Raw genomic sequence first — 517,372 nt, forward strand, 5'->3', positions numbered from 1 at the left:
TCAACGCTATGTATATCTTGGATTTAATACCAAACCAATGACTGCTTTTAACCTTTTGTAGACTTCCTAAAACACCGAATACCAAGCACTGCAACGACTATGGTTATCTCGATATGAATGGAAAAATTCATAAAAAGATACAGTAGTCATTTTGTCTTCAGAGGTGGATTGGAGACAAGACAAACTTTATTTTCATTACATTTCATTATTTTAGTCGACATTATAAGAGAAAGTATTACTCGATAACAATTTTTGTAATGAATGGAAAAGTAAAACAATAAAACACGCAAAGTGGCTCTTTCCAAGGGACGGAACGCCCAATTGTGGAGGAATTTAATACTTTACGTTTTGAGTAATAAGTTTATTTTATCTAAACATTATGTTTGTTTAAATTTTCAAAAGAGCCGACCGCGGCGAAAGCGGCTTACCTCAAAGGAACCTCCCAACCAAGCAAACAACGCCGATAGCTTTTAGGCCGAATACAATCTAGGCGTAGTTGTAATAAGGTCAATTTATACTGAATACTGGGTATACTGAAACCAAAAGTCTCAAATCAATGGAGCAAAGAATAGCGTCCTTGCAGCCTATTTTTTAGTATTTTTATGAAGGATTTTGGGCAAGATTTCTAATTGGAGACTCTAGATTAGTGTGTACACAAGGCAGTTCATATTTCTTATGTTTGATTTCATTTCTGGTTATGTTGAAAACTCATTAATGGATAATTCAAAAGGGTCTTTTATTTTATCGTAGATAAAACTGATCTTATTTGACATATTTTGTTGCTTACAAAGTAATCATTCTAATACATTTCCTGTATTGTGTATTTCTATTTTTATAGATACCAATTAACTGCGAAGACTGCAATATTTTTGTTGTTCTATGTTTTACCAAATAAATGTTTTTTGTTGTTGTTTTCTATTAAGTTACCATTTTGTTTAAAATTATATGTCTTGTAATGTATTTGTATCAATGCTAAAAAGTAAATATATGATGTAACAAGATGTTACCTTTAATTTTTATATATATTGTTTTGGTTGTTTTCATTCATTTAAATATACGATTCATACACTTTTGTAGTTTTTGTATAATTAGCCAATAAATAGAATGATACAAACCTTCCATCCTAAATCCTTTCTTAGAAGTCTTACAGGTAAAAGTATGATGTTGGTGGACGCGCTTAAAAGAAAGAGAGTAACAAATTGCTTTGATTTGAGAGACGAAGAAGTGGAAAGGACAAAGAGCGAAATAATTTTAATAGAAATTGTAAAAAGGAGTGATGGAATAAATGAAATTTGTACTTAATAAGAGGTGTTGAACGTTGAGTTTGTTGTAAGTGTGTGTGTTTTTTTTGGATTGGAAATACTTTTCCGTATCATTAGGACTAGATGTACTGTCTGGTATGTCTGACTCGTATGTTACAATACCGACTAAAACCAGTCCCCTTCTTCTGCCTCTATTTCCCCCGCCAGCTACCGTAAGACATTACTTCACGGCCTTCGATGAAAGCATTTCTCCTACTATGGTCTCTGGTCGAATTTTTTGTTTGATAATTGCTTCCTGAGTTTTGCGCAGCAAGTTGAAACAACGATGCACGAAGAACACGTACTCTAACATCTTCACTGACTCCGAGACAAGATGGGCACTCTGGAGAATCGGCATGTTTAAAGTGACAAAGATATGCTCGAAAGCAGCCATGTCCTGAGAGCATCTGCGTCTGATAGTAGTTGACCTCTCCATATTTGCAGTTCAGCCAAATATTCACCTGTGGTATAAGGCAATGCGTCCACCTGCCCGTTGATGCAGAATCCCACTGTAATTGCCATCGAGCTGCTGTTTGGCGTTCTTAAGTTCATCTAGGTACAACCTAGTTGTATTTGACTCTCTTTGCTGATAAAGGGTCTTGCTTTCTTCAGCTAGCACTCCAATGGGTAGCATATCGGCTATTACGTATATTGCATCCTCAGATACTGTGCGGAATGCGCTGGCAACTCTTAAAGCGCTCAGACGATATACTGATGCGGCTTTCCTCCGTGATTCCTGGGTTACGAAAGTGTCAGCCCAAATTGATAATCCGCATGTTAATACTGACATGACTACTGACGACAATAACGTCCTCTTGCTTTGTTCTGGCCACCTGCATTCGACATTAGCCGGGAAAAGGCTGCTCTTACTACTGATGCTTTAGCACTGACATGCTCCACTTGCTGCTTGAAGCTAGGTCTGGCATCATTCAGCACTCCCAAGTACCGAAGGAATGGTTGAGATGTTCTCCAATGCTCAGTGTTACGGTTTCCATCTGTTTCGGACTAGTAATAAGCATTCCCTCAGTTTTGTGCTTCGCTAGTTTTAAATTAACTGTGTTCATCCACTGGCAGATTCTCTCGATGATGTCGAACGTGAGATTTATTTCCTCAAGGTACTTTGCGACGATCACCCCGTAATCGGCGTATACCGCGAGCCTATCATCCTTAGGTAATTCTAGCGTTAGCAACCCATCATATATAATATTCCATAAGAGAGAGCCTAGCACGGAGCCTTATGGTATTCCTCCAGTGATTTTATACTCCATCGGGCTAGACTTTGTCAAAGTAAGTCGATCAGTGAAGTAGCTAGTCACTATCCCCCTTAGATATGCCGATACCATCATTTCGGTTAAAGCAATTCCAGTTGGCGGAGTTAAAAGCATTTTTGATGTCCAATGTGGCCATCAGGCAGTAGGTACTTCTTCGTACCCTCCTCCCATCAGACGAGATTAATCGGCTAGTGTTGAGTGCCCTTTTCGAAAACCATACCGATTGCTGTTGAACAGCGGTTCAACGTTATAATTTCTAAACAAAACCAAAATATGTAGTTTCAGAATTGTGTTTTTTTATAATTGAGTGAAAGAACAGTACATACACGCTACATTTTTGCAAATATCTTTTTCCTGGACTTTATTTTAATAAACTTTATTTGGCTATGAGCTATGAGCTTATAAGCACAAAACTTCATAAACTATGAAAACCACTAGTTTTTTTGTTTGATTTGTGTTTTTAATTTTCTTAAAATGACAGTTTTTTAGTCTTTCACTCACCAATTCAATTTTTTCTAATGATTTTTAATACTTTTTACAAATATATCGTCTATCATATTCATATTCATTCTATATATAGAGCGTAGGCGCAAAATTTCGGGAAAATGCTTTTTAAATACATTCATTTTTTTCGAATCCTGAGAAAACTAATAAGTATTTTTGAAAAATTTAAACGCATAATGAAAGAATACATTATTACTGAGGGCCGAAAGTCCCTGAAAACTTCTATAATGTTTATTTTAATAAGTTACAGTGGTGAAAAAGAAGAGAAAATTTAGTGTGATTTTTAATTTCAAATATCTCATTCCAAAAAACTTTTTGTTTATTCTAAGGGACTTTCGGCCCTCGGTAATAATCTATTCTTTCATTATGCGTTTAAATTTTTCAAAAATAATTATTAGTTTTCTCAGGATTCGAAAAAAATGAATGCATTTAAAAAGCATGGCCCGATAATAGGTCGTATTCGAACCGATTTCAAACCCGCTTTAGATTTATCCGGGTAACAGAAATGCGAGGAGATATATATCTCTATCTACTCGTCAAACTTTACAAACCCATTTCAAACCCGCTACGGATTTATCCGGATAACAGAAATGCGAGGAGATCGCCTGATCTTTCGTCGTTTGCCGAGGAACCCTACCCAACAGTTTCCTACTTTACCTCCTCTATTACAGTTTCCTTCTTTACTGGTTTCATTCGTTTAGCACTTACCACTGTAATTACCAGCTAGATGACGCAATCAGTCAAGCTAAATATATAAATTAATTGTAATATATTATATTATATAGGTATTCTTATTTCATAAAATATTCTGTATATTTATATACAAAATACATATATATTTCGAAAATACTGTAAGTCTTTTACTATTTTGGTTATTGCAATATCTAGACGAACATGAAAGTCACTATAATTCTTGTTAAATGATCGAGTATGCTGAAAAATATTATATTTTATAGCCTAAAATTGCGTTTTAATAATACACGAAATATACGAACAAGAGCCAATCCGACCAGAAAATGTCAAGATTCAAATTTGGTCAGTTATCAACGTCTGGTCAAAAGCAGCTACCGTTTAAACTGTCATTTATTTAAGGCAGCATGATTTGCACATTTAATCCTAGGGTAAGCAATATCGGACTACGTCTATTTGGGAGATGAAGAAGGTAACGTATGCCCTGACACCCAAAGTTGCTTTGTCGTTATTTTCCAGTTGTTTAAAGAACTATTTGCTGTTCCAAGCTATTACTGACTTATAAATTATACACTTCAGTCTTCAGAGTGTACCTTGGTTGTCTGAGGAAATTTTGCCTGAATTGAGGCTTTTTCGAGTACAAAATCTATTATCAGTTCTGTTTTAAATATTTTAGGACTATTTGCAAGGGCTATTGCCAGTCAGAATCTGCAGCTTAAGTCTCCATGGAACAGCCACATGTACTGGTGTCTCTTGACTGACGCACGTTCAGTAAGGAAGCTTGTTATGATTCTGATCTTATTCCTGCTTGTTATCGCAGAATTTCAGCTCCTTTAGCACCTGACCTTCCAATATACATTTTGGTATACCTCCCCAGTGAGATATTATGTTGCATTCGGATCCCAGGTAGGTATGTTACCGGTCGCGGACGGTGCTTTTTGGCATTCCTACGTCCGGCTGTAGACTGAAGTATTTTGTACCTCATCCTCTTATGGCAAATTCATCAGCTATTTTATTGCCATGCCATATATTTCCGATGACCTGGCATACGGTCAAATATTTGATCACCACATTCGTTTGATAAAACTGACGTAATCACGACATCATTACAGTTTGTTCAAATTTTAAAAATTTACCTTTCACACGATTATTTAAATTTGATCAAATTTTTATTGATGGTGGTCTAATGGAAAAAACATTCGCGACTGTACCGGTTAAACACCCATACTTGTCATGTCTTTTGCTTATTTATTAATTGTCTTTTGCTTATTTATTAGTTGTTTGTAATTTAATAAATAAAAAGGCTGAAGGATTCTTTTTCGATATAAATCAATTAATGTAAAAACTGGGTGTGAAAACCACGAATTAACAAAAATGATTATGGCTCTCATGCATAAAGTAACAGTAATAAGAAAAGACCATAACAACTTTCAAGAGCAAATTTGTAATTTAATAAATAAAAATTTAGAGCTAAAGCACAAAGTAAACTTTTTGGAGAAAACGACTGGGAAAATGAATAAGCAAATCAGAAAAAACAGAGTGTTGTAATCAAAGGACTCGAATTTAAGGAAGATGAAGAAATTGAAGATGCTACAAAATTCATAGAAGATAAGCTGAATGTGAAAATAAAAATAAATGACGTTCAGAAAATCAAGGTCATGAATGGAAAACCACCAATAGCGATAGTGAAAATGGACACCCTCAAGGGTAAACAACGTATGAAGAATAAAAATAAATTAAGAGGAACACAATATTTCATAAAGAGTGACCTAACGCAATCTGAAACTAAAATATAGAAGGAGTTGAGGGATTTATCGAGAGAGGAAAGGGGAAAAGAAAGAGACGCAAAGGTCGGATACCAAAAACTATGCGTAAATAAAGAAAAGGTTGAAATGGGACTTGGCTATCGAAAAGCTAGAAAATAAACTAATTAAGGCACAAAATAGGATTTTGATTGGACAATGGAATGTTAGATAAACTTAGCGAATACCCTAGAGAAGTAAGATATAGATATTGCAGCTATCCAAGAAACCAAACAAAAGGGAATTTTTTACACATAAATTAAGAACTACATATTTTTCAACAGTGGAGACAATGAAAGACTATTTGGGGTAGGGTTTTTTCTTAAAAAGAAACTTGCAAAACTAGTGGTGAAGCAGTACACACTACTAGTACAAGCAGATTATGTCCGTTAAGAATGGGGGGAAAGTACAGAAAAACAACATATTTATAAATGTACATGCCCCAACAGAACACAAGGATGAGGATATTAAACTACTATTATGAACAACTCGAAAAACTGTTGAACGAAATACCAACGTATGATATAAAAATAATTGTAGATTTTAACGCAAAAGTTGGTAGGGAGGATGCTTACAGAAAAATAACCGTCAAAAAGAGAAAAACCCAAAGACAGCAATCTAAATGGCAGAAGATTGATTGAATTTTCTTTTGAAAATAATTATTATGAGCACATATTTTGACCATAAGGAGATTCATAAAGGTACTTGGATATCACCAGATAGTCAAACAATTAATTAAATAGACCATACATTAATTAAAGAGAAACATATGAAAGCCGTTAAAGACAGTAGAAATTATAGGGGAGCGGATGCAAATTCAGACCACTACCTGGTAAAAGTAAAAATGGAACAAATGGTGCCCACATGTACTAGGAGGAATAGCTAGTAGGTGAAAGGATATCGTGGTATACTATTGCAGAACCATGCCAAAGAGAACTAGAGGAGAAACTATCGGGACAGGAAGTAGCACAAGATATAGACAGTAGGTGGGAACGACTCACAGAAATGATTCAACAAGCAGCGGAGTTAGCACTACCAAAAACCTCTCAAAAAAGACAAAAGTATTGGTATGATAATTATTGTAAGAGAGCGATTGAGGAGAGAAATAAAGGCAGAAGTTTTAGAGCAAACAGATCAGTAATAGATCAAATCTTTACAATTAAACAGATCCTGGCTACTTCATATGAATTCAATCTTTCACTAAACGTATTGTTCATTGATTTTCGACAAGCATATGACACAATAAACAGACATAAATTGATCGATACATTAAAATATTTTAACTTTTTGGATAAAATAATACGATTAACTAAGCCCCTTCTGAATCAAACCAAAAGTAAAGTTATAATAGAAGGTCATGTCTCCGACAGCTTTAACATCACTAGAGGTCTACGACAAGGTGACCCTTTGTCTACTGTATTATTAAATCTAATATTGGAAAAAATTTTAAGGTAAAGCAATATACACACTAAAGGTTCAATCTACCACCACAAACATTAATGCGTAGCATACATGGACGACCTTAGCCGAACAACAAGAAGACCAACAGAATTAAGAGAAATTTTTAAAAGACTCGAGAGAACAGCCAAGGAGTATGGGCTGGAAGTAAATGAAGAAAAAACAAAGTATATGGAGATGAGGGGAAATAATGATCATTTAGGACAATTTTGGAAAGTATCTGCCGCAGACAAGGAATATTACTTTGAGATAGTTGGACAGTTCGATCATTTGGGAGTAACATTAACAAGTAGAAATGAAGAGACTCAAGAAATCGAAAAAACGATGGCTAAAGGTAGAAAAAAATACTGTAACTCTAAATGAGATGCTAACATCAAAGAAAATATCCACAGGATCAAAAAGAAGAATATATACAACAGTTATACGACCAACGGTTCTTTATGCTAGCGAGACCTGGATCTTAAGCAAAACCATAGGACTGAAGCTAGATAGATGGGAGCAAAAGATACTTAAAAGAATACATGGAGGTATAAAAGATAGCCTTACCTGGAGAAGAAGAACAAATAATGAAATAATGCAAATATGTGGACAACAAAAGACAAAGACTAAGAATGCAAGAAGAAAGAGTCCTAAAAAGAATTAGTAAATACTGAAACTGGCACAAAAAGGAAAAGATGACGACCACGAAGAAAATGGATGGAATCGGTAAAAGACGACCTAGGATTGTTAGGAGTTGGAAACCGGAGAAACCTCCGGAGCAAAAGATAAGAAGAAATGAAAGAAAACCATTGAAGCCTTGGGCCTGTTTGAGCTGATGTATATATAATGTAGAAACTTGTTCCTGGCTCTGGCTTTAAACGCTTAAGCTCTTCCTGGCTTTAAACTTTTATTTTATTTATAACAAAATAGGAAGACAAATACAAATCACACTGTCAAATAAAGAAAAAAATGAATTTCATTACGTCAACGTCATGTCTAACTGCCATTTTCATTATTTGTCCTTAGATGTTTTTTGACCAATTAAAATAGAAGTTTTTTCAAACTCACCTTGAAAAATAGAAGATCCCATATTTTTAAAGGATTTGATTAAATTCAGGATACGATGTCATATGCTGTTAATTTTTTGGTTTGCTCAAACTAATTAGAGGACTACCTTAGGACTCCTACGTGTCCACATAACCGCTTGACTATCTGTGCATATATTGATCCGCTAAGTTTGAAAACCCTCATGTTAATTTCTCTTGCACATACGAAAGAGTTCGACCTGTCCATTGTCTAATGTTACGCAGACAGGACAGTTGTTTTCTTCCGATCCAGCATTTTTCTTTGATTTTGCTCTGAATGATCAACCGGATCAACCCATGTGTGTGCTGTCCACCCGGATTCTTCTAATTTGTTGTTCTTCTAAGATAATTTATTTTTGTTGCCCAGGTTTCACATCCATAGAATAAAGCGGACCAGACGTAGCACTTCAATACTCTTAGACATGTGGTCAATGACAGACTTCTATGTGATGACACGTGGTCGGGCTTATAGGATAGGTTAACTCTGGAGAGTGGCTAGGTTATAATGAAACAACTTATATCTATCGTGTCTAGATTTAGAATGGTTTTTATTTCCTCTACCTTGCACCTGTCCGTCACGTCACCCTTACAATGTTACTAACCTGAGTGCGTTCCGAATATTTTCTTATTTACATACATCACATTCTACTGCATAATACAGAACGCCAGTTAATAAATCTTTTTCGTGCAAGTTCTATTCTGGTCGAAATCCTCGTCACTTTCAACCCTGCAGTCAATCCAACTAACCAAATATATAAAGTGTTCCACCCTTTCCAGGATTTTGTTATTTAATTTTAGTACTTTTAGTCTTCGATATTAATTTTCCGACCACCATCCATTTTTTTCTTAGCGTTGATTGTTGAGCTCTTTTCAGTGCATTCGTTGTTTACAGCGTTTAACGGTCTTCTAGACTCTCTGCCATTATGGCGGTGTCATCTGCGTATCTGATGTTATTAATAATTTCAACACCTTCGCCACGATTATTTAACGCTATCTCAAAAACTAGTTCAGAGTGAGCATTAAACAACATCGGTGACATATCTCATCCCTGTCTGACAGAAACTTTGGCTAAAACCTCTTGATCCATCTTATACAAGCAGTCTGATAGTAGTAAAGGTTTTTGTGCAATCTAATATAATACTTGTCCAGACTAACTGAGTTGAAATAGTAATATATGTGGTACCCTATTAAAGGCTTTCTCGAAATCTATAAAACATACCTAAATATTTTTCCTAAACTCAATGCAAAAAGAGCTTTCTGAGTACCCATATTATTTCGGAAACCAAACTGCTCATCACCAGTTATCCTCTCACAGAGGTTATATATGCGACAATGCAATATTTTGATAAAAATTTTGAGCGTGTGACTCAATAAACTGACGATAGTCGCTACACTGTCTGGCATTCCTTTTTTTGAGAATAGTTATAAATATTGATTCTAACCAATTTCGGGTAATTTGTCGCTACTGTATATATTGTTAAAGAAGATGGTAATCGCAACACTCTCATTTAATAGTTGTAACAATTCTGCAGGTATTTCATAAGGATCAGAAGCCTTCCTTCGTTTCACTTGGTCGATAGCCTTCTGAGATTAGAATCGGTGTGTCTGTATCTCAGTTAGATGTTATTTCTTGGTAGATTCTTCACCTTTAAATAATTTCATTTTTTCATTCGGTAGAGCTCTCTTTATATCACTTAAAATTCTACCAGCAGAATCTTGTAATATATTTTGTCCGTTAATCTCTTAGTTTTTTATGCAAATGGAAGCTGTCGTATCGTTCCTCCAGTTTCTTCATTTCTAAACAGGATTCTTGTAGCCATCGGCCTTTTGCTTCTTTAAATATTTTTCGGATTTCTTTACCTATGTATTTTTCTGTTTATGGATTTGTACTGCCTCCGAACGTCCATTAAATCTAAGATGTCTTGTGTCATCCAGTCATTTTTCCATGTTCATTGTCTTAGAAGATTTTTTCGAGATGCAGTGATTGTCATTTTCATCTGTTCCCAGCAATCATCTATATTGTTATATTTTCTTAGTGGAAAAGAAATATTTGGATTTCCATTACTAATTCCATTCCTACACCCGACCCTTCTTCAGTTTTAGACCCGCCTGTGTATCAGATATAACCCTGCACCCTGGGTTGTTTCCTCTGTCCCATCTCTCTCGTGATCAGATGCCTACCTGAATTAGTACCATTTAGGTTTATAGGACCTATTGAGCGATGCGATTTATCGTGTTTTATCCAACACAGTTGGTACCTAATACAAATGCATACAAATGTATCACAGACTAAAGTCAGATTGTAATCCAATGGTCCAATTGAGCTCAAATTTTGATAGGTGATGTGTCAAGGTCACTACTTTCTAAACCACGTGGATTTGTTATTAGTTTTCACGGTTATTATAACAGATTTCTTGGTAGAGAAATAAAACTGTACCTTCACTTGTGTAGAAATTTATTATATTACATACAACTGATAAATTATTTTTTAAATACAATGCAAATACATATAACCATTGATTAAAAACTACACAGTACACTAGTAGTTTTTAATGAATGATATAACTATTATAAAACAGTTAAAAACAATTTAGTGTTCTCTTTACAATGAATATTGAATATTACTTAAAATATTAAAATTAGTGTATAAATGGAATATAAAAATGCTGTCAATATTGCAAGAACAATTGGATGTGGAATTTTTTACTTGACCGACAAGTGAATTCTTGACAAAGGAATAAAGGCTTTAGGATAAATTCTTTATACACTAATTGATAAAAAAGTAATAATTGGAGGTGATTTTAATGCATAAGTAGATCAATTCCAACAATATTTAAAGAGATAACACAGATATCACATTCAAAAATTACAAAATAAGTCTCAAAGACAATAATACTAAGAATAATAAGATAGTTATAGGTATGCAAAGTAATAGTTACAGAAATTCTTTCAATGAAAGAAATGAGAATTTATTTCGATGAAAAGACTAGAGTAGACTAGACAAGTATTTGACTAAATTTAAGTAGAGACAACAAAGAAGTTACTGCACTGGTGTCCAATATAAAAAAGAGAAATTTGCCAGAACACTTCATAAAATAAAGAATGATACAGAAGTTAAAGCTGTATATAGAAACAAAGGGAGATATGTTTGACAAAATATGATTCGTATTTTCAAAAAATAAATTACTTACCACCTACACATCACCAATTGTAGCCGGTGATATCCCAAGTTGCGCCTTGGCGCAGATACGATTTCTCACAACGGCCACGCTACAATGAGTGAGCTGTAATATTACAGCGATTTACAATTTACACATATAAACTTCAAACATAACAATTAACAAAATATAAAATATATAAAAATAAATTATATAAACGAGAAACATAACAAAAAAATTAATGCAAATATAATCTGATAAATTCATACGTCCCATCTATTTTATATTAGGTATATTCAATATTCATTAAACAATGTTACTCGAAAAATATGCAAAGAATTAATTATTTAAAATAATGACATTAAAACAATGGATATTTCATGCTATTACTTGTAGGATTCATAATGATTTTATTGTGAAAATTTTATATTAATATTACGAGTAAAATGAGTAAAAAACATGAGTAAAAGATTGAAGGACACAATGGAGTATAGTTAGACTACTGACAGCAAAATATAAACTAAAATTGGAGATGATGAGATACATTCCTTTGGAACAAGACATACCTTACAATTTTTGTGTAGAGATTGTAATGTCTCACTATACACAAAATTTGCAGCACTATAGTTTTATACTGTCAGGTACTAATTGATACATCCAACAGAATAATCTACATATATTTATATATAAAAATAAATCGCTTTTTGCAGACCTATCTATATTCACAGTGTAGGTTAGGTACTTGTACATAGGCCTGAAAGTGCTTTAACAATAAAAAGTATTTGTGTAAACTTCTGAATATACATCAATTGAAGGAATATATAATATATATCACCAATATACATTGGATAATTCATCAACAAATTTAAATATATATCCTTAATATAATTCAAAAGTAAAATTTGTTTTTAAATCTGGAGTCTTTCCCTCCTTAACAATTCTTAGAGCTCTTAATATAGAAACCTTGTCTAGCTCAGCCTGAATCGGCTTCTCATTGTCCAAACATATATGCTTTGCACGATCTCCGAAATATTCTAAAACCTTAGCCCTATAATCAATAGTTGTAGCAACATTGTTTCCAGTTAATATCAAATTTTCTAAGCACGGCAAATCTCCGAGAAACCGAACATCTTCTATATTAACTATCTTATTGCTACTTAAATCAAGCGTTTCCAAAGAATAAAGTTTGCTAAATCCCTGACAGGTGTAAATATTATTCTGTGACAGATTTAACACTCTAAGGTTGCCTACTTTTGTGTGCAAATCTGTGCATAATGTTATTAGGTTATTGGATAAACTTAAACATGATAAATTTGGTAAATGAGAAAGGTTGTTTATAGTGGAGATTTTATTATCGTTTAAATTTAATATCTCTAACTTTTGGGCCAATCTGATGGTGGAGTCTATTTCTGTTATATTGTTTTTATTCAAATTGAGTTCTTCCAAAGCACTCCATTTCTAAAAAATAATAATTTGTATTTACAATTAGGAACTTGTTTCAAGTTGTATATGGGAAAAAATTTAGAGATATTTAAAAGAATACAGAAAAATCGGAGCTTAGGTTATTACCTGACTTCCTTCAATATTATCCTTATGAATGATGTCGCACTGTAAAACCTGAGAAATTGAAGTTATTTTTGTATTGTTAACTTGAAGCTTCTTTACAGTTTCCCTCACATTTCCCAATGAAGTAATACTTTCAAAGCAAACATCATCTAGGGTTAGGATTATTACAACCTAAAATTAAGATTTCTTTAAGCAATTACAAAATACTAGCAACAATCTTATAATTTTGGAATAGTAAGTTAGAGTAGTAACTTAAGCCAATATGAGACAAACTTGAAAAAGACTGTGAATTTACTGTTTTTTGAAGTGAATACTTTTTATCGCTCGATATGCCTGTATGTTTTTGCATAGGCCCGAAATGATATTTACTGTGACGCTATTTAACAAGACGCTTGGAGCAACATTACGGTATATAGTAATATACATAACACACATACATATACACATATAACTATGCTCATTGACTATATATATATATATATATATATATATATATATATATATATATATATATATATATATATATATATATATATATATATATATATTCTTTTGAAATTATTGCCGGTTGTAAATATTCATATATATGTATTAGTCACTTCTGAGTAGCCGATAGGCAATAAACGAAATTTTGTCGCGTCAAAAACAAACACTTCTTGATAGAAAATACCTAATCGTAAGCATGTTGTCCTTTCTTTGAAAGATAAATACGATATTAATAAACTGTTTAAGGTAGGTGAATCTGCAACCAAGTTATCCAATAAGTACAAAGTTGGTAAATCTACCATTACAGATATAAAAAAACAAAAGACGAGCTTAAGTAATTTTATGTCCTAGCTTGATTCCTCTGATGGATTCACAAGTCGTAAAACTATGAAACTTGCCTCAAACAAGGATTCAAATGATGCTGTATATAAGTGGTTTACTTAAAAAAGATCCCAGGGAGAATCCTGGAGAATTTCGTGAGGTTCGTCTAATTTTCAAGCAAGCACAGGCTGGTCAAAACGCAGAGTCATTCAAAATAAGACTAATTGAATTACTGAAGGAAGAAAATTACGCACTCGGAAATGTTTACAATGCAGACTAAAGTGGGCTCAATTGGAAAGCTTTGCCACGAAAAACTCTTGCGTCACGGCGTGAATTACACACCTGGACCTAAAATAAGCAATGATCATATCACTGCCTTAGCTTGTGCTAATGCTACTGGCAGCCACCGATTGCCCATGCTTGTCATTGGTAAAAGCAAGAAACCACATTGTTTTAAACACGTTAATATGAATGCGATGTCTATCGTTTATACTTTGCAAAAGAGTGCTTGGATGAATAGTACAATTTTCATGGAATGGTTTATAGGAACTTTTATACCGTCTGCTAAAGCCCATCAATTAAAAAATGTTAAAAGAGAGAAAACATTATTGCTTTTTGATAACGCCTCAACTCATCCATCATGTGACATCTTAAATGAAAAAGTCGATTTTATAAAAGTCATGTTTCTTCCACCTAATGTGACTTCATTATTACAGCCCATGGATCAAGGCGTTATTGAAACTTTCAAAGGGTTTTATAGAAAAGAATTGTTACGTAAGTTACTTTTGGAAAAAGAAGAGGAGGAAGAAGAAAGTCTGACAAGAAATCATGCAAAAATTGATATAAAGGATGCATCCTACACGATCGGAGCAGCATGGAACCGTGTAAAGTAGCATACTCTGGTAATTATTTTTCCTATAATTTTTTAGTTTTGATTTAGTTGGAGTCTTCTTACAAACTCTCTCTGATGACGGGTAGACCCAGAAACATGTTTTAGGGAGTGGTAAGAAACTCAAATTGAATTGAAAAGCAACTGTCTTCATAATTTATATGGGTAAATTGTTAATGCATAGTAGAATATAAATATTCCCAGCATCGCTCTGAATGCCTTGATTAAGATTGGGTATACAGTTTACTTTAATTGTTATCGACACATTTAACTTCATCTTAATAAATTATAAAATGATGATAAAAAAAATTAAAAGAAAATAAAATAAATAAAATAAAATAAGGTAAAATAAGATAAAATAAAATAAAAAAAATTAATTTTGTATTATATTTACTTAACAAATTTTATAACTACTAATATCATTAAACAAAGAAAAAATTAAGATTTTTAAATTTGAAAGAAATTAAATGTGGGGTGTTATAAAAAAATATTCAAAATTCAGTATTAAGCAGACACAAAATTTATTAACACACATTTATAGTATTAACACGCTATAAAAAGTATTCACTTCTGTTAACACTCCGCAAGGTTTTTTTTTTATTAGCTTCTTTCCTATTGTACCTCCATACAATAGTAAGCTTGTTTCAGATGTACAGTAATAATATATCAGTCTTTTCTTTGGTTCATTTAACCAAATATGTGTTTAACAGTTTAAAACAGGTTCATCCTGAAATCCTGGGCACACATCCCACCTATTTTCACTTTACAAAAATTAAAGAATCTAAATACTAACCTTGAATGATGAAAGATCAAACACTAATTTATTCAACACAATATTACTCTGTTTAAAAGGTTTAGAATCTCCACAAATTTTAATATTCTGTAGCTGAGAAAATGTATCCACAACAGGACTTATATCAAATCTTGTTTCAGTCTGATCCAATAATGGTTTCTTTAAGAATTGACCTAAAGCATGAGGCTAAAAGGAATTAAATTAATATGCAACCTTATAAATGTCCAATATTTGTAACAACAAAACAATTGAAGAAGTGAAAAAATAAAAAATCTTGTTCTTCTAATGAAATAATACTACTAAAATGGTACATATACATGGTTCTCCCAAAACATAAAATTGTATTTTAATAGAAAATGTGTCAAATGATATTCCTAGGTTATACATTCAAATTATTATGTAATATTTATATAATACTTACCTCAAGTGTAGTCATTACACTTGGCTTTGTGAGTATTGTGTCAGAATTTTTAAACAATTTAGTTGACAAATCTTGCAGTAAAAAGAATATATCATATAAATTAAATTCTAAAAAGTCTACAAATATTTTAGGCATGGTCCTTTTTAAAAATATAAGAATTTTCTGTAAGTATTCCTCTAGTCCTTTTCTTCTAGCCTCGATAAAAGTGGGGCATTTATTTCTAATAACTTTCTTACATGGTAAAATCTCTTTTGACACCCCATGATCTATTACTAGTTGATTATGCAGATCATAAAATTCACTATAACGATGTTCAACTGTCCAATGAAAGTCCCCCACAGTGACTGTTATATTGTAAAAAGTAACATTGTTTACTTCTTTGGTAGAAAAAATGTTTATTGTTGTTTCTCTTTGATTATACCAGAAGCAAGCCATGTGGCTTTAAAGTTTGTATCTTCTTTATCTCAGCATTACCTAAAATAAATGTCATATTTATAATAATCAAAATCAATTTAAGTCTTGTAAGTAGGATAAAATAACTACACTAATGAGCACCAGTATGTCTCCCCTATTCAATTTATGTGCTGCTTTAACTTATCTTTTTTTTCACTGTGTGTATCATAAGAGATGACCCTATATTTTAAATGTGCACTTATTTATCTTTCTGCCAGTCGTAATTTTTCAGTTATTCCTCTGATCCATCTTCATGAAAGAAATCCTATAATAATATTTGTGCCAGATTAAACTTATAGAGTGTAGTAGTTAATGTAGTGTAATAGTTCTTAGTGTACCTATTTATTTTAGATAATAATACTTTTGTTTGAATTAGAACTCTTACATATGTAGATATACATATTTCAATTATGTCCTCTTTGGTCTAATATGTTATGAAAATATTTTAGATTTTAATGATTGTAAGGATATACTCCACTTCCTCTGAAATACTTTCAGTTTTGTACCTAATATGTTTATTTGCGCTTTTTGTTTATTGATAAAGATCGTTATGTCGCTCAAAAATGTTATTTTAATTAATTTCTCCTCATATATCTTGTTCCTTTAATGTATTCTTTTGGTTGTAAATATAATTAAATTAACAATAAATTAATAAATATAATTACCTTGTACACTTCCAAAAATCATATGTTAGTAATCTAAATCAAAACATCTTCCATTTTAACCGATGACAGTTATTCGAAATCTAAAAATCGATTTGAAAAAATTATACTCAAAGTATGAAAGTATCGTAAAAGGACGATTTCAATTATTTAACAATGAGTTTAAAACATGTACCTATTTAGTAACTATACTTCTGAAAGCATGTCATCATAGCATAGCTTAATTGACCGTTAAAAAAGAATGTAATCCCAATAAAAATTTGTTTTTGGAATTAGAATTTTTTAAATTCTAAAACCGATTCTTTTACCGTCTTAAATATCACCGATGCATAGTGACCAACTGACATTCGTATTTGGAGTTTAAAATTTTACAATTATTTAATTCACATTAATAAATTATTTAAACAATATTTGAGTATATTTGAGATTACAAAAAAGTTGTTTTTGACCTTTACTTTTTTACTTTTGAGTCAAAATATAATATTTCAGTTTATATACAATGTTGGTAATGGTTTGACATTAAATAATTTTTTGATAAATTTTGACATTGACGCCATTTTTTGTGATGTTTTGTTTGTGTTAATCTTTAATAGGAAAGCAAAAAATGAAGTAAAAAGCTGATATTTCACTACATTTTCTTTTAGAGATATTGTACATAATGATACTTTCATACATCACAGTCAGTATAACAAACAATCCTGATGTCATCACTACCAGAAAAAAAATGAACCTTGCATTGAAAGTTGTTATTTTTGCTTAAGGGATGATTATTTTTAAAAGATTGGAATTAGAAATATGCTGTTAGTTGAAGTGCAGTTACACGAAGATCACTAAAAGCTTCTTAACCCTAGAATACTACTGATTTAAGACGAACATATCTACTACTGACACATATTTCAAAAAAACTAATATTTGTTATCAAACATCATTTATTATTTGAGGTATGAGAAATATAAAACCTTAACAGGTTATGAAAAAATTTTGCTTATGGTTTACATTAGATAATTGTATACATGTCATATTTAGGGCAAATGTAACAAAATGTTCACAGTTCTTTGTAATTCACTTTTCTACTAAGGTCTATATAAGTTGCAACATAATTTACTATCCTAAAATATACCTAATTGTCTCTTAAATAGTCTACAATATTTTTTAGATCTTCCAGTCAAATTTGTATGAATAAATGATAAGATTGCTTAATGCACTAGTTAATACAATTCAAGATACAGTATTATTGAGATCAATACTTAATTTCTCTTTTCATAGTATTCTAGGGCTAAGAAAATTTGCGGTTCCTTGAGTTTTCCTAGTTATATAGAAGGATGCAATAGGGTAATTTTTTATTGAAATGGGGGACTATGAATTATACCAAGCAATAAAATCTTTTGCATCTGCTAATGAAGACGAATTGGAGTTCCAAAGAGGAGATGTATTTGAAGTTTCTATTCAAAGCCCATTTGAACCTAACCAATCTAGAAGACCTGGATGGTTATTTGCCTATAGTAGAAGAACTAATGGAATTGGATATGTACCAGGTATTGGCATTTATGTTTCATTTTGCTAGTTCAATTTACAATAAAAATCAAAATTCAAATGAGTCATTAGTTCATTAAAGCTCAATGTCTTTCTAACAAACCTCCCAGTAATTAAGCCAAAAAAATGGTATAAGCTCTAAAATATATAGTTAAAATATTACCATTATTTAAAAATTCCAATGAATCATTAACATAAAAAATATCTTTTGCACTGAAGTTCTCACTACAAGTAGTTTAAGATTACTTTCAATATTTTGGAAAGACAGAAGATCAAATCAAACCAATCAAATCTGTCATTCAGATTTGATTTCTAATATGAGTTCCAAATAACTAAGGTGTCATTTTGTTTTAGTGGAACTTGTCAAGCTACTAGGTTCAGAAGTAGGAAAAACAATTCATCACCCTTCAGCATGTGGAGTAGAAGTTTCAAATTCAAAATCTGGTAATACATTTTAAAAACAAGAAACTATAAGATGTTTAATACATTATTTGAATCACAAAATAGGGTTTGTATAGTTATTTACAGATATGACATCATAATCAAATCCAGTAAGATCATTTCCCCAGAATTGTTTTTTTATGGTATTTAAATTTGTAAATATGACTGAAAAACAAACAAATTTTATCACTTGTGAATTGCAGTTGGGTATTCATAATATTCTCATGGAGATAAAATAGGTAAAATGCGTTTAAAAAAGCTCTGTCATATAAAGTTATTACACTTCATTAATACTAAATTATTTCTATGTAACTATAAGGACATCTTTATACATTGTGGAACTCAGAACAACTGAAGAAAAAATTATTAACTAAAATAATTACATTAATAATAAGTGATTAGAACAGGGCTCAGTGCATAGTCCTTATTTATTTTAATTAAGGTTGGATCAAAATACATAATTCAAGGTTGGTAAAATTCCAAGAAGACAGACCTTGATGTTTAATCATATAGATCATATAATTTTAGTAGGAAATAGTGAAAGGGAATACAAAGACTAGTGGAGTCAGACTATTGGAAAACAATTTAGTTTTAGATACCTTGTATCAACTGTTAATCTTCAAAACCATCTAAAATACTTCCCTTACATGGATGTGGCTCTGAGTAATTACTCAAAAAATAAATATTACACAAATGATAACTAAAGGGGTAGATAAAATTGTAGACTAAACTTTAAGAGCATAGAGATTAACACTGGACCTCTAATGCTCCCAAGGAAATATAGGTCATTTTTTCGTTTTTTTTTCAGTGTTGAAATCAATTTAAAAATTTCAAAAACTTCACATGCATAATTGAGGAACTTGTTTATTTTTTGTAGACTGGTAGATGGAGTGTACATAAGCCGAAGATGCATTTTATCTCAAAAAATCTTTTTTTGGAGATTGCAGCTGCAGGTCTATTTTTTATTTTGTGTGTTTTATCATAAAATATATGTGATTTTTTGCAGATTTTTCCATGTCACCTTCAAAAGCCCGAAAAATTGTTTTTTAGGGGTTTTTGAGGATTTTCCCCATTTTATAGACTTCAAAATAGATCTAATCAAGGTTTGTTTATAGGTTATATATAATTTGGAGCTTTAAGATATTCAGAAATACCTTTAAAGCCCCCAAAAACCCTTCTTTTTAAGGGTATTTTGTGCTGGTTTGTGTGAGTTTTTGTGTGGTTATTTGTAAAATTTGTATTTGTGTCAGTAAAATACCCAAAAACACTTGAAAACCTGGTTTTATGCATACATGATGGTTATATTTGCTTCTTTGAGGCCTGGAAATAATATAATTTTTCATATATTTTTGAATACGATGGAGTCATATTGAATCAGGTTGTATTTATGTCAAATAATATGATTAACATGGCTTAAAAAAACATGTTTTTTTGGGGTTTAAAGCAGTTTCGGCCCATTTTTGAATGTCTTAAAGGACTCAGTTACTTCAAATTATATATAACCTATAAAACCTTTGATTTGATCTATTTTGAAGTATATAAAACAGCATAAAAAACTTAAAATTGCGCTCTCTTATTTTTGAATCACATAGAAAAATAATTATGAGAGGGAGAGCATTTTGCCTATTTTATCAGGAGGTACTAGTCTATTTGACCAATTTGTGAATTATGTTAGGAAATAACTATCAAATTTTGGAAATTTATCACATAAAAATGATATTTGGATTAAAACATTTCCATTTTGAAAGATCTAGCTACTTTAAAAAGTTTTTGGACAGTATATATTACTTCAAATCTCCACAACATTTAAAAATCCTCAGGATCTTATGATTTTTCTATTAAATTTATTGTCATCCTAGTACTACGCCTTTAAATATTATTTCGCTGAATTTTAAATCAAACCTTATTTTGATGAAAAAAAAAAAAAAAAAAATACTGTGAGTTTGATCTTTATTGAACTGTCATATATTGTTTTAGGATTTTCCAGTCTTATACAGCGCTTAAGAATATCAGGTAGGTAAAAAGTTTGATGTCTAAATAAAAATACCATTGTTAGTATTCAAAGGTCTTTCCATTAAGTGTAAATAGTATTTTACTTTACACAACGATTTTCTCAATATAGGGGGAATCTTAGATATTACCTCCTATAAAGAAATCACAGGGGTGATTTGTCTAAAATGAATAGACAAAACAAGCTGCAGATAAAACTAAGCTGTTTAAAATCAGACATGTTATAATGGATTTGTGATTGGAACATGGTGGTAAAACCAAAACTCTAGGAGAAAACGTGAAACAGTCAATCATATCTTGCATGACTGCAAGGTATAGCATATAGATAGCAGGTGGCAAACACTTTTTGAAACTACCAAGTGACTTAAAAAACATATGGTACCCTTCAACTAGACTCGTACATGCTGGTACAAAGTTTTTGACACAAACCATTCTGATATAGAAAGTGACCAAGAATTTCCGATTTGATGTTATGTCAAAAGCAGAAAGTAAACGTAGTAGAATAGAGCATATATATATATATATATATATATATATATATATATATATATATATATATATATATAATGATGAGTGCTTTAAGAACCCACAAAATAATGCAAAAAATACATTGTGAAATAAAAAAATATGAATTTAGTCGAGGTGGGAAATTATCGATAGAAACCTATAATTTACATTACATTGCATTAGGATTATCGATAGTTTCCCATCTTTAGATGTTAGCTAGTTATCAGCTAGTTGACTTCAGCCATAATATTATACTTATGACGTCGAACATTATTTTAAATTCCGCATAAAGTAAAAACTGATTAAAAGAAGTTCTTAAGACACTCATCCTTTATATATATGTGTATATCTAAAAATTCAATAAAGATGTACCTATCCTAACTAATCCCAAACATTTTTGGTGGGATTGATGTTTGAATTGGCTGCTGGTCAATCAAACAAACATTTTATAGCCAATTTTAACGTGAAGATAGGTAAAAAAATGTAAATGTACAAATCAGCCATACAGGCTACGAAATGAAACAGTAAAAAGCACTAAAGGTTGTGAACTAAATTCAAGGTATTAAAATGACAACTGAATTTAAGGAAAATGCATTTCATAGTACATGCAAAAGTACATAGAAAATTAAAAATTTGCAACTCAGAAAATATCGACAGGAATGAGGAATTATAGTTTATTCGTCTTCCGGGTTTGGACCGTGTCATTTGTGAGTGACCCAAAAGTGGGTTCATCTCGACGTTTCGCTACAATTGTATGTAGCTTCTTCAGGAGAACAAAAAGGAAAAGAAAACAAAAGACAGGAAGATGGGTAGTTAGCAACGGTAACTCAGTTACTCAACGCAACCAGAGGCGAATACTAACTACCAAGATGGGCATTTGGTCACAGTAACTCAACTACTTAACGCAGCCAGAGGTGAAAACCAAATGCCAGGACAGGGATTCACGTCCAACAGCTCAGAACACTAACGCGTCGAGAGGCGGGGAGGATTCACTTGAAAAAGTTGAACAGCGATTCATCTTGCTGCAGAAAGTTGATAGGTTTAGTTTCCTCGCCTAATAGGTTATCAGAGTAAGTATGAAGATACATATGAAGCAACAGAGGAGCTGAGACCATTATCTAGTAAAAGTCAAGCTAAAATTTAAAACCTGAAAACCAAGAAAACCAATTAGAAGAAACAATATCAATTATAACTAGATAAAGCTAAAAGACAGAAAGAAGACAGCATAAGGGAAACCATATATGAACAGAGATCAAAAATGTAATCAAAACATTAGCAGAAATACTAGAAAGTTTGGAAAGAAGCCAAAAGCAGAAAGTGTGTCAACAAAGAGTGTGAATATTAGATACAACTGACAATGGAGCTCACAACAACTTGGTGGGTCAAAACACTAGTCAGAATAAAGATGAATTACGGACAACAGTATATAGAAAGAAAAAGAGGATTTTCTTCGAGAACGCATCAAAAGAATTGAAGACAATTTGAATAACAAAGTGACGAATTTCTACCAAGAAACGAAAAAGGAAAGCATTCATTACCAGCAAAAATATAATTTCCAAGGGCAAAGAAAGTAATCTGGCGAGGGGAGGCAGAAGTGACAAGCAGATGAAGATAGTATTTTGAAAGTACCTATATTAAATGGCAATATCCGTGACCTATAGTAGCATATTCCTAAAAATAAAATAATTGTAAATAACGACTCCAAGCATTTCTAAAGAATGTAAACAATACAGACAAATGATATAGCGGAAAACTGACTAGATCACCCTACTAGAAAAGCAAGTAACTATAGAAAGAAGTTCATTATACAGAGAGGGAAAACAAAAATAACTAAATATAAAAAAGTAAAATAAAAACTAGATAAATTATTAGAAGATATATGCAAAGCTTATATCGACAAAAACTGGAATAGGCCATAGAACAGAATAAAAATATGAAATGAATAGAAGAAACAGGTAAAGAACAGAAATAAGGAGGAATTACTAGCAGTCATAGAAAATTACTGTAAGAAATTATGATCCAAAAGTGATTAAACCAAGCAAAGTCAAAACAAAGAAGGAACGAAACGAGGTAAAGCGCCAGGTGAGGATGGAGAGACCCATATAAATAATCAGATAAGATAAACAAGAAGTAATCTCCCAATTAAAAATGATATTCAATAAATCTGTAACAGATAGAACCATACCGAACACATGGCAAAACAACAATAATAATCTTATATAAAAGGGAGACTACTAGACTACTACTAAAAAATAAACTCAAATTCTAGCAACCAGTAGAGCAGGCCACATTCAGAAAAGTCAAAATTCTTATCAAAAAGATGAGAGACTACAGCGTACTGCTACATAGACCTTTTGTCGACTACGAAAAAGCGTTTGACTTCATTGAACACTGGACAATCATGGAAGAGTTAGTTAATGCACGCATATATGACAGATATAAAACTTTCATCAACTATATCTATGACAAAGCAACTTTACAAATACAAATTCACGAGAAAACCAAACCATTCATAATAAGAAATATGTGACAAGGAAGCACTGTCATCACAATTGTTTAACTTAACGATGAAACAAATTTTTCAAAGTTAAACTGGTGTATTAGGGAATAAATATAAATGGTGTAAAGATGAAGAATCTGAAATATGCAGATGATATAATCATACTTGCGGAAAGTGAAGATCAGAAAACAATGATAATAATTTAGCTAGAAGAAAAATTTAAAGAGATAGGTCTAACGATGGATATGGAATAATAAAAGTGATAAGATCAGGTGACATAATAAACAACAAGAATTGGACAATGACTGAATACATTTATTTAGAACAAAAAAATTTCAATGAGAATAGAAAAGAAAGATATCGAAATAAACAGGAGAGTTAGATTAGGGTGGGCAGCCCTTGATAAAATGAAATACAGACCTACAACAAGTAATAGCATTATAACAAGACTGTTCGATCAATGTGTATATTGCCAGTGATCCCATTTAGAATTCATACCTGGACACTAACAAAACAAACAATGGAGAGGAAAATGGGAGGAGTTACTCTGAGAGGCAGAATGAGAACAAAAGTAACTGATATAACAGAAAGCATCACAAAACTAAAATTGGACTAGGTAGGATACATTGCAAGAATAAAAGACGAAAGTTTGAATGGAAAAATTGTTGGTGCAATGACCTAAAAAGATAGCAAGCACAACAGGGATAAGCATATCAAAAAAGAAACAGGAATGGAAACAGGAAGGCCTATGTTCAATTTTGGACACAAAAAGTTGATAGATTTCGTAAAATCACCAAACAAGCTAATTCTGCAGAAACTCGACAAACTTCAGCATCAAGCATAATTACTAATTTTAGAATGCATGAAATTAACACCCACTACATAGCCTTGTTAGCAGAAACAACGGAGACAGTATTAAAATTTGGAAGGAAATGACTGGCAACAAAATTCATGTCAAAAATCTACATTTGTCAAAATCATCTACTAAAATCAAGTACGACTTGAAATATTGGAGACAAAAAGATCGACCATACCTAGTAGAGGCACTGGATTATCTAGAACTATATGAAAGTATGATACACTCACATATAATTATGTAATACCTTGCTTCATATTTTACATAATAATAATAATAATAATAATAATAGCGTTTATTGTCCAACAGAATCCATTTATAGGACAAAATACAATACTACAATTAAATGATATATTAATAATTCATAAGTACTAACTAAATAACACATTTTTCGAGTATTTTACGTTAACATAAAGAAACTACTCAATCACCTAGGTAGATCTCAGCCATCCTAGTAAGCTGCTTTAAACTGCAGTGAAATATATCGCAGTAAGCACTTAAGGAATTATAATAGTTGCACATGAGAAATAGAGGAGAATTTAACATAAGATTAGTTCTAGCTTGTGTATTTCTGAACGTAATTGAATTTCTCACTGGATAAGATGGAACGTTAAAATTTATTTGTCGAAGAATATCAGGGCAGTCAATGAGATTATGTAGTAGCTTGTACAGGAATATTAGGGAGGCATTAATTCGTCTAGATTCTAATGATACTACGTCCAAACCGCTACACAACTCACTATTGCTGATGCCCCTCTTGGGATATATGCCGTTAATTTTGAAAGACAAAAATTTTAAAAATTTACGCTGCACCTGCTCTATAAGTTGGATATGTACATCATAAAAAGGTGACCAAATGACAGAGGCATATTCCAGTTTACAGCGTACAAAAGTGTAATAAAGTAATTTAATTGCCTTAATATTAGTGAGATTTCGACTATTTCTAATTATGAATCCATAAGATTTAAGTGCTTCTTTAACCTTTAAATTTACATGTTCAACAAAGGTGAGTTTATAATCAAATGTAACTCCAAGGTCTTTAATTTTATTTAAACGTTCAAGTTCATTGCCATTGATAATATAAGGATGGTATAAATTAGATTGTTTCCTAGAATAACTAACTACTTTGCACTTATTGGCATTAAGATTCAAATGATTTGCATTACACCATTCATGTACACGATTCAGTTCACTCTGCAAAAAATGACAATCATTAAGGTCACTTATCAATGAATAAATTTTTAAATCATCGGCATAACATAAACATGGTGCAGAAATTAATTCACACAGATCGTTAATAAATAACAAGAATAATAATGGACCTAGATTAGAACCTTGTGGAACCCCTGAAGAAGCTAGGTACTTTTCCGATTTGTAACCATTATAAGCAACAAACTGCGTTCTATTTGACAAGTAAGACCTCATGAAAGTCACGGCATCCTCAGAAAGACCAAAGAGACATAATTTAGAAAGTAATACGCCGTGGTGAATTCTGTCGAACGCCTTCGTAAAGTCAGTATATATGACGTCAACTTGACTTCTATTATCTAGGGCCGCTGAGATATATTGTGTGACCATTAATAGGTTTGTCACAGTGGACCGGTTGGAGACAAAACCATGTTGATATTGAGACAGCTGATTACGAGTGCGTGAGTAAATACGATTATACAAAACTATTTCAAAGACTTTCGATAGATTGCAAATAATGGAAATTGGTCTGTAGTTTTCTACCTGACCCTTTTCACCAGTTTTGAATATTGGGCACACTTTTGACTCCTTCCAGAGACTCGGATATTCCTTGTTAAGAAGACAAGGTATTATTATTAGATACATGAATATCTTATGTGATCTAATCCACACCACCCAATTAAATATCAGTAAATCGAATATTTATCAAAATATATTTATAACAGCAATTGAGCACCTAGAAATAAATTACAAATTTGCTTAAACTGATGTATCAAAACGTAAAAATGATCAGAAATTACAATATGGAGTATACAAGTACATACCCAGCATTACTATTTGTATAGAGATTCTAAAAGTACCATATAAAAACAGACATTATATCGGTATAAACACAAGAAATGATCATATCTCACTACAAACAAAAAACTAGTTATTGTGGCAAATTCTAACAATAGTAACTGTTGGATTTGATATGCTGGATTTCACGACACGGGAATTGTGGGAAATGAATACGTAGGCAAATTTGCAATTATAGGTAGATCTCCCAGTCTAGGATAGGCACCAATTGATGCCAAAATGAGAGAGCATAAGTAAAGATGGTCCGGGCATGTTCAAACGTCGATAAGGAAGTCCAAAGAAGACCTGGGGGAGACGCTTAGGCAGGGCATATCGGTAAAGGAGATTGATATTGGTATGACCCAAGGAGAAATGTAGTAAGGGACGCCTATCCCGCATAGGGATAAAGATAAAGATAATGATGAGGTATATCAGAAATTAAAATAAACTCAAGAAATTTGCCCAATACTTAAAACTAAAATTGAAACTGAACGTAACATTTGTTGAAAATCACTAATTCAAATAAAAGCCGAGTGGTACTAATAAATACAAACTTCATTCCCGGAAAACCGATATGGTTTAAGAAGTTTTCATTCTTAGATAGGACACATTTGACAAACATGATAAGAATGAGGACAGACCATTGCTCCTCTACAGACTGAACACCCTTACTATAAATGTGGGAAAATTAAAGGACATGATTACGCTCTTCTTCCATACCCTTCAAAGGAAATAAACACAAATTTATTTGGAGGAATGAAAGACAAAGGAATGTGGCGAAGAAAATAACGGCTTAAATTAGATCTCAAAGGATAGGGTGACATCTAGAGAAAATGAATCACACGAGAGCGCCGAACATCACATTAAGCATACGAATAGAGGTTCGAGGAAGAAATACTAAATAAAATAATTTGTATTTTTGTTTACGTGTTTTTATACATACCTCTTAGACGTTTCTTGAGACTCACTTCACTGTTGTAACAATATTTTTTTTTTTGCAGAAGTTGACAGTAGGCCTGAACACAACTTTGACGATGTCTTCTTCCTGACCCCGGTTCTTTGCAAACACTGTAAGTAAATATTCTTTATTTTCATTGTATTCGAATATTATCACTCTTTACGACTTTTTTAATATGCTAAAAACTAGTCTAGATGAAAACTGAAAGAGTAATAGGTTAAAAATTTATATTTTGTACTTTCCTGATTCTTTGTTTACTAAATTTTTATGAGTTGACGTGTACGATTGTTCTGACAACTTTTAATTACACCAGAAATTAGTCAGTAACTTGCACTGGTATCTAATGTTTTGAATAATCGAGTTTGTAGTGATATATAAAAATGATAGAAAATAGAACTATAAATTTTAGCTAAGTTAAATTATAAAACTCTTAAATAACAGAAAAATGAAACAAACTTGATGAAAATGGAACTATAAATTTTAGCTAAATTAAATCATAAAACTCTTAAATACCAGAAAAAATTAAAAAAACTTTATTGTATATGCTTTCTTTAACGTATTGAAAATGCTGTAATGCTTCTATACATACTTTGAGCAAGGCATTATGAACAAATTTATGATCAAAATTCTCCTATTTTTCATCTTCTTGCAACCATGACGTAGTTCTTCCAGGGTGTCTGGAAGAACAGGACAAGCTGTAAGTTTTGTCTCTCCAACTGATCCCACACATGCAACTGATCCTATACCAATCTCGAGTTTATCTAAATATCGAAGTAACATGTGATCTTGATATATCTTGCATTCATAAGAAATTGGGACCAACAAAATGGACAAACAACATAATACTCTAGGGAAGTACAAAGAAAATTTTCATGCATGCTTCCTGTGGAGAATTCGATGTTATTTTTTAGTTAAGTACTAACAATGAAAACTTTTTTTAATTGTTACTTTATTTACTATATTTAATGGAAAATAACCACAATATTAATTAAAAATTTATTTATTTAAACTAAAATAATTAGCTGTTTATAGGCTATTGATGATGGACTTTAGAAAGAAACTACAACGTTAAAGGGGTTTTATTGTTTCATATGTTCAATGGACCCCCAAATATGAAAAAACCGTGGAGTGCTACCATTTAAAGTGGTGCGTTTTTCAGAAAAAAGTGGATTTGTCCCTATGCACTAGGGTAGATTTGGTTGAATTTTATGGAGTATTCGTACATATGCATTTACAGAAAATTTGTTTAGAATTAAATTTCCTATCGAAATATCACATTTTAAAGTTAAAAAAAATTTTTAACAAAAATATATTTAAACGAAGTAAAAAAACGCAACACCAGAGATTTTTTGCCCGATAACTTTTTTCCGACGGGGTATAGGTATAGGCATTGCTTTACAGAAAAATAACTTTTGGTAGAAGTCTTTAGGATTCATAGTATCCGAGATAGTTTTTTTTTTTAAATCTAGTTACTCACGCCATTTTTGTAGCATTTTTCCTATTTTTCACAAATATTGTCTTATAACTCACATTAAATATAAAGAAAAACTAGGTAATTAAGTTAAAATGGTCCAATATAGAAGACTCTAGGACTAATTTTAAGCAAGAGACGATTCTTCAAAGTTTTCTACTTTTAATGTCTGTTGCTGTTTACTGTAAAATGCAAAAAATGGAGTACGAAAGCTGCACTTTTCATTTTTAAAACCCATTTTAATTTTTGTCGATAGCTAGTCGAAAAGCTATCAAAGCTATAAAAAAACGCGTTAAGTTGATACAAATACAAATACATTTTATTTAAAAAAATGATTTCGCACACGATGTTCAACACATTTAAAATCGCCGGTCGCTTCAAGCGTTGTTTCTAAGGGAACGGTTAATTCTACGTTATATCAGCTACATTTACAGCTAAATTTACGACGAAGGGTGGTTTTAGGGAGAATCCCGGGGGATGGATGGTGGTAAACTTTTTAGCATCTTTTTGGTGGTCTCAAAATTGACATTCTCAGAAAAATTCAGCTTGGTCGTATTATTTTTAGAGATTCAGTGGCTTTTCGTCTGTGAGGACTGCGACTGGAGTATTATTTCCTTGTACATGTAGGTATATACAAATCGTTGCAAGTATCACACTTTGACGAACTTTATCTTGGTCACCGTTAGTCCTTTTTTTTTTTTGGTGGTAAATCTTCGAAAGACCGTACCAGGCCGTGTCCCCGTTAAGGATGACCTGGCGTGAGTTGGATTCAGGGTGGAAGGATCCATCCGCACGCAGTCCCCCCAGAGGAGTCGTGCTCACAGATACACCCATAGCTCCCTGCCTGCCAACTAAAGTCCACCCCCTTTTATACAGGCTACTCATGCGGTAGGTCCTCTTCAGACCGGTGCATCGCATGAATAGCCCATCCCCTCTCTCTCTCTCTCTCTCTCTCTTTCGCCCTCTCTCTCACTCTCTTACCTACCTTTGCTGTAGATTCCTCTCCAATATCTCCTTCTTTCTGACAATTTGAGTTACTGCCTCCAATATTGCCTTGTACTCAGTCTCTCCTCTCATTGCTACCTGCATTATGGTATTTGTACTTACCCTACCTAGCTTTCTGTACAATTCGTTTCTGTCCTCATCAAATCTTCTGCACTCGAATACACAGTGCTCGGCCGTGTCAGCCACTCCACAGTCTGTGCAATTTCCATCCGCAACCTTCCCTATCCTTTCTAGATAGGCCCTGAAGGAGCCGTGCCCTGTTAGGAACTGGGTGAAAAAGTAATTGGTGTCTCTGTCCCCGCACTTCATCCAGTCTGCGATATTTGGAATTAATACCCTCGTCCAGGCCGCTCTATGCTCATTTGTCCATTCTTCCTGCCATTCCGTTATGCTCCTATTCCTGGCTATTATTTTCTCCTGCTCATCCTTCCCGTAGGTTTCTGCCCTTTCTTTCACCATCAAGTGGATGGGTAACACACCCGCGATCACTTGTATGGCCACCGTTGATGTTGTTCTGTATGCACGTGCTACCCTTAGTAGTGCTTTCCTTTGGGCGTTCTCTAGCATTCGTCTATATTTCTTGATGTTAAGCACTTGTTGCCATACCGGTGCCGCGTAAAGTATAGTAGAGTGGACCACTTCCATTAGAATTCTCCTTTTGGCGGTCCCCGGACCCCCCACATTGGGCATAATCCTTGTCAGCGCCGCAGTCCTCACCTCTGCCTTGCTAACGACATATTTCACGTGCTCGCCGAAAGTTCGCCTCGTATCTAGGACTACTCCCAAGTACTTCACTTTTTTGGCAGGTACGATCCTTTCTCCCTCCAGGACAAAAACTATATGGTCTCTGGCCCTCGGACCCTTGAGAATCATAGCTTCAGTTTTCTCGGCCGCTAACATGAGATCTCTGCTTCCCATCCACGTCTTCACTTTGTTGAGGGCTCGATTCCCTCTCTGCATGATTGACCAGTTTTCATCGTGTTCCACCAGCACCACCAGATCATCCGCATATGCTATTGCCTGTACGCCTTTGCCCAGGTCGGTCTCCAAAATCTCGTTGTAAAGAACATTCCAAAGCAATGGCCCCAGTACGGAGCCTTGCGGCACTCCTGTCGTGGTTCTCATAGAGTTACCTCTCGCAATGTTGATGCATCTATCTGTGAAGTAGTTCCTAACCAAATTCTGCAAATAGGAAGATATCCCCAAGTCGCCCAGTAGTCTGACGATAATTTCCCAGCTAGCGCTATTAAAAGCATTTCTTATATCAAGGAAGAAAGCCACCATCCATCTGCTCCTACATATGGATATCTCCCTCTTGATCCTGCTTATAGCCTCTACCGCAGATTTCCCTTTCCTGAACCCATACTGCCGGTCGGATATGCCACCCCTCTCCATTATTTCCCTCTCTAGCCTTGTCTTCACAAGAATCTCAAAGACTTTGCCTAAGGTATTTAACAGGCATATAGGTCTGTACGCCCCGGGCTCCTCTAATTCCTTTCCTGGTTTAGGGATAAGTATGAGATTTGCCGTTTTCAGGTCTCCTGGGAACTCTTGTCTTCTTAGCAGGTTGTTCATAATATCCTGTACCCATTGCACTTTATCCTCAATGATGGTTTTTATTATCTCGGGTACCACTCTATCCGGTCCAGGCGCTTTTCCTGCTTTGAGCGTTTTGCCAGCTTCCGTCACCTCTTCCCTTGTGAATTCAGTCACCGGTGTCTCTAATTGGAGTGGTATAAATCTTACTTCTTCCCTCTGTGGGAAAAGAGCCTCAGCCAGTTCTTTCCTTCGACTTTCCTCGATCTTAAAGAAGCCTCCTGTCCCTTTAAAACTCTTGACAACTATTCGGTAGGCGTCTCCCCAGATATCATTTTCAAGATTTTCGCAAAGTTCTTTCCAACATCTCCTTTTTTCGCCATTTATTTCTCGCACCAGCTCTTTCTTCATGGCTTTTAATCTTTCTACCTCCTCTTCCATCACTCGATGCCTCCCTCTGTCCCTCGTGACTTTTCTTCTTAGCTCGATGTAGCCTCTTCTTATTTCTTCAATCCTCTCCGTCCACCAATAGGGACGACTGTTTGCTCTCCTTCCCCGCGGACTGCACCTTTCTGCTATATCTTTTATTTTCTCGTATCCCTCTTCGAAGTTTCGGGCCTCACCTTCCATTCCTTGGATTTCCTCTTTAACTCTTCTTTTGTCAAGATATTTCGACCTGCCTCCCTCCCTTGGTTTTGTTACGTTTCCTCTAATTTTAAGCAAAATGTATTTGTGATGAGTGAATATTTCTCCATCCAGAACGTCCCACTCTGCCACCTTTCTACTTATCGGCGTCGTTGCCATTGTGACGTCAATATGTGTCTGACTTTCTCCTCTGACGAAGGTCGCCTTACCGTTGTTGAGTACCACCAAATTTGGTGGTCAGTCCTTACCTTAAAAAAAATCAGCAGTCCTTACGAAAACTTTACCGTCACACATGTGTGACGGTTGGTCGCGAATGTGTTAACTTAACTTCCCGAACATGTCGATGGTTCTACTTTTACAAAAAATAAATACTTATTATTTTTTTTTCATGTTTGCATCTGCGAATCAAAAATTTTTGATTTGCAGATTTTGAAACCGTTTTGATTTTGAGTCCGAAGCAAATAACAAGAATAAAACATCAAGAACCGAAACAACCGAGTTGATGAACGATCCGAAAGAGACTATCAATCATCAGAATCAACGTCATCAAGACTCTACAGAACGAAGAAGAGAATTTCACCGAAGAGTCCCTAGAAAATTAAGAAGATAAGAAGGATTTAATAACCTCTGATGAATGCGAAATAAACGTTAGTGAAGGAAGAAAAAGAAGGGTTACTACAAACGAAGCAGAATGGGCAAGAGTTAATAATAAGCATCTTCCCATGAAAGACCAGCAATACTTAGGGAATAAAAACGAACAAAAGTGGAAAGCAGAATGTGTTCAAACCTGACAGAGGTCACTCAGATTTTCTTGTTTTACAAAAGCTTGTCAAAAGTCATCGAATCGACACTGTTCTGAAATTTTTGAGCATACAAGGACATTTTCAAAAAAATTTGGGAAACTATGAATTGGAACCAAAGGAGAGTGTTTGTAGCTTCTAATGTATTAAAAGTAGTCACCAAATGTAAAAACGTACCAGGATCTCCAAGGCGACAAGAGACATACCGATATATATGTTTTAAACAATTTGCAAGTATATCGCAAAATGTTTATAAATACTTTACGCATTAGTTATAATTGTGTTCAGTCATGGAAATACAAAACAATTGGGACCCTAGTCAGTTCGGATAACCCGATTTGTTCGATTTTTTGAACAACCTAGAAATGCCGCTTAGACCCATAATTAAGCATACAGTATTAAAAATACAATTCTGGACATAAAAGCAATAGTTTTTCAGTATTTAAGTTGTAACATTTTGTAATTTTTTATAAACATTGAATTCCCCAACATACGACTACTGAGAGTTCCATGCCACTTTGAAATCTTTTTTACTGATATCTGATAACCCTTAAAAGCACAACATGATTTCTGTCGCACGTTCAGAAATTGAAATTGTAATCGAAATTGCATCGTTTAAGACCACGGATCCAAGATTTTCTCCCATAAATTTTAGTACCCTTTTTTTAATTAATGGGTTATAAAATTTGGCAGCGTGTACGAATTTGGCAGCGTTTAATTTTCTGAAGGAAGAACAGCCACTTCTGTGTGGGTTTGGGCACTTCTGTCTTTACTTTCAAATCAATCGCTAAGATAGATAAAGATTTATTCTTAGTAATACCATAAATCTCCCTATATTTGCTTGTTAAATTTGTTATCAGTTTAGAGTCAGTGAATTTGCAAAAAGCACACAGACAATTAAAAACTGATAAATCACATTGTGCTACACCTGTAGATTACCTAGAAAAACTGGAGAGTTGCTGGAAGTTTGACAAATTCAATATCAAATCTTTGTCACCTGTTGAATTACTATTAAGTACCACAGCAATTATTAAAAACTGTTACACGAACTTCACTTTACTAGAGTCATATCATCATCTTTCATCAGTTACATCTTGATAAACACGATACGGTTTGCTTTTTGTTTGAAAGGTGTGTTTTTGTTTTGTTTGGTTTTGTTGGAAGGTAGAATGTTTCAGTTTGGTTAGTATAATTCCACTTTCAATAGAACCTTTCTGCTTTTACGTGAATTTTGACTCCGCCTTCTCGCAGCTCCATGGTCAGGAGTGTATTAGTGTATGCACTATCTCTAAATGTGGAAATACAGTTTCATATTTTTTCTGGTATCTTAATCTTGGGTAGAGACAGATTTTATAGTATACTGATTTATTAAAATTGTTGCAACATTTGGGACAAGAATATTTTAAATAATTTTTAAATTCTTCGTCACTGGTTTATTTCATTACGTTGGAGATTATCAGTTGTGTCATAAAAACTGTGCTATCAATAAATTTCAAATGGAGCATAGGCATTACTTTTGAAAGAGACGTATTATACTCGTATTTATAATATTCTTCATTGCTGTCCAAAGTCTGATATATGTAATTTTGAGGAATAAAAGGGATTAATCAATGGATTTCATAATATAATAAACCATCATGTAGATCCATTGTTTGAAAACCGTTTCGTGAGTGTATATCACTGGTAGATCTACAATGAAAGTAAATCGATTAAGATAGGTAGAATATGTAGCTCGACTTAGCAAACAAAAATTATGGTAGGATAACCACTAGGGGCAATAGAAAGCGTGGCAGGGTAAATATTAATTAGTTAGGGTGGGAAATACAGAATGCTTAGCGAAATTCGGTGATTTTACCACAGAAAAGTCTAAAAAAGTAATAAATGTGATGACGATACATTTTTACGAGAAGTGTAAATATCGCCTACATTTTAACAACTAATATTTATATTTATAATTCCCAAATTTGTTGAAGAACGAATCTACCCGCAACAAACTTTTCCCATTTCACGTTTTCTGGGACTTTAACTTAAAACGGAAAACGACCGACAAGGAATTTATTAAAACTTTTAAATAGTCATCCACAGAAATAAAAAATAAAATAAACGAAAAAGAATTCGTGGAGTTTTTCTTTAATTTTCAGTATCCTAATTTAAAATAAATGAACTTCCTTAAGACAAAGTTTTCGCCGCACAAATCCCCCAAAATCCAGTTGTTTAAATCGAAAAGAGTAAAGATAAAAGAAAGGAGACCGAATTTACAAAAATATTTCTTTAATTGAAATTCTCTTTTGTCGTTAAAGAACGTTGTACTGGATTAGGTTTGCACAATTCTGAATTTTTCTCCAACAAACTTAAACCGACCAGACACAGAATTTATTATATTTATTGATACGCAAAACAGGCCGTTAAGACATAGGGCATTTTTATAAAATACAAATCATAAGAGGAAAAGACAGTTAAGATTTGATTTCACGTACAGTGCGTCTGTGTATTCGCTTATACGTATTTCACCATAATAGGGATCATCAGAGACAGATATTCACAGTCGCTCTGAAAGTGAAAATAAATCTTTTCTGTCTTGGAAGCAACTCTAACATGGCCTCGTATAGACGCAAATAGCGACATCTGATATTAAAATCCGTAAACTAATTTTCGAAACCAAATTCAGATTTTTGGTTTAATTGGTGCCTTCTAAGAATTGCAGGGCAAACAGACGTTGATAAAGATATTAATAGAGACATGGGGAATCTAAAGATTGCATTCCACGACATGTCTCCTCAACTAAGCAAAAATCCTTAGCGAATTTGGTTTCGCTAAGGATTCGCTAAAAATTCGAAAATTAGTTTACGGATTTTACAAATCATAAGATTAACTAATTACAATGATTTTAAAAAAACTCAAACTTAAATAAAGTTGCCCCCATCTATCTATCCTTCGTCGGCAAATTCAAACAAATACCACCTTTAGTCCATACAATTTTTTTACCACCAAAAATGAGATGTTTTAACCAAATAATGTTTCAAATATCATGTGCAGAATAATTTTAAATTTAAATTATTTTGTCGTTCAAAGTTGAAAAAAAGTTTAATTTCCCTTGCTTAACCGAAAATTGATTGTTACAATCTGTTAAAAAAAATGTTAAACTAATTGTTGAACAACTTTTCTCATAACTCTTACCTTTTGAATGGTATTCATGTATTTACTTTAAATCATAACATGATCTATCTGATTCACCGTCATTCCATTTGGGGGGACCGACGTACCTATGTATATTTTTGTTTTAGTTGTGTGCTTCTGACCACCATGTCTTTTTGCATCGCAAATCCAATAAGTCTTTGACCATTATCGTTTGATATTTCATGTCTACAGCCAGATGTTACCAGTTACTGCAGTTTCCAGAGGTTCTTTCCCACTTTAGCATTACAGTCACCCATTATTACTTTCATATCTCGTTTAGGTAAACGTTCATATTCGTCATTTAGCTGTTCGTAGTAAAGATCTTTTATTTCGTCGTCCTTGTCTTCTGACGGTGCTTGAATATTGATTATACTCCAGTTCCTTTTATTACTTTTATAACGTATTGAACACATTCTAGCAGAGACAGGATTAAAAAAGCTATCACTTTGTCCTTAATACATTTAGCTACCAAAAGACAGTTTTTCCTCCACTTTGAAAGAGTACCATATCTTATATTTCAGCTATTTCCGACCCTAAATGTTTTGTTTCTTGCAGAGCCATTAAATCGATGTTATACTTCCTTGCCTCATTGATTAGTTCCTTCAACGGATCTTAATAAAAGGTTCCTCTGATATTCTTTGTTGTTTGTTAACTTTATCTTATCCTCTTGTAATCCTTTTCTTCGAATTGTTCGTCGCCATTTGGTTCCTTTTCCTGTTTATACTTAGTTTTTTTTCTTTACTCTCTGTTACCAACGTTTGTTTCATGCCATCCCAGCGCCATATTTCATGTTCGGAGTATATTTTCTTATATCCTACTTAAATTTTTCTCCCTACCATTCTTAGTTCTTGTGCTTTCTGTCTGACATATTTCTATACAATTCTGCCCTTCTTTGATAAGTCGTCGTTGATATAAACTAGGCCACCTTTTCGATTTCTCAATTTACTTTCGTTTTGCATGATTTTTCTTATATCCTCTTCCTTTTCAAGCTAAACCAGACAGACCCTTTCTCTAACTTCACAGCTTTCCCTATTTGAACATCGACTGCTAATTCTACCTGAATAAAATTTTTCATTGTAATTTTTAGAGACGAACATTTTTTATTTTTTCTTCTTTGCCTCAAGTATGGGGGTTAATGGGGAATGAATACTTGGCGTTGTGTAGAAGAAAAGAACAAATTTCATATCGAATTGGCCATATAAGAATGCAAGAATATAATAATAGAAAAAAGTTTCAGTATTCTCAAAGTAGTTCCCGTATTAAGTTAATCGCTCCCGATGGCGATTAAATTAATGTTTTATCGTGTATATATCAGATCTTAAGAAGATAGTGCATAAGAACTTGTTTTATTTTAGATTCTTTTTTTGCTAATTAAGTTATTGTTCTAAAAGTAAAATAACTAAAAGCGAACATGTAGCGACTAAATGCTTTTCCCTGATAATCAAGGGTTACATACCGGTGCCAACTAATCGTCTAACCCAGTGGTCGCCAACCTCTTCAATGTGTTGAGCTACTTTGTTAATTTTGGAATAAACAGCGAGCTACCCACACGGAAGCCACGTAACGCAACGTAAATGAAATAATCCACAGTTAATCTATCATTATATGTATTTATTTTACTGTTTAACCGGTAATACATAATACATAGGTACTAATAATAAACTAATAACAAAATAACTAATATTACTAGTACGTACTTGTTCATAGCTCATTCCTACCTATCAAACGAAGGTATTTGAAAAATAAACACAAACTCTTAACCAGCCACAGCGGCATGCCACGTATGATTTAAAAATAGTTAATAATAACAACAAAAAAGTAACGCACTATCATAAACATAAACATTGAAAAATAAAAAAGCACGTTAAATGAGAAGGCTGACACTCAGACTCATCGATAATTTTTTTAATGTTTGCAGTATCATTTGATGCAGCCATTCGAATACAATTATCCAAATTTTCATCTGTAAGTCGATTCCGATATTTGTTCTTAATAAACTTCATATTGGAAAAAGAAGATTCACACAAATAGGTTGAACTGAATAATGCTTTCACTTTCAAGGTAACACGGCATAGAACTGAATATTTGTCTTTACTTACAATAGGCCAGATACATTCAGTATTTGAGACTAACGATTTTAAGGCTAAATCATTTTGAAACTCAATGACTTCCATTTCTGTTGCAGCGATGTCTTCGCTCGTCAATTTCCATAAAGGGTGAAACAACAAACTGCGCTACTAAAGCCATTTCATTGAAATCCTTAAAACGATTTTTAAAGTTACTCTTCAGGGTAGAAATTATTTCTACATGATATTTGTTGTCATAGGGTTCTAATGGATTTTGAGATATTTTTTCTGAAAGAATAGGAAAATACTTGGAATCGCTGTTAATTAGGTTTTGTTCCCAAAACTCCAGCTTTTTGATAAATGGTTTTATATCAGAAATCATTTCCGCTAGTTCTTTGTCTCTCCCCTGAAGCTGCAAATTAAGTTCGTTTAATTTCTCTGTAATGTCCACGAGAAAACCAAAATCTCTAAGCCAGATTGAATTTTCTAGTTCCAGAGTCGGTTCATCGCGTTGTTTGAAAAATTAAACTATGCCAGATACGACCTGGTTAAAACGTTTCAGCACCCGTCCTTTACTTAACCATCGGACTTCAGAGTGAAGGAGTAGGTCCCCGTATTGACAGTCAACTTCATCGGCCAAGGTTCTGAATAATCTTCTTTGTAACGCTTGAGCTCTAATCTTGTTCACAATTTTTACCACCAGTTTCATAACGTTGTTTAGTTTCAGGAAATTTTCACATAATGCTTGCTGATGGATAATGCAGTGGTAACACAGAAATTGAGGAAAAGTTTCATCTTTACGACATAACGCCACCAGACCCTTATCACAACCCACCATAGCTGAAGCGTCATCGGTTGTCAAGCCTACCATTTTCGATATTGGAATTTTCTCGGAAGAAATAATATTTTTTAATGAGAAAACAACTCCTGTCCAGTAGTGTGTCCTTTCAGTGGAATGAACTTCAAAAGATCTTCTTTAATCGTAAAATCACTAAAAACCATCCTGACGAACACGACCATCTGGGCAGTGTCAACGACATCTGTTGATTCATCCAGTTGAAGTAAAAAATAAATACAGTTATCTAAGTCAGTTCTTAACTGTAAAAAAATATCATTGCTCATTACCTCTACACGTCTCATCACTGTATTAGCAGAAAGTTGCATAGATTTTATAGCTGAAGCTATCTCGTCTTTATTTCTAAAGTTGACAAATAACGAATCAGCAGCTTCTAAAAACGCCTGTTTTATCATTTCCCCGTCTTCATAAGGTTTCTTTTTTTGTGCAATTATCTGGGACACACGGTACGATGCTTCAGTTGCAGCCTTATTTTTGTCGACTGTTCTTAAAAATATTGATTGTTGTCCAATTAACTGTTTCAGTTTCTCCTTTCTGGCGGCAGAATGTAGTGGAAATGATTTTTCAAAATAAGAATGTACAGTTTTATGATGTCTCTTAATATTTCCTTTTTTAGCAACGGACACCGAAGTATTACATAACAAACACACATTTTTATCTTTAACTTCTGTAAAAAAGTATTGTTCTTCCCATTCCGAATGAAAGTGGTATGTCTTTACCTTCTTACAACTGCTTGCCATAATATTATTTTTGTTGTTCTCTACTAACCCAACCGCTGGACGTTGGTTACGCGTTCAGTTTTAAACTAAGCGCAATGTCGCCGCGCCGTGCGTATTTATCCCGTTCAAAGCAATCCAGATCGTTCTCGAACACTAACGCGTTGGTCCGGCTGGTCGGTTCTATAAATAGCCGATTCTAGCTTGACGGCGTCAGGGGCAGATCGCTCACCGCAACGTTGCCGCTGTTTATGTTTAATATTATGACAATTAGATTTTTTTGTGGAGTTTTCGGAAGCTTCTCTGATTTTTGCAGTTTGTATTTTTTAAATTAAAATCGTTTTGAGAGCTACCAGAATTGCCTACGCGAGCTACCGGTAGCTCGCGATCGACAGGTTGGCGACCACTGGTCTAACCATTTCAACTGACAGAATTTCAACACTCGTCTTATATTACTTATATTTCTGGCATATGGAGAATATAAAAAGTGTTTATAATGAAATTTATGTATATCAAAGACGTTTATAATTTAAAATTATTTTCTATTATTAGAGTCAGTTGGAACAACGGAATGCGCCCTATACAGGGTGTCCAGAAACTCTCCTGACAAATGAAGACCGGAGTTTCCTCAGATAATTTTAAGGCAATTTAACTCAATTCACCGAGTCCGAAAATGCTTCCTAAGGTCCGCTTGCTATTATGCTAATTTCAGTACATACTAAAAATATTAGTTAGTTGCGCGCGTCGATTTAGTATGAAAAATGTGGGTTTGTATTTGCAAATGGGTTGCAACTATCTTAATTTTAATTAGCATGTAGGTATGCGTTTTACAAATTTTTAATTGATAACTTAACAATGAAGTTTGTTTTATGTGATCAGAGTAAACAAAATACACAGGTAGATAATTATGGTGAAAAAGTTAAAATTATGTGCAGTAGCTTTAACTGTAATAATGATGCTTAAAAAAATCACACACTTCTTAAAAAAAGGGTATGTGGAAAATAATTGATCGAGAGAAGAGGGTTATGAAAAGGAATATTAAATATGTTGAATTATTAGTAGAAGACCTTTTGGCATATAAAAACTTTTTACGAATGAATAATAATTTGTTAAAACAATTGTTACTATCAGTTTAGAATAACCTCACTTTTAGTTAATATTTCATTATTTTTAGTACAAGAAATTAGAACATGCTCTAATTTTTAGTACTGAATCGGCGCGCGCATCTAATTTGTAGATACAATATTTTTAGTGCTAAATTCAGTACTGAATTTAGTATAATGGCAAGCAGACCTAAGGGAGATAGATATCTTTGAAGATGGCGCCTTGTAATTAGTTTTTTTAAATACCTCCAGAACACTTCTGTTTACAAAAACGAAAACTGGTACGATTATTTATCTTCTAGACTTCTAGAGTTGAATCGACTCCATCAATTGCGAATTTCTACTACAATAGGCGTCTGTTTTGTGTAGGTCAACGGTTATTGCATAATATAATAACTTATTTGGAGTTTATTCATAGAATAAGTCTTATTTGACGTTGGTGAAACGCAGATATGTCAGTTTTATTGATCGAATAACTTTATTCATTGAATAGACTGCTATTTGTCGTTGGTGAAACCGGCTCTTAGATATTTTGATTTTAAGTGATTTGTAAATTTGTATTAGTAGCCCAGTCTGGTTATGCAAAAATCATCGATTTCACGGCAAAATTTTTCGCAGATATCTTAAGCTTTTCAGACATAGGTGGGGGTTACTAGATGATGAATAGATGAAAAAGTGCTCGTATTTTTACCTTGCGTTTTTTTTAAACAATTATTTATGGTCACAATTTGATTTTTTGTCTATAAGTTTTTCCCTTATATTTTACATAAACAATATTTATATCATTTTTTTATATCAAGAATATCTTTATTTTCCCGTTTTCTAAATTAAAATTGATAAATAATTTACGCAGTTTTTTGCACTAATTTATAAATTTTATTAATTTTTTTATTAACAAAATAAAATGTTATTAATACATTTGAACATCGAGGAATTACCGTCTTTTAAATCTGTGCGAAATTTCCCCTCGACCGGTCAAAAAGTTTAAAAGTTATTTAATTTATTTATCCCTGAGGCTAAATATTTAAACTATTGAACTTGCTCTGTTAATGATGCTAGACACATTTAGCAAATTTCATAGGATTCTTTAAGACTTAAACTATCTCAGTTATCAAGTTCATGCATATTGCATTTTCATTGAAATTATTTACAAAAAAAGGGGTATGTTTTTTATTTATAAACAATTGGAATAACTTCTATATTTTTCAAGCTACAGACTTGTACGTACAACCATTGGATAGTTGGTAAAAAAACTCACATTTAAAAAAGACCTTCTATGAACAATAGGAACGAAGTTTGGGACTTTAGTCCAAAAAACTGCTTTTTTGCAAATATCTCCGTAAATTATTTATCAATTTTAATTCAAAAAAACGGGAAAATAAAGATATTCTTGATATAAAAAAATGATATAAATATTGTTTATGTAAAATATAAGGGAAAAAACTTATAGACAAAAAATCAAATTGTGACCATAAATTATTGTTTAAAAAAACCGTAAGGTAAAAATACAAGTACTTTTTCATCTATTCGTCATCTAGTAATCCCCACCTATGTCTTAAAAGCTTCAGATATCTGCGAAAAATTTTTCGACCTTTTTTAACCAGACTGGGATATAGGTAGACGGTAGTAAAATGGCATCAGCTCTGTAGATGACAGTTTTGCGATAGTACCAAGTGGCCTCGCCACTGTGGTTGATAGTACAAACGAAATAAACCCGGAAAGCTGTATATAAACATAGTTTTTAATATATTATATAAATATTTGGCTGTCTTATTTCTTATCCGGGAGATTTAGGTCAAATTACCGACTGTTTATTAAAAACCTGTTAAGTAATAAAGTAAACACATCAATTTTTTTATTAACTGTGATAAAATGATAAGCAAGTTCAAACAAAACAAAAATTAATTATAGTGAATAACGCCGATCAAAATAATAACTTAATATTGATCATTGCCAATTGGTTTATCTTTTAACCTGTTAATGATTTAGAAGTGTAGTCAAGTAAATTCAAAACTTTTTTCCTGCAACGTATGTCGCCTATTTGAAAGTAGAGAGGTTGTGTTCTTGTACGTTTCCAGCGTAAAGACGTTCAGCTGCCCTTAATTCTAAGTGTCTGCAGTAACCACCGTCTGAAATTAAAATGACAATCCGATTATATAAAGTCGAAAACAGCGACAATATTTTTTTAAACTATGGCAACCCACACTTCCAAAAACCGTTGGTTTCATACAGGTCAAATACTTATATATTTTATAAAAACTATTATCAGAATAAGGTCAGGTCATGCTTTAACTCCACCAGAAAGATACAAAATGAAGATTTCGCCTACTGCGCCAGTCAAGAAAAATAACCTGAAAAAACCTTATACAGGTATTTAAAGGTTCTTACAGGTATATGAGGGGTAGCTGATGACAATTCCATGAAGACGTACAGCTAATTTTGCTTTGTTTTTTTTATTAAACAATCGTATAAAGTGCAAAAAATATTTTTGCCTATAAAACGTTTCTTATACATTTCAGAGAAAAATGGTTCAAATAACTATTGTAGATCATAAACAGTTCTTTAATTTTGATAGTTTCCAAATTAAAATACATAAATAATTAATAATTGACCGAGATAATTACAAAAACCCTTCTTTATGCAGTAATTTATAAATGTTATAATAACTTTGTTTTTTTGCGTAATGACATGTAGCATCGAACTGTAGGCATGTGAACTTCTTCCTTCTTCTAATGGCGCTACAACCCTTTGTGAGTCTTGGCCTGCTTAACAATGTTTTTCCATTCTGCCCTGTCTGATACTTTCCTTCGTCACTGCCTGATGTTCATGGTTTTAAGATCCCTCTCTACGTCGTCTATCCATCTTTTACGGAGCCTTCCTCTTGTTCTGTTTCCTTGGGGCTTCCATCTCTGGACTACTTTTACAGCTCGATTATCTGGCATTCTTTCTAGGTGACCAAGCCAGTTTAGTCTGTGTGACTTTACAAATATAACAATATCCCCTAACTTGGGTTGGTCCAAATATCTTCCTTAGTATTTTGCGCTGAAATATTCTCAGTTGATTTTCATCAGTGGTTGAGAGAGTTCACGTTTCACATCCATATGTGACCACTGGTCTAATTACTGTTTTGTAGATTCTAAGCTTAGAGTCACGATTCAGTAACTTACTTTTCATTAAGTCTTTGTATGCATAAAAGCACTTATTACCGCTAAGAATCTGTGCTTGTATTTCTTGACTGATGTTGTTGTCATTTATTATTGAGCCTAGGTAGGGAAAAGTGGAGGCATATTTGTAGGTATGGTTGTCTACCTTCAGATTCTCACGTTGATTCGATTTTGTATACTCCATATATTTTGTTTTGCTTTCATTTATATATAGACTAAACGTAGCAGCTTCTCATTTCAGTTCTATAACTTTTTCGCTTAATACCCTTTTGTTGCGGCTTATTATGGCAAAACCATCCGCATATGCGCATATTTGCATTGATCTTGTATTAATACAGCCGTTTATATCCAGTTTTCTAACAACAGCTTCTAAAGATTAAAAAAAATAGATTAAAAAGTGTTGTTGATAAGGCATCACCTTGTCTAACTCCATTTTCAATATCAAAGGCCTGCGTCATATCTCCATCTATTCTCACCATAGCTTTGGAACCCTCCAGAGTCATTCGTATAAGTTTAACCAACTTATTGGGTATCCCTAACATAGATAGTTGCTTTAACATCTTTTGTCGATCTACTCCATCAAACGCCTGTTTGAAATCAATATACAAGTTGTAAATAGGTATGTTATATTTAACATATTTTTCATGTATACCTCTTAACATATGTATTTGCTCTATAGTTGACCTCTTTGGTTTGAAGCCACATTGGTATTCACCAATCATCTCCTCCGAAAACGATTTCAGGCGGCTGTATATAATTCCTGGTAATATCTTGTAGACGGCATTTAAAACTATTATGCCCCTATAATTTTGTCTCCCCCTTTGTACATAGGAAGTATGATTCCTACTTTCCAATCTTCTGGGATGACTTCTAGTGTCCATATGCGGTTGATTAGTTTATGGATACGCCTCCATAGCGCATGCCCACCATTCTTTATCCGTTATGCAGTTATTCCATCTGTGCCAGGTGCTTTGTTATTTTTTAGATGTTTTATGGCGTTTATCGTTTCTTCCAATGTTGGTTGCTCAACTAGTTGTTCTGCTGTATGGTCAATTATTTCTTCATCTTCGTTTTGTTCTTTTTCTGGGTTTAACAGCTCTTGAAAATGCTCCTTCCACCTTTTCATTATTTTCTCTTTCTCGCTGATAATTGCCCCATTTTTGTCCTTGCAAACTGTTGATCTTGTCATGTATCCTTGGGTGTATTGCTTGGTTTCCTTTAACCTGTAATTTGTTGTATTTGTCTATTCAACATTTCTCTCTTTTTCCTTTTACATATTTTCTTTGCATCTTTTCTGAGTTCTTCATATGCCCTTCTATTCAATCGGCAATCCCTTTGTAGACATTTCTGTCTAGCTATATTTTTGCTATTTATTACTTGTTGGCAATCTTGGTTAAACCATTCCTCGTTTTGTAACCATATTTGTAATATGATCGTGTAATATGGTTGTAATTGTCGTTTGGATGACATTCCATTCTTCTTCAATGTTGTTTTGTCCTCCTCTTTCATTTAATATTACTTTTATTTTCTGCTGGTACTCATTCTTCTTTTTAGGATTTTTAAACATATATGTGTTCCATTTTCTTTGTTTGGCGCCTTTCTCTTTTCTTACCGTTGATATTCTTTGTTTTATCTTCGATATAACCAAGAAATGGTCCGAATCGCAATTTGCACCTTTATAAGTTCTAACATCTGTTACGGAGGTTGCCCACCGCTTAGATATTAATATGTGATCATTTTGATTAAATTTATTAGTACTAGGTATCATCCAGGTTCCTTTATGAATATTATTATGAGTATACAACTCTTAGTTTGTTTGCCATTGTCAGCTGTGCCACTCTTATACCGTTGTTGCTGGTAATATCATATAAACTATGCTTACCAAAGGATTCTGCATATATTGGCTCTTTTCCCAGCTTCGCGTTCATATCACCTAGGCATATGAACTTATGATCTGTAGAAAATTATTCCAAGGAACTGTTTGATATCCACGGATTTGAAATAATCTTTTCTATTTGGATCACTTTGAACTACGTAAAGATTTGTCTAACCAGTGATGTTTGTGAACGTCTCTTCAGTGAAGAAATAAGTGAAGAACTGGGAACTTTTTTATCTTCATTCGAAACTTCTATTTCTGAATCATCGCTGTAATCAGGACAAAAAGTCTGCAATACTACTTTCAAGGTCAGTGAAATTCTCCCAATATTCTTTCAATTCTTTTTGTGAAAAACAACGACTCATTCTGAAAGAACTTACATGCATAAAAAAGTGTCCGAATGTATAGTGTTGTCGAAAAGCAACAAAACAAATAATTTCGATATCATTGACAAAAGGAAAAATACAATATCTAAAAAAAATAAAAAATCGAAAGTTCACTTCTTACCGGTATTGCACTCAAAAATTGCGCTATGATTATTCTAAATAAATTCACGAACTTCATCATAATCATCACAGTAAATAAGGTTAGGTTTTTATCTAAACGCGTGAACAACCGGCGAACTGAATAGATAAAGAGCATCGATGTCTTTCGACAACATCATGCATTCGGCTGCGAACAAACGCCGCGCGCCGTACGGGCTTTATATTGATTAAAATATCTATGTTGCCTAACGGCAACATGATGCATTTAATGGTTGATATAGTGTTGGAACTAACAATTAAAAAGGACAAACTTGAAACGAAAGAAAGAATATTTAAAAATCGCCAACAGAAAATCGCACATATTGAATGATGATTAGAAGATTATTTAAATTAATGTATAACCTATTGGAAAAAACGCAGGAAAAAGGAAGAGTAAACAAAAGATAGATGGAGAGTGTGAAGTAAGATTTAAAAACACTAAAAGTAACAGATTGGAAAAACAAATTATTGTAACAGGAAACCTGGAGGAACTATAGGCATAATATCTATAATTAATGTAAAAGTGTAATAGAATAATAATCAAGTTCTAGATCTATATCCCATGCAGAGGATATATAGGACAAATATAGAAGACAAATAATTTTTTTTATTTAAAAAACACCTAAGCGGTGCCTTGGTTATTTACAACGAGTTACAAAGATTAGAACAACGAGCAAAGTTTCTGTATTAACAATCTTAAAACTAATGTTTTCCCCAATGGTATTCCTCAATTTTTTTAACCGACTTAAACATAGCATTTAACACGCACAAGACGTTTAGACATAAACTATTTGCACTAACTCAAAAGGTTCAGTTCTTTTGTTTTTGTATCAAATTTAAGCAAATTTTTTTCTCGATATGATGATATAAGGTTGTCTGAGGAAAAACGGTCGCAAATTAGGGTTGCCAGTTTTTAAAAACGCTAGTTGTCAAAGTAAAATATAGTTAGCGTGCAACGACACTGGTTTGACAAGTGATAATATGTATATCATTATATATCTATCGACGAATGCTTTAAAAACTCACACAACTGACACGATACCTCGTGTTTTTAACAGCTGACAACCCTAATTTTCGACCATTTTTTCTCAGGCAACCTTATATCATCAAAATAAAAAAAAATTAGCTTTAATTTGGTATAAAAGACATGCATATACATCATGAGCAGCGTATTTATTTAAAAAAGAAATGAACGAAATAAAATTTTTGTTCAAAAATGAATTACTATTAACTGAATTAAAAATATTTGCGGCCACTTTTTGACTGTCAACCAAATGTGAGTTTGATTACCTACGTTATGAACGTGCGTAGTGATCCTGCAGTGCGATTACTATGAGGAATAATTCAAATAAAAATAAAATAATAGATTTTTAAGCACACCCTATAGCAGTGGTCGCCAACCTGTCGATCGCGAGCTACCGGTAGCTCGCGGAGGCAATTCTGGTAACTCTCACAACGATTTTAATTTAAAAAATACAAACTGCAAAAATCAGAGAAGCTTCCGAAAATTCCACAAAAAAATCTAATTATCATAATATTAAACATAAACAGCGGCAACGTTGCGGTGAGCGATCTGCCCCTGACGCCGTCAAGCTAGAATCGGCTATTTATAGAACCGACCAGCCGGACCAGCGCGTTGTGTTCGAGAACGATCTGGATTGCTTTGAACGGGATAAATACGCACGGCGCGACGACATTGCGCTTAGTTTAAAACTGAACGCGTAACCAACGTCCAGCGGTTGGGTTACTAGAGAACAACAAAAATAATATGGCAAGCAGTTGTAAGAAGGTAAAGACATACCACTTTCATTCGGAATGGGAAGAACAATACTTTTTTACAGAAGTTAAAGATAAAAATGTGTGTTTGTTATGTAATACTTCGGTCTCCGTTGCTAAAAAAGGAAATATTGAGAGACATCATAAAACTGTACATTCTAATTTTGAAAAATCATTCCCACTACATTCTGCCGCCAGAAAGGAGAAACTGAAACAGTTAAAAAAAAAACAGTTAATTGGACAACAATCAATATTTTTAAGAACAGTCGACAAAAATAAGGCTGCAACTGAAGCATCGTACCGTGTGTCCCAGATAATTGTACAAAAAAAGAAACCTTATGAAAACGGGGAAATGATAAAACAGGCGTTTTTAGAAGCTGCTGATTCGTTATTTGCCAACCTTAGAAATAAAGACGAGATAGTTTCAGCTATAAAATCTATGCAACTTTCTGCTAATACAGTGATGGGACGTGTAGAAGTAATGAGCAATGATATTTTTTTACAGTTAAGAACTGACTCAGATAACTGTGTTTATTTTTCACTTCAACTGGATGAATCAACAGATGTCGTTGACACTGCCCAGATGGCCGTGTTCGTCAGGATGGTTTTTAGTGATTTTACTATTAAAGAAGATCTTTTGAAGTTCATTCCACTGAAAGGACACACTACTGGACAGGAGTTGTTTTCTCATTTAAAAAATATTATTTCTTCCGAGAAAATTCCAATATCGAAAATGGTTGGAAATAGGCTTGACAACCGATGGCGCTCCAGCTATGGTGGGTTGTGATAAGGGTCTCGTGGCGTTATGTCGTAAAGATGAAACTTTTCCTCAATTTCTCTGTTACCACTGCATTATCCATCAGCAAGCATTATGTGGAAATTTCCTGAAACTAAACAACGTTATGAAACTGGTGGTAAAAATTGTGAACAAGATTAGAGCTCAAGCGTTACAAAGAAGATTATTCAGAACCTTGGCCGATGAAGTTGACTGTCAATACGGGGACCTACTCCTTCACTCTGAAGTCCGATGGTTAAGTAGAGGACGGGTGCTGAAACGTTTTAATGATGCCCTATCTGGCATAGTTCAATTTTTCAAACAACGCGATGAACCGACTCCGGAACTAGAAAATTCAATCTGGCTTAGAGATTTTGGTTTTCTCGTGGACATTACAGAGAAATTAAACGAACTTGATTTGCAGCTTCAGGAGAGAGATAAAGAACTATCGGAAATGATTTCTGATATAAAAGCATTTATCAAAAAGCTGGAGTTTTGGGAACAAAACCTAATTAACAGCGATTCCAAGCATTTTCCTATTCTTTCAGAAAAAATATCTCAAAATCCATTAGAACCCTATGACAACAAATATCATGTAGAAATAATTTCTACCCTGAAGAGTTACTTCAAAAATCGTTTTAAGGATTCCAATGAAATGGCTTTAGTAGCGCAGTTTGTTGTTTCACCCTTTATGGAAATTGATATCCAGCAGGCTTGTGTTATGCAGAACTTTGGCGAAGACATCGCTGCAACATAAATGGAAGTCATTGAATTTCAAAATGATTTAGCCTTAAAATCGTTAGTCTCAAGTACTAAATGTATCTGGCCTATTGTAAGTAAAGACAAATATTCAGTTCTATGCCGTGTTGCCTTGAAAGTGAAAGCATTATTCAGTTCAACCTATTTGTGTGAATCTTCTTTTTCCAATATGAAGTTTATTAAGAACAAATATCGCAATCGACTTACAGATGAACATTTGGATAATTGTATTCGAATGGCTGCATCAAATTATACTGCAAACATTAAAAAAATTATCGATGAGTTTTGAGTGTCAGCCTTCTCATTGAACGTGCTTTTTTATTTTTCAATGTTTATGTTTATGATAGTGCGTTACTTTTTTGTTGTTATTATTAACTATTTTTAAATCATACGTGACATGCCGTTGTGGCTGGATAAAAGTTTGTGTTTATTTTTCAAATACCTTCGTTTGATAGGTAGGAATGTAGCTATGAACAAGTACGTACTAGTAATATTAGTTATTTTGTTATTAGTTTATTATTAGTACCTATGTATTATGTATTACCAGTTAAACAGTAAAATAAATACATATAATGATAGATTAACTGTGGATTATTTCATTTACGTTGCATTACGTGGCTTCCGTGTGGATAGCTCGCTGTTTATTCCAAAATTAACAAAGCAGCTCAACATATTGAAGAGGTTGGCGACAACTGCCCTATAGTAATGTAATGAGGAACATTTATGTGCTTTAGATAAAAATTTCGTATGTTTAAACAAGGATTCTCCAATTCAGTTATTTATATATACTAATCAAACACCATGTATATATATTTGTATACATATACACGTATATGCTAAAAATTCACCTTGTATAAACCCACCGAATATCCTTCGACTACAATTTAAGAGATAAAAGTAAAAATCCGGAAAACACCATTTATTTAAAATGTGTTATGCAATGCTTGGTCGTTACAGACAGTTATAGTTATGAAAAATATGATCATTATCAGTCATTGAACTTATCGCATTCGTCTATAGACTTTCCGAATATATCTTATAGAATTGATACAAAATCGATATACCAGTGGCGTAAAATAGATTATAAATAAAATCTCTCCAAGATATTGGAAATAAAATATATTTTTTATTGACTTTGTTATTACTATGTAATTTTATTTTCTATATACATTCATACTACGATGCGAAATTTTCAATCATCTTTATCTTTATCTTTCCTCTCTCAAAATTGTATTTCTGTTTTTTTTTTTCATTTTATATTTTTGTCTCTACTTTAACATTTCAATTATAATTTTGTCTTCCCCGTGAGCTTTATTTCTTTTCATATATCTGAGTTTACATTCTTAATTTTCTTGTTCAATTTGTCTTGTGTGGTATAATAATATGGATTAATTTTATAACGTAGATGTGGCTATAATATTCTGTTGTTATCATCCTTATCTGGGTTCTAGTTTTTTCTATTTGATCTTGTTTATTTTTCATCGTTATTATTTTATTTCTTCCTCACTGGAACTTGATGGATCTCTTAAGGTTCTGTTTTCTTCTATAGTCTTTTCGATACTTTCTTCTTGTTGCCGTTTAACACCTTATATTATTTATGTATTAAGGGTTTGGTGTTCTTTCATGCTTGTTTTATTTTCTTGTAATATATTTCTGCGTTTTTACAGAATATATAATGATTTGGCACTTAATTTTGATTTTTTGCCTGATTTTGCTGGTGCTATTTCTAAGCTCAGTTCTTCATTGATAGCTTTGTTTTTTAGTTCTAATTAATTTTTGTTTTGGTGTTTTTTCCTATTCTCCGTTAATTTTTCTGTGACTCTTTTTTCCTTAGAGTGCATATATTGTCTTCGATTTTTTTGTGACTAACAGTTATTTTAGCCTTTACTATTCCCGTTACTACATGAGAATTAGTACATGGAATATCAGGTCACTTAACTCAAGAGACCAAGAAATAACCAAAGTGCTGAAAGAGAGACATTTGCGCTCTAGGAAACGTAAAAGAAAGGAAAAGGACAATAAAAGCTAGGTGAATACGTATTCTTCTACAGTGGAGTAACAAAAGAAAACAGGGGCAAAAAAGGTGTAGCCTTATTAATACACCAAGGGTACCAAAATCACATCAAACTTTGTTAATACATATCAGGAAGGAATCTTACAGCAAAGATAAGAATGGAGAAGGAAGACCTGAACATCATCGGAGTATACGGCACAGAAAATAACAAGCCTCAAATAACAAGGGAAACGTTTTATGAAGAACTACAACAAGTAGTAAATCACGTCAGAGGAAAGATGATAATATTGGGAGATTTTAACGCTCGAATAGGCAATCAAATAATACCCAGAATGAAGCAAAAACATAACGAGAATGTTAAAAACTAAAATGGAGAACTGATGATAAACTTCTGCACGAATAAATAACACAGTTTTTGACCACAAAGGCCAGCACAAATATACTTTCCATAACACCCGTGGGCAAAGATCTAATAAAAAATAATCGAGGTAAGATGCCTCAACTTAGCAGATGTAGGTAGCGACCACAGCCTAGTATTATGTAAAATAAGAATCATCATAAAATACTTCACACCCAAGAAAACGGCGCCAACACAAACAAAAATCAGAGTCTGAGGACTAAATACGGAATCTACGGAATACTTATACAGAAAAATAATATCAGAGAAGATTGCTGGGAATGAAATATAGGAAACCGATAACATCCAGGAAATCTGGAAACAAAAGATGCCCAAGAGTTTCATTCTTCTGTTGATTTTTTGAAGTAAGGAGCCAGATTTATGTATTAATTGTCCAAGGTATTCATACTCGTCTACTATCACGACAAGTGCAGTGTTGTTTATTATTACATCTTGGACATCCACTTGCTTGTTGTACATGGTTTTAGTTTTTGACAAGTTCATTTTTAGGCTAACTTAGGTCGCTTACTAAATTACTAAATCCTTCCTTAGAGCAACTAAAAAGTTCTGTCGTCATCACGAGAGGATGCTAAGTTCAGCTAATATGAACAATCATGAACTAATATGAATAACTATGAACAATCGAAAAGAATTTTTACAACGAGACAACTTAAATCAACATGACGTGGGAGAAGAAATATCGATATTTCAAAAAACATAAGAAAATATTTAAGAAATTACAATAACAAAAAAATCAGGAAAACGATAGATGAAAATAAAAGTTTGAAGATCTTGAGAAGAAACGACAGAAAGCAGAAGAGAACTCTTAAAGCTTAGTAACAGACACAGCAAATAAACAACCAATATAAAATTAGAGGAATTATTCCAAGTAGTAGAATTTTGTACAGAGGTATATTGAAACAGTTGCGTATAAAGCTGCTTTACGACCAAAGTACTGTAAGAGTTGAGCACGAAGGTGAACTATCTCAACAAATAAATATCATAAGAGGAGTTAGACAGGGATGCGTTTTGTCACTTACGCTGTTACGATAATGAAGCAAACTAGAGCACCTAGAATTTATTACATCTTCCTGATAACTTCAAATAAACAACATATGCAAAATAAACCGATTACATTAAAAGATATAGCAAAAACTGTTTTATTAAAAATAAACGCTAAAAAACCGAAAATACTATCAAGCAAAAAACCAACATTGGACCTGTACACCTGGAGGACAAACAAATAGAAGAAATAGACGAGTTCTGCTATCTAGATAGTCTAGTAAATGCATAAATGCAACAGGTGGCACGGAGAAAGACATACCAAGGAGAATAGGCTTAACACAAAACGCCTTCAACATATTACGAAAGGTATGGTCCTCGACAAGTATTAGTAAAAAAACGAAACTGTGCCTTTTTCAAACAAATGTGAAATCAGTCTTGGTATAAGGAACCGAAACATGGAAATATCATTAAAAACTTTTTCAAAAAATGCAATCCTTTGTGAATCGATGCCTACGTATAATATTAAAAATATTTTGGCCAAACAAAATCACAAACGAAGAACTGTAGTGAATAACGAACGAAAAAAAAACTCACAGTAAAAAATGGAAATGGAGGTGGATAAGCCACACGTTAACCCCGGTAAAACATAGCCAGACAAGCCTTACACTATAGCCTACCAGGTAAAAGAAAACAAGGAAGATCACTAATCACATCGAAGAGAACGATAGAAAAGGAACTCAAACAAGTTAATTTCTCTAAACTAATAAATCTCCAGGCGAAGATCAAATAGTCACAGCTTCTTCTCCTTCTAGTGCCGACTCCACTAATGAAGGTTGGCTATTACCATTGCAAATTCGTCTGTATTTTCTGCTTTTCTAAAAAGCGTCTGTGTGTTTAACCCGGTCCAGTAGCGAATGTTTTTCAGCCAGGATATTTGTCGTCTACAAGGACCCGTTTTCATTCGATTTTACATTTTACAATCAGCTGCAACAACTCGTACATCTCATTTTTAAGTACGTGCCTCGAATATGTTGTCTTTCTTCTTTTAATGGGGGTCAAAAGTTATCTGTCTATTCCCATTATGTGCAACACTATTTCGTTCGTAATGTGATCCATGGTATTTTCAAAATTCTTCTAAAACCCTTTTATCAAAAGCTTTCTCATCAAGTCAACATTAACAGTTCAAGCTTCGGCACCATAAAGAAGAATAGAGTGGATATAACATTTTACCATACAGTATCGGATTTGCAGATTGAGACTTTTGTTACTTAGAAATTTCCTCATCTCCAAAAAGACTGCTCTTGATTGCTCTATTCTTGATCGAATTTTGGATTTCGGATTAAGATCTTCAGTAATCCAGACTCCTAAGTACTTCATTTTGCCCACTTGTTCAATATCTTCATTTTTTTATCTGAATCCTTGTTTTGACTTTACCCCTCTTATTGATAACCACGGTTTTTTTCTTTATGTTTATTGTTAAACCAAAATGTTCCCCAGTATCACATGTAATAATAAGACTACCAAAGAGAATTGAAGTACTATTGTAAAAATAATACCTCAATCAACCATGGGAGCTTATCGTCTATACCTTGCCTAGCTCAGTATCTCAAGGGTGAGTTCGTCTTGTCTTAAACTAGGGATTGAACCTGAGTTCTCAGTTGATAGCAAATAAGACAAATTTTAACCAAACATATTTATTTAAATGAATAAAAAAACAATAATTAACCCTGCCAAAGCTTAACAGTTAATAAGTGTTACTTATTGCTTCGATGGGCTGCTTGTGTGTTCTAGCTGTTGGGTCCTCCAATTAGAAGTTGTGGCTTCTGGAGAGCTGCAGTCAAACGTGGCTGTATGTCCTGATTAGTAAAATTGAATGTGGCCAATCAATTCGATCTGGTCAATTAAGTTGTTGATAAACCAATTATAGCCCTATGAGCCTACCATCCAACCTATAATACAAGATTTTTATGAAAATAATAAATAAGACACTGGGCTTGCATTCACGATACGGAAGAAATAATCATTTTCTTACATTAAAGCTATTCATCGAGAAAACAATAGAGCACAGTAGTCATGTTTTTGACTTTGAAAAGGCAATTATCACCACTAAAATGTTCCACTAAAAACTATTAGTAAATATTGGATAAACTACAACCAGTAAATCAGAGGGCCGATCGCCAAAACGTTGTATCGACGATGCAAAAAAGTAGAAGGATATTGGATTAGAACAGCTCAAACAGAGCCCAGTCGAGCAGTTCAATGGAGGCTGTATCCAGCAGTGGACTCAACATCACGCTAGAAGATAATCACTAGTTACCAGAATACTACAAAGAACGAAAAAGCCAAACGGCTGCCACTGTTAGTAATGGAACATAATAAGTGCTTTCAGAAGCGCTGTAGAAGATTCAGTGGAACCAGACCTGACAGTGGCAAGAATGAATGACGCTAGTTAGACTAAAGATATAATGAAGTCGCGTCCTAGATTCCAGGCATATAGAGGTGGATGTAGATCTTCGACGCGGTGGACAGACGATATAAAGAGGATTACAACAAACTGGATTTACACGGCACACTATGTGGAGCACATATATGTTCAGCATTGGATGCTATAGGCTGTGTCGATGACGATGTTGTTGCTGAAGCGTGCAATTTAACATTTAGCTAAATTTGTTTATGAAAATCACTCATCGAATTAAAAAAACAATTAAGGTGAACAAATTTTCTAGTTTTTTCTCACGCCACTGTATGTCGTTAAGGTGTGTCATGCTTTGAGGCGTCAAGGTAAAAATAAAAATATAAAACTTCACATATAATGCAAGCTGTCATATACCAGCACAAAGTTTAGGGATTTCATTAGGTAAGAGCTTTATGTCATCCTAGACATGAGCTCATAGTCCTTAACAATTATACTAATAGCATTATCTGAAAATGTTTTTTTAGTGAAATCGATTATATATTCCCGTACTTTTAGAATCCATTATTATTTTTTAAGTAGAGTTGCAGGCTTTGAGATAAAGTTTAAAAAATATTTATTTTTGTATTAATTTCACGTTATCGATGACTATAACGAAAACATTGGATAAAAGATTTTCATTAACATTATGTTACATAAAGATGAAATGTAATACACAAGTTACAAGAATAGTAAATAGCCAAACTCCGACAAAATAAAACGAAGATGAGATGAAGTATGCATACTACGAGGAAGTAGAAAACGTATTAGGCCAAACTCCAAGCAAAGAAATCATAATGGTAATTGAAGATGCTAATGCAAAATAGGAAAATAGGAAATCTAGAGAAATTATTGCAACAACCGAAAATAAATACGAAATAGTAATAACAGTGGATTAAGAATAATACCGCTGGCAATTGAGAAGGACCCGAAAATCATGAGTAACCATTTGAAAAGAAAATATACTTAGAAAGACACGTGACAACGTAATCCTGATCTTTTTTTACTGGTAGTTAATATGTAATGTCGAAATAATAAAAAAGAAATATTTTTTATTTAAAAAATCCTTTGTCAAAAAGATAATTTATTTAAAAAGAACCCTTTCGGGCTATATCACAGAACGTTTTCGGAATAGCAATTCCATCATTAGTGCTGTTACTAGGTATACATGAGTGAAGCCACTAAATATATGGGTAAAACCCTTTAAATGTTATTAAATTTGTTATATATTCCCAACTGGGATTGCTGGTCCTGTCTCTCTATTTAAAACAAATGGACATCTAATAGATTATCATGATGATTCAAGTTATAGACGGAAAGAACATTTTGACAAATTACTGAATGGAGAAATGTTTGATATAGAAGAGGTGACAGAAAGTATACCGGAGGATGTGCAAATAGAAGACCCGAAACAAGATGAAATATTAGAAGCAATAGAAAATTTGAAAAACAATAAGAGCCCAGGAGGCAGTCAAATAACGGCGTAATACATAAAGTACGGAGGAAATTTGCTAAAAACCAAAGTTTACGAACTTAGCTAACGGAATAAATGCCACAAAATTGGGAACAAGACGGGGATTGTAACAACTATAGAGGCATTGCATTAAACGACATAATCTATAAAGTGCTGGCTACGGTTTTGAAATTATGTTCCCTTGATTCATTAGATATAAAAATAAACTGCCCCTCTTCTTTTTACTGTATATTTCCGAGTATCATGTACTTTGACTTTTCCTAGTTTATTTCTAGGTCACAATATTTTGCCTCCTTTTCTAATTTTTATAATATTTTGTCGTTTATAAATAAGGAATTTTCAACAATCGATCGAATAGAACAAAACAACTTAGAACGAGATCCTACAGCATATACAAGGAATAATACGAGGAAAATAACAATACCATACATAAAAGGATTATCGGAAAAGCTTAAAAGGATAGGAAATAAATTCAACATTTCAACAACATTCAAAACAACAAACACGTTGAGATCTATTTTGTCCAAAACCAAACCTAACAATGAACAAGAAAGGACAAAGAATTGCATTTATAAAATACCTTGTGAATGCGATCAGTTTTATTTAAGTGAAACATCAAGGCCATTAAATGTTAGAATAAGTGAACATCAATCCTATATTAAAAATAGAGAATTTGATAGATCTCAAATATGTAAACATGCATGGGATAATGAACATAGGGTTCAATGGAATGATTCAAATATAGTCCTAAAAGAAACTGATGGTAAAAAGAGAAAAATCAAAGAAGCGGCTCTAATTATGCTAAATGAGACCAATTGCGTCGCGAATTCCTCTGCAGAATGTAGTAGGATCTGGTTACCCATATTGAAAGAGGAAGTTATTAAAAGGAAAATACCAGTATTGGTAAGTCAGTAACATATAGAGAATACATCATTTATATTTTTTCAATAACAAACATATAAAATCGGAATTTGGTATTTATTGAGGGTAAACTAAATGCAAGATCAAATACTTACCATGTCGGGATAGTATTATGAGGTTTTTTCCTGGTTTTTCCCTCATAATTTACTATGGAATCACTAACGGGAGAATTTTACTGTCATCATGGTATGTATTTGTCTTTTTAAAGACGAATTACATGTTATGATTTTTTCTGACGGATATTCTCACGTTAAAGTTGATTTCATGTAATCGAATGAACTATCTTATAAGTAAAGTCGTCCCAGGAACGCAACTCAACAATATTGGCAATATCATTTTAAAGTCGTCTACTTTAAAATGTATAATGTATGTCTGAATTGTCAATATAGATGAGTCAGATAAAATTAAATTATTAGAAGAATTTTTCACTAAGTAACAAAAACAAAATTTGTTTAATTTACTAATGTTTGTATTTTGAGAACGATTTCCAAAGTGGAAATTGAAACGTCAATAAATGTATTTTAACCTTTAATTGTGGCTTATTCCCATTTAAATATTAATAGTCATCATGATGTAATTAAACTCAAAGCCAGGGGATACTATTGTGGTCCAAGTTTATACGCCCATAGCCAGCAGTAGTGAAGATGGCATAGATTAATATTATGATATAAAGAGGGTAAAGAGTCCTTTGAAATAATATACTCACTATAATAATAGGGCAGTTCAATGCCAAAGTAGGAAAATGTAGACAAGAAAATATTGTAAGCAATATCGTACCTACTTGGACAACGACAGGAGATCGTTTTATAGAATTCTGCGTAGAGAACAATCTATGTGTGACAAATACATTCACCAAATTACCCAAGCGTCGTTTATATACTTGGAAGTCACCAACAGATACTAAAGATAAGATCTTAAAAAATCAGATCAATTTTATAACAATTACTGAAAGATACCGAAATTCAATCAAGATAACTAAAACGCAACCTGGAGTAGATGTTCCCTCAAACTTAAATAAGTAAAACTTCGACAACCGACTAACCGAATAAACACAGACTGTATTCGAAATAATAACAAATAAGTTTTACATGAGATACAAAAGAAGTTGGAAAAATCGGAAGAAACATAACGTGGAAGATCATTGGAAACAGATCAAAACCATAATGCAAGAAACAACCAACAAGTGTAGAACTATTAATAAACGCAAACAACAATGGATGACTGATGAAATCTTGAAACTAATGGAAAACAGACGAAAACAGAAAAATAAAAACCTGATAAATACAACAAAATCAATAAAGAAACCGAAAGGAAAATCCGGGATGCAAAAGAAAAATAGTACAGCAGCAAATGTCGTGAAATAGAAGACCTGCAGAAAAAGAGTGGTTAACGAGCAACACAAACTGGATATGTATAGGGAATATATTGAGGAACTGTTTGTTGACGAAAAAACAGAAATCCAAATGGAAAATATATCGACTGGGCCAACCATACTCTTCGATGAAATGGAAAGAGCTATAAAACTAGCAAATAATAGAAAAGCAACCGTACCAGATGAAATTCACAGCGAAATAATTAAACTACTCGACGATAAAGGTAAATATTGTCTTCTAAACCTTGGAACCAGGGAAGCATTATTCAGTTTACATGTCATAGTTTAAAGATGTAGGGATATAGAAAAACCGCTGTATATGTGTTATATCGACTTCGAGAAGGTCTTTTACCGGGTCACCCTCGACAAACTAATAAGTGTCTTGCCACAGGTAGAAATTGATGACCAAGACCTCCGCATTCAAAAATTTGTATTGGCATCAATGTGCAAACATATGAATTTGTCAAAACACGATGGAAGCAGTGGGGATACGACGTGGAGTGAGGCAAGATATATTTTATCGCCTCTACTTTTTAATATCTACTCCGAATTTATCTTTAAAGAAGAAGAATTGCAACAACTTATAGACAGGGTGACCGAAACATGTGATGAATATGGGGTAAAACTTAATACGAGTACTTCTAAGACAAAACTTATGGTTGCCAGCAAAACGGAGTTACAAAAAATGAACATCAGAGCGTATGGAATAAAGTTAAAAATAGTCAACAATATCACCTATTTGGGCGCCAACGTTAACGATAACTGGGATATGAACAAAGATGTCAGAATACGAATTGAAAAAACCAAAGCCGCCTTCTATAAACTAAAGAAAATTCTCATCAATAGAGATATTACATGTATTGATTGTTTAAAATAAGGATCGTAATTAGTAATATATTTGCAGCGACGTGCCATGACCCTGCGACAACTTGTCCCAAAACGGGGTAAGTTGCCTTAAAACTTAAAACCAGATTAATACGCTGCTACTACGTATTCTCCACACTGCTGTATGACATGAAGAACTGGACCCTTACAGAGATACTAATAAAACATTGGAGGCATTTTTTATCGACGAATATTACTGATAAGATGGGTTGATCGAATAAGAAATGAAATAGTTTTACTACTACTACTAAGGATTTCCACAGTTTTCACTGTCTTCCTTCACTCAACCGTTTTCTCCAATTTTCCCTGTCATTCCAGTCTCCATCTCGCAGGGTTCTTTTCTCCATAGCCTCGTCGATTTCATCTCTGAATTACCTTCGGGGTCTTCCTCTCTTTCTTCTTCCAATCGGGCTCCATTCTGTGATTTTGTTTATCCAGCGTCCTCTGTCCGCTCTTCTGACGTGGCCGTACCAGGATAGTCTCTTCTCCTCTATATAGTCGATTATGTCTGATTGCACTCCCATTCTCCGCTTAATCTCTGCGTTTTCAATTCTGTCTCTTTTTGTAAGTCTACAGCTTCTCCTCAGGAACTCCATTTCTACTGCTCTTATTCTACCTCTATTTCTCTTGTTTATTGTCCAGTTTTCGGACCCATATGTCAGGATACTTCTTGTCAGGGTGTTATATATTCTCTTTTTTGTCTTTATCGTAATGTTCTTATCCCACAACACTGAGTTTAGTTGTCTTATACAGTTTCTTGTTTGTCTCAGTCTGTTGTTTATATCTTCTTCTGTTGTTCCCTGGTTCGATATTATGGTTCCTAAATACTTGAATTTATCTGTTCCATTTATTTGTCTTCCCTCGTCTATCTCTAGGTTTCTCATATTCTTGTTTTCTGTTGTTAGGTATTCGGTTATCTCTAAGTTTATTTCCATTCCGTTGTTTTTATATTCTTCTTCTAGTTTTCTGAGCATAAAGCTGAGATCTTCTTCATCTTGTGCGATGACTACTTGATCGTCGGCAAAACTTAAGGTGTATAGGTATTCGTCTCTTACTGGTATGCCCATTCCTTCGCACTTTCTCCTCCATGGTTTGAGTGTCTTTTCCAAGAATATTTTAAACAGAGTAAGGGACGTAGCACAGCCTTGTAGAAGTCCTTTTGTCGTCTTAAATGGATTGTAGGCTTTATTTCCACATTTAATAGCTACTTTGTTTTCTTTGTATAGTGCTTTAACTGCTTTTATTAGTGTTTGTCGGATTCCGAGATCATTCATTGCTTCCCATAATTTGACTCTAGGTATTGAGTCATATGCTTTCTTTAGATCAACAAAGGCCAGATGAACTGGTCTACCTTTTGCCATTTTCTTCTCTATCAGTTGTTCTAATGTGTACGTATGATCTAGGCATGATTTTCCTACTGTGAACCCTGCTTGGTCTTCTCCAATTTTTCCTATTATTTCAGTTTCTAGTTTTTCCTTAATAATTTTCCTGTAAAGTCTACCTACCGACGATATTATACTAATTCCTCTATAGTTTTCACATTTTTTCCTGTTTCCTTTCTTATGTATGGATGTGATGTATGCTTGTGTCCATTCCGCAGGTATTTCTTCTCCATTTAGTCCTCTTTCGAACATTCTATGTAGCATGCTGAATAACTTTTCCGTTCCGTTTTTAATTAGTTCGTTTGGTATTCCTCCGGGTCCTTTGGCTTTTTTGTTCTTCAATGTCTTGATTGCTCTCTTAACTTCTGCCAGGCTTATTTCTATCTGGTCGTATGCCCCATTTCCTGCATGGGAAAATAAGTTTTACACCGAATGAAAAAGAGGAAAGAAATAACGAAAACAATAAAAATTCGAAAGTTACAATATTTCGGCCATGTAATAAGACATCTTGAGAGGTATAACTTTCTACACCTCACAATACGGGACAAGATCGACGGAAGAAAAAGCCCAGGCCGAAGAATATCCTTGCTCCGAAAACTCCGAAAATGGTATTAACGAGACATCCGCTAATATGTTTCGATGTGCCGTAAACAAAGTTATTATTGGCAATATGATTGCCAACGTTCGATAATTAGATAGGGTACTGAAAGAAGAAAAATAAGAAAAGTGTGAACAATTGTTTTCTTTGATTAAAGAAAGGAAATCTCCCGTAACATTGCGATTGATGGACGCACATTGGAACGCTGTTATAAAAATTATTTCCGCTGATAAATTCACGCCACATATATAGTCTAGGGAAATAAGTTTTTAGTCGGGACACTGACCCAGCCAGGTTGTAGATGGGTTTTTTGGGCACTATATACCTAATACATTATTAATTTAAAAATGCCTGTCGCAGTTCGGAGACATAAATAATTATTAACAAATAAGTGTCAAAAATGGCAGTTTTTTCGTTTAAATCGCTACAGGTGAAAATAAGTAATTTAGTATATTATTTAGAGTATTCATCTTATAGTAGATGGGCAAAAGTTTCAAATGACAGTTTTTGAATTTTGGTGCGATCATTTGTTGTTTTGGAAATTGCAAAATATGGCTAAAATTTCGAAAATCAAAAATTTGCTGTAACTTTTTCAAAAATGAATCTATAAGTTTGATATTGCATGAAAAGTTAAGTCAAGTAGTCCTTATAATTCACAACAAAGTTCAAGATCTCGTAGATTTATCCATAGTAAGTTTAAGTATCCAGACAATAATAATGATACAGCGATTCTGCGGAAACTACATGAAAGAAGATGACTTATATTTTCAATATATTTAAAAAAAAATTAATAAAAGTCATTTTTACTTACAACCATATAAAGTAGTCATTTTTGGCTTATAAATAATTTGAATAACTTTATTAATATTGACTGTAGAGTAATCCACTTTGATATTTGAAAAGTAAATATCTTTACACGAATTTAAAAAAAAAAGGTCAAGGCTTTAATGTCTATAACTGTATATATAACACAGTTTACGGGAATTTATTATTAATAATTTGGAAATGTTTTATTAAAAAAATATATAATTTGTTCATCAAATTTGAAATAGAGATTGACAGTATTTTACAAAATAAGTTAAACGAAGTTTACAGGAAAGAAGTCGTGATTTTCCTTAAAATAAAATATCATACAAATTTTTTATAATATTTTGTTGATAAAATATTTTTTATTAAGTAAAACAATAACTTAACAGGATATAACAAAATATCAAGTTTTTCGAGAAGAAATTTGTTTGAATTATTTAAACAAATTACATGGATTATTTATAATTATTTTATTAAAAATTGCATATTTAAAATGTAATGTACGAGTACATACAAATTAAAAAAAGGATCCATCAACAAGTTGCAGAGATATTAAAAGCAGCATGTGTTTGATGAATCAGTTTCATTTTTTGAGTGAGCTTATTTTTAAAGCTTTATTGACCACTCTGTTGAAGTTCAAAATTTACTCAAACTTTTACACATAATCTATAAACCTTGAACTTCAAAATGGCGCTAGTTGATTTGCTTAATTGTTATAAATAAATTAGCAGTGAATTAAATAAAAAAGTGGCTAACTTTGACACTAATTGATCCAGACAAATTTTGTGTTTGAAAATTCGTGTAAAAATACCAGCCTTTCAAATATCAAAGTGGATTCAGTCTACAGTCAATATTAACGAAGTTATTCAAATTATTTATAAGCCAAAAATGACAACTTTAGTAAAATGTTTTTACAATGGTAAATATGACTTTTATTGAATTTTCTTAAATATATTGAAAATCTTTAAGTTTTCTACTTTCATGTGGTACACGCAGAATCACTGTATCGTTATTATTTTTTTGAGCAGTAACATTGCGAAAAAAGCTCTGTTGGATAGACAAATTGAATAAAATTTGTTTATCCCACAGTTGAGTCAAATTGAGTCAAGGACTACTTGACTTAACTTTTCATGCATTTTCAAAGCCATGGGTTTATTTTTGCAAAAGTTATAGCAAATTTTTAATTTTGAAAATTTTGGCGTTATTTGGCAATATCCGAAGCATCAAATGATCGGACCAAAATTCAAAAACTGTCATTTTAAACCTTTGCCCATCTACTAAAAGATGAATACTCTAAATAATATATTAAATTACCCTATTTTTACCTGTAGCAATTTAAACGAAAAGCCTGTCATTTTTGACACTTATTTGTTAATAACTATTGTCTCCTAACTGTGACGGGCATCTGTGTCTGTAGAGTAGGGAGGGCGAGTTAAGTCTTACAGCACTTAGGCCACAATTGACCCATTGTACATCCTCCCAGGAAGCTGTCACTCTTAGCTCATTGTCCAACCTGCCATTTCTAGGAAGGTGAACAAGTCACCAGGAGACATCTCTCTTATGTGGGCAGGTGTGGGCCAGGACTCGCCGAACTCGTACTCTCGTATTAACGATATCTCCGGGCATTCACATATGACATGCTCTACAGTTTCGTCTTCTCGTTCACACTGCCTACATAGATTTGTGTCTGCTAGCCCCAGTGTGTGGAGGGGTTTGCTTAGTTGACAATGACCAGTTAAAAAACCAACTGCCAAACGTAGGTTTTTCCTGGTCATTCCCAAGTACTTCTTTGATGCTGACTCTTCAAGGTTACTTAGTGTTACCTTGGCAAGTTTACATCCTTGCCCTTCTTCCCATCTTTTTACGGTTTGCATATGAGAGTGACATTTGACAATTTCGGCGATTGTTGTAGTTGACCAACCAAAAAGATCCCCAGTCCTAAGAGTCTTAGGCCTGCCGCCTTCCTAGATAATTGGTCAGCAATGCGGTTGCCTTTATTCCTATTGTGTCCTTTAACCCACCTCAAGATCATGGTATTACCATCCGAAGCTTGAGTTAGTAACTCGGTACACTCCATTACTAAACCTGATGTGACACGTGGTCTATTGACAACACGATGTGACACGTTAAAATACAAACATTGAGAACGATTTCCGAAGTGGAAATTAAAACGTCAATAAACGTACTTTAACCTTTAATTGTGTCTTATTCCCATTTAAATAGTAATTACTTTAAAATGCCACAAGAAAATATCTTCAGAACAATATTAAATTTAATTATTATTTAAACTAAATATGTTTAAAAATTTTGGTTCTATTTATATGAAATTACGCACAACGCAAAAGTCTAGGGATATTTTTATAAATAGACTTATTTTGTTTATCTGTAATCAACTTAAAAAGAGTAATACAAAGTTTGTTGTTTAATGTGTCAAAAACCATAAATTGCAAAAAAAACAAAAAATTTGAGCAAAAAAAAAATATTGCAAATCACCCATGTTTCACAAACCACCATAAAATGTCAAAAATACGAAATACAAACTTAAAATAAAGTATGGCCACCACATTATCACAGCTCTACATCTACTGTTCATGCTCCGAATCACATTGTTAATGTCTGCTTGAGGTAGTTGTGTCCATTGTTCTCTCAGAAGCTCTTTTAATTGAAACTCATTGTAGATATTACCCATATGTGGAGTAATTCTTCGTTGGAGCTGTCCCATACATGCTCAATGGGATTCAAGTCCGATGATTGTGCTGGTCACGGCAATACATCAATACCCTCGTTATCCAACCAGTTTGTTACAATATGCGTAACATGTGGTCGAAGTAAAAATTTTCTCCAACAGCAGCAGCAAACGGGCGCAAAACAGGTTCAAGAATAGTGTCCAAATATTACTGACTTGTGAGAAAGCCACGTAGGCAAATGAGGTCAGTTCTTCCGTCAATCATGATTCCGCCCCATACCATTAATGTACCACCTCTGTATGCATACACTCGTGAAGATTCTCCATTTCCGGGTCGTCTCCAAACTCTTGTCCGACCAGAATCTGGATGAAGTCCATAACTAGACTCGTCACTAAACAAAACTGTGGCCCAGTCATTGTCAGTCCAATTCTGACACTCTTGACACCAGGTTAATCTTGCAGCGCAATTGCCTCAAAATAGAGGTGGACATCTCATTGGTCGCCGACTAAGAAAGATTGGCTTCATGGAGACGATTCCTCACAGTACTGCTGCTAATTGTTACATTATGTGCAAGCTGTAATTCATTAACCAGCTCGAGTGCTGTGATTGTTGGCTGCCTTCTGGCATTTAACTATAGGTCTTAATAAATATACTTACAAATATCTCATAATAGTACTTTTTTTTCGTTAAGATTTTCAGTAGTTTGTCTTTTTTAAGATTAGGTTTCACTACAATGAATAACATTTAATATGTTTTAAATATACTAGAAATTTAATAGTTACAATATTTATTTCGTTGTTGAACAATATTTCTTTTACTTTATTTAATGAAAAGTTTTTTAAAATTCTTACACTTTACACAATTATTTATTTATTATATGTGTTATACATATTATATGATAGTGACATTTTGGCACCTTTGTTAAAGATCATTTTCATAAAACCTAGAGTAAAGAAAAGAGTACTCCAAAAACAGTTTTCAGCATGCTTTTGCCATAGTCAGAAAGATACTGAAAATGTCGCTTACCTTTTATTTCGTTTTTAGTTCTTCAGCTTCATGTACATTATTGCCTGTAAACGGATGTCACATTTTTAGTTTTTCTACGTAGTATTTTAAAAGAAGTTTATAAATAATAAGTAGAATTAAACGCGATTCAGTACACGCCATTTTTCATATTCAACTAAATGCGGTTTTATTATTAAAGTATTATCGAAAAAAAATGATACATAAAATCGAAAAGCGAACTTCCTGTGTAAAATACCCAACTTGAAAACCAAAAAATTTAATATTTTGACTCGCTCAAAAATTCGGAAATATTCTCGTATTTATTGGAATACGTGACCGATAAACATAAACGCTTTTACAATTATTGGTCGTAACAGCGGAACTACTATTGGATAACTGAAGAAATTCTAAGAGATTAGAACTAAATTATACAAGGCACATTCTTAAAAGATCTACCACTGAGAACAACTATAAAGGCATACACTTCATTCGATGGTTACTTTGCAATCAATTACTCCTGGTAGAGTTGTTGTGTTTGTTGCTTGAATTAGAAATAGATTGTCACGAGTTCCTACCGAAATGTATGCGGTTTATACATGGATCTCTATGAAATTTTGTTAAAGATAAATAATTAAGAATTAGTTCAGACTTATCCATATTAAATAGTTAATTGAACCAAATCGGAATAATTAATTAATTTTCCTTCGCTATTTCGCTACCTTCGTAGATAATATCTTCAGGAACAGAGGAAGATTGTCGGTCACGGCAACACGAGTACACAACGTACCTAGAGGCCAAAACAAACAGCCAAGGAAAAGGTTCACGAGGAAAGATTCATTAAATGAAACTTAAATTTATCGAAATCACCCTGCAACGGTTGGTCGTTCGGACCGGTGTATCCCTTAGGGTAGTGGGGTTTTTTGCTACTGAATTCAAGTGGGTAGGCGGATAGTGACATGGATTCCAGGTGGGAGATAAGACTTAGCTTTCTTCTCTATGAACATTCTTGGGATGCCTACTAGTCCAGTCCGTATAGCATTTGACTGTACATGGCGAGCTGCCCAAATTTTATTATTCTATCCTTTAGGGGTAGGTCAATAGTAGTGTAAATTTAAAATCGCGACTGAATTCCACTGTTGCGTTAGCCACCATCTTGAATTTAATGGAGAATCATTTTTGCTCAATATCTCCGCCATTTTCAACTTTTCGACAAAGTATGAACTGAAATTGTTGCAAATACGATTTCCTACAAATTTTTTCGTGCGGTCGATATTTTTCGAGTTAAGTTGGAAAATAGGGGAAAGGGAGAAGCATTATTATTTAATTATGTCGTTTATTACTTATTAACTTTACTTCATGAAATAACATAAACAAAAATGGAGAGAAATATATTTTATACACTTTTGATCTCTTTAATTTTTTTTGCTAAAGTCATTATTAAGATCGTAGGTTCGTTCCTCTTATGGCTTGCTACTGATGACGTCACCGTCTAGGGTTCCTTAATCGCTTCTGCCTCGTTTGGCTTGTCTTAGGTGTAGTACCTTAAATTAACGAGATAATTCAATAATTTATTATACTTAGTCACTATTACCCTCCCCCCCCCCAAAGTATCGACCGCAAGAAAAAAATTGTTAAAAAAATATTGAAGGAAATCGCAATTCATTATCAGCTAGCGCTACAGCCCTTCATGAGCCCTGGCTGGCCTCAAAACATTCTTCTATCCTTCCTTGTCGAGGATCTGTCTTTTCCATCCCCTTACTTCAATCTCCCTTAAATCGTCCTGCACATCGTCTAGATACCTGAATTTAGGTCTCACTCTTCATCTTTTTCCAACAGGTATATTTAGCATCACTTTCATCCGTCTGCATAACGTGTCTCACCATCTTAGGCGGTTAATTTTGATGGTCTTCACGATATCTGCATCACCAGAAAGTCTATAGAATTCGAAATTATATCGCCTTCTCCACGGGCCCTGTTCGTTAACTCTGCCATATATAGTTCTCAATACTTCTCTTTCAAAGACTCGTAGTAACTCTTCATCTCAGGTCGTTATTGCCCATTTTTCCGATCCGTAAGTGAGCACGGTTTATTGTTATTTTATTATTGTTTTAGAAAGTTTGCACTTTGTTGCTCTTGACATATTTCTCGCTCTTAGTTGAGGGCCTAGGCCAAAATAACAGCGGTTACCCACCCACATTCTCTTTCTTATTTCTTTGAATGTATTGTTTTTGCAGTCAACCACTGACCTTAAGTAACTGAACTTTTCCACCGTTTCTGTAGCTGTTCCTTTTTTGATATAGCCGGCATATACAGTGCGTGACCAAATTATTACATCCATCCCATAAAGGTTAATTTTTGTTTAATATTGGTATGTAATTGAGCTATAAAGCATATTTTGTGCTTAATTCTATTTTACTGTGATTTAGAACCGAATAAAGTTTACAAATATTAAAAAAGAAACGAGTAATTACATAAAAACACTTAAAATTATGCCTTAATCCTAATACTTGGTAGTATCACCCTTTGCAGCAATGACTGCCTGGCACCTCTTGGCATAATTTCTATACATTTCTTGCAATTTTGTTGAAATGTTCCACTCCTGTGCCATACTGCTATTAAACGCTGAATAAATTGACGTTTTGTTGTTATTTCATTAGAAATTTCTTTCTTCATGAGCTAAGATTTTCTACTGAATTCAGATCTGGTGAATTGCCAGGCCAGCCGAGCACCTTTACCTACTGGTCAGCAAGGAATTTTTTAACAGTTTTTGCCTTGTGACAAGACCATGAGTCAATACAATCCGCTTTGTATTTTTCCCCAGGTCTTCTCACAAATTTAGTTCTATCCATGAGGATGTGTAGATTCGTCCGAAAAAGAAACCTGTACTACATAAAAGAAAACAATGTTATTTACCTGATTCCAATCATCAATGCAATTTTTATGATCTTTAGCCTATTAAAACCTTTTTTTCCTCATGGCTGGTGTGAGTAGTGGCTTTCTTGCTGGGCGGCAGTTTAAAACCTCAGATCCTTTTTTTCAAGCCACAAGCGAACCAAGTCAAGAATTATAATGGAATCCTTTTGAACGGCAAAGTAGAAGTACTGAAAAGGTGGTAGGAACATTTAAGTACGCTACTAAGGGAGAAGTATAGCTGAAAGTAGGGATGATATAGAACCAGAAGAGGAGGAAACTGAGCTACCAACTTTACCCCCTTTGGAAGACATGAATAAAGCAATTCAGTCTCTAGTCAGCAACAAGTCACCCGGAGCAGATAGCCTACCCGCAGAAGTATTTAAATTTGGCGGTCAAACATTTGTAACCCGCTTTCACAAACTATTAATACAGATGTGGCCAGAACGCGATTTACCAAAAGATTGGAATACTGGAATTATATGCCTTATACACAAAAAAGGAAACCTGCTTGACTGTTCCAACTTTAGAGGGATTTACCTTCTTAATACGGCATAAAAATTTTGTTCCTGATACTTAACCGATTGGCACAGTATACTGACAATATAATAGGATCCTACCAAAGAGGCTTTTTGAAAAACAGATCTGCCATTGATCACATATCATCGACCAGACAAATATTAGAAAATACAACGGAGTACGACATAGACTGCCATTACATCTTCATATATTTTAAGGCAGCGTTCGATACCGTTGACAGACCTCAATTACACTTCTCAACAATTGAAGTGGATATTATGAAAATGTGTATTTTATTTTTTGTTCATAAGGTCAAATAGAAAAATGGAGTGATATAAATAAAGATTTATATTTACTTCGTATTTTGATACAGTTGAACCGAAAGAAAGAAATTCTTTAAGAAAAAAAAAAAATAGAAAATAAACAAAAATTGTAAAATTAACAACCCAAAATTTCTATTCCTGCTAAATTTATAATATCCCGAAAAGAAAAATTAATAGTTTGTGGGTCCACCTCTGTGTCGCCTTAGTGCTCTAACTCTATTTGGAAGACCTCTTATTAAATTAATGATGAATTGCTGCGGTATACGTTCCCAAATCGCGCGTAATGTATTGGCCAACTGATCTAACGTTTGGGGCGGTTGAAGGAGCATGTTTTGTTGCCTAGACATTTCGGCCCAAACATGTTCAATGCAATTCATATCAGGTGAACACGGTGGCCACTCCATTCTTGTAATGCCATGAGCTTCTATACACTCGTTGACAATTCTCGCACGGTGAGGGCGACCATGATCATCAATCAGAACAAATTGTTCGCCTATTGCACCAAAAAATGGAACTACTATTGGTACTATGACTCTGTCTCCATATCGTGTAGCAGTCATTGTCTCATTAATTAAGACGACGAAGTCCGTGCGACCGTCAAAACATATGCCTCCCCACACGCAAACGGATCCACCTCCAAAAAGAGTGGTTGGGACTCTCAGATTTTCATTATAACGCTGTCCTCTTTCCCTCCACACCAATATTCGGCCATCATTCGTATACAAACGAAATCTGGACTAGTCAGTAAAGAGACAATTCCTCCAATTTTCGACATTCCACTGATAGTGTTCCATTGCCCAGCGATATCTGCATGCACGCTGCTCCCTAGTTAGTCGTGGATGGGTAGCGCGCCGTCTAGTCCTTAAATTGGATGCATGTAACCGTCTTTTGACAGTTTGAATGGCAATCGCTCGTCCAGTAGCATGCCTGAAGATACTGTTAATTCTGTAAGCCGTGAATGTTGGGTTTCTTCTTGCCGTCAGAACTACAAAACGGTCTTGCCGACGAGTTATAGATCGTTCTCTTCCTCCTCCATGCTTGTATGTTGCAGATCCAGTTGCTACATACCGATTCCATGCACGACTTATCACACATTGCGACACATTTAGCCTCATAGCAACCTCTTGTTGAGTTATACCTTGTTGGATCCAACGAACTAATTGCTCGAGCTGCACTAGTTCTAGACGTCTTTGCGGCATAATGTTTTTGTAATAAATAGATTTTTTGACTTATTGACAACTGGTAAAGCCAATACAAGCACTTTTATACGAATGATATATTCATGTTTGGAACAACATGTCTCTCTTTGTACGAGGTAAGGCCGATAAGAATAGGTAGAAAAAAACCACATGCAAAAAATGTTGGCAATAAAGATAGCATATAGAGTATAGTACAGGCAATTATTTTAAAAATAGTTTTATATGTTAATTTTAGGAATTTTAAAATTATCCACTTCAATTGTTGAGTAGTGTATATTCGGCTATGATCGAATTTGAAATACCAAAAGGATTGGTAGAATTATTTAAAATGACAATGAGGAAAGTTGAATGTAAAGAGCGAGAACAAGGGGATCTTTCAGAACCATTTACAACTAACAGAGGACTGCGCCAGGGAGATCTATAATGGACGGTGTTCAACCTAGCGTTAGAAAAAGTTATGTGAGATTTGGGATAAACTTAAAGTAGTATACAAATAATGGAATTATGCTGATAATATCGTGATCACTGGAAGAACCCGAAAGCGGTTGAAGCTCACCCAACACTTCATCTGCAGTCTTTTGCAGCGTGGTTTTATATAAACTATCAATTTGTGTCAAATTCAGTGGGGTCTACTTCACTTCTGGGATGTTCTGATAATTTACGATGTATACATATTTGACAATTGTGTCTTACGACTTACAGAGTGGTATTTTATATAAAAAGCTGGCCAAAAATGGATAATTCAAAAGCATTTCGGGCCAACTCTTTTTGGTTTAGTCTTATCGTTCCTGGCGTGTGATATACGTGCCCTTAGACTCCCAGCTATGAGATATTGATCGGAGTGAATATTAGCGCCTCTATAACTTCTGCAGCCTAGTACATTTGATGCATGTCTTGAATCAATCAGTACATGGTCTATCTGATTCGGGGTCTGTTGATCTGAGGATGTCCACATCACTTTATGTACACGCTTGTGTTGGAAGTATGTACTACTGTCGTCTCATTATTATTACATTCTTCGTGTATGCTCTGAGGTCCTATGGTTGGTCTGTATATTTCTTCTTGTCCTACCTTAGCGTTTATGTCCACAATAATCTACTTAAGAGCGTAGGTGCAAAATTTCGGACTAATGCTTTTTAAATGCATTAATTTTTTTCGAATCCTGAGAAAATCTTACTTATCCTTATAAGTATTTTTGAAAAATTTAAACGCAGAATGAAAGATTACAATATTGCCAAGGGCCAAAAGTCCCTGAAAGCTTCTATAATGTTTATTTTATTAATGTTCAATCATTAATGTTTATTTTTTACAGGGGTGAAAAAGAAGAGAAAATTAAGTGTGATTTTTAATTTCAAATACATATCTCATTTGAAAAAAACTTCTTGTTTATTCTAAGGGACTTTCGGCCCTCGGTAATAATGTAATCTTTCATTCTGCGTTTAAATTTTTAAAAAATATTTATTAGTTTTCTTAGGATTCGAAAAAAATAAATGCATTTAAAAAGCATTGGCCCGAAATTTTGCGCCGTCGTTATTGGGACAGTGTCTATATGTTTATTCTAATTTCTCATAGAATTCTTCGTTTTCTGTGTCTGTTTTATTATCGGTGGGGGCATGTGCATTTATGAGACTGTAGTTAAAGAATGTTCCACGTATTTTTAGAACACATATTCTATGATATATAGCGTTAAAACCTATTATTAGGTTAGTAACTTTTTTGCCCTTAACTTAATGCCTACACCACAGATATTTTGCATTTGATGGCAGCTTCTTCTTCTCCAGTCTTCATTTATCCATTGTTGGACATAGGCCTCCTCCAATTGCTTCCACGCTTTTCTATCTTTTGCAATTCTCATCCACTGCTTTGCAGCTACAGCTGTTACAGCTGTTGTTCTACCTTTTCTATAGTGATGTTATCTATCGTGATGTTTTCTAGGCTGTTGCTTAATATCTTCTTTGTTTTGTCGAGATTCATTTTTAATCCTATTTGATTCGATTTGTGATTTAAATCTTGTACCATTGATTTTAGTTCATGGATATCTGTGCTTATTAGTACTATGTCGTCTGCGAAACGCAAATGGTTAAGATATATATACTCCATCTATTTTGAATCCCTTTTCGGCCCAATTTAGTTTTTTGAATACATTTTCTAATGCCAAAGTAAATAACTTGGGTGAGATGGTGTCGCCTTGTCTCACACCATTGCCAAGGTCTATTTTCATAGTTTCCAGATCCTGATGGCAGCTATAGGATATTATATACAAATCCTTTTGGATAGTACCGGTCCCTTTCCATCGTACCTCCTGTATAGCTGTTACGTCCATATTATTTTTGTTAACAATATCTAAGAGGCATCCCATCGCTCCTGCGATGGGATGCCTCTGTTCTCACGTACAATGTTCTCACGTTCCATGATCCAAATCGAATATAATTTTTTTCGTTTGCCAGATAGTCTACATAAGGTCCGTCCGGTTTGTGTTTTTTCAGCTCTCGTATCTCCTCTTCCACTGGACCGCACAAAAAAAATTATATAAAGAAATTAGAGGGAATTGCTACAATTTCAGACCTTACCGTTTTTGTCGAAAAGTTGAAAATGGCGGAGATATTAAGCAAAAACGGTTCTCCATTAAATTCAAGATGGCGGCTAACGCAACATTGGGTGTCGGTCGCGATTTTAATTTTACACTAATATTGACTCCCCCTAAAGGTTAGAATGATAAAATTTGCAAGGTTAGGTCTTTTTTTTCGTCTAACCAGACATGACTATACGGATGTCTACTTCTTCAGTAATTTTTAGGGAATAGCAGTAGGGATTTTTAGAAAGAATAAGAAGTTTTCAAATAGTAGGAATGTCCTGTATTTTGGCAGTGTTGTACCATTGCAGAATAGGAAAAAAGGCTGAATTTAATGCTTCTTTGTTGTTCTTAGTTTCGGGTTTTCACGTAGCGATCAGTTGCAAGGATATATATGTGACAACAGGAACAGTGGATGGAATATACACCACAAAAAGAGAGAACTTTAGTGGATCTTTAAAAGGAGGCAGCCATTCGCAAATTTTCTTGAGTACTTGATGATTTCTAAGAAAAATTGGTCCTGATACCTTCTTAGTGAAGAATCTTGCCTATTATCTGATAGACCAGAATATGGAAGGAAGGCGACAGGCATACGAGAGATAGGATCAAAGTTAAATGTGTAGTAGGAATTTAGATATCTATTGATAATAATCTTTTAGATTGTGGACATCGAGTAACCGTTCGACGTAAAGGTCTCCTATAGATTGGTAAGTTCGTGTTTGAGGTTGTTTGGTTTAGAAATAGAAATTTCCCGATGGAAGAGAGAGTTAATGACACAATTTATTGGGTTGTGTAATGAAGTGTGCAAATAATGATTTGCTTCGGCACTCTAATGGACGTTGGAGAATTATTAGTTTCCTTTGGGATGTATTTTTTGTTAAGGGTTCTTTTTCTGTAGGAATGCCTTGTTTAGGCATCGATCTTCTGCCTCTTCAGAACGTGTTTTCATTCTGTCATGAAAGGCACTTTTATTTAATGTTGATTTCTACCACTTTGGGTGGAATGGTCTATTTTACTGCTGAGTATGCAGGAAGAGTAAAAAAGGAAGAGCATGATATTAATGAAATAGATCTTTTCAGGTTTTGTTTTATTTATGATGTTTTTTGTGTGTGAAATGTGTTAAGGACAGCTGTGGGTATTACCTCACTATAGACAGGTATAATTGTGTAATGGGATCTAAAAACCACTGAAAACCGATTCCTCCCTCTCAGTGTACAAATCTTGAAGTGAGATACAGAGGGGAGAAAGTTTTTTTGGGATATCTTTGGTAGGGAAGAGTTATTGCATTTGTACTGAGCGGAAGTCTTGTCGTTTATAGTTTGCTTTACGCTTTAATTATTCTTTACAAAGTTATCAGCTTGCGTGAGAGATCATGACTGAATAGAGACCAAATATTTGTGCTATATTTTATCAGAGGAGTACGTTTTGTATGTGTGTGCATGTTTTTATTTGCGTTCATCTGAATTCGCGTTCGTGTCTTTCAGGTCAGTACCCAGTACCGTGTTCTGCTGAATACTACATCAAAGTACCCGATCTGACCACTGAAATGAAGTAGGTCTACTTATAGCACGAGGTTAGGTATTTCTTCCGTTTGTTGGGTGTGATAATCGCTAAGCTTTGGGTATCTGAGCTGGTTCAGGGGAATTGGAGCGTACGAAAAAGCTATATACATTCTTAAGTCTGATTAAATCAGACGTTCTCCGTTATCGTTTTGTTTATTCTCTCCAAATCTCCCCACTTCTTTATCGTTTTCTTTCCTTCCGGTTCTGCCGTTAAGGTCTCCTGTTTAATTATCTCCACGTTCTTCTTAATTAGCTCTATTTGATGTTGAAGTTGTTCCGCGAAATGATCTTTTTCTACTCTCGGGGAATGGTCTGTTGGTGCATATACTCCGAGTATCACTGTCTCTTTACCGTATATGTCTATATGCATTTTAATTATTCTCTCGTTGATTGGTTCCCATGTTCTAACCCTGTTCTTCCACTTATTTTTGATTAGTATTCCCACTCCTGCCTTTGCTCTACATTCTTTATTAACTCCGCTCCAGCAGTGGATATGGTCTTCTATTGTTTCCGTTCCATTTCCTTTCTTTTTGGTTTCTGTTGTTACTAGTATGTCGATGTTGCTTTCTCTAAACTCCTTGATCACTTCCGTCGCCTTTTTGTTCCATCCTTGTATATTCCATGTTGCACATATGAATGAGTGCTATCAGCCGGGTCACCTGAACCCTGGTTTTTTTAGAGGTGTTACTCCTCTATCCCTCCTCTTTTATCCGTGCTTGGGACCGGCTGCTAAGTGATGCCATTTCTAAAACTTTTATTTACGTTGCTAAAATCGACTTGGTTCCTGTTTCTGTTTTGGTACGCTTGTTAGTTCTCATAAAAGTCCATTTCGTAGAATTTAAACATGTTTCTTCCGAAATTTTGTGTTATTGAATCAGTCGACCGTATAATGCGTTATAGATTCTATTTTTTCTTCAATGTGTCTGTATATAAATATGTAGATCCTTTTGTAAATACAGGCCTCAACTATAATTTCAAAGTAAATACTTCCCTGTCACTCCACGTGGAATCCACGCCTAACTGTCATACTGCTAGTACACTGTGACCACTCGTAAGATGACAAGCTCCCAGGCTAAAAATTATTTGTATGGGAGAGTCAATATACCTGTTTTATTATCGCATATTTCACCAGAAGCTGTAAAATCTCTGTACTCAAATCTAAATTTGAAATTCGAACCGTTTCGAATCATTTTAAATTCGTTCTCTTATTGTGAAAACTTTATGATTATGATTAATTATAACGATAGTAATTATTCTAGGAATTTTGCGTGGACTACAGTATTGTTAAAATATTAAAACGTTTTCGCAATTTTCTGCTTCACATGAAATGTTGCATACCTTGGAATATTAACAATGAATTCATTTATTGCATGTAATAAATATTTTAATTAATTGAATTTGGATTTTAATACTAACTTCAATAATCAGGAATTTCAATAAATCATTCTTTGTTGACCATTAAAAATGTAATTATATATTAAAAATTTAATTGCTAAAAAAAATGGCAATAAATAAATGCATCGCAAAATCGTCGAATTTAGTATACACATTAGTTCACTGAAAACTGATATTTGGCGATATTTATTGGTTTTTGTGAAAATGCTGAAATAGGTCGATCCTCTCTTCTATTTCTCCATTATTCCCTATTTCTTATTTATTATTAGCTTGTATCCACTGTTCCAGTCTGTGCTCTAAATCATCACCAACAGCTATTCCATCCATCGCCAGATGTAAGCCTCCCTTAGGTGTATCCGTTCATTTCTGGTCGTTGTTTTTTGCGTCCATTCGTGACCAGCTATTCGCTTAATGGCATCAGCATATTTGGTTTGAGATCTGCCTCTATTCTCTTATTTGCTCGTCGTCGCCATTCAACCAGTCGGTTTGTACAACGGTTGACTTTCATTCTTGGATTACATCTGTTACTTTTGATTGTCTTCTTCTTTTTTTCGTGGGATTTGCTATCGCTGATCTTTAGGTTGAGCATTCTCCGTTCCATAGCTCTCTGAGTCAGTTGAAGTTATATAGAAATTGAGTCTTAAAATATATATACTCAGTGACATTAGAAGTGTTACACCCAGAAGGAATAATTTCTTGAACTTAATTTTTCGGCAATATAATGACTATATTTAAAACATGCTATGATAACAATACCAATGTTTTATCTTTTCTACTTTTTGTAAAAATAAAGTTTTATCTTTAAATTTTTTTGCGAATAGACCGATTTGTAAAAACCGGTTCGTATAGAAATTTTTAATTATTATTCCTCAGTTTAATTGTATTCAGTGTAAGAAAATGCGTCGAGTTCGAAGACACCAAAATGACCACCATGTTAGCGGTTTTGACAGGGGTAGAATTATTGCGTATAGAGAGATGGGTTTGTCATATCGCAAAGTTGACCGTCGTGTTAATTATACGGTAATGATGGTTATGCGTGTCTTCTGTGTGTGGACAAACGAAGATAGAGGAATATGAAGAAGACCAACTGGTCAACCGAGGCGTACCACAGAGCGTCAAGATAGACGCTTTAGATTACTGGCTCTGCGATACCGTTTTGCTACTACGCGTCAAATTGCTGACCAATGGTTTGGAGTAGTAGGTAGACCTGTTAGTATGCGTACATTATACCGTCGCATTCGAGCCTTTGGACTGGTTTCATTCCGCCCACGACTAGTGCTTCCTTTGACTGTAGACCACTGTCATCAACGTTTGAATTGGTGCAGAGAACAGCAGCATTGGGTGGCAGAATGGCGTAATATAGTATTCAGCGATGAATCACGATTCTGTTTATTAATGCATGATGGTTAGCTTGGTAAGACGCCGCCGTGGAGAACGACGAGATACCTGGTTTGCTGTTGAGAGGCATGTACACAGGACAGTTGGAGTAATGGTTTGGGGGGCTATTGCCTATGGTAGCCGGTCACCACTTGTATTTATTCGAGGCAATATGACAGCTGTGCGTTATGATGATGACATCTTACAAACCACTTTACTGTCTTATCTCGACGGCCGTCAAGACGTCCTTTCTCATCAAGACAACGCGCGTCCCCATATTGCTCATCAAACTATGGACTTTCTCCAAGAAGCTGGCGTTAATGTTTTGTCGTAGCCGCCCCGTGCGAACCGTGTGGATTTAAATCCTATCGAACATGTATGGGATATGATGGGAAGGAGACTGTCCACTTTGCACCTTCCTCCACAGACTCTGGCACAGTTAATACATGAAGTTCAAGTTGTTTGGAACGAGTTGCCACAAGCAGACATCGATCATCTCATTTTGTCAATGCCTAGACGTATACAGGAGTGTATTCAGCTGCGGGGTCGCCAAACACATTAATTTTTTTTTATTACTTGTTAATAAAAATTCTTGACAACGTTATCGTTTCTTTCTTGATGTAAATCTACCATGTTGCCAAAAAATTAAGTTCAAGAAATTATTCCTTCTGGATGTAACAGTTCTAATGTCACTGAGTATACTTAGGACAAAAAATCGGCATTAGAAACAATTTAAATCGAATCTACCAAACACTTTAAATAAAGGCGAAAACTTTCGATAAGTACGTACTCGTATTGCCGAGTATATATAAACTTCTATGTTTATATACATTTTCTAACGTTCCAGACATTACTAGACATTTCAGGGTTTTCGGTGACATCATATTTTGCAAAATTTTACTTTTCTCTTAATATTAGTAGAAGAAAAGGTTAGGAAATATTAAGCAACTTAAATATCTTCGTTTGATAGTTAAAAATAATTTTACAAGTGTATTAAGTGTAACTTCTTGAAATTCTTAAATTTGAATATTTGTGAAATTATCCTTATTCTCTCGCAAAATTAAAGTCTTTTGTGCATTTGTAGAAAAGGTATAAATATTTTTCAAAAAATCATTATTTAAAGCTATTTTCGTAATAATTAAGCAAAAAATTAACCAAAATAATTTTACAAACCCTCATTTTAAAGGATTTTCATTGGTTTTTCAGAAAAATTGTGCCACTTTTCTATGTAATTTTCCGGTCTTCACCTTTACTATTTAAAATCAAATACCGATCTTAAATTGTTCATACATTGTTTATAAGTAAAAAATCACGTTTATTCTTTTGCATATTTTGTTTATTACATATTGTTATCACCAAATTTATCAAAAGCAGTTGTTAGATACCTGTATCAATAGTGTTATGGGAAATCGTTAGTTGCCTGGTCTATTCTGCCAAATTTGTTTTCCTGATAAATAATATACAGATTGAACGAATTTAAAACGGAACATACAATTTAATATATGTCTGTTTGAACTGCATTTGAAATAGTGGACCAATATAAAACTTGGACAAAAATAAATCCATACCCGGTGATAGACATTGTATAAAATATCGTTCAACTATCTGTCTCCTTTAAAGGAAAGAGGAGCTTGCCTAATAGTCGGAGAGATAGAGCCGAAATTTTGAACTGATCAGTAATAAGACATTTCTCTATTGGAATATATTCATTGTAACTGGGTTAAGACTTTGCCTTGAAGGCAGATGCCCCTCGTGGTACAGGGGGTGGCTATACAGGGATGAAGTTGTAATTTTTTTCGGAAAAATTAACGATCGATAATATGGCTGAAAATTTGCCCAGAGTAAGATCTTGGTATAACGAGACGAAATCCCAAAGGGCGGACGCGAGAGTGGATACAGAAGGAGTGGCGGACAGGGGTGAAATTGCAATTTTTTGGGGAAAAATTAACGATAAGTAATATGTCCGCCATTTTCATGGCTCATTATTTAGCCCCTAAATACTCTAAATCCAAAAGAGCGGACAGCTGGGTTGGTACAGAGAGCCATAAAACGGGGTCAAATGTACCACTTGCCTGCGCATTTTAGGTTTCGGTAACAATTTTCAAACTGATTTTATTATGATATTTTTATACCGATTGATTTGAAAATTTGTATGCTCACTTCTGTTACTATTCTGAAAAGCGTCAAGTAGAGTTTTCCTCAAAATTTTCCAAAAAAATTTCCGTAAATGAAAATTTTCGTAATTTTTTGAGGTAAAATCTAATTTATAGAATCCTTTCGATTTTCTGTCAGTTTTACCATGATTTTTTTCCAAAAATTTTCAAACGATTTTTCCGATAAGAAAAAAAAATTAGAAAAACTTCGTCATTTTTCTCACTCTCATTGATGTCATCACATTCATCATCTTCGTCACTTTCACTTTCAATAATATCACATTCATTATCTGCTTCATTTTCAATCACTACTTCTCGAACTGATTCTGGCATCTGAGGTCCACTAAACTATTTGAATTTATATGTTTCATCTTCAAACTCCGAATCATGTTCTTTAACAATCAATTCTGTTAGTACTTTTTTATGAGCATTTGTCCAAATATTTGAAATATAATGGGCTCGCAGTAGATGTTGGTGTAATTCATCTTGACATGGTGGTAAGCTTGAAGCATCGAAATTTTTTAGTTTTTTTTTTAAAAGGCTCGTTCACATCATGCAACTTATACTGCCGGTTAAATAGTGAAAATCTGACATCGTTTACTTTTCTTTTTGGAATTGTTCTCGTCAGTCCTGTTCCATATAAGTGACATATGAAAGTTTCTAAGGTTTCAAAAACTTCATTACAATCGAAGTCAGTTTCACCAAGTTGGATAAAACATACTTATTGCATTTAGCGCATGCGTCTAGAACTACTGATCTAAATGGAACGCGCATCATTATTATTTTAATATTTTAAAATAATAATGATGCAAAATTAATGTCCAAACAGAATTTGTTAAATTATAATTAACTAATGAAAAAAAAAAAAATTCAATCAATTTGAAAGTTAAAAAAAATATTGAAAATATCTACAAAATAAATTTCAAAACTTAAAAAATTGATAATTCCACTATTAAATTGATTTTTATTAATAATTATTTGTAAAATGTTAAAGGAATTCTACAAACTAAATTTTACCTATTGATAAATAGAAATAATATATTTTGTATTTGATTATTAATGTAATAATAAATTAAATTTTTCTTATATCTGAACAACCATTATTTATGCAATATAAATTTAAAAACCTTTTTATTGTAATAAAAAAATAAGTAAAATTACTATTTGTTATACCAAAAATATTTAATAGTTAACATTATAACATTACTTTAATTTAATAAAATATCAAATATCAAACATTTATTCAATTAAAAATGAATTCGTAAAATATTTATATTTAAGAAAAAAATGTGATTTGTAAAGTAAATATGACTTTAGTTTGAAAAAAAAAACATTATCATAATATCATTTTAAAACTACAAAATATTCTATAAAAGATTCAGACGATGACGTAGAGTTTTATCAAAGGTTTTAGAAAAGTTTTTCTAAATTTTTTTTTTTATCGGAAAAATCGTTTGAAAATTTTTGGAAAAAAATCATGGTATAACTGACAGAAAATCGAAAGGATTCTACAAATTAGATTTTACCTCAAAAAATTACGAAAATTTTCATTTACGGAAATTTTTTTGGAAAATTTTGAGGAAAACTCTACTTGACGCTTCTCAGAATAGTAACAGAAGTGAGCATACAAATTTTCAAATCAATCGGTATAAAAATATCATAATAAAATCAGTTTGAAAATTGTTACCGAGACCTAAAATGCCGCAGGCAAGTGGTACATTTGACCCCGTTTTGTGGCTCTCTGTATCAACCCAGCTATCCGCCCTTTTGGATTTAAAGTTTTTAGGGGCTAAATAATGAGCCATGAAAATAGCGGACATATTACTTATCGTTAATTTTTCCCCAAAAAATTGCAATTTCACCCCTGTCCGCCACACCTTATGTATCCACTCTCGCCTCCGCCCTTTGGGATTTCGTCTAGTTGTACCAAGATCTTACTCTGGGCAAATTTTCAGCCATATTATTGATCGTTAATTTTTCCGAAAAAAATGACAACTTCATTCCTGTATAGCCACCCCCTGTACCACGAGGGGCGACCGCTTGTAAGGCAAAGTCTTAAACCAGTTACAATGAATATATTCCAATAGAGAAATGTCATCAGTTCAAAATTTCGGCTCTATCTCTTGGACTATAAGGAAGCGATAAGTGGTTTGACAGCATAATAACTGCTTGTTTAGTCTAGTTTTTTCAGTGATTCTAGGCAACCTATTTGGGTGGAGTTTTGACTTGTTCTTGAATGAGTTCCGAATCCAGCAGCCCGCTGAAGTATTGGATTTTTATAATATAATTATTTGACAACCTTTTGTTGGCCAAGCACCTAGAGCGGAGTTGAGCCAAAATACATTGATTTCGTATGTTCCGTTTTAAATTCGTTCAATCTGTATATATTAGTTTATTTATATCAGTCAGTTTTATTTTTAATTTTTAAAGTTTTATTTTTAAATAAAGTGTGAATAGGCTTTGATAGCTTTCTTTCCACCCTGACAAATATTTTATTGACATAATACGAGTTCTTGAATACTTTTATATTTGTCTGTACAAAGCATTCCTGTAGTTTACATTGAAATACGTTCCCTTCTTTTCTTCCGAGATTTATAAAACATAAATTCACATTTCAGTGTTATCTATTATAAATAAATGCAACTAGGGTAACGAGTGTCTGTGTAAATTACACATTTTTATAGATCAGTTATTGCTTCATATGACGACCAACAAGAGTTCTTAATGTACCCAATCCTATTAGTAAACTTCATTGCAGGAAAAATATCATTTAAATCAGGGCCCATTAAAACCAAGAAATAGAAAATGCAAACACTAATCCACTTTAATTAGGAAGGTTCCATTAATATTTTAGGGGTTTTCCTGATAAATGATCAATTTTATAGGTCCATCATCTAATTGCAGCATTAAAAGCAATTTTATCACTTACAATAATATTTTGAAGGTAATTAATCATGCAGTAAACTTAGTTTACCAGTCGATTTAAAGGGGGAATACAAAACTACCACAGTAATATTGCTATTAAATTATATTAGCTTTTCCAATTACTAGATAGCTATTGGCTAACGTTATTTGCAAGTTTAATAGTTTTCTTTTTTGTGTTGAGTTTATTAGGCCACTGGATAATTTGTTTGAGTGTGATTTGACTCATTTCTCAATTTATATTAACCCTTCCGTTTACTAGATAGTTATAGCTTAACAGTATTTAAAAGTTTCATGGTTTGCATCTTTTACTGCATTTTCATTCTTGTCAGTTTATTAGGCGACTTGATAATTTGTCTGGGTGTGATTTTATTCGTTTTCTCGTCTCAATAAAATCTTAATAAATTAAACTTCTTAATCATCTACATTAATTATCGTGCAAAAATATCTGGATTTATGTCATACTTTGCAAATGCCTCATAAATCTATACTCAATTTATATACTGTAAAGTAAAAAAAGGCTAAAAAAATCCTATACCTACTCATTTTTAAACGTTGTAAAAGGTATATGAGGGGTAGCTGATGACAAAGACATACAACTGATTTTACTTTGTTTTTTTTAGACAATAATAAAAAGTGAAAAAAATCATTTCTTGCCTATAAAAAGTTTCTTATACATTTCAGAGAAAAAATAGTTCAAATAATAGTTGTAAATGTTATAAAGTTATCTAATTTGCGAGTTTCTAAATTAAAATACATAAAAAATTGAAATAGTAGCAAAAACCCTTATTTTTGTAGTAATGTTAATAACTTTACAAAGCACGTGGTGTTCGTGTGTATTAAGGTATAAAAAAAGTGCTTATTACAAGCTTAAATTTTTATTTTAAGAAGATCTTTTCGGAATTAAATCATTCCATCATCAGTTTACTAAAAGAGAGAGTAAAAATACCAATATTAAAAAACACAAGTTAAAATTTAAATATATAGAAATAACACGTTGGTTTTTTACTACTTACATAAAAAGTTGTTAAAAACATTGTATGGCCACATAAAAAACTTTGGAAGGACATCCGTATTAAAATATAATCCTCATGGTATTTATCAAGGTAAATGCAATAAACTTAACTTATTGATTATTAAAAACTGAAAATGGGGGCATCTTACATGACCCCCTGTAGCTGGTGAGGTTTTTTCGACTTACATTACCTCTGATCTGTTCTGGAGTCTTGGGCTAACTGATATAAAGATGGTATGAAAAATCAGTTAGTACCCATCAATGTCAAGTGGAATGATGTAGTAGGAGTAAAAGTCATTGTGCTTAAGTTTGTGAATAGGCAGTTTTTAGTGAAGAATTGTGTTTTGTGTGTAGTAAGATCAATAGCAATTTTTGGTATTTTAAAAAGGTGGTAGAATGTAAAACAATGAGTGACTGTGATGTAAAATAAATTTGGTATACCAGGGTAACGCAAAATTTAAGTTAGGTAGTTGAAATTAATAAATCATTTTAAAGGCGGTAAAAAGAATGTTATTACCTAATTGTTTCCTTGTATGAAGTAGGTATAGATAAAAGTTGGTTTGAAATTTGTGGAAGATGAATCGAGGAAAAAGAAATAAAAGAAAAAGAAAGAAAAGGAAATAGGAGATGAATGTAAAGATGTAAGCTGGGGATACTGAAACTGATTGTGATAAGAGATTGATAGATGTAGCGTGAGTATTTATAAGAAAACCTGTGTGATTAGTCAGATGGTAGTTATTGGAGAGGATGGGAAATGGGATATTGGAGAAGGGATGTTAGTGTATTAATGATGACAAGAATAGAGTTAAGTATGGCGGATTATATAAGGTGATATTAAGCTATTTGGAAATAGTCAAGGAAAAGAAAAACAGTCCCAATTGTGTTAATCGTCACACCAGCATCAACAGAGACTTTGTTCCACTTCATCGACAATTATTTTCCTGATCTAACTTTCTTTCTGTAACTACACATCCAGTTTTACTTACTTCCACATTTCTTTCTATTTTCCCATAGCTTAATACGCTCTTGATTTATCAGCAAGTCCTCAAACCGGTGTGGACTTACAGTATCCAATTATGGGGATGTAGAAGTGCAAGCAATGTAAGTCTCATACAAAGGTTCCAGAACAAAGTATTTCGAGGGATAGTCGATGACCCCTGGTATGTTCTTAACGAGTACCTCCATAAGAACTTGTTAGACCTTCTACATGTAGAAACCTTCACTGGTAATAAAAAAAACAAGCTAAGGGCCATGAAAAACGGCTTCATCAGCACGTAAATACAGAGGTTTGTCAACTCTTAAGGAGCTATCTCACAGCAAGTGAAGTGGCGTTGGCGTTCTTCATCGGCGAAGAGAAATAGAAAATACGTAATAGAAAAAGACAAAATATAAAGACGCGAACCAACACAACGTGGAATACCGTATTTCTTCTCAATATTAGTGGTTTACGATCTCTGTGATAGGGCAAAACTGTCTATTTATAGCCGGTGCGTGCTATCCTGTTGTTTGTCGGTAAATCGATCCAGTTAAAAAGATTCGGAAGCTGATGCACCGCATATCGGTACGATAAGAATCGAACCCTCAATACTCATCATCGGAATGGTCCGATTACATGTTGGGATACGTCGAGTGCATTTATTAAAAAAATATATTTACTAATTTCACAGTAACGTGGGATGCCAACGTTGTCTCTTTCCTGATCGTTAATATCGATTTTCTGTTTCTCTTCTAAACCAGCGAAATTCCACGAGCTGTCTGATTCCGGCTTTAGGCGGTACTAACGTGATTAGACGACTTAAGGAACAAAACCACTTTATCTGAGAGAGTAAGTGTTAAACTAAAGTGCGAAAGGGTGCGGTGTAAAGTGTACAAGTTAAGGTGGTTTACTAAACTAAGATAGTAAAACTAAGAACGCTAAAGAGTGTAACTTGGTATTAATAGATTCTGTTAATTAAGTTAGGCTAGAATTAAACTGCTTATTGGTCTTATAGATTAGGTTGTAATAATGCGAACATCATATTGATGTAAAAAAGCCTTTTGACATTATTGGATGGAACAGCATCGAAGAATCACTTAAAGAATGCAGAATTGACTGTAGATATCAAGAGCGCGACAATGTTGGTAAAAATACGAAAGTCCACAAATAAAATTAAGATCGAACGGGGTGCAGACAGGGTGACACATTATTTCCAATACTTTTTATAACTGTCCTGAAATAAGTTTTTAAAAAGTTTAACTGGGGTACCGAAGGAATAACGATAATGGAGAAAAGTTAATTTGTCTTCGTTTAAGCCTAATGGATAGCCCAATAGAAGATTCTGGAGAAACGAAATAGACGAAGCCATGTTAAAACGGGATATTAGAGATGGGGAATGGAACGACAGAGATAAATGTAGGATGTTGAAAAAGGAAGACAGTGAAAATTGGATATATTTGCGAATTGCGAAAATAACTTTTGAATTGCTTACATCTGCCTTATATATTGTATAAACCTGGTATATAAAATTCACATAACTTTTAGTAGATAATTTAAGCAAATTTTCATTGAAGCGTATTGAGCTATTTTTAGGTTATTTTCAAATAAATAAACAGGTACCATCTGCCGCCAGTGAAAATTCGTAAAATAATGAATTTTATTACAGTGTGCTAAGTACAAAGAATAGCATCATGTGTATCTACCTAATTTTTACCGGTCTGCTAATAACTTTGTTGTTACTGTAAGTTTTATCTCAACTTTTATCTGTGATAAGTCAGTGGTTTTTGTATGCAGTCAACGTTGGTTCTACGATTGGTTCGTTGAATTTGTTGCAAAATTCAAGGTATTGTGTATTGCGGACTAATGGTACTTCCTCTTCCAATTCGGTGTTTTTCGTAAACATTGCAAAACAAAAAAAACTGTGTATACAAATGTTTTGATATCGGTGCTGAAGATGTGTTCGTGTTAGCTGAAAGTTATCAGCTTCATTGTTATATAATAGGAATGTATGGTTATAGGGTTTAATACGTTCAGATATAGCATAAGCAAAAAAGGTAATTATAGAATAGGGACGCAAGTCAAAAACTCATCTTGAATGTATTTTTGACGGAAACTAGATAAAGTGTTAAAAACCAAAATAATAACAAAAACATTTTTAAAAGTTGCAAGATATTGAAAATTTTTATCTGAAAGACCGACAAAAGTACGAAATTGTCTCAATCATCAAAAACCCAACTTTTTAGGTTTAGTAAAGATTTTTTGCTCGTATAAAAATAAAAAATATACGTTATTTTAAAATTGCCAAAATTTATACACATTCCAAAACCATATAACGAATAAGAATGGTCCTTAAACAGCGGAAGCGGAATGAAATGCTGAAATTACTGCCACCCAGTGTTGCCAAGTTTAGTAAAAAATTAGATAGAAATTAGTATTGGTTAATAATAGCTACCAAAAATTCTCATATAGTAAATATGGTATTCTGCCTAACTGTGGAACATATTTCTGGAATATGTTGTCTTTCGAACCCTCTCAACGATAAAACTGTAGATGGTTGTATCCTGAAAATATAATCATATCTGTTATGGTGTTGGATACCAACATAATTCTAAATTTATTGATTACTGTCCTTAAAAGTTCTGTAGTAAAATTAAACCATTTTCGTAGGTTGTACATCCAAGATATCCTTCTTCCTGGAACTATAGCCGCGCCATCGGTTTTGATAAACTAACGATTATCCGAGAATATGTAATGAGATTTTGAAACAGTTTTGACTGCCTCAATAAGAGTTGGCGGCACTCGGTTACTCTTAAATATGGAGACCTCACCATAATATATGACCGTAGTCCAGTAACTCGGGCGAAAAATAGGAACCTTACCTCCCAATTCCGTCAGACTGTATGGATTTAGCTGGAAATGTGGACTTAAGCTTGTCTTGCCCTCTTTTGCAAAATTTATATATGGGCGAAGCGTGCTTTTTGTTTTTAAGGGATTAAAACTACACCTAAGTGGAAAAAATAAATAAAATCTAAATGGAAAACAGTATTTAAGCGTTTTATGCATTCAAATCTAATTGAATTAAGTAAAATAAACATATTTCATAATAATGTGTACTTTAATACAAATTTTCAACCCTTAGAAACCACAGCGTATGACGTAAAAAACGTTAAAAAATATTTTTTTACGATTTGAAATGCTTAACTTATGAATTAAAATCAATATCAATTCATTCATCGCTTGTGCAATGATGTTTCATTTGGTATTAAGTTTTTAGCCCTTAGAAAGCATCTCTTTATGCAAAAATACTTTAAAAGACTATTTATAGTTTAAAGTGTTTTAATTTTTCATTTAGATAACTAAAAATTCACGATATGTCTTTAGTTTAAACTTTTCAACACCTAAAAATCACCCCTAAAGACGACAACAGCGTTAAAAATAGTTTTGTATAGATTAAAATTCTAAACGTCTTTATTTAAATAAAAAAAAAATTGTTCCTTGCTTATGAAACAATATTTCTTTGGTTGCAACTTTTTCAATCCTTAGAAACTACCCTCTATGTTAATAATAGTACAAAGCACTCAATATTATTTAAACAAAAAATTTTAATTATAAGATATTAAAATACGTTATTAAAAATTATGGTAAATGATCAGGAACCATCACAATCACTTAATACATCTTCATCGACTTCATCTTCTTCATTAATTGGAGGGCAGTTTTGACAATTATCTCCCGAGCAGGTCGCACACGTGACATTACAAAATAAACCAACCCTCCTACAATCACACGAAGATCCGCAACCTTTTGTACAATTACAAAAAATGATCTTCAGCAGCTCCTCTGGTGCAGGCAAACTTTGCATTCTTCCAGGTTGTAGAAATTCTGCATATTTGAAATATCCCCTATTAATTATATTTATATTCTTATTTTCCAGTCGTAACTGGGTTTGTGAGAATACTATTCTAATGTGATTATTGAGAGCATCAACTATTGGCACAGCGAAGATAATTTGAGAGCCGTATCCATTGTAGTGCCTTTTGTAAATGACTGTTCATCTATAATAATAATATCGTATGGAACCCTGTTTCAAGTAGCTAGTGTTGATGTACACTAGCCCAGGGCAACCGACGCGTCGCGATGGCCTAACTTGTCCTCCGAAGCACGGTGAATGGCTCGCATCATGTTTAGAACTGAAAATGTCATTGTTGGAGCCGAGATATTCATCTACAAAAACTATTATGCGTACTTTAGATATGTGAGAGCTCCAAAATACGTATATTTTTCACGCTCCAAAATTATCTCCCAAAAATATCATTAATAAATCAGTTAATTTTTAAGCTTTAATACATGTATACATAGCCATTTGAAAGACAATTTCAAGGGTTAGAAGGCTAGGTTCGTTACCGATCATTAATTTTGAAAAATTAAGGTTTGAAGCACTCGAAACAGGGGGAGCACTCACACCAAAACATATATTTTAATCGGTGATATCTCCATTGTTTTTTACGGTACAGAAGTTTATAAAAAATCTGAATATTTATTGAAAAAAAAACTACATGTAAGTTTTTACTAAAAAATTACTTCAAAATAACTTAACTACGTTTTTAAGTTATTTTGAAAAAAATAACAATGTTTTAGAAATATTCAAAATAGACACCATTTTCATATAACTTTTTTTTTTTTAGAATGCACTTTAAACCTGTCAAACGATTAAGTTTAATTCTGGTAGATATTAGGTTAATTACACCGCCTTTTTTTCTTTAAAATATTCAAGTCTGAGACCATCTTTTATGAGGTGTATCTTACTCAGTTTACATGCAAATGACTTTTTGTAGTGCTCATTTTAAAGGTCTTTTCATGAAATTTTACTTTTACTTGTATCTCATTAAATAAAAAAAAATCTCACTCTTCTTTTATATACTTCCATTTTTGTTTTGCTAACTTTCTCGATTAAAGGCATATTTTTGAGTTATTCATGAAAAACTGTTAAAAAACGTGACTGTTTGGGAAAGTATGTACTATTTCTTTTCATATTTTTACTATTAATATTTCTGTTACGGTACTGTAATGTGATCTAAGTTCAATGCTATGTATCCTAACGACTTTGGTAAATATATTGCTTCCTGTAAAACCTGGTCGTCTCATCTATTATGTTTAAGTGCGAAGAATTTGACTCCTTTGTATTCTGTGTCACAAATATGCACACAAGTGTACGGTTTCGTATTACGGTCTCAATTAACTTAAAGTATCGCATTCTAAATCACAATACAATAGGGTGATTTATTGATGTACCCTCTTCTACCCAACGGCCAAAAGATTATTTTCTGACCTGCAATCTCAAGACACTTCATCCCCAGACAGCGATCGAGACAGACCTAGTGCGTGATAGGTTCTCGCCATCGAGCGTCGGCCGACGCCCCGACGGTACCAACGAGATTTCCTTGGCTACGATTCCAATATTTCAAAAGGAGAATGTTTCCGACGCTAAGAGTATCATTCACTGGCATTCGATCGGACCAACGTTACGCAGTACTTCTCGACGTGGTTCCAGTAGACAACAAACGGTACAGATATGCGTACCATCGCTCGTCGTGGCTGGTAGCGGGAAAGGCAGATCCACCAGCACCTAACAGGTTGTATGCCCATCCTGATTCACCGTACTCAGGGGAGCAGCTTAGGAAACAAGTGGTATCTTTCGAGAAAGTCAAACTTACCAATAACGAAATGGATAAAAATGGACAGATCATCCTCAATTCCATGCACCGGTATCAGCCTCGGATTCATATAGTTAAAGGCGGGAGCATTCCGGGCCCATAAACGATCTGGAAGCCGAACAGTACAGAACCTTTATATTTCCCGAAACTGTGTTCACAGCCGTAACGGCGTATCAAAATCAGCTCATCACAAAATTAAAAATTGATTCTAATCCGTTCGCGAAAGGATTTAGAGACTCTTCGAGACTGACGGATTTTGATAGAGAGCCCATGGATAGTCTCTTTATGGACCAGCACTTCTTGAGATCCTCCCTTCGTCTCTATTCAGGTGATTCCATGGACTCCGAAAACAATAACGCAAGCTCATTTTTCTCGGCGGCGATGGTTGAAAAAGCTCGCGCGCAGCTGCAAATGTGGGGTCGCGCAGGATCTGCGTACAACTCCAGCGAGCTCCACGCGTTCCTGCTTAACAGCGCTCACATGCCAAACCAACAAATGTTCTTCGGACAGCGACAGTCCATACCTTTAGGAATCCCAACGCATCTTTGGAACCAGGGAGGAAGTACATCTTGGCAAAGCCCTATTCACGGTGGGCTACCAGCAGGTTTACTTGGACCTCCTTCCCAACATAGACATCAAATAACTCCTCCACCTGCCTCCACTCCAAGTTCCTCGGGATCTCCTTCACCCACTTCCATTAGTACTTCCAGTGACTTTTCAATGAAAATTCTCTGTTTTCAACCATAAATAGCGCATTTTTTAGCGCGAAAATTTAATCCTTTATCGATTATAAAGTTTGTTATTTGAGCACTTTCCCATCAACTCACCAAATTTCAAGTAAATCGGTTCAGTCCGACAAAATTGGAAGGTGAATTGCCCGAGTAACTGAACTACCGTCCGTTTCTTCCACATCACCGGACCCTGCTGTCAAAAATTTATTCGCGCCTTCCTTACCCTCATACTCTTATAACGCCGTCCCCTACCCAAGCACCACGCCACTATGCTGGGTTAAGGCCCAAATTAAGTGCACTCATTACATATCAATGTTCTAGATTATTAATTTTAAGTAAAAATCGTAGATAGACGGCAAACTGTTTACACGATTTTGATACGTAGCTGATGGCACTTGCTTACGCTGGACTATGGAGAAAAGCCATACAGAAAAGCATCTGTATGGCTTTTGGCATACAGATGCTTTTCTGGGATCGCTATTGGCATACAGAGGAACAGTATTATCAGCATAAAGATATAACATGGATTGTAGTGATAAATTGAATAACGAATTCATATAGATCAATAAAACTGTTGGTCCCAATGTAGACCCCATGCAATATCTTCTGCTGCTCTTCGCACATTGTTACATAGCACTTTTGTATTCTGTCACTTAAATGGTCCCTTAACCAAACAAAAGCCATTTGGCCCATATTGGTCAAGCACTGAAATATGTATCTCTTGGTCAACCGTATCCAAAGCTTAACTCTTTGTCCTAACCTAACTTAGTATTATGACTCCAAGATCTTTGACATGGCTGTTAAAAAATAATTATATTGGCCGATAACTTCCAGTTTGCTTTGAGTCCCCTCCTTTTCATAGAGTTTGGAATTGATGCAATGATAAGAAAGTTGACCTAATTTATTTATAAACTCTCTAATAATACCAACACTAGTCAACAAGCCGTCGCAGAATGGTCAGTTTCCTTTTTTTAGTTTTCTTATGACCTCCCTCTCTAAAAACATTATTTTTTTAGATTTACCTACTTGCGAAAATTCTTTTTCGAAATATGCGAAAGTTTTTCTCAGATTTTCTGCCTGTGGTCCAATAGTATTGCTTCAATTGCATGTCTCACTGAATTGGTTATCATTTTCCAAAGGATTTGACGTATATTCTATTTCAGGAAATTTAAAACGATATAATCAAATTCTAAATTTTCCTCAATAACATACTTTTCGTTTACCACCAAACATTTTAGCACTCGTTGAATCCTTGAAAATCGATAAAATCACATGTCTTTGGCCCACACAGACCTAATTTGATTTTTCGAATTTGTTATTCAAATCGCTCCGATTAGCTCAACTGCTGACAGCGAATTAAAAGACTTCCAGAACGAAGGGACGTAAATTAAATTAACTGGCTTTTAGGAGCGGATGGATGTCTTATGAAAATATTCACATGAGTTCGCTTTTATCGATTACAAGGAAACAGTTTGTACTGTTGTGGCCAAGAATAGAACCAATCAAGTAATATAAAATTTTTAATGGTCTAAAAATTGGTTTTATTATGTTACGTACACTTAAATTTACATTGAGAAAGAGAGAGAGAGGGAGTTATAATCCCCCATTATCTATAGAAAAGACTTGTGCATGCGGCAATTTTGTAAGAAATATTTTATTTCGGCTATTATAATCTCTGCTACTCATTTAACTGACGCTGAGTCGACCTGTGCAGATATTTTTTTAATATCTATACTTTATTTGTTTCCAACTGGTAGCTCATTACAAATGCAAATCTTCACTAATCTGCAAACAGCAGGTGAAGTGGTCAAACTGAAATCTTTCAAAATAATATCTTTTCTGATGACATGTCGTTTAGATATTATTTTGCAGATTCCACCCTGTTCACATAGAAATAATAATACAAACCTATGGATTATATACCTAACAGGTATGAGAATCATGGATCAGTGTTGGAGAATCAAAAAGGGACAGTTTTAGCGGATACACCGTATTGATATCTAACATTTAGCAATGTGAGTAAATTAAGTTATAAATTATGGATTTTCATCTCTTCCTCTTCTTCCTTATCAGAATGATTATAGATTGACAAAGTTGTTTAATGTTATTATCATTAGTCCACAATCTTTCTTCCTCTTTTTTTTTACGTGGTTTACCGCATTGGTCCAGTTATCTTCCGTTACGTTTTTTATAGAAATAAAAGTTGTATTTTGTCTGCTCACTTCACCTTTTACTTGAGTCCATATTAACTCTATTGGATTTAGTTGACAATGATAAGGTGGCAAACGTAATACCGGTATTCCTTTTGTTTTTGCCATTTCATCCATGACATATTTTGTATAGTACGATCTATGTTGCCTTGCAATTCTTAATAATTCCGTTTTAAGCATAGTCTGATCATACGGTATTGTTTTGCGTTGGATCCAGTCCAAGGAAAGAAATGGATGGAAGGAAAAAGGATTAGAATTTCTGGAAGTAAACCACATCATCCCTATCTTTCAAGTTATAGCTGGACACTTCACACAAAACTCATTGATTGAAGCAGCAACCTTCATCTCACGAACTTAACATGAACAAGGCCAAATCGCCATAGGCATCTTCCTAGACATCCAGAAGGCTTTCGATCAGGTCTAGCATGCAGGCCTGATTAAAAACTCAGACGAGCTGGAATGCCAACCATATTTTTCTAAGAACCATACCTTTCTCCCTCTCTAATTGGACCAATAGAGAGATAGGAATATGCCAATGATATTGCACTACTCTCTTCAGGCACAGTGGATGGGGCGCGGAGAATGCGGTCTGTATTCAATAAGGCCCAAGACCAATTAAATAAACTTATAAAATGGTGCAATAAATGGAGAGTCACTCTCAATACTTCATATATTTATAATTAATATTGCTTCAGCTTCATTTCCTATTCTTCTAGTAAATGCTGCGATTGACATTCTTTAAGTCTCTGATATTCGTAGGATTCTTCTGTAACACCAAAATTATTTGTTCCTTACATAATAAGTAGGAAATAATTTTCTTTTAGTGCCTGAAAATGCACAATCAAATGGTGCACTTGTGGTCCGGGATTATTTAGACGAGGTTGATATACAAAACATGAACTTGTGACGCTGCAGCCGTGATCTAAATCCCATAGAGAATTTGTGGGATATTATTGATCGTCAACTCAGGAGCGGACAACCACATCCTGTCTCTCTTGACGACATAGAAGATATTATGGTGAGAGAAATTTACGATGCAATTGATCAAGACCAAATGCGACGTTTGATTCTAAGTATGCCTAGTCGCTGTGAAGAAGTAATCAGAATTAGAAGCGAAAATACTTGCTATTAAGTGTTTTTGAGAGAGGGAATTAGTTAATTTAGGTTATGTTTTCTTAAGCTGTAGTTGTTTTAAATACCAATGAAGATTATGCCAGTAGTGTTTTTTTGGCTTTCATTTGCTTTAAATGTCCATTGAAAAACTTACATTAAAAGTTTTGTATATTCTTTGATAATAGTGATATCGAGATTATTTATTCACAAAAATGTTTTCGACAATATGAAGCTATCTCGCAATATTAATGACGAGAATTAGCGTTGGTTTCTAATAAATTTCACAGGCTGTTGCAAAAGAAGACAAAAAAACAACTTATTTTTCACCCCGTATATGGATAGAACGTTGACATTTATCAGAAAACAGTGGTACAGTGATTGCTTAGAAATAGACGTATAATGTGAAAAAAAATCATCGAAATCCATATATATATATATATATATATATATATATATATATATATATATATATATATATATATATGTATATATATATTAAATGTCCTAGACCTCCGTATTGTCCTGTTGAAAAAAAAATTCTCTGGATTACATAAATCGACTTAGGTATATCAATAAGTGGATTCTAAACATAAATATTATTTTAATGATATTTGCTGAAAAGATTTGTTTTTGGCCCATTTTCCAATATTACAAATTTGAAAACCCACCTTCTATAACCGTTTTAAGAGACTGAATTCAAACAAACCACAATTTGCATGAAGTGCGAGAAAAATGGTTCAGCAATTTGCAAATCTTATCTTGGAACAACTTGGCAATAAGGTTATCATTATATAACAGCTCAGAAAAGTGCTTGTTGCCGGAAAGCGCCCTCCGAGATTATTTTTAGAATGTTTATGTTACACACAAAGATTATACAATCTCTTTATGAAAATAATATACACCATACAGGTTTAGAAATTATTGATGTTTCGTACAATAGAAAAACACGCAAAACCTTTACAGAAAATATCGAAACGACTCGACTTAAGAAAAATAATGGAACAAAGAAGTTTCAAGTTGAAATATATAAAACTTACTGCTAGTTAAAACAGGTCAAAAAAACTGTCGTGGCCGACAACGTTGGGCCCGACGGTTGGTGTGTGTAGGCTTATTGCCCGACAATCAAAGTTGTCATGCCCTGACGCAAGTGTTAAGTGGGAAAGTCGGCTGTCGAGATGTCGGGTACAACTTTTTTTGTCGGTCAACAAGACTACAACACACACAACAACCGTCGGTCACGACAGTTGGGTGGTTTTGTGTGTAGGCTGTTTAAGATTGTAAATTTTCGTCAATGCTATAAACATTCTGTCCACACACCTAAATGTCATTCGAACTTCATTTATACCCGTATCACTGGCGTACGATTGTCTAATCTATTTAATTAAAATGATAATTTTTTTGATTATTAATCTTAAAAATTGTTGCATAAAATTTATACTGTTAATAATAAGAAATGTTTTTATACATTTAAGTAACATAATTCTAAAATTCTCAATGTAATTACGATTACATTTTTATTATTAGAATACCATGTTGGCGCCTATGAAAGATCGAACAGCTCCGTATGGGGGTCGAAAGTTTTCAGCTGTGTTAGGAAAATTTCAATTCTACGGTTGATGTTTTGGAAATTCTAAATACAAGTAAAAAATTCTAGAGCAAAGTTTTTATGGCACGAGATTAAAACGGTCTTTATGGAGGACTGTTCAAAGCAGAAACAATTATAAATTTAATACCTTCTTGCTTCAGTTTTGTAAAAGAATTTATGAAAATAATATAACCACAAACTTCGAATACAATAAAACATAAAATATAAATGGGACGGTTAATATAATAAAATGTATAAACGTTATGTGTATATGGGATTAAGCCACAATTTTTTGTAATGACAAATACATTTTTAACTAAATATAGTTTGACGTTTCGATATCCACTCCGGAAATTCTTTTCAAAAAAGATTATTTTAAAAATTCTGGGAAATTTATAAGCAACAAATTGTTGTTTTAGGTTATGTTTTTCAAAATTGATAGATGATTTTGGCCTTGGTATTGTAGGCAATACCACCGAACAACGCAATACCATGCTTATGGTTAAAAATTTGAGAGTGGTGTTTTTACCCTCGGAATATCAAATTCCAAATGTTTGTTTGTTTGCTTTATATTTTTGTATATTATGTATTAACGTAGATTATATGTTAGTGTATTGTGTGTTGCATATGTATCGTGTGTGAATCGTAGATGATGGTCTCTGACTTCCTATTACTCGCTATTGTTGATGTTGATATATTCTTGTTGTTGACTTCTTCTTTTAGTATTGGCAACCAAAGCCTGCTACATTCTGCTGATGGGTTTGCTACATATTTTCTTCGTTCTGTAGGATGAGAGCTTTTCTTCATTCTCTTTTTCGTGTCTGTTTCTTTCATGATTATTGATGCATCTTTCCATTGTATGCTGTGCTCGTTGTCCCAGACATGTTTGCTGGGATGTCTGGGATTTGTCTCTATTATTGATGTATGTTACATGCTCGTTTATCCTGACTCTTAAAGATCTTGCGATTTCTCCCACTTAGAAATTTTATAGTTGCAGTTTTTTTTATTTTTCTTATGTGTTGTGTTTGGTTTTGGACAGGATATATCTCAATGTGTTGGTTCTTTTGAATGTTGTTGTGATCTTGTACTTGTTTCCTATCCTTTTCAATTTTTTTGAAAAGTTGTCATCTTTGCTTTTTATCAGTGTTTCTGGATTGCTTGTGGTGTATTGTTTTTTTTCTCTAGTCAATCTTGTGGAATTTCTTGTTGATAAATGACAACGGGTAGTAATTTTTTGTCAAAACCTTTGTTAGCAGTTTTTTTTGCACTTTCATTAGAGCGGGAGCTTCGGGCTCTATCATATAACGATATGGTAATTCCTTTTTTGATGTTTACGTTGTGGTTGCTACGTAATAAAATGTAGGCAAGATTTTAAGAATGTAATTTGTAAAGGAGTGGAATATGAGATTATGCACTTTTCTATATTATTACTTGTTTGTAAACAACTATAAGCTCCATCCCCTGATGTTATATTATAGTTTATTTATTGTGTAGCAAAAATGTATCAATAAAGTTTTATTAAATTTTTGTGTTTGTTTGCAGGTAGAGATTACATATGGGGCCAAGGACACATAGGGGTAAAATGTAGAGGTAAGTTTTTATTTAATACATTGATAACATTATTTTGAATAAATAACTAATAATAAATTAACTTGTATTCTATATTTTAATAATATTTCTCCATTATCTATACTCGATGCAATCAAATTCTTTTTTTTTAATCCGGACAAGAAAAAGAACAAATAATATCCATTATCACAAAAAAGTTTATTCCGATTCTCGCAAAAAATTAAATGTGTTACAGGTCACGTACACATACGAGTTCGATATATGTAATAAAATATAATAGGATTGTTTGAAATCTGTAGATATGATTCAAGGGTATGATGATAAATTTGTCGTAATTATTTATTTTAGAACGTTGTCGCTATAGACTTAGTGGCACCTTTATAAAGAGATTGTTGTCTTCCCATTATTATTAGATATTTTAGACAAATAATCCTATTTATACGAGGTTTACTCAGTAATTATAAGCTATCAGCAATAAAACGAACTAATTATAACCAGAAATTAGATTGTTATAAAAAGATGGTCCATGTCTTTCGATTTTTTTTACAAAATTTTTTCCCTTTTGTTTTTTCTTAACACGTACACTATCCTACGACCCATATATGGGCTGTAGGCTCATTTACCTATGAGTCTTAAGACTATACATCGGTCTCAAATGCATGGTTTAGTTCTATCCTAATATTAAAAAGAACGTGTCAGTAAATTATTGCTTCTTTGAAGAAGGGCTTTGAAGGGAAAAAATGCTGTAGTTTGTTTTTTTAAAACATTTATTTGGTTAAAAAATAACTGACATATAGTTCACCAAACCCAGACTTACATATAAAACGAAAGAAGAATTATTATTATAAACGAAATAAAAACAAGTGCGCAAAAATGCAGAAACTATACAGAACAATCTAATGTTAAGTAATTACTATTTAAATGGGAATAAGCCACAATTAAAGGTTAAAGTAAGTTTATTGACGTTTCAATTTCCACTTCGGAAATCGTTCTCAAAATACAAACATTTTTTGTTAAATATTAATATCTTATATTAAAATGAAAAAATATATGGGATTATATTTACACAATCATCTGAGAAACCAGACCTTTTCATTTGTTTTCAAAATTGTAAGATTTCCGGCTAAGGGTTCAGGAAACTTTGGTCTCTTTTGAGGTTAGAAACAGTAAGAAATATCTGAAATTCGTTCGCGGAGAATTTAAAGTTGGAAACTAATAGCTAATCGTGCCAGCTCACAACACTAATCGCTAATTGGTCCGAAACTTGTCGAAAACTAGTTAGGAACTCTCTCTGCGAACAAAACTTATATTTACCAAGAAATATTTTAATTTCTTCTCTGTTAATATCGTACCATCTACAAATTCTTGTTGAGCGTAGGTACTAAACGTTTTTGGTGTTGAAGTTCTGCTCAAGAAGCATTTGTTTGTTTAACCATTGGTTTAAGTATATTATCAGTTATTATATAATCTAACAACATCTACATATTTGTTACTTATCTTGAGTAACTTGAACATCTGCTCCACCTGTCGCACTAAATTCTTGAAAAGTCCAGTACAGTTGACGACCAGAAAACAGTGGCAATATTCATTTCATCTTCCTACTCTACTTCAGAAATTTATTGTTTTCCTTTACTTTGTAGTTCCCTCTTAACTTACGTTTCGTCATTATAACTGTAATTGTCATATTCCCTTTCACATTCACTTTTGTAATTCGGGTTTACCAAGCAATCTGAACTTATTTCGGATACATTTTCTGCATTATCTTTTAATACTTCTTTTATTAGCTTTTTAATTTGATTTTCTCATAGATAATGACTAATTGCTACTACTAATGTAGCCATTCCCTACTTTTTTTGATCCAGTATTTATTTTTTTTTTGTTTGGATCCAGTTTATTCTCATCCTTAGATCATTTGTCCAGCGTGTAGGCCGTATTTCTGTCTCTATTTCTCTTTTGTTGGCTCTCGGTATATATTTACAGAGTAGGCCACTGTTTGGCAAGTGGACAAGTATTTGTAGGGTTAAGTATCTTGTTTACTGGAAAAAATTTTACAATAGAAGTCTTCAAAAATATGTGCAATTTCTTCTCTATAAAGGTGCGATCTGACAGAACGTGGGGCTGCGTTCTTCATCGGTGAATAGAAATTGAAAATACATAATAGAAAAAGACAAAATATAAAGACTTGAACCAACCCAACGTGGAATACCGGTTTTACTCTCAATATATGTGGTTTGCTATCTCGGGATAGGGTAAAATTCTCTATTTATGGCCAGCGCATATAGTCCCGTTTTTTGTCGGTAAATTAACATGATTGAAAGGAATTTGGTAGTCCGTACTTACCCCATCAAACTTTCCGACGTGACTAGGAACAGGTACAGTCATTGTCGTGGTAATTTTACTATGTAGTGGTCTAACGAAGTTGTGTTGGGATTTTATCATTGTATAAATTACCCAACTTAATAAAAATTTTACCGTCAACACTGGTGGACAAAACTACCTAAACCCTGATCTAGAGTGGACACGTTTCATTGGAGTACTTATTAAAAAGTAAATATTTATCAATTTCACACTAACATGGGGTGCCAACCATGTTCTCTATTCTTTTCACTTTATATATTTCTTGGTTCTCTTTGCTGACGTGAACCAGCGAAGATCGCCTTTCCACGAGCTGTGAGATGCCGTCTTGAGACATTTGAGTTTTATTTCAATTTCCGATTCTAGGTTTTTATATAGTAACTATCTATAACGGCTTTACGTCCAATGTGAGATTGATTCCTTTCTGTGTTTTCGATATTATAATATTGTTCATTATTTTTTGTTCTATTGCCTCATATTTATTGAGTTGTTTTGGTCGCCCGAGTCTACTTCGAATGAATTTTGAAGCTAAGCTCCAATACTGGCGTTGTATTACTTTTTCTCTATAGTAAAATGCTGAGTGTTTCTGATTTTTAAATATGACTAAATATTAAATATAAACTGTTCTGCTGCTCAAAACATTCTTCCATAACAAAAGCTGTATTTTCTACGTGATAATCTTCCGTTGATGTTGGGGAAAACAAGTTAAATTTTTTTTCAACTTCCTTTTTTAACAAGAATATTATAATATTTAAATTTTTCTACTAGTTACAATATATTTAAATATTTATAAAGGCAAATTAAAAGTCAAAATCTACCTATAAAATTTAAATGTATATACATCAACCATCGAGATTCAAATGATCGATTTCTTGTGCTTTTTCCCCTTTGCCTTCTTATTTTGATTTAATTAAACTTTAAAGTGAACATTTTTGGCTTACAGACTTTATTTCCAGGCACATTTTTCAGAAAAGTTGCTATCGCATCTCTAGCGCGTATTAATCGAAAAGGCAGTCAGTGAAGAATGTGAATTTTTACCGAAAAATGTATATTTATTTAGTAGAAATTTCGTTGTTGTGGAAGCATTAATCGTTTTTCGCGGTCTTTGTTATTTTTCAAGTAAAGAATTTCTGTTATAAAGTTGAAGTAATGCGCAATATGTTTATAAAATTTCTCATCGTGTTTTCCTATCTCTATCACTATTTGTACGGTTTTTTTTACTTTTTTAAGGAGCTACCGTAGTCTCGAATCAACATTGCTCTTTTATCTCCTTTCTGTGTATTGTTGCGTAAAACCACAAAATGCAACACAAAGAAAATAAAATATTCCGCACGAATTATATTTCCAAAAAACTCGTTTTTTCAATACCTATGGAAATTTTTGTAATAGAAAATATATAAGTAAATATTTGTAGAATTTATTTTATGTTTTTAAAATTTTCTGAAAGTCCAAATACTATTTTTTTTCCAAAAGTTGGTGTTACATATTTTATTTTTATTTATTTTACTCAATGAATGAACCTATTACACATTACAACACTAACAATATTTACAATACATTTATAATTTTTCAGATTTATATTGGGTGGTTTCTTTCCAGATTTAGCCACACTACTCTGGGACTCTTTCCATGTTATCGAGCCCTAGGTGACTTGGTCTTTTTCTTCTGCTTCTTAGCCTTCTCTCGTCCATTTTTGGACATAGGCCTCTTCCAACTCCTTTCATCGATCTCTATACTGAGCAACATACTTCCAATTTGTTCCGGCTATTGTTTTGATGTCGTCCACCCATCTCATCTGTGGTCTTCCCCTTGGTGGTCTATCTTTGTAAGGTCTCCAATGTTGTATTGGGGTGTTCCAACGTTGGTCTTTTTGTGTAGCAGTGTGAGTTTTGCCAAACTCCATTTGAGTTTGGCAATTTGTGTTGTGATATCCTCATCTTTTGTTTTTGATCTTACTCAGTCTTTCCTCTTTTTATCTGACAGTCGTATACCTAATATTGCTCTTTCCATTGCCCTTTATGTTGTGGCTAGTTTATTCATATTTGCCTTGGTTAAGGTCCAGGTTTGACATCCATGTGTCATGATAGGAAGGATGTATTGGTTGAACACTTCGCTCCTCAAGTATTGAGCTATTTTGCGGTTCTTCAGTATCCAACTGAGTTTTCCAAATCCTGCTTATGTCAGTATTGCACTTCTAGTGATTTCCGCCTTTTGGTTTTCTTTGTCAAGTTTCAGAATTTGGCCTAGTAGGTACATATATTCCTGAAGTTGTTCTATCTCACTGCCATTTATAGTTATACGTCTCTGGGATCATCTGTGTTGGTCATTGTTTTTGTTTTTGTCATATTCATTTTAAGCCCCCTTTCAGACGAGGATACTGTATCCGAGATACTGTATGCGAGATACAGAATTTTCGATGGCGGCTGTATCGGATTCACGGGCATGCTCGTCAGTATGAAAATAGTAGCAGTGCAGTGCGGTTATATTTTTGGATTATGGATGTAGAAGAGTGTGTTATGCTGTGGTACATATTAAATAAAAAGAAAAAGAAAATGAAAAGACGACGTAATTTGTGGGTTCATCCTATTGTAGAATTAAGAGAAACCAAGGGAACGTATAGTTTGCTGTATCAAGATTTATTGCAAGATCCATCGAAGTTTTTTAATTATTTTCGAATGTCTGTGAAGTCGTTTGAAGAACTTCACAAAATTTTGGAAATTCAATTGAGTAAAAAAGACACAACTATGCGTAGAATTATTTCATCAAAAGAACGGCTTCCTATGACTTTTTAAAGTTAAAGTCTATGACTTAAATTTAAAATAAATATGTGTACTTATCTCCAATTTGTAAATTGTTTACCTCGCCCTAAATAAAAAATGACCGTATTCCTTTCACAATAATGTAGTTTGATATTCGTTAAATAATCAAAATTCCAATTAGCAAACTTTTAAAACTAAACTGTATACGCATGAAACAAAATATTAAACTATTCTACTATGTATTTATAATAAAAACATGTTTATTTCTTACCATATTCATTTTGCTGTACTGCAGTCATGGCCTCAAAATTGTCGCTTAGAATTTTCGACCCAACACTGCTGCTTTTTATTTCTATTGCAGTAATCTGGCGATGCTGTATCCCATAGACAGGGATTTGATTGTACCAAACAAATAAATTTGTCACTATCAAATACAGTACGCTCCATTATTTAACTATATTCAGAAAACACCGTCTTTCTTTCGTTGCTCATTCACAATTATTCGACAGAAGATCGCGCGTCTATGGAATGTGGTGCAAAAGTATTCGTGTCTGAAAGCGTTCATTTAACGTAATGTTTCTTCTGTATCTGGGATACGCATTCAGTCGTCGGCGACAGGAAAGTCCGAGATACTGAATTCTCGCGCGTCTCGTGTGAAAAGCTCCATTTGAGTCTATGTAATATCTGCGTCTCGGATACGCGTATCTCGGATACAGTATCCTCGTCTGAAAGGGGGCTAAGGCTTATTGGGAGCTGTCTGCGAGTTCCTTCATCATAATTTGTAATTCCTCTGTTTAACTTTTTGCTATTAACGTTGATGCCATATGTTGACCAATTTGTAGTTTTGAAGACATAGGGCTAGATTAAAAAACTTTGGAGGTATTACGTCGCCTTGTCTAACTCCTCTCTTAATAGGGATGGGATTTTTATTTTCGTCAAGATGTACTATCATAGTTGCGTTTTCATATATATTATGTGTGAGTTTGTTTTGCAGCCCACATCTCGATACTATCAAATGCCTTCTCATAGTCTATGAAGGCAAGAAATACGGGTAGTTGGTACTCATTTGCCTTCTCTGTCAGTGTTCTCATTGTCAGCAAATGGTATGACGTACTATATCATTTGCGAAAGCCAGCCTGTTCTTCCGGTTGGTAATTATCCATTTTGTAAGTCAGCCGATTGTTAATAATTCTTATAAACAGTTTGTATACATAACTGAGTAACGATATAGGTCTATAATTCTTTAGGTCACATTTGTCTCCTTTTTTGTGTAAGAGTACTACTAGACTCTCGTTCCAGTCTTTAACGATTTTGCTATTATGGAGACGTAGGGCTAGCTAGAGCTATCGAATAGCTCTGTTAGTATAGGGATTGTTACTGCTTGTTGTTATTGCTAGTTTTTAAAAGCTTGACAATTATATCGTCGTGTCTTGGAGCTTTATTATTTTTTAAGCTCTTTTAAAAGCTCTTTCTATTTCGAATTCCTCTATATTCGGTAGTACCTCTGATTCCACGTTTTTTATTTTTCTTTTGACATTTTCATTTGTTGATTCATTATTCTGGCTTTGCGAGCAGTACAGGGTTTTGTCTTTGACTATATTTGTTATTTTATATTTGTCCTTTTCTTCCTTATTATTGTTGTCTTTAATTTTGATGATTTTTTGGACACCTAGTGTTGATCTTAGACATGTTAGACCTCTCTTGTTTTCAATGGCTTGCTCTATTAAATTTTCGTTCCATTTTTTATGTGGCGTTTTAGTTCTTTTTTAATTGTATTATTAAGTTCTACGTATGCTTGATTGTATATGTTGCTATTATGATTATGTGAAGAATCTGATTCGAACTTACCGGCTAAGACCTTTCGGAATTTTTGGTGACTTGGTACGTTGGAGTATCTCCCAAAAATTGTCGTACGCATCTGGACGTCGAGAGTAGCACAGTTTTCTATATGGTCTTATACAGGTGTTCACTTCTCGCTCCGTTTTATGTTTTCTAGGAGGCTTTTCGGAATAACACCAGTAGTAGATAGAATAGTAGGTACTGTCTGGGTACTTTCCATTTTTCACTGTCTAATTATTTGTATTTCTAAATATCTATACTTGGCGACCTTCTCGTTGTATTTAATCCTCAGATTATTGTTGGTATTAGGTATCGCCACGTCTATTAGTGTTGTTTGCCTAGTAAGTTTATTAACTAGTATGAGATATGGTCTATTATGTGCCACTGGTTGGTCTGTAGTACAGTGCGGTCACAGTATAGCCCGTAATTGTCGTTTTCAAGCATTCTGTCTGGAACGTATTGATAATAAGGGAGATGATCGGTTTGGAGAAGTCCCAGTTTGTTGGCTAATTCCCCCATGTTGGCCCAGTTTGGTATAACATGTCCTAAATGGCAAGTAATGATCCTTCTGTTTGAGGGAACATCTTTCCTGATGTCAAACGATAGTTCGACGCTATATTGTTGATAGTCTTGACCGACTTTATAGGGATGTCACCCGTGCATTGGTTTGCCTATCCAGGTGCTCATTTTTTCGTTCTTATTAAGATGGTTTATGCGCATTTTTGGTTCCCTCAGTTTGATCGGGTTTGTTTTCTGCCTCTTGTCTAACTTGCTGATCCTATCTCAATAGCGGTTTTTCTTTTTTACTTTATATTTTGATGGGAAAAATACTTTGGCTCGTACTAGAAAATTATCTGAAACGTCACTAAAAGCTCCTCTTGTTATTCTGACATATTTATTATTATTTTTATTATGTGTAATTAAAGCTCAATAAATGTAAACACAGATTTGTTTAAAGTAAAATTATTTCATCCATACCAAATAATTATTACACTGTAAATAATAAGCTGTCGGGTGTGTCGCCAAGTAGCAAAACCATTTTGATTCACACCACTTAAAACATGCTAAAATTAGCACCGTGAAATCGAACGTAAATCGAAAATTTGATTTTCTAAATTCTAATCCGTAATATTTACGGAATTGGCAGTGAGTTGATGGAAATTCATGCTTAGTAATAAAATAAAACAATAAACACAGAACTGCATTTAATTTTAACACAATATAAGTCACCTTGACATTTTCGCTGAAAAGTTTGCTTCCTCAGAAGAATAATCATTTCAAAAGTACTTAACTATTTTTGTGTGCTAACAATTTGTATACCTTTTTTTTTGTAAAGAGGTGAAATCTTTTAAAAACACCTTAACTTGACCAACCTAGGTTTAGTCCGGTCATTGTAGTGAGGGATTCCAAAGGACATGAGGGGGGTACACGTAAACTCATCACCAATTACCATAAATACCCTCGTACATAGTACAAACTCATCACCGCCATAAAAGTAGGGTTTTCAAAATAGACCCTAAGAGATTGGTAAACTGATCACTGGCCTACCTGCACCCCGGATCAGGTATAGACCATAAAATCCCAGCAAACGGCTAGTTTTTGGTAATTTCACAGAATAATCCAAATCCAGATGTCTTAAATGCAACTGCAATTTATTGGTTTTTATTTGGGAATTCCACAAAATTCTATTGATAGCTACCTAAAATCATACGAAAAGAAAAATTTCTCTTCATTTGCCCTTGTTTCTTCAACATGGATAGTGAACTGCTAATTGATTACGTCTTGAGCCAACGCGGACAAAAAATAATGGTTATCAATAATTTCAAATTTCAATTGCGAAAGACTCTAAAAAAATCGAATTGCCTTTTGTGGACTTGTGCGACGAAAGAGTGTCGCACCAGTTGTATGACTAAATGTCATACAACTGGTGAGTAGAAATTTTATACCGTTTTTGTTTAGTTGTTTCGCACTTTTTTTCGCTAATCATCCTGATGAAACAGAAAAAAATCAGCGTAATTAAGTTCTTTAAGTTAACTGTATAAGATGTTTCTTGTAGGCAAGGCATAATATTACTTTGTTGCTGTAGATTACCTTTTCTGATATTACATTTTGAGATTTAAATTAAATTGTTAAAGTCATATTGTGTACATATACTGAAAAAGCGATAAACGCTTGTAGTCAACGCTGATCAGCTAGACTACAAAACACAACTATTTGGGTGTGCAGCTGAAGATAGGATAAAAAAGTACTCTTTTTAGTCTACCAAGCTTTCGCAAATCTTTATTTGCATCATCAGGGTGCTACAATAAAGAAAATTAGTACAAATTACAGAATAAAAATTATTTTGTATCTTACACTAATTGAGGTTAGTTGTCATGATGTTTATAAAATGAAATGAACAACTCATCTGAGTCCTACAAATAATGGCGAAAACTAACCAAAAAATGTAAAAAAATTGCTTTTAAAAGCACTCTAATTATGGAATCTTTGTACAAGTCATTGAAAGATAAAGTACAGGAAACTGTACTTAAGCATTTTGATGCATTCTGTCACAATGAATGCATTGCTGATTACTTTAAATTTAAAAATTTCCGCCAATGATGCCATAAAATGTAAAGCTTTGCACGTGTAAAAAATTAAGTTTCCTTCGACTTCAACGCACTAATAGCACACTCAAGTTTTTAGCTTTTCCTATTTTTTAGACAATATATATTTACTTCCTGTCCAAAATCGTCCATTATTTTCAAGATAGTCAAATAACGCCAAAACAGTAAGACTTAGACCGAATGTATGCTTAACAAATTATCTCGAGAATTCAATGAGAAATATAAAAATGCAATAAAAATCAAATAACGAAGTTGGGACTACTTCCGATATAAACAAAAATAGCACATGTTGACAAATATTTTCATTTTAAAGTTCACTATCGAAATCCTGTGTAACTAAATTTTTAGATCTCAAAACCATTTAGATTGGCAGATACGTCTAATAGGCCACACCGTGAGATATATTAATATCTCAGTTAAATTTTAAAGCAACTTGCTTAAAATAATTTATTTCTGAATTTATTAAATTATCACATAAACGAGAAGTATATCAGGTAAGAGGCAATCTTTCGCATTAGAAACCAGGCAAAAATCCCGGTGATGAGTTTACCTATCTGCGGTGATGAGTTTACCAATCTCCAAAGGATGCCGGTGATCAGTTTACTATATCTCCGAGGGTCTAATAATTTTATGGGGGGCTATATAGTGATGAGTTCGTACACGTCCATGAGGGGACCGCCAGCCCATTAAGCTACGATTTGACTGAACGTGGAGCGGCGTTCTTCATCGGCGAAGAGAAATAGAAAATACATAATAGAAAAAGACAAAATATAACGACGAGGACCAACACAACGTGGGATACCGTTTTTACTTTTAATGTTTTTGGTTCACGATCCCTGGGGTAGGTCAAAATTGTCTATTTATGGCCAGCGCGTCCAGCCCGTTGTTTGTCGATAAATAAAAAAAGTTCAAACGAATTTGGAAGCTGATATTATATGGGTGTGGGTTACGACTAAAGACTAAAAATTTGGTTTTGTTTGAATTTGTGTTAACGTCCCTTTCCTCTCTCTGTTGCTCCCTGTTGTTTTTAAATAAGCGGTCTTAGTAAACATTGAACAATGTTTGGAACAAAATGCAAAGTCTGACTCCACGAGTCAGACAAGTGCTGCACCATGCCTTGGGATCGAGCCTGGTGGAATGGACCTGGTGATAGACGAGTACTGTACCATGCTTTGGGATCGAGCCTGATGGAATGACAAAGCCAATCCCAGTATACGAGTCTCAAGTTACAGTAGAACGAAAAACATTTAGATCGAAAATATCTTGTTCCTGGTTAACTTAATGGTTGATGACGAAAAAAGCCTGTTCTCTTCGGAACGAAATATTTTAACATTCCAAGTGCTAAGAAGTAAGAAAATGAATTGATTTATGAGTGGCATCGAAAAGTTAGTAGGCAAGACAGAAATTAAAAAAAAAATTGAGCGCCAATTATTTTGGTTTTTAGGATAAAAACAAAACAGTAAACAGAACTAAAAGGTCTTTGTATCAATATAAATTATTTAAAAATGGGAGGAGAGAATAATCGATATAAAATTAGGGAAATATAAAATAAAGAAGCTGTTACGTTTTATAGGTAACAGTAGTTATTTACAATTTTTACGATAGCAGTTTGTTTCCAGTACAGATTTTTAATGACACGAATACGTTTGTCATATATTCCTACATTTTTTTGGCGTCTGCAATATTTTTATATACTGTACTTTATCGAATGCCTTTTTGAAGTCAACGAAGCATGCAAACACATATTTTTGATCACTGTATTTTTGTAATAGGATATTTAGCGCAAAAAGTGCCTCCCTAGTTCCCATAGTATTTCTAAAACCAAATTGGGTGTCTACGAGATCTTCTTCGCGTTTGCGCCTAATACTGTTGTGAAGTATTCTTAGGAAAAAAAGGAAAAATTAGGAGTATGGCTCATTAGGCTAATTAATCGATATTCTGAGCATTTTTTTGCATTGTGTTTTTTTGGATATTGCGACAAAGATGGACTTTAGTCTGACTGTGGAAATTACTCCAGTGTTATATATTGCATTAAAAAGTTTTACTACTAAGTTTATGTTATCTTCATCTATTAGATTATGCAACTCAGTTGGTGTATCATCGGAACCACAAGCTTTCCTAATTTTAGCATTTGTTATAGCGCGTTCTACCTCTGATTTCATAATTTCTGGGCCGTCAGTAGAATTTTGGTAGAATTCGGTAATATTATTTCTGTCATGTTTAAACAACAATATACAGGGTGGTCCTTAAGTAATTGTACAAACAGAAACCGTAGATTCTGCAATTTAAAATATTACGATTTAAGCCAACTTGCTTTAATAAAATGTTGATATTAAGAAAGATACAGGGTGTTAAAGTGGAAATTTAAAATTTTATTTTTCGCTATTACTTTTACGTTTGTAAATATTTTTGGACAAAAATTTACAGTTGGATGCTTTTGAGAAGAAAAAATTATAATTTTATACTTTCTTTAATGTAACTAATAGGGGGCGCCACATATGCCACATGTGTGGCATAAATTTGCGCTTAACTTTTTTGCTCTTTAAGTTAGCTCTATTTTTGTTAAAAAATATTAAAGATAAATTATTTGTACAAAGAAAAGGTATACTTGATAGTAACCTAAAAATTCAACCGTTTTCGAGATAAATGCATTTTATGAGTCAGCTGCACAATAATTCTTAGTTTGATATTTGTGCGGTAAAGCACTGAATACCTGTAGATACGCATAATTCATAGTGTATTCTTATTAAAACAACTCAAAGATGATAATGTAACATCACAAAATGGTTTGTTATATGTCCAATGTCTTATTGGAGAAAAGATATTTCATCTCCTTCTTTAGGTGCCGTGTCCGTAGTCAGACGTTGGCCGTCATCATGTTTACAATTTCCCTTTGCTATGGCTTCTATAATATGTGGTTTATGCAAGATGGTACACAACCACATTCTAGAGAGAAGACAGTTGGAACATACTTAAATACAACTTTTCTGAACGTTGGATTGGTCGTGGTAGTCATATTCCTTGGCAATGTGGTGAGATATTGATATAATTATTTAATTCATAAAAAATCCGAAAAGAATACTTAGATCATTACGTAAATTGTTTACTCAGTTTTATTAGGACAAATAGAAACTAGAGCACAGGTATTTAATTACACATATGTGTCCTGTTCCATAATATTTTTGCTACAAATCTAACCTGAAAGACTCAGCATTTTTACAAAAACATCATCGTTTTCCTAATAACCGATATTGTTATAAATATAGTAAGAACACAGGCAATTTAGTTCAGCATAATATTAGTTCGTTAGTAAATCATAATAGTCCATTTGTTCGAGATGTAATTATAGTTACTCACTCATAATCTGTAACGCAATCATATAAATAAGTAATGTCATCGATATATTCATCCATTATACATTATAGCCACCACATAGCCCCGAATTGAATGCGCTTGATTTTGGTGTATGAAGCGGATTAAAATAACGCATCTATATGAATCCCATAAACATTCGCAACCAACTATGGGAAGAAATAAATACTGCAGCATTTTCTTTAGAACCAATGATGCTATTTAATATGAGACGATCTTTTATGGAATATATTGACAAATGAATTAAAGAAAATGGTGGACATATCGAACACTTACTTTGACAAAAAGTTATGTTATTTAGTTTAACTATTTCTTAATTTGGTTTGTAAACAAAATGTTTTGATTATGACTTTAATTTAACATAAAACGTAAAATGTTTGATGTAAAATCCTATTATTCTGTTATTTTGTCAAATCCTATTATTAATTATTCTGCTGATATATTTATTTTATTTAATATTTCGTTCACTATTAACTTTAGTTAAAGGTATTTTATACCAAAATTCAGAAGTATTAATGTTTTTGTCTATTTTTTCTTCGTTGCCTGGAGTAATTGCCTTAGATCAGAACTATGCAGCTGATTTTTAAAAGGCGATTATCTCGAAAACTGTTGAGTTTTGAAGTTATTAACAAGTATACCTTTTTTTTGTTAAAATAATGAATCTTTAATATTTGTTATCTCAAATATAGGTAACTTAAAGAGCAAAAAAGTTAAGTGCAAATTTATACCAGATATGTGGCATAAGTAGCGCCCTCTATCAGATATATCAAAGTGTGCATCAAATTATAATTTCTCATATTTAAAAGTACCCAGTTGTAAATTTTCATACATAAATGTTTACAAATATAAAAGTTATAGCGAAAAATAAAATTTTAATTTTGCACTTTAACACCCTGTATCTTTCTTAATATCAACATTTTATTAAAGCAATTTGGCTTAAATCGTAATATTTTCAAGTGTAGAATCTATTGTTTCTTTTTGTACAATTACTTAAGGACCACCCTGTATATTATACAGTTACCATTCTCATCTGATTTCGTTCTCATTTACAATAATTTTGTTGGTATTGTCAACTAGAACTGAGGGAACTCTGTACTAGTTGCTTAGTTCTTTTACTTTTTTGTCCACATTAAATAAGTTGTGTCTAGATATCACATCCTCCATTTAGTTGCACCTTTCTCTCATCCATGTTTCTTTGGCTAATTTTATCTCCCTTTTAATTCTTGTAGATGCCTATATTCTGCTTCATTTGATTTTATAAGTCAACGCTGTTCTATCAATTTCAAGATGTCTTCTGTCATCCATTTATTTTTAGGTTATTATTAGGTTACTTCTATATTTAAATTAATTACAATTCATTGTTTGTGGAGATTTCGTTAACTTGGTTTCATAAATATATTCCATAGTTTTCCATAGTGGTTTCGCTCTCACAGCATCTTCAGGGGCATTTCGTCAAAAAATAGGCTATTCAGCCCATCTAAGAATGTCATAAACATTTACATACAATTATACAAATAACAAATACGAGATTAGAGGACAAGCAGTTTAAAATAATTATTCTGGAGGCTACATTATGGGCAGTGGCAGGAGACAGAATTTTGTTTATCCTTTTGTCTGGTGTCTGGTATGTTTATAATTGTATTAAATGTTTATGACATTCTTGGATGTACTGGATAGGCTATTTTTTGGGCGAAATGCCCCTGAAGATGCTCTGAGATCGAAGGTACTTGGGCAAGATTTAATAAAGAACTGTGCTCGATATCTGTCTTTTATGTGTAAAACTCATGTACTCAAGTATTCAACCATATCTTATTTAATATCTTTATGTTTTACCAGTTCAAAATCTCGAAGAACTGAGAAATGCCACAACAGAAACGTGTGAAACGATCAAAAACTCACCGCAAATGAGACTTGATTTAGACTTGAATGGACATTTTCAACAAATTATGTTGTTTTATGTAAATCTTTAAACAAATTTTATAATAGTTGTTTGTTTACTGTTGTATCTTTTCGGATATATAATATAAGCCAACAAAACAGTGAGAAACAAAATCAATATATAAATGTAGCAGTTTGAACGTAGAGCAATTTCCAGAACTGATTGCTTTTTTCCTTGCCATTTTCGCTCATTTCCCCACGTTAAATTAAATAACATGCCTTTTTCGCATTTGAAGATTTATTAACAGAGTTACTATAAAATAAGTCCATTAATTTCATAAGTGTTATTAGCAAGATGTCTTACATTATTTTAAATTTGCGAACTGGCTGAAATGTAAATTAATGGAAAATGACTTTTTACTCTTTGATTAGTTTAACTTAACGATATTGTGAGGAACAGATTAAAATACAGGTATAATTAGACCTTACAAAGTAAGTAAATGAAAGGCACTCTTCTTCAAATTTCAAATTAACTCGAAATTAAATAAACGTGACCCCGGTGTGGCCTTTGACATCTGATTAAGTCAACATGTTTCGGGAGGAATACTCTCTTTTTGTTCTCGTTTGGATTTAACAAAATTATTCAAAACCTTCTTCGTAAACCGATTCGAATTGGAAATATTAGAGACTTATGTTACTTTTGTAAGATGTTTTAGTGATTACGAATGTTGATATCCTTACAGAGTTCTTATTGTTCGTTTGACTATACATAATTCTCCATCTATCCCGATTTAGCGTTGCTAGTATTGCACTCGAGAAGTTTTTATAGCAGGTTCTCCACTATGTCTGCCCATCTGGTTGGTGATCGTTTTCCAGTTCTTTTTTTCCGGTTTTTTTCTGCATTATAGACTCTATATGGTCGACATTAATGATATGACCAAAGAAGGTTAATGCCATAGTAAATATGAAGCTAGAGGGTCACTTTTGGTTGATAAACTCTTCAAAAAGTGATGTGTTGGTTTTTATTGTATCGATTGTTTCGATTGTCAAATGTATCGATTCTTCTCTTATTTTCTGTTCTAATGGTCCAGTTTTCGGAAGCATTGCTGAATATTGGGAAAACAAATATTAGTAGATGACATTAAGACAAAAACAAAACTATAATTAAAGTCAAGAATCGGAAGTACGACTCAGACAGACGACTCAATTGGCATATTATATCCGAATGACTGTGGTACCTCGGATGTGCACATAAATAGTATGGAATTGAAGTATCTTCAGGTGCTTAAATGGCATTGTAGATCTCTTCGTACTTCATAAGAATCATCGCCTGCTTTGTGAATGATTTCACTGAATGTAATTATTTTTTCATTTCCTGTAGTAGAGACATGATTTTTTCGACATTGACAATTTGGTTAATTTCTGCCCATGTGTTCTTGATACTTTCCGTATTTTTGCTGCTTGATGGTTGCTGTTGCTGTTGTTCTTTTTGTGGTTTGGGCATATGAAAGTCAGCTGGCTGTGGTCCTGAAAGTAGAAGGATGAGGTGGTGCTACTACCTTTTGTTGTGGTCTGTTTCTTGCGATTTTCTGGGCTTGGCTGTCCAGATATTCGGTGTGTTTCCTGCACATTGAATAATTTGCGGTATGCTCCGCTCCACAGTTGAAGCATTTAACTTTGTTGATAACTCCCTTGGGTAGCGGACAGTTCCTGTTAAGATGGCTTAGTGCACACTTCATGCACCTTGGAGATCTAAAACAGTTCCTGGCGGAATATCCAAAAGCCGGCAGTTGTAACACTGCGGTGCTCTGCTAGGTTTAGAGTAAGTTTACTCTGATGTTCTGGATGCCGTTTATCTTCTTAACTTCCTTCAGATCCCGTTGTTTGTCTACCTGTAACAAATAAGAACTACTGACCTTTCCAGCTTGCCTTGTTTTCATTTCTGCGACTTTTGCGATGATCCCCTGTTCTGTTATTTCTGCCTCTATGTCATCTAGATCCATGCCGGGTGCAGCTTTCATTACAAGTTTCTTTGTTACTTCAGATTTCCTGGTATAAGTATGGAAGGTTGTCTTCGTTGATATTCTCGTAATCTTGATTTTTCTCGTGTAGACTCTGGTTCCCGCCTTTCCAGCAGGAGATATCTGGAAATTATTGTGCCCCAATAACTCCCTGATTTCTTTGAGGAATGTTAAATAATTTCCAATTTGTCCTGCTATGACAATGGGTGGGATTCTTTCCTTTTTTGTTGTGGTATTTTCTTCTGTTGTTACTGTGTCGAGGACCTGGTAACGGTTCCTTGTGGTGACGCCTGAAGTTCCCGCTCTTTCTCTGGCTCCGTGGATGTTTTCCTTAGAGTTTCTTCTGTGGCATTTAATGGCCTGAAAAGGCTCCTCGTCCATGATTTCGATATTGTTCTGAGACATGATTTATAACGAAACAAAACCTTTTCGATCGATAAAAGTAATTATTTAAAATATTTACCGACAGACGCTAGAGTGACATCTACTAACGAGAATATAAATCGGAAATCGAATTCAGGATTTGGCCCAAATCTATGTTTTCTACGTTTTTCTATGTTATCTACGTTTAGAAAACACAGATGTGGGCGGAATCCTGAATTCGATTTCCGATTTATATTCTCGTATAATTATTAAACAATTACGGAATAAGGAATGGATGGGAATTCCAAATTAAGAATTATTTAGTATTATCATTAGATCGTTTATTAGCCTTATTTATTAGGAAGAGCAAATTGCCTTAAAAATCTTATCTGCCTTGTTTTCTAGGAATAATCTCAAATATTGAACAGTTTCCAATATGACAGTTATTTAATTTTATTATTCTTGATCTATGTACAGTATTCGTAGTCACTTGCCAATAATTTATTTTTCTCTCTCAATATCAAATCAGTTTAGAGACTCCATATAAAATTTATGAACAAAATATCCAGCAATATTTTTAGTTCCTATATTAAAATTTGTTTTAGTTTACATTTACCTTAGTAAAGGTTTAGTAACCTTTGTTTTAGTTTAATTGAATTAATCTTAATCTATGCTCCTTACGAACTTTATACATTATAATAACTTCTTAACTATGAAATTCGCAGTTTTTCCTCATTGAATATGCATTCATATAAATTTACCTTCGGCTTCTGGTATAAAGTACATACATACTAAATTACTCAGAAAACGATATGTAGGTCAAATGGAACTTACCACAGGGACTACGAATATTATGGTTCAACCCCTCTTGGGTGCTTGTTAAATTGATTAATAGATAGATTGATTACGCAAAGTTTGTCACATTCTTGAGTGATTAATAAAGCAGAGGTCCTATCAAGGTTTTCTTAAATCCATCTTTATGAATATTTTAAGTACCCGTTAAACAAAATTTCGTTTAGGCAATAAATAGTAGTAGTAATTTTAGGGTCGTCCAAAACGTGTTTATATATTTATAATTATTAAAAATTAAGAAATATTCGACGCACTTATAGGATATAAGGAATGAGAGAAAAGGGGAGAGAAATATGTTCAGTTTTTATTTTTTGTCTTTTACGTCAAAAACGGTTATTATGTTTAAAGTGATATGGATTTACGCCTAAATCCAAAAGACAACAGTCAGAAGTAACCTCTCTTCTGAGGCAGTGTTTAACGAAATTCTCGAAAACATAGAAGCGGGAATCAAAAATCATATCGTGCAAGAATTGTCGGTCAAATACATAGTTTTGTACCTTAAGAAATTAGGAAAATACAATAAACAAATAATTAGTCACAAGAGCAACGCAAGATTTTGACCTCACCTGACAAATCTGTAGTAAATGCCCTAAGAACATACCAAAACATACAGGCATATACCTGGACAAAATCAGTTTGACTCCACTGGGGTTATAAGTTAAATATTGTATTTATATGAGAATAAGCCACAATTGGTTGCAATGAAAATTATATTTTACATTTAAGAAATTTTTAACCTATAGATGTTTATCATTAACGCTTTGTGGGAGCCAATTTGACAGCTGACTTACTTGGCATCCATCTTGTATGCAAATAACTATTTTTGAGTTGAAATTCTAAGGGTAATGTGATACCCTTGTATTAATATCAAATTCTGATTTTTGTGTGCTTTTGTAGGTAGATGGTGTGTCTCTGACTTTCTATTAACCCATTAATATTATTATGACTGACTTCTTCTTTCAATATTGGTAACCAGAGCATGTTATATTCTGTTGATGGGTTTGCTACATATTTTTCTTTAATAAGTCAAATTTACATTAAATTTAAAGGATACAAGTTATATCACACAATACATCCTGACAATGCGGCCAAAGAAGGCAGTGCAATCATCATTAAAGATAATATATATCGTCATGAAAAGTTGGAATATAAAACTGAATATTTTCAAGCTTTTACAGTACAAATAAAAACTAAAACTTTTGAAATAGTGTCAGTTCAATCTATTGCTTACCTAAACAATCCATTAAAAAAGAACAGTATATTGAATTCCTGAAAAGCTTAGGGGAAAGGTTTATTATTGTAGCAGTTTTCAATGTGAAGAACACACACTGGAGCTCTAGAATAACTACCACGAAGGGTAAGGAGCTTTTATTAGCTATTAAAGAACATAGGTTTGAATCACTATCAACTGGTAGACCAACTTATTGGCCTATGGATAGAAACAAGACCCCTGAACTAATAGACTTCTTCATCATTAAGAATAAATCAGCCAATGTCCTAGAAATTGACGGCTGTTGGAACTTAAATTCTGATTATTCGCCCATAGTGCTAACCATGAGTTACAAGATTATTAAAAAAAAGTAACCCTACAATAACAAACAGACGGATTGGGCAAGTTTTAAGCTGGACCTTGAAGAGAAAATAAATCTAAGAGTTCCACTACGAAACGCAGAGCAATTAGATAAAGAAGCAGAATTGTTGGTGGAAAATATTCAGCAAGCAGCATGGGGAAACACTCCTACATTGACACGTAGGTTAAAAAGAAAAATTATCCAAAGGAACTAAGGAACATGATAATTAAGAAAAGAGAGCTGATAAAAATTTGGCAACAACTAAGGGCTCCTCGAGATATAAACTAAATCGTGCAAGTCAATAACTCAAAAGAATGCTACAACTAAAGAATGATTCAATTAATTCTTATTGACAGGGGTTAACAGATGATGGTAGCATTGATTATTCCTTATGGAAATCTACTAAACGACTAAAAAGACCTATTATTCACCCTCTGCCTATTAAACTAGAAAATAGAAACTGGGCCAGAAGTAGTGCAGAAAAAACAGAGCTATTTGCTACATATCTTGAAAGGACATTCAAACCAAATGCACGTCAAGAGGATAAAGAAAGATGGAAAGCACCTGTCCAATTAGAGTAAGAAATTCGACTAACTACGCCAAGAGAAGTGCTTGTAGAAATAAAGGAAAATATTAACCCGAAGAAAGCTCCGGACTATGATTTAATTACCGGTGAGTTGCTGAAAAATCTTCCCTGAAGAGCTATTGTAAAACTAACAAACCTAATTATTGCTGCATTACGGTTAAAATATGTACCAATGATATGGAAAATGGCCGAAGTCATTATGATTTCTAAACTATGAAAACCAATACATGAGGTTTCGTCATTCACACCGATATCTCTGCTCCCTATGATATTGAAGCTTTTTGAGAAACGTCTCCTCTAGAGAATTAAACCAATTATTAAAGCAAGAAATCTGATTCCGGCTAATCAATTCGAGTTTAGGAATAAGCACTTAACAATCGATCAGGTTTACAGAATCACAAATAGTAACGAAAGGTTGCTAGAAGAAAAGAAAGTATGTTCAACTGTCATCCTAGATGCTGCACAGGCTTTCGACATTTCGATAAGTTTTTTGCCCAAACAGTTTTCACTTTTATTTATAATGGGTCGTTTGACTATGACTAATTTTGAGTCATGAGACTATTTTTGTAAATATCAATAAATTCATAAATTCCTTCACTGTTTATTGCGAAAGGCGTGCATTAGATACTCAAGGTCAAGCGCTGACTGGGGAAAGTTTTGATCCGACTTCCGACTCCTCCATTCTCGCTGCCACTCCGTCGCCAGTCGGAAGTTGGACCTTCGAATCGTCCCTCTAAATGTTCCGACTCGTACAACTAGATTTCCAATAATCAAGCAAGCCCACTATCGGTACGATATCGGATCCAACTTCGGAGGTTGGACGATGAATGATAGGAGCTGGAACTAAGAACGGGAAGATACCACCTACGAACCGCATTCAGTTTTCTGTGCCGAGATTGATCGTTGATAAGATATTTGGATAAGGCAAGATGTAATACGAGGATGAAAAATTCGAGAAAAAACAAAAAAAATTAATTGACGCCACCTTGTTTTTAATCAGAACATGCAAAGAATTCCGATGACATGAAAATAAATAAGAAACTAAAAAAAAGGAATAAAATTTGATTGATATAACTACGTGTTTAAAAAGAACTAAACAATATGGATACCCTGGGTAAACTAATAAAGGACGTTGGATGATGCTCTATGGTATTGTGTTTTTTTTTTGTAGATCCAACGCAGCTTCCACATTAAAATTGTTGTTGAACACAGTGACCCGGTTGAAATCAATGTACCTACTGATCAAATAGTCTGTGGCTTAATACAGCTAGCTAATTATTCACCGATGACTCAAGCGGTGTTCTCCTTGCAAGAACCACTTTTTGCTCCTATTTTTCGTCTATAATATTCCAACAAATGGTATGCTGGAATACAACAAACCAGCATATATGTGTCTGATAGATTTGAAGAAAGCGTTTGATAGAGTGAGAATTCGGGACGCGATACATTTATTATATGAAAAGGGAATATCATTGGATTTAGTAAAAACCATTGAGAATATATATAAAGATAACATAGCTATGGTAAGATGTAAAGGAAAACTATCGCAACCTATCAAATATGAAACTGGCATTAGACAAGGAGATTCGCTGAGCCCATTAATATTTAATCTGATAATGGATGAAATCATAAAGAAAGTTAAAAAAGAAGAGGATATAGAATGGGAGAAAAGTAAATAAGGATAATATGCTACGCCGACGATGCCAGAATAACAGCCGAAAATGAAGATGACCTACAAAGATTAATTAAAGAATTCGAAGATACGGCGCTCATATACAACATGGAGATCTCAACAGAGAAAACTAAAACGATTGTGATATCAGCGGAAACGAGACGATGTAAACTAGTCGTAAATAATAAAATAATAGAACAAGTGATGGAAACTGAATACTTGGGAATAAAACTGTCAAGCTACGGAAAAGTGGAAGAAGAAGTACAAAAACAAGTGAACATGGCAAACAGAGCAGCAAGATGTCTCAATAACACAATCTGGAGAAACAAATACCTCACAACGGAAACGAAAACCAGGATATATAAATCAACAATAAGACCGATAATGACGTACACAGCGGAAACAAGAGCAGATACGGCGAAAACACAAAGACTACTGGAAACAACAACAGAGTAAGAAGTGAGGAAATACGAGCGAGATGTAGTATAGAGCAAATAAACGCGTGGACCAAAAGAAGAAAAGTGGAATGGAATCAACACATCGAAAGAATGACAGAAAATAGAATAGTACGAATAGCAAGAGACAAATCGCCAAATGGAAGAAGATCATTGGGACGACCGAGGAAAAGATGGTCAGACAACGTCAATTGAGGCTAAAAACCGAACTAAAACAGGCATTAAGCCTATTTATAAAGTAGGAAGAAGAAGAAGAATATTCCAACCACAATTTAGATCACATCGACGTGAATAATATAGGATAAAATTAGGAGATGTTCTGCAGAACAGAGAAATATCGAGGATCTAAGGATAAAACTAATTAACCTAATGTATTATTTGAGAAAGACATTTCTCAGATAAATTCTGTGGCTTGTCGAATTACATTTCGCAGATTTTTATGAATAATATGCAAGGTAGTCGAAAATTTCTAAAATAGTAACTAGGTGGCAAATAAAAAAATTATTATAGGCGGTAAAAAAGTGCTATGAAGTATCCAGGTTTCGCTTGTTTAAAGCACTGTAGGTCGGATAACCGTTGTTTATACCTATCGTATTTTTGTGACTGAAGATTTTCTTTGACCTTTTAGTTAGACTTCCAGCATTCTTACGACCTTTAGCCATTCTTTTTACGATGTCTTGGTTCTGTTAATTTCTGTCTTTAGTGTAACCGAATTGTCCAACAATTTCGAAATTATAATTCTTAATTGGGTATCTTAAAAACTGTCCTAATGATTCGGATTTCCCTCATCCCATATACTTTATTTTTTCTTATGTTTGTTTATATTTGGTGAGCATAGCAACGGATATATTACCGGTAAACCTACAATGAAGGTATTGCTAATTTGAAATGTCGTTGAAATAAATTTATTGATCGAGTAGCAGATTTATTAAAAAATAAAATGTATTCTAAGATTAATGAAAATTTTTTAATATATTTAAAACGTAAATTACGCTGTTGCTAAGGTTCTACTAAATATTTAAATCGATGAACACAATTATATAATCTGTAAGTTAAAATTTATCAACTCCACAAATATTTTGTGTGGGCTGCTTTTTTATAAGTGTAAATTATTACCCATTGTTCGTAGATCACACCCACAAAATGCGTTCTAGGAAGTCATCATTAGTTTTTACTGTTGTGTTATACTATACTTAAAATATTAATTGTTCTCCTATTTTTAATAACTGGTTTTAGAAACGTTTAGAATATTTGTCTATTTGTCTAATTCGTCTAATTTGTATTTTTAAACTATTTCTGTGGTGTAAATCGAAATGTCAAAACAAATGTAAAATATAATTTTTATTACAATTTATTGTGGTTTTAATCCCTATAAATATTGTACACAATAGAGAAATCGATATTGCAATACCTTCTTCTTCTTCTACTTCTTGGAGATCTTTCGATCTGTTTAATTCTGAAGCTGCCTCTGGTTAATTTCCCGGGAGGTAGATTGCCAACTATCCCTCCATCTTTTAGATGGTCTTCTGGGAGGTCTTGAACCGGGCGGGTTGTTTTCTGGGGCAATTTTTTTGAGTCTATTCTCATCCATTCGTCTTACATGATTGTACCACATCCTCTTACGCTGCCTTCCCCATCTTACAATATCTTGAATTTTGCACTTCTCTCTGACGTTTGTATTTCTCACCGTCTCTTCTTGTTTTGCCCACTATTGTTCATAGGGCCTTCATTTCGGCAACCCTTAGCATCTGTTTCGTTTTGTTGGTATCTTCGCGCACTTTTATGTCATATGTCATGATCGGTCGTATTAATTGTCTAGGAGTTATTAAGATTAAGGTCGTATTTAGAGTATAAGTCTTGTAGATTCTAATTTTGCTCTCTGTGCGCATATACGTATTTAAGAAGGTTATTCCTCTGTAGTTTTGTGGGCAAATTTTTTGTCCTTTTTTAAATATGGGGATTGTGATGCTCTTATGCCATTCCTCTGGTGTTTCTGTGTCATTTTTTTCTGAAGTATTTTCCATACTTTCTTTTGGGCACCATATAAGTCGTAGTCCATGTCGCTGGTGAATTTAGCCCAATGTTCTCTTTTGATTGATTTTATTCTTACGTTTACTTCGTTTCTTACTTGGACATATTCTGCGAGAGCTTCTTCGGATTGTGTGCTTTTATATCTCAGGTAGCGTTTGCGTTTTAATTCAGAGAGTTCTTTTACCTCTTGACAAAACCCCGGTTTGGTGTGGTTTATCGCCTTCGTGTTAATTTTCCGCTTTCCAATAGCTTCTGCTGCTTGGTTGATGCATTTCCTGATTTTTTGCCAAGTATCTTCTACTCCCCATTCTGGTTGTAACTCGATCTCTTTTAGTTTGCTGGTAATCCTGTTCTCATAAAGGAGTTTTGTTCTCTCTGTTGCTAGCGACTCTATATTGTGTTTTTCGATGAGCATTAGGGGTTTTCTGTTTCGTTGCGGACGTTCTAGTAGCATCTTGCATAAAACAAGGTTGTGATCGGTCCCCAGGTTAGCAGATGTTAGGGCTCTGACATCAAGTACTTGTTACTGAGTTATCACTCGATTTGTGATTATAAAATCTATCATTGATCGCTGGCCTCGATTATTGTTAAAAGTGAGTTTATGTTGGTCTTTATGAGGGAAGTATGTGTTGTTGATTCTCATTTGATTTTTAGCGTAAAAGTCTATTAGTGCTTCGCCGTTTTCATTAATTATTTCTTCGTTGTACTTTTGTTTTATACCTTGTATGACATCGTTTCCGATCCGTGCATTAAGATCCCCGAATACGATAATTTTGTGTTTAGCATTTATGTTATCTACGGTGTTTTGTAGTTGCTGATAGAAATTTTCAGTTTCTGCTGTGGGCTTAGATATGTCTGGGACATATGTGCTTATCAGGTGTGTTGTGATGTTACGCATTTTTTTAGAGATTCTTAATAACCTATCGTTGATGTATTCGATGCTTTGCGTGTATTTATCGTGCAGCAAAATTCCGACTCCTGAACGTGCTCTTTCTTGTTTACCTTTTCCGCTGTAAATGAGTATAAACTCTCCGTATTTTGATGTTCCTTGGCCTTTTTTCTTTGTTTCGGAGATTGCTACTGCAACTGTTTCGGCAGGAATGTCTTTCTCAAGTGATCTGTTTTTGAATAAATGACTGCGATATGAAACCTCGCTTAGGCTGTGCGCCTCTTCAATGTGTGGCTGCTCCCAGAGAGTTTGAATTGGGCAAAAAGCAGAACATCCGTCTGCGAATGTGGTTGTTGTGATTGCAGTTTGGAGTGTTAGCTGTCAGAATTGTTAGTTGAGGAGGATTGTTAGGCATGCCGCATTGAGTACTTTCGTGTGTTACCAGCTGTACTTGTAGGAACGACTCTTTAATTCAGCATTGTTGGCTTGCAGCTTATTAATATCTGCGGTACCTCAGTGGCGTCGTTTCTAGGGTGTCAAAGTACTCATCAAGTTCGTTTCCAGCCAAGTTGAGAAGGAGGAAAGGAACTTTCTTTTGGGGAAGCCTGGTGAGTATATGCCGTAGGCGATGGCATAATGACTGGAGGACATCTTTGGTTCTGATGTTGCAGCTACCTATTGTACGTAGTACGTATTTCTTGCAGAGAGAGCGGATTCTACTTTCTATTGTAGGAATATCGGACAGTTGGCGGATTAATGCTGACGGATAGTCTGCACGCTTCCTTATGATTTTTCTTAGTATTGTACGTTTATTGCCATGATAAAATTAATTTGATGGTTGATGAAGGAGCCGTAAAGAACTCGACAATTGGCCTTATAAAAGTTGTGTAAGTGTGTAGGAGAGTTTTGTTGTAGGTAGTGCCGAATTTACCTGATAAAGCTCCCAGGAGTCTAGCTATCTTTCTCACTCTGTTTAGAGTGAGGTTTAGTTCGGTGTTCCAGTTGAAATTCCTCTGAAATTGAATGCCCAGATAGGACGCCGACTTTTGAAATGGTAGTCTATCGCCATAGAGGTCTATCCGGTTGCCCTTCTCTTCATACCGAGGAGTGCCTTGATATCTGAAGAGGATTGTTTTTGTGTTGGATTTAAAGTAAATCTCCAATTATTCCACCATTTACCGATTTTATCGAGTTGGGCTTGGGATTTGTCGAATACAGTTCGATTTCTCAACGTCCCGTCAACGGTACCTGAGGAAAATAGTTCAGTATCACCGGCATATAGTAAAATGGTTTCAGAATTACCTGTTGGGCGGGGGTGGTAGCTGTTGTAAACTGTGTATAAGATAACTTTATTTCCTCCAGGCTGGCAGCAAGTTCTTCAATCGATGAGTCTGGGTCGATGTCAGTTAGCAACAATTGGTAAGGTGATAGCCTAGAAGCAGGAATCTTAGGGTTTTTGGTAGCTTTGGAGTTTGTTGTTTCGATGAAGATGTTTGGGTCTCTGTTGCGCTTACCTCATATCTTTAGTCTTCCAGGTTTTCTTCTTTTTCATCTATATTAAGTATTCGGTTAAAATATGCCACCCATCGATCCAATACATTTTTGCTTGTTGTTAATAGGTCGCCATTCAGACTTCTGCATTGTTTGTAGTTACCTTGGAATTCTTTTCTGTTGATGTTAACTTTCTTACATAATGTTCTGAATTTTCTCTCTCTCTCTCTCTCTCTCTCTCTCTCTCTCTCTTTTTCTCTTGTTACATTCTTGCATTCATCGCCAAATCAATGATTTTTACGGCCACAAGTTTGTGTTCTAATTTCAAATTTTTAGTTCTTTGAAAAATGTATACTCTTATTTTTTATTTGTTTTTGTAGCCAGTGTTCTAGTGTTGCGTTGTGATTTGGTAGGAGAATTCATTTCTTTAAGAAAGTACTTTAAATATTCTCTTTAAGCTATTCAGACAAATAATTTGAAATGTTTCACAATTCAAAAAAATGTACTCTAATTTATTTCCGTACATAAATATTTTTAAAAAATATTATGGATTAACTTAAAACTTTTAATATAAAACTATCATCTCTCAGCAACCGTTGCCGTGTTCCAGATTCTAATACTTCGTTTCTTCTGCGCAATTTAGGGGAATGAGTGTAATAAAGCTGCATTCGACTATAACGTAAGCTTAAGTTACGATCTCTTAGGAAATGAACCAATTCCATTGAAGGTCATTTTATAGCAACTTTAACATGATGTCTCTGTCGAGAAGATTTGCTTGATTAAATTAGCCAAAGTCTTAGATAAGTGTGCTAGATATTCCACAGGAGAATTACATGCTTCGCGAATTCCACAACTTTTCACGAATATCCAAGTATGCACTTTATTATGAAAGAATTTAAATTACATATTCTGTGAATTTATTTAATAAGACGCGAATGAAGTGATGAAAACAAAAAAATTATCCGTACGAGGTACATCCAATTTTTTTTTTTAAATTCGGTAAAAACGTCAAACAAGTTGCTCTCATTTTACTAATAAGTATCTTATAATATACATTTATAATACAAATACATCGTATTTTTCTAATCAAACACTTTAAAAAATCATTATAAATTACCCGCCGGCCGTGGAGAAAACCAATTTTTGACCGTCATTATATGAAAAATTTAATTAGTTAACAACTTAACCTTAACTTTTTATTTAACAAAATTTAATTATTGTAACAACTTCAACTCTAAAAGTAATCTTAAATGACTATAATCATTTTTCTTAACATTGTATCAAATATACCTGTCAATATTAGTTGTAATATCTTATTGCCGAACCTTAGTGGTGATGACTTCAAACTTAATACATAGCTAAAACAACTGCAATGCTGGTTGCCTGCCAAGAAGTACTACAAGAGGTTACGATATCTAAGAAACCCTGTTTTTTTTTTCTAATTTGTTCGTATTCTGATAATTTACAGTTTATCGTTATTAATTTTTGTAAAAATTATAAGCTATTGTGTGTACGGAATACCTTTTGGAGTGTAAACGTTAATTGGGATAAAACTTGAAAACAGCTGTTAGAATAAAATATAAATAGGTAAATAAATGTTACATTTAAAACACGATGTGATACATCTTGGATATGTAAACCTGTATGGGACTAGGAGCTAATGGAACAGGGGGAAGGTTGATCAGTAACTTTGAAGAAAGCAGTAGGCTTTGGTTACTAAGATATTGATAAAAAGAAAGAACCAACTGTGGTAGGCGGCCGGTACATTATGTTAACTATTACCAGACTACTATTACGTAATTTGAAAGAACAAATATATCGAAACTTTTTTAATTTCTGTAGATTCTTATGCAATGTATCAGTTATTTTTAGATTTTTTTAGTAATTTATTTATGTTTTATGTTTTCTTGTAAATGAAAGCACATCTTTAATTTGAGCTGTGCTACATTAAATTTGACCCTTTGACTTTGAAAATAGTTTATGTAAAATTTAAGATTGAAAATCCAAGAATGTGAATTTTTCGTCATTTTTAATTTTTGAAATAACTTTTGTAGAAATTCTTTTTTTTTATGCAAAAAGTATTATATTATGCTATTTTAATTACAAATCGAGTGAGACTTCCTAAGATCCAATCGGTCAATTCCTTTTCGAGATATCTAATTGTTTATAAATTTTTTTAAATTTTTATAAATTTTACAGGGCTGGAACTTGTCGATTCTCTTGTCGGTTAATTATATTTTTATGTAGGAGTGAAAATAATTGCACAAGCAGTTTTCTAACCCTTTATTTATTGCCTTGAGTTAGGGACGACTTTTGCATTAAAAACTAGTACACAACACATTTTTAACTTATTGATTCTTATAGTCGAAGTCAAGGCAAAGATTAAAAAAAATTCTACGGCCAATAGAAGTGAAGTTAGGTTAGGTTAGGTTAGGTTAGGTTAGGCCAATAGAAGTGAAGTTAGCTTAAGTCGTTTAAAAAATCACTTAATTAATAAAAAAATCACACGTTTGGCTGGTTCTCCTGTCGGTCTGTCGGCCCGTCCACTAGTCCAAGCTGAGAGACAAAAATGAATGAGTTTGAGTATTAATTATTGAATTTTTGATACCAGTACAACGTGATGAACAGGAATACCTGGAGTAACCTGCAAGTGTTTGCAACTCCAAACTGTTGGTTATAATTTTTTTATGGCACTTTTTATGGGCAAAAAACGGTGATTATTAATTATTTTTATTGTATAAAATCAATATTTTAGGGTAGACGTTAGCCTACGTTAACATTATATATATATATATATATATATATATATATATATATATATATATATATATATATATATATATATATATATATACATATATATATATATATATATATATATATATATATATATATATATATATATTTATCAACTTTCATTCTTTCTATATGTCCCAGCCAACTTAATTTTGAAACTTTTACAACTTCTGATATCGCAGGCTCTTTAAAAAGGCTCATGATCTCGGCATTGGTTCTTATTCTATATATCTCCCCCTCTTTAATACCTCCAAAAATTCTTCTCGATATTTTCCTTTCCCATATATTTATTTTTTCTTCTTGTGTTGGTTTAGCACCCATGTTTCCCTTGCATAGAGGGCTGTCGTATCTTAAAACTGTTTTGTATACAGATTGAACCAATTTAAAACGGAACATACAATTTAATATATGTCTGTTTGAACTGCATTTGAAATAGTGGACCAATATAAAACTTGGACAAAAATAAATCCATACCCGGTGATAGACATTGTATAAAATATCGTTCAACTATCTGTCTCCTTTAAAGGAAAGAGGAGCTTGCCTAATAGTCGGAGAGATAGAGCCGAAATTTTGAACTGATCAGTAATATGACATTTCTCTATTGGAATATATTCATTGTAACTGGGTTAAGACTTTGCCTTACAGGCGGACGCCCCTCGTGGTACAGGGGGTGGCTATACAGGGATGAAGTTGTCATTTTTTTCAGAAAAATTAACGATCGATAATATGGCTGAACATTTGCCCAGAGTAAGATCTTGGTATAACTAGACGAAATCCCAAAGGGCGGACGCGAGAGTGGATACATAAGGTGTGGCGGACAGGGGTGAAATTGCAATTTTTTGGGGAAAAATTAACGATAAGTAATATGTCCGCCATTTTCATGGCCCATTATTTAGCCCCTAAAAACTCTAAATCCAAAAGGGCGGACAGCTGGGTTGGTACAGAGAGCCATAAAACGGGGTCAAATATGTACCACTTGCCTGCGCATTTTAGGTCTCGGTAACAATTTTCAAACTGATTTTATTATGATATTTTTATACCGATTGATTTGAAAATTTGTATGCTCACTTCTGTTACTATTCTGAAAAGCGTCAAGTAGAGTTTTCCTCAAAATTTTCCAAAAAAATTTCCGTAAATGAAAATTTTCGTAATTTTTTGAGGTAAAATCTAATTTGTAGAATCCTTTCGATTTTCTGTCAGTTATACCATGATTTTTTTTCAAAAATTTTCAAACGATTTTTCTGATAAGAAAAAAAAATTTAGAAAAACTTTAAAAATTTCGTCATTTTTCTCACTCTCATTGATGTCATCACATTCATCATCTTCGTCACTTTCACTTTCAATAATATCACATTCATTATCTGCTTCATTTTCAATCACTACTTCTCGAACTGATTCTGGCATCTGAGGTCCACTAACTCATTTGAATTTATATGTTTCATCTTCAAACTCCCAACCATGTTCTTCAACAATCAATTCTGTTGGTACTTTTTTATGACCATTTGTCCAAATATTTGAAATATAATGAGCTCGCAGTAGATGTTGGTGTAATTCATCTTGACATGGTGGTAAGCTTGAAGCATCGAAATTTTTTAGTTTTTTTTTTTAAGGCTCGTTCACATCATGCAACTTATACTGCCGGTTAAATAGTGAAACTCTGACATCGTTTACTTTTCTTTTTGGAATTGTTCTCGTCAGTCCTGTTCCATATAAGTGACATATGAAAGTTTCTAAGGTTTCAAAAACTTCATTACAATCGAAGTCAGTTTCACCAAGTTAAATAAAAGCATCTTGATAATTATTACATTTAGCGCATGCGTCTAGAATTACTGATCTAAATGAACGCGCATCATTATTATTTTAATATTTTAAAATAATAATGATGCAAAATTAATGTCCAAACAGAATTTGTAAAATTATAATTAACTAATGAAAAAAAATTCAATCAATTTGAAAGTTAAAAAAAATATTAAAAATATCTACAAAGTAAATTTCAAACCTTAAAAAAAATGATAATTCCACTATTAAATTGATTTTTATTATAAATTACTTGTAAAATGTTAAAGGAATTCTACAAATTGAATTTAACTATTGATAAATAGAAATAATATATTTTGTAATTGATTATTAATGTAATAATAAATCAAATTTTTCTTATATCTGAACAATCATTATTTATGCAATATAAATTTAAAAACCTTTTTATTGTAATAAAAAATAAGTAAAATTACTATTTGTTATACCAAAAATATTTAATAGTTAACATTATAAAATTACTTTAATTTAATAAAATATCAAATATCAAACATTTATTCAATTAAAAATTAATTTGTAAAATATTTATATTTAAGAAAAAAATGTGATTTGTAAAGTAAATATGACTTTAGTTTGAAAAAAAAAACATTATCATAATATCATTTTAAAACTACAAAATATTCTATAAAAGATTCAGACGATGACGTAGAGTTTTATCAAATGTTTTAGAAAAGTTTTTCTAAATTTTTTTTCTTATCGGAAAAATCGTTTGAAAATTTTTGGAAAAAAATCATGGTATAATTTACAGAAAATCGAAAAGATTCTACAAATTAGATTTTACCTCAAAAAATTACGAAAATTTTCATTTACGGAAATTTTTTTGGAAAATTTTGAGGAAAACTCTACTTGACGCTTCTCAGAATAGTTACAGAAGTGAGCATACAAATTTTCAAATCAATCGGTATAAAAATATCATAATAAAATCAGTTTGAAAATTGTTACCGAGACCTAAAATGCGCAAGCAAGTGGTACATTTGACCCCGTTTTGTGGCTCTCTGTACCAACCCAGCTATCCGCCCTTTTGGATTTAAAGTTTTTAGGGGCTAAATAATGAGCCATGAAAATGGCGGACATATTACTTATCGTTAATTTTTCCCCAAAAAATTGCAATTTCACCCCTGTCCACCACACCTTATGTATCCACTCTCGCGTCCGCCCTTTGGGATTTCGTCTAGTTATACCAAGATCTTACTCTGGGCAAATTTTCAGCCATATTATTAATTTTTCTGAAAAAAATGACAACTTCATCCCTGTATAGCCACCCCCTGTACCACGAGGGGCGTCGGCCTGTAAGGCAAAGTCTTAACCCGTTACAATGAATATATTCCAATAGAGAAATGTCATATTACTGATCAGTTCAAAATTTCGGCTCTATCTCTTGGACTATAAGGAAGCGATAAGTGGTTTGACAGCATAATAACTGCTTGTTTAGTCTACTTTTTTCAGTGATTCTAGGCAACCTATTTGGGTGGAGTTTTGACTTCAGCAGCCCGCTGAAGTAATGGATTTTTATAATATAATTATTTGACAACCTTTTGTTGGCCAACCACCTAGAGCGGAGTTGAGCCGAAATACATTGATTTCGTATGTTCCGTTTTAAATTCGTTCAATCTGTATATGTATTCGATCGTCTCGATACATTTTTAGATGTAATAATTTTGTGTAAAACTCTTTTGTTATTCCGGACTTCTTTAAAAAAATTGTTACTTTCTTTTTGTATAAATTGTCTTTCTATTTTCTCTATGTTTTTCTCAATGAGCTTTCGTTTTCTTTATCTACATATACTTTTTGCAATTCTTCTTTCCATTTGATATTTAGTCTTATCCTCTTCTTTTTCTGTCTGTATTTGTTTTTCTTGGAATTACGTTTTTTGCCGCATTTCGTCTGCACAATATCATAAAAGTACATAAATAAAGCTTTAATTTGAGCTGTGCTAAAATAAATTGGACCCAATATTTTATGCAAAATTAACGATTGAAGGTACAGAAATGTCTTTTTTTCGCCATTTTAAATTTTTCAAATAAATTTTCTACAATTTTTTTATGCAAGGCATTATATTGTAGCACTTTTAATTAAAAATCGAATGAGGCTTCGTAAGATCCGACCGTTCAATTTCTTTTAGAGATACGTTTATTTGTTTATAAAAATTCTTAAATCTATATAAATTTTGCAGGGCCAGAACTTTTTTTTAAGATAGAGATCGAATTCTAAACGGATTTTCTTTTTGGTCGATATTTTTATGCAGAAATAAAAATAATGACTCAAAAAAAATTTCAATCCCTTATTTAGTGCTTTGAAGTAGGAGCGACCTTTGCGTTATAAATTAATTAAGATACAGCGCTTCCTATACATACATTTTTAACTTGCCCAACACAGCCCCCCAACAAATGAAAAAATTTGGTGCTTGATAACTAACGAATTTTAAAAATTTTTGATGCTCTGATTTCAAAAATGTCTTCTTTTATCTATAGTAGTTTTTGTGGAATCGATTGTATAATTATTTTAACTTCGCTCGAAAAGATATACACAAAGGCACCTGGAAATCACCATACGGACTTACAGTAAATATGATAGATCATGCGATTATAGGCTCAAGATACCAATCGAATGTAATACAACGTCCTCACCAGCAAAGGAGCAAATGCGGATTTTGATCACTACTGGGCCGAAACTAGGGTAAGGGTTAGATTTTGAAACATTTAAAAAGTAAATAGGTTCTAAACATGAACGATACAATGTAGAAGGTCTCAAAAATACAAAGAAAAATATAGAATATGAACATCAAACTAGAAAACAGACTAAAACATGAAAACATAAATGAAGAGTGGGAAGGGTGCAGAAACATCATGAAATAAGCAGTTGAAGAACAAGAACGAATGGCTGTATTGACGAAGAATGTCAGATTATAACAAAAAGAGAAAACAGAACATATTTCCTGATGCAACAGGGGCACAGAACCCGACAAGCAGAGGAGGAATATAAATAACTACGAAAAGAATAAAAGAAAACCCACCGCAGAAAGAAGAGAGAAAATATGAGCAAAGAACTTCAAGAACTACAAGAACTAAGTATGCTAATAGAGACAAGAAAGATTTACCAGAAACTGAACAAAAGCAGAAATGAATTCAAACAAAAGAAGTTAAGAGAGAGGAGCGTAATATATTGACAGAATAAGAAAAAATAAGAAGATGGAATTCCTGAATGCGACCGAAAATGTTTGAGATTATATTGATATTAGATATATTATACTTTTTTTTTTTCGTCTTTATAGAAGAGTCTTCAAAAAGACTCTTCAAAAGACATCTCAGTCCAGGACGCCGCCTGACTAACTTTAGTGCAGGATTCGTTCTTCGTACTCCCGGCAATAGTTCCCGAGGTACTAAAATGCCCTCTCGTCGCCGAGTCTACGCCGGACGCCTACCTGCTAAACCAGACCCTCCTCTATCATCGAGCGATCCGGAAGCGGAATGGCCGCTGTAAGGCCGGCATCACTTCCGAATCACTACCTTTATTCATTCATTCTCCATTCCTACACATCCACACTCTATTCATCAGCAAGGAGGCTCCCTGTCTCGTTATTTTATTCCCTGTTATTTCTGTTAGATATATTATACCTAAGATGTTCGTTTTGTAATACTCCATTTAACGTTTTTTTATAAAAATATTCCTTTTAATTAGGTACTCTTAATATGCCATACGCTAAATAAAAAATAAATTTTCCACTGCTGACACGCTTCTTGGTAAAACTCATAGAGACAGCTAAATGATACGACGACTTAAGAGATCACGCATATGACTCATTTAATTTTTTATTTGCTGGAGTATAACTAGTAACATATTATTTACGGTAGTCCCTTAGTATGTGCCTTTTGGTTAACGAATCGATGGTTATTTTTGCTATCTGTCCCATCTGTTTCGTACCAAAGCCAGTTGACTTTTTTAAAATCCATAGTGGACGGGGAATAGAAGCGATTAGTGTGTTAGATATGTGAAAAATCGGGTAGAATTTTTGGTCAAGTTAATGATTAATTATTGACAGACATTATGACATAAACATTGTCATACCTTTTGTAACAGGCAAATCGTACTTCAAAAAGATATATAAATATAGAATTCAATGATAAACACAATATACCACTTAAAGATCTTCCAATTGAGTCATACATAGTGAATATTTTTGTTTAATAACTAATAATACAGTCTAAGATAGCATGTAATTTATTTTATTTTACATGTAAATGTGAATGAAAATATAAAAATAAAGTATCGCTCAGGAAAAAGGTTTTACGCAACTGCCGCCCACTTTATATAATGTTTTAGTCGTTTGGCCAATGATTTACAACAGAAAAAGTAATGCTTAGGCAAATAAAATATTTTCACTAATCAATTGTTTTGGAGTATATAATATATACATTTTATACGAATAAAACAAACCGACTGCCGCGATCTCTTTTACTTCTGTTTACAAATAAAAATATTTAGTCCAGGGAAAAGTTTTTTGTAGGGACACTGATATTTAAAAAAAATCAATACAAGTCATTTTTACCATTGCAAAAACATTTTACTAAAGTAGAGTCATTTTTTAGAGTCATAAAGTGGTTAATATTGACAGTAGACACTTTTACAAGAATTCAATACAATAGTACAAAAACATTGATTTTTTCGGAAAAAAAAATTTCAAAATATTTAAACAAATTAAATTGTATATTTAAATCTTAATTTAACATAACTTCATTTATAATAATTTGTAATGTAGTCGATGAACAAAAACATCTAAATTCCATTAACAAGTTTTAAAGATATGCGTTCAAATCATGAAATAATATATTAAACTATCACAGTCCATAGTAATAATTTATTGATAAAATGTTTTTTCTTAAGTATAACAATAACTAGGCAGAATATAACAACAAATCCAGATTTTTGAGAATTTTTTTGTAATTATTTCAACAAATTACATAGATCATTTGTTATTACTTTTATAAAGCAATTGCATATTTATAATGTACTCGTAGAGTACATACCGCTATGTTGTTTCACACAGTTTCATAAGTTCAAATTTTACTCAACTTCAAAATGGCGCTAGTTAGGTTCCTTAATTGTGATAAACAGAGTAGTTGTGAATTGAATAAAAAAAGTGGCCAACTTTGACCCAATAATTGACCTAAGCGGAAGTTTTTTTTAAAAGTTTATGTAAAAATACCAGCTTTTCAAATATCAAAGTCGATTTAATATGCAGTCAATATTAACAAATTTATAAGCCAAAAATGACTCTACTTTAGTAAAATGTTTTTGTAATGGTAAAAATTACTTTTATTATTAGAATTTTTTTAATATATTGAAAATATAAGTCTTCCTCTTTCATGTGGTACCCGCAGAATCGCTATATCATCTTTATTTTCTGATCAATAACATTGCAAGAAAAAACTCTGTGGGATAAACAAATTGAATAAAATTAAACTAATTGACGAACCGTCTTGAAATTTTTTGCGCATTATAAGGACTACTTGACTCAACTTTCCATGCAATATGAAAGTCCTAAGTTCATTTTTGCAAAATTTATAGCAAATTTTTGATTTTCGAAATTTTAGCCTTATTTTGCAATTTCCGAAGCAACAAATGAGTTTTGCTCATCTACTAAGAGATGAATACTAAAAGTTTACTCAAACTTTTACACATAAACTATAAACCTTGAACTTCAAAATGGCGCTAGTTAGGTTGCTTAATTATTATAAAAAAAATGGCTAACTTTGACCCTAATTTTTTTTTGTAATCGAAATATTATTTGTTTAAAAATTCCAGTAAAAATATAAAGTATTAAAGTGGATTTAGTCTACAGTCAATATTACCTCACAAAGTATTCAAATTATTTATAAGCCAAAAATGACTACTTTAGTAAAATGTTTTTTCAGTGGTAAAAATGACTTTTATTAATTTTTTTTTAAATATACTGAAAATACAAGTTTTCTTCTTTGATGTTATTCCCGGAGAATCGCTGTATCAATATTATTTTCTAATAATATTGCAAAAAAAGTTCTGTGGGATAAAAAATTAAATAAAATCCAAACTAATTGACGAAATTGTGAACGAATCGTTCACATACTGCTCACATTAAGTTTATTGCTTTTCCTTCGGATGTCATTATAATCTGATATAACTTTTGGTGGCTGCTACATATTTTCACTGTTTTTCTGCACCTCTTTTCACCTCTTTTTCGGATATTTTGTGCTTTTTGATCTTTTACGTCTATAGCCTATTTTTGAATGTGTATTTAACTTATTCTTTGTAAGGGAAAATTGGTGTTGTTGATATATAATTCGTGTTATAAGCAAAAGTTAATCATTTACTCGCCATAAAGCAATTGAGGAGAAAATTGTGTGGTCGGTGGACAAAATCAGACAAGTCCAAATTTGAGTTTTTTCAGGAAGTGATAAACACTATTTTAAAATTAAACACATGAGTAAATGTAGATTTTTTTAATTAAAATTATGTATATAGGATACATGTATTACAATACAAATTAAAAACAACATAAATGTTAAAAATTTTGGCTTTTGATTGACTTGTCCAGTTAGGTACGTCTTTCTTTATTAGCTTATCTTATAAGGTGTAAATAAAGTGCAAATTTTAAAATAAAAAAAAAACATAAATATTATAGTATTATAATTACGAAATAAACATTAAAAACTACAATTTTAAAGGAACAAAAGCATAAAGTTTGAATTAATTTATTTCTTCATTATCACTTACAAGATCGGGGTTGTAGCATTCGTATGCAAGCCTTTATAAAAACTGTGAAATAAGGTGGGAATTAGAGGCAGTAGCGAGATAATGTATGGTGTTTTTCTCTCTAGAAATAGGGACTGGTTAATTAGTTATAATTGGAACTTCCGAAGGTAATTGACCCCCTCTTCTGTTGAAATCAATAGTCTTAAATGGGTCTTCTCTATTAAGGCTGTCTTTGAATTGAACGTATTTCTTAGTACCATGCAACCTTTAAGTAAAAATGAGAAATCAAGGAAGTCTGTGACATTTCTATAACAGTGAATTTAGAGCTGCTTGAACGTATAAGTTGCATCCAGTCATGAGGGTGAAATATTTGAATGTCAGTTTTCTTCTTTTTTTTTCTCAATTATACTGTGATCAGTATCTACTGCCAAGTGAGTGTGACGTGGTACCACTTATGATCTATTAGCTTAATATGAGATGAGGATCTATGCAAGGCTTACGCAAACATGGCAGCTACATGAGAGTTACGGTTTTGTCCCCCATATGTGTCTGAATAATAAATTACATGTTGTGTCTCAGGTGGTACGATTGTTTGCAGGTGTTTGTACAGAAAAGATGCTATCTGATTTGCCCCTCTACCTGCAACAGATTCATACCACATGTAACAAACAGCTTTCCCTGTACTGTTATCGTGAACTGTCAAATTAAACGTCCACAGCTGTCTCTTATAAAATACAACAGATGATTCTTCTTCTTTCTGTAGTGCGTATTCGTTTCGATATTGACGACCATCATGGCAATTTGTACTTCGCACACTGATGCTCTGAAAAGATTTGTGTCTGTTGTGTTGTACCACGTGCCTGGATTCTTCAGCCAGGAAATCCTTCGCCTTTTTGGTCCTCGCTCTCCTTCTACTTTTACTTGTAAAATTAATTGCATCAATCCATATCTTTCGCTGTTCCTCACGATGTGACCGAGGTATTCGATTTTGGTCGTTTTTATTGTGGTTAACAGCTCTTTTTATTATTGTAATCTTGTAATATTGTAATTGTAATTAAAACTCCCTGATTAGTAATGAGGTCGGTATAAAATATCTTTAGGATTCGACGATAAAACCACATTTTGAAATTTTCTTGTAGATAGTGTCTGTCAGAGTCCATGACTAAACTCCGTACTACACTATAGGAAAAATATAACATCGTCGTAACCTAATTTTAATGGGTATTGATAAATTGTGACAATTGAATAGCTTAGCGGTTTTTTGAAATGCAATCTTGCTTTCTCTAGGCTACATTTTATTTCTAGGGAATGGTCCGAATTTTCATTGACGTTCGTACCAAGATAGGTATATGTTTTAACTCTTTCTATTCGTTGACCGTTCACATGGATTTGTCCAAATTACTGGTCTTTCCTAGATATCATCATACATTTTGTTTTCTTAATGTTTAGTGAAAGTCCGTATCTCTGACTTCTGCCATCCTATTTATTAACTCCTGGAGGTCTTCATAACTGTCAGCAAATACCACCCTGTCGTCCGCGTATGTAATGTTATTGATACATTCTCCGTTAATTCGAGTTTCCATTTCAACTTCCTCTACTGCTTCGTGAAAGATTTCCTCAGAGTATATATTAAACAGCAGGGGTGATAGTATATATCCCTGTCGGACACCTTTGATTTTGATATCATCGGATTCTCCTACCTTAATAATTCTTTTCATCGAATGTTATGTAAGGTCGCAATTGTTATATGGGGTAAAAGATTGGACTCTGAAAGCCCAATTCGTAAAAAATTAGAGGCATTCGAAATGTGGCTATATAGGCGTATTCTTAAAATTCCTTGGACTGCAAAAGTCTCAAACGAAGAAGTGTTAGGACGAATTGGACATACAGAAAAGCTTATGAACAAATTTAAAATAAAAACATCCTATCTGGGCCACATACTTCGAAACGATAAATACTCTCTTTTACACCCCATCATGCAAAGAATAGTAGAGGGAAGAAAAGGCTTTGGAAGAAAAAAGAAATCTTGGCTGAGGAATATCAAAGATTGGACTAACCTCAGTGTTAAACAGATATTTCACGTTGCTAAAGATAAGGATTTCCGTAGAAGACGGCGCAATAAGAAGAAGTGAGAGGTAATAAATATGAAATATTAACATTGATCTTAATGGGAGGATAGATTGAGGAGTGGTCCAGGGAGATAGCAACATTCGTAGCTGCGAGATATAAGAGTTTGGTGCGGAATTCGCAATGCTGGTGAAATTTTTACACTATTAAGAGAGAGATAATTACAAATAACTGACAGATCAACGTTTACATGATGCAAGCGTATCACACTTGATGAATACTTTATATAAGTTGTATATGCATACCATGTGCATACAATTTTTTAAGTTCTGTAATTAATTTTAAGTCTACTAAGATACAGTGGCATTCCTCCAGGTTGTTTTTGATTCTTTAATGGACAAGTGTATCCACTCCTTCTACGGCTCCTTCTTCTTTATCAACGCTTATATCGCAGATATGTAAATCTTTCTGTGCTGCAATCCGTCGAGCTTCTGCTAAGTTCTTGTTCTCTATGTTTCGTGATTTTGTATTCTGCTTTCTTACATTGATGAAGTTGTTTTTTTTTTCAACTTGTAGTCCTTTTCCAATCCAATTCCGAGACAATTTTTCGCATACTGTTCTCATCTGAGAACCCTCCTCCTTTATCCGGACTTCGGACCAGTAAAATGAACACTAAGCTATCCAGTCCACCTAGTGTATACGCAGACATAGTTAAAACAGAATTGTCAATAAATATAAATAAATGAAGGCCAAGCTGATAATATAGCTGTCTTTAGAATTCTAAAAAAGAAGACGAAGATCATTTATTTATAATTATTTCTTTAACTATGATATTAAAAACAACCATCCAAACATCCCTTTCTACGATTAACTTAGTTACATAGTAAATCAGACTGCTTTAATGTACTTATTTTGTAACTGACAATTTAAAGATTCAACAATCAAGTATTTCTAGATCTTCATTGTCATTGCTATTAAAACTGTTAATTATACGGCAGTCGTAACCGTATGCACTGCCATTAAAATTTCATGATACATGGATGATTTATATAGTTCTGGGCGGTCATTTGATTACCTTGACGTTCGACCATGACGAGTTGGATTAGATGTGGCAACGTTGTTCTATCTACGACCGCGTGTGTATATCAAGGTCATTCATCACACCATTCGACAATTCGACTCACTAAGCTTGCCAGATTTTGTTGCTTTTCTAAAGGTTTGAGATTTACTCCGTGATTCCTATAATTATTTTCATGTGGTTTATATGTTATCGGTCTGAATTAAGGATTACATGCAACAATGTCCGATTTATAATTTTAGAGACATAACCATTTTCTCCATGTGTAAATAAATAGTTTGTGTTTATTTATCTTTATCCCGGGAAAGGGGTAATATGGTATTGGTTTTTTAAAATACTTTTCGTGTTTTTTTGATCAACGATTATTGTATATTATTATAGTCTTTAATTGTTTAATCAACGAGTACAAGATAAGATCATCAAGCATTGGGCTTTTCTGATTGATTTACCGCCTGAAATAAATCCATTTTTTTTTCTCTGAAAGCCGTTTGTTATAACTTTATTGTCTTCCAACATCTATTTATTATGTAAGTCATCTAGACTCAGTTATACACACATCAAAAATATCTAAGGAACACCCACTATTATTCCACTGTTTTCAATAAAAACTTAAAAAACGTTTTTGATAATACGTAATAATGATAATACGTATGCCATGTAAATTAATCTGTCAATTGCACTGTTTTATTAAGGTAAAAGTGAGAGCGCCTCACGATTAATTGTGTCAAATTGTAAAGAAATAGTGCTTCAAATTAAAGATAGTCTGTATTTACTTCAAAATTTTACTAAAACAAGATTATTACTTGCAAAGATAGTCATGGAGCGTCGGCATTTAACACAATATTTAAATGGTCTTTGAATATGATTCAGGCTGCACATTCACAATCTAATGTTGCATGCCATTTTGACGTGTCTCCGAGCGTGATTTCGGAATTGTGCCGTCGATATGAACAATTTGGTAATGTCGCTTAACCCTACAGTCATGACGCACGGTCTCTCAGACCGTGCCTTCGAATAAATCAAGCTTTTATTATTGAAATTCTTTTACCAACAGAATGCGTGAGCGCCCATCCCGGTAGCTTCCTAACTCGAGTCGACCTTTCAGCCTGTAGTGTACTCAGTTGCTGACAAGTCTTTGCCTATGCGGAATCAGCTATTGTTTTCGAAACCTAGTCTCTCACACCGTAGTCACTATTCACGTTCTAATATTTTAAAATCTAATTTCTACTACTGCCGAATATTCGTACTACCGAAAAACTGACGCAATTGAAAGTGAAGCCTTGCTTGGTATACTTATTCTTGCTGGAGTACAGAAATCAAATAAATTGAATATGAAAGAACTTTTTTCTACCAATGGGAACTCTCCTGAAAGGTTTAGACTGTTTTTGCCTTCAGCGGTTTCAATTTCTATTGCTTCATCTCTGTTTCGATGATCTGACTATCAGCTACCAGGGCAGATAGGAAGCTTCTTGATAAACTTGCTCCTATAAGAGGCCTTTTTGAATTAGTAAAGAAAAACTGTCAAATTTTTCGTTGTCAGAATACGTAACTATAGATGATTATATGCTACCTGATTTCAGAGGCAAATGTTCGTCCCGCCAATTTATTCCCTCAAAACCATCGAAGTACGGAATTAAAATTTTTAATCTGGCTAATGCAAAAGTTTTTTATATTGCCAAGATGGAGGTTTATGTGGGAGTACAACCAGAAGGACCTTTTGTCAAGAGTAACTCCCCAGTGGACGTAGTAACTCGGTTGTTTGAACCTATTAGAGGAAGTCAACGCAGTGTATCTATGGATAAATGGTTTACTAGTATTTCCTTCTGCAAGACGTTGAATGAATATGGGCTAACTTATGATAGGAACTATATGCAGTAATAAAAGGGAACTACCTCCACAGTTGGTAACAGGCATAAGGCTGGTGCCTTCAAACATGTTTGCCTTCCAAAAAAACTGCACTTTAACTTCTCATGTCACAAAAAAAAGAAAAATGTCCTGCTCATTTCTTTCTTTTTCATGACAACAATGAAGTCGATGAAGAAAGTGGAAAACCAATAATCATAAACGACTACAACAAAACCAAAATAGGGGTCGATATGGTTGATCAGATGGCAGAAAATTATAATTTCTCGAGAAATACAAAAAGGTAGTCAATACTATTTTACACTCTAATAAATGTACCAGGAATTAATAGCTACGCTATTTATAATTTTAACACTGAAGAAGGTAATCTCGTACCTCGGAGAACTCTGCTATATACACTTGTCAATCAACTGACAATTTACAACCCAAACCAGTGAAAACATGAGCTACAGGTCGTTGTGTAATGTGCGACTGGAAAAAATCGAAAAACTAGATTCTCCTGTAGCAGCAAGTATAAAGTACCTGTGTGTGCTCTGAGTGCTACCATTTAAAGGAGTGCATTTTTAGGAAATGGGTGCATTTGGGTGAATTATATGCAGTTTGCAAAGAAATGTCACCTTTTAAAATCAAAAATAATTTTTTTTACAAAAATATATTCAAAAAACGAAGCAAAATAGCAGTAACACACGCGATTTTTCTTTTTTACCCGATAACTTTTTTTCCGCGGGATATAGGTGTAGGCATTGCTTTACAGAAAAAAAGCTTTTATCCTTTTTTTAAAAATGACGTTTGGTAAAAGTATTTAGGATTTTTTCGCAAGCATTGTTCTATAACTTTTTCTACCCAGTTTTAGATATGCAGTAGTACATTTAATTAAAAGAAAAATTAATTGCCTTTAAAATGGTCCACAATAGAAGGTTCTAGGATTAATTTTAAGCAAGATACGGTTCTTCAAATTTTTTTACTTTTTACGATTTTTGGGTTTTGGGGCTATTTTTTAAATTTCTCATTATACCTTTTTTTTCTTGTACATTTAGGTATATGCTTTACTAAATAAAAAGAAAGCTTATTTTCTGTACTTTAAAGTAGTCTATTGTAAAATATTCTAGGACTAACGGTAACCAAGATATAGTTCTTCCAATTGTGATACTTGCAACGATTTGTATGTACCTAAATGTACAAGGAAAGAATACTCCAGTCGCAGTAGTCAGCGACGAAAATGCCATTAAACCTGTAAAAATCATATGAACATTTATTAGCACTTTTTCTGTAGAATAAATCGTTCTCTCAGAACCAGCGCTTGAAGCGGCGATTTTAAAATGTGTTAGCATCATTTGATCAAATAGCATCATCAATAGCATTTGATCAGAGTGTCCTATCGACAAAAAATAAAATGAGCAGCTTTCGTACTCAATTTTTGCATTTTACCATAAATAGTAAAAATCGTTAAAAGTAGAAAGCTTTGAAGTTTTTGAAGCTTTCTACAGTAGATCATTTTAAAGGTAATTATTTTTTCTTTCCATTTAATGTGGCATTGCAGCTACCTAAAACTGCGTAGAAAAGAGTTATAAAACAATTTTTGCGAAAAAATAGGAAAAATTACCCAAAAATGATGTGAGTGGCGAACTTTGAAAAATCGTATCTCGGATACTGTGAATGTTAAAGAGTTTTACCAAATTTCATTTTGAAACGAAAAGATAAAAGTTTTTTTTGTAAAACAATACCCCGTAAAAAAAAGTTAAGGGACAAAAAAGAAAAATCGTGGGTATTCCTGTTTTTTTGCTTCATTTTTTGAATATCTGACCTTTCGGTAGAAAATTTATTTTTGAACAATTTTCTGTAGATGTATATGTACGAAAACTGTATAGAATTCCCACAAATGCACCCTAATCCATAGAGAAAAATTCACCCCTTTCTCAAAAACGCACCACTTTAAAAGGAAGCACTCCGCGGTTTTTTCATATTTGGGGGTCCATTGACCAGTGGCGCACCGAGGGGGGGTTGGGGGGTTAAACCCCCCCACCCCCAGGACCCTATTCCGACACTGTTACTTACACATTTTAAGGACTCAAAATGGCGATAACATCATAAAAAAAATTTGGTGACCAACCAAACCCCCCCCCCCCCAGAGGCAAATTCTAGGTGCGCTACTGCCATTGACTATATGAAACAATAAAACCCCTTAAACGTTGTAGTTTTTTTCCTAAAGTAATAATCAATAGCCTACATTATTACTTATAATAAATATTTTAAAAAAGAAAAAAATATATGTTTGTTCTAAATATATATTCGTTAAACGAAAATTTAATTTTAAGCATGCCAAGGAGGTGTCAAGCAGTAATTAATGCTGGTGAAAGAAACACAGATTACTAAACACATTTTTTGTTAGATTTTTATGTTTTATATTGACTTTTTTGTTAAAAATTTCCAGTACGCTTCTTAACTTTTCTTTCATTATTTCTTAAAGAAATCATAGTACACTAAAATTCAGCTGAATTTATTGTTGATTAATCAGGAATTATAACGGTATGTCACTTTTTTAAATTCAATCAATATTGATATGAGAAAAAAACTTCCTTAGACATTTTTGATGTGTTTATATAAGCTCCACTCCAATACCCGATGGGCCTATAATGTGGCCCTGGTATACCTAGGTCTATTATAAAAATTCGACATGAAGCCTTCCCAGAGCAACAGTAAGTTGCTCTCGATCGAATATGATGTAAGTGTGAATGTATATATGTGTATTTTTGTTTGGGGTATGTGCATATTCAAGAAACAAATCTACAGTTAATAATTACTAGGTGTAGTTCTGAGGTGTTTAGTAGTGAGGTGAGGTGAGTAGTAAAAATAGCTGGAACATGAAAGGGAGTCCTAATGCAGTATAACTAGTATTTAGAGCTAGTTATTAGAGATGCTGTAATTGATACATTTAAAAAAATCTTAAAACCAAAGAAGTTTGAGAATAATGAGATCTGGTGGTGGTCAAACGAAGAAATACTGTATAAAGTGTTGCAAGAAAATAGAGCTGACACAGATCTTAACCAAACAAACGTAGAGCAAAGAGAGTCATAAATTTTAATCGAATTAGATGTATCCGAGGCAAAAATAATAAAACACTATTCACGAAAAGTATATTAAAAGTGACGAAAAAAATAATTGACAATTTATTACCAAAAATCTTCACAAAGAAGTAAGGAAAGGTAAAGATACAGGTTTGATAAAGGTACATATATTTTATCTGACACTGTAGAGTTGTTTCAAGAGCTTTTAAACAGTATTAATGCAAAAGGAGAAAGATTTGGACTGAACATAAACATAGCTAAAACTAAGTTGATGATATTTCGTCGAACAAGATATAACAACATCATATTTCAAGTCAATGGAGCACAAATAGAAAACGTTTAAAGATTTTAATACCTGGGAAGCATTATTACGCAAGACCGAGCTAGACCCAAGCTCTAAGTTTAGTCAGTGTTATTATATTTATGGTGTTGAAAAGTGGACATTAAAAGCAAAAATAATTAACCGACTTGAGGTATTCAATATAGGAGGCATAAGAAAAAATTATTGACCACAATAACGTGCAGAAAAATAGCGTATCTGGGACACGTACTGAGAGGAGAAAAGTACCACTTACTACAGATGATACTCATGGATCAAATTGAAGGCCAACGGGAGTTGGAAGAAAAGAACAATCATGTCTCCGAAACATTCGAGAATGAACAGCCATAAGAAGAACAGCTTTTCCATATGACACAAAATAAAACAAGTCTTACTAGAGTGATCGCCAACATCCGAGATACCGGACAAGGTACCTGAAACAAGAAGAACAAAGTTACAGGTAATCAGTTGAATGCGATTATATCTCTCGGAGAGTAGGAATAGTCTGGAAAGACAAGAACAAGTTGGTTAAATAGATTTGTTTAACAGAAATATGAAAGTAAGATAAATGGTAGACGAATGGAGGAGCAGTTAGTTAGAGCATGATCAAAGAATGGAGACAATAGAACCAAGAGGTAGAAAGGAACCTACAATTACCAAATGGGAAATTGAAAAAGCACTAACACGTATAAAAAATGATAAAGCCATTAGCCTGATGAAATACCTACAAAAATCATAAGACTTCTAACAGAAAACCATATTAATATACTATTAGAATTATTCAATGAAATTTACGATACCGCGGAAATTCCCAAAGAATGGCTAGTATCTGAGTTCATACCAATCCCCAAAATCCCAACACAATGAAATGTGAATAATATAGAATGATGAGCTTGATGAACCAGGTTTTAAAAGTCTTCTTGGAGTGGAACATGAACGTGTCAAAAAACTAGACGATAGAGTAACAGGAAACCAACCGCGATTTGGAAAAGGCTTTGGCACTATAATTAATATACAAACACTCATAGAATGGTGTCGAGATGCCAACTGTGTTGTATTCATATATCTAGTTGACTTTGAGAAAACCTTCGATAAAATACAATAAAGGATGCTTCAAAAGAAAAAGAAGATATCAGAAAGCCATAATACGAGTAAACCAACAAAAATCTAAAGAGATACCTATAAAAAGAGGAATGTGACAAGGATGGGTACTATCCCCTCTACTTTTTAATATGTGCTCAGAAGAGATGTCTAAAGAGGCACTAGAAGACATCAATAAAAGCATATCAATTAACGGAGGTATGGAATGGCTCTGAACACCAAAAAGAACAAAATCATGATTTTTAGTAAGAACAAAATTGAAGACGAAACAATCTACGTTAAACGAAAAGCTTTAGAAAAAATACGCAGATACAATTACTTAGGATATGAGCCACATGAACAATGGGACTGCAGCCTTGAAATAAAACGACGCATTGAGATAGCCAGAAGCGCTTTTAATAACATAAAAGTAGTATGTATTGGAAAAATGGGAATAGAAATTGGAACCAGAGTATTGTATCCCTTTCATATGGCGTAGAAGCCTGGACAATTACGGACGCAACTGAAAAAAGACTTGCCAGCTTTAAGAGGTGATATTATCGAATAATGTAGAAAATATTATGGACACAACACGTAACGAAAACGGAAGCATTAAGAAAGGTGAAAAAAGAGAAAGAAATACTCAACACTATGAAGGAAAGAAAAATGAGCTACCTTGGTCACATACTACGAGGGGATAGTTATTCAACATAGAAACTAAAAGAGAAATGTAATTAGCAAAACGGATCTCATGTAGGGATAAAGGCAAACAGAATGATGGCGACAAATAAGTATGAGTCTGTAAGTATGGAACTGTTCATGCGAATCGGGCATATTTTTCACAGATTCTTCTTAATAATTTTTTTCGCTCTTTTTAATTAGTTTATTTGAGATTTCAAGGGGCCTGCTACAAAAAATTGTATATAAACTTCCAACTGAAAATAACAAAATTACGTCGTCACATTTTCAAAGTGACCTAAATGGTCTCCAGTGTATGATATTGTTAAATATACAATCTTAGTTTATTCTAAAATCAATTTGAGCCGTAACACTTTGAAGCCCATAAAATATCAATTACTCTAAACATAATAAATATGGGTTAATGTGTTTATTTTAGAAGCGGGAAGAAACCTTTTTCTTAAGTAATATATGGTAATATATCAGCAGTCCACTTAAAACCGCTTAAAGAGTGATGATTGCGTTCTAAGTGATGCAATAAAGTCAACGATTTCATATTTAAAAAAATAAATATTTATAACATCCAAGCTAAGAAAACTAAAATCTAAAAGAGAAGAGTTTTATAAGGATCTAAATGCGACTGATTTTTCTTCACGGACGAATTTATAACATCGCATCGTAGATTTCGAACTACGGTAAAGAATTTAGTTCTACTTCTTACTAAAAAGAAATTAGCAGGCAGGGAGTTAATGATTATTATTTATGTATACCATAAACAACAAAACGCTAGAATTAGAATTAAACACAAGTTTTCAACAGCATTAGCATAAGCAGAGGAGTAAGACAAGGCTGCGTGCTGTCTACTTGTTATTTAACCTGTATTATTATAATTACTATTCAGAAAAATAGTAATTCCGAATTTTCTTTGAGGAGATGTATCATATTCCATTTTGGCATAGAGTAATTCTTCGAAGTGCTTAACCTATCTATTTAATATTGCCTCGTTCGTACTAACAATATCTCTTTTACCCCCTATAGAGGTCCCGACTAAACCACCCAACTTTCGTGACTGACAACGTTGGACCGGACGGTTGGTGTGTGTGTGTAGGCTTGTTGACCGACAAAATCTAATGGAGAAGTTGGCTGTCGAGATGTCGCAGTGGTTGTACAACCAGCTCGGTTGGGTACAACTTTTTTTGTCGGTTAACAAGCCTACACACACACACACACACCAATTATCGGGCCCAACGTTGTCGGTAACGACTACGACAGTTCGGTGATTTAGTCGGGAGGTGTGTAAGGGGTTTTAGTGTCTGCAAATCCTCAGTCGTGATTTAAATAATTTTTTGTGCTGTTTTATATTTTATAGAACTTTATTTCATCGAGCAGAACGAACCGGTGGTGAAGAGCGTGGACATGAAACAAAACAGCAAACGCTCTTGGAGGTTGATTCGGTATCTTGTCAACTATTCCGCCGCTCCTGCACCCAACGCGGCAAGTCACGCCCGATCAAATAGCCCACTGTCTCCTGACCAACGGTAGGTTGAGATCAAGGAAGAACAAGGTGAGAGTCGAACGAAATATCGACAAAAAAAGGAATGTTCTAGGTACCTCCCTTTGTCTGGAGGAGATGAGTGGCACGATCCACTGAATGAAAGATAAAAAAGCGGCTGACCGAATAGACGAAATACAAACAGAATAAATAAAGAACTTTGAACCAATAACAGTAGAGTGGTTTGTATGAATGATAAATTGCTGCATTCGTACATTACAGATCCCCAAAATATGTAGGAAAGCCAGAGTGGTGGCACTCTTAAAACCAGTGAAGGATTCAGATCTCTATACATGGAGTTTTAGACCTGTCTTTCTTTTGTGACCTTTTCAAGGCATTTGATAGAATGAGGCTGAACCGGGTCGCTGAATTTGTGGTAGAGACCCAGAAAGTCCAGCTGGAGGCAAACCCTTAACCTTACCCAACACATTGAAGATGGTTATGACACAGTTAACTATCAACGGCTGATGGTAAAACTCTACGAAACTACAAAAGATTTCAGACTCACAAGGTTGGTAAAATGCCTTTTCCAAAACAAACGCTTATACGAACACCCAGTCCAGTAACAGTCGGTGGAGGGACCAAAAAATGGTTTCCGACAGGGAAGTGCCCTCGGGTCGATTCTATACAAAATATACACTAACGACCAACCCATAAACCCACAAACAAAAAAATTTATTTACGCTGATGATACAGCTATGGCAGTTCAGGGAAGAACCTTCAATGAAGTCAAAGACTGACAAATGTTCTAGACTTAATGATTTCTTGGCAGTTTGCTTTATGACGAATACTGTATCTGTACACGGTCTTCCAGTACGAAAACCTTGTTGATCATCTGCTAAGCTGATCCTCTTACTACTCTTGCAATATTTTAATTTTAAGTTGCAAAGCGGTATTAAACTAGTTCATATTTTTGTAGTTTTCTGGCTGTTTTTTATTGTCTTTTTTTGTGTTTTAATTATTGATGTTTATTATAATTTATTTGGTATACTTTATTTACTTCTAGGTTTTCTATTCTTCAGCTTTTAAAGTGTTTTTTGAACTTCCCGCGTGATTATATTAACTTCTTTCGTTTTTAGTTATTTCTGGTGTTTCTGGTTTCAACGTGATTTGTTCTCCCTCTATACAGCTTCTTCAGATAGTCAATCCATGTATCCTTTGGCCTCTTATAAAGCGCCATATTTCAAATGTAGGCCACAAAACCATGCTCTATTTCTTTTGAAAAACGTTGCTACGGATTATTTTTTCAAGTGCATGGGTTTCATTTATTTTTCTCTTGTAATTGTCGTACGTTTGTTGTGTCATAACTGATATGCATTTTAGGTAAGCTTTTTTATTTTGTTTACATTTTACTATCAGTTCTGTGCAGAACCATGAAGTGTTTCGTAACTTCTTCTTCCTTAGCTTTTCCCTTTTGATGGGTTGCTATTCCTTGCTCTTCTTCGTCACTGATTTCTGTCTACCGCGTCTTCTTCACCTAAACCTTTCTCTCTCAAGTCTCATCTCATCATCTTGTCCTCGGTTTTCTTCTACTTCTCTTTCCATCAACTTCTAGCACAGCTCTATCTGAGTTTTTATTTCTACGTCTGACATGACCAAACCATTGCAGTCTTCGTTCTTGGATCTTTTTTTGAGACTGTAGTTATCCAAGCTCTTTCGATCTGCTAACCTAAGTCCTCCCTCTTCAATAGCCCTTCTCCACCTTTCCAACTTCTGCTCCAATATTTCTTTGCTGTCCTCCGCTAGTATATCATCTGCAAAGAGGAGACCAACCATCCATCAAGGAGACCCCTCCCTTACTTTCTTTGTCAGTACATCTATAACAAGATCAAACAAGTAAGGACTCAGTGAAGAGCGTTGATGCAAACCAACCGTCACTGGAAACAACTGTTTTTTATTCACCAAAAACTTCTTAAGCTGAGTCTAATCTAATTGATTTAATTTTTGACCGGCTTTCTTCAACTCACATCACTTGATATATATGTTTCTGCTTCTTTCTGTTCTTCTTCTTTGTTTAGCATGGATATTTTGTAGAATCATCGTACAGGATTTAAAATCGCCCATATTGATCATAAATTAATTTTGAGGAGTCTCGTTTATTGTACCTTGGACGTGTTCGTAGAAGCTGTCTCTTGTATTTTTTCAGAGATGTATAGACATTTTCTATGTACAAACAGAATTTTATTAGCTTCAACACCACAGTTACCAATACTTCGGATTAGTTGTATAGTTCTGCACATTAATTTTTTTATCAGGGAGATGATAAAGCAGGGATAAAAGAAAAATACTTTGAAGAGAAATGCAAAGAGATCGAGGACCTTTAAAAAAGATGGTCTATTTAATATACACAATAAAGTTAAAGAAATGGCAGGACTAAAAAAATAAAATTATGGTGCCTTTCTGTATAGACATACATAGAACAATTAATTAATTTCCTGAAATCAAAGAAAATAGACTACAATAACCCCAGGATTATATCGAATAAGCCGCGAGCAAAAATACATGTTAACTAACAGTTTGTTGTCAGAAGAAATTTAAATTAGACGTGGAGTGTGACAGGGATGCTTATTGTCGCCAATTCTTTTTAATGCCTACTTGAAAGAGTTCCTGAAAAAAGCTCTTGGGGGTGAAACAGATGGAATAAAGGTAAATGGAGTTCCTATTAACAACATTAGATATGCGCATAACACTGTCATCTTAGCCGAAAATATTGAAGATCTTCAGAGACTGGTGACCAGAATAGCGGAGAATATCGAAAACTCAAACGAAAATCTTCTAATAAAAGGAACCAATGTCGAACGAGTGGACAAATATGCATACCTTGGAACTATATTTACTCCACAAATGATTACTTCCAGGAAATTCAAATCAGAATAGAAAAGGCTAATGTAAGTATCAACAAAATGCTCTGCGCAAGAGATTTAAAGTTGAAGGTAAGAGTTAGGTTAGCGAAGTTATGGGGTTGATGACGGAGTTATAGAAGTTATGGAATGGAAGCTTGGAGCTTCAATGCGCCATCAATGAAAAAACTGGAATCATTCGAATTCTGGGTGTATAGAATAATTTTGAAAATATAATAAATAGAATTTTTCAGAGCAGCCGTCTCTAAAGTCCGAATGAATATGATGATTGCCGACCTTCGTCGCGCAGATAGCACTTGAAGAAGATTTTTTTCAGTTGTTAGTATTAAATTTTCTTTCCATTTCAATTTTTTTACCATATCCGTTTTTCAGGCTCTCATTGGTTATGAAAGAAGTCATGAATGTATTTTTTTAAAGATAGTCCCTGAAAATGGGATTTTATTATAAAGTATGAAGTTAATTCGTTTTTAAAGCTATAGTTTTGACTACATTACATGAGAACCTGTTGAGACAACAAACGTATTTTTTTAAGTATCGTGTTAACCTGACGTAATAGTCGAACTAACCTCGTATAAAAGTATATCTCATAGGAAGAGACAGATTGAGAAGTCGTCCTATATCTAATGTGGAGGTTTAAATTGCTGACACCTATACGAATTTCTCGGAATAAAAAATATGTCGGTATCCGTTATCAATGACATTATTCTCATATCGACTAAACAGTCACCTGTAAAGTTGACAGTATTAGCAAATAACGATACACGTGGGAACCTATACCAAACACGCGTACAACTACTTTTTGCTTACAAGTTTAAATTCGAGACTTTTCCTAGGGACATGTAATTTGTACACATGGATCACGGGATCTACAATAAATCGTTGTAGAAAGCTACTGACTCGTTCCCTTTTGTTATTATTGCTTATTATACGCAATTCTATATAGCATTTTGCTATCCCAATAAATTTAAGTGATACACCACGAGTCTTCGACGCACACGACAGTTCCGAGACAATGTTATTAACCTCGTTACAAATATTAATGGGGAGGAGATAAATATTGCTGTATAATACAGGGTGTTTCATTAATAAATCTACATACGTTAACTGCAGATAAAGGACACCTAGCCGATCCCAAAAACCCCGGCCGGGGGGTTTTAATCGGTCGTACTACTCTAATAACGAATATATAAAGCTACGGTTTGTCTATTTTTTCAATATTTTTAGATGGTTATAACTTTTAGTGAACCCAGTATCATTGGATTATATTTAGAATATGTGTTTCCTTTAATCTGTTTATCTATATCCAAATGCAAGTCCGCAAAACTTAAGAAATGTGTTAACTTAAGATTTAACACCAATGTTGCCAGATTTACCATTTTGCTGATATCATTTGTCACTTTGGTTTTTTAAATACAATACTCTGTATATTGTATTATTATTAGAATCCTCACTTCAATATGCGTTCAATCATATGTAACACTTTGTATGTTATCTAGTCACGAAGGTTTTGACATTAATTCATAAAACTTACAATGGCTTGACATTTATTGAAAACTTTTGTAAAATAAATTGCATTGCAGACATAACTGAAGCTGACAGTTATGTCAGCGCTGAAAAAGAGCAAATTACTGTTCTAATGACAAGGGGCTACGGCGATAGAAAAAGATCTTCTGTTTTAAGATTTCATCATGTTAAACTTCTAAAGAGTGTAAACATGAAATATAATTCTATAATGTAATGTTTATAAAATAAAGTGCTTATTGAAAATGGCAAATAGCCGAAAAGTTTAAGCAATAGTTAAGTATTGACCGACAACAGACCGACAAACCCTGGTTTTGTATTCTGCATTCTCTGAAGATGACCCCACTAACTGACTTGCCTTCTTTCTATATATTCTAATGTTGACTCTATTTGCAAATCTTCTCTTATTTGAGTGTTCCGTAGTCTATGTATTTTGGTCTACTCTAACTAGTTTCAGATATTTCACTTCTACTGCCTGTATTTTACTCTTTTGTCGTTCTGTTGGAGCACAACCAAAGTTTAATATAAGGACACATTAATTTTTGTTTTTCTTGTAATTTCAGTCTAATTTATAAATTTATTGTTCATTGTATATTATAGTTACATCATTTTTTTAATTTCATTATTAATATCTGTTTCCTGTCTTCCGCTGTCTTCTAATTCTACTATTATTAAGTATTGGAAGGTTCGTGCTTGTTCTATATTTACTTCTTCTATTTTCATATTTATCTTTTCTTCTTGATTTTCTCCGATCACCATATTTTTTTTTATTTTTATTAATTGTCATTCCATATTTTTTTAGTGTTTCATTCCATATTTCTATATTCCTTTGTAGTTGTTTCTCATTTTCGGCCAATATGACGACGTCGTCGCCGAATGCTGCTTTTGGAATATCTACTTTTCTTAAATTTCTAACCCACATGCATTTTTTTTTTCACTTTTACGTTACATTGCTTAATTATCTCATCCACGTATATTATAAATAGCGTTGGACTTAATCCTCCTCCTTATCTCAGACACTCGTTTGTAGTAAATGCTTTTGATGTTCTGTTTTGCCTGATGACAGTTGAAATTGCTGTTGTGTAAATGTCCTTAATTACCCGTATCATTTTGTTACTAATACCTCTATTTTCTAATATTCCCCATAAATTTTGCCTTGGTACCGTGTCAAAAGTCTTTTTAAGTCTATATACGCCAGATACATCTTTTTTCCTGTTGCTGATATTTTTCTATTATTTGTTTGATGGTAAATATATGATCATGGATGCTGCTGCTTTTTCTGAATCCGCTTTGTGATTTCTCAAGTGTGCTGTGAAATTTTTCGGTTATTCTTTTGTTCAGTAGTGTTTCGTATATTTTCATGGCAGTACTTAAGAGTTTTATTCCTCTGTAGTTGTCGCAATCCGTTCTATCCTTCGGCCAGTCAATTGGTATATGTTCTTGTCACCATTAAATATCTTTAGTAATAACTCGTTGCATTTTGTCCAATTTTTTTGATCATTTCACTTGTTATTCTGTTATACCCCGATGCTTTCCCGTTTTTCATTTTTACAATAGCTTCTTGCAGCTCATTTGTGGTTATTGGATCTACATTATCATCTTCTCTTCTTTAGTTCAACAGGTTGTTTTCTTCTTGATAGCAGTGTATTCGTAGCATCTCTTGAAAATATTCTCTCCATCTGTTCATTTTTTCATTTTGTTCTGTGGGAGGTTCGCCAGTTTTATTCTTTATGTTTTTATGTCTTGCATTTTTCTTTTCTCATTAATTTTAAAACTTCATAGAATAGTTTCGTATTCTCTTTACTGTTTCTTTCCATATTTTCACCAAATTCTGTCCATTTGTCATTTTTTACTTTTGTAACAAATTCTTTTACTAATCTTTTATATTTTTTATATTCTTCATAGCTTTCTGGTGTTTTATTTTGTAAGTATATTTTCCAAGTTTCTTTCTTGTAATTTGTTGTTTTATTTCTTCATTCCACCATGCAGTTTGTTTTCTTTTATTGCTCTTCTTACTTGTTTTACATACTTCTGTCGCTATATTTGTTATAACCCCTTTAAAGTAGTTCCATAGTTGTTCTAAATTTCGACCCCCTATATTTTATTTAGTATATCCTAGCTTTTGATTTATGTTTATCTAGTACTACTCAGTAATTTCTTTATTTCTTAATTTATATATAACCTTATAGTTTCATATTCTTGTTTCTTTTCTTGCAGTTTGTTAATGTTATTATCTGACTTAGTTTGTTTTATTTTCATTAGTACTAAATAGTAGGTCACTTCTTGTTTCTGGACCCCTTCTAACTTTTGTGTCTATTACGTTTCTCCTGTTATTTTTTTCTACTAACATGTAATCAATTATCGATTTCTCTTGTCTACTATTAACTTCTCTTGTGTACTTGTGGATATTTTTGTGTTCAAAAAATGTATTAGTTATTACCAAATTGTTGCTGTTTCTTCATATTTTTCTAATACATCTTTATACTCCTGTTTATTTGCGCATATTCTACTATTGAAGTCAGCTGCTAAATATTATATTTCCTGTTGCTTTTTCATGACCAATGGTAATTATTTACAGAATTTATCCTTATTATAAGCCAAGTCGTCATCGTTTGGGCCATATACAATTATTATTGTTTTTAAATTCTTGCTTTTGTCTTTCATCTCAACTGGTAGTATTCTCTGTGGCCAGGCTTCCCAATTAGTTATTTGTTCTATTAATCTGGTGTGCACTATGCATCCTACCCCTGCAGCTGCTCTCTTGTTTTCTTTTATTCCACTAAATATAAATACATGATCATTTTCTGTTTTTATCATTCCTTTTCCGTTTTTCTTAGTTTCAGTTGATAGTTATATCTAGCCCTGTTTCTTCAAACTCCATCTCCAGTTCCTTTTCTTTACCTTGTATACTTCTAATATTCCAGGTTCCTAACTTCCATATTTCTTTTCTATTCTCCTTGTTTTTTTTCTTCTTGTTTTCTTTTTTGCACTTCCCTTTCATGCCCATTATTATTTGTTCTACTTTTTTCTTATTCATTGCCATGTTCGTTACCTTATATTCCAATCTGTCATTTATTCTTAGTTTTTTGTTATTTCTAGTTTTCCTTCGATCCTGTTTCATTTTCATTCTTCCTTTCCTATAGTTAGTTTGTTGAATCCAATTCTCACTAAATTCCCTTGTCTTATTTCTTTCCGCATTTCTTTTTCTGATGCAGTTAGATCGTGATTAATATGTATGCGTTGGTCCCTAATTTTTTGCAGTTTTAGATATTATTATGGGAAGAGAGAAATAAGGATACATTTGGTCTATATTTATTGATTGTGTAATTGTAATATTGAGTATACTAATTTGTCATGTTCTAGATTCATTTTGATATTTATTGTCTTAAAATAGATATAATAATCTTTAAACACAATATAGGTATAACGTCAACCTCCGTTTTATTTAAATTTAATATTCACAGCAAATATTAATATGATTTCGCATTTTACAATTTATCATAAAAAACTGCAAACGGTTTCTGTGATATTTTATAAACACGCTTCGGGTTTTCAGTGTCATATTAAATTCAAGTTAAAATTATTTGAAATATTTATCGATTTAGTGACATTTAGCTCTACATCGGAGAAATATTTAAGTAAACATAACCAACAAAATAATATTTATTGCATTCAGTGCATTTGTCGTTAACTTAACCTAGCGATGTGATGGAAGGTTTAAGTAAGGTAATTATTAAAATGAAATTAAAATGTATTGTATTGGAATGTTGTAGTAGGTAGGAATTATATCCAGAGAATGTAAGAAAACAATTTAAAAACAAGAATAAACAAAATGAAGAGTCGAAGTATAGAGAAAATATATGATCATCTTTTTTTGTCCCTAGATGGGGATGGTATTCATACATTTGCGGAAATCCATGTACACTAACTCTAGAAGTCTGTTGTATTCTATTGGTTTTTCTATGATCTGTTTCACTGCATTGTCCTGCTTAATGTAAGATATAAAATCTTGTCAAATGTGATATACCAAAGAATATAATACTACCATATTTCACATAGACTAGGTCTATATAGATGCAATAGACTCATTAACATTCAGCTCAGCAGGGTGCTTTTGCTCAAAGTGTGATATTCCATAAACAAGGTATCTACCTGTTTTATGAAATGATCCCTTGTTTATGCAATTTCACACCTAGAACAATAGTACCCCGCTGAGCTGAATATTAATGAGTCTATTATAAATATGGTACTGATATACATAGTCCTGCCATAAATATTGATACAAGTGTAAACGCGGCTTGTACGGCTGACAAACTGAACGCAACTAAAAGTTATGTTAACATTACTGACTGTTGACATCTGGACTATAAGCACGTCAAAATATTCGTCTAGTTTGAGCCGTTACGATAGAGTTGACAGACAAAGAGAACAGTATTGCTGTCATTGCTCTTCATAATTATTGAATAGAAAGAACTCGTTTTTGAATTACTAAAACCATTAAATATTACTCGTGTTTTTCTGTATTGTACTGTTAAATTATTTTTGGATACTAGAGAAGTAAGTGAATTGTTGTGAATTTATTAATTGTTATGTCTTTAATTTATAATGTCTTTACTAATTTATTATATTGTTCCTACTTTAATTTATTAAAAGGCACGATCATTTATATAAGTTTATTTATCACTACATATACAATAATTTATTAGTAGGCGAGCGTAACAATAATACCACGAGCGCGAATCTTCTTTATTAACTGCCCTCCATATAAAAATGTTGTATTTATATACGAAATCCTGATATACTAGAACAGCATCGAAAGATCGAGAAGCTTGGCCGGCTCATTCACCATAATTTTGGTTCTAGACTTCCACCGAAATTTCTACAATAAAACAGAATAATTAGTCATAAAAGTTAGGCCAGTATATTTATCGTAACATTGCCCCCCTCTTAAAAGATGGTTCCTCCTGGAACCTTGTCGGGACTGGAACCGGAACTGTATGCTGGTATCGGCAACTGGACCCTCTTTTACAACTTCCAGTTGTATAAAAATGACAAGGGACGGTTTTCTCTCCGCACCAGTAACTATGCGGATTGCAACAGACTAACACCTGGACTTCGGTGTCTTTAAAGATCTCCTCCACCATATTTCGGATAACCCTCCAATCTAATTGGCGGCACTCCAACTTTGGCATGGCTAACTTTTGCACGTCGGACTCTAGTACGTGCCCTCTCAATTGAAGTAAGGCTTCCCATACATCTCGGTAGGTAGGTTGGTCACGGGCAGTGTCTTTTGTTACCAGGTAGAAAAGGTAACGTGATGCATCTTGGAGTTTCAAGGTTTTACCGGACGCTGGCACTTGGCATTGAAGTTCTGCAACTCGACCAAACTTCCTTCGAAAGACGGATGCCAACCCTGGTGCGTCTTTGATACTGGCCGGGATGGTAAGGGCCAGCGAGTAGTCATCGGGGAGCGCGAGTAGATCTTGCTTTTCTTCAGTGGTAACACCATGTCTCGCTTTACCGGTACCTCCATAGGCACCCATGAATTCCTCAAACGTGAGGTCAGACACATCTTGGACTTGGTTTACTTCCACTTCTTCATCTACGTCGTGGTCACCTTCGAAAGATGCCAACCGGTTATGGTGTACTATCATCGGCTTTCCCTTCGGAATCTTGCTTATTCGGTAGATGACATCGTTGATCTTCTCCATAATGAGGTATGGACCTTCCCAAAACTGCTGCAATTTGGGAGAACAACCTTTTCGCTTCTTGGGATTATACAGCCATACTTTGTCGTTCTTCTTAAAGCAACCCTTTTCGGCTTGTGTATCGTACCGTTTCTTCATTCGGTCGCTAGCGATCTGAAGGTGGGAACGGACCAACTCATGTACATCGTCCATTCTTCTTCGTAATTCGATCACATAATCTTCACCTGCTACATCTTCTCCAGGTCGACACCCAAACTCTAGATCACAAGGTAGTCGCATTTCGCGTCCGAATAGGACTTTCGCTGGTGTCTGGCCTGTTGATTCGTTAACAGCAGATCTGTAGGCCATTGTGAAGAACGGAAGGTATTGGTCCCAGTCTCGCTGATGATCGGACACCATCTTTGTCAAATATTTGCCAACTGTCCTATTCATCCGTTCTACCATACCATCAGATTGCGGATGATATGCTGTAGTTCTTGTTTTCTTCATGCCTAGTCTATCACATATTCCTTGGAATAGATCGCTTTCGAAGTTCCTGCCTTGGTCACTATGGATCTCCAAAGGCACTCCAAATCGGCTGATATATTCTTGGATTAACTTATCTACAACGGTGGCGGCCTTCTGGTCTGGAAGTGCGTAAATCTCGACCCACTTACTGAAGTAATCCATTACTACCAGCATGTACTTGCCTCCATTTTCACTTTCTGGAAATGGCCCAGCGATGTCCAAAGCTATTCTTTCAAACGGGCTTCCAACATTATATTGTCTCATAGGAGCTCTCCTTTTCCGGTGAGGCCCGTTACTCGTAGCACAAATAGTACATTTCTTACACCAGTCTTTTACGTCGTCGGAACTGTTCATCCAATAAAACCGTTCCCGAATTCGCTGAAGGGTTTTCCTTACACCAAAATGCCCTCCCGATGGACTGTCGTGTAACTGACGAAGTACTTCGGCTATTCTGCTCTTTGGGATCACCAACTGTCTTCTTTTCTCTGCACCGTCATCATTTTCCAGGACTCGTTTGAGCAAGCCATCTTCGATGATAAATGAGTCCCACTGGGCCCAATACGTCTTAACTACTGAGCATAGGTTTGATATTTCCTGCCAAGGTGGTCGACGGTTTTCCTCTTTCCATTTTCGGATTTTCTGTATAACTGGATCTCTCTCTTGTTCTTCCCTTATCTTAGTAGGCGTCCAGTCGTCGTTGACAATCGTCGTTCTTAGCACTGCTGCTTCCTTGGATTCCGTTTTGTTGCAGTGGGAACACTCTGCGGGGCATGGCCTTCTGGAAAGAGAATCAGCATTTCTGTGGCTAACTCCGGCTCGGTGCTCAATCTTAAAATCGTATTCTTGGAGTCGTTCGATCCACCTGGCTATCTGACCCTCTGGATTCTTAAACTGCATCAACCACTTAAGGGCGGCATGGTCGGTTCGGATTAAAAACTTCCTTCCATAGAGGTATTGATAGAAGTGCTCTACTGATTTAACTACTGCTAGAAGTTCTCTTCTCGTGACGCAATAATTCCGCTCAGGTTTTGAAAGAACTTTACTAAAATATCCGAGGACTCGTTCCTGTCCTCCTTGAATCTGAGACAGCACTCCTCCAATTCCCACATTACTTGCATCCGTATCTAAGATGAACTCTCCTTCTGGCAGTGGATACCCCAAAATTGGTGCTGTTATTAAATGCTTTTTCAACGTTTCAAAGGCATTTTGGCAGTCTATATCCCAGCGGTATTCTCTTGCTTCCTCTGTAAGTCGCGTTAATGGCTTAGCGATATCTGCAAACTTCTTAATAAACCTCCGGTAGTAAGTACATAGTCCAAGAAAACTTCTCACTTGATGTTTGTCAGTTGGTTTTGGCCATTCCTTAATGGAATCGATTTTTCCCTTATCCACGGCCACTCCTTCTTTACTGACTATATGACCCAGATAATTGACTTTACCTTGAAATAGCTGGCACTTCTTGGGGTTTAGCATCAATTGGGCAGCTTTAAGTCGATTAAAAACGTTTTCTAAATTCCTCAAATGATCTTCGAATGTCTCCCCCAAGACGATTATGTCATCTAAATAAACCAGGCATGTTTTCCAAGATAACCCTCTCAACACATTTTCCATAAGCCTCTCAAATGTCGCAGGAGCATTACAAAGTCCAAATGGCATAACGTTGAATTGCCACAATCCAGATCCTGTGGTGAAGGCTGTCTTTTCTTTATCGACTGGGTCCATTTCTACCTGCCAGTATCCAGACTTCAAATCTAAAGTAGAAAACAATTTACTTCCAGCCAATGTGTCCAATGTGTCATCGATCCGAGGCAGAGGATAACTATCTTTCTTGGTAACGTTGTTCAGCAAACGGTAATCCACACAGAACCTCGTCGTTCCGTCTTTCTTCTTAACCAGGACCACCGGAGAGACCCATGGACTCGTAGAAGGTTCTATCACCCCGTCTTTCTTCATTTCCTGAACAATCGTTTCAGCTTCCTCTCTCTTCGCCTGTGGTAATCGTCGAGCTGTTTGACGAATTGGCTTAGCATTACCAGTATCAATTTTATGCTTAACAACGGTAGTTCTTCCCGTCTTTCCTCCTTTCGGTACGAAAATATCACGATACTGCCGAAGAAATTCCCTTAATTTCCTTTTCTCCATCTGATTTAGAGACTGTCCTGCAACTGCAACCATTTGGTCGAATTTGTCGTTGGAATTATCAGATGTTGTCGCCTGACGAATTATGGATGTCACAGGTACACAAGTTCCTACTTTTGTCTCTTTCTTTATGGTCACTGGGTAGTCGTTGACATTGATAAGTCTCACAGGAATTTCTTTAGCCGAAGTCACCAATTCCTTTCCAATTATGATTCCACGGCCAACCTCATCGTCGTGGTTCCAAGGCTCCATCATAACAGGTCTCCCTTCGTCTACAATTCCCTGTAGTCGCGCTACTATGATCGTTTCGCTTCTCGCAGGCACGACTGTATCTTCTGTAATGGCTGCTTGCACAGTGTTGTCATTATGTGGATGGAGAAATACCTCCTCGTTGCCAACTTTGATTACCTTATTCTTAAAATCCAATTGGAATCCATGCATATTCATTACGTCCATTCCTAATATAACATCCTCTTCGATGTCAGCAACTATAACAGTATGGACAAACTTTTCTGCCCCAATTCCCAATTGTACCTGGATTTCTCCATGAATGTTGGCATTTTCACCTGTAGCGGTCCGAAGTCGTAACCTCGTTGGTAACAGTTTCTTTCGGCTGTTTATAACTGTCGGGCGTATAATGGTTCTGGTCGCTCCGGTATCCACCAACAACGTATGCTTTTTACCATTTATGTCTCCATCTACATATACACTATCTTCACGACATTTCAAAGAAGCTATTAGTATGAGAGGGTCTTTGGAAAAGTTCTGGGTCGAAGCTGCCCCCCTAAGGCTGACCCGTTCTAGTTTTCCTGATGGTGAGTTTCTTGATTTGCGTCGTACCTAGGGTGCTTACAGGAGCTTCGTACGTGTCCTATTTCGCCACAATTCCAGCATCTGATGGTCTTCGTTTTCTTGTATGTCATGCTTTTCATCATATTAACGAGCTGGTCAAGTTTATCTTCATCTCCTTCCTCTTTTACAGTCCTAACTTTACTGTACCCGCCAGAGGCCTGCGTAGCTGACTCGTATTCGAGGGCGGCGGATAGGACATCAACCAGCGTCTTGTGACGAGCTAATCGCAGTGTTCTCTGCATTTCATGATCACGAAGACCATCAATAAACGTTTGAACGGCCAATTTTTCCATCATGTCTTCGGGAGCTGTTGGATAAGCATATCGTACTAATCTGGCAATATCTACCTCATATTCTTGAAGAGCCTCATCTTTCTTCTGTCTACGATTTTTAAGCTGTGACTGATATACATGCTCCAAATGTTCGTGGCCATATCGCATATTTAACCTCTTCTTCAGTTGTTCGAAATCATCGGTCTCCTCTACGGCTATGGTCTGAAGCACATCTAAGGCATCTCCTCGAAGGGCGATAGTCAGGTTTACAGCCTTTTCTTTTTCAGACCATCCATTTGCTCTTGCGGCTGATTCGAACTGTTTCATGTAGTTGTTCCATGATGATTTTCCGTCGAAAGTTGGGACTTTAACATGAATAGAACCTCCACTTCCTTCAAATTTCGGCCGTGTCTCCAACTTAAATTTCGTCTCGTCTTCTTTTATCTCCACTGTAATCGGATTGTTACCTCTCTCTGCTGTCCCTGTTTCCTCCATCTTCTTTTCCATCTCTTTCCATATCTTTTCTTCGAAGGCTAACATATCGGCAGCAACTTGGTTTTTTAATGAAGATATTCTATCGTCCAGGGCAGACATCTCAGAAGTGACTTTAGAGATTTCCGAAGAGATGTTAGCAGAGACTTTGCTTTCCAGCGAAGAAATCTCGTTAGAAACTTTGTTTTCTAATGAGGCGATGTCGCCGGAAACTTTTGAAATATCGCCAGAAACTTTGTTCTCTAATGATGCGATGTCACCAGAAACTTTGGCTACATCACCAGAAACTTTGGCTACATCAGAAGAAACTTTCGAAATATCGTCAGAAACTTTGTTTTCTAATTTCGAAATCGACGAGATAACAGCATCTTCAAATATATACGTCTCTGGATCTAGTCCTTCTTCTAGCAAAGCGTTCTTTAGTCGTTGGACTAACTCAGCCTTTTTTCCGGTAGAAGCTAATTCTCTGTCTTCGAGATGTCTTCTTAAATTCGTCACTGTGAGCTCATAAATCGTAGCCATTTTCACAATTTATTTTACGTATTCACTTGTATTATTATTATAAGTCTAATTTATGTTCGATCCCACTTCTGACACCATTTGTTGTGAATTTATTAATTGTTATGTCTTTAATTTATAATGTCTTTACTAATTTATTATATTGTTCCTACTTTAATTTATTAAAAGGCACGATCATTTATATAAGTTTATTTATCACTACATATACAATAATTTATTAGTAGGCGAGCGTAACAATAATACCACGAGCGCGAATCTTCTTTATTAACTGCCCTCCATATAAAAATGTTGTATTTATATACGAAATCCTGATATACTAGAACAGCATCGAAAGATCGAGAAGCTTGGCCGGCTCATTCACCATAATTTTGGTTCTAGACTTCCACCGAAATTTCTACAATAAAACAGAATAATTAGTCATAAAAGTTAGGCCAGTATATTTATCGTAACAGAATGTAAAAGATCCGGCCGGCCTTGCGTGGCTCGTACGCCACAGGCTATTAACGCTGTGGAGTCAAAAATTAACAAAAATCCCTGCTCGGAAACAAAAAAATATTGCTCAGGAAATGGATATTGCGCCGAAAACCATGAGTTATATGATCAAAGAAGACTTGGGACTTGTGGTTTTCAACCGATAAACAAGACAACGCCTTATCGTTGCATTAAAACAAAATATAGTCTTTACAAGCGCGGTACAAAGAAATCCTGTTTACAGATAAAAAAATTAAGTCTGGAGAAAACTTTCAATAACCAAAACGATATAGTTTAAGCACGGTCATCCAATGAAGTCTTCGAACTGGTGCCATGGATCAAACGAGGACATTTTCCTGCCTCACGGATGGTAGGGAGTGTCCTATGACGGCGTTACTGCTTTACATTTTTGTGAAAAGGGCGTTAAAACAGCGGCGAGAAATTATCAGCTGGACATTTTAACCAATGCAGTGGAACTTATAAACCACACATGGTCCAAATAGACCATGGATATTACGACAAGACTCTGCACCTGCGCATAAGGCAAAAACAACTTAACAGTAGCTTGAAAATCATATTCCGGAATTTATTAGTAGTGAACATTATCCGTCAGCCAGCCCATACCTTAATCTAATTGTGGTTAATTTTGGAGGGCATGGTTTGTTTGTACAAGACGTCACCATAATCAAGAGTCATTAAAACAGGCGCTGGAAAAAGTTGTGGAGAATGGATGTCGTCCGTACCGCGATTGATGAATGGCCCAACCGACTTCGGCGCATAGCTACTACAATAGTAATAAATTGTTTAAAAATTTTTACTAGATGTAGATCGCAATTATCTGCGAATTATTGTAGGTTGACACCATCGCTTCAAGGGGCACATGAATAAAATCGGACTAATGATGCTCCCTGCAATCCTTACACCTTTAGTTCTTTCTGATAGTGCCTCCTAAAATATTAGTTGGGATTACACATTAAATATTTGTGGCGACAGCACACATCCCTGTCTGACTCCTCTTTGAACTTATACTTGGGTTGTTTTACTATCTTCCACTCGTACGACTGCTGTTTTAATTGTAGTAAAGATTTTTGATTAAATATCCTTGGGATCTAGGTGTGTTTCAATGCATGTATGAGTTTACCATGTTGATTTCTGTCAAAGGCTTTTTGGAAATCTATATAACATATCAATATGTTTTTATTATATTCCTTGCATTTTTGTAGTAGTACCGTCATTGCGCACAATGCCTCTCTCGTTCCCATTCCACCTCTAAATCCAAATTGTGTGTTTTATCTAATTATTGTCCTTTACATTTTTTACATATACGCTGTTGAATAACTTTCATTATTTTTAAAGCGTGGCTATAAGGCTAATTAATCAGAATTCATCGCAAGATTTAGGATTATTTTTCTTGGGTAAGGATAAAAAGATAGATTTTAACCATTCATAATGAATTTTGAGCGTGGTGGCATATTTTATTAAATAATTTACTTACTCTATATTTTCGTCATTCTGGATTTTTAATATTTCCACTCAAATTTCATCAGGACCTGGCGCTTACCACTTTTTAAGTTTTTAATTGCCTGTTTCACCTCTGATAATAGAATTTGTATATCTTAATTAGTTGGTAATGTTTCATTTATTTCTTCCCTCTTATCTATAAATAAGTCCTTGATGTATTTCTCCCAAGTTTGTTGTTTTTCTTCTTCTGATAATTGGAGATCTCCATTGGATTTTATTATAACTTGTGGTATTCTTGTAAACTCCCTTCCTCGTCAGTCCCATCCCTACCTTCCTTGAGAGTTCCATTGATATAGGAGAGGCTAGTAGAGGTGCTATATGACAGTCTTTCGGGATGAACCGCGTCGATTATCATTTCGCCGAGCTTTCGACATCCTCTTTGATGTCTTCTTCAGGGTTTCCGAAGTCTCAGTCTTCCGAGCCCCCAGACCTTACTACAGTGATCAATAATAAATGCATTACTGCTACTGAGAACAGAGGACGATTCATTTATACCGTCGATGGTGACGTGGATATGTATATATATATATATATATATATATATACATTTCAATTACGCGCACAACCAATGTGATTTTACTACCCTGTACATTTAAAAACATATACTTAAGAAAACATTAAGAAAGCGATAAAAACTTTGTTTTAAATGTAACTCAACAAAGTATCAATAATTACTTTTTGTCAAAGCGTCAAATGTAGAATGTACGTTTGTAAAATAAACGTTGCAGAAATGTCTTTTGGCATTCGTAAAACTACGGTTGGAATTCTGTCCTTCAAAATTACTATCTTTGATAATATAATCGAAAGTAGGGCAGTAATAAAACTCCAGAATTGTGCTTTGTGCTCAAAGATACGGAGGAAGATATTCGGATGTAGTCTAAAATTAGAAACCAGCTCCCTACATCTTTGTTGCAAACTTGTCTATGTGGCAAAATTTATTTGGAATAATTATAATAAAAAAATGTTATTATACTATTTATCGGGTCACTACTCCATATAATATATAATCCACTTTAATAAAATAAAACTCAAAAGGAAATTGACCTGGATGAGACTAATGGAAAATAAATCTATTAGAATGAAATATATTATTTAATAACTAGTGAAAATCTGTCGTTTTGAAATAGGCAGTGATGATACGATTACTAAGAGCACATCATAATTAATTTAAAATGAAATGTAAGTTAGTTAGAATTTAATTGGTCTGCATCAATAAATACAATTATTTTTCTATTAAAAACGAACCAATGAATTTAGACATAAAAATCCAAAATTGCGGAAAAGAATAATTCTTAACAAAAATTTTGGTTGCGATATTATTCACGAGTGTGCTTGAATAACCTTTTAATTAATCCCATATGATGACTAAATTTCAAGCATATAACTAAGAAGATGGTATAAAGACTTCTTCTTCTTCTATTGGTGTCTTTTACATTACAACATTTAAAACAGTGGCGACATTTCTTTTTGGAAGAGTTGTTCTCTTCCTTAATTTTCTTTCTTTGTTGTTTAGTATTTTTTCTTCCTTACATTTCTCACCCCTAAGAACGACCCCGCCTATAATCTAACCGGACTGAGCAACGGTGCCTTCGAGACTATTGTGTACCGGTGTTCCAATATTAATACTTCACAATCTAGATCACTAGGTATGGTATAGGTGTGCCAAAAGATGCGGAACCCTCGAATATTTCGCGAAATTTATATCGGATAAAAAAACTGAAAAACACTTGTTCAATATTTTTCAAAAATTCATCCAATATCATCAAACATGACCTCCCATCCTCACCCCGTGGTGGTGGGGCTCAAGACAACATTTAAATATTAAATAGGAACTCCATTTTTTATTGTAAATTTGGATTATTTATTCCTTATTATATATAAAATTAGTAACTTTTATTCGAGACATTTTTTCGAATTGTTGATATATGGCGCGAAAAATTATGCAAACGGTTTAATATCTCCAGAAATACACTAAATGAAAAACCACAGAACGCGTCAGCCCCATCTATCAACAATTTGAAAAAATAACTCAAATAAAAGTTGCTTTTTCTGCATAAGGAATCCGCACCCCAGGGGATGGAGGTGGGAGGTCATGTTTGATGTTAATCGATGGATTTTTGAAAAATTAAACAAGGGTTTTTCAGGTTTCTGATCCAATTAAAATTTTGCGAAATATTCTACTGTCCCGCTTCTTTTGGCACACCCTATATATTTAGTGGCGTTTCTCATTATGTTTCCGAGATATTCTAACTTTCTAGTTTTATTCATGTACATCACTTCTTCTTTCCCCATTCTTCGTAGTACGGTCTCATTGATTATCTTGTCCGTCCATGATATCCTTAGTATTCGCCTGTATAGCAACATCTCGAAGACTTAGTAGTATAATTGAGGAGATATATAAGCCTGCTCTATTCTACTTTTTATTTCCTGAGTGTGAGTGATCCTATTGTTTGTTTACTATCTTCCGAGATAAGTAAACCGTTTTACTCGGTCCACTGCTGTATTCTTGATACGCAGTTGGGCGTCTACAATTTTATTTTTGCTGATGACCGTATATTTAGTTTTTGATATGTTTATTTCTAGTCCAAATCTTTCACTTACTTAATTTGCTTTGTTCATTAGTTATTATAAACATTTTAGATGGTTTACAAAAACAACGGTGTCATCAGCATATCGGATGTTATTTAGGCGTTCTACATATAGACGCATTCCATGTTCGCAATTGACCAAGGCTTCTAAATATTTCCTCTGAATATAGATTAAATAATATTTATTTTATTTAGAGTATGGCTTAATACATGAAATAAATACAACGCTAGCTGTAAAACGTAACTGCTGAATTTAAAATACAAACATATAGTCCAGTCGTCATAGAGTTGACCTCTAAAAATCATACGAACAAGCTTAATTATGCCGAGAATATTAATTTTGGGTCCCTTAAGAAGATGCACAAAAGTTTACCCCTTTTTCCCCGGGCTTCCCCCTAGAACCCCCTTGGCAGGGGGGTAAATCAGCAAAAAAAATTGATTTTTCAAGAATCTGTACGCCGTAGAAAAAAATGTTTTAAATAAAAAATGTAGCTGAGACAATTTTAAACAAAAATGTTTATTAGCACTTTTTGTGTAGAATGAACCGTTCTCTCAGAAACAACGCTTGATTCGATCGTCGATTTTACGCGCGCAAAATCAATGTTCTATAAAAAATTTTATCAGCCCCACGGTAAAAATTCTGGAGCACACTAGTTCGCTCCCAAGGTCAAAAAACCCTCTTAATTACATATTAGTTCTCTCCGAAAACCATAACCTAATTCGGTTAAGGCTCTTCCAGATGTTTCGTGGCTGGTTGAAGCCATCAGGCTTTTGGACTGGCTCAATAAAGTTGGATACTTTGGATGGAGCTTCTTGAATCTGCTGTTAGCTGTTGGGCTGTTATTATTAACAGTTTTCTGGATGGAGGTCGGTTTTCTGCTAAATCCTGCATGTCTTCATAGATTGCGAGTTATAAATTACTATTTATTTTCGATACTCTTTTATAAAGGCCTTTTGTTTTCGTAGAATAGGTATATGGCTGAGGATGGGAAGCCAATATAGTGGAGTAGTCTTGATGCAACCACTAATTATTCTTATTGCTATATTAAGCTGCGTATCCACATTCTTTACATGTCGACTATTAAGCCAGACGCCATTCTATACATTTTGCATAAATTTAAGTCTGGACTAAGACATTATTTTTCTTTTTATGTTCTTGAATAGTGTCTGGGTTGTTGCGGAAAGCTTTTTATGTGATGTCTCACCACATCTTTGTCAGCGTCCACAAAAGCATAAGGCCTGCTACCATGTTTTCCTCTATGATATTTGGGAGTAGTGATACCATTCTTAAGTTTAGATTGCAATGTTTGAATATGGCGCAATGTAATAGAAAAAGTATCTAACAAAGTTTTCTTGTAAAATTCTTCGTCTTGTATTTTATAGAAAAGGAAGGTTTTTTTGGAATTGCTGTCGGTCTTACCTCTTCTTCGGTTCTTCGATGACCTGGCTTTTTTACAACAATGCACTTCAAAAGAGAGAGTGACTGATCATTATAATGTAATTGGTGAAAATCATTAAATAACTATAACTGCATTTTTTGTCAAGTTTTACTAATCAACTTTTGTCAATCCTAAAAATTACCATGGAAATCAACAGTTGCTAGCTATAGAGTCTATTTTTGTTTTTTAAATAACATAGATCGTTATTCCACTCACCTGTGTTGGTCGCTGTTTTGCAGAAATAAACGTGTTTATTTTTGAAACATACTCTTCTTCTGCGTCTCTTGAGGCTTTTTGTTTCATACATTTCCACTCAATTACATTTACTTTACTTTTTATAAATTTATTAATCGTTTTCAGGGCACTAGGAGATAAAACCGCGTGCGATTGGGATGTCATCGTTAATGACATAGATCGTTTTTCCTTTTTATGACAATTGTAAAAATGTATTGCTACGTCATCTAACCAGTCACGCGAAAACTGCATAGACCGTCGGATCTCCAATGGTATATAGATTATTGTTTTTACGTAAACCCAACAAACTGTCAAAATGTTCCGGTGCGCGCTTCAATTGTTTTCTTGTGGCATGTCCAAGTTAAATACCATGTTTATATGGAATTAAGCCACAATTGATGTAAAAAAAATACGTTTAATCCGTAAAGATTTCCGAAGTGGAAATCGAAACGTCAAACAACCATTATAAAATGTAATTTTCATTACAATCAATTGTGGCTTAATCCCATAAAAACATAATATTTACCTTAATTATGTTGTTTTATTCTAATAATACGTTTTTAATAAACTAAAACTATTGCACAGTATGCATTTATTTAAATATTTTATAAAAATAATCAACAATTATTTGTATCGAATCTGTAAAGTATTGCTCTATTTTATGCGCGAGCGTATAACTGATTTTATAATCGAATATGTCAGCCTTAATCAGTATCAAGATGAAGAATGGTTGATTCAAGGTCGTTTTGTTTGGAATGTATAAGAGAAACGATGTGTCTCTTGTAATCAAGAATTTGCTACGTTATTTATTAACGACAGGGTAGAATATATCTGACAAAACAACAAATCGACGTAATCTACAAAATTCGATCTAACTCTAAATATCGGCGAGTGGGTGGAACGTAATTTCTTGCCGGGTACGCGGCGGTGGTTGGTATCAAAATGGATAAGTTAGCCTACGAATTTAAATCGGCATTACATAGAATCAGTTGTCTTCAAATATCGTAAATACGTCCTCCGGTCTTTCAATAAATGTCAATTTCATATAATATTGAAGACAGCGACAATTGATTTTAAATATATATTTTACTGATTTTACGAAATGTATCTATCTCATCATGATCATCATTCTCTTTACGTTTTCCCCTAATCACATTTCTATATATCTATGTTATATTAAAATTTAAATAAGAAACAGCAAAAAATATTAAAATATATTAAGGCCAGTAGGTGAATTAAAAGATAACACAATATTATAAGTAATCCCTAGAGTTTTTAAAACAGTTTCTAAACATCGAATTTTGTGCCACTCCTCTACCACAGCCGTCTTGGGCTCTCCAAAGGATGTAGAGGCTGATACTTTTGCTCTTACCCGTATTTTGAGGTTGTCCCAAATGTGTTTAATTGGGTTAAGATTCGGATTGAGTGCATGGTTAAAATTGAATCCCGACCTCATTAAGATAATCACGGGTGAAGCTTGCGTGCATTGTCATGCATTAATCTAAACCAATGACCGTTGCGAAAGGCATGACATCGTCTTGGAGAACTTCTTCCACGTGTCTTTGAGCATTCCCACTTCCTCTATCGAATGTATCGAACACAAGAAGATCAGTACGAGCTCGTATGAGATACCTCCCCAAATTATTATTGACCCTACTCGGTAAGCCACTATTTCGATTATAGTGCATGGAGCAAACCTTTCATTTTGGCGCCTGTAGACACACTGACGTCCATCTGGACCTCTTAGGGCTATTCTGCTCTTATCTGGGAACAGTATTTTCTTCCATTCCGCCACAATCCAATCAGCATATTCTCGCGCAAAACCAAGTCTAGCTCTATGGAAAACCTTTAAATTTCTTTCTGCTACTCTTCTTCTAAACGTACGTTCACTCATACTAATATTTCTCACCTCAAAAAGACGCGTACGACCTTTAGGAGTTTGAATTGCAATGTATATATATATATATATATATATATATATATATATATATATATATATATATATATATATATATATATATATAAGTATTTGACTAGTGAATTCAGAGGTTTAATCGGTCATTCGGGTTGACAAATAAAAAAAAGAAGTCGACTACTTCATTAGTGTAATCGAAGACGTTTCGCCTTACATTTCTAAAGTTCATCAGTTCTAACTCAATATGTAGTATATTATCGATATTATGTAGGTACTGTAAAATTTACTGAACATTTAAAACTAACTTAACAAAAAAAACAAAAAACACACAAACTCTGCAGTTAATAATGTTCATATTTGAAGATTATTTTTTTATTTGCCAACCTGAATGACCGATTAAACCTCTGAATTCAATCAATAAATCAGATATTAATATGAATATGTCTGTTGGGGATTGCCAACTGAATCTCGAAAAGGAACCAACTTCCAGAATTGTCCAAGCCAGGTTTTTAAAACTGAGTGGGTTTTTAAAACTAATGCTTTGCAATCTATATTTGCAGCATAACAGTGAACTTAACTACTAGGAAGTAGGTTCAGGATACTTCGAAGTTTGTGCCTCGAAGGCAAAGATTTATATTTATACAAAGAAAATGTAAAATTAATGTTTAGTTAAGTCACTTCACCTTTAATCATGATTAAACTGTAGAGACTCTACAAAGAAAATATCAATAGTATTAAATAACATATGTACTGCTTAATTTCAATGCGATGTAAATCTGTTGAATATAAAAACGAAATGTGATGTAGATCTAGTGAATATTATGTGATTGTATCCAGTTTCGTAGCAGGCAATAAGAACTCTTTAAACTCAAATAAAAAGGTGGAAAATATCTGTTTACTGCGTAGATATTATTCAGCCTCAAATCCAAATTTAATTCCAGAAAATTTAAAGTCTTGAGTAAATTAGAAGCCTTTGAATAGTGGCTGTATCGACATATTCTACCATGGACCGTGGTATAATACCATAGACTACGAGAGTGTGTAACGAAGAGGCCATGCGAAGAGTCAACCGTGACAGAAAACTTGTATTAACAATCTAGTTAACAAAGAAATATTATCTAGGCTAATCTATTGTGTAATCGAAAGTACTACGTTCCTCAGTTATTAGCAGATGAAGATAGTCAAGCGATGTATAAGTCTTATGTACAATTGAAAAAAATCACTCTAAACCACAATCACATTCACATGCTTACTGGGAACTCCTTTCTTATACAGTATCCACCACAGAACCTCTGGTGGAACTCTTAATCGTGTTTTCTCTTTTTTCGAATTCAATGAATACCGTTAGTTTTCTAATATGTATTACATAAATTCAAAATAATTATCGGTATTTCTGATAAGGGGATGCAATCTAGACTATTGTGTTATAGAGCCTGTTGTTCAATCTGCGCTTTGACAAATATATTATGTTATTAATAGTATAAAATAATTTGCTATTTCCTGTAGCTAAATAATTGTTTATGGACTTTTGATACGTCTGTAACACAATGTAACATTATCAGAATTGCAATGCCGGGATACGAATACATTTATTGTTGACTCAGGAAATTTAATTATATCATCAATTTGTCCCATATCAATATGTAATTAAATTTTGTCCACAATATATTACAAATAGTCATTTCACAATATTATAAATCAGATTAATATGTATATTTGCTGACAGAAACAAATTGACAATTATATTTAAGCACATCAGTTTTCATATATATATATATATATATATATATATATATATATATATATATATATATATATATATATACTATATGTATATATAATATATATAATATATACTACTACCAAACATAATTACCAAAAATTAGGATGTATAAACCAAATAAAATTCTTACCGAATTAAATGTTTAAACAAACCACCACAGAAACCAAATCTATCGTACAACGCCTTTCTTATGGCGTTCAGTTCATTTGCCGATATGTTTTGGTTGAGTTCGACTATCTTTTGCCTTAGTTGTTCCAAGTTGGTGGTTCGCTGGAATTCATGCCTATTCAAATTGGCCTTTAACATCCCCTAAAAATAAAAATGTAGGGGAGTTAAGTCTGGTGACCGAAGGGATCATTTTATTGAACCTTGTGAATTAATCAAAATAAATTAAATCTAAATAGTCTCTAGGCCGAAGGGGCTTTCGTTTAAAATGATTTGAAGATGTTGAAGTGCAGGAATAATTTGATTTAATAGTATTTCAATATATTTTACTGCGTTTAGATTTCTTTCATAGAAAAAAGGTCAAATAATATCATCTCCCAAAATTCAAATCCAAACATTTAACTTTTGTGGACACTGCGTTCGCACAGACACTCGAATGGTTATTTTTCTGAGATTAATAAAGTACAACGGATGGATTATGTTTCTTGTGAATTGTGAAGGAGGACTCGTCTGTAAACAAAATATTCTTCAAAAAATTTATCGTTCGTAGTGTCGATTTTTACTATCGATTTTAAAACTTGTTATGCGCTATTTTTATTTCCATTCATTTTTTCCATTATAGTTAATAGAATCTTCAATTTCTTCGTTATCCTTTAAACCGTGTCCTTTGATTTCAGTATTTTATTTTCTCATTTGTTTATTCATCTTTTCAATCATGATTTACAGGAAACTTACGTTTCCCTTCAATACTAAATGTTTACTTCTTAAATTACGTATGTCAATTAAACTAACAACTTTATCAGATGAACAACAAGGATTCAGATCCAGAAGATCCTACGTAGACGCCGTATTTGTACTAAGACAAATCACAGAAAAGGCCATCCAGTATAATAAACCAGCATATCTATGTTTCATAGACCTGACAAAGGCTTTCGATCGCATCCAAGTCGAAGACGTCTTATACCTACTGTATAAAAGAAACATACCAATCAATATTATACAAACCATCGCAAATATCTACTTCCATAATCGAATACAGATTCGTTAAACCCACTTATCTTTAATATAATAATGGACGAAATAATACAAGCAGTACGTAAAGGTCATGGTTACAGAATGGGGAACAAAGAAATCCAAATATTATGTTATGCAGACGACGCCGCATTAATCGCCGAGACAGAAGACGAGCTCTAAAGATTAACACACATATTCAATACAACAGCCAAGAAATACAATATGATAATCATCATCATAAGTGGCTCGACAATCCGTTGTGGATCTTGGCCTTCTCACAAAGAAGTCGCCACTCCTGTCGATTCCTGGCAACTTCCCTCCATCTTCTAACCCCTAGAATCTGTAGGTCTTCTTCCACATCATCAATCCATCTCATTCGTGGTCGTCCTCTGCTTCTTGTGCCCTCTGGTTTTGAAAATGTTAATCTCTTCGTGTATTCGTGATCTGACATCCTAGCAATGTGTCCAGCCCATCTAAGTCTCTGCACTTTAACGAATTTCACAATATCTGGATCGGTGTATAACTGATACAGTTCAAAGTTGTATCTTCGACGCCATAGCCCATTTTCATTTACGGCCCCAAAAATCTTTCTAAGAATTTTTCTCTCAAAAATACCAAGAAGTCTTTTATCATTTTGAGATAAGATCCACGTTTCAGCCCCATATATCAAAACTGGTCTTATTAAGGTCCTGTATATATTAAGCTTTAGTGCACGTTTTATATTTTTATTTTTTAAATGTCTCTGGAGGCCGTGAACAGTTCTGTTTGCTATTGCTATGCGTCTTTTTATTTCGTCGCTTGTCGTGTTTGTTGCGTTTACTAGCGATCCAAGATATGTAAATTCTTTGACTTGCTCAAAGGTATGGTTGTTAATTTGAATTCTTTGTTGGATATTTCGAGGGTTTTTAGAAACCAACATATATTTGGTTTTTTCCTCGTTTACCACAAGTCCTAATTCACTTGCTGCGTCCGCAAGCCTTGTAAAACACTGCACCATGTCTCTCATACTTCTGCCCACTATAACTATATCGTCAGCGAATGCGAGAATTTGCGTCGATCTATTAAAAATAGTTCCATTCATTCTAATATTTAATTGTCTGATTGCCTTTTCCAAGGCAATATTAAAGAGGAGACACGCCAACGCGTCTCCACAATATGATAATATCAGCAGAAAAAACCAAATGCATGACAACATCTAAATACAAACTACGATGTAAAATCGAAATTGATGGGAAACTAGTTACGGAGATGTTGAAGAACAAGTACCACAACAAAGCTTAAAAGCAAGTAAAGCAGCGGGATCTCTTAATGACACAATCTGGAAGAACAAACACCTAAGACAAGACACAAAAACAAGAATCTATAAAGCAGCAAATAGACCTATATTAACATACACGGCAGAGACAAGACCTGACACATCTAAAACCGGGACGACTACTAGAAACAGCAGAGATGAAAATACATCGACGAATATCAGGGAAAAGTCTGTTGGATAGAGAGAGAAGCGGAAACCTAAGAAGAGCATGCAGTATAGAAGACGTAACTGGATGGGTGACAAAACGGAAACAGGAGTGGAACGAATTAGTAGAATGGCAGAGGATAGGATAGTACTAATAGCACGAGATAAGTCACCAAATGGACGAAGAAGTATGGGCAGACCAAGAAAAAGATGGTGCGATAATTTAAACAATTGAGGAGGTTAATATTGAAGAAGAAACAGACTTTAAAGCCTACATACAAGAAGGAAGAAGACGTGTTTCAATTTTAGACTCTTCGGATTGCTTTATCTTAGCTCAAAAGTTCTATCATTTCTTTCAATTCTTGATTACCACACACTTTCTTAATTGGGGACCTAAATAACTTCTTACTTCTCATAAAAAAATTATCATTATATTCTTCTCCTTCATCTTCATTAATCCATCTCTTCCTTTTTCCATTTTCAGTGGATGATTCTTCACTTTCAATTTGGGTTAGTTTTTCATACTGAACATAGTGTTAGATATAATAAATAAATCTCTTACCTTTTTCCAATAGCGATATTACTCTCAGAAATTAGTACTTAGACAATATCATCTTTCTACTTTCGCGTCTATAGATTGTCTTGATAAGTTGTCTTTAATTGTTCTGTTACTGTAAAGTTTCCCGCACCGTACCACAAACCGCATCAACCGATTAGGGCTGATAGCACTGATTGTTTGTATAGTTATAATTTCTGGTTTTTGCTCTTTTGCAAACCTCCAAATGATGTTACTCAAATGCAATTGTCATTTAATAGGCCAACCCTGTATGATTATTTAAATATTCGTAAAAACGCCATTGGCATTTCTAAAATCAACAGGGATAAAAATGAAATAAAACAAAACCCCCTTTATTAATAAAAGCTGATTTATAATGTTTGATGAAATCTGTGTTTGCAGAGGACCAGATCCGGGATAATCCTCAAAAACCTCGTAATTTTCGTAGCCATCATTTGAATATGTGTAAACAGAATTATATTCCAATATTGAACTGATTATAGTAAGCAGTCTTATCAGTTAATCTATTACTCTATGAAAAAAATAGTTCTTAACGAATTCGTCTATCAATAATATACACTACTCAACAATTGAAGTGGATAATTTTAAAATTCCTAAAATTAACATATAAAACTATTTTTAAAATAATTGCCTGTACCATACTCTATATGCTATCTTTATTGCCAATATTTTTTGCACGTGGTTTTTTTCTCCCTATTCTTATCGGCCCTTATCTCGTACAAAGAGAGATATGTTGTTCCAAACATGAATATATCATTCGTATAAAAGTGCTTGTATTGGCTTTACCAGTTGTCAATAAGTCAAGAAATCTATTTATCACAAAAACATTATGCCGCACAAAGACGTTTAGAACTAGTGCAGCTCGAGCAATTAGTTCGTTGGATCCAACAAGGCATAACTCAACAACAGGTTGCTATGAGGCTAAATGTGTCACAAAGTGTGATAAGTCGTGCATGGAATCGGTATGTAGCAACTGGTCTGCAACAAACAGGCATGGAGGAGGAAGAGAACGATATACAACTCGTCGGCAAGACCGTTTTGTAGTTCTGACGGCAAGAAGAAACCCAACATTCATCCATCCATCCATCCAATGGCGCTACAGCCCAAATCGGGCCTTGGCCTCCCTCAACAGGCTTCTCCAACCATCTCTATTTACCGCTGTTCTTTTCCATGAACGCGTTCCCAGGCAGTTCCTGGCATCCTCATCGACTTCATCTTCCCATCTCTTTTTAGGTCTTCCAACAGGTCTTTTTTCCTGCATTCTTGCATTTAATAATTTTCTGGGGATTCTATTCTCATGCATGCGGACCACGTGCCCTGCCCATCGTAATCTCTGCAGTTTAGTATGTTGTGCTAGAGTTGGTTCTGGAACCCAACATTCACGGCTTCCAGAATTAACAGTATCTTCAGGCATGCTACTGGACGAGCGATTTCCAGTCAAACTGTCAGAAGACGGTTACATACATCCAATTTAAGGGCTAGACGGCGCGCTACCCATCCACGACTAACTAGGGAGCATCATGCATGCAGATATCGCTGGGCGATGGAACACTATTAGTGGAATTTCGAAAATTTGAGGAATTGTCTGTTTACTGACGAGTCCAGATTTCGTTTGTATATGAATGATGACCGAATATTGGTATGGAGGGAAAAAGGACAGCGTTACAATGAAAATCTGAGAGTCCCTACCACTCTTTTTGGAGGTGGATCCGTTTGCCTGTGGGGAGGCATATGTTTTGACGGTCGCACGGACTTAGTCGTCTTAATTAATGAGACAATGACTGATACACGATATCGAGACAGAGTCATATTACCCTTAGTTGTTCCATTTTTTGGTGCAATGGGCGAACAATTTGTTCTGATTGATGATAATGCTCTCCCTCACCGTGCGAGAATTGTCAACGAGTGTATAGACGCTCATGGCATTACAAGAATGGAGTGGCCACCGTGTTCACCTGATATCAATTGCATTGAACATGTTTGGGCCGAAATGTCTAGGCAAAAAACAGGCTCCTTCAACCGGCTCAAACCTTAGATCAGTTGGCCAATACATTACGCGCGATTTGGGCACGTGTACCGCAGCAGTTCATCAATAATTTAATAAGAGGTCTTCCAAATAGAGTTAGAGCACTAAGGTGACACAGAGGTGGACCCACACACTATTAATTTTTCTTTTCGGGATATTAGAAATTGAGCAGAAATTGAAATTTTAGGTTGTTAATTTTACAATTTTTGTTTATTTTCTATTTTTTTTTTCTTAAAGAATTTCTTTCTTTCGGGTTATCTGTATGAAAATACGAAGTAAAAATAAATCTTTATTTATATCACTAAATTTTTCTATTTGACCTTATGAACAAAAAGTAAAATACACATTTTCATAATATCCACTTCAATTGTTGAGAAGTGTATTATTCAAAGAAGTAAGTTACAAGACATAAATAATGAACAATTTTGTCTTATTTTTTAGTTTTCAGAGTAAAAAATTAATTTTATAACTAAGTATTAGAATTCGCTATTTTGAAGCTGTTTTAATATTTAACACTTTAACCACCTTGTGCACCATGTTAATACACACCCCATGTTCTACACGAACTGTGTGACCCTATTTGGGAGCAGTAAACGTTAATTTTCAAGTGATGTAGGTATAACAGAGAAACAGCTAGAGTGCATTTAAACAGGATGTCCTTAGTTGCACTAGTCCGTGGAAAATAAAAAATATTCTTGGGTTCTGGAAACTACATTGATATCTGTTTTAAACTATTACATTTGCAAAAATATCGTAGTTGACGAGACGGCGAAAAAGACTCTGTGTCTTTGAATTACATAGCATCCGCATTACATATTTGAAAATACCTCTTATCTTAAAAAGTCCTCAAAAAAGACAAAATATGTCATGTCGTTGTGTGAACCAAGACAGACGTCCTATAGTCGTCCACTGCTGAACATAGGCCTCCGATAAAAACTTCTATTCCGATCTATCTTGCGCTGTTGCAAACCATTTGGTTCATATCCTCTTTATGTCGTCAGTCCATCTCGTAGGTGGTCCTCGTTGGTTTCGCCTCTCCGCTCTTGGTCTCCACTCCAAGATTTTTTCATCTGTTATCTTGCACTTTACCCATTACCATTTAATTTTAGCTATGTGTTTTATAATGTCGTCTACACTATTTCTTTTACGAATTTTTTCGTTTCTTACCCTAGCTCTCAACGTTAATGATCTTTCCATTCTACGTTGCGTCACTTATAATGTACGTAGAAATGTCCTTGTCTGTGTAAGCGTCTCTGCGCCATATATTAAAATAGATAGGACACACTGATTAAAAGCTCGTCTTCTTAAGCTGCTAGGTACATCACTTTTAAAAAATCATGTAATCTTATATATGGTGCCATTTCAGACTTATTCTCCTTAGTAGCTCAGCAGTTTGATTATCTCTAAAATGTTTACTGTATGTCCAAGGTATATGTAGCTATCAACAAATTCAAATTCGACGTCTTCTATCTTCTTCAAAGGATGAGTCGGAACTAAATTCGTCATCATTTTTGTCTTTTGGTAATTAACATTCAGACCTACCTTATGTGCTGCATCGCTGAGTTCATTTAACATATCACTGGAATTGATATAAGGTGAATGCTCGAATAAATGAACTTTGATCAAATAAAAGGCAGATATCGAGCACAGTTTTATTAATTAAATCTTGCCCAAGTACTTTCGCTTCCTAGAGCATCTTTAGGGGCATTTCGTCAATTTTGGCCTATCCAACAATCACAGAATGTCATAAACATAAAATTGTACATCACACTACACTACACAAGGACAACACTTTAAAATTTTTTTAAAATAGGCGAGGCTACATTATGGTCGGCATCAGGAGAGAGATAGAGCATATCACTGGAAATTTTTAGGTCATCTGAACTCAGAACAAGTATCTCGCCATCGATATTTATTCCTTTATTTTCCCATTCCAGTGACTTCAAAGCATGTTCAAATATAGTGATAAACAACTTGGGTCACACAGTATCTCCCTGTCGAACACCTCTCCTGATATGTATCTTATTGGAAGGACCATGCAGTTGTATAGTTGTAGCATTGCTATATACATAAATATATATATATATATATATATATATATATATATATATATATATATATATATATATATATATATATATATATATATATATATATATATATATATATATATATATATATATATTCTAGTGCTTCTAGTGCCTAGAAGTGAGGGTAGGTCGTGTTCAATTTTTTCACATGCGAAAAATCATGTAATTTTTTCGCCGTATTACTAGCTACCATTCTACCATAATTTTACAGTTTTTTCCCGTTCTCCAACCCTTCCTACTCACATTTTAACCCCACTCCATTAAAAATACAGATAGTTGTAAGATAGCAAGGAAGAAAGACACTCTCTTCCCTGTTGTCTATGGATGATAACGGGCACTCTCTCCCCTGACTGTTGCTAGAAACAGTCGTCCTCTCTTTCGTCTGCTGAGTCCTACTAGGCAGCCGTATAATCTTTCTATCGCTACCTATCGCTTGGTACAGACTTACCACGCTTTTTCTCCACTCTAATTATCTCTCTCGCTTATAGTTACGCGAAAAATACCGCAAATACTATTTTAAATCGTGTACAGACGCAAATGTGCTCTATATCGTGATCTAAGTGTTAGTACCGCGAAACACGTGTTCATAAACCGGTAACCGGACAGTTTCCCCGTATGAAGAACAACCGCGACCGAAAGCCTCTAAATACCGCGAGTGTGTGTATGTGCAGCAGTTCAAATTTTGTTTTCAATCGATTGGTTATTATTCTGGTGTACAGTATGTATTGATCATTAAGTAGACAAATTGGACTGTAATTCTCATGTTGTCATCTTTTTATGCAGAATTTTAATAGAATTATTCCAATGTATGCTTTTGCTCATAATAGCTGAGGACTTGGAAATGGCAAGAGAGATGGTATAGGGAACTCGTTGTGACTACAGAAAATGCAGGTTTAAATATAAACATCTCAAAAATAAAAATATTGACAAATTTGGTACCCAACCAGAACATCAGTATTGGTGGGCAAGAACTAGAACTCGCAGATAAATATAAATTACCTAGAACATAAAATTATGATGGGCAGGAATAATCAGACTGATGAACTGAAGAGAAGAATCGGTCTTGAGTAGGCAGAATATGGAAAACTGAGAGAAACTTTTAAAATTGAGCTGCACACACGCCTGAAGAAAAAAGTATTTAATCAATGCGTCCTCACAGTGTTGACATACGGGGTAGAAACACTTACTTTAACAAAAGCATCGACCACCAAACTAAGAGTCACAAAGAGAAGAATGGAGTGTTAGGAATAACTCTGCAAGACAAAATAATAAACGAAGAGGTCAGGAGAAGAACCAAGGTGACGTCATCAAAAGGATAGCCAGACTAAAATGGAGATGGGCAGGACACATAGCTAGAATGACAGATGGGCGATGGACAAAGAGGTTATTGGAATGGAGACCAAGGGAAGGGAAGCGTCGGTCGACCATCTACACGAGGGGCGGACGATTTGAGAAGGTAAAATAAAAACTAGATAAGAGTGACGCAAGATAGACTTGGTTGAAAACACGAGGAAGAGGCCTATATTCAGCAGTGGCCTTTTGAGGCTAGATGATAATGATGATTCCAATTTATAGGGATTTGTTGACTCGAGACAAGCAAATATTAAAGAGGTCTTGTATTTTCTTCAGAAGATAAGTTCCTCCAAGGTTTATAGCATATGTAACTATTTTAGGACATTTTTAGATCGATAAACATGAGTTTTTTCAAAAAAGTATAATACTCGTGTCTAATAGATATAATTTGAAAGATATGCGCTTAGAAAATAAATTATTTATTATCAATTGCAAAAAAATTGAAATACTCATGATGATTGGGTATGGAGACAAATCACGAACTCAGATGGAAGTGTGTAATTTATTTAATGATAAATATCCAGAAATACCCATCACGCAGTCAACAGTAAGTAAGATTGAAAAGAAATTTTGAGAAACTGGTACGGTTGAAAATTCACGCAAATCAGGTCGTCCCTCTGTAAATTATGTTACAGAGACAGAGACTTCTTGCTTTTGAAGAAGATGCGCACACTTCTGTTCGTAAGTTTAGTAGTGATCTCGATGTTTGCAAAACAACGGTACACAAAGTACGTAAAAGTAAGTAAAGTAAGTAAAATGCACAGTTATACAGGAATTAAACGAGGATGATCCAGATAAAAGAATACAATTTTGCGAAATAATGATGGATAACAGCCACTGAAACCCTCTCTTGGTTAAAAATATTATTTTATTCTGATGAGGCTACATTCAAATTAAATGGCGAGGTCAAACGTCAGAATTGTAGATACTGTGCAAAAGAAAACTCCAACTGGATGTGGGAACATCATACCCAATACTCGCAAAAGGTAAACGTATGGGCTGGCATTGTAAAAAATAAAATCATTGGACCCTACTATTTCGAAGGTAATTTAAACGGACCAGCATACCTTCAGTTTTTAAGTGGGTATCTCGTACCTACTTTAGTTAATTTATTTCCCAGTGCAATTAATCTTCGAGGTTTTGATAAAAGTTTATGGTTTCAACAGGATGATGCGCCTCCGCATTATGCTTTAGATGTTCGAAGGTACCTAAACGAAATTTTTCCGAGCAGGTGGATTGGAAGACGTGGACATATTGAATGGTCAGCGAGGTCGCCAGACCTCAATCCTTTGGATTATTTTATGTGGGGTCATTTAAAGAATGTTGTTTATAAAACAAAACCTGCAAATATTGGAGATATTAAAAACAAGAATTCGTAAAGAAATAAACAATGTTACTCAAGAAAGCATAAACAAGGTTCTACAAGAATTTGTACGTTTGGGTTACTGTCCAATACAACAAGTTCTACAATTCGAACATTTAAGATTAAGTCATGTATTAATTACTGGATTATTTTCAAGTTACTTATTATAATAACATCCTGGGACCTGGAGGCATCTCACCTGAGCTTATAAAATACGGATCAAAAAAATTACACCGGATGATACAATGGATATTTCAGAAAGCCATAAATGGAGAACAGCTCCCAAAGGAATGGACGGCGGCATATATGACATCTATATTTAAGAAAGGAGATAGAAAACGATGCGAAAACTACAGAGGAATAAGCGTAATATCATCAATAGGAAGATTATATGGGAAGATACTGCGAGAAAAGATAGAGCAAGCGATAAAAGGCAAAATCGGAGAGGATCAGGCAGGCTTCACGGCAGGAAGATCATGCATAGACCACATATACACACTGGAACAACTGTTGGAAAAGAAAAAAGCAAAAAATAGAGATATACACTTGGCATTTGTGGACCTGAGAAAGGCGTATGACTCTGTACCAAGGTCAGAACTATGGGAGGCAATGTACAAATTAGAAATACAGACGGAACTCATAGAAGCTACAAAAGCTCTGTATAAAGAAAATAAAGTGTCCATTAAAATGGGAACAAGAATCATAGGAGACTTCACCACAACAAAAGGGCTCCTGCAGGGTTGTTCCACATCTCCAACCCTATTCAAAATATACTTAGAGAAAGCCTTGACTACATGGAAAAGAAAATGCGAAGGCATGGGAGTACAGGTACGGAACGAATACCTATATACATTAAGTTTTGCAGACGATCAAGTAGTGATTGCACAAGACCAAGACGACCTCAGCTACATGATGAAGAAACTACAAGAAGAATATACCAAGTCTGGCCTAGATATTAACCTCGCGAAAACAGAGTACCTATCTACAAGTGAAGAAGACATAGAAGATCTACAGATTGATGACAACGTAACAATCAAAGGAAAGGATAAATTCAAATACCTGGGGTTTATAATCACGAAAAAGGCAACAACAGAGGAAGAAATTTCACAAAGATTAGGACAAACAAGAGCAGCAATCAGACAACTTAACTCAGTATGGTGGGATAGACACCTAAATATGAAGACAAAAACGCAGATTTATAAAACATTAGTGCGAAGTATTATGACATATGGGGCTGAAAATTGGATCATAAACAAGAAAACCAGCAGTAAGATAGTAGCAACAGAGATGGAATGCCTGCGAAGATGCTGCAGAGTAACAAGAATGGATAGGAGAAGTAATGACGAAATAAAGCAAAGAACATCAATAGAAACAGATATACTAACATATATAGAACAAAAAAGACTAAAGTGGTATGGACATGTAAGAAGAACTAGCGACAGCAGATGGATAAAGAAAATAACCGAATGGAGCCCCATAGGAAGGAGGAAAAGAGGACGACCCCGAAAATCCTGGAGGAACGAAGTAGACGACGCCATGAGTAAGAGAGGACTAAACGATGGAGAATGGAACAACAGAGAGAGATGGAAACGGTTGAGCGAGGGAAGGCAGTGAATACTGTAGAATCCCTAAATATATATACTTATTATAATTTATTTATAATTTATTAATATTATAAATCAATAAAAATTAATTTTCTAAGCGCATATCTTTCAAATTATATCCGTTAGACCCCCAGTATTATACTTTTTTGGAATAAGCTCATTTTTATCGATCTAAAAATTTCCTAAAATACAGGATGTTACATTTAAAAAAGAGCCGATGACGTCATCACTGTAATTTGTATCACCTTGTATAATGAAATTTTATTGTAAAATGTAATTTAATGAACATTAAATAAAAAATCGACGTGTTTTAGATTTTTTTAAAAAGGCTTTTCATTTAGGAAATATCGAATTTATTCCAGACTTTACTGACACACTGTATATATTTTTAGATAAGACTTACAAAGAAATACTTTTGTCCAAATAATTAACCGTATACAAGGTGTTGCATTTTTTTGCCATCATTATATTTTCTGTGTGTCTATAGTCTCATCGCCCTTTTTATCCCTAAGATGGAAAATTTATTTTCAACTTGTCGTCATTTTTCATCTCATTACCTTCATGCTCCTTTTTTACTTTATGGTCTGTACAGCTTTTTCATGTTTAAATTTCCTTTTAACGGATAATAGTATACAAATAATTTTATATAATTTCCATATTTTCATTTTTACTGGGGAGTAGAATTAAAAGATAAGTAGCTTTTTGCGTCGTTTATTGCATTAAAGTATAAATTTTATGTTTAATAATTTTGTTAGTAGTATTTTAATTAAATATGGATTTCATTTGATTTTAAGTTCCAATAAAACAAACATAATCCAAGTTAATTGAAAAGTATTAATTAAATAAATTGCATCGTTCAGTTCGCATGATTGGATTATTTGATAAAACTGCTAAATTTAATTTCAATTAACGTTTATACGGAATTTCCTGTTTTTCAAATAATATTTCCCATGGGATTGAATTGTAACATGATGGAGAATGATTGGCTAACAAAAAGAGAATGTCAACAGTTAAAACGTATGTTTTAGGCGATTCAAACTTGGCACGCCATTTTATTACTAGATCTTTTCATTGTAAAACAAATTTTGTTATCTGTAAATGATGTTACAATAAAACAAAAAATAATAAACTACTCATTTATTATTAAGTAACGTTATTACAAATACTCAAAAGCATCAAAGGCCTGACGGATCAAAATTAAGACGAACAAGGCAATTCAAGGATAAACGAGCTGAAATAACGAATACATTGAAGATAGCTACTTGAGATTGGAGTCAAAAGAATAAGAAATAATTGAAGAATTAAAAAATCGCAAGATAAACTTGCCTTTATAACTGAAACAAAAAGAAACTTTGGGGAACTAAAATTTTGGACGATTAGACAATAATTTACAGTGGTGTAGATCAAAACGAAAAAGCTCACTGCGTTAGTCATATTAGTATATAACAGTAAATGAAAAACTGCAACGCCAAGTAAAAAAATACCATTATCTAGTAGCTAAAATAAAAAATATTTTCATAATTAGGCATATCTGGGTCAAATGAAATAATTTCACCGTGATTCGATTTTCACAGAAAACACTACATTTGTTCGAATTTTTTATTAAATATTTGAGGCACACGTGTAGGTGGTATACGTTACTATAGCCACCACAATAAATCCTTTAGTTCCATAAATAACGAAAATGCACACTAAACGAGCAGGTGAGCATATAATGATTAAGCGCAAAGTTGAGGAAATTTAAAATTGACTCATTGAAGAAAGTAATATATTAAACATAATTATTTTATAAATAGACAAAGCGAACAGCTTGGGTCGTTTGGAAAAATATTCCCATGAGATTTTTTCGCATAATCACTTTCATAAGAACCCAAAAAAAGGTTCAAGAGGTTGCCAGGGCGAAAAATTGTTCAAATTTTTTTAAACCAATTGTAATAATTAATTTTTTCGGCCCGGACATTTTTTTTTTAATTTTTTGGGTCATTCCGAACAAAAAAAGTCTCTTGTAGTTTTTCTATAAACTTGATTGTTTTCTCTCAGTTTTAAATAATTTAAAACTAAGAGAAATGCAAAATTACGATTTCCAAGGCTCAAAAACACAAGTAAAAACATTATTTTTGAATTCACCAAAAACCTAAATTTTAAAACATTGTTTTCTAATCGTTAATAAAACGCTTATGACAGGACGGGCGCTCGGGCTGCGGCGTGTATAAGAGAGAGAAATAAGATCTAGGGCACACATTTTTGCTGGTTTAAATTCTCATTGTACAAATGAGCGTCCACCCTGCCATACGTAAATTATTTATCAATTTTAATTTAAAAAACGGGAAAATAAAGATATTCTTGATATAAAAAAGCGATATAAATATTGTTTATGTAAAATATAAGAAAAAAAACTTATAGACAAAAAATCAAATTGTGACCATAAATTATTGTTTAAAAAAACGCAAGGTAAAATATGAATCCTTTTTCATCTATTCGTCATCTAGTAACCCCCACCTACATATGTCTTAAAAGCTTCAGATATCTGCGAAAAATTTTTCGACCTTTTTTTTAATCAGACTGGGCTAAATATATATACTCTTATATTATAAAAGTAATACCAAAAATAGCATTGCAAAAAAAATTAATTAATTTATAATTTTGTTTCAAATTTTGATAAAAAAATCGTAAATACATTTCATCAGATAATTATTAAAACATCAGATTCTATTTATTTTTTAAAACTTTGGTAAAAAATCTGGTTATTAATAAACAAAGCTTGGTAATCCTCCTTTCATGGTGAATCCGGTTTCAAACTTGCGTCCGAAATTCCAAGATTAAATTTCTTACCTTTAATACCATCTTGGGGTTATAAGCTCTCATTTGACATATCATTTGTCATTCTATCTATTTTAATAACCGAGAAGTTGTATTAGGATACACATACATACAGACATATCCATGTATGTCTGTCCGTCCATACGGACGAACAGACAGACATGGATATGTCATCATATGGAGGGTTGGCTCTTGGCAAGAATATCTCATATCTGTTTCCTATGTGCTCTGCAGAGGGCTTCGACCAACCCAATCGAAGTTTCCTCTGCGTTTCTGTTCCAATTTTGGTAGGTTAGGTAATTTCTTACAATATAACACAGCTTGGCAGTAGAAAGACCTAAGCCAAAGGGTCTAGAGACGAGTGTGGAGTATAAATCCACAGGATTTATACTCCCCACTGTCTGTGGACCACAGACTAAAGCACGCGATGACATATAATTGAAGGTTTTCACCATTTTTTTAATGTTGTAAAATGTGTTCGAAACTCTTTTATGGTACAATGAATGCAGTTAGAATTCCAAATAGTACTAATAGTGAAGAATCAGATCTCTCTGATGAAGTCGGCACAAATGAGATGATATTGTGTCAAGATAGTGACAATGAGGAGCGTGAAAATCTACCAAGCAATGTCAACGAAACTGTCATTTCTGCCACATCCTCAGATTCCTCAGATGATGATACCCCTTTGTCTGAAAGACTACGATATAAAAGGAAGAAATCTCATAATTGGGTGAAAGGAAATCTGAGAAGATCAGAAAATGATACAAAATTTACTGGTTCTGAAAATTTACTTCTTCGATTTTATAATTAGAAACTCCGGTCCAATTTTTTAAGTTTCTCTTTCCTGATAGTCTTATAGAGCATATCACAGACCAATCAAATTTATACTCAGTGCAACAACGTCCAGATAAACCAGCTAATAAAAATATGAAATAGAACAATTTATAGAAATTACTATTTACATGTCGATAATTCAACTTCCATCAACAAGACACTATTGAAATGCCAATATTGGCCACCGAACAGTTAGCGATGTGATGAGCTGTAACAGATTCGAAGAAATAAAACGTTTCTTGCATTTCAATAACAATGATGACATGATTAAAAATGGCCAGCCTGGATTCAAAATTAGACCTGTTCTGAGCCAAATCAAAGAACGACTATTCATGGTTCCGAAAGAAGAATTTCTAGCTATATACCAACAAAAGCGCGAAGCCAGCTAAAGCAGTATAACTCAAAAAAACCACATAAGTGGGGCTTCAAAAACTTTATGCTGAGTGGTATTTCGGAATTCAGCTATGACTTTAATTTGTTTGCTGGTTCCCAGAGTAATATTGTACCTCTAGGTGCACCAAATCTTAGTGTGAGCAGCAACGTGGTTGTCAAATTCGCAGATTCGATACCAAAACATCAAAATTACAAGTTGTTTTTTGACAATTGGTTCACCAGCATATCTCTTATGATATATCTGACCAAAGAGGGCATTTTACCTTTTGGGAACAGTAAGACTTAATCGTGTTCCAGGAGTTGTGATGGTAGCTGAGAAAGAAAGAAAGAAGCGCGGCAGAGGTGATATGGTAGAGAAAATAGCCAATATAGACAATGTGGATGTCAGTGTAGTATCCTGATTTGATAAAAAAATCGTTAGTACAATGTCAACATATGCTGGAAATGAAGCAAAGGGAGAAAAAAGAAGATTTTTCAAACAAGAAAGTATACATAAAATGATACCTTGTCCTAACAGTGTCCTAATCTACAACAACTACATGGGAGGTGTAGATCTCCTTGAATACATGTTAGAATTTTATCGTATAAAAATCAGGTCGAAGAAATATTATTTACGAATATTTTTTCGTTTCATTGACGTGACAGCCGTGAACTGTTGGTTATTAGCCAAAAGAGCGAAGAAATTTGATTTACCCCTTTTGGATACCAAACTAGCAATAGCCGATGCTCTATGCAAAGCCGGAAAACCAATTAAACAGAACAGAGTAGGAAGACCGTCAAGTAGTAGCATTCAGCAGATGTACGAGAACAAACGAAAAAAGGGACCCACTAAAGAAATACCCCAAGAAGACATCCGTAAAGATGGGCTTGATCATTTTCCCTATTGGGATGAGAGCGCTAGGTCAAGATGCAAATTTCCAGGCCGTACAGGGAAAACATATATAATGTGCACAAAATGCACAATACCGTTGTGTATTAATAAAGAAAGAAACTGTTATTTGCAGTTTCATACTGTATAGTGTATATTGTAGCTTCAAAATAGTTTGACTTTAATATTACATTGTTGCATGATGTTCCATATTTGGCACCAAAAATTTTTTTTTGCCAATAAAGTTTTCCTCGTAGCTAGATTTTTTCAATATTTTTACGTAAAAATAGAATTAAAATTCTTATCTGATAATTTATTTTTGATAAAAAACAAAAATTCATGCGGTAAAGGCTTAAATAATTTCGTAAAAAAGCAGATGTACTTCTTTAGAGATCAAGTCTATTAAAATATTCTGTGACATCTAAGCTGTGATTAAATGTACTGATTTTATTTTTAATTCTGTAAAAATTCTTTTATTTTAAAATACATTTTTGTTTATTTTAGACATCAATACAATAAAACTAAAATCATGCCAATGAAAATCGTGGGTAACGCAGCTATTAACTAATAAATATAGGTATCCGTGCCAAAATTATTCCGTTTAAAAAATATAGCGATTTTTTCTGAATAAATCAGTTTCATTCTGTTTAACTACGAGGGAGGGTCAAATAAGAACTGAACTTCGTTGTGTGAGTGAAGTGTGTTCTGGAAGGCTCTGGCCCATTCTGTTATACAGATACAGACAATCAACTGATCATAATGATATTTGAGTTATGTTTTCCCGATCTTCCTCATCCCACTTATGCATTAAAGTCACCCATTATTATAAGTAGCTATTTTTAGGGATTATTGGATGTGGTTCGTTACTTAAGTCTAAAAATTATTTATACACTCTTCTTTATTCTAATTTGAGGGTGTATACACCTGTATGATGTTTATAAATACCTCAAAAATGTCTAAGGACAACAAAGTTTTCATCTCATATATACATCATTTTTGATTAGATTTTAAAAAGTGACATACGGTTATAATATAATGCCTGATTAGTCAGCAATAAAGTCAGTTCAATTTTAGTGTACTATGACTTCTTTATGACAAATAATCAACGAAAAGTTAAAAAATCTAACCAAAAATGTGTTTAATAATCTGTGTTTTCTTCAGTAGCGTCAATAACAGCTTGAAGCCTCCTTGGCCTGCTTAAAATTAAGTTTTGAGGCAATAGGATCCATTCTTGTTTAAGAAGATCTTGAAGACCTTGTCTAGTATAAACATTGTGCAGGTGAGGAGAACTGTGTCTCTGAAGCATATTCAAAATATGATCGATGGGATTAAGATCTGGCGATTGGCCTGGCCATCGTAAAAGTGTAATATCCTCATTATGAAACCAATCTATTACTCTTGCTGCAGTATTTGACCTTGCATTATCCTACACCCTCAATGGAAGTTTGGCATGCAGGTCGGTTACATGTAAATTATTCCTCAAATTTTGGTCACATACGGTAATGTTGTTGGTATTTTCTAAGGTACATAGAGTTCACGTGGAGTTATATGCACATTTCGACGAGCTAATCCTACCTCATACCGATCATGTCGAGGAGTAGTTTCATGTTGACGACTTCCATGTCTTTCAGCGATATTACCAAATTGTTCATATCGACGCCACAATCGCGAAATCACGCCCCAGACACGTCAAAATGACGTGAAACATCAGCCTGATTTATATTCACAGCACTTACCATTTGGACATGTGTTAAATGCCGACGCTTCATGACTATCTTTGCATTTAATAATCTTGTTTTAGTAAAATTTTAGAGTACCTAAAGTTTAAAATTTGAAGCACTATTTATTTACAATTTGAAGCAATTCCTACGAATTTGGGGCGCTCTCACTTTTGCCTTAATAAAACAGTGCAATTGACAGATTAATTTACATGGCATAACTTGCTTCATAGAAAACAAGTTTTTAAATTGAATGGTATGTATTAACAAGTGTTTTTAAGTTTTTATTGAAAAAGTGGAATAATAATGGTGTTCCTTAGTATTTACTGGAATTGTTTATATTTGAACTAGCACTATTATTTTATTGACTGACACGAAGTTTGAGACATTTTGTGCGATTAATTTGGGCAATATGATTCTCAATCCATGGTTGAGATAAAACTTCTTCTTCTTATATTAAACCTTAGCCTGTTCTTGTTATTGTCTGAACTTAAGGCTGTAGGCGTATTTGTCACATTGACTGCAAGCTCTCTCGCAGTCTTTTAAAGGGTCTTCCTGCGGTCTAGTGCATGTTGCTCTAAAGTCACTTGCTATTCGGTCTAGTCTGCCATTCATTCGTGTAGCATTGTGGTTCTCTTCCCGTCTTTTTTGGAGGTCTAGTCCTTGATGTTACGCAGACAGATCATTTGTCGTCTGCCAGGACCGCGCTTTTCTATATATCGATATATGCGTTAAATACCAAGATATTATACCTGGGAATTAGTCTGATTTAGTACTAATGAAGATGGTTTCCAACGATGACCGTAAATCGTTAATAAAGACTTGCTCTGTAAGCCCTAAGATCTGCTTGTTGCCGTTAAAGTGAAAATAAGAAGCTCTTCTCAGTGTCATTTTATAAAGTATGTGTAACAAGCATTTGATAAAGTATTTGTACAAGCAAGTAGAAGCTTTCTATTTGTTATAAGCATTTGTAATTCAAGAATTTGTATTATTTACCCCGTAAAAACTCTCAAATATTTTAACGTTCTGAAACACCTCTATAAAAAATTACTTCTAAAATGTTAATTGCATGTCTATATAAAATATTTTAATAATGATCTCAGCGTTTTGGAGATCAAGGACATGGTTCCTGTCTAAATTAAAAAAAAATCGTTATATGACCGGATCGTTCAGAAACTTGACAACGATGTTAGGTGGACGGCCTGTGTAGTTGGTTGCTTGCTGTGCCGAGTTTGGACAAGACAAATACGTTGGTTCTCGTCAAAGCGGATAACTCGACTACCGAGGTGAAGTGTTAGGCAATACGTTCGTTGCCGATAAGGCGACCTTTTTAATCCTTGAAAATGCCGGTTCTGTTATTTAATGTACATCACTTGAGGTACAAAAATGTTTAAAACCGGTATGTATTTGAAAAAGTAATCAGCCCTTCTCTCATTCTATAGTTTGAATCTAATTCTGTCCGATTTCCAGATCATGACGTATATTACTTATGTGAAGTTTATTCGAAAGTTCCACTAAATATTAAATTTATTCTTTTAAAAATATCTTTGTCATAGTTTTGTGAAAATACTATAAAGAAAAATGTCAAAGGAATATTCAACGATTCTTATTAATTCACGCCTAATTTTATGATCATTAATATCTTCCTGTTTTCTCTCTTAAATTGTTAGATTGTACTGTCGTTACCGATGGCCGTTACACATGAAATCTCTTTTAAAAAATATATTTTTTCGTCACCGCTAAAGACTTTTTTCTTTAAACCTTACCTTCTTACTTCATCAGCTATTAATATTCGCAAATTTCATATATTATTTTTACTTGGTTATCAGACAAAACGGCACAATTTTTCATGTTGATAAATATGATCATAATCATCAAGAAAAACCATAATCTAAGTACGCCGTGAAGATATTTAAATCTTTAACGTCAAAATAATAAGAGATTAAACAAACGTTAGGAGAAACAAGGAGATCAATTAGAGAATTGGATCAATAGTGTGACATATTAAAAAATTAGGTAATAAATAAGATGGCTGCCATAAAAACGAAAGTATATTCGAAAACGGTGTCAAGTAACAAGAATGAACATAAGAAGAAATGAGCGAATAAGACAGAGAACGTCACTACAAAAAGGAATAATAATACAACATAATATAATATACGTAAGAATACCCAATGGCAGTAGGTGGATGAAAAAAATTACAGAACGGAGCCTCATGGGCAGAACGACGAGAGGTCGACTTAAATATTCAGGAGAAATCATGTAGACAAAGCCATATTAAAACGAGATATGAGAGACCGAAAATCCAACAACAGAAATAAGTATAATGAGAAGGCAGTAAAAACTAGAATACTATTGAATACATATCCATAGGAAAGGTACAGCTCTAGGTAAGCGAAGTTACAGCCTCTGAAACATTGTTATCATTTATAGGCCTGTGTATTTCACTGTACATACTAAATGCATACTAAATGTATGCATTTTATGGCTTGTGTTACTTACCTATTCTTCTTCTTCTTCTTTTTATGTAGACATGACTCTGTCTGTTTTTCAATAGTAAGTTGTCGTTCCATCTTTTACGTGGTCTTTCTACTGATCGTCTTCCTATTGGGGAACTGTCTCTTGCCGTCTTTACTACTCTATTTGTTGTCTTTCGGCTTATATGATCGTATCATTCTACTCTTCTATTTCTTACCCAGTCCTTGATGTTTTCCACCTTGCATCTACGTCATATATCTGTACTTCTAGCTCTGTCCCATAGTATTTTACTGGCAATTTTTGTAAGTGTTTTCATCTCTACTGTTTGTAACATCCTTTTTTCCTCTCTGTGTCAGGTCGTGTTTTTCCGCGTATGTCATTATTGGTCTGATGACTGTTTTGTAAATTCTGCGTTTTATTTCTTTCCCGATATTTTTATTTCTCCATAGTGTTTTATTCAGGCAACCTGCGACTCTGCTCTATTCACTTGATCTTCCACTTTTGTTTCGAGCTTTCCGTAGCTAGATAATATAATGCCTAAATATTTAAACTCCATTACTTGTTCTATTATCTGACCTTTCCAGCTCCAATTTACATCTTAGCAAATTGGTTGTTATAACCATGCATTTTGTCTTTTTTGGAGAAATTAACATTTTAAATTCTCTGGCGGTTATATTAAATTGGTGCAGCATATGTTGTAAATCATCTTCACGCTGAAAGATTAGTATTACGTCATCTGCATAGCAGATTATTTTAAGCTGTTTTTCTCCTATTTGGTATCCTTTTTTTAGTTCTTACTTTTTTTATTATTTCATCCATAATCAGGTTGAACAATAGAGTAGAGTACAGTAGAGTATTTATTAACTACATAACAAATACAAATATTGTTTGTAGCAAGTCAAAAAAAATACAAGTATATAAAAAAGGAATATAAAACGGAACTTAAATATATACAAACAAGAACACATATTAAACAGAAAAATATTTATGGCAAAATTTCGATAAGCAGTTCAGTGGAGGTTCTGCAATGAGTCATATATTCTTCTGAGCAAGAAAAACAGTGTTTTAGAAGATATTTTTTTATAACTTAATCGAAACTATTACAGCTTAGCTGTTTAATACTTTTTGATAAAATATTGTAATAATTATAATATAAGGCAATTTTTTCTGAAAGCCGCAATCTTCAGCGATTTGTTCGTAGGTAGTGACAGTTTCGCGTATTGTGAACGTGGACATCAGACTGCTTTATTAAATGGGCACGTTTTCTGTGAATTTCAGTTAGAACTTGAAATATCAACAAAATAGGTAGCGGCGTAATTTTGAATAAAGAAAGGTCGGCAGTGTTCTAGATAACTAACCCTTGCTAAAATTCTGATAGCATTCTTTTGCATTCTAAAAATTTGAAGTGCATTTGTTGAATTACACCATAGTTTAGGTGAGAGTGGAATAAAGAAAAATATGTGATTTTTAATGTTTCAAAGTTGACAACCCTTGCTAGTTGGCGAATAACGAATAATAAACTTGATTGCTTTGATATGATCCGACAAGTTCAGTCGATTATCTATGGTTATTCCCAATAGTTTAACAGTCTCTTTGTTATATGGATCATTGTGTAAATTACTTGCAGATATAACCAAATTTTGCGTTTTATCAGAGTTAAGTTTTAGTTTGTTTACAGCAAAATATGTGCTAGATTTAGTAGAAACTTCCTCATGAGACATTTTTAAATCATCTATGTATAATCAACTATAAGGTAATAGAAGTTACAAAAATCTGAAAATATTAACAAAACGAAACTGCGTTTTCCTGTGTAATTATTAATATTCACACGACGCACTTTTGCCCGTTTTAACTTTTTGTTGATATATGCATTTGCTGATTATCTAAAATGTACATTATGATTCCCGGCCTCACTTCTACAGTATTTACCTTTTATTTCTGCATTAGGTAAGCGTTCGTGTATATGCATTTATGTGCATTTTGAAAATATACTACGTTTATTGAAAGGAAAAACTAGCATAACATTAAATGCATTGTGAGTTTTATGGAATTATAAAATATATCACGATTTAGCTAAAGTTACTGTATCAAATTACTTAAACTAAGCATAAATTCATCTTTAAATATCTCATTTGTACCTACATGAGTCACCTTGAAATAAGCTTTCCAGCGATACATATAATTTCACAAGGAAATACTTTATAAACAGAAAAACTAATATCTATAGCAGAACTTCAATAGTATGTACTAGGTTGACATTGAAAGTATTTTACAGCCTGTATAAAAAATTCTTATTGTGACATAAAATATTAAACTATCCATAATATAAAAAATATATACAGTGTGTCTAACAAGTAACGTAACTTGCTTTCTTCTAAAGGCCCATTTTCTACTGATGTTGGCGACCACATTGACCCATCTTATTCTATTCACAGCAGCTCGAAATAGAGCAGTTAACGTTGAGACCAGTCCATTTCCTAAAATTAGCTAGCCAGAATATACGTCTAAGTCTTGTCTGTATTTATTATTACCCATAATGTGGCCAAAGTAAGCCAATTTTCTGTTGTTTAGGGTGTTAATAATTTCTTTGGCTTTTCTTAGCCTCTGGAGATATGTTAGTTAGTAAAAGACCCTTAATTATGTCGGTAGCACCACATTTTAAATACCTCTAACGGTTTTATGGCATCATCTGTAACATTCCAGCTGTAGACTCCGTAGAGGAGGACACTAAAAGCGTAACATCTTCCTAATACCGTTAAAAAAGCTTCTGACTTTTCCAGTACACCTGTACTTACGGACGCCCCAGAAGAAATCATAGAAGAATTTTACAATGACCTTACTAATATTGTCAAAAGGATTCGGAAAAACGAAATAATACTAATAATGGGAGACTTTAATGCCAAAGTTGGCAAAGGACAAAGTGGAAATTTAGTGGGATCCTTTGGTCTAGGCGAACGTAATGAACGCGGTAATGAACGTAGTAGACCGTTTGATTGAATTTGCAATTAAAGAACAGCTCGTAGTGACAAACACCTTTTATGATCTTCCTCCAAGACAACTATATACGTGGAAATCTCTCCAGGATACTCCAGATCACACAGTACGAAATCAAATAGACTATTGTGTGTGTGTGTGTGTGTGTGTGTTTTGTTTTATGGCACTGGAACTAAGCCAATATAAATAGACTATATTCTTATTAACAAACGATTTAGAAACTCTATAACATCTGTTAAAGCGTACCCAGGATCCGACATAAATTCGGACCACAATCCACTTATTGCCAAAATGAAACTTAGTTTAAAGAAAGTTCAAAGACCAAAAATTATGAAGTACGATATTAACCAACTGAAAAATAAAACAGTAAAGGAAAAGGTACAAAAACGCCTAAAAGAAAAAAACATAGGCTCGTACAGAAAAACCATGGGCTCGTACAGAAACAGATAACACAGATGTAGAACTAGAAAATTTGCACAAAGTAAGTCAAGAAATAACAAAGAAATACTTAAAACCTAAAGGAACAAATAAAAAGGTATGGATAACGGAGGAGATTCTATGTATGATGGAAGACAGAAGAAACGCCAAAGATAATACGAATTACTATAACAACATAAATAACGAAATAAAAAGGGCTATTCAAATAGCAAAAGAAAATTGGTTTAGCTCGAAGTGTACAGAGATAGAGTCATTACAACAAAAACATGATTCATTTAACCTTCATAAAAAGATTAAAGGAGCTGCAGGCTTATATAAACACAAGAACACTGGATTCCTGACAGATAATCAGGGAAACATAGTACTGGAAATAGAGCATAAAAGGGATATTTGGATTAAATACGTGGAAAAAACTTTTGAAGATATACGAAGTAACACTGGTATTATAACAAACACCAATTGCGAATCTGGACCACAAGGGAAGGTAAATGGTAAGAGCGGACCGGGAAGAAGACGCATTTCCTGGCTTCAAAATTTACGAAAGTGGTATAACACGACTACCACTGAACTGTTCCGCGCTACAATAAACAAAGTAAAGATAGCCGTGATGATCGCCAACATCCGGAACGGATAGGCACTTTAAGAAGAAGATTCTTAATACGTCACGACGGTAATAAATTTGTCAGTAACTATTTACTTACGTTACCAGATCCCTATGTCTGGTAACACTGCCGGCTGTTCGGACGATAGCAGACCTATGGGTCTAGAAACAATATCTTTAAATAACGGCTTCGGTGATTTTGTATTTGAAATTAACTTGAATGTAACACTGCCATGTCATAGTAAACATTTCAATCCATTTCTGGCAGCCATAGTACCCCACTCCGATGTCCGGTAAAGTATTTACGGTATATAAAAAATATACTCATACTGATGTGGCATTTTGGAATATTTGACTTTTAAAAAATAAATAAAATCATTAATTTTTATTTGAAGTAATATTAAAGTGTACAAAACTATACAACAATTAAAATAGTAATTAATAATTAAATAATATAATAAATAATAATTAGATATGTCCATCATTAAAACAAGTTAAGCATAAAACCGGTTTATTTATCACAATTTTCACAAAACGTGTTTACTTTCGTCTCCTTGTCAGCTTCCTTAATTTTCATAGTCTGTCTTAACTTCTCATAACAATCAACATAATTTCCTCTCTTCTTCTTCTCATTGAAGACAATGTTTTCATTTTGATAAATTGGTTTTAGAAATACACTCATTTCGGTTACACCCGGTTCATCAGAACCCATAACAACTCCCTGATAATCGACTGGCATAGAAAACCTCATAGTTCTGGACGTTTTCTTAACTATTTGTCATATCATCGCCATGCAATAAAAATCAATTTGCTGAAGCAAATGAAGGCTAGAATTATAGCTATCAGTGATCCTTCTTTCCATCAGAAGAACCTGAGAATCCTTTATAACCTTTTTATCGACAATTCATACCCAAAACACCTAGTCACCAAGATATTATTCAGTTTGACCCCTAACATAGTACGCCAAAATGATGAGTTGCAAATTACTGTCACAAGCGGAGAACCGAATGCCAATTGCTTATATACTTCTTTAAAATATGTTAAAGACATAACACCCAGACTGGCAAGATTGTTCAAAGATATCACCAACTTAAAAATAGCCTTTAAAATCTCATTAACTTCAAGATCTATATTTTCTAAGGTTAAAGATAAGAATGGCATTAAGGATTGTTCCAGAGTTTTAGCTACAGAGTCCAATTATACTAAAAGACTGTTCTTAGAAATGGCATTCATTTCTCAGAATGCCAATGCAATGAACAAAAGGAGTGATATAAATCAATTAAGCACTATTTACTCTTACCTATTATATTTGGATAACCATTCTCTATTCCAATGATGTCTCAGCAACTGATTCATTGTAATGTTCCAACTTTGTCTATTTTAAAGTGTTTAGTATACAATTTTGGTTTTTTAACTTCAAACAACTTTCGCGTACATTTTGATGTGTACTCTATTAGTAGTAGTACTTCATAAGAAAAAGAAAAAATAAAAGAAGAAGTAGTGTCATTTGCAATGTCCAGAAATGACATTTACTCTTAACCTCACAAGTCAAAAATCATAGTTGGCCGGCACACTTGGCTTTTAAACTGTTTTTAATTGTCTTTTTCTTATGTGTCAGTTTATAAAACAATTTGTCAATTTAAAAATTTTTTTACACCATGTATTTTTTAATATTAGACTCAATCAATGAGTGGTGCATAAAATTGTCACCTATTAGTAGAACATCCACGAAAGACAAATCTCAATAACGTAAGTTAAAAAAACCTTTACACCTTTTAATCTGCGTATCCCAATAATAAGCTGCGTATCCCAATAAACCTCAAAGCTCCGTTTTCTAACGTTGTCAGCGAAGACTTCTTTTCTCCTTTTATATACATATATATATATATATATATATATATATATATATATATATATATATATATATATATATATATATATACAAACTTTCTATTATACAATAAAAATAAAAATTATGCAATATATTAAATTTAACCTTTGCTGTAGTGTTCATCAGTAAATAAAAAATAATAACAAATATACATGTTTACATAATTAATTTCTATAAATTTGTCTGGTTTAAGTGATGGAAAGTTGATAATTTTTTTTTAAATAGATATTAGTGTTATTTTACTTTACATTTATTTTTATTAGGTCATAAAATTCAATAAAATAATTTTTTTATCCTTTTCATTCCGTTGTATTCTTGACCTGTTTTACGTAATCCCAAAAATAATCTTTATGTATCCGACGGTCGGTTACCCTTGTCGCTGGCCTGAACCCTCGGGAATGAGGGAAGGTGGTCCAGTCACACTATCCATAGCTGAAATAGACCGGAGCAGGTAAGGGTCGCGGTCCGTGGACATATAGGTCGTATATGCCCAAAAACTAGAGGGACATACCTTTTTAAAATAAATGCAAATAAATGTTAACTACAACTAAGAATCTGCAATAAATGTGTTAATTAGTCTTAGAACTAAGAATCTGTAAGAGAAATGATTAGTTATCAGCTAAGACTAATTACGAAATTCGTAAAACGAAGCCATATTAATACTTTTTGCATCAGTTTTCCTTGCAAGAATCAAAACACAACACCGCCTACCTAAACTGAACCTAAGTTCACTTCTCCCAGTCCAGCCAGTCATGTCAGATTAATTTCGACTCAAAATGAAATTTCAACCACTTTCTTGAAGTTGAAATTAATTTCGATTAATCTAAAATTAGTGACGTCGTTTGGTTAGTTCAGCTGAAATCCACAAGACTCGCAAAGTCGCATTTCGACGTCGCCATATTAATTTCGACATGTTTTGAGTCGAAATCTCAATTAGAATCAGGGCCCTGGTCTCATTCTATAACTATTAAGTGATTCGGATAATGGTATATGAGACTTAACCGTTTATTCACCGTCGACTTATCCAGTTATTCACCACAATATATATTTTATTTTTTGGTGTAATGACGGAATGAGGCTTTCGACAGTGTCGAACATTGAGCAGTGAAAAGTTCTTTGATTAACAGCAGAATTGACCACAGATATACGGAACTAATAGCCAATATATATATAAGGAAGCCAAAACAACAATTAAAGTATATGAAGGTACAAAATCAATACAAATAAATAGAGGCGTGAGACAGGGTGACACAATATCATCGAAACTTTTCAATCGGGCTCTGGAAGATATTGTTAAAAGATTAGAATGGGAAGAACAAGGTATAAAAATTTGTGGACAACGCTTGAACCATCTAAGGTACGCTGATGACATCGCATTGATAACCGATAAAAAAGAAGAATTATTTGAAATAATGAAAGAACTGAACGTAGAAGCTGGAAAGATAGGCCTTAATATGAATTACAGCAAGACCAAAATCATAACAAATACAGATGAAGACATCACAATGAGGGTCGGACAAGATGAAATAGAACAAGTTCAGGATTATATATATCTGTGTCAAACTATAAAACTTAACAAAGAAAACCAAACAGCAGAGATAAAAAAACGAGTTAGACAGGCATGGGTGGCATTTGGCAAACTAAGCTACATTCTTAAAAACATAAGATATCCACAGCATCTTAAGACCAAAGTATACAATCAATGCGTACTCTCTGTTCTCACTTATGGTTCCCAAACGTGGACATTTACAAAAGCAAACATGGACAAAATCATAAAAATCCAAAGAGTAATGGAAAGACAAATGTTGCACATAAGACTAATGGATGAAAAGAGAAACGAGTGGATAACAGAGAAAACAAAAGTGAGGGATGTTAGACAAGAAGTTGCAAAATTGAAATGGAGATTTGCCGGACACAATATAAGACAAAAAGAAGACCCATGGTACAAAATTCTTATAAGTTGGAGACCGTGAAAATATAAACGAAGCAGAGGAAGGCACCGAATGAGATGGGCAGATGATATCGAGAAGCACGTGGGCTCTAGGTGGATGACTGTAGCGACAGACAGAGAAGAATGAAAAAGGATTGGGGAGGCCTATGTCCAAAGATGGACCGAAGAAGGCTAATTCGATAGATAGATAGATGTATTTTATTTTTTGGTTTAATGACTTAAAACATAAAAAAGGATATTTCTTCATTTAAAATTTAACAAAAACAGTTTTATAGTTTAAAAAACATCTGATAGATGGAGCTTCCCTTGTTTAGGGGAGTGTATGGAAGAGTTAGTTGTATATTGCAGTATGTATTTTTGCTGAACACATATTTATTGTAGCTGAAATTATTTAACTCTTGCAAACAATAATAAACGTTATACAAATGAAAGACGATAGATAGGGACTAAAAACGAATGCAGCGAAAATAAAACTAATGAACATAACATCAAATTTAAATCATCAGAATTCATTCTTTATAATAACTAGCAGGTTGAGTTCGTGCCTAAGTTTCAGTACTTTGGCTGCTGAATAACAGCCAATGACCATGAGATTGAAATACAAGCGAGAATATAAAATCCAGATCAGACGTTCCACAAATAAAAAACCCACAAACTCACCTTATTACTGGATGCTCGAGATTGGTTTATCAAAACTTATATTTATTTTATATTACTGTATGGAGTCACAGCATTAACTCTAGGTGTAAGCAGTCTAAGATGACTTGACGCCTTGTCAAGTGTAGGTATTTCAGATGACATGTATTTCAAAAAATGCTAAAGATCGAATAGGAAAGAACTTCTAAGCGTTATTAAAAACACATTTACCGAGGAAAGAAATATAACTTCCTACATTTGGCAATGGAGGAAACATTCAGCCAAAAACGATTCGGGAACAAAAAAATTAAGAGACAAGACAGACATAAATGGGCATGAATTACTAACAGGCGCATAGTTTAAATAGAGGGCACCTGAAAAAGAATAATTGTAGAGTTATCGGAGAGGCCTTAAAGGTAACATTTCAAGGACAAAGTGGATGGTAGTTGGAAAGATTAATATAGATTAAGGTCTGTTTTCTCGTAATGGAGAGGAGATAGAACGTGTAAATCATTTTAAATACCTTGGCAGCTGGTTACACATGTAAGTGACTCTGATGAAGAGAAAATAATCAAGATCGAAATATCATGTAAGGCTTTTATGATCTGAAAACCAGTTTTATGTAACAGAAACCTGTCGATGATGTTCGCAAGAAGGTCCTGAAATGTGTGTGGTCAATCTTAATATATGGTTGTGAGACATGGACATTAAAACCCAAAACCACAATTAGAAGCATTCGAATTTTGGTGCTATCGACAGCTATCAGCTATAAAATATCGTGGGATCTAAAAATATCGTGGGTTTCGCACATTTCCAATGAAGATGAACATCTTTATGATGAATCTCTAATAATGATTATTTCAGAACCTCTGCTTAGAAATATCATAAAGAGGATAAAACAGAACAGAATAAAAACATAATTGGAGGACATAAATACCATCTACTTCGCCTTATAATAAAATGAAAAGTGGAGGGAAAGATGGATTGGTAGAAAGAAACTTTCTTGGCTGCATAAGACTAGACAGTGGTTCCACAGTAGAAGAATTATTTCGCTCAGCAGCCGATAAAGACGACCAACGTCTGAATACGGAAGCGACACATAAAGAAGAAGAAAATATAATGTCGAAGAAGAATAAGCCATGCAAAATTTCACAATAAATTATGCAAACATTGAAGTCGTAAAACAGTTCACATACTACTTAGGCATACAGATAACTAAGGACGGCAGCGAGAAAGAGGAAATACGGAGAAGGATTCTACTAGCTAACAGAGCTTACTTCGCTTTATCGCAGGTGTTTTGATCCAAAGACATCGATACGGAAGTAAAGTTTAAAGTTTATAAAACCATCATACGACCAATAGTCGTCGTAAGTAGTAATAAGTAGTCGTAAAAAAAAGATATTTAGAAGAATATTATGATACATTAGCAATACTGGTGTATGGAGAATAAGGTTCTTTAGTCAGAATATCTAGCAGAACTATGGTGGGGCGTCGGCCAGTGAAAACACCAAGGACGAGGTGGTTAGACGAAGTTAGAGAGATGTTGACGGTGAATAACTGGAGGAGAGCAGCCGAAGAAAGCAATTGTTGGAAGCGAATGCTGGAGGAGGCTATGGTCCGATTTGGACTGTAGCGCCATTGGAGAGAGATAGTAGATAAAGTTAAAATAGGTGTAGACATTCTACGAGAAGATGACACAACAGGAAGAGGAGCTATATTATTGTAGGTTTGATTATAGGTAGCGTTTACCAAATAAATATAAATTTTGAAATTGCAACAAGAAAATGTGTTCAGGGATGAGTATGAGTAAGGTGTCTGAAAAGTATTTAAAAAATATAAATAGTAATATAACCGTAAGAAATAATATATTCATTTTGTAATCTTTATTAAATAAGAAATAAAGTCGGCTCAAAATCATATTTTGATCTTAAAACTACTTGGTGGGGTGCTGACGTAGAAACAGCTTTGCTTTTTTACAAATCTTACATCAGATCCATTCTGGACTATGGATGTGTACTTTATGGATCGGCAAGTAAACAAATTTTAAATAAAATTAATGTATTTCAACGGACTGTTCTACGTACCTGTATGGGAGCAATGAAGTCTACTCCAATAGCTCCACTGCATGTTAAAGCTTTAGAACCTCCTTTAAATTTTAAACGAGATTATCCTAAGTTAAAAATTTGTAGTGAAAATTTCATATATCAACAATTCCTTATATTCTGGCCTAAGCTCACTAAATACAGATGATCTAACAAACAGTTATTGGACTCATAAAAATTCACCAACCCTTTGCATGGCCTTTAGAGCCATATGTAACAATAAGTATACCAACAGTATTAGCAACCTTGATAATAACAACTATTTCGCATTTTTTAATGAAGCTGACATACACATAACAACATTATTATAATATCCACAAGGAAACTAAGTTCCTAAGCTGGCTGTATACCATGTATCACAAAAAATTTGTTAAAATCCTTTATAAAAGGTATATAAATTTAAAAAACCCAATCGGGCTATGTCATGAAGACAAAACGTTTTCGGAAACCATGTTCCATCATCAGTGTCTAGGTGTACATGTTTTGAGCCACTAAGTATCTGGGTAAAAACCCGTTAAAAGTTATAGGTTACAATTTAGTTTACATTATTTAGTCTTATATATCACCAGTCACTGGTAACTTTAACATCCTAATATATAAGACTAAATAATGTGTAGAGCTGTGTTTTGAACAGTTTCTAAGATCTTGATGAATAAACTATCGCACCGTAGTCGAGTTTGGATCTAACTAAAGATTTATATACATGTAATAGTGTATTTTGATCTGCTCCCCAGTTTTTGCTGGAAATAGTTTTCATAAAATTTAATCCTGTTTAGCATGTTTTTTAAGTTCTTCTGTATGTTTTTTCCAGGAGAGCTTTTGGTCGAAACCCATACCTAAAATTCTGATATTATTTGTGAAACTGAGGGTTTGATTATATAGTTTCAGATGTGGAGTTAGAGTGTTATGTTTTCGTGTGAATGAAATACATTTAGTTTTTGTCGGTGAAAATTGTAATCCGATAGTCCTAGACCATGATTCTAACTGATTGATTGTTTGTTGTAAATGTTTTTGAATAGATGTAGAGTTTTTTCCTTTGGCAAGTAAAACTAAGTCATCAGCATACAATCTTCCTTTAACAATCGGTGAGCATTATTGTTGAAGTATGTCGTTTATGGCTATTAGAATAAGGGTTGAGCTTATAACTGATCCTTGTGGTACTCCGTTCTCTTGAACTTTTTTATCTGAATTAACATTGTCTGATCTAACTATGAAGCTGCGAGATTGAAGAAAATTTAAAATAAATTTTAACATATTGCCTTTGATATTCCAATTATGCAATTTTGATTGATATTGAATCGCCCGACAGTATCATAAACTTTATTAATAATCAATAAAGATTGCGATACAATCTTGCTTATTTGCAAATGCTTCATGTATTCCTAACTCTAAGTCTATTAGGTTATCCAGTGGATCGATTTTGCCTAAATCCGCTTTGTTGTGGAATAAGTTTTTGTTGTTCTAAATACCATCTCAGCCTTTTATTTACCATTTTCTGTAACAGTACATATTTATAATATTGCTTAAAGATATTGGTCGATATGACTCAGGTGATGTCCAGGATTTCTCAGGCTTAAGAAGTGGTAGTATTATTGCTTCGGACCAAGTTCATGGGAAAACCTGGTTACTCCAGATAAAATTATAAAGGTCTAGTAATTTTCCTGATATTTGTTTTTTCTTGCTACCATTTTCTCTTTTTGTTTGATTCAGTTATAGGGATTTTATGAGGTTTTTTTTGACTTGAATAGATACACTTTTTGCACTAGCAATTGTTTGTATAGATATACACTTTTTTATTTTCTTTAGTATTAATTATATAGGACGATCGTCCCCGTCATGAGTTATGCATGTCAGAAAGTGTATTTGCATTGATATAACGCAACTTTTGTTTGTGTTATCATTTCCACGTGCCACCACACGTTGTGGTTTGATGAATATAATTTAAGGGATTGGAGTAAAACGAGTATTATTGACCTTGAAATAAAGGCTAAATATGACACGCATTTTAAACTTGGTGAGTTGGTTTAAACTTTATGTCCCTTGACTATCTAATGTGTGATATAGGGATGTAAGCATGTTCAGGATGTCGTAAAGTTTGCAAGGACACTTAAAACATTAGCATAATTAACATTTATTAAAAAACATCGGTACCTATATGGTTACTTTAAATATCTAAAGAACACAAAAACGTTTCTTTTTCTTATGAGTTCACATCCGTTCTCGACTCTTATTTTACATAAATTTTACTGAAGAGTTAGCTACAATGCCTTGTATTATGTGTTAATTCATATTTCTTCGTCGTAGTTGATTTATTCTTCGGAGCACGATTTCCTGAGACAAATTGACAGTTATTTCTCTATGTTTTGTTCGTTCTTCCTAGTAGTCGTTGTATTCTTGCAGAACTCTCTAAAACACAAGCATAACTTTTCGTATTGTTATTAAACTTATATGAAATCTAGGAAGAAGTTTTACTTCCTGTATATTTTCACCCACAGAACAATATTGGAAGACTTAAATCGTACATTTTCCTTGTGACTTGTTTTCTTTTTAATACGAAATTAGAAAATAGGAATAAGAAAAAGCAGCATACATAGAATACAAGATATGGCAATAATAATATTCAATATGGTCATATTTAAGCATTTAAATCAATTATGTCGTCACAACTGTGTAGATGGGTCTGACAGTTGAAATATGTAGTATGAGATATTGCAAAAATACTCTCATTTAAGGATTCATTAATTTTTAGTGGATTCTTAAATAAAAAATCAAAACGTCAAACTCATTTTTTTTACTCATAACTTAAAACTTGTCTATTTAGAGATTTGACGTCAACAGACAACTTACAAAAAGATACACAAAATGTTATATTATGCTAAATTAAAATCGGATAATAAACAAAAAAGTGTGAGAGTCTTTGAGAGCTTGAGGATGTTATCGTGTTTGAATTGTGTGCAATAGATGGGTCAGATAGGTTGAATAGTTTTAGCGAAATTTAATTTGTTTATAAGATTTTTTGAAAAATGACTTAATTTCTAAGGCTATGATCCTGGTAGTTTGACTGAATGGATGTCAATAATCTGGAGCTTATTTTCTTCTTTAAGACGTATACTATTAACCTTCGGGAAAAAGTTTAAAAAAATGACATTTATGTACACAGAATGATTCAATAATAAACAGCACTTTTTAAGCTTATAAACATTTAGAATAACTCCGTAGAATTTAGTTCAAGTTAAATGGCTAAAAAATATTTAGAATGCTGGTTAAAAACACAACTTTTAAAACTAAAAAAAATGTTCTAGGACCCTTAAGAGCCACGATAGCCAAATTAACCAATATTTTATAAGAAAAGTCGAAAGTTTATAAGAAATTGTTTAGCAAACAAAATTATTAAAAATTGTCCAAACAGGGGTGTTTTAAACAAAGAGTACTTTGCGTTCCGACTAGAGTAAAGGTAGTGAGGGTAACCGACTTAATTTCAAAATAGACGCTCGGAAAAAAATGATATATCTCGGTTATACTGAACCAAATTTGCTATATCTTTTTTAAACTGGGTTACAACGTTAAAATAATAACATTTATCGTATTTTCATTGCGAAATTATCCAAAACAAAGCAACTAATTACTTCGGGATGTATAAATCTTTTCTTAAGCCGCCTTTTTATTGTTATTTTTTTGTTTATTTATTTAAAATATAATTATATAATAAATAAATGGTATTTATAAACATTATTAAATGTTATTTATAAACAATTTTTCCATATACTCTTATTAAATTTGAACAAATCAGTTTTTAAGTATTAAAAAAACTAGTTTTGGAACAAAAATCGTATATATAATATTATATCATGAGAAATTATAACTTATTAACTATCTTATATTTTATATGTGGTTTTGAAATTAAGGCGCTAGTACAAATTAGAAAGATAAAAAATGCATATTTTTAAAAACAATTTTTCAGCTCCTTTATTAAATACGAAGATGAAACAGAATCAAACATGATTTTTTAAATATTATTTTATCTTTGAATTAAACAAAACTATTTTTTTGTTTTGAGTTCCCATGAACAGCTCATTTTGAAAAAAGATGTCTGATGGCGGATACTAATTATTAGGATTGGCACATCTGAAACAAAAAATTCCGACGGGATTACTTAAAGAAAGCGGTCTTGCAAGATAACCAACCACATTTTAGAAAAAAAGTCGGAAAATTAATTTTGAAATGCAAAAATTGATAAAAAAAAATCGTTTTTTTTTCAACTTTTTCTTCAAATGTCCACCATTTTGTTTTTTGATTTTAATTTTCGATTAAAAGTGGTTGATTGTCTTACAAGGGCGCTTTTCTTTAAGTAATCCCGTTGGAATTTTTTGTTTAAGATGATGTACCAAACCTGAGAATTAGTGTGCGCAATCGGACACATTTTTTTGAGATGTTAACTTAGGCGCCCTCTAGAAAACGTCTAAAACTGTCTGCAACTATACACCTATTGCCTTACTACCGGTCCTATCCAAAATTATTGAGAGACTTATAAAAGCCCAACTTATGTCCTTTCTCGTTGAAAACAACATTTTATCACAAAGTCAGTTCGGCTTTTTATCTAATAAATGTACCAGCGGTGCTATGTTTTCTGTACTACATGAGGTCTATCAAGTACTAAACAATAATCTTTATACTGCCACTGTTTTTGTGATTATGCCAAAGCTTTTGATTGTGTAAATCACGACATTTTGATAAAAAAACTAAATTTCTACGGAATTCGAGATATTTCTTTGAATTGGTTCCAATCTAGTCACAAAAGCATTGTATCACAAGGTTCAGTACTGGGTCCTCTACTTTTCTTTATCTTTATAAATGACATCATTAACTTAAAAATCGATGGAAAAATTTTTCTTTTTGCTGATGATACCAGTATTCCCTGGAAGAACTCTAATATTGCAACTCTTCATGCAATTATAACTTCCGATCTACTTAAAATAAAAACCTGGTCCAACTCTAATTTACTCTCTTTTAACGTGGATAAGACAGTAGCATTATCCTATAAAGGAGCTCAACCCTTGCTTTTCCAGATCAGTATCGTTGATTCTGTAAAATTTCTTGGTATTTTTATAGAGAGCAACCTTAAATGGTTCTTTCATATCGATTTGTTAAATAAGAAACTAGCCTCAGCTTGCTATGCAATAAGATCTGTTTCGAAGGAAATGAATTTAGCATCTTCCAAAATAACATTCTTTGAAAATATTAATTTTTCATGAGTTGAGTCCTGAAAATTTCTATTTTCGCGCTTTTTAAGACCTGAAATTGTTTATAACTCGAAAACGATGCATTTAAGAGTTAGCGAAGTTATAGAATGGGTCTATTGACCTGAAAAAACTACCCGGTCTATAATAAATATGTGAGGCAAATTCAATTAATGAATTTAAACTTCAAGAAATTATAATTTCTCATAATATAATATTATATATACGATTTTTTGTTTTAAAAATATTTTTTTTAATACTAAAAACTGATTTGTTAAAATTTAATATATATGGAAAGAGAAAGAAAGAAATAAAGAGTATATCGAAAAATTGTTTATAAATAATAATTGAATAATGTTTATAAATATCATTTATATATTATAATTATATTTTAAATAAAAAATAATAAAAAGGCGACGTAAGAAAAGATTTGTACATCCCGCAGTTATTAATTAAAAAGTACTGTTTATTGTTAAATCATTTTGTGTAAGTACATGAATGTAATTTTTTTTAAAAAATTTTTCCATAAGTTATTACATTAGTATACTTAAAGAAGAAAATAATCCCCCGATTATTGAAATCCATGCAGTAAAATTATCTGGACCAGTCTTAGAAATTAGCTCATTTTTCAAAAAGCTTATAAACAAATTAAATTTCGCAAAAACTATTCAACCTTTCTGGCCTATCTTTTGCACACAATTCAAACACAATCAGATCCTCAAGATCAGGTATAGTTCATCCCAAACCCTTCTTTCAGTGCGTCACAGTTTATCGAATTCTCTCTAACGCATTAAGCTAGAAGTGACAGAAAAAAAAACGTGAGTCTGTGATTATTATACATAGAACTTAGAAAATTATATATCGTTGACGGGTATTTGCATATTAAAGCGAATTCTACTTACGGATATATAATTGGTTGGAGTTTAGAATACGCTAAATAGATATCCAATCAATGATACGCATAAATATAATTTGACGCAGATGGTCTCGATAGTGACAGTACTTTGACAATGTCAACTGATAAAATGAAAATTGTCATTCCAGGATAGTATTTTCAGACATTTTACAGTGAAAATTTAATTTTGTATTTATTGTCATAAAAATATTTTAAATATGCCGAGATATACCGAGAATGAACAAAGACTAATATTAAAATTATTAAATTATTTTCAATTAGAAAAAGAGGCTGGGACAACTTTATTACCAGTTTCTGCCGTTCGTGAAGTAAGTTTTAAATTATTCTAAAAAATATTCATATTAGTAGTTTAAATACTATACATTTTAGCCATAGTGTTTGTAATAAATAATAATAAATACATAAATAAATCTAAGCTAATTAAGCACTTTCCTTGGAATGTATAGAATAGGAATTATGACAAACTGCCGTTCCAATATAATGCACAATAAAATTTTTTATACAGGACGGCACCTCTAATATGTAAATTAAAAAAAATTTAAATTCTTAAAATTTTTACTCCACATTTTCAAAAAATAACCTTTTCACATTTAGCCGATTACGATCCTTCAACTGTCAGATTTAACTAAAATTTCATGCAATAATTCTCGACATTCTTAAAATCCTATATGACGTCAAAATTAGTGACGCACTGAAAGAAGGGTTTGGGACAGACTGTACATCCATCCACCTTGCAAAGAATTGTTTCGCAAACCACCCCTTGCGAAGAAATTCTACTATAATTCTACTATAATTCTACTATATACTTATAGTAGTTGTATTTCTTTTTTCATTGAAACTATAAATACAATAATTTTTTTAATCAAAATGTTATGAATTTATTAAGCAATATTAACTTAAAAATAATATAGCGGTAACGCATTTGTAAAGCGGTAACGATTAATTTTATTTGTGGTGCTAATTAGGGTGATTTTAACGATGCTTTTACGAAAAAAAAGGAGAAACTTTATTTTGAGCGTAACTCGCTTTGCGTAACAACACTTTTGATGACTTTTCAGTGTGACGTTTTCAAAAAGTATTTCACTTTTTGGTTATTTCACGGTGAAATATTCGATTTGAAATTTGACAAATAAGAACCTACTTTTCATGAGCTAAAACCTCTGTTTCTACTCAAAAATGGAAAAATTCTCAATTGAAAATGTTCCATTGCAACCTATTTATTTATTTATTATTGTTTATTTATTAAACAATTTTTAAACCAATTGTAAAAAAGTCAGTGTAAAATATCCGTAAACAACGGATATTTTAACTTCGAAATTTTAACATTGGAAACATATTGTTTATTTCTTACCCACAAACTGAATGTTATTTTAGTAGAGAGAATATGATGCTACAATATTACAGTAAAAAGTTTAATCAAAGTTTACCGCGAGAACCTGCTTATTATAAACGAAAGAATAAATTGGTTTCATTTTTTATTTGTTAAATCATTGTTATAAATAAAAAATTTTCTTTGGTAAACTTTGGGCAAACTTTTTACTGTAATGTTGTGGCATCATATTCTTTCCATTAAAATAAAATTCAGCTTGTGGGCCAGAAATAAACAACGTGTTTCGAACGTTAAAGTTTAGACCTTCTTCAAGTCTACATATCCCGAAACGCAACGGTATATCAATTTGTTTATGGATATTTTAAACTGAATTATGCCATATAAAATAGAAATGGACTTGCATATTTTAAAACTAATGGATTTAAGCTTTTATCTCATATATTTTTTTTTTAAATTCGATGTTCAAGCTATTGAAAAATGGCGTTTTTAATTGTTTATTTGCATTTTGCATTTAAAGTAAGTATTTTACGAAAAAAAAACAAGAATAACTTTCCTCTTAGAATAATTCAAAATTATTAAAAAAAAAAAGTAATTTCAAAGCAAGAAATATTTTTTACAATTTGTTTGAGAATTGTTAAATAAATAAATAAATAATAATAAATAAATACATAGGTGTCGCAATGGAAAATTTTCTATTGAGAAAATTTTTCCATTGAGAAAAAAGTTTTATTTGAGATTTTTTATTTCTAAAGCAACATCTACGTAGAAATAATTGAATAGGGTAATTTTTTTATAAAATCTATTATAAACAAATTATTTACGACGTTTATTCAAATATTAATCATAAATATTTATGTTTTACAATAAAAATTATCACAAATAATACAAAACATTAAAAAAAGTTGTTTAAACAAATTAGATGGTTTATTTAACAATTTATTTACTATTACAATAATACATAGTCGTACTGTAAGCAGAATTATATAAAAAAAGAAACACCGAAATACATAAACAAGAACCAGAGATACAGTTAACAGCTCCTTCCCCCTCCAGCCGCTGCCGCGAGTTTCAAAGCCGGTCATTTTGAGGACCACATCTTGAAGCTTTGTGGACGATTTAATTAAAAGGCAATCTTTTCCGTATTTTGCACATTAAAACTTTACAGTATGTTCTTTTAAATGACGCTAATTAGGTCTCTTAATTGATATGAACAAAGCTGCTGTCAATTAAAAAAAAGGACTCACCTCGTCCCAAATTGTCCTAGAACAACATTTTCTTCTTTAAATTTGTAGAAAAATGCAAGTTTTTCAAATATAAAAAAATAATTTTTTTTGCAGGCAATAGTTTTAAAGTTATCGTAATTGTTTAAATAAGCAAAAAATCGATGTATTTTTGTAAAACGATTCTACAATATTTAAAATCCTTTTTCTTCATTTTTTTTTTTAATAATGTTAATGGAATAATCCTTCTTTCATTAGCTATACATAGAATTACAGTAACTTCATCATTTTATTTTTTTTTTATTTAGAAAATCGCATCGACCAAATGGCCATTAGCGAAAAATTAGTGGAAAACATTAGGTACAATTACTTCAATACAATTTGGTTTATTAAATATTGTGGTACTTATTAATGTCTTTCAAGAAATTCAGAGTATTGTTAAAGTTACAGTCTGCACCTAGAGCTTCTATAAGTGTTCCTGGTATCTTGTTATTGCTTCGTTGTTGATTGTAGAGGGGACATTCACATAGTAGGTGCATTATTGTTAGTGTCGTATTACACGTTTCACATCGCGGCGGTTCGCACTTTTTAATTAAGTAATCATGCGTTAACCTAGTATGTCCGAGTCTGAGGCGCGTTACTATTATTTCTTGGCTTCTTGACTTAGGTAACACATTCCATGCCTCTATGCTGGGTTTCACTTGTTTTAATTTTGAATTCGACATATTCCATTTATTTTTCCACGCACTTAAGATTGATTTTTTTTATATAAGCTTTTATATCCGTTGATACTGATGTGTTTACGATCTCGGAAACGTCACTCACTATCGCGTCTTTCGCACTATGGTCAGCAGTTTCGTTGCCTTTTATTCCTATATGGGATGGGATCCAGATGAAATTTATCTCATTATGATTGATATAAGCCTGAAGAAGGACTGTTTTAATTTTTTTTAAAAGCGGGTTTTTTGGATACAGTTGTCGGATGCTTTGTATGGCACTAAGTGAGTCTGTTAAAATAATATATTTGGAGTTTGTTGTCAGATTGATTAGTTCTATGGTGCGATAGAGAGCATACATTTCAGCTGTATAGATAGTACTAACATTAGGTAGTTTGAATTTAAGAACCTTCTCTGGAGTTACTACAGACGCTCCCACACCTTCGGATGATTTTGAACCATCAGTGTATATCTGGGTATGATTTTTATAACGACTAATGATTTTTATAAAATGGGAAATAATTAGATCAGGATTAGTGGAGTTTTTATCAAATGACGTAAGTTCTAAGTTACATGATGGTATGTTTTGAATCCAAGGTGGATTATGATCATATGTGTATGGAAGACATTCAGGTATGACAATATCAAACAGATGCAAATGGTCTTTTATTCTTTTATAGAAAGGTTTATTAGAACGGTGATTTGCATTAAGGTTTGGGTAATTATCGGTAAAAGTATTTCTATAGACAGGATTTTTTGCATTATCTTTAATTTTTGTTGCATATGTTAGACTAAGGTAAGGTCTTCTATCATTTAACGACAATTCATTTGCTTCGCAAAGTAAACTTTCAATCGGTGTTGTACAAAAGGGTCCCAGGCATATTCTGAGTGCTGTGTTATGAATAGTATCGAGCTTTTTAAGTACTGATTTCGATGCTGAGTCGTAAGCTATAGCCGCGTAGTCTAGCTGTGATCGTATCATAGTTCTGTATATAATTAGCAATGTACTCCTGTCTGAACCCCAATTCTTGTGTGCTAGAATTTTTAGTAAATTTAATCTTCTGTAACATTTACATGCTAGATTATTGATATGTTCTTTCCAATTCAACTTTCTGTCAAAAGTAACTCCTAGCAATTTTAGCGAATCTTTTTGTTGTAGCGATTGGTTGTATAGATATAATGAGATTGGTGTACTGAGTTTGTTTTTAGAAAATACTATATATTTAGTTTTAGTTGTTGAAAAGATAAATCCAGTTTCCTTTGACCATTTGTCAATATCTAACAAGAAACCCTGTGCAAGTTGTGAGAGGTTGTTTAAGTTTTTGCTTTGACCAAATATTACGAGATCGTCAGCATATAAGCGGCCTTTAAGAGGAAGTTTTAAATTTCGTAGAACATCATTTATGGCAATTATAAATAGCGTAGGACTTATAACAGATCCCTGAGGAATTCCATTTTCCAATTCCACTTTTGACGACAAATTACCATTTACTCTAACTTGGATATATCTTTTATATAAGAAGTTTTTTATAAATGCAAGGCAATGTCCTTTGATTTCTAAATCGTACAGTAATCTGATGATACGGTGGCGCCAAGCTGTATCAAAGGCTCTTTCAATGTCGAAGAATATTCCAATACATTTTTGATTAAGGGAGAAGGCTTCATGTACACTGCTTTCTAGGTCTATAATATTGTCTAGAGTTGATCTATTTTGTCGGAAACCACTTTGTTCTGGAATAATAATATTTCGATCTTCAAGTGTCCAGAGGAGACGACGGTTGACCATTTTTTCTAACAGTTTGCATGCAGTACATGTTAGCGAAATTGGTCTATAAGACTCAGGATCTGTTTTGGGACATTTTGGTTTTAATATAGGTATTATAATAGAATCTCTCCATGCTGTTGGAAATTTCTGTTCTGTCCAAATAATATTAAATATGTTAAGAAGATGATTGTGTGCATTCTCAGGTAAATGCTTAAGAAAAACCATTGGGATGTTATCTGGACCCTCACTAGTCTCTTTAAATGAGTTTAATGCATCTTTGTATTCATTTATATTAAATTTGGTGTTTAAAGCATCTGTGTCATCTACAAACGGTATAATTACATTGCATTCTTCGTTCTGTTTAAAGTTGATAAAATTAATATTATAATTGCTTGTATTAGATCTATTTTTATACGTATTAGCAAATTCTTCTGCTATTTCTAGGTCATCTGTGATTATTTTATTATCTTTCTTTAGTTGAGTGATTTTGTTATAAGCCGGTATTCCAGATATTTTTTTGACATTCTTCCACATTTCAGACATAGGGGTCCTACTGTTTATACTGGACACAAATTGAGCCCACGAATTTCTTTTTGAAGTTTTTACTACTAACTGAGCTTTAGCTTTAAGTTTTTGAAATTCTATTTTATTGTTAAGTGTTTTATGTCTTTTGTATTTGTTAAAGGCTTTTTTGGAAGCTTCGATCGATGTCTTACATTGTTCATTCCACCAAGGGACTGGTTTATGTTTTGTAATAGGTGCAGTTTTCTTAATGGTTTCCTCGGCTGCTTTTAATATGATGCTGAAGAAGGTTTCGATGTCTGTGTCAATACTGTTGGATATTTTACAGTTTGTGACATGTTTTTCTATGATATCTTCAAATAATGTCCAATTTGCTTCCTTCGTTTTCCACCTAGGGGCGTGCTTTCCATTTTTGGGCTTGAACAAGTTATTGGTGATTATTATTGGGTAATGGTCACTGTTATAAGTGTAGTCTAATCTGTTCCATGTCATTAATGCAGAGAAGTTATTATCCGCTATCGTTAAGTCCAAGGGCGTTGATTCGCCTGTTTGTATATTGAATCTTGTAGGGCGTCCATCATTCAACAGTGATAAGTTATACCGATCTATTAATTCCTCAATAATAAGTCCTCTTTTGTCGTCATATGTAGAGCCCCAAATACTGTTGTAAGCATTAAAATCACCTGTTAAAATACGCGGAGAAGGTATTTGTTTCACGAGGTTAAAAAGGTCCTGTTTATCAATTGGTTGTCCTGGGGGTAAGTAAATCGTGCAAATATGTATTTTTGTGGTCCCTTCTAGAGAAACTTCATCATTTTCTTACTTTCAAAAAAATTTAATTTGGGATAAACAAATAAAATAACTTTTAAACAATTTGACCGATCGCTTTGAAATTTTGATTTATGCACTATAAGATCCATCATTCTGTGTAATATGAAGGTTCATTTTTAAGTAAGTTATTAACATTTATAAAAAACAGAAATTTCTGACCTATTTTGCAAGTTTCTAAGCAACAAATAAGGATAAAACATTTAAAAAAACACCATTCTGAAGTTTTTCTATGGCTTATAAATTTAGTACTCTTAATTTGTTTCAAACACTTACTTCACTTTTTACGGATAGACGAAAAAAGTGAACATTTACCGTTTTTTGACCCTACTTGGTTAATAACTAATTAAGTCCGAAAAAATCGACTGCAGGAAACATATACATAGGTTCTTGTTATAGAGGTCCATACTACGCAAAACAACTATTCGTTATCCTAATATTACAAGGTTGTATGTAACAATATTGCTAATTTGAGAAAAATCGATTTAAAAAAATGAGCTTTCATAAAAATCAAATGGTTTTATATATTTTAAATTTGAATTTAAATTAAAAATGTACATATGTATTAAAGGTGATTTAAAGAAAAAATTAACAAAAAATTGGTTTTTGTATTAGAAGAAAAGGTAATTGAAAAAAAAACATAGAACCTTGATATAGCAAGAAAATTTTACTTATTTAAAAAATTAACATAGAACTTTGTTAACTACAAAAAAAAACAAATTAAATCTTATTTTTGGAGGAAAATACACTCGTAGTATTTCTTATCAACTTCAGGGATATACTTGAACGTAGATTTTAGGGCATCTATCTTATTTGGGGGAAGTACAACAGCCTTATCACATTTTTTTAATTGAAGCGGAATGAGTGGTTCTGTTTCGGTTTTAACATGACCTTTTCGTAATTTTCTTTGATGTAAATTTACAGTTTTTAGCTCTTTGGTTGGATCAAAAGTATCTTTATACTTCAGTTCAAAAAAAGATTTAGAAAATTCTAATGCTACTAAAGAAAATGGTACAGCGTTGTAGTTCAGTTGGCTGGAAAAAGACTGAAAATCTATAAAATGTTCTTGTTTCATTTGAATTATTGTATATGGATTTTGTCGGTTTACTTTTAAAAGGTAGCGCAGAAGTGATATAGGAGAATAATATTCTACTTTATTCAACGTTCTTTCAATTGCACTGTGGATTGCATCGACCTCTTGAATACAAACATGTCCTGGAACAGAAAATTTCATGGAAATATTGTGCACATTCTGATGTTTTTGAATTAGGTAACTGAGAGCATAACTCATAAGACTGTTTCGATTCTGTGGAACGCAGCTATCGCTCCACAAAATGATTTTTGTAAACTCTGGATGGTCCTCCAACACTTTTCCTACTATTTTATAAACTGCGCTTGCAATGTCATTTCCCTTTCTTCCATGTAAAGCTTCTGTCCACACGGCACAATACACCTTTTTCCCAACCGAAAGGTGACCGGTCATATTGTACACATTTAATTTGCTCTTATAAAAGAAATTTTTTATGTCTGCTTTTGGACATGTCAAAACATTTTCCAGATCAAAACATAATAAAGGTATTCCGCTTTCTTTATCTCTTTGTTTTTCTTCTCTCATATACTCTTTCTCTTTGAAATGATCAGTATATCTTCGTTGTGATTCTTCGTCTTCCCTCTTCTCCATTTTCTTAATTTTATTTCTTCGCAGGTATCACATCTATCTTTTCTTGGTTTGTGAAAAGCTATATTAAAATAGTTGCAAAATATTTTTCTGTAGACAGCAAAAGAAACTGGATTTTTTTTGCATTCTCCAGCAAAATCCAAATAAAGCTCATACAATTTTTTGATACTTAATCCGCTTTCTAAATACTCTTTATTAGTTTTTTTGCGACAGTAATGGGATTCCACTCTTGGAATCATGTTAATGTGCTCCTTGACCAAGTTACTATCTTCGAGTGATGTTACCCGTTTTTGATGTTTGCCTTGTTTACTTTCGGGTAAGGCTTTGGTGGAAGTTTTATTGTTGTGCACCGTATAAATTGGTTTCTGGCTTATGCATAAAGTCCCAGTGTAAAAAGCCTTGCAAACTTGGATCTTTTGATTATTTATCTCAAAATAAAACCTAAAACTTTTGCTTTTTCTCGAATTTTCTGGATTTTTGCCTTTTCTTCGTCTCCAAGGAGTCTCAGCTTCTGTGGTATGCAAAATATAGTTTTTCTTTTCGATGGCTGAGAGTAAATAATAGTTTTTAAAAATTTCCTTCCTTTGTTCGTCGCTAATTTGACGCGAGCACTCCATTCTGCACTTTTGTACACAATCTTTTTTATTCCTAATCTTTCTAGCAGGTACTACCTTTTTTCGAGAAGAAATATACTCTAGACCTTGATCAAATAAAGATTTTCTTTTGTTACATGTCCATTCAGAAGTGTTTTTCTGTCGTTTTCTAGTAAATATCTTTTTATCTTTTATTATATTATGAGTTGCTTCTTCTAGTAAAATTTCTTCGGAAATATGTCCAATATTATTTGTATCATCGAAATCAGAATGGTCTGGTTCTAGAATCTTAATTTTGTTATCTTCTGAAGACGGGATTTTCTTGGTGAATTCTGGAACTAAAGTTGTAGAACTGCTAGGTACATTTCTAAAATAAAAATAAAAAAAAATGTTTTCGCGATTTAGTTAAACAAAATAATTGTCAAAAATATTACCTATTTAAGTTAGACTGCAAGTCACCAGAACCAGAGTTAGATGCATTTTTAATCTTAATATTGCTAACAACTATGATTGGGGCCTTTTTATTCTTTGGAGTGTGAATGATTGAGGTGGAAGACGAACTAGGAGCTTTTCTAAAACAAATTAGTTTTTAAATAGTAACAACAAGCTAAATTATAAAAAGAAATTAATAAAATGTTACGTTGTTTAATTTTTTTTGTTTAGCAAATCATGCCTACCTGCTTGAATCCGTTTCTGAGTTAGTTTCGTCATCACTTTCGCTGCTACTTCTTGACACGGGAATATTAATAACACGTCCACGAATTTTAAGTCTGAAACAAAGAACTTTTTGTAAAAAAAGAAATAAAAAATAAAAACCTAACCTCACAATATAAGATATAGAAAAATCTTACCTGCATTCTTTCATCTTCGATGATTTTTGAACTGTTAATACGTAATCCTCATCATCATCAGAGTCTTGGACATAGTCATCACTTAAATTACTCATTTTTTTTAATTCTAGACACAAATAACACTCTCGAAAACGCTTGCGATTTGTATTATAAATACAGGAACATAACCTCACTTTTACAAAAAATACAATAACAAGGTTGTATGTTACAACATAGAACCATGTAATATTTAGATTTTAATCAAATTTTAAATTCCAAAGTTCTATGTTTACCATAGAACTTTGCTATTCATATAAAGCATAATTTTGTACATACACCCTTGGTTTTTTTAATATTACCAGAGTTGTATGTGAGCAAACTAATTTCCATACAAATTGTGATGTAGTGCTAGTCACATAGAACTTTGTAATATTGAAAACTTAATTTAGTAAAAAATGTTACATAGAACCTTGTAATATTAGGGTAACGTATTGTTTGCCTGGCCGGGTCAGTGTCACGAAAAAATCTTATTTCCCTGGTCCAATTCAAGTATCTGCTTTTTTTTGAGATTGCAAGCTCCATTTTAATTATTTGACGGCACAAAATGCTTAGTAATTATATAGATGTAGTTACATTTAATACATTAGTACCTTTATTTAAAAAAAGTATGTATAAAATATAAAAAATGTCCTATTTGTATTTTTAAATAAAAAAAGTGAAACATTTTGTTAAGTATTGATAAGTTCTAATTGTTAAAAAAACAAAAATCAAGAAAAACCAGTTAAATTAGTTCGTTTTGCTATAGTTTTTTGAAATTACTTTTGATAAGTTTTTATAAACGATTAATTTTTAGTACTTTTAAAGAAACGTTTTATAAGTACAAATAAAGTAAGAGATATAATTTTAAGGGATTTAGTACACCTTGAAATCATACATTAGTTTTTAAGTAAGAGAAAGAGAGAGCACAAGAGGTTTGGATTGAAAGACCGGTTTTATATAAAATAATGACGTGAGGCTATCTGCCTCTTGGGAACAAATGTCGGCGAAGTGCGGACTGCGGGGCGCGCGGCTGTATCCACAGCATGATGCTTAGCGTCTAGTACGCATGTCTCATATTCTGTTAGTTCGTAACGCGAGTTAGGCCAGTTCCGAGTGCCGTGTTGCCTACCACCCGGTAGTCTGAAGTGTGAAGCTGTGGAGTGTAGACGTGAATGTGGATTGAGAGTTTGTTGAGTATTAAAACTTAAAATAAATGAAAAATAAAGATGAGTGTAAACGAAGGAAGCGGAGACAGCGAACCTGGTATTAGCAAGATGACAAAAAAGCCACAAGAACCCAAATTCTCGAATATTATACCCGTAGACACCGAAAACTATATGTTACGAGGAATTGGCCGGCCGGCTCCTATGACTATTGTTTCATCTGAAAGTTCTTCTTCTGATGGAGAATCAAGCCATCAGGAATCATCTGCCATGGGACAGAACAGCAAAATTCGTGAAAAGGATCTCTTTGCGGGATTTGGCCCTTCTGAAGATAGTTTAGAATATTGCGCTCGAATCCTTTCGTTCCACAATCTCTTGTGCTCTTGTGAGATGACCTGTTGTTGTAATTGTGGTTTTTCATGTTCTCCAGATTGTCACGCTTGCTTCCACAACTTCTGCCTGAAATTTTGCAACCAGCATTTGTGCCAGAAGGACACCGATGCTCTTCCACCAGTTACCCTAGATTACGACAAGGTAAGTTTTTTTTGTTGTTAAATTATATATTGCGATGATTTTCTAATGGCACATATATTATAACTAACCGGTCTTTGCAAAAACTACTTCATCCACAATTTTTCACTTAAATATACCTAACGGTTTAATTTACATTTTTCGTTCTCAAAGAAAATATATATTCTGGCTTGTCAAATAGAAACTTAAAGAGGTAATATTTAGGTAATTTGACCTTATTTTTAGTTATACATAAGCATTTTTCTTTGTTCGTTCATTTTACATATTAACTACCAATTAATAGCGAAAACTCATAGGGGTAGTACGTAAAAATGACATGATTTTATTTACTACCTATCGCCAACGAATTAAGTTGTATTGCCTAAGTAATACATCAAAATAAATCGAAAGAAACGTAAGGGTAGTTTTAGTCTGTCCGCCATCTTGCCCTTTTTTAAAAAAACCTTTTGTTTATATTCTATTCCCCTCTGTTTCTTGATTTGCACTTTTGCTTTCGTTGATTTTGTTGTAGACAAATAATAGGAAACATAAGCAGCTAGAAAATGCCGTTAAATAATCCCTTTCCCAATTACAGAAATCTTTTGTTTGCTGTTAGGGTGGAAATCGAAAGTTACATGCCAACCCCGGTCGTTCACTAACAGCTGATGTCGAGGTTATATAATTTTGTTGTCGAATTTGTGTTGGTTTAGTTCCCTGTAGATTCCCTGTTTAATATTTGTAATCCTAGTAAATGACATTAAGAAAATATTTAAGTACTTTACTTATATAAACATCTTTATCAGTCAATACTATACCTAGTTCCAGACGATCTTTTGTTGCGTATTTATTTATATGAAGGGGTGTTACCGCAAAAATTCCTTTCACTTTCATAAGTAATGTCGTTGTCTTTTGGAACTAATATAGAAAAACTCTGCGTATTAAGAGAGAATCAACGGATTTACGTAAAATATTGTAAAATCTCGCCGAGTTTTTCCAAATACACGATCTTCACTAATGCATTAGTTAATTATTCTTTAATTATCTCTGTAGCACTTTGTATAGAAATCTTTGTACCAAACCTGTCATTTACTTAAACTTCATCAAAATGACATGTAGTTCTGAAAGTCTTTTTAGGTCACATTTTTATATTATGTAGTTTTTTAAAAGGAATAATTCACAATTTTAATCGAAAATACATTATATTTGACGATTTCAGAGGTAAACATTTGTCTTGTTTTCTTAGAGTTTTAAGTTACTTTCCCTTGTTAAAGACCTTTCTTCTTTAACAATTCTTTGCTGTTGATATCTTCACCTCAAAAGTAGAAAAGTCAGCAATTTTCTTGTAGGGAGTGTACAAGATTTATCCTGGCTTAAAACTTGTTTCACCGGTGTGTACCCGCCTCATGTCAAGAATTTTCTCTTTGCAAAGGACAAGTATGGGAATTTCTTCCTTCATTTCGTATTTCCTGCACAAAATTCACCCGATCCATATTGTAGACGTGCTTCCCCAGTTTCACTGACAATATTTATTTAAAGGCCATCTTGATGGTCTTCAGTTCTTGTCTGCTAAGATTCGTTGGCTAAAAATTTTCTTTATATGTGCTATAGAAGCTCATCATTTATTGCTATTTTTCTTTTGGAACAAATACACAAAAACTGACATTAAAAGATAAATTACTGGATTTGCTGTTTTACTTTCTGTAAATATATGATCTTTCGTTTTTTAGTGTGATTATTTTTTGTCAATAGACTACTCAGGTAGGAAAAAAACTGATCTGGGTTTTACCAAGAGTATTTTTTAACAAAATTTTAAAATGTAATATGATTTTACTGTATAAGATTTTATAATGGTACTGGTTGCCTTTTAGTCACATCTGACTGGTCTTTTGAGTTGCAGATCTGTTATTTTCTTTGATTTATGGGGGTAAATTATTAATAATAATGATAATAAAGAACAAAAAAGCATGCACAGAAAAAATTACATAGGTAAGGAAAAAGGGGGAAATCTTCTGTTGATGTACTGATATCATTTCAACATGAACATATATTATAGGGTGTGATCTAAAATTTTTATTTTTCTTGACTTTTGCCGAGGCATCATCAAAGGGTGATTTCAGACGATCTCAGCTGCCGACTTAAGCACAAAACCTGTCTTTAGTGCTAGTAGCTTTGTGGTTGTAACCACCGACTTACACCCAGCAGACAAAAACCGCCTGAATGCATTTGTCTGAACATTTCATTTCATGTTTATATGAATACTACTATAAATAAATATTCTCGTTCAGTACCAAACTGTACTTCCATTATTTCATTGTAAATCCATTTTTTATACCAGTCGAAATGTTTAATTAAAAACTTAAAATAAAACTCTATTGCGTACCACGCATGCCTAAGCAACCGCTGAGCTCATCCAGCGGAAAGAACATGCTCATGTCCGAAGATCAAAGAGATCACGTCTCGTGTAGAACGTCCTCCATGGATAAGATACTAATTATTGGTGTCTGACTCTTCTGTGCCTTGCTGGTTTATTTTCATCGAAGTTCGTTAAAGTTCTTTGACGAATTTGACTTTTATTCGGAATGGTTACTTAGTTTGTTGAAAGTTACACACGCCTTTTCATTTATTTTATTTAGGATCCTTACTTCTTTGGTTTCTTTGTATACAAACCTTTCGGAAAAATACGTGCGGATGTTCATAGCCTCCTTTGTAATATGGTTGTGGGGTATTTGGACCTTCTTCCTGTTGTTTTTAAAGGTTTGGCCCCAAGCTACTGACCCATATGTTAGGGCTGGTATTATGATGTTGTTTACCATTCTTAACTTCGTTTTCAGGCCTAACTTGCTATTTCTTCCGATAAGAGGTCTTAATGTGCTTCTCCTTTCTTTGGGTGATAGCTCTGTTGACATGTGATGTGTGTGTCATTATTTTGTATATTAGCACTCTCAAAAGTATTTTGTCAGGTTGGGTCATTTTATTTGTGTGTTGAACATACCGAATTGACGGTCTGGACTTACCGTCAGATCTTTTTCGGAACATTACTGCGTGTGACTTATCTGGTAAACTGAAATTTTCCACTGAACGCACCAATCTTACAACTGATTTAGCGCATGTTGTAGGCATCTTTTTGCTAGGCTTGGATCCAGACTTCTCGTGGCTATTGCTGTGTCATCAGCAAACTTAAATAGACAGAGCATGGTTCGCGGGGCGGTTGGTGTGTATGGTCTACAGAAAGGGTAACAGTACTCCTCCCGGCGGCACTCCAGCCTTAATTATTCCGACTTCAGATATGTCATTGCCTTGTTTTATCCAAGTTGGCTCATTTTGTGGATGAGTCTTCGTGCCACATTTTGTCAAATGCCTCACTGGCCTCTAATAATGCAGTAGTAGTGTATTTCTTCGGGTTGAATCTTTTTGTGATGTATTCGGTCAACCTCAGTACTTGTAGGTCTCTGGAGTATTGATTTCCGAGAAACCTTATTGTGCTTCTGGTATCGTACCTATTGTTTCAGACTCTTCTTTTAACCTAGCTAGTATTACCCTCTGCAACGTTGCCTTTTTGAAAATGATACAGAGAAAACAATGAAAAATGACCCAAACATTTCGTTCGTCACTAATTTCGAGGTGTCATCTTCGTTTGACAATTTGTATTTTCTTTCCGCGTTTAAGGTCAAATATTTTGTAAAACCCTCGTATGAAATTAACATACAATTTTGTTGTAGTTTTTTGAACTTACATTAGTTAATGGAAATTTTATTGGTTCCACATAATTAAGTAAAATCAGAACCCCCAGCTATATACACATGTTCTGTATCACGAAGTGTAAGTTGAGGTCCATATATTCTATATTGCATAGAAAATGTGAATAGTAAGTGTAAACCAGCGTTTTAATAAAATGACCTTGACTAGCAACGATGTTGTGTGAAGCCAGTTAAAAATTTGTCACTGTTGCCACTGCGGAAACAAATAAATTTAAGACTAAACTTTCTACGATTTTCTGGAATGGCTAAATCATTAAGCCCTTTTATAACTTTTATGTAGACTCATATACTAATTAATAGCCAGAATCTGTAAAAGATAAGCTACTTTCGATCACAGGTTTATCTGTTTTTTTTTTTAAATAAATTGCCATTTGGTCCAATTCGTGGACCTGAAAATGATACCGGGAAGTTATGTCTTTGATGTTACTCACTTCTACTTCTACACTACTCTCCTTAAAACTATCTTTATTCATTGCCTATGAATAAAGCACATTTCAATGATAACAATTATTGTAGTCGGCATTTATAAGCTTTTATTCTTGTATAAGTATATACTTTCAGCTACAAAAACCTAACAGCATGGGTACCTTTTTTGGACCTTATGTGCATATATCTTTGACATATCAGTCACTATTAATTAAAAAGATACAAAAAATAAATAAAATTCAGTTGCCATTACCAAAAAATCGAATCCCTACTCAAAACAAAGTATAGGAGTCATAAAAGCCCTAGCGCAATATCGACCGACAACGAAAACCAAGCGTAGAAGTTCAATTTTGGAGAAAATCTACAGGAAAGTCAATACGAGACAGAAATCAGAGGTTTCAAGAAAGTCTACAATAATTCCTTGAGAACATTTTAAAAGAGGACGACCAAGAAGAACCTGGATGTAAGAAACTCGGTCGGATATACCAGAAAGCACCTTATCCATCTCCAATTTCAGTGTCAAGTTCCTTTTTTTATATTGTCCCGCCAACCTATGCGTAGGCGTCCTCTCTTCCTTTTCTTATGAGGAATTTATTTCATTATCTTCGGATTCCATCTGCCTTCTGCCATCCTCTTTATATTTACAAACCAATTAAATGTCTCTAGTTTCCCTTTTCATTGGTTCTTCTATTAACACTGGTATAATAAGGCGCTGACCTAAACTAATAATAGTAGATAAAATCCACAGTTTTATGTTTGTATTAATGATAAATTAAGGATATTTTTACCTGTCCATAATTAGTTTAAATACAGTGTAAATATCATATTTACATTTCAAATAAACTCCTTAATTTGTGCGTTAGGTTTAAAAATAGCCGGTTACCAATTTTGCATCTCCTTGTATTCAATTTTAGGTTACTATAAAGTAAAAAATTGTAAATTGTTGTTGGGAGTCAATAACATTTTATATAATTATTGTTTATATTTAGTTAATTATACATCCTGCGAATTATATACAATGAATAATAATAATAAATAAAAACACCGACAGTAAAAGACCAGAACTGATTCGGAGACTTTGCTTATTATTTCAATTTTACATATTTTTGAGAATTTTATCGCACGATCTTATCGGTCCTAACAATTGAGTAGGTATTGATATAGATTAATAATGATAATCAATGTTTCTTCCTGACTATTTGTTCGATCAATAAAGTGAAGTAATGACATGCATGTGGGGTATGTCAGTGAGTGTGTATACATATTCTTCTTTTTTTTCTGGAACCTGTCTGTTGTAAACCAGTCGTACTGCAGCCAGTTGGCTTATTGTACACTTTCCATTTATTGTACCACTTGTTAGTTCTCAATCGATCCTTACTGTTATGTCGAATATGGTTTCTCTTCTGGAACTGTTTTAGGTTCTCTGACACAGAGTCTGCAGCTTAAGTGTTGTCCACAGTACAAGTATTAACGCAAGTCTTTTTGGCACTCCTACGACCGTCTCCAGACCGAAGTATTTTGTAGCTGATCATCTTCTAGCAAGTTCATCAGCTCCTTCTTCCCAGTGGGTATTCCGAAATTTTTGCTTTCCATCTTAACATCTGCTTCTCTTACGTTTTCCTACCAAATTATGTTCCAGGGCCATCTTTCTTTTTGTATACAGTGCTAGCCAAATGGCCCCTCACCCATCTCATATCTTTTGAACGGTTATACTTATAATAGTGAAATTTGGAGGGAGGAAATAAACGGACGTAGGCTTCTTAACTAGTCATAACAGGTGACGTAATAGTCATAGATGACATTACACAGTCACTGTGACCAATAATTTTAAATGGAACCTTATGGCAATTGGTATCTCGTTTGAAAGGTATTAAAAATAAGTACCTGTTTAATCCCACCAATTTTGATTGGGTTAAGCTGATTTTGGGAATAAATTAAATGAATACTAACATTATAGTTTCGCATTTAATTAATAAAGATTTAAGAACCAGTTCTAATATTAAGTGTTCAAAATGTGATCAATCTATTTCCTGACAGTAATGCTTCCTATTGCTAAACTTTTGTCGTACTCTTTCAACTGTGTTGGGGTAAATTTTCCTACATTCTTCAATTTTCCGTTGTTTCAAAATGTCAATACTGTCGTGTGCTGTAGCGTAAACCTTAGATTTCAAATACCCCCGCAAAAAAATCGGATGGTGTGAGGTCGGGTGACCGAGCTGGCCTTTCTATCGAACCTGGTCGTCCAATCCACCTACCACTAGGTAACGTTTTCTGCACCATAATAGTATGCAGGAGCACCATGTTGTTGAAACTTTATTTCAAAGTTATCGCATTCATTAATTTGGATTATCTTCCAGAATTTCAAGAATTAACGGCTCAATTGCGTTTTGTAACATCTCCAGATACGCTTCACCGGTTAAGTTAGCATTGAGAAAAACAAGCCCAACTATGTGGGTTTCCCAAAATAGCTGCTCAAACATTTATTTTTTTTGAAGATTGAGTATGTTTTTCACGAAAGACGTGAGGATTTGTGACAGTCCAATTCCTCATATTGTGTGTGTTAACATTTCCATTGAGAGAAATAGTACTATCTTCACTAAAACAAATTGTTTTTATGCAATCTGGCTGTTGGTTAATTTGATTGGACATATTTACACAGAATTCTTGTCTTCGGTCGGGGTCATCATCTGAAAGTTGGTGCACAATTTTTAATCTGTATGGATGAAATTTGTTTTTAATCTACACTCGGTGTACTGATTCTACAGATAGACGCAGCTTGGGCTGTAGAAGAAGTAGGGTTCACTACCATTTTTGCAATTGTCATTTTTTTTTGTCATCATCAATTATTGTTGGTCGACTAGATCGTTCGGCATCTTGAACACCACCTGTTTCTTCAAACTTCCAAAGGATCTCCCTCAAATAAGTCCTCAATATTGGGCGACCGCTGCATGGAAATTGTTATATATATATATATATATATATATATATATATATATATATATATATATATATATATTCCAGAGCAGCAGTTTTCCCAACTGCACCATGTCATTTAAAACATTTGCTTTATGTCATACATTAACTTAATTTTCGCACTTTTGAAATTTATAATCTATTAAGTCACCATGTTGTATGAGCATAACAATAAGTCGTAAATATATGATTCTAGGAATGGAAAATTACCGAAAAAGTACCATAGTCAAAAGTGTGCATTGAAAATTTATTGCGCTTTTTATAGCTTATTGAACAATTCGAGTGAGTAGGTATTACCTTCTATTTTAAATTCAAATATCAAAAATAGCATTTTAATGACTACACTGCTCCATTGTTTGTAGTGAAACAACCAGTATATCGCAAATTGGATTTTTAATTACATTTTGTTTTCCTTTTTTTTTCTAAATACCGGTTAATATTTCTTGATAAATCAAATAATTTTGTGACATATCCTTTTTTAAACACCGTGCTGGAAAGAAATCTTTTCTATTCTATACATCTTTGGTGATTACAAACGTTGATGTTCTGTCGTTCTGATTGCTCTTTTGCCGCTCTCTGTCATGATCTATTCTGAAGCTCCTCCTTTATCTCCTATGCACCCAGATAACGTCGTCTGAGTTCCTTAAGGCGCAGAAGTTTGAGGGTATATGTATAGGTGAGTTATATATAATATATTGCTGAAGATGACGACTACATGATAAACAAATTGCTTGAAGAATACTCAAAATGGGTTCTGGAAATTGTGTATATATATACATATATATATATATATATATATATATATATATATATATATATATATATATATATATATATATATATAAACAAACGAAACGAAACAAAGGAAAAATAAAATAAAAGAAGATAGAGAACAACCTTTATTATATTTATATATTGCCTTTGGCAATAACAGATACTAAAGTTTTTCGTTGTTGAAGAAATTCTTCTTTCTTTTTAAAAAGTGATCTTTAATGATGTTCCGATATAAGTACTTTTAAAATCAATATGCACTAAGTTTCAAACCGTGGTTTACTATTTTTATTGCAGGCCCTACAGACCAAATTAATACTGCCAAGTATTTTCAGACATTAATTTTTAACGACTTTGTATTGATTGCACCACACACTATCGATCAGTTTTTCAAGGCCGTTTGCTAATCTATGTTGTATATTATCGTCGAATTTATTTCAAGACTTTTTACATCTTATCGGAAATAAATTTTGTAACTTGTTATTAAACAAATCATTATCCTCTGCCTTATTAGTAATTTTTCTTCTAAATTTATATTCAAACGTCTTCACCGCTTCCCCGAAATTTTAGTTAATTTTTTCGTCATCGTCATTAGCATCGTTAAACAAAAAGCATTTCCAACAGTTCTTTATCGTTCTATTCTCGCCCTATTTTCTCTATCGTTGCATTATTTCGTATTTTCTTTTGGTACTCAATTAACCGTATGCAAACTCTTTCTAAAGAAGCATAACGCCAGTCGCTGCGAAGATCATCACCTAAACAGCTTAATGAACCACATATTCAAACCTTTCTGAAAAGTAATTCATAATTGGATTTATAACAAATGTGAAGAGAGAACGTAAGATACTCTATTTGATTTTAAAAACTGCTTGGAAACACGAGAGGAACTTTTTGAAAATGTACCTAAGGCATGATATGAATACAGACGTTAGAGGAGACTGGTCTCGATGGAAAAGATATCAGGATGATCTATTTTCTTCATAATTTCTTATTCCCATCTCCAAACCTCTATGAACTCTTTCTATTCCCACTCTTACTGTACCAATATGTCCATTCAAATCACCTCTAATAAAACACTTTTCGTCTACAGGAATCTCGAGCATATCACAATCAAGGGCCCTTCAAAATTTTTCCTTTTCCTGTTCTTTACACCCTACCTGTGGGGCGCAAGCACATGTGATGTTCACGTTGGACACCCATTATTCCAACACTTCTTCTGGTAACCCTTACAAGATGTTTCTTCTATTCGTTGTTCAAAATAATACCTACTCTATTTCTGCCTTTGACTGTTCGACCTACTATATATTAATTTGCATCCGTCCCCAAGATCTCTCGACTTATTACCTTTCCAATGAATTTCCTGCACACAAAGTACACCAATCCTTCTCTGCATGAAATCGGCGAGCTCTCTTTCTTTACCTATCGTGCTTCCGACATTGAGAGTTGCAACTGCAACTCTCAGAACTACCTTCTTTGGCTCCTTGCGTCCTCTTAGGGGTAACCCTAGCTCACTTTTCATAGGGGTCGGGCAAAGCTGCAACTGCGCGTCGCTTATAGAAAACTCCCTAGCCTCTAATCTATTTTCCATATTTTATTTTCCATGGTTTAGCAAGGTTTTTACTACCGGATGCCCCTGGCGCGAAACCTTCTCTTTTATCCGGGCTTGGGACCGGCACCGATAGTTACAGAGCTACTCAATTCCCCCAGTAACTACCAGAGGTGGAGTTTACTGCGACATATCTGATATCAGTAGGTACAAGAATAAAATCAAAAAAATGATCCCTTCCGTACCAGAAGAAGAACTAAATAACATACATTTACTTAGATAAAACAAATAACGTAATTGACAGTTATTAAAATGTTAGTTTTATATTAAGAGGCTCGCATGCAAAAATTTAAAGAAAATGAAACCTTTCTCTTTATTTGGAACGAGAAAGAAAATCCACCCAATCAGCCGTTTTTCGTCATTTACTGTTTGTTTAAATGTTATCCAGTAAGTCACGCTTCTAGTACTAACAATAAAACTAAAACGAGGACACTAACAAGTGCATTTGCGGCAATAAATTATATCATTTTTTCCGGAACTAATATGTCACCTCTAGTTGTGTTCAACGTATTATTAAAGTGGGCTCCCTATCTTTTTTTAAGCAATAAACATGTAGGGAATAATGAGTATGTCTAGTAATATTACATATTATATATATATATATATATATATATATATATATATATATATATATATATATATATATATGTATTAGAAACTGTTTTTGAAAGGTTGATACTGTTCTAAATTATTATTTTCTTAGTTTCTTTTAATGGTTTTACCGCTTTTTTACGGTGCTTCTGCTCGTTTGATTTTCCCCATTTGTTCATCCACATCTTCGTGTTTTCTATTTGAAAAAAGTGTGCCTTGTGATTCGCAAATTGTTCCTGTTGCTTTCTATTGTTTTATGTACTCGTCTTCATAATTTCTTGCATTTTTACATGGTAATTACATCTAAAATTTGTTCTTCTCTGCTATACAACTGTATAGTATACCACAGATCTCATAGTGTTTCATTCTTTCTTAATCACTTCTATCAATCCATTTTGCTTCGTTCCGAGCTTCTATGTATATTTATTTGTTTTCCCTCGTAATCTTTTTTCTCTAGCTTTTTTTGCAAGTACTTGTGGTCATATAATATGGTCATGAATATGGTCATTTCTTTTGAGTTATCTTCATCAAGGATTCCTGGCCATTTTTCAGTAGTTCATTTTCATCTCAGGAAGTATGGCACGTAACGGAACCCAGTTTCAAAGGTTTCGAATGTCCGAGGTTGCGTTATTCCCCTTCCTTGTTTGCTTAGTTCATTCCTGGTACCACGAGAAGCTAGTAAATGAACTTATGAAAGAGCTCACATGTTGGGAAAAGGCTGATACACCTGTATGTCATCAGAAATCAGATGTTGAGTCGTTTGTAGCAGGTCGGTCTCATGGTTCAAAATAAGACATTGATTAAAATTGTTAGAGTAAGTTGAACACCATTGCCTTTGTCTTCTTGTAGTGGTTGTGGTTGTTGATTTTTTCTGAAAACCTGATTTTTATGGGTATTGATATATCATAACATTTAAGTAGCTGAGCCATTTTTTGAAATGCAGATCTTGCTTTCGCTATCCTACATTTGATTTCTAGGGAATGGTCCCAATTTTCATTAACGTTTGTACCAAGGTAGGTGTATATTTTAACTCTTTGTATTCTTTGACCGTTCACACTGATTGGACCAAATTGTTGTTTCTTCTTAGAGAACATCATACATTTTGTTTTCTTAATGTTTAGTGAAAGTCCATCTCTTACTTCTGTGATCCTATTCATTAACTCTTGGAGGGCTTTATAACTGTCTACGAATATTACCGTTTCATCCGCATATCTGATGTTATTAATACATTCTACGTTAATTGGAATTCCGGCTTCAAAATCCTCTATTGCTTGAAAGATTTCCTCTTTTATTGTATGTGAGTATGTGTTGAACAACACATACACTTCACCGCTTTTCACCAATTTTCGCAGTCAAGTCAGCCATAATAATAGTTATATCTTCTTTTTTTAATTGCCTTTGTGATGAATAGAATACTAATACAAACAATCTAATTTTACATGAAAAATGTGTCGATTTTTCATATTTGTTTAAAAAATTATTAGTCTATAATATATACATTTCGGTGGAATATTCAACAGTGTGGTACACAATAATACACTTAACTAAATGTCAACAAATAAATAATATAGTATTTTAGACACTTCCTTCCTAACTTATCGATCTCACACAATATTCATGCTTGGCGAATATTAGTATTAAAATAGTTCACAGCACGGTTTCAACATTTGCGTATTAGATTTAAATAGAAATGACTTTTATAACCGTTCACATTTACGGAACTTGTAGAAAATCATCAAAAACAAATAAAAACAATTATTAAGCCTGAACATAGTTACACGTGCAATCGCTAATGTTATAGTTGATATTTTTTTATCTCTTACATATTACGATTAATTTTTTTTTGCTTTCGTTTCTGCGTACGACGGGAGAAGTATTTTATAAATTACTGTTTTTCTAATAACAATTACTTTAATATACATAATGCAAAAGGTGGGAAAGTAACTTTTCTATAAATTTATAATGAAAATGTTAAAAAATATTATCCATTTCCGGAACTGAATTGCGTCAGTCTGAATTGAATTAAAAAAAATATATATTAAGTATATAAAACTTCAGACAATTAGAAAAGCCTTGTAGGTTATATATTAATGAGTCTGCCTTGATATATCTTCCATTCATGGTCGGAGATCGAATCCATAATTTCTTTCTAATATTCATTTCAAATACCAGACGTCTACCAAAAGCTCTTAGTGTACGAACAAACTCAGCTTTTCAAGTTTCAAGATATATATTTATATATATATATATATATATATATATATATATATATATATATATATATATATATATATATATATTAAAAAATTTCCATTCTTTAAATGCCCTGACCATGGAGAAATAGCATAATATGCGATGGAAATGTGTCTAGAATGCTCTTGAATATTTGATGATACAGTTTCAGTTCTTGAGTGCACTCACTGAAATGAATAACTAAAGCACCTGTCCCATGTTCTAAATGTGTCTGAATTATTATATATCCTAAATGAAGTACTTCAAATATAACTACACTGCAAAACTTAGTTAGAAATTAAAGATGTAAGGTAAGAAAATGTAGATTTTTAATCATATGCATTATTTGAAGTTAAGTTTATGTTAAAAGTAGATCATTTTCAGCAGTTTGATTTTTTTGGAATGGTTCTGAAACTATTTTATTTATTTTTTAACCATAATTAAAATTGTCATTTACTTCCATTAAAATGAGAATATAAATTGATAAAATGAGTGGTGATATGCTTGAAGGACAAAATATAGGGTCAGTTTTTGCAATCGAAAACTGCAGAAAAATTGTAGATCTTGTTATAAACAAATCCTTACATAAACTTTTGTCCTATATCTTAAAAAGTACTGTATGATAGATACGCTGATGTTGCATAAATTTTAACTGTCCTTTGTATCTTAAGTGTGCAATTTAGATAGCACATTTTTTTGTTAGATATGTAAAGACGTCTTAATTAGTTTTTAAGTACATCTCGCATACAGATTACTTTCTTATTTCGTTGCTCTAGTACTATTTTTATCAGTTAAAATATTGGCTCATTGTTGTGTACTTACATATACACAACACGTTGTATACAAGTAAAATTTACACTGCGAGACTTGTTTGTTTAGCTAAGGTAAATAAGTTGGAAGTTATTTCCAGAAATTGACTGGAATTCCTAGACTTTCTTTCTCTATTTGATTGATACACGTTCTACCGTAAATAATACCTTTATCTGTGTCTGGGAGTGGAATTTTTAAATATTTGTATCAGTAGTAGTCTTAAGTGTATCAAGCTGATTGTATTTTAATATATTTGCACAAAAACCAATGTTTTGATGACATTAATTTATACAATATTATGAGATGCCACAACTATAAAATAAAAATGTTTTATCTGTTATTTCTCAGGAAATTTTAGTGACATCATGCCTCGAATGCTCGGATCGTTCATCTTGGGCTGCAGAAAAGCTTTGTGTAATGATTCCTCTAACTGTACCCATACACCGTAGGAAAGGCTCGTATCGTGCATCTTGGGTTGGTAGAAAAGCTTTTTGTAGACCATGGTCAATGATTCCTCTGAGTTGATCACCTTCGATCATAAATTTTTCTATACCTTCTGTTCTTCTTGATATGTATACGATATTCGCAACATTTTTCTGTAAGTTAGGAAAGGATTAAAGGAAACAGACAATAGGAAAGATTTAATATTTAATAGTTTCAGTTTATTTTATAGAAGGGTATTTTTGGGATATTGCTGAGTGTTTCGGTATACGTGCTGTTGCCAATCGTTTCGATTTCTTCGTCACAGCCACCTTTGTAACGAGTCATTATAATAATAATCTTTTTAATTTTGGACTGATTACAATCTGTTATCATGTTTTGGGTCCTTTTTTGTTTATCATAAGACCATATTATTATTTGGACCAGTTCCTCTTCTGAGTGCTAACATTAGGGGATCGTCCACATGTCTTCGTGGAGAATAGGCTTGTGATTCTTTTGCCACCTATCATTATTCTTGCAAGACTTTTCTCATAATATACTCCTAATAAAATACAGCCTTGTTTACCACTCGATTTTGGTTTAAATGTTTTGAAAAGAACGCTGTTTCCAAAACTATTTTCAGATAGGTTTTTAAATAAAAATAACAATTGAACCAGACTAGTTGCATAAAACCTGGAGTTCAATATCATTTCGTCTCATAACTCTTAATCTCATCGTTAGGTGACTATTCAAGATTTATCCAGTTGTCACGCTCTTATTTATTTCTCGTTCAATGTATTCTGCTAGCTTTGGTTGTGTTATCTCTCCATATCCTTTTCTTTTGCTGGTTTTTAGGTCTTCAGAAAGTCACAATGCTCCAGAAATTGTCGTGCCTCTCGTTTAATCCAGAAAAACATTAATACTGATAACACCTTATTCAAGCTACCAAAAAGAATGCTTTACACCTAGAAATCCCTATTAGATACTGAAACAGACACCCAATTAGAAACGAATTATATTATATTGTGACAACAAAAGATTTAGAAATAGACAATCGTCTCTAAGGTCTGCCTATTTTGAGATATGAATTGTAACCATTACCCTATAGTAGTGCAAGTTACTCCGTCTTACTTACCGTCTCAAAAGTCCGAATAGCTATGATGATTGCTGACCTTCGCCGCGGATACGGCACTTAAAGAAGAAGTTCAAGTTAGTATAAAACTCAAATATATCCAAAACATAAACTTCTAAGATATAATTTGTCGCATTAATCACTGATCCCAAAATATATTCCACCTAGAAGAAGTAAAATTACAGGATATTTGTGCGATATCTATTTCTAGTTCTTCCTTCCTCAATATTTCTTCTCTGCTATTAATAAAATTGTATTAACTTTGTTACCCTTCTATGATCTCCATTGTTAGGAAAAATACTTGGCAGGAGTACTGGTAAAAGAATCTGCTGGCTTAGTTTCTGATGACATTGTTTTAAACAATAGTAAAGCACTTTTCCGGACTATTGCCATTAAGTAAGAATTGTCATGACGGTCGCCAGTATTCGGTAACAATTGACACAGAAAACTGACATTCTCTAACATTGTGTTGTTTTTATATCTTCCCCAATCTTATCTCTTTGTTCATTTCCTCTTCTGTCAAGTGATCGCTTTATTTGTTTATTTTGTGAATAAAGCAAACTGGTTGTTTTTGACATGTTTCCTCTACATTTCGAAGGACTTTTGGAGCCATTTAGTAGCAATCGACAAAACGTGGTCTACTAATAATCTTCTTCACAAAGAAGGCAAAACTGTTTTGTTTTAAGAATTAATGGGAAACTGTGTATTCGAATCTTTTTGAAATTATCTTGATAGAATGGCTTAAAAAAGAGTTTTTAAAAAAATGGCTGTTTTTGGCAACATCGCTAATTCGGAATATCGTTATCGATTATCTACGACTTTTCGCCATTCTAATTTGTCGTGCTTACCATCTTCAACCTTATTTTCATTTGTGCGTGTTTCGTTTTTGAATAAAGTTTTTTATGATTACTGATTCAAGTTGCACCTAAAACTTTTATCAAATATTAAATAAAAGAGGTATAGGTTTGAATGTTGACTTTTCCCTATAGAATATTAATGAGGCGTGGAATTGAGTTTCAACTTTGGGTAGTTCGGGACAGAACTTTGAAATTTTTAGGTAAAGACAAGTTCACGTGCTTACACTGTTTTGTATTATTAGATGAGCAACAAAAGTGGGTTAATATTTTAAAATTTTTTGAGCTAATATTATTGATACGAGTGTTTTTGATGTTTCTTTCCTGCTTTCGCTCCAATTTTATTTAGTTTATTATTAACGATTTATACGTTGTATCAAATATATTATTGTTCTTTTTAGGCCTTCTTTTTTAAATGTTTAATTTTTACGCATACGAATGACTGATAATTTTACTTAATTAAGAATCCTAATCCACCTTAGAAAAACTAATTTCTGATTCGTATATCAACTTTTTATTAACCAGTCACATCTTTTGACTTCAATTATCGTAATCATTTCCCAGCATCCTATGTACTGCACCTTCATCTGTTATTTTGCTTGTTCTGCCAATCTTCAGTTACTAGCTGTACGATTTCTTACGTCTTGAACTTTGGTCTTTGCGAGTCCAATGTTTTCGTACCTTCCAGTCTTCTTCTGAGCATATACCGTCTATTTTGCTTCCGGAAGACGTCTGATATTTTACGGAAACCTAGGTACATTCATGGTATCTGTGCACTAAGGCTGACTCTGGACTAAAGTATTTCCTAGCTGATCTTCTAAGAAGCTCGTCAACTATTGGCATATATACCAGGTGTGAGCTTATTATGTTCCATCAGGCTATCTATTGGGTTAGATCGCCCATAAGATCCCCATAGCCGCTTGACTATATATGCATATTATATCGATCCGCTAAAGTTAAAAAGGCATCGTGTTAATTTTACTTTAAACAATGCATGATTGTATAAATCTGCATTCCCTCTGCATTGACCGAATTTATCGGTTTTTGACATAACGATTTATAGTAGTAATTTTTAAGTCTGACAGTCTTTTTAGAAGCGCAGCTGCCAATTCGGTTTAACAGCACAGTATGTCTAAAAGCGCATATGTCAATTTAATTTAACAGCTGAGGGTCAAATTTGGTAAAAATAGAAAATCGTAAAATTCCAATTTGGTTCTAGAAATATATTTCTCGTTATTACATTTTAAGATATATTTCACTGCCGATAATAAAATGAATTCGATATTTTAAGCACAGTACTAAAACTGGAACGTGACCAGAACTGGTTTATGATCAGTGTTAAATTTTTTAAAATCACATTGTGCCATGAAATTGCAATTTACTAAGCCCGTAGAATCGACCTACGCAAATTAATATAAAGTGGCTGTTTTTCATTTATTTCTTTAATTACGTCACCAATAATAATCTCTTAAATTTGCTGTGTAACTATGTTATATACTAACACAACATTTCCTCAGTTAGCTTCGCACTATTGTTAGACCGTAATAAAACTAAAACTGGTACGGTATTTTAAATTTGCTTTTTAACGATCTACAAATATTGAAGGGCATTTCAATATCATTTACTTAACGCTACGGTTACATTTAACTATTTAAATAAGAGTCATACGAAGATTCCAACATTTTCTTTCTTCAAAATAAACCAAAAACTATTAAAAATGAGTGGAATATAGAAGGACTACATACAGATTGAACGAATTTAAAACGGAACATACGAAATCAATGTATTTCGGCTCAACTCCGCTCTAGGTGGTTGGCCAACAAAAGGTTGTCAAATAATTATATTATAAAAATCCAATACTTCAGCGGGCTGCTGGATTCTGAATTCATTCAAGAACAAGTCAAAACTCCACCCAAATAGGTTGCCTAGAATCACTGTGAAAACTAGACTACACAAGCAGTTATTATGCTGTCAAACCACTTATCGCTTCCTTATAGTCCAAGAGATAGAGCCGAAATTTTGAACTGATCAGTAATATGACATTTCTCTATTGGAATATATTCATTGTAACTGGGTTAAGACTTTGCCTTACAGGCGGACGCCCCTCGTGGTACAGGGGGTGGCCATACAGGGATGAAGTTGTAATTTTTTTCAGAAAAATTAACGATCGATAATATGGCTGAAAATTTGCCCAGAGTAAGATCTTGGTATAACCAGACGAAATCCCAAAGGACGGACGCGAGAGTGGATACATAAGGGGTGGCGGACAGGGGTGAAATTGCAATTTTTTGGGGAAAAATTAACGATAAGTAATATGTCCGCCATTTTCATGGCTCATTATTTAGCCCCTAAAAACTCTAAATCCAAAAGGGCGGACAGCTGGGTTGGTACAGAGAGCCATAAAACGGGGTCAAATGTACCACTTGCCTGCGCATTTTAGGTCTCGGTAACAATTTTCAAACTGATTTTATTATGATATTTTTATACCGATTGATTTGAAAATTTGTATGCTCACTTCTGTTACTATTCTGAGAAGCGTCAAGTAAAGTTTTCCTCAAAATTTTCCAAAAAAATTTCCGTGAATGAAAATTTTCGTAATTTTTTGAGGTAAAATCTAATTTATAGAATCCTTTCGATTTTCTGTAAGTTATACCATGATTTTTTTCCAAAAATTTTCAAACGATTTTTACGATAAGAAAAAAAAATTAGAAAAACTTTTCTAAAACATTTGATAAAACTCTACGTCATCGTCTGAATCTTTTATAGAATATTTTGTAGTTTTAAAATGATATTATGATAATGTTTTTTTTTTTCAAACTAAAGTCATATTTACTTTACAAATCACATTTTTTTCTTAAATATAAATATTTTACGAATTAATTTTTAATTGAATAAATGTTTGATATTTGATATTTTATTAAATTAAAGTAATTTTATAATGTTAACTATTAAATATTTTTGGTATAACAAATAGTAATTTTACTTATTTTTTATTACAATAAAAAGGTTTTTAAATTTATATTGCATACATAATGGTTGTTCAGATATAAGAAAAATTTGATTTATTATTACATTAATAATCAAATACAAAATATATTATTTCTATTTATCAATAGGTAAAATTCAATTTGTAGAATTCCTTTAACATTTTACAAATAATTATTAATAAAAATCAATTTAATAGGGGAATTATCAATTTTTTTATTTTTGAAATTTACTTTGTACTTAGATATTTTCAATATTTTTTTAACTTTCAAATTCATTGAATTTTTTTTTCATTAGTTAATTATAATTTTACAAATTCTGTTTGGACATTAATTTTGCATCATTATTATTTTAAAATATTAAAATAATAATGATGCGCGTTCCATTTAGATCAGTAATTCTAGACGCATGCGCTAAATGTAATAAGTATCAAGATGCTTTTATCCAACTTGGTGAAACTGACTTCGATTGTAATGAAGTTTTTGAAACCTTAGAAACTTTCATATGTCACTTATATGGAACAGGACTGACGAGAACAATTCCAAAAAGAAAAGTAAACGATGTCAGATTTTCACTATTTAACCGGCAGTATAAGTTGCATGATATGAACGACACTTTTAAAAAAAAACTAAAAAATTTCGATGCTTCAAGCTTACCACCATGTCAAGATGAATTACACCAACATCTACTGCGAGCCCATTATATTTCAAATATTTGGACAAATGCTCATAAAAAAGTACCAACAGAATTGATTGTTGAAGAACATGGTTGGGAGCTTGAAGATGAAACATATAAATTCAAATGGTTTAGTAGACCTCAGATGCCAGAATCAGAATGTGATATTATTGAAAGTGAAAGTGACGAAGATGATGAATGTGATGACATCAATGAGAGTGAGAAAAATGACCAAATTTTTAAAGTTTTTCTAAATTTTTTTTTCTTATCGGAAAAATCTTTTGAAAATTTTTGGAAAAATTCATGGTATAACTGACAGAAAATCGAAAGGATTCTACAAATTAGATTTTACCTCAAAAAATTACGAAAATTTTCAATTACGGAAATTTTTTTGGAAAATTTTGAGGAAAACTCTACTTGACGCTTTTCAGAATACTAACAGAAGTGAGCATACAAATTTTCAAATCAATCGGTATAAAAATATCATAATAAAATCAGTTTGAAAATTGTTACCGAGACCTAAAATGCGCAGGCAAGTGGTACATTTGACCCCGTTTTATGGCTCTCTGTACCAACCCAGTTGTCCGCTCTTTTGGATTTAGAGTTTTTAGGGGCTAAATAATGAGCCATGAAAATGGCGGACATATTACTTATCGTTAATTTTTCCCCAAAAAATTGCAATTTCATCCCTGTCCGCCACCCCTTATGTATCCACTCTCGCGTCCGCCCTTTGGGATTTCGTCTAGTTATACCAAGATCTTACTCTGGGCAAATTTTCAGCCATATTATCGATCGTTAATTTTTCCGAAAAAAATTACAACTTCATCCCTGTATAGCCACCCCCTGTACCACGAGGGGCGTCCGCCTGTAAGGCAAAGTCTTAACCCAGTTATAATGAATATATTCTAATAGAGAAATGTCATATTACTGATCAGTTCAAAATTTCGGCTCTATCTCTCCGACTATTAGGCAAGCTCCTCTTTCCTTTAAAGGAGACAGATAGTTGAACGATATTTTATACAATGTCTATCACCGGGTATGGATTTATTTTTGTCCAAGTTTTATATTGGTCAACTATTTCAAATGCAGTTCAAACAGACATATATTAAATTGTATGTTCCGTTTTAAATTCGTTCAATCTGTATAGAATATAGTGGACAGAAGAAATATTAAAGATGATGGAACAACCCAAGCAATTTCAGATCAAATAAGACTTAGTAGGCACCAAAATTTCTAATATAGAAATTCTAGCAGCGAAGAATAACTGAATGACCACACTTTGCACTCAAGTGGAAAACGAGTAAAAAACTGTTTAATCTCCAGAAAAAATTAAGGAAATTTCTTACACAAAAAACATGTCACAGACGTACAAAACAACAAAAAGGAACTAATAATAGACCCTCGTGAGATATTTAATCCCTCAAAAATTGACACAGCAAAATTGCACACTGCTCACAGAGCACAAAACCTACCAAAATTGGAACATGTAACATTCTCAATGGACAGCAACTCATAATTATACCACATGTAAATGTTGCTAAAAATAGAACAATTTAATCCTGAGATCCATATCACCTGACGAGACACCAATAAACGATGGAGGCCTACTAGAAAAAAAAATGAACTAACCTCATCATATATCTTTACAATCATACTTACTGATAACTAATATTATTAATAATGACAATATCAAATAATTAATAACATAAAAAGTATTGGTTTTTGCATGGATTGTCTCAAACTAAGTACACCCATTTTATTAAATTAAATAAATGGAGTGACAACTTCCTCAGTGAACTTTAGTAGGATTTTATTCTAACATTAAAACAGCAAGTTTGTCACTACAACATGATTGGTTATTGCTTTAATCAGCTGTTTTGACATGCACATTTTTTTTAAATTACAATGATTAAGGCTCTAAATTTTCTAAAAAAAAACCTAAGAAATGAAATAGATCGATGACGCAGAACGTGCGATATCCTTCTCCCGTGGCTGGTTTTATGAGACTTTCTTTTAGCTGCTATATCACGCAATCCAATTTTAGACATACATACGAGTAATTTGTATATGGCTGTATAATAATTTATATGGTTAAAAAAATAATTTCATATTTTATACATAGTCGTCCAAGAATAACACTAAACATACTACAATACAATTACCCTTCTCGACAACCATATTAAGAGTGGAAATATAATATACCTACGTTAAATGTCAAAATGCCAAATTGGCCACCAATAAGTTGTCACTAATTGTCCATTTTCCAAACTTTGATTTTCTATCTGGGTAAGATCTACGCATATACGAAAATTAGACGTGGGACTGGAACATTTTAATGTAAAATAAACTTCCGAGGGATTAGTAAAAAGCTACAGATTTTTACCTTCTAAACCTACGTTACAAAGTTAATGTACCACTACCCTAACGCATGACCCTAACGTTAGTTGTGGATAGTGATATAGTAAAAATTGTTTGATTAATATAAAGAAAAAGTTTTTAAGCGGGTTATGTTTTTCAAAACTAAGTAAATGTGACTTGTTTGGCCTCGATCTTGTAGGCAATAGTCGTGCTTTTAGGTAAAAAACCGGAGGACGGTGTTTGTTCCCTCACGATATCAAATTCTGATTATTTTGTCTGTTTTTGTATTTTTTTTTATTTGTTTGTCTGTTATGTGTTTAAACATTATATATGTATGTATTGTATGTTATACAGGGTGGCGCACCGAAAACGAAACAGATGCATTTACTGGCAGATGATTCCTTTTAAAAAAAAACGCTTGGACCCCTCGATTTTGTTATCGAGGGGGAAACAAAATTGGCATAAAATCACTTTAACATTTGCAGCCCCCTAAGCGGGGGTGGCACAATCCCTAAAATCTTAAATGAAAAGGGGGGTCGAATGATCCATCATTTAAAAGGTCTTTCAACTCCCTTTACAATGATGTAAAATTCATGTACTTCAATTCAGTAGTTTTGGAGATTTATTGATTTAAAGTTTAAATACATCATCGTAAGAGGAGATCAATACATAGCAGCAAAGTTGTTAAAAAATAAAGAATGAACTGACCTGTCAGCCGAGTAAATGTTGAAAATGACCACCATTACTTTCCATGCAATAATAAAGATTTTGCTGAAAACGTTGCCGGACATTTTGCAATATTTGAGGAGTAATTTGATGGCACTCATTCACAATTCTTTGTCGTAAATCTTCTAAGGATGTTGGCTGAGTAGCATAGATTTTGCTTTTTAAGTAACCCCACAAAAAGAAATCCAAAGGTGATAAATCTGGCGATCTTGGGGGCCATTCAACGGCACCTCTTCTACCAATCCATTGACCTGGAAAGGTCTGATCTAAATAATGCCGAACTCTTAATGCGTAATGTGGTGGGGCACCATCCTGTTGGAACATCAACATATTCTCAACGTATCGACCATCATTCTGATTTTCTATTATATCTGTTAGCGCAGGATCTGGCATTTTGCAGTAATTCCAAATACATTTCACCAGTCAAATTTCCAGGTAAGAAAAAAGGACCAACCAAATGATCGCCAAAAATGGCAGCCCAAACATTTAATTTTTGTGGCTGCTGTGTGTGTACCTCATGGTAAATTCTGGGATTAGAGTCCGACCAATATCGACAATTATGACGATTTACTTCGCCATTTAAAAAAAGGAACATTCGTCGGAAAAGCAAATGTTGAATAAAAATTGTTCATCGTTTGTAATTCGTTCACTCATAACTTCACAAAATTCTAATCGCTTATCAAAATCGTCTTCATTAAGTTCTTGTACAAGGTGAATTTTATACGGATGAAAATTATGGGCCTTTAGAATCCGTTGGATAGTACGTTGACTAACACCACACGAAGTTTGCAATTTGCGGGTACTTAATGTAGGATCTACAATAACTTGCCCTAAAACCCCCACTTCTGTTGCTTCGTTCCTTATAGGATTTTCAATATTACGTTTTTTATTGGCGACTGATCCAGTTTCCCGAAATTTAGCTACAAGTTCTAGAACATATTTTCGGTGCACATTACTGTTCTCATGTCGCTCATTAAAAATTTGTGCTGTTCTATTAGCGCACTGATTATTTCCGAAAAATATTTCAATAATTTCAACCCTTTCTGCCGTGGAATATACCATGGTTAATTTATGTATAAATCAATAAATGATATTTTAACAACAAAGATTGGTCAAATCAATCGCAAACTAATGTACTATTTCCTATTTAAAATAAGTACGTGGCATTCTCTACTTATCTTCAAGAAACAACTTTTTTTGTCACAAAGGACACTTCAATTGCTATTTTTATTATTAATAAACCATGGGCGTAGTAAATAAAAGCATTTACTTATCAAGAAAATGCTTTTACTCAAATTTCTTCTGAAAGAAGTACAAACTAATTTGATGTACTTATTAAAGTCTACTTTAAACTTTAAATCAAAAAATCTCCCAAACTACTGAATTGAATACATGAATTTTACATCATTATAAAGGGAGTTGAAAGACCTTTCAAATAATGGATCATTCGACCCCCCTTTTCATTTAAGATTTTAGGGATGATGCCACCCCCGCTTAAGGGGCTGCAAATGTTAAAGTGATTTTATGCCAATTTTGTGTCCCCCTCGAAAACAAAATCGATGGGTCCGAGCGTTTTTTCAAAAAAGGAATCATCTGCCAGTAAATGCCTCTGTTTCGTTTTCGGTGCGCCACACTGTATATGGATTATGTATAATTGTAGATGATGTGTCTCCCGACTTTCTATTACCTTTTAATATTTTATGCTGTTGTGGTAATAAAACATATTGGAAAATGTATTAATAAAACATTTTCTTGGGTATAATTTATACAAGTACTATTGTTTAATGATTTCATATGAATATCACACATTACATGAATATCTTCATTTTAATAAAAAAATATTCACATGGTTCTTCTCTTTAAGTCGTCAAACAGGAACTACTATTTTTTACTGCATCTGCAATTTGAATCTAATCAAAATCAGTTAAGAATATATTAAAAACTAGTTTTGTAAGACCTGTTTTTAGCAATTTTCGTAGCATAGTTAAAAGGGTCCACAGAAATTACACAGGCCGACAAAAAAATTTGTGAAAAGTTTTTAAGCAAATAAATCTAATCTAACATAATATTTCACGATACGGCATCGGTTGTACATTAAAACGGGAAGTATTAGGTACATGAAAAATGAAAACGTATAATTATAATTTAATTGTTGTACATGCAATGCACTTTGTTTTTTAGATTCATGTTCAGTTATTCTACTCTAGGCGAAAGATATATCATCGTTAGTGATTTTAATGCAGAAAATTAGAACAGACAAATAAGGGAGAGAACTATTATTAGCGGTTAAAGAACAAACAGTGATTATTCATATAGTTCATTGATTCCTTTATTTTCAAGAATATATCAGCAAGTTACCTTCATCTTGAAGATGGCTGGATACGAATTATTGTGATCATTCTCCTGTGGCACTTCTTCTTCTCTTCTGCTAGTGCCTATCCTCTATGGATGTTGGCTACCACAATGGCCCATCGTATTTTATTAGCAGCTGTTCGAAATAGGTCTGTGGTGGTCATACCTGTCCTCTGTCTCAAATTCTTAAGCCAGGATATTGTGCGGCGTCCTGGTCCTCTATTTCCTTCATTTCCTTCCCTGTGGCACTAACTATGAGCAATATACTCATCAAAAAAGACAACACGCAACGCTGACTAATTAAAACTTAGATCCAAACGACTGGAAAGTAAATAAAATAACTCAACTTATACAGATTATAATAAATAATACCAAAAATAGTTGATATTAGATGCGAAAAAGGTATTGGATCGCGATTTCATGGATTTCCCCAGCCTCCCAACCCCGGGGAAACCATGTCCAAACCCAAAGTATTTCTATCTCCACCCTTTACTCCTTCCACTTCCAAACCAACTCGCCAACACGCACTAGCCAAACGTGGCGTTTTAATGACTTAAAACCCCAAAAGTAATTTTCCATAAAAAATGTACTGAACGGCCCTCAGTATTCGGCTGCTCCAACACCCCCCAACCAAGGTAACGGTTGGAATAGGATTGGAGCAGAGGGTGGTGCTAAGAATTCCTGGAAAAGATCAAGCTACTACAAAGAGCGACAAATGTATATTACGTCATACAATGTTAGAACTCCTATATCAGACCAGAAGATGATGGAACTGGAGGAAGAGTTGAAAACAATAAAATGGTACATCATCGGCCGCGAAATAAGACGAAGAGAAGAAGCCCAAATTACTCAAGTTAGAATACATATTTCAAGACAACACATATTGAAATGGTGGAGTAGAATTCATTATACATAGAAAACACATAAAATATAGTTACAATTATCAACATAAGCCCGGGGATTGTATACCCTCATATTCAAAATGAATGCAAGATATAACCTTAAGGTAATCCAGAAATATGTTCCAAGGACTACCTATTCGAATGAAGGCATTAAAGAATTTTATGAGGACCTAGAAACAGCGTTACATGCTGCACCAGCATATTACACAATAATTATCGTCAACTTTTATGTGAAAATGGACAGCCTCAGCGTAAATGGACATGGATAAGCCTAGATGGCAGTATTAAAAATAAAAGAGATTATATCATAACGAACAGAAAAGAAGTAAATAAAGCCATCAAAGTACTCAAATATACTATTAAATGTCAAATTGAAAAGAACCAAGATGATCCTAAAAACACGAAAAAAGAAATGGATTTCCCCAGAAAACAACCCGTAGGAAGAAACACTAACCAGACATCTACAAAACTTGGAAGACGAAATAGAAGATGTAGAGCAAATGACGAACGAAATTGCCGTTCGTATAATTTACTCCATGGTAGTGCTATTGTCTGGTTGGGCAGATACTAACGCGACGACATTAGCGGTTGTATATAAGGGTCCTTAAATGGAGTTTGGCAGGACACATCTCCAGATTACCAGACAACCGATGAACAAGAGGGTGTTAGCAATAACGATGCAAGCCGTACGAGACAAAGACAGATGGAAAGAGCTGAAGGAGACCTATGTCCAACAGTGGACACGTACAGGTTGATGATGACGATATTAGCTAATATGAGATTTGATCTGTGGGTGGTCTGTGAGCACAGTGCGGTCCCAGTATGTCTTTCCTACAGAGTTCCTCATTTCAGTTGCAGTTAATGCCTGACACCTCTCGGTAAGGTGATGGATGGTTTCTTGAGCTTGAAATACATATCGACACGTGTAATGTCCGCGTGGTTTGTTATTATTACGTTGTTATTAGCAATATTTATGAGAGATAATAAAAGACAATCGGACGGTTTCTTAGTTTTAGGAAATCGTTGATAAATAAGTTGTTACATAAGTAATATAAAAGTTTTCGCATTGGTAATAATAGAGTATTTGGTATTAATTTATTGTTGCTCTGTACGATTTTCAGTATCAATTATTAGACCAATTTCGATGGACAAGGAAAGTCGTGGCATTCAATCTTATTGCTGCCCTAAAATGCTGAAGGGTTTTTACAGCCCTAAAAAAAAAAAGTAAACTAAAAAATAAATTGATGTCCTTAAATATGCAGTTTTTATTTCTCAGAATATTTTGTCCTAAATATTCTAAGTGGATTCTTTACAGGTCGATTAAAAATATAAATAAAACACTAAAGATGTCGATTAAGAAAGCTGGTTTCAAAGGCAGAGTTGCCAGATCTCGCTTCTCTCACGTGTTCATTACTGGTGGGCAACATTTGCGTTGTTACCCAGTGTATCATTTAAAACACTTCGATCTTTATATTCTCAGTTCGATCGAATTTCAGATGATATAATTTATTAAGTTTTTATAGCGAAAATGAAAACAAAGGTAGAGCAATTTATCAACAATAGCAGCAAGAAATGAGGACAGAACAATTTATTAAATTAAAGATTTTATAATGCAGAATATAGGCCAATAAAATATTCATTTTTGTTGCGTCTTTCATTAAGAATGTATCTTTACTTAACCTCTATTAATATACTTAGTTCATTTTTATTGGTTTTATTGGTACAATCAGTTTACAACGTTTTTGTTAAATATATTCATGGTTTTAAAAGATGGTCGATCTTTCTTTGTACTTCGAGATGTTTTCACATAAAAAAATAATGTAAGTTTATACTCGATTTGGAAATTCATACAGATAATTATAATAGTCTTTGTACGGGGCTGTTCAAAGCAAAACATTCTTGGCTCAGGTTTATAAAAGAGTTTATAAAAATGATATGAGCACCCCCATAGACTTACAGCAGAATACGATACAGCATAAAATGGGGTTCAAACTACTCCTAAGTGGAAAAAAAATAGGCAAACACGTATTTATCGTTTTATGGATTGAAATCTGATTGAATTAAGGAAAATAAAAATATTCACCAATAATTTGTATTTTTAACCCGTAGGAACTACCGCTTATGACGTAAATAAAGTTAAAAAATAATTTTTTACGATGTAAACTGCTTAACTTATGAATTCAAATTAATAACAATTCATTTTCCATTTAGATAACTAAACATTCATTCCTCGCTTATGAAACGATATCTGCAACCTTTTGTCTAATTATCATTTTCAACAACTCTTCTGGTGCAGGCAAACTTTGCATTCTTACTGGTTGTAGAGATTCTGTATCTTTGAACCATCCCCAATCAATTATATTTAGATTCTTATTTCCCAGCCATATCTGCGGGCACTGTTAGCACAAGCGAAGATAATTTAACAGCAGTATACGTTGTAGTGCCTTTTCTAAACGTTCCTCATTTGCTGTAGAGAGGACGAACAATCTTAAATTGTATTCAATTTATTCACATGAGTATTCTTAGCAAGTCCATATAATAAAATTGTACAGTACTGTTAGTTTCCAAAATGTCGTCATCTTGGAAGTGCTATCATAAAACACTATGGCCTTTTCCCGTAAGTCGGAGCGTTTTTCTAAAAGACCGACAATTTTTTCCTCTTTGTTAAATAAAGCTGACATCTCATCACAGCCAGTGAAACAATGTTCAAAAAGTATTAGTTTTGCACAATTTGAATAATCTACTTCAAAAATGTTTGAAGAATACACTAAAGTGGAAGCATTTAGCGTCCCTAATTCAAAGAAATAAATTTTTTCAAAATAGACGATACAATTTAATAAAATTTTTTCAAAAACAATGCGTTTTAAACCGGTCAAGCTTCTGGATCTAATGTAGAACAGTAAAATAAAATGTAATGTGTAAGGAAAACGATTAATTTTGATTCTGGTGGATATTAGGTTAATTATACTGCAATTTTTTCTTAAAATATTCTAAGAATCCATTGTTTAAGAGCGTAGGCGCAAAATTTCGGACCAATGCTTTTTAAATGTAATAATTTTTTTCGAATCCTGAGAAAACTAACAAATATTTTTGAAAAATTTAAACGCAGAATGAAAGATTACATTATTACCGAGGGCCGAAAGTCCCTTAGAATAACAAAAAGTTTTTTTGAATGAGATATTTGAAATTAACAATCACACTAAATTTTCTATTTTTTGTCACCCCTGTAACTTATTAAAATAAACATTATGGAAGTTTTCAGGGACTTTTGGCCCTCAGTAATAATGTATTCTTTTATTCTGCGTTTAATTTTTTTAAAAATACTTAGTTTTTTTAATATTCGAAAAAAATGAATGCATTTAAAAAGCATTGGCCCGAAATTTTGCGCCTACGCTCTTAAGAGCTGTAAGTGCTGTAGACGAAAAATCAACACTTTTCTTACAATTTAACGTTGAATACATTGATCCAAATATTCGCCGAAAAAATTCGAAAAGTCTCCTTTCACCGGCCATATTCTCACTTTGACCGACCTATCTAAAATATCTTGTAAAAAATGGATCTCATTCGTCTTTTATAAGCTTCATTTTTGTATTACATACTTTCTCGACCAAAGGCATATTTTTAAGTTATTCATAAAAAAAACCGTTAAAAAACATGATTTTTCAATGAAAATTCTCTCAATTTCAAGCTATTGTGAGCTACGCTTATTGATATCCAATGCGACGATATCAAAAAATACAAAAATTCGCATGTTTGTGGTGATTGTTGAATTTTTAGTTTAGAAATAAATTTGTACATCTGGATTTTGCAATGTTTAAGTCAGAGATAGAATCACTCAAATTAGTACATTTTTTAAGTAATAAAATTGGGTTTTTGGCTCGAACTTAATATTTAAGCAGAGGTATGTGACGATAATAAATTTCTTATTATGAGAGTAATAAAAATAAATATACTTACGTGTTAAAGGTTTAGTTTAAACCTACATTACGCGGACTCCAAATACTTTTTCTTCTCAAAAATAGAAATATTGCTATTTTTGTTTCGTTTGGATGATCAAAGCATCTTGCACGTTTTTAAAATTATTTCCACACAGCGTTAATGTCGTTAATGGTGTATTTTTTATATTCTCTTGATCAATAATTTCTGCACCGGTGTCTATCACCCTTGGCCTTTAAAAAAACAGTTTTTATATTTTTTGCTTAACGCGATCCCATTTAGTCACAATTTTCTTTACAAATGTGTGAATTAACTCGTATCATTTTATAATAAATATATCTTAAAAAAGAAAGATGTGAGAGTAAAACTCAACCTGAGTAATAAAGTATTACATGAAAATATTGCAACCCCAAATTTAAAATCTGTATTTAAAACCATTGACATTGACAACAAGATAAATTGAAAACGCGAAAAAATTGAGGGCAGAAGGGAAATATACGCACAAAAAGCAGTTTATTCTTTTTTTTATACTAGTTCTAGAGCCTGTGCATATCCGATCATAAGGCTGTAAGATTTACTTATTCTAGTTGATGATCGTCATTTTTTATGTTTAATCTTATGGGGTATTTACCTTTACACACGTCTTTTTTTTTTTCGATATTTTCGTTGAAATTCTTATATGGTGAATATAGTTTGTAGATGGCTCACTTTCAGACAGAATTTTGGATTATTAACTCATCATCGGGAAAAACTATTGTTTTTTTTTATTTATTAGCATTAACCAGCTAATAGTTATTATCTGGGGACATATACAACAGCGTATAAAGTTCACAATATGATATACAATTTTGTTGTACAAAAAATATAAGTTCATAGTTTGGTATTCAATTTGGTTGCCTTGAAAAGAATCAACAATTTATTTAAATCAGATTGTCACTAAGCGAATTTGCAATTCTTTGTTGCTGGTATAATGGGCACTCTAAAATGACGTGTTTAACTGAGAGTGAAGTTACAATTAGTTAGTGCATATAGGTTCAGCGACTGTAATGGAAATAAAGTACCTAGTGATTACACTGTCCATCTATGAAGACGTTGAAAAATAAATAAGGTATCAAGTACAAACAGCAAATAGATTAGCAGGATCCTCAATAACACTATATGGAGGAACGGACACATTAACTGTGTGATGAAATCAAGAATCTGTATGGCCAATATAAGACCAATAATGACACACTGAGACACTGAATAAGGAGTGACCAGATTAGAACAAAATATAATGTACAGGGTATAAACGAGTGGACACTAAATAGAAAAAAGAATGGAACAATCACATCAGTATAATGGCGGACAGCAGAGTCGTTAAAATAGCAAAGGACCAATCACCAAGTAGTAGAAGTATAGAGGCAACAATCTGTCAATTAACAAACAAAATTGCTTATTTAAAGGAAGAAGAAGAAGAAGGTTCAGTTTCTTATAAGTGATAGTAGGTTAAAAAGTTGTTCTTTGTTCAAAAGATTAATATAAAACTCTTGCTTTTAGACCAATTTTTAGTTCTGTTGGATATTTTGTAATATTTACGACCCTAAGGTTAAAGTATTTGTTTTAAGGTAGATAACCAGGTCACCTTGATTTGATTAAGACGCTGTTTATTGCTACTATAAACAAAGTTGGACTCAAGGTAGATCCATGAAAAGTACCGTTTTCCTGTACTCGTTTATAATAGAGGATGTCAAATCATTCATTCTGACTTAAAAAGTGCATAGAGCGAGAAAACTTTTTATGAAAACCAACATACATATGACTTTAAACGTTCCAATTTCGAAGTGTTTCTAAAATAAGATATTTCTGCATTGTGTCAAATGCTTTAGTACGTCGAAAATACGACAATAAGTTGTCTGCTGTAGGTCTACCTATACGGAAATCGCTTTGTCTGCTATTTATGAACTCATCATTTTCGAGATGCAATGTACGACGATAACTAGATAACTGAGAATCTTTTCAATAAGTCTACATGTGCAACATGTTAATGATATTGGCCGATATGCATTGGGGTTTGTTATTGGTTATTGGTTTGTTATTACAGTGGCATGAGTCCAAAGATCTGGAAAGTTTTGTTGAGTACATCAACAATAATAATTAATCTTGCCTTTTAAAGGGATATTTCTTAGAAAAGCTGGGGGAATATCGTCTGGTCCAGTTTTTAGTTTTTGGGACTCAAACAATATTCTAACTGTTGCAAGCTCACAGGTTCATTCAGTGGTCCACATTTGCCAGAATTTCAGGAACGTGTTCTTTGTTAAAGTATATTTGGTCATTATGTAATAGTGTATTCATACTATTTTGGGAATAGTATTCCATATCGTGACTATATGGGTAGAAGGATTTATTGAAGATATGTATTTTTTCCAACTTCTCGTTTTCGTTTTTTGATAGTGACTCTCTTAGCGTGAATAGAGCACAACTTGGTATCTTCAAACAAACCTACCAAATATAGTTCACTCGCTTCCTGTAAAGCCATAACTACCGAACTCTGAAAACGCAAATCTGTTTTAAAATCTTGTGAGATTTCACGGACAAGATGTTGGAAAGGTAGTTTTCTGATAGGTAACTGTACTTTTTGGTAATGTCTAATTTCATGAAGGGCTACGATACCTGGCCTGTAACGATGAGGTTCTTTTAACTCATCTATTATAGTGGCAGGTGCACTCTTACGAACAGCTTTGGTTTCCAACTGTTTACGTGGTGCTTTACCACCAATGGATTTTTGGTCTGCTTGTTTGTACATTTCCATTACTTCCTCGTATACTGTACTTTTAATTTTTTGTTAAGATAATGGATTCGTTTTTTGATTATTTGTTTTATAATAAAGCCTTGCCGTTAGTAGAACCGTGTTCTTCTATAATGGCTTATGTAATATTTTTTACTCTATTGTTAACAATTATTTTGGAATATATTTTATAGAATTGCATTCAGTAGACTGATATTCTTTATAATTTTTGTAATTTTTTACGGTTGCCTTCTTTAAACATTGATATAACTTGTGTCGTTTGTCGTGTTTAGGTATTTTGCCAGTAGTTTAGCATCCAACCAGCATCGATGTATCAGATGTATCATTGTTAAATAGCTGGTACAGTCGAGTATTCCACGTGAATTTTATTGGTAATTTTTTATTTTATGGTTACTGTGAGTCATTATAATTTTGATCTTTAAATAACCATAAAACGCAGCAAATAATGAATGAATACTTGTACTTTTTGCTTGCTATTTCAATTATATGATAATTCATTGTACAATGAATGACACATATGCCTATTTGTATGCTATAGAGACGTGTGCAGCGTCTAGAGGAGTAAGTAAACATAAATTTCATTATAGTGATTTGTTTTTGAACACATTTGAACAACCTCGTATAAATATTTGTTCTAAATATTGTTACTCTATTTAATAAACGCCAGGAATGAGGAATTATGTTATAAATAAAAATTCGCGTGTCTTATACACGAAATTTAAAAGAAATTAATTTAGGATGCTATATTTTAAAAGCAGCTGACGGGTTTCTTAGCAGATAAAGATAGCAGCAACCTGGTGGCGAATTTATTACACCGAACAAATTTTTATATTAAAATATTTTGTTTCCTTAAAAAACCGTTTCGACCCAATTTTCAGAAATAGATCTTTATAAAAATGTGTAACAGTCGAAAAATTCGTATTTGACTACAGTATATCGACTGAAAGTGTTGATGTATTGAAATTCCGCCGAATTGATTTCAGAAAATTCCGAAATTTTTGAAACACGAACATTTTTGACAAACGTATGTTGCCCGTTGGACTTTTTTCCCTTCGAAATATAAGCTGGCCTTCTACGAATACAAAATTATTTTACATACCTATCCGGTTCCGTAGTGAAAAGGTTTCATACGGTTTACTTTTTAGTAGGCTATCAACAATCATATTATGATTTAAAGTCAGTGGTGTCTTGTAGAAGAATTTAATCCGATGTTTTGTTACTGTATAAACTATTTTACCCATATTATATGGATGTGTTCCCAACGACACCGTCAACATATTCTGAACGATGTTCATTTCTTAAAAACCTTTGGATTTTCGTTGGAAAAAAATTTCTCCTTTATGCCATATTACGAATTGATAGAGGAGTATTGATTCTATTTTTAAAAATTTTGGCATAACGTCTACTGGTGATCTAAGGATGTTAATTATTAAGGAGATTAATGTTTTTAAGTCAATGTCCTTGATTGTCTCCTTCATGCCACTTGAAAAATTCTTAATTCTTGACGATAAGGTACCTGCAAAAAAGCATAACGGCGGTCTTGAAAAAGACTTAGAACCGTTCCGAAAATAGAATTAGATTTTCAGAAAAACGCACCAAAGTTCAAATCTAAATGTTTTTTTGCTTGTTTCATATGAAATTTACAGTACAGAAAAAGGCATAATATATAATCTTGGACGAACTTAGTATTGAAATCCGACGGTCTATTTGGAAAGCTGTTGAAGGTATTCTATTTTTTTCTACACAAATTCCTCTCTTCTATTATCATTTTCGGTTGTAGTATCATCGTCGAGTTTATTATCCACTTAACTGTGTTAATGAAAGATACAACTGAGTATGTAGAATAAATTAGTTGACCAAGTTATTTAATTGGTAATTAACAAAATATTTTTCGTTTCAGGTAAGCCAAAATAAATTCCATCTAAATTATTTCATTAATTTCAGGTAAGTTTGTAGAGAAATATGCTATTGAATTTTGAAGTCTTGTCCTTTTGCACTAGTAAAATTATGCTTTAAAAAGTTAGTAAATAACTCGGATTTTTGTTTTTATGTTTGATCAAGATGAATTGGTTTTTATGGAAATGCGTTCTAATTTAACTAGAAGGCACCAACCTTAAATCAAATGGGATATATAAACCAGATTAATGACGTATATACAGATTGAACGAATTTAAAACGGAACATACAATTTAATACATGTCTGTTTGAACTGCATTTGAAATAGTGGACCAATATAAAACTTGGACAAAAATAAATCCATACCCGGTGATAGACATTGTATAAAATATCGTTCAACTATCTGTCTCCTTTAAAGGAAAGAGGAGCTTGCCTAATAGTCGGAGAGATAGAGCCGAAATTTTGAACTGATCAGTAATATGACATTTCTCTATTGGAATATATTCATTGTAACTGGGTTAAGACTTTGTCTTACAGGCGGACGCCCCTCGTGGTACAGGGGGTGGCTATACAGGGATGAAGTTGTAATTTTTTTCGGAAAAATTAACGATCGATAATATGGCTGAAAATTTGCCCAGAGTAAGATCTTGGTATAACTGGACGAAATCCCAAAGGGCGGACGCGAGAGTGGATACATAAGGGGTGGCGGACAGGGATGAAATTGCAATTTTTTGGGGAAAAATTAATGATAAGTAATATGTCCGCCATTTTCATGGCTCATTATTTAGCCCCTAAAAACTCTAAATCCAAAAGAGCGGACAGCTGGGTTGGTACAGAGAGCCATAAAACGGGGTCAAATGTACCACTTGCCTGCGTATTTTAGGTCTCGGTAACAATTTTCAAACTGATTTTATTATGATATTTTTATACCGATTGATTTGAAAATTTGTATGCTCACTTCTGTTACTATTCTGAAAAGCGTCAAGTAGAGTTTTCCTCAAAATTTTCCAAAAAAATTTCCGTAAATGAAAATTTTTGTAATTTTTTGAGGTAAAATCTAATTTGTAGAATCCTTTCGATTTTCTGTCAGTTATACCATGAATTTTTCCAAAAATTTTCAAACGATTTTTCCGATAAGAAAAAAAAATTAGAAAAACTTTAAAAATTTCGTCATTTTTCTCACTATCACTGATGTCATCACATTCATCATCTTCGTCACTTTCACTTTCAATAATATCACATTCATTATCTGCTTCATTTTCAATCACTACTTCTCGAATTGATTCTGGCATCTGAGGTCCACTAAACCATTTGAATTTATATGTTTCATCTTCAAACTCCCAACCATGTTCTTCAACAATCAATTCTGTTGGTACTTTTTTATGAGCATTTGTCCAAATATTTGAAATATAATGGGCTCGCAGTAGATGTTGGTGTAATTCATCTTGACATGGTGGTAAGCTTGAAGCATTGAAATTGAAGGCTCGTTCATATCATGCAACTTATACTGCCTGTTAAATAGTGAAAATCTGACATCGTTTACTTTTCTTTTTGGAATTGTTCTCGTCAGTCCTGTTCCGTATAAGTGACATATGAAAGTTTCTAAGGTTTCAAAAACTTCATTACAATCGAAGTCAGTTTCACCAAGTTGGATAAAAGCATCTTGATACTTATTGCATTTAGCGCATGCGTCTAGAATTACTGATCTAAATGGAACGCGCATCATTATTATTTTAATATTTTAAAATAATAATGATGCAAAATTAATGTCCAAACAGAATTTGTAAAATTATAATTAACTAATGAAAAAAAAAATTCAATCAATTTGAAAGTTAAAAAAAATATTGAAAATATCTAAGTACAAAGTAAATTTCAAAACTTAAAAAATTGATAATCCCACTATTAAATTGATTTTTATTAATAATTATTTGTAAAATGTTAAAGGAGTTCTACAAATTGAATTTTACCTATTGATAAATAGAAAGAAATAATATATTTTGTATTTGATTATTAATGTAATAATAAATAAAATTTTTCTTATATCTGAACAACCATTATTTATGCAATATAAATTTAAAAACCTTTTTATTGTAATAAAAAATAAGTAAAAATACTATTTGTTATACCAAAAATATTTAATAGTTAACATTATAAAATTACTTTAATTTAATAAAATAAAAAACATTTATTCAATTAAAAATTAATTCGTAAAATATTTATATTTAAGAAAAAAATGTGATTTGTAAAGTAAATCTAAATAAATAGTTTGAAAAAAAAACATTATCATAATATCATTTTAAAACCACAAAATATTCTATAAAAGATTTAGACGATGACGTAGAGTTTTATCAAATGTTTTAGAAAAGTTTTTCTAATTTTTTTTTCTTATCGGAAAAATCGTTTGAAAATTTTTGGAAAAAAATCATGGTATAACTTACAGAAAATCGAAAGGATTCTATAAATTAGATTTTACCTCAAAAAATTACGAAAATTTTCATTTACGGAAATTTTTTTGGAAAATTTTGAGGAAAACTCTACTTGACGCTTCTCAGAATAGTAACAGAAGTGAGCATACAAATTTTCAAATCAATCGGTATAAAAATATCATAATAAAATATCAGTTTGAAAATTGTTACCGAGACCTAAAATGCGCAGGCAAGTGGTACATTTGACCCCGTTTTATGGCTCTCTGTACCAACCCAGCTGTCCGCCCTTTTGGATTTAGAGTTTTTAGGGGCTAAATAATGAGCCATGAAAATGGCGGACATATTACTTATCGTTAATTTTTCCCCAAAAAATTGCAATTTCACCCCTGTCCGCCACCCCTTATGTATCCACTCTCGCGTCCGCCCTTTGGGATTTCGTCTGGTTATACCAAGATCTTACTCTGGGCAAATTTTCAGCCATATTATCGATCGTTAATTTTTCTGAAAAAAATTACAACTTCATCCCTGTATAGCCACCCCCTGTACCACGAGGGGCGTCCGCCTGTAAGGCAAAGTCTTAACCCAGTTACAATGAATATATTCCAATAGAGAAATGTCATATTACTGATCAGTTCAAAATTTCGGCTCTATCTCTTGGACTATAAGGAAGCGATAAGTGGTTTTACAGCATAACAACTGCTTGTCTAGTCTAGTTTTCACAGTGATTGTAGGCAACCTATTTGGGTGGAGTTTTGACTTGTTCTTGAGTGAATTCAGAATCCAGCAGCCCGCTGAAGTATTGGATTTTTATAATATAATTATTTGACAACCTTTTGTTGGCCAACCACCTAGAGCGGAGTTGAGCCGAAATACATTGATTTCGTATGTTCCGTTTTAAATTCGTTCAATCTGTATATACATACCTACAAAAAATAAAAAATAAAGTAAAAATAAATTAGACGGTTTATAGGTTCGTTACAGCGTACCACCATTTGCCGGTATGCATATTTCAGCATCTTGGCTTCTTCAGAGCAAACTCATGGCAAGCATGATCCTATATAACATTATGCTCTAGAATGTAGATCCTCTAAGGTCGGTGCTAAAATTGCCATATCGCCAGTTATTGTATTGAAATTTCGTTTATTTGAATGCCTCCACTTTCTCCTCTGGGAGCCATTTGGAATACATTTTCCACGTATATATCAAAAAGTACTGGTGGCACGAAAGAGACACACAAACAAAAAAGTCTTAAATTCCTCTGTTTTGCTAGTTTAACATTTTGAATAATATTTTAGTAGTTTTCTGTTTATACCGTTGATGTAAATTATTTTCTTTAATTTCGACTATTCGAATATTTGGCCTAAATGCATTTCTGAAATAGCCTAGCTAGCACGATTTGCAAGTCTGCTAGTGAAATTGATTTCTATTTTGTTATAAGGACACCCATAAATTATTATATATTTTACGGTTTTAGTCGTAACAAGTAATTCAAAATAACATAAATTGAATGCACATTTAATGTTCAGGATATTTTCCAATCGTACATTAAAATTTTTCAAGGATAGTTTGCCAATAAAACTGCATAGTAAATTATTTTAGAAAAGTCTATTTTGACGGGGACTCGCTTCCTGATTACAAATGCCAAACAAATTTTGTTACCATTGTTATGTGTATGTTTTCAAAAACGATTTTTAGCATCGTTTAATTGTGAAATATTTGCTGCATTCAGACACGTACCACGCTAGTAGTAATAAAACTAATGTACCAGCTAAATATATAATCCTAGAATAATCTTGTGCTATTTTTTATTTTCTCTTGTTATTACACCAGTCTAACAATTCACGTTTTAAAAAATAAAACCAATTCGCATGCGAATGTTATTACCGACGCCACGGCACGTCATGACGCATGGTTTACTAGTTGTGCCATTCTCTTTTTAAAGTTGAAAAAGTTTTATAAACGTAAATTACTTAATTGATGGATTCGACCGTTACTTGATGGAAATTCATTTTATGTAACAATAAAACACTGAAAACTTTGTTTTCAAAACTTCCACAATCTTTTATTTTAAATTCTTATCACTACATCATCTAGAGACAAAGATTTCAAAACATCCCATATTCAAACAGTTTTTATATTGGTGGAGATACGTAGACGACGTACTGGTATGTTTCACAGGAACTAACAGGCAACTCGACCAATTTTTATCGGTATATTAATTCTCTTCATAATCATATTGAATTTACAATAGAAACAGAACAAAATCAATCCATAAATTTTTTAGATTTAAAAATTACCAGACTTAAAAACAAACATGACTTCTCCTTATTTCATAAACCTACCCATACTGACACGACTATTCACAATTCATCATCCCATCCCACACAACATAAACTGGCAGCCTATCATAGTATGTTACATAGATTAACAGCAATTCCTATGTCAAAATACAATTTTGAGACAGAATTAAATATCATTAAGCAAATAGCAGTAAACAATGGATACAACGAACAAACAATTAATAAAATGTTACATCAAAAACTACACAAGAAAGCCCTGAACTTAGTATTTCCACCACCAGAGAAAAAACCCAGTACCTTCTGCTCGATTACATATACAGGCAAAATATCAACAAAAATAGCCAAACACATAAAAAAGAAAGGAATAACACCAGCTTTCAGTACAAATCACAACCTAGGCAAATATATTAAAAACAACAAGAGCTAACATAAAAAACACTTACACAGTGGTGTGTACAAACTTAAATGTAGCGACTGCCCAAAAACTTACATTGGTCAAACAGGTAGAAATTTTAATAAACGAATAGCAGAACATAAAATGGCTTTCAATAATAGAAAAACAGATTCTACATACGCACTTCACCTTCTAGATCATAATCATTCTTTTAATGACGAATTTAAAATTCTACACATTCAAAATAAAGGCCTTAAGCTATCTTTGTTAGAATCTATGGAAATCAACAAATTAAAAAACACAGATATAATTCTGAATGACCAGCTTGAGACAAACAGTTCTCCCCTCCTCAACCTATTTCATTAGAGACTATAAAGTGTAAACCCATGCCAAAAACAGATCACTTGAGAAAGGCAATTAGCCGAAACAGCTGTAGTGATAAGAATTTAAAATAAAAGATTGTGGAAGTTTTGAAAACAAAGTTTTCAGTGTTTTATTGTTACGTAAATTACTTACATGCAGAAGAGATGAAAGTAATCACATAAAAAAGTATGTGTACAACTGGAAGAATATTCAGACCGAAAAATTCAGGGAACTTTTGTCCAAAGTAAAATTACTGGTGAACGTTGTGAAGACCTCGTTATAGGCTTTCGCCTCTTGAAGATATGTTGGCCTCCGTTTTTTGTTGGGAGGGTTTTGGATAGGGTGATTAAGAGTACGTAGTTTGGGACTGGAAGATGTGATAGAATCTGGGTTTCTGGTTGATAGTTTTCTCGCAATTTTTGCTCAGATGTCTGGTCTCTTTTTGCTATTAGTTTATGATGTGATTGTTTCGTAATGTCTATTCCATGCAGTTACTGTTTAAGCGGTTCTTAAGGGTTGTTAGGAGGCTCTTTGATCAGCGTTTTTGGCTAATGCAAGCTATTGCCTGCGATATTTCATTGGGATGGTTTCTAAAATGTTACAGTACTCATCAAGTAAAATATCTAGTTCAACATATTTCTAGGTTTCAACCAATAATGTCCCAAAAGTCAAAAAGATCGGTACGTGGAATATTCGAAGCATGTACCAAGCAGGCAAGGCAGTAAATATTCAATAGATGACACGCTTGGACGTGTATATTTTAGGATAGTTCGATGACCAAATCCTGGAGTAATAATTATAGATGAACGCTATATCTATTCTTCGGGATATGACACAAAAAGAAACAGCAATGAAATAGCTAAAGCAGTGATAGGCTTTACGCCCATGTCAGATAGAGTTGTGTTATTAAAGATTAACTCAAGTTTAATATTATCCGAATCTACTGAAGAAGTAGAAAATTTCTATCCGACACTAGAAGACTCTAAAATTGACAAAAACACATGAACTAATTATTACAATTAACGTACAGCTTAAGAGATCTACTAGTTAGTATGAAATATTTACTTTACTTTTCTTTATTAGAATATATTAGGTTTTTTTGGAAGTGGGATAAATGTATACTCCCAACCATATTTGAGGAATTATTCCAGTTTCGTAAATGTTCGAGATGTTTGTTGCTCTGAGATTTCTCATCATTTTACAATTTTAAGCAGTCTGGGCCTTTCCTTTTTTGCTTTTTTTATGGCTTTTTTACTTCCACTTTTAGATTTTCCCTTTTTAAGTTTCTCATGAAGTATGGAGTTCTTTTCTTCTTTGTGTAGATTATTTATACACTCGCGATCATAAAATCCGGGCCACCTTGAAAATTTCAAGTTTCTGGAATATTTTTGCCTCTGGTGCAATAATAACCTTTTTTTAGGCTAAAGTATTTTTTTATTTGTCATCAATGTTTGTTTTGAAAGAAAAAAAAAACGGTTTTTTATTGTTTTTATTGAAAAAGAAGAAAACTAACCAAATTGTTGATAAAACAAGTATACGAAAAAAATGGAAAATACAAAACGTGGTAAAATGTCAGTAAAATTTCAATGATTAATATCGTGTATTGCCTCCACTTGCTCTAATGACCTCTTGCAGACGACGGGGTATACTCTCAATTTTTCTCCGGATTACATGTTGTGGTATGTTATTCCACTCTCTAACTAACAGATCCTTAAGCTCCTGTCCGTTGTTAGGAGGAGATGTTAGGGGTTGAATACGTTTTTTTCAAATCGTCCCAGATATGTTCGATGGGATTCAGGTCCGGATACCTAGCTGGCCAGGGTAACCTCGTAATTCCAACCTCGTCCAAGTATTGCATACTGGTCGTGGCAACGTGCGTTCGCGCGTTGTTCTGCATAAAAACGACGTTTTCTCCAAGCCTTGCCATGGTATGCATAACATGTTCTTCCAGAATCTCCGTAATGTCCCTTCGTGCAGTTAAGGCCCCATTTTCGATGAAGGGTAATTCTGTGCGGAAGTCGAAAGATACACCTCACCAAGCCATGACCGAGCCTCCACCAAATGGCATTCTTGGAGCAATGCAAGCTTGTGAAAATCATTCACCGGTTCTCCTCCAAACTCTTACACGTGCATCGGATCCAGTTAGGCAGAAACGGGATTCATCTGACAATAACTCTTTGCTTCAATCGTTAATTCTCCAATGCGCGTATTGTCGAGCAAAAGCTAGTCGTGTAACTCGATGCGCCAGGCGAAGTGGCGGCCCTGTAGCCATTAACCGAGAAGATAGTCCAAAAGAACGAAATCTTCTCCTGACTGTTGCAACGCTAATATTGCGATTTCGTACTTCCTGTAGACGATTTCGATGTATAATCGCAGTTGAGGTCCGGTTTCGTAAAACCTGAAACACAAGAAAACGGTCATCTCGTACCGTGGTCATTCTTCTTCGTCCAGAGCCAGGTCGTCTGGATAGCAAACCCTTCTCCTGAAAGCATTGAAGCACTCGTTGAACCGTAGAAATGCTTACGCCAACAGTTCTTGAGACTTACCGTTGAGTGTGACCGTCTTTCACAAGCGCAACAATTTGTGCCGTTTCAACAACAGTCAAGGGTATTTTTGGGAAAAAATAAACAATAATAAGCACTAATAATGGCACTAATAAACATTAATGGTGACAATAATAAACGTTTGTTCGTTGCGTTTGAGCAGAAAGTCGAAGCACAAATGAGACATTTAAAACAAGCGGCAGTTACAGGTACCGTTCATTTTGGGAAGTGTGCCCTTTCCCGCGAAATCGGCACTATTGAAATTCTTTGTTGCAAAGGAAACCACTAAGCCGACAACTTTGTAGACCTTCCATTTCGCGACATCTTTGTTTGATCATGCCTCTTTTGCTCTCTTAACCTTATACCGTTTGCTCTTATACTTTATTTGTCGATATATTTCTCTATATCGAACTTTATTTTTCCACTTGGTTTCCTGATAATAGTTACTACGTGTTTTTAGTACACCGGAAGGTCTGCTTAATTTGACTGTAGTTTCTTAATCAAGTTTTCAGTTATCGGTGCATAGATTTAATTCAGTAAGTTAATTAATTTAATCCAGTGTAAAATTGTGTATGGTCAATTCTTCATATTCAAACTTCGTATATATGTGTTTTAACCATATCTTCATTTTTTATCTTCTCCAAATAAATTTTTTTACTAATCTAATGGAACACTCTGTATATAGGTTTTATATTAGACAAAATAAATGATCTATGCTATCCTTTATTACGACCTCGTGTTCATTTTTGTTCCTATCTTTTACCAAAAATGGTGAACACTGTTATTCTTATTGTGAATTTCGAAAGAGACTACCTAACCTTAAAATTATTATTCGGAAATACATTTAAAAGGAGTATGACTTAAGCGTTTGTTACGGAACTGATAATAACATCACTAGTAGAAATACTCAAAAGTTTTAAAATACTATTACAAATTTTCTGGCCTTAATTTTAGCTCGAGCGTAATGCCAAAACCCTAAAAATATTGAAAAGTTCGACGTATTCATTACTATAAATAGTTAAGTGTTTTATATATATTGTATTGTGGTGTTGGATTTTTAATTGGAAAGGTTACAAAATCGGGTGCCCGCGTAAGGTATTAGAAAAATATCGCTCTCCGAATCGTGATGTTGACGTAACGACATTTCTTTTTGTTTGAAGCTATCGATAAATTTTGGCCACGAGCTGCAATGTACATTCATGAATATCTAATTTTCTGAAGAACCCCTTTGTCATTCTGAGGTTGCTATGTCTAACTGCTCATGTACATTTCTGAATACCTAATTTTCTGAAGAAACCGTTTGTTATCTTGAGATTGCTTATGCTTATATTGAACGAGAATATGGCTACCATTCAAGAAAATCTAGAAGCGAACCAGAAAAACCCGAAAGAAAAGAAAATACTACCACATATTAGTAATTACTGTTTACGCCCCCACAAACGAAAGTCATGAGGAAGAGAAGGTAGATTTATATGAGCAACTCCAAGCAAAATACAAAAGAGATAAAATAGTAATTGGAGGCATGATAGGGAATGATAATGCAGTGGTACCTCGACATACGAGTTTAATTCGTTCGTAACCTTGCTCGCATCTTAAAAGCAATTTTCTTCATTGAAATGTCATTAATCCGTTCCAGCTTCCAAAACACCACAGTTGTTTTTGTTAAGTGTTTTTGAATAAGAAAAATGTATTTACAGGAAGAAACATTTATTTATAAATAATAAATACATTGGCTCATTTTCATCTGCAGATCGTTTAAAAAAACTGTCCAAGGAGGTTTGTTTCTTTTTCCCTTTCGGCATATTGCGGAAATGGGTTAGGCAAGTTTCGTTAAACAACTCCGATGCACGACCAGTTGCAACTTTTTGTTTGATGATTTTTATCTACTAACTCTACAACTTTCTGTCACAATCCCAAGATCTCCTTTATATCTCTTGTAGAGATAACCTCCTTCATCTATGACTCCTCCTAAAACAAAGTTTTTGTTAACAGTTCGTTCACATCTCTCTCATCCACCTCCAGACCCATGGATTTTCCCAGAGAAAGGATCTCTTCTACCATTGACACTTAAGGGTTCCAATCCTTTCAGCTACAGCCTCAGGCCACGGCTTCTTCCATGCAGAGGTTAAGGCCTCGTTGTAACACCCAGTCAGAACTGATCAATAATCTTAGGCATATCACGATGTTAAAGTGGTCTCTCGAGAACTCTCGAAGGGTAAGGTTTGTGGTCTCCGTCACCTCAACCCAGCAGGTTTATCAATTCCACAAAGAATTTCATCGTGATCCACACCTTAGGACTTGACCTTCACATAACTAAGCAGTTTTTCTTTTAAAATCTTATTGACTTAAAGGCTCTGCGATTTTCCGAATGGTATACTAGCAGAGGCTTGATTTTGCAGTCGCCACTCGCATTGGCGCAAAGTGCTAGGTAATCTAGCCTTCATGAGTTTGTGACCTGGCATTGTCTTCTCCACCGTTGTGTCCTGTTCGGCACTCTTTTCCAGAAAATCCTTGTCTCGTCTCAGTTGCAAGACTTGTTGTATTAAGACTCCTCCTTAAAGCTTCTTCTCTGTCACCCACACCATCAGTAGTTTCTCCATATTTTCATGGCTTAAAAATTATTATAACGCCCTTAGCTGGCGTTATACCCTTTATCAACTCCTTCTGTTTAAGCACAGTACATATCATTGATGTGCTACGCACGTATATCCCCGCCAAGTCAATTAGTCACGTTTTTCTATGATTGCACGCTTTAATTCAATAGTTATCATCTTCTTCCGATCCATGGTTATAAAAATAAATGTGATAATGTTTTGTAAATGTACAAAAATCAAAAAACGCGAAGCCAACTTATCAAAAATGCTTCGAAAACGAGGGAAACAAGCAAACAGACTAAGGTCTAGAGTTCTAGAGTAAATTAAATTCACACTGAGAGTGTGAATGGAGAATGAACTTGCAGAGTTGTCGGCTTTCGCCAGCTGTTTATTGCTTACTCAAAATTCCTGCTAAAAATTTTAGCCTTTTTATTAAAATTCACGCCTCTTATTTGACTACTTGAAGACAAGTATTTGTAAATATATGTTGTGTGCAGCGGTGTAGTATGCGATTCCTCATATCTCAAATCTTACTCCCATCTCACACAAAATATCGTTCGTTCGGAGGCTCGTATATTAGGGCACTCATATCGAGGTACCACAATACAGGACAGAAATCAGTTATGGGAAAGGAAGGATTAGGAGAAAGAAATGATAATGAAACTCGACTGATACACTTTTGTGAACAAAACGAGGTTATAATAGGTGGAACTATGTTTAAGCACAAAAAGATAAAGGAAACGTGGAGGTCTCCAGGAGGAAGATACAAAAAAGCTGACTACAAGATGTTATGAGCCTACGAGGAGCAAATGTGGGATCAGACCACATGCTAGTCAGGGCCAAAATAAGATGAAATTAGTCAGGACAAAATCCGGAAAGTTAACGGAAAAAAGATATAATGTCAAAGGTGTTAAACAAGGAAAAACAAGAATGGAATTCACAGAAAAGACTGAAAGTGAAAATGAGGAAACAGTGGAGGAAATATGGAAGAACTTTTGAGGACATGTCAAAAACTGCAAACGAAACAATTAGCAAATATAGCAGTTGAAAACCCAGGAAAGGTAAGAGGAATTACGTAAATGATATGAAAATATCCGAAAGAGCTGCGTAAGAAAACGACCTGAGAACATAAAAAGGCCGATTCAAGTAGATGCGAGAATTGTCGAGCAATAACACTGCTAAGCACCACATCCAAAATAAGGTTGAAGATCATATTGAACAGACTGAAGCTAGAGCTAGACAAGAAACTAAAAAGCAACTAAGCAGGTTTTCACGCTAAACGTTCTACTATCGACCACATTTGTACTCAGAAGAATTATCTTGGAAGAAGCTAGCGAATAACAAAGAAATATAAATATAATATTTATTGTCTCGAAAAGGCCTTCGATAATATAAACAGGGAGCAAATGTGGAAGATTCTGAAACTATATGGACTACCAATGAAATACATTACGATAGAAGACCTAGCTATACAAAGCGAGGTTAAACAAAGCACATATGTAACAGACAATACACCAACACAAATCTACTTTACAAAACTACGTTAGACATAAGTAAATTTGGACAAAATTTTGTCCCAACTTACCAGTAAAATTTCGATTTAAACTGCACAACCGTACTTGAAAACTTGCGCAGTCAAAAAGATATTTACACCCAACCTCTGAAACTTGACATTTACAAATACAACTTGTAAAAAGGAATTGAATCCCCATTTGGGGCTCACACAAGGAAATAAGCTAAGAGCCGAAAGGACTTTCTAATTACTGAACGATTAGGTAAAAATCCATGTTAAGAGACTGGAATAAAGTTGTGCTCTAACCAAAATGATACTAATTTATTTCCAATTAACCTTTCCATTTTTTACTGATGCTTTTGGAACTGTTACTGTTGTCACCTTTTAAAAAATATTCAGAATAAAGTCATGTATGTAGTAAAATAAGATACAATATTTCAATTGTAATACCAGCAAACCAACAAAAGACGTATTTCGTAATTAAACTAGACGACGACAGTAAGTTAATGCACAAATTTTTTTGATGTACTAGACATAACATTCTATTTTAAAACAAAACAAAAGACTAATAACCTAAGGTAACCTAAACTGGACTGATTATTCAAGCCTTTCTCAACACAGAAGAAATTGCAGACGGTTATAATTTTCGCCCAGGTCATCGCTGCAAAAAGAGGCTAAATTCATTATTAGCTTCTTGAACCCCAGACTGTCAATATCAGCTCTTTATTAAACAAATTAACCTATTTTTGTATATCAAAGTCTCATTTATATACGTTTACTTATTTGTTCAAGTCGGCAATTTTTAAAACATCTAAACACGTCTTTTGACTAACTGGATGTTGAAACATAAGATATTAATTTATTTAAATTTGCTTTTCTTCAGCTGACGTGAAAAGAAATAGGTGTTAAGTATTCAGAGTCTCTGTGACGCCAGATATTCGATTTTCTGTTTTAATAATTAATTACTAATATATTTACAAAAATTTCTCATAAATATATCTTTTTATATCTTCCTTAGGATTTATTATTAATATTTTACATTTTTCATAAAATGTGACGAAAGTGATAGTTTCAAAGACTTTAAACGATTATATCAGCATCGCTGGGTGTTAAAAGCCTCGCGTTTCGCTTTATAAGACATATAATTATTAATCTTGTTGCTTCAATCATTGCACATTCATACATTTATCCATACGTTCTTCTCTGTTTCTTTCTCTTATATTCATCCATCTCAGGAAGTTTCTCCATTGTATGATTAAATTATTCCACTCTTCATAAGCCTCTTAATTTCTTTTACGTTTCAGTCTTCTTTACTCCAGGGCTTAGGCGTTTGTTGCCTGCTTCGGTATCAAACCTTGCTCCATTATTTTTATACGTGGTTTCCATTTTGATCTCTATCCTTGTTTTCTCATTGTTCTCAGTTATTGTCTTACGTCTCAATTTTTCTGTCTATTAGTATTCTAATGTCTTTCACTCTTCTCAGAAATCTCATATCGCTAGCTTGGATTCTAGAGATAATACATCGGCCAGTAAGTCCCGGGCCTAACTAGTAAAACAACATTTTTTACAAAAATTATTTTTTATTCATCAAAATAATCTCTTTAGCGCCAATACAATAATTTCATCGCTTTTGTTTTTCGATCCCGCCCGTAAAACGATTTATCTTTGCCTTCAAAATAGGCTTCAGTTTCGCTGATACCTCATCGGAATGATATATCTTGACATGAAGCTTTTTTTGGGACTATACAGTGGATGCGGAATTAATTCAAAGCTATTTTTGAAATCAGTTTTATCGACTTTTGACACGGTGCGTTGTTTTGGTGAAACATCAATTTTTTTTCAACAAATGAGGTCTTCAAACGCTCCAAGAAACCAATGTAATGGTACCTGTTGATTGTTCCATATTTCAAATAGTCAATGAAAATAATTCCTTTCCCGTTTCCAAAAATATCCGCTTCCGGCGGGTTTTTGTTCGGAAAACAGCTTTATCGTGCCCAAATGTTCGTGTATAATAGTGAAAACGCAAAAAAATGCAACTTCACTTTTCAGTTTGTGGTCAACAAGCTCATTTGGCTTCCAGACAGTGTTTGAATTCAGCAAAACCATCGTTTACTAGTAGTAATCGATGGAGTAGAGTCCCGGTACACTTTTTGAGCCATTGCTTAGTTTGGACGGTATTTTTTACCATCAAATCAACACACGAAATTGCTTTAAATCCATTTTTTATGAAAGTCTCACAGCGTCACTTTAAGCACTGGTAAACTCGGTAAATAATAATCTGAATTGATATGAAATTTTGACAGTATGCAGTAAAGGTTGACAATACCGAAATGTTTATGGATAATTCATTAGATTCGCCATCTTATGGTTAGGCTCGGGACTTATTGACCAACGATATATCTCTGCATCATTGCTCAGCTTTCAGATCCAAATAGTAGATGAGTTTTCTTAATGTTTAATTAGTCTTAAAGTTTTATCATTGTATCGTTTGTTGTTGTTTCCATTGTAGCAAAACCTTTCCCCGCTTCTTATTTTCTTTTCTTTATCTAGAACGGTCTCATAATCTGCTTTTTTGATACAGGTTTCCAAGTACTCTCATTCATTATTTATATCTGGTTTTGTAGATTGTCGTTTCAGTTGGTGATTTAAATATATTAAGATTTTAGGTAAAGATATCGTTTACTTTATTCTTGTAGCAAATACACTTTTAGATACTTCCTCTCGTCTGAGTGATACTGAATGGTTTGTTTTGGTCCGTCGACTCAGTATTCGAATTGCTCCATCTACTACATAGTGGACGGAATATGTCACTTTCAATTATTTTCTACTAGGCTTTGTAACTTTTCATTTACTATTATGTATTCTCATATTATCAAATATGAGAAGAAACACTTTATCCCAATGTTACTGCTTGTTCATTTTTACATCTTATAGATAAAACCTTTACTTTTTATAGACAAGCTATTTACTTGACCGAATTTTTTGTACCTCTGAATTTATTCATTCATTGACTTGTTTTTCACAGAAATAGCATTATAACTCAGGACAATTGATTCCGTTTTTCGGGATAGGTTAAAGAGCCAAAACTAATTTAATAAAGTTACAATTCCCCTGTGGACTATTATCTTTGCCAGGATAAGCTAAAATTCGTTTTAAAGATGTTGCGGCCTTTTGGTTTTATTGTAATTGCGAAGGTTAGTCTTTATTACCCTAGTGTAGAAAATACAGGAAGTTTTGCAGCAAATCGCAAGGAAACTTTGAAAATATTTCTCGGGTTTCGATAAAACGTGCAAATATCTTCGGGTTTCGATAATTCCAACTAGCGACTCAGTTTATTGGCGTTTTGGTCAGTGGACCTAAAAGAACCTGATCGATTTTATCGTGCTTAATTTGTATACACTTTTATTTTTGTTCTTCCGTTCCTTTTATGTGTAAAAGAATAATTTAAATACATTGGTCTAAGCAATTTACTTAACACCAAAAAAATAACTAAAAATTTTATGTGTATTTTAGTAGCCACTCGGATAAATTGAACAAAGAGTTTTTACAAAAATATACTTTAAATTTTTGATTATTTTTTGTAAATACATAATACGGGGTCTCACAACTAACGGACTTATAAAGAAAAAGATAAAAAAAAAACCAGAAGCAAATGCGATAATAGAGGAAGGTGACATGGATCTTGGTTGGAAAAACAAATTAAAAAAACCGTAAAAGAAACTGCTTACGGAAGAGTTTTCTTCAAAAACTGTTACTACAAGTTAAATAACCTTAGTACGGTTGGCGAATGGACATTGGGTCCGAAGCCAATAATCCTTAATTACAACCATAGTACGGCCTTATTAGTATGTTCATATATTCAGCAAGTATTAATGCCTGACCCGTCCTTTATCGTGCAAAAAAATTTTCGTTATATAGGTCCCAAATATTTGCCAATCTTTGAATAACTGCAAATCTTTGTCCACGCGTCTGAATTTGTTTTGTTTAAAATGATTATATAACATTATCAACTATTACAAGCTGATTGTGGTATGGGGTATGGAGATAAGAATAATAAACATTCAATTTTTACGCGTTTTACACATTTTTATTTACACCACAAGATTGACATATTTAAGTTTGTAGTATTAATAGCATTTTGTCAGTTTATTTAGAAGATTGAGTAACTCTTAAATACTTGTATCACCAGTATCTCCTCGCATAATGCTATTAATATTTTATAGTACAAGCGATTTTATTAATTATGCTTAATAAATATATGCAAACGTTGTAAATGGCTTTTTTGTCGACAAGAATGTTTGAAGTACTATGGATAATGTATTTTAAGTTCATTTAGGGAAATATATACTATTATTAGTGCGAAAATAGAAGAAAAGTACAATTTCTATTGTTTCTAAATTGTAGTGGTAAATATTTACTGATAATAATAACAGTCACACTCAAAATTTTTGGATTGTAAATTATGACTGGGTTAATTACTTCATGCGATTTTTACGCATCCAACATTCTTTTATGAACTTTTCACATTTCGGCACACTTTTTTCCCAAATTGCATGTATTCAATACTTCTTGCCATGTTTCCAAAACTGCGGCATCACCGCAACCTTTACGTCCAGTATAGTTATCGTAGTAAGTTTTGCATATTCCCCAAATATGTTCCATGGGATTGAATTAACAATGGTAATTTGGTTAACACATTATGTCCAAAACTATGTATAATCTCGTCTACTATAAATATTTTTGGTTTGTCGTTCCTTTTTGGCTAACTGTAGTAATTGCGGCTTGAAAGAATCCTGAGAAAATGAAATATATTCACTCGTTAACTATTATTTTATTTGATGTACGATCCAGGAATTTGTTAATTGCTTATTTAAAATTTTCGAATGGTATGCGACATTATCCAAAACTATAACTTATGAAGACCACAAGAACTTAATAAGTCCAATTTTTGACATTTCTCGTTTTTAGTACCACTTTATAGCTTTAATTACATAGTTTCTAAAAGTAACACAATACAGAGTAATAACTTGATAAGTTAAAAGATATAAGTGTTTGAAACAACCCTGTACATGGAAAGAACTTGACATGTCCATTCCAAACAGGGCAAAACATTGATAAGTCCAGGTAGTCCTAGTAGTTAGGAACAATGGCATGCGACATGGAAAACTGGAATTATATTGTAAAATGTTTTTATGACAATGTTTCGTTTGATACTTTTTTGCATTAAAAATATATTTGCTCTATTTCTGTTTTATTTTTTTTTTCAAAAAATTGGCAGTCAATGATTTTGTAGGGAAATAACGTGAGAAGTCCTTCTTTATCGGGGAAAAACTTCTTAGTCTATGTAGATGAATAAAAAACAATTAATACCATTAATATGCGATATAAATTTTAAAAAATTAAAACGTAAACTAACAGCCAATATAGCCAATTTTGATCTTTTTAAACTCTTTAAAAATGTTCCTGAACAAAACCAAAAGATGACTTATAAGTTATTTTCCTGTGGTCTTCATATGATTTACGTAAACTTAAGAAGCAGTTTTTCTTTCAACCATTTTAATAAACATCTCCGTATTTAGGTTATCGTGACAATCGGTCAATTTTGATTTTGACGAAAACACAAGGTCCGCTCCATCAAGAAAACCATGTTTTCCACTCGTATGACGATGACGATTTTATATTGTCCTGCCAAATCCGTTTTATTCCACCTTTAGCAAAAATCCACGTTTCATCTGAATAAACAAATGAAGGGTATTCCTTTTTAAAATATTGTAGTTTCTTAAATACTCGATTCTTTTGTGAACGACACTAGCTCTTTCACACAAGGCTGTTCTGTTGTCTTCGATTTTAAACCTAAATCCAATTTATTTGAAAACTTTCCAAAGTCTTACCCTGTAAATTCCGAATATATTTCAATTTTTTTAACACCGTCTCTACAGAAACATGTTCTTTCTTTTCACGAATTTTATTATGTTTAGAATTTCACACTTACAACCCTCAGAAAGATCTTTAGTCTTAGAGTGTGGTCTAGGTTTATATGTGCCCATCTCTACTTCACTATTTACATTTTTATGTATTTCAAAACTGTCCATATTCAATGTTGGACAGATATGAAGCATGCGATGATTCTGGAAGCAGTTTGTACTGCAATTCATGTATTTTTTTTATCGTTGAGATCCAATTGCCTTAACTTGGTGAAAAACTAGTTTCCCTTCTTCATTTGCGGCCGCTAATTTCTCAATTTTCCTTCCATTCGGTGTTGGTAGCAAATAACTCCTATTTTAATTAGAGTCTCCAAAAATTCACAAACTTCCAGTTTTTAATAAGTTCTTTTCTTGTAGTTAGGTCTTCCCATAAGTTTTGATGGGCCACCCTGTATAATAGTATTTTTTACATTAATTGACACCAAAATCAAACTAAAAAGTAAATGTTACTGAATAAATAATATAGTTTAATTGTGGTTAAAAGAGATTTTTCATTTTTGTCAGTTTGGTTTTTTATTCGATTTAAAAATGAGTTTTCTGACACACCTCAAGCGAATGTGAACAATTGATATTTTCAGAACACCCAGCTCTCTCGTGCACAGTTGAATAAGTAATATCGATATACAGACGTATCTTAACTTCTTTTGTCGACGCTATTTTAATGGAAATAAAGCCTTGTAGATAAGAAACCTTTTTTAAAGCAAATATTTTGCCTTCTTTTAAAAAATTATGCAACCGACCTCTAGTCTGTGGGTTTGATTTGAACAATAAAACCGTTTTTTAACCTCAATATTTAGATTTTCAGAGTGTGTAAAAATATTTTTAACAAACGTTTGGCGAACTTCTAAAACTTTTTAAATTTAATGTTTTTAGAAACATCCTTAAAAAAAGATAATAAGGAATCTTAATTATGGCTGTCACTGTGAGTAAAATACGCAGGTGAGATAGGTAATGAGTTCTGTAATGGAAGGGAATAGTCCGAAAAGTCTTAGCCACGTCGCCATCTTTTGGTGAATAGCAAATAATTATTAGTTGTTCTTACGATGTACGATGATAAGAACAACTATGTTCATTTAAACACCAATAATTAGAATATCCATATGTTGGAGTTTTCTTTTATATTTAAGTCTGAAAAAATATTAAAAGTTTTTCTACATTGAATTTATTATCGAAATTTCAGCGTTTAAAGTCAAAAATAATTTTTTTTGACAAAATTATATTCAAAAACAAAGCAAAAAAATAGGAATACACGAAATTTTTCTTTTTTGTCCTATAAGTTTTTGCACGGGGTACAGGTATATGCATTGCTTTACCGAAAAAAACTTTTATCCTTCCTCTTCAAAATGACGTTTAATAGCATTTAAGATTTACAGTATCCCAGATACCATTTTTCAAATTTCGCCACTCACACCATTTTTTTTGGTCATCTTCCCTATTTTTTTGCAGACATTGTTCTATAATTTTTTTCTACTGTAGTTCTGTAGTTTTAGGTATATGCAGTGGTACATTTAATTGAAAGACCTTACATTACCTTTAAAATAGTCTATAGCAGAAAGTTCTACGAACAATTTTAAGCAAGATACTATTCTTCAAAGTTTTCTACTTAACGATTTTAACTGAAATTTTACGGCTATTTTTTAAATTTCTCATAACTTTTTTCTTATACATTAGGTATATTCATTACTATATTAAAAGAAAGCTTATTTTCTATAGTTAATGTTCTATTGTAAAATATTCTAGGACTAACGGTAACCAAGATATAGTTCGTCAAATTCTGTTACTTGCAACGATTTGTATATTCGTAAATCTACAAGGAAAGAATACTCCAGTCGCAGTCGTCAGAAACGAAAATACCACTTCTTCTTCTTCCTATGCCGTCCCCATTAACGGAGGTTGGCGACCACATTTTTAAAAGCTTCTCTGTCTTTTGCAACGTGGAATAATTCGTCTACAGTCATGTTTGTCCAGTCTCGAATATTTCGCAGCGATGACTTCCTCTTTCTAACTATTCACTTTTTGCCATCGACTCTACCCTGCATGATGACCTGCAGAAGACTATATTTATTATTTCTCAGTATGTGTCCAAGGTATGCAGTCTTGCGTACTTTTATCGTTCTCAACAATTTTTTGTCTCGACCCATCCTTCTCAGCACTTCCTCATTGGTGACCCTGGCAGTCCATGGAATTCTCAACATTCTCCGGTATATCCAAAGTTCAAAGGCTTCAATCTTCTTAACTATTTGCGCTTTTAGTGTCCATGTTTCTACCCCGTACAATAGTTGCGACCAGACGTAACATTCAACAAACCTCAGTCTCGGCGCAGTATTCAGATTTTTGTCACAGAACAATTGCTTGAATTTTAAGAACGATGCCCGTGGAAAAAAAATTATGGGGCAAAAAAAGAAAAATTGCATGTGTTCCTGTTTTTTTGTTTCGTTTTTGGAATATATTTTTGTAAAAAAAAAAAAAAATTTTTATCTTTAAAAGGTGACAGTTCTATAAGAAATTTTATTTTGAACAACTTTACTGTAGATTTATCTGTACAAAAACTGCATAACACTCACCCAAATGTACCCTAGTGGATAGGGACAAATTCACCCCTTTCGCAAAAACGCACCCCTTCAAATGGTAACACTCAGCGGTTTTTTCATATTTGGAATTCCACTGACCATATGAAACAATAAAACTCCTGTAACGTTGTTTTTTTTTTAAGTACATAATCAATAGCCTATAAGCCTAACTAAATTATTTTTCTATATAATCTCTATCTCAATACGTATTATATCCTCACCATTTATTAAGAAAGACGGAATATTTTTCTGCAGTAAAATATTGTATGAATTCATTTTGTTCGATTTATGGTTAACGAGCTATTGTTAGGTGATACTAAGATGTTAAAAAACAAACTTTTCTTTGATCATACAATTTTCTAAAACTTATAGATCTCATAAAACAAGAATTCTGTTAGTCCGATGAATGTGTAAATATTTGTGTACTTGTTTTTGACATTTGAGACATAATCGATTACGTCGAGGGAGACAGTTGTTTCTATGTGGACGGTAGTCTATACATTAGTCAGGAGTAATGATGATCCATAGCCTGGATACACAATGCACACCTTGGATTTCAGTAGTTTACAAAGCTCAACTTCGTGGGGAAGAACGGCGTATTGAAGGATTCTTTGTTTACTTTGAATTGTGTGCGCTACAGCTTTTAGAAATGTCATTTTTAGAAAACAACAACACGAATTATATTAATAAAAAGGTATATAGAGATATAAACAATGTGTTTTACGAGCATGGCTGATCTGTAATTAGATCTTTTCACATCAGTGTAGAGTTAATAAATTATAATTTAGTATGCGAGGGTAGCTCAACTATTTAAAACTTATTTCTTTGTCTTTTATTATTTCTGGTATGTAATTGTATATAGAATGAATCTTTGAAAACAGTTAAGTGAAAATGCTGAAGCAGGTTTACTTTTATTCCAAACTGGACACATTTAATGATCATACATGTCACTTATCAACTAATATCTTCGGCAAACCCTTAATTTTAATTCGGGAATATACGATGTGTGAAACATCATTAAATTAGATTGACTCAGGCATGCAAGCTTCGTAAGAGCTGTGATTTGGTGTGCCTCTAATAGTTTTAAAATATTACCATGCATTTTGGTCCTGGTGATTTTCCATCCTTAATTTACCTAATGGCCATAGTCTATTGCAGTCAGTCTTCTTCGAATAATTCTTGCATTTATTCTTTCCGCATTCTTAACTTATCTTGAATTGTAGTCAAAATCTGGCCTTCGATGTATACAAGTGTATATACAAGTGTCTGGCCTGTATTGCGTTTCTGGTGTTCTGTACCTCTTTAATCTTTTTGTGTGCATATGGGAATCGTCATCGTTTGCGTTTTAGTGATTCGATTTCAATACATTTCTCCATTGCTTCTTTTCCAATTTTTATTTCCCGTAGTATATCCATAATAATTATAATCATAACTAAATTAAAGAATTTAGATATGTTTGTAAATTAGGATGAGTTCCTGTTATTAAACATTTTAAGTTAAAAACGATACAAAAAAATACCTTGAAAAATGTAAACTCTGGTTATAATTAATAAATTGCGAGTAATTTTATTGTAGACATTTTTATCGCGCTTTTATCCTTTCTGGAACTGTAAAGGTTCAAAATCCTCGAACCAGATAAAGCAATAAAATAATTAAATGGATTATACATGTGCCCGAGTGCCCTGCGGTTGCGGTTGGGACCCTGATCGAAAACCAAAATATAACTGTTTATACTTTTTCCAATTACCATTTCCTGTTTTGTGTACGGCTCTTTGAAGTGATAGCGGACTTATTCTGTAGGATATACAACCGTATAAACCGAATTTATAGTATGTAGTAATGGTGGCACTGTATTGACTAAATAAAATGTTTTATGAATCAAAAAATGTTACGAATGGGATGGAGAAGCTGGTCCTAAATTGAAGAATATATCAAATAAGTACAGATGGCTTCAAAACGCAACATTGTAGTAAGGTTGTATAGCCACTCTGTATCTCGACCTCATAAGATCTTTTGTGCATAATCCTAATCCATTTAAAATTTAGATAATACTAATACTTCTGGAGAAATGGATCAAGTATCCTTTTGCCATATATAGTTGCTTATCTAATCTGACTCGTTTAAGTACTAAGAAAGCTCTTCCTAAAAAAGAGAGTTTGCTGCTTGTTTGGCAATATTTCAGAATCCTCATTTTTCCTGTTTTGTTTCTTGAAATTATTTATAGTTCCAAATCAGGTTGATCCGTGAGTAAAAGACTTCGGAGCGTTTTTGACCGTCTAAGTGAATAATCATCTAAGCCAATCAACAGGAAGTATATATATCTCACCAGCGGAAATTGATTCTGTGAAGACGTACGCTAACTGGATAAGAAATATCTGGGACAACAAATTTTCGTAACTTCTCATATTGAGCAGCTATCAGGGATTTGATTTCATCTACATATGTAATAAGATCGGTTTGATATGGTTATGCTAAAAAGAACTGAAAGAAGTCAGCAATAACAGCGTAGTTTATGGATTCTAGATAATACCGAATAGTGTCTGGATAAGTTGACAAAAAAAAAAGAATACGTTATCTATTTTCTCGGAAGCCGTCGTACTGCAATCAATTTAGTTATTATATAATTATCTTCCATTTATATCCCTTTCCAGAATTCAAGAACCCGGTTTCGTGGATGGGTACCACATGTTTTGCCGTCTGCGATTTAGTGGCTCGCAGTCATACAAGATATGGTTGACTATTTAAGGTTCTCTGATACAGCCTGAAGTTCATGAAGCAGACCCATTGTATTCACGTGTTCCTCGTCTAGCGCATGTCCAGTAACGACTTCAAGCTGATTCCTGCTTGTTTTCTGCAGTACTTCAGCCCTAGGTCCGATGAAATTTAACTCATCATCATCATCCAGCCTCAAAAATCCACTACTGAACATAGGCCTCTTCCTCGTGTTTCCAACCCTGTCTTATCTTGCGCCACTATAATCTAGTTTTTATTTTGTCTTCTTAAATCGTCAGCCCATCGTGTAGGTAGTCGACCGACGCATCTTTTGTCTTCCCTTGGTCTCCATTCCAATAACCTAGCTATGTGCCCTGCCCATCTCCATTTTAGTCTGGGTATCCTTTAGAGGACATCAGTTACATTGGTTCTTCTCCTGAGCTTTTCGTTTTTTATTTTGTCTCGCAGAGTTATTCCTAACATGGATCACTCCATTCTTCTCTGTAACTCTCAGTTTGGCATCGGAGGCTTTTGTTAAAGTAAGTGTTTCTGCTTCGTATGTCAACAAATTAACCGAAATTTAAATAGTATCAAGTTAAAATTAATTATGCGTTAAATGGGATATGTTGAAAAAAGTAAAATAAAGTACACCCTTTAGGGACTGCTCAGTCTCTCGCATTAATAATTAGTCCTGTTGTCTTTATCGAACTGGCGCTATTCCGATGCGTATTAGTTTTAGTGACTTATGGTTCAGTTATTTGACATTAAAATTTTTTTAAAAGTGGACGTCAAACTAAGCTGCGTCGGTTGTTAAATATATCACGATTTATTATGCATACGCTGTTTTTAAACTAGTCGATTTAGAAAGCTACTGCCCGTGGATCATTCGAAGAACTCTGCAGAAAATCCTTTGTAGATGCAAAATTGGCAACGGTCTGAGCTTTTACAAAACGTAGATCATTTTAAAAATTTTAATACGTGGCACCGGTCCAAAAAATACGACAATTTATATCGATAGGTAGTACGAGTAGGTTAAAACTGACGTATTTTGTTTCTACAATCACTTTAAGTTAAAATATTTCGGAATAATCCACCCGATTTGATTTTATGGGGACATTTAACTTTAAATCCCAATACTATTGTAACGAACAGTAAAAAAATATGTATACGTAGTGCTCAAAACATTATAATCTTGTAGAATGACTGAATATAACAGTTTGAGGTCTCATGCATTAAATACCTCTATACATGTATTTTTCGGTAACTGCGTTCTCTAATACAGAGTTTTATCAGCATAAAATCGTGTTAGTTACTGTGTTTTAGAATTAGTAATGCAATTATTTTAACTTCTAGAAAAAGTAAAAGTAATCAATGGCAAATATCAAGTTAGCGAATAAAACAAATTTTTTTAATTGGATATTGATGTTTTTGTTTTATAGAATTTCCGATAGATAGCTTAGGGGTTCACTATGGGATGCTTTTCTTAAGTCAATCTATATTTGGATGGCTTTCTTAGTTAAATTTGTCTTTCTATAATCATATTAAGCAATAATATATATATATATATATATATATATATATATATATATATATATATATATATATATATATATTCCGAACATATATATATATTCAAAATCATCCCGCTTTTACAATGAATGGCACATCTATAAAGACTAATAAATTAATCATCAACTATGAACTGTCAACACTGTCTTGTAAGGGCGGACCATTAAAATTATTAATGAAGGTTAAATAATTCCTGATTTTCAATATATTATGTCTTTATTTTATATAAGTGCCTTAATTATATGCAAATATTAAACAAGAAATTTCTATATTCTGATAAGGAAATGTTTACAACATTTATTATGTAGGTAATCAATATTTATGAAATTTTGAGTTTCAAAACTTCGTCTCTTTTTAATAAAGCAATTGTGCGGTGCGACTACATAACAGTGTCGCTAAAGGAAATTCAATAACAGTGTGTAGATGAAGCGATTATATTAAATTTGACAAAACTTATTTAAGTTCATCTAGAGTCATTCATCATTTCTTTATTAATCCCTTCGTAAATAACATTTTCGGTCTCGTCTTGTTTTAGTTTTTTTTAACACCCAGTTTTCAGTTTGTATATTTCTGTAAAACTGATGACATTTTCTCGACTGATGCTTGATTTAATGCTCCATTTTTTGGTTTCCTTTTGTAGATTTGACTCTGGTATTCATGACCTTTCTTACACCAAATAGGTAAAGTTTACTTTGTCAAATCTGAAATCAGTACCTTCCTTTATATCTACTTGCAAATTCCTCTATTCTTTTCTCTTCCTACCTATCGTGTAAACTTTACTTTTCAAATCTGAAATCAGTACTTTCTTTTATATTTACTTGCAAATTCTTCTATTCTTTTCTCTTCTTACCTATCATGAACGGCGGCAGACTACCCAACCAACCAACAGTGGTAGAAACAAGTCACACACTAGTGACACTAGATAGTATTAGTTAGTAAAGAGGTTACTCACTGGAGTAACTCTCTAAATGTCTGCATTTTTTACCATACCAATTACAGATTGTTGTACTCCATGTAGTTAGTAAAAAAAGTGACACTAGAAAACCAAAAACACTCCCGTGGCAGAAATGTCTAAACGGGACATTCGTACATGTAAGCATCCACAAGTAACACCCCCTCCCCAGAGAAAGCATGCAAGTCACATATAATAGACATTTTAAATTAAATTAAAAGTATTTAAATTCCATTAAAAAAAATTATTGTATGTTCAATAACAAACCATAAAATAAAAAACAATTTTTTGCGGCATTTGTTCCCAGTGGTTTACCAGCTTCTGTTCTAACGCTACAACAGTTTCAAACTCGACATATGTAACTTTGCTTAACTTTTCTCCCCAAGTTGTTCCCCAAATGCTCTATGGTGTTAAAGGTCTGGATTTATGGGAGGGGGCTAGTACCCGAATACCAACATCAGTAAAATATTGCATTGTTACCCAGGCTATGTACGGTCGAGGATTATCCTGCATTAGGAGAACATTTTCACCTGCAAAATGCATATAAGGTACCATATTATGTTCTTCCGGACATTTCCTAATGTACCTATGTACTTACTTACCTATGTAAAGTCACCTCCCACAGACATAACAAGATCTGTATGTGCTTACAAAGAAATGCCGCCCCATACAATTATACTTCCACCACCGAATTGTACTACTTCCAATCTACATGATCACGAGAGCGTTCCAAGCGTTGTCTTCGATGAGCTGTGTCCAATAAAAGCAGGTACATAAGATGATAAATTTTGTTTGCTTAATTTTCTGCGTAGATATCACGTGCAACTATGGTACCTCCACAGCAATTTGTCTAGCTATAAACATAGCTTCTATTGTTGGTCTATTTTGTTGACAGCACTAATTAATTTCTTTTTATATTAATGGCGAATATGCTTGTTAGTAGTTTAAGAGTTGTATTGAACAAGATGGTTACAGAACAATGTCTTATAATTTGTTTTGATGTATTTCATTGTAATGCTCGTTTTAAAATTCCCTGACGAAGTACCTCTATGCTCTGTTGTTTCCCTTCCGTATTTTAAGATTTCATTTCATATGCCATTAGGTTCTAGAACTGTCCTGTTTTTAAATATACATACGATTTCCTCTTTCTAAGCTTGCTTCATCATCACTTTCTCCTTCTTTTGCTTATATATGCATAATACTGTCTATTGAATGGGATACCCATTGCTGTGTTTATGTGTCAATATTTCTATATGAATATTTCTATATGAAAAGTAAGTTACTGAATCGTGAGTCTAAGCTGAGAATCTACAAAACAGTAATTAGATCAGTGGTCACATATGGATGTGAAACGTGGACCCTCTCAACCACTGATGAAAATCAACTGAGAATATTTGAGCGCAAAATACTAAGGAAGATATTTGGACCAACCCAATGCAGCGATAGTTCGTGGAGAATTAAAATGAACCACGAGCTGGATGAACTAATGCAGAGCGCAGATATTGTCAGATTTGTAAAATCACAAAGACTAAACTGGCTTGGTCACCTAGAAAGAATGCCAGATAATCGAGCTGTAAAAGTAATCCAGAGATGGAAGCCCCAAGGAAACAGAACAAGAGGAAGGCCCCGTAAAAGATGGATAGACGACGTAGAGAGGGATCTTAAAACCATGAACATCAGGCAGTGGCGAAGGAAAGTATCCGACAGGGCAGAATGGAAGAACATCGTTAAGCAGGCCAAGACTCACAAAGGGTTGTAGCGCCATTAGAAGAAGAAGAAGAAGAAGATTTCTATATGAACGTACTTTTTCCCCATTGAAGGATTTTCCTAACTCTTCGTCGCGATCCATATAGGTGGTATTTCATCGCGTTGGTAAATCATGTCCAATATTTTCTTTTTATACTTCTTAGCCTATAATAATTAATGTAGTTTCTTCTACCTTTGTATTGTTAGTATTGATTTTCTTGACTATACTTTTTTGTGGTTTGTATGTTACATTCTATTTTTGCCCACAACTTGTTTAAAGTTCCTCCTTTTGTTACATTTGTTACAGTTTATCTCACAACCGTCTGCACGTTTTTTACACAGCCATTTCGTAATCTGATCCTCTAGAGACTCTATGGTTAGTTTTTCGTAGTATTTGGATGTTTTCTCTTGATTAGATTAGGTAGAAATGGTATTCGTCAACTCGTTGTTTTATATTTTCTATGATGAATAGGAAATTTTGTTATTTTGATATTCTTTTGTTTTTATCTCACATAAAAAGTAAAATTAGAAATTTAAATTCATAAAGTAAGTACCAGACCTAGATTCTCAAAATGAGTGACGAATCTTTTAAGAAAAGACACAAAAGATGTCAAAGTAATAAAAGTACAAAAAATAAAAATAACAACAAGGTGTTAGTGTGGAAGAATAAATTAGGTCCTTTTATTGGTTTGCTGTTTAATGCGTTACAACTCATATTAACATCACTAAGCTCCAGTATCACCGTTTAATGATCTGTACGTGCCTGCCTACCTCTCAAACATATTCACCAAACATAAATTTTTAATACCTTTCTACGAAGGTATAATATTAACAAATATTTTATGTAATTCAGCGTGAAATGTTTTTGAAAAAGATTTCCTATGTATGTCGACTAGCAGGTTAATTATAACAAGTTTACTACTTACAGCAAATCAATGAACCATAAATATCGCATTAGGTTGAAATATAATCTTAGTCTTACGTTATTTTAATATTTAAAAACAATCGTTGAACATGTATAGAACAAAATGGAAGAATGTGTCCCATCTGTTCATTGTCATGTCGTGATTTATGTTTGTTTACGGAAACTGTCTGTTTTACACCGGTCGTACTGCAAAATTAGGTTCTATTGAAGGTTCTATTGCCTTACTGTTCTGAAGCTTCTGTAAATTCTTGATTTGTGTGTTTATCATAGCTCGCCCGGAAATTATTGACACTTTCTGATTCTCTATCGCCAAAACTGCTACCTTAAAGGCTTTGGTTCTGTTTCTGCCTCACTCTCCACGCTGGCCAGATTGGTCGGCGAGTTCTTATTTAGCCGCATATTCTTGATCAGTCTCTCTTTGCTTCAGCCACTCTGGACCGTAAGCCTCAGTACCTGGTGGTCCACAGGAGGTACTTTATTTGCTTCCTACAGACTCCTCATATATATATATATATATATATATATATATATATATATATATATATATATATATATATATATATATATATATATATATATATATATATGTAATTTCATCAAATGATATATTTTAGCAGATGTGATAAGGAAATACCTACAGCGAACAAGTGTTCTGACCTAAATATTAGAAATAAATTATAATTTTTATAAAGCAAGCAGTGATAACTTAAGATAACATAAAACGACTGATTTCAAATGAAATTTTGCATTGGTGCAATTGACTGACATATGTAGACTGCAATTGTTACGACAGATCCGTTTAATTCATGTACTATACATATTTTATATTGCATTGTTTCCATGGTGTTTAAATTTTGTGTTTTTTGGTACGCACGTATTTAAAACAATAGTTTTCTATGCGATTACAGAAGTACTTGAACTTTCTGGGAAAACTTGTTCCAAATCTTATAAATAGTTTTGATGATCTAGGATCTATGATTACGTCGCCTTGGTAACAAAATTTATATTTTTTTTTTGTTTAGGTACTAGTGATAGTGATGCATGTGTCTGCATTGAGTCATTCTGTGCGCCCAGTTCGGTGCTGCATCAGACAAAAGTATGAGATATCAAAAATGCTTTTAAACATATGAAAAAGTACATAAAACCGAATAAAGAAAATCAGACTAACGAAATGAGAAAATTAACTTGAGCAGCATCTGGTAAACTAAGACAGAACAAAATATTTATACACTATGGAATTAAAAACGACAAAGAAGAAAGCCACAACTTGAGGGCCACATGTCATAAAACAAATGATGTTGATGAAACAAATTGATGTTCTTGTCTGATTACGTAGATGGAAAGCTTGTGTATATTCTATAATTCATAGTCTTAGTTACCGCAGAATTGCTCTTATTTTTTTGTGCGGTGCTTCTTGTGCAGTATCGACGCAAAATACGAAAAATATATAATGTAATTAATACCTAAAATAATTCCTAGCAGCGTATTGTGGACGATTTCAAATTTGTCCGTCATAATTTAATTATTCACCCCAATGCGATGTTAAACAAAAACAACCCTATCGTAATTACTGACCCGAATTAAACATAGACCAATATTTTTGATGCACATAAATATACAAATAATACGTGGCTGCTACAAGGCCATAGTTATTTAAATGGATAAATGATGCCATCATAATTATATCATAAAATCGGGTGGGTTATAAACAAACTTAATTTTCCTCTATATTGATAATGCAAATTACTGTTTCTCCATAATCGGCATTATATTAAAAATAGTTCATAATTTCAAATGTCATTTGAGTCAGAATTACAGATGTACGAAATAAAATTGAGAAAGCCAGAAGTTATTGAAATGCATTTTTAACTCGGAAGAGAAGGCGTGGAAACTTCATCAGAAGAAGGCAGTAACAGAATAGCAGTCTTCAAAAATTGGTGTTGCCGCAGGGTTATACATAACTGGATATTTTTTCTATAAAACTGTACATTTTCGTCAATAACGCATTTTGCAAATCAATGTTGATGTACATTTACAATTGCTAATAGCCAAAAGCCATGGTATTGTTTGTTCCTATTAACAAGCTTGTAAAATAGGTATAAGCTAATATAAAAACGTTTAATTTTTAGCTTTCGCAACACCTATCTCTAGTACTACTTTTTCAGTTTTTTTACTCAAGATTTTTAACATACTAGTCTACTTGGACTTGCCATCTAATTCTTGGTCTTCTTGGATTTATTATCATTTTTAATATTGCTTCTCCTCCTTTGTTGAATACCATTTTTCTTCATAAAACCAGCTTCTCCCTTTTTTCCTCTTCTCGTCTACCATGGGCTCATGGGCAGTACTGTCCATGTAGAAATGATTATTCCCATCTTTTTCCACTTTTATTTTAAGTTTTCACAATTTTCGGGTTTCAAGTTGAAGAGGACAGTCAAGTTAGCTCTGTCAGAAAATGATATGATCCTATTTCCATTTATATATACCTATATAACAAAATAACACATATGTTATATTTTGTTCGAATTGCTCGTTTACTAAAAGGTGGTCTATTTGATTTGTTTTTTCTATTTATCAATATATATCCACATATCTAACACTCGTGTTATTTACTCCTTCATTTATCTTTCAGGCCTCCTTTGTAGTGCTATTCTGCGTATTTGTAGCCTGTTTTATTGTTGCTTTCTTGTTCAATTACTAATAGTTTGAATTCACAAATTGTTTTGTGTATTTAGAATACTGTAAGCGTTCATGTCCTTCGGAATTTCAAAATTTAAAAAACATATGTGACCAACGAAATATATTCCTTCTAAAAAAATCGTTACACGCCAACCATCTAACGCTTTTAAAAAATAACTTCCGATTTTTTACCTAGATAAAAAAGGGAAACTTGCCTCCCATAACTAACCACCTTTCTGGGGCTTTAGTCAGGCCTTGAGGGTAAAAATTGTAGCTCTAAATGCACCTGCTTATTTTTATTGCGAGAGTATACAATATAACCTACAAACGAAGAGGTTAAAATTGCTACATTCCATCGGGAAGTTTTCAACAACGATAAAGGCATGTAATATTGTTATGAATACATTAAACTTTTAAATGCTATTTAAAAATACATCTTATCAAGTAATATATGCCAATGTGTTTTAAAAACGAAAAAATTTGTAATTTTTAGCTATTAGTAGACTGGCACGGACTCATTTCAGTGAATATCAGATTTTGATAATTGAGAGTCATTAGAAAACGTCAAATAAGTAGTTGATATTTTGGCTTTTTTAAATCGTTGTGTTTCCTCATATGTGAATAGATATGCCAAGTAAATGGTTTGTTTTAGTATGTGAAATTTGATAATGTGGTAAAACTAAATGGCTTAATTTTCAGAAATATAGAAATTGTTCATAGTAATGCATTCATTATTTCTAATTACTACAATGATAAGCACGATGTCCTTGGTATCTATCATATTACGACTATAATAGGCCTCTTCCATTCGTCTATTTATCGCTGTGTTTCGTTATTTTTTTCACATTACACCTCTTGATCTTTTTGCAGTATATGAGCTCCAATTCTCCAGGCTTCAATCTCCTCCTTCCGTTTTTATATCTGTCATTTTGCCCATCCTTATTTTAGTTTTAAAGCGTATTCGACGCCACTTCTGTTTTTAGTTTTTCACTTGCTTTATCACTAGCGTTTGTCTTTTCATGGATCTTTGAATGTTCTTGATACTGTTGCTGATACGTGTCAAGCTGATACAGTACAGCTTGATTGTCAAAACTTCCGTTCTTGATTTCGACCAAAAATTCGTTCCTTTATCTTACTTAAGCTTTGTATGTTAACCTATATATGCTTAGAAATAAAGAAAATCAGACTGAAATAAAAAGACTAACTTGAGCAACAGTTGGTAAACTGAGACAAAATCTAAGATATTGTAGTATATGATCGTCAGGATCGAATCTCTTTGTTCCCTCTTTATATCTGTCTTTAGGTTTACCTCCATTTTAGTTCTGGGTAGTTATTCAACGCCACTTTGCATTTGTCTTTGGATGGGTCTTTGCATTTTCGTAATTCTGATACGTGATTCAGTGCAGCCTGGTTGTCAAAAAACTTCGTTCTTGATTTTCCCATTCTCTTGCTTCCTAATTGCATTTCTCCATTTGGAACGTTCTGCAGAGGTTGCGGCGGTTAGTGTGGGAAAATTTTCTCGGCCGTGAGGAAAAGCTTCAGGTGTGGAAGGTGGTTGACAGATGGACTTTTCCTGTCTGTCACGTGTGAATTCTTCTTTATTTTATTACCAACGAACTCCTTTGCGTAATGGACATTAAATATCAATTAGTATAAAAGTAAATATAAGCTAATATGTGTTTAGTGTCCTGCGAACTGAAACAATCTTTTTTTTATTGGTAATAACCTATTGACAAAAATAATCAAAGTTGTACACTGTGTAGTATATCAAAAATAAAGATAGCAAAGTTTTAAATTTCAGAGCACTGGAAATGATAAATTTAGTTAAGTAATGATTCTAATACCGATTGTTTTTAAAGTATAAAAGTAAAAAAAAGCGATTATTTAATGTTTACTAACATTAATCGAAAATCTATAGTCAATTCTTACTGTAAAGTAAATATTATTACAAAATGAAACGCCCTGTACACACATTTCCTAAAAATATGCTTTTGTAATACATATATTAACAAAAAGATTGTATTTATATTGTTGTATCTGTGAAATACGTGATTTTAAATTTATTGGACAAGTATAAATATTGAAATAAAGTAAAAGTTACATAAAATACACAAAAATCCTTGACCCACAAAGTTCACTGAACACAATCTAATTTGAAGCAAACTCTCCGCAAGTCCACTGTGAATTCGCTCATTTTTTTAAGTGGATAAATACAGCAATTTTTTGTTAATACTCATATTAATCCACATTAGGTTCAAAGTTTCTGGAACTCCGAAAAAATTCACAACACAAAATTCTTCAGCGTCATTTACTTTCTGGATGAAATTGTTTCATTAACCCGATGCATTTGTCGCAGTTGTTCACTGTACTCTTGACCATTTATTAAAATTCGAAGCCCATAGTTTCTATATAGTTGTTCCATTTATAAATCCAGTACAAAGAAAATTATTATTTATAACAATTACTGTTACAAAGATTTCCTTTTTCATTTCCTTTACAAAGATATTCAAATTATAGTGTTAAACCCTTAAGATTTTATAAGGGCCTAAAGGCCTTTAAGTAGCATATAAGTATATATATATCGAAAAAAATGAGATCAAAATGGATATTTTAGTGATTACCAAGCCCTCAGAATGGCCATTTTTTAAACAAAACGTGAATAAACAATTAGAATTTTGCAACGCCTACTGTACCGCTCAAGATCATTTTTCGTACATTTTTAAAGATAAACTTTCGAATTATTTTTATTGACAATTATAAAATGTATTAACTATTATATAAAAAGCTCATTTTCGTTTGCAACAAATTTTGTGTTAAAACAAGTTTAACTGACAAAGTCATTTTTTGGAGTTTCTAGCGTCTAGATTCTTTCATATGTAGAACATGTTTGCAAAATGTTAAGCTCCGAAATAATAATCGCATAATAAGAAGAATCGCTTAGTTGCAAGTGTCTGAATGGGGTTTAATTAAGAGAGAGACTTGGTGAGAAACGTTTAGGCAAGAAATTCCCGTGAAAGGGATTAATGCTGGTATGACCCACGATCGAAAAACTTTGTAATAATTAGGGAGGCTGAAGCTGAGGCATGGGAATGAAGGCAAAGATGCTAGATGGAATGTATGAAAGAAGAAAAACAGACACGTAAGCTTGTTCAGTTACTGTATACCTAAGCCGATCTTATTAGCGACAAATACAACGAAATTATGCTCATAGACTGGCTATTTGACAATGTTCGAATTCAAAGAATAGGCTTACAACCACCGAGCTGTTTAAAAATAGAATGATATGTCAAACGGAATCTCATTTCAAAGAATATTCAATTTGCTTTTCAGAAATGTAAAGGTTTCTAAACTTCATATACTAGTTACTAAGTTTTAGTTCATAGTCACCTTGAGCACGCCATTGGCTGGTTTGATGTTTAGAAAAGAACTAATTGTTTTTCACATCACGAATCGAATGAAGTTGACAGAGTATGTGGTAGTAAAAGATAGTGCTACGCCACATTTCCCAGTTGCGGTTCGTGGATATTCAAATCATATTTTTGTTGAAAAAGATAGATGCGGTAAAACGGATTGGCCCTCTCGTTCTCCTAACTTACCACTCCTAGATTATTTTTGTGAAATATTTTCAAGAAAACATTTGCCCTTTGGTTTTTTGGAGGGACAGGTTTATTTCGGAAATCCATGCCTACTTAGTCCTTGTTGATATTCAAATTACTGATAAACTTTATTAAATAAATATTTTCTTTTCAATTTGTTTTAATATCCAGCAGTAAAAATCTGACTATTTCGTCTAAGTTGACCCAGCTCTTTATACATCGGAAAATCCTTCCGTAGAAAGTTCCAACTCTTGCTTTAGCATTTATCCCCAAATACTCTTTGTCAGAGTAAGTTCTAATAAGAGATATAAATAGTCTTTAGGAAAGGAGAGCCCTGCATGAGTCTTAATACCTTATTTAATTTAGTAGGCTCTAAGAAGCAGCACGAAGCCATCTGTCTAAGCTTCAATAAATTGTAGGGTAGGGAGGAATCGATTTTTCCCTCAATCGTTTTTATTAGCCTAGTTGACATTAAGAACGCCGTATTTTTGCATTTCAATGACTTGAATAATACGAAATTCTTCGAGAACAAACACAAAGTAACACAAATCTTGACCATATATCCCGATTCCTTTGTTTCATGTCGAGCACCCTAAAAAGGGAGTAGAACCTCAATTCACCGAAGGGGGTTGAAATCGTTTAGCGCATAAAGGACGACGGCACAAAGTTCCTCCAAAGCCCTTGCAGTAAACGTATTTTAGGACGAAAATGGGGACCGACAACACTGTCGTGTAATCTTGCGACCAAAAAGGGGGTGGACCGGGTTTCAGGGTGACCTATTAAAATTCAGGGATGACTAACAGGGGCGTCGCCTTAGTATATTTTATACAAATATACATTAATTCTTAAAATAATAATTCTACAAATATACATTAATTTTTAAATAATTATATGTAAATAAGAGCTCAGTTACTGTTAAGTGTTAATGGCTCCTTTAATATTGAATGGTAACTACAATAGAATTGATCTGTAGGAAATTTATCGTTTGATCAAAATAATCTTCGAAAACGTCACAAACCATTTCGTCATAGATCTTAAACCAAATTCTAAAAAACCTTGATCAACAAATCCTTTATGTCGATTGGAAATTATAATCCTTTCTAAGATAGATTTATTATTTTTATTATGACTAAGTATGACAGGTAAAGATAATTTGTAATGAAAGTCAGAGTGTGAAAAATGCTTTTAAATGCTAAGGAAATTCTTAAAAATAATAAATATTTTGGGCAATAATGGTGCTTCAATAACAAGTGGTCGTTCAAGCCTTAAAAATGATCCAAGAAAGTGTTACTACCAAAGAAATTATTAATTTTATAGATAATTATACGTGATATTCAATCGATAAATTGTGAAAATGCCGAGTTTAGATGGTATCTCGATTGAATGGGTATTACATTTTATAAGTTGTTGTTCTATTGAAAATTCGGGTACCACATTGGTTGGCCTTGAACAAAAACATTTGTCATGCATGCTGAACCACAGCGCAGAGACGACTGAACTGTATTGATTAGCTCCGAATCAAGTGAAGGGGTCGAAATCGTCCTAAGAAGATTTATATTAAAACGTGTTAAACGATCTGGCCGAAACAAGTACGAGAAGCATTAGAAGATCTTTTCTATTCACAAGATCTGGCCCCTAACAAATTTCATAGATTCCAAATCCATCAACTGTGCTTTCCTACGTGGAGAGCATTTTTCATAAAATGAAATTATTTATGGGATATATAAATTTACTAATATAAATTGAAAAATCGCTTTTAGTGAAAAAGGTATATCGTTTGTTTTTTCTTCGTCAACCATTTTCCATTCCCCTCAATATAGGTCTCCCCCAATTGCTTCCATTTTCCTCCATATTGCGCCAATCTAATCCACTGTTTGACTGCCACTGCTCTTATGTCATCTACCCATCTCTAAGTTCTTCCCATGCTTCTTGTCGTTCTCCTTGGTATCCATTCTAGGATTCTCCGTGTCTACCTGTTATCGTCATATCTGGCTATGTAAGCGACATTTTATTTTTTAATTTTTTCTTCCACGGTGAATTCCTGATTCGTTCTACGTCTTATCTCGGTGATTCTAATCATGTCTCTCAATGATATTTCAAGCACGATTCATTCCATTGTCATTTGCGTTGCTTGTAGCTTTCAGCAAATTTTCTATTAAGGGTTAGGTCTCTAAGCCGTAGGTGCAAACTGGTAGTATGCATGTGTTATACACCTTTAAGTTTATAGGAATGGAGGTGTTTTTTAAGGTATATGCTAGTTACCGAAAGCGGTCCAAGCCAGTTGTATTCTTCGTTGAATGTAATCATCTTGATTTGGTTTTCCCAATTTGATGACATGGCCCAGATCAACATTTTCTGTGGTATGGTTCTGTATTGTTATATTTGTCTGGTCCTGACTCATTATTTTTGTTTTCCTGTAGTTCATTTTTAAGCCAACAACTCCGAAAACTTCATTTAATTGTAAAATTAAAAGTATATACGGAAGAATAAAGTTTTTAAACTGAAATCTTATTTTTTTAATTCTACGTGCGAACTTTTCCACCAATTCCGGTACTATTCTTCGCTTCATATAAAATTTTACTTTTAAATTGAATTCTTCGTTTCATATCAAATTTTACTTTTAAATTGAATTAACACTACAAAATTTATTGTAACGAATAATGTACTTAATTAATATATTTAAGTTTGGAGGTTATTTATCTATTTTAAGACGTTTTTAAATCGAATAGAAACATAATTGACGAATTTTTCGGTCGATCTAAACACAGTCCCCAAGCGACGCTCCTGATGACTATTGAGATTGGTCGTCAAGGTTATATTCCGAGTTTCCTGCTGAAATCTTACTTGTGTGCTCGCTTTGTTAAGTTATTTCGGTGTTGCCAAATCGTGCAGAAGGTACTCTGTTTCCATAGAAGCGGAAAATAAGAAAAGAAGTATTTTTGTAAAATATTTTATAAACTCCCAATTTTCTTATTCGTAACATTTGTTTGAAATAAATTGAATTTTTCTTGGTTTTTTTTTATAAAAAAAAATTGATACGTTAAAAAACATGGATAGATAGGGTGTTAAATTATGGAAAATGGGTTCGTGATAAAAATATTTGGCAACATAAAATAAAACACGTATTAGCTTGATTAGTATTTGGAAAATATTTAAAATTTCTTTCAAAACATTTTCACTTCTGAAGATCGGGACACTTCTTTTTCTTCCAAATCGTAGCCCCCTTTTGGCATCTTGTCAGCATATTATCTCCGAAATCGCTCACATGATCCAACCTATCCCACCACATCCTGTAGTACCAGTTCTTCTTTTTTATCCCTAAGGGCCACTTTACTCCCTTAATGTTTATATTTTCATTTCTATCATTCCCATTATTCTTTTTATTGTTAATGTTTTGACTTTGTTGTCTGTGGCGTTCGTGAGTGTAGAAGCTCTTTATATATTATAGATTTAGCTCCTGTTCTCTTCGATGTATCTAGTATACGTCGATTTTCGATCTTTTTATCTCTTGTATTCCTGTCTATTTGATCAGGTTTCTTTCATTGTATATTGCCACTACCAAGACATTAAACCTTGGCTCTTACTGTATCGATTGTTATCGAGTTTGTATCGGATGTATTCGTTACAGGTGACTATTTAATGTATTTTTCATACTTCTTCTTCCTGTTTACAAGCAATTCTGCTTGTTCATTGGCGGATTAAAATACCTCTGTGGAAGGTTGCCACTCCATCTTTTGCGCGGTCGTCCGATTATTCTGCCGATTGGTGAAGTATCTCTTTTTATTTTGATGACACGGGTCTCTCACCCATTCTCCATTTTTTTTTTCTTAGTGTCCATTCGTTTATACACTGTACGTATTTCGATCGTCGATCTCTTAGCGTGTTTCAGTAATTTGCTTTATGACGAATATTGCATCTGTACACGATCTTCCACTACGAAAACTCTGTTGTTCATCTGCTAAACTTATCCTCTGATTCATTAGTTCTTGTAAAATTAGTTGTAAGTTTTAGGGTAGTATTTAACAAGTTTATGCATCTCTAGTTTCTTGCTGTTTTTATCTCCTTTTTGAATAGTAGAATTGTACGCTCGTTCTCCATTCTTCCGGTATTTTATTGTGTTTTATAATTTTATTAAGTAATTAATGTTGTTAATTGTTCTGTCATTGCTGGTACACAATATTTCAGTAATTCGTTTGTTATCCCGTCTTTTTTAGGTAGTCAATTCATGTATCCTTTTCCATGTGTTTTGGTTCTATTAGTTCCTTTATTCCTCTTGGACCTCTTATAAAGCGTCATATTTACTTTTGCAGTCCATAAAAATTATGTTCCATTTCTTTTGAAAAGCGTTCCCAGTAATATTTCTCACAAGTGCATGTGTTTCGTTTCTTATTGTCTTGTGATTATGGTATGTTTCTTGTGTTTTGGTTGACATATATTTCAGGTGAGCTTTTTTCTTTTCTTTACATTTTTCGCTCACTTCTGTACAAAACCATGGAGTTCTTCGCCTTGGGAACGATTTTTTTTTATTTATATTTCTTTCACCAAGAACTTCCTTGGCCGAGGCTAAGATATTAGACTTGTTTTGCGCAGCTTTCTTCGACCCCATCACTTTCTATGACATATGAGTTTCTGCTTTTTTCGGTTATTCTTTTTTGGAATAGGTACCTTGTAGAACCAAAATATATTGAGGTACTTTGGACACATTACCAGATGAATGGAAGGCATGGAGAGGTTGGTGGTTGAAGGCAAGGTAGATGGTAAAAGAACTCGAGGAAGATCGCCACTCCGATGGTCAGACCAAATAAAGTGCGCTACCGGTTACTCTCTGTCTGAGGCAGCACACCGCGCCCAGGAGAGAGAAGAATGGATAGCAAACAATCGTCAAATACCATAACATCACCACATCCTTACGAAGGATAAAGGATAGAGGAGGAGGACCTTGTAGAGTCATTAGCTTTCGACTTTTATCTTTGTGGTGTATTCTGGTGTTTTGTTATCACATTTATGTGTTTTCATTCGAATTTTACGCAATACCAATTTATGATCGCTTCCTATTTTTCCTACTTATAGGCACAGACATCAATTGAAAAAGAAACGAATAGATTATTATAGAGAAGTAATCAGAATGAAAGACGTTAGAACAAGACTATTCATACCAATTACCTTTTCTTCTTTAATTGTAGTCTAACTATTTACTCATTGAACAGTTCTTGATACTCGTATTCAGAATTTCCCTGTGGAATATCATACTTTTATATAAATTAAAAAACTTGTTTCTTACTTTCAGTAGCCTTGGAAACATTTGAGCTCGTTTTGGTTGTTAAGATTCTTCGTAAGTTTGTGTTGTAAACATTGTCATCCATTTATTATTCATTATGTTTTGTTTTTTTACGTGATTGTGTTGTATTAGTACTTTTCTTTCGTTCAAATTGTTATATATTCTCCATTAATCTTCTGTTGTTAGTTTTCTCCTTTTGAGTTCACTCTTATGATTTGGATAATTCTACCTTAGATCCCTGATAGTAAAGCCAGCATTTTTGTGGTTCATTTGTGACAATAATAAAATAAAAGGGGTCCAAATACAACGATTTTGTCTTTTTATCAGAGACCTACTTGAGTTTCGAAATATAATTTTATGTGCACTTTTATTTCATAAAAGTGAGATAACTTCATTTTCCAATCGCCGATAACGTTGTAGATGCTATTTTTTATTACCCTAGTTACTAATTAATATGATCCAATCGCCATTTTTTCTGTGATATGATAAGCCAATGTAGTTGAACGTTTTTTAAATTGATAACAAAAGGAAAAAAAGTTGACCTCTGTTATCGTGGACTAAGTAATAAATTGGTTAAAAGTTTTACACGTGTTACTACATGCAATTAATAGAGATGTGCACTTCACGTTCTTAGAGTGAGTTGTTTCAAATGCACCGAAAGGAATCATATTTGGATTGAAAGTGACAAATATTCCCTTATTAATATCCATATAAGTATATTATGAATATACAATCTACTAGGAAACAGTGGATCCTTTTGTTTTTTTATTTGTCTGTTTTACTATCAGAATGTAGTGTTAGATATCTTAATATTAGTTTAGGTCTGATAGATCTGTGTTTATTGGGTTATGTTTTAATAAGATTCTAATGACCAGCTGTATCGCCGTCTCCTCCTACTAGCATCTCTTACTTACAACCTGGATTATTCTTCATTCTGGTTACGTGTTGCTTCCAGTACTGTATAATATGTCCTATTTTGTTTTTTTGTATCAGCTGTCGTTTTAAAATTGTATGGTAAAGTAGAGGTTTCCGTATAATCATTTTTCTGGTTTCAGTCCCAAATACAAATACAAGTATGATTGATAGTCAATGTCCTTTTCTACTAATTGACGAATTGTCAAGATTGAGTAGGTTGTGTTGATCTATTTTTCCAAAATCTGTGTTATTCATATCAGGGATCAAAGCATTTTCAGCTGTAATTTTGGCAACACTGCCTTGCTAGATCCTCCATATTTAATTTGTCCGTCAGTGAGTGTCTTCTTTTGACGCTTTCTGATTTTTCAGCTCCTATATTCAACTAGATTTTGTTCTGTATCTGTTTTCTTCCTTATCGTTTTAATTTGTATTATATGCCTCTCTATATCGTTACAAAATACTGTTAAAAACGTCTTATTAAATAAATACCAGTTTTGTATGTTAGGATAACATTTTGGATAGCAGCCAATGTAGGAGCAACGAGAAAAGATAAAATACACCAAAAAGTTAAATTCGTCTCTTATACCAGAGAACGAATTATCTTTACTAAACCAATTGTCAATATTAATTGGTCATTTAACTCAGGTTAAATGTTGCGTTCAGCAAATTGTTCAATGTCAACAAAGTGAGTGTAATGTAGCAGCAATTTAAGTCTTGATAAAGTAATTATACGAGGGAAGTCTGATACAATTTTAGAGTATGGATTTTTCCAATCCATCATTAGGACGAAGCTTAATCATAGATGTGAGCATAATACAGATCAATTATATTTTTATTTTGCAAAAGATGTTGATGCATTACTATATACGGGAGTCATAAACAGTGATAAGAGATTGGGGCAAAAAGTTCAAACGATCCCGGTAAAATTGAAAAAGTTGTGTTTCGTGTGATATTTTGAGATTGTGCAGGTATTTTGTGAGATTTTCTTCATGACGTTAATGCAACTTATTTCTGCAAATTTTGGAGAGGAAATACTTTGAACTGTCACTCTATGTTATTCAGAACTTTTGCTATGTGATCCTCTTGACAAAAATCCGCCCTCGTATATTTGAACTCCTCTGTATGCGAATTCAATCACATGTTTTTGGTTTTTTCCTTTTCGCCGATAAGTTGACAATGTAATCTTTTTAATTCACTTAATTAAAAATTCCGCTAGTTTTAATCAAATCTTGGTGAAGTTTTTTGACCGTAGAGTTATCAATTTTAGAATATGTACATCGTCATAAAACAAACTTATCATATTTTTATGACATCAATTCTAAAAGTCATGTAGGATAAGTACAGAGATTTATAAGGACTTATTTGGATATGTCACGATGAGATTATCTACCTTTCATACATGTCTAGGTTTCATAGATCATTAGTTTTATTTTAAAATACAAGAAAAGAATTTACTCATAAAATTGATAGGTACAACTGTACAAACATTTTAATTTTATTTTGTTCTTGTTGGTAATGGTCATTTGGTCATTCATTCATTTTATCTTTGTTGTTATTTCTGCATGGGCCAGCTATTATAATACTTTTTTCCATGTTATAGAGTTTTTGGCCTTTCCATCTTACTCTTTATAGGAACTTAACATTGTATGATCCTTCTTTTTGCTTTTTCTGTACAACTAAATCTACATATCTAAAACTATCAATTTATTTCTTTCTTTCTTCTTGGGGGTTTCCGTTTCCTAACTACATTTTCATTATTTTTATGAGTACCTGGTAAAACCAATAATGGTAATAGGCTGTGGAACGTGCTCCGTCCATTCTAATTCTCAAGAAATATCAGATTATTTTGCTAGGTATATACAACTAACCTGCTTGAATGTTGTTAAAATGAGAGAAACATAGAGTATACAGAAAGAATATTTAAATGAGCTAAGGGCATTTTATACTCGATTCAGTTCAGAGCAACAACACTGAAATTATAATTATCTTTACTCTCATAATATACGTTGTAATTAATCCATATACTAAGCAAACAAACACCAACCCTTTTTTTTATAGAACAAATTTGATTTTTGTATCATTTACATGAATTATGAGTTAATTGAGAAAGCAGCATTAATTACACACGCTAATTACAACGTAGTTTAAGGCAGACAGTTTGTAAAAAAATTAACTACAGTCAATATATGTAATTACCATTATACAGGGTAATTAAATAAACAGAAGACATGAATTCCTTGTACACTTATCCTTACAAAACATTTTTAAGCTCAGAATTCCGTTTCATTTTTTTTTCTTTTATTGCAAGTTCCCCAGTACCAATTAGTGATATGTCAAGGTTGTAACGTCAATCTAGGGACTTCCTTTTTTTTGTCAATTAGATATATCGAATATAACAGCTCAGAGCGGTCTACTACACCAACATTTTTGGGCTATGTAGCTTAAAGAATATTTCATTCCATCATACTCTTAAAAAATATAATATTAAATTTTTTATATTAGGTAAATAATACCTATCATGCCTCTGTTCAACGCGAGCTTTTTTAAAGTTTCATATCACACATGCATACTTTAGTGTGCTATAAAAGGGTAGCTGAAAGCTAAGTGAGGGATCCGACAAAAGCTTAATACGCTGTAGACCTAAATACCCTTAAAATTTCCACTCTTCTATTATTCGAACAACTACAACAACCAATACACACAGCTTTGATAGACCCCTTACAACTTGAATATGTCGAAATTTCACATTCCTCCTTACTCTAGAATACATCTTCAAATCCCTTGAACAATCTTACAGTGAAATGATAATACTACGTAAGGGTTTACGTAACGAGCTACACTGAGAATAATAATTTTACATTTTCAATAATTGTGATGGAACTACTAGATTTTAGAAGAAAATTCTCAACAGGTCCTTTATCACATAAGAAGGGAGGTCTTTGCGAAGGCCAAATCAATGAAGGACACGCGAACTCTTTTGTTATTCGACAATACTAAAAATGGAACCCTTACGCGAGGGCATTTAAAAAATTCAGATGTGACAGCTGCTCGTAAACTCTAAGAGTTTTGAAAAAATCACTTTTTAATACCTTCATTATATATCATTCATTACAAGGTCAGTAGAATAACTTCTCACATAAAAATAACAATAAACTGCGCTTGCCACAAGCGGTAGCCTAATAGACTATCGATTCTAATTATTTTGTTTCTCTGGTCAGACTCATGGAATTGGTTGTAAGGAGAAATGAGTATTTCAGACTCAAAGCAGGAAAACATAGATTAGTCAAAGACAATCTTCAATCAAAATCGATAAGTCTTAATTTTTTTTTTCAGAAAATCCAAAATTTCAGAATTTAAAGTGTAATAACAATATTACACTCTACACATATTAAAACTAGGGCGGCTCTCTGCCTGACCCACTGCTACCTTTACTGTTCTATTGTGCTTCTCTGTGTCCTATAAATCTCCTCATCCAGCCCTATTCTTTTAATGAGCTTCCACAGCCTTAGAGGCATCCTTTCATGTAGACTGATACTTTTGATTTTCCTCTCAAGAGTTCTAGATACTGCAACTTTGTAAGGCCTTTACACTGACTTAAGATGTGCAGAGCGGTTTCCTCTTCTAACAAGTATTCTCTTCCGTCAAGCTCATACGACTCAAATGCCTATTGAGCCTAGTGTCCAGTCAACCTCGACATGCAATATTGCGGTCGTGACAGTAGCTATGTTACTGGTTTAACAAGCTGGAGAACGCGGGCTCGATTTCCATCACTGACAAATTTCTGATTTAACTGAGCCGCCACCGTTCTTCGGGGGACACGTAAATCCGTCGGTCCCGGCTACTTAAGTGATCATTAAGTTATATTAGAGGCACTTGCGCAACCTGAAAACATTAACACTAGAACCTAGCCACCTTACCTTTAGCTCTACTATCATCCTGGCAGTCTTTCGATTGTGGGTCAGTAAGTCGACTGTGAATTTAGCTGAATTTCTCTTAATGAACTCGTCGGCTGTAAATTTGGCTGAATCCCCCAAAGACTTTTCTTGCACCCATTTACCAATTGCTGCTGTTTTGTGTGTGTTCGCAACCCCAAAAGGGACAATTCTGGGCGCACAAGCGCCTTCTCGGGCCGATTTGTCAGCCTTCTCATTGCCTACTTAGCCTTTGTGTCCTGGAACACAGGCTAGTATCAATCTATTGAGTCACTTCTCCACTTGCCGACATATTAGTTCCATACACACCTTTGTATAGCGACAACTTCTGCCTGAAATACGATGGTATGTATACCAGCACCTGTATCTTCATCGGTTTTGACCTTCATCATCTGTATACCAACTTGAGTTTGTCATTACTGGCGGACCTGTTTCCCCTGTCTGCTCTCTTTGGTACTATAATATTAAAATGCTTAACAAATCTAGGAGCTGGACCCTGTCCATGGTGCATATGCTATGTGCACCAGTGGTAAGTTTAGCATTCTCTTCCTCGAACATTTTTCTCATTGCTTCCCATAGTTATTTCCTGGACACTCTATAGTTCCCTCTATAGTTATTTGGTGACCTCTTGACCCTTTTTTGAAAATGGAGGACATCTATAATAGATTCCACTCCTCTGAAAACTCATCTCCTGCTTCGATTATCTTCAACCCTCGTACATATTATAGTTCCATTTTTATGTACCCTGCTCCTAGTGCTTTGTTGTTTTTGGCATTCTTTAGTGGCACACGTCTTAATATTAGGAACCGATTTATGTCGTACACCGAGGTTCCAGTCTATTCAAGTACATCTGAGTAAAACTATCGATGATCTGACTCCACTACTGGAGAACTAATTTTTAATAGCAGCATAGAAAAAATGTTTTAGATATAACTACGACATACATTAACAACCACCGCTTACATTGAACAGAATTATTGTTGATGAATATAAATACCTGAATTGATGTGTGTAACTGGAACATACTTGTGTTAAAAAGTCATAAAGTTTAACAACATCAATTTAACTATATAATTTTTACGCTGTTGAAACCCACATTTACGTAATTCATTCAGACATAAAATACTGCTTATTTATTTTTATAGCCTTATCATAGTACACCTAAGGCAGTAATACTGATAATCCAACCAGCAAAAAGGGCTATACCGGGAGTAATTGTTTGCAATATAAGCGTAGTATAAAACTTTTATTTCTTTTAATAATGTGAGTCGTAAAAGTTTGACAAATACAAAAAAATTCCTGATTTTCTATAGTAGGAGTTTTTCATCTCTTAGTCGGTAATGTTCGATATTTTCTAAATATAGAAGTCTCAACACTTAAGAATGAGACATGGCCGGTGGAAGATCGACACGGTGCTGCGCAAATCAAGGGTTTATATCAGAGGAAGAAAGTACATATGCGGAAAAAAGAAACAACATTTTATGTGAGTTGCGCGTTGGGCAGGACTAAGGCGCAGCATAAAACAAATTTGCTCGATTATTTATCTTAACATATGGTTATTTGACTATTTTATTACAAACATTTGGATCAAATTTACCTGTTAATCTCTAAATACATTGTAACTATTATCTTGTGGAAAATCCAGACTAATTATTGTTAAATAGGTAATATTTATTGGATTACTTTTTACTGAAGTACCAAAACAGGATAATCTCTTTTAGGAAGTATATTTATAATTTAATTTGAAATTAATCTTTTTGATTTAGAAACAATGAAAGAAGAATGATTCTGCGGGCGGTATATAGTTTATATAGTAACAATTTACAAACGTTGAAAATGATTCAAGATTAATTAGGTAATACAGCAATATTTTGCAAGACACTTTGAATTTCTTCACAACGGCCGAAAAAAGATGCGGAGTCGAATCGTCAAAAGGAACGATTTTGACCAACTTCTAACGTTTTTACGTGTCTAAATATTCTTCGATTCGTACTTTTACTTTACACTAATAGCAAGCTCAGATTCTATTCTAACTCCTACGTCACGCGAGAATTTGATAAATTATAAAAAGGTGTATAAATGTGTAATGTGTTTATTTACAGTTTCCAATAAACGGAACTAGCAACAACGAATTTTTATATTTGTTATTACCTTATTCGTTAAGAAAATAATAAAATGCAAGGTTGTAATATAAGCTGTACTTCAAATCTAATAAAAGTTGCCTTAATGAGAAAAGTATTGATTGTTTATTAAAACGTGAAAGCAGTAACATAAAATAAGTTATTTTATCTTATTTTGTACCCCTCAAAATATCTCTTTGAATACATCTACAGAAATAAGAGTCAAATATCTTTCAAGTTTTAAATCACGTAAAATTGAGCTCTCAAAATATTTTAAAAGTTTTTTAATATTTATGAAAACTACTACATTATTACTAGTGTAGGTTAGGTTCTAACCTACACTAGTAAGTGAAGGAGAAAAAGACACCCTACTTCCTCCTTGAAGTGGAGAATAGGCGTGAAAGGGTTACTGGTTTCGTAGAGGCGGAACTTCTCACTGAGTTGGAACTCGGCGAGGCTGTTGGACGATTGAAGATCCGAAAGGCACCTGGCATTAGACGGAGTCATGCCGGAGACAGTAAAACTCGACGCACTAAGATACCCGTAGGTTTTCCTAAGATTGCTAAACAAACCGCTTGAATAACAGCAGTTTCCAACACTGTTGAAAGACGCTAAGGTTGTCCTTATCCCGAAAGGTAGAGGTGAAGAGGAAGATGTGCGCTTTCGACCAGTTTGCCTTCTTGGTTCGGTAGCTAAATTTTACGAGCAGCTTGTGAAAGGGAAGAAAAGTATGCGCTGAGCGACCGTCAATATGGTTTTAGGGCCAAAAGGTCCACCATAGGTTCGGTCACCAGCATCAGCTTGTCGCAGGGTGTTCCGCAAAACATTGTTTTAAGGAGCATATATAATAAGCTTTATGGAAAAAAACTCCGTGTGCAGTTGTCGGTCTCCCATCGTGACTGTTCTAGCGATACCAGCAACCTACTAGAACAGTAGTTCCCGTATATATGTACATAGTATCGATAAGAAGCCTCGGAAGATGATGAAAAATTCTGGCATGATCCACACGAGAAAAAGAACAACAATTTGAAAAAAAAAACATTTTAAGAGCAGTAACCTAGAATATTAACTCTATCAACAACTTAAGACCAGGAAATAGAAAAAGAAATTAATGAATATAACATCGACATAATGTGCATTACAGGAGACCAAGGAAAGGGTAAAGGACAAGTATTAGTTGGGAGACTTCCCTATTGATATACAGCGGTAAACAAAGAGACCAGAGAGCTAAACAATGAGTGGCACTAATAGGGGGAAACATGCTTAGTAAACAAATCCAACGACTAGTTCAGAAAATACTTACTTACACAAAATAGAATATCAGACGAATAGTGAACCAGAGGACGCTGCAAAAAGAAACCTATTCATTGCAAACTGGCAAATAGAGTAGAGTACAGTGGAAGTTTAAGAAAATCTATTAATTAGAGAAATAATTTTTTATCAATTGACTTGAAAACCAGAATTATAAAACTTGTCAGACCAGTGATGTCATACACTCTACTGAAACTCAAACTGATACAAACCTAACCCTGACTATTGGAAGCCATAGAAATTCTACTTCGTAGAATAACAAATAAAACATAAACAGAGTACAAAATGAAGATGTAAGGCACCTGTGCTAAATCGAAGAAATGTGTGTATGTATCAAGAAAAAGAAGATTGTATGGAACCAACACATAAATAGAATGGCAGAATAGAACAGTAAAAAGCGATAAATAAATCAATTATTGATCCAAGATGATATACGGGAAGACTAAGAAAACGATTTTCAGACAATCCTTGAAGCCGAGGAATAACTAAAAGAATGTACGAAGCAATAGAGTGTATCTAACGCAGATGCCGGAGTAATGTCCAGAACCGTTCTTCAGCAATGCCAAAAATGCATTTAGATATGGAATTCAAAAGTGACTGGAAAATAGCTACAATAACAAATGGAGAGCCCTTCAGAGTATCGGCGACGAGATTCGGTGTAACGGCGAAAAAACTACAAAGGTATTTGCTAACTTTTTGAAGCATGATTACGAGTGCAAAGGGTTAAAAAAATAGTAACGCATTTTTAGAGTATATTTTATTTAACTTAAACATATTTTTGTGTTGCCAGTAATCTATAACTTTTGTCGTGATATATGTATTTACAAACATTATGTAATTAGAATCCAAACCTCTGTTTTACCCCATTTGTTAATACCTCCTGCCCGTGACCTAGTCTAGTTTGTCTTAATAAAAATGCCTTGATGGGTCCCTAGATAAGAAACGAGTGGCCATGATTTTATCCTTATCCTATCCTTAATAATAATAATAAAAAAATATAAATATTTTGTGGCAAATAGACATGTTTTAATGCCATCCACTATCTACACACACACAACTTTTGTTGTGTTTACATTCGATTAAATATGGCATGTTATTGCCACGAGTATGATTTTAAACTCCGGGGTTTGGTCAATACGAAAGTTTTCGAATAGAACTGCGAAATACATCTACATCGGTCAACCCCAAGTTCGTAATTTGCACATTTATTGCTTTTTCTCCATTTTCATTACCTTGCATTTGTTTGCACTTTTAGATTGCTATAAAATCAAATGTATGTTTGTGAAATGAGTTAGCGACGAGGGTAAATTTATTGATACACAGAACTGATTAGAATTGAGAATTCTGTGTCCACGAGAATGCAAGGTAAACAAGAATATTAAAAGCAGACCAGAGTTTGTGGATAAACGAAAACCTTGGAACTAACCAAAAACGAATCCTGCGTAATTAAATCCCTTTCGGGGCTCATAAAGTTTGCAGTTTCGAACATTATTGATGTTTGCTTATATTTGTAGCTCTTCAATGGATTTTCCTGTTGATTTTCAAATATTTGTATACACCTAATCAAACAAAGATTCGAAAGCATAAAAAGTGTGTATTAACTGTTTATTTGAACTTTTCAGTCTGCTTCATGTTCTCCCAAGAACACGGTTTATTCTAGAAAATTGTCAAAATATTCACCAATTATTGGTTTTAATTTCGTCGCCTTCTGATATCCAGTTTTTGTTACTGAGGTACATCCTCAGTATTAGCTATTTTTCGTGTGGATTTGTGCACATATTTGCACATTTGTTAGTTTTAAGTTTATACTTTGGCCTTTCTCATTTACACAGATATATGGATTCGTTTGGTTTCGGATAGTTTTTTCGTTGACGCAAATTGGAGCTTGTTGTACCCGTCCATTAACTATTATTCAAGTACTCGACACATTTTGAAATTATCATAATAAATATGTTCAATATGAAGTATCTCTGTGAGATACTATTACTATCTTATGCTCAAATTCTTCGTACTAGACCTTGTCGAAGACCTGTGCTACATCCAAAAATAATCTGAACAAATATTTTTTTCTTCAAGTGATCTTTCGATCACCTGCTTTTCCTTTCTCAAGTTGAGAAAGGCAATCAGCCGAAACAGTTATAGTGTTAAGATTTTATAATACATATTGTGGAAATTTTTAAAACAAAGTTTTCAGTATTTTATTGTTACACACACACACACACATATATATATATATATATATATATATATATATATATATATATATATATATATATTTATACATATACATATACATATACATTGACAATTACACAATCTTCAGATTGTGGTTAAAAACTATCAAAAGTTCAGAAGAATTACTGAAAGGGTTGTTTTTTATCTCTATGGGAGCAACCTACCCCTGGTAAATTCACCAATTTGAATGACAATGGCTTCAGATCTTATTGCTGTAGATGTTTTGGGAGATTCTCGAAAATATGTTAATTTCGCGAAAATATCAAGTAAAAAACAATTTATTATATGTTATGTCTTCAAAATCATTTAATTTTTCAAAAAATGGTCATTATTCATTTTTAATTTGTCTACAGGAAGCAGGATATAATTTTGAACACTTAAGTATGAAATATTTTCGAGTATAATGAACTATTACGATTAAAATTAAAAAAGTGATTTCACAAGACTCAATGCTACACGTTTTAGGTAAATATATGATAGGCAACAAGAATTGTGACCTGTTATATTTTTGAGAACAATAGTATAGTAATACGTTGGTGTGCTGAACAGACAAGTTTAACAAGGTTCGTTTAATTGGGTCAAATTGTAGGATTATATAATTCTTAAAACTTGGCAACATTTCTATTAAAAAAGCGTATTTGAGATATAGAAAATAATTCATATAGCTGAAAGGTTATTTTAGTAATAGCTGAACGAACACATGGAAGGCATAAAGATATATACCAATCTAATAATAACTTTTTTCTTGTGAGAATGGTGAATATTCCAGTTAAATTATTTATAATTAATCGGTAATTAGTCGATTTTATCGATACTAGTGGTAATGTTGATATTTTACAATAACTAAACACTTGATTTCGAACAGTATGCCTAATACTACGGTGTCAAAGGTTGGTTGGTCCTATAGAATTTACGTTTCCAGTTATTTGTCTTTGTCCTATTTTCAAATCAGTATTTCCAACAAAATACCAAGGAATATCACTTTGAAACCCCTTTATCCGAACCAACACTAATGTGAATAAATGACATACATCAATCAATGATCAAATGTTATATGGAGAAGATAATATATTGATCCCCTTTTGTAAAAGGGATAGTTCTTAAAACTATTCTACCAATTTCTCAGATATGTCCAAAGGGTTATTTGCCAAGTACTTACATAAATCCTTCCACAAGCCTCGTTAAAATCTATAATCAAAGCATTGAGCGGCAGCTTAAAATTATATATAACAAGAAATCTATTTCTTCAAAGAAGTACAACAAACGTATCTCTTAAATTCGGTTTGGTATTTTCTTAATATTTCACCAAACCCGGTTTTCTTTATCTGCACGTTACTTCTTTAATATCAGGGCTCCGCCTGTGTATCTTTTATTTTCGTACCGCCTTAGAATTAAATAATGTATATAAAAAATTAACAAAAACATAAATAAAAAAAATACTCAAATATGTATGAAAAAACTTGAATCAATTGAATGCTTTCTAATAAACAATATTTTTTTTGCGTTGCATAAATATACAACGATGACTATTTTCCGATGCGCGAAACATGGAAACTCAAAGTTAATTCCGCAAACTTCCAACGGTTGGCGTTGTGATTTGTTTATTGTCATTGCAACAGCCAAACGCAATCATCAGTATACGCGAGCTCAACACATCCTCAACTTGGCGTTTTTCCTTGATGATCGTTGCCTAAATGACATTATGCATTAGCCTTTTCACAGTCTAGTTTATCACTAACCTATTCTCAGATCTACCGAATACACATAATACAATTTTATGAATCAATGCCAAGCGTTATGATAACCTCGATTTAGGCTTTCGCCTCTTCAAGGAAGGGTGGCTGTTTGTGGCTGAAAGTTTTGGTAGAAGCTAGATTTGGATGTTTGTTAGTTAGTTCACAGTACTCGCTCAGGTGGATGTTGTCAGTGACTAAGGAATCTTATGACCCTGTAGTTTGTGCATTGTTTAAGCAGGTAACTATTATACTGCTTGTTCATTCGTATGACATTTCTATAATTTTATTAAACAAATATTTAGCTAACTTCTTTCTGTCTTTACTAACCCTATCCACATTTCCCCAGGGATATCATCTGGTCCAACTGTTTTACCTTCCTATATTTTTTGAAGTGCTTGGATAGATAGAAGGTGACTTTTGGCCCATTCCACTGCGACTGTTTCAGATCTATTGTGGTCCTTTAGTCCTAGATTAATTCTCGAGACTGAACCTTCCATGTAGCTTTTTGCCAGTGGTTTTTTAAGAACCAGGCTGTCGCACTGGCATAAAATGTGCTCTGCAGTTTTTTCTTCTAGGTGACAGAATCTACGGTTACAGTGCCCTGTTAGCAGATATAGTACGACTTTCGACTGTTTTTCCTGTCTTTGCTTCTTAGGTCTTCCGTAAATTTTGGCGAATGTTCTGTAATTAACTGTTTCGTCTGTCATTGTCCTGGTGAATTTCTTCACCATTCCAGCGATTTTTTAATTGTCCTTATGACCCTCGTGCCCCGGTACTCAGGCTATTGTAACCTTGCTACGGCCTCCTAGTTTATTTAAGGCATCCACACAATCCATACCAGCTTAAAATTGAGCTCTACAGAATTGTGGCATCCTTAGATATACTTACCGGGAAATGTCTCCCTTGCTTTGTCCCTACTGTATCGGCTCCTACACCCTCCGGTGATTTTGAGGCATCCGTGTACCAGGTGGGTAAACGGATGGCTCATGAGTTGTGATAGGATGTCATCGATGGGATGTCCCATTACAATATCCTACTTTTAGCTCCTCGATTAGCTTTCTATTGTCAGTATTTCTATTCGCCTGGCTTAATGCTTTGGTGCAATCTTCTCAATTTGCTATTAACAATCCTTTACTATTTAATTTTTCTTCTGCTTAGATCTGCCTCCTATCTTTGACGCATTGGATTAAACTATTCCATTATTGAAATGTCTTCTCTGTTCTTGATACTTCATTTACCTCATTCGTCTTTTTTTCCCATACTACTTTTTCATTTGGAAGGAAAACGATATGAAGCAATTTCAGCTTCCCTTTCATTTATATATACACATATATATATATATATATATATATATATATATATATATATATATATATATATATATATATATATATATATATATATATGAATAAACAATGTTTCAGCAAGTTCCCATTAACTAGAACATGTTTTAATACACTGTTGACCTTTAAAGGTAAATATTAAATTAACACGATATAAAAATAATTTTTCCAGCCTCAACGAGACACTCTGTAACGCTATATTACACATACAATCACATATCATGAATATCTCAGTAGTCATTTATTACTTTCTGATAAATACTAATAATATAAGTTCATATTGAAAAATTGTATTTGATCTAAAATGGCGTCGGATAAGTATTACAAAATGATAAAATTAATTATGTGATTCGTGTGTGATAGCACACTTTTTACTTACTAAGCAAATGTTTTCTTTCGTTTTAAGTAAAGTCAATTTGTGCAGACTAGACACAAGTCGTCGTCATTGCTCGTTATTTCTCATATATCTTACGATTGATATAAAAATTTCGTTTAGTTAGTAAACGAGTGGGTTCGACTACGAGTATCGCGGACTGTTACCGGCCGAGTGCAGTGCAGTGCCTGCTAACTAAACCCTCGTGCGTTTGTGTCACTTTCAGAATTATTCTCCATACCATAGTAACTTTAACCTCAATAGTGTAATGTAAGTATAAAAAAACTACCTCTCTCTTACGGTCTAAGAGATTTTCTAAATTAAAATATTCGGAAATTTTAAATTTTGATTAACAGTAAAATTTTCCCTTAAGCTTAGTAAATAGCTAAAGCAAATTTAATTAATTTATCAATATTGATATGTGGGTATATGATAAATTATGAAGACTTAATCCTAGACATCGTTAATCTATTACCTAATTAACATTTCATATCCAATAAGATTATTTTAAGATGTATCGTAATAGAAATTTTAGAATATTTAACATAAAAATGCCTATCTTCTTCATTTTTATGATCGCTCATGTTCTTATATAAATTAAAGCCATATTTTTGAATTTCAAAGAATTTTACACATATTATATTGTGACCACAGTATCTGAAACATTTTTAACTCACTAATCCAGTTTTCTGCTGCAAAAAGCATTATTCTTTGTTTTTAACTGATCAACATATCTTAAAAAATTGAATATTGGGAGTTTCTTTAAGGTTTCAAATTATTTGTTTGTCTATGCCGTTAACTTGTATATATGTATCTGTAATTATTTTTGCCAGATTTGCTAATTTCTTTCGCATCAGAGTTTTGTTATCTTTCGGTGGGTCTAAATAAAGCTTTGTGTTCCCATATTTTCTTATTGATTGACACAGCCAAATTTTATTCATTTGTTATTCTTTATGGTGTATATTTCACCTAAATCGTTTTTCTTTAACCAATGCCATACACCATACATGTACCTACTATGGTGTTCACTAATTCAAAACTGTTGTTTTATTGAGTTATTTGTTTAATAAACTATTAAAAGTACGCTTTCCATCACGTTTTTACATCCTTTTCTTTGAACCAGTATTTTAATATGTTCATATCAGATACATCTAATTGGATCTTTTGCATTCTTTTTATGATTGGCTATTTTATATATTTTCTTTTCATCGCTGGTATAAAGATTTTTATATGCTTTTGCATTAGCTTTTGAAGATTTGTGTCCGACCTATTTTCTTGCCACTCTATAGTTTTCTTCTTCTTTTCTTCTTCTTGGTTGTCTCCTGAACTTTGGTAGCCACCAGGTCGCTCTTTATTCTCATTCAATAACCATATTTCTGTAAATTGTTTTAGTACTTTTATTTTCCAGCACATGGTCCGTATACATAGTATTTATTATAGATAATTTCTTCACCCATTCTATAACCAATACCTGTATTTCGGACATTCTGTTTATTTTAAATGACCTACATTAAACTATGTATATATACATATACATATCTACCACAAAACCTCTCCAGGTACTTGTATGCTTTTACAAGTTCAATAAATACCACCGTATGAACGTTTTTTTTTGAAGGTATCATTGAAAAAACTGAAAATTAAATTGCATACAGGATTCTAAAAGTACCGTACAAATATAAATTAAGTCTGGTTTAAGATCATAAAACAGAGACAGTAACCTATATAACGGAGGATGAATATGAAACTTCACAAATTGCTCAAAACCTGAAACAACGTCTTCGATTGCCTAAGCGATTCTCCAGAGAGCGGACAAACTCTGCGAACTGAAGCCTTTAGTCGTGGGAATAAAATACGGTTACAAAAGAAAAAACAGCTGGACTAGAAGAGGACTCAAAAATAAGTGAGTCTTCTAAATCTACAGATAAAAATATAAAGCGAACGAGCAGAAAGGTGACCCCAGTCGCGTTCTCTGTCTCTGTCGTCAATAACTATCAGGATCCTATAGGAGATCTTCATTACAGTTAAGCTGCTTGGGTAGAATTTACTATTGCTATGGTAAGGTCTATGTATGTCCCGAGTATTTGCATAATGTGGAAGATGTACAATTAGCCAATTGGCTTTGTTGAACAGGTTTCCAGAGAGAAAAAACGTCCGAGTACTAAAAATATATCTTTGACTGAAATATCTAGTACATAAACCACGAAGAAGAAAACAAATATGGAACTCGAACATAGTGAACTTTACAATGGAATAATTATACCCTGAAGTTTGCGGCCAACATAAACATTTTAAGAGGTAGATAAAACGGAAAATATATTATTTTCATGATATGCACAAGAACAACTTTTACTGGGTTTTAACCACATGTCAGTAACATTGTTTGAAGGTAATAGTAATATTGTTTGAAATATAAAATTACTGGTTAAGTTATTAACGTATACATTGAGATAAGTACGTAATTGCGTATTGTTTTAGTTTATTGGCAACAAATCGCGTTATCCTATTGGAATAAATCATCTCTGAGACGGTAAGCTTAGAAAAACACGATTCGAGGCACCAGCTAAATATGTAATAATTATTTTGTAAAATATAATAATCAATCCGTTAACATCTTTCGATGTACCACTTTCGACTACACCAAGTTTTTCCATCCATTCTTATAAGCTGACCTGCCCACCGTAATCTTTTTATTTTTTTGCATAATTTGGTTTAGAGGGTTCTATCAACTCGTGGTTGAACCTTATTCTCCACATACCATTGTCGCAGACACGTCCCAATATCCCGTCTTAATATCTTTCAAAAGTATTAAATAAGGTTTATTGTTTTTTCTGTCATAGTCATGATCGATGTATCTGCGCCATATGTTGCTATTGGTCGTATGATTGTTTTGTATATTTTGAATTTTACTTCCCTGTGGATGTCTTCGGATCCAAACACCTACGACAGAAAGAAGTATGCTTTGTTCTTCTAAAGGTGGCCTATCTTCAAGTGATGTTGGTGACCACATTGGCCCATCTTGTTCTATTCACAGCAGCTCGAAATAGATCAGTTGACGTTAGACCAGTTCACTTCCTAAGATTGGCCAGTTAGGATATACGTCTGCGCCCAGGGTATCTCTTGCCTCAAGCTTGCCTTGTGGAGTCAGCTGTATTTATTGCCTATTCTTTTATATTATTAATTCATTTATGCTTTATTAGCAAGTATTATCCTTTTTCGTAAGTTGGGTAGACCGAATAACAAATGTTGAGGTCCTCAGAAAGATGAAAAAGGAAATGGAAATCATGAATACGATTAAGATAGGAAAGTTACAGTATCTCGGCCACGTTATGAGAGGGGATAAATATGTGTTGCTACAAACCATAATGCAGGGAAAAATACAGGGAAAACGAAGTATTGGAAGAAGACGCATCTCCTGGCTCAACAATCTGAGAAAGTGGTATAATTGCAGTTCCGTCGACTTGTTTAGAGCTGCAATCTCAAAAGTGAAAATAGCTGTGATAATTACCAACCTCCTTAGAGGAGAAGGTACCTAAAGAAGAAGAAGATCCTTTTTCGTATTTCCTCCTCCTCTCTGCCTTCCACAGTTATCTATACGCCTAGGTATGTTTTACCACTTCAATATTTGCGTCGTCTATTGTCAAATTTTGCAAGTTTCGTTATTTTTTTTTGCTTTTATTAGGGCTTTAGTTTTATCTATGTTGAAGGATATCCATGTTTCTTTCGCATTGTGTTGCTCTGTCCACCTTTACGCAAATAATATCGAACGTATACAGACAGAACCCAGTGGATGTTAACATATTTTAACGTAAGATAGCTATAATAGATAATACGCAACATTTGCAACATAATATATGTTATTTTTTTATTTTCTCTGAACCGGAGGAAAAAAATTTTCAGTTTTATAGTTTCTTTTCTAATAAATTTTAATGCTGAATCCGTTATCAGTCTTTCTGTATCTGTTAAGAGTTTTGGTTTTAATACAGCACCTAAACGATCGATTTAAAAAAATGTATTTCGATCCTATTAAATAAAAATATATTATCAAGAAGTTGCAGCCATCCTTGTCAGTTTTGCTTTATATATTTATGTTCAAGGTTTGGAAAATGACCGGTGTAATAAATTAGTCATACGAATTAAAAAGCAATACTTGATATGAAGAATCTATTTGAATGAACAATTAATTAACTGAAGAATATTTTTATAATTTCACACTCTTCAATATTTCCTTGTCATTAAATTAGATAATTAACTTAAGCACAGTGAATACGTTCAAAACTGACGTATTTTTTTGTTTCTGTTGCAGCAAATTACCGAGTGGACCTGTTCGAACGTCATAGAATGGATGGCGGCCGTTAATCTTTATAACTATGCTGATGTCTTCAGATGCAAGGATGTCAAGGGTGCAGATTTAATCAATCTGGATAGAGATAAGCTAGTTGTAAGTATTATATCTTTTGATATAAAGAAAGGCACTAAAGTATATAGTTTTCGTCTTATTTTTGAAGTAGTTCTGTTAGTAGTCCTCATATACTTCTGATATCCTACTATTGATAGAGTTCATATTAGACTTCGCGTCTACATCAATTGTTTTAAAGAAAGACAGTTGCCTCTGCGTATTCGGTTATACGCAGTATAACCAGTATACGCAGTATTTCGTCGTAGTAGGACTAATCAGAGCGACTCTGCAGATGCCCTGAACGTGAAAACAAATCTTTTCCATCAAGAGGAAGTAATAATAAAATAACTTCATAAAGACACTACGGCGCCATCTAAGAATAAAACCAAAAAGTAGAACTCCAAATATTTCTCGGTTGTCGAAACCAAAATTCAGATTTTTGTTTAAATCTTTGGATGCATTATGAAATTATTTTATTATTACTTCCTCTTGAAGGAAAATATTTGTTTTCACGTTCAGGGCCTCTGCAGAGTCGCTCTGATTAGTCCTACTAGGACGAAATATTGCATCTGATTCGCCACTTGTTCTCATTTGTAGGACCTAGTATTCGTCTCACTACCTTGCTTTCAAAGATGTCCATGCGGTTTACAGATTCTTGGGTCAATATCAAAGTTTCACATCCATAACTCACTATCCATCGGATTATGGTCTTGTAGATTCGTAACCTAGTCCTTTGATGTACGTCTAGTGATCTAAATATCTGGTTGAAAGAGGATATGCCACTATACCTTGTGACCTTTGCTTTGTCGTCATATTGATTTAGTTTCATTTAGCCGCATTTTATTCGTGATATTTGTGTTTCAGTACCAAACTTTGGGTTCAAATAAGTCGTACTTTTGGTCTTTGCTCTACTGACCCTCACTTGCTAATTTTTGTAATAATTTTTGTAGATGTTTGCGTTCTTAGCCTACTTCAAATGATCTATATTTTGTATGATTATTGTAAAAAATTGCATTACGTTTTTTTGTGTAACAGTTTAAACTTTATACTTTTTTTCAGGCTATGGGAATAAAAGACGAGTTCCACCAAAAAGCCATACTATCCTGTGTTGATGAACTTCTCAAAAAGCCAGAGATATGTCTAACGTTAAGAAACATTGATGTTGAGGAAGCCGCATCGTCCACAGGCACAAATTACACACATAATTTGACACAACATAGTTTTAGTACCCTTGAAAGGTGTGATAAATGCAACAAGTATCTTCGAGGTCTTCTTCATCAAGGTTTTATATGTCAAGACTGCGGACTCGTAGCCCACCGAACTTGCGCAGCAACTGATCTTCCGTCTTGCACCCACCGTCCAATGGATGATAGATCCCATTTCATTCAGTTCAAATCGTTTTTTGGTCAGGGACTCTGTTGCCAGTTCAGCCTTTCTGAAAGTGCAGCACCTGATCTTCTCATCTACTGTGCCGATGAACTTGAGAAACGCGCCCAAAGTAATGAATCTCTCGAGCTGTATAATTTGTATTGCGCTACTCCACCGGCAGATCAACTGTTATCGCTTGTTAAAAAGATTGAAGAAAATCCCCATGACATGAATCTATCGGAGTTCAGTCCTGTCTCAATTGCGGGCGTTTTTAAGAAGTATTTACGAGAATTACCAGATCCTTTGATCCCGGTGCAGTGGTACGATAAGTTCCTAGAGGCATCGAGAAAAAGAAACGATGAGGAATGTACGTCTATATTGAGACAGTTGGTAGAAGAGCTACCGCCTCATCACAAGTCCACTCTCAGATTCATTATGGGCCATTTGTGTAGAATATGCCAACTAGAATATGCTAGAGGAAACAAGAGTCCTCCAACTGTATTAATTCAAGTTATGTGTCACATTTTCTTGAGACCTCCGTGGGAACGAATTATGTAAGTATGAATACGAAGAACAGTCTTCGATTTAGCCAACAATATCATAAATACCACTTTTATTTTGTTATTACTAATAAGATTTTACTACTACTTTAAAAAGCTACACCTAAGCCACTAACAAACTATAGTAATTCTTTATTGTAATTAACTTGACAAGATGAGTTTCTAGTAACATTTTTGTTACAAAATAGTTTTGTGGGTGCGATCAACTGTATCTGTTCTGTTAAGTAACCTGGTAATGTTTTCTCTAAAGATTTTTATGTTTTGTTTCATATTCTAATATTAATTTGTTTATGAATGATTCTCCTGGACATATTTGAGTCGAATATTTGCTCAATTGTAGATCTTCAAAATTTTTGATGCGATCGTGTTCGGGTACGGTTCTGTTCATTCTTGTATTTATTGTGGAAAGTTTCTTAACCAAACATAACCAAATTTAAATTTACTTATAGTCTTGATAAGGTAATATAACCTTTATTGACTTATCATAATATACGCAAATTTTGTAAATACTCTTTGACCTTTTATATAAATTTATATAATTTTTTTGTTTCTTTTGGATTTCTGTTGATATTAGTCATGTGCACAATGGAATATGAGTACATTTTATGTTTTTGTGTTTATTTAGCGGAAATCAATGATAATATAATGGATTCGGCAGCTAATAAGTGGAGTGTAAAGGTGCAGTCTCCCATTTAGGTGTCTTATTTCTATTTACAACTCTGTCTGTCGTAGTTGAAAATAGTAAGTAGGGAGAAAACGGAACTTAAAACAATTTTTCTTATTGGTGATTATTGTTTCGCATCGAACAAGACCAAACCATCTTAACCTATGCTCTCTGATTTTGACATCGATTGGTGCCACCCCTAATATTCTCATTCTTAATTTTATCCATTTTTGTCAATCCACTCATCCATCTAATTATTCTAATTCCCGCCACATCCATTCGTCGTTTCCTTTTTTTGTGACTAAAATTTTCTTCACAAAAGTGAAACTATAATTTTCAGAATAATAATTGTGTCAAAAATGGTTGTTTGTACTTTTAAGTCCATCTATCGTGAAATAAACAAAACAATCTATAGTTTAAAAAATTTCTAAATTCTATGTATAATAATCACGGACGTACCTTTTTTTCTGTCACTTCCAACTTAATGCGTTAAAGAGAATTCGATAAACTATGACGCACTGAAAGAAGGTTTTGGTTTGAACTATATATGCAGAGAAAGAGGAATATAATATGGCACTGTGAGTTGTATATATAGATATAACAATAAGAGACAGTTACCCGCTATGAAGTTTTATGTATTATCCTCTGTATGAGCTGTTGCCTTCCTACGTCCCGTAGGACGGGAGTATCTCTTACTCTCCAATAGCACTACAGCCCAAATCAAGCTGATTTCTAAACTTTGCCTTCAACCTTGGTTGTTCCATCGCCGATCTACTCCACGTTCTCACGTCTAGAAAATTTTGCGCGACCGCTGCTACTTCACCCTTCCACCTTTTCCGTGGCCTTCCTTTTGATCTTGCGCCCTTCACTTTACTAACTAGCGCCCTTTTCGGTAATCATTCGGCATCCATTCTCACTACATGACCAGCCTGTCGAATTCTCTGAAGTTGAAGTCGGTATCTCTTTGAACAGTTAGTTCATGGTTTTACCTCGATCTTCATACTCCTTTTTCGTTAATAGGTCCAAATATCTTCCTTAAGACTTTTCTATCAAAGGATTACAACTTTCTTATTGTATTTTCTGTCATCACTCATGTCTAACATCTATAACATACTATTGGTCTGATAATAGTTTTGTATACCCCAAGTTTTGGTCTCCAGAAAAATAAGCTTTGTTTACCTTTGAATTTCTGGTTATTCTGTTCATCCTATATCAGGACAATGCAATTGCTCACACTACAAATAGTTTTTGGAGTTTCAAAACATCGAACTAAAAATACAACTCTTGTATGTAAACAAAAATGAATACTCAAGCATTTTTGTTCATAAATAAAATTTCAATGATAAATTTTGACGCGAATTTTACAGAGTGAATTTATGACATTGTCAGATTGAGAATTTAAGACGTCATTTGTCATTGTCAAAACTTAACAATTTTCGCTGTTAAATTTATTTGAAATTAAATAATACAATTTAGTTATCTGAACTCATTTGTATACAAGTATAGAGTGAAAATACATGAATAAACAAATAAGCACAATCGGTGCTATAACCTCAATTACAACTGATATTTGAGTTTTCGTTTTTAGATATTTCTCTTGCGTATAACTAGGCTTGTATCAACTAAGTAAGCAGGCAGGCAGACAACATAATTCAAATCACTCTTTCTAGTATTTAACCAATCCATAAGTGATACCAACGTGTATGATAAATATCCTCATTACAATTGTTCTATTTACAAACACGATCCGAATTACATGAAACAACTTGTAGTTAGTCTAAATTTATTATTGAAATGTAGGGTTTTGCACTGAAGCCAAGAATGCTGACTTAACAATTCATTACACAATACTTATCTAGATATCTATAGTTTTGAAATTCTAAAAAAATATTTGTTTAGTTCTCAGTGAATCGATAAACTCCTTTTAAATCATTTTGTGAGGTGCTTGTAAAACTTTGTAGAATACTGTCTATTCGGTGAAATGTTTGCTAAATTTATACATCCAGAACATGGTTTCACTTAAGTATTGGAGAATAATCCTCCAATGTAGAATATCAATATGAAACCTCATTGTTACTTAAGATCTTTATTTTCAAAACTTTAATATTCATATTTTTCTTCTTATATTGACATTCTCATAAGTTCTAAGTTTATTAATGGACATTTTTCCATTGTCTGTTTTTTCTGTCTTAATCAGCGGATGCGAAAGTTGGAAAATGGACTTACGACAGAAAAAATCATAGAGACTTTATTAATGTGTTTATACAGACGGATAGTTCTTATTTTATGGCTATAAAGATTCACCAACTATTCCAGCGCATAATAAAAACAAAACGAGCTCTTAACAGCTATCAAATAGAGAAGAATGTAATACTTAGATTGGAAGAATGCAATCCTAAGAGATGGTGTTTCGCGGTTAGACAACATTAAGATAACCTTCGCTCACGTAACGTTAGTCCTTTATTCAATGTTCTAGCCCATAGTAGCCGTATTAGAAAAAAATGGGGCACTGATAAGGGCCATACGAAGAACTATCTAATTATAAATCACAAGTTATTAAATAAGATTAAACCCAGAGGGTTTTAAGAGTTTTTATTTGTTTTGATTGTCATAAAACCTTGGGAAGATAGAAATCATGATTCATCTGTTCCGGTTCATTTCAATCTTGTTTTCGCACTGGGGAGACAGCGTACCAATTACCATCTCAGTTTCATGGGTTATCGTTTAGGCAACACTTTTAGGAGGGTGTCCCACCTCGGGATTGAGGATTTTTCGTTTATCGGGGATATGTGTTTGCGTCTGCCTCATGTTCAATCAACAAATAATTCTAGCTGTACTATTTTTTTTTCTTCGAATATTTGTGTTAATTTTTAATTACTCGGAACTGTTCGTGTCAAGCTCATAAAGTATTTCACGTCGATAATTTCAGACAACAGTATTTTATGTGGGTCTCCAACGGGCTGTTGTTTACATCAATTCACATCTCTTCCGATTAATCCACCCTATGAACTCGAAATGAACGTTACTTCCAATAATCGCGGAAAGATAGAGCCAGACAAAAATCGGAGAATTATAGTTTTACACCAACTTTAGCTGTTACAAAATTTACTGGATCGGTACAGAAGGAAACCTCTCCAACATAAAAAGATTAGTTATCTCGCCTATCGGATTTATGTTCACTTTATGTAATTCGAAGTGAAATAGGTTACAATGCTGGAGATTTGTTACAACAAACGACAGCCATTTTTATTTGGCAAGTTTTAAAATTGGTTTTATAAAAGCCAACTACTAGCCCTCACAATGATTTATGGTATGGTTTCCCGAAGAGTGATGCCAAAACTGCCAAATATATTTCATTAACGCAAAAATGTATAACAGTTGAATATATTGGATAATAGTAATTATTCATATTAATGAACTTTATTTTTAACATAGATAAAACGACATGAAGTTAAAAAGAGATAACAGTCAAATGTATGCATCTATTATGTAGGAATCAACTGCAATTTCAGCCGTGTAATGTAAATTGAACATGTCGAAAATTTTAACTATTTATGCGTTCAAATATTCATTGCCACGGCATAATATAGCAAAATTTTGCGAATGTATAGTTCTTATAACTATCTACAAAAAGTGTTATTGGAGGTGATTTGAATGAACATTCTTTTCAAGATTGACTTTGTAGTGGCATGGGATTTAGCTGTGATTAATACGTTCTTTATAAATACTGAAGACCAGTAGGTTACCTATAGCGGTGGGGGAGGAGAAAGTCAGAAAGGTTTTGTGCTGTGTAGAAGCCAGATAAAAGAGGTTACCAACTATACAGTCATAAAGGGTGAATCTGTACCAGTGATAGTGGATCCGGAGATAAAAGTAAGGCGGAAAGCCAGTAGGACATCAGGAAGTAAAGTGATTGAAGTTAAAGGATAAGAATTTCGAAAAAGCCTTCAAGAGTGGAGTGCTGGGAGAGTTTGAGGGAAAACATACGGAAAATGATTGGTAGTAAGCCAACAGCAAAGTTGGAGAGAACAGGTTCGGGGGAAGAAAGAGGTATGACAAGTATAAAAGGGAAGATAAGGATACAAGGTAGCAAAGAGGGAAGCAATTCGCGCTGTAGCTACTGCTATACAGCATTGTTAAAGCAAAGGACAAGTCATCAAAGGACTTGACTCACGTGCGGTAGATTAAGAGTGCGAACGGAAGAGAGTTAACATCGTTGAAATAAAGCAAAGATGGTATAAATACTTTAGAAAGTTGCGAAATGAAGAATACCGGAGGAGGAGAGATATATAGGATGCGGTACCTCAAATGAGAATGTAATACCGGATATAACAAGATATGAGGTTGTCGATGCTGTAAATAGGATGAAGAATGATATGGCGAAATACCTGTGAAGGTTAGGAAGGCTCTAGGAGAAGTAGTAGTTTTGTAGCAAATGGTGAATAGGATATATGACGAAGAAAGGATGCCCAATACATTAAAGGGGACATTCAGAACGGTAAGACCTAGAGAGGGATACAGTTTATGTCGCTCAAAATGAAAATTTGGGAGGGAACTGTAGAGCGAAGGTTGCGAAGAGAAAGATCGATAGTAGAAAAACAGTTTGAGCTGCATTTGGTATGTGTAGATCTAAAGTGGTCGTACCAAACATTTCCTAGACAAATAATGCTATGAAGGTGTATGAGAGAGAAATGGGTTCCTGAGAAGTAAGTAAGGCTCGTGAATGATGAGTATGAGGGAACGTACGCCAAACTAGTTAGTGGAGAAGTTGGAGAGTTGTAAAAGGGCTATTGAAGAGAGAGGACTTAAATTTTAGGAGATGTAGAGGAATATGTGGGAAGAATTTTACAATATAACCACACCACAGACACCACAAGAACAGTGATAAATAGAAAGAAAACACCTAGGTGCGAATAAGTCGTTAAAATCGATTGTTACACTGAACACATAATTTTTAGATCTAAATTTTGCTTACATAACCAGTTATCACATACTAACAAAATAATTTTAATAATTAATGATTTGAAGATGAGTAGGAAACTGCATGTAATTAATAATACTTAAATGAAAACTGCAAAACTTTCTTTAATGCCTTTGGTAAAATTAACACATTATATATAATTTGTACGTCTGCATTCTATGGCCAATTTAATTTTCCCACTGTCGATGTAAATACTATTGCGAATTTACAAATATTCTTCTAACTGAAGACTTGAGAATTCAAAATATTTATTAAGTAATAAACTATAATAATCGGACACTACATGAGTTTAATTATTTGTTTATTTTCGATTAGTGTCTTTTGTTAGGATTTTAAAACTACCGTTGACAATACCCGTTTAGTTTATAGCAAAAAAATTGGCAAAACTTCTTATATACTCGTATAAAGATGAGCACAGGTTCCAGTCAGCGACTGTGAATAAACTTGTTACATGATATTTAGTATGGATACAAGATATGTGGTGTTGATATCTTTATGCACATATCATACACATTTTAAAAACACTTCCGTATTTTTTGAATGTTTGAACTATATTTATTGTTACATGTGTGCTTTCATACAACTTTTCTCTTCTATAGTATGTCTACATTTCTTATTTTGTTTCAACATTTACAAAAATTCATCCTGTAGCCTTTAAAAACTAACGGAACTTTATTTTCGCTTCGCCGGAGACGCCTGTTCGTTTCGTTATTTTAAAATATAACCCGATGCATATAAGTAATATGGCGTCGATATGTCTGCAATGATTTCAGATTTCTTTTTTTAAAACTTCTTTTCGTAACAAACTTAAAATTTTCACTGTCCGATTACACAATATACAGTATAGTGCATTCCAATAATTTTAGTTATGAAAAAATGTACCGTCAAGAAGTATAATTTAGAATATAACATTGTGGTATTGCTCTTAAAAGTTACATATTTGTCACTCAATTCTCCATTGTATCTATCATTATTATTTTTTATAACATGTTAGAGAGAGAGAGCGCAGTGATAGAAGAAAGTCTTTCAAATGGGAAGAACATGAACAAGAAAAGTGCTAAAAAATTTTGGCAACATTTGAAAGAGAAACTACCCTTCATCGCGTTGCTAAAGAAATACCAATAATTCTGAAAAGGCCCATTTGTTGTCTCGTCTCCTGAAACTCTGGTGTCTGTCCACCCCAGCCTTTACAAATCGACTCTTCCAAACCAGCATTTTATACTAAAAAGTATCTCCTTAGTTTTCAATAACTCAATAGTAGAGTCAAAACAATTCATCTGTGAACCCTAGAGACCGACCATAGTGACTCTAGCACTCTAGCTCGGGCTCTGTTCGTCTTCTCAATACTATAGAGCCAGTGAAGTTGTGTTTTGTGCTACTTACCACAGTATTTTTATTATTTGGAATATGAGAAACCTCAACATTCCTTCTATTACCTTAACTTCCGAACTCAGCTGTCTATGCCAGTGGCCCTTAACTCCACGTATTTATAAATATGTGTTTTCCTCCTATTTATTGGCGACCCACTCAACCATCAATATTCGCAAGGTAGGTGTTTGTTTTGTCTGTATTTCTGTTTTGTCTTTCCACCATCCACGGACCAAAAACTGTTATTACTTACTGAAAAAAATGAGGTGTCAGGACACCATTCTTACCACATTCGCATCCCAAAATTCTTTCTACTTACTGGAAAAGACGAGTTGTCAGGACCCCATGTTCTTCCAAAATTCTTCCTCTTTCTTCAGTTTTGACCACCTGGAGGGAGCGTAGTGGTTGTCATGATGTACTGTCCGTCTCCATAGATTTCTGTCTCTAGTCATTTCTGTTACACCATGCATATAGGTCTTTTGCAACTTCCTGCGATCTGCTCAAATCCATCCCGTTGGAGATCTTCATCGTGGTCTTTGTCCTTCTACCTTCCCTTGAATTATGAGTCTCTCCATATTTGTCTATGTTTACCCTCATGACATGTCCAAAATATTTCAAATATAGTAGGTTTTGCTGGAGTCTCTTATAGATATTAAGTTCTTTTAGAGTAATTATTTGTTCTACGGTCGGTCCATGGAATTCGCAACATTTAAGTGGTCAACATCCGCGTTCACATGTCAGTACTACAAATGTTAATGAGTTGAACAATCTCATTTTTAGAATTTTTGAAATATTAGGCCCTTCCATATTTTGGGTCATCTTTCCCATGCCGATCTTGGCTTGATAGTTCAATTTTGGTTATATGTGTGTGATTGTTGTGTTACCTATGCACTATCATGATTTTTGTCTTTGCTGTTTAATTCCAGACCAAACCTTTTACTCTCATTTTGAACCAGCCGTATAAGATCAATTAGGTTTTCTTGGCTGTTGGCAAGGAGGGCTGTATCGCCGAAAAAGCGTAGATTGTTTATTTTTCGGCCAATTATTGAGATGTCTTTGTCCTATTATTCAAGCACTCTGCTCATAAGCTCTCCGTAGATATTAAACAGTGGGTGTAATTCATTTGAAAGTATGTCATTATGTCAAACACTTTTACTGATCCCGTGGTATGCTTGTCTAACTCAGTTATAAGTGAAATCGGGTGCTTTGGCACGTACATACAAAATTTTTCCTTCTTATTGGAAAAATTAGGTTTCAGGACTCCAAATATTTCCCATTTACTGATAACAATGAGGAGCGAGGACATCTTCGTAAATACCCTTTGTATACCTCAAGTCTTACCAATAGGTATCTTTCGGAACGCTGTGACGGTGGGTCCATTTCACACATATTCATAAATTCCGTTTTCTACCTACTTATGATTCCCAACTCTTACACAGGCTTAAAGAAAATACTTTTCTTTTAATTAGGCACATCTACCCGTAGAATATACTAAAATATTGGTAATAATATTCTTGGATTCATTTTATTAACATCATTATTTTTATCAAACAGTGATTGATCTTATAGAAGTGAGGGAATAATATTTATTATCGTATTTTAGCTGCAAATTCAGAGTATTTTTAAACCAAATAAAATAATAAGGAATGAGTATAAAAATTATCGTCCAGTACACTCATGATAAGCAAATCAGATGTGTGTACATAGATAAGATAATAATCTATTATAAAAAATTATGTTTGACTTAGCAACTAGGTGATGTGTTTTTTTAGTAACTGATATCATCTTTTTGGTTTCAGACAAGTTGTCTACAACACACAAGCCCATAATCGGATCGTCGAGTTGTTATTGCTGTCATGTGATTGGGGAGAGAAACTTCCGGAATTTGCTTCAGCTCCAGCTATACCTCCTAGAAAAGTGTCTCGCATGGGGAGTAGTGTTTATCACGGAATGATCGACAGGGATAAAGATAAACTCAATGCTGTGCTGAGTTTGCAAGATGCAGAGTGGTACTGGGGTGATATAAAGCGTGAAGATGTGAACGAAGTGCTAAATGATACTGTAGATGGAACATTTTTGGTTCGAGATGCATCGAGTAAATGTGGAGAGTACACTCTAACTCTACGCAAAGGTGGTGCAAACAAACTGATAAAGATATGCCATCGTAATGGAATGTACGGTTTTACAGAACCATATACGTTCCCGTCAGTTGTAGACCTGATTAATCATTTTAGAAATGATTCATTATCGCAGTATAACGCTTCATTGGATATAAAATTGCTGTATCCCGTTTCGCGGAATAATCAAGAAGAGGAGTTAGCCAAGACTGAAAAAATCGAAAAGCTAGTTGAAAAGTTGGTCTATCTCAATAAAAGTTTAACGGAAAAGAACAGAGTTTCTGAGACAGTTTCTAAAGACTTTAACGATACATCAATAGAAGTACAAACCAAAAGGCAAGCTCTGGATGCACTCAAAGAATTAGTACAAGTATTCAGGGAGCAAACGACCATTCAAGAAAAATTTCAGAATGAAGCCCAGCCTCATGAAATTAAGAGCCTGGAATTAAACTCAGAATTACTCAAGAAGCGATTGAATTTGATGTCTGAAAGTTGTGAACAGTTAGAAGAGATTTTAAAGCAAAAAGAGGCATATAGAAAAGCGTTAGAAAGAGAATTGACTTCCTTAAAACCACAAATTCACAATTTGGTGCGTGAAAGAGACAAGCACACTAGATGGCTCTTACAAAGAGGTTTCTCAATAACGAAGGTTAATCAGGTTTTGAATAGAAGCGCGGAGGAAGCCCCTGGAGATTGTGAGATAGATACAGATACTCTGCCACATAACGATGAAAGTACTTGGCTGATGTTGAATTGTTCCCGTATTGATGCTGAAAAACTTTTAGACGGCAAGCAGGATGGCACATTTTTAATAAGAAAGTCAAGACAGATGAATAAATATGCATTGTCTGTACAATGTAATGGAGGTACTAACCATTGCATCATCAATGAAACTCAGAAAGGACTAGGCTTCACTGAACCATATAATATTTACCCCACTCTGAAGGATTTAGTACTGCATTATGCTACAAATTCTCTGGAAATCCACAATGATCTGCTTAACACGGTTCTGGCCTATCCTATTTGGGCAAGTAATGGGAATCACAACCGGGATAATAGTGTCTACGTCGGTTCTCAATGAGAAATTTGTGATAATATGAAGCTGCTGTGACTTTTTTATTCCCATATAATATTGTGATGGTGATACTTTTGAAAAAAAAAACAATTTTAACAAATTTTTATTAAATTATGTATTATATATATTATATTATACATAAAATTTATATTTACATGACTGGTTTACAATTGGATAAACTTTTGCTTCAACACCAGGTTAAAATGACTGTGATAGTGTACTAAAGATGAGTTTCACATGTACTTACGGCTTTGGCGGTGAATGTTAGAAAAAGTGAATCTGCCAGAGCATTAACACTACGCTTTGGTTACGAATATTCTAATAACCATTTGTGACTCTATAATAACAGCTTGGCAAGAAAACCATTTTTCGCTCTGCCCATTATTGTATCATGGGTATATAAATTTTTAAATGTTCTAATTTATAATCCATATATTATTTTTTCACGATTAGATATATAATAGTGATTTGTATTTTTTCCTGTAAGGTTTTACCAAATTCTAATTAAAATGATCAGTTTCAAAATGAATTTGACAATTATTTTACTAAATTTGTAGAAATTGTTACATTTTTCACAATAGCTTTAAAAACTGATCTTTTTAATTGTCTGGAGCTCTATTTTATATTGTTATCTTTTTTGTCATATAATTTTTTACTACAAGTAATTTTGCGTTAAAGCTGTTTAAGCTTTAATACATTTTTATCAGAAGCAATTTTAATACTTGCTATAAATTTATTTACTACACTTTTTATACCACTAAAATTGTTTTTGAATTAATTTTGTAGTTTGAAAACTTCGTATTACTGACTTAATATGCTTCTGAAACTATTTTCTTGTGGCATTTCTACATTAACTACTGTTTAACGAATCACAATTTTAATCAAACATGTTCTATTTGACGTTTTGATTTCCACCTCTGAAATTTCGATTTCCACCTCTGAAATCGTTGTAGATTTTCGATTTAGAAAGCGACTACCGAGGGAGAAATCGAAATTGTATGTTTTTATTAAAATGGTGGGATATTCTCGTTAAATACAGTAGTTAATTAATGACCATAAAAGTTAATGAAAGAAAAGTTTTAATCCGATCAACAAATTAATTGAGATAATCCATTGTAGGATAGAAAAAAAGGAATAACAAAAAATGGTAATTGTTAACCAACTTACCCTTATCATTCATGGTATTTTTCCTCCAAGTACTCTTCTTTGAAGTATTATAGTGGGTTTAAAACTAGAAAGAGTAGTTTAAAAGCTGTTATGTTCTAGTCACTAGATACCATTGTAGTTATTACTCGCATGTAATTTAATAAAAAAAAGCAGTAATTGATGTTGTTCATTTTTTTTATTAAATTTCAGTTGAAATCTTCCTTACAAGTTAATAGAACTTTTTGCAAAATGAGATTCTGCAACGAAAAATAACGTTGACACTGTCAAAACATACATACAAAACTATTCTTTAACTGTTATCTGTAATAAACTGATCAAAATAATGTATTTTAAGATATTTTAAACTTCTAATGGAACTTTGCAAAGTGGAGTTCTGTAATTAGTAACGACATTTTCACTCTAAAAACATAACTTAACATTTTTCAATTGTAAGAACAGAATTTATATTTAAAGTTAAATAAAAATTGGCAATTGACAAATAGACTACAATATCAATTAAGCAGACGTAGAAGATAATTCAAATGTACTCTTTTTAGTTTTTAAATAATCCACAGTTGGAAAATTCTAAACCTAAGTTGTCTCATAGTAGTTGGCCAGTCTACAATTTTTAGCATTTTATATTGAGTATACAAGAATACTTCTACTTTTTCGATATTCCGTACATAAATCGTAATGAGTGACATAATTTCCTAAACTAAGCTTAGTTGTAAGGTTAATATGGCATTGGTACCCACCATTTTTAAGTGTGTTAGTTATTTTTGTTTTCTATTTAATAGTGTTTAATGATCTCATTTTTCATTGTGGTTCAAATTTTTGCTCTCTATTATTGGCTATTAAAATTTACTTGATACCTTACCTTAGGCTTTGTAGGATTTGATTTTTAGTTGCTTCACTTATATAATTACTAAAATAGTTCTTAATTTTTCTTATTCCCATCATCGAGGCCAATGTTATTCAAGATCTCACATAGTTTATTGTGTCACTTCCATCATATTCAATGAATATGCTTGAACACTCTTGTTAGTTTATTCGATTTCTCTAAACCACCCTGATTTCAGTGTTTGATTTTGACATTTAGGATTTTTGTGCTTCCTTGAGCTATAAACTGCAATGGACTTTTTTCACAATAACTGTATGACCAAATTATAACTTTTTGATCATGTTTAGTGTTCAACAGAAACCGCTAAAAGTTTGTACAATAAAATTTCAAATGATTAAAAAAGCAAGTAGTTGTTTTGGTGTTAGGTGATTTCGCATTTGTAAATTTGAGCAAAAAATGTGAAGAATTCTTTGAGCATCTCGCTCGAAAGATGTACACCGATTACCTTCTAATATCAGTATTTGTACAGTGACTACATAAAAATATTTGTAGGACCAACAGTACTTTCGTAACGCGTTTTTTTGTCGATGCTGTAAGTGTCTAAGCTGAAGTCTATATATTCTAGTGATCTGTACTAATAATCAAGTCAATATATAGAGGAAGTTGCCATTTACTGTTTGGTACTGTTAGTAACTCTTGATGGTACCTTAATTCGATATAATTTTTTATTGGAGCTGGATGTCCAATGTAACAAGTCCAAACTAAATAGCAATCTTCGGGTTTTATGCGGGGTTATACACGCTGCAGATTATTTACCTGGTATTTTATTTGCTTACTTGTTTATAAAAAAAAGCATTCTAGATGAAGAGTTTATATTTACGCAATGGCATAATAATGTCATTTCATTTATCAAAAAATATGTATTATAAATTATTAAGATTTCAAGACTTTATTACATAAAATTTTACCAGAAAATCGTCAAAAAAGTAATGCCCAGCTAGGAAGAATCAACGCTGCGCTTATTTAGTGCACATTTCTTAACAGATGACGCGTCGACACCGTTCGGCTGAAGCGGTATGAAGACCAGTTCTGCGCAGATTCTTCCTAGCTTACGCCTACAGTAATTTTTTACCAATGGAAACCAGCATTTTTACAATTAAATTTTGGTCACATTAATAATTTGTTGCTTTATTGATTGCAATATATAAAAAATAATTATAATGGATAATAATCAATTCGCCTTGTGTGTATTAGTGATTTTTTTGTTCAAACAAACTCGTTTTTAAAAACGCTCTGTCCATTTTTTTATTTTCTGGTAAAGTTAAGATGCTATAAAACATTTTCTGAACCTGAATTGTCTTAATTGTGCCATATTTTATGTATATTATCAATTCAGATTTTTTGATTTATTATATACATACAAATTGAGTGCTGTAATGTTATAATATTAATCATACCGTGTGATGTGGAATATACCTGGGTTATACAAAATATATTTTAAAATCATGTATAGAGATGAGTGCAATTTATAAATGTTTATTAAAATCATATGATTAATTTTTTAATAAAATGATACTAATGTTGCAAATTGATATAATAAAGAATCGTGTACATTTGTATGGCGTAACCTTTCAGCTTCTTATTCTGATTGACACATTTCATTGAAATGTTTTGTAGTTTCTGTAATCGCATTAAACAGTAAACATCAGTTTTTGTTCCATATGAACTAAATGTAATAGATGTATTAAAGTAAGTATATGTCCAGTTTATAATTGAAAGGTTACAAGCCTGTCAGTCTGTTTATTAATAATGTATGATTCTTTATTTGATATTCAAACTAAATACCACATCTCTAGAATGTTTTTTACAGTTTTGTAATGCCTTTATAATAATCGATGTATAATGTATTGGAATTTTAAAGAGCAATTTGATGTATTTGATGATTCAACAGTTCTCAATTTCTTTTTCACAATTTCACAAGATTCTTTTTCTTATCTTTGTCAACTGGAGCATTTATTCTGATGTTTTAATCAGCATTTTTCAGGCTTAATTTCAAAAAATGCTAATGAATGTGGGATATTTTTCTTTTATAAAGAATTATAATTCATTAGTTCTCACTCTGTAGTAAGTTATTTTTCATTTTATAAAAATGTTTACTATGTTCACAGGGAAAACTACCCCCGCTATATTTACTATGTTTACACTTCTATGTTCTGATATTTTGGTTCTAAAAGCTATGTGGTTTAAAAATATTCAGATCGTTCTGCTAACTGTCAGAAAGTATGTTCTAAACGATGGTAGGAGAATATATCCTTAGAAACTTCCAAATGTGGTAACTTACTTCAGATAATTATGGAAAGCATAGTTCTCTGAAAAAATTTCACCCGTTCAGTGTTAACTATTCAACAATTTATAAAATTCAATGTTAAACTGTACTGACGATGGCACTATGTGAAAGCTTATGAACATTTATGTTACGTCATATAGGTCTCATATAAGCTTATGCCCATTCAGTTATTGTTTGAATATTGAGTATAATATACTAAAAAGCGTATGTTTATAGTTCAATTTTTAATGTTTTACCAACAAAAATTTAAACATCTAAGACTTTCTGATCTCTAAAACACTTTTGAACAAAGAAAACCATTTTGATCTGTTCACATCTTTGGAATATTGGGTTTACTTATACCATTGAAGAATGTAATACAGAATTTATCTGAAACAATAAAGTACTGTTTGTATGAGAAATGTATGGTATGTATCTTGCATGTTTATTTGTATGTATGATTTTTTATTAGAGGTTTCATTATATAGTATTTTTTAAATTTGTAATAAACTGTTCTTATACTGTTGAATGTCATCTCAAATAAAAGGTAAAATATATTCATTTTGTTTTATTTTAACTTATCACAAAATAAGTTATAAAGATATAATTAGACCTGGAAAAAATAAGGTTTACATCATGTGAAATATGTTTTAAAAAAAGTATATAAAAATCGAAAATGAAATACGCTTGCATTCCTTGTATTAAAGAAAAACAACACAAAGTTGAAAGACAAAAACAAAAAAACGTGGATTTATATGCACCAATAAAAAAAAATGTTTAGTGACATATATTTTCTTTATATCCTGCAATTTAAATGAGTTTTTAGATGACCTTACACAATTTATGGGCTCTGCTATAGCTAGGACAACGTTTGGTATACAAATATGCTGCTTATTGTTGGTATATCTCTTGTAAATGTCAAGTAGAGAAACTTTTATCAAAACAACTCTCTGTGGTATATATGGAAAGTAAAAAAAACAAGAAGTGCCTAGTAGGTTTTGAGATTCTGATGATGGAAATATTTCTAATTGCATAAATTTTATTGGAATACTCGAGGCATTCGAAATTTGGTGTTACACACGCATCTTAGAGTAAAACGTGATAAGTTCATAACCGTCTTAAAATGGATGACCAGTTGACAGGCAATCTCCATAGCTACGGGAATAAGACACTGATGCGTATGTCCCTGGTGTTATTTAACATGTACTCTGAGCATATCTTTAGAGCAAGCACACTGGAGAACTATAGAAAGCCGTATTAGTCAACGGAGTACGTCTAAACAACATTATATATGCCTACGACGCAGTAGTTTTTGCAGATAGCTTGGATGGTGTACAAACAAAAATATCGTGCAAATAGATATAAGTAGAGAATATGGACTGGATCTTAATACCAAAACTTGAAAGTACGTGGTAGTCTGTAAATGCGAGATATGCAATCGTCCGAATTAGCAAGTAATAGTATGTGGAACGACAAGCATTAAGCGATTCCCTTTGATGCGTCTATGGGGATAATTCACGGGTTGTAGGCGATCAAAGACAATGATGTTCAAGTATAGCCGAGTATGCCCTCTACACAGTCGTGATCACGCTGACTTTTCTGTAATCGCCGATTTTGAAAAGGGCCCATTAAATACACGGCTTTTGGTTAACCAACAGCCAGCTCACAGGGTAAACAGCTACGCATACCTTGATACCAGCATAAACAGTCAATGGGACCACTCTACTGAAATAAAATAACCCATAGGGAAAGCAAGATCAGCGTTCATAGAGATCAAGTCTCTTTTCAGAAATCACGATTTACCAAAATTTTTATCGTCGGATGCCAAACGTTTTCTACGATATTATACGGAGTAGAGCTTGGACACTTTCTGAAACTCTAGTGTAGTATTACTTCTTCAAGTGCCATCTCCGCGGCGGAGGTCGGCAATCATCATAGCTATTCGGAGTTTTGAGACGGCTGCTCTGAAAAGTTCCTTTGATGTACATCCGTACCACTCACTCTCTCAGGTTGCGCAGCCATGACATTCTACGCTTCCCTATGCTTCTCCTTCCTTGGATCTTTCCCTGCATAATCAGTTGGAGCAAGGTGTATTTCTCTCCACGTGTAATATGTCCGAGATATTTTCTTGTTTATATTTAAAATTTCTATTTCTTTATTCATTCTTTTCAGAACCTCTTTGTTTGTGACGTGTTCTGCACGATATTTTCAGAATTCTTCTATACACCCACAGCTCGAATGATTCCAGTTTTTTCATTGATGTCGCATTCAAGGTCCAAAATTCCATTCCATAAAATAAAGTCTAAAAAAACATAGCATCTCGCCAACCGAACTCTTAGTTCCAATTTTAAATCCCTTGTACATAGCATTCTTCTCATTTTGTTGAAATTTGCTCTAGCCTTTTCTATTCTGATTTTGATCTCCTGAATGTAATCATTTGTGGAGTTAATCATTGTTCCGTTTATTAGAAGATTCTCGTTATTTCTTTGAGTTTTCGATATTCTCATAAATTTCGTCTTCTTGGCATTCATTGTTAGACCATACTCTTTTCCATACTCCGCTATTCTGGTCACCAGTCTCTGAAGATCTTCAATATTTTCGGCTAAGATTACAGTGTCGTCCGCATATCTATGTTGTTAATGGGAACTCCATTTACCTTTATTCCAGCTGTTTCACCCTCAAGAGCGTTTTTCAGGATTTCTTCGGAGTAGGCATTAAAAAGAATTGGCGACAATACGCATCCCTGTCTCACTCCACATATAATTTCAATTTCTTCTGACAGCTGTGCGTTAACACGTACTTTTGCTCGCTGTTTATAGTATAAATTTGATATGATCCTGAGGTCGTTGTAGTCAATCTTCTTTGATTTCAGGACATTCTGACATACAAACATAGGTATATATCTTGATGATGTCCAGGCATCTTTGTATCAGTATATTAAGTGAAAAAAGAGCTTCACGCGTCCCTAGGCCTTTACGAAAACCAAATTGTGTATCATTAACGTCTATGCCCAGTTTGTGATATATTCGGTTATGGATGACTTTAAGTAGTAACTTTAGCACATGAGACATCAAGCTAATGGTGCGGTAATCGCTGCATTCTCTTGCGTTTTTCTTTTTGGGGAGACAAATAAAAATCGACGTTAACCACTCTTTGGGTAATACGCCTGAACTATAAATTTGGTTTAAGAGTGTCACTAAAACATCAATGTGCTTCTCATCTAGAAGTTTTAGGATTTCTATAGGAAGCATGTCAGGTCCAGGGCTTTTCCCACTCTTCATTGTTTGTAATGCGTGTAATATTTCTTCTTTTGTAATAGTAGTATTATTGGTATTACAGACGCATTAAAGATGTCTAACAGGAGGATGGCATAACTAGTGTTAAGGTCCTACTTATTATAAGCAAAGGATGCGAGATCATTAACACAATAAAAAAAGGGATCCAGGGAGAAGAATATCTTTGCTTCAAAACCTGAGAAAGTATTTCAATAAGTCTATAACCGGACTGGACTATTCCGATTAGATGCAAGCAAAGTTAGGATAGCCATGCTCATCGCCAACATCCGGAACGAATAGGCGCGGTAAGAAGAAGAATTGACAAGATTTCCAATTCGGACTCAACTCTTGTTTTCTATTAGAAACACAGAATGAAAGATTAAATTATTACCGAGGGCCTTATAATAAACAAAAAGTTTCTTTTGAATAAGATATTTGAAATTACAAATCACACTTAATTTTCACTTCTTTTTCACCGCTGTACTAAAATAAACATTATAGAAGTTTTTAGGGATTTTCGGCCCTTGGTAATAGTGTAATCTTTCATTATGCGTTTAAATTTTTCAAAAATACTTATTAGTTTTCTCAAGATAAATAAATGCATTTATTTAAAAAGCAAGAAATTTTGCGCCTACGCTCAGTAGTAAGAATTCAAAATTCCTGATTTTCTATCAGGATAACATAAAAGTCCGAAAATCATCGGCTAATTTCAAACTTTACTTATAAAGTTACAGTTTCCACCTTCAGCTACCATACTAGTCTGACTTTTACCATATAGATGGTGTAAGTAGTCTAAATTTGTTACAATAATTATTATTATGAATAATTATTATTTTAAAACAAAATATTGAATTTAATTTTTATTTTAATTAGATTACGTTTAAAAATTATATTATAGCTCTAATATTTAGTTAGAATAAATTTAAAAGACAGATTGTATTAAAACAGCAAACAGCACTGTGTTGCCGTTCTCATAAATATTTACAGTCTAATCAGAAATATTTATTACAAACTTCCCAAAAAAAAGTTAAAACATTAAGTGAAATAAATGGTACAACTATATTTCAGCTTACTTAACTTTAGTCTTACATAATTTCTTGCTAACTAGCTTTTGCTATAAATAAATGCATTAACGATTAATGCACGCTGGGTTATTGATAGGAAATAATGTAAGAGTAAGCTGGGCAACAGCGCAGCAACGGTGCGGCCATAATTATGTAGAAAGTGGGTGGGTACCTGGGTCAGTAATAAAACGGGGGCGTGTACAATTAACAAGCGGGTAAAGTAGGAAATTGCAATGCAACCGGCAAACTACTGTTGACTTATAGATTTGACGATCTTTTCGCGTTTCTATTATCCTGATAGTAAGGTTTGAATTTTCAAATTGTGGTTGTAACGTGGAACTCGTTACTCCTAGAAATGAGAGAGAACTTAGAAATTGAGAAATTAATTTAACAGTAAAAAGGAGGTTTACTTACTGTAAAATGTTATATTTAAATAGGAAAAAATTCATAGTTACCTCTAAGAAGTAGAGTTTGATTGCACCCTTTTAGTTGATTTTACGAAAAAAGAATACCCGCAAACGCTTCATCTAAAACTTTCGGTCTTGCTAGTCGTAAAGCTTTCTGTAGTTCACTGTCTCTCAACCCATTTATGAAGGCATCTACAACAATTTCTTCCAATATGTTATCTGGTGTTTCCGGATAAGCCAACAGCGCTATACGAGCAACATCTGCTTCAAATTCTTGCAAAATCTCACTTGCACTTTGAATTCTACTTCTTATTTGTACTTTGTAAACTGGTTGTAGATGGGCATTTCCGTAACGTTTATCTAGTAGAGTGAACAAGGTCTGGTAACACTTTTCTTGACCCTTAGGAATCGATATTAGGATATCCGCAGCATCACCTCGTAAAGCAGCAGTCAAGAAAACAGCTTTTTCTTGTCTGTCCAATGATTGGCTGTCGCAATAGCTTCAAATTGTCTAAGGTATATGGATCAAGAAGACTTTCCATCAAATGGTGGCAATTTGAATCTCATATGAGGTGTCGTTTCGTCTCTAGGTGATTCTTCTTTCACTACCGGATCTAAAACTATTGTATTAACTTATGGTAGCACTTTTGTATTGGTTATCATGTTCTCTAACTGTTTGATCTTCTCTTCTACTTTTATCGAATATTTTAGAAACTTCTTCAAACTTCTCATTGTTCTTTCTAGAAGTTTCTTTCATCATTTGAGAAACATTTTCAAATTTCTCGTCGAATCTTCTAGAAACATTTTCGAGTTTCTCGTCGTTTTGTCTAGCTACTTCTTTAATAATTTGAGACATTTCATCGAATCTTTCATCATTTTTTCTAGAAGTTTCTACAATCATTTGCGAGACATTTTCAAATTTCTCATTCATTTTTGGTAAAACTGTTTCTTCTGCTGATTGAAACTGGAATGTCTCTGGGTCATCTCCATTCTTTTTAAGAAAATTCTTCAGTCGTTCTTGGAGGATCTTCTTGGACCCGCTGCAGTCTCCATCGCGTTCTTCTAGTTGCTCACGCAACTGTTTTACTGAAAGTTGTACTAGAAGCATCTTTGGCCAGGAACACACGTACTTTTTTAAACGTTCTTTCGTACAAAGATCACTACCGAACTACACGGATGTTTCCGACGAACAATACTTTTCAAAAGTTCAAAAGTCTTTTTCAAAAGTCACTGCTGAATTTATTTTTAAATAAATCAATTATCCTCACACCGGACACCACTGTACCGTTTTTAAATAAAACGAGCGGTTCTTAATTTATATAAATCTATTTATTTATAAGTTTACAGCACGAAAATATCTTATCAACTAAACTCAACTCATAACAGCGTTCATATATATACCAAAAGTATTATTCTAGAATCATCTGGAGTAGTCCATCTCTAGACTTCCCGTTGAAAGCGCCTCGAAGGCAGGCGCTATTGAAAATGCCATCGATTGTATATTCGAGATTCATCCTTCTATGAATATTGTGACACGTACCCCGCATCGAAGATGGGTTATTTTGTTACAATATTTCCTCTGTTTTCTGTTCTGGCGTCTCTAATCGCATTTTCCAAGACTATGTTGAAAAGGAGGCACGCTAGTGCATCACCCTATCTATACATGCAATAATATAGCAATGCTCAAAATAAGTGAAAAAACTACTAGACATAGCTATTTATAAAGAGCTAAAATCTCAGAAGGAACATTTGCAGATGGCCAAAAGTGAGAAGTAACTGCAAAATAATCTAGAGATCTGGACATTAGAATATAATTGCGTAAAATAGAAATTGTTGGAGGCGTATGGATGAGGCTTAAGTTTGGCAGGGGACGCAAGAAGCTTGAGAATGTAAAAACAAGGAAGCATTATATGCTATTATGCTCTTAATAGCTCACAAAACTTTGCTACGGAGATAAATATTCAGTAAAACATTTTATCATTTCATCATTTAAGCAATAATATAAAACAGTTCTTTTTAAATTTCATTGATCACATTATCTTCGATTGGTCATTGTACTATTAGCGAAACTTTCAATTTCTTTACTAATCTCAATGTAGTAGGACATAGTTTAGATAACCTTTGGTCTTTCATTGACATCAATTTTATTAAAATCACATATTAGTTGTTATAATACTTTTATAAAATTAACACAAAATGAGGAAACTCCTTTACCTCTCGCTCTTCGCCGTAGTTTTTGCTAGTCCCGTAATTATCAATAGTGATAATCCTAACACTGTAGTAAAGTTAACAACAACAAATGTAACTTCAAAAAGTATGTTGAATATTATAAAGTAGTGTTGATAGCAGGTCAATAATGAGAGTTATTTTTCAGTCGATGTGAAAATATTGAACAAACCTCACCATCTTTTTATAGGACGGTGCAATCCAAACGACGAAATACTACATCAAGAAAACCTTATTCTTTTTAACGATGGAAAGAGCCATGTATCCGCCAACATTAGGGTAAGTTAATAAGTATAAAGTGACGGTTGCTAATAAAAAATTAAAACAATAATCTGAGAAAATGGAGACAAGTTGTTTAAACCATACATATAATGTGTGGTTTACTGTAAAAGGAATTGTAATTTCATACATTTTTTTATTTACAAAAAACCCGCTTCAACCTAATAAGGTTATTAGCGAAATAGTAACAGTTAATTACACTTCCTTAGTAAATTAAAGTCTTTTAAAAACAAAAGTAGGTTATCTATAGTGTTTTTTGAACTTAAAATGTCTTTAAGATTGTTTGGTAAATGGTATTGACGATTGAACTTTTCGCACTTTTCCACTAGCACATGTTTTACCGTAAGGTGTGAACCGCACTCATCACAAATTGGAAGTTCTTCTTTCTTAAATAAATGTTCACGAGAAAACTGGGTATGCCCAAGTCGTAAACGGGAAATAGTTATTTGCTTTCATCTGGATACCTCGGGTGGTTGCCATGGTCAAATCTTATTTTTTATCTCTTGAAGCTTTGATGGTGTGGATTTTCATTTATTGTTCCAGTTCTCGAATAGGCGCTTTTGCAACTGACATTTTGTTTTTGACACCGTTCATGGGTATCTTGTCAATCAGTTACCAGCTGAAGTCCGTTTGAAGAGGTTTACTCTCCGGACACTGGAACTCACTTAAAGCATGGGTGTATGTTACCTGAAGTAAAATTTAATCAAAATATTAAACATCAAATAATATTATCAACATCATGTACTATCTTTGGTAACACAATATATTTTAAAGGGTTTTTACCCAAATATTTTGGTGGCTCAGGCATGGTAACATGTAAGTATAACCATTTTGCTTTTTTAACCTTAGTCAAAATTTTAAACCACGTTTACTTTAATTAAATGGTCTATACTTATTTTAGGTATTTAAACCTGATGATGGAACTGTTGTTCCGAAAACGTTCGTGTTTTTAATGTAGCCCTTTTTAGGGTTTTTATAAAATATACCCATATACAAAGATTAACCTCTTTTTTTATTCTCTTTGTCCTCTCTGTCAGGTCTTGTTTCTGCCGCGTATGTCATTATTGGTCTGATGACTGTTTTGTAAATTCTGCCTTTCGTTTCTTTTCCGATATTTTTATTTCTCCATATTGTTTCATTTACACAGCCTGCGGCTCTGTTTGCTCTAGTCACTTGATCTCCCACTTCAGTTTCGAGCTTTCCGTAACTAGATAATGTAATGCCTAGATATTTAAACTCCATTACTTGTTCTATTATCTGACCTTTCAGCTCCAATTTACATCTTAGTAAATTTGCTGTTGTAACCATGCATTTTGTCTTTTTTGGGGAAATTAACATGTTAAATTTTCTGGCGGTTATATTAAATTGGTGCAGCATACTTTGTAAATCATCTTCACTTTGAGAGAGTAGTATTGCGTCGTCTGCATAGCAGATTATTTTAAGTTGTTTTTCTCCCATTTGGTATCCTTTTTTAGTACTTTTTTTATTATTTCATCCATAATCAGGTTGAACAATAGAGGACTCAGGGAATCTCCCTGTCTTATCCCATTGCCAGCTTCAATAGGGTCGGTTAATTCTTCTTCTACTTTTACTTTTATTGTGTTTTTTGGTAGATATTTTCGATCGTTTTGATTATTCCTAGAGGTATCTCTCTTGCGTACAGTAAGTGGATAACGTCTTTTAATTTGACCTTGTCAAATGCCTTCTTAAGGTCCACGAAACAAAGATATGCCAGTTTGTTGTATTCTAATGATTTCTCTTGCACTTGTCTCATTATAAATATAGCGTCGGTGCATGAGCTTCCCAACCTAAAACCTTGTTCTTCTTCTGCTAGTGTTATAATTTCATTCAGTTTATTTGTTATCACTTTGGTTGTTAATTTTAGTGTTGTGTTTAATAAATTAATTCCTCTGTAATCTTCCAGGTCCGATTTATCTCCCTTTTTGAAGAGAGGTATTAGGATGCTTGATCTCCATTCTTGAGGAATTCTGTTTTGTTCTATTATTTTTTGGATTAGTCTTGATAGTTGTTTGGTCAGATCTGGTCCTCCGTACTTCTTCGGTATTCTGTGATTTTCTATTTTTTAATTTCCTTAATGTTTCCTTTACCTCTTCCTCCTCAATATTTATTTCTTCGTTAAATGCTTTCTCGTAGTCCACAAATATCAGTGCCAATGGTTTGCTGTATTTTGCAGACTTCTCTATCAGCTTCTTTATCACTAGTAAGTGGTCGTTAGTGCTGTATCCCGATCTAAATTCAGCTTGTTCTCTAGACTGATAGAAGTCTAACTTAGCGTCCAGTCTTTGTTTGATAATTTTTGTGAAAAGTCTATATATGTGTCAAAGCAAACTGATAGGACAGTAGTTTATTTAAGATCTGTTATGTCTCCTTACTTGTGTAATAAAATGATGACTGCATTGTTCCATTGAGAAGGAGTTTTTCCTTGTTAGATGCATTCGGTGAAAAGCTTGGCCAAAGCCTGGATAATTTTATTTCCACCGAGTTTAATCGCTTTGATCACTACTTCGTCATCGCCAGGGATTTGTTATTTTTCATTTCTAAAAGTGCCGTTTTGATTTCGTATGGAGTAATTTCTGGCATTAATTCTGATCCCTGGTTTGTGATTTTGGGCAGGGGCTGGTCTTGCCTTTATTTAGTTTATTTTATATCTGTTTAATATTATGTACAACTTCAGTTTTTAAAATTCTTTGCTCATTTGATAGTTCTGCTAAGTGTGATAAGTTTTATGCCATCAACTGGTTAGATTAGGTTATATATGCATAATTTTACTGCTTATACAGATTAAATTTGATATTTGTTACAGATGAATATCGATGCTGCCATATATATAACCTGCGTTAATATTTACGACGAAACGCCTGACGGGAAAGGTGGATATCCAAGTTATGTAGCGGGTGGAGTAGGACACAATTTCATAGAATTTAATGTGTTTACCGACTATGGGAAAGGATTTCAATTCTTTGTCAAAATTCAGGGACACTATATTAAGCAGAACGACGAGAAATAATTCATTATTTTTTATAACACAATGTTAGGATTAATATTTTATTCTTGATGTATTATAATGTAAAGTTAAATAAAATATATTTATATTTAGACGAGTAGTATATATTCTAATATATTTTTTTTATCCTGCGTTTGTACACTGGTAAAAAGCATATCTATAATACAATTCTTTTATTACAGCTCGAGATAGTTATTCAAGGTTTAATGGGAAATGGACTGGAAATGAAAAATATACATTTACCTAAAAAAAAAAAAATCGTACCTAACAAATAAAAAACAAAAGCCAGGACCAACGCTTGCTTGTATTCGATGTATTTTTGTATAATCCCTTTGATGCAGAGGAGGTGGTTCTTAGTTTTTCCTAAAACCCGCCTGTTCCCTAGGTTGGTAAAAATCTAATTTTGTTTTTAATATATTTGTTATTATTCGTGTAAATAGCTTGTATAGGTGGTTAAACAAGCTTATCCGTCGGTAATTCTCGACGTCTGTAGGATCGGCCTTTTTGTGTATTAAAATGGTAGGTGCACTGTGCCATTCGCTTTGGTGCAGACAGAAGTTTAACAGTTCCTTTATATTCTTTTCTCCTCGAATATTTTCAATTTCTATAACGATATTGTCTTCTCATGGAGCTTTATTTCTTTTCATTTTCTTAATAGCGTTTCTTATTTCGTCTGTTGATGTAGCAGGCATTAATTCCGATGCTTAATCCAAAAATACACATGTACAAATAAAGAAAAATACAAGCAAATGCAGAAACTAGTAGAAAAACAGATCAAGGAAGTTAAAGAACGATAGATAGATGAAAATTGCAAAGAAATAGAAGAATTGAATATGAAACACGACACTTATAACCTACATAAGAAACTGAAAGAAATTACGCGTAATACACGTGTTATATACTTGGCAACACGGGTAGGCAACACCGCTCACGGACACAAGGGAATGAAGTTAGTCAGTTATTGGGCAATAAAGGTTAATGATATAAAACCACGTTGTATTATTAATTATTACCTTATTTGAGTAAGAAATACCAAATACACAACAATTGGCGACGAGGATGGGATACATATGATGGTAATAACAACTACTACAGGGATTATTACGACTACTACCATTGCTACTTCAACTTCAAGTACAGTTATTTACATTATTATTATACTACATCCCCAATTATGTCTACACAAGTATCTACATTTCAATTTTCCGTTGAATCTTTCAACCAGTCTGCCACCAAATGGTCCAGGTGGGTAAAGAGGCTGGAAGGTGCTTACAAGGTATTTAAAATTCCAGACGAAATGAGATTACCTTATCTACTACACTACATGGGTTCTGAGGCCTACGACACCCTATGCGACAAGTTAGCCCCAGAAGTCCCGGAAGACAAGTCATACGACGACATTGTCAATTTAATGGATAATTTTTACAACCCTGCACCCCTGGAAATTGCAGAAATCTTCAGATTCCAATCAAAAAGACAAGCCGAAGGAGAAACAATACAAGAATACCTTCATTCACTACAAAAGTTGTCAATTAACTGCAATTTCTCTACATATCTTAAAAGTGCTATAAGAAACCAATTTGTTTTTGGCCTACGATCGAAAAGAATACAAGCTAGACTTCTAGAATCAAAAGGACTGGACCTAGATAGAGCCGTTGAGATTGCCACAAGCATGGAGGCATCAGAAAAGGACAGTAACCAATTTTTTCATAATCAAAATTATAATAATTCTAGTGTCAATATATTAAATACAAAAGCAAGGAGTGCAAATAATAATAGGATGCAATTTCAGAATAACTCTGCTGCAAATTCTTCAAACACAAATAGTAATGTATGTTATAGATGTGGAGATCCTTCACATTTAGCAAATTCTTGTTCAAAAAAACATTTAACTTGTAATTTTTGTAAAAAAGTTGGACACATTCAAAAAGTTTGTTTAAAATCAAAAAATGTTAGGTCTAACCAAGTAACTTCAGTTTGCTCAGTTCAAGAAATTTTTAAGATTAGTACTGTAAATTCAAAAGACAAATTTTTTATAAACTTAAGAGTAAACAACAATATTTTAAAATATGAAATTGATTCAGGTGCTGCTGTTACCATTGTAAACAAAAATGTATTTGACACATATTTTTCTACACTACAATTACAGAAATCTGATGTAAAATTAACTACATACTGTAAAAATCATTTAAATGTTTTAGGGTTAACTCCAGTGGAGGTTGAGCACCAGGGAATAAGGCAAATGTTAAAGTTGTACGTGGTGGATGGTGAGGGTCAATCACTAGTTGGAAGAGAATGGATACGTGCCCTTGGAATTAAACTACATGAGGTAAATACAATATCACATGAGAACTCTAAAGTCTCAAGTTTATTAGATAAATACAAACATTTGTTTGAAAAGTCAATTGGTGAAATTATAGGTTTAGAAGCTGAAATTCATTTAAAACCTGGTAGTATAGCAAGGTTTCATAAGGCTCGCCCAGTTGCTTTTGCATTACGTCCTAAAGTGGAAGCTGAGTTAGAGTCGTTTAGTTGATCAGGGTGTTTTACAAAAAGTAGAGTTTTCAGATTGGGCAACCCCAATTGTCCCAGTTGTCAAACACAATGGGGACATACGCATTTGTGGGGATTTTAAAATTACTTTAAATCCCTGTATTGAAGTGGACGAATATCCTTTACCTACCCCTGATGATCTTCTATCTCAGTTAGCAGGGGGCGATAAGTATTCAAAAATAGACATTACAAAAGCTTATTTGCATGAAGAAAATACAACAAGTTATAAGAAACTCCAATGGAGATTTCAAATTATCAGAAGCAGAAAAACAACAAACTTGGGCGAAATAAATCTTTAAATAATCTGTAAATAAAGGACTTATTTACAGATAATAGGAAAGAAATAAATGAAACATTACCAACTAATGAAAATATACAAATTCTAATATCAGAGGTGTAAAGGCAATTAAAAACTTTTTCTGATGAATGGTTCAAATCTATCTTTTTACCCTTACTTAAGAAAAATAATCCTAAATCTTGCGATGAATACGGATTAATTAGCCTGATGAGCCACACTTTAAAAATACTACTCAAAATTATTCAACAGCGTATAAAAAATGTGAACAAAATTAGACAACACACAGTTTAGATTTAGAGGTAGAATGGAAACAAGTGAGGCATTGTGCGCAATGACGGTAAGTACTATTACAAAAATGCAGGGAATATAATAAAAACGTATCCATACGTTATATAGATTTTCAAAAAGCATTTGACAGTTCAACATGGTAAAGTCATACATACATTGAAACACATACACCTAGAACCCAAGGATATTAATCTAATCAAAAATCTATACTACAATCAAACAGCGTTCGTTGGAATATTAGATTTAGAAGCACGTGGTTATCTCTTTGAAAAAATAAAACAGGTCGACACTACGCACTTGCCGTTCAAAAACACTAGCTTTGCCGGCCAGACAAGGGTAGTACACGAGCCAAGATAGTAAAACCAGTAGAGGGGGAGCAAGTAGGTTAACAAAATAGAACTCCATGCTATTAAACTATCCTAGCTTAAGACACTGGCTTACCGTCTTTCTCACTAGCTTACTAGCCTACACACGAAGCTAGTTCTGTATACATGAAGCTAGTAATACTAGTTTGCTAGTTTAAAAGCGCTAGCTTGCTATCCTAGCTTGAAAAACTAACCTCGTGTATTCCACCAGTGTCTTGACTTACTGTCTTTCTCACACAATGTGTGCTGAATTGTTGCTATAATTATTTAATGTGTACTCCCAACTAATATTTCAGGAGGCGCTATGGGAAAAAACTGAAGGTGTAATGATTGGAGGGAGCATCATTAATAACATAAGATTTGAAGACGATACTGCAATGATGGCAAAAAATATAAGAGATTTACAAATTCTTATAGAAATCATTAACAGAGAAAGCAAAAAGATGGGACTAACAATGAATATAGATAAAACCAAATATATGGTGATCTCGAAAATCCCTGTTAACAATATACATCTGACATTGGAGGGTAAAGCGTTAGAGAGGGTCAACAAGTATAATTACCTTGAAGCAATTATCAACTCACAGTTAGATCAATATGCGTACATAGCGGTCAGAGTTGAAATAACTAGAAAAGGATTTATAAAATACAAGCCGATGTTTACAAATAAGAAATTGGTTAACAGATTGAGGTTCGAATGTTATGTATGGCCGCAATTGCTATATGGGGTAGAACCTTGGACTCTGAAAGCCCAATCCTTAAAAAAATTGGAGTCATTTGAAATGTGGCTATATAGGTGTATCCTTAAAATTCCTTGGACTGAAAAAGTCTCAAACGAAGAAGTATTAAGACGAATTGGACATGGCAGAAAGCTTATGAATACAATTAAAATAAGAAAAACATTGTATCTGGACCACATACTTCGAAACGATAAATACTCTCTTCTACATTCAAGGAAGAGTAGAGGTAAAAAAGGCTTGGGAAGAAAAAAAAATCTCAGCTGAGGAATATCAGAGATTGGAGTAACCTCATTGTTTAACAGAACTTCGTTAGAAGACGGCACAGTAAGGAGAGAGAAGAGAATATCAAGTGTTTTTAGATAATTACTTTTTTACGTGAAGATACATTCAAGGTCCTGTATAGTTAGAATGCGCGGCGCAACTAGGAATATATTAAGTCAGCCATACTCACACTGCGGCCCGTGGGCCGCATGCGGCCCTCAGAGCGATTTTTCGCGGCCCTCAGACTGCTAGGCAGCAAAACAAAATTTGCGAGTTATAATATAATTATATTTATGTATTTAATCAGATTACAGTACTGTAGAGCGACGCCATGCATTGTACCGCATTTCGCATTAGTCATCTTTACCCCCACTACAGTGGCACTGGCCGGCCAGTAAAGATGTTTCAAAACCTTAAGGACCTCGTAAATACGCATGCCCGAAAAAATAAATGGACCCTAAAAACATTTACCATTTTAATTTCATAGGAAATTAGGCGACAGGGTAGGATTTGCACGTGCTAATGATGTTGAGTATTTCCAATAAACATGACATAATATTATGTTTCTCTAATCTTAAACCTTCCAGTTCATGGCATTTTTATTTTATCTCACATTGAAAGATGTGGTTGCTTATACAAAAAGTGGTTATAATTTATTAAACAGTTTTCTATAAATCCATTTTTAGGTTGTGATAAGGGCCTCAAACAACTAAAAACAATGTTTTTAAATTAAATAAGCCCAAACTATATTATCAGAAACTGATAGAACTTATATCGCAATATGAGGACATTCTTTACCACACAGAGGTGAGATGGCTGAGTAAGGGTAAAGTTTTGGAACGTTTCTTCAGTATTCGACATGAGATTACTCTGTTTTTGGCCACAAAGAATAAAGAGTTTCCTGATATTCATAATTTTAGTTGGTGTCTTAAAGTAGCGTTTCTCACAGATATAATGAGCATTATGAATGAAACAATGACCAAATTGCACGGAAACTACAATAACATTGTATCGAAAATGATGAGTATTGTATTTTCACTGGAGCAGAAGCTGAATATGTATATTGAAGAATTGTCAAATGAAGATTATTCCAGCTTTCCTTCCCTTAAAGCACTGTTTGATGAAAATCCAGATGAAAGTCAAGAGATTTCTGACCTACTGAAGCTGTTAGCAGACCTAAAGAATGAAATGTCTGTGAGGTTTAGTGACTTCAGGAAGTTCCAAGAACCATTTCGCTTGGTGGAAAATCCATGGGCAATAACAACAGCAAATGTAGCTCAACTTTCTATTTTTGAATACGAAGCTAAGGATTTGAAAAATGAGTTAATTGATCTTTAGAATGATACAGAGCTACAAAAGTATTTTTGAAGAAAAAAGCTTACTATAAGTTTTGGGAAGCAGTTGAAAATGACAAATTTCCTTATTTAATTGACTGTGCTCAGAAAATTTTGTGTATTTTTGCATCTACATATGTCTGTGAATCTACATTCAGTAAGCTGAAGTTAATAAAAAACAAGTACATATCTAGGCTAACTAGTGAGAACGTTGAAAACATTTTGAGAATTTCAGTTTCTTCCCAACCTGCTAACATACATGCCATTCTAGAGAGCTGTGAAAGATTTCGCCCGTCGACTTCAAAGAATTAACAAATTCAGGACTTGACATTCCTGGAGTCAAGTAAAAGATATTTGCCTACTTTTTACATGAAAAACCGTCCATATAATTTATAATTATATTGTTTTTACGTAACTTGTAATAAACTTATGTTATAGTCATATAGTTTTAAAGTTATTTCATACCACCACTTGTACTTGCGGCCCTGAGGAAAATTTCATTCAAACTATTAGACTCTCAAAGAAATCCTAGTTAGGATCCCTGGATTAAGTACTTGTTTAACAAAATCTCAATGCGATCACGGGTCGACAGTAAGTATTAACGCCTAACCGAAAGTTGGGAACTAGATGCAGAGTTTACACAACAAATATTTTAGGCCACAGTGTGGAATTTAATGTTTTTCTCAATATCACAAAGCCATAATATATGTTATAATTTTCTATATCCTCATTTTTAATCCTTATTTAAGTTTAAAGATTGTGTTTAAAGCGTTAATTTATGGGAAATAAAAATATAAATGCCATTTAAACTAGATTTTATTTCTTGACTACAATTTAGTTAAAACACGTTACACCAAAAATACTTTTGTTGGTTTGTTAGTTTTCTGAAAAGTTTACTTGAAGCACATTAATTGCACCTGAGTTCCGACTACCGTTAATTATTAAACATAAACCTGCTCTTTAAATTTTGCTGCAGTCTCTAATAAATCTTGCCAGTTCTTTTCACTTTTCTATGTAATTGTAGGAAGTTCCTCTTCCTGCGTGGATTGTTCGTCGACGAAGTTAATTTTAACAGCTTTGTACCATACTACGACGTCGACTACAAATGCACATAACAATATGACTCCAGTCGTTCCTACAAAAAAGACATTTACTTAATAGCAAATTAATTTTTCCATAAAACACGGTAATAAAAATAAAAAGATCTTTCATTCCTTCTGTTTGTCTTCCTTCTCATGCATACCTTTTTAATAGTTGACTCACTGGTAGTAGTAGTTTTTCACTTTAATAATATTGTCTTTCCACTACTCTTCTCAACTCAATGTTTTGTCGAATCTCTTGAGACAGTTATTATTTTTTTATTTTATTTCAGTTTTCCCGTTGACTATTATTTTTATAGATACTTTCGGGAAACGAATGCCATAGTTTTGATAAATCAGTTTGTTTTCTTATTAACCGGTAAATTTAATATATTTCGGCTCTAATTACGTTTAATACTGCAGTTGTCAAATCGAGAAGGAACTCAGTCTGTGTGTTATTAATCAATTTCGTTCTTTAATGCGGAGAAATAATGGACAAATAATATCTCTAATAAATTAAATAACTTACCGTGATAAAACATTCTAAAGACGTCCGAGTCGTAGAGTCCGCACGCGCCTTTTTCCCCACATGCCATTTTCCAAACAAGGCAAGCAGAATCAACAACAGCACCATAAACTATCGGACAAGGAACATTGCCAAAAAGCCCTATGGCGAACTGGATCAGCCCCAGCGCCATAGCCTTGTCCCTGGGGTCTACACATCGTAAAATAAGCAGCATAGACCCCACTTCTCCCGTTGAGTGTATAAAAACGAAAAACGAAAACAGTATAATATAAAGAATAAAACTATCACAATCTTGACTACAGTATCCGATGGTTGCATTCCCAAACACACGTTCATCTCCAAATTTTTCATTTGACAAGGATAAATTCAAACACATGCAATCTACATATTGCGTGATCTTTCCATCAGTTCCGGTAAAATTTAGACAACCAGCGTGACAAGGTGAGAGGTAGGTTTGTCCATCTTGTCCGCATATAGGTGTAAATTTATTCTCGTTACAATCACAGTATGATGAATTGCAGTTTAGTTGCATAGTGTCGAATCTAAAAAAAATTATAATAAATAATATATTGTAGTATAGAATAAAAATGAACCGTCAATAATAAAATAATGTTTAATACTACGTCAACCAGTCGAGGCCAAATTGTTTATATGGGGATTATGCCAGTATATGTGATAATAATCACACCGCGATCTTGATGGTCGTGTGAATAAATGGGGAACTCCCAAAACAAAGTAGAAAAAGAGGAGTCAATCTTCATCAAACAGGCGGGTAATAATGGAGAAGTTCCGGTTGGAGACAGTCAGAGATCAACGATATCAATTCCAGAGATGACTTCGCATCGAGACCGCAAGGTGAATAGAGGTACTTAATACTAATTCCAAAGCTATCGATTTTAAAAACTAAAATATTAAGTAATCCGTAAAATAGTTTCGAAACACAATTCAGATTTCTGCCTTAATCTGAGCCTTCTAAAAATTGCAAGGCAAAACAGACGTTGATAAAGATGTTAATAGAGACATGGGGAATCTAAAATTTGCATTCCACGACATGTCTCCTCAACTAAGCAGAAATCCTTAGCGAATTGGTTTCTTGTACTCATACAGAGTAGATCCGAATAAAATGAAAAAGGCAGTCAAGATTTGATTTCACGTACAAAGTGTCTATGTATCTGTTTATACGTATTTCGCCCTAATAGGGCTCATCAGAACAGCTATTCATAGGCTTTCTCAACGTGAAAAATAAATCTTTTCTGTCTTTAAGAAGCAACACTAAAATGGCTTCGATATGGACGCAATAGCGACATCTGATAATAAATCCGTAAAATAGTTTCGAAACACAATTCAGATATTGAATATCTCCTTCTATAAAAACCCTTCTCCGGGTCCAGATGATATACCAATAATTTTTCTCCAAAAACTAAGCACAAACGGTAGAATATAACTCCTTAAATTTTTGAACAAATGTGGATACGGCACTATAAGTCTTGGTCAAAATCATATTTTATCCCAATCCGTAAAACTCAAAAACCGAAAACAGATCCCAATCCTATAGACCAATATCCCAACCTCATTAACTTGTAAACTATTCAAAAAGATTATAAACCGGCCCCTTTCATGGTTCCTGGAAAATAAAAAAAATGCTAATTCCGGAGCAGAACAGCTTTCGTCAAAATAGATCAACGATTGATAACCTAGTTGATCTTGAATCCGAAGTTCACGAAGCAATCATTAACAACCTATTTTCTGCGATATAAAAAATTGCGACATAACTGATTGCTCGTTTCTTGATATGACTTCTCTTGTGATCTTATGTATATTTTTATGTTGGAAATGTGTATTCATGATCATCATCTTATTGTCCAAGCAGAATTCAAGTAATAGTTTTCCATTATTTTATCCTCTCTCCGTATGGGCCTATAACATCGTTCCAATTTTCTACTTCTTTTCCCACTCTAGCATTTATATCTCCTGTGACTACTATTTTCGCTGTACAATTATTTATTACTTCTTGCAGTTTGTCCCAGAACTCATTCTTTTTGTTTTTTGTTGCATCTTCATTAGGTCCATAGACTATAATTAGGTTTGAATAAGAAACAAAGAAGCTGAAATAGTAGCCAAATTATTGGTAGAAAAAGTGATCTTGAAGTATGGAGTACCAAAAAGAATAGTTATCGACCAAATTAGAAGCTTTCGAGATGGTTTTATTCAGAAGAATGCTAAAGATCTCATGTATACAACACAGAAACAATCAACGTGTGTTACAAATTATGGAAATCGTTAAAGAACTTTACAGCATTAAAGTTCTTTATGAAATATGAGAATAAAACAAATCCCTACAAATAAAACTTGTAAGAACAATAAGGTGGATTTGTAGTGCCTTACAAAAATATATTGTTTGTGTAAAATTGTGGAATGTTGAATTACTCACCCATTATCAATAATTCCAGAAAAGTCATTCATTGGACACCCTATGAACATGAGTATTCCCATCCCTAAAATAAAATAACTTCTTGATGATAATATTTTGTGTCTGAACACATTATGTAGGTATCCAATTATTAGTTTACTAAAATTATTGTGACATTTGTGACAAGAAAATTTTAAATAATTTTAAAATTCTTCGTCACTGGGTTATGAAACTACGTTGGGATTATCAGCTGTGCCGTAATAATTGTGCTATCACTAGTTTTCAAACGGAGTTTAATAAAGTAATTTTAGTTGCTATACAAGAAGTCAGGTTCAATCTCATGTTTGATATTGTTACGAACATACTCTCGGCATGGCCCAGGTAACGGTTGCATTGCATCTCTAATACTCTTCTCGAAGAATCGAGGCGTATCGAGTGCGAGAGAGAATAACCGGTCACGTAGGCGAATTAGAGGTGGGACAACGCCAGAATATTCTCGAACCTAGTAACTGTAGTATATATAGGTAGCAATGTTAGAAGTAGGGTTTAGTTGTTAAGATACTACCGAACTGTAAAGTTATAAATAAATATATGTATATAAATTCGAACCGCTCGTTTTATTTAATCACGCTACAGTGGTGTCACGGTGTGAGGATAATTGATTTATTTAAATATAAATTCAGCAGTGACTTTTGAAAAAGACTTTTTAACATTTTAAAAAGTACGCGTGCCTGACCAAAGATGCTGCTAGTAGAACTGTCATTAAAACAGTTGCGTGAGCAGCTAGAAGAACGCGATGAAGACTGCAGTGGGTCCAAGAAGATACTCCAAGAACGACTGAAGACTGTGCTTAACAAGAATGGAGAAGACCCAGAGACATTCCAGTTTCAATCAACAGAAGAAGCAGTTTTAACGAAAATAATTGATGGAAAATTTGAGAATGTCTCGAAAAAAATTGAAGAATCTTCTAAAAGAGATGATAATAAATTAGAGAATGTTCCCAAAAGATTCGATGAAACATTCGAGAATGTATTTAGAAGATTCGACGAGACTTCACAAATAATTAAAGAAATATGTATTCAAAACAATGAGAAATTTGAAGAAGTCTCAAGAACATTCGATAAAGTAGAAGAGAAGATCAAACAATTAGAGACCATGATAAATAACACAAAAGTGCTACCACCAGTTAATACGGTAGCCTTAGATCCGGTAGTGAAAGAAGAATCACCGAGAGACGAAATGACACATCATATGAGATTCAAATTGCCACCATTTGATGGAAAGTCCTCTTGGTCCATATACCTTAGACAATTTGAAGCTATTGCGACAGCCAATCATTGGACAGAACAAGAAAAAGCTGTGTCTTTGACTGCTGCTTTACGAGGTGATGCTGCGGATATCCTAAGCTCAATTCCTAAGGGTCAAGAAAAATGTTACCAGACCTTGTTCACTCGACTAGATAAACGTTACGGAGATGCCCATCTACAACCAGTCTACAAAGTACAAATAAGAAGTAGAATCCAACGAGCAAGTGAGAGTTTGCAAGAATTTGAAGCAAATATTGCTCGTATAGCGCTGTTGGCCTATCCAGAGGCACCAGACAACATTTTGGAAGAAATCGCTGTAGATGCCTTCGTCAATGGGTTAAGAGACATTGAACTACAGAAAGCTTTACGACTAGCAAGACCGAAAGTTTTAGATGAAGCGCTCGCTATTGCCTTAGAACATGAAACAGCTAGTCAAGCTTCACGGAGCTATCGAGTACGAACCTCTGAAGAGAGCGACGAACAAAACGAGAAACGTCTGGAGGAAATCGTACGGAAAGTAGTTCGTGACATGATGCCGAAGAGACGTGAACCGAGATGTTGGAATGGTAACGACGTAGGTCACATTCGTCGTAAATTGCAAGAAAATAATACAACAGTCAGAAAGCTAGAACAAATCGAACACAGGGCTGGAAAAAGTCATTCAAATGCTGATGCTCAGTCAAGACGGGCATACAGTGCAAATCGTAATCATTGTCTTGAATTAGAAGAACGACTTTGCCCCGTGAGACGAACCGCCGTCATTAATGATCAATGGCAGCCTCAACAGCTACAAGACGCTCAAGCAGATGATCCATGTATAAAAAGAGTATTGGATTGGATGCGTCGAAGTAAAAGACCTTCTTGGCAAGACATTAGTGCATGTAGTCCAGAAGTCAAGTGTTACTGGAGCCAATGGAATTGCCTAGTGCTGAAAGATGATCTTCTGTATAGAACCTTTGAGAACGATGATGGTACAGAAACTAAGCTTCAGTTGATTGTACCTAAAAGTAAAGTGTCAGAAGTTTTACGTCAGTTGCATGACAGTTCATTAGGTGGACACTTTGGTATTACGAAGACTCTGCAAAAGGTTCGAGAACGGTTCTATTGGGTGAACTGTAAAGATGATGTAAGAAGATGGTGCCGGAAATGTGAACTGTGTGCAACCAGTAATGGTCCAGTTGGTAAAAAGAGGGCACCCATGAAACAGTACAATGTTGGTAGTCCTATGGAAAGAGTAGCAATCGACAATGCAGGTCCACTTCCAGAGACGAATGATGGAAATAAATATATCCAGATTGCCAGTGACAGAATGAAAGATCAATATGATTCTCGATGCAAGAGTGAAAGCTATGAAGTAGGTGATCTTGTTTGGCTTTATAATCCACAACGTCGTCGAGGCTTGTCTCCCAAACTGCAAAGACAATGGGAAGGTCCATATGAAATTAAAAAGAAAATAAATTACGTAATATACCAAATTAAGAAGTTGCCGAAAGGTAAACCAAAAGTAGTTCACATAAATCGTCTTGCACCATATGCTGGCTCAAATGAAACAGAAGAATCACGAACCCTTCAACATAAGATCAAAGATGACCGTCGACCAAGCTTTAATGAATTTATGTCAAATTACGCAGAGAGAAAGAGTGCTAGATTCGGCGTGACCACAGAAGTTCAGCAGGATCTTTTTAGTGTTCCGCATGACGTCTCTCTAGCCCACTGTGTTGCCCAAGATCTTAAGATGACTAAAGGAATCTCATCCGTATTTTATAAGAAATTCGGTCGTTTGGACGAGTTAAAAAACCAGCAGCCTAAAGTTGGAAGAGTACTGAGATTAGAAGATGGTTCCCGATCTTTGCTGTATATGGTGACCAGGAAGTCTTATACAGACAGGGCAAGCTACGAGGATATATGGCGTGCTCTAACTAATTTGAAGAAAATTGTGTGCAATTACGACATCAAGAATTTGGCCTTACCCAAGATAGGCCATGCACTAGATAATCTGGACTGGAAGATTGTCAGAAGCATGCTTGAAGTAATCTTCCGAGAAACCGGCGTACGAATTACTGTGTGTTGCATTAACCCGATGAGATCGTATCCTTCAAAGTCAGTAGACTGTTATTTCTTTCTAAAGGGTTCATGCAGAGCTGGAGAGTCCTGTAGATTCCGCCATTCTGTGCCTACATATAGAGTTGCTGATCGGGACGATCAGATTTAAGAGGGGAGCAGTGTTACGAACATACTCTCGGCATGGCCCAGGTAACGGTTGCATTGCATCTCTAATACTCTTCTCGAAGAATCGAGGCGTATCGAGTGCGAGAGAGAATAACCGGTCACGTAGGCGAATTAGAGGTGGGGCAACGCCAGAATATTCTCGAACCTAGTAACTGTAGTATATATAGGTAGCAATGTTAGAAGTAGGGTTTAGTTGTTAAGATACTACCGAACTGTAAAGTTATAAATAAATATATGTATATAAATTCGAACCGCTCGTTTTATTTAATCACGCTACAATATAATTAAAAAATAGTTACCTATTGCATAAAGGACTGCGGTACAGGCAATCCATGCTGCAACAAATCTCGCATTTGGTTTAACTCTTAAAATAAAAACTCCGCTTATAATAATTCCCAGTCCCATCACAAGAATTCCACCAACACCTAAAACATGTTCAATTGATAATATTAACAGTTAGAGACTCTTATTACTTTATTTACCAAAAGTCTTACTCTGAGCTATGGCCGTAAACTTACTTTAGTTACCAAACTTCCAAAGGATAAGAAATGAAAAAATCATACATTTTATAAGTTAAGACGAAGGTGGCAACAAAGCAGATATCCAGCCCATAAAACAGAACTAAACAAGGCAATGCACAAACTCGGAAGAGAAAACCAAAAAAATACAAATGAATTAATTGGACTTTACCTTAGCAAATTGAGGTTTGACAATAACACTGATCATTCATTATGGAAGGCTACTAAGAAACTGAAAAGACCCATCATGCATACTCTTCCAATAGAAAATGCAGATAGTAGCTGCGCCAGAAACAATGAATTTCTAAAAATGAAATTTTTAGAAAACTTACAAAACATATTCCAACCAAATGAGGGAGATGACCTTGAGGAACTGACTGATATATAGCAAGACGAAATGGAAATTAAATTTCTTACTCCTAAAGAAGTCCAGAAGGAGATAAATGAAAATATTAATCCTAGAAAGGCGCCTGGATTTGATCTGGTAACAAAAGAAACATTAAAACAGCTGTCAAAAAAGCTATAGTGAAAATTACTAACCTAATAATTGCATCATTCTGGCTTAAGCATAAGCCGATTTATTGGAAAGTTGCGGAGGTCATAATGATAGCAGAATCAGATAAACTGCAAAATGAAGTTTCATTTTACAGACCTATGATGACAATTTTCCCATACAGACCTGTTCTGATGATGACGGTGAAACTATTTGAAACACTATTGGTAAAAAGATTAAAACCAATAATAGAGGAAATGAAACTCATACTACCTCATCAGTTTGGTTTCAGGGAAAGTCATTCGACCTTTGTTCAAATACATAGAATAAGTAATTTAATAGAAAGAGTACTCGAAGGAAAGAAAGTTTGTTCAGTCGTCTTTCTGGATACTGCTTTCTGCTCAAGCATGAATATGGCATAAGGGCCATATTTACAAATTAAGAGTACTACCAAACCAATACTCTCAATTATTGGAATCTTACATTTTAAACAGACTATTTAGAGTCAAGCAGAAAGAGGCCTATTCTGGGCTGAAAGAAACCAAAGCGGAGATACAAATAGATGGTGTAGTGGGACCGTTACTCTACCCATTATACACTAATGATATTCCACACATTGAAGATGGTATGATAGGCACTTTCGCTGACGATCAAACTATTCTATCTGTTGGATAAGACCATCAAGAAGCTGCAAGAAAACTACAGATCTCAGTGAATAAAATCAATCACTGGACAAAAAAATGGAGAACTAAAATTAATGGTACAAAATCAGTGCATGTCAATGTCACATATAGAAGAGGGCGATATTAGCCTATCAGAATAGATAATAACATTCAGGATCCTGTACTTTTGCAGATTCTGCAAAATACCTGGGGTTACATTTGGATAAGAGATTGCGTTGAAAAGTTCACATTAAAAAGAAGAGAGAAGAACTCAACATAAAATTTAGAAAGGTTAACTGGATGCTTGGAAGAAATTCTAAATTATCAATTCAAAACAAACTACTGATTTACAAACAAGTACTAAGACCAGTTGGTATAATAGAAACAATTATAATACGTAATATTTACCTGATATCATGTTGGCTGATGGTGTAGGCAGTCTAAACTGAGTTTCAAGGTATTTAGGTAAAAATGTATAAAGTCCTGCTATTGGAAGTATATGTAATACACTGCTGGCAGTTCTATACATAAGAATATCATTATGTAACAGCCTTTTTACTGTCTTTGGAAAATCTAAAACCATACAACTATATAAATTTACTGCTATTAACAATAAATAGTCATTGCACATAATAGCCATATTCATAGTTTTCTCATTATTTGATGTTTCATATTAAATATAATGTGCAATAATGCTTACCTTTAATACTAGGATGCTTTTTGTCACTAAAACGTAATCTATCAGTCTGTTTGGAACCTGAGAGTCTTTTGGGGAAGGCAAACATAGCAAATGATGCCAACATAAGCAGTGAGGAAATCAACACTAACCCTAAAATAGATATTTATATGACACACAGGAAAAGTGTTTATTAGAGGCTTGGCCTGTATTCTTGAAACAGGCCAGACTTTAATACACATATAGTTATTGAGGGGTGTACGGTTGTATTATAGCACTAGCACCTTTTATTCGGAACTGCCACATCGAGCGTGATTGACGGGAGATGGTTCTTAATAACTGGTCCTCATAAGACACCTAACCTCCATAAGGCGGAGGAACCAAGGGATGATCAACGACATAAGGATGCGGAAGGCAATGTAAACCACCGCATTAAAATTCATTAAGTATTCTACACTATTCAAAATGGCAGAAACAAATTTAGAAAAGGCCCACAGTCTGGGGACCGCTTCAGTGGGGGAGGGTGCGAAGAATCCCCCCGTATACAAAATTTAAAATATCTAATAAAGTTACCAAAATTAGCCAACGTGGATATGGAGATAAACCGATTAAAAACAGAGATTCTAGGCCTGAGTGAGGAACGATGGCCGGGAGCCGGGAAAATAAAAACAGAATACGGAGTACTCTAATTTGCAGGTAATAATGACTCGAATCACTACAATAGTATCTTCATCCACATACACTCGTATCCTCCAATATTGAGAGATCGGTCATGGACTATTTACCAATCTCAGATTGCGTGAAGGTTTTGAAGATCAATACCTCTAGCAGAATAAAGAATATTGTACAGGTGTATGTTCCTACAAAAGGCAATGAAGATGACTTAATTGAGGAACTCTACACCGATTTAAAAGATGCCATAAAACTGGTAAAGAACGACGAAACAAAAATCGTGATTGGCGATTTCAACGCCAAAGTAACAGCAGAAGCAGCAGTAGAGAATATCGTTACAGACTTTGGACTTGGTGACCGAAACAACAAAGGGGACCGCTTAATACAATTTTGCATCTAACAACAACATTTTCTAATCCAGGAAAAACACATCCTGGAGCATTTGCAAATAACGATCACCATACTGTTAATATGGAAATAATTTAATCACGTTCATCGTCCCAATCCAGCAAAGCGCTTATATATATATATATATATATATATATATATATATATATATATATATATATATATATATATATATATATATATATATATATTTATATATTTAACTCAAAACTCAAGAACTCGTTGATGAAGGCAAAAGTGGCACAAAATCTAGAGGGAAGAATTCAGAACATTAAGTTAAGCATAGGAGTCGAGGAGAATTGTATGGTAATGAAGATAGTACTCCTAGAAAAACAAACAGAAAACATTAGTTTTAGAACATAGACAAAAAAACAACCATGGATTCTAAACATAATGAGAGAACGGAAGAAGCAGAAAACAAAAAACGAATATAGGTATAGGGAGTTTAATAAAACTATTTGTAAAAAGTGCAAAAAAGCAAAACAGCAGTGGCTGGCGGAAAGATGTTGTGAAATTGAACAATTGCAACAAAAATACTACTTGCAGAATTTACATGAAAAGATAAACAAAATAACAGGCAGAATTCACAAAAAGAAGAGCGGAATACTAAAACACAATGCCAACCAAGTTATTGTTGAAGTTGAAGTAAGTTGAAGAAAAAATAAGCATCGAAAAGTCACATCAGAGAGGAACTCCGGATCAGCTAAGATTAAATTGGTCTAACACACTTAGACAAAGGCAAGCAAAAAATCTCATAAAAGTGTCGCCTCTACGGTATCAAACCGCCTTCTCGAAATGAGTAAAACATATATCAACATGGTCACTGGCCTCACTTGTCACTGGCCTCACTTGTCGCTGACCTCTCAGATATTATTTAAAAAATGGGCAAATCAGATAGTGAGAACTGTCGTTGCTGTAACAACGAAAAAGAGACGGCAGAACATATTCTACGCCATAAACGGCGTAGCACTATTCTGCAAACGACTAAAATTCCTAGGAGAGGTCAGTCTAGCGCCACCTAACATAGAAAACAAGTCACCTAGGAAGCTAATCAACTTTATCAGAAGTATTGGCATCCTAGAGTCGATAGAATGTCCTTTGGAAAGCTTCCTAAAACGCGCAAACCACCAATCTCTACTCATACTAGTCGATATCTCTTCTAAATGCCCCTGGTAACGTCTTCGAGGGGATCCTCAAAGAGAGACTTTCAGATTTTACTGCAGAAAACAATATCATCCTCTCATTACAATTCAACTTTCGAGAAGGTCACTACACAAAGTGTTGAAGGAAATCGTTATTCAGCTTACACAAAATCTAAATGATAAATAATTCGCCCTTGGTGTCTGTTCTGATGTTCAGAAAGACTTCGATTAGGTCTGTTATGCCGGACTATCGCAGAAACTGCTGAAAATGGGTCTTCCCATTCGGTTTGTCAAACTCCTCTAAATCAGATATGAGCTATGTTTCCTAAACAAGGACATACAGCAGGAGTCCCACGATGTTCCATTCTTGCACCCACACTTTACAGTGTATACAAAAGCGATTTTCCCAATATCAGACGAACCAACACGACTATCTTAGTTTACGCAGACGACACAGCTCTATTAATAACATCAAGAGACATATATGTCATCTAAAGGTAGGCTCGAACTCAGCGGATAGGAAGGGGTCAGTTTTCTGTGGGTTCCCGATCCTATCACACAATCATACCTGTCTTATATGGAGATAACAGCCTCAGCTGGCCTCAAGACGTTCTCAAAAATTAAAATCAGTTTAAAAAAAAAATGAAAAAAAAAAACGATACTTTGTCTAAGCTCTCTCTTCTCTGGTTTTTACTATCCTCTTAAGGACCACAGATCAACCACCACCAGTGATAGAACATTTTCAACACCAGTATCTACACCCACTACCAAGAAAAACTCTCTGAAGAGGCAAAAAAAAGTTTGCTTAAACGTCAACTAACACACCTAAGATGACAAAACGGTTTGTATCGATAGAGAAGCATTATCCATGTATCATTTCTGGCTAATGATTTTACACCTCATCTAGTGACAAAAACTAACAGTTTGGGCTTCTCTGCGAATTCGTATGGGGTTTCACCCATACAATATGTGTCACCTTATAATAAAAAAAGCAAATTTGGCAATCTATAGAGGTTAATGAAAATTGATTAAAAAGGAGATGCTGATTTGTTATCAAAATACCTAACCACCATGCTCCAACCCATCTGGGATCCGAAGAATCAATTTTTGGGTCTACGGATAAATCTGCATAAATACTGGTACATATCGATCCAACAATAAATCCTAGGGCTGGACCCAGTATTCTAACTCCAATCGTGATGGCTAAAAAATATTTATTTATAGTATATTAAGATTAGTTTACGAATAATTTGCTATACCACACATGGATTCAAAAGAAGCGAACAAAAATAGCAGCTTAAAATACAAAATACATAATTACATCAAAGTTATTAATAAATTATATACATTCTCAATAAATTAAATCAAATTATATACAAAGCAAACCATAATAAATACAAGAAAGCCAGTAATTAAAAAAAAAATGAAAAAGTACATTAGCTTTTTATATCTGGAAATTTTCACGATTAGTCACAATTTTGGTAGTTAGGCATGTGCTTTATCCCAAATTAACAATTTTTTGCAACGATCTAAGACAGAAAACAATAAAATTAGAAAGATTCTACGCTGCTTGAATGAAAGAAGAGAAGATGGGAGATACTACTAATACAACAAAATGTATAGCAAACCCATCAGCAGAATGTAGCAGGCTTTGATTGCCGATACTAAACGAAGAAGTCAATAACAAGAATATACCAACAATAGCGAATTAAGACAGTAGGAGGCATATCGTCTACAATTATACACAATATGTATGCAACACACAATACGCACAATTAATACATAAACACGTACATACACATACAAATAATTCAGAAACACACAAAATAATCAGAATGTGATGTACTAAAAGCATGGCTGTTGCTACAAGACCGTGGCCAAGTAAGTGACCCATCTAACTATCGAACTATTACGTTGCTTGACACCAGTTTAAAATTATTGACTAAGATACTTCGATTGTATTAGACTACAAGTTGTGATTGAACTTTTACACAGAGAGACTATAACAGCCACTATAACACAGATAATAAAGGATATTAACTCTTATTACAAAACAAGAATAAAAATAGGAACCGAACTAACGGAAGAGGTCAACATTCAATCAGGTATAAGACAGGGTGATAGGTTGAGCACGTTATTGTTTAATGGTCAAACTAATAGAGGAAGTAAAAAAAATCAGGAACAGGGTACAAAATGGGCAACAGAGAAAGAAAGATTCTGTGCTACGCAGATAATGCAGTAATAATATCAAATAATGAAGATGACCTACAACGAATGCGCAAAAAAGTTTAACCTGAAAATATCAACACTAAAAACAAAGTCCCTCGTTATTGCTAGGGAGCCAGTGAGATGCAAAATTGTAATAAACGAAGAATTAATAGAACAATTATCGAAATTAAACTATCTGGGAACGCAAAAATCGGATTATGGAAACATCTCCGAAAGAACCTGCATTCAAGGTAACAAGGTGCTATAGAAACAAGAGGAAGATCTAGAACAAGGTCCCTTGATAACATCGATGAAGACATGAGAAATATGGGAATACGTGCTTGGCGGAGAAAGGCGATGAGGAGAAATGATTGAGGAGGCTAGGACCCACGTAGGGTTGTAAAGCCTGAATGATGATGATGATGATAGAAACAAGAGCAGAAACAACAATTACAAAGAAAATCTTGAGAGAGATGAAGAACAACAGAGATGAAAACACTGAAGGTGATAGCAAGTAAAACTTTAAGATACAGAATGCCTAATACACAAATCAGAGACATGTGTAAAGTACATGATATCATCAGATGGGGACGCCAAAAAAGACGAGAATGGAACCAACACATTAACAGAATGGAAAGAGAGGGACTTGCCGGAATAGTAAGAGATGGAAAACCAGAAAGTAAAAGACCACAAGGAAGATCCCTAAAAGATGGAAAGATAGCTGGCAGTCAACATCGCAAATACTGCTAAATCAGACCGTAAACAACAGGCCTTAAGGTCTAACATACGAAGAAGATGAAGAAGTAAGGAACTGCAAGGGTTTTATTGTTTCATATGGTCAACGGACCTCCAAATATGAAAAAAACGCGGAGTGCTACATTTAAAGGGGTGCGTTTTTGAGAAAGAAGTAAATTAGTTCCTATGCACTAAGGTGCATTTGAGTGAATTCTATGCAGTTTTCGTACATATACATCTACAGAAAAGTTGTTCAAAATTAAATTTCCTATCGAAATGTCACCTTTTAAAATTAAAAATTATTTTTTTGGCAAACATATATTCAAAAAACGAAGCAAAAAAACAAGAACACACGCGATTTTTCTTTTTTGCCACATAACTTTTTTTCACGGGGGCATATGTATAGGCATTGCTTTACGGAAAAAAAAAACTTATCGTTCCTCTTCAAAATGACATTTAGTAGAAGTCTTCAGGATTCACAGTCTCCGAGATACGATTTTTCAAAGTTCGCTACTCACACCATTTTTCCTATATTTTCGCAAAAATTGTTCTATAACTCTTACGCAGTTTTAGGTATATACAATGGTACATAAAATAGAAAGAAACAATTTATACCTTTAAAGTGGTCTACCGTAAAAGACTTTAAGACTAATTTTAAGCAAGATATGGTTCTTCAAAATTTTCTACTTTTAACGATTTTTGCTATTACAGCAAAATACACAAATTGCGTACGAAAGCTGCACTCTTAGTCTTTAAAACACATTTTAATTTTTGTTGATAGGATACTCTAATCAAAAGCTATTGAATTTTTACCGTCGAGTTGAGAATTTTTTTTTAAATTGATTTCGCACGCTTAACACATTTAAAATCGTCGGTCGCTTCAAGAGTTGTTTCTGAGAGAACGGTTCATTCTATAGAAAAAGTGCTAATAAACATTTTTTTTCAACGTTATCTCAGCTGAATTTCTTATTTAAAACATTTTTTTCTAGGAGTGGCAAGCTTTTTTGCATCTTTTTTAGAGTCTCAAAATTTATATTCGTATATAAATCGTTGCAAGTATCACAATTTGACGAACCATACCTTATTTACCGTTAGTCTTAGAATATTTTACAATAGACTATTTTAAAGCACAGAAAATAAGTTTTCTTTTCTATTTCGTAATGCATATACCTAAATGCACAAGAAAAAAAGTTGTAATGAGAAATTAAAAAAAAAATAGAGGTAAAACTTGGCAAAAATCCTTAAAAGTGACCAGATGAGTGACCTTCTAAGGTAGACCATTTTAAAGGTAATTAATTTTTCTTTCATTTAATGTTGCACTGTATATACCTAAAACTGCGTAGAACAAAGTTTGCGAAAAAATAAGGAAAATGTCCAAAAAAATGGTGTAAGTGGCGAACTTAAAAAAATGGTATCTGGGATACTAAAAATCCCAAATACTTTTACCAAACGTTATTTTGAAGAGGAAGGATAAAAGTATTTTTTCTGTACAGCAATGCTTATACCTATAACCACGTGGAAAAAAGTTATGGGGCAAAAAAGAAAAATCGCGTGTGTTCCCGTTATTTTTTGCTTCGTTTTTTGAATATATTTTTATAGTTTCGATAGGTTATTTAATTTTGAACAACTTTTATGTAGATGTATTATGTACGAAAATTGCACAGAATTCACCCAAATGCATCTTAGTGCATAGGGACAAATTCACCCCTTTCTCAAAAACAAACCTCTTGTAGCACTTCGCGGTGTTTTCATATTAAGGAGTCCAGTGATCATATGAAACAATAAAACGCCTTTAACGTTGTAGTTCCTTTTAGCCCCATTTTTTTGAACATAATCAATAGGGAAACCAGTAAAAAACTAGAATCGTTCAGACCAATATCGTTTCTACCAATTATTTCCAAATTATTTGAGATCTGGCTAATAAGAATACAATATATACTCAAGCACAAAGAAATTATTCCTTCCCATCATTAAACATAATATAAAATCATATACATTAACGGAATAACTATTAACAACGTAAGATATGCAGATGGCACCGTGATTATGGCGGGCCTGCTGAGCAACTCAAACTATTACTAAAAAAGACAAACAATTTCTTTGAAAAATATGGACAAAAAAGACAATAAATATATGATAATAACAAAGAAAATAAATATACAAACGAACACACATTTGGAAGATGTACCGCTAGAAAAGGTTGAAAAATAGAACCTGGATTTCAGAAAATAATAATCAAACAACAGAAATGAGGGCCAGGATAAAAAAGCAAGAAGTGCGTTTGTAAAAATAAAAACAATTATCTGCAATAAAGACCTTTATAGACTAGAATTGAGAGTAAGAGATCGTGTTTTCGATACTACAATATGGGCTTGAAAGCTGGACGCTGAAGCAACAACACATAAATAAGTTACAGTCATTTGAAATGTGGTGTTACAGAAGAATGCTTAAAATAGCAGGAACACAGAAGAAAACGAGAAATGGACAAAGAATACGAAATAATAAACACAATAAAAATAAAAAAGTTACAATATCTGGGGCACGTAATGAGGGGACAGCGATATGAAATGCTAAGATTGATAATACAGGGAACGATAAGAGGAAAATTGAGTGTGGGAAGAAGGAAAGTGTCATAATTGAAAAATTTGAGGGGTTGGTTTAAATGCAAATCAATAGAACTCTTCAGAGCAGCGGCATCTAGATAGAATAAAAATAGTGATGATGATATCCAACCTTTGGTTGGGAGACGGCACTTAAAGAAGAAGAATAAACACTCAACGATAGACCAAATACATCGCATAACAAATATTATAGAGAGATCTCTAGAAGAGAATAAAATATGCTCAGCTATTTTCCTAGACATAGCAAAAGCATTCGATTAACTGTGGCACAAAGGCTTGTTACTAAAAATATATCTTTCTTCTTTCTTTTCTTCCTCTTTTATAATATTATTATAAAAGGGGTCTATAAAAAATAAAGAAGTTTTGTAAAAGGCTCAACTATGCGAGTGGATTTTTGAAATTTTTAAATTAATTTCAACCCACCGAAACAAAATAAAAACGAAAAAATTACGTTTTTGCGGATACGAGTGTGGTTGGAGAAGGGTGGCATAATCAAATAGAACGTAAAAAAATGAAAAAATTGAATTCTGAGAGTGAGCGCATTTTGTCTGTCCTAACGGAGGTACCTTTTTTATTTTGTTTTGATCCAATTCGGAAATCGTTTTCCAATTTGAAAAATGTAATTTTAATTACAACGAATTGTGGTTTTATCCCATGTTAAAAAAATGTAAATTTAATTTTGAAATTAACATGCTATGGCTTCGACAAGAACAAAAGGATTTTGCTGAACAGTATTTTTTGAAGGATCTACATTTAGTTTCAGAAACTTTCATATAACTGCAGTGACCTAGTGTAGATCCAACTACCATACTACAAATTGTAGTCTGTAGCTACAGTTCTTAACGTTTCCTTATGTTTCCTCACAAGTATAAATGACCATATAATCTTCACTATTATTTAATATGCCTAAGGATGTAAAAAACCTACAATTTTATTTTTCTACGGTTTGATAAGAAACGCATTAAAAAAATCATGATTGTTAATAAACTTGTAAGTTTTGTTTCTATCATGACCGTAGAAAAAATTAATACTTTATATAACTAAGTACCCAAAATCTTTCTAATTCTAAAATTTGGCTATTTTACTTACACAAAACAATAAAAAAATCGCCCAAGCACGAGCTTGAATCATGGACCTTTGGATTTGAAGTCAGATGCACTACCCACTAAGCCATCACAGCATGTTTACAAGTCTGCTGGATTACTGGATTATTAATATATAAACTTTTGATTTTAATACTTTTAAACTTTACTTACTGAAACACAAAAATCATTATGAACTTCACAAATATTTTATTTTCTCTTGAACGGTAAAGAACTTTATATTGAGACTCTGATAGTAGGTATTATATTCATAAACTTTAAAAATATATACGATGATGTAATCTTGGTTGAATTTATGCAGAGACCTAAAAGTAAAAATTGGGATAGCTATAATAGTCTCGACAACGCAGGTCATTCACACAGGTACAGTAATTCAACGTTTTTAAACATTAGAGAAATTAACAAATTAAAGTATTACAGGTTACAGGTTTTTTTCTCAAATTGTCTTTATTTTTCAACATTATTCAAATTTATCAGTCTTCCGAAACGGCTTGGCTTCTCCTCTATTCCATTTAGCCCAGTCTGTTTAAAAAAAAAAGGTGGAAAAATGTTTCGCAGATATCTGAAGCTTTTAAGACATAGGTGGGGGACACTAGATGATGAATAGATGAAAAGATATTCCTAAGTTTACCTTGCATAATTTTTTATGTCAAGAATATCTTTATTTTCCCGTTTTTTTAATTAAAATTGATAAATTTACAGAGATATTTGCAAAAAAGCAGTTTTTTTGCACTAATTTATAAGTTTTATTAATTTTTTTATTAACAAAATAAAATGGTATTAATACATATAAACATCAAGGAATTACCATCTTTTAGATTTGTGCGAAGTTATTTAATTTGTTTATCCCTGAGGCTAATTATTTAAACTATTGAGCTTGCCCTATGCATGATGCTAGACACATTCAGCAAATTTCATAGGATTCTTTAAGACTTAGACTATCTCAGAAGTTAAATGAATATTGAGTTTTCATCGAAATTATTTACAAAATAAAAGTTTGAAAAAGGGGTATGTTTTTTACTTATAAACAGTTGTAATAACTTCTATATTTTTCAAGCTATAGACTTGTACGTACAACCATTGGATAGCTGGTAAAAAAGCTCACATTAAAAAATAAAAAACCTTCTATGACCGATAGGAACGAAGTTAGTGACTATTTTTAAAAAAATCATATCTCCATTGTTTATAAACATTAAGAAGTAAAATTTGCACAAATTTTGAATGAAAATCTAAACTTTATATTGAAACTTATGGCTATAAAATTTATCTAATTTTTCGAATAGACGGTACTTTCGAAAGATCGACATAGGAAAGTGGAGAGGATATCTGTTTCAGCTCCGTTTTTTTTCGGCATCGGAACTTCAAATTGCAACACGTAGGAAAAATTTACATTATATCGGCTTCCTTTGCAGCTGCAAGCCTCTTTTTTTTTATTCTGGGGTAGCTCGTCGAAATATGAATAACTACATAGTTTTCACTGGCCGGAAAATATGGGAAAACTCGGAAAAATTGAGTCCATTTGAAATTCACCCTAAATACTTACTTTTTTTTAATTTGCTCGAATAGTCTGTCGCAGTATTAATAATGATGACATAATTTTCACCCCCCATAAATCTCGGAAAATCCCGGAAAATCAACATTATGTTGTTTCATTTTATATCAATGATGTAATAATATTTATATATTTTATAAATTAAATTTCAGGTAATTTTTTACACATTATATTATTATATTCCTTATATTAATTATAATTGTTTGTATTTTTATAATTAACAATATTGATTTTTATTCTATTTTTCTTACAAATATGATATACAATATTAATCTAATCTGCCTTACTGCTTTGATAAAATAAGTCGAATTTTTCATCACTTGCCTTATTAAATTTTGCAATGTTTATTGAACTTTACTTTTTTTATTTTCTTTACATACATTGGTTTAAAAGTTAAAATTTGGTTCATTTATTCGACTTCACTGTCAGGTCTGAACCTTTTTGTTGCAGGTTGTTTGTCTTCACTTATTAAGTCGGTTTTTCCATACATTAACATATTAATGGGCGATCTTAATGCCAAGGTGGGTCAAGGTAAGGTAGGAGAACAAGTGGGAAAATATGGGCTTGGAAACAGAAATGACAGAGGAGATCGATTGATTCAATTTTGCCAAAGTGAAGACTTCGTAATAACAAATAACTTTTTCAAATTACTTCCTCGACGGTTATATACATGGACATCTCCACAACATACCAAAGAAAAAAATAGTGAGAAATCAAATAGACTACATTATGATAGCAAGGAGGTATCATAATGCTGTTAAATGTACTGACGTACCCAGGTGCTGGTATAGGCTCAGATCATAACCCGGTAGTTACTGTGATAGAGGCGAGACCAAAAAAGATTAGAAGACCACACAGAACGGAACTAGATTTAAATAAACTTAGAAACAAAAATATACGACAAGAAACAGGGGAAGAAATAAATGAAAATCTCCGTTCAGTGCAGCAACAAATTAACGATACAAACAACGTTAACCAAAAATTAAAGTACATAAATACAGCTATACAAACACCAGGAAAGAAACATCTTACAAAAACAACAACAAAGAATAAGGGGTGGATGACACAAGATATACTAGACTTGATGGAACAAAGAAGAAAGATGAAGAATTACCCAGACAAATACAAAGAAATAAATAAACACATAAAAAAGAGAATAAAAGAAGCCAAAGAGGAGTGGATTAAAGAACAATGTGAAGAAATGGAAACCTATGAGAAAAAGTACGATGCGTTCAATATGCACAAAAAAGTAAAAGAGATAACAGGAAGCATAAAGAAATGCCAAATAGGTAAACTTAAAGACAAAGATGGAAATCTTATTGTAGATCTAGAGAATAAAATAAAAAGATGGACAGAATACCTGAATGAATTATTTGAAGACGATAGAAACAACTTAACTCAGATAATCAATGCAACTGGGCCAAACATATTGAAAGAAGAAGTAGAATACGCTATAAGAAACGCTAAAAATGGAAAAGCAAATGGACCTGATCAAATTCCTACAGAACTGTTGAAGCTTTTGAATGATAAATCCGTAACCATAATATTAAATTTTGCAGCGAGGAGCTAAAACAGTTTCCCCTCCACTTTCCTATGTCGATCTTTCGAAAGTAACTTCGTTTCGAAAGGTTTTAAGTTTCGAAAAATTGTATGAATTTTATAGCTATAAAATTCAATATAAAGTTTAGATTTTCATTCAAAATTTGTGCAAATTTTACTTCTTAATGTTTATAAACAATGGAGATATAATTAACAAAAAAATTGCCGCTAACTTTGTTCCTATTGTTCGTAGAAGGTTTATTTTTTTTGTTAAATGTGAGTTTTTTTACCAGATATCTAATGGTTATACGTACAAGTCTGTAGCTTGAGAAATATAGAAGTTATTACAATTGTTTATAAGTAAAAAACGTACCCCTTTTTCAAACGTTTATTTTGTAAATAATTTCGATGAAAACTCAATATTCATTTAACTTCTGAGATAGTATAAGTCTTAAAAAATCCTATGAAATTTGTTAAATGTGTCTAGCATCATTCATAGGGCAAGTTCAATGGTTTAAATAATTAGTCCCAGGGATAAACAAATTGAATAACTTTTAAACTATTTGACCGATCGGGGGGAAATTTCGCACAAATTTAAAGGACGGTAATTCCTCAATGTTGAAATGTATTAATAACATTTTATATTGTTAATAAAAAAATTAATTAAACTTATAAATTAGTGCAAAAAACTGCTTTTTTACAAATATCTCCGTAAATTATTTATCAATTTTAATTGAAAAAACGGAAAAATAAAGATATTCTTGATATAAAAAAATGGTATAAATATTGTTTATTTAAATAACAAGGGAAAAAACTTATAGATAAAAAATCTGACCATAATCTGAAAAAATTCTGACCATAAATTATTGTTTAAAAAAAAACGCAAGGTAAAAATAGGAGTATCTTTTTATCTATTCGTCATCTAGTAACCCCCACCTATGTCTTAAAAGCTTCAGATATCTGCGAAACATTTTGCCGTGAAATCGACGATTTTTGTATAACCAGACTGGGCTAATTAGGATGTATGTGTTTGACAGTAAGTTGGGCATCATTAGAGTGAATAATAATAAATAACGGCGGATCTTTGGAGGACATTAGATAGCCATGAGTCATGTGTATATGTCATATCTTTAGTCTTCGCATTATAAACTTTTCTTTTCTTGATAGTCATGCCGGGAAAAGAGGATTACTACTGCTAAGTAGAACATTTGTACTAAACATTGAACTAAATGTACAGGAAGTTCGTAAAATACTTGAAAAACTGAAGAACAGAAAAGCAGCAAGTAAAGACGGGATACCAAACAAATTACTGAAATATTGTGGAGCAGCAGTGACAGAACAATTACAACATTAATTAATAAAATTATAAAACACGATAAAATACCGGAAGACTGAAGAACGAGCGAACTAATTCTACTATTCAAAAAAGGAGATAAAAACAGCCAGAAAACTACAGAGATATAAACTTGTTAAATACAAATGCAGACTGCCCAAAAACTTACATTGGTCAAACAGGTAGAAATTTTAATAAACGAATAGCAGAACATAAAAGGGCTTTCAATAATAGAAAAACAGATTCTACATACGCACTTCACCTTCTAGATCATAATCATTCTTTTAATGACGAATTTAAAATTCTACACATTCAAAATAAAGGCCTTAAGCTATCTTTGTTAGAATCTATGGAAATCAACAAGTTAAAAAACACAGATATAATTCTGAATGACCAGCTTGAGACAAACAGTTCTCCCCTCCTCAACCTATTTCATTAGAGACTATAAAGTGTAAACCCATGCCAAAAACAGATCACTTGAGAAAGGCAATCAGCCGAAACAGCTGTAGTGATAAGAATTTAAAATAAATTTTGTGGAAGTTTTGAAAACAAAGTTTTCAGTGTTTTATTGTTACATAAAATGAATTTCCATCAAGTAACGGTCGAATCCATCAATTAAATCCTTAGGGATTGCATTTTTAGAATATTCGTTCAAAGAGAGAATAACGTTTGGAAGATCTTTTCTCAGATGGGATAGGAGTGGCATTTATTAATTACAGATCCAAGTTTTGAAGTAAATGCGCAGTTGTTTTTAGACGCGGTTGAGCCTTGTGGGAGACTGTAAATATTTGCGACTAATCAAATGGTATGGTAAATTATCTGGATTGGCAGATATCCCAGATAGTTATGTTAATAATAACTGTTCACGGCGACTATCTACTGGCAATTCGTTCGATTCTATGTACAGGCTGTAAGTTGGACTGGATCTAAAGGTCCCATACAGATCCGTAGTGCAAAATAGTGCGCACAGTTTAGATATCTAAGAGAAGTTTTAGAGGCTGAGATGTAAATGAAACTTCCATAAACTAATTTTGAACGAACCAACGCTCTATACACCCTAAATAAAACTGACTCATTAGCTCCTCATTGATAGTGTGATAATGAGTTGAGTAAGTTAATTCTGGTTAAACAGTTAGTTTTTATGTTTTCAATGTATTTGTTTCAGTAAGTTTATTATCAAAAGTAGGTACTAGTAATTGTGGTATTCTAGTTCTTCAAGCTGAACTCCATTCAGGATTATATTTGGTGAATGACTGTTAGTAGTTCTTTTTGAAAATTTGATTAACTTGGTTTTCTATGTTTAGCGTATTTGACAGGGTTTTGATGAAAGATGCTATATCCCTTACAGCAAAAATAAACAAAACGGGACTCAGTACGGACCCCTGACAGGCAAATTTTTGTAAGTTTGATTTAGATATTTTCCCGTAAGTAAAATTTTGAAGCATCTATTCGACAAGAAGTTTTTTATGAAATTATATAGAGGTAAAATGTATAGAGACGCGGTAACGGTGCTTGCCTTGCCGAATTGGTGCTATAAAAGATGGGGAGTGTGAATTGTGGCAAATGCTGTTAGTTGACGATTGTCGGTCACCGTATTCACGTCGCCATGGCAGCCCAAGCCCGTGTAAAATACACTTCAGAAGAACGAATCTGACCGTTAACTTCGTACCTGCGTTGTCATGCAGATTACCAGACGATATTCAATGAATTCACTACGAAGTATCCAAATAGACCTGTTCCTACAAGGCAGATGGTTTACAAGTTACTTCTATGGTAGTGGCACAGTATATTGCTTAAAAAGAATTCTTTTTAAGCAATATACTGTGGTAGTGGCAGAGAACTCGTTGCTCAAACATTTGTTGAGACGCCCAAGCAATCCAAAGTTCGTGAATTGTTTCAATTAGTTATCGTTATTCATTAGTTATCGTTCATATTTGATACATGCGAGTGGTAGACTGCTTGCACAGAAGACGACGCACACTTTTATTATAAAATTCTTTTGACGACACATGCGGCGGTATATCCACATTTTATTTTTATCCGCTTTCTTTAAGGTCCACGTTTCGGATGCATATTTGACTATGGGAAAAATGAGTGTCCTTACCAGCCTTAGTTTTGTGTGTATTGTTATGCTAGAATTTTTCCAAATTGTTACCAGTTTCATCATAGCTGTTCTAGCAATAGTCAACCTACTACGTATGTCTCTGTCACACCTGCCGTCATTTGTTATTAGGGACCCTAGGTATATGAAACTATTTACTACTTCAAAGCCATCAAAAAAGAAATCCCAAAGATAGATAGATATCCCAAAGAAACTCATAAAGCTTACGAAAATGAAAATGGAAGGATCGACGGCAGCAGTAATATCAGATGACGGCATCTGCAAAAATATAGGTATAACAACTGGAGTAAGAGTAAGAACTCTCTATCAAGGTCACTATTTAATGTCGCTAGAGAAGGAACAATAAGAGCTACCGAAAAGGTACAATTGTAACATCGACGACGCAACTTATGGCGAACGCTGACGACATAGGATTGATGAGTAGAAACCTAAACAGTGTAAATAAAGAATTTGCGAAAGTGTGCAAGGAAACATCCAAGAGATGTTTAGCAATTAATTAAAATAAAACAATCCTAATTTGCTCAAGAAAAAAATACAGTTAATGTGACAAGGTTAAATATTGGCGAATATGATTTTGAAAAGGTAGAACTAATGGTAGAAGCACAGTAATCAATGAAATAATTCTGGCAGAAAAAAGAACTTACTGGAAATACAACTTAATCAAAGAAAAGTGTACGTTGATTTGCATAATACTCGTCCCTTACTACTTGAGCCTTTTATAAGTACACTAAGATACACGGATGATTAGTTTCTGCTGGCAAACATTGTTTGCTTTTTTTGGTGGCGGTAATTTGGTGTGGTACTTTTGTGAAAAAATAAGTCTTAATTTAGCAGCGTGTCAACAACTTTTTGTTTTTATTTATGTTAATATTGTTTTAAATTATATATAAAAATCAACATAAAGTGCCAAACGAAATAATAGAAAATGTGTTAGGCTATACGACGACAATTATAAATAAAAAAAACAATCACCGAGAAATGTTAAGATATAAAGATATAAAATAAATAAATAAATGATCACAACAATTTCTAGTAAACTAGTGAACCATGTTCATGAAATATCTATTGACTATTTTGTCAATGAATACATAGGGTGACGGAAAATTTTGGATTCAGAGGATTATTATATCTGTATAAGGCAAAACCATGAACGCATACCACTTTGGGATTATATTCTGATAACTTTATTACTAGTGAACCAGGTAAACGGTGATATATTTTAAAACATCTTTACATATCACATTTTACATAAATAAAACTGATAATAAATGATTACTTAGAAGTAAACTTTTCTGGGTAGGTATAAGTGATTAGTTTCACGTTCATAAATAAACAAAATTTAAAACCCATTATATCGTAACATGTATTAACAATAACACGAGCGGTTCTAATTTATATAAACTATTTATTTAAAATTTACAGTATTTACGATATTCTCTTATTAACTAACTCGCTTACAAGAGCGCTGCATTTATATAACGAATACAATATTCTAGTGGAGTAGTCCATCTCTATTCTCGCTTGTATGAACGTCTCGATCAGTGATACAACGGTGATACTGTGTTCGTAGTTCTCTGGTGATACATCATGAAGGTTCTCGAACACGCATCATCGTTCTGGCGTTCTCGCAAGAGATGCAACCGTTATATACGTTGGAGTACGTCGAAATTAGCTTTTACGTTACAATATCTAAATTAGTTAATACTTTCTAAAGACTCCTTAGAAATTTATTTAATGTAAGAAGACACAAGTTTCTTTTTGTATTTTTGTGCGAAGGACTTAGTTGTATTGCTTGTTTGTTTGCTATAATGTTTCGTGTTGGTATTTTGATATTTGATAACTAGAGCATAATCTTTCAAGCCTATAACATGAAATTGTAGTTTTGAATTTTGATAACAAATTAAATAGGCATTTGATGAGACATTTGAAATATTCTTAAAAAACTCTAAACTTAAAATTTCACATTACAGACAATCTAAAAGATTTAAAACTGCTCTTTTTCAATTACACTAGTGTTTTTCAAAACTACCCTTCTTCCGCTACAAATTACACTCAAAACCATCTTCTAGGAGGTATTTCCCGTGACGGAAGATCGTTTGTGATGTAGAAGTTTAAATTCTGCGTTTTTTAGTCATATTTCAAATGCCTTATATTTGTTGCCACAACTTAAAATTCAAATTCCATGTTATAGGTTTTGAAGATTCGTTTCTAAAAATCGAAATTTCACTATGACCGTTCAATTATAGTAATAAATTTTATTGATCTCATGAGAAGTCTAAATTTTTTACTGTTGACTTGATACACATTTTATTTCACATTGATTTCGCGCGCGCAACTGACATTCAAAATCGCCGATCGCTTCAAGCGTTGCTTCTGAGAGAACAGTTCATTCTAAAGAAAAAGTGTTAATTAACAGTTTTGTTCAAAATCATCTCAGCTACATTTTTTTCTACGGCCTACAGGTTTTTGGTAAGTCGATTTTTTTGAGTTTTTTCACCTCTACGAGGGGAGTTTTAGGGGAAAGCCCGGGGGTAAAAGTAGTAAACTTTTTTCATCTTTTTGGGGTCCCAAAATTGATATTCTCGATAAAATTCAGCTTGTTCGTATGATTTTTAGGGATCAAATCTCTGACGACTGGACTATTCAAGTGGAATTAAATTTTAAAGCAACTGATCAGGCCCACTGATCATCGCTTTATTCCAAACTGGCCTTTTAACTATATATAAAAAGATATCTAGCTCGTAAATTTTGATCCAGACATACGGAGATAAGGTCTTGTGGCTTGGTGATTCTCCTACATAGGCATGATTATTTTATAATATCACTATTTATCAATTAAAAATAATGCGAATATCAAATTATTAGTTGGAAGAGTGTTCATCGATCTGTTTATCTTGTTTGCAAGCGAAAGGAAATCTGTAAGAACATCGACAAAATGTTTAAATTTGCGATTAGATTTGTGTGAACCCGAACAATATACTAAATGAGCTCATTACTTTTTAAAAATAATTATAAATAGTACAGAAAGTCAAATATTTGTAAAATACACCCGTAACCTGTGTAAATTGGTCAAAACTCGAATTCAACAATCCTCGGAGTCCAGATTTTTTTGACCCTATGTATTTTGATGAACACAATTCACTAATTTAGGCAAATGAATGATATACATCAAGATAACTTACCAAAATATAATGGCGACTCTTTGCTAGCTACATTATCGTCAATGTAAGGTATCCCCAAGGTATATACTGCTGTCTGGCCCATACCCACGCCCAATAAACTAATAAAGAATATCGCTAACACAATATTTGTCACTGATGGTGCTAAGCGATATCCGGAGGTAATAACTTCTTCATAACAGTCTTCTGGATTATCTTTTGTAAAATTATCTACTCTACTAATATTTGAAAGCTCTAGGAATGGTGTGGATTTTGCCTTGCATATGTTGGGATCTTTTACGATACCTGTCAGTTCGTTAGCATTTATAAGATGCCTACCGTAAATAAAATGTGGTAAGGAACATGTGAATGAGGAAACTGCAAATAAAACCATACCCCATGCAATCCATTTTGGTCTGTGACCCTGTCCTCCGTAGTAAGTTAACAGCAACGACGATCCTATTTGCCCGATTTCTGTGGCACTCATTATAATACCCGTTATTTTTGACTGGATTTGAAATAGTTTTTCTATTGTTGTTATGGCACTCACGAAGTAAGTGTGATACATCCCTTGAAGCACCCAAGTTATACAAAAAACCACTAGGAATGACTGTTTCGAGGCAAATTTTTGTAGCCAGTTTGGGGCACATGGGCCTAAGCCGCATATCATCTCGTTGTCCTGATTTCTATATGTGCTATTAGATTCTTGTGTCAGACCAGTTTGTTCTTCAGGTATTTCGTCTGTTACATCGATGTGACTGATTGGTTTCTCCATTATTATCGAAATTTTATAAAATATTTATTTTAATCGATAATCTTCTTTTATTAGCTTATTAGACTTTGAGGTAAATGCGTTTTAAGGTGTGAAGATTATCTGAAAATAACACTTTTAATGTATATAGATAATAAAACGTACTTATAAATACAATAGATAGGTAATACTTGATAAAAAGAAAATATATATATATATATACATATCTATATATATATATATATATATATATATATATATATATATATATATATATATATATTAATATTATTATAAAAATTAATATTAAACTCACCAGTCTTCCGGGTTGAACCGCGTCGATATCCATTTTGCCGAGCTTTCGACATCCTCTCTGATGTCTTCTTCAGGGCTTCCGAGGTCTCAGTCTCCCGAGTCCCCAGACACTACTACACTCACTAGTCACTTCTAGTTCACTCACTAGTTCACTACGTAGTGAACTAGTGAGTGAACTAGAAGTGACTAGTGAGTGTAGTAGTGTCTGGGGACTCGGGAGACTGAGACCTCGGAAGCCCTGAAGAAGACATCAGAGAGGATGTCGAAAGCTCGGCAAAATGGATATCGACGCGGTTCAACCCGGAAGACTGGTGAGTTTAATATTAATTTTTATAATAATATTAATCTTAGCTCTAAGTTTAATTGTACTAACCGCGGAAATCTTTCCGAACATATATATATATATATATATATATATATATATATATATATATATATATATATATATATATATATATACAGTAGACTCCCTCTATAACGAGAACTGAAATGACAGACTAATTACCTCGTTATAAGCCGATCTCGTTATATCAGACAATAATAACACTGTGCATACATATGAATCTGTAGTTTTATAAACCATTAACTTCCTATAGTGAAGCCATTCGGAGCAATATAAGATGCTAATAAATATTGTTTGAATGGCGTTTTTGAAAAAAAGTTATTTACTTTTATTGTCAATGAAATATATTAAAACATAAAAGAGTTGTTTACTTTTATTATCAATGATATACGTTAAAACAAAAAATCTGTACTTATATTTTTTTCCAACTACATAATGTATAAAGCGTATTCTCAAGGATATCATAAACTATTGCTTCTGCAATTTTAAGAACTCTGTTACCAAAAACGTAAAAAACACGTTTTTGGATCTTATTTTCTCTCGTTATAACCAAATTTGCCTCGCTATAGACGGTTATAGTTCAATAGAAATTTCACGGGACATCTAATGTATCTCGTTATAAGCGAAACCTCGTAATAACCGTGTTCGTTATAGAGGGAGTATACTGTATATATATATATATATATATATATATATATATATATATATATATATATACATATATATGTGATAATTACTGAGTTCTCGGGAAGAACCGCGTTGAGAATTTAAAGTTCGACGTTTCGGCACCCATTTTGGATCCATTTTCAAGAAGGATACGGTTTCGTTCGAGTTCGGGGTCTCAATCTGCCTACTCCCCTCACTCGTGACGTCACTCGACACTGAGGAGTAGGCAGATTGAGTATCTTTCTCAATATAAACATATCATGTTTAATAAATTATTTGGTTTGTAATTAGTGATGGGTATAGTAGTCAACACTACGGTGAAATGTATGTATTATATACCTTGTGCCGAAGAAACAAGTGTATCAATGATGTTAATAGATATAAAATAAATTAAAAGTTAATCTTGTTCTCACAAAAGGAGAATAACACATCCGTGTAGTTGTTAGTATATCACAATTATATCTTATTGTCTTTTTACATTATTGATGTTAGTGGTATAAACATATGTCCAAGAAAGGTTAGAATTTACACTTTTTCTTTCTCAAAATTCAAATTTTGACAAAATAGTCTGATTGAACAATATAGATTATAAAAGATATATAATGTAATCATGTACAAACCATGTTTTTCAACCACATGGTTATAATAAAATAACTTTAAATATTGAATAACGGCCTTGTTTGCCACTTTTCCTCTAATTGGGAGATGCGTTTGGTTTGTTTTTAAAAATATGTGTATGTCCATGTCAATTTTATTATACACTAAGAGATAGTGTCGACATTAAGGTAAGATTAAAATAACATCTTTAATTATGATATTGTAAAGAATGTTTTTCCATTACAGCAAGTTCTGATGAACCCCAAAATTATGTGGCGAAAGCTTGACTTTTAATAAAAGACACTCACTTAGAAGCACCCGTTTTTTATTGCTTCCTTAGTATTGTGTCGTTCCCGGTTACCTCCAGTCGTCTATATATATATATATATATATATATATATATATATATATATATATATATATATATATAAATATTTATATGCTACGCTCAAACTACGAATTCGGAAATTCGGAAAATCTGAAATTTTTACTTACTTCGTGATGTGGACAACGTGAATTACCCACGTCGCGGAGTGAGCATTTTATTCGGACATTGGCCAAAGCGAAATACCCATAACGTGTTGTGGGCAAACAAAATTACTCAATTGCTAAAATAAACAAGTTCACCGGATATTGAGCAAAACCATAATACCCATAACCCGACGTGAGTAATCTATTTTACCCACGTCGGGTTTTGGGTATTTCTAGTTTGCGCAAACGCAGAAATCCGTTTCTCACGGTTCAGACGTGCAGGTCGAGACATGTCACCCCCACTATCCTCACTGTTAGCAACGAATAGGACTACTGTATATTTTCATTGAAGTTAGTGCACTGTCATTATACATAAGCAGTTAAGTTTTTCTTTGTTCTATGCGTAAGTGTTGTGTGTTGACTTATTTTAAATGCTGTTGTGTTTTGCGATTTTGTTTGAAATGAAGGAATCATTTTCATTTTACACGAAATTCGAATACCTGATGCACAAGGGACTGGTACGAAACTAACAACATTACCTTTGTACCGAAAGCAGACAATCCCCCAAACTACCTCAGGCTCGTCCAATTAAAGAGTTCTGGGCAATATTAAGTCGGAAAGTCTATAATAACGGATGGGAAGCACAAAATCAGGAACAGTTAAGACGCCGCATATATACAAAAATTAGAGAAATTGACGCCGAGGTCGTCCAAAGGATGATGCAACGTGTCAGGGGAATTATTAGGCAAATCGAAAATAATGGTCCCTTGTCTGTCATTTGAATTTTGATTTATAATAAGGATAGTTAAGTTAAATTGTTGAATAATTTAATAAAAATATAAGATTATTGTGGTCAGAGTTATATGCTTTTGAAATTTTTCCCAAAACTTTAGGACCATACGTTACTAGGAAGGTAATAGAAATATATTTGTATTTCTGCGAACCTTGGACACTTAAGAAAAAGTCAAAAAGTAAAAGGAGAGTTGTTAAACCCATCATTATGACAGCATTAAATTCACGCTGCTAGGTAAGATATCATAACATTTCTCTAAAATTTAAATAACTGCAAGATAAAATGTCACATTTTAATGAGAAGCGGTTAAAGTTCAAATCAGAATTTAATTTTTGCATACCTGATACCTGTTGTGTATCTATATCAATCTAAGAAATAAATTACCATGAGCCGATTTATGTATTTTTCTTGTATTTTATGTGGATCTAATTTATATGCAATTAGAGCCTAACGGCGAATACAAGTTTATCCTTAAGTATCAAGATCATCTCACCAAGTTTGTTGTTCTGCGTCCATTGAAAACTAAAACTGCTGAAGAAGTATCCGCCATCCTTTTGGATATATTGCTTATTTGGTTCTCCATACATACTTCACAGTGACAATGGACGGGAATTTTGTAACCGGGTAAGTGGTAAAAATAAATTACTGTAGTAAAAATTTAAATAGTCACTGATTGTAGCCGGTATATGAAACAGGTCATGATAATTTCCAGTCTTTTGATTTTCCAAGAGCCAAGTCACCTCACACTCCGAGCCGCTTCAATATGAGCCTCTGTAAAGAGTGTTAAAATTAATAAAAATTTAGTTTTTTTTTTGTAAATAAGTAATGGTACGGTTTTTCAGGCCGAACGGACCAAATGTCTCAGGATGGGCAAATAGTCTCAGGATCATTCAGAATACTAAGAACAACAGTTATCACAGTGGGATCAAGAGAACCCCTTATGAGGCAATGTTTGGTTCACCGCAGAAAAATGGATTATTAGATTTCTCTTTGACACACGACGTCGTAAAAAAAAACTACTGAGGAAGACCTAGAATAGTTCTCTAAGCCTGAAAGAAGTTTTAATGAAGAAGATAACGAAGAAATAAATGCTGTGGATGTAGATGCTTCAGAGATTTTGACAAAGACTGTAGAAAACAATAAACACGTAGAAAAAGAAACTGTGTCCTGTGATAACTTAACACTCTGTGATATTGATTGTGACAAAGCAAACAGCTGTTTTGGATGTGGTCAACACATCCATGATGAAGTTTCAAATAACGTTTCAAATAAGATTTAGACTTACATTTGGGCACTCTTTGCTCAAGAAAATCTGCCATAGATACAATACGAGAAAACTGTGTAACTGTATTAAAAAGTCAGGCAGCCAAAATGGTAAAGCTTACTGAAAAAAAAACACCCCCAGTTTCAGTCGGCGATAAATTCCTATACCCTTGGTACAAAGCATGGAGTTCTCGACAAACAGTTTTCTAGAAACCAGTTCCAGGTAGCTCCTAAAAAATTTATTAATAACATCGATGTACCTGATGAACAGCTCAATGTCCGTATAGAAGCAATGATGTCATCCGGGTCCAAACAAGGTTTCATCAGATGTGGATGCAAGAAGAACTGTTCGGGCAAATCTTACAAATGTGTAAAATCAAACATAAAATGCAGTTCTAAATGTCAAGGTAGCACTTCTTGTGCTAACAAATAAAGTGAATATTTTCTGAAAAGTACTGTAATAAACATTGAAAATGGTACACGTATGAAAAAGACTATGAAAGAATAATTTTTTTCTATTTCCAATAACAAGATACTTACTGTACTACTAACAGTTTTTTACTGTTTTTTTTATTAAATGATTTGAAATTGATTTTAATTTACTTGTTATTATGGAATTAGTGTAATGTACCGTTGTGTTTGGAGGCTTTTGGGCGTTTGCGCAAATTACAAATACCCACAACCCGACTTCGGTAAAATAGATTACCCACGTCGACTTATGGGTATTATGGTTTTGCTCAATCTCCGGTGAACGTGTTTATTTCGGCAATTTAGTAATTTCGTTTACTCATAACGCGTTCTGGGTATTTCGCTAAAATGCTCACTCCGCGACGTAGGTAATTCACGGTGTCCACAGCGCGAAGTGAGTAAAAATTTCGGACATTGTTCGAATTCGGAGTTTGAGAGTAACATACATATTTATTACTGATTATTACACATTAACTAAAAACATTGGGACAATGGGACATTTTTGGTAAGTAAGTAAATATTTATGTAGGTATGTATAAATTAAACATTTTCAATATGAATTTTTTTTATTAAATTTATTTTATAATTTCATTATCTTTTAAACAAAATGTCACCGAAACGATTATCGACTTCGGAGACTGATAAAAAGAGATTCCGAAAATAAGTCACGCTAGGAATTAAACTAGAAATATTACGTCGTATAGAAGCTGGAGAGAAAATTGTTGAAATTTGCAAGGCAATGGTACTTGCGAAATCTACCATTCAAACTATTTGCGATAAAAAAGAAGACATTAACAAGAGATTAACACGCAAAAGAAACTGGATTACGGAAAAGGTGGGATTATAAGGATTGAAGACAATAACAAACGGAGAATGCCAATGAGTCAAATGACTATCCAGGAAAAGCTTTAAGTATTTTCGAAAATTTAAAGAATGGAGATACCGATGAATCTGCTGAAAATGTCACATTCCAAGCAATCCGAGGATGGTTTGAAAATTTAAAAATAGATTTAATTTGCATAATTTGAACATGAAAGGTGAAGCAGCTAACCCGATGTGGCCGCATTTAAGGAATATCCCAACATTTTAAAGGGAATTATTGAAAGAGGTGGTTATAAACCTGAACAAGTGTTTAACGTAGACGAAACAGGGCTTTATTAGAAGCGAATGCTTGATCGCACGTACATTTCAAAAACCGAAAATCTGCCACTATATAATTATAAGGTGTCTAACGAACGATTAACTTTGCTACTTGGTGCAAATGCCGTGGATGATTTTAATATTTTTGTCTGAAAATCCAAGGCCTCTTAAAGGACTAAATAAAAATCAATTACCCTATGGAGATCCAATAAGAACGCTTGGATGACTAAGGCTACTTTTGAGGTTTGGTTCAAAAATCACTTTTGTGAAAAATATTTGAGAGACAAAAACTTAAACAACAAAGCTTTGCTAATTTTGGATAGTTCACCAGGGCATCCTATTAATTTATCCGAACTATCTGAAGATGTCATAATTGAGTACGTTCGGAAAAATACAACAGCTTTGATCCAACCAATGGATCAGGATGCAATAGCCACTTTTAAGGCATATTGCCTAGGTCGAACTTTCCGAGAATTTATATGGAAACCCGATTGTAATGCAAGGATGCTGTTGACAACGTCAGTGAATCATGGACGGAACTAAAATTAACAAAAATGAACCATGTTTGGAAAAAAATATGGCCAGAATGTGTCAAAAGTACTGATGCAAAAGTTAATTTCCTTCCTGAAATTAGGAAACATTTTGGATCTGGCACATGATTTCAGCTTTGAAGGTTTGAACGAACATGATGTGCTTGATCTACTGAAGCTGATAGAGAACTCATTCATATGAGGAATTCATTCAGTTGCAAGCAAAACCAGCATTCGATGAAGAGACAGAGCCCATTGTATCCAAACAGATAACATCAATACTCCTCAAGAACCTCAAAAAATCATACGAACAAGCTGAACTTTGCAGAGAACATTAAGTTTGGGACCACAAAAAGATGAAAAAAAGTTAACCACTTTTACCGCTGAGCTTTCCCCTAAAACTCCCTTAAATTAAAAACTTAATGAGCATTTATTGATGAAAAACATGACTAGTTGTTAAAGTACCCAACTTTTTTATTATCCAACACAAGCAAATGAATCAAAAAAGAAAATGTTAAGAAAGCCTAAGGCTATAATTGAGTTTTAATTTCAATATTTTATATAGGCTAGAATATTTTACAGGGTGTTCCGAAGTTTAAGGAAAAAACACAGTATGATTGTTACACCCGGTATAAAATGACACTGACCTGTCTAGCAACAATATTATTACATCGATATTCTTAAATAATATAACTATAACATACTAAAAAAATCACTCAAATCGGACAACAGATTTAGGAAATTCGAGACATCTAACATGACCCATTGTTAAGGTGTTCCGTTAATTTTGCCCGTGAGTGTATATATATACATATGTATATTAAACCTAGAGCTAAGATTAATACTATTACATGAATTAAGATTAAACTCGAACAGTCCTCCGGGTTGAACCGCGTCGATTATAATTGCGCCGAGCTTTCGACATCCTCTTCGATGTGTTCTTCAGGTCTTCCGAGGTCTGTCTCCCGAGCCCTCAGATATTACTATACTGATCACTAGTCAATGCATTACTGGTGCTGGGAATAGAGCACGGATCATTTATACCGTTGATGGGGACGTGGCTTGGTTGGAGGTTGGCTTGGGAACCAGCGAGGGGATTGGTGCGAGGATTGGCGCGGGCATTGTCGTGAACATTTTTGACAGTAGGATTTTGATTGACGGGTGCAGCGGACAGTATTTTCTTTATGAGAGATCTTCAAGCCGAAGGTAACCGTATGCCTTCATCTCTTTTATTGACACAATTTGGCGTTTTTTCAATTTCTATTACTTCTCGGATAATTATTGGTATATAGAAGTGGATGGGGCTATGGTAGTGGAATTTTCAAAATCAATTTTGTGGCCAATGGGCATATGCCATATGACCTACCCAAAATTTACAAACCCGATATTCCTCTACGTCCCATTGTCAGTACATACAACTGCATTACACAATCTTTGGCCAAGTACCTCTACAACCACTCGCCGAAAATGATTCATCCATAAAAAATTCTTTTCATTTCATCGAACTTCTTAAACAATACCCTATCTCACCGTCAGACATTCTAGTAAGTTTCGATATCGTTTTACTCTTTACAAACATTCCTATAGACGTAACTCTAAACATTCTGAAAACTAAATACAGTATCCAGCAAGACCACTTATCTCTCATTAAACATTGTATGTCCAACACTTGTTTCATCTAAAAAAATTAATTCTATAGACAAATAAATGGTGCCCCAATGGGCTCCCCACTATCTCCAGTAACTGCCAATATCTATGGAAGACTTCGAGACTGGAGCACTATCTATCTCAATGCTCAAACCCACTGCATATTATTTGGGGTTCCATAATTGACATTCCCAGCAAAATTCGGCTTGTTCGAATGATTTTTAGAGGTCAAATCTCTGACGACTGGACGCTGAGTTGAAATATGTGGCGGTGAAACATGACGCTGTCTTGAATGTGACACTTCCGGTTATACCGGAAGTAGACGTCAACTATGTTATTTTAAATAGAACTTAACATTTTTTTATTTTATATTCGAATTCTACATGAAATTTTAGATAAAATTTGCAGACAATGTCCTATACCAGCAATGAAGTATTTTCGAGATATATCGATTTTTTTCAAAATAAAAAAAAAATCCTGGTTCACATTGAATAACAATATCTCTAGTAATAACGAAGTTAGTGACGTGAAATTATAACCAATAAACAACAAGCGCTTGCCCGTTAACTCCACGTGTCCAACTCGTTGAAATTTCATACAGGATGTTTTATACTTAGCCGCCAACAAGCACAATTTAAATAATGTAAGTTACTTACTTTAAATAGAACACGTTCATATTTGATTACATTTACCGCTGAATTTTTTTAAGCCAATTCGTTTGGTGTTGGTATTCCCTATACCTAAATCCAGCCACGTTTGAGACATTTCATTATCTAAGTTAAAACATAACAGCACTTAATTATTTCAATATTAGTAAAGGGTAGGCATAACTGTATTCAGTACCATAAAAATTTGTTTTCAGACTTCTGTTACTGTACTGACTTCTGACCCTGTATTTGTTTTTCTGTGATTACAGCGCTACCTATCATGAGTGGAAAAATTTTTTCGATAAAACTTGTTTACTTTTTCATGTAAAATCCGAATCTGCAATAAAAAATGGGGTTTTCTATTTAAGATTTCAAAGTTGCACACCGCTTCACCCCCAGGGGGTAAAGATGGAGGGTCGTGTTTGATATTATTCGATAGATTTTTAAAAAATAATGCACACATGTTTTTTGGTTTTTCCTTAAGAACTGCATTTCTCGAGATATTAGACCGTTTCCATGATTTTCCTAGAGTATTAGATAAATAGTTTTTCGATTATAGCGCCATCTATCAACAATTCGACAAAAATGTTACAAATAAAAGTTACTTATTTTTTCATAAGGACTCAAAATCTGTGATAAAAAATGGGGGTTCCCATTTAAGATGTTAAAGTTGACCCCCGCCCCACCCACTGGAGGTGGGGCTAGGGGTCGTGTTTGGTATCATTCGATAGATTTTTAAAAATATTGAACACGTTTTTTATGTTTTTCTATTCGATGTTTACATATGTGATCGCCTAGACCTTTTTCTTCAAGAGTGTCCATCCATATTTCCCTATTACTGCCAGATCTTATCCTATATCATATACTTTCTTTCTAGATTCTCTAGTAAAATACTTTGATCCTCAAGTCTTAAATCTTCTCTAGTAAAATTAAAGTTCTTTAATAAGGTTTAATGTGTCCTCTAATTTTTATAAATTAAGATATATTTTGGGTAAGATTCCTATATGTTTTGAATTCTATCTTGTGGTCTTTTTAATTTTCAGTTTTTACTGTTCCTTTTGTTCTTAACTAAGGGGTTTTTTTCTTGTTTATGTCAGTGTGCATCTTTATCTTTTTATTTCATTACACATCTTTGCTCTGTTAATAGTGTACTTGAACTTCATTAATATATTTTCTACTCTGCTTTTCGTATGTAGATGTCACTCTTACGGGTTTATTGCATTTTTGTTTATTTCTATTTTAGATCACACAAGTCAAAACATTTATCTGGACATCGTATAGAATTCTTTAATAATTATTTGTGATTGAGAATTAAATATAACCATCCAAGTATTTAAATACATACTTACTTACTTCATAAAAAAATATAAAAACTAAGAAAAAAATAGTAAACATTTAATTAGTGTTTTCTGAACTGTAGACAAAATTTTAAATATATATACTTCTTAATTTTTACCGAAGTTCTAAGTAGGGAAAGTAAATTAAGGGATAAAAGTAATTAAACTTCATAAAATTATCGGTATTATTGAATAATATTTGACAAAAAATACGTGCTGTTTAAATAGGCATAAATATAAGAATTTTAATCTCATCAATTTACCTGTAATCGAGGAAGACGTAGGATATTTGTCCTAAATTAAAAAATAAAACACCGGTAATTTAATAAATGCAAATTGTAAACATTTCACTGACACCAAATCACATACCAGACATACACATTTCTTCACATGTAAACAAATATCGAGTTGTGTAGTATGTGCCTGAAGTCCTGAAGTTAGCAACATATTTATTGACGAACTTAACGCATGCTTGTAGACGTCAAGACCACAAGAGAAAAGGAATTTAATAATAGGTCATTCACTTCTACTCATTTTTCTTATTCACATATATATTATATGTTGTATTCGTATTTACTGAAGGTTGGTGAATTCTTATCTTAAAAACTATTCTTTTGGATTCATATTTATTTATTCTAGTCGATTCCCGTAAATTTTTTATCCTTAATATTTCTTTCGTTTGGCTATCTATAAATTAATCAATGAATTTAACTTTTACTATTATAATATAATGCATAGCTTGTAGCAGTAAACTTAGTATTGTCACGTGTTGTTAAGATTTAGTAGAATTTCTACTTTATTTCTCAATGAAACACTTTTCTTACTTAACAACCTGTTCAATTAGTTATTCTTAGTTCTGTCTACAATCCATACTCTTACCACAGAATTCCTCAAGAACGGTGCGGATTTATCTCAGGAAGAGGCACAAGTGGCTGGTAATTAAAAAAAACATACAAAAGGAATATATGAATGGACAGCTAGCAATAGTCAACCTAAAATATAATAGTATAACGTCACTGCATCGTTACAGAGGATAAAGAACACTACAGGAGGTGTGTAGGTATTCTTAAGTTGGGGTAGTGTTTTTCAATATTACCAAAGAATATAGACGCTTAGCTAAGCGTCTATATTCTATATTCTTTGATATTACCTTCGTTTTTTAAGGGTCATTTTTAGATAGCTGTAGAAATTATATACCTAAGTCGTAATGCTTCGTCTATGTTTTCTGATAGATTAGACAGTTATACGATAGTTACACTATTAGGTATACAAAGTAATATAAACAAAATTGAAATTTGAAAAAAAAAGACAGTTGTTGGTTATAGATGAAGAAAAAGAGGAAATACTATTAGTTAAATTGTTTTAACAGGAAATATGACTTCTCTTGAGATTTATAACTTTCTTTAACACGTTTTGGCATAGAGCCAATTTTTTTTAAATTTTCCATGTCGTCACCATTTAGCTTGTAAATTTGTCCACTGCTGTAACTACAGCTCTATATTTTGTACGCAGTTTGTGTATACTTGTGTGTCGTCAATCTCTAGGTACCCGCTATATAATTCTTTTAGTCCACCTATTATCATCCAAGAACAATTTTAACTCTGAAAAATCATTCAAGTGAAACATAAAGAACTATTTCAATGCTTGAGATCTTCTTCTTCGGCTTTTTCCAATTATGATTTCCCCTTTTTCGTCCTCCACATATACCTATATATACATATTTACCCAGTCACCTTCTCTGAGGTCTTTATCTATCATAGCATTTCCTATGTATGTTTTCCATCTTGTAGCAGGTCTTGTCTTCTTCTCGGCGGGTCCCAGTCCAATATTCTTTTCGGTCACCTGCTGTGCTATGGCATTCTTTGTATTGAGCATTCTACTTCCATTCTGTTCCATATTTCCTCTGTTCTTATTCTATCCGCTCTGGTGATTTGTAGATATCTTCTCATAAAATCCAGTTTAACTGCTCTTATCTTACATGAAATATTCAGGATAAAAAACAAGCTCTAGATGTAAAACCCCACATGTCCACAGCTGACTTCGGTGCAAACACTGACGTGTCCACGTCAACCAATAAGAATGGAGTTGGATGTACCACGTGGGTGGAAAATGTTTAATAACATTGTAAGTAGAAACCTGGAAGTTAAGGAATCGTTTTTCAGTTGAAGAAAGTTCCAAGGGAAAATTGAATCCATCTACTGTTACATCTTGGACTTGGACATTAAAAAAATGCAATTTAAAAAGAATCGAGGCTTTCGAATTCTGGTTATACCGCAGAGTATTCAAAATATCATGGACTAATAGAAATACAAATAAAAAAGTACTGGAGAGGGTTGGTAAAGAAACAGAACTAATCACCACTATACAAACCAGAAAACTAGAATACCTAGGCCACGTGATGAGGGGACCAAAATATGAAATTTTGAGACTCATAATACAGGGAAAGATTCAAGGAAGATCTGTTGGCCGAAGGCAGAACTCATGGTTGAAGAATCTACGTAATTGGTATCAATGCAGATCGATTGATTTGTTTAGAGCAGCAAGGTCAAAAATAAAAATAGCCATTATGATTGCCAACCTCCGTAGGGAGACGGCACTCTAAGAAGAAGACTGTTACATCGTATATACGGACATAACTGGACTATCAGAAGGAATCCAATGAAATAGCGTCATACCTTCAGAACATTTGAATTAAATAACAATACAACAATCATTCTGTGATGGTTGTGGCTCTCAAAATAACAATTCCGCAGTCATAGGAATATTACCAAACTGGCTATTAAATTTGAGTCCCTCAGGCATCGAAAAAGTTCTTCAGTTGTATGACATTTGTACATTCCTCAAGACAGATTTTTGGCAGAATTAACAACACACCTGAAGTTACGTGTCCCGAACAGTATATAATATAATAAAATATAATAAGAAATAATAGAAAATTAGATCAAAATCTACATGTTAGGGGGTCGATACTCTACTTCTTGACAGGAAAACTAACGTTTAGTTTAAGATAAAGTCACTAGCCACTGGCATTTTAAATTTAAAATGCGAAGGGGCGTAATAATTTTAAGAACTCCAAATGGCGTTGCAGTTAGAGAGGAAGTTTATATAAAAATAATTTCGAAGCCAGTAAATATTTGCTAACAGTATAAGTAAACGGATACACTTGGCAAAACGCTGAAACAATATCTTTTTTCAAGCAAGCCTTTGACGAAAATCCTACAGTATTTACGTCAAAAAAAGGTAGTTGCCTAAAATTTCAAGATGCTTTGAGGAAAGAGGAAGCAATTAACAACCAAACTGAAAAATTCTGTTTGGAAGAAAACTTACATTTTGATATTTAAATATTTTGGACTTTTTCATATTATTGATGTATGCCTGTGACATGTATTTTTGTTTAATAAAAAATATCAAAAATTTAGTTTTTCCAATTCCAGACATTTTAGGTAAGAGTTTGTGGTCCAAACACATATTTTATGTATCCAAATTTAAATTTTATTTAACAAAACTCCGATCCAACAGATTTATGGGCACAGTGAGCCGAACAAGATTCATTCTGGAAGTATTTAGTTTTTGCTTAGGTTCCTTTGGAATTTTTCGTTTTATAGTAGCTACTACCATAAAATGGTCCGTGTTCCTGTCTTCTCCTCGAAAGCTTCTAACATTCGTAATGGTATTAGCGTGTTTATTTTAAATTAAAACATGTTCTATTTGATTGACAGTGTTACCATCCGGGGAGATCCATGTTGTTTTATAGATGTCTTTGCTGTCAAAATTTGTACTCATGATTTTCATATTTTGTTTATTGCAAAATTTATTAGCAGCACGCCGTTTTCATTTGAAGTTTCGTGTTTACTTTTCCCTTGCGTGATATTTTTGTAGATGTTTTCTCTTCCGAATTTTGCGTTAAAGTCGCCTATCACTATACTAATCTTCGAATTGTTGGTAAAAATCCATTTTTATATCGGTGTCTTTATCTTCACCCGGTGGATGAACGTTAACTATATACATTTTACGGTACTTTCCTCTCAGACGTAAACAGCAGATCCTTCCCGAGATTGGCTTAAAGTCTATTACACTTTCCTTTATTAAAAACCCCCTTCTGATATTCCGATTGTCTTAAGTTTTGTTTCTTAGAGAGCAATCAAGTTCAGTTCGTATTGATTTCAAGATGCCGATTAGGTTTTTCCCTCTACATAAATACTTTTAACATTCCACATTGCTATTTTTAGTTGGTTTTCCCTTAATTTATTTGATCGTCTCTACCATTATCCCTTTGGTTTCCATAGTCGTGTCCTTATTCGTTGCCTTTTCCGCCTTTATTTGTTAACACTACGGTGCTTCTTTCAGTTTTTTTAGTCATTGCCTATGTCTTCAAAAATTCCTTTATTTCTCCTTTCAGTTTCATATACCCTATTTGTGTCTTCCTTCCCTTGCTATTTTTCCAATGGCAGCCTGCATTCCTCTTTCCATTTTTGTCATACCCGACTCTATATAGATGCTCTGTCCTACTATATTTTTGAGTTTGCTTTTGTTTTCCAGCACACTCACTTTGTCCGTCATGTTTTCTATTTCAGCGAGGAACATTTTGTCGCTTATTTTGCTACCTTCTTCCAATTTAATGTTGAGGTGAAGATTTGTTTTCATAAATTGCTCGTTTATATTTAGTATCTCTCATATCATCAGTTTTCAAATCTTAAGTCTTTTATAACTACATTTTTCTCCAGCTGTTCTATTCTCTGATTTGCCTCATTAAGTCCATTCTCTAGTTCTACATTTTTCTACCTATCTTTACATATTTCTCCGCTGAGAAGATTAAGCTCAGGAGTTTTGTTTTTATTTCTGCCAAATTTCTTGGGTTAGTAGTCTTGAGATTCTTCTCTACTAGAAACGATTTTTAAACGCCCTCGAATATATTTTTCTAGATGTTTTGCGAATTTGTTTATTATCTCTCGTGTCTATTTTCTTTCTAATAGATGGGTTATGTATAGTATTAAGACTTCTTACTAGTTTGATTGATCAATCTATTCATTTTTGATACGCTTAATTTTAAGTTTATGTTAAATGATTTAAGGCTGTGTTAGCAGTTCAAGTACACTGCGATTTGAAATGGGCGTATCACTTACTTTTCTACACTGCTTACGCGAGACCATCTTTACTCAGTGCCGCCGGCCGACGGGTAGTTTAATGACAACAAATACATTATTCTCCATTCAAATTAGTTTTAACACGAACTAACTGACCGTACGTTCATGAGATTTGACGTCACGAAGGCGATAACGATGAAACTAAGCCCAATGATGAGTAACACGTTTCACTATTAGATTTCAGTATTTTTTAGCAATTTTCTTTAAAATTGGAACACGCTTTTCTCGACTATTACTGGACACAGAAAGGTGAAACAAAAATCAACGATTACAGAAAAAAAAACTCTTTCGAGTGATGGGCGTAAAAAGTTTGGTTATAATAGAACGTTAAACAGTATATTCCAATTTTTGAACAGAAGTTTCAAAAAAATAAAAAAAGTAAAACCATCAGTTTAAAGGCAACATAATTTCGAATAACGTGTCCAAATTTCGAGACATTTTGTCAGTAAATAACAGAGAAAACACTGTCCCTAGGTTTTGGTGCACCGATAAAACAGCCTTAATTCTGATTTATCAGCTGGTGTTCGGATTTTGTGGCCTTTGTATTCTGATTTTCCTTGTATAAAATTCGTTTGTTTACTAATTCAAGTGGAATTTTTTTTTGAATGTCATTATTAATCGGCGTGAGAAAAATAGTAGATAGTTTCGTGTCTGTCGTGTCCTAGGCTTTTAATTACACAAAATGTTATACAATATGCACATGAATTGTTTTTTCTATTTTTTTTTTGTATATCAGACAAGAAAAATTAAGAGTTTATTGACAGAAGTGAATTCTGAAATATTTTGTAAAATTTATTCCAAACATTTTGTTAAAAGATCTCATTTAGTGATAGCTCTTTTTTGGACTAAAGACGAAAGTAGCTTCCTCCTAGTCCTGAAGTATTTTATTTAAATAGGATTTTGTTTTTAGGTTAGGGTAGGGTAAAGAAAAACATAGCTTTTTTTATTAATACATTTTAAATGTTTAGATTTACATAAATACGGATTCTTCACGTTTTAACAGTTACTAGACAAAACTATAATAAATATAAATAACTGTAACCTCGATATTAAGATGTATGGTTATCATATTAGCCACTTAAATCACAAGTTGCAGCTAGACATGTTCATGATATAAGAGATAAATAAACATGTTTAAACCCAATATTGATTCTTTCGTAAAAGAATGCTGCTGTTGGATGGACAAGGCATTGGCTCTGGTACCTCTGGCTCATCAAGTACCTCACTCCAGTCATCCATTTGATCATCTACTCCATATGGATAGAACATATGGGGCGACTCTAGTTCAATTTTAGCCAAAGGAGTTACTTTGCAATGAGGCACTATACTTAGAGGTGTAAAATCGGATGAAAAGTCTGATGTAAATTCGGCGGAAACTTCTGGAGTAAAATCTGTTGTAAAAACTGGCGCGAAGTCTGCCGATACATCAGTTGTAAAAGAAATTGGAAATTCGGATGTAAACTCGACTGCGTATTCATCTGGTAACGATTCTCTTAAGGATGGCGATGATGTCATAAGTCTATCAGGTGGACGGGGTAATGGTATAGGTTGAACGCAATGTTCTTCTTTGTTTATGTGATTATCTACTGATCGACACTTAATAACCACGATAACTGCTATGCCCAAAATTACAATTCCTACTGCCATGCTCACTAAAAATAAAATATTATTTAAATATTGTATACTATTGCCGTTGAACTGTATTATATAGAAGAGGGAATTTATTATAGGAAATATAAGATACAGGATAACAAGAATCGCAATACAGTGGAGCAAACATTTAAAAATGGATTAAATTATCACTGGGAAGCTTTGACCGTAGTCTTCCGGTCGATTTGTTTCCTCATTCGCCACTCGCTTAATCAGACACTGACCCATGACCGTCCTAACTGCATCACTCGATCTGAAACTTGTATTTCATTAGCCATGATTTGGAAATGTGCCCCCTACACTATACGCAAGTCTGTAAGTCAAGAATATTGTAAGAAAACCTGTCTCTCTCGCGATAGACCGGGCACTAAAAAATGAGCAATGCTTATGCACAGGATACAGACCCAATAAAAAGAACTTGGGAGAAAAAGAAAAGCAATACAACGAAGCGTTACAATACAGCTCACCTTAAGGATTAGAAAGTTTGTAACGAGTCCGTTACTTAAAGAACCATTTACCTTTTTGTCACTGAGATCCTTTAATTTAATTATAAATTAAATTCATTTTTGAAATATTCTTAAACCAAATATTTAAAACTCCAGTAAAATATAATTTTCGAAAGTTGGCATTAAATCCCGCCCTCTGTCTAAGATTCTGAAAGTACATCGGCGTGTCAGCCGTAGCATCGTCAAACCGACAGCTTGTTAAATCACTTGTTGCTGGGATCTCGTTGAGTGAACATCGTTTGTTCAAGGCGGCTGGGGAAGTGCCACTCTTTTTTCCCGAATTTGGTTTAAGTTTATTTTATGTGAAGAGCTGTTATTTTAGAAGAAACCATTTGAGTTATTTTGTTGTTTTGTACGAGGATATTTTCAGTTGGATCACCCTAGCCGGTAAGATAACATTACAAATCAATTATAAGGAAAAATCCTTCATATCATCCGCCATTGTTAGTAAAATTCAGACCTATTTTAATTTCGTCTTTGATAGTTATTTCATATATTTGATACATGTTATATTTCACCTTATTTTATTAAGGAAAAGTTTTATACCTAAATAAATTATAAGTATTAGATTCTATATCTATCTCAAATTTTTATTTCCTTTCAAGAATTAAAGCAAACAATTATTTATTTCAATTTCATACCGTTAAACCGGCTAATATTTCCTTTTTTTTTTCTATTCTATAATATATAAGATCATGTTTGCTGTTAAAATTATCTATTTAATATATCCATACATTATAAAAACATTGTCACACCATTCGAAGGTCACTATTTACCGAAAACCATTAAGGTTTTTATTTCAATTTAAGGTCACTTGCTGACATTTTTTGTATCGCCTTCCAAGGTTGATAACCCTTGTGTTTTTCCTTAACTTTTGTATGTACAAAAAACATGGAGTAACACAACTGTTTTTTTAGCCTACTCAAGGATCCAGTTACAAGTCAGGGGAAGAATTATTTTTTAGTTGGGGTTATACTTAATAAAGATAAGGGGAAGGAGTTTCAAGTTGGTTTTTTTATGGGAAATTAAGAAGCAGTTTAAAGGGACGTATTTGTCCAATAGTACCTGATCCAGGGAATACAGGTTTGGTATCTTGTTACCACCTGAGTCCAGTTCTCCACTCTTCGAGGGAAACCGACAGGAAGAACTGACTTATTTTTTTTATTATCATTCAATTACTTTAAATAATTTTTTATGTCCTCTTCAAGGTTTAACTTTTGGTTCAATTTTTAATAACAAAAACTATCCTTAATAATAAATATTTTCAATTTTTCCTAAAAAAAAAACATTTTATCATTGTAATTTAATTTAATTATTTATTGTTTACCAAGGGATGAGGTTATAACTCTCCCTTGAATTTCTCTTTGTTAGGTTATTGTGTGCACACATATCCCAGAGAATTTTTTACTTAAAACCCTAAACAATTTTTGAATGAAAACTAGCTATTAGTGAGTAGTATATAATTATATTTATTATTTATACATTATTATTGGATCTAACTTTTGTCACAATTTGAAATTTTTAAGGGGTATATCAGGGGTAAATTGTTTTATAATTATTCAGGGATTTTACTGTAAATATAGATAAGTTAATTGTATATAAGAGGTGATGGGTCATATATAAGTTTTTAAAATAGTCTGTACATAAAATTGGTATTTATTAAAGTTGGGTTAAAATTTAATATTTCAATTAGTACCTATCTTTCTTATTTTCAGCAATACAAGATATCTCGGAAGAAAACATTTAACTTCCTGGCGCCCAAGCATTCACTAGAGCAACTTTTACTTTTCATCTGTTTATTTCTTGGTGGTTTTCTTGTCATTAATTCTTATATCTTACGGTCTCTGTAGGGCATGCAAATTGGCTGAATCCTTCTTTGAGTGTCAAGTGGTCATTCTCCTGCATAGTCGCTAGCCAACACTTAATTCTGTTATATTTTAAAATTCATATTTACTTCATAAAATTCATATTTATTTCTTTTACCTAATTTATTTCTATCTAATCCCTTCCATCTTCTGTTATTCCACATATTAGTTCGTTGGTGTATCAAGGTACATTTTAGAGTTTACCCTTTTGCTACACTGGATAGAGTCACCCAGACTTCCTCTAGCACAATTGTTGCTACATTAACATATTTTTGTTACATTGGCGAGCCCAACGTGGTGCCTTTTCTCAGTTCAGACCGTACATTCTGTAGTATATTTCTCTTTGCAAAATATTCAATATTATTTCTAATTTGTTCCTGTTGCTCTCTGTTCATTTTTTTTTAACTTCCTTATTTATTTATCTTTTCTTATTAGATTTACATTTATAGGTATACTTGTATTGCTGCAGTTTACTTATATTCATATTTAAACTCTCACCTTCTTAATCATTGTGTACAGTTAACAATCTATTTTACTATTATTGAACTATAAGAATTTAATAATTTAGATATTACTATTTTTATATATATTTATTAGCCAATATTGGTGGGTTTTTATATTCAATTATTTGTTAATCATATACTTGTTGAAACCATTGTGTGTTGCTTCAAGGATTGTGTTATATTTACTTAACTTTACTTAACCATTTTAAAATTTTTGTGAATAACTTTAGGTTATTCTTGGATTGATTTTGTGGTGTGTTGTTACATATTTATTTAGATATATATATATGTATTTTTTTTTAAACCTTAGATTATTCTTCGATTGATTTTGTGGAGTGGTAATACATTATTTCCTTTGTCTACTCATCTATTCATCTATTTTTTTTTCACAATGTCTGCATTCAAGGTAGAACATTTATTAGTCAAGGAATTAGATTATGAGTTGAGAATTAGGGACATCAATATTGATGAGTCTTCCAATGTGGATTTAAAACGCAAACTATTGCGTGGAGCTTTAAGGCAAGAAGAAGGAAACAGAAGCTTTCGACAAATTTCTGCCACAAGTATTCCTTTTCTAGAACAGCAAGAAGAGATTGATGAGACTGTGGATGATTTGGCTAAAAGGATATCCGATTTTAGAGGGACTGTCCAAGATAGCCTATACTCCAGGCTGATATCACGTCTAGCTCATGTCTCAGGCCGTGTTCATTTATTGTCGTGTTCAAATGAGGATCAGCAATCTTATAAACGCTCAATTTCAATCCGAATTCTTAGCCTAGAGGGTGAACTTGATTCACGAGTAAATCCAATTGCTACTTCAACTCCTATTTCTTCTGTCCAAGCAGCTAACTCATTTCTACACCCCAAACCTGTTCAGGTACATAAATGGGGCATTACATTTTCTGGTGAAGGTCATTATGACCAAGTAATTTCTTTTTTGGATAGGGTGGAATGTCTTCGAGTATCGAGAGGTGTAAGTGAAGATGATCTTTTTGCAGCTTCTGCTGAATTGTTTACAGGCACAGCTTTTACGTGGTTTAGAAACAACCGCAATAATTTTTCTAATTGGTCTGATTTGGCTCAGAAACTTAAATCTGATTTTCTTCCATATTCATTTCAAGATGACCTTCTAGACCAAATCAAAAATCGTAAACAGAAGCCAAATGAGTCTGTTACGATGTTTATCAATAACATTTTGGGTATGTGTAGTCGCCTTGAGACTCCTCTAACAGATTCTGCAAAAATTAAGATTATTCAGAAATGTCTATTGCCTTTTTATCACCAACAATTAGCTTTAGTAGACATCACCAGTATAGCAGACATCACCGAGAAATGTAAACGTTTGGAGGAAACTTTATCTTGGTCTTCTCAACCTCCCACCACTTCCAAACACTCTTCTGACTCTTTCGGTCACCAAAATTCTTTTAGACACCGTTCTTGGCAATCTAAGGGCCCTGAGCGTAATATCTCAGTTGTAAGTTCTGTAGTGTGCTGGAATTGTCGTGAGTCTGGCCACACTTTTTATGATTGCGGCATCCCTCGTACCCGTATTTTCTGCCACGGTTGTGGTAGGGAAAATACCCTCAAACGAAATTGCTTTAAGTGTTCGGGAAACGAACGATCGGAGGCCCGTCCCCTGAGCGTTTCTCCGTCCACACCCCCATCAGGGAATCAAACCGTTACATCAAGCGAAGTCACTGGTCCAACCACGTCAAGCCACCCAAACCCATCTTCCAGTCGGAAAGGGAAAGGGGTTGTCCCCAAAAAACCAACACACACCACACCAAGTCACTCCAAGAAGTAACTTCTCAATATAATACATTTGATTCGCATAGATTATCTTCCCCAAATATCTTCCCAAATTTTAGTAATAAACAAAATAGTAGCAGTGTAGTAGTTCCAGTATCTATACCAGAGTCTACCACAATTCAGGAGGATTCTTTTATTTCTGATTCTTCTTGTTTGCCTATTGCATCCTCTGATTGTGTAGGTAGAGATAATAAGTTTAGTTTAGTACCATTTAAAATTTTTGATCAATCAGATAATAATTGTTTTGATTTGAATTCGTTATTAGTGAGAAAGCATAATGATAATAGACCTTATCTTCCTATTAAGATTTTAGGACAACCTTGCTTAGCTCTTATAGATAGTGGCTCGAACATTTCTGTGATAGGTTCACATTCATTAACTTTACTGAAAAATGCTGAGGTTTCCATTATGCCCATTTCTTCTCTGCAAGTGTCTACTGCAGATGGTACAGTTCAGTCTATTACAGGCAAATTTGAAACTGAAATCACAGTAGCAGATTTATGTAAACAAATTACATTCTATATTATTCCTTCAGTTCAGAATTCTATAATTTTAGGTATGGACTTCTTAAATGCTTTTAATAGCACACTAAATTGTTCTAATTTTTCCTTTTCTATTTCTCAATTTAATCTGTCCTTACTTAGTGCTATTCAGGATTTTACTAGTTTATCTAGTTCAGAACAAAGTCAATTAGAGAATATGATCTCTAAATTTACAACTCTTTCGTCAAAAGACAAATTAGGTCGTACATCCTTAATATCTCACACTATCGAAGTGGGAGATACCACACCTTTTAGACAATATCAGTATCCTATTCCTCAGGCTTGGCAAGTTGACTTGGAAAAGGAAATTGATTCCATGTTAGAGTTGAATATCATTGAACCTTCCACGTCTTCTTACTGTAGTCCTTTGTGGTTAACCAAGAAAAAAGATGGATCTTTTAGGGTTTGCTTCGATGGTCGAAAGTTGAATAATATTACTACAAATCGGGATGCTTATCCTATTCCCCGAATAGACGTCATTCTAAGTAAACTCCAGAATGCTAGGTATATTTCTTCTATCGATCTATCTAAAGCTTTTTTACAGATTCCTTTGAGTGAGGAAAGTAAAAAGTATACAGCTTTTGCAGTTAGTGGGAAAGGATTATTTCAGTTTGTCACTATGCCTTTTGGTCTTGTTTCAGCTCCTCAGACAATGTGTCGTCTGATGGACTTAGTCATTGGTCCTCAGTTAGAGCCCTATGTTTTTTATTATTTGGATGACATTTTGGTTGTCACTCCTGATTTTTCTCTTCATATGGAAATTTTGGATAAGTTGTTTTTACGTCTCAAAGAGGCTAATTTAACTATTAATTTAGATAAATGTCAGTTTTGTCGTCCTAGTCTTAAATTTTTAGGATATGTAGTCGATAGTAAAGGTTTAAGGACTGACCCTGATAAAGTTACAGCTATCAAAGATTTTCCTATACCTAAGACTACTACTCAAGTCCGTAGGATATTAGGCATGTGTGGATATTATCGTCGGTTTGTGCCGTCTTATTCTACTTTGTTATCTCCACTTACAGATCTCCTTAAAAATAGGAAAAAAGGCCAAACTATTACATGGACTTCAGAAGCCGATGATGCTTTCCGGCGTATAAAAGAAGCTCTTACTAGTGCACCTGTCATGACATCTCCGAATTTTAAAGAGCATTTCTATCTCATGACAGATTGTTCCAACACTGCTTCAGGTGGTGTACTGTTTCAAATGAAGGATGGTTCGGAACATCCAATAGCTTATACCAGCAAAAAGCTCAATAAAGCACAGAAAAATTATTCCACCACAGAGAGAGAACTTCTTGCAATTATCCATGGTCTTGATGCCTTTCGGTACTATCTTGAGGGTCGTAAGTTTACTATCATCACCGATCATAGTTCTTTATTATGGTTACATTCCATGAAAAATCCGTCACAACGTTTATCCCGTTGGATTTGTAGGCTTTCTGTCTTTGATTATAATATTGTTCATCGCAAAGCCAATGGTGTTGTGGTTGCAGATGCGTTGTCACGTACATTCGATATCAATCTTTTAGATCTGTCCACTTTATCTCCAGATAATTGGTATCGAAAGATGATTCATAATGTCACCCAAGAACCTACTAGATATCCTGATTTCAAGGTAGAGAATAATATCCTGTATAAACATGTAATCAGTCCAGTTGAGTCTTTATCGAATATGTCTGATTGGAAAATAGTAGTCCCAACAGCAAATAGGGATGAAGTCTTGAGAACTTTTCATGATGATGTGACATCAGGTCACTTTGGTTTTTATAAAACATTTAGTAAAATAGCTGAGTTATATTACTGGCCTGGTCTGCGCAACTCAGTTAAGAAATACATCTCTAGATGTAGAGTTTGTGCAACATGCAAGCCGAGTAACCTACCTCAAGCTGGATTAATGGGTTCGTTTAGGAACATTAATTTTCCTTGGCAAATGATCTCTTTAGACCTTATTGGACCGTATCCCCGTAGTTATTCAGGTAATACGTATTGTTTGGTAGTTGTAGATTACTTCACCAAATTTCCTTTAGTTTGCCCTCTTCGTAAGGCTACAACTCCAGCTATTTTGAAGTTCTTAGAGGAGCAAGTGTTCTTACTATTTGGTATTCCCCAAATAGTATCATGTGATAATGGTCCACAATTTATTTCTAAAGCCTTTAAAGATCTTTTAAGTAAATATAAGGTCCAAAAGATATTCTACAATGCAGCTTATCATCCGCAAGCTAACCACACTGAACGTGTAAATCGTAGCATTGTTACCGCTCTTCGATCTTACACTTACACTGATCATAGAGCTTGGGATCAGTACATTCATTCAGTTGCTCAAGCCATTCGAACTTCTGTTCATGAAACCACTCAGTGCTCTCCAGCTTATGTTAATTTTGGTAGGCATGTTCCATTGTCAGGTGATTATTTCGGTTTAATTTCTGAAAATTCAACAACTCTTCCTCAAATTTCTGAGAAACTTCACCGTATGGAAGATCTCCAAAACTTACCTCCAATATTCGCTGACATTAGGAAGAAGTTGAAAGCTTCTTACTGTAGAAATCAGCATCAGTATAATTTGAGGAAACGAGATTTGCGATTTTTTGTGGGCGATCGAGTGTTGAAACGGAATTTTGTAAAATCAAATAAAGGTGATGCCATTTCTGCTAAGTTTTGTCAGAAATATGTTCCCTGTACTGTCGTTAGGGTAATATCTCCTTTAGTATATGAATTAAAAGACAATTCGACAAATAGACGAATTGGTCAATTTCATATAAAGGATTTACTCCCTGATAATACAACAGATGAGGCAACATCTTCATCTTCAGAGGAAGATTAACTTAATGTCTATTAAGTTAACTTATTCCTATGAGTGTTATTGTTTTGGCTCGGTTTGGTTACGATTTGATATTTTCTTAGATTTTTGTTATTAATCACCAGATTTGATATATCTACAGCTTATACTTTGATTAGTATCTGTTTATAATTAGTTAAAATTATTAAGGCCATTAGAGTGCTTACGTATATTAGATGTTGCATTGGGATGGAACTAAATATTGTAATGCTACTATACTGTGCTATATGTTTATGTGTTGTATAACCTATGTTCCCATTTTGCTTACTTGTTTTGCCAGGTTGGAAAGAATGTTGTAATTTTTTTTATGGATTTGATTCCGTTTATTGGTCATGGTCAAGTTATATAGGAACATGTATCTGAATGTGCTATGTGGGATGTTTTTTATGTCATTAGGAATTTATATAGATAATCAGTATGCATACTTTTAGTACAGTCCTATATTATATAGACTATTCTGCCTGTGTATATGTGACTGAAAATGTGGGTTCGAAGTTTTAGTTCAATTAGAGGCCTCAGTTGTTCAATGAATTTCGGAATTCACCATTTTCATGACAAGTTTACAGTTATCTAGGCAGTAGAACGTCTTCAATAGATAGTAAATTATCGTTAATATTAATTAGGATTTGAACATTTAGCTTTAATCCTTAATATTTTCAGACTTTGGTCTAATAACAGAATTGTTCCTTAGCTGATTTATTATTCTTACTTATATAGTTTACTCAATCCATGACATATTCCCTTTACAGCTAGCATGTTTAGATTACAGTTATGGATAGTGATTCCATATTTTGGCAACAAATGACCATTTATAGTTATTTTCACTTCTTTCCTCAGGCACTTATCTATATTTTGGTATATTGAATTAGGAATTATCCTGTTCTCTTTTATTAATATCAGAACGAATTATAAATCTGCAGTTTCTTCAGAAATTGGTCTACTCGTTCTTGATGTTCTGTTTTGTTATTACTCCTACCTTAACTCTTACTATTTTGCTATGGTTGTTAGAGTTACTGGCACATTAAACTCTTTTTAGTGCTCTTATGTTAGATATTCTTATAAATTTGTTGTAGCTACCTGCTATAGTTATCGAGTATCAGCATAAGTTAATTTTGTTGTTTTTCTAGTTTTTGTTTTTGGTTTTTATTTTGGATCCCAAATGTACTGATGGCAGATCATCAGGATGGAATCGATTTTATGGCTGTCCTTTTGTTTAAGCCGTTAGTCCCACATTTTGATCCAATAATTTATTTGATGAATTTTAAGGTTAGGCACATATTACCGGATGTGGGTATATGTGGACCTACCCTATTTGGTTTATTTGGTTATAGTGTGAATTGGGTCATTATTTGCCTGATTGATTATCTTTGGATATGCTACTTTATAAATCTGTTGTCCACTGTATGGTCAATTTTGGATTTACCATCCAATTCGACACTTATATTGTTGTCTATACATTTGGTATTTTTTATTGTTACTTATATTGTTTTATATAAGTACGTTGGTACTTTTATTATTACTTATTATTGTGTATCGGTCCACCTATTTGCCTGATTGATTATTCCTTGGATATGCTCTTCTATAAATCTGTTGTCCATTGATGAGTCAATTTTGGAACCAGGGTCCGATTTCACATTATTTTGAATTATTTGTATTGAGTATTTGTATTACTAGTCTATACTATGCTATGTTGGAGTTTTACCTTACTTTAACTTTACTCTAAATAGCATGACTTTGTACTTAGTTACATGTGGGTCTCTTTAGATGAAACCATATCTTTATTTCTACATCACTCATAATCTGTGGTTAATGATAATCGTGTGAATCGATGTAGATTGTTTTGGAAGTATTTTAGTGATTTAATATAGTTTATAGCTGTACTTGGCAAATTGTTGCCCTAGCTATAATTTTTTATATATAAGTTTATTTTTTTTCTCGATTCTTGATTGCTCCACATATGGTTGAAGTATTGGTTAACCTACATCTAACCAATCAGTCAAGTAAAAAGAAAAAAAAATTTTTTTCACTTAAAAATTTTTTTTCTCCAAGTAAGAGGGGAATGTAACGAGTCCGTTACTTAAAGAACCATTTACCTTTTTGTCACTGAGATCCTTTAATTTAATTATAAATTAAATTCATTTTTGAAATATTCTTAAACCAAATATTTAAAACTCCAGTAAAATATAATTTTCGAAAGTTGGCATTAAATCCCGCCCTCTGTCTAAGATTCTGAAAGTACATCGGCGTGTCAGCCGTAGCATCGTCAAACCGACAGCTTGTTAAATCACTTGTTGCTGGGATCTCGTTGAGTGAACATCGTTTGTTCAAGGCGGCTGGGGAAGTGCCACTCTTTTTTCCCGAATTTGGTTTAAGTTTATTTTATGTGAAGAGCTGTTATTTTAGAAGAAACCATTTGAGTTATTTTGTTGTTTTGTACGAGGATATTTTCAGTTGGATCACCCTAGCCGGTAAGATAACATTACAAATCAATTATAAGGAAAAATCCTTCATATCATCCGCCATTGTTAGTAAAATTCAGACCTATTTTAATTTCGTCTTTGATAGTTATTTCATATATTTGATACATGTTATATTTCACCTTATTTTATTAAGGAAAAGTTTTATACCTAAATAAATTATAAGTATTAGATTCTATATCTATCTCAAATTTTTATTTCCTTTCAAGAATTAAAGCAAACAATTATTTATTTCAATTTCATACCGTTAAACCGGCTAATATTTCCTTTTTTTTTTCTATTCTATAATATATAAGATCATGTTTGCTGTTAAAATTATCTATTTAATATATCCATACATTATAAAAACATTGTCACACCATTCGAAGGTCACTATTTACCGAAAACCATTAAGGTTTTTATTTCAATTTAAGGTCACTTGCTGACATTTTTTGTATCGCCTTCCAAGGTTGATAACCCTTGTGTTTTTCCTTAACTTTTGTATGTACAAAAAACATGGAGTAACACAACTGTTTTTTTAGCCTACTCAAGGATCCAGTTACAAGTCAGGGGAAGAATTATTTTTTAGTTGGGGTTATACTTAATAAAGATAAGGGGAAGGAGTTTCAAGTTGGTTTTTTTATGGGAAATTAAGAAGCAGTTTAAAGGGACGTATTTGTCCAATAGTACCTGATCCAGGGAATACAGGTTTGGTATCTTGTTACCACCTGAGTCCAGTTCTCCACTCTTCGAGGGAAACCGACAGGAAGAACTGACTTATTTTTTTTATTATCATTCAATTACTTTAAATAATTTTTTATGTCCTCTTCAAGGTTTAACTTTTGGTTCAATTTTTAATAACAAAAACTATCCTTAATAATAAATATTTTCAATTTTTCCTAAAAAAAAAACATTTTATCATTGTAATTTAATTTAATTATTTATTGTTTACCAAGGGATGAGGTTATAACTCTCCCTTGAATTTCTCTTTGTTAGGTTATTGTGTGCACACATATCCCAGAGAATTTTTTACTTAAAACCCTAAACAATTTTTGAATGAAAACTAGCTATTAGTGAGTAGTATATAATTATATTTATTATTTATACATTATTATTGGATCTAACTTTTGTCACAATTTGAAATTTTTAAGGGGTATATCAGGGGTAAATTGTTTTATAATTATTCAGGGATTTTACTGTAAATATAGATAAGTTAATTGTATATAAGAGGTGATGGGTCATATATAAGTTTTTAAAATAGTCTGTACATAAAATTGGTATTTATTAAAGTTGGGTTAAAATTTAATATTTCAATTAGTACCTATCTTTCTTATTTTCAGCAATACAAGATATCTCGGAAGAAAACATTTAACTTCCTGGCGCCCAAGCATTCACTAGAGCAACTTTTACTTTTCATCTGTTTATTTCTTGGTGGTTTTCTTGTCATTAATTCTTATATCTTACGGTCTCTGTAGGGCATGCAAATTGGCTGAATCCTTCTTTGAGTGTCAAGTGGTCATTCTCCTGCATAGTCGCTAGCCAACACTTAATTCTGTTATATTTTAAAATTCATATTTACTTCATAAAATTCATATTTATTTCTTTTACCTAATTTATTTCTATCTAATCCCTTCCATCTTCTGTTATTCCACATATTAGTTCGTTGGTGTATCAAGGTACATTTTAGAGTTTACCCTTTTGCTACACTGGATAGAGTCACCCAGACTTCCTCTAGCACAATTGTTGCTACATTAACATATTTTTGTTACAAGTTCTTCAATACTTAATGCTGAATAGGGCTGTCCCTTGGCCGAGGAAACCTACTTCAACGGTAGCAAACAAAGCCAAAAAGTGAATTCTCCCGTCCAGTGTGAGATAAGGCGTGCGATTGGGGAGGACACCTAGAACACTCACGAACCGGTGATCAAGACACCCTTGCCAGTGAGTCTGCTGGTAAGGATAAAGCAAATAGCACTCTTCCAATAAAATCCCGACCCCTCGATCACACCTCGCACGAGGTTCCGCCGTTACAAAACGAACCCACCTCATTCTGCCCAGGTGTCAATCAAAGTTGACAACCATTTCACCAAGACCTTTATAATGCCCAAGTGCATCTGTAAAACGTCACAAACTAGAATTTTGTTTGCGAAAAATGGGATCCCATATTCACTACCACCAATAAACACAATTTGAGACGATCAGGCAAAGGCGCTGAGACTCTATTATCAGTCGATCGATTACAAACTCCCAAAAATCCACCCAAAATCTGCTTGAAGACATCCATTTAATCCTATACTCAAAAAATCAAAACAACCCTTACTCAGAATACCATCCGAATACACCTCCTCCTCTAAACCTTATACTCTAAAGACCAAAACAGCCTCTATTCGAGAACCCATAAAACAACCCTCCGCCTTTAAATTTTCATATGAGAGGATCTAATTCATAGGCTCCAACCTACCTTGGTCAAACGTCAACCAATCTACTAAAGTATACAATCGATATTATTCCCACAAATTTGTCACCAGCGCAAATTATATCAAATCATCAAAGCTAACGACTTCTTCTGTACCAACCATGAATCTCTTACAGTTTTTTCTTAAAACAGGCAACAAATTTGAACACTTCTCACACACTACAAACGTTGGAGAATTCCAACACAAATCCGTAACATGATCGGAGTTAGAAAGTCTCCATCTTCCCACAGTGGCCCGATACATTCAGTCCAATCACCATCTAGTTATTACCGGAGTTACCAAGATACCGAGGTCCACACTTCCATTCGCAAAAGTCGTCTGCATAATAGCCAGATCGGACAATATTTGTAAAAGTTTTTAGAGATTACGAAACCAAGTACGCTGAAGCACGCAATCTCGAAAAGTATCATTATCGATAGCAAAACACGTATTCCAGGTTTCCAAAATCAAACACCGCGGTCTCTCGTCGCCTGAAGTACTCGTTGAGATGAACCCAAAGCGGACATCTCAAAACACAATCAGAGGACCACAATCTGCTCCAATTGCGTGCACACAAACCACACGCGTGCGCCACGTCAGACCACTTCTGGCACCCCTACGGGGGCAGCTCGGGCTCTGCCTGTTTTTATCCAACACTCTAAGGCGGAGTGCAGTTAGTGTGTGTTAGTTACTACAACAAAGTACTATTTTATTTTAGAAATAGCACAACCCTACTTTTCTTCACTTCTTTTCACTTTCTCGCAGATAACTGTTTTCTTTTTATTTATTGGTAGTAAAAATCCTTGACCATCAATACTATACGCGGTAGGTCTGTGGTATTGTAACATCCTCCACAGCCACGTATCCAAAATTCTCCCTACAATAATGAGACAAACCTCATGCCGTACGAGTAGATGTTCCTCTGATGGCTGTGACGGTGGCCCCTCCCACCTTACACCGATCCACAATATCGGTTTTTTCCCTACTTACCATTCCCAACTCAGTTGTAGGTAGCGAGAAGACAACGACTGCGACAAGATGTGGGAGATTTTAGAGTGCCCAGTACTTGTGGTAACAAGAGGAGTCTGATCCTCTTTTTTGGACCCAATGGTTTTCCGTATGTCCATGTTCTTTACTAGTGTGTATCTAACAGGCAAACTATGGCCACAGATAATTTGTGTTCATTCACAAGAACTAATTTTCACAAAAGGTGTGATTTGCAAACACAAATTATCACTAGATCACGAGATGTTTGTAAGTGAGTATCTATCACTAAATACAATCACTAAACTTTAAAAATGTGTTGCCTTTTTCCACGAGTGGTTAATTGCAGAGCAATTCCACAACTAAAGGCTGAAAACTAGAAAGAAACAGCAATATTAAACCAGTAAAAGTATCATAGAGCAAAATTCGAAGTAAAAAGTAAACCACCGAGTCTGTTAAAACTGAGGTCGAATTCGAGTGAAGATTCGATGTCAAACTGACTGCTGATTGGAAATCGACAACGTTTTAACCTCGAGATTTTATTCTCTGGAATTTCTCGACGATTCGTGGTATCTCCAGTTCAGGCAGTCAATACGTTGTCGAATTCTAATCAGCACGCTGATTGGTCGGAAACTGTGAGAGTCTAATGATAAACTAACAGTCTTCCTGATTTAGACAGTGTCTTTTATTGGACGTTCCTCACGTATTTGAGATAGACACAAACGGGAGAGTCTAAACCTGGAAGACGATTATTCATTGTGGCTCTGGCCGTGGATGTCTGCGATTCATGTAAAAATGTAGTAGATTGTCAAGAAATCAATAAATGTGTAAGAGCATATACTTACCGATTAATAAATAGTCTTTGGTCATATTTGGACTGGCCAAATACAGTCCGCCTTCATGACTAGCAGGATCACTTGGTCCTGGGAGCGTGGAGAAGATGTCATTACCTAAAGGTGACTTGACTACTATTTTCAACTCTCCTACTGCCGGTTGCACTATATTAGCAGCCAATATAAAAACCATTCTATCTAGAAAACTATATTTTGGTACATCAGTTTCCTTTACTACAAAAAATATTAGGCCACTTTGTATGTCCTCGTGAGAAAAGCTTGACACTGCTATGTCAAGAATATTTCTCTTTTCTCCAGAACTTCTTATGATCTTTCTTACTTCACCGTGTTTGGGATGGTTGATAATTGTATAGCGAGGATTACCGTTAGTTAGTTTGGCTAGAGGTGAAGCGTTTAAAGAATTCAGAGTCAATCGAGTTGTCTCTCCAGCTTTTGTGGTCAAATTATGTATGTGCATAAATGGCTTAACTTTAATGACTACTTCTACACAATCTCCAAAAGAATTCCCACCTGAAAAGATTTCTCCATTTACAGAAAAACTATCATTTGAGACGCTCATATCAGTCTGTAGGTACATAATTTTTCCATTTATTAAATCTGCGTAAGAAAAATAGGTTAAGTTTGCTTGGTTATCTTTGTAAAGTAAACCATATTTTGGCGGTCTCTTCAAAGAAAACTCGACCTTATTTTTGTCAGCATTAGTGTTAATGAAGAACTGTTGTTCAGATAGGATAATATCATAGGATCCTTGCAATAAATTAACGACCATACCTGCTTTTACACTGATATTAATTGGAGAAACTATAACATTAAACAAATTAAACTGTGGTCTAAATTTTCCATCCCAAATTCTAAACGGAAACGAGTCTTTTAAAGAGCTTCCATTATGGACATAGTACAGTTTGTTGTTATCAATATCAGCTTGTGTGAATGAAGTTACTGATATATTCTCTAGTACCAGTTTTCCGTGGGATGGTCCCGAGATGACATCATATTTAAGTTTTTCCGGTGGGGTATCAGCATCTTCTGTTGCTAAATCATGTCTTGTTATAGTGCGATTTTCTCCCTGTACTACTACCAGGCTTGGAGCAGGTGTTACCAGTACAAAGGGTTGGTCGTTTACGGGGTTTACTATTATAGGAACTGTTACATTACATAAAGTAATTGGCCCTGGAATCAGATACAATGAAAAGTATATATTGTCCCCCAACGTGTCAGAATGATCATGCTCGTAGTAAACCTGACCGGACTCTAGTTGCAGCTGCGTAAAGGTTGTCACATTTCTATTCTGTTGAGAGTACACTTGGCCATGCTGAGGAGGTAGAGCAGATGCATGGATTATAGGAGAACGAAGTCCTGCGTGACTTTCTAGAAACGTCACTACCCCGGACATATTTAACGGTATTGTTATTGTCCCTCCTTCATCTACATACAGTTTTGGTATATTCATATAAGCGTCAAGTCCACCAGACGATACAGAAATATCAATTCTAAATATCTGAAACAAAATATAATAATAAATTAATGAATTTATTAACTTAACGGAGGTTAGAAATGGATGTCCAACATTACTAAGAAGAGCACAGAATAATAAGGATTTTGACGCAGTAATTGAAAACCTCGAGTAACCAGACGAATATGGTTAAACACGTGGAATATTTTTAGCGCTTTAATTAAAAAAACTTTGTTGTAAAAACTTACCTGATTCAATAATTTTGGAGCCAAGTGAGTCCTGACATTGAACACAAAAGAATCATTAGCATATAAATCAGAAAACTGATGAGTGTGTTCGTAAAATACTTTGCTGGTATTTAAATCTTCCTGTGAAAATGTTGATATGACTTGAAATATTCCCGGTTTTTCTGACTCCATCATAAGCCTCCCTAAGCTTGGGGCTTTAACAACATCATATTCAATTTTTCTGTAAGGATCTGAGACGACGGTAACTAAATGCTTTGATGTTAAGAATTTTTTCTGTAAAGGAAATATAGGAAGAGGGTTGTTTATCAGTTTCATTTCAACCGGTTTTGTTTTAATATGAAAAATGCAATCTTTCGTTGTGTGTAGGCCATCTGTGACGTTAAATTTGAACCTTGCACCTGTGCCATCTGAAACAAGACGATCGTTAATACCGCAGCTTAATTAACAAACCATGGCCCTCGTAACTGAAGGCCAGAACATTGAAATTTGGCAACAGTAAATAGAGTGCCTGTAAAATATTTGTTTGTTTATATATGAATTGTGCTGAACAAAACATTTGATTTTATAAGCTTATTTTACTCTTTTTACTTACTTTCAGTGTAACATAACGATCTATATCCAGCGGTTTGTTGTTTAAGGGAACTATAGTATACTACATATATTATGTATATTAAATAAATCTACTATATTATGTTTCCCGCGTAACTTCTTAAAACATTTTTAAGTACACAGGAATCTTAATATCGTGGCGTAGGCTCGGTACTATAACTTGGTAACTCAAATTTGTGATTTTGAGTTATCTAAGTTAAAACCTAGTTTGTACTGCAATGCTATAAGTCGACAACTGAATGGTCGACAAAGTAAGGTTCAAAGAATTAGAAGTAGTGATTACCTATTAAGATACACAATGAAATTTCAATCTCTTACCATTTCAAACTATAAATTTTGAGTTACCTACTTATAGTACTACTGCATAGCATAAACTTTTACTTCTTGTCTGGCAAAATGCGACATGTGAATGGTCTCAAGGCGTGATATGCTCGTTACATAAAAAAGGCGATCAGCTCCAGTGAGACAACTACAGAGGCATAACCCTGTTAACGACTGCTTACAAAATACTAGCAAATATTCTCTACAAAAGGCTACAAGTTTATACAGTTGGCATAGTTGGAAAATACCAGGCCGGATTTACTCCAGAAAAATCAACAATTGACTATATTCATTCAATAAGAGAGATCCTCAGATCCTCGAGAAAACATTAAAATTTAATATTGAAACCCATCACCTATTTGTCGACTTCAAGGCCGCATACGACAGTGTCAAGAGAACAGTAATATACCAATCAATGCCTGAGGTTTGTATACCAGGAAAACTTATCTTATTAACGAGAATGACAATGTCTAACTTAAAATCCAGAGTTAGGATACAGGGAGAAAATTCTCGATCCTTTGAGATAAAGGATAGACTCAGAGAAGGGGATGCCCTGGCTTGCCTTCTATTTAACATTACCTTGGAAAAGGCAATCCGAGACACGAATTAGAGACGGAGGTACTATTTACAATAGAACGATACAGATCTTAGCATACGCTGATGACATTGACATAATAGGACGTAGCAAGCGATATGTTGAGCAATATTTCCTAGAATTAGAAAAGACGGCGAAACAGGTCGCTCTAGTTATCAACGAAGACAAAACCAAGTACACGTTGGTTACTAAGGATCCTATAACAAATGAGGAAACGGGAACAGCATTTAGAAGTCATATCTTTGAACGTACAACAAATTAAAAGACGAATAAACCTTACAAATAGGGCATACTATGGACTCCATAAACTATTTCACTCTAGAAATATCCAAAGAAAAACTAAATTTATTATATGCAGAACACTGCTGAGGCTGGTCCCAACATACGGAACGAAAACATGGACTCTAACGCAGAAGCATGAAAGATTTCTTGGAATATTCGAGCGTAAGATACCCCGCAAAATATTTGGAGCTATAAACGATCAAGGGCAGTGTTGCAAAAGATTTAATTTGGCGACATTAACACAATGGCGACTAATCTTAGAGCAGACCAGGATCGACAGAGGATTGTCGAGCCAAAGATGATGATGATGACTTACGAGTACTGGACCCACGATATATTTTTAAGTTAAACAACTTTTCTTTTAGATACCTGCAAAATGTTTTGTGAAAATGAATTGTTCCAGCAATTATAATTCTAACAAAGAAGAAGGGCATGCTAGTTTTTGTAAATTTCCTTGAGATAGTGATATAAAGCAAAAGTGGCTAAAAAGTATCCCTCGAAAAAATTGGGAACCCTCACATGCTTCAGTGGTTTGTATTAAACATTTTTATGAAGATGAAATTATACTTTATGATACTTATAACATGGTGCTTTAAAAACTTTTCCAAGAAAAAGACCTACTCGGAGAGAAAGTGCTGTTACAAAAATATTTGTCCTGAAGTCCTGAAAAGACATTTTCAGGACCAAAATATTTGGCAAAGAAAGAAGATGGTGCTAAAAGAAGCAGTCTCACGAAAAGGTGATAATTAATATAAAAAATTTTAAGTGTAAGTTAAGTTCTTATCTAGTGAAATAGAAGTGGCATCAAGAAGAGATATTGGACACCAGCGATCAGCTGAAGATCTTACTTTTGAAAGCAACAACAAGACGAATGGCTTCAAACTGACGTGATAGTGAATATTTGTAGTTTCAGTGAAAATTTTAAGTGTAAGTTTAGTTCTTATCTGGTGAAATGGAAGTGGCATCAAGAAGAGAATCACATTTATTTTTATCTATTGAAATTTGAGTGCGATTAGCCAGAAATCAGATGTAGTGATAAAATTCAAGAAAAAATGGAAATTCAAGTACGTATTAACCAAACCTTAAAGAAGAGCTCACCAAAATAGAAATTATTCCTACTGAAGATGCGAACAGAAAATGGCATATGTTAAAAGATGCTCTTATACGCACATGTGAGACAACACTAACACCTAAGCTAATCAAGAACAAAAATGAATGGATGACCGATCAGATTCTGGACCTCATGGAAGCAAGAAGATCCTATAAAACCAAAGACAAAAACATGTATAATATTATACATACACAAATAAGGAGAAAGATCAGAGATGCAAAGGAAAGATGGTATAGTGACAGATGCGAAGAGATTGAACAGTTGGTAGAGAAACATGGTAACTTAAACCTTCATAAAAAATTAGGGAAATAACAGGCACTAATATTAAGAAAAAATCAAACACACTGCTGTATAAAAACGGCAAAATAATTATAGACGTCGGTGAAACGCTTAAAAGATGGCAGGAATATATTCAAGAGCTATTTAAAGACGAACGGACTGAGATAGTAGTAGAGCAGGAAAAGTTCGACAACGGCCCAGACATAAAAGAAGATGAGGTATTAGAGGCGATAAAGCGAACAAAGAACTACAAGGCAACAGGTCCTGACGAAATACTTGTAGACATAATACGGTTAATAGAAGAACAACAAATTGGAATATTGGTCGACTTATTCAATACAATATACAGTACAGGAATCATTCCCAGAGATTGGCTGATGTCAACATTCATAACACTACCAAAAAAACCAAATGCAAAAGAATGCCAAGACCACCGGATAATAAGATTAATGAGTCATACGGTCAAAATATTTTTAAAAATTATACACCGGAGAATACACAACAAACTTGAGCAGGACATAAGTGACACACAAGTTGGATTTAGAAATGCACTGGGAACGATTGAAGCCCTGTTCGCTGTGAATGTACTTGTGCAAAGGTGAATGGATGTTAATCAGCCAGTATATATGTGTTTCTTGGATTACAACAAAGCCTTCGATAAGGTCAGACATAACCGTCTTATCGAATTACTTGAAAAGAAAAACTTAGATATGAGAGACATCAGGATCATTAGCGCTATCTATTATAATCAGATCGCTGTGGTAAAAGAGAACAACGTCTTTTCAAATAAAATACAGATTGAGATGGGCGTCAGGCAGGGCTGTGTCCTGTCTCCTACTTTGTTTAATTTGTATTCAGAGGAAATAATCCAGGAAGCACTAGAAGAACTATTTATGGGAATAAAAGTAAATGGCCGACCAATCAATAATATACGGTTTGCAGACGACACTATTTTATTAGCGGAATGTCTTGAGGATTTACCACAAATCGTTGACAGAGTGGTAGAAGTCAGTGAAGAAAACGGACTGTCCCTAAACACAAAAAAGACACAATTTATGGTAATTACAAAAGCCCAACAGCGCCAGGAAAACATAACAATACATGGAGTCAAGAATGTCGAGGTGTTGAGAAGAATGGGAAAAGATAAAGAGGTTTTAAATACAAAAAGTCAGAAAACTGCAATATCTGGGGCATGTCATGAGAGCGAGCGTTATAACTTGTTGCAATTAATAATGCAAGGAAGAATACAGGGTAGAAGGAGTCGGGGAAGAAGACGCATCTCCTGGTTGAATAATTTGAGAGCTTGGTTTAACTGCACTTCTGCTGACCTCTTTAGAGCAGCGGTATCGAAAGTGCGAATTGCCATGATGGTTAATTAACCACACATTATTATTACAAGATGAACTAAGTTGGATATTACCAACGACTTCAAATTTTATCTCGTTATTGTGAAGCCCCAAACACAAGTATTAATTTAGAAACATTATTATCAACTTTAAATTCAAATATAAAAACATTAAAAAATAAGCTTCTTAAAAATGATGAGGACAAAAAAATTTGAATATCAATTCTGAAGATTTATTTTTTTTTATTTATGGCCTGATAAAATAAAGATGACATGAACAAACAGTAGTGTATCTAAGCGAGACCTGATAGTTAAAAAGTACAGGAACTGATTCAGTTAATTGGATCACAAGAAAACGTCGAGTTGGAATAATTAGTTTTTTTTATAACTACTCTGTGGTATTAACTTGCTATTCAGAAGCAATTATTTCACTTTATCTATTCCAAAGAATTAAAATAAATGGCAATATCGATTATGTACACTGTAAACCATTATGTATCCTTAGTTTTAATGTTGTAAAGAAAATATTTGATATAAAATTGTTAGAGAGGACATTCCTGTTAATATTTTGTTCATACAATAGTTTAACACGTTTTTTAGAATACTTACTATAATGTCTAAATACTATTAAGCGTTGATCGATCATATCCTGATTAAAAGTATTCAGTTGAGCTGTTATATTTGATATCAGAGAAACTATTCCAAACCAGCACGTCTGAACTTGAAACTTCAAAATTTCCTTGGGCTTATCATCATCAACAGCAGCTAAAAATCAAAATTTAATAAACAAGAAATAATTGACACAAAAGTGAATAACCCAAATAGTTGTTATTCTCATGAAATGTTTTTTTAAGTTATGGATATTTTACAGAAATTATTAAAATAAGTTCAAAAAAGTATGTAAGTACTCATTTGAAAAACCATACTACCAAAAAATGAGTTACTTCCATTCCTCGACCAATATGGAATCCCAAAAGAGCCACTTTAACCAAATCCTCCATAGAACTACTTAGGTTGGATACTCCGCACTAGCAGAAACTACAAAAGTTTTGCTGGTGATATAATAAGCACTGATAAGACATGCATACCAAGAGGCTACCGCAAGAAATATATTCCTGGATGGACACAGAATAGCCAGAAATGCGCCAAGCTTTTCAGGAAACCGGTGATCAAGAAGTAGAAGATGAGCTACTCATCTATTAGTTATACAAACGCCGTTACTTCACATACAGGGTGTTTCGAAAAAAGGTAACACCCTCTCTAGGATAGGTAAAAAACTGAAAAGTAACTAGGGTTTGCTTAGCAAAACATTTTTGCAAAGCATTTTTGAAAATAATCTTTTCGGTCTTTTAAGAAGTAACAATAAAATGGCTTCGTTATGGACGCAATCACGAATTTGTTTCGAAACTATCTTACCGATTTTTCTATCAGATGTCGCTATTGCGTCCATAACGAAGCCATTTTATTGTTGTTTCTTAAAAGACAAAAAAGATTATTTTCACGTTGAGAATGGCTATGAATAACTGTTCTGATGAGACTTATTAAGTCGAAATACGTATCAACAGATACATAGACGCTTTGTACGTGAAATCAAATCTTTGCTGTCTTTTTCATTTTATTCGGATCTACTCTGTATGAGTACAAGAAACAAATTCGTTAAGGATTTCTGCTTAGTTGATAGACATGTCGTGGAATGCAAATTTTAGATTCCCCATGTCTCTATTAACATCTTTATCAACGTCTGTTATACCTTGCATTTATAGAAGGTTCAGATTAAAGCAGAAATCTGAATTTGTTTCGAAACTATCTTACAGATTTTGCTAAATATTTCTTTATCACACCGCTGTCACCAATGTTTCAGTAACTAACATCGAATCTAAAGAAACAGCTTCATTACCTTCCATAATTGAACCAGGTACAATTAGAACTAGTAAATTTTTAAAACCACCCACATTCGATGGTTAGACAGCATGGGAAACTTATCGTCTTCAATTTGAAGCAGCAGCTAGAGCAAATGGCTGGAATGAAAAAGAAATGGCAGCTTCTTTGGTGGTGTTGTTCGAGGACAGGCAGCAACCGTTTTGCAATTCCTTCTACAAGATGCACCCAGTTATACCTCTCTCGTTGAAGCTTTAGAGATAAGATATGGCCAGCAGCATCTAAAGCAGGTTTTCCTTGCTAAAAATTCGATATCAAGGTAACAGATACAGGAAGACAAGAATAACCACTGGAAATTAAGGAACAAATGTATCAAGATAAATTATCAAATTTAAAGAAAAAGCTCCAACAATTAAAAGATGGTACACACCATGATTATAACAGGAAAGTACGGAAATTAGAATATCAGTATAAAGAACGTCTAAGACTAAATGTTCTCTACAGTTATTATCTGATTGATAGAGTAGAAAAAGAATATCTTCAAGAGAAAAAGGCAGCTATAAGAGAATTTGAAGAGAAGAAAATTGATTTAAAAGAGAACTTATTATCAGATCTTGAAGATTAGATTTTCTCTAGAATTTACTGGAGATTTCATGGAGGTCAAGCCTGTAAAGACAAGAAAATTGAGAAGAAGGCCCAATGATCCACCACCTATGCCAGAAAAAAGGAGAAAACCAGTAACTGCTCAGATAACGTATCTTTTGGAAGAAAAAGATATTGAAAATGATTTAAGAGTAATACATAAGGGAAAAGTGCCAACTCCTGTTAGGAAACCAAGTGAAACATCTTGTTCTTCTAATCCAGGCCATATCCAGAACGTTCCTGTGACTCCCACGTCTGAAGCAGCTCTGATAGAAACAAGAATAGAAGATGGAAAGTTATTGTATGAGAAAAGATGGTATCATAGGGGGACAGTTGTATTTTTAATTTGGAATGTTGAAGTATATAGTTGTCAGTTAGTTAAAAAGTATTGTAATATTGTTGGTGTTGAATAAAGTTAATTTTCAAGAAGTATAACAATATGAAAGCTCTCCACGATAATCTCTCGATCTGTTTCGAAACAATATACTTAGGAATGAATAGAATATTGTCATACATTAATAAAAAGGAAATAGTCAATGATTAAACATAAGAAAAATTTCACACCAACTAATTTTTTTTGGTTATTCACTTTTGAATAGTTCAATGAAATTACTTACATACATGCAAAATTACATACCTAGCATTTCATTGGTAATATACGCAAAACCTCCTTCCCACATAGTTAACCCTGTATTATTGACTATTTTTGGCTTTTGATCATTAACTGGAAAAATAATAATATCTAAAGTAATCGGTACACTAGTTTTCTTCATCTCCGTTTCCCCAACAACTGTTAATTGATCCCTGGTACTCTCGGTGCCGTCGTGGAGATACTGAACTGCACCCGCCTGTATATCTTTGACAGAAAAACTTTTTGATGTTATGCATCGTTTGTGTACTTGTATACAGCCATGTTCAACATTTCCTTTAATGGAATATGAGGTAACTTTCGACTTATAGTAATCAGTCAATACAAATAGTTGGGCAGAAGATAAAATACCGATTCCACCTTCATTAACAATAAGATCACTAGTACCTAAAAACAGTCTTTCTGGAATTATCTCTATATTAAACTGAAAATTACTATTCCAAACAACTCCATTAGTTATATTAAATATAATTTTATCTTTGGTTTGGTTCGTTGTAGATTGGACATATAATATTTTATTTTCATTCACTAAGTCTTGAGTAAAAGTTAAGATATTAACGGACTCTTCAGCGTTTTTCACGTCTGACAGAATAGTTATATAGCCGTACTCCGGCATTTGGACAATATAATAAGTAATTACGGAAGGTGGAACATTTCGCTGAGTTACCTAAAACAAAAATAGCTCAAAACTGATCTGACGACGAACAACCGGCACTTACTTCTAAAAACTTCTTCGTAATCAGCACACTTGTAGATTCTTCCACGGAAATCTTATTCAGTGTTTTTATTTCTAAGGGTTCCCAATAATTTGAGGGTAGTATCCAAATACCAAGTTGGGCGATATTAACTGCATCTTTGCAAGTAACTTTCATACCAACTTCATCTGCATTTACCCCCAAATGTTCATTCAAATAGCTTACATAGCCCTTATTTATATCATCTTGTGTAAAATTCTTTACCACCTTTAAAGAAAATACAAAAAAAAATTAAAATTTCGATTAATACGTTATATTTATACTACTGATAACAACCCAGGAAGAACTAAGTACAAGATGTGAGGTCTGGAAAATATGATCTGGCAGTTAAATTAAACTAAAGATGTTAAAGAATGATTATGATTTAGGAATTATTTATATGAAAAGTTTGTCAGTTCTTTTTCATCCAACCCTCTTTTGCAGTCTTTATTTTTCTCTTAATTTCCGTATTTATACTCTTAGAGTGTCAGAATTAGAGTTAGGTTTTTTTCCATCGACTGGAAAAGCACCCTGTATAGTAAAATCAGAAGTGGAAAAACCTGTACAACATGCAAAAAGTACTAAGCATTTGGTTCCGAAGAAATTCCTTCACATTTTAAATACCTTGAGCATGGACCATCTACAAGAAATTTTTAATAAAATCTACTAAAGTGAATATAATCGAGAATCAAAATTGTATTGCAGTAAATTCTTAGAAGTAATAGTAACGTTTCAGCGCTATTGTAGGTCTTTCAATTGCGTACGAATTTTTTTAAAAGAAGTTACGACAGAACTGCTTGTATTGAAGAAATACCTATTTACAGTATGTATCACGTTAATGTAGAAATATAATTATTATTGACATGTGGGTTAATTACAATAAATAATTTTAGGTTAGTAGGTAATGTTAAACCTCCCTAAAACCGCGATCGTCGATGATGAAAGTCTGCAACTCAGGGATTCAGTTGATTTTGCTATCGAAGTAAACATGACTCACATAAGCACATTGTAAATATTTTAAATTTTTTACACAGTAGTTTTTTCGACAGCGAGGAGAGGAAGTCGTAAAATTTTATTACATCTTTCGGTGTAGGATGAAATTCTGAAATCGGTCAATTATTTTATTAGATTATTGGAGCAGTGAAAACCTATTTTAGTGTTGTGAGCAGTATGGAAGGCGAGAGCAGTCAAAGTAAATAGTGCCCAAATTTTTCGAGGATAGAAAAAACTATTATATACAACGTGTATTGTGGACTGGAATAAAAGTATGTTGGATGTAGTTACTCTGTGCAGTGATTTGACTAAAGTGTCGACGAGAACTATATACAGAATTCTAAAAAAATTTAAACAAAGTGAAGGCAAATCGGATAATGTATCTCTAGAAACCATTCAAACCAAAGGTAGAAAACGCATCAAACTTGAAGATGACACCAAATATACTATTCGGAACGAAATCCCAACATTAAAGAAAGTTGAAGTCGAAATAAATTCCGATGATTCAATACCCGAAATATGACGACGTGTTGTATTGCGAACATTAGGGCAAATGAACACCAAATATATGAAAAGAAGCAGGAACAGTTCTTTAATCTTTGGCAGATACATTACTTACAAAAACTCGGAGAATATCGTCGTAAAGGGCAAAAAGTGTCCTGAAGAATCTATTGAGATGAAACTCGGTTGAATCAAGGTCATACTGTCTCAAAGGTGTGGCAAGATTTTGAAATTAAAAGTTGTCAACAAGCCTTCATTGAAAGCTTTCAACAGGTTTAAAAACACCAGTGGGTAAAGGACGGAGGCTTATAATAACACATATAGGCAGCGACTCGGGTTTTTTTGACAACGGCTTGTTACTATTCGAATTCAAGAAAACCAACGATTACCATGAGGAAATGGACGCTCAAAGATTCGAAGGTTGGTTTCCAAAAATTCTACCAAACCTTGAAGCAAATCCTGTCGTTGTTATGGATAATGCGTCATACCACAGTCGACGGAGCCAACACCAACAACTGCCTGGCGAAATCATCAACTGGCTCTCAAAAAAATATACCATTCGATGACATGTTGAAAGTACAATTATTAAATCTCGCGAGGATTTTATTATTATTATCGAGATTATATAGGCTCAAATAAAAAAAAAATAAGTGGCAAGAGAAAACTTTAGTTTTAAAATGGAGGATATGAAAAGCTGGTTAGCTACTGCCATAAAAAATGTCACACCCGAGACTTGGAAAAATTGTATAAAACACACTATACAAGAAGATAGAATGTGGAATTTAGACACAAGAGTGGATATTATCAAAGACTGAGCGTTTTTCACAGCTTCGAGAATTTTTTCTTTACTTTTCGTAATTGATCTGACTGTCGATTCCGGTAGATCATACTTCTTCGCTAAATCACAAATTTTTCGTTTTGCGTCGTAGTCTTTAATAATGTTAAGTTTACACTCCAAAGATAATGTTTTTATTTTCTTGTTTAAAGCAAAAGAGTCGGTTCTACTTCGTTTGGATGCCCTAGTTACTTATAGTAAATATCTCAGGTCGTCGCACAACGCACAAAATCGTAACTTATGTACCTACGCGCCGATTCCGCACTACACGTCTGTGCCTGTTGTAAACTGAACGAATAATAATGCGGGAAGAGGGAGTCAGAAACAAACGCCGGCGCTTGGCCTTGACTGCGCGGCGTTCAAACAAAAAACAATCGCGTAACTCCGAATTCGCGTAAGTCGGGGTATTACTGTATATAAATATAATATTATACATAAATATTGATTTTATTAAATACAATTTAGTAGATACCTTAACGAATACTAAACGATCATTAATCTATGATAATTTTGCTGCATGTGAATGATTAAAATATAAATTGCTAGAATATCTATCATCACAAACTGGCAATGGTGTCGTCGCTTTCTGAGAATCTACTGCCTACAAATTTGATTCTCAACTATAGTTACTTCACTGATAAGCTGAGTTACACGTATAGAAACTTCGCTGCAACGTGGAAAAAACTAATGGAAGACAAAGATAAATGGAGATGAATTTCATGACTTGAATAGATAGATTAATATCTTATATTAAATCAGCACTATGTATTATTAAAAAGCAACATAATATTTTGACTATTTCTTATGTAAAAGTGGTTTCAGTTAAATTGGCTTTTAGAGGTAGCTTTGGTCATGCCAATCAAAAGTTATCATTGCGCCAAGGCTCAAAAATCAATTGTTTCTGATTTACAGAGGTTCACAGTGTCGGATTTAGTCTTTTTGAATAATACATATTTGTAAAATATACAGTTTTACTAAATACGTGCAACTAACTTCAGGGAATTATTCTGTATGAAACAGGGTGTTAAAATTTTTCGTACAAACTAACGATTTATTTATTGCCCTGAATCTGGTTGAAATATGCATGCAAATGAAATTTGGTGGGTTTTAAGAGTTGTTTATTGCACATTTTTTGACACACAACTACTAATTTTATATTCATCATTGGCGCGCGTACAGGTCTCGATTTTTTTAAACAAAAAAAATGGTATGCCACTGAGATTTTTCGAATCACTTTTGAATTCTTCATTGAATTTTTGACAAAAAACTAACGCGTTAAGATGTTTAATTTTTGCATAAAAATGGCGTTTTATATGAAAAAAAAAAAAGAAACACTTTTTGATAAAAATTAAATGAAGAATTCAGAAATGATTTTAATTTGAAAAATCTCAGTAGCATACCATTTTTTTGTTTAAAAAAATTGAGACCACTACCCGTATGCGGGCCAATAATGAATAAAAAATTCCTAATTGTATGTCAAAAATGTGCAATAACCAACTCTTAAAACCCCCCAAATTTCTGAGTCTTAGCGAAATGATAACTTTTGATTAGCATGAACAAAGTCAACAACCTGCAAAGTTTCAGCAAATTTAACTGAAACCACGTTTACATAAGAAAAGGTCCTTTCTTCACATTTACTTGAATATTCTATTTATTAAAAAGCCCCGCCAATTTCATTTTTTTAAAGAATATTAATAAAAACTTACCTTAAGCGTTTTGGATAAAACTATCTTTCCAAAGATAGGCTTGTTAATAATTTCATATATTACATCTTTATCAAAAGCGTATAAATTCGTTGCATAGGACAGGTGCTCACTAGTTATTGCTACTATTCTTCCTTGCTCCACAATGATTTTTTTCTTCATATTGACGTGTATAAATGGAGCAGAGGCTTGAACTTCTAGGGCACCGTTCAGATGGAATTGGCCATCTGTCACCCATAGTCTTACCTTTCCAAACTCAGGGCCTTTATGTTTAAAAATAATTCTGTTATTATCTAAATCGTCCTGCGAGAACTCTACAACTCGTGTGCTTATATTTGCAATATTATAAAAATATCCATTAGAGGATTCTCTACAGGTGTATATTATTTGGGATTGAGGAGTATCTAGATCTGCATCTACATATTTTAGATCCTTTCCAGTGAGTATTTTTTCTCCTCCTACCACAACATGAAAGACCTTATCTACAGTTCTTACAGGGCTGTTGTCGTTTTTCAAGAGTATTTTTATATTCAACTGTCCTACATATTGAAAAATTTCTCCTTTTGACGATAACGCCATGAAAGTAAATGAGTCTGTTCTAGTTTCTGAATTATCGTGAACATAGTAAATAGAACCGCTATTAATATCGTCAGTAGTAAAAACATTTGTGCCATTGATCCTAAAATCTTTGTCTATCTTCTGCAAAAACCCATGCTTTGGCTTTTCTGTGATATTGAACGTTATACTACTCAAAAAATCAGCTTGAAATGATAAATGTGAGTCATCTACTACTACTGAAGATCCTTCATCTACTTCCAAGTTATTCAAATTTACAGTCAGTTTGGTAAGGTTATCCTTAGATGGAGTATAAATTATTGTCAAGTTTGCTGTAACATTGTTACATCCAGAAGATATAGCAACGAACGTGAAGCCATCTTTAACTTCGGAATAAGGTTTTTGATATAATTTATATCTTACATTATGAGAAATAATGTCTTCTTGGGTAAAAACATCACAAGACTTTAACTTATATTTCGATTCTGCTGAAAACAAATATCCATATTTAGGTGGTTCGGCAATGACATAATGAATAGACGTTAACGGTTTTGTCGGCTTGGTCTCAAACAGTATGTCATTAGTCGACACTTGCTTTTCCCATTCACCCTTCAGGAGCATAGTTTTCAACTTTGATTTTTGTAAGCTGCACCTTGCAAAAATTATGCGAAAGGTGTATATGACAGTCTTATCCATTGTAACAAACTGAAAACACAAAATCAAAAATAAGTTAAACGGAATATCTAGTAATACAAGAGTTTAAAAAAGCAAAATATTAATTATATCTATAGTCTGGCAAATAATAAGTGAAATTAGTCATCCAAAATCACGCGCCGTATGTGGTGAAATGTAGCCGAAATCACGAGCTCATCATGAAGTCTCCAAAATTTTAAATTTTAAAATATGTTTCCTTGCTGGTCACTTTACATTGTAACAATAGAATATTATACATATTATGCTTATAATAATAAAAATAGTACATTTGATCTAATTTATAAAATAAGTTTTCATTTACATTAATAACGTATCGACTGAGCGGATGAGCGGTAGTCGATTATATATCTAAATATGTAAAATACTCAAAATAGTATATTTTTTTTTATTTCATAAGGATATTCATTAGTCTATCAACAGAAATAGTACTAGCAACCGCAGATGCTTATTTGGTCTGTATGTACATATCTTCTACAAACCTGCCAAAACGTTTTTATTTGGAAAAAGTTATACATTGCGTCATGCATTACATGAATCATATTGTTACAAATAGAATTTTTCCTGCAATTGATTCTGTATGGGGGCGTTCAAGTATTACGTAACGCAATTTTTAAAGATTTTTGTTATGATGTTATTTAGGGTGGCTATAATGGGCTATAGAAGCTGGGGCGTTGTCTGATCCAGTTGCTTTCTTGGTTTAAACTGATTTTATTGTATAAAGAAACTCAGATTTTAAAATTTCAGGCCCTTCTTAATTTACATTGCACTGTATGTTTGGCATGTCATCTTAGAGCAATTCATTTATATAATTACTCCGTGTTTCAAATAGTTCTCATTCATTACTGATAAATTTTTTCTGCATTATCTACTAGAGTATTAGTGTTTTTCTTATTATAGAGACCAGAAACTTCACGAACTTTCTTGCAAATTGAACATGCCATGTTTCTTTTATAATTCTTCTATTTCTGAAGCCGCTTTATTTTAGCCGCTAATATTTTTGTTCTATTTCTCTTTGTTTTTTCTGTATTCGTCTGTCTTTTTCTTATAATGCCGTCTTTGTTAAAAAAGATCTAATATTTCTTCTGTCATTCATTGAATCTGTTAGTTACACTTTGTTCTTCTATTATTTTCGTCATACGTACACGAAATAATTTCTATGTTTTGTCAATATTTTCGGTCGTTTTTATTTCTTTCATGTGATTATTTACATCATTTTCTATTTTACTTTTGTTGACATCTGAAATAGTAAACTTCTTTTGCTGATGTTTTTTCTCTATTCGTTTTAGCCTAACTCTTGCATCGGTGACTAAAGGGTTGTGATTAGATCCAATATCTGCTCCAGGGTATGTCGTAACTATACTGATGGAGTTCCTAAATCTTTTGTTGATAAGAATGGAAGAAAGAGAAATATTTAAAAAACAATTCAATTGGAGTTACTAAGTACTCTTCTGTCCATAGGTTTGACAGACACTCAGATGCTTTCAATACTGTCATCCGGAGAGCAGGCGAAGAGGGTTCTGGAATTATTAAACCACTTGCATCAACTTCGTCTTCGTTAAGCCAATCGGCATCCTGAGATGTGTTATTGTAGCGCACAATGCAGAGGACCTCATTTGCCTTTTTGGCAGCAAGTCGCTGTGGGATGCACTATTTTGGGATGTGAGATAGATCCTACTGGTTGGACATATTCTGTTAATCATAAAATACCATAAATCAACACCACATTCAAAATTGAAAGCCCATAAAGTGCCCCTAAAGTAATTTATGTATCACAAATGATTTATGTAAATCAGTTGATGATGGTCACCAATATATTTAGTCTAGAATCTAGAAGGGCAGCTTGCATTTCTTTTTGGGATTGTAAATAGTTTTATGAAATTCTTTCCCTAACATCATAATAATGCAGCCATTCCTATTTTAACTGAGCTTGTGTATTCAAGTGCCCTAGTATAGTATTGAAAGTCTTAGGTTGATAGTTAAAAAAAGTTATTGTGAGTTATATTATTTGTAAAAAATGGATATAAATAAGATGCCTTCGACATCTAAAAAGGCTAGATATCTGACCAGTGCTGAATTACAATCATTATTAGAAGCATCTGACGAGGACGATGTAGATTTAATGAATAGGGGCTAGTGACTCTGATTGGAAACACGATAGCGATACTACCGCAACCGATGATGATGATTAAATGCAAATACAAAATTTTATTCAACTACCCTATGGAAAATAAAATCAAAATGAACCGGAAATAGCTGATCTTGTATGGTCTTCAGAACTAAGACAATATCGTGAAATACCATTTACTGTTAGAGCCGGATTTAAAGTAGTTCCAAGTGGAAATGATCCCATAGACTATTTCAACCTGATAGTCAATGACGAATTTTACGAACTGATTATTTCCAATACAAATTTATATGCTGTCGAAATACTTTCACAAAGTCGTTCAGAAAAATCTAGGATTGCGTTTTGGAAAGAGACAACACAAACAGAATTTAAGACATTTCTCGGGCTATTATTCCATATGGGTACAATTGAGGAGCATACATGCAAAAACCGATAAATCCATTTTTTTGAATTTTTTAACCTGAATATGGATTTATATCATCTTAGTAGCCCTCTCTGTTTCTAGAATATAAAATTCCAACAAAAACCGATATTTTCCCTTTAAAATGATGTACAACGTTGACCAGTTCAAGCAAATGCCGATAAATCCTAAATTTAAAGAAAAACCCGATATATCTTTAAATAATTAATTCGTCATCTATGATGTAAATCCATAATATAGTGCGTACTTATAGCAGATTTCTTTATGCTGTTTCGGGCTTCGTTTTATAGTAGTAGCATAAACAAAGAAGTATAGTTCTTTTCCTATGGTAGTAGTTTGTAAATTAAAAACGAGAGGACTGTGTTACCTTAATCAAGTTGTCGAAATTAAGGGGGAAAGGATTAAGAGGTTATGTTATGTTGTTTATGAATTACGTATTAAGCAGTTGTTTAACATAATTGTATTAAGTTTTAACAATGGGAGCAAGTGTGTTGCAAATTAGTAAAGGAAATAGGAAAAAAAAGAAAAGTGAGACCAAGAGGCAAAAATTGCAAAAGCAAAGGTAACAGGTAAAAAATAAATTAAGATGTTCGTTACCTAACCCATTTTTTGTTTTAGATATCGTGATTTCTCATTTGGAAAACTTTACAAGAGTTTGTAAACATAATGGCCCTACTTATCACTGCAATAGGATTGTTGAAAGTGACATTCGAGCCATTCGAAATAAAACTTTTGAATATAATGGGAAGTCGGAATAGGATATCAAATTGTGTCATTACATGTCAGTAGTTCCAATTAAAAGGAGAAGATCGACAACAGAACGAGCAGTCAAGGGGCGTAACTTTTCCGTACACTACTTCTTGTCGAAAAGAGTCAGCAAGAAAAAAGTTCAGGTATGGCAGGCATTTTTCTTGAAATGTGTGAATATTAAAAAAGATCGCATAAACTATGTTGCTAAAATATTGTCAGACGGAAATAGCCCAAAAGAAAATCGGGGTGGAGATCACGTGTCCACAAAATCTGTTGTCATAAAGAATAAAATAAGAAAGTTTATTGGTAAACTACAAGGAAGAGAAAGTCATTATAATAGAAAGAAATTAAGACGAATTTATTTTGGCCGCTGATCTAAGAATAAAGAAGTTACATGGCATGTACCTCATTCAATGCGACCCTTAACGTAATGTAAACTTTTCGATGTTTAGGGGGATATTCGTTAATGATTTTAACATTGGGTTTTCGACTCCAGCATCAGATGTATGCGCACAATGTACTAGACTTAAATTCAAAATTAGACCGGAAATTAACGAGGTAAAGAAAAGAGAGTTTCGTACTGAGTTGAGTATCCACCAAAAGAGGGCTAATGCTTTTTAAAGTTTGCTAAAAGAAACTCCTGAAAATTCCATTACATTCTGCTTTGATATGCAGCAGGTGCAGCCTTTGCCCAAAACCCATATTAGTGATGCGTTTTATGCACAGCAGATTAGCATGTATGTTTTTTGCTGCGTTGATAGCCAGTCCAAACATCAAACTTTTTTTACGTGGACTGAAGATCGGGCAGGTAGGGGATCAATTGAAATAGGTTCTGCACTTGTAAATTATTTGGATTCTTTAGAGTACGATAATATTACGACATTTCGCCTCTTTTGCGACGGATGCGGTGGACAAAACAAAAACTCCCATATTATTCATTTGCTGTACTTCTGGCTTAGATTTAAAGCTCCAGCTCAAGTAATAGAAATATTACTTGTATTTACAGTCAGAAGCCATTCGTATTTTCCAGCAGACAGGGTATTTGGGAGAGTAGAAAAGCTTCTAAGAAAAAAAGTCACAATTCTCTCTAGAGAGAAATATGAAGAAATTTACAAACAAATTGGAGTTGTTAAAAAGATAGGCACTGATTGGAGATTGTTTAATATGAAAGAGCTTCAAGTTGGCTTGAAAAAAGTGAAAGCGCTAGCCGATACAATGAAGATTGTAAGAAAAAAAATTTAACAATGGCAAATTCATAAAAATACGATCATTCCAAAACTATTATTTTACCAGTAGTTTGAAAAATTTTGAAAATAAAATTTTCCGATATTGAGTTGACCATCTCAGAAAAAGAATTGACTAGGAGTATCCCCGAAAAGAAATAAAATCCCTTAAATACTTATTAAATCAACAATTCGATAAAGATTGGGAGAAATTACAAGAACTTGACTGGTACAGGGAATTGCCTAATGGTAAAATTTCAAATGAAAAGGATGAGGAGGAAGAGGAAGGGGAGACATGTGACTGCCTGGAAGAGAAACCAACACTTCAGATTTAATTTTACTTTTTTCAAATTGTTAAATACTTATAATAAAAATAATTTTCTACATTCTAATTCGATTATTTTCTTTTATTAATAACAAAAATATGGTGCTCTTGCAAAGATCTTTCAGGCAAAAACCAATAAATTTCTGTTTTCAAGCCAAACCCGATAAATTAAAAAAAAAAAATCAAAAATAAAAACAGTAAAAAAGATAATATATTAAAATTTTATAATTTTATTACATGACATAACTACTATTTATTTCCAATATGTTTCTTTAAATTGTTATGGGATTTTGCGGTACCAAGTTTTTGGCTTTTATCTCAAAATTGGAAAAAGTGGATTTATCGGTTTTGCATGTATGCTCCTCAATTAAGATGAACCGTCTAAATGACTACTGAAAAAGTAATCATCTGTTTAGCCTTCCCATTTTTTCAAAATACGTTAAAGGTAAACGACATAAATTTGGATTGAAATTGTATATATTAACAGAGCAATCCGGACTTAACCCAATAGCCAATCCCCACGATGTGATGACAAAGAAACTAAAAAAACGTGAAGTGGTCAGAGTTACAGTCGTGAAGGAATATGTGTGACCAAGTGGAGGGACAAACAAGACATAAACATGATTTCTTCACAATTCGGTGATCAGATGGTTAGAACTACATCGAGAAAAGGAGTGGTATCTGAGAAACCTAAGTTAATTGCTCAATATAATAAATATAAATGTGGTATAGACTTAAGTGATCAAACGCTGAGCTACTATTCATGCGAACAAAAGAGTCTAAGGTGGTACCAAAAATTGCAAGTGCATATTTTTCAACTCATCTTGCTGAATGCGTATTTCCTATATAACAGCAGAAATTAAAAGATGTCCCTTTTCGATTTTAGGCTTTCAGTCATTGAGAGTCTTTTAGGGCCAAATCCCAAGTATCCACCTGTTAAAAAATCGTTGGTCGACCATTTACCTCAAAATTGTCCAAAAGGTAATGAGTAAAACAAAAAGAAGATGATGCAAATATTGCTGGGATACGAGGAGACTTAGGAAAGATATCATTTATTATTGTCCACAGTGCATAGGAGAGCCGGGTTTGTGTCTGAAAACGTGCTTTAAACTGTTTCACGAAAAACTAGGTGTTTCAAACTAGTTTCAATTATTAATTCCAATGTAAAAAGTGTAAGTTTTTTATTATTATTTTTTATTCTTTGTTATGTATTTTCAACTTGGCTACGTTTTCACAAATTTTATAATTATAGATACAAAATTATACATTTACGTAGTTATTAATTATATTAATAGAAAACAAATAAACGTAAACATGATGGTGCATTGGTAGCATATACAGTATGGTGCAAATGTATGGAATAAATTCGGTATTTCGTAAGCGAGTTGAAGCAAAATCCCAAAACATGTCGATTTTTATTTTTAAATTATGAGTTTTTGGCATATATATCATACTAGTGACGTCATCCATCTGGGTGTAATGACGTAATCGATGATTTTTTAAAATAAGAATAGGGGTCGTATGCTAGCTCATTTGAAAGGTTGTTAAATTCTCTATTTAGTAATATAAACATTAACATAATTATTTGTACAGGGTGTAAAAAATTATTCATAATTAAATTAATTGGAACAAAAAGAAGAATATATGTAATTTATTTAATTCAAAATACATTGCTTTTCGCTTAAATTCAATGTTCAAGCTGCAACCCACCTGCCCCTTGGCAGTTTGAACATTTAATTTAAGCGAAAAGCAATTTGCAAAGTAGTATTTGTTAGATAAACATTTTTTTTTCTATTTTTTGTCAGCAGTAAAATGTATTTTGAATTAAATAAACTACATATATTCTTCTTTTTGTGTCAATTAATTGAATTAAAAAAAATATTTTTTACATTATGTATAAATAATCATGTTTATATGTTTATATTGTTTAATGTTATGTGTTTAATGTTTATATTACTGAATAGGGAATTCGGAGTATTCATTTCATTTTAATAAGATGTTCATGAAAAATTTAATTTACTTTAACTTGATCATTTGTTTAACAATATTTAATAATTATTTTAATCATTATTGAAAACGTATCTAGTTTTAGTATTTTTTGGGTACCACTGATTCTTGGTAGTTGTTTTATTTTGGAGAAAAAAAGTAAATCAAATGATTCTTTTATGGTGGTCCATGACTTTTCAACATCGTCCATAGTTGACAATTTGCCATATCAGAGACCATACTGTTTATTTCTTCTGTATATGCTTCTCTTGTATCGTTGTTGATGACTTTTCTAATAGTTAAAGCGAGCCTCAGTTAATTATTTGCAACTAAGGGATTGTGGTTCAATCCTATGTCTGCTAAGGTTATTATTATTACAAATTCGGTTCACAGGTACAGAATAAGAAATTGTAACGAGAAAAGTAATGAATTATAATAAAGAATTTGAATGAATTATAATGAAAATCAACTGGTACGTATCGCGACGGACTGAGACTGTGTGGGGAGTTCCAAACTGAGTAGGGCCCCCCGAATTAAGCCCCAGGAATGGGTGGGGAAGTTCTTATCATTGACACGCCGCTTCCAAATGGTTAATATGGAACATCCTCTGGGTATGTAGGACAATATTACAGGTGTAAATAAGGTATAACCATAGAGTAAGAAACAATCAGAAGGCTAACTCGCGCATTTATAAGTACACGCAACTCATTCGCGCGGACAGCTCCTGCCATTCTTTAGACAGTTTTAGTAGCGTCGTGTTATACAAGTACCTGAGTATCTGAGTTAGTCAATATGAACCCTGAGTGTACCAGAACCTAATAAATGGTCCATTGGGTATTAGCAGCGAGTTTATATATAGTTAGCAGACTTGGTGAAGTCCCGAGTACTTGTATAATAGATCATGAAAGATATACAATAAGCGAACTGTCTGAAGTACGACCGGTATAGAACAGACAGCTACAAGAAAATAAAAAAAACTGATATATATGGTCAAAATAATCAGATTGATTAATTTTTTAATATACCTAAAACTCTAATGATGTGAGGAAAAGTAATTTAACTTACCTGAAATTCATCAAAATCCGGATTGGCATTAGTATGTCTATAACGCACTCTGTGCTGCTTCAAATCATTTCCAGTAAAATAATCAGAATGTTCCCAAGAGTTGCCAGTTTTCTCTACTTCTACAACACCATACGCCGGTTTTCTAACGATACTGAAGTATTTTAAATAATCTGGAATAGCTACATTTGAAGTGAAACTCAAATTATATGGTGTTATAACGGATACACTTTGGTGCAGTACAATTAAACCAGTATTCCGCTCCATTCTCCAATATTGGGGCGAAATAGCTACCCTCAATCGGTATACAGGGCTAGTTTCAAGGCCGTCAGAAACTTGCATGCTTATATACGACGTGTTTTTGTCTGAACTTTTATCATAAAATAATATCAAGCCTCCGTTCACTTCTTCTTGGGTAAAAGAAATTATTTTTGTACCTGGGTTATTAACATTTTCAAAATAACCATCCTCACATTTTAAAATAGAATAAATCAACTGATCTGGAGTATTATCTGAATCTATAACTTTGAATATGTCTGAAGATAAAAACTTTTTTGTTCCCTATAAAATAAACAATGTTAGAAATCATTCTAGCTAGCATCAAATCAAATGAGGTTTTTTGACTTACCTGTATGTGTTAATATGCAATTCATGCCACAAAAGATCTAGAGAACACATTCATTAACAAACTAAAAATAATTAATAAAATGAAAAATATTAATCAAAATCTATTAATAAAATCAGTGTTTTGGATTAAATTAAAAAGCTTCTAAAATTAACTAATGTCGATTTTTTAAGGATTGATAGCTTACATTTATACTAAATCGGTAGATTAAAAAAAAAACTGTACAAATTCGTAAAAGTATTTATCATCTCGTTGAACAGTTGCTTAAACATCAAACTTATAACAGGCCTAAAGTAACTTTCCAAGTTGACATCTGCCATCGAGAGGGATGAGGAAAAGGAAATACACAACCCAAATTGCAGAAGGGTTGGATATATGAATATACAGTAGTGGAGAAAATGTAAATAATTCTATTCCACTAGAAGAATATACCCCTGTATTTCAAGCGGTGATTTATGCAATCTTCATTGTGCAAAAGAAATTAACATAAAGACTTTTGAAATTCAGCAGATCAAATTTGCACAGATAATCAAGACGCTCTAGGGAGCCCTAAGACAGTCTCTAGGCTAGTGTGGGAACATCGAGTGAACTCAATAGAGGGGCAGAACATAGTGTCACACTGGTATGGGTGCTAGGTTATTCTGGAAAACACAGTTGATGAACTTAAGATCCACAAAACAGACCATTTGTAAGACAATTTAGATAAGAAATATTATGTGTAAATTTGCCAAAAAGTGGCCAATAGCACTGCAAGCAGCTTATTGACACTGCACTAAAACTGTGTTGGAATGTCATACCGTGAGTTAGTTGAGCATTTAGAATTCGATATGAAACTGTAACAATTCTTATATTGAAATTCATTCAAGCTTTCAGGGATATTGGAAAAAAAATTAGGCATGAGAAATATAAAATTCAGGACTTCAATATCGTAATAGATGTAAATATTACAACTATGCTCTAAATCTGTAGTAAACTCACTATTTTTCAGGTAAATAGTAATACTAGAGAAGATCATGAAGACAATCCAAAATCGCAATGTAATAATGAGAATAAAAACACAAGCATTAAGGTGATTTGGTCATTAGCAGAAAATCAAAAGAATGAACAATAGTCCATCAGCAAAACTGCTTTAAAAACAAAAAATTCTAAAAAAAAACTAAGCATACGCGGTTAAGCAATCAATCTATAAAAAATGGGCTATAACATTATATAGAGAAAAACATAATTCTACCATACCCATATGTCCAAAAGTTTGGAATATTGGAATATTTCATCTTTTTATTGATTTTTATATATAAACTCTTCTGAATAGTTAAACATAATTTTGTTTCAATTCCCAACAATACTAAATAAATCTCAAAACCAAATAAACGATATGCAGAAAAATTATTTATTCTCTTGGAGTGAAAAACTTACAATGTACAACTTACATTTAAAAATAAATTAGTCTAGATAAAAATAATTTTTAATAAAACTAATAATTAGTATTTCCTCCATTGGCCTGTATGCATGCCTGTAGGAGATTTGACATGCTGCCTATTAACTGGTCGAGCTGGGCTTGCGGAATTCTCTCCCATTCTTCACGAGCAGAACCTTTTAGTTCTCGAAGTGTAATGGGGGGATTGTTTCGCTTCTTGATGCGGATTTTGAGAATGTCCCAAGCATGGTCAATAACGTTCATGTCGGGGGAATTCAGGGGAATACTGTAATGTAGATATTCCTTCTTCTTCTAGAAAATTTAGTTCTATTGCTGTTCGATGAGAAGGTGCGTTGTCATACATAAATACAAATTCATCACCTACTGCCCCTCGGAATAGACGTACGACAGGATTTAAAACTTCCCCGATGTACACAACACCAGTGACTCTTCTCTCCAGAACCAGCAGTGGCGTCCATATACCACTCATAATACTACCCCAAACCATAATACTTCCACCTTCAAATAGGACACCCGACTGGGCTGTTTCTAGTCGGGCTTGTCGTCCTAGGGCAATCCAAACCAATGTTCTTCGCGAATCAGATATCAAGCCAAGTTTTGACTCATCAGACAATATCACGTTATTCCGGTTAGGACCATGATGCACCATTTCTCTAGCCTATTGCAACATTACTATTTTGTGTTGGTAGGTTAGTTTAGGAACATGTAGTGGTCTTCTACGATACAAATTTGCCGCATTTAGTCTGCGTGTCATTGTTTGCCGTGAAATATTCAGTCCTTGAAGCCCAGAAATTTCTCTGCATATACCACTTGTAGATTCCAGACGATTTCTACGAGCTATCAATGTTATTTGCCGATATTTTGCTGCTGTTGTACATAGACTTCTACCACTTCTAAGACGATCCTTGACGTCATTTGTATCTTGGATTTTTTTTTAATTTTCGATACAGCACTCTGAGTAACATCAACAATATTCGCGATATAACTTTAAAAAAAGCCCTGTTGTAATAAAGTAATTACTCTAGATCTGTCAAAATGAGATATCACATTTCAAGTCATTTTTAAACGCTCAATTCAAATTTAAACAAAGACTGAAATAATGTGTAAATCCGCTAATCAGTTGAATGTGACCAAAATTATACAAAAAATATTCAAATTTTTTATCATTTTCATTTAAAAACGTTCTAGAATGAATATCAACAGCAGTTTTAAAACCACTATAGGCTTAGATATATTATTTGTACATATTCCAAACTTTTGGACATGTGTGTATATCAAACAAAACTTCTGAAAAACCTGTTTTGTATATGTACTAAAAGATAACACTTAAAAAAGGTCGCTATTTTGATAGAAATCTCAGGGAATCGCCACCTAGAGTACGAAAATATTACTGTATGTTTATATCAAGTTGAACAAATTTTAAAAATGTAGTCTTTGATTTAAATTATGCTGATTATTTATTTGGTCTCTCTTCAAGGTTGTTAATTCAACTCTTGTTTTGTTTTTGTTATACACCAGTTTAACTTCTCTTACTTGGATAGATATCTTGATTCCATTCCCGTTTTATGTGTAAAACTCAGTGATTAATGCTTCACCTTGTAGCATGTTTTTCTAACATACACACATCTCTGTAATCCTTGTTGTCTTATAGCAATTCTCATCAGTACCTATTTGCGGTGTTAATTCCTCCTAGTGATCAATTACCAACTAAACCAAATGCCTTTTCTGTATAGTATATCAAATATCAGGCAGTATGTTTTAGTCACCTCTTATGGTCATAAAGAATACACATGAACTTTTAATATATGACAAATGCAGTCACATACACCACAGAACAAACAAAGAAACTTAAATATCAATTTCAGTTAACTGCTAAATTTAAAAAAACCATAATTATTTAATAAATAAACTTAAATATAAGGAAAATATTGAAAAACAAAGTATAATTGTATGATACACAAACATACATTAAAATCACAAGCTTCAGTTTTTTGTTACCCAGCACTACTTTAAATATTTGTTGTTAAACTCCATATCCTTAAGACTGATCTTAAAATAAATGTCATCTCCTACTCATTTGAGTTACTTTTTTCTTGGATATTAGCAATTGGTATTAACTAAGATACAACGACAAAAATATAATAGTTGTGTGACATAAAACTATATCATGAGCAGGATTTTGGCAATTTAGTTATAAGATAGTCTAGATTTTTTGAAGGAATGTCGCCCTTACGTGACTATTAAAGAAATATGGTTCTTTTCTATAGTGGAGAAGAGGCAAACATCCACCAAAGCAGGGAAATATCACAGATTCTTGGAAGGTGAAATATTGAATACTTAAAGTACATAGTAATAAATGGTGTACACAATGCCGTTTCAAAGAAAGTACTATGTAAAAGTTTTGTTTTAACAGAAAACCCCAATTGGTCTCGCAAAAATCCTCTTCCATCAAAATAATGTATCTGCTAACAATAGACACTCAAAATTACACAAATTAGGAAACAAATTGATTGGCTAACCACCAGATTTACCCCCACATGACTATTTCCCTCTATCAAACCTAAAAGAAAGCTTGTAGGACAGTTGGCGAAAGGCATTTAGTGTTTTGTAAAGCATGAATGCTATTAAGTAGAAACTTTTTGAGAAGCTTAAACAAAATTAGGTTTAGAAGAAATAAAAACAGATGGTAAAGATTCCTATATGAGTAAAGAGTGAAAAAGAAACTGTTGAAAAATAACAAAAATCATATTATGTTGATTTCAAACCACTCTCATATTTATGAGATAATTAACAATGCTATTACTAATAACTTTTCTTCTATCAAACATATTTCTATCCCAAGTTAGGGTATGCAGCTAAAAGACTTGAATGTCTGAATCAAGTCTGAATAAATTTAACAACACATCAATTTATAACTAGTCTGAAAGAGATAGTAGCTTTAAACAGTTAAAAAACAATAAATTACTAATAAAACATCATTAAAAGGCATGCAAAAAATGACACAGGAATTAGTACCATTCCAAAATAATCATGCTTTGAATGACTAGTAAAGCGAATGAAAATACCTGAACTGTCCTTAAAACTGTGGCATCAGCAATGTCCAAGACTGGAGGATCATTTGTTGGAGTAACAACCACAGAGAAATTAAATCTAAACCTACCCTGTAAATACTCAGGCAGGGTAAAGGAATCAGATGTAGTAAACATAACTTCCATTATTAAATGATCATGTTTTTCTTCTGAACCATCATGAATATAATGCACCTTATCTCGAACAAGATCATGAAAGGTAAACCAATTTTTATCATGTGGCCAAATATCAAGTGTTATGCTTCCATGTTCAGGGCCTCCAATAACAAAAAAGGTTATACCTGAATCAGTAATTCCATATTTATGATAATCCAAGATCATGTGCAAATTATTTGTTGTCAAAAGTTCACTCTGTCCTTCTAACACTTGCAAAGGTTCAACTGACAATAATTCTAGATCTGTTGCTAGACTGCTTTCAGAGAAAACTTTGTACCCTTCACTGTAATTCAGATTGACACAAAATTCTTCTTTGCACTGGCAGTGAAATGAATCTAAACCCTGTTGAATGCAAACACCATTATTGCTGCAAGGATTTTGCAGACATGGATAATGCCAAAGGCACCCAGGCATGATTCCTTCTGTTACTTGAGCATCTGGAATGCCTTTTTTAACATCAGAGATAGTGAGGTATCTTAAACAACCTTTAAAGCTGGTGTCACAAGAATCACTACAACCTTTTTGAGTAGCGCGGAACCTTTTACTATTCTCTAAACCACCTATAAAGGAAGTGTCTGCCATTTGGAAAATACTACCATGAATATTCTTCTCACTGAATACTGTTTCATCAATAGTTAGCTCTACAATTGTTGACAGCATCTGGACAGATATTTTATGCCATTCACCATCAGATACTTTTATATTTTTACTAGATAATTTAGTAGTCTTTTCATTAATTTTAATAATACTAATTATTGATTCATTGCTCAGTTCGATTAATAAAAAATCTTGTTTAATTTTTTTTCCAGTATTGTAAAAGAGTAGTCCGTTTGTCTTTGTAGTTTTTACTTCAAAATTAATATTCAGTGCTTTTTTATTAGTAATTTTATCTGAGATTAACACATAAGAATCATCTTCAATAAAACTGATAGGTTGATCTACACTTGCATCAAATTCAGCTGCACAGTTCCAAGTGATTCCCTGGACAATGGACTCTGATTGTCTATACCGTGCTTGATCTAATACCAAGATCCCATTATATTTTAGCTAAATAAAAAAAACTCAATATTAAATATTGTCATGATATTACTTTCTGTTTGAAAACACTGCTTTTTTAATTTACTTAACATTTATGAAAATGGAATGAAGGTCAATACTCACCTCAGATATACAACCTCTGAATTTTTCCAAATGTCCAAAAAATATATCAGTATTGTTTCGGTTTTTGTTATCACCAATGAACAGACCATAGTGAATGTTAAGCTCAAAGAATTTACCTGGTAAATGTTTTCTGAAATGGAAAACACAACTGAGCATACAATTTAACTGAGTAAATTAAAAAAAAGATGTCTTAGGGTAAACAGCTACACATATCTTGGTAAAGTTTGTTTAGCAGAAAACGGTTGACTTCAATTAGTGCAGTAGTAAATATTATTAAATTTATCTGACTTGGACCATTGTTAAGACCTTGTACTTCAGGTAAACCATTGTTACCTGAAATCAGGCCTTTTATACTATTATTGGTTAACCCATGATGTTTATATTCAGTACTAATTGAAGTCAACCATTTACTGCTAAACAAACTTTACTAAGATAAACACTGCAGGCAAGGAATGCTAGATCACTAACATAATCAAAGAGTGCAAATTAGAATATCTTGTCCATGTTATGAGAAATGAACACAGATATGGCTTATTGCAATTCATTCTTCAGGGTAAGGTATTTGGAAAGTGGACCAGGGAGAAGAAGGATATCTTGGCTTCAAAACCTAAGGAAGTAGTTCAATACATCTACAACTGGACTATTCCGAATAGCTGCAAGTAAAGTTAGGATAGCTATGCTGATTGCCAATATTCGAAATGGATAGGCAAAGTAAGAATAATAAGATAATCAATTTTGTGCAGAAAAGATGTCCAGACGAAAGATTTTAATAAATTATTTACTACTAAATAATTCAGAAATATGAAAAATATAACTATATTATAAGAATATCACTTAATAAATCCAGTAATGTAAACACATAATACAAATAAATAGTGATATAAGCAAGCACATTTTGCTGAAAGAAAAACCAGTTTCAAAATTATTATTACTTACTGTACTTTATGGGACTTATCAATGATTAATGTTAAATTGGCATCTCTTCTTTCTATAGAAACCTCATGCCATTTGAGATCATTTAATTTAAGGTTTCCTGGAGAAACAACTTCAGCTTCTCCAGAACCCAAATTTATATTAACTTTAATTCTTCCCTTTTCTAATTGAACAATGCAATAATCAGTATTTCCAGCAACTAAAAAAATTAGAGCGCTAGACAGATGGGTCTTGAATTTAAAATTAATATCTGTAGAGCTTCTTGCTTCTTTGAATGGAAGAGCTATGAAGCTGTTGCCATAAAAAGATGCTAAAATGAAAAACTTTCATTAATTAGATATATTGATGTAAGAAATTATCACACCAAGAAAATACATAAAGAAATATGCTATTTGGCTAAATATAAATAGTCAACTAAGACTTATAATTTTCATGTTCTTAGAAAAAGGATTACAATACCATCCTAAACATTAACAAATGTGGAATCTTCTTTATAAGCTAGAGTAGGATTTTTAAATTAAATTTCTACATTTGGATTAAATATTTATTCAGACTTATTTCAAAATGGGTCAATTAAAACATAAAAACTACTAGTTAAGTATTATAAATTACTATTACTAAAAAATAAATGAATGTGTTGTATGTCCCTTTTGACCATATCAAATAAACAGAAAGAAAAATCTACATGTGTAGGTCTAATATTTAAAATTATGATGTCAATTAAAAGTAAAATGAGAATTTCTAGAATCGAATATTGGTGCGTTAATTTCTTTTTATAGTTGTTATTAAGGATGTTACAAATGAAAATTACCTTGGTCCACACACCGACATTTTAAAAAACAAAAATAAAGGAAACACAAAATCAAGGCTTTATTCTTCATTATTATTAAACATACTAAAGATTTGTGTGTATCAGCAAAGGATTAAGGTCATCTTTGGTGGATATTTTTCACCATGTTATTGAACTTGGATCCAAAATTTAAGTTACAGAAATATATGCAAAATATTTATTATACAAAGAAAACACTACACTTCTCACAGCTCTATAAATGTAAACTGTAAGTTAAAATAAAAACTGAGACTGTCATACGACATGTCAGCTGTAATGTCTAATCATAAAACGTCAAACTATCTGCCACATTATAGTGATTTTTCGACGTTGGCTTTTAATTCTAAGACCGAATTTTCTGTAATTTCCACATTATTTTATAATTTTAGTATGTATATGAATCATATGTTAAAATGAGATCTAGTTTATATCTTGTACAACTATGTTTACCATTACAAGATGCTTTATTCCCCATTTGAAAACTACTTATTAAGAATAACTTACACAAAAACATAATTTTGTGTGACGTCACTTCTGAATGGGGTATAATATATAAATAAATGTGATTTAAAAGAGGAATGAATAAAAGCTGTTTTAACAGAAGTATAACCCTTCCTTTATTCCTAAAATAGACATTGGATAATGATAACGAATACACTTTCACAAAAGTGTATTGGAGATTAGTAGTTATACTTATGATTTTCTATAGCCTCTTTACGTACAAACATTTTGTTTCCTTTCCACTATCTTTTATTTGTGATTATATTTTCACTTCTATGTACTTTTCTTTTAGGTCCTTTTGTACAGCGTCATTCCAATATTTAATTATAATACGCTGGGATCTACCACTTGCTTTATGCATTTCTTCCTTACGACCATCCTACGTTGCTTTTTCCAAAATTTCTCAATCCATACCTGGAGCCAAATGATAATTTTTCTATAGAGACACAAGCATTATAAAATCTCTAAGGAGAGATAGAAGAAAAAGAATATTAGAAAAGGTTACAAGAAATAATAAGAAGGAGAAGAACTTGCTAGATAAAATACAGTAAAAAGCTTTAAAAGTACTGAGATTATTGGGATTGTATTAGAGAGATTAGAATTGGAATGGGTTGGACATATAATAATGTCCAAGCCTGAATTGATACGAAAGACTAAATTACATCATTCTAGTAAGACAAAGCAAAAGAAATCACAGGAAAAAAATACAATCGAGATAAATCGGAACGAAATTTTGAAACAAAAAATAATGGACAGAGAAAACAAAAAAGGATAAAATTCAAAACAAAGTATCACAAAGAACAAAAAAAGTGAACACAACCTTAATACATCGTATTAAATTTTAAATAATTTTATTTTATAATTGTATTTTTGCATTAATAAGGTTAAAATCGTGCAAGGAAAGAAAAAATCTTGTTGATGAACTTTTTGTATTATTTCTGTGTACAATTGGTAAATCAGTTGATAAAAATAGACTGCACTACAAATCTATTTTTAAAAAAGGAATCGAGCCGATGGGATATAAATATATTATTTGAACTCCAACATGGCCGATTCTAGTACCAATAAAAGCGATTGCAGTTTTTTTCAAAAATACTGTGAACATGCAATAGGACAGCTATCGGAAAATTTGTTAGAGCAATTTAGACAAACTAAAGATGAAAATTCTAGAATTAAGTTGCTTTACGAAGCAGCAACAAACATACCTATAACGTTAAATGAACTGAATGGCAAAAACTATGAGCTTTCCCAATCCGAAAAGTCTAAAGGAAATATATATTTTTCAAAAAAGGATTATTATAATGCCTTAAAATGTTACAATGATGGCATTATAAAGTGTCCTCAAAACTCAGGTACCTCTATTTAGTATTACAGTATTTAATGTTTTTATGTCGTATGTTGTGCAAGTATTCATAAATATTTTATATAAAAAATTTGTTAAAATAAATTTAGCACCCATATACCTAATAAGCTTTGATAGGCATCTTTTGGTTAGGGTGTTTATTTCAGTCCTAATTACCTCTATATTTTTTATACGGCGCGCACTATATGTTTTTTTTACTTCAAAAGGTAAATGGCTTTAAACATGTTTTAAAATAGATAGGTTCGTTAAACCTTAGTCCGTTTACCTAGCGTTTAACGGTGATGGAAGATGTTATCAAATCTTATCTCGCTTTAGTTTAATTTTACAATGATTGTCTTATACCGTCTGTGTTATTATTTATAATTTTAATATTAATAAAACAATTATAGAGAAAGCGAGGGCAAAGAGGAAAGGTTTCATTTAATTATAGTAGGGGAGAGGTGGGTACAGTGACACAGAAAAATTTGAATTTCTGTCATCGCTAGACCATTAATAGGATTTTACTTGCAAATATCAATTTGGACGTGTTATTGTGTTGCAAATACATCATGAATGACTACATTGCTATAAATTAAGAAAACAAATAGATTTAAAAAAAAGTCTGAAACTTTGCATTGTGTCAGTGTTCCCTGGTATGAAGGGTAGACTGACACAAAGACATTTTTCAACTGTAATATGTAAGTATTATTATTTAGGACTAATTAAACAATAAAAACGTATCTTTATTATTGATCTATAGAAAAATATTATAAATGCTTGTTGTTTTCTATGAAATCAAGTCCGTTTTAACATTAGGAAAAAAGTGTCGACCCCTGCTAATTTTTGGATGGTCCAAAATTTTTATAATCTGGTTGTTGAATATAACACCAATGTCTGTGACACATGGAAACACAAAGCATGTGACATTTTTTGAATTTTTACGTAAAAAACTGACTTCCATCGTACCAATGGTGTTTATCACCACAACTTTCCCAATATAATATTTTTCGATTTCTTTATTGGAATGGGCTTCATATTTGAGTCTCACTAATAAGAAATCATTGATCTTAATGTCGCAAATTTTGGCTGGATCTAATGTCAAATCACATAGGTCTTCATCATCACTATCTGAAAATATTTCACTTCCCTCTGACGTGTCAGAATTATGGAGACTATAAGTTTTACCATCTTCGTCTTCCGACTCAATAACACCATCATTGTTTTTAATGTCTTCTGAGATTATGCTTCTTTTAACTGTTTTCGCTTTTTTGGCTCTATTACTTTCAATTTCGTTTTTCTCTGGAGTGTCAGTAGCAATCATAGTCTTGCCTTTTTTTCTTCTAGTTTTAACCGAAATTGTCAGACTTTTTTTTGGATATTCACGAATAGCTGATGGACTTACAAATGTCAATTTTCTTCCACTTGTGGATGAAGGTGACAATTTCTGTAATGGAGTTACGTCCTGGTTCTTGATAGAGTTATCTGTGGTACCTCCTGTCGAGGTAGATGGTTTTGGATCAATATTTGGTGAATTAACTAATGGTCGTTCTGTAACTTGGCTTGCGAAATAATCATCATCATTAAATACGTGACGGTCAAAGGGAAATATTCCAGTTTTTTTAAAAGCTGCCGATATATTTACAGGTGTCATAGATCTGGGGTAAGCGAGTCCCACAAATGATGCTACATGGTAGATTGTCACAGGTGTGCCCGGATTAGCTTTTTCCCACGAACTTAAAGCATCGTTGTAAAATATATGAAACGGTTTTAGCAGACCCACATCTAATGGTTGCAACCGATGGGTGCAATGAGGAGGCACAGTCAAAACAGTGACCCCATTATCTTTGCACAGAATGATAGCTTCAAGAGATATATGGCTCTCATGGTTGTCCATGATTAATAGTGAAGGGTTAACTTTTGAACTACAAGTATGTTTAATGAAATGTTTTAAAACTTCAATAAAACATTCTGTGTTCATCCATCCTGCTTTCGTAGCCAAGCCTAACGTCCCACATGGCGCTCCTGCCAACATATGGCTTTTAAAATGGACTCTCGGAAATACCATTGCACTTCCATTTGCACTTACAATGCAGCATGTGGTAACAAGTGTACCTCTTTCACTGCTTTGAATTTTAGACACTTGTCTAGTGCCTTTTTTGGCTAGCACCTTTGTCGAATTGTTTTGAACTGTCAAAGTTCCGGTTTCGTCTAAATTGTAAATTCTGAATCCATTTGAAAAATTTGGATGTCGCTGCAAAACTATTTCCAACTTATTAAAAAATAAGTTTACATTTTCTTTATTGAATCCTGCTGCTCTTGCTAGACTACATCCCTCTGGAGTTCTTAAGGATATTGTACGATGTCTATGGCGAAATCCTTTATACCAGTCGACTGAAGCTTTTTTTTCCTCCTCCCAATTTTTTGGAATTTTTAATTTATTTGCTTTCGCTAAGTCATATGAAAGTTTGCGACAATCGGTAATTGTTAAACTGTAAAACATTTTTGAACACGTTATGATATAATCAACGAGAGCTTCCTCTAGTTCCAAAGAAAATATTTGGTTTATTTTATAGTTAGGAGCCATTCGGCATTCGGGATCATCTCTGTATTTCTTTACGTATCTGCTTACGGTTTTAAAGCTTAAGTTTTTCTCTCTAGCAGCTTGACGAATTGATATACCACTGATAACTAGATTTACTGCTTCCCTCATAGAATCTTCATTGAATCTACCCACTGTCTTATCCGTTTTCTTCTGACGTACCATCTGTAATGTAAATTCATAATTAACAAAAGCTTCTTAGACCCTAATATGATTTTCCAGCACTCATTTGCTGTCAAGATTTTATGAAATTCACAAGAAGGGTACAGTGACACATCGTGTCACTGTTCCCTATCAATATTCGTGTCACTGTACCCACAATGCTGTTTTATACAAAAATTTGTAAATTTTTTGTTAATCTACAAAGATTTTAAAGAAATTTTATTGCTATTACTTACATTTTATACGACTTTTTTACGACCCAGAACACTATCCAATAATTCAGGTTTGTTTCCTCGTAGTAAACAACTAAAAACACCCTTGACAAAATACTTCTGCACTAACAAAACACAAACATGCGATTTTCTCCAAACACAACAGATTCTGTCAACTTTTTATAAGACAAGTAGTATTCTTATTATACCAACTGTAAAATTCCACAATATCACCAACTTGCTAACATATTTTCTACTAGGATTTTAAATGTGTCACTGTTCCCTGTGTGTCACTGTTCCCGCCTCTCCCCTATTCATTATTATAATACAGTTTGGGATGTAAAAAATCCTCGTTATCAAATTCACAATGTATGTTTAATGATAAGACAAAAGAATAGTTCTATTTGCTTCTTTCAAAAAGGAGAAAAATTCGATTTTCTAAAACATACGCATTTTCCACTTTGCCTTTCATAAAGAGGGCAAAGTGGAAATCCATGTCGGTCAATGTGGAAAGTAATAAATAGATAGGTGCAGTGAACGTATTTTGTGATTGTGATGGAATTTAATGCAAGTACCTAATGATTGAATGAATGGGAAATGTTTGTTGTTGAAATTTATTTTTTCAAATTCGAGCATATTTATACATATTTATCTGCTTAACAAAAATCGTATATAAATACTCCTCCATCAAAGGAGGTGGAGACAAATATTGCACTGAATCCACACTTCCTTGCCCTTGAAGTTGCTGTATGGTACGGTGGATATGAGACACAAAACATCGTCCTCAGGTTGGAGACCTTCCGAAGATTTCGGTATGATGAATTTTTGTTTGCAGTATTTATTCTCTTTTTTTGGTGTTTTTCGTTAATTTGCTCTTTGGTATTTTCTCATTAGTCATTTTCTTATTTCCTTTGTTTTCTAGTTCCGTTTTGAAATGTGAGCTTGTGAGTACTTCTCATTTTTGGCATCTGGTCCGGCGGTTAACTTCAGTAGATCTTTTAGCTTTAGGAAAAGGTAAGATTTCCTTGGGAAACTCTGTTAAAAAGTCCCCGCTGCAAGATGCCTGTAGCAATTTTTTTTCTATGATTGGAGATACTACTAGCACATCTCTACTGCAGTAGGGATGCAGTGAACTTTCTTATATGCCTTCTAAGGATATAACTGAGTTTTCAGTAGAACACAACTGTACTTCAGTTTGGTTACTTGTCTCATTATTCTGAGGGGTTTTCGAGGTAGTTTCTTCTTCCGTTTCAAACTGAAATGGACTTCAGATGAAGAAAAGTCCAGATCAGAGAATACTTGTTAGTTTAATGGCAAATGCCTAATTTTTGAAACCCAGAGGTGATATTTTGAGTGGTGAAACTCTCTTCAAAGGCTTTCATCAAACCGGGTATGTCATATTGGATTATTCTCCGACCTGGAAAATTCTTCTGAAAATTGTCCACTACAATTTCAAACGCCCCCTTAAACGATCTGAACACCGTTACATAGACTGATTGTAGTTAATGCGGGGTGTGTGGTGGAACAGATAACATAATGACGCTGTGGCTATACGGACCCTGAGTATTTTTGCCCTGTCATCACATGTTTTAGTACTCAAGCTTACATCTTTTGACAGTCAATATTACTTCAGCTTCATTTCCTATTCATCTAGTAACTTCTACGTTTGACATTCTTTGAGTCCATGATATTGGTAGGATTCATCTGTAACACCAAAATTCAAAGGCGGTCAATTTATTCAGATGCACTAGTTTTAATGTCCATGCTTTCAAGCCACAAAGAAGAGTAGAGAACACGTAACACCAAAGCATCCTTAGGCGTAGTCCTAACCTTATATTCTGACAACAAAGAAACTTTTTAAGTTTAACGAATGATTTACGTGCTATTTCAATACGTGTATTTTCAATAAATACCATAATTTATTTCATTGACTACCAATGTCTACAATTGTAGACATTATTGTTTTCATATACTAGGGGGTCAAATTTTGAAAAAACATTTCCAGGGTTTTAAGTACCTATCATATTTTACTAATATACTCAAAAAATAATTTTTGTCTGTAGAAACAAAAACTTGCGAGTCAAAGGGTTTCTTATATTAATATTTTCCATTCCTTCGAGTCTGTGGTCAGTGTTTTTATCAATTTAATATATTTTCCTCTTACTAAATGAGGAACAAATAAGGAAAGCAAACGAGAAGATAAATGATGCAAAAGAATGAAGAAAAGATGAATTATCATCGTTACTAAATAATATAAAAGTATCTATTACTATATAGCAAATAGCATGAATAATAATAGGCTTATTAATCTTTGCAGGTGAATCTCAAGAGTTGTTATCGCTCCTTATATCTAATAGAAGTGCTACATATTTTGAATTGAAAGAATATAGACAAGTATTAAACGATATAGACTACTTGCTAGAAATTGGAAGCTATCCATTAAATTTAACATACAAAATATGGATTAGAAAAGCAAAATGTTATAGTGCTCTGCAGAATGAAAAATTAGCTGCTGAATCATACGAGGAAGCTCTAAAAAGTCTCCAATTTAGCAATCTTGATAAGGAAGCTATTGAGACACACGAAAAGAAGATCGCTACAGCTAAAGAAACAAAAATTGAATTTTTCCAAAAGCAGGAATTAGTTGTTGAAGAAGATCCTGACATATTTCAAGGGGGTAAAGAGTATATTGCAGCATCCACAAATGTAAAGTTTGAACAAGACCCTTATCTAGGAAGATATGCTGTTGCCAGTGATAATATAAAGACGGGAAGTATTGTTGTTGAAGAAAATGCACATTGCGCGGTTGTTGATGCAAAACATGCTCTCACAAACTGCCAAAACTGTGTTTCGGCTGTATTTCAACTGGTAGCTTGTCCTACTTGTGCTAATGTAGTCTTCTGTAGTACCACTTGTGAAAGATTAGCAAATAAATCTTTCCATAAAATAGAATGTCCCATTTTAGGATCTTTGTATCTGTCTGGAGCTTCAATAAATTGCTGTTTAGCTTTAAGAATTCTTAGCCAAAGATATTTCTCTTACTTTAATGATAAGAAAAACAAGCTAAAAGATTATTTAATCGACAACAATGAAAAAAATGTTATTAAAAAGAAGATTTACCGATATGACGATTACGATAACGTATTTTTCTTGTGTAGAAATGATCGTCTACGAAAAAATGAAGAAATACTTCGTTTCTCCTATATGGCAATATATCTTTTAAGGCTTTTAAAGTTTGGAAAATATTTTCCCTTTGAAACCAGCGATAGCGTTTTAAAAGAAGAAGAAGTTTATTTCGGTAGCCTTATTCTTAGACACTTACAGCTCCTGCAGTTTAATGCTCATGAACTTTCTGAGCTCAAAAATGTTGAAAATCCAATTTCGACCTCAAGAATTGCAGATATTAGGGCGTACGAAAATACCACCATTGGAGCTGCTCTGTATCCAACTTTAGCTCTGTTTAACCATTCTTGTGATCCTAGTATAATCAGGTAATTATATGTTTGAATTAGTATTAATTTTTTTATTATTCTTCGGGAGCTATGTTAACTAGCTAATGTAAATAAAAACATACCATGTAAGTTGTTTTCTATATTTATTATTATTATTCATTATTTTCTTTCGCTATTTACTTATGATATTGTAGATTTAAAAAAATAAGTCATTTGGCCTCGTAGACTTTTAAAAAGTTAGGGGACTTTGGGTCCGCCTTCTTGCTTCCGTTTAGATAAAGAAGAATCGAAGAAGCTAGACTATCGTTTAGCTTCTTCGTTGGAGGTTGCAGATAAGCATGGTAACTCAATCAAATTTTATACATAGTTTTAAAGCTTTTTACACTACTGGAAGGCCTTCGACCGTATACAGTACGTTAAACTAATTTAAATACTTTAAGTACTAAATACGAAGAATAACGAGATGATAGACATATTATCCCATATCCCTACTATCGGCAACACATATTGGAGTCACGACATTTAAACTATATGTATGTTTTTTTAACAGGTGACGCTCATCCTCACCCTAGCTCCTGTACAGGGTGTCCCAAATTGGTATGTTTTGCAGGGTATACCGAAAACTAGAGGAGATAAAAAAGTAGTTAAGATGTCATGACTTCATGCTTTGTTAAAGTAACGATTGTCTAATCAAATCATCAATAGCTCTTAACATTAGCGAGATACAGGGTGTTTAGAAAAATGTCGAAAACGACAAGGTTTATATCTTCTTTATTAGGAAAAATTTTAACAAACTTTATTCAAACTTTTGATAAATATATTATAGAAGGGTCCAGTGGCGCACAAGAATTTAGGGGGTCTCACTATAGAAATATGGTAAATAAATAAATAAATAAATAAATAGTTTATTTACGGTTATACCAATTACAATCATTAAATAATTCATATCATATTAACAGTTTTAGAACTCAATAATAATTACATACAATTTACACAATGCAAATAAATAGAATAAATACCTAAATGACAGTTTACAGTGACAGCATACATTGTATTTTAAAAAGATTTTTTCAGCTTTTTTCGAAAACTATTCAGAGAGCTAGAAAGAAAAGTCTACATCTAAGCCATTTCCAGATTGACACATTCGTCCTATAGGTCTATTTAGACAATAGTTTGTTTGTTGGAATTCTAAGTGAAAAATGATACCAACTTGTGTTTTTTTATATGGGACACCTTATATATTTTGACAGTTTTCGTTTACATTTTTTATTCTCTTTTACCTGAAATAACATTTTATATACCTACTTGCAGTCGTTAAGGGTATTCTGTAAATAAAATGTTTACAGTTGACCTCATGTTAAAGGCACTTTATAACTCGGTAGCATATTATAACATTTTATTATGAGCATACTACCCCCTGACAGTTTTATTTAGCAAAAATAAAATCGGTACATACCTAATTTGAAAATAAAGTCAATACTTAACTGCTTATGGTTGGTTCAAAGTAAATTAGGTATCAATTTTAAATTATTAAAGAGAAGGTTTTTTACTGGCGGTTGTTAATTTTTCTCTATAGTAAAATGCAAAACTGAAATTTACCGAAAAAAGAAGTCATAACATCTTAACTATTTTTTTTTTCTCTAGTTTTTGGTGTACCCTGCAAAACATACCAATTTGGAACACCCTGTACTTTCGCTCTAGGGTAGTGTGTGACTTCAGGTACTTCACGCAAAGGTACTTTACGCAAAGTGTGTCAACTTAAAATTACCTATTACACCTCTATCTCCTACGGCATACTCGGGACTACCCGTATAGAGTGTAAATTCGAGTAGGTATGTCGCTTTTGCCTCTGTCCTATTTGTTCAATTTCTTTTGTTCTTTTAGTTTTACCTATTTTGTAGCATCCTCTCTATTTTTTTGTAGTATTCTATTCTATCCTGTGGCTTCCTTTTTTATGTTTTCTGGTATGATCCTTCTTTTTTTACCAGTTCTTCTCTTTCCTGACTGAATTGACTGCATGCAAAACGCAATGTTCTCCGTCATCCTCCACCATACTCATCGATCGTTCTGTGTATTTTTAATTTTATAAGTATAGGTCCTAAAAGACCTGTCAAAACTTGTATGAAATAAAAGTTGGTATGTCAAAATTCGCAGTTTATCCAGGGCTCTATGTTGGGAATGAGCGTCCTCGTCCAATTTGCTACAGTTCTTTCTTCGGACCACTCTCCCTGCCACTGTCTCGTACTATTTTTTCTGTTCTCCTCTCTGATCTTCTTTACACCCCCTTCTTTTATTGTACATATTCACTCTCTCCTATATTTTTCGAGATTTTAATTATAATCTTAAAAAGGGATAATTCCCGGGAGTTAGCTGTATACCATATAGTTAAACAAGTTGTGTTTCCGGTTGGCAATCCAATTTCATCGGCATTATCATCATCAACAGCTATTTCATCCATCGTCGGATGAAAGCCTTATCTACATCTTTAACTTTTGTTCGTCTTCTTATTTATTCATTGCACTTGCGATCGCTGAGCTTAATATTGAGCATTCTCTGTTCCTTAGCTCTCTGAGTCACTTGCAGTTTGTGGCCATACTATTGTTAAAAGCCCATGTTTCAGTTCCATAGGTCAGTATCGGCAACACGTGCTGATCGAAAGTTTTTGCCTTTTAAGTATTGGTAAGTTTGATTTAAATACTGTTTGTAATTAGCCGATTGCTGCCCATACTAAGGAACGTCTTCTATTTAAATTAGTCTTTAAGTTAGCTTTGTTAATTTGATTTTTTGTCCTAAGTATATATACGACTCAATTTTTTTTTTATTATTGCCAAGAGTTATTTCCTCAGATAAATCTAGAGATTCGTTCGGTTAGATATTTAGTTTTTGCTAAATTTATTTTTAGTCCTATTTCTTTTTGATTTTGTATTTAGGTCTAATAGCATTTCTTCTCTGTATCATCTCAGATGTTGCATTATCATATATATACATATATATATATATATATATATATATATATATATATATATATATATATATATATATATATATATATATAAACTAAGGTACACTCGAAGAGTGGTGGGTTTTTCGGTCAAAGTGGAGAAATAAAAGACAAAGAAGGTGGCTACTTCATCTACTTATTGAAGACGTTTCGCTTTCTGCTCAGAAAGCATCATCACTTCATCTAAAAAGAACAATATGAAACCAAACATCCATAGAGAAGTTACAACAAAAGTGTGTTACCTTACAAAGACATGTAGCAGTCAATGATGTTAAAAATATGAAAAAACTTACGAAACTGGACATTCAGAGTTAACGTTGTATAAAATAATTAATGAAACTAGGTATAGTTTGCAATTTAACAAAATTAGCACAGCAAAAGAACATGTGATAAAAATACATGTATAAAAAAGTTATTATAAAAACTTAAGTAAAAAACATTAAGGTTTATTTTAAAGTGTAAAGAACTAAAAAGATCATACGAATGCACTTCCAACAAATTTATTTAATAAATTAGATTTTAATTTTAACTTTAGGTAACATTATAAGTTATTTAAGATTAATAGTAATAAGATAAAATGAAGTTACCAGTCTTTAGCTTACTGAGTCTCGCCGATAAATGAATTTACAGGTTTAACACCCACGCAAACATGTGAAGAGAAGTGGCCTTGAGGTCAAAGTGACATAAACAGCAAGGCAACCTACCAACCTCTATATATAAGGCGGTATATTCAAAAAATGTGATAAATTTGGTTGACAGCTTGTCGTTAAAAAACCAAACAATGAAAGGAAAAGGTGGTTAAAATCACCACTCACCCCAACAGTGATTGATCTGTCAACAAAGAACAAAGCATGCGAAGTCAATCCAAAATATCATATATTATAATATTATGACGTCACTAGTTAGCCAGCTAACAGGTGAAGATTAATACAACTTCCACAGTCCAAAGGTTCAAACATATATATATATATATTAATGTGATATCAAGAATTTTAATTTTAAAACTTTACAAAAAATATATATTAAACATTAAAATTTTTAATACAATCTAAAATCCAGCTTATTTTTCTACATAAACAAATCAAATAATATTCAGTGTCCTTCCTAATGCAATTTTGATATATCCATTGTACGAAGAAAAATTTGTATGAATTATCCAATTCTCTCCACAGCTCCGTGTCCCCTCTCAGAACAAATTTGATCTCCTTCGACTATCGACAACTTATTCACACGTTACTAATATGATATAATGTTATTTACCAAAAATTCTCAAATTGAATATATTATGAATGTTTCTCCCGTTGAAATGCTTCCTCTGCCTTCAGTTGTTCAATTCCTCGTTCTATGCAAAATGAACTATCAATTCTCATAATAATATAACTAGAGAGAACTACAGCATGCCTGAAATTCTGAAGTTTGGTCCACATACCGCCAACATTCTGAAAATATAAGCTCAAGCTCAATGATCGTTTTTTGAATTATTGGATTTACTGACAATGATTTTGGCTAGTATTTGTCTTACGAGTGTTTGCTGTTAGTTGAAAAAGCTGAGTCGGTATTTGAAACTCAAGCATGACTTAAAGCAACTTACCTGTATTTACTTAACCATATACAGCTTTGAAATCAACAAATATGTATTGGGTGTCGACGTCTAACTCTGGGGTTTTTTCAAACATTTACCACACTGTAAGGGTTCGATCTTTTGTTGATTTGTTAGGTAGGAAGCCGCTCTAGTATACCCCACTATATGTTCCACGTGGAGGAGCATTCTTCTGTAAAGCACATGACAGTATTTTTATATCATATTGAGTAAATTGATGTCTCTATAGTTATCTACCATAATGTAATAAAAAGATACCATTCCTCCCAAAATTTATGATAACCATGCTGATATTCTAAGACTGCACCATTTAATATTCCCACACTTTTCTTTATTCTCATTTTACCAATTTTTTATACCATTTCTTATTTATAGGTATAACGTAAAAAGTAAAATAGTTGTTAGAACAATAAAACCAATTAAAGCTGGGGATATAATCTACGAAAACTACGGCCCTCTGTACATGTCTATGCAAGTTAAGGAAAGACAAGAAGCTTTAGAAAGGCTTTACCGCTTTAAATGCTTGTGTACGCCATGCACACAATTGTGGCCCACATTTGCAGAGATGAAAGAATCCGAATTAAGAATACCTTGTAAAACTGAAGGGTGCCCTTTTGTATTTACTCTGAAAGGAGACGCTGAACCTTTTTTTACTTGCAACTATTGTCATAGTACACACTGTGTATTGCCCAATTTAAAGGGTTTAATGGTAAGTATTATATATATATATATATATATATATATATATATATATATATATATATATATATATATATACCTATGTACATATATAAATATATAATATAAAGATACTTTATATTTTTAGATGTTAGAAGAATTTTTACCAGAAGCGGAAAATTTTTATAGTACAGGAAATTTAAAGTCTGCATTGAACAAATTTATTCAAGCATTAGAAGTTTTATATAAATTTACGTCGCCACCGCATCCAGAGATCATAAAGATCCAACAGAGAATGAGAAATTGTATAATACACATGGGTAACAAGGCTTGTGGCTATAAAATGATATTGTAGATAATTTTGTCTATACTTAAATAATAAAACAACACCAATTAAACTATCTTCTTATCTTCTTTAAATGTTTAACAACGTCATTTGATTTCAAATTTTAGGAAGAGACTACGATCTCTAGACCCGGAAAACTATGTGTCATAACAAAAAACCGGCGTGAATGCATGCACCTTTGTTTTGTTATAGGATATATATATATATATATATATATATATATATATATATATATATATATATATATATATATATAGATATATAGATATATAATATGTATATATATATATATATATATATACATATTATATATCTATATATATAAAATATATTTAAATTAATATAATTAAATTAATTTAAAATGACTACAATACCTGGACTGGTCGAAGTTGTAGATAAGAGTTGTTCCGGCATCTGAAAATGGTAATTTATAGGTTTGGTATGAAGTGCTGAATCGCTGTTCCCATGAATATTGGCCAACGGTTCGTACAAAGTTCTTCTACTGCGTGCTCAGCGGTTTCTATGGGAATGGGATGATATAATCTGTGATGAACTTATTACTGCCTTTTTGTCTTCCAAAGGATAGGCTTGCGTGAATTTTGTCAATTCGTTATGAATAGTTAAAGCATAGTTCCTAGTAGGGTATTCGAATATATCCATATTTATTCTTTTGAATGGTGTTTTTGGAGTTTCTGTTATGACTAGTGGTCCACTTAAGTTTTTCCTGCAAATCTTAACTTTTTGGCAAATTTCACATGATTTTACAAATTTCTCTACATCTTTTGTTAAATTCTTCCAATTGTATTTCTGCTTTATTCTTCTGACAGTTTCGTTTATTCCTCGATGTAAATTGTTTTTACCACAATGGTAATGATCTAAAATTTGAAGAATTTCGTCTTCGTTGGCTGTTTTAATTATATTTTGACAGATTCTTAATTTGAATTCTATGTCAGCAAAAATATAAGAAACTATCTCTAGGATAGGTAGTTCGAGATTATTTTCGACACAATATATTTTTGATTCATCGAATTGATCTTTGTTTGCAAAAAGTACAAGAAACAGATGTGATATTACTCGTTCGGGATCAAACGGTAATGGTATAATAAAATATTTTCGATCTTTTACAGTTTTTCTGTGTACAATATTAATTCTTCGGTTACTATATTGCATGTTTTCTTCGAATTTGTCATTCATTATTTTCTCGTGGAGATCTTTAAGTTTTTTTTGCCAAAAAAATGTAACAATATTTTTGTTGGATTTGTCTAATAAGTCCGTATTCAATGTTTCAATTTTAGAATAATCGATTATTGACTTAGTTCTATACAGTTCGATAAACTTGTCAAGTTCTTCGGACATTTTTTCTATATTTTCTTCATCGTCGTCTTCGTTTTATTGAGTTTCCGTGTCATCTTCATTTGATAAATGTAATGAGATTTTTGATTGAAAGTTTTTACAATCTTTGAAATGGTTACTCTTTATTCTTGAGAGGGCATCTGCATTTCTGTTTATTTTTTCTGCACGATGTTCTATTTTATAATTATTGTATTCTTCGAGTTTTAGGCACCAATGCGCTAATCGGCTTCCGGGATCTTTTATCGAGAAAAAACATGTAAGTGGTCGATGATCGCTAATAAGGGTGAATTTTTGGCCAAAAAGATATGGTCTAAAATGTTTGACTGCCCATACGATACCTAATAGTTCTCTCTCTACAGTCGAATATTTTGTTTCGGCGCCGCATAATGTTCTGGACGCATAAGCTATGGGTAAATCTTTTCCAATAGGGCCTTGCGATAGAAGGCACTAGCGTCAGTTGTTAGTAAAAATGGTTCCACAAAATTGGGATATATAAGTATTGGATCTGATGTTAAAATATTTTTGAGTTCGTTAAAGGCTTCTTTGCATTCAGAATTAAAAATAAAAAGGACGTCTTTCTGAAGTAGTTTCGTAAGTGGTTTAGAAATTTTGGCAAAATTTGGAATAAATCTTCTGTAGTAACCGGCTAGGCCTAAGAATGATTTTATTTCTTTGGTGTTCTTTGGTTCCAGAAAGTTTTGGATGTAAGATATTTTACTGGATTTGTTTTTACACCATTTTCTGTTACAAGGTGGCCCAAATATGCCACTTATTTTCTTAAAAATTCGACAAGTGTCTGGCTGTATTTTTAAATTTGCTTTTCGTAACCTTTAAAAACTTCTGTTAGTCGTGACATGTGATCATGAATAGTGGGTGAGTAGAAAATTATGTCATCCATATAAACTAAGCATCTTTCGTTTTGTATTTCAAAGAGAATGTTGTCCATTACTCTTTGGAAAGTAGATGGAGCATTCATTAGTCCGAATGGCATGCGGACAAATTCGTAATGTCCATTTTCGACGGAAAAGGCCGTTTTCTGGATGTCTTGTGACTCGATTTCAATCTGGTGAAATCCAGACGCTAAATCTAGTGTTGTGAAGTATTGGCATATTCCTAGTTGGTCCAATAGTTCTGATATTTGTGGTAGAGGATAACGGTCTTGTACTGTGAGTTCGTTAAGTTTTCGATAACCAATAACAACTAGCCACTTTTGTTTTCCTGGCGCATCTAATTTCTTCGGCACGACCCAGACTGGACTCAACCAGGGCGAGACGCTTTTCTGGATTATTCGTTCTTCTAACATTTTATTAATTTGCGACTTTACCTCTTCTTTATGTATTTGAGTATATATATATATATAGGATTTAGCGAAGATAGGTTTAGCGTTGTTTGTTTCGATTTTGTGCTTGATTTCGTTTGTGAAGGTCAGTTTGTCACTTTCGACATAAAATATATCTGCATATTGAGTACATATATCTAAAATTAGTTCTTGTTCTTCGCAATTTAGATGATCAATTCTTAGTTGTTCTTTAATTATTCGTGTTCTATCTACTACGGGTTCTTCAAAATCATTTCCGTTGTAGGATATGATTGTCTCAGAATTTTTGAAAGGTGCGATTGAAATGTCTGAAAATTCGATTGTCTTCGGCATAGCATTTAGGACGGAAGTTAAGAATTCTCCATTTTCGTCTACATGGACTAATGCATGAGGTAATCTAACTTTTTCTATTTCTTGAGCTGATAATATGGCATCTGTATTTGATAGGTTGCATTTTAGTCTGCATATTTGTTCGGTCCGGCTGTCAATGGTAATTCTGTTTTTTCCTTTTATTTGTTTTCTCTCCGGTCTTTCAAGATTTTTGTCTTGATCTCGGTTTTTTACGATAGTGTATTTTTCATTCATAGGGCTTTGGTATTTTAAATTTGATTCCTGTTTAGAATCTGATTTAATTTTTATTTTAGGTTCCTTTTGTCTTGTTTCTGTAGGGTGTGTCGGTGATTTGTCTTTAGGAGGTGTGTTTGTCTCGTGTCCTACTTTGTGAAGCGTGAGAGTTTTAAAATTTGTATGCAACTGTCGGGATTTGAGATCTATTACGCATTCATAATGATCTAGAAAGTCTAGGCCTATTATGCCATCGAAATAAATGTCTAAATTAAAAATAAAGACTTTGTGAGGATTATCGTTCGTGAAGGGAATCAGGACAGATTATGTTATTAACAATTTTTGATCGGTTATACCTTGAATAATAACGTTTTTAGGAAATCTAATTGCGTGCTGTGTTTTCTTTGAAAACAGTGATTTCAGCACCTGTGTCGATTAAAAGTTTAAAAGTGTTGGTAGCATCGTTAATGTAATATAAATTTTTGGAACTCATTGTATGAAATGGGGTTACAGGAATGTCTATTCGGGAAAATTGAGATCCGGATGAAAGTTGTCCAAGTTGAGTGCTTCGATTTGTTCTTGGATATTCGTAAAATCCGTTGAGTGGTTCGTATGATTGGGAGGATGATTTTGATTGTGAAGTGAAAGAAAATCCTGATAATTTTCTGTGTTGAGTGTGACATTGGTTTCGTAAAAATTATCAGTTTGTGGATTATTTTCTGTATAATAATCTGTTTCATAGTTTTCATAGTTAGTCGTCATTTCATCAGGGTATTCGTTTAAAATATGTGTCCTTTGGAAGTTTGGGTTTCTTTGAATAACATATGGACGATTTTGAGATGAAAAGGAAGGTCTCTGTTGGTTGAAATTTGGATTGTTGGAGGAATATTGATTCCTATTAGAGTTCTGATTGTTTTGATAGTTGTTAGGTCCATTATTATATTGGTTTCGGTATTTAGATAACCAATGCGGCCACAATTTGTACATTTTGTAAATTGAGATGAGGGTCTTCTCATTGGTTGAGAGGTTTTAGGAATAGTTGATCTAGAATTCGATTTTTCTTCTTCAAAATATGACAATTGAAGTTCGCGTCGAATACGATTGCTTGCTTCAATGAGATCTTTTGGATTACTAGCCATAATAATTTGTCCTAGACGAGGTTCTAAACCGGTTAAAAGTGTATTTAGGGCCATGGTATTGATTAAGTCACTTTGAGCGGTTTTTTGATCTGGGGATAAATTTTATATTTGGATCGAGGCGTGCATTTTTGAATTCAGAACTTGTAAGCGGTTAAAGAAAGTTAGAGGAGATTCGTTAGATAGTTGTCTTAGTCTTTGTGAGTATTGTATTAAGGTCAGGTCTCTACTGTCTCCGAAATGTAGATTTAGTAATTGTTTTATTTCTGTATAATAAAGTGGATTTCTAGAATTAATAAGCTGTGCAGCTTTACCTTTGAGTTTATTTTTTACGTGAATCGTTAACAGAACGCGCTGATCGCCTGTGGCCATCTTAAAAGCACAGTCGCACGAATTTAAAAATGTAGAAAGATAAATCGGATCGCCTTCAAATTCTGGGATAAGGGAAAATATTTCCGAAAGCTTATATGGTTCGATTTTTTGTTGAGTTTGGGAACGTGTCTCAGGCATTTTTTGAGATATTTTTAAACGAAAATGAAAAATAAAAGTATGGAGAAATATAAAATGTATCAGGAAAAATGTGGTGGTATATAAAGGGCAAAATGTATCAATAAAAATTAAATGTTATATAGAGACAAAAATGTATCAAGAGAAAATATACCAAAAATATGTCAATAAAATAGTATGAAGAAAATATGTTAATATCGATAATTTCAAATATTAGATAATCAACTTGTATTTTTTTTATATATCTTGATTAATTGACTTGCGGTATAGTCAATTTCGAGATGATTCAAAATCCACTTACATAAAGAAGAACATCGGGACGCCTTGCTCTCTCTGCTCAGCTACCAGGGGCGTCACTAGGTGTTCCTTCCGTAGATTACAGGAGTGAGGTTGTTCAGAGATGCTTTCTTCTTTAAGGGTCGTCTTGTTCTCTCTGCTCTGCTACCAGGGGCTTCACTAGGTGTTCCTTCCGTAGATCACAGAAGTGAGGACTTCCGTAGATTCTTTGTTCCGTTAAGAGATGAGAATCCGCCGCTGACAGTGAGTATACACGTGTTCTAGCAACGTTAACCGGATCCTACTTACTTTGCGCCAATTGTTAGATCACTAATCACGTATTTGACTTTTTAAAAAAAGAACTTTATTTGTTACATATTAAATATTAAACAATAGTACAAAATTAAATTAATTTAAAATGACTACAATAACTGGAATGGTCGAAGTTGCAGCTAAGAGTGGTTCCGGCATCTGAAAATGGTAATTTATAGGTTTGGTATGAAGTGCTGAATCGCTGTTCCCATGAATATTGGCCAACGGTTCGTACAAAGTTCTTCTACTGCGTGCTCAGCGGTTTCTATGGAAATGAGATGATGAAATCTGAAGTCGGCGAACTTAAGCTAGTTCGAGGTTAATATTTTCTCATATAACATATATATATATATATATATATATATATATATATATATATATATATATATATATATATATATATATTATCGGAGAAATGTCTGTATACCACATATTTATTGCAGACCCGACGCCGAGCCTGCAAATAAAGTAAATACAATACGACTCCTTTGGGGCGGAACACCGTACGTGCATATTATATGGTATCCTGGTTTTATAAGTCTGCCGGAATTAATGTAATCTAGTGAAGGTCGATAGAGTATTGAACTCTTTTCTAGCAATAATCCTAAAAAGGCTCCTAGGTACATACATCAGAGACTAAGTGCTGAAGGAAAAACCATTGGTGAACGATCTTATAAAAGCTGACCAGGGAAGGCTTTTACTGCCTGGGCTATGCAGATAACCTAGCAGTAGTAGTCAGAGGACGTTTTGCCAAAACGGTCTCAGACCAAACGTAGATCGCTCTGAGGGAGGTTGATAACTGGTGTCAGGATGAAAGCCTAAGGGTTAACCCTAGGAAAACAGCAGCTGTTACCTTTACTAGAAAAAGGACACTACAAGTATTATATTCACGGGTGTTCAGGGTAGTGAAGATTCCATTTGTAAGTCAGGTCAAGGACCTAGGTGCAACATTTGACTAGAAACTGAAGAGGAATCCACACATCAAAAATGTTACATAGAAGTCTCCAATGATTCTTGGCAGTTATAGACGACTGTGTAAAAATAATAAATAAGTCCAAAAATGAAACTTCCGTTGTATATAAGGGTTAATAAGGCTTATGAGATTACGGTTCAACGGTATGGTAGTCTGAGACACAATAGTCTGGGGCGATTCGGCTGCTGAGTGACACACAAAGGCTTGCTTGCTTGAGTGTCACGGGAGTCATGAGAAACGCCCCTACGGATGAGATAGAGGTGTTGTTAAACCTACCACCTTTGCCATATTTATACAGGGAGAGGCCAGTTTAACATTACACAGGACAATACAGGGTGAAGCTCCTATAAGTATAACGCAAGGAGCCGATCAAACAAGACTATATCAAGAGATAAAGGCGGACCCCGTTCTGAGCACACCTGTAGATCTAATGGTGCAAATATGTGGCTTTGATAAATATTTTAACATTGTAGTGCCAAAGATAGCGGCGGATTCAAGGGGCAGTGGGCCCCCCTCTCAAACCCAGTGATTTAATTCGTTTAAATTATATATTTAATACATTATACATTTTTTAAAATTACAATATATGAATTACAGTCAAAATCGTTTACAACGACACCGGCTATAACGTACAATCGGATATAACAAACAAAATAGTAGATCCCATAAAATGACTTACAAAAAAACGCATTTATATTGCTTATAATGAACAAATCGGTTAGAGCAAACGTATTTCTTGGAACACTAGCAGTTAAAATATTGATTACAGCGTACAATTTCAAGTACATATCTGTACCTCAGATGATACAACATCCATTTTTTTTTCAATTATGACATTTTTACACACTGTATTATAAATAAATAATAAATATAGTAGTATAGTAGTATATATAAAATGACAGTAGATACAATGCTCAATATAATATTGTTTCCACATCTTAATAAATAAGTTTAAAAGTGCTATCCTGTAAAGTTATGAAAATGGACATTGTAGTGTTGTATTTCTCACAGGTATTACCGATATTTAGTACCATGAAATGATAAGTAAGGATTTATTAATTTATGGTTATAGTACATCCGGGCAGGCATCTACACTTGATTACTTGTCCTTTAGACATTTAGACCTCCCAAGACGGGTCCATTGTATTACAAAATTTTGTTTATATTACACCATTTGGCCCAAGCCAAGAGTTTCTGAATTTGGATTCAGTTGTGTCTAGACTTCATAGATAACATGTCACGGAAACAATTTACTATTGAGGAACAGTTTGGAATAATTTGCAGAGTCGATTCCGCTGATTCCGCGAGTTCGATTGCCCGGGAATTTACAACGTCACGCTCAAAAATTGCTGGAATGATGAAACGGCGAGAGAAAATTATTATGCAATAAGTGTGAAAAAGAAAAACGCGTTCGGTCATCAAATAACAGTGACATTGAAAGTGCTTTGCTCGATTGGTTCAAACAACAACGCGCAAACAATGTACCCGTGAGTGAGCCGATGCTTCAGGTAAAGGCTGACGTTTTCGCTGTGATTTTGAAGAAGGATTTTAAGTGTAATGCTTCCTGGATTCAACGTTTCCGAGCTCGCCAAAACATTGTCAATGGAAATATTTTAGGTGAGTCAGCAGTTGTTGACAGATCAATTACACATGACTGGGTTGAAAATGTGTGGCTTACACTCAGGTCCGGCTATAGCAATGATGAAATTTTTAATGCTGACGAGACGGGGTTATTTTTTAGACTGACACCTGATAACACGTTTAAGTTTTTAAAGGGCAGAAATGTTCCGGAGGTAAACTCTCAAAAGAGCGAGTTACAGTTCTTGTTGCAGCCAACATGCCCGGTTCCATAAAAACGTGAAAAATCTCCCTGTTGATTACGATTTCAATAAAAAAGCCTGGATGACGTCGGCTATTTTTGAAAAGACTTTAATAAAATGGGACAGTGAACTTTTACAACAAAAGAAACACATAATTTTAATTGTCGACAACTGTCCGTCCTACTACCCCCCCCCCCCCAGTTGGCAAGTTAAAACAAATTAAACTCGTTTTTCTGCCTCCAAATTGTACTTCCGTACTGCAGCCCATGGACCAAGGAGTTATGAGAAGTCTTAAAGAATGCTTTCGAAAAGAATTGGTGTACAAAATCATCGAAAAGAGAGAAAATACGACGATACGAAAGTCAGTATTCTTGACGCTATACTAATGATATCAAAGGCATGGGAATCTATGCGGAAAGAAACGATCATCAACTGTTTTCGTTTTTCCTGCCTAACTAACGACTTACAACCATCAGGAATCGCATACAACGATATTGCACAAACGCATTTGCAGAATGCCGTTTCCCTTCTTAGTTCTGACTGCTCTGCAGATGACTATGTACGAGTGGATGACGAAATAAGTACGAGCGAAGAACTGTCAGATATTGACACCGTACTGAGTCACCAAACTAGTGACAAAGTACTGATGAGGCTGATGAAGAATTGGAAGATTTCGGCAAAATCCCCACTGTTGCTGAAGCGTATGCTGCTTGTTCCACCATAAGAGCATTTGTTTAGACTGCTGAAACTTCCCAGAGTGTGAAAGAATCATTATCGATTGTTTCCACATCAATAGAAAAAATGTTTTTTTCAGAAGTTCAAGGAAGGCGACAAACAAAAATTACAGACTTTTTTTATTAAATATTCAGGTAAAATGTCGTATTTACATATTTTGTAATACATAAATTATGTATGTATTTTTCTTTGTCTTTTTAAAAATTAACAGTATATGTATGCCTACATTTTTATAATACAAAGATTTTGAGAAGCCGTTACATTATGAGTATACTTTATTGACTACTTATACTTATTTCAATACATATTATACGTATATGTATGTACATATTTAGATTTACGTAAGTACAATAAACACATATGTTAAATTTTATGTATAATATGTTATTATATCATATTATAAGTATAGATAAAGTAACACATTTTTGCGTCATAAACCTAGGTACAACGAACTAACTGTTCCTACCAGTGGAATATCGTTTATAGCAACCTGTTCATTATAACCGATAGAACCGCTTACAGGGAACACTGGCTACAACGTACAAAAACCACCAGTCCCCTGGAGTTCGTTATAAACGATTTTGACTGTATATAAATATGTTTTACTAGTTGGAACTCGGTGGATCGGTTTAGTAGAAAATTAAAAAATTCAGTACAAATATTTTACTAATTTTTTTGTTTTTAAATATAACTTTCATTTGGAGGGACGACCACCGCCGCTGGCCAAAGGATTGGAAAACCGTTCCATCAATAATGTCAAACGCAAATTGGTGTGCAGATGGCTCCAAAACTTATCAAGTTACAGGACTGGCATATACAACACAAGACTAAAGACAGCAATCCAGGTAGTCTATGAAACATATGCCACCATACTTAAAGCTGAAGTTGCCGCTATAGTAGGTATTAGTAGGTTTATAAGTGGAGAACGACTCAACCGTGATCTACTAATATTCAAGAAGCTCTTAAGGCCTTCAGTTCTATGCAGACTTATGTGGGACTGTTTAGATATTGAGTTTTTGAGGCTTGTTTTAGCTTCAAGAATGGTTAAATTTTTTTCTGCCACGTGTCTTTTAATTTCGTTCAGTTCTTTGAATTTTGGAGATAGATTTGTGCTCAAAATTTTTACAGTGAATGATAAAACTGTCTTGAGGATCTCGACAGTTATGTTCATCGTTTTTTCTGGCCACAGTTGTTACATCGAGTTTTCGTATTGTTACAATTACTTAATATATGTCCATGTTCTAAACATTTAAAACATTGGATAACTCTGCGCACATATGGTTTTACAACACATGCAACGCTATTTATGTATACATATCTGGGTACTATATTTCCTTTAAAAGTAAGTAGGACCATTTGTTTGGGGACATAAACTTTTTCGTCATTTGTAATAATTTTCTTTTTGAGTCGATAAACTTCTGTTACTGCAATATTTGAGATTATGTTATTAAATAATTATTCGTCACTAAAAGTAGTGTCTACAATTCTAATTATGCCTTTCCTTTGAAGTAAATTATTTGGAATATACGCTATGCTCTTTCTTAAGATTTTTGTTTTTTACTAAATTGTTTGCATCAGTGCTTTTTACTTGAACTCTTACCCCATCAGCCATCAATACTCAGAATATTTAAACCAGCTAATGTGTTATGTAGAATATGATCTACCTTCATCGGGTAGAGTTTGCCAATATGTTCTTTATTTCTTTTTTAATAAATACATATACCTTTTCCACATATAGATGACCTTTCTGTAAATAGAACAGCTTGATTAGTTTTTTTTGTTGATTAGTTTTATTGCCTTCTGTGTCTATGCCTTGAGTCCCCCCTTTGTCGGGAGAGTGTTTTCACTCATACTTTTACACAACCAATACATACACACTGAAAAAATCAAGTCACCGAATATTGTTTACATTAATAATCGTAACAAATAAATAGAATATAATTATTACTTGTTACACATAAAAACCATGTAAATATAATAATTTTAAAACCATATTGTTGACTGGCTTTGTATTTTTTTTAAACTCTGTATATGTAAGCGTAATAAATTTTATTATTATTAATGGATGATGATTTCTGATCATATGGCACCCTTATACAAGCCGGAATTATTTTTACAAGTGGAAATTTGTCCACGAGAGCGATTTGGCAGAGAAAACTCTCGACCCAAACTGCAGGGTTATACCTGGTATATGGACGGGCCTAAAACTGCAGAAGGGTCGAGTGCAGGAATATTTGGTAGTGGTGGAAATTGAAACATTTCTATTCCACTATGAGAATATACCTGTTTTTCAGTGTTCAGAGAAATTAACATGAGGACTTTCTAACTGAAGCGGATCAATAAACGCACAGACAGCCAAGGGTCTCTCATAAGCCCTAAAGTGGACTCTACACTAGTGTGGGAATGCCGACACAAACTTAAAAGATATGAAAAATATGAGTTAATGCTATTATTTATACAACGGAAAGATGAAGGATAAAGAGGACTGGGGTCCTGGTTGAAACATTTAAAGCAGTGGAGTGGAAAAACAACAATAGAACTCTTCACAACTGCTGCAGACAGAGTAAAATGGGTCATTATGTTCGCCAATGTCCTTAAAGACTGAAGCATACGAAGACAAAGAAAGAGTCCATTAATGACATTCAGTCAAGCTCACTAGCTAACAATCGAAGGCTTGTCAGGGTGATAGTAGGGCTGTGAATAGTCGGTTCTGTCTAGCAGAAGAGAAAACCGCTCTGCACCTCTTGTGTCTCACCGCTCGCAGCCTCACAAGGCTGTGGTATCTAGATTTCTCAGAGGAAAAACCAGAAGCATCAGTCTATTTAAAAAGATTCCACTCGAAGGATCTTTCACCTTCCAAGTTTAGTGCTGTAAAAGTAATAGTGATCTTACTTAAAAATTAATATTTATTAAGAAAAAGAAGAAAAATAACATTAGAAAAAAAGTAATTTCCTTAATAATACAAATAACTATCATTTAAATACTATAAAAATCATAAGTATACATGATATATTAATAACAATTTAATTTTTCTGAAAATTAACCAGTCGATAATGATAGTCTTCGCTGAATCCTGAATCTTGTCTGCTAAATGGCGGTCTAGCTTTAATTCCCACTGTACTCAGCCTTTTGTTGGGATCTACACAAAGCATATTTTCTAACAGCATATGCTGAAAAATGCAAAGAATTACGTATTAGATTTAATTAGATATTATGATGCAATACTAAAAATGATGTGAGTTGATTACCTCATTTGCATATTTTTCCTCGAACCAAGGAGGATAAATACTTTGCTTAACATCAGTCAGTGTTTTAATACGTTCCATTCCAGTTGAACAGGGAACAAGTAGTTCAAATAAAATTAATCCTAGGGAATATATGTCCACTTTGCAGTCATAAATGTTACTTCCAAACTGTTCTGGACTCATGTACAGTTGGGTTCCTGAAATATAATATACATGAAGATTTTCGCATTTAATAACAAGTCAAGAATACTTGAATTATTAGACTAATCCTTACCTACTTCCACGGTATGGCCTCTGTAGGGAGAGGAACCCTTTTTAATTAATTCTAAATCAAAGGCGTCCTCCGCATCTTTAACCAATCCAAAATCTCCCACTTTTACTTGACCATCTAGAGAGAAAAATATATTGCTTGGCTAAAAAAATTTAACAGGTGTTGCAGAAACTGTAACAATTGATATTTATGTATAATTACCTTTAAATCTCGATGGATGAGTCCTTTCAGGTGGACATAATCAACAGCATCTAATATTTGAGAAAATATATTGATAATAAGCTTATAATCCCTCGATTGGTGCATCATTAGCCAGTCCTTCAAATTTTCTTTTTTACACAGCTGCATCTGAATGTACAAAAATACTGGTTGCTCTGTATTTATCTTTATCTTTTGACTCTGTGAATAATCCCAGGAGTAATGCTTTCTATCTGGCCGTTTCCAGTCAATTTTTTTCCTCAAATGTTCAGAATAGGACTGTTCCCTTTTTTCAGATACAGAAGGTTCTGTTACTCCTGAGTCATTTCGAGCATTCGGGTTAGAATCTTCAAATACAACGAAGGAGTCATCATCGTCGTCGTCGTCGTCTTTTTTTTGAATGGCATTTGAAATCTCTGAATCATAAAATCTTGGTAAAAGATCATCTATGCTTATCGAATGAGATTTGACCCGTTCTGGAGGGGATTTGGTGGTGGGGGTAACAGTCACCGTTGGTTCATAGTCATGTTCTCTATAAATAAAAAAGGTGAATTTATTATTTTCAGTAGTAGGTCAATTAAGTTAGTTTTTAGTCGAGACGAGTTTGGCAGTTCGAATGTGTAGTATGAGATATTACAAAAAAACTGTCATCGAGGGATTTATCCATTTTTGAGTGGAACTATTTTAAAATAAACAATCAAAACGTCAAACTCATTATTTTGCTCATAACTTATGAACTTGTCTATTTAGAGATTGGACGTTAACAGACAACTTTTTCAGTAAAACAAACACACACAAAATCAGATATGCTCACGTTTAAACGATTTACAATAATTTCGTTTGCTGAAAGTTTTGTTAAAAACTCTGGACTTTTCTTATAAAACATTGGTTAATTTCAACCCTTAATATAAAAGTGATTTAAAAAAAGGGTCTATCTTCGCTCCTAAGAGTCATAGGATATTTTTGTTTTTTTTAAGTTGTGTTTTTTAATCACCTTTCCGAATATTTTTTTGCCATTTAATGTAAACTAAATTCTAGGGAGTTTTTTCCAATGGTTATTAGTATACGTGTTACGAAAAAAAATAAGCCTCGGATGATTGAGATCAATTCAGTCAAATTATCTGGACCAGCTTTAGAATTAGCTCAATTTTCAAAAAAATTTATAAACAAATTAAATTTCGCACAAAACCTATTCAACCGATCTCTTCCATCTGCTGCACATTTAAATACGATAAGACCCCAAAGTTCAGATACATTTAAACAAATTTTAATAAATAATAGAAAAGTTATTAAAAATATTCAAAAACTGCGATTTTAGTGTTATTTTGCAATAACTTTTTTGTTTATTAACCGATTTTAATTTAGCATATCTCATTTTGTGTATCTTTATTTTCTGAAAAAGTTTTTTATTGACATCAAATTTCTAAATAGGCAAGTTTTTAAGTTATGAGCAAAATAATGAGTTTGACTGTTTTAGCAGATACTTACTTGATCCACTGCTTATCATATTCTTGTTGCCAACTAACAGGTGGGCTTTCAACCCACGAACAAAAATATCTAACAATGTTTTGATGTTCCAATTTAGCTAAGGCTTTAACCTCTCGCATTACCCTATCTCTGTTCAAAGTCCTGAAACGACACAAAAAATTGTGAAAATATTTTTAAACAAAATATGAATACACACATACTTCTTAGGTAAAGTAATCCTTTTGATAGCATATGAGCAGTCGTCATATTTGTGTTTTACTTCAAAAACAACTCCAAATCCTCCCTTTCCTAGACACCTTACTGTATCATACTGATTAACATATCTGGAACTAAATTGTTCTTTTTGTTCAAAGCAATCTCCCTCGCTCAATTTCGTAGGTACTTCCACAGGAACTGGCTTCTCTACGAATATTACTTTTTGTTTATCTCTAAAATGGTTCCGAAGTAAGAATATTGCAGTTATAAGGGGGATTGTCATCAAAATTAACTCCCTCCAGTACCAAGGAGTCATTAGATAATACAAATATGTCATTTCTCCAGGTTCTATATGTAACCATTTTTTTTTGTTACTGTTATTGGATAATAATTGCTCTTCCATAATTGCATGAAGGTAAAATCCTTGTCCTAAAATAAAATTTAGAAAAATTATTGTTATGCTTATTTAAGATATTTATTGGGTTAGCAACTTGTCAAGTAAGGGGTTTTAAAGTTTAGTTGTAAGTTTAACTTTAATAGCTATTAATGAGTGTTCTCGTTCAACTATTCGTTTTATTAATACACAACAATGCGTGTGTATGTGTAAAGGAAAGGGATAGACTTAGATAGTCTATTAGCCACAGGGTTTATCTTGATTTATACACATATATACATAATAGGTGCATATAAGAGACTGACCGCATGAGACAATAGGGATAGTCTCCTTTTGAAAACCTTTCAAAATAGTTGAAGAACATTATTTCCAACGTAATAAATAAAAATCCATACTGATCACCTGAAATCAAAACTCAAAAATATACATTTACCTCCAAATTATAAATTAGTTTCTCTCGATGTGGTATCTTTATACGCCAATATTCCAATAGTTTTAGCGAAGACATTATTAAAAAAAAAGTGGAATGAAATCAAAGTGTTCACAGACATCCCTCTAAAAGAATTTCTACCAGCAGTCGAAACAACAATAAAGTCAACCTATTTCCTATATAAAAACAAAATCTTCCAACCAACAGATGGATGTGCTATGGGTGCTAGCATATCCAGTGCCATCGCTCAATTAGTTTTAGAGTATCTAGAGGAAATTGTTTTAAATAAAATAGATTTTTATATACCTTTTTTCTATCACTATATAGATGACTGCTTGAGTGCAGCGCCAGAGGATAAAATGAATATTTTACTAAATGAATTCAATAACTTTCATTCACCAAAAACTAAATTTCACATTAGAAGTTGAAAAAAATTGTCAAATTAATTTTCTGTACCTGACTTTACATAGAGAAAACAGCACTATAACTACTTCACAGTACACCAAAAACACCTGGTCGTCGAGATATCTGAATTTCAACTCTCATCATCCCTTGTCTGAAAAGAAATCTGTAGTTATCGGACTCGCAGATAGAGCTATCAGATTATCCGATTCTATCAATAGACCGCAGGCCATTAAAAAAGCAAAAACAGCACTAACACTTAATTCATACCAATACCACCTTATCGACAACACTTTCAAATCGCGACTGCATACATTTTACAATAACAACAAAACCAACACGGTAAAGAAAACCTATATGTCTCTCCCCTATACAAAAGGTTTATCAGAACAACTTGCAAATCTTCTGTCTAAACATAACATTACGGTTGCTCATAAAAGGCATAATCTTTTGAAATAGAACTTTACAAGACAAAAAACAAAAACCCCTCTATTAAAAAAATCGCATGTTGTGTATGAAATTCCCTGCTTGAATTGTGATGGAGTATATATTAGAAAAACCAGTCAGCTACTCAACTCAAGAATACGTTCTCACAAATATGACAAAAAAACTCAACCGCCCTCACAAAACATGAAAACGAAAAGAAACATAAATTTGATTTTGACAAAACCAAGATCATAAAAAGTGAACATAACAGGAAGAAGAGGGAGCTCCTAGAGTCTACAAATAAAAAAAAAATAATAATGCAATAAATGATAAAAAAGATGTCAAAAATTGAAACAAGATATATTTTAATTTAATTTAAAAACACACAAAAATATAATCTCAGAACGCCTATGATGTTAAAATAAATGATTGTTTAAATGATACACCAAGATCATTAAACAGCATATTAAATTTTAAAATACATTTTACATGTAGTGACTTAGTGGGTATGTCCTATGGTAAGTGGCTTGGTTTGGTAAGTCAGAAGTTTCTCTTTTAAACCTTAAGGCAGCTTTACATCTAGGCTATGCAAGTCTCATGCTATGCAAGTCCGTCTTGCATGGCACATCTCTTGCCTAGCTTGACCTTTTTACATCAGAGATATTTCTGTGTAATTTTAGATCCCACTTTCATTGTTGCCAACAGAGAAAATATTTATCAATTTGAGGTTATTTTATTTTAAATAAATATAATTAAGTACTAAAATAAATAATATAATAAATAAATATACACTATTTATGGTTATTAAAAGGGTGAAGGATGTCAACCAAAGAAAAGAAAACATTGTTATTGTTGAATATTGCTGTTGTAGCAACAATCATGAAAAATAATAAAAAAAGAAAACCTAGAAAATGCTGGGTCAAACCTTGGTTGAATGCAGGACTAGGAAATTTGAAGTTACCCCAAGAGTTCTTGGATGCTAGAGACCTTCAAAGTTTTAAAAACTTTCTTGGAATGAACGAGTCCACTTTCCTTAAGCTCCGGGAAAAAATTAATCCCTTAATTCAGAAAAGAGATACAAATTTTCGCCAGTGCATTCCATCAAGGACAAAATTAATTATAACTTTAAGGTATCTGGCAACTGGTGAAACGTTTCGATCTCTAATGTACAATTTTAGAGTATCAGAATCAGCTATATCTCAATTTATTCCTATTGTGTGTAATGCAATTTATGATATACGCTAAAGATAGAGATAAGGTTATGTTTTATTCTGTAATCTATTATAAATTGTTATGTTGGCAACATGAATTTTAACGATAAATTGCAAGAAAATAGCATGAAAAATAGAACATGTTCTAATTTTTCGTCTAGCACAGGAATTGCATGGAAATAGCCCGTGGGCATGCGCAGTTCCATGATCTGTCTTGCATGGCTCTTGCCTAGCATGAAAATAGCATAATGTAAAACTGTCTTTATAATGTCTTTGATAAAATTCTTTTTAGGCAATATTATTTCTTGGAAAAGGCATGGATTTCCTGCCGAAACGTAGAAAAAAGTAAATAAAAATGTCTTAGTATCATGACAATTTTTTTTATGTTCCTAAAAAAGGTTTAGAAAGAATAATCATAGATAACATCGAAAGACAACAGCTAGTATGATAGGGCACGTAAGACGAATGGAGGAAAGAATAATCCCAAAAAAATGTTAGAATGGACCCCACAGAAAAACGAAAACAAGAAGGATCAGCAACCACATGGATGAAGGGCACGTCCAAGGCGATGTCGGGAAAAAAATTTAAGACTGTCACAATAGAAAGGAGTGGCGATTAGGAACAGAAAGGCATATAACGCTATAAAATCGGTTTAATATATATGAAAAAGTTTTATCGGATAAAAAAAGCTGCTGACGTCTTCAACGATAGGAAACTATGACTTATAACTACGACTACAAACAGATATACTTGAATACGAACTACATAACAAATCAAAATATTTACCATTAACATATTCTGAAGCATTTAAAACTGACAATGCAGTTGAATCTTCTTCTGTATTAGTTGTAGAAGCAGCAATTGGCTTCCATGGTATTTTCGCAATACTTTTACTTTCTGCTACCACTATGTTTGTCCCTGATCTTCTATTGAGAATTGCGTTTTGTAACAGTGAAGATTCATGTATGTAGAGCTAGAAATAAACAAATAAAATATGTTTGCCTTTCATGTAAATATATGTAGAAAATTTACAATTGTTCTAATATTTAAGTCTGTGAAATTATTTTACTTATTAATTGAGAGTTACACATTAATGTCTTAAATTAAACAACAACATAAAACATGCAGTGAAGATCGCCTCTAAAAATGTGTATTTGACACATGTATACTTACAATTAATAACTAAGTCAATATCAATTGTTGTTAACATAGTTTTGTGCTAGTACTTTTAGTGAAATACATGTGAAAATAATAAAATTCGCTTCGTAGTTTCTTTATAGTGATGGATGAGCTAAATTATGGATTTTGTGATCAGATCTGTTATTTTAAAGAGAGTAAAACTCTGCTGTAGTTTTATCTGGGACATATAGTAAGGGGAAGTCGATATAAAATATTACAACTGATCCTTAAAGGCAAAATAGAGGGCCGTAGAAGTATAGGAAGAAAACAAGTTTCTTGGTTAAAAAACATTCGTGAATGGACACAGATATCAAATGCAGGACAATCATTCCATATTGCAGAAGATCGAGAAGTCTTCGCAATGGTGATCGCCAACGTCGGATAATTCTGATATGCCACGCGAGGAAGAAGAAAACTCTGCTGTTTGGATCTGCATGTGATAATTGCAAGAAGATATCATGTAGGGAATGCAGCAAGATTTCCTCTTAAGAAATAAGATGTGCAGTTGCTAAAACCAGAACCATTATAATATGGTGCAAATATTGCATAAGACAGTTCTCTAAAATTGATGGCCCGATAAGGAACGTAGATAATACTGAATTGACCATTCCACAATAACTATTAGATTTCATAAAAGAAATGGTAAAATGTGAACTTAGTGCGGCTTTGAAAATTTTGGAACAGAGTCTTGATTTCCGAGTTGAAAACCAGAACCATTATAATATGGTGCAAATATTGTATAAGACAGTTCTCTAAAATTAATGGACCGATTAGGAACGTAGATAATACATAATTGATCATTCCATAATAATTACATATTACATTTCATAAAAGAAATGGTAAAATGTGAACTTAGTGAGGCTATGAAGATTTTGGAACAGAGTCTTCAGCAAAAGCCGAATCACGTCTAACATGGTGATCGATAGCAACAAAGAGTTAGTGAAACTTTTGAGTGATATTTCGAAGCTAAATCAGAGCACTTCAGAAATTCGGGTAAACGTGGCAACGTCTACTTCCCGTCCTTCAATGACAGGTTGAAATCAGCTGACCAAACAGAGAAAATCAACGTTGCCAGTTCTTCAAAACAAAGATTCTGCTGATAATTACCAAGAATTTACCCTGGTACAGAGAGATAGGCAGAATAGAGATGGACTACTCCAGATGATTCTCGAATAATATTTTTGGTATATATATGCAGCGCTGTTATGAGTTAAGTTTAGTTAATAAGATATTATCGTGCTGTAAACTTATAAATAAATATATTTATATAAATTTGAACCGCTGGTTTTATTTAAACACGCTACAATATAATGAGAAAAGTACTAGACGTATGGGATGGAGGCAGAAAAATCAACAACCTGCAGATAACACACTTATACTAGTAGCGAATGTAGTCAAAATGATTACCACCACTAATATTTAGAGTGTAACCACGCTATGACAAGGGCTCAAGGAATGAGGAGGATATACCTTCTCCATCAACTTCTCAGCCATATTTAAGACATTGTGAAACTGTTAAATATGTTTACACTAATTTTTCAGATAGCTTGTTTGTCTTGGCAGGTGATTACAACATACCACAAGCCAGATGGGATAATGATGAGTTGGGCTTGATAGTGGCTGGCACTGAAAACGAGTCAAGTATTGTGGCAAATTGCTTTAGTAACAGCAAAGGAGTCCCATTGGACCTGGTTTTTAGTAATTTGGAATCTATTAATGTCACTCCAGCAATAGATAAAATCTTTGAGAATAACTTAAATCACACAGCTATCAGTTTTGAACTTTTGTGGGAAGAAAACTGCGATTTCATGAATTACGAGGATTATTTATATGATTTCAAAACTGGTGACTACTTTTCAACAAATAATTATTTAGATTGGTGCATGCACATTGATTAGGTAAAAATAATTCAGTAATGAATAAAATAAATAAAAGTTAACAGATCAATGATTAAAAACTATATAAACACTATTTACAGAAGAAAAAGTGATTATTTACTTAATTATTATTCACACCTGGTGGTCAGCTAAATGAATAACTACTTTAGGAATAACAACGTCAATAGCTTTCTACGAGCTGTCCATAGTTACTACAGTTTCTAAATTATTCTTACTTGCTTTTCATGCATCCCTAGGTAAATCGATGGAGAGTGTCCTGGGACAAAAAGATCAATTTCTGACATATTTTTTCCAGACCATATCCACACACGTACAATAGGAGATGTAAACACATGATTCCATTTGTTGTTAACGTCATTGTGTCTAAATGACACCTTCAAAATTCCGTCTGGTAAAATAGCTGACACATTCCAATCAACTTTATCTGTATTGCTGTAAATACAACTTATCTTGGACAATTTGATATCATGAAGACCAACACTGAAGTTCCACCTTAAATATAAAATAAAAATCAAATGTGAAAATTTAAGAAAATTACTTTTAACTAGATGTTTACCTTTCTTGGCCATTTCTAGGTTCAACAGCCCTTATTGTATGAGTCATACGTTCCAATATAAGCAAATCATCTTCACCTCTTTGGTCATCTAGGTTAGAACACTTTAGAGAAGTGCATTCATAATAGACTATGCCAGACTGGAATCCAATACCATATGTTCGAACATCAATACTACCTAAATTATAATAAATTATATAAATATATAAGCTTCACATTCAGTAAAGGGACACAGCTCTACTTAATCTATATCAGTCATGTCAAAGATGCGAGCTGCATCCCGCCAGTGATTTAATGAGATCGCAATGTGTCACAGAAAGAATTATGCTTTTTAAAGGTTTTAGATTTCACTCGATACCTCTACAGAAGTTTTAAAATGTGTACACTATATATATAAGTAATTTCAAGGGCAGCGCGTGCGTATACAAGCGAGAGAGATAGACAGTAACGCCATCTCTTAGCAAGAAGCGGAAATACCCTATTATTTTTGTTGAGACCAACAGAATCTTCCACGCGCTTCGAGTCTAGACTACAACCTTCCTTATCGATATAAAAGGAGTGAGTCAGCGCGACGTGAGTTAGTTGCGAAGTAATAATTGTGAAGTCTAGTGATTGTCAAAGTATTAAGCATCTGTTTGCGACGTGCACGTACGATAGCTGTAATTGTTGTGTTGAGTTCCATAATTATTACGATTTTTGCATAATGTCACAAAAACGTAAAGTTGATAGTGAGGGTAGAGTTTTTCAGTCTAAATGGGAAATTATGTATTTTTCATAGAATGGAAAGGTAAACCAATGTATTTGATTTGCAAACAGTTGCCGTTTGTAAGGAGTTGAACTTCAAGAGACACTATGATCCAAATCATAAATCAAAATTCAATTGTTAAACTAAAAAAATAAGAATGGACAGATTATCATCTTTAAAATCTAGACTTCAAGGTCAATAATCGATTTTTACTAAAGCTAATAATGAGTGCGAAGATCAAGTTTTATTATTGCATTATAGAAATAACGAAGAAATCAAAACCTTTCACACGTTGTGATTTTATTGAAGAGTTCATGTTGAAAATTGCTTATGTTCCATTTCCATTTTAAAAGTCAATAGATCAAAATATTTTGCTGTAAAGAAACACTGTTGCTTCAAGAATAAATGATTTAACTCAAAATTTGGTCCTTCAACTGAGGGAGGAAATCAAGGAATTTACAATCTTTTCACTAGCTTGTGAACCAGAGCACTGATACTGTTATTATAGCTCAACTTGCTGTTTTTATACAAGGTATTATTAACAATAACTTTGAAATTAATTAGAGCTATTAAAGTGTATTTCATTGATAGGTACTACAACAGCAAATGATATTTATTCTTCAATTGAACATCTAATAGGGTGTTGTAACTAAATTAAAACAGAAAAAATCAAGGAATTTTGTGGGATTTCACTGTATAATTCATCAGGAATCATTGGCATCCAAACATTTAAAAATGGACCATGCCATGCAAGCTATAATTAAAATATTAAATTTTATAAGAAGCAGAGGTCTATATCACTGACAGTTCAGGCAGTTTTTACAAGATTTGGACGAACTGTTTTCTAATGTCCCTTACTTCACTAAAGTTTGTTAGCTCAGTCAAGGAGTAGTTTTAGAAAGATTTTTTGCATTACTTGACCCTATTCAAACTTTCATGTTAGAAAAAGGCAATTAAATTGATTATGACAATCACTGGTGGGTTGATTGTGCCTTTTTGGTAGATATGAATAAATATTTGACTGATTTGAATGTAAAGTTACAGGATAAAAATCTGATTCTCACTTAAATATATTCATGTATTCAAGCCTTTGAAATAAAGTTGAGGCTGTGGGAAAATTAGAAATAAACTTTAGATCATTAACTTCATTTTAAATCGTTTGGCACAGTGAACCTAAAAAAATGGAAAAATATTCTTAACTTCTGCAAAATCTGATCACTAATTCCCAATTTTCAATAATCCATTAAATTTTGAAGCTTCACAGACACCAGTTCATTTGAAAATAAAGATAATAGATATTTAATCAGACGGTATTTTGAAAGAAAAATTTAAAGAGGTTACATTTTAAACACAACATTTCAATAGTTTGGATAATTACCCGGAATTAAAAATAGATGCAGCACCCATTATTTACATACATGTTTGGTAGCACCTATTTATGTGAGCACATGTTTTCTGTCATGAAAATAAATAAAAACAAGCATCCCACAAACTTACGAATAAACATCTCCAAACAATTCTTAAAATGGTTACAACAAAAATGATACTCGACATCAATGAGCTTGTCAAAAACAAGATAAGTCAGTTATCTGGATACTCAAGCTCAAAATAATTACCCTCGTTTATAACTTTGATATGATTTTTAACAAATATATACTATATACTAAATAATTAAATAAATAAAATGTGATAATTCAGTACATTTTTGGATTTGAACTTTAGAAAATAAAGTACTTAATGCATTTGAGATCACTGTATTTTCTTTAATATTTTTGACTGAAAAACCTTTAACTGCATCATAACAGAAAAAATATTCATAACTGTTGACAAATTTGACTACTCACCTGCAATAACAAGATCATCTGAATACTTAAATGATGATTTAAGTAGTTCTTCTGTGGTGATTGGTATTGGATCAACAGTAGAACCATCAAATTTATATAAACCTCCTGTTAAAGAAGGTATAATCCTTATCCATTCTCCATTATTAGTTAACTAAAAAATAGAAGGACTCTTCAACATCCATCACACTCAAAAAGAAATAGAACATGTAAAAAAGATATAACTGTAAAATAAGTTCTTATTGCTGCCTAATATATTTACAAAACAATTAGATGACATGTTTGTTTTTAATATCAGTTACTATCTTCCTGTTTAAAATATAACTTTTAATTGCTTTAAATTCCTTTAAACTTATCATTAATTATCAATTGTTCTTACTTCTAGGTTATGTATATTTGATAACAGTAGAGGACCAGGACCAGTATCAAATGTCCACATTAATGAACCAACTGAATTTAATGCAGACAATTTCCCATCTAGAGTACTGACTATCACCAAGCTACAAAAGAAAATAAACAATAAAGTAAAACATTTATTTTGTGGCTTAGATATTTTGATATCAATTTTGTGATTAGATAGTTATAATAAATATATTTTGTACACACTTGCAAAAAATGTTAGGAGTAAAGATGATATATTTATTTTTCAGTTTAAAATGTTTAATTGCTAACTCAGGACTTTTAGCCATTAATGAATTTAAGTTTGGAGTTGAACAATTAGAACTTACGAAACACTGGGGACGGATGAAAATTACTTGTTTAGGATGTGGATATAAGAACTCATTACAAAATACACCTGTATCATTAGTAAATAATTTTAATGCCCTAATGCTGTTTTCTGTGTTGCGTTAGTTTGGGCCCCAATCTTCTAGTAGACTTTAGCTTGATCACATAATTAATAAGGGGAGAAGCCCCAAACACTCGACTATTAATTAAACATATTAAACACTTCAAACGATTTTTTTTACATTCTTAAAACAATAATTATTATATGAATATTACTTCACATACCCCGGCTCTGATCCATGACAGTAAGGCAAAGAAGGAATGTCGGTACTTGAATAATATATAAAACTTAAGAAGTTAATTACTATAAACAAAAGGTTCATTTCGAAAACAAAACTTTTCACATTTTTGTAACATGTAATATGTAATGTCAATTGAATACCTATACACAAACAATTTAGATATTTAGGTATGCACACAAAACATAAATCTTAAACATAATTTTCTATGATACGTAATGAACGTCATCTGTCATAGGCCAGTTTTTTGTGGATGGACAATATTTTAACAATGGGAATCGGAAGATTGGAAAATCATCGCGAGAATTTGAAGATAATAATTAAAACACCCAAACTTTAGTTTCTGGATCATGGTATGCCTCTGCACTGCCTTTATAATATTACCTGTTGCTAAGAACGATAATATTATTAATCTTAGTATTACATTACATGTGTTCAGAGTGGGACGATCGTGGGTGGATCGTCTACTCTTTAAAAAAAATCATTGAATATAATTATTTGTAGAAAGTAAACACAGGAAGAAGCTTAATATTTATAGTCCTATAGAAAGCACATGTCAATGTACCGATGATAATGTTACAAGAAGCAATGTAAAGGATAAATAAATAATAGGTCAATTAAAGCTATTAAAAAATAAATACACAAACAGAATAATAAAAATTAAAATACAAAATAAAGTAATCACATGATTCTATGCAAATAAAGGACTCATATAGGGATGTTTAATATTATATATATTATATATATTTAATATTAATTATGATACGTATTAGATATGTAAAAGATTATAAATAAACGTAGCACAGTTGCACATTTTTAAGCGAAAAGCAAGATATGCATGTCCTTTTAAGTGTAAATATCAACTCATTCATACAGTAATGGTAATGTAGATGATGATGATAATGAAACGATTCAACAAGAAAATACTTTATTTAAATTAGAATGAGAAAGAGATAAGATCAAAGTTTTAAAGATTAATGATTTTCCGTTATGATGTTACGGACAAATACGGTGAGAAAATATGGTGAGAAATATAATATTATGCTATATTATAATTGTGCAAGATACTGTTACGATAAATTATGATTCATATTTAACTGTAAACATTTTTTCTACCAAGTATTTTTTAGCATGTAATACCCAAACGGGTCCCCTCTTATACCTGCGACTGGAACTCTCCAGAAAAGGGTCGAGTAAATTCGTTGGCGACCGAAGATCAAAGAAGCTTCGAGATAAACAAAATGAGGTATAAGACCGGTCTTCTTCCATGGCATTCGAGACAATTCAAGGGTCAACACAGGTCAACATCCATAAGCTTCGAGAGATTCCAGGCTAACGGCTGTTTGATATATATATATATATATATATATATATATATATATATATATATATATGTATATATATATATATATATATATATATATATATATACATATATATATATATATATATATTTATATATATATATATATATATATATATATATATATATATATATATATATATATATATATATATATATAGCAAAACTTTTATTGTATGAGGCAGTCTGAAAATATAATCGAGTCGAGTTTCTAATTGTAACGCGGAAATAAATATTGTAAATAAATAATATAAATTAAAGTAGTTGTGATAAGTGTAAGAATATTGTATATATAAATTAAATAAAGACTTTAATAAACTAAGTGTTAGACTATTTTTATAATAAATAAAGTTAATAAATTAGACTAATAAACTCAGTTCAATACTATAGATGTTAACGTATAGATATTCCCAAAAGTGGAAAGATTAGAACGGTAGTTGACAGTTCAAACAATAGAAAAGCGCATATTAATGCAATAATAATCACAGGGAATAGAACCTATTAGAAGTACATAAAAGTTACTATGATGTTTTTTTGATACAACCTTCTCATTTCCTTACTTGGTTCCTCTCACCACTTATGTCCATTTCTCATATTTGCTATAGCTCCTCTGTTTAGTTCTGAGTAAAATCGCTTTGTTTGAGATCTTGTTCTGTGACAATCTGTTTTGTTCTCCTCTGTTGGGTTTTGTAACATTTTCAATCTTTGGTGAGTTTTATTTTCAGCATTTCCTCACATTGTTTATCATTTCCGGTTCGGATGAGTCTTCTTTTTCGAATAGTTTCCTTCGCTGCTTGTTCTATAACTGATGTCATTCGCTGTCAAGCTTATCCCAAGTCTACTTTATGCTCTTCCTCTCCCATCAATTGGAATCTGGTGCTTATAGCTACTCGATAATCCAATTCTTTATTTGGTGTTTGAAGAGCTTTTATATCCCATCTTTCTCTTTGTTCTTGTCACTCCAGCTTCTGTACGGTTTTGCATCAATGAGAACATGATTTATTTGGTAACGTTTTCTTCCATCATTTAAAACCCATGTGACCTTGTAAATGTCATTTCGTTCAAATTGAGTGGATTAACAATCATGTTATTAAATATTGCGAATTGTGTTAGCACATGTTCATTATCATTGATTGTGTCGTGTAGGAAATGTTTACACCAATTATTTCTTAAAGAGTCTTCCTTACCTAGTTTAGCATTACAATCTCCCATTCCTATTTTCACGTCGTGTTTTGGAGCCGCTTTATACTGTTGGGCTAATAATTAGTAAAATTCGTCCGTCCTATCTTCTTCGGCATCTTCTGTTGGGGCATATATTGATAATATGAGATCTATCTATCTATCTTGAAATCTATCACTGCCATTTTTAATCTTTTTGAAACGACAAATTCACATCCAAATTTATGTCTGTTCTCACTACCCGACCAAAAGACTATAGTATCTTCCCTTTCCAAATTTCCCGCTGCTATCCACCTTATTTCCTGTATTGCTGTTATATCCATGTTATATTTTTGCAATTGTCTAATTGATCTTGTCACTATTCCACTTAGATTAAAGAAACCTTTAAATTTTTTTGTAAATTAAAGGGTTTCTTTAATCTAAGCTATTCCAAGTCTGTGCCAACTTAACATATTCCAAGTTGCTATGCAAATATCCTTGTTCCGTTGCTTGCGTCGTTTATATTGAATATTTGTCCTGTTCCGAATCAATAGTTTGTGTTTCACGGCTCTAAATTTTTACATGTAAAGAATGCCGACCCGTAGCACAACTCTCTTTTCGGAGAGAGAGTCTGATTTGAGTAGAAGAGGCCAAGTGGAATAAACTGGAACCAACTCCATGTTTTCTACCATGGAGGTAAGAAATCACGGTGGTTTCTTACCTCCATGTTTTCTACTCCTTTACTCTCTCTACCTCTGTAAATATATTGGCTTACATCTTACGAATAATGGCACAATAGACAACCCAATACGGTACAGAAACATTAAACAGAAACTGGGTGAGTAGGAGAGCATTATCGATACTAAATGGGGTTCTCTGGGAACACCACAATCCGGAGCGTTATAACTTATGAGAGTGAAGTCTAGCAAATAAAACCTCGAACAGAACAAAAAGCGCAGAAATAGACTTTTGGTAAAGATTCACAAAAAAGTCCAGGAGAGAACGAATAACAAAATGACAATGACAGAGAAATAATGAAAGTAGATCACACAGTTGTGGACGGTATTAGGGCAAAACAACTTATATGGTACGGTGACGTACCTACAGAGGATGACAGGAGATAGACTACGGAAGAAACTGTTAAATTGGTTACCGCCGGTACACAGAAAATGTGGAAGACCAAGATGAAGCCGGAGAGAAGGAGTAGACAGGGAAATGTGGAAGACCAAGATGAAGCCGGAGAGAAGGAGTAGACAGGGAAATTAAAGACAGTAACCTTTATACATAGTTCTTATATATAGTTCTTCGAAACGCTTCCAGAACCCCGTGAAATTCTCTCGGCAACGTTAGAATAGCTGTAAATCGAATCGTCGATCGAACGCGTAGTATGTTCATCAGGGGCGTAGGAAGAGCTTAGGGTAACAATAGTAGCTCTATCCATGTTTCTTACTAAGATGTGGACTCATTCATGTAAGCATCATCCACCATTGATGGCAGAAAATCCGTAGAATTTATAAAAATCGTAGTAATCAGTTATCATATGAGAGATTATAAACCTTCATATATATTATATTCTTATATATTATATTTCTGTATATTCTTTTTTTTTATTTAAACACAAAACCACATCAACCGCACAGGGTTATTAGTGGATGTAACAAACACAAGAAATATTACATTAAATATAATTATAGAACTTGATGTCTTTTAAATAGTTAACAGTTAACATTGTTGTTGTTTTAATGCAGTATGGCCAATCTTAGACGGTTAATAATAACTTGTTTTTTTTTGTTTGATGGATTGGACAGCATTCATTTTTGGGTAAATTACATTTAATTTTGTATCTAATTTTCCCAACGATTTTGCCATGTATTAATTAGTACAGTGGATTTTATCCAGGTTCTTTAGATCGGTGTAAGGATTTGTTTTCAATTTTGCAGTGTGGTTTGAGCTCATTTGAGTTTTGTTTGCCAGTTGATCGGCTTTTTCATTTCCGTAGATATCTGTACGTCAAGGTACTCAAATAAAAGCCATTTGCTTTCCTAATGATCGGAATTTGTCTAGTTCGTTTTTTATGTTTGTAAAATATTGGTAATATGGTTTTTGGTATATATTTGTCTCAGTACCAGTAATATATTTAATGAGTCTGTTATGATAGTGCACTTCATCGTTCTACTCCTTTTTGAAGAAGATTAGGGCTTCCAAAACAGCTGCGTCCTCATCTGTGAGTATACTGCAGTTTGTAGATATCGATAAGCCATATGAACTTTCATTACAGAAGTAGGCAGCAGCGTGACCATTTTTTCTAGGGAGTTTTAGAGGCGTTAGTAAATATTCGCAAATAGTTAGGATAGTGGTCTAGAATTTCCATGAATAGATATTTAATTATTGTGGAATATGTAGTTGATTTGGGATACTTTGTAAGTCAATAGTTAATGGGTGACTTGTCCATGGAGGAAAGTTTGCATTTATATTTAGTGATACATTTGATCGATTTCTATCGAAAGTTTATTTATTTTATTTAGCTTTATTCTTTCTATGAGGGGTGTAGAGTTTTTAGTCTATTTGTTAGAAGATAGACTAGAGCTGCAGCCGTGGATGAACACAGGATGCAGTTTCTGGGATGATATCTTTGCAATATAGTTCAAAGATAGTTGCTTATTATATGTAATGGTGGTTTTCCAGTTAGAACTTGCATACCTTTGCATAGAATTGAAGCCTTTGAGTTTACGAATTTTAGTCCAAGTAACCTCAGAGGGTGTTGAAGAATTTATAGATGATACCTACTCTCTCCAGGTATCTCTTTTGCTTTTCTTTGCAAGATATTTTGCTCTTGCTCCAAGTTTTTTAAAATTGTGTAAATTCTCATTAGTGTTGTGTTTTTTAAATTCATTAAAAGCATGATTTCTAGAAGATAGAGTATGTGCTACTTCGTTTTTCCACCAAGTCACCAAAGTACTGGGGATCCTTTGCAGAGCTTCGTTTTACCTATATTTTTTAGAGCTGCTTCTATAATCATGTTGTTTAATGACGTAATATTAGACGTATAATAGAGTTTATATTATTACTTGGATGGTAATTTTCAATTTTCTTTTTAATGTCGACTTTATAAGACGACCAGTGTGCAGTCTTTAATTTTCAGGATTGATAGATTGGAAAGCTAGGGAATTGAATTTCATTTGATGATATACGGATAGGAAAGTAATCACATACCTAACGATTTTAAAGTATTCCACGTGAGAAATGTTAATAAGGATTGACTACAAATTGCTAAATCTAGGGCGGAAAAAGAAATACTATAGTAGTTAAATCTGGTAGGTTCCCCTGTACTTATTAAGTAATAGTAGATCGGGAGAGTCGATAAGATGTTTAATTAAATTACCATATTTGTCTGTTATCATGCTTTTCTTATGCAGGACGATAACAGTTAATATCCCCTAAAATTATTTTTGGGAGTGGAATTTGATCAAGAAGGTTATTTAGTTCTTGTAGGTCTCACCTGCTAAGATGTGGTAAATACATGTTGCATATATTGTTCTCTTTGGTTAGTCGATGCGTTTAGCTTTATGTGACCAAAAGTATTGCATTTTGAACAGTTAAATACTGCTATAGAAAGTTACAATCGGTAGTTGGTATTGTCATGGGAGGTGATGAAAGAATCAGGAATAGACATATTTTCCAAAGGTATAATAAATATTTGCCTTCTAAAATTCAAAACATGGTTGTATTCGCTTTCAGGCATTCCTACTCTTAGGAAAGAAATTCTTGAGACGGAGTCTCCATCATGCCCATCTTATGTAGTTCTTGTTCAATTAATGTATTTGGAAAAGTAGGGTAAGCATTTGATATCACTAATCTTTGAGCTGTAGAGATAAGTTTTTTTATTTCTACTTAGTTTGTTTTTTATTAACATATTTGTGGAAATGAAGCTGTAAATCAACTGTATTTTTAGAAGAAAGATAAAAACATATGCTATTGTTGGCAATTCTGAAAGCGAAGGATACGTTACATGGACCAACTAGTGAACAGACGGCTATGGTTTAGTCATGAACTTTAGTTCCTTCAATAGTGGAAAGGGCTATAGCTTGTTCTTTTGTTGGATCTTTGAAGGTATTGATAAGACGAAAATATGAGATGTGAGATGAAGTGTGAGTAGTATTATTGGTGTTATTCGAAGTCATGGTTGATTGATATTGGAGACGCTGCAAGGCCAGTCCTGTCACTGGTTCAAAAACTGGTGTGGATTTTGACCCAAAACTTGTTTTATTTCTATTCCTTCGGCATTTTATAGGTTATATTATTATTAATATAGATATTATGAGGTGGTTTTTGGTGCTCAGTACTCACGTCACGTTTGCTAGGTTGACTTGGAGATTGCACTATAAGTATGTGATTAAAGTAACAAAATAATTTTAAACTGTGATTTTATAATTTAAAATATGATAAATTTCAGAACAATTTCCAACGTGATATATTTTATCACTGTCAGGACCGTACTCCTGTATATTCTTTGTTTGCTGTTCTGGATAAGTTTCTTTATCAGGAAGCAATAAAGTACCGAAAAAATAACAAATTCCTGGAAAGTGATTTCATATTAGCTGAACTGATTATATGTGGAGTTGTAGTCGCTGACCAAATACATAAAATAATAGTCAGAGCTTGGAATAGGTATTAAATCACGGAAAAATGGTGAGCCTACCGGAATTATTTGCCCGTTGCACAAATAGGGTGATCGGTTAGAATTTAGAAACTACAGTGGAATAATCTTCCTTAATATAATATAATAACTTTTATCAATGGATAGCAGTGAATGGCGAATAAGACTTTATAAATGGAGACACTACTCAAGAGCCTGTGATCATTAACTTGGTTAATTTCAGGAGTTTTCGCAGTTAAAGGCGTACAAAAATGGTTTCTAGTTGCTATTAAAGCCTTTATAAAAAAATACTCTAGTAGGAGTTCACAATAGGGACATGAAAAACCATTCTGTTCAATAAGTTATCAAAATTTAACTATAAAACTTTATTTATTTTCATTGTATACATATTTCTAAATATACACATATATAAACATAAAAGCTGAATAAAATGTAAAATTGCAGCATCGTGTTACTGAAACCACTTAAATTAGAAGCTTTTCTTTCTAACCGGTAAAGCAGGTCGGTCATCAATGCCTTTACTCTTACGTCTATCGCCGACGCCGCTTTTTTCGAGTGTTTTGAAGTTTCTTATCGTTTGTTGAACGTTGGAAAAGGTTTCGTAAGTTGAATCAACACTGCCTTCCGAAAAAGAATCATCAACTTCCAAACTGTTAGTTGAATCACTATTAAAACCTTTATTTCCAACATTAGGAGTGCTAATTTCGTGGTACGAAACGTCTGACTCCACAGAACTTTGTTTCTCAAGAACTCTGGGTTTTATTTGTGGTGGTGGTATCTTTAAAGGACCTTTTGTCTTTGATCCTCTTCGCAAAAATGGTTGAAGCTTAGTTGGTGAATTAAGTGGGCTATTAGAATCTGCCATTGAAGGTTGTAGAGATGGTTGATTTGGGGTAGCTGGCTTCTTAACCCTAAAATATCGAACATTAGTTATTATTTTTTATTTTAGACTCACATTTTATCTTTTTCACGTCATCTTTAAGGTGACGGTAAAGAAGAGTTTAAGGAAAAATAAATAAAAATGAAGGAGGTTAATGGAAGCATTATTAAACTATTCGATTTATCTATTCGGTTGAATTACTCTCTACAGAAAATATAGTCGTCCGTCTTTTTCAGGAGTTAGGTTATGCGAGTTCCACGATAAAATTGGTATGCTTTACAAGAAATCAGAAACTACTTACATCGTAAGTTGTTCATAAATACCGTCAGAATCATCTTCATCCTCATCGGGCGAAATATTATAAATTGTTTCTGGAAGTGAAATGGTATCTTCTTCAATTTTATATTGTGTTATTGCCTTGTCATGACAGCTGTTAATATGCGTTGTCCATTGCAACATATCCTTGTGTGTTAAAGCAATAAACTGAAAACATATATCAATTTTTGTAGTAAACATCTCATTAATTCAGTTGCTAACTTTAAATTTCCAGTTAAAACTCAGTTCTTCGAGTTTTGTTAAAAACTACAATAGACAGACCGGGACTAGGCGAGAAATATTGTAAAAAAGAATCATCATTAAATACAAATAGACCAATAAAAAAATAAACCTTTTTTGTCACAACTGTATAGACGGATTTGACAGTTGAGATGTGTAGTATGAGATACTATAAAAATACTCTCATCTAGGGATTCATCAATGTTTTAATAGACATATTTTGAAATAAACAATCAAAACGTCAAACTCATTATTTTGCTCATACCTTAAAAACTTGTCTATTTAGAGATTTGACGTCAAAAGACAACTTTTTCCGAAAAAATATACAAAATGAGATATGCTAAATTAAAATCGGTTAATACACAAAAAATTTATTGCAAAATAACAACAGAATAGCTGAGGATGTACAAATTGGCCAGCACAAGACGTTCAATACAGTAAAGCACGACAAGCTGATGGAGATATTAACAAATATTGGAATAAACTCCTGTGATCTAAGAATTAGTAGCAATCTTTGCTAGAATCAAACATCGTTTATCCGCACAGAGGTAGGAGAATCCGATTATAACAGAATTAAACGTGAGGTCCGTCAGGGATTTATACTATCACCCCTGCTGTTCAAAACATATACTCTGAGGAAATCTTTCAAGAAGCAATAGATAATGTTGAAACCGGAATTCGAATTAACGGAGAGTAGGTATATTAATAACATCTAAAGTCACAAAGACTAAACTGGCTTGATCACCTAGAAAGAATGCCAGATAATCGAGCTGTAAAAGTAGTCCAGAGATGGAAGCCCCAAGGAAACAGAACAAGAGGAAGGCCCCGTTATTTATTTATTTATCGTATGGCAATTACAACACATTTAGAACAAATACACAAACACTAGTAATATAGGTATTTGACAAACTTTAAATAGTTACAAACAAACATCAAGTGTATTTATATAATCAATTGACTCTGAAGTTGCAAACAGGAAGTCTTCAGGGCTACTATTGTAGGATCTTGAGGGACACTCTTGAATAATGTGGTCGATGGTTTGGTTCTCCCCACAGTCACATTGAGGAGACGGGTTCTTTCCCCATTTATGTAGCATGTATGCACATCTGCCATGTCTGGTTCGGATCCTATTTAGAGTGGACCATGTTTTGCGTGGAAGATCAAAACCTGGTGGCTTGTGGGTAATGCAGGGCATGTTATTTTGCCATTCGTTCCATTCTTGGGACCATGCATTCGTGATGTTGAACTCCTCATGTATCATTCTTGCCGTTTTCATTGGTGGTTTTCTAGAACGGAGACGGGTATTTCGTGCATCCTCGGTATCTTGGTGGATCGGCAGGTTTATATTGTTCATGATCTTTTTGTATTCACGTGTAAGTGCGTCGACTCGTCGTAAATGTGGAGGTGGGATGTGACTTAATACTGGAAGCCATTGGGTGGGAGTTGATTTAATTGTACCAGTTATCATCCTCATAGTGCTGTGCAGCTGATTGTCGACCTTTTTTACGTGTGGACTGTGTAGCCAGACTGGAGCACAATATTCAGCGGTCGAGAAAACAAGGGCTAAGGCAGTAGAGCGGAGAGTGGAAACAGATGCTCCCCAGGTGGTACCGCAGAGCTTCTGTATAATGTTATTTCTTGTACTCAACTTTTGGGCAGTTTTTGTTAAATGCTCTTTAAATGACAGCGTTCTGTCTAGTGTTACGCCCAGGTACTTCGGTGTTTTGTTGTGGGTAAGTGTGGTATTTTCAAACCGTATGTTGAGTTCCTTTCCAGCAAGTTTATTGTTCAGATGAAAGCAACTAACTTCTGTTTTGGATGCATTTGGTTGAAGTCGCCTTCTTCTTCTTATGGTGCCGTGCACCTATAGTGCGTTGGCGAATTATCTTAAGGTCAGACGTCTGTCTTTTGCGGCATGCAAAAGTTCGCCAGTGTTAGTTACATAACATTATATATAAGTCTGCCGTCAGAACTTCTTCGGACGTTTCTAGTATTCTGCATCGTGTAGCGAGGGCCCAGTCATCGGCGTATCCGAACTTTCTTGACTGTGTTTCCGGCATATCTGCTAGGTATAAGCTAAATAGTAGTGGAGAGAGCACTGACCCCTGTGGTAGGCCATTCTTAAGCTTCTTTGGTAGGCTGATATCTGTGCCCATCACTACTCGAAACATTCGGTCGTTGAGCTATTAGGCGTGCTATTGGTTTACAGGGGATTGCACGGAGAATTTTGTATATAAGGCCCTCTCTCCATACTGTATCGTAAGCTGCCGAGAGAAGAATATGGAATGGTATGGAATTTATTAGTAAAAGGCAAATATCGCAGGTCAATATTGGGTTTCACCCCAGTCAATAAAAGAATAATACTAGCAATGGTAAGAAAGGAGAATGAAGCCAGACAAAAAAAAATGGAATACACACGTCTTTAGAAATCAGAGAAAGAAGAATGAGTACCAGCAGAAACTAAAACTTACACTAAATGAAAAAGTTGTAAGAAATATTATCTAAGAAGACTGGAATGTAATTAAAGCAATAATCGGAATACGTCAAAGGAAATACTTTGACGTATACAAGGTGAAAATACAAGAAAAAGAAAAGATAAATGGTTTGGTCAAGAATGGCAACAAGGAATAAAAAGCAAAAGACAGCTAGATATTTAAAAATAAATTCCCGGGTAAATAGGAGACTATAAAACTTAGACTAAAAAAGAAGGGATACAACGATATTATGTAGAAGGAAAAGGAGAGAAATGTTAAATAGAAAAATACAACAAATAACAGACTATAATAACAGAGGTGAGATCAGTGAATTGTACAAGAAAACCAAGCGTCACACGCCAGGGTTTATACCAAGCTAAACAATTTAGAAGGACAAGAACGGGGCATTCATCAGTGAGAAAGAGGAAATCCTGAACGGGTGGAAGGAGCATTTGCAAGAGCTCTTAAGTTCAGAAAAATAACGAGAAAAAGGAGAAGAAATAATGCACTACAAATGAGAACAGCTAGCTGAAGAAAGAAAAAACTGTGTTTATCATAAAGCGCCTAAAAAATTACAAAAAGCGCCTGGCACAGACGGAATAACTGCAGAACTGATAAAGAATGGTGAAAATACGTTATGAAAACGTACTAATAAACTAATATGCCGCATATGGACACTAGAAGTCATTCTAGAGAACTGGAAATTAGGAATCATACTTCCTATGTTCAAGAAGGGACACAAAAGACTGCGAAAATTCTAGAGATATAATACTTCTAAATGTCGTCTATAAGATACTATCAGAAATTATATACCGTGGACTTGAACTGTGTTTAGAAGAAATAATTGGAAAATACCAATGTGGTTTCAGACCAAAAAGATCAACTATAGACCAAATACATATGTTAAGAAGTACACATGAAAAATATTTTGAATATAACATAGGTACCAATATACAACCTGTATATTGATTTCAAACAGGCGTTCGATGGAAATCAAAAAGTTGGTTAAACTTATACAAATGACCTTAAACGGTTCTGGCAAAGGCATTTGGTATTGAAAATGGAGTTAGGCAGGGTGATGCCTTATCAACAGTACTTTTTAATCCAACTTTTGAAGTTATTAGTAGAAAAGGGTATTCATCAAAAAAACTGTAGAATTGAAACGAGAAGCCACTAGATTTGGTCTAAATATTAATGAAAGTAAATATATGGCGCGCATAAAATCTGATCGACATGAGAAACTAGAGGTAGAGAACTATATCTACGAATATGCTTCCGGCTTTTCCTATCTCAATATTAAATGACAACTAAGTGTCACTACTGTCACTGTCTACTTTTATAAATACAAAGACTTAATGAAAAGTAAATTGTTAAATCGTGAGTCTAAACTAAGAATCCATAAAACAGTTATAAGATCAGTGGTCACGGATGGATGCGAAACGAGGACTCTCTCAAGCGTTGATGAAAATCAATTGAGAATATTTAAGTGCAAAATATTAAGAAATGTATTTGAACCAACTCCTTGTAGCGATGGTTCGTGAAGAATTAATATGAACCACAAGCTTGACGAATTAAAGAAGAGCGCAGACATTGTCAGATGTGTAAAGTCACAAAGACTAAACTGGCTTGATCATTTAGAAAAATGCCACAAAATTAAGTGGTACAAGTAATCCAGAAATGGAAGCTCCAAGGAAATAGAACAAAAGGAAGGGCGTTCATCTTCCAAAATAGTTCATTTGTTAATTAATATTCCCAAATTCCTAAATATCTCCTTGGTTTATTTAATACAAATATATTCACAGAGCTTTTTCTTTTAAAACAAGCCTTTATTTAACACGTTTGCAATGCAAATCATAACAGGAATATCTTCCAAAGAATCAGCCCTGAACATACCAAAGCCTTTTTTCCTTACATCCAAAATCGACAAAATTCTTGGACCAAATGAAACAAAACAATATTTGTTTCATAAGAAATTCTTTCTCAGTGGCGATTCTAGACATTTGTCTTGGGAGGGGAACTTTCAACTTTGGGGAAGGGGGCTTAGTAACTTACAATGAAATACCAACCAAAAGACATAAAAAAGATAAACCCAAACTACATAAAAGACATAAATAATAGGTTTTCTTTAATTTTGGACCTTTTTGGGAGGGGAATTTTTCTTTTTTCACCCCTATGTATCCACCCCTGTTGCTAGAACTGTTAGAGACACAATATCCAACGAAAAACAGTGTACCTTAAATTATAATATATGTATAATTAAACAGCGTAATAAAAAATTTGTATGTAGTTGAATACCTATATAATAAAAAAATGTACTTACATATAAAATCTTAGTGTCATCTGGTAGTGTACTCGTTAGTTGGAAATTACATTTGTCTCCATTTGATTCCTTAGCTTCAAAATATTCTAGATTAAAAGTTGACAAAGGTTTAAGTTCCTTTTCGTTTAAATAGATCAATAGACAATTTTTATGTATAGTTGCGTAAACCCGTTTCATTTTCTCGAAACCCAACAAGAATTTCCTTTTCATATATATCCAACCAGCTTTAGTACTTTGGGAAGCTTCTCTGGCGGGGAGATCTTAAAAAATATATTAAGTTAGACAGTAGAATCTTAAAGTAACGGAAACCCAAAAAAAAAAGAAAAATGAGCCGTTGAGGATAAAAAGGGGACAGAATGAAATAGGTCACGTATATGTAATAATAGGAAAGTAATAAAACGAAGTAGAAAAAGCACCAGGTCCAAACGAAGTCTCATAACAAATTGATTGAAAAACGACGGCAAACAACTACGACAACTTCTACAAATTAATGGTCAGAATAACGCCGATGTTTAATATAGGATAACCAATAAGTTGTAACAAATATAGGGAAATAATATTGTTCAATCATCATCATCTGGTGCATTCATTGCCTCTCTCCTTAAAGAGCTCTTCTAATTCACATATTGTTGTATGATATGGCTTTGGTTACCATTTTTCTCCATTAATTTATATTTTTATATAGTTGTCTCCAGTTTTCCGCTTTCATTGATGTCATTAATAGTCTGGTCCTCCCATTTCTCTTTAGATCTCCCTCTCAAAAAGAGTTGAACACAATAAAGATAATTCAAATAGAAAACTGCACATTTGAGAAAATCCAGCACTTGAAGCTCCTAAGAGTAACGGTAATAAAACGGAAGATACCGCATATTACTGAAAAACAGGAACATAAAAGGAAATAGGAATATAAAACAGAAAATCAAAGTGACAATTAGACCTATAGTCACATATGCAAAAGTGGCAATATACCACAGAAGTAAAGATGAAAACAATTTAAGACATTTGACAAGAGAGAATTCTTTCTGCGAAGAATTTTGGGTTCAATAAAAAGGGAATAATTTTTAATTATATAATAACTTTACAAGTAGTAGAAATGGACTATCTAAGAAGAGTGTGTTGGATATCCAGACTTGGCCACATCTCAAATAAAGAAATAAGAAGGAAAACAGGAAGGACTTACAATACCGTAGATACAATAGCATCCAAAAAACTTTTATGGTACGGGCATGCAATGTGAATGGAAGACGAACGATGGCCAAAACAGGCCTTAAATTATGTTTTAATGAGAGAGCTATGTAGAGCTATGTATAAATGAGGAGGAATGAACAGATCGAAAATGGCGGATACAGTTATGTTAAAAATCTGAAAATTGGAAGGCAAATGTTTTGTATGACGCTGAGTTGAAATATAATGTTTTACTGAAGGTGACACTTCCAGTTATACCAGAAGTAGACGTCAACTTTGTTATTTTAAATAGAACTTAATATTTTTTATTTTATTATCGAATTCTTCATGAAATTTTAGATACAATTTGTGCACAATGTCCTATACCAAAAATGAAGTATTTTCGAGATATTTCGATTTTTTTCAAAATTTTGAAAAAATTCCAGTCCACATTGAATAACGATATTTACATTAAAATCAAGGCTGATGACGTAAAATTATAGCCAATAAACAACAACCGCTTGTCCGTTAAACCAATGTGTCCAACTCATTGATATTTCATACAGAGTGATTTAAACTTAGCCGCCAGATCATTTATAAGTGGCTTACTTTAAATAGAACACCCTGTATTTTATTGCTTTTTGTGACATGTATGTTGCTGGCAGATAGTGCGCAGGGGCTTCAAAGGATGATTGATAACGTTGTAGGAGCATGTAAAAAATACGGCCTAAAACTTAATTGCAAGAAGACAAAAATAATGATCATTAGTAAGATTGATAACGTTGTAGGAGCATGTAAAAAATACGGCCTAAAACTTAATTGCAAGAAGACAAAAATAATGATCATTAGTAAGAAAACCAACATAAACGCCCAAATTACAATAGGGATACACCGTTAGAAAGAGTGGAAAAAATATGCTATTTGGGCTGCAATATTAAGTATACTTGGGATTACAGCTAAGAAATAAAAACTCGTATTGAAAAAGCCAGAAGCTCTTTCAACAGCCTTAGGAAGATTCTCTGAAACTTATCTTTAAGTATCAATATACGCATAAGAATTCTTAAATGTTACGTCTTTAGTGTAATTCTATATGGAGTAGAAAGCTGGAGCCTTACAGAAGATGCCATAAAACCATTAGAGGCACTTGAAATGTGGTACTACCGACGTATATTGAGGGTCTCATATATACACCACACAAGTAACACAACTATTCTTCAGAGGCTAAGAAAAGACAAAGAAATTATTAACACCATAAAAAAACAAAAAACTAGCTTACTTATGGAGACCTCTCATAAAGAAAATATGAGAGTGTAGTAGTATCTAGGAGCTCGGGAGACTGAGACATCGGAAGCCCTAAAGAAGACATTAAAGAGGATGTTGAAATGATAATCGACGCTGTTCAACCCGGAAGACTGTTGAGTTTAATATTATCTTATTATCCTTACCTGTAAATAATTTAATTTCACTTGACTGTGTGGTAACGCTATGTCTAATGGAAAGGTTGTCTGATATATTATGTAGATCTTCTACAGATGAATAAATGTCATTTGGTTTGTCATCGTCTTCGCTAGGCACTAAAACCAAAATTAGATATTTCAAATCCCATAATGTAAAAATAATCTGCAACTTTCTACTCTAACAAAAGTATAAAGTAATGTACAAATAATATACGAACAAAAATATTTATACCTCGTCTATTTGCCACTGTATTAGCCTTGTGGCTGAATCTGTTTCATCAGATACAGATTGCAAAGGACAACGAGAGGAGAAAACATTATACAGTCGTATATCGGTGGCTGGTGGATTGTGTCCCGTTCATCTCTGTTTTAAAGTAGATATACGGTTTCTTTCATCTTGTACTCTTGTTGTATTGCCAATCCACGTGTTTGTTTTGTTGTATTCCAGGATAAATCTCTCCAATTTTCTTTGGGTTACGTTCAATTTTTCATTCAAGTTGTATTCTCTGTTTGACATTCTCTGATTTCTTATAGTATCATCATCTTCAACTTGTACGCGTCCACTGCTGGTCATAGGTCTCCCTCAGCTCTTTCCATCTGTCTCTGTCTTGTGTGGCTTGCATCCAGTTATTGCTAACACGCTTCAGGTCGTCAGTCCATCTGTTTGGTGGCGCCCTCTGCTACGTAGTGCTTCTTGTCTTGGTCTTCACTCAACAATACGTTTTGCCCATCGGTTGTCTGATAAACTGGTGACGTGTCCTGCCCAATTCCATTTTAGCGACGCGTTTTTTCGATGGCGTCTGTTGTTTTTGTTAGTGCTGTATCCCGATATAAATCCAGCTTGTTCTCTAGGCTGATAGAAATCTAATTTAGCGTCTAGTCTTTTTTTTTGATAATTTTTGTGAAAAGTTTATATATGTGTAAAAGCAAACTGATAGGACGGTAGTTTTTTAGATCTGTTGTTAGGACTGCATTGTTCCATTGAGAAGGAGTTTTTTCTTGGTAGATGCATTCGGTAAAAAGCTTGGCCAAAACCTGGATAATTTTATTTCCACCTAGTTTGATCGCTTTGATCAATACTCCGTCATCGCCAGGGGATTTGTTATTTTTCATTTCTAAAAGTGCCCTTTTGATTACGTTATGTCTGGAATTAATTCTGATCCCTGGTTTGTGATTTTGGGCAGGACCTGACCTTGCCTTTCGTCGGTGCTCTTATACATTTCGCGATATAAGGATTCGACAACCTCAAGGATTTTGGTTCTATCAGTTGTAATGTTTCCCTTTATGCTTTTTATTTTCGCCTTAAAACTTTTAAACTTTTGTTTTCTTAAATTATTTTAGTTATTTCTCTTGTATTGTTTTCTCCTACGTCGTTTCGGATTGACGGAATGATATCTTTATTTAATTTCTTCATTGTTGTGTAGTTGGAGCCGTATTTTTTTTGTCAGCTGTTTTCTTTTACCTATTAGCTCGTTGGTATTTTGGCTTAGTTTTTCTTTATGGTTCTTTCTCTCTTTTTTAGAGCCATCATTTGCTTGATTTACATCTTCTGTTTCATCTTGCAAGTCTTGTATACGTCTGGTTAGTGTATCTTCATACAGGTCGATGATTTATGGGGGAATCTATTCCTGTTTTATTGTTTTTAGGATCATCTTTGTTCTTTCCAATTTGACATTTAATAATATCTTAGCTCGGATTAATCTATGGTCGCTTCCTATTGAAAATTTGTTGAGTACTTCCATGTCTTTGATTATTTCTTTTCTGTTTAGAACGATATAATATATTTCATTTTTGACATTGCCATCTGGGCTGATCTATGTCCATTTACGCTGAGGCTTTTTATTTAGCCATATACATACTTACCCGTTGCTACTTCTACATCATCTTGTTTAAACCCCATTTTTGCAATAAAGTCGCCCATAATTATTGCGGAATATGCCGGTGTGACATGTAATGCTATTTCTAGGTCCTCATAAAATTCTTTAATTTCTTCATCAGAGTGGGTAGTCGTTTGAGCATATGTCTGAATTACGGTAAGGTTATATCTTGCAATTAGTTTGAAAATGAGATATATAATCCTGGGGCTTATGCTGATAATTTCAACTATATTTTGTGTATGCTTTCTATGTATAATGAATCCTACTCTACCATTTGAAGTGGTAACCTCTAAAATGAAATACGTGTCCTGATTTAAGGGTAATTTGGGCTTCTACTCTTCGTCTTATTTCGCTGAGGCCGATGATGTCCCACTTTATTCTTTTCAGCTCTTCCTCCAGTTCCATCATCTTCTGGTCTAATATAAGAGTTGTAACAATGTGTGAAGTAATGTGCATTTTTCGCTCTTTGTAGTAGCTTGATTTTTTCCGGGGATTCTTAGCACCCTCTGCTCCAAACCTGTTTCAACTGCTACCTTGGTTGGGGGTGTTAAAGCCACCGGAGACTGAGGGCAGTTCAGTAGTTTCGTCTGTCATGTAAAATAACTTTTGGGTTAGATAGGGTAACATAGTACAGGGTGAGTTTATTATTCTGATGTACATATTATCTGACTATCTCTATATTCTATATTTTAACAGCCTGGGATAGCTTAGGTGGTAGACTCTCTATATTTTATATTATATACATAATATAACTTATGTGGTAGTGTCTGACGTTCACGCAGAAGAACGGGGATCGATCCCCAGTGTGGTCGAAAGCTTCTAGATATTTATAAATATCTATAGGCCCCGGTCGACTCAACCTAAAAAAATGAGTACCGTGGGTAAAACCAAAGGTAATAATGGGCGGTTAAAACGTATCACTGGTCTTGTTACCTTCGTTGTATATCATAGGCTTAAGAGATAACAAACTACCCTGCTATAATCCCAAAGCCGCACAGCGGGATAAAGGGAGGCTATTACTATTTATATATTTTATCCCTGACTTGCATTTTCCATACATTTTTACTTCTATTTATTGCGTTTTCTTTATAAGATACTAACCATTTCAGACACCCAATTTTTGACATTCTGGACAGCCACAATTTTTATTTATACTTTGGTATTTAATTGTGAAGGAACTATTCTAGATTTGTGTAATTTTGATTCATAAGTAAGTGTCTTTTATCAAGTAGAAATATATCTTCTATTTAAATTAAATATTATGTTTACATGGAATTAAGCCACAATGGATTGTAATCCACTCTAGAAACTGGTTTCAATCCGGATATCTTCTATTCCAATGCAATTGAGAGACTTTGCTAAAGATACATATAAAGCAGATCAAAAGATTGTTAAAAATTTTACCTGGATTATTCATAATAACATAATCTTCACTAGGCTGTAAGGGCGGTTGAATTTTAGCTATATTTTGGAGCTGTTGTTTGGATCTATTTATCAAAGATTCGGCTAGTTTTTGATCTTTTGGTGATAATTTCTCCAATTTATCAGAAGACAAAAACTTACAAATATCTAAAAGAGAAAATGCAAGTTCAAAAAATCATGCTAGAAAGATCACAGACAAATCATGCTATAGTCGGACAATTTTCAATTAAAGGTGACTAATCTACAAATTGAACTAAACGGTAGCGGCAACCATGTAAAATTTCAGCAGTAAATTCTTACCGGGGTCATTTTGATTGTGTATGCTTCGCCCATGTAAATAAGTGAAAAAGTAAGATAAATTTGCCCCCGTAACAACATAAATTGGTGCGATTCACGAATGTATAGTGAGACAAGTTCATTGAATAGTTTGAAACATCGGTAAATTTATCAATATTTTGCTGGTCTATATATATTTACGTTCTTAGAAAGAATGGTAATGAGAGAAATATGATATTTTAGTTTATTCCTTCCAGATTATATATGTGCATAGGCGTAGTGTGTTCTATTTCTTGAGAATATATTTATTAAATAGACTTTATTATTAACTTTAAAATAGTTTTGAGGTAAGTAAAGTAAATTTGAGGCAAGTTTATTCTTTATACATTGTACATATAGTATTAACCCATTAACGGCCGCTTAATATACAAAGAGAAATTTGACAATTAATTGATTAGATTGGATTAAAAACACATAAATTAAGACTAATTTACAACCAAAACGATTTTTTTTCTCATTTTCAAGGAAAACAGTACAATTTTTAATAAAGGAACATATTGTATCTTAAATGTAAATTAAATTTTAAGGTGAAAATTTTCGAAACATTCGAGGTGTAGATGCGTTCTACACCTTTTACATAAATAAATAGTATTACTTTTGCACATTCTACATTTTTGCACTAACATCTCTTTTTGTAATGTGGCCAATATTGTCGAATCTGGCTTCATCTGGTAAAGCAAATTTAGATTGACGTTCATGTACCTACTAAGTTTGACACTGATGTAGCGGTTTCTTCACTAGGTATTATAAATTATAAACATAAATCTATGTCGGCTCGTGCTATCTTTTATAATGTGCACTTCTTTATCCTCATCGTTTGAACAATGCATATCAACTTGAAGCAGAGTGTAAAGCAGATAATATACATATGCTAATATTTTTTTTTAATCTATGTTATTCATTTCAAATTCGTGATGGTTATTCTGGAATGCATTAATATTTATAAAATATAGAATGCTCACAATTACTTTTTTTATCAAAAAAGAGTGAAAAAACTTCAATATATGACTTGCCTTCATGGTTGGCTTTTATATTGTCTAAATATCAATCAGACTGATGATGAATTACTACTGAGCACGAATGATTATCTGTTGTTACAACTTAAGACACATTTGGATTTACTATTTTTGCCTGGTTTTTTCTTTGGACGTTTAATCTGTGGTTCAAAGGAATATCATAATCAGAATCGTCAGAATTCCCAAACACTTGTATTTCATATGTACCTGCAATAACCGATTTTATTGATTCTTCACAAATAATATTATCATCAATGTCTTCTACATCAGAAATTTTCTAATCTAATCTCGGCGGCAAATAAACCACATTAAGTGAGTCATCATTTTCACAATATGAGTGTTCTTCTAACAAAGCTATTAACTCTTTAGTAGTTAGTGCCATCTTCATTTCATATTTCGAGAATTTACTGAAATAAACAAATGCACTACTATATAAATGCATTCACATGATAATAGTTTAGCTTACTTCATTTTAATTTATATAAACTTTATAATATATTTTTATATTTATATAAACAAATAAACACAAGCAAACTTTCAAATTAAGTTAAAAAAAACAAATATAACGTTTACAACACACAGCAGTTCTAGAAATAGAGAATGATATGTAAAGACGAAATCGTATGTTAAAATTTCAGATTGTTTTTAGTCTAATGAAAAAAATGGTATTTTCCAAAGTTTTCTGTTTTTTGAAGTTCCGTATTAGGTACTCTCTAATAAGTATAAAATTTTACTTTATTTTGTTAGACAACTATAAGATACCTGTTAAAAGACACTTGATAATTTAATAATTATATCAGTCTTAGATTTAATTTTTACGTAATTACTTATGTGTTTAAATAAATAATTAAAATATTTTTTGGTACGCCTCTGAAAAATTGATAAGTGGAATATGATTTCGTTGAAAAGTTATCGTTAAGGGCTTCGTTAGGTGCGATCTTGCCAAGTAATCACCTTCAATTAAAAATTGTTTTAGTATAGAAGAGTAATAAATTAATTTCAAATGTTTATTTGTTAACTGTTTATAAGCGTACAGTATTTTTAATTTATTTTTACGACTTATATGTACTATAAATTCAGAGCTAAATAATTAAATTACTATTTCAGGATAAAAGTGCGGAAATAAAATATGCAATTCAAAGTTATATCCAATGACGTATAATAGACTCAGGTAAAGTAAGTGTAAGGGTAGGAACAAGTGCCAACAAGCGCATGTGTATATTAGCATACTTTGATATGGAACGGTACACAAAGAACTCTTGTCTGAACTTGTCGGCGTTTGCAATAGGCGCTGACCAACAAACAAGAATGTTCAATACATTATTTTCCAGCTTCTAGGACGCTGGTTGTCGTATTTGGGAGTGTTTGTTTTTGTGTGTTTACACAATATTTGAGGCTATAAAAGCATTTATTGACAACATGATTGACAACGATCAATTGATCAGTCTGGTATACGAAAGACGGGCTATATGGGATAAACGAGTCAGACAACATTCCAACAGGAATTATGTGGAAAAGTGCTGGAAGGAAGAGTGTTCAAATGAAAATTGAAGGTAAACAAATGATTTTATTATTTTATTATATTACAGTAACTATTTAATTTTTGTTGTTACATACGGCCTGTCGGCCCTAATACATATTTTAGAAACTCTTAATTAAACAATATGATTTCTATCATGTATAACATTTAGAGCAAAAATAAATAAGTCAAATAGATTCTGCACTATTACAAAAATATGTTTACACATCATAAACTAAAGGATTATTGGCAAAGTACGTGGTGAATAAATCCCTAACACTTTTTGCTCCATTTGTCGGTCTTCGGAGAGGTTTTTTTTATTGTTTGACAAAGGAATTACTGCTGCATCAGCTAAATGATGTGTTATGCATCCATATCAATAACGGTATTGTGCAAAATACATATACACCTAATACTATTAACTATTTCAATATCTGTTTCAATGCTCTTCGAAAGCAAACGCCATTTTGCATATAAAATTCTAAATGCGCATTCAATTGACTTTCTCATTCGAGACAACCGTTTATTATAATTTTCCTCATCAATGCCCAAAGCATCTCTTGCATATGGTTTAAGTAGGTAAGGGAGCAGTGGATATGCCTCGTCTCCAACAAAAACATATGTAGCTTTCACATTCGTTCCAGGTAAGAATGAGGGTTCCGGAATGTCAAGTTCCTGCTTGTTTGATAATAGATCGTATAAATCAGATGCTTGGAAGGTCCCACCATCACTTTGTTTGCCATATGTTTGTAATTAAAAAACATGGATCCTGAATTACTTGGACACTTAACTCGGACATGCTTTCCGTCAATTGCCCCAAGCCCATTTGTAAACTTCCAAAGACCAAAGAAATCCTTAGCAGTTTCTAGAAAAAGTTGTTTGATTGGTACTGGCATATGCAAAGGCTGACTATCGGCGATATTCTGCCTTAGTATATCCAAATATACCTATTGGTCCATATTTCCTTCAATAAAATGCATGTTACCTACTCCTGCAGATGCTATACACCCCCATATCATGACTTCACCTTCACCGTGCTTTACCGTATCTTTCATATTTTTTAATTTTTGTTCTTCATTCTCCACACCTATATTTTTCTATCGGGCCCAAACAAGTTTATTTTGGTTTCATCAGCAAATATTAATTAAAATTAATTCCAAAAGTTCCATTTATATTTAAATGGGAATAAGCCACAATTAAAGGTTAAAATACGTTTATTGACGTTTCAATTTCCACTTCGGAAATCGTTCTCAATTTGATTTCCGAAGTGGAAATTGAAACGTCAATAAACGTATTTTAACCTTTAATTGTGGCTTATTCCCATTTAAATATAAATTAAGTCAATAAACTTATTTTAACCTTCAATTGTGGCTTATTCCCATTAAAATAGTAATTACTTTAAAATGCCACAAGAAAATAGCTTCAGAACAATAGATAAGATCTAGATAAGGGTGTGTTCCAAAAATGTCGTCAGTCTTACAGCAGCCACCCCACTTTCGGAGTACGGTACGTGCGACAGTCAAATGCGTACAAGTAAGAGAGGGTGGTTTTAGTTGGTAGACAGGATAATAGATACCTGAATCTTTGGCACTGCTATCTTTATTACTTTAAAATAAACTAAAACCCAAAATTTAGGGACTCAAAATGGCGGTAGCATAAAAAATTTCAAACCCCCCCTCCCTCAGACAAAATTCTGGGTACGCCACTGCTTGCGGTGTGTTGTTTTCTTTTCGTAAAAAGTATAGTTTGCTTGATAAGTTACTGCTTTTGTGATAAAAAATGGCGTATGAGAAAGAACATGAAATGTTAAAAAAACTGATGCAAGAAATGTCTGAAGATGAAAATTCGCTTTTTGGAGATGTATACTTATCGGACCACTATTCTATGGAAGGTTCTGAAAGCAGTTACAGTGACTCGTCTTTTGAAAATGTGAAAAAACCAAAACGCAAGAGAGTAAGAACTGGCAGGATATCAGCTGAAGCTAAGTGTGAATGCTTTACTGATTTTAGTTACAAATGCGACCAATATTCCTTATGTTGCGACTTTTGGTAGTGGCTACTACACATTTTCAAAATATTATCTTAAAACTATCAGATGATTTATCCATTCTAATGACAAATGATTGTTACAGATATTTCTCTGCCAACTACGAGTAGAGCATCGACTTCGAAAGAAGATTGTGCTAATACCTTAGGCAATAACTGTGCCAGTACCAGTACCATCTCACAAACCATAGAGGATGTTATTTCACAGTTTGAACTAGATACATCTAGGTACATCTTCAAGTGAAGTGGATATTCCAAATTCAGTGGATGAGCTGACATGGAAACCCGTCCAAGGTAAATATCTAAAAACGTTTCCATTTTTGAAGCAAATGCAGGCGTAAAAGCGGAAATAGACGAATAATTTTATAATAAATTACCATATCACTTTTATAAACTCATGGTATCCGATGACATCATAAACCATATTTTGATTGAAACAATTGAAACAAAAAATATTTTACGGAGATCAAGAATAAACAAATGGGTAAATACTAATACGGAAGAAATTAAGAGATTGTTTGGAATTATTATATGGATGGGGCTTGTTCAGTTGCCAAGTATCCAAGGGTATTGGCAAAAATAATTTTTATACTATAAAATAATAATAGAATAAAATCGATGATGAGCAGAAATAGATTTCAGTTCTTGCTTTAAATATTCATTTTATAATAACAAATCCGTCGCAGTAAATCGGCTTCATAAGATAAAACCGCTTATCGATAAACTCTTCTTGACATTTTAAGCCCCTATTATTCCTCAAGAAGAGCTTTGCATAGATGAGACGCTTGTGCCCTTTAGAGGACGCTTATCTTTTAAGCAGTACATAAAAAACAAACGGTACAAGTTCGGTATTAAGCTTTTCAAATTATGTGTCGATAAGGGATACACATATAACCTTAGCGTATATTGTGTTACAGAAAAAATTAAAGGTCAATCGGTGGCAAGTGGAGTAGTACTTACACTCCTAAAAAATCTGCTTGACCAGGGGAGCACACTCCATACTGATAGTTACTATACTAGTGTTGCACTAGCTCATACACTCATAGACCGAAAGACGCACTTATTAGGAACACTGCATACAAATAGAAAGCTCAACCCCAAAGATATTCTATCGAAAAAGTTAAAGAAGCACGAAGAGAGTAATACAGGTATTGTTGTTCTGAAATGGAAAGATAAAAGGGACGTTCTAGTTCTTAGTACTAAACACAACGATCAACTTGTAACAATGAAACAAAGTGGAGGTGAAGTACAAAAATCCCAAAATAATTGTCGATTATAACAAATCTAAAGCTTTCATTGATCTTTCTGATCAAATGAAAGCCTATTCATCATCCCTCAGGAAAGGCCTAAAATGGTACAGTAAATTGGCAATTGAGCTCGTTATGGGTATGGCACTGGTAAAGGTATACATATTACACTAAGAGGTAGCAAATGAGAAAAAATCTTATAATGGAATTATTACATTCTCAGATCGAAACACATGATCCTACAAAACCAGAGGCGCCCAACACAGTCCAACATTATTTAGAAGAAAGTCAAGGTGCTGTTAGAAAAAGAGGCTGATATGTAAATTGTTATAAGAAAATATCACAAGAGACGGGTACAAAAACTGCAAAATCTCAAACCACCCAAAGTAAATTTAGATGTGTCCCATGTGAAAAATATTGTTTAGCGTGTTTTTTCGAGACCCACAAATGCTTTATAAACTGATATTTTTTCTACAAGATTCTTTATTTATGTAGAGGATTAATTATTTCGTTTTTGTATGTTTTATAAAAAAAATATTATTTAGTTTAGTATTTTAAAAGCCTTAAATGTTTTGTAGTTATTTTTTTATGTATCTAGAAACAGTTTCATTTCGTTCATTTTATCAAAAAATACTATCTTCTAATTTGTTTTTTTAACCCACAAATGTTTATTATATATTTTTTTCTGTATAAAATAAATAAATTGTTTCATTTCCCTTTATTTTGTTTAAAATTATGTCTAGGCCAAAATCCTCGCAATACCTGAAGGTCAACCACAGTTTTGGGTTTCGTAGGCCACTACTTACAAGCGCCCATAAAGATATTTAGACGGTGTGTATCTGATGCGGATGTAAACGGCTCAAAATACAAAAATACATGTGCATCCACATTTGATACACGCGGCCACTAAATCAGTGTGACGCGTGTATCCATGTTGCATACATGTGGCACTGAACGTGTTAATGCTTGCAAGCCAATGAAGACGTTCAACGTTTAACACAAAAGTTATTAACATGTTATTAGAAACATGTTGCCAACAAGTTTCGGTAGCACTTTACAAAGTGTGAACGGGCCTTTAGTGAGCTCTAAATCTAAAGGCTGGAGCTCTAAAAAACTGTAAAAACTTTTAAATAAAAATAAAAAAATAATTAACTCAATTGGATAAGAAACGTAGAAAAACCATTTTAAATATTGACTATTATGACATGAATATTACTCATGACCTTCACATTTTTAACTATCTGTGATCCACGATCCACTTACAATACAAAAAATATAAAAATCACCTGGTGCTGGAGTACCAGGGTTCCCAGGGCTCCAGGTTTGCACCTCAAAAAACTAGCTATACACTACACTGCATTAAGTTTTTATATTTACATGTATATTAAAATGTATAAATAAGCATTTATACTTTTTACACATATAAATATATATTTTTATACATATAAATGAACATTTATACCTACATTTTACACCCATAAATACATATTTTTATACATTTAGGAATTTGTACATTTTACATACCTATAATATTTATACCTATTATAAATATGTACATAATTATATACATATAAATAAACATGGTCATAATATACATTTTACATATAATATTTATATTATAAATACATAATTATATACATATAAATAAACATTTTAAAATTATATATATATATATATATATATATATATATATATATATATATATATATATATATATATATATATATATATATATAACTGAAGCAGTTAATAGGTATTCATTCATGAGATAAAATCGTTTTATTTTGTTTCCAATATAGCAAAACAAAACAGATTGTTTAATGAAAAGATACTATTTTGAAAATCAAAACATCAAGTAACGACTTTATTTTGTAAAAATTTATGGTTTAATTTCAATGATATAGTTTCGAAACAATATTTCAGATGAACAATTGTTTTACATTGGCTGTGAAGAAAATATATACGAAGAAAATAAGAAAAAGAAGTAAATTAAGTTTAAACTACTAGTACAGAATTATTGAAAATAAAGTTAGTGAACATTGCACTTTGCAAGATTCTATTTTAGTAAGTAGTAGTTTAATATAAGAAATGACTGCTATAAATGCGTTTAATTAATACTGATGGACTAAGAACGTCATGCCTACTTAAGCTAATTATTAAAAATTAAATTTAATTTACTAGTTACCTTGCAGCAGTGCGTTCAAATCAAAATACATTTGTTCGAAATCACTTCCCATTTTAACGCACAAAAAATTAATATCTTCTATAACAACACTAGGTAATCGTGGATTTAAACGGTAAAAGTGTCTTTTAGTCATCTAACATCTGTCTATTTTTAACTCAATCATAATGTTAAAATATTATTTTGGCCCCACAGGTCGCTAAAGCAGAGCTAACACTTTAACTCGCATAAAAACTGTATCACGAACTCTGCCATCTCTCTTCAATACCCACGCCCTGTAATTTACAGTGCTGTCTTTTTAGTGTCATTTGTATATACCGAAATATAACAAATTTATTAAAATACTTAATCTATTCGTCAGACAGACCACTGATAGCACGGCATATCCGTTCGGCCTACGGATAAATAAGTTTGTCATTATAATTAAAATTGCAACTGTTATGAGATGAAAGATAATAAAAACCACAAGCTTTTGATTTCCCTCCAAATGGATTGATGATCAATATTAACCGATTGTAATAATTTTATTAATTTAAAATTTATTTAAAGATTTAATCAACGAAAATTCGATGCAAACAGGAATTATAATTAATCCACGACAATTTTGCCTTAATATTGAATAAATATAATCAACGAACGTTAAAACACAATCGAACAAAAGTGAAGATAAAATAAAAAGAGGATTTGAATTATTGTATCTGTCGTCTATAGCCCATTTATCATTCGTTTGTTTTTTTAATGTTATAACGGCAGTTTGCTATGTCTAATATCTTTATTTGAGCCTGTGTACTTTCTAGTTTTATAGCGTTTTCAAGCAGGCCTGTTGGTTTGGTTTTGCTCCATTTATTTTTTTCTGTCTTTCACTAATAAGTTGTTTCCATATATTAGAACAGGTATGAAAAATGCATTGAATATCTCCGTTCTTATATCTCCTATTGTTTGCTCTATTTTGATAGGCATACGCCTGTTTAAAGTATGTTTTAGCCTACATTGATATGATCTGATCCAAGTTCGGACTGTCTCGCCGACCTACCGGCTGGCGGGTCGGTGCGCCTTTGTCAACATCTATCTATAAAAGAATTATACACAGAAATTTTTTTTTAACCTTTATCGAAAAGATGGTGCAGCTACCGTTCCTCTAAAAAAAATTTTAAGTTGCTCCCGGTTTCGCTTGATTCGTATTTTATCCCACAATAATTAGACTAAAATATACATTTGCAGTTTTCTGCGCAAGCTAACTTCATTATACATACATATAGGAGTGAGTGTAGACTGCTGCGTCCCAGAATATTATATCACGAAGCCAGTGGGTACAACAGATAGCGCCCCTGCACTTTAAGTTTTGGGATCAAATAGTCAGCGCCAACTACTATATACTATATAACCAATTACAACAAGTAGTAGATCAAGTCAAAGAGAAGATGATAATATTGGGGGATTTTAACGCTCGAATAGGCAATCAAGTAAGAGCCGAAATTAAGCAAAAACATAACGAGGATGTTAAAAACGAAAATGGAGAACTGCTGATAAATTTCGGCACGAATAACGAACTTAGAATAAACAACACATTTTTTGACCGCAAAGACTAACACAAATATACATTTAATAACACCCGTGGACAAATATCTATGATAGATTATGTTATAACCAACAGAGATATATACATCCATCGAAAATAATCGACGTAAGACGCCTCAATTCAGCAGATGTAGGTAACGACCATAACCTAGTATTATGTAAAATAAGAATCATCCTAAAATACTTCACACCCAAGAGAACGGCGCCAACACAAACAAAAATCAAAGTCGAAGGACTAAATATGGAATGCACGGAATACTCATACAGAAAAAGAATATCAGAGAAGATCGCTGGGAATGAAATATCAGAAAACGATAACATCGAGAAAAGCTGGGAAAAACTGAAAACTAACATAATTAACGCAGCAACAGAATTACTTGGAGAGAGAAAAGTAACGAACACTAACATATCAAAAAAGAGTACACCATGGTTTAGAGAGGAGGTGAAGAAAAGAAGAAAGCCTTTTACAATACAGAATACAACAAACATAACAGGCATATAACCACTATAAACCAATCAGAAATGAAACGAATACTTTAGTTAGATAAATAAAAAGGGAACACTGGCAGAGCTTCTCAAAACAGATGGAACACGACTTCTACGGAACACAAAAAGAAATATGGAGAATGATCAGAGATAAAAAAAGAGATAACTAAGAGAGAACTAATAAAAAAGACACACATTCAGAAGGAAACATGGGTAGACTACACTAGAGGTGACGACAAATGAAAAGTAAATATTGAGGAGGAAGAGGTAAAAGATGTATTAAGGAAATTAAAAAAAAATAGAAAACCACCAGGAGAGGATATTATACCGAACGAACTCCTAAAGTATGGAGGACCAGATATGACCAAACAACTATTAAAACTAATCCAAAAAATAATAGAACAAAACAGAACTCCTCAAGAATGGAGATCAAGCATCCTAATACCTTTCTTCAAAAATAAAGACAAATCGGACCCTGAAAATGACAGAGGAATTAATTTATTAAACACAAACACTAAAATTAACAACCAAAGTAATAACAAATAAACTGAATGAAATTATAACACTAGCAGAAGAATAAGGAAAGCTCGAAACTGAAGTGGAAGATTAAGTGAATAGAGCAAACAGAGCCGCAGGCTGCATGAATGCAACACTATGGAGAAATAAAAATATCGGGAAATAAATGAAAGGCAGAATTTGCAAAAACAGTCATCAGACCAATAATGACGTACGCGGCAGAAACACGACCTGACACAGAGAGGACAAAAATGATGTTAGAAATAGCAGAGATGAGAATACTTGGAAAAATGTATGGTAAGATACTATGGGACAGAGCTAGAAATACAGATATACGACGTAGATGCAAGATGGAGAACATCAAGAACTGGGTAAGAAATAAAAAAGTAGAATGGAACGATTAAATCAGCCGAATGACAACAAATAGAGTAGTAATGACGGTAAGAGACGGTTCCCCAATAGAAAGACGATCAGTAGGAAGACCACGAAAACGATGGAACGACAACTTACTGGAGGCACATTGAAAAACAGACAGAGTCATGCCTACATAAAAAGAAGAAGAACTACTATATAAAAAAAATTGCGGACCCAACAAATGGCACCCAAATGCTAACAATGTTTTTCTCGTACGCTGCTTGTTACGCTCAAGTCCTTGATAAAAAGCCACTCATAGAATCTTTATTGAATCGCGTGACTTGTATTTGCAAGGCAACCATCTGGTTTGAAAGTGTTACAGCGAATTGTGTACTTTCATTTTATCTTTCTTTCATACATTTTGTATGCCTTACATGTTTTTACAAAAAATCGCATCATATGCCTTACATGTTCGTGAAATAGATGAAAGTAAGAGGTAATTTCCTGTTCCTGTATAAAGCAGAGCCTATAGCAGAGGAGCATTACTAGATTTGTTGCTCGCTCTATTTTTGATGGCGCTTTTTTTGAAAGAGTACCTACCCAATTAGAATAAAAAATATAGATATAGTACATTACGCCACGAGGTAGTCAAAATAAAGAATGGCCGAAAATGATCACATATATAATGAGTGAAAATTAAGAGTCTAAATACAGTGAGTAGAAAATTAGAGTCTCCTACCTAATGGCTGCATATTGAATGGTATTCAAGTTAAATTGTCGTATTTTCTTTCTTTTCTTTATTTTATTTATTATTTGCGTTTCATCTGATCCTGTATTTATTAAAGTAACCCCCAAGAATTTTTGTTTTTTAAATATCATACATTTAGTTTTCATAATGATTACTTTTAATCCATATTGTAACGAAATAGCCCATCTCTGATGCGTAGTACCTTTCACAATTCTTAGAAGGATAAATCTAGAATATTCAAGTATTGCTAGCGCCCGTCTTCGATATGCTTTCAACGAGAAGAATAGAGGTGGACTATTCCAGAATATTCTAGTACATAATAACTTGTATATATAAGCAGCTCCGGCATTAGCTAAGTTAGTTGATAAGATATACTCGTGCTGTTAACTTATAAATAAATATATTTATATAAATTAGAACTGCTCGTTTTATTTAAAAACGGTACAGTTGCTATCAGGTGTAGCGTTAATTGATTTATTTAAAAATAAATTCAGCAGTGACTTTTGAAAAAGACTTTTGAACTTTGAAAAGTATTGTTCGTCGGGAACATCCGCGTAGTTCGGTAGTGATCTTTGTACGAAAGAACATTTCAAAAGTACGTGTGTGCTTGACCAAAGATGCTGCTAGTAGAACTTTCAGTACAACAGTTGCGTGAGCAACTAGAAGAACGTGATGAAGATTGCAGCGGATCCAAGAAGATCCTTCAAGAACGACTGAAGGATGTTCTCAAAAAGGATGAAGATGACTCAGAGACATTACAGTTCCAGTCAACAGAAGAACCAGTTTTAAAGAAAATAAAACATGTGTCTCAACTGATCGAAGAAACTTCTAGAAAAAATGATAATAAATTTGAAAATGTCTCGCAAATGATTGAAGAAACTTCTAGAAAAAATGATGAAAGATTCGATAAAACGTCTCAAATTATTAAAGAAGTAATTAGACAAAACGACGAGAAACCCGAAAATGTTTCTGGAAGATTCAACGAAGAATGTAGTCAGGACAATGAGAAATTTGAAGAATAGAGACAGAAAAATGTAAACAACGTAGAAGAGAAGATCAAACAATTAGAGACCATGATAACTAATACTAATACTACTGGTGCTACCACCAATTAATGCAGTAGTTTTAGATTCGGTAGTGAAAGAAGAATCACCTAGAGACGAAACAACACATCATATGAGATTCAAATTGCCACCATTTGATGAAAAGTCTTCTTGGTCCATATACCTTAGACCTTAGATAATTTGAAGCTATTGCGGCAGACAATCATTGGACACAACAAGAAAAAGCTGTTTCCTTGACTGTTGCTTTACGAGGTGATCCTGAGGATATCCTAAGATCAATTCCTAAGGGTCAAGAAATGTTACCAGACCTTATTCACTCGACTAGACAAACGTTACGGAGATGCCCATCTATAACAAATCTACAAAGCACAACTAAGAAGTAGAATTCAACGAGCAAGTGAAAATTTGCAAGAGTTTGAAGCAGTTGTTGCTCGTATAGTGCGGTTAGCTTATCCAGAGGCACCAGACAACATTTTGGAAGAAATTACTGTAGATATATTCGTCAATGGGTTAAAAGACAATTAATTACAGAAAGCTTTACGACTAGCAAGACCGAAAGTTCTAGATGAGGCGCTCGCTATTGCCTTGGAACATGAAACAGCTAGTCAAACTTCACGGACCTATCGAGTAAGAACTATTGAAGAAGACGACAAACCAAACGATGAACGTATGGAAGAAATGGTACGAAAAGTAGTTCGTAACACGAAGCCGAAGAGACGCGAGCCCAGATGTTGGAATTGTGGTGATGTAGGTCACATTCGCCGTAATTGCAAGAAAACAATACAACAGTCGGAAAACTAGAATGGGTCGACACGAAGGGGCAACTGCCGACCTTGAGAAACACAGTCCCCATAATAACTGTTAACATTACGTCCTCCGGTGGAATTCATAGCTTGTACATCGAGGGTCGTATCAATAATAAATGTAGATCGTTTTTGGTAGATAGGTACAGGTGCAAAAAGAACTATTGCACGTCCAGAAGTTGTACGAGGCCATCTTAAATTATCGCCTGCAACAGTAAAGCTTAGAACAGCAACTAGTGAGATAATAAATACATATGGCGAGGCTAATATGTCAATATCCATTGACCAGACCATAGTGAAACACAGAGTATTAATTACAGAGATCTCCAGCGAGTTCATATTGGGAATGGATTTACTAAGGAAAGTTGGGGCCGTATTGAATGCCAAAAATGGAGTTCTGGAGATCATCATCCGGTTTATTTGGATGATGTAACTGTGGTGGGAAGATTTTTCGATGAACATGACAACAATCTGAAAGAAATCTTTCAACGATTGCGGGCAGCGAATTTGAAGTTAAGTCCGAAGAAATGTCACATGTTTCGACGAGAAGTGAAGTACTTGGGACATATTATAGAGAGGAATGGTGTAACAGCTGATCCTGAAAAACTTGCAACACTAAAGGATTGGCCAGTACCAAGAAATAAACATGAAATTAGAAGTTTTCTTGGTCTATGTACATATTACCGACGTTTTGTTAAAGGATTTGCCAACATCTCCAAGCCATTAACAAAGTTGACAGAAGAAGGCAAAGAAGGTACACTATCGATCACAGATCTGTTTTATTTTGTCCATTAGCTTTTGAAGGTCTTCTACGCAATTAGACAGCACTTCGATATCGTCGGCATAGTTTTCGAATTTACATGTGAAAACAAGAAATGTATTTAAATTTAATTTCATTTTTTTAACTATTAAACAAAATAAGAGGCGTGAGTAATTAAAATTAAATGCAATAAAATAAATCATTCAATTTTGATTGTTTCATTACATATCATAATATAAATACAAATTCGTAAAGACTTTTCGGTCATACTACTCATGCTTTTCAAATATATGAGTTACTCGGGAAATTGTATGAAACTGCTGATGACAGAGACTGAGCATGCGCGAATAGTCAATGCTGGTAACCGAAATTTAAGTCAAGCATCAGATTAATATATTATGGAATCATAAAATACTCCCATTTTCGATATAATTTATGGAGACTTAGAGCGCACTAAAAAATCTAAAAAACCATCGGAAACCACCAATCCACCACGATTGTAATAAAAATTTTTAACGAGTAGATTCTTCTGTAGAAGCAGTTGAAACATTACTTACTCACACTTTTTGTGTGAATATAAGGGGCAGTGAGAAACTCCTCGCCTTGGATAATATTAAAGTTTATGGATTTAAATTAAAATAAATCTTGAAAAAATACTTTACATGCATTAGGATATTTAAAAAAATTATTCAAATAATTTAGGACGGTAGGGTCCTGCGCCTTCCGTTTAGAATTAAGATTGGCGTCTTTTTTTGAGCCAGTCCGGCTCTGGTCTGACTATTAACTCAACTAATGTTAGAATACATAGCCACAGTACTTTTTTTACGTACTATGACTAATTTCCCCATTCTGTCGTTCAGCGTGTTGATTGTTATCTTCCGTAAGGTTTTTATGTCTGCTACCACCAATAGTCTTTTTATTTTGACCGTATCTGCCCTTGTTTCCACGGTGTAAGTTATTAATCCCTTATTGTAATTTTTGATTATGTTGTGAGTCTATCTAAGCAGACTGTAGTCTGTATCTAAGCATTTCTATTCCACTAGGAGAATATACCTCTGTACTCCAGGTAGATATTTATGCGATCTAGCATTTTGAGAAAGAAATTAACATAAGGGCTTTTGCATTTAAGCGGATCAATAAATGGGCAGTTAGTCAAGCGGCAATGAGGGCTCTTAGAAGTCCTAATGCTGAGGAGAACTCAATAGACTTGATCGATGCCAGGTCGTTGGGGAATAACGAAAAAGCTAACATATATGTAATTCGGTTCAAATCTGGCCATAGTAGTGTCAAAAAGCACTGTCCTTGCTAAGAAAAAGCTTGTATCTGAATTCAACATAACTATTTCTGGGACATTATACTCGGTCAAGTACATGGCAAAATTTTTGGATGGACGTGCGCTAATAGGACTGAAGTATTACGAAAAACTAGGAATTAGTTCAGAATTATAAAAGGCTTCCTTACTAGACATGCGCCAGTCAAGTAACACTTGCATCTAATGGGACTGTTTCATGGAGCTGCATACTTTGTAGCAGAAAACCTGAAACATCCATACATATCTTGCATGACTGCGGTGCACTAGGTCGCAGACGGCAAACAATTATTTTTGCAAACTACTACGTGACTCGAAAAGCATATGGTACTCATTCACTAGAACTATACAAGATGGTGCAGGGTTTCAATTTAATATTTTAAACGGTATCGACCTAACGTTATTTTTATTTCATGTCTCGATAATTATTCGAGTTATTCAGAGCTACTTTCTTAAAATCCATTAGTATAATTGCATTAAATTAGTTCTTATTTTTTGTATAAGAATTTGTAGTTGTAAAAGGGAATTTTTTATTATTTTAAAAATTCATTTGTTATTTAATATTCTGACAATTCGTTAAGCTGTTCTTATGTTGCCGTTTTTATATTTGGACTTTCACATAATACCTGTTTGTCTTCTCTTTGAGATATTTCAGGTTTATTTTGTGTTGAATTTCCAACAGTTCCTTAATTTCGTTTCTTTCGCGTTTAGTCTCATAGTGCTTTCTATTGTACGTAAAAATCTTCTTTAGTGCTTTTGAGAATATTTCCCAGTAATCTGATTTTGTATTTCACGAATTTGTACCTGTTTTAATTATCGCTAGACAATCGACAGCCTATATTCAACTCTACTAAACAGCATAAGAAGTACGGAAGTAAATTTCTCTAGTAATGAAAATATCAAACAAATAATTTCTAAATTGAATTAAAAAAATCCTTTTATAATCTTTTTTATAGTATTAATCAGAAGCTATTTGATGTAAATCCTTTTGATATAAATCATGTACACTGTACCTACATGTTGCGCCGAAATGTTTGTTTGCCCAGAGTTTTACCTTTTTCGCTCAACATTAAAGACAGTTCCATGTTAACAAAGTTATGAAAAGATTTTTGAAACATATTTTTATTTTACATTTACCTGCAAAATATTTGTTACAACCAGATTAGTTATTACTTCTTGTAGTGTCTATCCGTTTCGGATGTTGGCGACCATCATTGCAATCTGTATTTTGCAAACTGCGACCCTGAAAAGATTTGCGGTTGTTGTGTTGAACCACGTACGTAGATTTTTCAGCCAGTAAATCTTTCGCCTTCCTGGTCCTCATTTTCCTTCTACTTTTCCTTGTAGAATTAATTGTAGCAACCCATATCTTTCTCTAATCATCATGATGTGACCGATTTTAGATGTTTTTATTGTGGTTAACAACTCTTTTCCTTTTTGCATTTTTAATAAAACGTCTTGGTTAGTAATGTAGTCGGTATAGGATATCTTCAGGATTCGACGATAAAGCCACATTTCGAAATCCTCAATTTTCTTGCAGGTAGCATCTGTGAGAGTCCACGACTTAACTCCGTACAACAGTATAAAAAAATAAAGAGTGGCCGAGCTAAGTGATCTAAGTGCCAAAACATAAATTTTGCTTTTTTTTTCAATCAATACGATCTATAGTCCTATGCCAATAGCCTCCTATGAGATCTAAGTGCCAACTTTACTCTAGTGGTTGCACACGAAGCCCAAAGATGGAGCCGCCTGTTAGTCCGGCATCATGTACTTTGCTAATTGATCTAAGTGCCAGTATTTATAGGTTGACGTGCTGTAAATAGTATCGATTATTATCGGTTTATCTTTTAAAGCACTCTAGTTGTGGGATCTTTGTACAAGTCATTGAAAGATAAAGTACCAAACTTAGATAAAAGTGATGTTGTCTACAAACTTAATTGTTTGGGCTGTGAAGGTTCTTATATAGGTCACACCTCCCAAAAAGTTTCTAGCCGCTTGACTCTTCACAAGAGTGACATTAGGTTACACCCTGATAGATGTTCTCTAGCCACACATGCTAACACAACAGGGCACTCTTTCGATTTTCCAAATGTAAAAATCCTATCCACGGAGAGCAATTATTTAAAAAGATTGTTTCTCGAGATGGCTTTCATTTTTCAAGAAAAAGAAACTATTAACAAAAAGACAGATACCAATAATTTAAGCAACTTATATTCATTATTGTTAACTTTGAATAAACACGAATCTACTAATACAGACAATTCATCATCAACAATATAAGTTTTATTATATATGAGATATACAATACCTCTCCTACTTCTTCTAAAATAAGTCTTTTTACCTTTTCTGTTTCAAGAAGTTCAGCGTCTATCAGGTATACTATTACCTTTACATTGTTATCATTAAGATCTAACGTTCTATCGTTTTAAGTTGGCAGTAACGAATTCACAACCAATTCTTTTGTTTCTGATAAGAATGTTTATAACCTAAATTTTATTTTATGACATGTTCTGTAATTCTTTTAACATAATTTTATTTAAGTGTTCATGTATATGTGTTTTAAATATGTATTTGTTAAAGAACGTTTTCTTTTTAAAAACAATTTTGGATAGTTTTCGCCATCATTTGTAGGGGTCAAATGATTTGCTCATTTCATTTGATAAACATCACGACAACTAACCTCAATTAGTGTAAGATGCAAAATAATTCTTTTTCTTTATTTTGTACTAATTTTGTTTATTGTAGCACCCTGATGATGCAAATAAAGATTTGCGAAAGCTTGGTTTACTAAAAAGAGTACTTCTTTGTCCTATCTTCCGCTGCACACCCAAATATTTGAGTTTTGTATTCTATTTGATCAGCGTTGATGACAAGCGTTTATCGCTTTTTCACTATAAACGTTATTGATTTTCCAGGATAACATATAACTTTTTCAGATGGGAAATTTAACGAAAAATCTAAACGTGATGTTATTTGTCATATGACAAATAGTAGCCGAGAAATATATTTGTAAACAAAAGCACTGTTTTTTTTTTAGAAAAATTAATAACTATTTTAAGTTAATTTTTTAAATTGGACTCTCTTGTACCCACCATTTTGCCATATTAACATTGAATTATAACCCAACTGATCCAAAACCAGTTGCTCCCCCAAAAACGGAGATAGGTTTTATGTAGGTTGCAAGCTGATTGCAGATGAAACTAGTTTTCAACCTTTGTTTTAAAACAGTTGCATCGTGGGCACAGAACCTTATACCAAGAGTATAACAATAATCGAGAACCAGACTTAGATAATGTATTACTGGAGAGAAATCACATAAATACGTCTGAAAACGTGGAAGTTGAGGACGACAGCTACCCAAGGGCGAATCCAGTTAGGGACCATGATCCCCCTCCCCCCCCCAAGAATTTAAATTTAAAAAAATATAGATTTAAATATTTTTAATTCAAATGTTTTTAGTTTCAAACAAATATTCCACTTGCCACGAGAATTTTTTTTAGTTTTGAGGGTAGTAGAGGTTGTGCTGCACGAAGTAAAGTCTGAGGTAACCTAGGCTATGTGTGTATAACACAACCGAGCTCTGTTGGAGAAAGCAACAGACTGAGCGTCTGCGTCTGCCATCCCCCTTCCATCCTTCCATCTGTGATGGTGGCCTTCTGCTTCTGGACGGAGATGCTTTACCTAGCAATGAGGGGAATTTCGGAGAATTG

At 33.3% G+C, this 517,372-nt stretch overlaps 9 protein-coding genes, 2 long non-coding RNA genes and 1 pseudogene across 16 annotated transcripts; 6 read left to right on the forward strand and 6 right to left on the reverse strand.

Moving 5' to 3' along the window:
- Positions 1 to 10,546: 10,546 nt before the first annotated feature.
- Positions 10,547 to 17,033, reverse strand: LOC140452115 (nischarin). Its single transcript, XM_072546188.1, has 6 exons — positions 17,015 to 17,033; positions 16,843 to 16,922; positions 15,725 to 16,198; positions 15,304 to 15,489; positions 12,818 to 12,985; positions 10,547 to 12,706 (listed from the first exon to the last, which is right to left on the reverse strand). Exons 3-6 carry the CDS (start codon positions 16,157 to 16,159, stop codon positions 12,128 to 12,130), a joined length of 1,368 nt encoding a protein of 455 aa, XP_072402289.1. The 5' UTR covers positions 16,160 to 16,198; positions 16,843 to 16,922; positions 17,015 to 17,033; the 3' UTR covers positions 10,547 to 12,127.
- Positions 17,034 to 17,379: 346 nt separating this feature from the next.
- LOC140452093 (phosphatidylinositol 3-kinase regulatory subunit gamma-like) lies at positions 17,380 to 330,100 on the forward strand. 3 transcript variants are annotated; one of them, XM_072546156.1, is made up of 10 exons: positions 17,380 to 17,780; positions 18,106 to 18,374; positions 18,727 to 18,816; positions 20,791 to 20,826; positions 27,713 to 27,781; positions 98,736 to 98,783; positions 222,009 to 222,112; positions 314,695 to 314,829; positions 315,847 to 316,709; positions 325,528 to 330,100. In XM_072546156.1, exons 2-10 carry the CDS (start codon positions 18,188 to 18,190, stop codon positions 326,924 to 326,926), a joined length of 2,931 nt encoding a protein of 976 aa, XP_072402257.1. In that variant the 5' UTR covers positions 17,380 to 17,780; positions 18,106 to 18,187; the 3' UTR covers positions 326,927 to 330,100. The 3 variants fall into 3 exon arrangements, with proteins under 3 accessions (XP_072402257.1, XP_072402258.1, XP_072402259.1); XM_072546157.1 differs by lacking the exons at positions 17,380 to 17,780; positions 18,106 to 18,374; positions 18,727 to 18,816; positions 20,791 to 20,826; positions 27,713 to 27,781 and adding an exon at positions 87,644 to 87,894; XM_072546158.1 differs by lacking the exons at positions 17,380 to 17,780; positions 18,106 to 18,374; positions 18,727 to 18,816; ... (2 more) ...; positions 98,736 to 98,783; positions 222,009 to 222,112 and adding an exon at positions 310,501 to 310,658.
- On the forward strand, positions 91,313 to 92,301 carry LOC140452213 (T-box transcription factor TBX20-like). Its single transcript, XM_072546328.1, is given in 2 exon segments — positions 91,313 to 91,631; positions 91,634 to 92,301. Coding segments are annotated over 2 exon segments (987 nt in total).
- On the reverse strand, positions 219,655 to 220,854 carry LOC140452094 (uncharacterized). The gene is made up of 2 exons (XR_011952131.1): positions 220,224 to 220,854; positions 219,655 to 220,118 (listed from the first exon to the last, which is right to left on the reverse strand). It is a non-coding gene; the product is annotated as an uncharacterized lncRNA (long non-coding RNA).
- A 7,971-nt stretch (positions 330,101 to 338,071) lies between the features above and the next one.
- Positions 338,072 to 341,601, forward strand: LOC140452193 (uncharacterized). Its single transcript, XM_072546296.1, has 3 exons — positions 338,072 to 338,293; positions 338,354 to 338,484; positions 341,309 to 341,601. The coding sequence occupies exons 1-3, from the start codon at positions 338,176 to 338,178 to the stop codon at positions 341,510 to 341,512; spliced, it is 453 nt and encodes a 150-aa protein (XP_072402397.1). The 5' UTR covers positions 338,072 to 338,175; the 3' UTR covers positions 341,513 to 341,601.
- A 6,545-nt stretch (positions 341,602 to 348,146) lies between these two features.
- Oatp74D (Organic anion transporting polypeptide 74D) lies at positions 348,147 to 387,243 on the reverse strand. Its single transcript, XM_072546283.1, has 9 exons — positions 387,073 to 387,243; positions 375,866 to 376,715; positions 360,533 to 360,673; positions 357,273 to 357,401; positions 356,981 to 357,145; positions 355,199 to 355,324; positions 351,385 to 351,448; positions 348,957 to 349,495; positions 348,147 to 348,483 (listed from the first exon to the last, which is right to left on the reverse strand). The coding sequence occupies exons 2-9, from the start codon at positions 376,614 to 376,616 to the stop codon at positions 348,359 to 348,361; spliced, it is 2,040 nt and encodes a 679-aa protein (XP_072402384.1). The 5' UTR covers positions 376,617 to 376,715; positions 387,073 to 387,243; the 3' UTR covers positions 348,147 to 348,358.
- Positions 387,244 to 392,898: 5,655 nt separating this feature from the next.
- On the reverse strand, positions 392,899 to 440,251 carry kon (chondroitin sulfate proteoglycan 4-like protein). The gene is made up of 12 exons (XM_072545794.1): positions 439,967 to 440,251; positions 439,159 to 439,465; positions 438,223 to 438,352; positions 436,882 to 438,108; positions 431,757 to 432,314; positions 422,596 to 423,852; positions 418,546 to 418,788; positions 417,815 to 418,493; positions 415,267 to 415,422; positions 410,116 to 410,522; positions 408,406 to 409,912; positions 392,899 to 393,605 (listed from the first exon to the last, which is right to left on the reverse strand). Exons 1-12 carry the CDS (start codon positions 440,034 to 440,036, stop codon positions 393,088 to 393,090), a joined length of 7,059 nt encoding a protein of 2,352 aa, XP_072401895.1. The 5' UTR covers positions 440,037 to 440,251; the 3' UTR covers positions 392,899 to 393,087.
- On the forward strand, positions 394,095 to 395,790 carry LOC140452366 (uncharacterized). The gene is made up of 2 exons (XR_011952177.1): positions 394,095 to 394,496; positions 395,027 to 395,790. It is a non-coding gene; the product is annotated as an uncharacterized lncRNA (long non-coding RNA).
- Positions 416,692 to 417,590, forward strand: LOC140452214 (sin3 histone deacetylase corepressor complex component SDS3-like; annotated as a pseudogene).
- A 1,248-nt stretch (positions 440,252 to 441,499) lies between the features above and the next one.
- Positions 441,500 to 453,932, forward strand: Smyd4-3 (SET and MYND domain containing, class 4, member 3). Of its 3 annotated transcripts, none has more exons than XM_072546269.1 (4): positions 441,500 to 441,837; positions 447,118 to 448,291; positions 453,229 to 453,562; positions 453,680 to 453,932. In XM_072546269.1, exons 1-4 carry the CDS (start codon positions 441,531 to 441,533, stop codon positions 453,884 to 453,886), a joined length of 2,022 nt encoding a protein of 673 aa, XP_072402370.1. In that variant the 5' UTR covers positions 441,500 to 441,530; the 3' UTR covers positions 453,887 to 453,932. The 3 variants fall into 3 exon arrangements, with proteins under 3 accessions (XP_072402370.1, XP_072402373.1, XP_072402372.1); XM_072546272.1 differs by lacking the exon at positions 441,500 to 441,837 and adding an exon at positions 442,231 to 442,525; XM_072546271.1 differs by lacking the exon at positions 441,500 to 441,837 and adding an exon at positions 445,215 to 445,612.
- An 11,819-nt stretch (positions 453,933 to 465,751) lies between these two features.
- PEK (pancreatic eIF-2alpha kinase) lies at positions 465,752 to 478,576 on the reverse strand. The gene is made up of 12 exons (XM_072546138.1): positions 478,359 to 478,576; positions 477,727 to 477,847; positions 477,351 to 477,501; positions 474,765 to 474,939; positions 474,424 to 474,700; positions 471,918 to 472,104; positions 468,274 to 468,697; positions 468,074 to 468,214; positions 466,589 to 467,117; positions 466,391 to 466,529; positions 466,120 to 466,313; positions 465,752 to 466,041 (listed from the first exon to the last, which is right to left on the reverse strand). The coding sequence occupies exons 1-12, from the start codon at positions 478,454 to 478,456 to the stop codon at positions 465,895 to 465,897; spliced, it is 2,583 nt and encodes an 860-aa protein (XP_072402239.1). The 5' UTR covers positions 478,457 to 478,576; the 3' UTR covers positions 465,752 to 465,894.
- A 7,324-nt stretch (positions 478,577 to 485,900) lies between these two features.
- On the reverse strand, positions 485,901 to 506,370 carry LOC140452052 (uncharacterized). Of its 2 annotated transcripts, XM_072546084.1 has the most exons (6): positions 506,048 to 506,364; positions 497,682 to 497,846; positions 494,389 to 494,517; positions 491,780 to 492,039; positions 486,732 to 486,913; positions 485,901 to 486,461 (listed from the first exon to the last, which is right to left on the reverse strand). In XM_072546084.1, the coding sequence occupies exons 1-6, from the start codon at positions 506,178 to 506,180 to the stop codon at positions 486,020 to 486,022; spliced, it is 1,311 nt and encodes a 436-aa protein (XP_072402185.1). In that variant the 5' UTR covers positions 506,181 to 506,364; the 3' UTR covers positions 485,901 to 486,019. The 2 variants fall into 2 exon arrangements, with proteins under 2 accessions (XP_072402185.1, XP_072402186.1); XM_072546085.1 differs by lacking the exon at positions 497,682 to 497,846 and having other exon boundaries at positions 506,048 to 506,370.
- Positions 506,371 to 517,372: the final 11,002 nt, after the last annotated feature.

This window comes from Diabrotica undecimpunctata, chromosome 10 (assembly GCF_040954645.1).
Source record: "Diabrotica undecimpunctata isolate CICGRU chromosome 10, icDiaUnde3, whole genome shotgun sequence".
Lineage (NCBI taxonomy): Eukaryota > Metazoa > Arthropoda > Insecta > Coleoptera > Chrysomelidae > Diabrotica > Diabrotica undecimpunctata.

Coding starts and splice junctions, on each gene's coding strand:
- LOC140452115 (XM_072546188.1), bottom strand. CDS start 16,159: ATGGCTTGCTTCTGGTATAATCAAAGAGAAACAACAATAAACATTTTT. Junction 15,490..15,724: donor GTGTAATGACTACACTTGAG/GTAAGTATTATA, acceptor AATTCCTTTTAG/CCTCATGCTTTAGGTCAATT. Junction 12,707..12,817: donor ATAATATTGAAGGAAGTCAG/GTAATAACCTAA, acceptor ATTATTTTTTAG/AAATGGAGTGCTTTGGAAGA.
- Oatp74D (XM_072546283.1), bottom strand. CDS start 376,616: ATGGAGAAACCAATCAGTCACATCGATGTAACAGACGAAATACCTGAA. Junction 360,674..375,865: donor AGAGTCGCCATTATATTTTG/GTAAGTTATCTT, acceptor AATATTTTTTAG/CCATCACGATTGGAGTTAGA. Junction 355,325..356,980: donor ATCAGCCAACATGATATCAG/GTAAATATTACG, acceptor AACATGTTTTAG/GTGTTGGTGGAATTCTTGTG.
- LOC140452052 (XM_072546084.1), bottom strand. CDS start 506,180: ATGACTAAAAGACACTTTTACCGTTTAAATCCACGATTACCTAGTGTT. Junction 497,847..506,047: donor TTTGAACGCACTGCTGCAAG/GTAACTAGTAAA, acceptor TTTCTCTTTTAG/ATATTTGTAAGTTTTTGTCT. Junction 486,914..491,779: donor ATGACACTAAGATTTTATAT/GTAAGTACATTT, acceptor ATATGTTTTCAG/TTTATTGCTTTAACACACAA.
- PEK (XM_072546138.1), bottom strand. CDS start 478,456: ATGAACCTTTTGTTTATAGTAATTAACTTCTTAAGTTTTATATATTAT. Junction 477,848..478,358: donor TGTCATGGATCAGAGCCGGG/GTATGTGAAGTA, acceptor TTTCTTTTGTAG/CTTGGTGATAGTCAGTACTC. Junction 468,698..471,917: donor TGCTTCAGAATATGTTAATG/GTAAATATTTTG, acceptor ATTTTATTTTAG/GACAAGGATTTTACCTTCAT.
- LOC140452093 (XM_072546156.1), top strand. CDS start 18,188: ATGGGGGACTATGAATTATACCAAGCAATAAAATCTTTTGCATCTGCT. Junction 98,784..222,008: donor CATAGGGGTAAAATGTAGAG/GTAAGTTTTTAT, acceptor CATGTTCTCCAG/ATTGTCACGCTTGCTTCCAC. Junction 314,830..315,846: donor TGGATAGAGATAAGCTAGTT/GTAAGTATTATA, acceptor ACTTTTTTTCAG/GCTATGGGAATAAAAGACGA.
- LOC140452193 (XM_072546296.1), top strand. CDS start 338,176: ATGAGGAAACTCCTTTACCTCTCGCTCTTCGCCGTAGTTTTTGCTAGT. Junction 338,294..338,353: donor AACAAATGTAACTTCAAAAA/GTATGTTGAATA, acceptor GTTATTTTTCAG/TCGATGTGAAAATATTGAAC. Junction 338,485..341,308: donor ATGTATCCGCCAACATTAGG/GTAAGTTAATAA, acceptor TATTTGTTACAG/ATGAATATCGATGCTGCCAT.
- kon (XM_072545794.1), bottom strand. CDS start 440,036: ATGAAGAATAAAGCCTTGATTTTGTGTTTCCTTTATTTTTGTTTTTTA. Junction 432,315..436,881: donor CAGTTTTAAGGACAGTTCAG/GTATTTTCATTC, acceptor TTTATTTTATAG/GGAACAAAAAAGTTTTTATC. Junction 393,606..408,405: donor CAAAGACTATTTATTAATCG/GTAAGTATATGC, acceptor TTTTATTTTTAG/TGAGCATGGCAGTAGGAATT.
- Smyd4-3 (XM_072546269.1), top strand. CDS start 441,531: ATGGCCGATTCTAGTACCAATAAAAGCGATTGCAGTTTTTTTCAAAAA. Junction 441,838..447,117: donor AAAGTGTCCTCAAAACTCAG/GTACCTCTATTT, acceptor TAATCTTTGCAG/GTGAATCTCAAGAGTTGTTA. Junction 453,563..453,679: donor CCAATTTAAAGGGTTTAATG/GTAAGTATTATA, acceptor TTATATTTTTAG/ATGTTAGAAGAATTTTTACC.